The sequence below is a fragment of the Oryctolagus cuniculus genome, chromosome 2 (genome assembly GCF_051225735.1).
Source record: "Oryctolagus cuniculus isolate XC-2025 breed Fujian yellow rabbit chromosome 2, ASM5122573v1, whole genome shotgun sequence".
In the NCBI taxonomy this organism is placed as follows: Eukaryota; Metazoa; Chordata; class Mammalia; order Lagomorpha; family Leporidae; genus Oryctolagus; species Oryctolagus cuniculus.
In genome coordinates this window covers 159894171-160410000 of record NC_142868.1, presented here as the reverse complement: position 1 = coordinate 160410000, position 515830 = coordinate 159894171, and the positions used below count along the sequence as shown (strand labels likewise).

Below are 515830 nucleotides of genomic sequence, written 5' to 3'. Positions count from 1 at the left end.
TCCGTCACCCATGCTACTCTCAGAAAGCCCTCAAAGGCCCATCCAGGCCAGGGCACTACCTGTGGGTGCTGAGCCCCACTGGGGTCTTGGGCAGAGACCAGGCCTGGGCTCAGGGCCTGGTGACTTTAGACCTGGGTCCTCAGCCAGGCTTTCAGTCTGTCTGCTGGAAAACCTCATTCAGGGCTGTAAGATGCACTTCCTCTGCCTGAGTTAACGTGGCTCGCATGAACCTCTCAGTGAAACAGTGGATTATTCCTGGTCACGAAGCTGCGGAGTTGCATTAAAGGACACTTGACACGGTAAATGCTAACTGTGTGACTGCTGAGGGCTGCGGCAGTGACTGAGATGTCCTAACGCCCTTCTAGCACGTCCCATCGTGCCTGCAGTGCCCCGGCTGTCCTGGGTGTGCACAGTCTCCTTGGCCATGCATCCTGCTCGGGGACTCGGCTGTACAGCTCTCGTGCACATACCATCCACCCCATAATAATCCACACTTCCCAAATCCACACCTGGCTGAACTGAGAAGCAAACCCAACTGCTCAGAAACAGGGACAGCCCCATTGTTCACACCTCCCTGTTCCAGAATGTTCCATCTTACCATCAGAGAGCCTGTTAGCTCCTTGTTAGAGGTGAGGACACATCGACTTAGACAGGTTGAGGACTTGCTCTGGGGTCGCAGCACTGGTGATGGACGGACCTAGAACCCAAGCCCCAGTCCTTGAGTCCAAAGCCCCAGCTCTGTCCTGCTGCCTCCCAGGTTAGCCCCCAATTCTGACAGGGGCCTTTTAGGAAACCCTGACCCCTAGGGCTGGCGCTGTGGTGTAGTAGGTTAAGCCTCCGCTTATGGCACCAGCATCCCATGTGGGTACCAGTTCCAGTCCTTGCTGCTCCTCTTCCAATCCAGCTCTCTGCTATGGCCTGGGAGAACAGTAGAAGGTGGCCCAACTCCTTGGACCCCTGCATCCATGTGGGAGACCTGGAAGAACCTCCTGGCTTCGGATTGGCCCAGCTCTGGCCATTGCGGCCATTTGGGGAGTGAACCAGCAGATGGAAGACCTTTGTCTATGTCTCTCCCTCCCTCTCTGTCTGTACTTCTGCCTCTCAAATAAATAAATCTCAAAAAGGAAAAGAAATGGAAAGAAAAGAAAACCCTGAACTCTGAGAATTCCAGGTCGTGTGACGTGCAGTAGATGAAGAGTGTTGGAGAAGCGAGTTCTCCCCGGGCAGTTTTATGCCCACGAATTTCAAAGAGTTGCCATGTTCAGTTCTGGGTCTACTTTAAGCCTCTCTCTATCTTACAGTGGCCTGGGCGTGGCCACGCCTCTGCCATTCTCCTTGGGCAGAGCTGTGCAGATTGGCATCTACCTGTGGAAACGCTCGAAGAGTTTGCCATGAGGTGCTTTGCCCCGTGAATTCTGTCGGTTTTCATTTTCCCCTCTGGACCTCCAACAGTAACACATCCCTTCCTCAACAGAGAGCCAGTATCGCCTTTGCTCTCTTTGGGGGTAGCATCTGAGAAGGAACCAGAATCAGGGTGCTCAGGCATGTGTGTGTGTGTGTGTGTGTGTGTGTGTGTGTGTAGGGGAGAGAGTATGGGGTTACTTCAGTCATGGGGAACCTACTCCAGGAAAAGTGGTACAACTATTAAAATACCTGTAGTTATCAACAGGAAAAGGTGTTTATTATAGACTCACATTGCTGACTGAAAAGAACAGATAACAAAACTATGTGAAATGTAACCCATTTTGTATGTAAAAATGTGGGCATCAAAATTACCAGGAAGGTATAGTCTGAAATTGCTATCATTGTTATCTCTGGATGGTGAGGTTTTAGGTGATTTCACTTTCTTTTATCTACTTTTTTTGTTTTTCCTAAAATTTCCCCTAATTTCAACATGTATGTGCTTAAATTTACACATAAATTTAAATGCAATACATTTACTAATAAGTGTGGAGCTATAACATGTGCCCAGCAGGCAGTGGACTCTGGGTCTGGACTCCAGGGCCAGGAACAGGTCTACCTGTGAGTCAAAAGCTCTGTGAGCAGCAGGGCCACCACCCTGGATGGCGGGCTCAGCCCCTTGCATGCCAGGTTCCAGAATATTCATTAGCAGTGCGTCTCTCTTTCACTTGTCCGGGTGGACGATACGTTATCGAGTCAGCCTATAAAGGGGAGACTAGCTGCCCCTGGTTTCACCAGGCACTCCCCACTCCCGGAGTGGCTGGGCTCTGTTTGCATGGTCAGTTACTAGAGGTCCCTGTCCACTGTCCTTGCTGCCCCCCAGCCCCACCCCCACTGTGCTTTCCTGGGTGTGTTCCAGGTGGACGGTGCCTAAAAACATTGGTCTGCCTTGTGGGTGATGGGGCCCTAGGCCCCAGTGCACCCAGGGCAGAGAAGGTGGGAGGCGTTGCTGGGGGCCAGTAGATTAAGATGGCTCCTTGGCCCAAGCCCCTTCTAGGCCCTACTAGGTTTGGAACTTAGGAAACCTCAGTGAGGTGAGTATATGCGGACCACTTCCTGTTTTCACAGCTGACCTCTGGCTCTGTCCCCGCTGTCCTGGGCGCTGACACCTGGAGTAGGGTTAGAGAACATGTCCATCTCCCAGTGAGACTCAGAGGCAGGGGTTCCCGAATGAGTCCTTCTGGGAGCCTTCCTGCTGATGGGAGCCACCCCCGCCCCAGCTGGCCTTGGACACGCCCCGGCCACTGTCACCTTCTGCTGTCCCCAGCCCTCCTTTCCTGTTTCTGTGCCTGCCTGCCCTCCATTCGCAGTCTGCTGCACTCCACCTGCTCTGCAGAGCCAGTTCAAACACGAGCTGGTGCCCAGGAGGCCGTCCTGGGTTCCCTTCTTCAGTGACTCCCCGTGGGCCCTATGCCTCCCTCAGGGTCTCGTCTAAGCTCTTATCTTCCTTTATCTTTGGAACTCAGCGGGGAAATCCCCGCCTTCTTTGGTCTCTGAAATGCCAGACATGGGACTAGTCACTCCATGGGTGCTCCCCAAGTGTGCGAAGGGCACCCTGCGGGACTGCCTGGGACCACATGGCGGAAGCAGAATCCGTATCCTTGTGTCATTCCTTCACCAGATGATGGTTGCCAGACTCCAGGCTCGTGGGCTTAGAGAAATGGTCGCTTCCCTCACTGTTTAAATGAGGGAGGGATGCCGGTGCCGTGGCTCACTTGGCTAATCCTCTGCCTTGCGGCGCCGGCACACCAGGTTCTAGTCCCGGTCGGGGCACTGGATTCTGTCCCGGTTGCCCCTCTTCCAGGCCAGCTCTCAGCTGTGGCCAGGGAGTGCAGTGGAGGATGGCCCAAGTGCTTGGGCCCTGCACCCCATGGGAGACCAGGGTAAGTACCTGGCTCCTGCCATCGGATCAGCACGGTGCGCCGGCCGCAGCGCGCCGGCCACGCCAGCCATTGGATGGTGAACCAATGGCAAAAGGAAGACCTTTCTCTCTGTCTCTCTCTCTCTCACTGTCCACTCTGCCTGTCAAAAAAAAAAAAAAAAAAAAAAGGGAGGGAATGAGACAGACATGTTACAGAGTTACTGGACAACGCAGTAAGTGCTGTAATGGTAGCAAGACCAAGTGCACACACAGAAGAACTGATTCTGTCTCATGTAGTCAGGGAGGCTTCACCAGGGAATCAGCATTTAACCTGGGTCTCGAGGCATGCATAGGAGTTTGCCAGGCATCAGCAAAAGGCCATTGCTGGTGGAAGGAACAGCAAGGGTCCTGGAGAGACCTGGGTCTGGGGGAGACAAGCCTGCAGGTGGGGGACGCAGGGAAACACCAGGGAGGTGAAGCCAGGGAGGAGGAAGGGGCCCTGCATGGCCGGCAAAGGGCAGGTTTTTTGTTTTTGTTTTTATTTTTTTTTATTTAATAAATGTAAATTTACAAAGTGCAACTTTTGCATTGCTGTGGCTTCCCCCCTAACCTCCCTCCCACCCGCAGCCATCCCATCTCCTACTCCCTCTCCCATCCCACTCTTCATCAAGTTTCATTTTCAATTATCTTTATATACAGAAGATCAACTTAGTATATACTAAGCAAAGATTTCAACAGACTGCGCCCACACAACCGCACAAGATATAGAGTACTATTTGACTAGTAGTTTTACCGTTAATTCTCATAGTAAAACACATTAAGGACAGAGATCCTACGTGGGGAGCAGGTGCACAGTGACTCCGTTGTTGATTTAATAATTGACACTCTTATTTATGACGTCAGTAATCACCCGAGGAAAGAGCAGGTTTTTAAGGAAAGCTGAGCCTTAGTCACTGTAGGGGGAGGGGGTAAAAGGCCACCCTCAACCTTCACCTGCCATGGGGCCACCCTGAGCGCTCAGCCCTGGCTGCTTTGCTTGGCATTGAAGGTCCCCTCAGGAAGGGTGCACCGCACCCCCCTGCACTGCCAGCAGCCACTACAGAGCCCAGCCACCTCCTCCCCTACGGTCCTGGACAAGCACTTCTGGGGACAGAGTCCTCAGCGGGGCTGATCTCTGGCTGCCACCTGCCGGGAGATGCCAGTGGCCCCGGGGGCAGGCAGATGGCAAGGTTTGTCCTCCGAGCCGGGCAGCACGCTGAACTGGCAGTGCCCTTCTGAGAGTGCAGGAGGTGGCAGGAGCCTGCTGGCCGATATCCACCCTCCCAGGTCCCCATACTTGGCAGCCTCCTGCCCTCGGCCAACTGTGCTCTTGCAGATGAAATTGGCAGAGGGAAGGAGCTAGGCTCTCAACCACCTCCCTGAAATTTTTTTAAAAGCATTATCTATCTATCTATCTATCTATCTATCTATCTATCTATCTATCTATCTATCTATCTGAAAGACAGAGACGCAGAGAGATCTTCCATCTGCTGGTTCACTACCCAAATGTCCACAATAGCCAGGGCTAGGCCAGGTCAAAAGCAGGAGCCAGGAACTACATCTGAGTCTCCCACAAGGGTGGCAGGAACCCAAGTACTTCGGACCATCATTTGCTGCCTTCTAGGGTGCACATTAGCAGGAAGCTGGAATCTGAATATGTAGAGGGGACTGCACCATGGCTCACTTGGTTAATCCTCTGCCTGCGGCGCCAGCTTCCCATATGGGCGCCGGGTTCTAGTTCCGGTTGCTCCTCTTCCAGTCCAGCTCTCTGCTGTGGCCCGGGAGGACAGTGGAGGATGGCCCAAGTGCTTGGGCCCTAAACCCGCATGGGAGGCCAGGAGGAAGCACCTGGCTCCTGGCTTTGGATCAGCACAGCGCCGGCTGTGGTGGCCATTTGAGGAGTGAACCAACAGCAGGAAGACCTTTCTCTCTGTCTCTTCCTCTCACTGTCTGTAACTCTACCTGTCAAATAAATTAAAAAAACAAAAACATAGAGCTAGAACTTGAACCCAGGCATTCCAATGTGGAATATGGGTGTCCCAAGTCACGTCTTAACCACTTGGTTAAACATTTACCCCCAAGTCAAGAGAGCTGTGGGGAGCTGTCCCCCAAGAGGAGAGGCTTTGGGGAGGAAGGGCTCATGGGCTCACTGTGGACTGGGCTGGGAGCTGGGGTAGGGAATGGACTGGGGATCTCACAGAGGAAGGAGACACGAGGGGCAGACAGGGAACCTTGGGCTGGGGTATAGGTGTGACTGGGGCTGTGGGGACAGCACAGAGATGTGGGTGGTGGGCAAGCTGGGAGACTCAGGGAGCCTTGAACACCTGTGCAGAGCGTTAGGCCCTTCCGTGTGCAAGAGAGGAGGTGTGGGCACATCCAGCCCAGGCTTTGCCACTGATCGGCTTGAGCCAGGCCATGTTGCTTCTCCCTCCAGGCCAGATGAGGCAGAGGAGCAGAGCAGAGGTGCCCAGCAAGAGAGGTGCTGTTTGTTAGCTTCTTATTTTTTATTATTTGAGGGGCAGAGAAGACAGCTGCCATCTGCAGGATCACACCCTAAATGCTCGCAACAGCCAGCCCAACACCAGGAGCCTGGAACTCAATCCTGGTCTCCCCTATAGGTGGCTGGGACCTAAGTACTTGGGCCATTCCCTGCTGCCTCCCACGGTTCACATTAGCAGGGAACTAGAATCAGAAGCCAGGTCCAGTGCGTGAACCCAGGCACTCTGCAGACATGGAACGCAGACATGTCAAGTGGCATCGGGAACACTGTACCCCAGGGGTGCTCTTCAGAATGTGCACAGCTCCGGGGCTGGCCCTGTGGTGGACAGCCCTGGGGCGTGGCCCACACATGCCACGTGTGTCGCTGCTTTGATTCATGTGTAGGTGCCTGTTGCTGCTTGTGATGGGACCATTCTGCAGAGGCACAAGGACATGGTGCAGTGGTCAATGTGAGAAAGCCCCAGCCAGCCCAGCCCCAGCCTCCGCCCCAGGGCAGCAGGAGAGGATTGAGATCCGGAGGCAGATCGTGCATCCGGATGGCTGGGGCTCTGTGGGTGATTTCCAAGCAAAGCTGGTTGTAGGGGCATGGAGAGGCCCCTTTGGGCCTGACCCATCCAGATCGCCGCAGGTGTGGAGGTGCCCTCCCGCGTGCCCCCATGGCTGTGGAATAAAGAAAGGAGTGAGCAGTCCTGTCTCCAGCTGGCCTGCGAGGGCGGGCGGGAGTGGCTGCCAGTGTCCCTGCAGGGAGGCCGAGACATGAGTCACACTGGATGATGACCCATGGCTCCTAGCCTCTCTGGGAGGAGGTGGGCGTCACCTCCCCCTGCTTCCTGGGCTCAGACCTTCCCCATCCCTCATTGCTAACCTGGCGACCCCACACGTCCCGCAGAGCTCTGTTCACAGCTCAGCCCCCTTGCTATCCTTGCACTCTGGTCTGCAGTCACAGGGGCCTGCTGCATGGGACAGCATGGGGTGGATGTGCGAGGGTGGCAGGGGGCAGTGCCTTTTGTTGCTGCTTCTCAGAAACTCCTTCTCCCCCCTCCCCCAGCCTCCGTGTGCTCTGTTCTCTGCTCACTGTGACCCCTGGGCCATTCACGGGGTCTTTTCTTGTGTTTGGAGAAGACCTGGACACCCCCACCCCATAATGGGATGAGTGTGGCAGCTCTTCAGGGCACCTGGAAAGCCCACTGTGGCCAGATGGCATTGCCAGCCTGCAGGGCCAGGGCCACTCAGGCTGAGAGGAGCCACAGAGTGTCTCCCCCCTGGGACCCACCCAGCTTCAAGGGAGCCCAAGGCCAGCACTGTGCTGTCCTGTCCTCTCCCTCTTCCAGAGCCTCCTGGCACTGAGTGCCCAGCTTGGTGTTTGTGGGTTTGTTCTCAGCTCTGTTTTGTGGCTTCCCAGGTCACAGCCTAGCCCCAGCCAGCGTCTTCTTCCTCACCCTGTCTGCTTGCGGCTGGGTGCCTCAGGTCTTTAGCCTGGCCAGGGGGCAGCCTGGGTGGGGCTGAGGTTGATGGTCTTTTGCCAACCTTGGCAGAGAGGTGCTGGATCTACATATTGACAGCTATTTGCTGTGGGAGGGAGTTTCATTCTTGGGGATTTTTCTTAATCATTTGGGGCAGCCCTGTTTGGCTAGCTGTGGGTTCATTTTTTTTTCTCCATAAGTAGATATTTTATAATAACACTTGCCTTTTAAAAATGCCATCTAAGAGTCAGCATTGTAGCACAATAGGTTAGTGGGTTAACTTACCAGCTGCAACAAGGGACTCCCACTGGAATGCCGGTTCGAGGCCTGGCTGCTCCACTCCCTGCCTAGCTCTGTGCTAACGTGCCTGGGAAAGCATCGGAAGATGACCCAAGTGCTTGGGCCCCAGCATGTGGGAGACTCCGGATGGAGTTCCAGACTCCTGTCTTTGGCCTGGTCCAGTCCTGGCCATTGTGGTCATTTGAGAAGTGAAACAGAAGGTGAAAGATCTCTCTCTCTCTCTCTCCTTCTCCCTCCCTCTCTCTTGGTCTCTCTGTAATTCTGCCTTTCAAATAAAAAAAAATATGAATCTTTAAAAAAAATGACCAAAAATGCAAACATTCCAGCACAACAGGTTAAGCAGCTCCTTGGGGCCCCAGATCTCATATGAGAGTGCTTTTTTGAGTCCCAGCTACTCCACCTTGGATCCAGCTCCCACTAAGGTACTTGGGAAAGCCAGAAATTCTGATTCAAATACTTGGGCCTCTGACACCCGTGTAGGATATCCATACGGAGTCTCTGGCTTAGGCCTGGTCCAGTCCTGGCTATTGCAAGCATTTGGGGGAGTGAACCACCAGCAGATGGGAGATCTCTCTCTGTCTCTGTTACTCTCCTTTTCAAATAAATAAATCATAAAATATTAAAAATAAACATCACCTTGAACAGTTTCCTTTGATTTTACGTCTGACCTTTTTTTTCAATGTTGTCAGTGGGAAATGTGAAGACCAGCACAGAGGGTACCTGTATGGCTTGCCCTTGGCCAAGCAAGGGACCTGATATCCCTTTTCCCTAGTGTGTCCCAGCTTGATCCTCCCCAAAATGCAGAGCAGGGCTTGCTTGTATACAGCCATTGACAGGCCCCTGACCTTGAGCCAGGCAGCCCTGGAGCAGGAACTCAGAGCCGTCATCCTGGAGAAGAGGCTGGGGAGAGTCAGAAGGCCTCGGATCCCCGGCCTTGGCCTCCAGGGGCCCTAGGCCTGCCCTGGAAAGGAGTGGAGGAGCTGTTCCACCCAGGGACTGCCCCTCGGTGAGCTGCCCCCATACCAGTGTGGAGGTGAGCTTGCCAAGCTGTGATTCTCGCTAGGGTGGTTATCCGAGACAGCGTCCACGGCCAGGAGTGGCTATTTAAGCCTACATCTAAGTTAATTAAAACAAAGTGCAGCCCTCTGGACAGTGCAGGCACAGAGCACCTCTGGCAATGCAGGGCCCTGAGCAGGGTTTGTCAAATCCCCTGTCCACTGACCTGTGTACAGAATCAGGCTGTCACCACGCCAAAACCAGCAAATCTGAATCTAGAGTGGGGCCCACCAAATTTTCAAACCACCCTAGTGAGAAGCCCCAGGAAAGCAGCCATCTACCACATTTGCATCCTGGGCTCACTGGGAAAGTACAGACCACGTCACCCCTACGGCTGACAGCAAAGTGCTGGGGGCAGCTGGTGGGGGGTGTGTGCCACGGGTGCTTCCATCCCCTCCTGTTCTGCCCCCCCACAGGTGTGCACACACACATTTGCATGCACACATGCACACACTACTTGCTCAGGTCTATTGACGACTAATGCACTGTAGTTTGATAAGAGCCTGTTCAGTGCCTGGCTTTGGTGGAGTTGGGGGAGTGGGGTGGATGAATTCCTGGCCTTCTTGAAGTAACACCTTGACAGCAGGGACTCCATTCTGGGAAGGCACGCCCCACCGTGAGACTCTGACCTGAAACTATGATCTAAAACTCTTGGACAACAGCAGTCCACTACATCACCCTTGGCAGAGCATAGAACCCCCTAGCATGATCGCTCAAGCTTGGAAGTGGATAGGCTGCACCTGGGTTAATGATAAAAATCTCATTTTTCTATGTCCTACATATGATTTAAGCCATTATCTGGATTAATATCAACATTATAATTGAAATTGTTAAGATTGTAACTGGTATTGTCAAGATTATAATTGATATTAGTTTCGCATGGGTTTTAGGTCAGCTTGACCCCAGTAACTATGTACTCCCGCTTGATCTTAGCAACCCGATTTTGTTTTTAAAAACCTTTTGCCTTTAAAAACCCTGTTGCTTTGGGCTTCAGGGTCGAGAGTTCTTTAGGGCATGAGCGCACTCTCCACCCAGCAATAAAGGACCATCAACCTCTATCAGTGTGTGGCGCTCCTCTGTCAGCACTCGCTCAGGCCCTGCTGCGGGAAGCCCGGAACCAGGCTCTGAGAGACCCTCACGTTTTTCTCTGCATCCATGGTTCACAACCTTTTTTCACCGTTGCCCCGCATTGGTGAACCATGAAGCTCTTCCTCTGGAAGTCCGATGTGCCGTGATTTCCCCTCTGCTCGTCCTCCCAGATATTCTGAGTCTGTTCCTCAAAAATAAACTGTAAGCCCCCATTTCCCAAATATAAAAGCGCATGCCCTTGAAAGAGTATGAAGGCTGAGCCGTATGGGAGAGAAGTCAGCTGGAGCTAAGCCTCCCCAGCCTGGGCAGCCCCACCAGCACCCTCCCGCCCCCACCACGGGGTGGGGGGCTTGGCTCAGATGCAGAGTGCTGGGCTCCACCCCCAGAGTTTCAGATGCACAAATGCTCAAGAATTTGTAACCCCAGAGAGTTCCCAGGTGAGGCTGCTGCTGCTGGGGGCTGGGGGAGGGACACCACGCTTTGTCAATCACTCCTGTAGAATGGTTGTACTTACAGGCCTCCCTGGAGCCACAGGCAAGGCAGGCCTTTAAGCAGACACAGGTGGGGCTGAGTTGTGGGACTGGGCTCCCTTCTCTGGCCTGCATCTACCCTGCGTCTTTGTAATGGAGAATCTACGAGGCTAGACCAACCCTGGTCTCGCCTGGGCTGAGGGGTGTCTCTGAATCTTTGTGCTGGCATTGCTGTGTAGGGAGAGGGGAAAAGGAGGAGGTTAGGAATGAAGACCCTTTCTGGCCGAAGTCATAGTGACATTGTTTTCAAACTCCATGTTCGAGAGATTGAGGGGTGTGTGTGTGTATGGTGATTATTCCTTAGATTTCCGGGCGTGATGTGCAGGAACCATGATAGAAAATTCTTATGGAGACCCTGAACAGCACTGATGGAGCCTGCAGGCCTCCTGTGCCCGCTGGGGTGTGAAGCAACCATCACAGGGCTCTTTTATTTATCTGGGACCTGGTGTCTCAGCAGTGAAAAAGCTTGTGAACTAAATGAGCAAGAGATGGAGAGTGTTGCAGCCCTGTGTTTATAGATTTCGGCTTTTCCAGCCAATCCATCTCGGGGCCTCCGCGGGCAGCCTGCTGACACTTGCGTCTTGTTGGGAGTCGTGCACTATTTGTTTTTGCTCTGCCACCAGGGCTGTCGGGCAGTAACTGAGAGCCCGAGCTGCTCCAGTGGCTGATGGGGCTTTCTCTGAAAACCTCAGCCCGTTCCTACCAGTGGGAAACGCACTGGAAGAATCCTTCAGCAGTAGCCCAGCGGGTCCCATCCTGTCCCCAGCTGTTTTGGTTTTGTCCTTATTTCATGTTGATCACTCCCTCTCTACTCTGGGCTCGGCAGTCACACCTGGTTACCTAGAGAGACCAGGGCTCAGGCTTGGCGGGGAGTGTGGCCCCCAGGCTGAAGGCAGCTGGTAGATGGCAATGCCTTGAACTTGCTCCTGTGCCTTAAGGGGACTCCAAGGGTACGTTCAGGTTCTTTGCCAGGGTTTCCTCTGCTAGCGGTCATCTAATGCCCTTGGAACCTTTTTTCTTCCTCCGCCCCCTAGTCCCCGGGAAGTTCATGGCTTCTTGTGGCTTTAAATGACATCTTGGAGCCGATGACTCCCAATGCCCATCTGTGGCCCAGATCACTTTTTTTTCTGAGACGCAAACTTGTGCCTTCAGCTGCCTGCTCACCTCTCCTGACACCACCAATGCAACACGTATCAAAGTGAACCTGTGATCTGCACCCCAATCCCCCCACACTTCACCCCCTCTCAGTAAATGGCACCAGCCTGCACCCTGTGGCCACACTGGGAATCTGGGGGTCATTTTTGGCACTTCCTTCTGATCATATCTCACATCTAAACTGTTACAGAAACCTGGGGTGGGAAAACTCCCTCCATTCAAACAGGCACCAGAGACAGTGGAGGATGAAGCAGTTTATTAACGCCAGTGGGCTCAGCTGGAATCATTTCCTGAGAACTGAGCATCAAACTCAAGTTTCTTACAATATTTATAAGTTCAGCAGTGTCATACCTTAGCTGTTCCAGCATCGGTGGGTTTAAATTGCAGCCTACGTGACTTAGGACCACACTTCTGATGGTCAGTGAGCCTGGTATGTTTGTAGAAGAGATACCAGGGCAGATGTATTAGGACAGATTTATGACTGGAGTTACAGAAGCAGAGCTTAGGACGTCTTCCCTCCCTGGACAAGATAACAGAGGGCAGCTGCTTCACTAGTTAATTGGAAGCAGCCACTTTTCCAGGTTTGTGTTGGGGGTGGGGTGGGGATGGGGTTGTCCACTTTTCTTTCTTTGTCCCTAGTTGCGGCCATATGTCCTCTACAAAGCCGTCACCCAGTTCTGAGTGTTCTGCCTCCAGGTATGTACTGAGCTCTCCCTTTTGCCACCCTTGTGCAAGCCACTGCCACCTGCCTCGGGGAATGTGACCATGGCCCTCTGCTGCGTCTCCCTCTTCCTTAAGCATCCACCACATTTGAGACCAGCGGCTTAAAATGCCTCCATGGTGTCTAGAACAAAGCCCAGGCTCCTCTGGACCTGGCGCCTGCCTCCCTCTCTCAGCTCCTCTGTAACCACCCTCCTCATCTCTCAACGTGAGCCTCGCTGGCCTTCTCAGCAGCTCTTCAAGTGTACCAAGCACCCTCCTGGCACCTCCTGGCCTGGGGGTTGCCTCCTCCGCACTACCCCACCCTCAACCTTTCACTCCCATCCGACAGGCCACCTGTTCAGAGAAGCCATCCCCCTCTTAGCTATTTATGTCTGCAAAGGGAACCATTCCAAAACCTAGTGGGTTGGCTGGAGGCTTAGCTGGGTGGTTCTTCTGCTGGTCCTGCTTGGAGCTCCCTCTAGTGGCTGCAGAGAGGTGGCTGGGGCTGAAGGAGTCACAGTGAGACACTCAGGTGCCTGGCATGGTGGCAGGACACGCCCTCAGCCAGGGCTCTGGGATGGCTGGGCCCTCCTCGGTGGTCCCAGGGGTTCGCCGCCTCCTTGTGGCCTCCCCAGCAGGATGGACAGCACTGGGAGAATAGAGCTGTGCATGTGTGCAATATTTGTTAGCGTGAATTAACGTTTCCAAGAATGATGGGTTTGTATGGTGGGAAAGAATAGGACCTAAGAGTCTGCCGTTGAACTCCCACCTCTTCCATATGTGATTCTTGCTTGTTAACCAAGACTCCTTCGCTTGGAATGTAAGTCCCCACAAGCGTGGGCACGTGTTCTCCTTGACCTGTCTTCTGCATCTAGAACAATTGCTGATATGTACTAGATGCTCCCTAAATATCTAACGGAAAGGACAAATAAATCAATTGTGGCCTAGCAATGCAATGTTTTATTTTTAAATATTTATTTATTTATTTGGAAGGCAGAGCTACAGAGAGGCAGAGAGAGAGAGAGAGAGAGAGAGAGAAGGAGAGAGAGAGAGAGATCTTCCATCTGCTGGTTCACTCCCCAAATGGCTGCAAAGGCCAGAATTGCGCCAATCCAAAGCCAGGAGCCAGGAGCTTCTTCCGGGTCTTACATGTGGGTGCAGGGGCCCAAGCGCTTGGGCCATCTTCTACTGCTCTTCCAGGCCATAGCAGAGAGCCGGATCAGAAATGGAGCAGCTGAGCCTTGAACCGCCGCCCATATGAGATGCCTGCACTGCAGGTGGCGGCTTTACCCACTACCCACAGCATGGGCCCCTGGTGTTGTTTTATAAAACCTGTTTCTTACTGAATCCAAATGCCATTGATTGTGAAGTCCACTACTGTTTTATGTACCATTAAGAGAGAAAATAACTGGAGCCAACTGAACCATGACAGGATGCTTTCCTTACCACTTTAAAGCTTAATTTCTGGTTCTGGAGGAAAAAATCCTGTTAGACTTAGGTAGAAACACAAATTTATCACATACGACACTTGGACATACATAAGAAAAAGTAATCAGCTAATACCATCCTAAAATGTTTTCGTATTTGCAGTCTGTCTCCTGCTCTGCACTGGATTTTGATTCTGACCATGAGGTCCTTGTTTTCCAAACAACCTTGTCCTCTGTGCCCGGTGAGTGCTGGTTTATGATGCAGCATTTCTTAAAAGACTACTCCACTGTTGTCTCCAGGATTTTCTCCAAGTTGCTAAAAATATGGCTAGAGTTGCTGTGTAAGGACAGGTGATGGCAGGGTGACAGGGATGTAAGACACTCCTCAATGTCAGAGCTGTTAACTTGTAGAAACAACCACAGCTCACAGAAAACAGAATCAATGAGCTATGGTAACACCTAGGAGGGTTAATTCCCCCTACTTACTCTTCCAAAAATTTTCCAGTTATTCTTTTCATTTATGAGTAAAATAAATTGTTTTTAGCCAAATAAATGACAGTTGTAGCACAAGCAGAACCCAGCCTCATCGCCTGGTGAATTAGTTCATGTGTCAGGTGTGGCTGCCTTGTCCCTGAGAGTAGAATCAACAGATGTCTGGTGCTCCCTACCATTCCTCCCTCTTGGCAGGTTTTGTTAACCCCACAGGGTTGTTTTTCACTGAAAAAAAAATGCCAGCCCCCTCAGAGCCTTTTGAACACAGCATTCCAGGTGGCCAATACCAATTTTTTAAAAAAATTTATTTGAAAGGCATAGTCACAGAGAAAGAGATAGAGATCTTCCATTCTGGTTCACTCCTCAAATGGCTTCAACAGCCAGGTCTGGGCCAGCTCAAAGCCAGGGGCTCTATCTGGGTCTCTCACATGGGTAGCAGGGCCCAAGCACTTGGACCATCCTCCACTCTGCTTTTCCAGGTGCATTAACAAGGAGCGGGATGGTAAGTGGAGTAGCCAGGACTTGAACTGGCATTCCAATATGGGATGCTGGTGTATAATGCCAGCCCCAGGCCATTAACAACTGATTAGCATTGCTATATGGGATTAAATCCACCTCTCACTGCCCTGAGACAACAGATACCCAGTGCACCTGGAAGTGAAAGGCATCGAAACGTCCGCCTGTGGTCAGTCCTTCAACAAGGGAGGATCCACACCAGACACACACACACACACCCCATCTTTGGGACTGTTCATTTCCTGTATTTCTTAAAGGACATCTAGAGGAGCCAACACACACACCCCACCACCACAGCCAGACCAGCCAAGTTCAAAGCCTGGGTCAGTCACATAAGACTCTTTGGCAGGGGCCAGTATTGTGGCATTATAGGTTAAGTCTCCGCCTGCAGCACTGGCATCCTATATGGGTGCTGGTTTGAGTCCCGGCTGCTCCTCTTCTGATCCAGCTCCATGCTAATGTGCCTAGGAAAGCAATGGATGAAGATCCAGGTCCTTGAGTCCCTGCCACCCACAGGGGGACCTGGAAGAAGCTCCTGGCTCCTGGCTTCAGCCCCAGCCGTTCAGCCATTTGGGGAGTGATCAGTGGATGAAAGATCTCTATGTCCCTCCTTCTCTCTGTAATTTTCCCTTAAAATAAATAAAGCAAAGCTTCAAATTAAAAAACAAAATGATTCTTCTGGCAAAGAGACGGGTAGCTCTTTGTGTTTCGCAGTGCCATCTTCTCCTGCCCTGAGGTATGCAACTGCCTCCACGTTGCTCCCTGGTTCCCCCTGAAGAGTAAATGACGGCTGGAGGGGCCCGACCCGCCCAGGACCCACACCTTGTTCTAAGCAGAGCCTCTGAGTCACCTGGGCTTCCCATTACAATGCAGGCTCTGACTGGGCGGGCCTGGGTGTGGGCTCCTTGATGCTGGTTCACAGACTAGAGAAGCAAGGTCTCCCTGGGGTGTCTTAGCTGTAGCGGCTGGAACGAAATGCCAGACTGGGCAGCCGACACACCAGGCTGCTATTTCCCACAGGTCTGGAGGCTGGAAGTTCAAGCTCAAGGAGCTGGCAGAGTAGTTTTCATCCTGAGGCCTCTGCTCCTGGCTCGCAGCAGCTGCTGCCTTGCTGCGTGTTCACCTGACCCCTTCCTCATGCCAGGGAGGAGTCTGCGAGCTCGCTGGTCCCATCTTCCAAAGACATTAATCCTATGGGATGGAGGCCCAGTCCTCACTTCTTCATTTAACCCAATTGCTTCCTCGGAGGCCTCTTCCTCCAATATGGCCACTGGGGGAGGGAAGTAGGGCTTCAACATGTATGTCCCACTGGAGAGACCAGACACACACTCACACACACACACACACCCCGTAACGCGAAGGCGCAGAAGAGTGGGGAAACAGCCCACTGTGTGGGATGACTGGGGAAAGCCAGTGTGCCCTGACCTCAACACCCGAAGCCGCCAAGCCAGATATATCAGTGTCTAAGGCCAGCAACACTGCATGGCTGGCAGGGAAAATGCATTGTCTATTTACACCCCTCGGCATGCTTGGGTGGTGGGGAGAAACCTGCTTTCAATTCACTTTAACAGCTTCTCTCTGTGGCAATCCCAGCATAGTGAGCCAAGCCCGCAGGTTGCAGGCAGAGCGGGCTTTGTGCATGGGCTATATTTGGTGCCCAGGTGGCAGGTGGCTACCTGCCATGCTGAGTCCAGCACTCCTGGGCTCCAGGCCACAGCTTGTCAGGATGACTCCCAGGGACTGTGTGGCCACGGGGAGGCTGCCCACACCCCTCGCCATCCCAGACGCCTCCCGCACTGCCCCAGATGGCTTTGGAAAAGCTGCCTCAGATGACACCACGCCTCTTTATGGGCACCGTGCCGGGGGCCCGCTGGCTTTTTAAGGGCCTGAAGAATATATTTGAACCCTAAATTAAAACTGTATTGGCTCCAAGAGGGAAATTTCTAAATTGAAATCGGTGTTAATTAAATGGCTATAAAATGTCAATGGTCACCTACAATTCAACTCCGCTGTTATATAATATCTAATAAATATGTAAGGATATTTATAGAGTTTAACAACAATGCAGAGAATATATTTTTAAAAGGCTAAAAAGTAGGAAAGTCTTTTCAAGTTTTCTAGAGCAAAGAGCTATATTTAACGCGGGCTGTGGGTACTCTCAGCGTTTGATATGATGGTGGGGGGAGTTGCTCCCAAGGTCTGTCCCAGGGCCGGGCCCCGGGTCCCACCCCCCTGCTCCCAGGGTTCCCCAGCCGCTCAGTCTGGCACGGTGTGATCTGAGTGTCTCAGGGCTCACTGCTCCACAGCAGTGTTACCCAGGAACCACCTACGGCATTTGGAGCGCTTGCTAAAAATGCGATTTCCGGAGTCTCAGTACCTACTGAATCAGATTATCTGGGGGAGGGCCCCAAGCAGCTGTCCTTTTAACAAGCTGCTGGTGACTGATACACAAGGTATAAACGCTGCAGCTCTGGCATACTGATGCCTGTTCAGCAAACCGTGGCGCACAGCTAGGGAGCCTCTGACGTGGCAGAGCTGGGGCCCGGGCCCAGGGCACAGCCAGGGCCAGCACACGGGGAGGAAGTCTGGGGTCGGATAGGATGCTAGGGAAGGCCGCAATCAGGGGTTCATGCCCACAAGGCCCAAGCTGGTCCTCAGGGCTTGGTGTTCAGGTCCAGGCAGGAGCTCTGAGTGGTGAATTCAATAACCACAGCAGGAGCAAAGGAGCAGACACAAGGGATGGTGGGGGAGGGGGGATACATACTCATTGACCCAGAGTACATCCATTCATCCAATGTTAATTAAGCGCCTACCCAGGCACTGGGCTGGGCCCCGCCATACACCAGAGGGCACAGACCATCTTCTTGTCTGCCTGGTGGGAGCCCCCAGAGCTCTGGGCAGATGCTAACTGGGCCTGCTCAGAACCAACGGGAGTTGCTGGGAAGTGAGGGTGGGGTCATTGGCCAGAGAAAAGGGTCTATTTCCCTTTAAGAGAGGACAGGGCTGGCCAGGGCAGCTTCAGGAATGTCTGCTCAAGCAGTTGGCTTCACCAGTGCGTCAACCACTAAGCTTTTTTATTTTTATTTGTAAAATGTATTTATTTTGAATGGCAGAGTTAACAGAGAGGGAGAAACAGAGCGAAATCTTTTGTCCGCTAGTTCACTCCCCAAATGGCTGCCAACAGCCAGGACTGGGCCAGACCCAAGCCAGGAGCCAAGACCTTCATCTGGGTCTCCCACATGGGTAGCAGGGATCCAAGCACTTGGGCCATCTTCTGCTGCTTTCCTAGGCACATTAACAGGGAGCTGAATCAGAAGTGGAGCAGCCAGGACTCAAACTGACACTCATGTGGGATGCAGGAATCAAAAGTGGTGGCTTCTATGACAAAAAAGTGTCCTACATGAAGGATCTCTGTGGGTGAGACCCCAGTAGAAGAGGCCATCAAAGAAGGAGGAGAGAATTTCCACTTTGCATATGGCCTTGTCTAAATACTGACAGAGACTGTGAATTCAGAAGGTTCCCACAACCTAGGCAGCTCATGTCAAGAGCCTCAGGTGGTCCCTGACATCACACATAAGAGTGTTAATTCTTAAATTAACAACAGGAGTCACTATGCACTAACTTCCCATGCAAGACCTCTGTCCTCAGTGAGTTATATTATGAGTTAACTGTAAAACTTGTTCTTTGACTGGCGCTGTGGCATAGCTGGTAAAGCCACTGCCTGCAGTGCCAGCATCCTATATGGGGCACCTGTTCGAGTCCTGGCTGCTCCTCTTCTGATCCAGCTCTCTGCTATGGCCTGGGAAAGCAGAAGAAGATGGACCAAGTGCTTGGGCCCCTGCACCCGCGAGACCCAGAAGAAGCTCCTGGCTCCTGGCTTTGAATCAGCTCAGCTCCGGCCGTTGCGGCCAGTTGGGGAGTGGACCAGCAATAGAATCTCTGCCTCTCCTTCTCTCTCTAATTCTGACTTTCAAATAAATAAAAATTAAAAAAAAAAACTTGTTCTCAGAGATTTATTTTGTTTTAGTGTATTAAGTGGAAAATATTAATAGCCCTTGTCTGGGCTGTTGAGGAAGTTAGTGTGTGTGTGTGTGTGTGCACGTGCGTGTACAAATTGTCAAAATCTGCACGTAGTAAAGAGTTGATCTTCTGTGTATAAAGTTAATTGAAAATTAATCTTTAGTGCAGAATGGGACTGGCAATGGGAGAGGAAGGGGGGAGGAGGGGCGGGAGGGTGGGTATGGTGGGAAGAATCACTATATTCCTAAAGTTGTACTTATGAAATGCATGAAGTTTTCTATTCCTTAAATAAGGTTTCTTGATGGGGGAGGGGTGGAAAAAAGGCCCCATCCGCTCAATCGTAACACCTGCCTCTCTCTCACCCTCTTGTCCTTCCAACTCCCATTCATAGTACTTCCAAAGTGTCTCTTGCAACCATGTGCATCTCTTGTTCCCACTGCCAATATTCCAGCCCAAACCACTGTCATCTCTCCCCAGGATGCGGAGGGGGCCACTGACTACTACCATTGTGGCTTTATTCGGGTTTTTTGTTGTTGTTATTGTTGTTAAATATTTCTTTATTTGATCTGAAATGTAGGGACACAGAAAGAGCTCTATCTTCTATCACTTCCCAAATGCCTGCAATAGCCAGAACTAGGCCAGGATGAAGCTAGGATCCCAGAACTCAGTTTGGGTCTCCCATGTGGATGGCAGGGACCCAGGTTTTTAAGCTATCACTTGTTGCTCCCAGGTTGTATATTAGCAAGAAGCTTGATTAGAAGTAGAGCTGTGGGTGGGGGGTGGCCAGCACTGCGGCTCAGTGGGTAAAGCTGCCATCTGCAGCATCCCATATGGGTGCTGGTTCGAGTCCCTGCTGCTCCACTTCTGATCCAGCTCCCTGCTAATGCACCTGGGAAAGCAGCAGAGAATAGCCCAAGTCCTTAGACCCCTGCCACACATGTGGGAGACCTGGATAAACTCCTGGCTCCTGGATTTGGTCTGGCCCAGTCTTGGCTGTTGCAACCATTTGGGGAGTGAACCAGCAGGTAGAAGATTTATCTCTGTTTTTTGCTCTGTCTCTGTAACTCTGCCTTTCAAATGAATAAAATAAATCTTTTTCCACAGAAACCTTTTATTTAAGGAATACAAACTTCATGCATATCATAAATACAACTTTAGGAATATAGTGATTCTTAACACTGTAGCTGCCCTCCCTCCTATGCCCTCCCATCCTTCTTCCTCCTCCCACTCCTATTCCCATTCTTATTTTTTACTTAGATCTATTTTTTTTTTTTTGACAGGCAGAGTGGACAGTGAGAGAGACAGACAGAGAGAAAGGTCTTCCTTTGCCGTTGGTTTACCCTCCAATGGCTGCCGCTGCCACGTGCTGCGGTCGGCACACTGCACTGATCCGATGGCAGGAGCCAGGTACTTATCCTGGTCTCCCATGCGGTGCAGGGTCCAAGCACTTGGGCCATCCTCCACTGCACTCCCTGGCCACAGCAGAGAGCTGGCCTGGAAGAGGGGCAACCGGGACAGAATCCGGCGCCCTGACCAGGACTAGAACCCGGTGTGCCGGAGCCACAAGGCGGAAGATTAGCCTAGTGAGCCGCGGCGCCTGCCAATCTATTTTCAATTAACTTTTTTTTTTATTTGATAGGTAGAGTTATATACAGAGAGAGAGAGAGAGATCTTCCCTCCATTGGTTCACTCCCCAAATGGCTGCTACGACCAGCACTGTGCCAATCCGAAGCCAGGAGCCAGGTGCTTCTCCTGGTCTCCCATGTGGGTGCAGGGGTCCAAGCACCTGGGCCATCCTCCAGTGCCCTCCCAGGCCACAGCAGAGAGCTGGACTGGAAGAGGAGCAACCGGGACTAGAACCCGGTGCCCATATGGGATGCTGGTGCCACAGGCGGAGGATTAACCAGGTGAGCCATGGTGCCAGCCCCTCAATTAACTTTTTTAAATGATTTATTTTATTTATTTTGAAAGAGTTACAGACAGAGGTAGAGACAGAGAGAAGGAAAGAGAAAGAGGTCTTCCATCTGCTGGTTCACTCTCCAAATGACCACAATGGCCAGAGCTGAGCTGATCCGAAGCCAGGATCCAGGAGCTTCTTCCAGGTCTCCCACATGGGTGCAGGGGCCCAAGGACTTGAGCCATCTTCTACTGCTTTCGCAGGCCATAGCAGAGAGCTGGATTTGAAGTGGAGCAGCTGGGATGCAAACCAGCGCCCATATGGGATGTCGGCGCAGCAAGGCCAGGGCTTTAACCTGCTGTGCCATGGTGCCAGCCCTGAATTAGCTTTATACATATCCAATTAACTCTACACTAAGTAAAGAGTTAAACAAATAGTATTTAAAAAAACTGTTCCTCAACAGTGGAGACAAGGGCTGTTCAGAGTCATTGCATCTCAAAGGGTCAATTTCACTTCTGTAGGTTACCTTTAGGTACTCTAGTAGTTATCACAGATCAAGGAAAACATACGGCATTTGTCCTTTTGGGATTGGTTTATTTCACTAAGTATGAGGTTTTTCCAGTTGCATCTATTTTGTTGCGAACAACAGGATTTCATTTTTTTTACTACTGTGTAGTATTCCATGGTATACATATCCTATAATTTCTTTACCCAGTCTTTGGTTGATGGACATTTGGGTTGATTCCATATCTTAGCTATTGTGAATTGAACTGCAGTAAACATGGGGGTATAGATCATCTTCATTTGTTTCCAGAAGTTTTTTTATTTCTCTTTTGATTTCTTCAATGACTCACTGTTCATTCAAGAGCATGTTGTTCAGTCTCCATGTGTTTGTATATGTTCTAGAGATTCTTGAGTAATTGATTTCCAGTTTCATTCCTTTGTGGTCAGAGAAGATGCATGGTATGATTTTTATTTTTTTGAATTTGTGAGACTTGCTTTATGGTCTAGCATGTGGTCAATCCTAGAGAAAGTTCCATGCACTGCTGAGAAGAATGTGGATTCTGCCACTGTAGGATGATAAGTTCTGTAGATATCTGTTAGGCCCATTTGGTCTATAGTGTCTATTGATCTGTTGCTTCCTTGCTGATTTTCTTTCTGGTTGATCTGCCTGTCCATTGCTGAAAGTGGGGTGTTGCAGTCTCTCTTTACTATTGCATTGGAGTCTGTATGTCCCTTAAGCTCCATTAGCATTTCTGTTAAACAGCCAGGTGCCCTGTAATTAGCTGCATATACATTTATAATAGTCACATCTTCCTATTGACTTGATCCCTTAATCATTACATAGTGCCCTTCTTTGACTCCTGTAACAATTTTTATGTTAAAATTTATTTTGCCTGATATTGGGATGACTACACCAGCTCTTCTTTGGTTTCGTTAGAATGGAATATCTTTTTCCATCATTTCACTTTCAATCTGCGTGTATCTTTGTTGATGAGATATGTTTCTTATAGGCAGCAAATAGATTTTTTTTTTCCATTTAGTCAGTCTGTATCTTTTAATTGGAGAGTTGAGACCATTTACATTCAAGAAGACTATTGATAAGTAATGACTTGGCCCTGTCATTTTTTTTTATAAATATTCCTATTGTTTACTTTGAATTTCCTTTATACTTTTACTGGGAGATTTTCCACCTTCACCTTCTTTATAATGATATGTTTCTGTGCGTAGCACACCCTTAAGCATCTTTTGCAAGGCTGGATGAGTGATGACAAATTCTTTGAGTTTCTATTTGTTGTGGAAGATCTTTATTTCACCTTCATTCAAAAATGAGAGCTTTGCAGGGTACAGTATTCTGGGTTGACAGTTTTTTCTCTTAAGACTTGAAATATATTTCACCATTTTCTTCTAGCCTGTAGGGTTTCTGATGAGAAGTCAGCTGTGAATCTAATTGAAGATCCTAAAATAAATCTTCAAAAAAAAAAAAAAAATGAAGTAGAGTTGGAAGTTGAAAGCAGGCCCTCTAATATACTGCTGTGCCAAACACCTACCCCTGCATCTTTATTTTTTTTTTTAAAGATTTATTTTATTGGGCCGGCGCCGCGGCTCACTAGGCTAATCCTCCGCCTTGCGGTGCCGGCACACCGGGTTCTAGTCCTGGTCGGGGCGCCAGATTCTGTCCCAGTTGCCTCTCTTCCAGGCCAGCTCTCTGCTGTGGCCAGGGAGTGCAGTGGAGGATGGCCCAAGTGCTTGGACCCTGCACCCCATGGGAGACCAGGAGAAGCACCTGGCTCCTGCCATTGGATCGGCGCAGTGCGCCGGCCACAGCGCGTTGGCTGCAGCAGCCATTGGAGGGTGAACCAATGGCAAAGGAAGACCTTTCTCTCTGTCTGTCTCTCTCACTGTCCACTCTGCCTGTCAAGAAAAAAACAAACAAACAAAAAAAAGATTTATTTTATTTATTTATTTGAAAGGATTACAGGGAGGGAGAGAATCTTCCATGCACTGGTTTAATCCCCAAATGGCTACAAGGACTGGGCCTGACCAGGCCAAAGCCAGGAGCCTGGAACTCCAGATCTCCCACATGAATGCAGGGGCTAAGAACCCAGGCCATCTTCCACTGCTTTCGTTGGCCATTAGCAGGAAGCTGGATTGGAAGCTGAGCAGCCCTCCAATATGGGATGCCAGCGTTGCAAGTGCCAGCTTGGCTCACTGAGCCACAGCGCTGGCCCTGGTAATTATTCACGTCCTTGTGATTGCTTGTTCGATGACTACATGGTAAGTTTTCCCGTGTGTGAACACAGTGTCCAGCACACAAGTCCTTAGCACTGCTGAGTGAAGGCACAGCAAGGACATCCTTCGCAAGTGTCCACCTCTGGCAGAGGCACAGTCCTGCGTTTCCATAGATTCGAGACATTCACTGAGCAATACTATTGCCTTAGTCATCTGCTCTTGGGTAACAGTTGTCCCCTTGGCCAGCGTGTGTAGGTCAGGAATGTGGGGCGGTCTTGCTGGGGGTGGGAGGTCCTGCTCTGGTTCTATCAGGAGGCTGTGGTCACAGTCACCCGAGAGCTTGGTGGGATCAGGAGGGTCCTAAGGTGGCTCAGCACCCCTGGCCATGTTGATGCTGGTCGCTGCCCAAGAGCCCCCATCCATCCCCACCCGGCCTCCTCCGTGGGGTTACGTGTCCTCCTGACGTGGTGGCTCACCTCCTCCAGAGCAGGCCATCCGAGAGAGCACTAACCAGACTCGCAGGGTCTCCCGGGACCAGGCCATCTCTGCAGCACCCTGTTGGCCACACAGGTCAGCTCTCCTCATCCAGGGAGAGGCTCTCACAGGGACCTAGGGACCGGGTGGTGAGGACCCCTGGGAGCCTCCCAGGGGGCTGGCCATCGAGGGTTCCAGTGTGGTGCCCTGTATGGACATGTGAATTCAGAAGGGGGAACAGTCTCTGGGGTAATTTGGGTCAGCCCCATGAAAGAGGTGGACTCACCCTGTACCTCGAGGGATAACTAGCAACCAGAACTGTTCATGAGTGGAGGGTGGGCAGGTGGGAGCACAGCACGAGTAAAGGCACAAAGGCTGGGAGGAGCAACTTGAGTTTATTAAAGAGGAGAGGGGGACAGAGTGCAAGCAGGGCAGTGGAGATGACATTGAGGCAGAGCGGTTCCATGTATGCCATGGAGTTCCAGAGGCCTTTGGAAGCCGGGCAGTGGCAGTTTTGATGGGGTGCTCACCAGGGATGCTGGGTGCCATGGAGACCATGCAGGTGACATCAGTGCCTCAGGCAGCCTAGTCCAGGGGCAGCAGGCAGGAGAGCTCAGCCTGGGGAGAGATGGAGGCAGAGACATGCGCCTTGGCCTGTGGAAGGAGCCGAGTCTAAGATCCTGGCCCAGGGAGTGGGAATGGAAGCAGAGTTTCAAGTGTTATTACCAGGAAGAACCGACGCTGCCCAGCACCATGGGGGAACCAAGGCTGGGTGAGAAGGAGGACTGGACCTCACCTTCTCCATCCATGTACAGAGCAGAGGAGTGGCACCTGCTCCACCACCCTGGGACCAAGCTGAGCATCACGTGACACAGTGGCTGTCACGGATGGCTGTGGATCCAGCTGCATAGGAGAGAGGTTATACCCATGGAAGGGACTATGGTTGTGGGGACAATTTGCTCGGGCAGAGGAAGGTAAAGCTGGGGTGTCTGTCCAGCTGCCCTCCTCTTCCTCTCCAACCTGTGGGCTCTAACACCAAGCGCCTGCCTTCTGCCCTCCCTCTGTGCCCCACTGTTCTCCCAGCTACCCAGCTTCAGCTGCACACAGGATGCCAAGTGTGTTAGGGACCGGAAATCCTCCCCTTCCTTCCACACCCCTGCGAGTACACAGCAGACTGGAGACCGCCCCCCTGCCACTGCAGTCACCCTGGCCAGCTCTGGCCAGCTGCTGCTCTTGGCTGAGCAGCCTGAGCAGCTGGGATTGTGGTGCCCAACGCTCTACCCAGCATGGGCTGGTCAGAGGAGACGCCAGCCCAGGCAGTGGCCTCTGACCTGCCGTGTCTTACCCCTCACACTGGTCTGGTGTCTCCTGAGCCGTGGAGGTCCTTGTGCCAGGTTCATGTGAAGGGAAAACGAAGCATCTCCTCTTAGCTGCGCTCGCCCTGCTGGGCCCTGAGTGGTGCTGTGGCCCCCCAGTCATGCACTGAAGCTGGACCCCCACCCACCGTGTGATGGCATCGGGATGATGAGTTCCTGATGGGAGGGCGTCACGGAGGAGGCACTGGAGCACTCCCTTGCCTGCTTCTGCCGTGCGAGCCCACAGCGAAAGGACAGCCACCCACAAGCCCTCACCGACACTGAAACTGCCGGTGCCACCCATAAGGCCTCACCAACACTAAAACCGCTGGTGCCTTTGTCTTGGACTTCCCAGTCTCCGGAACTGCAAACAACAAATTCCTGGTACTGGGAAGCCGCCCAGGCTGCGGTCTTTTGTTAGAGCCACTCAGGTCAACTAAGGCACATTAGCACATTGTGCTGTCCTTGTCACACCCAAGTCTTCCCACAAACCTGCCTGCTAAGGCGCACGCAGCCAAGGACAGCACTGTGGTGCAAGCCCCAGCTTCACAGCTCACCAAGCAGTTACTTTGTTCTGTTGCTTTTAAAAGGTGTATTTATTTATTTGAAAGGCAGAGTTACAGAGAGAGAGAGAATCTTCCATCCTCTGGTTCACTCTCCCAAATGGCCAGGGCTAGGCCTGGCTGAAGCCAGCTCCTTATGTCTATTTTTTTTTTTTTAAGATTTATTTATTTATTTGAAAGTCAGTTACATAGAGAGAAGGAGAGGTAGAGAGAGAGAGATGTCTTCCATCCACTGGGTTACTTCCCAATGGCTGCAATGGCCAGAGCTGTGCCGATACGAAGCCAGGAGCCAGGAGCTTCTTCTGGGTCTCCCACGTGGGCGCAGGGCCCAGGGACTTGAGCCACCCTTTACTGCTTTCCCAGGCCACAGCAGAGAACTGGATTGAAACTGGAGCAGCTGGGACTCAAACCGGTGCCCGTATGGGATGCCAGTGCTGCAGGCAGTGGCCTTACCCAATATGCCACAGCGCCAGCCCCTCCTTCTATTTTTTGAAAAAATGTTATATGGGCAGCCAGCTTTGTGGCACAGCGGGTTAAGCTGCAACCAGCAACGCCAGCATCCCATGTGAGCACTGGTTCGAGTCCTGGCTGCTCCACTTCCAATCCAGTTATCTGCTAATGCAGCTGGGAAGGCAGTGGAAGATGATCCAGTGCTTGGGCCCCTGCACCCACGTGGAAGACCTGGATGAAGCTCCTGGCTCCTAGCTTTGGCCTGGTGCAGCCCTCAATGTTGTAGCCATTTGGGGAGTGAACCAGCAGATGGAAGAGTTCTAACCCTCCCCCCAGTCCCCTCTCCCCATCCCTCCTTTCCTCCCCTCTCTCCACTCTACCCCATCCTCTCTGCCTTTCAAATAAATACATCTCAAAAAAATTTGTATGTAAAACTGAAACAATCAACAAAACTTTCAGTGTTTTTTTAATTGGTTATAATTCTCATCATTCTTGATTCAGAAGGAACAAAAAGAATATTCTATAAAGGTTCTCCCAACTTCCCGTGCCTCCCAGCCCCCCAGTTCACTGCCCCAGAAGCCACCACCACTGTTTGATCCTAGGTTTTTGGATACTCCAAGATGTATGTGTAGCCACGCATTTTCTTCTCCCTCTTTGCTGCTTCTAATTTTTTTAAAGGTTTATTTATTTGAAAGAGTTACAGAAAGAGGGAGAGACAGTGAGAGAGATCGTCCATCCTCTGGTTCACTCTCCAAATGGCTACAACAGCCAGAGGTGGGCAGATCTCAAGCCAGGAGCCAGGAGCTTCTTCTGGGTCTCCCACGTGGGTGCAGAGGCCCAAGGACTTGGGCCATCCTCCACTGCTTTTCCAGGTCATTAGCAGAGAGCTGGATTGGAAGTGGAGCACCTGGGATTCGAACCAGCACCCATATGGGAAGCTGGCTGGGCAGGCCAGGGCTTTAACCCGCTGCTCCATAGCACCGGTCCCTTCGTGGCTTCCAGTTTTGTAACTTGCTGTTTTCTCCTCACATATATTTGGAAATCTTTCTGTATTAGTCCTAGAGAACCTGTCCATGTATTTTTTTTAAGCTTCAAAATTCTCCATCAATTCCCTAATTGATAAGTCCTCCTATTGATGGATGCATAGGTTGCTGTCTCCTGTGCTTCCTGTCGCTCCAGGCAAGGCTGTCAAGAACAACTTCACGTGCATCGTGCTGTGTGATGGGCAGATTAACCTGTAGGGTCAATTTCTGGAAGGGGCATTGCTGGACCCCCTCCCAGTACTGCAAACCTTCTGGGCTCTCGGACCCTGGACTAAGAGGCACAGCCCTGAGGGGCCTGGCTCTGCAGGTGGAAACGGGAGCCCTTGAGGACGCGGGAGTTCCTGGAGCAATATGCAACCCCCATTGGGATGCACCACATCACTTAGCTGAGGTCGCTAGGAAGCCTGCCCACACGGTCTGCGAGGGGCCCTGGGGTGGGCCGGGGCAGAGGGTGGCAGGCCTGAGTCCTCGCTGTGGCTCTGCCCCGTGAGACCCTGTGCGTCTGTCACTCTCCTGGGACAGCAGGTCCAGCAATCCCCATCACTTCCTCTCTTCTGGACTTGAGAGTGGGTAGGGAAATATGGTCCAGAGTTTGCTGCAAGCCACGCCCTCTGCAGCCATCATACCCTGCCTGCTCGGGAGTGGACCACCCTCCACCTTCCTGCTGGCGTTTATTCTACGGCCAGAGCTAGGGGAGGGGCCGGGGTGCCTGCCCAGAGGCCTTGGACACTGGCGCTAACATTTCCCTGGTGTTTTTCAAAATGTTTTTTCCTGTGTTGTTCAGTGAATGTGTGCCTCTGCCAGAGTTAGCGATGGCAGATCTAAGCGGAAAAGGAACCTTGTGATTATTGGGTGTGTGTGTTGGGGTGGGGGCAGACAGCTCAGGAATCGGGGGAGCCAGGGAAGGACAAGGCAGCCAGAAGTGCCGATGGGTAAGTAGGCAGGGGCTCCGCAGCTGCAAACACCAGATGCTGCCACTGGTAGCCTGGCCACTGCCTGAGCTGGACACCTGACACCAGATCTGAGAAGGCCTCTTACCGTAGTCATCCCCTCGCTGCCCCCTCCAACCACCTGGCAGCCCCAAAAGGACCGCTGGTGCCTTCATTCCTTTTTTTTTTCTAAGGTTTATTTATTTATTGGAAAAGCAGAGCGCTGCAGCGGCAGAGAGAGAGAGAGAGAGAGAGAGAGAGAGGTCTTCCATCTGCTGGTTCACTCCCTAGATGGCCGCAATAGCTGGAGCTGCACCAATCCAAAGCCAGGAGCCAGGAGCTTCCTCTGGGTCTTGCACATGGATGCAGGGGCCAAAGCACTTGGGTCATCTTCCACTGCTTTCCCAGGCCATAGCAGAGAGCTGGATCAGAAGTGGAGTAGCCGGGACTCGAACCGGCGCCCATGAGATGCAGGTGCTGCAGGCGCTGCAGGCAGAGGCTTTACCCTCTACGCCACAGCACCAGCCCCTGCCTTCATTCTTAAGTCACTACCCTTAGATTTAGTGCCCTCTTTGGCCCTACATCTCCAGTGAGTGAAACTTGGGTTACGGCCTGGACCTGGACCACCAAGGAGGCAGTAGGGAGTAGATGGCCTTTTTTGCTTCTCAGGTGGGAGCCAGCCAGCTCACCCCGTAAAGAGCTACCTAGGGGGAGTCCTTCCAGATGTCCGCAGAGAGGAGGGAGTAGTCACAGCCAGCTGGGTGTGCCGGCCTGCAGCACAATGAACTGGGTTTTCCTGAAACAGAGAAGGGGAGCCAAGACAAGTCCTGATCAAGGCTCGTTTATTGAACAAATCCAGTAGTATTTAAACATGACCAGTTGTTTACAAGAAGGAGCACAAAAGATTTACATATCAAAAAGGCTCTTAAGGTTACAATAAAACACTTAGGTGATAAATGCAGGTTTCAGGTGTGACTGATTATCTAAATTATCTCTTGTGAGAGGTTTAGGTTCTTTCTGCCTCTTCCCGGAATCTCCCTAGCCCAATTGTCTGTGCCAGGAAGTCTCCATTCATATGTTTAAGTGTACACAAAGGGAGCGACTACCTGTGGCTGCCCACAGCTGGGCACTTGGGCTACTGTAAGCACATCCTGGGGTCTGTGTGTGGGGATCCCTGGGCAGATCGGTCCTGACGCTGCAGCTTGTAGCCCTGGGGTGGGGGCTGGGACGTTCGTGGTGCTGAGCCTGGCCCAGCCCTAGCCATTGTGGCCCTCTGGGGAGTGAGCCAGCAGATGGAACATCTCTGTCTCTCTGCCTTTCAAATAAAATGGGAATAAATAAATTAGAGAATTAGGAGAAGGAGCACAGGGAGAACTGGCAGACCAGGAGGCGAAGTTCACCTGCATGGGAAGGGTCAGGGCCCCAGGATAGCTGAGGGACTCACATGCAGCTCAGGGCCTGGCTGCACATAGCAGGTCCCCCGTAAGAGGTGCCGGCAGTGGGGCTGCTGGCAGTGGTGGAGCAAGAAGGACCCCAGGGGTCACAACTTCTGCCTGCGTTGCAGATAAGGAAACCAAGATGCAGAGAGGAGGCAGGGGAGGATTAGACGGGGGCCAGCAGGCTTGACAGGCTGACACAGGTGATGGTAACATGGGCCCTAGAACTCTAGTGGGAATGGGGGCTGCCTGGGGTCCCAGGACAATGCCCTCTGCTCTGGTAGCTCTGGGCCTTTCTAATGAGGACCCAGGCAGGGGGCAGTGCTGGGGCGGGGGCTGCGGCTGCTGCCCAGGCTACCAGTCCTGGGGGCTGCCCTTTGGGGAGGCAGGCTTTGGAGCAGTGGTTTGCATCCCTGGCAGCATGTTGGAATCCCCTGGGGAGCTTTTACAAAACACTGATGCTTGGGAGCAGAGATTCTAATTTACATGGAGGAGCTTAGAGGGTCAGAGTTTTAAAAGTTCCCAAGTGAGTCTCTGCAGCTGAGTTGAGAAGGGCTGCAGGGGAGGCTGGAAAATCAGTGGCCTTCCGTGAGGAGGGGTTTCTGGGGCACCTGCAGGTACTACCTCCCTGCACTCTGCTCCCGGGCCAGCCTCTCAGTGCACAGCTCCAGCCAGGAGTAAGCATCCGGGCCGGTGCTGTGGCATAGTGGGTAAAGCCACTGCCTGCGGTGCTGGCATCCCATATGGGCGCCGGTTCAAGTCCTGGCTGCTCCAGCTCTCTGCTGTGGCCTGGGAAAGCAGTGGGAGATGGCCCTAGTCCTTAGGCCCCTGCACCTGTGTGGGAGACCCAGAGGAAGCTCCTGGCTCCTGGCTTCGGATTGGCGCAGCTCTGGCCTTTGCGGCCATAAGGATAGTGAAACAGCAGATGGAAGACTTCTCTCTCTCTCTCTCTCTGCCTTTCAAATTAAAAAACAGAAAAAGATTGCAAATTATGTCTTTTGAAGGGTTTTCTCCTTGGCTTATAACTCCTGATTGTCAGGTTTTTTCTCCAAAATTGTGTTTAAAAACCCCAGTCCCACCAGCACCTTCAGGTTTTGCCTCTCTGGAAGCCCCCTCCAGGCCACTCTGGCTGGAGGCCTCTGATTCTAATAAATCCTGCTTTTGAATGCCTTGTCCGCTTGGAAATTCTTCTTCCGTGTAAGTTAAAGAACCAGAGTAATATTTTCTCCACTGCCATTTCACCCGTAACCGCCCCTTCATCTCTCAGCAGCTCTGCAGTGCAGAGTCCTCTGTGCCCTGCTCAGGGGCTGACAGAAGCACAGTGCACAGGGACGGAGCACCCGCTCTGCCACTCTCCCTCCGCAGACAGACTCTTCAAGCTCTATTAGGGGAACAATTAAAGGGCGGAGACAAACCCCCATTAGATCAGGTATTGTCCTGTCTTGCCTGCTCAGAATAAAATAAAAAAGCCAGCAGAAGCTGGGACAAGCCTTTCTCTTCTCATGGTAAAATTAGGAACTAGGGTGGGATCAGCACTTTTGTCTTGCTAAAGGAAGCTTCCGTGGAGAAGCCAGGATCATTTTTTCTTTTTGTTTATTTTATTTGAAAGGCAGAGTTACAGAGAGGGGGAGGGGCAGAGAAAGATCTTCTACCTTTCTACCTGCTAGTTCACTCACCAGAATGGCTGCAACTGGTCTGGAGCCAGGAGGCAGGAGGCAGGAGCTGTCCCTGGAGGCCCAGCACAAATACCCTCCTCGGAAAACCTCTGCTAACACCCTGGCCGTCCTGGGTGGACCTGTGTCCGCACCTGTGGCTCCTGCTAGGCCTTGCTCCTGACTCATCTCCCTAGACGGGGGTGGGGGGTGCAGCCCAGCAGCCCACAGCCAGAAAATCTAGCTTGTGAGGTGTGGAGAGCCTGGCCACGAGGGGATGTGTCCCCCCTCCTGCACCGGGAGACCCCAGGTGACTCTCACCCTTGACTTTGCATCTGAGGAGCACCTTTCTCGCCCCTCATCACCTACCCTGGCCGCTGGACTGACGGCCTGGCTCCTGCAGGATAAGGTCAGGTATTTTTCAGACTGTCAGCAATTCTTTTTCTTTCTTTCTTTCTTTTTAGCTCAATTTGAATCAGGTACTTTCTGCGTCTAATTCGTTGCAGCCAAAAGCCAGTATTTATGGCTTCTCTGGGATTGAACCCGAGGCCGACTGCTGCACTCTGTGTTAGGAAACTGGAGCAGTTTTAGCCAGGTGGCCGCATGGCCCAGCTACCTGAGCCGGGCTCCACCCCCATCCTAATGGGATTCTCTGCTCCTGCTTCCCTGCCCGCCCTCAGGCAAAGTTTTAAAAGGGCCTGTTCCTGAACACGTGCTCTCTTGGCTCTTCTCTCCTGCTCTCTTGGTTTTTCTCTCTTGGCTTCTCTCTGCTCTCTTGACTCCTCTCCTCCTCTCGTCTCACTTCTCTATCCTCTCTGTCTCTCTTTCTTATAGGCTCCTTCTCTCTTTTTTCCTTCTTCGCCCCTTCACTCCGGTCTGTTGGGTGTTCCCCAATAAATCCTTTCCCTTACTCCAGTGTTCGGTGTGTTTTGTGACGGCTAACATTAATCTATAGCAGTCTGCCCCACCTCTCCTGCCCCTTCTGCCACCCCCTCTGCCCAGGGGCAGCGCAGGGCTGACTGGCCACACCCAGGGATGGGCAGTGGCTCCAACCCCAGTGGAATTGCCAAGGACTCCTTTGCCTCCCCGCCATTCCTAGGGGCACCTGCTATCAGTGGCTAGGGAATTGGGTCAGAGACCCAGAGGGGTAGGGAGCCCTGAGATAGGCTTTCTGGGCAAGGACAAGGCCTTGGTAGTGCCAGTGCCAGTGCACTGGCTGGGTTACTGGAGATGGCTGGATTGGGGGTCCTTGTCTTGGTGCAAGAAGAGAATTTCCAACATGAGACAGGGAGTAGCAGCAGCTGGGGTGTCTAGTGAAGAGAATGCACCTACAGGTGAAGAACTGAGCACTCGTCTGCATCCAGACCCACCCACCGTTTCCCCTCCCCCCTCTTTCTTCTGGGGTATTGCTGGGCAAAGGGCTTTGGGGTGTGGAATTTGTGAAAGCCCTCCCAGGATTTTATCAGCATAGTGTTATTGGACAGGATCCACAAGGTTATCAGACTTGGCAAGACTTTTGATGAGCCAATGCCAGAAGCTTCTCAGACATTGTTCCCCTTTTTGTTCTGCAACCTCCTACATACAAGCTAAAGGCTGCATGCGCCCTGAGGCTGAGGTGCTTCCTGGAGCACTGGGTGGGGCTGTCCTCTCCCCGGGGTGTGACTTCTGTGACTTTGTGGCTTAGGGCCTGCAAACTCATCGGTGCCTCCTGGCCCTGCACAAGCATTGACCTGGAGGCCACATGTGTACTCTGTGACCTGATGAAGTCAGGGACGCACTTTGCCCCCAGTCATCTAAGTCGAGTCAGGGGCCAGCCTTCTGGTGTAGAGGGTTAATCCCACGTGGACTCCCCTGTGAGTCCCGGCTGCTCCACTTCCCACCAGCTTCCTGCTAATGGCCTGGGACAGCAGCAGAGGATGGCCCAAGTGCTTGGGCCTCTGTCACTCAAAGGGGAGACCCAGAAGAAGCTCCTGGCTCCTGGTTTTGGTCTGGCCCAGACCCAGCTGTTGTAGCTATTTGGGGTAGTGAACAGCTCTTTCTCTCTCTCTCTCTCTGTCTTTCCCCCTTTCTCCTATAAATCTGCCTTTCAAAAAAATAAAGAAAAAAAAGATTGAGTCAAGGCAGAAGGCTCATGTGATTTTTACAGGGCTGTAGATTCGAGATGAGAGGAAGTGCTTGGTGGGAACCCTAAGGGCCCAAGGGTGGGGGCAGAGTCTGGTGATACAGACGGATCCCCTGTCCTGCATTTTATTATTTTTTAAAAGATTTATTTATTTATTTGAAAGTCAGAGTTACACAGAGAAAGGAGAGGCAGAGAGAGAGAGAGAGGTCTTCCATCTGCTGGTTTACTCCCCAGTTGGCTGCAACGGCCGGAGCTGGACTGATCTGAAGCCAGGAGCCAGGAGCTTTTTCCGGGTCTCCCACGTGGATGCAGGGGCCCAAGGAATTGGGCCATCTTCCACTGCTTTCCCAGGCCACAGCAGAGAGCTGGATTGGAAGTGGAGCAGCTGGGTCTCTAACTGGCGCCCATATGGGTTGTCAGCACTTCAGGCCAGGGCGTTAACCCGCTGTGCCACAGCGCTGGTCCCCCATGTCCTGCATTTTAAAAAATTCCCCTAAGGTTGGTGCTGTGAACCACCCAACTGTTCACACTGGCCTGTTATAGGGAAATGGCAATGAAGAAAGGGGATGTCGGTTCTTGTTTCAGGTAGAAGAATTTCCACGCAGGATGGCGAGCAAAGCGAAGATTTATTTAAGTGAGAAACCTCCTGCCACAGAGCTCAGGACGGGGCTCCAAGAGACAGGACCTGAGATTTTGTCAAAGTGTGGTCTTTTTTAAAGATTTTGTTTATTTGAGAGGAAGGGAGAGACAGAGACGTCTTCCATCCACTGGTTCACTCCCCAAGTGGCTACAATGGCTGGAGCTGGCCTGGTCCGAAGCCAGGAGCCAGGAGTTTCTTCTGGGTCTTCCACATGGTACAGGGCCCAAACACCTGCTGCTGCTTTTCAAGGCCATAGCAGAGAGCTAGATCAGAAGAGAAACAACGGGGACTCAAACTGGTGCCCAAATGGGATGATAGCTCCACAGGTAGAGGATTAGCCTACGGTGCTATGGCCCCAAGGTGGTCTTTAAAGCACAGAACAGGGACCAATGCTGTGGTATAGTGGGTAAAGCTGGTGCCTGCAGTGCCGGCATCCCATATGGATGCCAGTTTGAATCCTGGCTGCTCCACTTCTGATCCAGTTCTCTTCTTTGGCCTGGGAAAGCAGTGGAAGATGGCCCAAGTCCTTGGGCCCCTGCACCCACGTGGGAGAACCGGAAGAAGCTCCTGGCTCTTGGCTTCAGATTGGGTCAGTTCCGGCCATTGCGTCCATTTGGACAGTGAACCAGCGGATGGAAGACCTCTCTCTCTCTGCCGATCTGTGTGACTCTGACTTTCAAATAAATAAATAAATCTTTAAAAAAAAAGTGCTGCTAAAAAAAATAAATAAATAAAGCACAGAACAGCTGCTAACAATCAACCAGAGGGCGGGACATAGTCCATTGGAGGGCCGGAATTGTCATCCTTTCTAGCCTGCTCAGGATAAAACCAGAAACTCCCAGGGATGAGATGGTTACTTTGTTTTGCTAAAGGCAGCTTCTGGATAGAAGCAAGCCTGTTGTCTGCTCTTAAAGGGACTTCCCCTTTTCTCATCCCATCAGGGACCCAGCCTAGCCACCTGTTAGTTCCTCTACTTCCTCACAGAATCACTGTGAAAGGAGCCCCTTTGATCTCGAGATCTGATTTGCTGATGCAGTGGCCTGAATAGAGGCCCCCCAAGAATATGTCCACATGGGATCACTGAGTGTGACCAGATTTAGAAGAAAGGTCTTTGCAGGTGTGATCTCATCTGGAGAAGAGAGCATCCTGGATTGTCTGGGTGAGCCCTAAGTCCAATAATAAGGGTTCTTTTAAGAGAGAACCAAATGGGGCTGGCATTGTGGCTTAGTGGGTAAAGCCATTGCCTGTGATGCCAGCATCCCATGTGGATGTCAGTTCTAGTCCTGGCTGTTCCACTTCTGATCCAGCTCCTTGCTAATGCATCTAGGAAAGCAGTGGAAGATGGCCCAGATACTTGGGCCCCCACACCCACGTGGGAGACCCAGAGGAAGCTCCTGGCTCCTAGTTTTGGTCTGGCCCAGCCCCAGTCGTTGAGGCCATTTGCAAAGTGAACCAGTTGATAGAAAATCCGTCTATCTGTAACTATGCCTTTCAAATAAATAAAATTAATCATTTTTTTCTTTTTCTTTTTTTTTTTTAAAGAAAAGAAGAAGGAAATTTGGGACAGAGAGAGAACGGGAAAAAGCCACATGAGTCAGGGTGGTAGATGTTGGAGTTATGCAGCCATCAGCCAAGGATGCCTGGAGCCACTGGAACATGAAGCAGCAAGCAAGTGCTTCCCTGGAGGCTTTAGGGGAGCACAGCCCCGCTGGTACCTCCATCCCAGAATTCTTGCTTTTAGACCCACGAGACAACATTTCTGTTGCTGTAAGCCACCAAATTCGTTGTACTTTGTTGCCACAGCTCTGGGAAACTAATGCAGACGATCTGGTCCACTGGGAAAGGTTTCCTGGCCCACAGCCTCCATGGGCCTCATGGACACACTTCCAGAACCCCTCTCCCCCAGCGATCCAGGGCCTGGACTCTGGAGTCCTGGGGGCTCGGGATCCCCACCTCTCAGCAGATTCTCCTCCCTGAGTCACCTCCTTGAGTCAGGTCTGGAAGGCTGGTGCAGGATCCAGGCCGGCCAGGTCCCTGGCTGGAGCCATGCAGACAGTGCTGCTGACAGGGGTGGGGTGGGGGGGCAGCATCTCGCACTGAGGGCCCTTTGTGACTCTCAGGGCATTGCTGACTTCCCACTGGCTGTGGGGAAGTCAAAGGCTTTGCAAGGCTGTCCACGTAGGAAACAAGAGCATGCTGCCCGCTATGGTTTGGGTGTTTGGCCCCCAGTAGTTCGTATACTGCTGCCAGCTTGGTCCCCAGAGTGGTGGTGCTGAGGTGGTCAGTCCTGTGAGAGACAAGGCAAGGCAGGTATTGTGGCACAGTGGGTTAAGCTGCCACTAAGGGTGTCCGCATCCCATATCAGAGTGCCTGTTCAAGTCCCAGCTACTCCAGTCCACCTTCTGGCTGATGCACCTGGGATGATGACCCGTGTGGAAGACCTGGTTGGAGTTCCTGGCTTTTAGCTTTAGTCTGGCCCAGCCCTGGCTTTTGCAAGTATTTGGGGGAGTGAACCAGCTGGTAGAAGATGGATCTCAGTCTCTCTGTCTCTCCCTCTCTCTCTCTGTCACAGTGCCTTTCAAATAAATCAACCTTTTTATTTTTTATTTCTAAAGGCATATTTCTTATTTATTAAAGATTTTATTTATTTACTTGCGAGGTAGAGATACAGACAGAGAGAAAGTTTTCCCCTTCGCTCATTCACTCCCCAAATGGCTGCAACGTCCAGAGCTGGGTCGATCTGAAGCCAGGAGCCAGAAGATTCTTCCAGGTCTCCCATGCAGGTGCAGGGGCCCAAGGACTTGGGCCATCCTCACTGCTTTCCCAGGCCATAGCAGAGAGCTGGCTCAGAAGAGGAGCAGCTGGGACATGAACCTGCATCCATATGGGATGCTGGCACCGCAGGCAGAGGATTAACCTGAGCCACAGCACCGGTCCCTCAACCTTTTTTTAAAAACCAGTAGTCATCCTGAAGATGATTAGGTCGTTCGAGGGGTCACTGCCCTTCTAAGGGATTAATGTGGTACCTCAGAGTCCCTGGCTGGTTCTCCCAGAGTGCCTTATTATACAGGGAGGCCAACTCTTGGGCTTGGCTCCTTCTGCATGTGGCCAGTTCCCCACTTGTTTCTCTGCCAGGTTGTGATGGAGCCAGGGACCCTCACCAGGATGCCAGCACCATGCTGTTTGGATCTTTCAACCACCAGAATCATGGTCAAATAAGCCTCTTTACTCTATAAATACACAGTCTCAGGTATTTTGTTATAGTATCAGAGATGGGCTAAGATACCAGCCCAAAACATGACTACAGGAGACCAGAATATGCTGCCTCAAGATGTCTCTTTGGCATGAGGGCTGTTTTAAGAAATAGCAGCTACAAGAGAAGCTCTGAAAACGGAGCAGAAAGCTATCCGTTGTAAGGGAAATTGACGTCTATAAAGTAAGTCTCCTTTTGCAAGGGCGTCTCCCCCTGAAAGTTGACTGGAAGTCACTGCACCTGCACAGCAGTGGGGCAGGCACTGGGTTGCATGTGCCCTGGCTTGCCCAGCTCTCCTGGGCCTCTCCCCATGGCCGGTCTTCTCCACACCCTTCATTCTTGGTTCCCATGGACGATGGTATTTAAGTCTGAGAGATTTACCCACATCCACGGCTGTCTCCCCATACAAATGAGTAGATGTGTTATTACATTTCTATTTGTTCTTCTTGCATTCATTTGCCGTTTGTTCCAGTGCCTGTCCCAACAGACCACCGTGAATGGTGGAGAGGAAACTCCTGGTTTGCATTCTGGTGATGGAGGTGGACTCTGGGCCTGCAGCTGGGAACCTGCAGGAACCAGCAGAAGCTGACAAAGGGTAAGATTCTTAGTAAAGCTGCCTCTCCGGAACCTCTGTACTGCCCAGCTGCAAAAGGAATTTTCCAGAACCCCCAAATGGGTCGACTTGCCCAGTATACAGCAAGCCAGCAGGGTGGAGCAAGAAAGTTGGTATTTATCTGCAAAGTGCAGAGCCGGGCAGCTGTGGCTTCATTCCCAGGCTCCTCCAAGCGTAGGGTAAATGTTCCTGTAGACTGAAGGGAGGCTGAGAGGCGCATGCTTGGCTCATGTGCAAGTCCCCGGTTGGCCTGCCGGGCTCTTGGCCTCCTCTAGTTGGTCAGCAATGCCATGGTCTTTGGGAATTTGGTGATGGAAAAGTAGGCTTCAGTCACTCGGCTGGGAGTTGCTTCTCACTCAGGGCCTGGGGTTCCTGGAACCACCCTCAAGATGAGAGCAAGCAGCAAGATGTTGTGTACAGAGGACACAAATGACCTCATGAATCTTGTGATCAAGGCCACGGTAGGGCAGCTGCAGTGAGTTAATTTTAGTAAGAGGTTGATTTGCAGAGAAGCTTTGAGACTGTGGGAGACTCGGCCGCAGAGAATCTAGCGGCTACATCAAAGGCACCGTCTAAAGGCTCAGTTTTAGGAAGACAAAAATTTCTCCGTGTGCCTTTCCAAATTCCAGATTAGCAAAAGAACAACATATAGAAGAATGAAGTTTCTGGAATTGTGATTCTGGTTAAATCTGGTTTGGGGAGATATCCACTGGGATTGATTCTTACCCCCTGTGTGTCCTGGGGACTTGGCTTGGCTTTTGTCAGGTTGTGAGGTTCTGATTTGGGATAGGCAGGCAGCTGGCTAGGTCTGCTGAACTGGAAGTCACAAGCCCCCCTGAGTAATTGTATCCTTCTACTCATCAGTCAAAAATGCCCTCTTTCCCAGGATACATCTGGGCCCTAAGGGAAACGCTATGAAAATATGGATATTGAGCTCCACCTGGAACAATGTGGAGGTGCCAGGTAACTCCCAGATGGCTTCACACCTGCAGGCACCACTCCCGACCTCAAAAAGAGACAAAAAAATGGGAGGGGCTGTCGCTCCCCCATTCTCAGAGGAACGGCACTGGACCCTGCGCTGTTCTTTCTGCCCGGCTCTTCCCGGGTTTGCTGCCAGTCCCTCACTTGCGGAGGAACGACGGGTTAGCTGCCGGCCCCTCCCCCCCGCCACTTTCCCCGCTTCCGCGGAGGAGCGGCACACCGCCGGCCGGCTCTCTTGGGGGCTCTTTTAGGGGCTGCTCAGATGTTCCTCAGATGTTCCTGGTGCATGTTGTCTCTCTCCTCCTTTATAGTCCTCTTCCACCAATCCCAACTCTGCTACTCACATGCCGAGCACGCTGCTCTCCTCCAATCAGGAGCAGGATCAGCTCCTGCAGCTTATCAAACTGATGAGGCAGCTGCGTAGAGGTTGTTTGCTCCCTCAGCGCCATATTGTGGGAGAGCAGATGCATAGAATAAGTCTTAATTCCAGTAACTTAGTCTAGTCTCAGTTGCTCCCCACAAGGGGCTTTCTCTCCCTTTCTTCCCTCAGATCAAGGCTGGAGGGACTGCCAGGTGCTCTCTCTGTGTCTACCCACCCCCTCCTTGCCCCAATCCCTTCTGTTGGGCAAATCTGACCCACTCCCCACTCATGACATGTATTTCTCTGTGTTGGGCAACCCATGCTTGTGTGTGTGTGTGTGTGTGTTCACTTTCTCACTTTTTAAATAAATTTTACCACTTTGGGCTCCTTGTATGTGCCAGCAATTAGCATGTTTGTCCGTGCATGACGAGAGCCTGGAGAAAAAAAATGAATACCTGCATGCTCACATCAGTTCCTGGGCCCCTGTACAGGTGGCCAACCATCAGGCCGGGAGTCCCTGACACTATTGCTGCTCGGAGATGTAGATTGAACCCCGTTTCCAGCTAGCATCCCCACCAAGCACTGCCAGCTCTCAGGGGAGTTGTCTTTCTTTTGGCTGTCATCAGAGGGGACTCTGGATCTTGGAAGGGCTGTATCTTTGTACCCATTGGGGAGCTACCTCTGGTATCTATGGTAGAGCTCCATTTTTGCTACATTTATGTAAATGATCAGGCCAAATGATTCTGGACTGATTTTTCAAACTAGTCTTATTGTGTGTGACCATCTTTCATAGAAATAGGGGTGACTGTAGAAAGGAAAATTGCTTGTTTTCTAAAGATTTATGTATTTCTTTATTTGAAAGGCAGAAAGAGAGAGTGAGAGTAAGAGTGAGAGCGAGAATGAGAGAGAGAGATTGTCCATCAGCTGGTTCATTACACAAATGTCTACCACAGCTGGGGCCGGGCCAAGCCAAAGCCAGGAGCCTGGAACTCCACTCAGGTCTCCCACGTGGGTACAGGGGCCCCAGCACTTGCGCCATCACCTGCACCCTTCCCAGGAGCATTAGCCGGATGCGGGAGCAGATGCGAGGAACCAGAACTCCGATGTGGGATGCAGACATCGCAAGCAGCAGCCTCACCTGCTGTGCCACAACATCCACCCCAAGGTCATGTTTCAAGAGAAAACCACAGTGCATGGTTGTTAGATTCTAGCCCCATTCCTGGTCTTTGAGGTTGTGCTACCTACCTGCAAGCTAGATTGGATCCTTCCCTTTCCTCCATTATCTGGTGAGGACTTCCAGACTAACCGTTCCAATTTTGTCCCACCCTTCTGACTTAGATTCACTAAAAATAAAAACTGCCCTTTCCCCAAAGCCTGCGAGCTAAAGCTGGGCGGTTTGCTCTGAACAGCAGAGAAGCCACTGCCGCAGCTGCTGAGCGGCCGAGCCTTTGCGCCTGTTGCTGTGTGGGCTGCTGAGGGAGCTCCCCGCGACCCTCCCGCAATGCCAGATGAGCCCAGCAGATCCTCAAGCCACACAATGCTTCAAGCCCAACATCTAAGCATCTTCCCGCCTCCAGACTCAGAAAGTGGGTTCATGGTCGCTCCAATTGCCAAATCACCAACCTTGGATTTTCTTTGGCTTCCATAGAAATGCCTCTTTGTGAGGATGGGAGGCCCCCCTGGAGCCGATGGTCTACACACACATAATTCCAGCTTGCATGAGCCAGCAGGTAGAAAGCCAAAGTCAGGCCCTTGGGACACAACAGCAAAGAAATGTCTGTCCCTGGGGCTGGTGCGGTGACGTAGTGGGCTAAAGCCTCTGCCTGCAGTGCCGGTGTCCCATATGGTTGCTGGTTCGAGTCCTGGCTGCTCCACTTCCAATCCAGCTCTCTGCTATGGCCTGGGAAAGCAGTGGAGGATGGCCCAAGTATTTGGGCCACTGTACTTGTGTGGGAGACCTGGAAGAAGCTCCTGGTTCCTAGCTTCAGATCGGCTCAGCTCCAGCTGTTGTGGCCATTTGGGGAGTGAGCCAGCAGATGGAAGACCTTTCTCTCTGTCTCTCCCTCCTGCTGTCTATAGCTCTACCTCTCAAATAAATAATAAAAATCTTTAATAAAAAAAAGTCTGTCTAGGAAGAAAAGGATTGCTAACTAACGCATCCTTCAAGTCCAAATGTTAGCCAGAATCACATTGCAAAAAATGTTTTTTTCCTGCTAATCTGAATTTGGAAAGGAAGAGATGAGAAGTTTTTACCTTCCTCTCTTGACTGGGCACTGTGGACAGAGACCCAGGGGACTGATGTGGTTAGAGTCTTTCCCTTCAGGGCTGGCACTGTGGTGTAGCAGGTAAAGCCAATGCCTGTGACACCAGCATCCCGTACAGATGCTGGTTCGTGTCCCAGCTGTTCCACTTCCAATTCAGCTCCCTGCTACTGTCTGGGAAAAGCAGCAAAGGATGGCCCAAGTGTGTGGGCCCCTGCTACCCATGTGGGAGATCCAGATGAAGATCCTGGCTCCTGGTTTCAGCCTGGCCCAGTATAGGCCATTGTGGCCATCTGGAGAGTAAATCGGTGGATGGAAGATTCTCTCTCTCACTCTCTCTTTCAAATAAATACAAAGAATCCCTCCCTTCTGCAGGCTTTTGCCAGTTTCCCTAGGATCCCATCTGCAGGTTCTGGAGCAATTGCAGGATCTCAAGTGCCTGTTGTTGGGCACCAGAAACTGTAGGAGAGAAAAAAATGTCTTTTCCTCTACTCATCTCGGTTCACGGCTGGGGTCCCTGTCACAAAAGGCGGATTAACAAGAGACGAGCACACCAATTTATGTAAGTGTGTACGACACGAGAGCCTTCTGAAGGAATGACAATGCAAGGAAATGGTGAAACCTGCGAGTGTTCATGCTGGGTCTGATGAAGGGTGGATGATCATGAAGAGGTATGATGAGGCAAAAAGGATTGGATGTAGTGGTGGAGAGCTGGGAGGAGCGCGGCGCCGCCTGTTTGCTCTGGTTCCTCTCTGAGTCCCTGCGTCTCCAGAGGTGAGGACCCAACTCTCCTCCAGGGGCAGGGAGGGCAGCTCCCACACCAGTCTCATGGCCTCCTGCAGGGGAAGGCCAGGAAACCTGTCCCAGGTTTTACAACCTGCGTCAGGGAGAATGGTCAGAGTACCCTCTCTCTGTCATGTTCTCAAGCCCTTCAGATTTTTGGGTGGCATGGCCTGAACGCCACCCAGTATTAGAAAGATTCACAAGGTCACGAAACAGGTGTGAGACCCCAGTCTCTGGCTGTGAAACCAGGCCCAGCCCAGGATGGGCCGGTAGCTTCTGCTCGTGCATTCACGGGCTGGGCAGCCTTGGCAGGTCCCCCTTCCCTCCCGTCTGGCATTGGCCTAGGGCTGAACTGTGGGCAGTGAGTTGAGATTCCAAAGCTTCAGAAGAAACCCCCACCCCCCAAGAGCTGGTATGTGCCAGATTCTGTTTTTCAGACGCAGCAGCAGATTCATGAGATGTAGCAACTTATCCAAGTTCACGCAGAAAAAGAGGTCTCCCTAGGGCGGGGTGGGGGTGGGGGAGTGGTGGGAGAGGGCAAGGCATCCCTACAAGGTCCCTGATCTTGTACATTATCAGTTGTCCTGGACCAGCAGTCGGGTATGACCCTACCAGTTTTCAGGGTTTGCAGAGAAAAATTCCTCTCTCCCAAGGCGATCGTGTCCCTCCCAAGGGGACAGGGCGACCCCAATTCACAGGTGGAATGAACACTGGTGTTTATAGGCTGGGGCTCCTGGAGGGTGGGGTGGGAATAACACTATACCCACCACTTGTAGAAGGCATTGCACTTTATGCTCTCAGGGCTGATCTAATTTAATTGACACACAAACTGTCGCCTGCATTTATCTGTAAGGAGGGTGAGGCTGGCAGCCCTGTCACCAGAAGTCTCAGCTGGGACGTGGCAGCTGTTCCCTCGGCAGGTTAACCATCCCCTCAGAAAACAGCCCACACTCATTTTCTTGCTAGTTGGAGAGTGCACGCCCCTTTGCCTGCGGTCTTGAGCTGGTGGTAGCAGAGCTTTGGGGTCATTTCCTTGGGCATCGGGGCAGGGCTCCTGGAGATTTGGCATCAACCACTGGTCTTGAGTTTGTCCTTCCTGAAAAAGGCTCCGGTCACAGGATAATTGCTGCACATCCATCCCCGAGGCCACTTCCCTATAAACACAGAGCTGGAGGTCACGCTCTCACTGCTCCCACGAACACTGCTCTTTGCAAAGGAAGAAAAATGGCCTTCGATTAGCATCTGCCCCAGCCAGAGACAGGCTGGGCCAATCAACAGCGCTTGAGCTAGGAGTGGAATGGGCGTTGCAGAGCAGCGACGTCCCGGATCCTAACTGACTTTCCCTTTCCAATTCCTCCTTTTTCTCAGTGCCTCCTCCTCTGAAGTGACTGACAGATGTCACTGTGTGCAGGGACTTGCTCAGCAAATTCAACCAAGGCTTAGAGCAAGGGGCATTCACAGTGATGGAGTGGAGGGAATGCTACCCCGAAATAGGGCACCTTGGAAACTGAGAGAACAGCATGTGCAAGAGGCCACCCTCAACTTCTTTCCCTTCTTCCCCAAAGCAGGCCACAAAACCCAGCAAGGCCACTGCGACATTCTTCCAACTAGCTCTCCTAAAGACAGGTGGCAGGTGTCCTGTCCTCGACCAGGAGGCAAGGAGCATCCCACAGGGACGCCAAGAAGGACCTGAGCTACAGGCCTTACGCGCGTGCCCCTCACCGCGCTCATTGGTCTGACCTTCCTTCCCCCGCCTGCTCGCTTCTCCCTCGGACTAAATATGAACAGACCCAGATCTCCTGTGCCTTTGGGGGCTTCGTTGCTGAAGGCTTCTGTGCTACAGGAAACTTTCATTACATGAATTGTGATGCTTTTCTCCTGCTAATCTATCTTGTGTTACAGGGGTCTCGGGCCTGAACCCACCAATGGTGAGCACAAGGCTGTTACTTTTTCTCTCCTACATCAAGACATGCCTGCTGCTCTCTCCCAAAAAACCAGAAGGGAGCACTTCCCAGGTACCCAGGCTTATGTCAGGCAGTGCCTGATGCTGGGGAGGCTACGACATGGAAGGGTGGGATGGGGGCCATGCAACAGACACACAGGAAGAAATGTGAGGAGGGGAGCACACTGGGGCTCAGAGAAGGAACTTAATGAGGATTAGAGTACTGAGGAGGCTTCAAGGACGCAGAGTGAAGCTTCTTTTAAGCCTTAAAGGCCTCCTCATTCATTCTTTAAAAAGATTGATTTATTTATTTGAAAGAGCAATAGAGAGAGAGGGAGAGACAGAAATCTTCCAGCTGCTGGTTTATTTCCCAAGTGGCCACAAAGTCTGGGGCTGGTCCAGAGTGAAGCCAGGAGCCAGGAGCTTCATCCTGGTCTCCCACGTGGGTGGCAGGGGCGTAAGTACTTGAGCCACCACCAATTGTGTTCCAGTTACATTAGTCGGGAGCTGGATTAGAAGTGGAGCAACTGGGACTTGAATCAGTGCTCCAGTATGGGATGCTGGCATTGTATGTGGTAGATCAGCCCGCTGCACCACAATGCCAGCCCCAAGTTTCCTGAATGGGCTCCATGTGTTGGGCATTTTCCCTGAGGAAATGCAATGCCTGGACCAGGTAATGATTCTTGCCAGGCTGGTGGGAGGGGGGCAAGAAGCAAGCTAGGGGGCAGTTTGGAGGCAGTGAGTAAAAGAAGTAAAGCAGGGCGCGGGAAGGTGAGGAGGGGTTGCCGTCTCACAGACACTGCCCACCGGAAGCCTCCCGGAAGAAACGTGCTTGAGTCAAGGTCAGAGGCAGGTGAGGGAGCAAGCCCCGCAGCGGTGTGGGGAAGGTGTTCTGGGAATCCTAGGATCTGAGCCGGGCGGGGTCCTGCAGTTTCTGAGGGCGCAGTTACAGTGTGGACTCCTTCTTGGCCAGGCTAGGAGGAGGCCGGGGTCCTTTCTAAAAGGAGTTACTTGGGGCAGCAGTGCAGGTGAGCGTCTGTGAGCCTCCGCTTTGGTTTTCCTGGGCGGCCAGGAGGATGGGGTGCTGGGGTAGTAGGTGAGAGGTCACGGAAGTCGGGAATGGACAACATACGAGGGTCTTAGCAGCCATTTAGCTCCCCGGGGTGGGAAGAGAGGAGAAATGGATCAGCCCATGTTGAAGGGATCACTTATTTGAAGATGGGGCTACAGAGGGCCAGGGTGAAAGCGAGGAGACACACTGGTACACCAGAGAGCTGGATGTAGCTTGCTTTCACAGAACTGCCAAGCCGTCTCCCAAGTGATGGTATCTTGGCATCCCCAGCACTGCTCCACAGTCCTGCCAGCACACAGTATTCTCAACTTCTAAAATATCAGCCATCCTAGTGGGTGTGTAGTAGTATCTCATCATGATTTTAACTTTTATTTCCTGGATGATTCTTGATGTTGTGCATTGTTTCATGCATTCACAGTAGAAAAGTCGACAGCAGGCCAGGGCAGGGCCAGATTCCCAGTATAGGACATGTAGAAGGGGAGCAGTGAGGTGTGCCCTTGGGGGGTGAGCCAATGGGCTCGGGAGTGGGCATCTCCCCTGATGGCCACCGCCCCACCCCCCATCCAAGGTGACCTGACATGGCCGGGCCAGGCTCTCCAGGACGGAGACTGCACTTCCAAGCCCTGGATGACTGAGTCCTGGCTGCTGGCACCCACTCCTTGCACCTACAGAAGATCCCTTCCCTTGAGCCTGTTGCCTGGAACCTGGCAGCACCACAGGTCGCACCCTACGGATGGCCGATGCCAGACCTAGAAGGGTCCTGGGTCCTGTGCTTCGCAGTGCTCTGCCGACCCCAGACAGCTCACCCCCGTCCTGTGAGAGGGAAGCGAATTCTAGATGGTTTTCACCATCAATATGTGCTTTTGTTGTTGTTAGGGCTGCTGCTCTTTGTGAACCTGTGAGAGGCCAGAGTCACGCCATGACAGGCTTCTCACAAGACAAAAGAACTGACTGGGCCCAGGGTGCTCCTGGTAGAAGATGAAACCTGACACCGGGCAGTCCTTGGTCCAGCAGGGCTGGGGGAGGGGGGAACTAATGGGGAGGTTCAATGTATGGCCATATGAGGGGAAAGGAATGCGGACGTAATACTTGTTTGCCCAGGAACTGTAACAAAGAGAAGGGGGTCTTGGTCTCCCAGCACTGCGTTGCACGGGAGACTAGGGCCCCAGCATGCTGGACCTACAAATAAAGTCCCTTTGTTCTTTGCATTACAGTGAGTCTCACTGGTTCTTTCTATCTGGGCAATCCGGAATACAACAAACCCAGTCTGAACTGATGTGGGGAAGTGGCCATCGGAGGAGCCACCAGGAACTGCTATTAAGAGCTGCCTGGGGCCGGCGCCGCGGCTCACTAGGCTAATCCTCTGCCTAGCGGCGTCGGCACACCGGGTTCTAGTCCCGGTCGGGGCGCCGGATTCTGTCCCGGTTGCCCCTCTTCCAGGCCAGCCCCCTGCTGTGGCCAGGGAGTGCAGTGGAGGATGGCCCAGGTGCTTGGGCCCTGCACCCCATGGGAGACCAGGAAAAGCACCTGGCTCCTGGCTCCTGCCATCGGATCAGCGCGGTGCGGCGGCCATTGGAGGGTGAACCAACGGCAAAGGAAGACCTTTCTCTCTGTCTCTCTCTCTCACTGTCCACTCTGCCTGTCAAAAAAAAAAAAAAAAAAAAAAAAAGAGCTGCCTGGATGGGGCTGGCATTGTGGCATAGCGAGTTAATGCTCTGGCCTGAAGCACCAGCATCCCATATGGGCGCCAGTTCTAGTCCTGGCTGCTCCACTTCCGATCCAGCTCTCTGCTACGGCCTGGGATAGCAGAAGATGGCCCGAGTCCTTGGGGCCCTACCCACATGGGAGACCCAGAAGAAGCTCCTGGCGCAGCTCCAGCCGTTGCGGCCATCTGGGGAGTGAACCAGTGGATGGAAGACCTCTCTCTCTGTCTCTACCTCACTCTGTAACTCTGTCTTTTAAACAAATAAAATAAATCTTAAAAGAGAGAGAGAGAGAGAGCTGCGTGGAGGACTGAGTGTTTAGCTTGGTGAAGAAGACACCTGCTAAGGCGTCGGCATTCCCTGTCAGAGTGCCAGGGTTCAAAACCCAGCCCAGCTCCCGACTCCAGCTTCCCACCAATGCAGACCCCGGGGGGCAGCAATTCAAGTCGTTGGGTTCCTGCCACTCAGGACTGAGTTCCAGCTCCTGCCTTTGACCCCGGCCCAGCTCTGCCTGTTGCTGGCATTTGGGAAGTACGCCAGTGAATGGGAATGTGCGCATGCGCACACTCTCTCGCTCTCAAATAAATACAAACTTTTTTTTTTTTTCAAAGAGCTGCTTCACTTAGCCTCCAGATGGGTAGGATTTAGGGAATCAGAGGCCAAGAGGGTGAACATTCCAGAAGGAAGCAGTGGTAGGGGTAGGGGTAGGCATGGGGAGGGGGAGGCCACAGTGGGCCAAGTGGGCCCAGATCGCGGCGGCTGTGGTCACTCCACTGAGACTTGGGCCATGCTTCTAAGCCAGGTGAGTCTGCACTGTTCCCAGTGGCAATGGCCGCTAGAGAGTCCATCGCTGTTTATCTTAAATGAACAGTGTCACCCTTGAAATCTCAGCCTGGCTTCACCGGTGGAAGCCGAGCCTCTTGGAGTATTCCCCTAGACGTCGTTCCATGGTGCCCTCTGTCGCCCTACAGACGAGCAGGGCCCATTCCTTAAAAACAGTGAAAAGTGAAACCCTCAGTCCTGAGCCGCTGAGCCCAGTTCTCTAAGTGTGTTAGTGTTGTGCCCGAAGTCCAGCTCCCACTGCAGACTGCGGGAGCTGGCACAGGCAGGAAGCCCACTTCCTGTCTTAGCAGTGGGCTGGGGCTTGTTAAACAACTCCATCCTCCCTCCCTCCCTTTCACCCCCCTCCATTTGCACCTGCCGAGCCAGGATGGAGACACAAGGCCCTGGGGCAGAACTGTGTGCCCTAACCCCGCTTCCTGCTTGAAACTTGATGTCAACAATCCAAGAGGCGGGACCACGAACACGGGAACTCCCAGCTCCAGAGTTGAGAGGCTCTCCTGAGCTGCCCAGGCTCCTCCCAGGCAGCCAAGGACTTCCTGCACCTGGAGGTACAAGACAAACCGGTGTTGGTATTTTTCTGTGAACTCTGCCAGCAGGGGCGCATGCCTGGGGAAAGGAAGAACTTCTCACCTTGCTCAGTGTGCCTCGGACACTCGGACACTGGCCAAGGAAGCCTGCTGGCTGCTTCTGTTCAGTTGGGGGAGACCATGGAAGGTGGGCAGGGGTGAAGGAGGGGGCGGGGCCCGGGGTGCTGCCCTGGGCCTGGTGCCCGGCCTTTCTGCCACAGGGACACCTGGGAAGAGCTTCCCCCAAGGCAAACCGGATTTTCCACTAACGTTCAATTTGCTTCCGAGTTGTGTTTGACTCGGAAGCTGCTCCGGTCACCGAGCCACAGTTGCCGCACAGGTGCTGTAACCTCAGCTTCAAGTGCAGAGACTGGGGATCTGGTTAGCAGCATAGCTTCACCTCGAGAATTTTAGGCTTTTACAGAGTTTGAAATTTTGTAAATGACCTGGTAACAGCCCCGCACCCACCCCACCCAGGTGGAGAAACCAGGGTCTTAACTCCAAGACTCTCCTGCTGCAGCCCTTGGCTCTGGTGGTTGGGGGCGGGGATCTCGCTTTCAGGATGTCCCAGGGCACACACCCCACTCACCATCCTGCCCCGCCCATCGGCAGAGCCTCTGGGTGAATCCTGACCTGGGGGGTTTGTTGCATTCCTGGAAATTCCGGCAAGTTCTCCATACGCTGGAGATGTGGGGGGTGCAGAGTGGGCTCCCACTGGAGGGCGGGGACGGGGAGAGGGGCCCAGGTTTCTTGAGGAAGCTAATTTTGTAATTAAATCAGAAAAGGTACGGCAAATCATGGCGCTGAGTTACAAGGCTCCCTTGGGCTACCCAGAATGGTGTTTGCACACGAAGAGGAGCAAAGCAGGGGCCCTGGGAGTTTCTCTGTGAACAAGACTAGGGACGCTTGGGTCTCAACGCCCTGTCCTTCGCCCTGTCCTTCCTCACTCACCGTATGGCACTGACTAGATTGCTGAACCTCTCGGAGCTGTATTTCCTTAGCGGAAACTGTTTTGACAACAAAATGAAGCTCACAGGACATTTAGTGTCTGACTGCTGGGAAGCATGCAAGCCACACTGGCTGCCACTCTGGTTTATCACACCTACTATTCTCCCCCGGATCCCCCAAGAGGTTGGTCTGGCCAGAAGCAATGCTCTCTGTGTTGGAGCAAGGGCCCCCTGGAAAGCAGAGAGGACCCCACCTTGCTCAGCACCACCCACTGGCATTCCTCCACTCCATGCCCTGTGCCAGCCTGGGCTTGATGAGGCTCCGGTGACTGACGGACCTACCACTGCCTTATCCCGCAGCGTCAGAGTTGGGATGTGCGCCTCCAGGAAGCTCCAGTCTGCTGGAAATTTGAAGAAGGCAAATCCAATGGGGAGAGGTTGCTCGGGGAGCGGGCAAAATGTGGAAGTACCTTGTAAAGGCATCCCTGCCTGAGCCTAGAAATTCCCTGCACGGGCACCGAGACGTGCTCCGCGTCTACGGGACTAAGCCCACCAGACTGCTGGAAAGAGCAGCACACGGAGAGCCAAGTGGTTTGCCAGCAGTTGTTTGGTGAGTGTTGGACCCTGAGTGGGTGGAGGGTGTTTGGTGATCCCAAGGGTTGGGACCGGTGGATAGCCCCAGTATCAGGCCCTTGCATTGCATGGCTCCAGGGGGCGCCATTCTCATTGTAGACCATGAGAATGGAGCCCCTCGCACCACCCGGGGGGCTGTGCAATGCACAACCCTTCCCAGACCAGTCATCTGGGCGTGTCTGGGACAAGTGTGGATTTCTGGGCACTCTTCCAGGCCTACAATTTCACCATTTCTAGCAGGGGACCCCAGCGTCTGCAGATTCAAACAGGTGATTCTTATAAGACTCAGGGACGTCTGAGGGCCTCGCTCCAAAGATCACCTGCAGGCAACAGGTTCCCAGTGAGTGCTCCTGTGGTGCTTCCTCCACGCACCACCCTCTGGTCAGAGATTCCTTTAAGTTCATTTGTTTGAAAGACTGAGAGGGAGAGAGAGGGAAAGAGAGGGGGGGGAGAGAAAGGGAGGGAGAGGGAGGGAGGGAGAGAGAGATCTTCCATCTGTTGGTTCAATCTTCTCCAAATACCAACAACACCTGGGGCTGGGCCTGGCCAAAGCCAGGAACCCTGAACTCCATCCAGGTCTCCCACGTGGGTGGCAGTGACCCCGGTATGTGAGCCTTCACCCTCTGCTTCCCTGGGTGCACATAAGTAGGAAGCTGGAATCAGAAGCAGAGCTGGGACTTGACCCTATGCACTCTGATGTGGGTTGCAGGTGTCCCAAGAGGTGACTTAACCCATGGAGCTGGAACACTTTTACAGGTATGTTAATTCTTTCAACTTGGGCCTTTTGTGCAACAGGGGAGCATTTTGATTCTTGTAAAACTATTCCTATGTCTTAGCTCTGATACAGTAAATATTTATTTTATATGATAGCCACAGAGGTCAATTTGACCTGGCTATCTAATGGGGGACACCTTAAATGCTTTTCTCCTCTTAACTAGGAAACCTGCTGTGTTAGAGTTATCTGGTGCTGCTCTCTCTGGGGTAGTGGTGGGAGGGCCTTCTCACTACCTGCAACAGTCGGGCTCCCTTTGCTCATGCTGTAGGAGTCGGAGCCCCCTAGCTTGCTAAATGCAGGTTCAGTTTCTGTACTCTGGCTTGCTTGTGGGCCAGCTATAATGACATGATAGGCCTCATCCGGGTCCTTGAGAACAATGAAAGTAAGCTCCCCTGGAATTTATGACCTTCTGCTCCCCCCCAGCTCCCCCGAAATTTATGGCCCAATGCTTCCCGCCAGTTCCTCCCCGTGCCATCTCCTTTGTGTGGCCTTCCGCCACATAGCATATATAGCCTTTACGTTTAAATGAACCAATGAAGAATTGCTTCTCGGCCTTTTGGCTAAGATCAAGTGTAAATGAACCCGTGAACATGTTAGGTCCCAATACCTTGCCATATAGAGAGTAAGAAGGTAACCTACGTAGAGATGACCTGCACCCTTGCAAGTGTGAGGCTATGATTGGGAAATTCGGACACAACAATGCAATTACAAGGTGAGTACGCGGCCTCCATTCTGGTTCAAGGCTGAGCTGATGTGTTTTGGTGTCTCCTACGTTGTGTTTCGTTCGGCTGGAGTAACCTCTATGCCTGGGCTCTGGACTGCTAGCTAGAATTTTGGGAGAGGGTGTCTGGCTTGGATGGCTGAACTTCCTAGTTTGTGCCTGCTGTGCTGATGCTGTGGTAACAGCACCCCCTCTCAAGCATGTGCCAGTTTGAATAACAAATTTTAAGGCTTCCACTGTTGAGCCTCAGGGGGCAAAGAATCAAGATTCTAACCTGTTTCCGGTTAAGGATCAATAGTTCTGTGGCCTGCGGTGCTCTGGTTGAGAATTGAATATGACACAGGGGAGGCTGGGGTTTCCCTCGGAGGGAATAGGGAGGCTAGGCCCGGGCCCTGGCCCAGTGCCCATGTTGGGAGGAACTGGCTTGGGTCATAAGGTGGCCTTGGGGCTGCAAACATCCAGGGGCCGCCCCAGCCCTTGTGTCTCTGTGTAACTGTGTGCACCTGCAGTGTCTTTCCACTCACCCATTCAGGAATGTACCTGACCTAGGCTGGACTCTGGCCTAGCTGCTGCATATAGTAGTGGAAAAGATCTGACCTACCTCGTGGAAGTTTATTGTCTAGTGGGAAGAGAAAGACAACCAAAACAAAACAAAACATAAAGTAGAATTCTGTGTCATATGGCACTAAGTGTGAGTGAGGAAAATCAGTCTGGATAAAGAGAATGGGCACTTACTTTATATATGGTGGTTGTTAAACCAGAACTTGTGAGCACCAGGGATCTGTAATAAAAGGATTTATTGAGCCATTGCAAATGTCAGCCCCCCAAAACAGACAAGATCCTGCACTGACCGGAGCAGGGTAGGTAGCAGCTGCAGAAATGTCCATGGAACCAGAGCTAAGAGCACTTGTTTATAATGAGACTCTGGGGAAGGCAGGTGGACATTGTTTCCGCTGAACTCCCATTGGCTATAGATCAGAGGGGCGGGGTTTTGCATGCAGGAAAGCTGTGGGATAGGAGGGCCGTGCCTAGGGAGAAGTGAGTGCTGCCTCCCCGTTGTTGGGGTTATGAGCAGGATGCAGGGGCACCTGGGCGCTCTTCATTAGCACTAGGGGTCTAAGGCTTTAACAGCTTCAGGATGTGAAATGGTCTCTCATTCTTCGGCCTGTAGCTTGTTAACAAATTATCTCCCCCTCTTCTCCCATCTGTGCTCCAATCCTTGTAATGAAAGCTGGGACATCTCAGGATTTTTCTCTTATCAGGGTGGTCAGGGGAGGCCTTACTGATGCGGGAGGGCATGAGGCAAACATCACCATTTAATATGTCTCACGTGACATCGGGGGCCTTCAGACACGAAGACTCAGAGGAATGGGGCCTTCTCTTTCAGGGACGGTCGTAGGAAAGTGTGACTAGGGGACAAAGGCGCATGATCTAAAAGCAGCAACCCGGGGACTCAGCAAGTCCCATTTGGTCAGATGCTTCTGTGTCTGTGTTGTCAGAGGTGAGCAGGTCCATGAGATTCTGAGGACCTATTGCAGGGGTCAGGGGGACCCTCCCAAGTCTGTGTGCTTCAGGGAAGGGAGCCCAGGAGGAGCTGATGTCACCCAGTCGGGTAGGCTTGCTGCCCAGTGGGCGTAAAACCCAGTCTGTGCCCCCAGTCCATGGGCAGGGGGAGGCTTTCTCTGTGCGGCAGACCAGAACGGAGACTCAAATCTCTCCCCAGTTGGGGGGGGGGGGTTCTGGGGAGGATGTGGACGCCTTGATGGGGTGATATCTGATTGGCAGGACCCACAGCAGGGACATGCTATGAGGAAGAGTCCAGGGGCTGTCATCTGTCCCACCCCTCACTTCCTAAAGCCGTCTGTCTCTTGTGTTTCTGCTCCATCTCCCAATTTGGTTGGGGCAGGGTGTGGCGTGCAACTTTGGTTCCAGGTGTCACATGTAGGTCACAGTCCTTTTTGCATGGACATGGCTGAGCTGGTCAACCTCAGTCTAGTTGAAACTAATTTAGACCAGCTAAGCAGTGAAGCCTGTAAAAGAACTTGAGAAATAACGATTTATGACTAAAACCTATCGTTAAAGAGTAGGACATTGGCACCGGCCTTGAGGCACAGTGGGTTAAGCTGCCAGCTGGGATGCTGGCATTTCATGTGAAGGCTGGTTCCAAGTCCCAGCTGGTCCACTTTTTTTTTTTTTTTTTTTTTGGACAGGAAGAGTTAGAGAGAGAGAGAGAGAGAGAGAGGTCTTCCTTTTCCTTTGGTTCACCTCCCAAATGGCCACTATGGCCAACGCGCTGCTGCTGCTGAGCTGCTCCGATCCGAAGCCAGGAGCCAGGTGCTTCTCCTGGTCTCCCATGCGGGTGCAGGGCCCAAGGACTTGGGCCATCCTCCACTGCACTCCCGGGCCACAGCAGAGAGCTGGACTGGAAGAGGAGCAACCGGGACAGAATCCGGCGCCCCAACCAGGACTAGAACCCGGTGTGCTGGCGCCACAGGCGGAGGATTAGCCTAGTGAGCCACAGTGCTGGACCCGGCTGGTCTACTTCTAATTCAGCCACCTGCAAATGCACCTAGGAGGGCAGAAAAGGATGGCCCACGTACTTGCATGGCTGCCATCCACATGGGAGACCTGGGTGGAGTTCCACACTCCTGGCTTCAGCATGGACCGGTCCCAGTTGTTGCAGCCATCTGGGTAGTAAACCAGTGGTTGAAAAATCCCTCACCTCCCTCTTTTTCCCCCTTCCTCTCCCCCTCCCTCAATTTGCCTTTCAAATAAGTAAATCTTAACAACAACAACGAAAAAGAATAGACTGATGGTGTATGCATTTGGCCTAGTGGTGAAGATGCCCGCCTCCCACATCAGAGTGCCTGGGTTCAATCACTGGCTCTGGCTTTGGACTCCTGCTTCTGGATAATGCAGACCCTAGGAGGCAGTGGTGATGGCTCCAATAACTAGGCCCCTGCACCCATAGGGAAGCCCTGGATTGAGCGCCTGGCTCCTGGCTGTACTGTTCCTCATGCCTGCTGCTGTCTTTCTGCTTCTCATATAACTAAGCTAATAATAGTAGTACAACAATTAATAAGAGTAGATCAGGCAACACTGGAAAATGCAGCAGGAGGCTTTTGAGTGCAGGGGTGCCACACAGAGAAACCGATCAAGGGGACAACAGCTTGGTTCCAGTGGTAGTGGTCTTCCTCCTTCAGCTATTTGCTCAAATGCCAAGTTGCTGTGTATTTGGGCATGGCACATCCTGACCCTGTCACTCATAGGTGATTTAGGGCAGAGACCTGGGAGCAGTGAAGGCACAGCCGTGTAGATGGAGGCTGGGGGTGGGAGTTCCAGGTGGGGGGAACAGTGAGGTCAGAGGCCTTGAGGGAGGACAGGTTTAATCTTGTCAGGAAGCTGATAGAAAGTGACTTTGTGTACTTGTGGGGAGTTTTGAGCAGAGAAGTAATATAACTTCAGTTTATAAGCAACTAAAAATTTTGTATTAAGATTTCAAACTGGGGGGGCTGGTGCTGTGATGCAGTGGGTTAAGCCACTGCCTGCAAAACCAGCATTCCATATGTGCAGTTGGAGTCCTGGCCCAAGTGTGAGGCTGGCGCTGTGGTGCAGCAGGTTAAAGCCGTAGCCTGCAGCACCGGCATCTTGTATGGACACTGATTTGAGTCCTGGCTGCTGTACTTCTGATCCATCTCCCTGCTAATGCACTTGGGAAAGCAGTGGAGGATGGCCCAGATACTTGGGCCCTTGCACTCACATGGGAGACTGGGAAGAATCTCCTGGTTTTGGATCAACTCAGTTCTGGCTGTTGCAGCCCTTTAGGGTGTGAACCAATGGATGGAAGACCTTCTCTGTCTCTACCTCTCTCTGTAACTCTGCCTTTCACATAAATAAAATAAATCTTAAAAAAAAAAAAAGGCCCAAGTGTATGGGCCCCTGCCACCCATGTGGGAGACCCAGATGAAGCTCCTGGCTTTGGCCCAAATCTGGCTATTAGAGCCATTTGGGGAGTGAACCAACAGATGGAAGCTCCATTTCTTTCAAATATATAAATAAATCTTAAAAAAAAAAAAAAGGTTTAGAACTACTTAGAAGTAGAGAAAATAACACAAGGAACCCTTGTAGACCCAGGTTCATCAGTTAGCAAAACTGTGTCAGATTTGCTTCATCAATTGCTTTCTTTTCTTTGCTACAGTATTTCAAAGGAAATTTCAGACATCTTATGTTCTACGCCTACAGGGATGCTTCAAAACTGTCATGGGAAAATGGAATTAAGTTTATTTTGATGCAAAAAAAAATCTTTTTCACATAATGTATTTTCAGGGCCAGCGCTGTGACATCCGGGTAAAGCAAATTGTTTACTTGTGTGATTGGAACGGAGACAGAGGTAGGCAGACAGAGATCGATCTACCGGCTCACTCCCCGAATGCCTGCAACAGCTGAGCTGGGCCAGGCAAAGGCAGGATCCCAGAACTCAATCCTGGCCTCCTATGTGGGTGGCTGGGATCCAAGCTGCTGAGCCATCACCCACTGCCTCTCAGGGTGCACAGCAGCAAGAAACTGGGATTGGAAGCAGAGCCAAGGCTTGAACCCAGGCACTCTGTGAGGGAGTGCAGGTGTCCCAAGCAGGGTCTTATCTGCACTTCTCATGAACTTGCAGGAAACTCCTCCTATGCCTGGATTTCAATTCCTTTGCACCAAAATGAGCCTGGTTTAAATTCCATTTTCCATGAACTTTTTGAAGTACCCTTTACATACTTAAATGTGCATCTCAAAAATGGAAAGAAGTCAGGATCTTACATGACCTTAGTGCTGTTATCATTGCACCTGTATCAAAAGTTAACACAATTTTTGGGGCAGTCGCTATGGCATAGTGGGTTAAGCTGTGGCCTGTGGCACCAGCATCCCATATGGGCACCACTTCTGATCCAGCTCCCTGCTAATGTGCCTGGGAAAGCAGCAGATGATGTTCTAAGTTCTTGGGCCCCTGCACCCACATAGGAGACCCAGAAGAAGCTCCTGGCTCCTGGCTTTGGCCTGTCCAAGCTTGGTTGTTGTGACCATTGGGGAGTGAACCAACAGATGGAAGACCTCTCCCTCTCCCTCTCTCTCTTTCTGTAGATCTGCTTATTAAATAAATAAATCTTTAAAAAAAGAAAAATGTAACCATAGTTCCTTGAGTTATAACTCAGTACTGTTTACTGGTTCAACATTCAGTATATTTTAATTGGGATCTGAACAAGCTTTTTTTTTTTTTTTAATTTATTCATTTACTTGGAAGGTAGAGGTACAGAGAGGCAGAGAGAGAGGAAAGGTCTTCCATCTGCTGGTTCACTCCCCAAATGGCCGCAATGGCTGGAACTGGGCTGATCTGAAGCAGGAGCCAGGAGCTTCTTTCGGGTCTCCTATGTGGATGTAGGGGTCCAAGCACTTGCACCATCTTTTATGGCTTTCCTAATCTTTTTTTTTTTTTTTTTTTTTTTTTTTTTGACAGACAGAGTGGACAGTGAGAGAGAGAGACAGAGAGAAAGGTCTTCCTTTGCCTTTGGGTTACCCTCCAATGGCCACCGTGGCCGGCGTGCTGCGGCCGGCGCACCGCGCTGATCCGAAGGCAGGAGCCAGGTGCTTCTCCTGGTCTCCCATGGGGTGCAGGGCCCAAGCACTTGGGCCATCCTCCACTGCACTCCCTGGCCCCAGCGGAGAGCTGGCCTGGAAGAGGGGCAACCCGGACAAAATCCGGTGCCCCGACCGGGACTAGAACCCGGTGTGCTGGCGCCGCAAGGCGGAGGATTAGCCTATTGAGCTGCGGCGCCGGCCGGCTTTCCTAATCTTTTTTTTTTTTTTTTTTTTTTTTTTTTTTTGACAGGCAGAGTGGACAGTGAGAGAGAGAGAGACAGAGAGAAAGGTCTTCCTTTGCCGTTGGTTCACCCTCCAATGGCCGGCTTTCCTAATCTTAAGCAGAGAACTGGATCAGGAGTGAAGCAACTGGTACTCAAACTGGCACCCTTCTGGGATGCTGGCACTGCAGGCGGTGACTTTACCCGCTATGGCACAATACCAGCCACTGAACAAACTCCTTAATCATCTCAAACACATGCTTATTTGTTTAACATGTGATGTGCTTTAATGGGGAATCAAAGGAGATTTGCCTAGTGGATTTGGTGGTTCACCAACTTAAGTTTCACACAATGACTTTAGCCAATGTGTTGAGCCTGGACTCAGCAGGGTAGGTGTGCTGAGAGGCCCTCATCTTTACCCGAGAGGAGGTGGTGGCCTTGGGCCAGGGGAGCAGTAGAGAAAGGATTCTGCACATGTTTGTGGGGACAGCATTTGCAGATGGGTTGGATGTGGAGACAGTGATGGATGGTTCAGAGCTGTGACACAAATTCCTGTGTCAGACTAAAGCGGAGCCTCCAGACACCACAGCAGCTTTGAACCCCAGTCTGAGGGAGCTTCCCAGGAGTTCCAGCAAGGAGGCAAACTGCTCGTTCCTATCAACTCAAAAAGCCCTTTTAGGGGCCTGCACTGTGGCATAGCAGGTAGGGCCACTGCCTGCAGTGCTGGCATCCCATATGGGTGCCAGTTCAAGTTTCGGCTGCTCCACTTCCGATCCAGCTCTCTGCTATAGCCTAGGAAGGCAGTGGAAGATGGCCCAGGTCCTTGGGCCTGTGGACCTGTATGGGAGACCCAGAAGTTGTTCCTGGCTCCTGGCTTTGGATCAGTTCTGTCGCTCCCCGTCTTCGTGGGGGAACGACACAGGACCCTGCGCTGTTCTTTCGTCTGCTCGGCCCTCCCTGGGTTTGCTGCTGGTTCTTCCCGGGTTGGCTACTATCTCTTCCACCTCCGTGGAAGGGCAGTTCCCCCTGGCCGCATTCCCCACTTCCGCAGGGGAGCGGCACACCGCCGGCCGGCTCTTCTCGGGGGCATGCACAGGTGTTCCTTCAGCTAGATGTTCCCCATAGGTGTTCCCCATAGGTGTTCCTGGTGCATGCCGTCTCTCTCCTCCTTTATAGTCCTCCTCCACCAATCCCAACTCTGCTACCCACACGCCGAGCACGCTGCTCTCCTCCAACCAGGAGCAGGTCCTACAGTTTATTGGTTGAACTGGAGGCAGCTGTGCAGAAGCTGTTTACTTCTCTCCCAGCGCCATATTGTGGGAGAGCAGATGCATAGAATAAGTCTTAATTCCAGTAACTCAGTCTAGTCCGGATTGCTCCCCACAAGTTCAGCTCCATCCATTGCAGCCATTTGGCTGCCTCTGCCTCTGCCTCTGCCTCTCTGTAACTAACTCTGACTTTCAAATAAACAAATCTTTTAAAAACTTATTTATTTTTGTTTTTTTTTTTTAAGATTTATTTATTTATTTGAAAGAGTTACACATAGAGAGAAGGAGAAGCAGAGAGAGAGAGAGAGAGAGAGAGGTCTTCCATGCGCTGGTTCACTCCCCAGTTGGCCTCAATGGCTGGAGCTGCGCCAGGAGCTTCCTCCAGATCTTCCCATGATAGTGCAGGGGCCCAAGCACTGGGACCATCTTCTGCTACTTTCCCAGGCCATAGCAGAGAGCTGGATCAGAAGTGGAGCAACAAGGACTCAAATCAGTGCCCATATGGGGATGCTAGCATGGCAGGCGGTGGCCTTACCCATTACACCACAGTGCTGGGCCCAATAAATCTTTAAAAAAAAAATCATTTGACCCTGTAGGGGAGAAACACTGTCTTTCCCTTCTGCCCTTCTGAATTCTTTCCTGCGGCCTCTGTGACAAGGGCAGAGTAATGAGCGAAAAACAGAAACCCGTGTAAATTTTAATAATGTAAATGGTCGAACTTGAGTGTGTTTCTGTGAGGTTCTGTCACAAAGGATGCAGACAGACCTCCCAGCACCACTGCTAGACTGGTTCCATGCCCTTGCCTTCATGCGGGAAAGGATTCAAAGAGGAGACATAGGTAAAGGGGCTCAGGAAAGATGTATTTAAAGGCCAAGGAAAAGTACGGCCTTGGCCAGGAGCACAGGCAACCTCAGGAGAATGTGAGTGCCGTGATCTACAAGATTTGAGGTCATCCTTTTATAGGCGAGGCAGGGCCCAGTTGCACATTCGAGGCAAATGGAGTTCAGGCAGCACTGTGGTGCGTGTGTTGATCTCCAGGAGTGCCCTGGTGTCTGGGGCGTGTGTGGCCGCAGAGCACTGTTGGAGTCCAGGAAGTGTCACGGTGTCTGCTGCATGATGGGGGGTAGGTGTGCTGAGCCTGCAGCCATGTTGGATCAACATGGAGGGAGGTGGGGTTTGGGTGATGCAGTCCTCAGCTCCCCCTCACTTTCTCCCTGGCTACATCAGTTTGAAGGAGAGTGGAAAGTTGTGGGAAAATGTGAAAAGACAGAATGATGACAAAGTGTAGTGAACTGGGGGAGATGTGACCTGTTTGTTCGGGTTCTTCTCTCTGTCCCTTCCTCCTTGGAGACAAGGATGCCCCTTCCCTCCAGGTACAGGGGGAGGAGACCTCTCACACGAGGGTCCTAAGATCTGCTTTAGGAGAAGGCTGGGATACCCCTTCTGTACGTGCTGATTCTCAGATTCCTGGAGAATGAAGTCTTTAGTATGCCAAGGTGCCATGTTTTTGGGTGGTGTGTCCTAAACCCTGTCAATAGTTACCTCACTCTGTCACCTTTCCCACCCTTTTGTTAAGTTAGTATATAAACCTTTACATCCAGTATATAAACCTTTACGTCCAAGTATTCAGTGAGTTACGTACTCTTGAATGACTCCTGCATGCAGATGTAAATAAACCCCATCTTTCCTCCTATTTTCAACTATCTCAGTTAATACGCAGGCCTCCAGCCATTCTCAAACCTAAGCTGACAGAGAAGTATTTCTTCCAAACAGGAGAAATATTCCAAGATTTTTGGTCTGAATAACTGGAGGAATGGAATTGTTGTTTCTCAAGACAGGGAAACATGGAAAAACAGCGTTATTGTTTACAGTGTGAAAGGGGATCAGGAGTTGGGTTCTTGGCACTGGTGTGTTTGTGATATTTATCAGATACCTATGTGGAGTTGATATATGGTCAGGAGGTATTCTGGAACTCAAAGAATGTGGCCATTGTCAGCACCTAGGCATTAAAGGCATGAGTATGGATAGCATCACCCAAGGGGCTGAAGGCAGTTAGAACACAGTGCCTGAGCCGTGGGCCAGTGCATGATTTACATTACAGATCAGCAAAGCTTTCCTGTAAAGCACCAGATAGTATTTTCAGCTCTGCAGGCCGTCTTGGTTTCTTTGTAAGACTGGGAAGTCCAGTATCAAGGGGCTGCATCTGACCTTCTTGCTGCACCCTGCTAGGGCAGAAGACATTTCATGGTGCAAGAGAGCAAGAGAGGACCAAACCCACTCTTGTAACAAACACACTTCCACCATAACAGCTCTGACCCATTCATGGGGCCAAGCTGTCATGATCTGGTCTTTTTTTTTTTTTAAGATTTTATTTATTTCAGAGGCAGAGTTACAGACAGTGAGAGGGAGAGAGAGAGAGAGAGGTCTTCTATCCATTGGTTCACCCACCAAATGGCTGCAATGGCAGGAGTTGAGCCAATCCGAAGCCAGGAGCCATGAACTTCCTCTGCATCTTCCCATAACAGTGCAGGGGCTCAAGATCTTGGGCCATCTTCAACTGCTTTCCCAGGCCATAGCAGAGAGCTGGATCAGAAGTGGAGCAGCTGGGACTATACCAGCTGTACTGGAAGTGGAGCAGCCAGGACTAGAACCAGCACCCACATGGGATGCCAGCGCTGCAGGCAGAGGATTAACCTACTGCACCACAGTGTGGCCCCGACCTGGTCATTTCTTCAAGGTCCCACCTCTCAACACTACTACTCTGGGGATTTGGTCTCCAACATGTGAGCTTTGGGGACACAGTCAAACAACAGCACTGGCCATTTGTCTGTTCAGCTCTGTCACCAAAGCTGCCACAGACACTGTGTAAACAAGTGACCGTGTTCTGATAAAATGGATTCACAAGGTCAGAAAGGCCCCGTGGTGGGCTGGATTTGAGCTAGGTTGTCTGTCCCTAATTCAGAAGACCGGAAGTTGAGGGTTGGGGGTTGGGGGTTGGGGTAAGGAAACAGCAAAACACAAAGATGCCGAGGAGGAGTAACTTATCAGTTAGGGAGAAAACCACAATAGAGAGGTAAAGAAAGAAGGCATTTGAGGAAGAGAGAGAATTGAACTACAGGAAATGTTCCTGAATTGCAAGTAAGACAAGGCTTGAGCACTGACTGAAATTGAACGTCCTGGTGGCCAGGGACAAGCTTGGCATTCAGCTCAGTGGAGGGTTCAGAGGAAAATGGAAAGGGGGGAACTGGTGATGGTGAGCACAGACCATGCTTTTGAAGAGTTCATTGAAGAGAGAAATGGGTTAGTAGTATGGGATCAAGAGAGAAGCTATTTTTAGAGGAGAGAGATTATATTTGCATGTTTTGGAAAATGAGTAGAGAGGAAAGCATGCTGGTGTAGAGAGGAGGAAAAATTGCTGTGTTCTTGAGCAGGAAGGAGGTGTTCAGGCTTCATATGCACATGGGAAGGGCGAGTGGCCTTGTGGGAGCAGAGACGGCTCAGTGACAGCATTTGTGGCACTAGTGCAGGTGCTGGGCAGCCAAGGTGGAAGGAATTTGCAGGAGTCTTTGCTTAAGTTTTCTCAGTGAAATGGGAAGGTGTGTACGTGCACGCATGTTCATGAATGTTCATAGGAACAGACATCACGAGTCCAGCCGATGGTCGCATCTGGCTACTTAGATGATCCATGAACTTTTTGAAGACCCCTTGCATGAATCTGAGGGGTACACAATTCAGCCCATAGCATGGAGAATCCAGAATACAATTTGTAGGGACTACTGGGGGCTGATCTGGGTGCCAGGAGCCCAAAAAGTCTTCTTCCTGGTTCTCTCCCATCGATTTGTTTGGTACCAATGGACAACGTCTTAAACATTTTTCTCATTTGTACTGCTCTGCTTGGCTCTGGAAGCCTCCTGCCAACATACTTGGGAGCCTAGAAAGAGTAACCTGAGGGTCAGCGCCCCGGCTCAATAGGCTAATCCTCCACCTTGCGGCGCCGGCACACCGGGTTCTAGTCCCGGTTGGGGCGCCGGATTCTGTCCCGGTTGCCCACCTTCCAGACCAGCTCTCTGCTGTGGCCAGGGAGTGCAGTGGAGGATGGCCCACGTGCTCGAGCCCTGCACCCCATGGGAGACCAGGAGAAGCACCTGGCTCCTGCCATTGGATCAGCGCGGTGCGCTGGCCGCAGCGCACTAGCCGTGGCGGCCATTGGAGGGTGAACCAACAGCAAAAGGAAGACCTTTCTCTCTGTCTCTCTCTCTCACTATCCACTCTGCCTGTCAAAAAAAAAAAAAGTAACCTGAGAACTGAGGAGGCCTCATACTGTGGCAGCTGCATTCTGGAGCCAGAACTCGGGCACTCTAAAGTCTTATCTTTCAACATTGCTCCCTGCCTCCTCCTCTCCAGTGGACATTTGTGTGTTCAGTAGATCCTGAGATCAGTTGGGTCACAGTAGGCCCCAAATGACTGGAAGACACATCTTACCCTTAGGAACTCACAGCCACCCCACTGGCTACCAGCAGTGCTGTCAGAGCAAGAGGGGCAATGTGTGCAGAGGTGACAGAGCCTCTTACGTCTTAGATGAGTAACAGGGTGGCAGGGTCCAAGGAGTCAGAGGGGGACATCAGTTCAACAGCATAACACGATACCTCTAGGGACAGAATTTTCATTCAAAATGGGTCTTGAATCCAGTGTAAAGCATAATACTTGGATTCAGAGCCAGGCAAAGAGTCCTTAGACTTGACACCAAAACCTTGATCCAGAAAGGAAGAATGGACAGCCTGGACCTCATTAAACCGGTTTTCTCTGCTAAGACCCTATTGGGAAGATGGAGAGACAAGTTGCAAACTGGGAGAGCGTGTTTGCATAACACATGTCCAACAAAAGACATCTGGAATACATAAAGAACTCTCAAACCTTGAGGGAGGGACTGCTGATGCCAGAACAAGGCCAGCTCACGAGAAACAAGAGCGGCTACACAGAAATTAGTTTATTCAAGAGGCTAGCATCCTGGGGGGAAGAGCAGATACTTCTGTCTCAAAAAAGTGCTTCTCCCCCTTTGTAGGTTAGCAGGCGCTCTTTCAGATGAGGAAGGGGGAGTTGCTGGAGCGGAAGGAGGATAATGTGCACAGTTCATGGAAAGCAGATCACTCTGAAACTGCTTGTGCTGCGGTCTCCGCTGTGCTGGCCCCTGACGGTTATCGGTGGTTGTAAAGTCCTTGCCAGGTAGTGGCTCCTTTGGCATTGGGTTGCTGGTCACAAATCCCTTCCGAGTCTAAGGACTCCAATTCTAGCCATTTCCCTGCCCTTAGTCCCTGTATTTCTTAAGCTATCATTAGTTGTTGAGTTAAATAGAGGTCTGGCTAGCCACAGAGTCAGCAGTTAGCTTTTGTTAAGCTGAATGAGAAAAGAGAAAATGTATTCACTTTACTTATGCTTTCACTATTCAGTTAGAAAATGGAGAAAAATCATGAAGAGCCATTTCTCCGATGAAGATAGGTAGGCAGATGGCAAAGAAGCACAAAAAGAAGTTCAGTGTCATTGTCATTGGGAAAATGCAGACTAAGATGGGGGCCAGCATTGTGGAGCCCCCATCCTGAGACACCAGCTTCCCATATGAGCACTGGTATGAGTTCTGGCTCATGCTCCCTGCTAACGTGCCTGGGAGGCAGAGGAGGATGGCCCAGGTCTTTGGCCCTTGACACCATGTGGGAGACCAGGGGCTGGCACCGTGGAGTAGTGGGTAAAAGCTGTTGCCTGCAACGCTGGCATCCCATGTGGCTGCCAATTCCAGCCCCGGCTGTTCCATTTGTGATTCAGCTCCCTGCTAGTGTGCCTGGGAAAGCAGCAGAAGATGGTCAAAGTCCTTGAGCCCCTGTATTCACATGACAGACCTGGAAGAAGCTCCTGGCTCCTCATTCCTGGCTTTGGTCTGGCCCCAGCCCTGGCTATTGTGGTCATTTGGATAGTGAATCAGCAGGTGGAAGATTTCTCTTTCTCTGTCTCCCTCCCTCTCTGTAACTGCCTTTCAAATAAATCGTGTGTGTGTGTGTGTGTGTGTGTGTATTTTGGAGCAGCCAGGACTCAAACCAGCATCTATATGGGATGCTGGCATCGCAGGTGGTGGCTTTACCTGCTATGCCACAACGCTGGCCCCAGTCACTATGACTTTCACATAAATAAAAATCTTAAAAAAAAAAAAAGACCACAGTGAGGTATTACTGCTCACCTATCAGGATGGCTAATGACAGTGGCATTGCTGTGGGACAGAGCCTGGCCAAATGTGGTCCAAGTTCTTGTCTTCCTGTGTGAAAGGATTCAAGGAGGAGATGTAGATAGATGTGAGCAGGAAAGCAAGACTTATTTTTTTTTTAATTTATTTGAAAGTCAGAGTTACACAAAAGAGAAGGAGAGGCAGGGAGAGAGAGAGAGAGGTCTTCCATCCGCTGGTTTACTCCCCAGTTGTCTGCAGTGACTAGAGCTGAGCCGATCCGATGCCAGGAGCTTCTTCTGGGTCTCCCATGTGGGTGCATGGGTCCAAGGACTTGGACCATCTTCTACTGCTTTCCCAGGCCATAACAAAGAGCTGGATCAGAAGTGGAGCAGTCAGACTCGAACTGGTGTCCATATGGAATGCCAGCACTGCAGGCAGCAGCTTAACCGCTACGCCACCACGCCAGCCCTAGCAAGACTTATTTGAAGACAAATGGAAAGGACACACTCAGAAGTGTGAGCAGTCCCAGGAGAAAATGAGTGTTGCAGATGAACACACATCGGGGTCAGCGTCTCATAAGAAAAGGGGTGGTGCCTGGCAGGCCCTAGTTGAATAGTCAAATAGGATGGAGTCCCCGCCCCCTTTTGGGAGATCTTGGGAGTCTCATGACATCAGGCACATGAAGGGAGAGTAGGGGTGCCAAGGCTGTGGCCATGTTGGGTGTTTCTGTCCCTTTCAGCCCTGGCAGCTGTGTGGTGTGGAAGGGGTGGGTTTGGGGCAGCGCACGTGGATGCTGAGAGTCCCCAGTTCCCCTCGCCTCACCAGCTACCTGCCTATGTCAGCCTCAGACAGCAGGCGCTGCCCCGTGCCCTGGTCCTCAACTCCACTTCAAGAAGGAATTCAAGAGCCACTCAGAGAACAGTGAGCAGCAAGCAGCAAGCGCTGAGTTGAGAGAGCAAAGTGCACACTCCGCCACAGGGTGGGGTCTGCGAGGGGAGAGGGTCCATCTCTGTGCTGTTTCACATTGTGAACGGGGAGGCACATTTGACAACGATGGAGGAATACTCATTTTTTTTTTTTTTCTGGGAAGTTGGTAGAGATTTCCTGGAATCCAGCTACTGGCTCCAGCTGCACAATGCATGTACAGGAGCCATAGGTCCACCTAGGTCAGCCTTGGCCCCCCAGCTGGGATGAGCCTGGGCCAGGCAGGGAGTCTGTTTATCTTCAGAGCAAGGGGAACTAAACCCATTTCCTGTAGGACTATCACCAGGTGACTTGACTCCTCCCTCCACTGCCTGTCTCATTAAAACCAAACACTGGTGAGGATGAGGAGATACTGGGTCCCTAATACACTGACGGCAGGAATACAAGATGGCATAGCCATTCTGGGAAAATGGCTTGGCAGTTTATTATAAAACTAATATGAAGCTACCATCCAACCTATCATGCACACTCCTGGGCATTTATTCTAGAGAAATGAAAACTTAGTTCACAACTAAACTGTAGGAATTTTCATAGCAGCATTATTTGTAGTAGCCAAAAACTAAGCACTTCGCAAGCTCTTGAAGAGGTGAATGATTAAACATCTGTGTAGGGACAGGTGTTGTGACACAGCAGGTTAAGCCACCTCATTGGACAACCAGAATGCTAGCTCAGGTCTGGCTACCCCTTGCTTCTGATCTAGCCCCCTGCTGATGTACCCTAGGAAGGCAGTGGAGGATGGCGCAGCTGCCTGGGCCCTGGCCACCTACGTGGGAGGCCCAGATGGAGTTCCTGGCTCCTGGCTTCAGTCTGGCCTTCTCTCTCTCTTTCTGTCTCTCTGCCTTTCAAGTAGATGAAAATAAACAAACATAAAAAGGTCAGCAAAACAATGACAATTTAAAAAATAAAACTCTGGTTTATCTACAGTGTAAAATTGTAGAAGAAGAAAAAATAATTTTCCCACATACAGAACAGAGATGAAGAGAAAACCAAGCCTAAGCTTATGAACATGTATACCACATATGTGTAGGGCAGAAAATTCCAGGAAAGCAACTCCAAGCAAAGTGGCTTAGGACTCTGGCATAGGCAGAGTGATTCAATTTTTAGAGACAGGACAAAAGGACCTGGGTCTATAGAGGCAGCAAAGCATGGGATGGCAAATACATGGGCAAATAGGGCGGTAGGGTAAGGCCAGTTAGTGAGCTGTGTTATGTAGATTGCTCTGGTGCCATCTCCAGGCTGATAAGCATCTACAGTTGTTTTTTGTGATCAACTTTGTCCTCATGATAGAAGAGGAGGTGCGCCTCTGTAAATTTATGTCCACCATAAGTCCTCTTTGAGTCTGCCTCTTCAAGAAGTACATGTATTTGTCTCTGGTCTTATGAAGCCATCAGAATTCAATCCTGGGGACTTATCCCTAATGGCACAATCCAATCTGAGACCTTCCCAAAGGTACCACCTCCAAAATCCATGCTTGGATGAAGTTCCCGTGCTTTTGGCAACATTAACATAGGATTCTGGGGACAAAACGTGGCGCTGAAAGTGTATAACACCCAGCTTTCAAACTTTGGGCCTTCCCAATATCAAAGTGATTCTCAAAGTCTAAAAAGGATTAATTGATGCATGCTGAAGATTTTGTTCAATTTTAATGAGGGGCCGGTGCCACGGCTCACTAGGCTAATCCTCCACCTTGTGGCGCCAGCACACCAGGTTCTAGTCCCGGTCAGGGCACCGGATTCTGTCCTGGTTGCCCCTCTTCCAGGCCAGCTCTCTGCTGTGGCCAGGGAGTGCAGTGGAGGATGGCCCAAGTGCTTGGGCCCTGCACCCCATGGGAGACCAGGATAAGTACCTGGCTCCTGCCATCGGATCAACGTGGTGCACAGGCCGCAGCGTGCCAGCCGCGGCGGCCATTGGAGGGTGAACCAAAGGCAAAGGAAGACCTTTCTCTCTGTCTCTCTCTCTCACTGTCCACTCTGCCTGTCAAAAAAAAATTTTTTTTAATGAGGGAAAAAGTGTGAAGTTAAGTCTTTTTTGTTGTTGTTTTTGAGATGATTTATTTATTTGAAAGGCAGAGTGACAGAGAGAGAGGCAGAGATCTTCTACCTGCCGATTCATTCCCCAAATGCCTATAACAGCCAGATCTGAGCCAAGTTGAAGCCAAGAGGGGCCGGCGCCATGGCTCACTTGGTTAATCCTTCGCCTGCATCCCATATGGGCACCGGGTTCTAATCCTGGTTGCTCCTCTTCTAGTCCAGCTCTCTGCTGTGACCCAGGAAGGCAGTGGAGGATGGCCCAAGTGCTTGGGCCCTGCACCCTCATGGGAGACCAGGAGGAAGCACCTGGCTCCTGGCTTCGGATCGGTGTAGCCCCGGCCATAGCGGCCATTTGGGGGACGAACCAATGGAAGGAAGACCTTTCTCTCTGTCTTTCTCTCTCACTGTCTATAACTGTACCTGTCAAAGAAAAAGAAAAACGAAAAAAAAAAGTTGAAGCCAAGAGCCAGTAATTTCATCAGGGTCACCCACGTTGGTGGCAGGGGCCCAGGTGCTTGGGCCATCCTCTGCTGCTTTCCCACGCACATTGGCAGAGAGCTGGGTCAAAAGTGGAACAGCCAGGACATGAATTTGTGCTCCTATACAGGATGCCAGTGTCACAAGCTACAGCTTAACCCACCGCACTGTGGTGCTGGCCCCTGTGTTAAGCTTGATTAAAAGAACCTTTGAGGGGCCAGGGAAGGTGTGATGTCTTGAGAGCTGTTAATGCACATCTTGGCAGACAGCAGACGGTGGCTCAAGTACTTGGGCCCCGTCACTCATGTGGGGGACTCAAATGGAGTTCCGGGCTCCTGGCTTCAGCTTGGCCCAGCTTTGGCTGTTTGGGGAGTAAACCAGCAAATGGAAGATTTTTCTTCTGTCTATTTGTAACTGTGTTCAGCCTTTCTAATAAATAAAGATAACTTTTAAAAATGGAGCTAGACAATCCTCAGAGCAGTAAAGTCAGATTTCACACAGAACCATCGCCATTGGAGAGAGACCTCAGTACAGACCTGGGCTCAGTTCCAAATACAACACGGACAAGAGGGGATTTCTGGTCGCAGAGCAGAGGAGGGGGTCAGCGGATGGAAAATTACTGGAAGGAAGCACCGGTGGTAGAGGGGATTCTGGTTAAACAGACAGAACGGGATTCTTGCTGAAGGCAGCGATCAGACGTCAACATGGGAATGAAAGCATAAGAGGTGTGGCCAGGTGTGCAAGGGGAGGCTCTGGCTAGCCTGTTGTTAACAGGATTCTAACTGGAATCGGCAAAGATGGACAGGGAATCAGGGAGGTCAGGAACTGGTTGAGGAGAGGCCTGGGAGGAGCCTGCCTGCAAGGTGGTCAAGGAGAGAGTCCTTGTCCTGGTGGAGAGGGAAGGAATGGGGTGGGGGGAGGCTGCGAAAGGAGTCCCTGCGCTGATGGAGCTGTCTTGCACCTGGACCTTGTCTGTGCCAGCCCCAGCTGTGATATCGTCCCATGGTCCACAGGATGTTACCCCTGGGGACACTAAGCAGAGGGTATGTGGGATGTCTCATGACTTCTTACAACTGTGTGTGAATCTGTAATCTCAAAATGGGAAGTTTACATAGTGAGCAGCGTTTGGGGGTGGGCATTTGGCAAAGTGGTTGAGGGGCTGTTCAGAGGCCTGCACCCCGCATCAGAGCGCCTGGGTCTGGGTCTCCACTCTGTTCCCAATTCTAGCTTTCTACTAGTACACCCCCTGCAACGCAGCAGGTGACAGAGCAAGTAGCTGGGTCCCTGCCACCCATGTGGGAGCTGCGGATTGCCTTCCAGCCCCTCCCGGCTTCAGCCTGTCCCAGCCCCAGTTGTTGCAGGCATTGGAGGGATGAACTAGCAGATAGAAGATCGCTCTGTTTCCATCTCTCTGCCTTTCAAATAAATAAAGATTAAATAAATACCTTTTAAGAAATTGCATATTTATAGACAATTTAATAACAAAACATTAGAATGAATTTGATCTTTTCTACATATAAACTGATTAAAGGCCAATGGCACAGTGTCAACCTTTGGTGTTATGTTTCATGCCATACATAACTCACTGCACTTTTTTTTTTTCCTTTTTAGTTAAATTTATCAAATGTTATAGACAACTTAAAAAAATACCCACCTTTAGGGTGATTTTCTTTTCTTTTTTATTTTAAGAAAACTGTTATTTAATGAATACAAATTTCACAGGTACAGCTTTAGGAATATAGTGTTTGTTCCCACAATACCCACCCTCCCACCTCCACTCCCATCCCACCTCCTATTCCCTCTCCCAACCCATTCTTCATTAAGATTCATTTTTAATTAAGTTTACATACAGAAACAAACTCTATACTAAGTGAATATTTTAATAACTCACACCCACAGAAACACACAAAGTATAAAGTACTGTTTGAAACCAAGTTTTACAGTTAATTCTCATAGTACAACTCATTAAAGACAGAGGTCCTACATGGGAATAAGTGCACAGTGACTCCTGTTGTTGATTTGACAATTAACACTTTACTTATGAAATTTATATTTATTAAATAAAAGCTTTCTATAAAAAAACAATTAACATTCTTATGTATGAAGTCAGTGATCACCCGAGGCTCTTGACATGAGCTGCCACAAACTCCATAAGTATTACACAGGGCCATAAGCAAAGTAGAAGTTCTCTCCTCCCTTCAGAGAAAGGAACCTCCTTCTTTGATGGCCCCTTCTTTCCACTGGGGTCTCTCTCACAGAGATCCTTCATGCAGAACATTTTTTGCCACTATGTCTTGGCTTTCCATGTCTGAAATACTCTCATGGGCTTTTCAGCCAGATCTAAATGCATTAAGGGCTGATTCTGAGGTCAGAGTGCTGTTTAGGCCATTTGTCATTCTATGAGTCTGCTGTGTGGCCTGCTTCCCATGTTGGAACATTCTCTCCTTTTTAATTCTATCTATTGTTATTACCAGACACTTGGTCTTATTTATGTGATCTCTTTGATACTGAATCCTATCTATATGATCAGTTATACACTTAATATGATCACTTTAACACATAAGATGGCATTAATAACACCCAGCTTAATGGGATTTGGAGTCTCACGGCAAGTTTTTAGCTTTACTCTTAGGGTAAATCTGTGGGAATGTGTGCCAAACTGTACATCTCCTCCATCTCTTATTCCCACTCTTTTTTTTTTAAAGGTTTATTTATTTATTTGAAAGAGTTACATAGAGAGAAGGAGAGGCAGAGAGAGAGAGAGAGAGCAAAAGAGAGAGGTTTTCCATCTGCTGGTTCACTCCCCAAATAGCCGCAATGGCCAGAGCTGCGCCAATCCGAAGCCAGGAGCCAGGAGCCTCTTCCAGGTCTCCCATGCAGGTGCAGGAGCCTAAGGCCTTGGGCCATTGTCCACTGCTTTCCCAGGCCATAGCAGAGAGCTGGATCAGAAGTGGAGCGGCAGGGACTAGAACGGGCACCCATATGGGATGCCGGCACTGCAGGCTGTGGCTTAACCTGCTACACTACAGCACCTGCCCCCGCCCAACTCTTATTTTTTACTGGGTCTGTTTTCAGTTGAATTTATACACCTATGATTAATTCTATGTTAAGAGTTCAACCAATGGTATTAAGTAGAAAAAGATAATAAAAAAAATAACATAATAAACCGTTCCTCAACAGTCAAGACAAGGGCTGTCCAAGTCATTGCTTCTCATAGTGTCAATTTCACTTCTACAGGTTTCCTTTTAGGTGCTATGTCAGTTGTCACAGATCAGGGAAACATATGATATTTGTCCCTTTGGGACTGGCTTATTTCACTCAGTATGATATTTTCCAGATTCATCCATTTTATTGCAAATGACTGGATTTTATTTTTTTGTTTTTTGTTTTTCCTGCTGATGCACTGCACTTTTTTTTTTTTTTTTTTTTTGGACAGGTAGAGTTATAGACAGAGAGACAGAGAGAAAGGTCTTCCTTCCATTGGTTCACTCCCCAAATGGCCACTACGTCCAGCACTGCACCGATCCAAAGCCAGGAGCCAACTGCTTCTTCCTGGTCTCCCTTGCAGATGCAGGGCCCAAGCACTTGGGCCATCTTCCACTGCCCTCCCGGGCCACAGCAGAGAGCTGGACTGGAAGAGGAGGAACCGGGGCTAGAACCTGGCGCCCATATGGGATGCCGGCACTGCAGACAAAGGATTAACCAAGTGAGCCATGGTGCCGGCCCCACACTGCACTTTTGCTGCATACAAATCTGTGGGTTAACGTATTAACTTCATAGAGTCTGAGCACATAACAGTAAACAGCAAAGCCAAATGATAGCCTTTTCTCCTCAAAAATTAAAAGAAATCTTTGTATTTATTTATTTTAAGATTTATTTATTTATTTCAAAGGCAGAGAGATAGATGGAGAGACAGAGATCTTCTATTCAGTGGTTCACCCCCAAATTGGCTACAATGGCTGGAGCTAGGCCATTCGGAAGCCAGGAGCCAGAAACTTCATCCGAGTCTTCCACATGGGTGCAGGGGCCCAAGCACTTGGGCATCTTCCGCTGTTTCCCAGGTGCATTAGCAGGGAGCTGGATCCAAAGTAGAGCAGCTGGGACTTGAACCTGTACCCATATGGAATGCAGGCATCACAGGCAGCAGATTTACCCTCTATGCCACAACACCTGCCTCCAAAAGTACAGGATGCAGCCTCTTTGCCTTATTTACAAGATATATAACTCTTTTTAAAAAAGATTTTATTTGAGAGCCAGAGTTACAGAGAGAGAGAGAGGAGAGAGAGAGGAGAGAGAGAGAGAGAGAGAGAGGAGAGAGAGAGAGAGAGAGAGAGAAAGAAAAAGAAAAAAGAGGAGAGAGGGGAGAAGAGGAGAGGAAAGGAGAGGAGAGGAGAGAAAAGAAGAGAAAAGAAAAGAGAAAAATCTTCTATCCACTGGTTTCCTCCCCAAATGGCCAAAACAGCCAGAGCTGTGCTGATCTGAAGCCAGGAGCCAGGAGCTTTCTCTGGATCTCCCACACAGGTACAGAGGCCCAAGGACTTGGGCCATCTTCTACTGCTTCCCCAGGCCATAGCAGAGAGCTGGACTGGAAGCGGAGCAGCCAGGACTTGAACCAGCACCCATATGGGATGTCAGCACTGCAGGCAATGGCTTCACCCACTGTACCACAGCGCCAGCCCCAACATACATTTTTTAATACCAGGTTCACTTGGATTCCCTGAGGTCTCAGCCTCCCAGGGCTGCCCCACCTGCCCTGCTATTGCCTGGTTATTGCTGTGTTGCCCCAGCCCCCACGAGGCCAACACTCCCTTCCTCTCCATTCACCATAGTCCTTAAATCTCTCCCCTTGATCTTCCCCCTGGGTAATCTGGCCCAGTAGTGGTGTATCTGGCAGTGGGGCTGGGTACCCAAAGTCCTTCCCTCTATACACATACTGCATGCTCAAGAAAAAGAAACGGAAGTAGTTTTCTCTTCACTTAGTCTCTCGAGAGAATAGGGCTCTAGTTTGAACAGGAGTTGTCCCCCAAACTCATTCAGGACTTTTACAGCACAGTCATAAGTTAATGGAAGTAAGAGGAAACAATTCAGTTAGGGTGCTTTAGAGGTGGGGCCTGGCAAGGGGTTCTCGGGCCCCTGGGGGTGTGCCCACAGAAGGTGGCTCTCATGAGAGGGTTGTTAGGAAAGCCAGAGTCTGGGCCCCACTGCTCTCTCTGCTTCCTGGAACTGTACCAGCTCTTTACCCTGCACAGGCTTTGCCATCGTCATCCACTATCCTCATCAGAACCCAGACCTGTGAGGCCACCAGAACTTACACTTGAACCCCCAAAACCATGAGCCAAATAAACCATTTCTCTACATCAACTTTGCTGCTTCATCATACAAAACTGCATACTGAAGGTAACACCAAACCAGCAAGCTGTCATGCATTAGTTATTTCCAAGGGGAATGCAATCCGCCTGGAAATCACTCTCCCCACCGCTCCGTTCCTCATTCCACCCCACCACACACACACACGCGTGCGCACACACACACACATACATACATGTGCACACACGGCTGCCTCAGGAAGGCCTGCGCACGCTCCCTCTGGTCTGCTTGATTCTGGGCGCCCTCCTCGTCCTTCCCAGGCCTTGCCCAAGCACAGTCAGCCCCCCAGAGCATCCCTGTCAGTGCCAGCACCATGACCTCTGGGACAGAGCAACAGAAGCCCGGGCTTGCAATGAAAGAGATTAGGAAAGTTAATGGGTCCAATAACTGCCGCCTCTGTTTGTACTAGAACAAGCTTATTCAGGGGTGAAGAAAACGGTCCCTGTTGTCCACAGCTTTTCTGGACAAGCACAGTTTCTGTCTTGTTTACAAGATTCAAGTGGCCTCTGTTTGAAGAGGGGTGACTCCAGCACAGATTTCCTTCCTACAACACCTCTGATACCCAAAAGGCTCCAGTCACCCCGCACCTGGCCCTCAGACTACGGAACAGGGGACCTGGATGGGAGGCTCAGGGACAGGCAAGGTGAGCCCTGCAGGACAAGTCCTGATCACTACTCTCAAGACCACCAACCCCTCCTGATATCTGGCTAAGGGTTTGCAGTAGGTGCTCAATGAAGAATGGTATTCAGGGTGGGCGTTTGGCCCAGCAGTTAAAGCACCACTTGGGACACCCACATTCCCTACCAGAGTGCTTAGGTTTGAGTCTCAGCTCTGCTTCCAATTCTAGCTTCCTCCAATGCAGACCCTGGGAGGTAGCAGTTGATGACCCAAGGACTTTTGTCCTTGCCACCTACATGAGAGACCCAGATGGAATTTCCGATTCCTGGCTCCAGCCTGGCCCAACTGTGCCTGTTGTAGGCATTTGGAGAGTAAACTGGCTCATGAAAGATCTGTCAGTCTGCCTTTCAAATAAATAAATGAGACTTGATACTCAGATTAATCTGACCTATTTATTCAACTCATTCTTGGATTCTCTTCCTCACTGAGATCTCTCAGCCCCTCCCTCTGTATGGTTTTCCAAAACTGATAAAGCCATTCCCTTTGTGGGGTTCTATGGCTGGTCACTCTCGGAAGATTATTACAGGTAAAACCATGGCACTCAACAAACATACAATTTCAGAGACTTGAATTCATTCATCAAGAAGGGAACCATCACAATGCTACAGATGGTTCAAAGAAGTCAAAGAGCCTGCATCCACACCAGGTAAGCCACATGCGCACTGGAATCAGTTTACAAAAAGCACAGCTGGTTGGCATCCGCTGGACAGGACGCAGCATGGCAAGACCTTTTGTCCTTTCTGAACTCTCCCAATGTTTCCCTCATATCCTCAGTGGGAAACAAAGGGAATTTTCTTTATAGATATACATTTCCCTTACAAAGGGGCATGTCTACTGTGTTTTCAGAGCTTCTTCTGTGTCTGCTGTTTCTCAAAATAATCAGCTTAAAATAATCCTTATGCCAAAGAGGTATATTTTAGGCTGGCACAGTCTGGTCCCCTACACCACCCATTTACATGTTGTCCTTCACCCCTCCCCCCCACTGTAGACTTCCCTTTTTTTCTATTAAATATTTTTACTTTTATGAAGATAGTAGATGGCATAAATTTTCCTTTTCTGCTTTTACTTAACAGAATAAAATTTGCCAACCTTACTGAGAAAGTATAATGTACAGAGTTAAAAATATGAATCTGATGCAAATCTTGAGAAAGAGAACATGTCAAATATTTATTCATTAATGAGGGAACCAGTAAGAAAGACTAGTCCAAAGAGCTTTTTTTTTTAGCCTTCACAGTGGCTAAAAGAACATTTGCTAAAATCTGCTTATTTAGATATCAAGCTACTTAATGGCCTACATTAGCTGTTACCTTTGAGGTGATCTTCCCTAAGGGACAGGTAGAATTGTCTCTATAGGACAAGATTCATTTTCTGCAAGTTAGTCTTCTAGTAAAATAATCAGTAGAGTAATAAGTCAAACAAAGGCCCATGCCCCTGGCAATCAGATAGCCCTTGGGTGGTCCTTCCAGACAAAGCCTGGTACAACCCTGGAAAGAATGGTGGCAGGTCCTTTGCTGTCTTTCCAAGTTTTGAGACTTTCTTTAATTTTTATTTACTTGTTTGCTTATTTTAAAAGATTGACCTACATTTTTGAAAAGTAGATTGGCAGGGAGAAAAAGAAGGGGAGAGAGAGAGAGAGAAACAGATCTCTGTCTTCTGCCTGCTCACTCTAGATGCCTGCAACAGCCAGGGCTGGGCCAGGCTGAAGTCGGGAGCCTGGAACGCCATCTGGGTCTCCCAGGTGGGCGGCAAGGACCCAAGTCCCTGAGCCATCATCTGCTTCCTCTTGGGGTCTACATTAGCAGGAAGCTGGCATAGGAGCAGAGGCAGATATCAAGCCCTAACACTCTGATCTGAAGCATGGGCACCCTAGTTGCTGTACCAAATGCCCATCCCTACACACCTTTTGAAAGCACAGAGCTTTCAAAGCAGTCACCTGGGCTAAGAAGACGTAAACGGAACTCATTGCCTTTAAGGACCCAGCCCTCCCTAGGTTACTGAGGCCGGGACTAACGTCATGGCAGCCCCTCCCCGGCCCCTGCCATCATGGCTCCCAATGACTGTTGTGGTAATGGTGTGGTCTACTGGCTTAATGCTGGTTTTTTTTTCCCGGATGGCAATGTGCCTTCTGGAAATTACACTTTCATCAGTACGAGTGGCTGCTGGTGGGGATTTCAGACACTACGTGAGGCCAGCGGTACTGGTATCACTGGGTTGTACAGTGGGTGTCCTATCATGGTCTATTCCTATTGTAGAAGACCAAAAATAAACCACTCCAAAGAATGGAGGAGACCAGAATGTGCCACCTCAAAATATAGCACTCTGGCATAAGGATTATTTTCAGCTGATTATTTTGAGAAATGGCAGACATAGAAGTTCTGAACCAGAGTAGACGTTACCCTTTTGTAAGGGGAACTCACATCTATAAAGGAACTCTATTTGTAAGGGTATCTCCTCTCTGTAGGAGGAAGAGAAAGATGACTAAGTCACACGGAACTCTTGTAAGTGGAGGAAGGCGCTGAGTTACATCTGCCTAACAAGCCGTGGCCTGTTCACCATGCTTTTCCTGGTTACCCCTCGTCAAGCAAAGATGGAACCTGAGGCTGAATTCTAAGCCACTTTATAGAGATTTACTCATTTCTCTGGGCATCTCCCTTATATATAAAGGTACTTTAATAAACTCTGTTGTTTTTTTTTTCTTCTTGTGAATCTTCTGTTGAAGGGCATCAGTTAAGAACTCAGACAGGAGAGATGGATATTTTTTCCCACATGGAGCTGTCCAGTATGGTAGCCACTCACTACAGGTGGCTGTTGAGCCCTTAAAATGTGGCTAGTCCAGACTGAGATGCTTTCTAAGTATAAAATACAGTAAAATAAAATTCACATTAGATCTCAAAGGTTGTGAAAGAACATGTAAAGTGTCTCCGTGATTTTTTGTATCTACTACATGTGGAAATGACATTTTAGGTATATGGCTATTGAGTAAAATAGATAAGAAATCATCTCCCAGCATCAATTCTCACCTCCGGAACCACTCAGCCCAGCCAGGATCTCAGACCGTGGCCAATACTTGAAGAACCTTTGCCACCATTGTCAAAGAAACACATGGCAACATTTTAGTTTAAAGATCTTAATTGGCTTTATTTTTTATTCTAGAGTCTGGCAACTCTTCACTCCATAAAATGGAATCAGTGTTCTGACAGGCCAAGCAGAAAAAGTTGGTTTTATAGACAGAGAAAAGCTGAAGAAAGTAAAAATAGGGGACTGGCATTGTGGCAGAATTGCACACGCACTCTCTCTCTCCCTGCCTTTCAAATAATAAATACATCTTAAAAATAAAAGAAGTAGGGGCCAGTACCATGGTATAGCAGATTAAGCCGCTGCCTGCAGTGCCAGTATCCCATATGGACACCGGTTTGAGTCTTGGCTGCTCCACTTCTGATGCAGCTCCCTGCTAATGCACCTGGGAAAGCAGCAGAAGATGACGTCAATGCCCCAGGCCTCTGGCTTCCGCCTGGCCCAGCCCTGGCCACTGCGGCTGTTACTGGAGATGAGTAGTGGGTTCCTGTCTTTGTGCAAGAAAGAATTCAGGCATGAGACAGAGAGCAAAGTAGCCAGGTTTTATTTGGGATAGGGCATTCGTCAGAACGGAAGGCACAAGAGAGTGTCCAGTCACTCAGACTGGGGGAAAGCAAGGTCACACGGCTGAATGGAGAGAATACACCGACAAGCCAGGCGGGTGGCTCAGCAAAGAGCTGAGAGCGCGTGCGGTCTTTGTTCATACTGTGGCGTATAAGGGAAGGGCCCACTTTTCTCATTACCCCCTCAGTGTTAGACTGGGGGGCCAGCCAGCACCATGGCTCACTAGGCTAATCCTCCGCCTTGCGGTGCCGGCACACCGGGTTCTAGTCCTGGTCTGGGCACCAGATTCTGTCCTGGTTGCCCCTCTTCCAGGCCAGCTCTCTGCTGTGGCCCGGGAAGGCAGTGGAGGATGGCCCAAGTGCTCGGGCCCTGCACCCACGTGGGAGAGGCACCTGGCTTCGGAGCGGCCATTACGGGGTGAACCAACGGAAAAAAGGAAAAGTCTCTCTCTCACTGTCCACTCTGCCTGTCAAAAAAAAAAAAAAAAAAAAAAAAAGACTGGAGGGCCGTCCTGGCACCTGGCAGAGGAGTCCCCTTAGGTGCCTCTTGGAGGAAGGCTCCATGTCATCAGGCAAGGTAGCCCACCTGGTGCTGAGGAGCGAGGAGTGTCTTGGGGAGCTTTCCTTGGGGGAAGGAATGAGACCACCTGGAAAGTTATCAGGGTCTGGGCAGAACTTGCAAATGTGAAACCCTGGGCGGCTTCCAGGGTGAGCTGCTGCAGGTGCTGTGCTCTGCAGGCCCCTCACACACACACACACACACACACACACAGGCTAATTTCTAACTTCCTACATGACTCTCTCCTTTGGAGAGAGAACCAGGGAATGGAAGATCTCTCTCTCTCTCTCTCTCTTTCTGTAACTCTGCCTTTCAGATAAATAATTTTTTTTAAATTAGAAATGAAAACAAGTAAATTGCATCTCAAAGTTACTTTCCTTGTAATGAAAGGACAGGGAGGCAGAAGAATAGTCAAATTACTGATTAGTTAACAATCAGATCACCTCAGGTTCACATTTTTTATTTGAACAAATTTTTGAAATCTTCATTTTATTAGAAAGGCAGAGAGACAGGGAAAGCGAGATACTTTGAATACTTGAGCCATCACCCACTACCTCCCTTGGTATGCGTCAGCAGGAAGCTGGACCAGCGACTTGAACCAGGCCCCCCAGACATGGGAACCTATCCCCTGAGTCTAATACCTCCCCTCTGTGTGTGTGTTTTGTGTAAGGTCTGAAGCAGAGGGAGCTTGATTGAAACTGGCCTGTGTGAAACAGTGGGCTGTTACCTCTGTGATCCTGGCTTTCAGAAGCTCAGATAAACAGGTTTCAGCTTGGTGACAGGAATCTTGAGCAGGAGTGACTCCTTTTGGTTTTTAGTCTGGTTGTTGGGGCCCAGTACAGAGCTTTAACCCAAACAGTGGCTTCCTGTTACCGGAGAAGCGGAGAAGCGAAGGGTCCTTGTCTTCACACAAGAAAGCATTCAGGCATGAGACAGAGCAGTGGAAAGTGAACTAGCAGGTTTATTAGGGTAGGGACATCCGTGAGAACGGATGGGCACCTCTCCAGACAGGGCCTGAGAGAGAGTGTGCAGTTCACTTTTAGGCTGGGGTTTTAAGGGGACGGGTCTTGCCTTCCCGCCTTTTCCCTCCCCTTCTCCTTCTCCTCCTCCTTGGGTGTAAATATGAAAAATTCTTTTCTGAGTTTTACCCCCTGAAGTTATCAGACAGGGAAAGCCTGGCTGGGGTCGCCCCGCCTTAGAAGAAGGGTGTTTATCAGGCCAGGTAGAAGGGCAGGACCCCCTGGAAGGTCATCGGATCTGGGTGGGACTTTGAAGTGCAGATACTAGGCTGCACCTGGAATGCACCTGGGATGACTTTGAGATGCTGGGCTACTGTAGATATCAATTCCTTAGGCCTTTGTCACACACACACAAGCTCATTTCTGACTTCCTACCAAACATTCCTATATATTTTTTTTAAGATTTACTAGGCTAATCCTCCGCCTTGCGGCGCCAGCACACTGGGTTCTAGTCCCGGTCGGGGCGCCAGATTCTGTCCCGGTTGCCCCTCTTCCAGGCCAGCTCTCTGCTGTGGCCCGGGAGTGCAGTGGAGGATGGCCCAAGTACTTGGGCCCTGCACCCCATGGGAGACCAGGAGAAGCACCTGGCTCCTGCCATCGGATCAGCGCAGCGCGCTGGCCGCGGCGGCCATTGGAGGGTGAACCAATGGCAAAAGGAAGACCTTTCTCTCTGTCTCTCTCTCTCACTGTCCACTCTGCCTGTCAAAAAAAAAAAAAAAGATTATTTTATTTGAAAGGCAGAGTACAAAGAAAAGGAAAGAGGCAGAGAGAGAGAGAGCGAGCGAGCTTCTATCCGCTAGTTCACTCCTCAAATGGCCGCAACAACCAGGGCTGGACCAGGCAGAAGCTAGGATCCAGGAACTCCATTCCGGGCCCAAGCACTTGGTCCATCTTTTGCTGCTTTCTCAGGCACATTAACAGGGAGCTGGATGGGAAGTAGAGCAGCCAGGACTCGAACCGATGTCCATGTGGGAAGCCAGTGTTGCAGATGGCAGTTTAACCCACTGTGCCACAGTGCCGGCCCCACAATTTTTATTGAGCACCACCAAGCCCAGCAGTGATCAGCGCAGATGCGGCCAGGCCATTAAATGCCCTGAGCAGAGGGGCCTCTGCCTTGTGACCATGCAGTTCCTTGAACATCAGAAAAATGCCTGGAGCAGCACTACACTGACCTGGAAGCCAGCCTGTTCCTCCTCAGGTAGAGAAGTACTGACCCCGGGCCAGGTGTGGCCACCAAGGGGCAAGCTCTACCTGGGGAGACCAGTCCAGCAGAACCCAAGGCAGGCGCCATCCTGGGACATTTGCATTCTTATTGGCACCTGTGTGGGAAACCCAGAAGAAGCTCCTGGCTCCTGGCTTTGCTCTGGCCATTGCAGCCAATTGGGGAGTGAACTATCGAATGGAAGACCGATCTCTCTCACTCTCACTCTCTCGCTCTCTGCCTCTTCTTCTCTCTGTGTAACTCTGACTTTCAAATAAATAAATAAACCTTTAAAAAAAATGGAAAGAGTGGGAATAAGAGATGGAGGAGATGTACAGTTTAGCACACATTCCCACAGACTTACCCTAAGAGTAAAGCTAAAAACTTGCCATGAGACTCCAAATCCCATTAAGCTGGGTGGTATTAATGCCATCTTATGTGTTAAAGTGATCATATTAAGTGTATAACTGATCATATAGATAGGATTCAGTGTCAAAGTTGGCGAAAGCATCAAAACATCAATTCAGTGCAAACTAATTTGAAGTCGGTGCATATCTTCTCTCTAACGTGCATGTCCTGTGAGCTTTCTGAAGACCCCTTGTAGGCACTTACAGAGACAGCCACAGCAGGCGTGCCAGGCCCAATGCCTCATCTCTGGCTCAGAACAGCACCTGTGCCCGGCTGCATCTCGTCCCTGTTGCTGCCCCCATCTTACCCACTGCATCAGCATTTGTTCACCGGTTTACACTGAGTGCCTGGTGTCTGCCAGGCACTGTGCCAGGCCCCGGATGCAAAGACACTGGGCGCGCCACGGCTGCATGAGCACCCAGCCCTGTGGGGAGGCAGATCCGTGCCCAGCCAGCCAGCGTGCAAGGTCGGAGCCTCAGGTCCCAGCACCATGCTGGGGCCAGGCGCTGGGAGTGAGGGCAGGCCTCCCCGGGGGAGGGCCGCCTGTGCTGCTCGGTTGGGTAGGTGGGAGTCAGCCAGCTGAAGGGAGGTGGGTGGGGAAGGCGGGGGAACAGCTTGAGCAGAGACACAGACGCAGAAGCAAGGCACAGCTCGGTGTGGGCCGGGATTGCAAGTCCTCAACATTCAATGAGGGCCGAGGAAGCTGGGAGGTGGGCGGGAGGCCAACTCCCGGGCAGCTCTTAGGATAGCCGAGGCCATCCCGGCCCCCTGCCCAGTTCATTTCTTTTCTCCTGGCTCGGGGAAAGTGCTGAATTCTCGTTAGCAGCCTCTTTGGGATTTGTGTTTGTTTTTACTTATTTTGAGAGACAGAATGAGTTGCCTATCCCCTGGTTCACTCCCACAAATGCCCACAATGGACAGGGCTGGGCCACGCTCAAGCCAGGAGCCAGGAACTCCATCCAGCTCTCCTGTGTGGGTGGCAGGGACCCAAGTACTTAGGCCATCATCACTGCTGCCTCCCAGGGTGGTTCTCAGCAGGGAGCGTGAGTCAGAAGCAGAACAGAGACTTGAACTCAGCCCTTGTGACATGGGATGCTGTTCCCAGCCAGCGGCCAGCGTCCTAGCCGCTTGGCCCCAGGCCAGCCTCTGTTCTCTTGCCGAATCCCCTCCCAGCCCCTTCTGGTTCCCAGCCAGGCATCTTCTATGGGCTCCTGCCGCCTGGAAGCCCAGAGTTCTGATTGCCTGGCCGTCCACGGGTCGGGGTTTAGTCCTGACTCTGCCGCTCACCGGCTGAGCGACCATCATCAGTTTACCCAGCCCATCAAAGCTCCAGTTTCCTGTCTATCAGGTGGGGCCACTAAGTGTTTTCTCCTTCCGAGAGCTGGGCTGAGGGCCAAGTGAAACAGGCAGCATAGAGGCAAGCTGGCACGGACTTCGGGGTCACAGTGCCTGGGCTTGACCTGCGGGTCTGTGTGATCTTGAGCAGAGAACTTGACCTCTCTGGGACTCAGTAAAGTGAGCAGTACCTGCAATCCATGGCCTTGTAGGGTTATAAAGTCATCAGGCATATAGGAGAAGTCTCAAACAAGAGCTGGCAGACAGGAAGTTTTATTTTATTTTATTTTTTTATTTTTTTTTATTTTTATTTTTTTGACAGGCAGAGTGGACAGTGAGAGAGAGAGACAGAGAGAGAAAGGTCTTCCTTTTGCCGTTGGTTCACCCTCCAATGGCCGCCGCTGCAGCCGGCGCACCGCGCTGATCCTGGCAGGAGCCAGGAGCCAGGTGCTTTTCCTGGTCTCCCATGGGGTGCAGGGCCCAAGCACCTGGGCCATCCTCCACTGCACTCCCTGGCCATAGCAGAGAGCTGGCCTGGAAGAGGGGCAACCGGGACAGAATCCGGCGCCCCAACCGGGACTAGAACCCGGTGTGCCGGCGCCGCAAGGTGGAGACAGGAAGTTTTATCAAGTTTTATCTATTCCCTGTCATCCTGGGCTGGGGGGTTGTGGTGGGTGGAGGAAGCCGGCGGCCGAGCAGGGAAGTGGAGTGGACACAAGCCCCCCAGTGGCCTCACCTGCCCCCTAGGGTGAGCTTGGGCAGTCCCTTCCTTGTCCCCAGCCTCCTCTGCTCTTCCCTCAGACTTGGGGGCCGGTGAGAGTGACAACAGAAGCAGAGGTGGGGACTAAAATGACAAAGCAGAATTGGAAGGCGACATTTGGGAGCACCCTGAAGGCAGGCCAGCACGCAGGGTACGGCTGGCCCCAGGACAGCCTCCCACGCACACTGCTAGGGTGAGGTTGGTCACTCAGGTGAGGCCCCTCATACCCGCTTGCCACTGGAGGAGGGGAGGTGCCCCATCCCCCATATCTCAACTGCAGAAGGGTAAAATACGCACGCAGAGGAAGGCCTGGGAAGTATCGGCACAATCTCCCAGGGGTTTAGCCATGCCAGGGGCTTGACTTAGGAGGAAATATCCCACCAGTGCCTTCTGGGAAGCTGTGTGGGGAGAAGCAGGACACAGCTCCGGGGTGGGGAAGGCAGTGGTGGGGACACCTGCCCACAGCACTCTGGTTAGGTTCCTTGGGAAGGCAGTCAAGAAGAGGCTGAGGCAGTGTGACCACGTCCCCGTGAGGCCCCAGGGAGCCGGGAGCCAGGCAGGAGGGGAGGTGCATCAGGAGGGGTTCACCTGCTAGCTGGACCAGAGGGAGGTGAAGACTGAGGCTTGGGACGTCCCCGCCGTGCTGGGGGTCCCCACTTGCTGGGGACCCCTGGGGCAGCAATGCTGGGGAATGGAATTCAGTTCATTACTCTTACTTTTTCTCTTTTTTGAATGTTTATTTGTTTGTCTATTTGAGAGACAGAGATAGACAACTCCCATCTGCTGGTTCAGTCCCCAGATGCTCACAGTGGCTGGGACTGGGCCAACCTGGGAGATCAGCTATGTGGGTGTCAAGAACCCTTACTTGAGCCATCACTGCTGCCTCCTAGGGCCTACCCCAGCAGGAAGCTGGAATCCACAGCAGAGCCTGGTTTTGAAGCTACATATTCTGATATGGGACCCAAGCATCTTAACCAGCACCTTAACTCTAGGCCAATCGCCTACCCAGTTTATTACTTCTCTTTCCCCTCCTTCTCCTCTTCCTCCTCTTCTTCCTCCCCCTCTTCCTCTCCCTCTTCCTCCTCCTTCTTCTTTTTCTTCAGTATTTTTTATTTATTTGAAAAAGCTACAGAAAGATAGAAGGAGAGAAAGAGAGAGATCTTCCATTGCTGGTTCACTCTCTAATGGCCACAACAGCCAGGGCTGGGCCAGGCTGAAGCCAAGAACCAGGAGCTTCTTCTAGGTCTCCCATATGGGTGCAGGGGCCCAATAACCTGGGCCATCTTCTGCTGTTTTCCCAGGTGCATTAGCAGGGAGCTGGATCAGAAGTGGAGCATCCAGGACTTGAACCAGTGCCTACATAGGATGCTGACGCTTCAGGCAGAGGTTTAGCCTACTGTGCCACAGTGCCGGCCCAGTTCATTACTTCTATAACATGCCAAGGACAGTGCCAGGTGCTGGAGATACAGCCAAGAATAAAATGTAGCTCCTGTTCTCCCAGATTGAAAAAATAAACAAAATACACTCTGTTGGGGCCAGCGCTATGGCATGACATGGTGGGTAAAGCTGCTGCCTAAGGCACTGGTATCCCACATGGGTCCCAGTTTGAGACCTGGCTGCTCCACTTCTGATCCAGCTCCCTGCTAATGCATCTGGGAAAGCAGTAGAAGATGGTCCAAGTCCTTGGGCCCCTGCATCCCCATGGGAGACCTGGAAGAGGCTCCTGGCTCCTGGCTTGCAGCCATCTGAGGAGTGAGCCAGAAGATGCAAGATCTCTCTCTGTCTCTCCTCCTCTCTGTGTAACTCTGACATTCAAGTAAATAAATCTTAAAAAAATTTTTGATGAGAGAGGATATTTTAAGAATGACCAAAAGGAGTCAGATTAAAATGACAGTGAAGCATTTAGAAATCATATCAAAACCTTCCTGGAGGAGAAGGCCACTGCCGCTCGGCATGGAACAAAGGCCAGTGGCTGGCCTGGCAGCCGTGTGGGTGTGGGCAGAGCAGCGGCCGGCCTGGCTGTCGTGTGGGTGTGGGCAGAGCACAGGGAGAGCCATGGCAGAGCTGCCTGAAGACGCGGCACAGGCAGCAGGCAATAAAGCAGAGGCTGGGTCCGCGGTCCTGGGCACTTGTGCCACTCCACGGACAGCCCGGGGGCTCCTGAGCGACTCTGCAGGGCCGTGGGGGAGAGTGTGGTTTTGGAGTCAGTTAACTTTGACTGGGTTTCCAGTTTAACCGCTCACAGCAAGAAACTGCTCTGTGCCTCCGTTTCCCCACCTATGAGGAAAACGTGATGTTACCTATCTCTAAAGGAATGGAACGTCCTAGTGGTCAAGGTCCTGAGCTTTGACCCTGATCACAATCCAACCCCTCATGCTCCTGCACATACCTGCACCCAAGCTCATGTTGTCCTTGGGGCCTTCAACGATTCTTTTGGTTGATGGGGTAAGTGGCCATTTTCATCACCACATCCCAGACTTCTTCAATCCTCAATTCCTGTCCAATTTGTTTAAAATAATAGGGAAAAAAATACGAAAAGTTTCTTATCTTCAGCTCTGACCCAGCCCCTTCACTTTCAAAGAGAAATTCCTCTATGGCCTCCCACTTCTGAACTGCAAAATGTGCTCTGTGTACATTTCTGTGGTTGCACTTAAACAGTGGTTTTTTTTTTTTTTTTTTGGACAGGCAGAGTGGACAGTGAGAGAGACAGAGAGAAAGGTCTTCCTTTTCTGTTGGTTCACCCCCCAAATGGCCGCTGCGGCCGGCGCACCACGCTGATCCGAAGCCAGTAGCCAGGTGCTTCTCCTGGTCTCCCATGCAGGTACAGGGCCCAAGCACTTGGGCCATCCTCCACTGCACTCCCGGGCCACAGCAGAGAGCTGGACTGGAAGAGGGGCAACCGGGACAGAATCCGGCGCCCCGACCAGGACTAGAACCCGGGGTGCCAGCGCCGCAAAGCAGAGAATTAGCCTATTGAGCCGCAGCTCCTGCCAAACAGTGTTCTTTAATCTCTCAAACTATTTTCAGTTGTTTAAATAAAGATATACTAATAGCCAGGAAACTCATGAAAAGGAATATAATATCATTAGTCTTCACAGAAACGCAAATTAAAACCACAATGCCACGTGCCCTTCCAAATCCTCTAGAATGACTAACGCTTCTAGGTCTGGGACTAGCAGGTGTGAACAAAGACAGGGGACAACTGGAATTCCCATATACTGCTCAGAGGAATGTACAATGGCATAGCCACTAGGGAAAACAGCTTGGCAATTTCTTAGAAGCATACACCTCTCCTAAGATCTAGCAGTCCCAATCCGAGGTCTATAACCATCAAAAATGAAACTATGCACACACAAACATTTGTGCCCGAATGTTTACAGCTATCTTTTTGCTACTAGCCAGAACCTGGAGACAGCTTGCCTGTCCCTCATCCAGTAAAGGGGTAAGCAGGCTTTCCTATCACCACACAGTAGAGCACTAGCAACATGGAACAGGGAGATGTGTTAATACAGGCAACAACGTGGGTAAATCCCAGAAACATTGTGTCAGTTGAAAGAAGACACAAGAGAGAACACGATGTGTGACTCCATTTCTATGAAATTGTAGAAAAGATCAAATTAAACCAGGTGACTGAAATTAGGTCCATGTTTGCCTGGGAGGAGGGGGCGAAGACTGACTTACAAAGGGGCACAGGCTACTTTCTAGGGTACTGAGAAAGTTCTGTTATGGAAAGGGTGGTGGTGGTTACGTGGGAGGATGCATTTGTCAGCACTCATCAGACTTAGTACTTTACCTGTGTGTTTTGTTTGTAGAGTATATGTAGACAGACTTGGTTTTTGTAAAGATTTATTGAGCATCTACTAGGTGCCAGGTTTGTCAAGTGAGAAGAAAGAATAAAGAGGAAGGAGGTGGAGAGATGGAAGAAATGGGTTACAATCCAGGGCCCCAGAGGAATTGAGGAGGAGGAAGACCCAGAGCATGCAGACCGGCCTGCCGTATTGGGTGTAGAGGAAAAGCAGGCAGCAAGTCCGGGGGCGACTGGGAACAGGTGGCAGGGCTGTCGGGTTGGGCCGTGCAGGTGCTGAGCAGGGCTTATGAGTTCCCTCTGGTGGGTTTCTCTCATTTTCTCTGGTTCAGTTGAAGGAGAAGGTAAGCAGTCTGGTGTTTAAGGAATTTAGGAAAAATCTAAGACTTGGTGATACAGGAAGTGGCTAGGAGAGGAAGGAGGTGAAGCCGGGAGGGGTGCGGGGGAGAAGACGGGGCATCTGAGGGGCCAGAGAACGAGAGAGTGCTGGGGCCGAGAGGTTGTGCTGGGGCTGGATCGGGAGCCGAAGCTTTCGGATCTGCTCCCCTTTAGCTCACAAAGCACCCAAGACTCCTGCGGCCCCCTGTGTCTCAGTGACTTCCACGCGTTTGTTGAAGGCCTGGTGTATGGGAAGCCAGCTCGCTTGTCAAGGGGAGTCTGTGTGGGCTGCTTCCACCTGACAGAAGAGGAATCCTCCCGGGGCTGTCTTCAGACGGCTCCCCACCCGCCTACCCCAGCACAGATCCCACACTGCGGGTCTAAATGGAAAGCCTACGTATCTGTCTAGAATTAAACTCTACATACCCTTTAGCCAGCAGTTTCACTTGTAAGAGTCTTTTCTGACAGGTGTGTTTGCATAAGTGTGCAACAGCTTCTGTACAAGATTACTCATTGTAATACTATTTTTAGTAGCAACCCTAGGAGGAGAAGTACAGGAAGAGACTGGCTCAGGAAATAAAGGTACTTGCAGACAATGAAGAACAAATGATTGCATTTGAAACAAGAACAGGAAGAGCGTGGAGGGGCTGATGTGGACTGGTGTTAAATCACGCCGTCTGAAGTCCACCTGAGGATAAAGGGTATGGGGTGTGGTGTTTTATCATTTGTATAAAAATAAAATCAGGGGTGTTTCCACTCTCAGGGGACGCCTGAAGCCACAGATAGTACTGGGCTCTACAGACACTCTTTTTCCTGTATAGCCATAGCTAGGGTAACAACTATAACTTACCATACATTTTAACAACCTCAGCCTTGATTTTTTTTCTTTCCTTATGAAGTGAAGAACGTCCACCTTTTCACTTATAGGAAGCCATTGTGGCTTCTCCAGGAGGGATCTGAATTGCCAGCACCACCACTCTTGCTCCCTGGGGCCACAGAGTCACAAGCACTGTGCGCCCACCACTGTCGATCTGCTAACCCACAGGGCCCTTACGTGACTACAGGGCAGAGAGCCAAGGGGATGATTCACGTCCCTTGCAGGATGACACAGGACAGTGAGAGACTTCCTCACACCTCTCAGAATAATGCACAATTGAAAATGATGACACATTTCTGGAATTTTCCATTGAATATGTTCAGACCACGGTTGACCTCAGGTGACTGAAGCCATGAAAGGTGAACCTGCTGATACGGGAGAGTCCTGGAGACCACTGACACCAGGCAGGGAGAGCGGTCTGCAGCATAGGGAGGGGGAGACTTACTTCATGCCAGGCACCCTTATTTACCTTCTTTTTTCTTTTTTTGAGATTTATTTCTTTATTCGAAAGGCAGAGTTACAGAGAGGCAGAGGCAGAGAGAGAGGTCTTCCATCTGGCGGTTCACTTCCCAGATGGCCACAATGTCTGCCGCTGTGCCGATCCGGAGCCAGGAGCCAGGAGCTTCTTCCAGGTCTCCCACATGGGTGCCGGGGCCCAAGGACTGGGGTCATCTTCTACTTCTTTCCTAGGCCACAGCAGGGAGCTGGATCGGAAGTGGAGCAGCCGGGACTTGATGAGATGCCAGCGCTGCAGGTGGTGGCTTTACCTGTTACACCTGTAACAGGCTTTACCTGTTACAGCGCTGGTCCCTATTTACCTTTTTACCTTTACAGTTTTTGTGAGTTTATGCTTACAATTTTAGTAGAGGGACCAGCAATGTAGTGCAGTAGGCTAACCCACCCCTTGCAACCCTAGCATCTCATACAAGCACTGGTTTGAATCCTGGCTGCTCAGCTTCTGATCCAGTTCCCTGCTAATGTGCCTGGGGAGGTAGCAGAAGATGGCCCAAAAGCCTAGGGCCCTGCCACCCACATGGGAGATCTAGATGGAGTTCTTGGCTCCTGGCTTCAGCCTGGCCCAGACCTGGCTGGCTGGTTCGTGGCCACATAAAGAATGGAATGGACCAGTGGATGGAAGATATTCTCTCTCTCTCTCTCTCTCCCTCCCTCCCTCTCTCCTTTTTCTTCTCTCTCTCTGTTGTTCCACATGTCAAATAAATTTTAAAAAGAAAGAAAAAAATCAATATTCAGTAATTACACAAAACATTTAGTAGACATAGACTTTACTGGTTAAAGTCTGGAAGGACAGGGGCCAGCGCTGCGCTGCAGTGGGTTAATGCCTTTGCCTGAAGCGCTGGCATCCCATTTGGGCACCAGTTCGAGTCCCGGCTGCTCCACTTCTGATCCAGCTCTCTGCTATGGCCTGGGAGAGCAGTATAAGATGGCCCTGGTCTTTGGGCCCCTGCACCTGCATGGGATACCCGGAAGAAGCTTCTGGCTCCTGGCTTCGGATTGGCGCAGCTCCAGCTGTTGCGGCCAGTTGGGGAGTGAACCATCGGCTGGAAGACCTCTCTCTCTCTCTCTGCTTCTCTCTCTGTGTAACTATGACTTTCAAATAAATGAATAAATCTTTTAAAAAAAAAAAAGTCTGAAAGGACAGGGGAGATGACAACCTAAAGAATGAAGTTCTAATGGTGGAATCTGAGGACCTGAACCTCAGAGGATCCCTGAGCGGTCCTCCTGCTGCCAACTTCTCCAGCACCTGCAGTGTCCCTGGACGCAGGAGGCCTGGCCTCTGCGAATGGGAATCCACAACTTATCCTTGTCCGCACCCCTCACCTGTCAATCACTCAGCCACCTGGCAGCCTCACCCACTGAGAACACAGCCAAGAGTCAGAGCCTCTTTAAGGCTTGGAAGTGTTGCCCTAGACAGGTTCCTAAGACTCCTGTGTTTCTTCCATCCTCACTCGGCCCGTTTTCCCCTCTCAGGGATCCACTTGCCCCCAGAGGTGATGTGAAGGTTATTTGAAACTGCAGACATTTGAGATCCAGCAGATGCACAAGACGGACTTCCGGAACTACCTATGTGGCTGGCGGCAGCACCTTCCAGGAGTGAAGTTGCTATACATCCCTCCCGCCGGGCTTCTCTCCAAGAAGAACCCCAGCCACTTCACAGACAGCTGCCCTCAGAAACTGTCCTGTGGTCTGCTTGCTCCCCTCGCCGTCCACTTGTCCGTTCTCAACAAGGCCCGTCTGTTCTTGCTACGGAGCCCTCTCCCTGCCTCCTGTCCCCTGGCGAGGCTGCTCTGCAAACCCAGTCTCAGCTGCATGCAGGAGCCTCTTTGGCTGCAGGCTCCCGCGTGCACAGGGAGAAAGCTGGGTTTCTTTTCTCCTGGCACCGCGGCGACTGTCGGTCCCAATCCCTGGCCCTAAGTTCTCAGTGGAGGAAAAGTTTCTCCCCACACCTTGCTCGCAGAGGATGAACCATGCTTGGTTAACAGGTGTCAGAGCCCACAGAGGGAAAGAGCACATTGTGAGAGCAAAGAGTGTATTTCTGGCAGGTGCCTTCTTTGGGGCATGGTGAGCACTATTTAAAAAGCAGTGACAAGAGCTTGCACGAAGTCCGGGTCGTTTGCCCTGCCTGGCGCCCTCCTGGCTGCCAGGCGGGCCCCCAGCCTCCCCCCAGCCGGCCTCTGGCATCTGCAGCCGGTTTATCACAGGGAGCTAAATAATCCTTGAGGGTCTCTGACGGGGAAGATTGAGAAGAGCCTTGTGCTTTGGGAAAACGTCTCCATAAAGCTTTTTAAACTATGTGAGGCTTAAACAAGTAAACTCCGTTGCTGAGAAATCTTCGCTTTTATAGAATGGCTCATCCCCGGGGATTCACTTAGAGTAAGCAGTGGGGGTGGAGAAGGAGGTGACAAATTCAACCCAGTGCACCAGGGAGGACCTGCAGCACCTTGCTTTTATTGGGAAGAAGCCCAATAGACAGAGTCTCAAAGGCAGGGTACAAATCTCTCTCTACCTCTGTTTTATCTTTTGTACAACGGCAATAATAACCTTCAAGCTCCCAGGGTTCCTGAATCACTGTGATGCTTCCTTCTTTTCTTTCTTTGGTTTTATTTATTTATTTGAAAGGCAGAGTTACAGAGAGGTAGAGGCAGAGAGCAAGAGGTCTTCTATCTGCTGGTTCACTCCCCAGATGGCTGCATTGACTGGAGCTGGTCCAATCTGAAGCCAGGAGCCGGGAACTCCTTCAGATCTCCCACGTGGTTGCAGGGGCCCAAGGACTTGGGCCATCCTCCGCTGCCTTCCTAGGCACATTAGCAGAGAGCTGAATTGGAAGTGGAGCAGCCGGGACTCAAACCAGCACCATATGGGATGCTAATGCTGCAGGTGGTGGCTTAACCCACTATGCCACAGTGCCCACCCCAATGGGTTTATTTCAACTTAACTCATGCTGACAAATGTCTGTGAAGAATCTACTGTATGCCCTGCCAGTGCTGGGTAAGCCTGGAGAGAGCAGAGAACTGAGTAACGGTGTTGTTAACATGAAAAAGCTCAGAATCTGCTAGCACCAGATTAAGCAACAGATACAAAAGTGCCTTACAAAGGAAAATTTCCTTTTTGAAAAAAAAAAAGATTGATTTTGTTTATTTGAAGGGTAGAGTGACAGGGAGAGACAGAGGGAGACATTTCCCATCTGTTGGTTCACTCCCCCAAATGGCTTCCACAGCCAAGGCTGGGCCAGGCCGACCCTGGGAATCAGGAACTCCATCTTGGTCTCCCAGTTGGGTGGCAGGGATCCAAGTACTTGGGCCACCTGCTGCTGCTTTCCCAGGTGCATTAGCAGGGAGCTGGATCAGAAGTGGAGCAGCCAGGGCTCAAACTGTTGCTCCAATATGGGATGCCGACACCAAGAGCCACGGTTTAAGCCTCTGTGCCACAATGCAGGCCCCAAAACTTTCCTTTACAAAGGAAAAGTGGCAATATATGTTCTTGAAGCATAGAATTTATAGCGACATCCTCAACAGAGGAACAGCCTAGTTCAAAACTAAGGCCCACGGACCCAGCCTGGCTCAGCACCCGTTCTCATGAATGAAGTTTCAGTGGAATGCAGTCAGGCCCGAGTGATTGGTTAGGGGAGAATATTTGGCTTTTTCTGATTGGCTGTTTCAGGGACGAACATTAGGAAAGCCTCCAGTTTCTAATCAAATCCTGACTGTGCTGGGTCAGTTGCGTGAGAGGCCGGTTTGCCATCGGGGGCTGCTTGCCTGAGACGGAAGCCTGACTTCCTGTCAGTCTGACTCGCAGGTGGTGAGCTAGCAGCCTGGGCTGCTTTCCCCGGCCGGCCGGTTGCTGCAGGTTATGGGTTGGAGTTCTGTTTTGATATATAATCTGCAGCAAAGAAAGGTGTGCTCTCCCTGGGTTCCAGGTTAAGTATTTACGTGAGTGGATACTGGAGGGCCTTGAAGTCTCTGCTCCTTCATGTAAGTTGGGGGTCACGATAGCTCCTTACTCATAGAGTTTGAGAAAGATTAAGTCTGCATAAAATGCACCCAAGAGGGTGACAGATACAAAGCGGTGTCAGTGACTGGGTCCTAATCCTCACACAAAACTCTGAGCTCCTATAGCTTTTGTCCTTAGGCTTTTCTTTCCTTTTCTTTTTAAAAGTATTTTACGTATTTATTTGAGAGGCAGAGTTACAGACAGAGAGGCAGAGAGACAGAGGTCTTCCGTCCACTGGTTCACGCCCAAGATGGTCACAACAGCTGGAACTGGGGGAGCGATCTGAAGCCAGGAGCCAGGAGCTTCTTCCAGGTCTCCCACATGGCTGCAGGGGCCCAAGGAGCTGGGTCATCTTCTGCTTTTCCAGGCCATAGCAGAGAGCTGGGTCAGAGGAGGAGCAGCCGAGACTTAAACCATTGCCTATATGGGATGCTGGCACTGCAGGTGGTGGCTTTACTTGTTACGCCACAGCTCCACCCCCCCCTCTACCCCCCTCCCACTTTAGGCTTTTCTATCATAGGGTCTGGCACAGAGTAGGTGTTCACTAATATTTGATGAATGAATGAATGAATCGTGGGAAAGCAGGCCTGGGGGCATCTTGGCAGTCCATCTTACACACAGGATCATCTCTTTGATTCTTTACTACAGCAAAACAAAACAGCTGGCCTTGGGCCCTGTCCCATGCTCCCACTTTAAAATCCAGCCACAGCCCTGTGTGGAAGCTCGGGAGGAGCCTGTTCCCTCCCCACCCCAGCCCGAGAGGCCCAGGGAAGGGCAGCATCAGACTCTCAGTGACACTTGGACTCTACTGAATTATTCAGGCGTTTCCTTAATTACTGGAGACTTTAAACTGCCCCTCTGTCCTCTTGGGAGCCTTCCCACTCCTGCAATGGGCACTGTGGAAATTGGTGTCAATATTTACAGTCTGACTCAGCAGTTTTCAGAGCTGCTGGGATCCTTCAAATGAAGAAAAAACAGCAACCAGGCAAGACATCGCTTTGGCTTGCCTCCTGACCTTGACAAAGCCCCATTGCTCAGAGGTGCTAGGGCCCCAGGGCCCTGGAGTTATACCAGGTCTCCCCAACCTCCAGCCCCACTGCACGCGGACTGCACCCTCCCGAGATCCCATCACCCAATAATTTGTCCCGGGGTTTCCTCCCGAGAAGATGCAGCCCCCCCCCCCCCCCCCCCGAATCCAGGGATCACTCAGGCTGCTGATTCTGCACTCTTAACCCTTCTAGAATCAATCCCGTTCCCAGCAGGGCCTCTGCCGTGGCCAAGCTACAGAGCCTCCTGACTTGCCGCTCTAGCTGTAGCCCTCCAGGACTCGGTAACTCCAGTCTTTTTCTGGTCGGGGATATTGTTGCAGGAGCTCTGGTGTGGGTGTTATGGGAGTAGTATCAGGAGGAGTCGCTTGAGTCTGCGACTTGGCCCAAAAGGTGTGGCGGGTTCTTTGCACAGGATGCTGGAGGAACAGCACAGATCCTGGTGCTGCAGCTCTCTCCTCCTGTCGGTCACAGCTTCTCTGCCAGATCTGCCAAGGGCTCTAGTCCGCTGGGTTATGGTTTCTCTTCTCTGTTGGGTTCCTTGTCTCTTTGTGTTTTTTTGAAGATTTTTTAAAAAATTTATTTGAAAGCCAGAGTTACAGAGAGAGAGAGAGAGAGAGAGAGAGAGATCTATCTATCTATCTATCTTCCATCTGCGGGTTCCCTCCCCAAATGGCCACAGTGGCCTGGGCTGGGCTGGGCTGAGCTGGAGCCAGGAGTCAGGAGATTTTTCCAGGTCCCCTACATGGGTACAGGGACTCAAGTACTTGGGCCATCCTCTGCTGCTTTCCCACGCACATTAGCAGAAAGCTGGATCAGAAGTGGAGCAGCTGGGATACAAAGCTATATGGGATACTAGCATCACAGGTGGTTTTTTAACCAGCTACACCACAACCCCAGCCCCTGGTTCTTTATCTCTTGACCACAATAAATTAGGCATGCAGACAAGGAATAAATGGGCAAAGCAAAGGGCATTTATTGAAGAAGGCAAAGAAAGCCTCCTACCAGCCAGGAGGGCTGCCCCAAAGGTACCGCCCAGCTGGCCTGCCTGCTCAAGATTTTTATATTTCCCTTTCATTTTCTCTTCCTTTCTTCCTTCCTTCCTTTCTTCTTTCTTTTTGACAGGCAGAGTTAGCCAGAGAGAGAGAGAGACAGACAGAAAAGTCTTCCTTCCATTGGTTCACCCCCCCAAATGGCCGCTACAGCTGGCGTGCTGCGGCCGGCGCACTGTGACGATCTGAAGCCAGGAGCTTCCTCCTGGTCTCCCATGCGGATGCAGGGTCCAAGCACTTGGGCCATCCTCCACTGCACTCCCGGCCTACAGCAGAGAGCTGGACTGGAAGAGGAGCAACCGGGACAGAATCCAGCATCCCAACCGGGACTAGAACCCAGGGTGCCGGCGCTGCAGGAAGAGGATTAGCCTAGTGAGCGGCAGCGCCGGCCAGGATTTTTATATTTCTAAAGGAGGAAGTCCTCCTTGATTAGTTGAGGTATATTCTAATCAGGTATTCTACGTGAACCAATCAGCGAGCTGACATTTTTTTGCATAGAAATTCTGAGTGCTTGGTCAGGTCTGTTTAGCATCTTCAGCAGCACCTGAAGGCTGCATTGTGTATGTTTTCTCCTAGTTTTCCCTGCCTGCAGCATTGCCTCCGGTATGTTTTTCCCTTGCCTTTCCAGGGGCCTCTGTTGCTTTTCCACTTAACTCTTTGAAGACTCCCCACTGCCTACCAGTCAAGTCCAACACCTTTCCCATGGCGTCCAAGACCCTCTCTATCCTGCCTGTGCTCCCATCTCTCCCTTGCACTTAACTGCCTGTAGCCTATACGTGTGGCTCTTTACATTTAAATTTTAGATAAAATCAAAAATTCAGCTTCTCAATTGTATTATGCACATTGGTCACTTAATAGACTTAATGGACTACATAGAAATAGAATGTTCCCAACAACAGAGAGTGTTTGCTACATAGCACAGGGCTTGAAACACGGGCTTGTGTTTCTCTGCACACGTCCTGCTGTTTTACTCCACTAGAACCTTGCCTGTGCTTCTGCCTGAATGACTCTTCCTCCTTTTTACCTGGGTGATGCTTCAAGACGGCTCAGGGCTCCTCTCCAAGAAGCTTGGTTGGGGGGCCAGCGCTGTGGCCGAGTAGCTTAGACATTTGCCTGCAGTGCTGGCATCCCATATGCGTGCTTGTTCAAGTCCCGGCTGCCCCAATTCCAATCCAGCTCTCTGTTATGGCCTGGGAAAGCAGAAGAAGATGGACCAAGTGCTTGGGCCCCTGAGCCTGTGTGGGAGACCCAGAAGAAGCTCTTGGCTCCTTGGCTTTGGATCTGCTCAGCTCTGGCCATTGCAGCCATTTGGGGAATGAACCAATAGATGGAAGATCTCTCTCTCTCTCTGTCAGTAACTGCTTCTCAAGTAAATAAATAAATCTTTAAAAAAAGAAAAAAGCTTTGTTGGACTTCTTGTTCTAATAGCACCTTGTAGTAACTCCACTGTCTGACTCCTTAGCATCTCCTGACCTCTCACCTCAAGGAAACAGTTCCTCCAGGGCGGGGCATGTCTTCATCAGCTCTGCATCCCCAGTGCCTGGCACAGGCCGGTATCCTCTACAGTTGGTAAAATCCACACGGATGGAGGCCGGCACCGCGGCTCACTAGGCTAATCCTCCGCCTAGCGGCGCCGGCACACCGGGTTCTAGTCCCGGTTGGGGCGCCGGATTCTGTCCCGGTTGCCCCTCTTCCAGGCCAGCCCTCTGCTGTGGCCAGGGAGTGCAGTGGAGGATGGCCCAGGTGCTTGGGCCCTGCACCCCATGGGAGACCAGGAAAAGCACCTGGCTCCTGGCTCCTGCCATCGGATCAGCGCGGTGCGCCGGCCGCATCGCGCTGGCCGCGGCGGCCATTGGAGGGTGAACCAACGGCAAAAGGAAGACCTTTCTCTCTGTCTCTCTCTCTCTCACTGTCCACTCTGCCTGTCAAAAAAAAAAAAAAAAAAAATATCCACACGGATGGAACTCTCAGCAGTGCCTGAGCACAGAGCAGTGTTTGGTTGTTGACGCAGGTGAGGTAAAGGGAGACTTGATGGTCCCGTAGTTGGAATGTCCGGGGTTGGTTCTGACTTCATGCTTGGTCAGCTCTAGGGGCTCAGAGTGTGAGCAGGGCCCTGGCTCCCTGTCCAGCTCTTGGCTCTGTGGGTCACTCTCTCAAGGCAAGATGAGCACCTGTAGGCTTGGTCCTAAATAGCTCCAGTTTGGCATCCGCGGTGCAGAGAAAAATTCTCTCCCCCAGTCTCTATCTAGTGGTTTCCTGTTTGGCCTTGCTGTCACTGCCCTCCTTATATGAATCAGGTGGGCTGTGGACAGGAGGTATCACCCTGGCTCATATGCCTGTTCCTGGGTTGTGGCTGGGGAACAAAAGCTCCATGATTGGCAGCTCCCCAAGCCCCTTGGCAAAGGAAGGAGTCAGAAGAATAGATTGGAGCGGTGCCAGGAGGTAGGGGTTTTATCGCTGCAGGCCTCTGCTGCTTACTGGAGGCAGGACAGGACCGGCTGGCCTGGCTCTCTCCCTGTGCCCTGAACCCCTGCTTACTCTCTGTTACCCTTAGTGCCTTGCCTGCAGAGACTTAGAGCCTTGAGAAACTCCATCCACCCTCAGGCTCGCAGTCCCCAGTGAGCAGGCAGCGAAGGCTCTTGAGTTTTGACGGCCTCTCTGGTCTAGAAATGCAAAGTTAATGGAGATTCTAAGGACACGAGGCATGCTCTAGAAAGATCTCTGGTAGGATTTGCCAACTCTGATCAGTGCCCCACAAGCTGCTCTGAAAATTCAAGGTGCAGTTTATGGGTAGTAGAATTCACTCTTTTCAGTGTAGAATAATAAGAGGACTTTGGTGGCAGTCATCTACCACAGTCAAGACATCGAGCAATTAATTCCATGGATCACAAAAATCCCCCTGTGTCCCCTGTGTAGCCAGCCTCTCCCACAACTCAGAAAACCCATCTCTTTTCTGTCCCTATAGTTTCACTTTTCCCCAAACAGCCTATAAATGGAAACACACAGTTCATAGCCTTGAATTTTCTTTCCCTCAGCGTACGACCACTGAGATTCATCTATGGTGCCTGTTCCGCAGAGGCTGGTTCCTCCTCATTGCTGAATGACATATGTCACTGTATAGATGCACCGCAGATTAGTTATGCTCTGGCTGAGGGACATCTGGGTTGTTTCCAGCTTTTGGCAATTGTGAATAAAGCTGCGATAAACATAGATTTTCATTTCTCTCAAGTAAATACCTAGGACTGAGATTTCTGGGTTGTGTGGTAGATGTTTAACTTTATATGAAACTGCCAAACCGCCTTCCAGAGAGCCTGTATCATTTTGCACTCCTACCAGCAGTGCATAAGCCTTCCAGTTCTTTGTATTCTTGACAGAACTTGGATTTGTTGGGCTTTTATACAAGCTGCTCTGATAGACACTCCTGGCATCTCGTTATGGTCTCAGTTTGCATTTTCCTAATAACTAATCGTGTCCAACATGTTTGCATGTGCTGAGTTCCCATGCACGCATTGTCTTTGGGGAAGTATCTGTTCAATACAGTACCCATTTTTTAAAGCTGGGCTGATATTTTTCATGATTGAATTTTGTGATTTCTTTATATTCTCTGCGTTCAAGTCCTTTATCAGATGTGTATTTGGCAGAAATTCTTCTCCAGTTTGAGGCTGTCTTTTCATACTTTTAACAGTGCCTTGAAAAATGGAAGTTCTTAATTTTGATGAAGGCAAATGCGTTGATTTTTTTCTTGTGTTGGTACACTTTTGGTGTCATAGCTAAAGAATTTTGGCCTAACCCAAGTTCATACATGTTTTGACTAGAAGTTTTATAGTTTTACATTTATGCCTGTGTCTCATTTTGAGTTAATATTTTATAGGCTGTCTACTGAAGTTCATTTTTTATATCTAATTGTTCCAGCATCATTCCTTGAAAAGATTATTCTGCCTCCATTGAATCATCTTTGCACCTTTGCTGAAGATCAACTGATCTTGTATATGTGGGTCCATGTCCAGACACACTCTCTCTGTTCTACTCATCTATATGCCTCTCCTTTCTCTGATACCACACTGTTCTGCCTCCTGCATCTTTATGGAAAACTTAGAAACCAGCTAGTGGGAGTTCTCTAAGGCTGTTCTTCAGAATTGTTTTGGGAGACAGGAATTGTGACACATCAGGTTAAGCCACTGCTTGGGACACTCACATCCCATATAAGTACCTGGGTGAGTCCCGGCTCCTTGGCCCTTCTATCCAGCTTCTGGATAATGCCCCTGGAAGACACCACATGATGGCCCGAGGGCTTGGGTTTCTGCCACCCATGTGGGAGATGCAGATGGAGTTCCAGGCTCCTGGCTTTGGCCTGGCTTAGCACTGGCTGCTGCTGGTATTTGGGGAGTGAACCTGCAGATGGAAGAGATCTCTCTCTCCCTCTCCTCTGTCTCTCTTACTCTCTCTGCCTTTCAAATAGATACATCTTTTTTTTTTATATTCTCATTCTTTGGTCTTCCTGTGCACATTTTAGAACCAGCTTATAGACTGTGCATTTTTTCTGTGGGACTGTATGTAGGCGGGCACCGCCTGGAGGGGTGCATGCCTGTGAGTGACGGGTCAGAGGCAGTTCTAGTGCAGGGTGATGGATACAGGACTCCGGAGCCGGACTGCTCCGACTCACATCCTAGCCCCTGTTATTTGTTTGTTTTTAACCTTTATTTATATACTTATCTATTTTATTTTTTAAAGTTTTTTTATTTATTTATTTGGAAGACAGAGTTACAGAGAGAGGTGGAGCCAGAGAGAGAAAGAGGTCGTCCATCTGCTGGTTCACTCCCCAAATGGTCACAATGGCCAGAGCTGAGCTGATCGGAAGCCAGAAGCCAGGAGCTTCTTTCAGGTCTCCCATGTGGGTGCAGGGACCCAAGGACTTAGGCCATCTTCTACTGTTTTCCCAGGCCATGGCAGAGAGCTGGATCAGAAGTGGAGCAGCCGGGACTGGAACTGGTGTCCATATGGGATGCTGGCACTGCAGGCCAGGGCTTCGACCTGAGAGAGAGAAATGGCTCATTCTCCAAATGCCCAGAATAGTCAGGGCTGGGCTGACCCAAGCCATGAGCCAGGAACTCAGTCCCGGTCTCCCACTGGGTGATGGGGCTCAGTAACCTGAGCCATCACGGCTGCCTCCCAGGTTTGCATTAGCAGGAAGCTGCAGTCAGGAGTGGAGCTGACTATTAAGTGAGTCGTTGCAACGTGGGATGCAGGCATCTGCAGCACTGGGCTGAGCACCCACCCTCTGGCTCCAATCCTTACTGGAGCTTGGGAAGGTCGCCTGACGTCTCTGGGCCTCGACCTCATGTTCTGTAAAACGGAGAAAACACGACTTTCACAGGACTCGGTGAGGACTGTGCTGACACAGGGCAAGCAGGCCCACGGGGCCCGCAGCAAGCCCGCCACAAGCGGCAGCTCTGACCTACACTGCCTTTCCCTTTCTCAGCCTCTCCACTCCTCTACAGAACCCACGACGGCTCACCTGCTGACTTTCTTCCAAGGACACCTCTTGGGCTTTTAGGCCGTGAAATGGCCGGTGTATTACATTGTCGTGGCCCTCGTGGAAGGTCAAGGTACCGAGAAAACTTGGCTGTTTCGCCTTAGTTGTTCCCTCTCAGTGGTTACACTTTACAGCACATCTGCTCTGTGAGCGCCAGGCGGAGTGCTGACGGCTCGTGCCCCACACCGCGAAGGCTAAAGGCCGCGGGCCACTTAAGTAGCATCCGACAAGCAAGGGCAGTGCCTCTCCCATCTACTGGCTCAATTCTTCCTCCACAGGCCTGGCATGTTCCCCAAGGTCTGTTTGTGTTGGGGGCTCCTCACAGCGGAAACTGCTCCCTGCCCCCTCCCCAGGACTAAGAGTTGTCCAAGAGTGAGGTTTCAGTGTCCCCGATCATCAAGGAATCCCAGAAGGGTGCTTACACCCGCCTCTTTGGAATAGGACAGCTGAGGGTGGGGCTATGTCTACGGCCATGCTGAACTCTTCTTTCCTAAATATTTTGTTGATTGTAGTTCTAAAACAGATAGCCTCCTCCCTGCCTCCATCATCATCTTCTTCCTCCTTCCTCCTCATTCGTCCCTCCTCCACTGCTTTCCCAGGTGCATTAGCAGGGCGCTGGATTGGAAATAGAGCAGCTAGGACTTGGACCAGCGCCCATTTAGGATGCCGGCATCGCAGATGGCGGCTTAACCCACTACACCACAGTGCTGGCTGAATTACATAATTACATGGACTGGAGGATGGAGGGGGTGGGGAGAAGTAGGGAAATTAATCAGTGAGCTGCTACAGGCCAAAACAGTGTGACACTGGTCCACCTTCCCACCGGACTCTAAAGGCTTGTCTGACACCCCCACACACAGGCGTCAGCGCCTCCTGCTTAGGTATAAACCTCAGGGACTACTGATCCTACCAGTGCAGAAGCAACACGTCCTTCTCCTTTTTGTTTGTTTGCTTTAAAGATTTATTTATTTGAAATGCAGAGTTACAGAGAGATCTTCTATCCATTGGTTCACTCCTTAAATGGCCACACTGGTCTGAGCTAAGCCAGGCCAAAGCTAGGAGCCTGGAACTCCATCTGAGTCTACCACATGGGTGGCAGGGGCCCACACACTTGGGTCATCTTCCACTGCTTTCCCAGGCACATTAGCAGGGAGCTAGGTCGGAAGTGGAACAGCTGGACTGTGAACTGGTGCTCATAGGGGAGGCCAGTGTCGCAGTTGGCAACTTAACCCACTGCTCCACAACCCCAGCCCCACATACTTCTCCTTATCATCTGTCCTCCTACCCAAATCTTTCCTGCCGTTACCCACTCCTCATCTATGAGTATAGCTGATATAAGCGCAATGTAAACAATTTCTGCCTTCCTTCTCCCCAGTCTCATGATAAAAATGTTCTTGGCTCCCAGATCTGGCAGACATATTTCCAAATTCTGTCTAACAGATCGGGGGGGGGGGGGGGGACCAGACAGGGAGTTAGATAGGGATAAATGAGCTGGAATTTCTGTCAGCCCTGAACCGTAACTTTATCCCTTCACCTGTCAATTTAATATGCCCATTTCCCCGGGATATACCTGTCTCATCATGGCCGGGAAGGAGCAGGTACCACGATGACCCTGTGCAAGATAAACACCACATGGAGGCCTGTGAAAACCCCAGAAAGCCTCATGCACACTGACCTCTACCTAGACCTCACCCACTTGTATATTCAATTGTGCCACCACCCCCTACCTCATAGAAAGGCTGATAACATGGGAGGGGGCCTTTCTGCTCTTGCCCACACCTGGGGGTCACTCTCTGGGTTCCCCCCTACTCCATGGGTGGCTCTCTAGTCCACTCGTGATGAATATCTCTCCATGAGGGCTGGGTGGGCCATACTCACACATGAATGTACATTCACTCTCTTTTGTGCACTGCATGTACGCTTTGCTTTGAATTCTTTTTAGGATTTCAGTTTTAAAAAATTTTTTTATTTATTTATTTTGAAAGTCAGAGTTAGAGAGCGAGCACATGATCTTCTGTCTTCTGGTTCATTCCCCGGATGGCCACAACAGCTTGCACTGGACTAGGCTGAAGCTAAGAGCCAAGAGCTACATCCGAGTCTCCCCCATGGGTGGCAGGGGCCCACGTACTTGGGCCATCCTCTGCTGCTTTTCCCAGGCCATTAACAGGGAGCTGGGTTGGAAGTGGAACAGCTGGGACATGAACTGGTTCCTAGCTGCTTTACCTGCTACACCACAGTGCCAGCCCCTTGCTTTGAATTCTTATCCCTGTTGGAGGAAGAACCTAGAATAAAGGTTAACATATGAGGCCCATGCTACTGGGAGTTGCAAACCTGTCCCTGGTCCTGAATCTTTTCTGGTTAGTATCTATAACAGCTCAATAAACCCTTTTAAAAAACTTGTTTCATACAAAAGTGAGAGAGAGACAGACAGACACATGGACAGACAGATATCCTTCATCCACCAGTTCACTTCCCAAACGCCTGCAACAGGGAACTCAGTCTGGGTCTCCCAAGTGGGTGGCAGGGACCTGACTACTTGAGCGATCATCTGCTTCCCCTCAGGGTGCATATTAGCAGGAAGTTGGAATAGGAAGCCAAGTTGGGCACTCTGTGATGGGATGGGAGCCTTTTAACTACTGTTCCGAGCGCCTATCCTTCAACAAACCCTTTTCTTTCCGAGAACTTGGTTTCATACATTTTAATTTAGGGGCTAGCATTAGGTGCAGTGGGCTAAGCAGCACCTGCAACACCAGCATCCAATATGAGCGCTGGTTCAAGTCCTGGCTCTTCCACTTCTGATGCAGCTCCCCGCTAATGCACCTGGTAAGGCAACGGAAGATGGCTCAGGTGCTTGAACTCCTGCCACCGACGTGGGAGACCAGCTGGGTCTCCTGACCTCAGCCTGGCCCAGACCTAGTCATCGTGGCCATCTGGGGAGTGAACCAGCAGAGGGAAGATCTCTCTCTCTCTCTCTCTCTCTCCCTCTCTTTCTCTGTGGCTCTGCCTTTCAAGGAAAATAAAAGTAAAATAAATCTTTTCTAAAAAGCTTTTGGTTTAACACATGATTCTGCTTAAAATGTGGGTGAAGTCATGCATGAACCTGAGTTACACATTTTGGAACAACACAAAATCCAACAGGGAGCATGAGGTCTACCCGCATCCCCACTCTGATAACCCCACATTCTAGAATATTCTGGAAGAGTGATGTGATCAGTTCTATTGCATTAGGGAGAAGAAAACTAAGCCGTTTGGAAATGGTTAGTAGAATAACGCCTGCCAGTAGAGATTGCTTCAATAATGGAGCCCAAAATAGAACAACTGGAAAACAAAGCTGTTGAGACAGCTACAGGTTGGGCTCCCGCAAGTGTTCCCTGCTACTTAGAAGACACACATAGGAACTTCAGAAAGAACAAACAGTGCTTAATTTCGATGGGAAAAGTATTTCTCATTTCAACCATTTCCTCTCCTTTATGAAACAGGAGGGAGTACCTCACTCTTTTGGAAGATAATAGCTGACAAATGCACCTGAGCCTGTGTACGTGTGAGGCAGCTTGGTCCATTGTTGTTAAAAGTGTGAAACTTGGTTTTGGGGCCAGCATTGTGGCCAGCATCCCATATGGGTCCAGGTTCAAGTCCCAGTTGCTCCACTTCCAATCCAGCTCCTGGATATAATCCATACTCCTAGATATAATTATTAATATACTCTGTTTTACCAGCACAAAATGATAATCTCTTACGTTAACCTGACTCAATCAAAGCCCTCAGATCATGATAGCTGGAAGGGATCTCAATGTTAATTCAATTAGGGATGCTTGATTATAATTGTTGACTATAATTACTTTCTGACTGTCTTAAAATATACCTTGCTGGCATCCCATATGGGCACTGGTTTGAGTCCTGGTTGCTCCACTTCTGATCCAGCTCTCTGCTGTGGCTTGGGAAAGCAATAGAAGATGACCCAAGTCCTTGGGCCCCTGCACCCGCATGGGAGACCTGGAAGAAGCTCCTGGCTTTGGATTGGCCCAGCTCCAGCCATTGAGGCCATTTGGGGAGTGAACCAGCAGATGGAAGATTCTCTCTCTCTCTCTCTCTTTCTCTCTCTCTCTCTCTGTAACTCTGCCTTTCAAATAAATAAATAAATAAATCTTAAAAAAAAAAAAAAAAGACCAGCTGGGAAGGTGATGAGAGTGAAGCCCAAGTCCCAGGAGTGGGATCCTGTGGGCGTGCATTTGGCACAGCAGCTAGGCTGGCGCTTGGTGTTCCTGCTTCCCATATCAGTGCATGGGTTCAGATCCCAGCCCTGCTGTCCTAATGTCCTGCTTCCTGCTAGTGTGCACCCTGGGAGGCATTAGGGATGGCTCAATACTTGGGTCCCTGCCACCCATGTGGGAGGCCTAGATTGGATTTTAGCTCCTGGGATTGGCTTGACCCAGCCCTAGTTGTTAAGACATTTGGGAAGTGAACAGAGATAGGAGATCTTTCTCTGTCTCTGCCTTTCAAATCATTCAATCAATAAGATTTTAAGAACAAAAAAGCAATGGGATCCTATACTTGTTTTTTTTTGTTTTGTTTTTGTTTTTGTTTTTGACAGGCAGAGTGGACAGTGAGAGAGACAGACAGAGAGAAAGATCTTCCTTTACTGTTGGTTCATCCCCCAATGGCTGCTGTGGCTGGCACTCTGCGGCCCGCGCACCGTGCTGATCCGAAGGCAGAAGCCAGGTGATTCTCCTGGTCTCCCATGGGGTGCAGGGCCCAAGCACTTGGACCATCCTCCACTGCCCTCCCTAGCCACAGCAGAGAGCTGGACTGGAAGAGGAGCAACCGGGACAGAATCCAGCGCCCCGACCGGGACTAGAACCCGGAATGCCAGCGCCACAGGTGGAGGATTAGCCTATTGAGCCGCGGCACCTGCCAGGATCCTATACTTGTGACAGGAAAAATAGTTTTTTCTTTAATTTCATGAGTTTTAGTTAAAATGTACCCCTGTGCCAAAAGATAGATAAGTAAGAGAAAAACAAGCTGAAGTGTAGTAACACATGCATCTCACATACACACGGGAGGCACCAGGGAATGTGGGGTTCTCACAGGTCCTTTCTGCCTGCTGTGTGTGTAGCACCTTCAGCATAGGACAGCCAAGTTCTGGAGAAGCCACAAGGCAGAGGGAAAGCACTCCGGATCTCCACAGGTGGCAAAGGCGAGCTCAGAAAGCTGGTTAAGGTGGACCCCTCTGCTGCCGGCTCTGTACCCGTGGGTTGTCTTCGGCGGCTAGCCTTTCTCTTCCCTGGCAGGAGGGGCTGCAGAATTCCTTTTGTCTCTATAAATCTAAGTCATGCTTTTGGGCAAATAGAGGGCGGGCAGAAAGCTTCCCTACTTTTACTTCTTATTTTATTTTTTACATATTTATTTGTTTATTTAAAAGGCAGAATTACAGAGAGAGGGAGAGAGAGAGCGCTCTTCCATCCACTGGTTCACTCCCCAAATGACTGCAATGGCCAGGGCTGGGCCAGGCCAAAGCCAAGAGCCTGAAACTCCAGGTCTCCCACGTAGGTGGCAGGGGTTCGGGTACTTGGGCCATCTTCCCCTGCTTTCCAGGGGCATTAGCAGGCAGCTGGATCAGAAGAAGAGCAGCCAGGACTCGCACTGGTGCTCATGTGGGATGCCAGAGTCGCAGGCAGTGGCTTAACTCACTGTGCCACAATGCCAGCCCCTATTGACTTCTTCTTACTTGCCTTCAGCTCAACCATCCCATGCATAAGAGGCCTCACTGACAGTGGCGTCTTTTGGTCTTCCTCACAGCCCAGGTGAGGCAGAGGCCAGGCCGAGAGTAGGGAGCCAGAAAACTGTGTTCAACCAGTCTCCCAGGTGCCAGGCTCTGGACCAAGAACTGCAATGAAAGGCAGACCGACATGAGCTACCCACTGCTCCCAAGGAGCAAACTCTGAGCTGGTGGACTTGGCCATCTGCTGCAGGAAAGGTGAGATCCCTCTCCTCACCCATCATAAAGGGCTGGTGTTCCCATACAGGAGACAGGTTAAGACGAGAAAGGCACAATGCATTTATTTAATCGAAGTTTTACATCCACAGGAGCTCTCGGATAGGAAAACCCAAAGACCCAGGGAGAACTGTGCTTTTCTGCCTGGGATTGTGAAGAACGGACAACTGTGCAGCTGTGTGACCGCACAGGGGGCTGTGACCTAGTGGGGTGCACTGAGGAGGAATCCAGCCCCTCGCCTGTTTAGTCTCCTTGGCCTTGCTGTGTGGCATTGTTGCCACGGATTTGAACCCCGGGAACTTGTTCTAACACGGGATCAGGCTGGTGAACGAACAGAAGAGAAGGCATTGAGCACAGAATTTTATTGAAAAAAGTGAGGAGGCAGAAATTCCTACACCTGATAGACCAGGCGGGCATCTCAGTAAAGGAGTTTCATGGGCAAATAGGTGCCCCATTCCTTCTCCCCTGGGAAAGTCTAGGTGGGGGATTTTTGGATGTGGGGTTCTCCTAAACAAGTCCCTCTGGACAGTGCACACCATCAGGGTTCTTTTCTAATAGAGAAACGAATGACCCCTCAGTCCATGGTTAGGACCTTGTGGGGCCAGCTGCATCCCTCCCATGATTCAGTGAGTTCCTTTTGAGAAAGGACAGGCAAGGGCACTGTGGGCTAACAGAGAGACCACAGGCTGGCTCCTGCTCTCAGGGCATGGTTCCTGTTCCATTGCTCATGCATTTATTTTCTTTAAAACTTCTCATTTTCTCTGGCCCCTCTTACACACAGGCTTATGTCCACCTAGCTGCCTTAATAGCATCTCTCCCTCCCATGATGGAGCGAGAATCCTCTGGAATGAGAGTCTGCAAGGGGAAGGGAGAGAGCAGCCCTTCTTACCTTCGAGGCTCAGTGTAGGGAGAGGAGGCCTGGGTCCCATGACCTGCCTTGCGGAAGGGCAATTCTGATTTTGTAAGTGCAGAGAGGACTTCTCCCCCACTCCCCTGAGAGTCGGGTCTGTAACCCGGCTGGCATGAACAGACAGATTAGCAGGAGAGAAAGCATTCAAATTTATCAGTGTGTACAGGGTCACAGAAGATAGATAAAATATGGAGCTCTAAGAAGGGATAAGTGGTTAAAGCATAAATATCCTCTTTACAGGGAAGAGAGAGGGGTGTAGAACATCCTAGAAGGGGGAGTCAGTGACTTTCATGGGAGAGGAGTAGCCCACGGGACTGACACTGGCTTTAGAGCGATTCTGGAACCCAAATGGGACCAAGGAATGGACAGTAGCGTGTGATCAGGTTCTTCCTGGTTCTGGTGGAGGTGCTGAGTTTTGGGGATGGGATGCGTGGAACTGCGAACCGAGGTTGTCTCATTATGCAGATGAAGACTCTCAGACACTCCCTGGAGATGCTCTTGGAATGATGTGGGCTCTGAATATAATAATTTGTAAAATCCAGGTTCTTGCCTCCCACAGAGATAGACATAGCATTGTGTGCAAATAGGAACAGGGTATTTGGCATTGAGGGAACAAATGTACATTCATGTACAAGTGTGGGCCATCCCACACAGAGAAATACCAGTGTGAGTGGGCCAAAGGGTTGCCCGTAAATAAGAGAAAAAACACAAATGGAATCTCTAAACAAGGTCAGGAGAGGTCTGACCTAGAGTGGGAAGGTCCTTCCAAGATGATCTGTGGCAGAAAAGGGAGCAGGTGAGAGTGGGTGTCTGAGTGCGTCTCGCAGTGAAAAGACACAAAACAGGAGCTACCTCTAAGCGAGGTCCATGGCAGAAAGAGAACTCTCTCCCCCTCTCCCCCAGCCCAGCCTTTTTTTTTTTTTTTTAATAAGGAAGGGGGTGGCAGCTGGATACACAAATGGTGTGGGGTCTTAGCATGGGCCTCCTGGATGCAGCAGGTGCCTCCTGAGAAGGTGGGCGTATCCAATCAGCAGTTAGAGAGAGAGCATTACATCACAAGGATCAAGAGTTCCAGCTCATCATACCTAACTAGCTTCTTGCTTGTTTATTCCATACTGAGGAGAAGAAAAGATAAAAAGTCTGTCTCTGGGGGGCCAGCGTTGTGGCATAGTGGGCTAAGCCACTGCCTGCAGCACCAGCATCCCATAAGGGTGCTGTTTTGAGTCCCAACTGCTCCGTTTCCAATCCAGCTCCCTGCTACTGTGCTTGGGAAAGCAGCAGAGGATGGCCCAAGTGCTTGGGCCCCTGCACCCATGTGGGAAACCTGGAAGAAGCTCCTGGTTCGTGGCTTCAGCCTGGCCCAGCCTCAGCCAATGCAGCCTTTTGGGGAGTGAACTAGTGCATGGAAGATCTCTCTCTCTCTCTTGTGCGTGTGTGTGTCTGTGAGTCTGTGTGTCTTTCCCTCTCTGTAACTCTGCCTCTCAAATAAATAAAATAAATCTTTAAAAAAAAAATAAAGTCTGTCTGGGCTTGGTGACTTCTGCTCTCTTCTCTCTAGTGATTAAGGTTCCTTGGCTATTGGATGACTTTCCTGGGAGCGTGACTTAAGACAGTTACCTTTCTTTTGGAATAAGTTCCCTCAGTCATTCAAGGGAACGTTGGAGAGAGCCTCTCCCTGTGTTTGGGATGGGGTCGGGAGAAATGAGGGATGGTGAGGGGTAAGTTACACCAGCGCACCACACTTCGGGGCAGTTTCCTGAGCTCCACAGTTTCTGTGACCCACTGTGCAGGAGCACAGGGGTGGGAGGAGAGGACAGGAGGAGGTCAGAGGCTTGCTCTGAGGCCTTCCGGTCTCCACTGGCGGGAAGCACTCACCACGCTGAAATGCCGTTGGGGCATCATCCTCTGAGCCTCAGCAATACCAGCTGGAGGCAGGGGGAGGGAGCTTCATGCTCAGAGGTGTTCACTGCAGGACTGGGAGCAGATGACCGTGCCACCGGCGCTCGGCTCTGGACAGCCAGTTCACCAGACGAGGGTTGGTAGTGACGTGGGAGGATGACGGCCATCTCAGTCCTTTTTTTTCTAAAGATTTATTTATTTATTTGAGAGGCAGAGTTACAGAGAGGCAGAGGCAGAGAGAGGGGTCTTCCAAACACTGGTTCACTTCCCAGATGGCTATAATGGCTAAAACAGGGATGATCCAAAGCTAGGAGCCAGGAGCTTCTTCCAGGTCTCTCACATGGGTGCAGGGGCCCAAGGACTTGGACCATCCTCCGCTGCTTTCCTGGGTCCTAAGCAGAGAGCTGGATTGGAAGAGGAGCAGCCAGGATACAAACCGGAGCCCAAATGGGATGCTGGTGCCACAGGCGGAGGCCTGACCTACTACAGCGCCTGCCCCACAATCTCAGTTCTTGTCTCACATCAAAGAAGTATTTACATGCAGATAAGGAGGGTAAGCAAAGTCAGATTTATTTTTTTTATTATTATTTATTTATTTTTTTTTTTTGACAGGCAGAGTGGACAGTGAGAGAGAGAGACAGGTGAGAAAGGTCTTCCTTTGCCGTTGGTTCACCCTCCAATGGCCGCCGCGGCCAGCGCGCTGCGGCCGGCGCACCGCGCTGATCCGATGGCAGGAGCCAGGAGCCAGGTGCTTTTCCTGGTCTCCCATGGGGTGCAGGGCCCAAGCACCTGGGCCATCCTCCACTGCACTCCCTGGCCACAGCAGAGGGCTGGCCTGGAAGAGGGGCAACCGGGACAGAATCCGGCGCCCCGACCGGGACTAGAACCCGGTGTGCCGGCGCCGCTAGGCGGAGGATTAGCCTAGTGAGCCGCGGCGCCGGCCCGAAAGTCAGATTTATTGACCAGCAGTCAGGAGGGGAGGCTCCAAGGGAGAGCTGCCCTGGGAGACTTGACACTGCTGGGTCTTTCCAATCCAGCTTCCTGTTGCTACCTGGATTTAGCCAATGAGGGGAGAAGCAGAATAACTGCTAACAACCAAGCAGAGGGCTACAATAACAACCAGTCAGGAGGTTGGAATAACAACCAATCAGAGGGCTATGATAACAGCCAATCAGAATCAAGGACAAACCCACCAAGAGGCTGAAATTGTCATCCTCTGTGGCCTGTTCTGATAAAACCAAAAACCCATCAGAGGGGTGGGAGTGGCAAATTTCTTAAAGATTTATTTACTTATTTGAGAGGTAGAGTTATAGAGAGAGAGAGACGGAGAGAGGTCTTCCATCTGCTGGTTTACTCCTCAAATGGCCACAATGGCTGGAGCTGGGCTGATCTGAAGCCTGGAGCCAAGAGCTTCTTCCTGGGCTCCTACATGGATGCAGGGACCCAAGCACTTGGGCCATCTTCCACTGCTTTTCCAGGCTGTAGCAGACAGCTGGATCAGAAGAGGAGTAGCCAGGACATGAACTAGTGCCCATATGGGATGCAGGCACTGCAGGTGGAGGCTTAGCCCACTACGCAAGTGCCGACCCCCAGGATAGGTAATTTTTTTTAAAAAAGATATTTATTTATTTGGGAGTCAGAGTTACAGAGAGAGATATCTTTCCATCAGTTGGTTCACTCCCTAAAGGGCCACAGTGGCCAGGCAGAGCAAGGCTAAAGCCAGGCACCTAGAGCTCCTTCCAGGTCTCCCTGATGGGTGCAGGGGCCAAAGGACCTGGGCCATCTCCCGTGGGTTTCCCAGGCCATTATCAGGGAGTTGTATCAGAAACGGAGTGGTGAGAACAGGAGCCAGTGCCAATATGGGATGCCAGCATCGTCCAAGGCGGTGGCTCAACTCCATGTGCCGCAATGCTGGTCCTGGGATTGGTAATCTTGTCTAGCCTATTCTCCTGATGAAAAAACAAACAAAAAACAAACCCTAAATGTTGTAGAGACAGTCTTTGGGAGGAGGCAAGCCCTTTGTCCATTTTTATTTTTTAAAGATTATTTATTTGAAAGGCAGACTTACAGAGAGGCAGCGGCAGAGAGAGAGAGAGGTCTTCCATCCGCTGGTTCACTCCCCAAATGGCTGCAATGGCCAGAGCTGAGCCAATCCAAAGCCAGGAGCCAGAAGCTTCTTCCAGATCTCCCATGCGGGTGCAGGGCCCCAAGCATTTGGGCCATCTTCTACTGCTTTCTCAGGCCATAGCAGAGAGCTGGATTGGAAGTGGAGCAGCAGGGATTCGAACCAGTGTCCCTAAGATGGCTTTACCCATTATGCCACAGTGCTGGTCCCACTTTGTCCATTTTTAAAGGGACTCTGCCCCTTTTGTCATTCTGACAGGGACCTGACCTAACTGCCTATTAGCTTGTCTAACTCCTCCCAGGAAAGAAGCTACAGTCTTGGGGGAGGAGATCTCTGGATCCAAAATGTGCCCTTCCTGGCTCTGCAAGCCAGCACCAAGGGAAAGGAGTAGCTGCAGGGAGGGTGCGTGCAGTCAGTGGATAATCAGGCACATTTCAGGCTTGGTGGTGGTTGTCAGTCAGGGTACGGGGTTTCCCCGACACGGAGCTTAGCTGAGTATGAGGTCTGCCATCCCAGGCATCCTGTTTCAGTAGGCTCCTGAAATTCTCACGCAAACATTATTATGCACAAGACTAGTCACTGGTGATTCACAATATTAGCGGTTGGTTTTTGATAAAGTATGAAAAAGAGGGGCCCAAGTTGGCACAGCGGGTGAAGCCACCTATATTGTTAGTGTAGCTAGGTGGACACCCCGTGTGCCAGGGGCCTGAAGAGAATGGGGACTTTCTTGTAGAAATTTTTGAGGGGTTGAATAAAGAAAGAAATGTAGAAGCAAACCAGCATTTGCATAACCAAAGTCTTGTCATTGTTCAACAACCTGATTGGGTCCCAGCTCTTCCCCAGGGCAGCTTAGGGGAGTCTTCCCACCCTACCCCAGGGGGGGTTAGTTATGAAGTGCTGGGAGGAATTTCAGGAGTTCCTCACCCAGGAAGCCCTCCACCCAGCGACATCTCACTCAGGGAGGGGGCAGAGAGAACAGAGGCTCCAGACCCAAATCCAGAAAAGCTCCAGTCTGTGTGCAGCTGGGCTCTCCGTTCTCTCCTGAGACGCACACAGGTTTGCTCGGTGTTCACTCCCCCTTCTGCGTCTGTGCCGTTGAGCCGCGTCCTCCTAAGACCACAAACCTGAGCAGCTAGGCATGTTGACCCACTCCTGCTTCAGTGTGGGCAGGGGCTGGTTCAGCCCCCCTGCTCCACTACCCATCGAGTTCCCTGCTAATGCACCTGGGAAAGCAGTGGAAGTTGGCCCAAGCGCTTGGGCCCCTGCACCCACCTGGAGACCTGGATGGAGCTCTCTGTAACTCTGCCTTTCAAATAAATTAATGTCTTTAAAAAATACTCTCCTATAACAAAAAAATTGTTTTTAGGTTTTCAGTATTCTAAACAATGCTCTAACAGTAATAAAGCATCTTCCCTTCCTTTTCATTTATTTTTAAAAAGTATTTATTTAAAAGGAAGAATTAGAGACAGAGATAGAGACAGAAAAATTGACCTTCTGTTTACCAATTCATGCTCTAGTTGGCCACAACTGCAGGCGCTGGGCCGAGCTGGAGCTGGGAGCCTGGAAATCCATCTGGGTCTCCCACATGGGTGAAGGGGCCCAGGCACTTGGGACATCTGCTGCTGCTTTCCCAGATGCATTAGCAGGGAGCTGGATCGGAAGCAGAGCAGCCAGGACTTGAACCAGTGCTCATAAGTGATAACAGCATCATAGGTAGTAGCTTAACCCGCTGTCCCACAATGCTGGCCCCTTTAGGAGAATTTTGGTTTTTTTAAACTTTCTTTATTTGACCGGCAGAGGAGTTACAGACAGAGAGGGAGAGACAGGGAGAGAGGTCTTCCATCTGCTGGTTCACTCCCCAAATGGCTGCAAGAGCCAGAGCAGGGCTGGCCTGGAGCCAGGAGCCAGGAGCTTCTTCCAAGTCTCCAATGTGGATGCAGGGGCCCAAGCACTTGGGCCATCCTCTATGGCTTTCCCAGGCCACAGCAGAGAGCTGGATCAGAAGTGGAGCGGCCAGTACATGAACTGGTATCCACATGGGATGCCATCTCCGCAGGCGGAGGCTTAGCCCACTACGCCACAGCAGCGGCTCCAGAATTCTTTAATAAATGCTGGATTATATCTACTTGATCCATTATTTTAGGGTCAATAAGCCTGGTTTTCCAAGGAGATTGTTAATATCACCAAGAAATGGCCTCCCTGTAAGTGGAAAACTAAGGTGCACACTGGTGCATCAGCCACGATCACCTGTTAAGTGACAGACAAAAAGGCCGGGGAAGCACCAGCACGTTCGTGGGGCCGGAAAGAGGACGTCTCGGTTGATGAGAACAGGATGCTTCCTCTATTTCACTTCTTCCTTTCTTTTCTCTATTTTTCAATCATTTTGCGATGTGAGTGGACAATGCGAGCCACTTGCTGCCTCTGTAATTTCCAGAACGTTCTCGCTCTGTGTGCCCACCTTTGCAGGGCTCCTTAACCGAAGGTGTGCCGAGGGTCTCCCAGCGGGTCAGAGGGAACCCAGGTCTCCTGTTGGCTCTTGTCTGGATCTTTGTGGCCCTGACCTGTATGGGCTGTACACTTGGGCAGGCTTGAGGGGAGAGGGGAGAGTGTGGGGAGGGAGTGGCAGGGCTCATTCTGTCCCTGGAGACCTGGGCTCCCTCTCCATCCTCCCTCCCATGCACTCTCCCATGCGGGACTGGACACTGCATGCGGGACTGGACACTGCATGCAGCACACTTCCGACCCACGGTGCAAGAAAGGTGCCTGCGGCACACTGGTCCCGGAAGTGACCACCAAAACAATGCTCGGGACGAAGCTGTGTTCCTCACACTTGCTGCACACAGGCAGGCTTTATTCAGGGGAGGGCTGTGGAGCTGGGTACGGGAGCCATAGTCAGGGAGTCCTGCCATCAGGGACAGAGACTGGGCTCCACTCAAACGCAGCACCGGCCATGGGAATGGGCAGCCAACGGCAGGGTGGGGGTCAGTGGATGGAAAATTGCTAAAAGGAACCATGAGCAGTCAGGGGAGGAATTCTGGCCAAGCTGATCCAGCAGGATTCTTCCTGAAGGCCAGCCAGGGTGGTCAGACATCACCTGAGGGACCCTGACAGGTGCAGAGTGGGGACTTCTTGCTAGGCTGACTTACAGGATTTGTGTTAAAATTGGACAGTGTTGGGCTGCTGCTGTGACAAAGCAGGCTAAGGCACAACCTGTGATGCCAGCATTCTGTATAAGTCCTGGTTCGAGTCCCGGCTGCTCCACTTCTGACCCAGCTCCCTGCTAATGTGCCTGGGAAAGCAGTGTGAAAGATGACCCAAGTGCTTGGCCCCTGCCACCCATGTGGGAGACCCTGATGAAGTTCCTGGCTCTGGGCTTCTACCTGGCCCAGCAATGGCCATTGTGGCCATTTGGGGACTGATCCAGTAGATTGAAGATCTCTCTCTCTCTCTCTCTCTCCCTGTAAATCTGCCTTTCAAATAAATAATTTAAAAAAACTTGGATGATGTGCAGACAACACCGAGCCCAAAGCTGGATGGGAAGGCCTGAGCAGGGTTGGGCACTGAGAGAATCTTTGTCAGTGGTGAGGCTGGAATCTGCAGGCCCAAGTCTGACTTTACAAGCAGGTGACCAGGGACTGGTGCTGTGGCGCAGCAGGTTAAGCCTCTGCCTGTGATGCTGGCATCCCACATGGGAGTCCCAGCTGCCCTACTTCTGATCCAGCTCCCTGCTAATGCGCCTGGGAAAGCAGTAGAAGATGACCCAAGTCTTTGGGCCCCTCCACCCATGAGAGAGACCCAGAAGAAGCTCCTGGCTTCAGCCTGGCCCAGCCCTGCCAACTGGGGCCATGTGGGGAGTGATCCAGCAGATGGAAGATTTGTCTCTCTCTCTCTCTCTCTCTCTCTCTCTCTGCCTCTGTCTCTCCGCCTTTCTCCGTAACTCTGCATTTCAAATAAATAAAAAGTTTTTTTTTTTTTTTTTTGACAGGCAGAGTTAGACAGTGAGAGAGACAGACAGAAAGGTCTTCCCTCCATTGGTTCACTCCCCAAATGGCCACTATGGCCAGTGTACTGCACCGATCCGAAGCCAGGAGTCAGGTGCTTCCTCCTGGTCTCCCATGCGGGTGCAGGACTCAAGGACCTGGGCCATCCTCTACTGCCTTCCTGGGCAACAGCAGAGAGCTGGACTGGAGGAGGAGCAACCGGGACAGAATCCGGCACCCAAACAGGGACTAGAACCCGAGGTGCCGGCACCACAGGCGGAGGATTACCCTAGTGAGCCATGGCGCCGGCCTAATAAAAACATTTTTTAAAAAGATTTACTTTAAAAAATAAATGAATATGGCCGGCGCCGTGGCTCAAAGGGCTAATCCTCCGCCTTGCGGCGCCGGCACACCAGGTTCTAGTCCAGGTTGGGACGCCGGATTCTGTCCCGGTTGCCTCTCTTCCAGGCCAGCTCTCTGCTGTGGCCCGGGAGTGCAGTGGAGGATGGCCCAAGTGCTTGGGCCCTGCACCCCATGGGAGACCAGGAGAAGCACCTGGCTCCTGGCTTTGGATCAGCGCGGTGCGCCAGCCGCAGCGCGGCAGCCATTGGAGGGTGAACCAACGGCAAAAGGAAGACCTTTCTCTCTGTCTGTCTCTCTCACTGTCCACTCTGCCTGTCAAAAAAAACAAAAACAAAAAACAAAACAAACAAAAAAAAACAATAAAATCAGGTGAGCAGATTTAGCCCAGTCTCTGAGAACTTCAAGAAGTTCCAGGATAAGTTTATTGTGGTGCAACAATATTTTGAAACCCATGCATTCGCGAAGTCTTCAGAAAGTTCATGAAAAATGTGTGTTAGGAAGAAGCTATGCGTAGATTTCAAAAAAAAGATTTGCACCAAAATAAACTTATCTTTTAATTCCATGTTCCATGAACTTGAATTTGTTGTGTGACATCAACTTTGTGTCTGGTAGTTGATCTCACAACCCTACTCCAACACCCTTCTCTGAACTCCTGGGATGCTTCCCTTTGGGACAAAGGACACTGATTGGACCAGGCACGCAGGAGCCAGGAGCCAGGAGCCCTGGGACCAGCGAGAGATGCAGGAGATGGGGCCTGCAAAGCACAGCTGCTGGGTCTCTGGTTTGAGCGCCTGGCGAGCAGTGACCTCTGGTGGCCGCGCGCGGCTCTGCAGCTGCAGCCAGCCCAGCCCAAGCAGTGGAAACCTGACTTCTGGCTTCTGGGTGGGGACACCTGCCCTTGGTTCTGACCTTCACGAAGAGGCCCGTCCAGGAATTGTGGGGAAGGAAGCTGGGGGTGCAGACCAGGGTCAGAACCACAGGACATGTGAGGCTTTTCTTTTGCTTTTTAAAGGTTTTATTTATTTATTTGAGAGGTAGAGTTACAGACAGAGGAGGGAGAAAGAGAATGGTCTTCCATCTAGGCTTCACTCCTCAAATGCTGCAACGGCCGGAGCTGCGCCGATCCAAAGCCAGGAGCTGGAGCTTCTTCCGGGTCTCCCACGCGGGTGCAGGGGCCCAAGGATTTGAACCATCTTCTGCTGTTTCCCAGGCCATAGCAGAGAGCTGGATCAGAAGTGGAGCATCCAAGACTCAAACTGGCACCCATATGGGATGCTGGTACTGCAGGCAGAGGCTTAGACCACTGCGCCACAGTGCTGGCCCCAAGGTGAGGCTTTTCAAAACTCCCGCGAGGCTGCCCGTTCTGATCCACTCTGCACCCGGGGCCAGCCACTCTGTTTCCCCCGGGGGTGGCTGATCCTCAAGGCGCTGACTCCAAGGACCCGAGGAGGGGCTGCTCAACCTGCTCCTGCCCCACTGCCAACATGTGGGGAGTTCATTCAAAGCTTAAGGGCATCGCGGGAGGAGAGCTGATTAGTAAAACCAGCAGGCCTGAGTCCTTTTCTGGTCCTGTGGGTCACCTTCTGTGCAAATCCTCTTTAGAGCAGATGGGAGCCACGTGTGCCCCCCTGGGACTTGTTTCGGCAGCAGAAGTGCCCCAGGCTGCCTGCCTTCTCGAAGGTGAGCACAGGGGAGAGGAAGCACTATTTTTTCCTTACCCATTGCAGGGCTTATGGCTGACACCGCCATAGCAAAAGACGATAGAGAGAAGAGCAGAACAATGTGTGACGTGGGGGCCTTTAGAATGGGGACCCAAATCCCAAGGGGATTGGTTAGGTTGAAGGAGGAGACAGTGGCAGGGCAGGCTGATGGGTCACAGACTGCCGGGACTCAAGCTGGGCCGTTGGTTCAGATTCTGCTCTGTGTCTGTGCCTGGGTCTGGGCAGGGCTCCCCAACATAGGAGGGGCTTTAGGGGTGCAGGAAGGAGGGCAGAGCATGAGCTTGCCAGGTCTCACAGGAGGCTTCAGGGCAGGGTGGGGGGAGCTCAAGGCTCTGTGACTCTCTTTGGAGGATACAAGCATCTGCTGCCCTCCCACTCTGCCTCAGTCCAAAATACAGGTCCATGCCACAGAACGGTGTTCTGGTCGACCGTGGACCGCACAGATGGTGGCCCCATAAGAGGAAGTCACCTTAGGTTAAGCACACCCTGTGACGTCTACAGAATGATGACGTCACCTCATGATGCACTTGTCAGGAGTGACCCCTGTCTGAAGTGATGCAGGGGGAGGAGCCCCGTGTTAGTGTGCTGTGTTCTGAGTCGCTTCCTCGAAAAGGGCCTTCCTGGGGCCATGCAGTTAGTTAACGATGATCAGAAGTGAGGCGCACACACGTTCCTGTCCCTGTAGCAAACAATGTGAGGGCAAAGCAAAAAATCATTTAGCTGCTTACTTGTGGGGAGCAGCCCGGACTGGACTGAGTTACTGGAATTAAGACTTATTCTATGCATCTGCTCTCCCACAATATGGCGCTGGGAGAGAAGTAAACAGCTTCTACACAGCTGCCTCCAGTTCAGCTAATAAACTGTAGGACTTGCTCCTGATTGGAGGAGAGCAGCGTACTCGGCGTGTGGGCAGCCGAGTTAGGATTGGCGGAGGAGGACTATAAAGGAGGAGAGAGACGGCATGCACCAGGAACATCTAAGGGGAACGCCTGTGCAGCCCCCCAGAGAGCCGGCCGGCGGTGTGCCGCTCCCCTGCGGAAGTGGGGAATGTGGCCAGGGGGAACTGCCCTTCCACGGAGGTGGAAGGGATAGTAGCCAACCCGGGAAGAACCAGCAGCAAACCCGGGGAGGGCCGAGCAGACGAAAGAACAGCGCAGGGTCCTGTGTCGTTCCCCCACGAAGACGGGGAGCGACATAATGGTGCCGTGACTCGGATAGGAAACCTAGGACGGATAGGAAACTTAGGATGGACAGAAACCTAGGAGGGAAGAAACGGGAAGAAACGGGAAGAAATGGGAAATTACCGGAGAGAGAGACTAGCAAACAGCCTAGGGAAAAGCCGGACGAAAAGGGTGCCGGAAGAAGCTATTGAAAGCCTAGGCATAGACTCAGATACGGACTACGGGGGGAAGCTGGGAGAAATCTCTAAGGTCGAAAGCGAAAGTGAAAGCTAGAACAAACAGACTCGGATGCGGACTGTGGGGAGAGGCCGGGAGAAATGAGGGAGGAATATTGTTGGAAGAAAGCTTGGGGAAACATACCGGGTAGAGAAAAATGTTAGGGAAATTGAAGCCGCGGGGGGCAGGCCAAGGTGGAAACGAAAGCCACTTTGGGATTCTCAAGTTAGCCCGGGAATAGGGGGCGAAAAGTTGAAACCAGAAGCTGAAACGTAAGCCAGATTGGGATCCGTCTGATTAGCCCGGGGAGCAAAGGACGGGAAGCCAAACCGTGGGGCGGAGACGTAAGCTGGGTTGAATTCGCCAGGCTAGCCCGGGGAACTTAGATTGAATGCTAGTGGCGGACACGTAAGCTACGCTGTGTGACTCGTGGAGGCTGCCGCGCGCAGACAGAGCGTGCGGGGCTCAAGTACATAGGGAACGCGGGGCTGGCGCGAGGCCGTGGTTCAGACGCAAAAGGGTTAAGTGCGAGACCGCGGAGTGTGCGCGCAAAGCCGAGCCGCGCAGATGAGAGAGGCGCGGGCACCCGCCGGCGGGGCGAGGCGCCGGAAAGCCGCAGGGATAAGAGAAACAGAAGTTTAGAAGTAAAAGAGAAATAGGAATGCTGGAAGATAGAAGTAAAATGGGAGAAATAGGAATGCCCGGAGATAGAGAAATAGAGAAATAGAAAGGCCTCCCTCAACACTGCAATGTGAGAGCTTGGATTCGGTCTGCCTGATTAAGTGAGGCGATGAGCACCTGCGGCTGCTAGCAGCTTATGCACCGCAGGTCACCGAAGACAGGCACGAATTAACATCAGTAAGGCCTCCCCACAATACAACAATTAGGAGGCTTGGATTCGGTCTGCCTGATTAAGGCGGTAAGCACCAGTAAGCAGCTCGACCAGAGTATGAGCTGCAGGTCACCGAAGATAGGCACGAACCAACACTAATAAGTCTCCCCCACAATACGGCAATGAGAAAGCTTGGATTCGGTCTGCCTGATTAAGGCGGTAAGCGCCAGCAGGCGGCTCGACCAAAGTATGAGCCGCAGGTCACCGAACACAGGCACGCATCAGCGCCTAAAAACCTCCTCACAACATGGCGAAGAGAGGACCCGGATTCAGTTTGCCTGATTGATAGGACTTGTAAGAACCTGTGGCAACTCTAGCAAGCAGAGCAGAGTGTGTGCCGCGGGACACCGAAGACAGGCGCGTATCAACGCCAAAAATAAAAAGAAAGGGGGATCTGTGGGGAGCAGCCCGGACTGGACTGAGTTACTGGAATTAAGACTTATTCTATGCATCTGCTCTCCCACAATATGGCGCTGGGAGAGAAGTAAACAGCTTCTACACAGCTGCCTCCAGTTCAGCTAATAAACTGTAGGACTTGCTCCTGATTGGAGGAGAGCAGCGTACTCGGCGTGTGGGCAGCCGAGTTAGGATTGGCAGAGGAGGACTATAAAGGAGGAGAGAGACGGCATGCACCAGGAACATCTAAGGGGAACATCTAAGGGGAACGCCTGTGCAGCCCCCCAGAGAGCCGGCCGGCGGTGTGCCGCTCCCCTGCGGAAGTGGGGAATGTGGCCAGGGGGAACTGCCCTTCCACGGAGGTGGAAGGGATAGTAGCCAACCCAGGAAGAACCAGCAGCAAACCCGGGGAGGGCCGAGCAGACGAAAGAACAGCGCAGGGTCCTGTGTCGTTCCCCCACGAAGACGGGGAGCGACACTTACTCTAGGAAACATCTGCCCCTGCAAGTTATCACAGAACTAAGCGGTTCCCTATGAAGAGTGACAGCTCGCTCCTCCCCTGCCAGGGCCACCATCCTCACCACGATGTCGTGAGCCCTGCCCCACCTTTGCAAAAGCTCAACCTTGCAAGACTGCCTTCCAGCATTCCTGACCCGTACACCCGGCTACCTGGTCATCTCGCACCCAGCATATCCAATGTGAAGCTCTATCTCCCTTTCCCCAACTGGTCCATCTCCACCTTCTCCGTCCTGGGGAGAGACATCGCTCTCTTCACCAAGTTGCTAAGCCAGAAACCCAGCACCCAGACCTCCTCTTTGTTCTCCACATCCAACATCTCAGCCTGGGCAGGCACTGCAGCACACCAGGCTAAGCTCCTCTTGGGATGCCCACATCAGCCCCAGGAGAGCTTGATTTGAGCCCTGGCTACACTGATTCAAATCCAACTTCCTGCTAAGGTGCCTGGGAGACAGCAGATGGTGGCTCAAGTATTTGAGTCCCTGCCACTCACTTAGGAGATCCGAATGGAATTCTTGGCTCCTGGCTTCAATCTGGCCCAGCTATAGGTGTTGTGAGCATTTGGGAAGTAAACCAATGTGCTGAAAGAACTCTCTCTCTCGCTCTCGCTCTCTCTTTCTCCCCCCCATCTGTCTCCTCTTCTATGTCAGTCTGCCTTTTAAAATAACATTTTTTAAAAAAATATTTTTTAAAGATTTTATTTATTTATTTGAGAGGTAGAGTTACAGGCAGAGATAGGGAGAGATAGAGAGAAAGGTCTTCCATTCTCTGGCTCACTGCCCAAATGGCTGCTGGACTGATCTGAGGCCAGGAGCCAGGAGTTTCTTCCAGGTCTGCCACATGAGTGCAGGGCCCAAGCACTTGGGCCATCTTCTACTGCTTTCCCAGGCGATAGCAGAGAGCTGGATCAGAAGAGGAGCAGCCGGGACTCGAACCAGCTCCCATGAGGGATGCCAGTGCTGCAAGCAGAGGCTTATTCTACTATACCACAGTGCCAGCCTCCAAAATAGTAAATCTTAAGACAATAACCTCAGCAACTTCTGCTATCTCCCCCTGCAAACACACCACAAAACTGTCCCTCTCTTGTCCCCACTTCCCTTAGCATCTTCCTACTTCGCCTCTCTGCTTTTGCTCTGATCCCTCTAACATCCTTCCCCGTGCTCCATGCAACAGCCAGCGTGACCTTTTAAAAGCACAAACCCGGCTGGCGCCGCGGCTCACTTGGCTAATTCTCCGCCTGCAGCGCCAGCACCCCGGGTTCTAGTCCTGGTTGGGGCACTGGATTCTGTCCCGGTTGCTCCTCTTCCAGTCCAGCTTTCTGCTGTGGTCCAGGAGTGCAGTGGAGGATGGCCCAAGTGCTTGGGCCCTGCACCCGCGTGGGAGACCAGGGGGAATTACCTGGCTCCTGGCTTCGGATTGGCGCAGTGCCCCAGCCACAGTGCGCTGGCCATAGCAGCCACTTGGGGGGTGAACCAACAGAAAAGGAAAACCTTTCTCTCCGTCTCTGTCTGTCACTGTCTAACTCTGCCTGTCAAAAAAAAAAAAAAAAAAAAACAAACCACACACTAACCAGCTAGTGCTCCCCCCCCCCCCCAAGAACTTTCCAGTGGATTCCATCACACTTGGACGTCTACCTGAACCCCTTGCCACTGGCCCTGGCACTTTGCAATCTCATTGTGTGGCCTCACTTCCCCTGTGTGCTGTACTTGGCCCAGGCCCGGAGCCTCCTTCCCATCTCGGAGTCCCTGCACTGGCTGTGCCCCCTGACTGGTGCTCTCCTTACCCTCAGCTCTTCAGCAATCTGAAGTAGGTCTCAGGGCAGGGATTTGGAGCAGTGGTTAAGACACCAGGTGGGAGGCCCACATGCCGTATCAGAGTACCTGGTTCTAGTCAGGGCTTCAATGCCAGCTTCCTGCTAATGCGCACCCTGGGAGGCAGTAGGGGATGGCTCAAGTACTTGAGTCCCTACCACCCACATGGGAGACTCAGATTAAGTTCCTGGCTCCTGGCTTTGGCCTGGCCCTGCCCTGGCTCTTGTGGGCATTTGCAGAATGAACCAGCAAATGGAAGTTTCTCTCTCTCTCTCTCTCTCTCTCTCTCTCTCTCACTTGCTTTTTCATGCTCTCTGCCTTTCATATAAAATGAATATAAAGAAAGAAAGTTAGCTTCCTTGTTATTCTCAACTGTGCACCAATGACACATTTTCCTGAATGGCTCAACTTCCTGATTTTACCTTAAAAAAAAAAATTTATTTATTTGAAAGGTAGAGTTACAGAGAGGCAGAGGCAGAGAGGGTTTCCATCCGCTGGTTCACTCCCTAGATGGCCACAACAGCCGGAGCTGGGCCCCTCCCTCAGACACATCTCCCTTTATCCCTACCCTGCAGAGGCTCCTCCCCCCAGTTCCTCACTGGTTGAGACACTTAGGAGGTACAATCTAAACCGGGGTGCTTAAGGCAGGAGGAGGGAAGGGGAAAGATGGGTGTTGCGGGGCGGATCTAGGACACGGGAGGCGGAGTTACATTGCGGCATCATCAAGGCTCCAGGCACTGAGAGGGGAGATCACAGTGCAAGGAGCATCTGGTGGCTACAGATTATGGAGTGGCTGAAGGTTACAACGATAACAAATGGTGCAGGGTTTGCAGAGCTAGCTCAGCAGCTGACCTACTTTGGGGTTTTGCAACAACCCTCTAACCTACATGCTAACAGATGGCTGCCCTGGATCTCCCACGTGGGTGGCAGAGACCCAAGTACTGGAGGCAACTTCCGCTGGCTTCCCAGGCACATTGGCAGGGAGATGGATTGGGAAGTGGAGCAGCTGGAACTCAAACTAGTGCTCATATGGGATGCCAGCACCACAGGCAGTGGCTTAAGCTGCACCACAACACTGGCCCCAGATTCCCTTGCTTAGCTACTTAGTTTCTCAGTTTTTCTTTATGCATGAGGGATTTTCCCAGAAGGTAAAGGCTGGTGGGGAGGACAACTTCCTCTCCGCTCTCATGCTCAGATACCAGGCGCCTGGGAGTCAAACTGAGAAAAGACCGAGAAAAGACCGATTGGCGAGTTTGTTTCAGCAGGCAGCGCTCATACACACACAGGAGTGCTCCGTGATGGGTAACTGAGTGGGGCGGCCCAAAGTCTGGGCCTTGATCTGCCTAAATTAGCAGGGGAATGGTGGTGGGAGAAAAGCCCCAGTGGGGAAAATGAGCTGGCTTCTCACAGAAAGACAGATGAGTTTTTAGAACAAGGTGGAGAGAGAGAAGCATGTGATGTTTCTGCAGGTGCATGTGGCCCTTCTGTCTTCTTCACGGCCAGGAAATGCCCGCAGGGATAGGGTTCCTGGAGGCTTACTCTCTCCTGGGAGAAGAAGCTGCCCAAACTGGGATTTGGGGGCAGTCCTCCTTTCTTAGAAGTTTGTGCTGTTAGTTACAGGAGGCTCTGAGAAGGCTTCTTTCCCCATCTGTTAAATTTCAAATGTCTTCAACTTAAAATAACCTTTATACCAAACCAGGGATTCCCAGTGGGTCCCCACAGGGCTTGGCCAGTCCCAGTACTCTCTGGCTCACCGTGAAATGACAAATGGCAGACAACCTGAGGCATGTCACAGGACCACACGCATGCCTACTGGTGTTGGGGCCGCACCTCTGAGACCACAGCTCAGGGTTGGCGACTCGATGAGGTGCTCCTGATCTAGGGTCACATGTTCAGAGGAGGGGCGTGGGACCTCAGCTGAGCTGATGTGCTATTGCTATTGGTAAAGGGAGGTGGACAAGAGCATGGCAGGGGGCAAGAACAGTGTGAGGGGAAGAAGAGGATTTCTGCCAATGGGGAATGCAGTAGGTGCCTGCCAGCATTTTCATCTCTCCTCTCATTCCCTCTTCCCGGTAACCGTGCAAGGCAGGTGTTGGGCACTGCCCTCTTACCAGATTAGGAGAGAGAGGCTCCAACACAAAGAATTGACCCAGGGAGACCTGAACAGGCGGTTGCTAGGATTGAAACCCAGTTTGTGTGTCTCAGAGTGGGCCCGATCCCAGAACACTGAAGGCACAGGGCAGAAGCCAATGGCTTGGGAAGCAAGATCGGGGCTGGAAATCAGCAGGTGAGACCATGTTCATTGGGAAGGAGGCTGTGGGAACTTAGACAGGCACCTGACAGTTCCATCCGGGATGGCTCTGGAGAGCCAGAGAAGTGCCTGTGCTAGCCCTCTCCCCTCCCCACCAGCAGTGTCATTTGTGGTCTGGGATAAGAATGGAAGTTAGGGGCTGGCATTGTGGCATAGCAGCTAAAGCTACCGCCTGCAATGCCACGATGCTGGCATCCCAAATGGGCATCAGTTCAAGAGTCGCCTCCTCTACTTCCGATCCAGCTCCCTGCTAATGTGTCCGGGGAGGCAGAGGAAGATGGCCTAAGTTCTTGGGCCCTTGCCACCCAAGTGGGAGATCTGGAAGAAGCTCCTGGCTTCAGTCTGGCCCAGTTCCAGCTGTTGCAGCCATCTGGGGAGTGAACCAGCAGATGAAAGACCTCTCTCTGTCTCTTCCTCTCCCCTACCCTCCGTAATTCTGCCTTTCAAATAAGTAAAATAAATCTTAAACAAACAAACAAACAAACAAAAAAACAAAAAAAACCAGAAGTTGCCAGGAGACCTAGCTACAGGGTGGGAAGTAGGCTGCAGGACTTCCTTCTGCCTAAGTGGTCTCTGCTCCCCCTGCCAGCCTTGCACAGGGGCCACCAGCCCTTAGGTCCTCTGGGGAGCACTCAGGCACCTCGATCTGCTGTCCCTGCTGTCTGAAAGGCAGGCTACAGTGTCCTCCACTTCTGCCTGGCTCCCACAAAGTGCATCCCCTCATCTTTTCTGAGGATGAAAAGTAAAAATGAGCCAGAACGGAGAAATTTGAAAGAAGCCCTGCCATTCATCCAGGGGTGACAACAGATATGGCCAGCCACAAAGTCACGGACACACTGGCGCCACCCAGTGGCTGTGTCCTGGCTCTCAGTCATTGCACAGACCTCGTTCTCCACACCTCAGACTTCAGAGCATGCAGCCCCACGGCTTGTCTGCAGTGCAGGCCTTTCTTGAACAGAGAAGCAGCCTCCATGTGCATGCCGGGTGTGCAGCGTTAGATAAGGGATTTGGGGACACATTAACCCTGCGCTGTCTGAGGAGACGGGGTCTCGGATCCACTTGGTAGCTGACTTTAAACACAGCTTTGCTTTCACCTTGCAAAACTCCGAGCTCCACCCTCCCCCCAAGCATGTAGCAACTGTGTATTTTCTTTGCTGAGGCCACCTGTTCCTCCTCCAACCGTGTGTTTCCTTTGCTTAGCAGAGGGCCACCGTTCCTCCCCCGTCTTCCTCCTGTCCGCAGGTCCCATACCCTGGCTTTGTCAGATTATAGGCTTGCCCCTGGTGACCCTGGGCTGCTTGGGCTGGAACAGGACCTTCACAAAGCATCCTCTCCCTTTTCTCCAGCCTTGACATTATCTCCCAACGCCTTGGACAAAGAATGTTGGGCCAGCCTGTTCCTGTGAGAGACAGAGGGAGGAACACAGGACACTGTGCTCTTCTGTAAAATGCTTGGGGATTTCTTTCTATAACCCTGTATCACTTACGGAGTGTTCATGGCACGCCAGGCACTGGGCAAAGGGCTTTATGCCATGGCCCCCATTTGACAGATGTGGAGACTGAGGCATATGTTAAATAACTTGTGCAACAAAGTCATATGGTTAGGAAGTGTTAGGTGGCTCAACAGATGTTAGCCTGCATGTGCAAGAGGGACCAAAGAATTTAAAGAACATGAATTTCTGTGCGACAGAACAAGGAGCCAAGCCCTAGAAGCAGAGCAGCAAGCACACCAACAGTACTTGCTCTTGTTCCGAAGCCCTGTTAGATGGGTTTCGGGCCTCTTCCTGGGAGCAGGGGCACTGTTAAAAGTCTGATTAGGATTCTGGGAGGATTTTCAGGAACTCCACAGCCAGAAACGCCCCACCCTCAATTTCCCAGAAGAGAGAGCAGGGGAGGAAAAACAGGGACCATGCTCAATGTCCATAAAAACTGCAGTCCAAACAGACCACGTGCTCACTTCTCTCCTGTGACACCTGCCTGATCTATCAGGTGCATTTCTCTTTATCAACCTTTGCTCTCCATCTTACCCAGAATTCTTTCTTGTGGGAAGACAAGCACCTCTGAGCAGCCACCTCTGTTCATAGAAGCAGCTCTGGATGGGTGGCATGTGGGGGCAGGGCTGGTACTGACAGAGCCAGCCAGCAAACTTAGTAAGCACACCATTACACTTACTGTTGCACTGCTTCTCTCCCTGACTCCACCCAGCCTTTATTTTATTTTAAATATTTATTTCTTTGAAAGGCAGAGTTACAGAGAGGGAGGAGGAGGAGGAGAAGGAGGAAGAGAGAGAGAGAGAGAGAGGTCTTCCATCTGCTGGTTCAATCCCCAGTTGGCTGCAATGGCCAGAGCTGTGTGCCGATCTGAAGCCAGGAGCCAGGAGCTTCTTCCAGGTCTCTCACATGGGTGCAGGGGTCCAAGGATTGGTCATCTTCTGCTATTCCAGGCCATAGCAGGGAGCTGATTAGGAAGTAGAGTAGCCAGGACTTGAACTGGTGCCTATATGGGATCCTGGCACCACAGGTGGCAGTTTTACCTGCTACACCACAGTGCTGCCCCCCCCCCCTTCTTTTAAAGATTTAGGTACTGGGCCGGTGCTGTGGCTCAGTGGGTTAACACCCTGGCCTGAAGCGCCAGCATCCCATATGGGCGCCGGTTCGAGACCCAGATGCTTCACTTCCGATCCAGCTCTCTGCTGTGGCCTGGGAAAGCTGTAAAAGATGGCCCAAATGCTTGGACCCCTGCACCTATGTGGGAGACCCTGAGGAAGCTCCTGGCTCCTGGCTTTGGATCGGCACAGCTCCGGCTGCTGCAGCCAACTGGGGAGTGAACCATCGGATGGAAGACCTCTTCTTCTCTCTCTGTCTCTGACTTTCAAATAAAAATAAATAAATATTTTTAAAAATTTAGGTATTTATTTGAAAGGCAGAGTGAGAAAGAGGGAGAGACAGAGATATCTACCATCTGCTATTTCACTCCCCAAGTGGCCACAATCACTGGGGCTGGGACAGACCAAAGTCGGGAGCCCAGAACTGAATCCAGGTCTCCTACATGGATGACAGGGACTGAAGTACTTGGACCATCATTTGCTGCCTTCCCAGCTACATTAGCAGGAAGCTGGGCCAGATGTGGAGGAACCAGGACTCACTCTGGCACTCCCACATGGATGCTGGCATCCCAGATGGGGCTTCGACCTGCTGTACCCAGTGTTGCCCTCCTCCCCCAGTACTACTTTTTTCACCATGTCTCCTAGGCCAAAAGAGTTCTGTTGACCATTATCCAACCTAATGAACATTATGTCTTTAAAATTTTGCCGCTATTTGAAAATATATGTGTATATATAAAATTTTTTTTATTCCATACTTAAAAGGAATGGCATGTGTGTGTCAGTGGGTACTGCCAGTGAAAGGCAGAGTAGTAAGAGTAAGGATAACTTTTTTTTATTCACGTATGCCCACAGTTCACAGGGAGAAATGTGATTCCCAAGGCTGTTAGAATTTGGAGCTTGTCTGCCTTAGTAGGAGAAGGGAAGATTTCTCTGGGAAGAATAAATGAGTTTCAGGGAGTAGAGGAGAGATAAGAAAGTTGGAGCCTCCCCCCCCCCCCCCCATCTGTGCAGGTGCAAGTGGTCTCTATCTTTTTCCTGGCAGTAAAACTCCCCAGAGAGGGGATTTATGGCAGCCAACTCCCAGAAGCTTCTGCCATTACTCAGATAAGGGAAGCTTCGAAAAGGTTTCTCCCTGCATCTGTGTTTCTCCCTGCAAATGTGTTGCATTTAAGTCTTCATACCAACTCTGGGGTTCTGGGTGGTCCTCTCATGACATATACAACTTCCTACTTGTTTAACTCAGTTAAGTTTAGGGGAGGTAAACTTATCTTTACGCAAGAAAGAATTCAGGTGTGAGACTGACAGCGCAGTAATAAGGTTTTGAGGGGACAGGGTATCCGTCGGAATGGAAGGGACAGACAGTGGAAGGAGAGGATACACCTGACAGGCCAGGCGGGCGGCTCAGCAGAGAGCTGAGTGTGCAGTCTGTGTTTGGATTCCCGGTTTTTAAGGGAGTCTCTTTATCCCCCTCCCCCTCTCCTCCAGGACAAAGGATGGAGATTCCTGATGGAAGAGTTTGTTGGGTGAAAATTAGCAAATTCCTCCCCAGGTTTGCTGGCGCTGGGCATAGCAGTGGGGCTTCCCTTAGGGCAACTGTGAAGGTTTTATTGTCCCTTATTATCATGTCAGGTAACCCCTTTGGTCCAGAGGAGAGAGAATTCTGGGAGTTTTCCTTGGGAGAGGGGGGAGGGCTGGGACCACCCGGAAGGTTATCAGGGTCTAGGCAGGACTTTGAAGTGCAAACTGCTGGGCTTCTGGGGCTTCCAAAGCAGACACTGGTTTCCTCAGGCCCTTCTCACACACACACAGGTTAATTTTTAACTTCTTCTCTAACAGCCTCAGCTTCCTCTGTGTAAAGCTAAAACAATCCTATCCTATGTGTTGAGCCAAAAACAATTACATTTTTAAACATCAAAAAAGGTCGAGCTTTGGCCATTTCATACAGTTCCATACAACACCAGGTGGTCCTAAGAATTAGGACAAAATCAAATCCAACTGAAAGCCGCAAAGCACTTCTGCTTGCCTGGAGTATTTAAAGCTCTGTGGTCTCTTGACCCCTCTGTGCCTGTTTCTTCACCCAGGACACACAGCTAGCATGCAGGTCAACAATCTCCTCCCTACCATTCTGTAATTCAAACAGCTCTGACAGGCCAACACTTGGGGAAATCCCTTCGGTATGCAGTTTGGACCTGAGCTGACTGAGGTTTTGTATAGCCTACATTAAGCCCACTCAGTGTAGAGCATGGAGGTGTTTGCTTACTTCAGGTTTCCCCCACACTGTGGGGGACTCACTTATCAGACCATTTCTCGAGAAAGTTGATTTTCTTTCTTTCTTTCTAGATTTATTTGAAAGAGTTACTCAGAGAGAGAAGGAGAGGCAGAGAGAGGGAGAGGTCTTCCATCCGCTGGTTCACTCCCGTTGGCCACAACGGCTGGAGCTGCTCCCATCCGAAGCTAAGAGCCAGGAATCAGGAGCCAGGGGCTTCTTCCAGGTCTCCCGCGCGGGTGCAGGGGCCCAAGCACTTGGGCCATCTCCCACTGCTTTCCCAGGCCATAGCAGAGAACTGCATCAAAAATGGAGCAGCCGAGACTGGAACCAGCACCCAAAAAACTTGATTTTCTTATCTGCCTGGCAGAGGCCAGCCCTGTGGCAGACACAGTTCGCCCAAAGCAATGACTTCATCTTGCATGTTTCCACCAAAGTGCAGCTGAGGTGGATTCCACACTTAACTAATTTACAGTCTAGGATAAGGGGACTCATCAGTCTTCCAGCACATTTCCAGAATTTGAATAGGAACTTCTTATTCACACCCTCTTACCTTTCTAAAAGCTAAATAAAGCCCTTGGGGCCAGTACCTGGGCTTTGAGTTAATCTCCAGCCTTCCAACGAACCTGCGACCCAGCTCCCTGTAAATGCGCCTGGGAAAGCAGTGGCAGAAGGCCCACGTACTTGGGCACTTGCTACCAGCGTGGAAGATCCAGATGGAATTCCAGGCTCCTCACTTTGGCACAGCCTTGGCCGCTGTGGCATTTGGGAAGTGAACCAGCACACGAATGACCTCTCGATCTCTCTCTAACTCGCCTTGCAAAACAAAACAAAACAAACAAACAAAAAAACCCACAACAAAACCTAAGGAATCTGGCATTGGACACACTCCTGGGCCAAAGGACTCAGGGACGTGATCGTGGCCCTTAAGTATCTATCCGAGAGAATGGCTTATTCCGAAATGTAAAAATGCCCTATAAAGGAAAGCTTTGCATAGAGGCAGGTTTTTAAAATAACCATGCAAAGGGCCTCGCCCTAAGCACTCAGTTAACATTCACCACGCGCCTGCAACGAGCAAGCTCGTGAAGAGCCAAGGTGAGCGGCTGGCTGGAGGCCGGCTCCTCTGCGCCGGCCCCGGCGACCGCAGGCCAGCGCCCGTCCCAGGCCATTGGGTCCGTGCCCACGCTGCGCGCGGCCCCCGTACAGAGAACGCTCTGGCGCCCGGCCGCTTCCGTTCCGGAGAGGGAGGGCTTTCCGGGGCGGAGAGCCCAGCCATCGCTAGGACTTCAGGCCGTCCCGGGGCTGGCCGGTCGCCCGAGTGAGGCAGGGCGCTGGGCCCCCGGGCCGCAGGCCGGAGCGGCGCGCGCCCGCGCGCCCGCGCGCCCGGGGGCGGGGCCTGGCGCACGCCTCGCTCGCTGATTGGCCCCAGGGGCCCGGTTCTTCCGGCGGAGCGCACCTCCCCCCGGGTTTCCCGCCAGCAGGAGCCGCGCGCTAGATGCGGTGCCTTCAGGCGCTCCTTGCCAACAGAACGGTTGGGCCTCGCCGACCGTCGCTATGTCGCGACAGAGCACCCTGTTTAGCTTCTTCCCCAAGACTCCGCTGCCGAACAAGTCCCCGGGCAGGGCCTCACGAGACGGCGGCGGTGCCCGCGCTGCCACGGGGGCCTCCGCTTCCCCCAGCGGGGATGAGGCCTGGAGCGAGGCTGGGCCTGGGCCCAGGCCCCTGGCGGACTCTGCGTCGTCACCAAAGGCGAGGAACCTGAACGGAGGGCTTCGCAGGTCAGCGGCGCCCGCCGTCCACGTCAGGTTAGCCGCGGGGGTCGGCGGGGCCGGGGGCGCGGTGGGCCCCGGGCTTGGAGGAGGTGGGTCTGCAGAGTTGTCTTGAAAGAGTGTAGGAGCCGGGGGTTGGGGTGGGGGTAGCTTGTAAACAGGGCAGGAGGAAGTGGGCAGTGCAGGCTCGGAGGCTGGTGCGCAGGAGCCGCGCCGACTTGGGGCGCTTTGGAGGCGGAGCAGCCGCGTCCCGCCAGCTTTGGGAGGGCTAGGGGCCGAGAGGGTCGATGGGCGCGGGCAGCCTGGGGCTGGGGGCTGCAGCCTGGGGGTGGGGCGGGAAGAGACGGCGCCGAGTGCTCAGGCAGGGGGCTGCCCGCCGGGAGGCCGGGGGGCGCGGGCCGCGCGCGAGTTCCTGTCCGGAGCGTGGCTGCTGAACGGGGTCCCCGGGGGGAGATGCCGGGTCGCGCCCGGGTGCGGAGGGGACCGCAGGTCCTGGGCGCGGGCTCGGGGGGCGTCGGGGCGGAGGAGCGAGGGGCTGGAGGCGTGTCGCGCGCGGCCCGCGGGGCCTGATTGGGCGGAGCGAACCTGGCGGGGCGGGGAGCCGAGAGTGCCGGGAGCCGCGTGGGCTGTCCCAAAACAGGACGTCGGGAGCTTTGGTTGGGTGCGCGCGTGAGCTGCTGTCGCTTCTTACTTTATGGCGTGCAGTCGTCGTCGGGGGCGACTCCACGGCGGGGTAGGGCGCCAGCATTTTTTTTTTCCCCCGGAGTTGAGAGTGGACCAATGACGGTGTGAACGCGGCGACTCTTACCTTTCTGGGCAGTTTTGGCCGGCCTTTTGTCGCGGGCTGCGGCGACATGTTGAAAAAGCTGGCCTTTTTGAGAACGGAGTGTTGACGGCAGAGATGGCAGGTTTAGAAAACCTAACTCACGGAGACCAGCGAGTGATTTTGAGTAATGGGCTTCGACGATTCAGATTGGTCCACGTCTGAGGGTAATTACAGGGTCCCCCTCGTGTAAGCGAACCTTTCTGGGCCTTTGTCATTGTGCTCTACTAGAAGTCGCTTGTGGGGAGCAGAGCCAGTGGGACTCAGTCACACCCTTACCTAGTGAGAAATGCAGGATGTACTCACGAATTGATTATTCGTGCACCCAAACTAAATGGACTTATAGTAAGGTTATACTTCACATGCATATTGAATAGCTCTGTTTTTTGAGGTCCAAATCCAAAAGACGTGAAAAACACAACATTGTACGCACAGTATGGAGAGAACTGATGTTCGTGTACCTACTCTGCCAGGCACTACTAGTAGTGGGCATTGTGCCTACTGCAGTGAACAGGACAAGCAGAGAGGTAGTTCTAGACCCAAACAAGGAATGTGTGAGTTTTGTGTTGTGGGGGAAAGCGAAAATGACATCCCGTGGGAGTGGGCCGCTGGTTCTGGAAGGCAGAGGCCCTGCCGGCTGTGGATAGAATGAAGGGAGGTGAAGTAGGGAGGGGCCTCATCAGACCAGGCTGTTGGGCCACAGAGAGCTTTCCACTTCCTTTGAGAGGGTTTAAAAGATGCTGAGCATCTTGTAACATTTATTGTTGAGATTTGTTTTTGTGCTGAAGTGTTAGTCTTGCCTCTGTTTTCCTAGACCCACATGTCTTGTACCCCAAGTTGTCCTTTCACTTAGTTCCTGTCATCCTTTGATGAACAGATGATACTGGTGGGAATGTCTAGTTTGTCCATCTTTAAAATTTGTTTAAAAATGTTTGTTTTCACTTAATGGAGAGGCAAAGTGACACAGAGATATCTTCTATCCACTGGTTCACTCCCCAAATGCCTCCAGGGCCAGGGCTGAGCCAGACCAAAGGCAGGAGCCCCAAACTTAATGATTCTGTGGCTCTGCCCCAGGCACATCAGCAGGGAGCTGCATCAGAAGTGACGTTCAAAGGCAATGCCAGCTTTGCAGCCTGCAGCCTAACACACCATATCACGATGCTGGGCCCAGCATAGTTTGATTTCCAAAGTTAGGTTGAGTGTCTTTCACAACTGTGACCACTCACTGTTTATATACACAGTTTTCTTGCTAAGTTCCATTTATCTTGAGAAAGCAAAAGTGATGTGATTTTTTTTTTTGTTAAAGATTTATTTATTCATTTATTTATTTGAGAAGGTAGAGTTACAGAGGGAGAGACAGAAAGGTCTTCCATCCACTGGTTCACTCCCCAAATGGCTGCAGTGGCTGGAGCTGGGTTGATCAGGAGCCAGGAGCTTCTTCTGGGTCTCCCACAAGGGTGCAGGGGCCCAAGGACTTGAGCCATCTTCTGCTTTTCCAGGCCATAGCAGAGAGCTGGATTGGAAGAGGAGCAGCTGGGACTTGAACCAGCACCCATAAGGGCTGCTGGCGCCGCAGGCAGCGGCTTTACCCACCACAGCAACAGCGCCGGCCCCAATGATGTGATTTTTAGGGTCTATTGGGTGTATCTTTAGTTTGAGTGAATTTTTTAAAGATTTATTTATTTGAAAGAGAGAGTGAGGGTGAGGCAGAGAGAGATCATCCATCTGATGGTTCACTCCTCAAGTGGTCGCAATGGTCGGGGCTGAACCATGCAGAAGCCAGAAGTCCTGGCCAGGCTTGAGTCAGAAGCCCAGACTTTGATCCAGGTCTCCTACATGGATGGCAGGGGTCCAAACACCTGAGCCATCTTCTGCTACTTTCCCAGGCCGTTAGCAGGGAACTGGATTCGAAGTGGAGCAGCTGGGACTAGAACCAGTGCCCATGTGGGATGCACTTGTTGCAGGCAGCGTCTTAATGTACTACCCTACCATGCTGGTCCCATGATTTCTTATTTTTAGTGTGGAAGCTTCTTTTTTTTTTTTTTTTTTTTTAAGATTTTTATTTATTTGAGAGGTAGAGTTACAGAGAGAGGGAGAGACAGAGAGAAAGGTCGTCTTCTTCTTTTTTTAAAGTTTATTTATTTATTTGAAAGTCAGAATTAAACAGAGAGAGGTCTTCCATCCGCTGGTTCACTCCTCAAATGGCAGCCATGGCTGGAGCTGTGCTGTTCCAAAGCCAGGAGCCAGGAGCTTCTTCCAGGTCTCCCACACTGGTGCAGGGGCCCAAGCACTTGGGCCATTTCCCACTGTTTTCCCAGGCCACAGCTGGATCGGAAGAGGAGCAGCTGGGACTAGAACCAGTGCCCATATGGGATGCCAGCATCGCAGGCAGAGAATTAACCTTATGCACCACAGCGCTGTCCTCATGTGGAAGCTTTTATTTATCATTTTGAACTGTCCGTATTTCCTTTTACCTTTTTCCTGGTTTTAACAATCCCAAGAATAGGCCAGTGCCGCAGCTCACTAGGCTAATCCTCCGCCTGCGGCGCCGGCACCCCAGGTTCTAGTCCCAGTTGGGGCGGCGGATTCTGTCCTGGTTGGTTGCCCCTCTTCCAGTCCAGCTCTCTGCTGTGGCCCAGGAAGGCAATGGAGGATGGCCCAAGTGCTTGGGCCCTGCACCCGCGTGGGAGACCAGGAGGAAGCACCTGGCTCCTGGCTTCAGATTGGCGCATCGCTGACCGTAGTGGCCATTTGGGGGGTGAACCAACAGAAAAGGAAGACCTTTCTCTCTGTCTCTCTCTCTCTCTCTCTCTCACTGTCTAACTCTGCCTGTCAAAAAAAAAAAAAAATCCCGAGAATACCAAACATTTAAGATTTTTGTTTTAAGATTTATTTATTTACTTGAAAGGCAGAGTTACAGAAGGTAGAGAGAGAGAGAGAGGTCTTCTATCCACTTTACTTGCTTCACCACAGCACTGGCTCCCATATGTATTGTTTAAAGCTTTAAAAATACTTGTAGAAGCATAACTGAATCTCATTTAAGTATATAAAGTTCCAAATTTTTTGGTATTCCAACTTGATTTATTTGTTTGCAAGGCAGAGTGACAGGGAGAGATGGAGAGAGCTCTTCCATCTGTTAGTTCACTCCTCAAATGGCCACAGCAGTCCCAGTGCATTGGCAGGGAGTGGGATAGGAAATGGGTGCAGCCAGTACTTGAACCAGTGCTCTTACAGAATGCCAGCATTATGCCACAACGCCGGCCCCAGGGCATTCATCTTAAGTGGGAATTTAAGCTGCAGTGCCAGAATTCCAGCTCCATATATTCACTTTTTTTCTTTTTTTAAGATTTTATTGAGAGGTAGAGTTACAGACAGTGAGAGGGAGAGACAGAGAAGGGTCTTCCATCTTGGTTCACTCCCCAAATGGCCCCAACAGCTGGACTTGAGTCAATCCAAAGCCAGGAGTCAGGAGCTTCTTCTGGGTCTCCCACATGGGTGCAGGGGCCCAAGGACTTGGACCGTCTTCCACAGCTGTCCCAGGCCATAGCAGAGAGCTGGATTGGAAGAGGAGCAGCTGGGACTAGAACCAACACCCATATAGGATGCTGGCACCACAGGCGGAGGATAAATCTACTGTACCACAGCACTGGCCTCCACATACTTTTGAAGATAGTATTTAGTGTTGGTAGGAAAATCCAAATATTTGCATGGATTGAAATATGTTCCTTTTATTAGCATTTTTCAAAACTGCACAGTTGCTAGAGATACATCTTAAAAATTGTGTTTGAAAAAATTAAAGTTAATACACACCAACAATCAGTAGATTAAAATTTTTGTTAGCATTGATTGAAGAATTTAATTGAAATAAGTCTTCAGTTTTATTACAAAGAAGATTTCATTACCTGCTGAATTCTCTTTTTGGCTCAGAAAGCACTGTTTCTTGGACCAGGATTTCTTTTTTTAAAGATGTATTTATTTATTTATAACAGAGAGAGGAGAAGCGGGGGGGCGGGGGGGGTCTTCCGTCCAATGGTTCACTCCCCAGATGGCTGCAACGGCCGGAGCTGCGCGGATCCGAAGCCAGGAGCCAAGAACTTTCACATGGGTGCAGGGGCCCAAGGCCTTGGGCCATCTTCTATTGCTTTCCCAGGCGATAGCAGAGAGCTGGATTAGAAGAGGAGCAGCCAGGACTAGAACCGGCACCTATATGGGATGTTGGCGCTTCAGGCCAGGGCATTAACCTGCTGCGCCACAGCGCCAGCCCCGGACCAGGATTTTTAAAGTACACATTTTTTCTTAAGACTTTGTAGCCTTGCAAGAACTATGTATTACTAAATTTTTCAGCCTTAGCATTTTAGATTATATTGCTTGCCTTTCTTCCCTCTCCCTCAACTACCTTCCTTTCCCTTCCTCCTACCTCCCCACCATCCCCTTATTTGAAAGGCTGAGTGACAGACTTCTTCAATTGTTGGTTCACTCCTGAAGTGGCCACAACAGCCAGGGCTGGCACAGACCTAAGCCAGGAGCCAGAAACTCTCCAGGTGTCCCATGTGTGTGGTAGGGACTCAAGTACTTGAATCATCTGCTTTCTGCCTTCTTAGGCATATTACTAGCAGGAAGCTGGATCAGAAGCGGAGCACCCAGGACTGAAACTGACACTCCGATATGGGATACAGGCATTCCAAGCAGTAGCTGAACCCTCCAGGCCACAGGGCCTGCCCCTAAACAGCTATTTTCTAATAGCATTTTATTTCAAAACTGATAATGGTTGGAACTCATTCTTACACTTTTTTTTTTTTTTTTTTTGCCTGCTGAGGATGCGCATTTATCTTTCAAATAAATTTAAAAGAGATGTTTTAAATCAGTTGTTGGAAAGGAAGGACACTTTTCTAATTTTAAATTGTTTTTTAAATTTTTTTTATAGAATTATTTATCTGAAAGGCAGAGTTAGGGGAAGAGGGAGAAAATTTTCCACTTGCTGGTTTATTCCCCAAATAATTGCAGCAGCCAGGGCTGTGCCAGGCTGAACAGGAACCAGGGGCTTCATCTGGGTCTCCTATGTGAGTGCAGGGACCCAAGGACTTGGGCCATCCTCTGCTGCTTTTCCAGGCACATTGGCAGGGAGCTGTATTGGCAGTGGAACAGCTGGGACACAAACTGGTGTCAATATGGTATGCTGGTGCAGGCAACAGCTTTACCCGTTGTGCCACAATACCTGCCCTTGTTTGTTGTTTTTAAAATTTGGATAGAGACAGAGAGATGTCCTGTCCTCTGGTTTATTCCCCAAGTTCCCACAACAGCCAAGGCTGGTCCAGGCTGAAGCCAGCAGCCAGCCAGGAACTCAATCTGAGTATCCCAGATTGGCAGGGAACCCAGGTACTTGAGCCACTACCAGCTTTCTCCTAGGATGTATATCAGCAGGAAGCTGGATTCAGGAGTAGAGCGGGGATTTGAATCAAGGCACTTTTGATGTGAGTTGTGGGCATCTTAAGCCATGTCTTAACCACTGGGCCTAATGCCCACCCCTAAAAGACCATGAAAGTGATTAAAACAATTTCTGGGCCGGTGCCGTGGCTCCATAGGCTAATCCTCCGCCTAGCGGCACTGGCACACCGGGTTCTAGTCCTGGTCGGGGCGCCGGATTCTGTCCTGGTTGCTCCTCTTCCAGGCCAGCTCTCTGCTGTGGCCCGGGAGTGCAGTGGAGGATGGCCCAAGTCCTTGGGCCCTGTACCCGCATGGGAGACCAGGAGAAGCACCTGGCTCCTGGCTTCGGATCAGCGCGGTGCGCTGGCCGCAGCGCGCCAGCCGTGGCGGCCATTGGAGGGTGAACCAATGGCAAAAAGGAAGACCTTTCTCTCTCTCTCACTATCCACTCTGCCTGTTAAAAAAAAAAAAACAAAAAACAAAAACACCAATTTCTGTTAAATGGGGGTCGGCACTGTGGCATAGTAGGTAAAGCCGCCGCATGTAGTGCTGACACCCATATGGGCGCTGGTTTGAGTCTCACTGCTCCATTTCCTATTCAGCTCTCTGCTATGGTCTGGATAGTCCAAGTGCTTGGGCTCCTGTACCCGTGTCAGAGACCTGGAACAAGCTCCTGGCTTTGGATTGGCGCAGCTCCAGCCGTTGTGGCCAGTTGGAGAGTGAACCAGCAGACCTCTCTCTCTAACTCTGACTTTGCAATAAATAAATAAATCTTTAAAAATAATTTGTACAAATGACAGAGTTGTGAGATAAGAGCTCTTTAGAAGCTTCAGAGTTTGGGTTAAAACAAGAATGATTAACCTAATGCATGCCAAAGTTACTGTTTTACTACAATTATATATATATAAACCTAAAATCGAAAAGTTTTTTCCCTCACTTTCACATTTCAGTCAGAAAAGAGTTATTGAGGACAGAAGGCACCTTTAAGAGGCAAGGTTGTCCATCTCACATTTTTGCTCAAGAAATTTGAATCTAGTTATTTAGTTTCTCTGAGAGCTAACAGAAATGTTGAAACCTGAAATCTTTGTTGCCTCATACCAGGCTGTGGTGGAATGGGAAGGCCATGCCATGATGGCCGCTGGCAACAAAGTCTGCCTGGCAACAGGCTGTGATTGGATGGTTTCCGAAACCATAGAATTCTGTTGGGTCTGCACATCCTGATCCCTTGAACTTTAAATGTACCACCAAGATGTGCATTCTTGTCTGTCGCACTAAGATCATTCTTAAGAATTTGTAGTCCTTACGGATGTGTGTAATAAGTGGCTGATCCAGGTGAGCTTTTTCAGTCTTATCCTCCATGACCAATTTCTACAAGCAGGAGAAATACTCTTGACCTAGCCATCCTCAGTGTTACAAAGCAAGAATACTCTGTAAAACCCAGTCTGTTTAGTCAGCCTCAGAGCCCATCTAGGGATATTTAATAATTTCGACACATAAGGGAAGAACAGGTTCCACCTAGCCAGTGATGGGAGGAAGGCTTCACCATGTTCCTACCAAAACTTCATCAGAGTCTGGTCTTGGGGGATTTCGTTGCATGTAAGTAGGGCAGCCAGACATGACTGACGGGAATCCCCTTTCTTCCCTCCTTCAGGAAAGTCTGCCTTGGCCAGTGCGGTTTGAAGCCCGCACAATGCCGCACGGGGCATTTATTTGCGGTCAGTCTTTGTTGGGGTGTCAGGCTGAGAGTTGATATACCATTTCTTTGTTCAAATACAAATTATTTTCCTGCTTTAGCAGCAAAAATAAAGGAGTAGAGCTGATGTAGATTTATTGAATTTCCATTCCTGTCTGCGGTTCCCTTGGCAGGGCCAGACCAAATGATTTCGTGGGCCTTACACGGCCCATGTAGGCCCATGTACCGGCTGTTCTCTCCAACCCACCCACACTCACCACCCCACCCCCATCCCTACCCCCGTTTGGGGGAAGGTTCTGACTTACACAGAAATCTTGTGTTTAACAGTGTGATAGGCTCTGTGCATGGCTGGATGGCTCAAGTGCAGGGAAGAAGCCTGCAGGAGCAAAGCATTCTACACGTGGTAGCTGTCTTTTTCTGTTAAGTGATACTGCAGTAAGGATGAGGCACAACTGCGGTGGGGGTCTGAGTCTTGTTTGAGGGTGACTGAGGTGATGCGCCTCAGGCGGCATGTGTCGTCAGTGCACGGCACCACAGACTTGTGTGAGAGGAGAGAACGTCCGTACCATAAAGGCCTTAAATCATGCTCCTGTTCATGTTTCACTTAATATCCTAAGGGTTTCTATAATCGTAGTGCTAAATTTTTATTTTTCTAACTTATTTAAGAGTGAGAAAAGAGTGAGTGAGCTCCTATCTGCTGATTCACTTCCCAAAGGCTCACAAGGGGGCTGGGTCTGGGGCTGGGTGGAGGCTGAAGCTGGGACCTGGGAACTCAGTCGAGGTCTCTCATGGGTGGCAGGAACCTGATGCTGCTGCCTTCCACACTATGCAGAATCAGGGAGTTGGAGTCAGGAGCCCAAAGCAGTGTGGAATGGGCCATCTGCTATCTTCATTGCTAGGCTAAATGCCCTGCCCAATGCTCATGGAAAATATTCTTTATATATATATATATATTTTTTTTTTTTATTTTTTTGGACAGGCAGAGTTAGACAGTGAGAGAGACAGAGAAAGGTCTTCCTTCCGTTGGTTCACCCCCTAAATGACCGTTACGGCTGGTGCGCTGCCTATCCAAAGCCGGGAGCCAGGTGCTTCTTCCTGGTCTCCCATGCGGGTGCAGGGCCCAAGCACTTGGGCCATCCTCCACTGCCTTCCCAGGCCACAGCAGAGAGCTGGACTGGGAGAGGAGCACCGGGACTAGAACCTGGGGTGCCGGAGCTGCAGGTGGAGGATTAGCCCAGTGAGCTGCTGCGCTGACTCTATTTATATTTAATGACTGAATCAGGTGATTTCTATTAACTAAATATTATTCAAAAGTGTAACAAAATATTGTAATGTGCTTAAAACAGGCCAAGAAAATATTGGTATCTAATATTTGGGCAGGGATTATCAGCTTTTAGTGGCCTCTCTATCACTAGGGGGCGTGTTGTGGTCATTAGCTAGCTTTTGCCCTTCTCTGGAAAAACCCACAGAGCTGAGTGTGAAGGTTGAATCTCTGTTTTGATTCTGTGGGCACATGTGCTCCCTACACTTTCATTTGTTGATTAGAGCTTTCCCATAAAACTAATTTTGGGGCAGGGAGGATAGCAGAGTGCTAGGTAGTTTTTGTGTTTAGAATACATTGTGGCTTAACTGGGAACAGAGTCCAAGCAAAGTCTAATGCATTAGATAATTAGTGAATTATGGAATCGATGTTTTGTATTAATAATATGGGTTAGTCTGTTTCTTATACATGGGTGGGAATCTTCAGAAAATCCATGGAAAATGCATGTTATGGGAAAAAAAACTGCATGGATTTCAAGAGTTTTCACACTAAAATAAACCAGTCTTTAAATTCATGTACAATAGTTTATGCCTTTTTCCTGCCACCAGAATTCTGCTGTAGTTCTTACATGTTGGATGATTCTAAGAAATGGTTTCCCACCTTAATTCCAATAATTTATTTGTATCTTGGTAGTTAAACATACTTACATTAGCTAGCTTAAGTTTATATGTTTGAATATTAGTGCTAGAAGACTTCAGAGGAGTCTTACTGATAATCTTCCTTGGAATTGTGTTTGTAGGTAACTGCTTTTAAAATAACCTTAATCAGATATTAACCAAGTTATGCATTTCCTTTTGGCAACAGTTCTTGTGACTTCTCACCAGGTGATTTGGTTTGGGCCAAGATGGAGGGTTACCCCTGGTGGCCTTGTCTGGTGTACAACCACCCCTTTGATGGAACATTCATCCGCCAGAAAGGGAAATCAGTTCGTGTCCATGTACAGTTTTTTGATGACAGCCCAACAAGAGGCTGGGTTAGCAAAAGGCTGTTAAAGCCGTACACAGGTAAGACGGTAGGGGTTACAGCAGAGAGAGAGGGGATAGAGTCCATTAAGTGTATTTTACTACAATAAATAGGAGTGGAAGGCATGAAGGATTCTGGCATGAGAATAAAATGCAGCTGGTCTTCAAGCAGCTTGTTTTGTGGAATGGAATTTTTCTTTCCTTCTAGTGTTTTAGAGCGATATTATGTCCTTAAAGGAAAAAAAAAAGCCTCATGACTGGCATTATATAACCAAAATACCAAGTTCAGCCACAGCAAGATTAGATTAAACTGTCTCCACGCTGAAGGAGCCAAAAGAGCGTGTGTTCAGGATATACGGCATGCAGATGAATGACACTGTCTATGAAAAGTGGAGATCCTGGCCTCCAAAATCCTCAACCGCAGATACACGTCAGCAGTCCGCTTACGAAGGCTGGGTGCACCACACCAGTCTTCTTGAATTATACAGTGCATGTACAGTATGATTTTAGGGTACAGGTACCACACACTACCATTACTCTGTCTGCTACCTCACTGCCAGTTACTCTTTTAGAATTGGAACAAGGGTCCATTTCCCAGGTGTCTCTGGGAATGCTGCCATTTGGCCATAATGTTCATGGTGCACTAGAGTGGGCTGGGGGAATCGAAGAAAGTGAAGTCTTAGTGGAAATCTGACGTACATGGTAGAAAGACAATCAGGAAATTTCATTTTGTCTTCTCTACTAGTGTGCTGTAATACTCTGAACTAACCAAAGTAATTTATTTTCTGATCCTGTTTACTTTGATGTAAAATGATCCTTTATTGGAACAGATTATAAATGAGGTCCTTTCCAGGACTCATTTTGAGATTTTAAAAATGCTTTGGAAAAGTGACTTAAAAGAGACTGAGAATTTGTTGTTGTCATTATTTTGTCAAATTATCCTAACCGTTGGGTCACCTGGGATAGTCTCTCTTCTCATGACCTCAGACAGTGGCAGCTAACAGGTACAACACACCTCTTCAGTGCAAGAGTTGTAAAAAAGGTTTATGTTGAGACCCTTTCTTAATATTTTAAGGAAAAACACTGTATACAGTCAGTTAAAAGCATCTTTGATATTAAATATAAATGTTTTCTCCCAAAGGCAGCTAGATGAGATACATGTAAATAAACAGGTGAATAGCCAGCCTCCCAGCAGGGACTTTGAATCAAAACCCACTTTTAAAATAAAATTGCTCTGTGTTAAAGTAAAACTCTTTATAATACTCATTTTGTTGTAACAAACAGCGTTTCTACCTACTGAGCAAGAGGTTAGGTCAAATCCGATGGTATGTATGGAATTTAGTTCTTTTCCACGGTCTGACTAGAAATGTCTCTGCTCTGTTCTTCTACCCAGATAGAAATATGTATCCAGACTTGGAAAAGAAACCTGAATTTGTCTAAATTTAACAGATCTAAAACATTTCATCATTTTTGTATACAAAAATAGAATAATCTAAATTCCCGTATGATTAGCAACTTGTATGTGCTGTCTCAAAAAAAAAGTTGAATTTCTCATTTTTCTGTAAAGAGCTATGCAGAAACTACAAATTGCAACAAAGTCAACTGAAGGGTGACTCTGAACGCCTCTCAGAGTCTCTCATGCAGCTGTATTCCCCATACTGTCTATACAGTGGTAAAGTTGTTCCCAAGAACACTTGATCCAACCTTTGCTTTACAAATAAATCTAAGATGAAAATGCAACAGAAGGGCCAGTTTCTTTTCACCCATGCCTCTCTGATAATTTGTGATTAATTTGAAAGGGAGTACAAAGGGGTCTGGGGAGAGAGATGAATCAGTCTTCCATCTGCTGGTTCACTGCACAGATGGCCTCAATGATTGGGGCTGGGTCAGGCAGAAGCCAGGAGCCAGGAACTCCATCTGGTTCTGCTGTGTGGGTGGCAGGGCCCAAGCACTTGTGCCATCTATCACTGCTTTCCCAGGCGCATTAGGAGGGAGCTGGATCGGCAGTGGAGCCAGGACTTGAAATGGCATGCAGCATCGCAAGTGGTAGTTTTGCACACTGAGCCACAGTGCTGGCCTCTCTGTTGTTCTATTAACATCCCTATTAGAAGAGAGACTAAATGATCCTGGGTGACCCAACAGGGCAACCTCAAGGAGTTAAAATTGGTGATTTCAATTTCACTGGTAGTTCTTCCTTGATTGTTGTCATTCTTGCTATAGGATGAACCAGTTATCCAGCCAACAAGTTCTTATTTGCAAATATATTTCTAGGTTCAAAATCGAAGGAAGCCCAGAAGGGAGGTCATTTTTATAGTTCAAAGCCTGAAATACTGAGAGCAATGGAACGCGCAGATGAAGCCTTAAATAAAGACAAAATTAAGAGGCTTGAATTGGCAGTGTGTGATGAGCCCTCAGAGCAAGAGGAGGAGGAAGAAGAGATGGAGGTGGGACACGGCATTCAAGTTATTTCTGCTACAGGGATGATGGAAGAAAAAAGGAAAAGACATTGAAGTGGTGTTCTCTTGTTACATTTCTATTAGTTTCACACAAGTATACATCTGTACTCCAAGGATTGTAATTTATTTAGAATATCAACTGCTAGCAATTTTTTTTTTTTTTTTTTAAACTTAAGTTGTCCAGCCTGCTGGGAGGACAAGGCACCACAAGCAGTAGTACTGTTCTGGAAAGAAGCAGACAGCCAGGGACAGTAAGGATGTGGCCAGAAAATTGGTTCTTGGGCCAGGCAGTAGGCTTCTATGTGAGGGTGTATTCATGTCCTGGATTACCTAGGTTTATGTTTTTAAAAAAGTTTCAATATTTTTTGTTGTATCTTACATTAAATAACCCTGAAACAACCCTGGTTTCAAGTGTTAATCATTGTTAACTGAGTGAATTAAAACCTTTTGAAGAAATCAACAGATAATTAGTTCACTTAAAGCAAATGAGCTATATTCCCTAAAATAGCAAATTAATGGGCTGCATCCCAAAAGAGATTCATGTGTAACTAAGCTTGATTTTGTTTTACTCCTTATAGATTAAACGGAATAAGCAAGTTAATATATAATGGGGATTTTCATCTTTAAGCTTGTGATTAGGAATTTTAGCATTCATCAGAGGTTGAGAAACTTGTTGGTAACTACAGAGACCCTTTTGTTTACTACTGCTTGTGCCATGCCTAAGATACAGCTGGTCTGTGGAGCAGCAAGCATTAGGACCAGTATAGATTGCTTACCTTTTTTTTTTTTTTTTTTTAAGAATTTATTTTATTTACTTGAAAGGCAGAGAGAGAGAGGGGTCTTCCATCTGCTTTTCACTCCCCAGTTGGCCGCAATGGCCAGAGCTGCGCCGATCTGAATCCAGGAGCCAGGAGCTTCCTCCAGGTCTCCCACGCAGGTACAAGGGCCCAAGGACTTGGGCCATCTTCTGCTGCTTTCCCAGAACACAGCAGAGAGCTGGATCGGAAGTGGAGCAGCCGGGAGTCGAACCAGCACCCATATGAGATGCCGACACTGCAGTCGGTGGCCCACTTACATAATTTATAACATGGTGAAATTCTAACTTTTCTGTTTGTTAGGAGAAGTGACTGAGCACATCAGCTGTTGGCACATGTGGTGCGCACCACACTACAGTGTCCTCGCTGTTGTCTAGAACTCCTACAGGAGCAGTCGCTAAAGCTTGCAGTGTGACACTTGTCTAATGTTAGGTGAGACTAAAACCAATATTTAAGAAAGTTTCTTCAGGAGGCCTATGAAGTTGAAGTTGACTGAGAAATACTCCATAGCAGTTTTGTAACTTTCCAAACTTTGCTGTGTTTTTAAATATTCTTTCCTTGCCTGGCAGGTAGCTCCAACTTACACATCAGATAAGAGTGAAGAAGATAATGAGATTGAGAGTGAAGAGGAAGTGCAGCCTAAATTGCAAGGATCTAGGCGAAGTAGCCGCCAAATAAAAAAACGAAGGGTCATTTCAGATTCTGAGAGTGACATTGGTGGCTCTGATGTGGAATTCAAGCCAGATGCTAAGGAGGAAGGAAGCAGTGATGAAGTTAGCAGTGCAGTGGGTGACAGTGAGAGTGAAGGCCTGGACAGCCCTGTCAAAGTTGTTCCCAAGCGAAAGAGAATGGTGACTGGAAATGGGTCTCTTAAAAGGAAAAATTCAAGGAAGGAGATGCCCTCAGCCACCAAGCGAGCACCTGGCATTTTGGCAGAAACCAAGAGTACTTTGAGTACTTTCTCTGCTCCTCAGAATTCTGAGTCCCCTGCCCAGGTTAGTGGAGGAGGAGGTGATGACAGTGGTCGCCCCACTACCTGGTACCATGAAACTTTAGAATGGCTTAAAAAGGAAAAGAGAAGAGATGCACACAGGAGGCGGCCCGATCACCCCGACTTTGATGCATCCACGCTCCATGTGCCTGAAGATTTCCTGAATTCCTGTACTCCCGGCATGAGGAAGTGGTGGCAGATTAAGTCTCAGAACTTTGATCTTGTCATCTTCTATAAGGTGGGGAAGTTTTATGAACTGTATCATATGGATGCTCTTATTGGCGTCAGTGAACTGGGGCTGGTATTCATGAAAGGCAACTGGGCGCATTCTGGTTTTCCTGAAATTGCTTTTGGCCGATACTCGGATTCCTTGGTGCAGAAGGGCTATAAAGTAGCACGCGTTGAACAGACTGAAACCCCAGAAATGATGGAGGCAAGATGCCGAAAGATGGCACACATATCTAAGCATGACAGAGTGGTAAGGAGGGAGATTTGTAGGATCATCACCAAGGGTACACAGACCTACAGTGTGCTGGAAGGTGACCCTTCTGAGAACTACAGTAAGTTTCTTCTTAGCCTGAAGGAGAAAGAGGAAGATTCTTCTGGGCACACTCGTGTGTATGGTGTGTGCTTTGTTGACACGTCACTGGGGAAGTTTTCCATAGGTCAGTTTGCAGATGACCGCCATTGCTCCAGGTTTAGGACCCTAGTGGCACACTATCCTCCAGCGCAAGTCTTGTTTGAGAAAGGAAATCTCTCAGTCGAAACCAAGGCAGTCCTGAAGGGCTCATTATCCTCTTCTCTTCAGGAGGGTCTGATACCAGGCTCCCAGTTTTGGGATGCAGCCAAAACTCTGAGAACTCTCCTCGAAGAAGGGTATTTTACAGAAAAGTCAAATGAGGAGAGTGGGGTGCTGTTACCCCAGGTGCTTAAAGGTATGACCTCAGAGTCCGATTCCATTGGGTTGACACCAGGAGAGAAGAGTGAATTGGCCCTCTCTGCTCTTGGTGGTTGTGTCTTCTACCTCAAAAAATGCCTTATTGATCAGGAGCTTTTATCAATGGCTAATTTTGAAGAATATATTCCTTTGGATTCTGACATGGTCAGTGCTACAAGACCTGGTGCTGTCTTCTCTAAAGCCAGTCAGCGAATGGTGCTAGATGCAGTGACCTTAAACAACTTGGAGGTTTTTCTGAATGGGACAAATGGCTCCACTGAAGGGACCTTGTTAGAGAAGATTGATACTTGCTACACTCCCTTTGGTAAGCGGCTCCTCAAGCACTGGCTTTGTGCCCCACTCTGTAGCCCTTGTGCTATCAATGATCGTCTAGATGCCATAGAAGACCTCATGGCTGTGCCTGATAAAGTCTCTGAAGTTGTAGACCTTCTGAAGAAGCTTCCAGATCTTGAAAGGCTTCTGAGTAAAATTCACAACGTTGGGTCTCCCCTAAAGAGCCAAAACCACCCAGACAGTAGGGCTATAATGTATGAAGAAACTACATACAGCAAAAAAAAGATAATTGATTTTCTTTCTGCTCTTGAAGGATTCAAAACAATGTGTAAGATTGTAGAGGTTGTGGAAGACGTCGTCGATGACTTTAAGTCAAAACTCCTGACGCAGGTCGTAACTTTGCAGACAAAAAACCCTGAAGGCCGTTTTCCTGATTTGACTATGGAACTGCACCGATGGGATACGGCCTTTGACCATGAAAAGGCTCGGAAGACTGGACTCATCACTCCCAAAGCAGGATTTGACAGTGATTATGACCAAGCTCTTGCTGATATAAGAGAAAATGAACAGAGCCTCCTGGACTACTTAGAGAAACAACGCAGTCGAATTGGCTGTAGGACCATAGTCTACTGGGGGATTGGTAGGAACCGCTACCAGTTGGAAATCCCAGAGAATTTCACCACCCGCAATTTGCCAGAAGAGTATGAGTTGAAATCTACCAAGAAAGGCTGCAAAAGATACTGGACCAAAACTATTGAGAAGAAATTGGCCAATCTGATAAACGCAGAAGAACGGAGAGACCTATCACTGAAGGACTGCATGCGACGACTATTCTACAACTTTGATAAAAACTACAAGGACTGGCATTCTGCTGTAGAGTGCATCGCAGTGCTGGGTAAGACTTGAAACAAGCCTGTCGCTCAGGCTTTGGTTAATGCTCTGTGTCCCAGTTGAATACCCCTAAGTTATAAGTTATACTCAGGGACCTTCAAAAAGCTTGTGGATAATGCCTGTTAAGAAAAATTATGCATGAAATTTCAAAATTTTTTATTTCCCTTTTCCACAGACTTTGAAAAGTATCCTTGTAATAGTTAAAATTTACATACATACTTGCCTGCTGCGTACTAAGCAAAATGACTTAATTGACAGTTTTAGTTAGTTGAAGCCTGCTTTAATTATTAGTAGCCCTCTAGCCTTCAGGTTTGAGTAAATTAACAGAAAAGACTGATGAAAGTGTATTACTTAATAAGGCAAACTTTAGATTTCCTTTTTAAATGGAACTTAGTGTTTGAGAAGTATTGCTTCCAAGCTTTTTTAACGTTATGGTTATCTCTTAATTCATTGTTTGTTTTTAAAATTTTTTAAGATTTATTTACTTGAAAGGCAAAGTTATGGGAGAGAAAGGGAGAGAAGAGATTTTCCACCTGCTGGTTCACTCCCCAGATGGCCTCAATAGCCAGGGCTTGGACCAGGCCAAAACCGGGAGCTGGGAGTTCCCTCTGGGTCTCCCATGTGGGTACAAGTGCCCAAGCGAGGACTTGGGCCATCATCCCCCACTGCTGCCTAGGTGCATTAGCAGGAAGCTGGATCAGAAGTGGAGCAGCGGGGACTTGAACTGGTGCCCATATGGGATGCCGGTGTTGGAAGCAGCGGCTTAACTTGATGGCCCCGAAGTTTATTCTTTACTGTTTTTTCCTTTTTCTATTTGTGAATCTTTGTGAGCACCTTTCAAAAGATGAAATCTTCCCTTTTTTCTCTTTACGCAAAATTGTTCCACTTTCCTCCCTCCAGTTGATTTTTTAATTTTTTGACAGGCAGAGTGGACAGTGAGAGAGAGAAAGGTCTTCCTTTTGCCAGTGGTTCATCCTCCAATGGCCGCCGCGCTGCAGCTGGCGAATCACGCTGATCAGGAGCCAGGAGCTTCCTCCTGGTCTCCCATGGGGTGCAGGGCCCAAGGACCTGGGCCATCCTCCACTGCACTGCTGGGCCATAGCAGAAAGCTGGCCTGGAAGAGGGGCAATTGGGACAGAATCCGGCGCCCCGACCGGGACTAGAACCCGCTGTGCCGGCACCGCAGGCAGAGGTTTAGCCTAGTGAGCCGCTGCGCAGGCCCCCTCCAGTTGATTTTTAAAAGCCCTGATTGATGTATTTATCAATCAGTAACCCTTTCAGCTTCAAGTTTTTTATTTAAATGTTGTGGCAACCTATCTGGAGCCTTTGCTGTTTTATACTTGAGGTTTATAGCAAAGGTAGTTTATCCAGACTTGCAACAAAAATTATTTTGATCTGAATGCTATCTTAATGAAATAGAATGGCATCTGTCTGCTGCATTCAGTAATTGGTTAAAATTCTTAAGCATGGCATGTTTTCCAAATGATCAGTTTATCTGCCTCTCAAGATTGTTTTGGTATTCTTGTGCCAATTCTTAGAACATTCTGTTCCCCTAAGGAAGTGTTAACCACAGGGTTTTGGAGACAGAGAGAGGTAAGTATGGTGTCTGGTTGGTATATTTTTGTTGAGTTGGTTCTCATCCACTGGTTCACTATTATTTTTAAATTTTTGTGATGGCGAAGACTGGGCTGAATTGAAGCCAGGAGGCAAGAACTCAATCTAGGTTTTTCACATGGTCACAGCAACCTAATTACTTGGGCCTCCACTGCGGCTCCCAGGGTCTGCATTAGCTCGAGTTGGGACGGGAGCCAGGCTTCGATCCCAGGCACTCATACGTGGGTTTTCTTAACTGCTAGGCCTGCCCTTCATTGGTGTACTTTTAGTTTCCCCTTGGCACTCTTCTGGTCCAGATGTTAGAGGCCAAGTCCTTTGAGGAAAGAGATCTTGGGCTGAAATTGACTTTAACACTGGTAACTTTGTTACAACGCATTTTATGTGCTGGGCAGCTATTAATGTCACTAAGAATGCCAACTATTTTTTGTCTTTTTAAAGAAGCAATAATATGTAGTACTACATCAGTAGTTTACTACCTACCAAGAAACTCCCAGAACGATGAAACCATACTTTTACCTCTCTTTAACAGATGTCTTACTGTGCTTGGCTAACTACAGTCGAGGGGGTGATGGCCCTATGTGCCGTCCAGTAATTCTGTTGCCAGGAGAAAACACGGCTCCCTTCTTAGAGCTTAAAGGATCACGTCACCCCTGCATTACAAAGACATTTTTTGGAGATGATTTTATTCCTAACGACATTCTAATAGGCTGTGAGGAAGATGAGGAAGAAAATGGCAAAGCCTATTGTGTGCTTGTTACTGGACCGAATATGGGGGGCAAGTCTACCCTCATGAGACAGGTAACTGATTTTTAAGCCTTTGTCATCAGAAAGTAATTTTGTAACACTAAGAATGAGTAAATGGCATATTTAGGTCATCACTTAGCAAACAGCAGAGTGTTTCATAAAAGCGATTAATTTACTTTGAACTCTTTGTCCAAAGAGAGTGCTCTCACATCATGAGGTATTTTTGAGTTCAGAAGGTAGATGTATTAAAAACATGTGAAGGCTGGCTCTATGTAGAGACGCTTGTAGGAATCCTTTTAAGCTTATGGCAGACTTATTCTAATGAGAAAGGAAATAAAATTCATGATTTTCTCATGACTGTTAGAAACTGCTTTTAGGGAAGACACGGTAGCCTTTTGATGTATTAGGGGTTACTCAACCCCCCCGAATTAGAAATGTTGTCTGCATTTTTAAAAGGTTGTAAGGAGGGAAAAAAAATTAGCAACTCATTAGCTAGAGATAAAATAGCTGTGCAGTGGTTTTCATTTGCCCTTTGTATAAATCAAAATCTGAAGAACATGACTATGTACAGGGGATGGACCCCTTGAAATATTCATTTGATAGAAAAAATGGCTTGAGGCGAAAGTAGTTCTGAAGCGCACTCCAGGTTCAGTCTACTCTGTGGCTCAGGGTAGGAGTCAGGCTCTTGTTTTAAAGGCCAAGCAGGCCCGAAGCCTCTTGTGTATCTCAGCCTCATCCTCCCCACCCCCTCCCCTTTTCTTCTTTAAGCAAATAGGTATAATTTAGAAACAGAACCAGCCTACGTGGGATTGTGAAGCTTTCAGAATGCCTTACCTTGTTAGGGGTTTTTAAGACAGATGTTTATTATGTAGGTTTTTAAACACCGATCATAAAAAGACCTTTTCCTCCCTCATTCACAGGCTGGCCTATTAGCTGTAATGGCCCAGATGGGTTGTTATGTACCTGCTGAAGTGTGTAGGCTCACGCCAATTGATAGAGTGTTTACTAGACTCGGTGCCTCAGATAGAATAATGTCAGGTGAGTTTGCTTTTTCCACCCAGGGCTTTGACCATTTGCCTCTTGAACAAGTTATTTAAGTCTTCTCCTTTCTCTAGTGTTATATAATAAGAATAAATCTGTTAAGGTTTTAAAAATGATCATCTTTGTGAAAATTTTTTTAAGGTGAAAGTACATTTTTTGTTGAATTGAGTGAGACGGCCAGCATACTTACACATGCAACAGCACATTCCCTGGTTCTTGTAGATGAATTAGGTAAGACATTTAAAACATTAGTTTTACATACACTCATCCCATGTTGTAACAAAAACCTTGATGTTCTATAGATAATCTTCCAGAAAAAATTAGTTCTTAGTACAAAGTTTTTGAACTTCAGCACTTTGTTCACTGTACCCCAAGTGCTGCTATTTATAGAATGCTTTTAGAGTCACTAAATATTACTGTACTAATCTTCTCTGAGCTTGCATCCTTTGTAAGGTATGTCCTTTTTGGTGTAGCAGGCAGATAATATGCAATATTAAAACTTTCACAGGAAGAGGTACTGCAACCTTTGATGGGACAGCAATAGCCAATGCAGTTGTTAAAGAACTTGCTGAGACTATTAAGTGTCGTACTTTGTTTTCTACTCACTACCATTCATTAGTAGAAGATTATTCTCAAAATGATGCTGTGCGTCTAGGACATATGGTATGTGCAAACTGTTTATTCAAACCTTGTTCAGTCTTTCTGAGGAAACAAGTTGGGTACTTCAATTGCTAGTACATGAATATAACAGCTAATCAAGGTTGTGTTCCCTCCCCCCTCCCCTTTAAGGCATGCATGGTAGAAAATGAGTGTGAAGACCCCAGTCAGGAGACTATTACCTTCCTCTATAAATTCATTAAGGGAGCTTGTCCCAAGAGCTATGGCTTCAATGCAGCGAGACTTGCTAATCTTCCAGAAGAGGTCATTCAAAAGGGACACAGAAAAGCGAGAGAATTTGAGAAGATGACTCAATCACTACGATTATTTCGGTAATTATATTTATGCTTGGGTTAAGGCTGTAATTAACCATATAGCTGACCTGGAGGAAGTAAAGGGGGAGGGAGGATAGACTATAAAAAAAAAAGTAAAAAAAAATTTTTTTTTTTTTTTTTTTATAATTTAAGGGAAGTTTGCCTGGCTAGTGAGAGGTCGACTATAGATGCTGAAGCGCTCCATAAGTTGCTGACTCTGATTAAGGAATTATAGACTACACTTGGAAGCTTTGACTTTTGACAAAGGTGGTAAATTCACACAACATTATGATCTAATAAACTTTATTTTTTAAAAATGACCATTTTTCCATTTTCTTTCTAGGAAATTAAACCCTTTTAATTCTTATCTACCTTCTACATAATGGTTATTGAATACTCCACAATATATTAAGTCTAGATGTTATGGTACATGCATACACTTTCAGGCTGTTTATACCCACTGTCACCAATACACATAAATGAGGGAGGGGGTTATGAAACTGTATAGGGCTGTATATATATGCTTGTCTCAGCTTAATGCAGGAAATTGTGTTAATTTCCAGCAGTTTTGTCTAAACTGTTCAAAAAAAAACTATGAACAGAGTTCAAATACAGGACTGTTTTGAAGAGACTTTCTAAAGTGTACTTTAAAACATAGTAGTTTTTTACCTTTCACAAAACTGAGTTACAAGAATACTTTTGTTTTACAGTGCATCCCTTCCTAGGAAGTCTCATTAAAACACTCACTTTTTCTAGGGGTGGGGGGAGGGTGGTTTTGAATGCTGCACAGGGAAGGAAAGGAAATAATAAGTCTTAACTTTTCTTAAAGGATACCAGAAACATTGCTGGATATAATTTAAGATTAGTGTTTTCTCTTTCATAGAAAGAACGTACATACTGGGACATGAGTACAGTTACAGCAAGTCTAGGTGTGCTAACAAAACAGGGCACATTCAAGTACAATAAGATTTTGCTTGAAATTAAAAACAAACTACATGAGATTAAAGCATTAAAATCATATTTCTCAATCTGAATACATGTTAAAAAAAATCAAAAGAAACGCAGAAGTGCTAGCTCACATTTTTACCATATTACAAAAGCAATTGGTACCCATGTCCATAACGGCAGCAACAAAGCTGCTTGTCTATTGAAGATTACTACTGCAAATTGGACTGCATTCAATGCTAGTTGTAAAAACACCAGCTTTTCAGAAGTTGGTATCTGTACAAAATTGCAGCTTATTTTCTTCACTTCTGTCCCTTCAAAAGTCTTTACACCGTAATGCTAAAACACCCAGCTCTGAGATCCTGAGTCAATATATTGCCACTTTCTTTTTGGTAGCTTGAGCTTCATAGTGTCAACTGACCTTGTGTATCCATTTTTTTTAATACAGTCTCTTCCTGTAGCATGGGCAAATATTTTAAATCTTCTTCCAAAAAATGTTTTAAGTTATGATGTTAGAATGGCAGGACTTTTCTTTAGGGAAGGAGTTCAGTTGTGCTGCAATGTATTAGATTCTATAGGTGGAGCAGAGTCATATAGTGTATCTGTATCATGTGTAGGCTCACCAGCTAATGTACAAGGGTTAGACAGTGTTCCAGCACCACAGTCACAGAAAAACCTAAAGCAAAATGAGAACCCAAAAATTAGGAAAGTGACAGGAAAATGATTGGGTAACATAGTAAGCAAGTGTGCTACATACCTATCATGTCTAATAAACTCTACATCATGTCCCTGATGGCACTTCTTAATGCAGTTCACACATATGGCATTTCGATCTGTGGTGTTACAAGTGTGACATCTAAAAAGCAAAACCTTACATTATTTTTCTCAAACATGTCATTAATTCAAAATAATTGCATTCAGGTTATATTCCTGTTGTCTTGTGTCTTGAGGAAAAGGAATGACCTGTAAATTGCAGAAAAGCAGCTCAAACTCTGCGAAAGCTCAACGTGTATCAAGTTTTTCTCTGATTTGCTCAAATCAATTTAGGGGAGTCAAAAACTGTCACTCAGTGACTGGGATATGCCCAACTTTGCTTTGAAAATGCTAACAAAAACACTATGTTGCAAACATTTCCACATTTTGAAGGACATTAGTTACTGCAGTAGTACGTTTTTCCATATTTACGGTCCTAAACTGAATAAACAGGACTCGATGTGGGCAATTTTCAGTTATGCTTGTGTGGGATTCCTTCCCCTTCCCAGGTCTCAAGTAATTTAGAAATATACCTGTAGAAATCATGCATAGGATAGCTGGTATAACTTGATATTTTATATAAACACTGGCCTCTACTAACAGCCTTTTCTATGGCGTCTTGATTGTTCATTATTTTGTTATCTGCAATAAAAGAAAAAAATAAGTAAAAATCTAAAGGACAAAGAACATTTTTTAAAACTTTAAAAATGTAAGGGTTGTCTAATAGTTTCAATTTTTAAGAGCTTCTTAATTGAAGGTGACCAGTAAAATAATTTTAAGAAAGGGGCTAAGAATAAAAAGATACTCCGGCTGTTCAGAAAAATTTTAAATCTATTGATTCTCTTCAATTTGGAGAGTGACAGAAGGAATTCAAACAATGGCTTCTGATCTTTGTGTGGCACACTTCACATGTTTACAGGCACAATGGACATACCTTTCATTGTCACATTAACACCAGATGCTAAAAACAATCCTCCAAACCGGTTGTTAAAAATCTGATTGCCTTCTAGTGTTGCCGTTGCATGATTTGTGATCTCAATACCTGAAGTAAAATTTACAAGTAAGTACATGCATCAATTTATCATTTATTAAAAGAAACCTGAAATTAGCAGATGTAAAAATAGTAGCTATTTACTGACAGAAACATCTGCTTTCACTGTTAACATTCACTATATAACTAATTTTTATTAATGACATTTAAAGAAAAAAAAAATTTTTTTTTGAGAGGCAGAGTGGACAGAGAGACAGACACAGGGAGAAAGGTCTCCCTTTACCATTGGTTCACCCTCCAATGGCACACCGTGCTGATCCGAAGCCAGGAGCTTCTCCTGGTCTCCCATGTGGGTGCAGGACCCAAGCACTTGGGCCATCCTCCACTACACTCCCTGGCCACAGCAGAGAGCTGGCCTGGAAGAGGGGCAACCGGGACAGAGACAGAACCCGGTGTGGACATTTTTAAATTTTTGTGCAAATTAATTTAAGGGGTGAAGACCAGTATATGTTTAGGGTGGTAAGTAGTTAGCTTATATAGTGGAAAAAAAAGGAGCTAAATGGTTATTTGAAATTATTTTCTTCACTGGCAAATTTAACTGCCTACGTATAACCAATGTTTTCTTCACATTGTGTGTGTTGTTCCTAATAGCAATACAGCCTATCCCAATTAATGTTCTGTGAGCACTAAGTGCACTATTTCTTGTGTTTGGCTTAGGGTGGAAGAAGCCAATAGCTAGATGAGGTAGTCTCAGAAGTATCTGAATAGACAGGCATTCAGCTACTTAGCACACTTCAGTTCATAGATTAGAGTATACCACAAATCAAACACTTTGCACAAACTATAAACAAGCCACAGGTAATAAAAGGAAATACAAACCTGCAGCAAATCCATCAAATATTCTGTTTTTCCTTAAGACTGGATGACTATTAGTGCTGATGAGAACACCTGCTTGAGCATTCCTGAAAATATCATTTTCTTCAAGGAGACCTATAATAAAATATTTCCTTAGATTAAGGCTAATGCATGTGACAAACTTTACTAGCCTTTTTGGGGTAATGTTTAATAGGTTTTTCTTTTAGTGTCTTAGCTGTATTGTATTATAGATCTTCACAGGACCCACTTAACAGGGACCACATCTAAGTTCACTTCATTCCCTGCTACAGAGTTGATTCTCAACGAATACTGTGGAATTACAATCCGCTCCTTTGAAATACTTCTGTGGCCTCTCTCACAGTTCACGCAAGCCTTTAATTCTGCCCTTTATGAGGGGAAATCATTCCCTGATTCCTTTATTCCAGTCTAAGTTTCTTGCAACAAAATCAGATTTAAAGTTTTAAGTTTCCATTTAAAGCCTTCCAAGATTGTTTTCACTATTTAACAGTATGCTATGCATTTTTATCCCTCATGCCTTTTTTGTGTTTCTTGGAAAGTCCTACAGTCCTTCCTGCTAATGTCACTTTGATGAGGGGGTTTTCAGTTTCCCTTCATCTTCTGTTAGTGATTCTTTAAGTTTAAACTATTTTTAGACAGTGAGAGGGAGAAACAGAGAAAGGCTTTCCTTCCGTTGGTTCACCCCCGAAACGGCCACCACGGCCAACGTGCTGTGCCAATCTGAAGCCAGGAGCCAGGTGCTTCCTCCTGGTCTCCCATGCAGGTGCAGGGCCCAAGCACTTGGGCCATCCTCCACTGCCTTCCTGGGACACAGCAGAGAGCGGGACTCGAAGAGGAACTAGAACCCGGCGCCCATATGGGATGCCAGCGCTGCAGGTGGAGGATTAACCAAGTGAGCCATGGTGCCGGGACCCAAGGAATCACTATTAATATTTCAGGGTTCTGTCGCTGGTTCTCTCTTCCTTCTATATGTTCTTTTTTGGTGGTCTTACATCTTCCCATGTTTACAATGACCATACATGCTAAGTGCATCTTTCTGGCTTAATAAAACTAATCACATGGTCGTGCCAACTTGCATGTCTACATCTTCCTATATTCCTTTTTGTAGTGAAAAGTGCCACCCAAACCAGAATCTTGAGTACTGAATGTTACTTTTTTCTCAACCCTCCTATATAATGAATGTGCTCCTACCTTTTTCCACCTCCGCTATCAATTCCAAGTCCCTGACTCTAATCTTGCATACTTCCAGTACAACTTCTTCGAGTGTTACTAAGATGGAGATCCAAACTCCTTATTGCATGTAGAAAACCTCTTAAGGGTTTGGGCCATGTCCACTTCCCAGCTTCAACTTTGTACCACTTTTTCAGTTTCTTTTAGAGTTTGCCTACAGTGTGCTACTCTGTAAGAACAGAAGGTTTAGTAGTGCTGTTTTATTCACCCTTTAGCGGATTAATAGTCTTCACTAGCAGAAGAAAGTGCAATCTTGCCCTAGGAATGGTCTGCTCACTCACCATCGCTGTTTACCAGGAACACCTACTTGATTTACAATTCCATGGATAATTTTTATTGCACAAACCTTAGATTTTAAACTCTGGGAAAGTCTTTTAGTGAGCAGAAGTGAATTCTGCTCACTAAATCTCAAAGATATGTACAATATTGGGTTATTGACATTTCAGGAAATGTGACAGACTGACACTATTTTCCCCAAATCTCCATGAACAGCATAGATTAGTAAGGGTGCTGTGGAACTTTTGCATAAATGCAAAGTAAGCTGGCTCGTATGTATATCAAAGCAGGCACTCCTTATCTTCATTAATACCAGTCTCCAATGAACACAGTTGTAAGCAGTTACAAAAGCAATACTCATTTGTATTATGTAGACATTTTCATAAATTCACAAAGCAATTAATTTCTCACACCTAGTTCTATAACTTGACTTTGAAGTTTATTATAATCATGTCACTATTCTGAATAAAAATGTAAACAAATTCTATCATAAAAAAGCATCAACTAGCAAAGTCAAGATGGCTACAAAAGGAAAATTACTGTAAACATTTGTCTCCTTTAACTCTAGGTACTAATCTAAAGCATCTCAACAATACTGAGATTGATTAATTTCTAACATATTAGTTGGTTATGTCACTGATCATTAAAGATATGGAAGAGTAATGGAAAACTGGGTTTTTCACTAATGCAAAATTAACAACAATACCTCGACCCCCATTAAATATACAGATGCCACCATCTCTTCCGTCATGGATTTTGTTTCTTCTTAGTGTAGGATTACTATCTGTCTTAATCCAGACTCCAGCCATTGCATTGTCAAATATTTCATTGTCTTCTATACAGCCTAGACCTATAAATGCAAAAATATAGAGTCATTACTTTTTTATAACTATTGTCTATATGAAAAGCAGAGAGAGGTAGGGAGGTCTCTGCTGGTTTATTCCCTTTAATGTCTGCAGCAGCCAGGCCTGGACCAGGCTGAAGCCAAGAGCCCAGAACACTATCCAGGATTCCCACATGGGCAGCAGGGGCCACTATCTGTTGCTTCCCAGGATGCTTTAGCAGGAAGCTGAATCAGAAGCAGAGTAGCTGGGACTTCAGTCCACAGACTGATATGGGATGTGGGAGTCACTTACTTATAACATCTATTTCTACAGTTTGTTAACAGGACAAAGGACATACCAGAATTATAAACTAGAATTCCACCATTTTGTCCTCCCCAGATTTTGTTGCGTCTAATTTTGGGGTTGCTTCCAGTCCTATGGAAAGACAAAATACCACAATTTAAACAGTTTCTGCTCCCGTATCTCGTAACTACAGAAATCCCCATTAGTCACAGTAAGAACTAGCTACATACAATGGTGTCCCTTCAAGATACTCTGATTCTTCAGTAAAGAGGTTTGATTTTTGCTTAACCATGCACTTCCCACAGAAGTACACATGGCTATAGATGATACTGTTGAAGCTCTTTCAATATAAAATGTAAAATGAAAGGTTAAATTATATGATCATTAGAGCTATAAAGACTATAAATTTTACAAAAATAGCATAAAAATACAAGCTTTCTTTTTACTCCACACTGAGAACATGACAAGTATTTTTGAAAGGCAGAGAAGAGAGAGAGGTCTTCCATCTGCTGGTTCACTCCCCAACTGGCCACAACAGCTGGAGCTGGGCCGATCCAAAGCCAGGAGCCAGGAGCTGCTTCTGGGTCTCCCATGTGGATGCAGTGGCCCAAGGACTTGAGGCCATCTTCTACTATTTTCCCAAGTAACAGCAGAGAGCTGGATTGGAAGTGGAGCAGCCAGGAGTGAAACCAATGCCCATGTGGGATGCTGGCACTGCAGGTGGCGGCTTTACTCACTATGCCACAGCACGGGCTTCTAGACTTACTACACTTCAAAGGAGTGCATCGGAAGCCAATGCTCAATGGGCTGCAAAACAGAACTGAATTCTCATGTATATATATCATTGGCTTCTCTCCTAACCTGGACCAAGAAAAGCTACATCTGACCATTTAAGCCCAGAGTGTGATAAAACAGGGATATTCTACATACCCTACCTACTTAAGGAAAGCCAAATGTGAAAACATTTACCTTATCTGAACTCCAGAATACATATGATTATAGATATCATTGTCCTCTAGCACTCCATGTCCATTGTCATAAAAATAAACACCAACCTAAAAATAAAAAAAAATTTGTTTGCAAGTGACAAGTGTTACAAAACAACATATTTCCCATTCAAGAGTACAAGCTAATCCTACCTGCTTGCCGCTGTGTATCCTGTTTCTTCTCAGTACTGGAGTGCTTCCAGTTGTAACCCAGACTCCAGCTAAAGTATTACTATAAACTTCATTTTCTTCTATTACACCTTGTCCTTTTTCATGCTAAATAGAAATTACAGTGGTTACAGTATATCTGTACCTTGCACAAGTACAAACAATTTATAAATAGTGTTCCCCCTTTTAAAGATAATTCTGAAAAAAAATGTGAATTTTTAAAAAAGATTTATTTATCTGAAAGAATTACAGGGAGAACGAGAGAGAGAGACAGACAGAGACATCTATCTTCCATTCTCCAGCTCACTGTCCAGATGGCTGGGGCTGAGTCAGGCTGAAGCCAGGAACCAGGAGTTACATCTGGGTCTCAACACATGGGCTACAAGGGGCCCAAGTAAGTGGGTCATTTCTGCTGCTTTCACAGGAGTTATTAGCAGGGAGCTGGAGTGGAAGAGGAGCAGATGGGATTTGAACCCACATCCATATGGGACACAGTGTTGCAGGTGGCGGCTTTACCCATTAGGCCACAATGCCAGCCCCTGTACTATTTCCTCACCTCGTTTAAGAAGGTAATGACATTTTAATACTGTTTTATATTTAATACTGTTTTAATATTTTAATAGTTTTAATAATGTCTTAATGCTTTGTACTTTTCAACCTGTCAGAATAGAAGCATTGTTTTCTTTAGTGGAAGAACTTATTTCATTCTAAGATGTGTAATGAACTAAAGATGTCTCATTTAATCTTATTTCAAATTTTTATTGGTAGAATCACTTCAAAATGATTAATGGCTCACATTACCAAACTCTGTACTTTTACTTTTATCAAGCAGTTTAAGACAAATTTAAAGTTATATTTGATATTATACAGCACTTCTTTGTGTGGGGAGCAACTCGGACTAGACTAAGTTACTGGAATTAAGACTTATTCTATGCATCTGCTCTCCCACAATATGGCGCTGGGAGAGGAGAAAACAGCTTCTACGCAGCTGCCTCTTGCCAACTTGAGTGATGACCTCCAGGAGCTGATCCTGCTCCTGATTGGAGGAGAGCAGCGTACTCGGTGTGTGGGCAGCCGAGTTAGGATTGGCGGAGGAGGACTATAAAAGAGGAGAGAGAGGCATGCACCAGGAACATCTAAGGGGAACATCTGAAGGAACACCTGTGCAGCCCCCGAGAGAGCCGGCCGGCAGTGTGCCGCTCCCCCGCGGAAGTGGGGAATGTGGCAGGGGGAACCGCCCTTCCACGGAGGTGGAAGGGTCGGTAGCCAACCCGGGAAGAACCAGCAGCAAACCCGGGGAGGGCCGAGCAGACAAAAGAACAGCGCAGGGTCCTGTGTCGTTCCTCCACGAAGACGGGGAGCGACATAATGGTGCCGTGACTCGGATATGAAGCCTAGGCAGGGTTTAGTGTCATTCCTCCACGAAGAGGGGGAGCGACACTTTGGAATTTCCTACATTTTCTTATTTGAATCAGTTGTAACAGTTTCAGATACCACAATGACAAAAATACATGGGACTAATTCCAGGTTTCAAAATTCTGAAAGAGCAGCCAGTGTTGTGGCCTAATGGGTTAAATTGCCGCCTATGGTGCTGGAGCCCATAAGGGCACCAGTTTGAATCTCAGCTGCTCCACTTCCAATCCAGCTCCAATTTGCCTGGGAGAGCCACAGTGGATGGCTCAGGTCCCTGGGCCCCTGGATTGGAAGTGAAAGAAGATCCTGGCTCCTGGCTTCGGCCTGGCGCAGCCCTGGCTGTTGTGGTTATTTGGGGAGTGAATCAGTGGATGGAGGATTTTGCTCTCTCTCTTTCCCTCTTTGTAAGCCTATCTTTAAAATAAATCTTCAAAAACAATTCAGAAAGTATTTTTTAACAAGAATTCAAATTAAAAATAATTTTTATCAGAAGAAAAAATATTTAAATTTCATATTATTGGTACTTCTAGTGATTTTACAAACACATACACACACATACTATAAAATCAGGAGTCATTCTAATACTGACAGGGAGAACAAGAGTCTTACTTATACATTGTCTAATATTTAAAGTCAACAAAAAATTCACATCCCAAAAGTTGAGTATCTCCTACCCAAAGTAAATGTACTTCCCCAACCTCTTTGTCCCCTGATTTTGATGCATGATTTTACTGAACTGTACTCATTAACTTACCACATAAATCCCACCATGTTGGCCATCATGAATTTTGTTATGCCGAACAATGGGACAACTGTTTGTTCTAATCTGAATTCCTGCTAATGCATTGCCTGTTTAAAAAGAAAGTTATAATGTCAACACTTGGAGCCTAGTGGAATACAGTAAGAGTTTTGCATTAGGTAGTAGTAAATATTCTTACACTGGAATTTTAGTGAACATTATAAAAAAAGTAGCTGGCTCTTAATGAAGTTCTGTGTAAGTATTATCTAGGTAAGTTAGCCGAAGAGAAAGCTTGGGAACCTACCAGCACTCAGAAAACTAAATAATTGTTCACTAAACTTTTGCATTTAAAGATTGAAGATAAATGGTTTCCTTCTCAAGGTAGTACAAGGTAAATCATACTCCAGAAATTATACTTTTTGAGATGAGAGCATCATTTCACCCCTGGTGTCTGGCATAGTGCCTTACAGTACACAGCAGATACTCACTAAATGTTTGAGTAAATAATACAGAATAATCTTTATTCAGAATTTAAGCAAATTATGTCAGTTCCTCCTGCCTCGATGTTTTCAAAACGATTTACTTGGCTAAGATCGTGAAGACAGGCCAATCTAAACACATATACTATAAAATTAGGAGTCATACTAATACTGATAGGGAGAACAAGAGTCTTACTTATACATTGTCTAAATATTAAAGACAGTCAACAAAAAAATTCACATCCCAAAAGCTGAGTATCTCCTACCCGAAGCAAATGTATTTCCCCAAACCCCTTTTCCCCCAAAACAAAACAAAAACCAATCAAATACTTAGAAAACAAAATCAAATACTTACCATAAATGTCATTTCCTTCAATAAGGCCTCGTCCATCACCAAAGATGTAAACTCCTCCTTGATTTCCGTTAAATATAGAATTCCCCCTATAACGATGTGAGATGATAGGAAGTACATAACCATCTATTCAGTGAAGTAACAGTTTCATACAACTGTGAGGTCACCCATGGTTTTGTGACAATCTTGAACCATACTGGTTCAGTTTAATTTGTGAAATGATGCACTCAGACTAGCAGATCTCTAAACTCTCTTTTCTTTCTAAGACCTAAAGCTTTGGTAGAAAACAGTGTCCTTAAAAATTCCTCTCAAAACAAAAAAACCCGACACATATTATCAAGACAAATCTCACAATCATTTCCGTAAAATCAATGAAAGAAATTTGACAAGAAAAAAATAATTCATGGTTCTTAATTAAATTGCAATAGTTCTGTTCTGCAGTCTTAGCCAATAGCCTTTAAGACTGTACTTTTTCGCTTCATTACTATGGCCAAAAGGTACGGTAGGGGCTATTAAAGGGGAAGTAACAGCTCAAGTTTTGACTAATATTGTTAGTTTCTCTGTCCAAGGATCTTTCAGAGTATTCTCTGCTGACTCTTAGTAAAAAGAAAAAGACAACATCATTCAGTTTTTGAGGAAAGGTCACAGCATTTGCACTCATTCATAAAATAATACTGTGCATGGCTTAGCTCAGCAATAAAGAACAAACAAAACACAAAAAAGAAATGAGCAAACAATGATGCTCATTTAGACACATACACCAGAAGCATCTGTTTCACAGCACTTAGATGCCTAGGGAAAAACCTTTATGTCAGTGCTCCGTACCTTGACTTCTTATAAAACAAATCCAAAAGTAAAAAGGTAATCCCCACCAATACTTATATGGAAATACCTTATTGTTGGGTCACTATTTGAGGTAATCCATACACCTGCAAAGTTGTTTGCATAGATTTTATTCTCTATAAATTGTCCTCTTCCTTTTTCATGGACATATATTCCTCCAGTCTGCCCATGGTGAATTTCACATCGAACCACAGTAGGGTTAGCATAGGCTTTTACTTCAAACCCTGCTATCCTGTTTCTGTGTATGTTGCAACTTTCAAAATAACCCTGAAAAATACAGAAATTAAATTTGTAGATAAAGGTTACTTTCCAAAAAGAAATGCCATTTAAAAAAAATTTTAATATGCATCTGAAAATTAAGTATCAGGAATGTCCAAAAGTAAGAATACAAAATAGACAGACACACCACATGACAAACATACAACAAAGAACTATACAAACCTTCTAATTAGTCTCAGTGGATACACTCAAATGCAGGAAGAAAAAGCAGGGGAAAATCTACTCAATGAATATAGATAAATGCCATCACCTGGTAAGTATATATCTTTTAGCACAAAGTTGAAGTCTTTTAAAAAATCTGAACCCTAGTTGCCTTAAAAATGTTCAAATAGGGCGGCACAGTAGTACAGTGGGTTAAGGCGCAGCATCACATGTCAGCAATGGGTCAAATACTGGGTGCTCCACTATTGATCCAGCTCCCCGCTAACATGGCTGGAACATGTTAGCGCCTTCGCTAACAAGGCAGCGAAGATGGCCCAAGTCTTTGGGACCCTGCTGCCACCCATGTGGGAGATCCGGAAGAAGCTCCTGACTCCTGGTTTAAACCTGGCCAGCCTGGCCGTTGTGGCCAACTGGAGAGTGAGCCAGCAGATGGGAGATCTCTCTCTGGCTCTTCTTGTCTAATTCTGCTCTGCCTTTCAAATAAATAAATCTTATAAAAAAAAGTTCCAATTAATACACTTATAAAAATTAACCTAACAGCATATTTAGAGACTGACAGAGCAATTAAAAAGGTTCACCTCAGCCAGATAAAGCAAAATATGGCCAGTTTTATATTAATAAATAATTTAATGGAATGCACCTGTTTGTTGCTGTATCTTTAATGCAAAATTATCAAACAATTCAGAACTCTAGGCAGAATATATACAAAATTCTGCTTTGCTTTTTAAGATGCAAACCATAAAAGTTCCAACATATATAATTTTTTAAAAAAATATTTTATTTATTTATTTGAGAGGTAGTAGAGTTACAGACAGAGAGAGGTCTTCCACCCAATGGTTCATTCCCCAAATGGCTGCAACGGCCAGGGCTGGGCCGATCCAAAGTCAGGAGCCAGGAGCTGCTTCTGGGTCTCCCACGTGGGTGCAGGGGCCCAAGGACTTGGGCCATCTTCTACTGCTTTCCCAGACCACAGCACAGAGCTAGATCAGAAGAGGAGCAGCTGGGACATAAACCAGTGCCCAAATAGGATGCCAGTGCCGCAGGCCACAGCATTGGCCCCCATATATAATTTTAAGTGAAATACTCTTTATTGGATATGAGAAAGCACAGATGTTCAAGAGTTCCATCAGAAATTCTCCAAATAAAACAGAATGAAAAGTAGAGTAGAAGAGAAAACTATGCTGGGACCGCGGTTGTGGTATTTAACAGGTAAATTATTGGCATTCCATATGGGTGACTGTTGGTGTCCTGGCTGCTCCACTTCCAATCCAGCTACTTGCCAATTGCCTGGGAAAAGCAGTGGAAGATGGTCCAAGTGCTTAGGCCTCAGCACTCATGTGGGAGACCCAAAGAAGCTCCTGGCTTTGGCATGGCCCAGCCCTGGGCATTACGGCCATCTGGGGAATGAACCAGTGGATGGAAGAAGTATCTTTGTCTCTCCACTCTCTGTAACTTTTTTTTCTTTTTTTTTAAAGATTTATGTATTTGAAAATCAGAATTACACAGAGAAAAGGAGAGGCAGAGAGAGAGAGAGAGAGAGAGTGTGAGTGTGTCTTCCACCCACTGGATCATTCCCCAACTGGCTACAACGGCCAGAGCTGCGCCACTCCGAAGCCAGGAGTCAGGAGCTTATTCTGGGTTTCCCACGTGGTGCAGGGGCCCAAGGACTTGGGCTATCTTCTACTGCTTTCCCAGGCCATAGCAGAGAGCCGGACTGGAAGTGGAGCAGTTGGGTCTTGAACTGGCACTCACATGAAATGCCAGCACTGCAGGTGGCAGTTTCATCCACTACACCTGACACCTGTAACTCTTAAACAAACAAACAAACAATGTTCACTGAAATAACCTTCCACAATCATCACGAACTAGAATCCAGAAAACACTTGCTGGGGCCAGCGCCAGCAATGCCAGCATCCCACGTGGCACTGGTTTATGACCTGGCTGCTCCACTTCTAATCCAGCTCCCTGCTAATGCTCCTGGGAGAGCAGTGGAGGATGGCCCAAGGTCTTGGGACCCTGCACCCACGTGGAGGACCAGTAGGAAGCTCCTGGCTTCAGATCAGCCTGTAAACTCTTTCAAACAAATAAATAAATAAATCTTAAAAAAGCAAAAAACACCTGCCAAATCCTGTGAAATCTAGGTAAGGAAGAAAAGAATGCTGAGGGAGAACAGATGCTACTTTAAAGCTTCAGCAAACTATCATTTTCTCCAAATAAGCCTAGTCAGCAACGTTCTAATTGAAGTGATGAAATACAGTAGCATGGATGGACTACAGGAGGATATTACCACAGTAATATTTTCATAGAAAAACTTAGGCACAAGAGGTAAATCTAAAGAAAGGAAATTAATGTACAATTTCTCTCGTCTAAAATTTACAATCCAATCTAAGGAAGACTATCCAATGTGAGGTGAAGTGAAAAGAGAAGAGGCAGGTAAGCTGGATCTCGACACAAAGAACATAGAGAATCTGCCAAATCATGAGCTAAGTCAAGAAATATAATATAAACCCTTCAAAAGTTTTACAGTAATTTGGTCCAGTGTGACATTTTAATCTTATTTTACAAAAATAACACTCTGAAATGGGTAGGCATTGTTGTACAGTGGGTTAAGCCAGCATTTGCAATGCTTGCGTTCCTTACTACAATGCTTTCAAGTCCTGGTTACTTTACTAGTTCTTTTTTTTAAAATTTATTTTATTTGAAAAGCAGAGTTACAGAAAGGCAAAGGTAGAGAGAGAGAGAAGAGAGAGAGACACAGAAAGAGAGAGAGGTCTTCCATTTGCTGGTTCACTCCCCAAATAGCCACAATGGCAGGAGCTGCACTGATCTGAAGCTAGGAGCTTTTTCCAGGTCTCCTACACAGGTGCAGGGGCCCAAGGACTTGGGCCACCTTTCTCTGCTTTCCAGGCCACAGCAGAGAGCTGGATCAGAAGGGGAGCAGCCGGGTCTCGAACCGGCACCCATATGGCCAGGGCGTTAACCCGCTGCGCCACAGTGCCGGCCCCAACCCTACTTCACTTCTGATCCAGTTCCTTGCTAATGCCCCTGGGAAGCAGTGGATGATAACTGAAAGTACTTGAGTTCTTGCTACCCACATGGAGACTAGGATGGAATTCCTGATTCCTGGCTAAGGATGGAATTCCTGATTCCTGGCTACAACCTGGTCCAGATCTCAGTCACTTTGCATTTCGAACAGATAAATCTTTTTTAAAAATGCTGATACTAAGCAGTCACTCCTACTCATTTTTTTGGTGTGAGACTGACATTTTGGTTATGTCAGAAAGAAAAAAAAAAGAATCTCATCTTTTAAAGATGCATGCTGAAATATTTTACAGAAAAGACGATGCTTTCTGGTGTTTGCCTCAAAATACTCCATAGTGTAAGGAAGGGGATAAGAAGTAAACAAGGAGGTACAGAAAAACCAAACTGGCCGTTAAGTTGTTGACAGGTATGTGGACATTAATTATTCTAGTTTCTCCACTTTTCTGTATGTTACAAAGATTCCATGAAAACATATTTGAAAAATACAGACAAAACCACAGCAAACAAGAAAATAACAAGACAGTACTATGGTTACACAGTAAGGGACACAGATTTAAAGAACTCATACAACCCATAAAGGCAAAACACAACAATATACATAATGAATAACCAATTTTCTCAAAAAAGGAACACAGGGAACAGAAAAGTAAAACACAACATCAAGAAAACCAACACATGGATACAAGGTTATCAAAACGAAGAAAAAAATGCACACAAAACCTAGGGTGATCTCAAGAGTTCTTAACTCAATGTTAGAAAATGTAGCACAATAATATTTTTAAAAAAGATTTGTTTATTTATTTGAAAGGCAGAGTTACAGAGAGAGAAAGGGAGGAAGGGAGGGAGAGTAGGGGAGAGATCAATAGATCTTCCATCTATGGTTCATTCCCCAAATAGCTGCAAAGGCTGGAGCTGAACCAGACCAAAGCCAGGAGCCAAGAACTTCCTATGGGTCTCCCATGAGGGTACAGGGGCCCAAGCACTTGGGCTCTTCTTTGCTGCTTTCCCAGGCACATTAGCAGGGAGCTGGATTGTGAGTGGAGTAACCAAGACACGAACCAGAGCCCATAAGGGATGCTGGCATCACAGGTGATAGCTTAACCTGCTATGCCATGATGCCACCCCAAAACAATTCTGAGAAAGCATAAATTGTGTTGATGTTGTATTGGAGTGGGTTTAACCACTGCATGTAGTGCCAGCATCCCATATGGGCACCGGTTCAAGTCCTGGATGCTCTGCTTCTGGTCCAGATCCCTGCTAATTCATGTGGGACAGCAGCCAAAGATGGCCCTAGTATTTGGGCCCTTGCACCCATGTGGGAGACCCAGATAAGGCTCCTGACTCCAGCATTCTGGCCATTTAGATCGCTCCCTCCTTCTAATTCTGCTTTCAAACAAATAAAATATAAATCTTAAAAAAAAGTACAAATTGTAACCTTAGCTAAATTAAAAGGCATTAAATAATCTCAAGAATTCAAGCTGGGGCCAGTGCTGTGGTATAAGGGGTAAAGCCACTGCCTGCAGGGCTGGCATCCCATCTGGGCACTGGTTCTAGTCCTGGCTACTTCACTTTTGATCCAGCTCTGCTATGCCCTGGGAAAGCAGCGGAAGATGGCCTAAGTCCTGTGTAACTCCCTGGCTTTCAAATAAATAAAGCAAGCTTTAAAAGAAAGAAAATGCATTTGTGAATACTGACCTCCTCCTATCATGCATATTTACAGAAAAAAAAAAAAAAAACCCTCAAGCTACAATAACCCATAAGCACTTCTTTAGAAAAAAAATCAGAAATGATGATGGGGCCAGTGCTATGATATAGTAGGTTAGGCTTCTGCCCACGGTGCCACATCCCATATGGGCGCCAGTTCGAGTCCCGACTGATCCACTTCTGATCCAGCTGCAGTAGAAGATGGCCCAGGTCTTGGGCCCCTGCTTCTGTGTGGGAGACCTGGATAAGGCTCCTGGCTCCTGCCTTTGAATCTGCCGTTGCGGCCATTTTGGGAAGTAAACCAGTGGATGGAGAGGACTTCTCTCTCTGCCTCTCAAGTAAATAAATCTTAAAAAAATAAAAATAAAAAATAAAATAAAAAGCTAGTTAATCATCCAGACACTACAGAAAAAAAAAAGATGATGAACTCTAGCAACACCAAGAATGAGTCAAAATTTAAGTTTTTTTTTAAAAAAGATTGTTATTTATTTGAAAGGTAGTTACAGAGAGAGACAAAGAGAGACACCTGCTGCTTTACTCCCCAAATGGCTGCAACTGCCAGAGCTGGGCCAGTTCAAAGCCAGGAGCTTCTTTCCGGTCTCCCAAGTGGGTGGCAGGGGTCCAAGTTCTTGGGCAATCCTCTGCTGCTTTCCTAGGTGCATTAGCAGGGAGCTGGATTGGAAGTGGAGCAACTGGGACTGAGATGGCAGCATTGCAGGTAGCAGCTTTATCTGCTACACCACAATGGCAGCACCAAAATTTTAAAATTTATAAATGGACTGTGATTAAAATAATTAACGGTAAGTAAATACAAAACAAAAACTGTAGGGATGTTAGTGTTTTGAACCTTCCCAAAGAAAAATAAGACTATGAAAGGTAAGGTGGGGATAGGTTGAAATACAAAATACATTTCCTCATTTTCCATAGGTGGAATTCACAGTTTATTTTGACGTTTAAACATGAAGTTAACAATGACAAACTCTAGAAAGAATCTTTAAGCCCATATTATTTTCCACAAAAACATTTTTTTAAATGAAAAAGAGTAGAAAATCCTTTATGATTCTTTATAAACTCTTAGTAAGCTACAGATAAGGAAAATGACAATTCCAGAAAATAATAAGAGTATAATAAAGATGAAGGATTGTACAGAAGCTAATTCAAATGTTTATTATGTTATTTGAAAACCAAATTTAAAAAAGTTATCGTCAGGGATAGATATCATCCTACCAAGCACAAGCTATCAACACAAGGAAGGTAAGTCAGAAGAAAACTTGGAATGGAAGAACATTCTACTGAAGTTTTTAAGAGCTGTGTCACAAGACTAAACAGATACAGAAGCTACTGTAGGCCCAAGATATACTTTATTTCCATCCTTCCCTTACAAATCTGTAACAACTCACAAATATTCTCTTTAATCTCTAGGGCAAAGATCAATGTATAGCATTGCCTAGAGCTGATTTTTTTATATACTGTAATACTTATAATACTATATTATAATAATACTTATAAGCCCAAATCTACGAGAAAAAAAAACTGTATAAAGGTCATGTGACAAGGAATAAATAAATAAATCACCATGGTAGACCTTCATAAGGCACTATTATCAACACAGTTCCTTCAAAAATGAAGAATTTACACTCAGATTAATTTTTTTTCCAACATGGGACGCCAGTACTGCAGATGGAAGATTAACCTATTGCACCACAGCACCGGCTGTTTCATGAACTTCTTATTTGTTTGTTTATTTTTTTTGAAAGTCAGAGTTACAGAGAAGGAGAGGCAGAAAGAGGCAGAGAGAGAGGTCTTCCATCCACTGGCTCACTTCCCTGATTGGCCGCAACGGCTGGAGCTGCGCCAATCCAAAGCCAGGAGCCTCCTCCGGGTCTCCCATACGGGTGCGGGGGCCCAAGCACTTGGGCCATCCTCCACTGCTTTCCCAAGCCACAGCAGAGAGTTGGATCGGAAGTGGAGCAACTGGGACTCAAACTGATGCCCCATATGGGATGCCAGCACTGCAGGCGGTGGCCTTACCACTTTGCTTCCTTACTTACAGGCCTTTGTTATAGGCTGAGTTGTGAGTTGATTTTCTTAGGTTAGTTATACCAGGAACTAGTTATGATGATAAACTGGCCTCTTTTCTCAAACTATTTAGGTCTTATTAGCACTGACAAAAGGGTACTCCTTCATGCTCTAATTCAATTTTTAAAAAGAGCCCTGATTTAGGGTTCCAGGCACAAGCAATGAAAATAATTTTCTTTCCCATTGACAGCTTGTATACATGACTTCGATGTTCCTAGGTTGCTTGGTTAACAGAACAGCAACTAAACCTCACCATCCACCTATTTGCCACCATGTTATTACCTCCTTTCCCATCTCTTCCATCCGCACAACAAAAAACTGTTGCTACTGGGGGCCAGTACTGTGGCCTAGTGGGTAAAGCTGCTGCCTACAACACCAGCATCCCATATGGGCACGGGTTTATGTCCCGGCTGCTCACTTCCAATCCAGCTCCATGCTAATGTACCTGGGAAAGTGGCAGAAAATGGTCCAAGTGCTCGGGGACTCAAACAGCAGATGGAAGCTCTCTCTCTCTTTCAAATAAATAAATATATAAATGTTGGAAAAAAAAAAAAAAACTGTTAGTAGTGCTGTGCTTGGACTTCGAAAATGATGCCTAACAAAACTTCTGCAGAACAGTTTTGGAACTGACATTTTATTATCACTGTGTTTCCTATTAAAGTTCTGCCATTTAAAAAAATTTAAGAGGAAATGTGGCGCAGTGGGTTAACACCCTAGCCTTGAAGCACTGGCATCCCATATGGGCACCGGTTTGAGACCCGGCTGCTCCACTTCCAATCCAGCTCTCTGCTACGGCCTGGGAAAGCAGTAGAAGATGGCCCAAGTGTTTGGGCCCATGTACCCGCATGGGAGACCTGGAGGAGGCTCCTGGCTTCAGATCAGCGCAGCTCCAGCTGTTGAGGCCAATTGGGGAGTGAACCATCACGGAAGACCTCTCTCTCTCTCTCTCTCTGCCTCTCCTCTCTCTGTGTAATTCTTTCAAATAAGTAAGTCTTTAAAAAATATTGAAAGTAATGAGAAAAGAAAAATCAAAGATGTCTGAAGTGTAAAGACCAAATCCTGTTTTACTTTAATTTTTATGTATACTTACTTTTATTTATTTGTCTGCATTTCATAAATACAACTTCAGGAACATAGTAACCTGCCTTCCCACCCATCTTCCTCTTCCCTTCCTATTCCAAGTTTTATTTTTTTAATAAGATCTATTTTCAATTAACTTTATACACAAATGACTGACTATTCTAGGTAAAGAGTTCAACACTGGGGTGGCACTACGGCATAGTGGGTAAAGTTGTGGACTGCAGTGCTGGCATCCCATATGGGCACCGGTTCAAGTCTTGGCTGCTTCTCTTCCAATCCAGCTCTCTGCTTATGGCCTGGGAAAGCTTGGGCCCCTGTATCCATGTGGGAGACCTAGAAGAAGCTCCAGGTTCCTGGCTTTGGATTGGCCCAGCTTTGGTAGTTGTGGCCATTTGGAGAGTGACCCAGCAGAAGGAAGATCTCTCTTTCTACCTCACTGTAACTCTGCTTTCCAAATAAATAAATCTTAAAAAAAAAAGAAAAGAAAAGAAAAGAAAAGAAAAGAAAAGAGTTCAACACTTTGTTTGAGAAAGAGAAAGAAAAAGAGAAGGAAAAAAAAAAAAAATCCCTGTTCCTCAATAGTCCAGACAAGAGCAGTTCAAAGTCATTGCATCTCGCAGTTAATTTCGTTTTTTTCCTTCATTTTTTTCTTTCCTTCTCTTCCTTTTCAGAAACTTAATAATCTTTAAAGAAGAACCCAAGAATGACACATCTTTTGTGAGCACTTAAGACATAACTTATGAGGTACGGCGCCACGGCTCACTAGGCTAATCCTCCACCTTGCGGCGCCGGCACACCGGGTTCTAGTCTCGGTCGGGGCGCCGGATTCTGTCCCGGTTGCCCCTCTTCCAGGCCAGCTCTCTGCTGTGGCCCGGGAGTGCAGTGGAGGATGGCCCAAGTACTTGGGCCCTGCACCCCATGGGAGACCAGGAGAAGCACCTGGCTCCTGGCTTCGGATCAGCGCGGCGTGCCGGCCGCAGCAAGCCGGCCGCGGCGGCCATTGGAGGGTGAACCAATGGCAAAAGGAAGACCTTTCTCTCTGTCTTTCTGACTGTCCACTCTGCCTGTCAAAAAAAAAAAAAAGACATAACTTATGCGACTTAAGAATATCCTCCACTTAATACACTAAAATGAAGTAATTTTTAGAGAACAAGTTCTAGTATTATAGTTACACTTACATTTTATAACTAACAGAGATTACATCTTCTTCTCAAATAGCACATCAATTCTCTAAGGATTTCATTGCATCTACATAGATATGTTTGATGCATGAATTCATAAAATGAATACTGCATATCCATTCTAAAATACCTAAATTTCTTTTAAACCTATATTCTTTAATTCAGATACTATGGTGATGAGAAAATAATGATGAAACACAGCTAAACTTGAACTGATACAGAAGTCAACTTTTCTATTAAGAATAAATGTGCTTAATGTTCTTACCATGCCATGATCAAATGTGAACACACCAACATCACGTCCATGATGAATATGATTTCGTCTAATGATTGGGTTTCCATGATTTTTAACCCAAATCCCAGCTAACGCATTATTGGAAATTTCATTATCCTCATATATTCCCTACAACAATAACCAAGAAATAAACATTAGTACAGCTTTAAAAATAGTATTTTAAAAGAGAGAAACAAAATTTTAAAATACCTGTGCATGATCTGTTATATAAAGCCCAACATTTTCACAGTCGCTGATGTTACAGTGCTTGATAGTGGGACATGCTCCTTGACCACTAACACATACTGCAGAACCAACTGTAAGGAAAAAAATCTATTAAAAACCCTATTGGACAACAACACAGTGACTCAATTTTATTATGAAAGATAAAGGAAACACTAACCTGTACATGTACTTCGGATGATACAGTGATCAATAATAGGGCTACAATTTACTGTAATCTCTAAGCAGTGGTGTGCATTGTGGTGCTGAGCAGATTTGTCATCAGGGTTAAACTGAAAAATAGAAATTTTATTTGCAATAACCACTGCCTTGATGATTTCAACATGTATATTTTAAATATTAAAATTTCTTACCCTTATTGTCATATATCCAACATAAGCATCTTCAGAACCTTCCATAAAAACGAAGGTTGAATCTCTAGTGTTTTCAATTATAACTTTGTCTGCTACTTTTCCTGGTGCTGTAGAGAAGATATTTTAAAGCATATTATCTTAACTCCATTTCAACAAATAAATACTTTTATGGAAGGGAAACTTTTTAAAAACTTAAGTACTGAGTTGTAGGGCTAATATTCAGACTATTGGTTATATATGTTTCACCAGCTTTTATTGTAAGCAGCCATATTTAACAATTAATTTAATGTGATTAGCAATAAACTCAAATCCATATTAAAAATACTTCTAATAATTACAATTCTAAGTGGTTTCTTGTGGAAACAAAATCATGACTAACAAACAGTAGCTCCAGAAAAAGCAGCTCAGAAAAAGAGAAAAAAAAAAAAAAAAAAAAAAAAAGACCTCTTAAAATTTATTCCCAACACTGGCTTCAATCAATTTAACTAGTAAAATCACTAGAGTAAAAATTTTCTATACTCCCCCCCGGCCTTTTTTTTACACATGTTTTAAGAGTAACCCTTAGATGATGATGATACAGAAATCAGAATAAATCAATATTTTTAAAGATTTTATTTATTTATTTATTTGAGAGAGAGAGTTAGAGAGAGAGGAAGAGACAGAGAGAAAGGTCTTCCATCTGCTGACCCACTCCCCAAATGGCCACAATGGCCAGAGCTGGGCTGATCTGAAGCTAGGAGCCAGGAATTTCCTCTGGGTCTCCCACATGGGTGCGGGGCCCAAGCACTTGGGCCATCTTCCACTGCTTTCCCAGGCCATAGCATAGAGCTGGATCAGAAGAGAAGCAGCCAGAATGCAAACTGGCACCCATAGGGATGCCGGTGCTGCAGGTGGAGGCTTAGCCCACTATGCCACAGTACCTACCCCAAGAATAAACTAAGTTTTAATCAGATCTGAAAACTTTCAAGCTGAAAAGTTATCAACACCAATTTGTCTTCCCCTTCTTTTATGATGGACATAAGGAAGGGAAGCAGAAGAGACAATAAATACAAATTTCATTAGCAAATATTGGCTATCTTAAAAAAAAATGGTCTATGTACTGTATGATCAAAAACCATAGAGAAAGCACACATCTTCAAATGACTCAGCAGCGTTCAAAAATATTTCATTACATTTATTCTTAGACCATAAAAAAGTTTTGAAAAATTACAAAGTAGCTTTGAAAAACTACAAAAATTTTCAATTCTTTTAAAAAAAGATACTCACTTTTTTAATGAGTATCTTCAAGGCAACTGGAGAAAGGTACTGCCATCAAGAAATACATCCAAGGGGCCAGCGAGTGTAGCATAGTGGGTAAAGCCGCTGCCTGTAGTTCTGGCATCCCATATGGGTGCTGGTTCAAGTCCCAGCTGCTCCACTTCCAATCCAGCTCTCTACCATGGTTTGAGAAGGCAGCAAAGATGGCCCAAGAGCTGAGGCCCCTGTACCTATGTGGGAGACCTGGAAAAAGCTCCTGGCTTTGGATTGGCCCAGCTCTGGCCACTGTGGCCATTTGGGGAGTGAACCAGCAGATCGAAGACCCCCCCACCCCGCCTCTACCTCTCTGTTACTCTTTCAAAGGGCCAATGCCATGGCACAATGGGTTAAGCTGCCACCTGCAATGCAAACATTCCACATGAGTGCCAATTTGAGTCTTGACTGCTCTACTTCCGATCCAGCTCCCTGCTAATTTGCCTGGGAAAGCAGCGGAAGATGGCCCAAGTACTCAGGTCTCTGCCAATTACATGTGAGACCTGTATGGAGTTCTAGGCTCCTGGATCCAGCCCAGCCCAGGCCTGGCCACTGTGGGCATTTGAGTGAACCAGTAGATGGAACATCGCTAACTGCCTTTCAAATAAATTAATAAATATTAAAATAAATACATACATGAATAATTTCTGAATTTTTATGTTTTCATTTCCTTCACACAAAATATGCACAGTATCTTCACTCCTATTTCCTAGCATTAAGGTATTATCAAAGTTCAACTGGATTTTAAGTAACAAGCACTTTAAGAACCTATTATGTAATTCAAATAATATGAATTGTTAAAATTCTAATGACAGTGCATTTCAAAATACCTGCACCAATCATGGTAATTGGAGATTCAATATATATCCATTCATCAGTATATATTCCCGAATGAACAAAGATAAGTCCATCAAAATGAGCTTCTTGTACCCCACCAAGGGCATCTTCAATGGTATCATAATACTAGGGGGAAAAAAAAGTGTTAGTAGAGAACTGAAAGGTTACCGTTTTAAGTCATAAGAATACAAACAGAACATACCAACATATTTTCTCTTCCTTTATATCTTGCAGGGTTACTGTAGAAATGTTCAGCAAATCCTGGCTTTACATGTGCACCTTTATACTAAAATGTCAAAAGCAAAACAAATTGATTACTAATGTAGACATTATAGTCTAAATAAATATACCACTACATTTGTACCTTATTAAGTATCAAAAATAATTCTCAATTACTCCAATTAATTTTCCATCACACAATATGATATAAAATCTACAACAAGTTACGACTCAGTAATATCCAGGAAGAAAGGATAAAGCTTCTAAATCTCAGTACTACTTTTATTTTGGGCCAAATAGTTCTTCGTTGTAGGAGCTGTCCTGTGCAGGGTAGAGGTTTAGTAGAATTCCTGCCTCTACACAACTGCATAGCAGAAGCGCCCTCTTCCCTCTCCCACTATGACAACCAATAACTGTCTCCAGATGTTGCCAAAATCACCCTTAGCTGTGAACTACTCTTAAGATCTACATGAAAATTAAGCTAAACGTGGAACTTTAAAACTACTGAAAATTAGTAATTTAAATATAAGTTCAAAAAGACCCATCAAAACCACAGTTGTTCTCAGGCTACTGATGTTTGTGCCAATTAGTGATGTTTGTGTAAATCAGTGAATGTTAGTAGTAAAAAGACATTGATATTTTGTGGGTTGGTAATATTCACTGGGTTACCTTTAAAACCTATTTTTGAGTTTAAAAGGAGCCTTTATCTACAAATGTATAAAATAAATCAGTATTTTCTATTTATACTTCATACCAACTGCTGGAAACTTTCTTTCCAAGGATTTGGGTGTTCATATTCTTCTGGATTAATCTGGTAGAATTTACCAGGTTCAGGATGCATCATAGGGCGGGTGTATTCAAATACTTCCATGTATAATCGTTTCCTAGAGGAAGAAAGGGATTAAATATTTCTTTGGAAAAATGTCCTTTAGATTAATAAAATTTTGAACAATTACAACAAGCTGAGGGCACAAAAATGATTAACAAAACATGGAATTTTAAATATGAAAACCAGTTTTGGGCTATAACAATGTAACTGCATATGAAAATTAGTCATCCAAAAGAATATGAATCGTCAATTAAGCTACCCCTTCTGTAATTCAGAAAGTTTATGGAAAAATTAAAAGAAAAGTTTATTCTGGCACAAAAATTTGAAACTCAAGCATATTTTATAACATACTTTTCATGAACTTTTTGAAGATTTCTCATAAAGGCGTCATATAATTATTACTTTAAAAGATAACTTATTGGGTTTGACACTGTGGCACAGCAGGTTAAGCCAGCACCTGCAGTGCCAGCAGCGTCCAATGTAGCTCCCTGCTAGTGTGCCTGGGAAAGCAGGGCATGATGGCTCAAGTGCTTGGGCCTCTGCACTCACATGTGGGAGATCTGGGAAAAGCTCCTGGCTCTGGTTTGGCCCTGGTTTGGCCCAGTTCTGGCCGTTGCAGCCATTTGGGGAGTGAACCAGTGGATCAAAGACCTCTCTTCTTTTCTCTCAGTAACACTGCCTTTCAAATAAATAAAATACTTGGTACTTAATTCTTCCTACATCTTCAGTCTACTGGCATCCCAGCAGGAACCATCAAATCCTAGAAACTAGACTAACAGTAACTTTTTAATACAGTGCAAAATGCTTTTTCTTTTTTGTGCCCTTTGTCCTCAAATTATACTTATCCTCTCTTAAATGTAAGGTATACTTTATTTTTTCTTCATAAAAATAATGTGTACAACAATACAGAAAAGCATACAGGGTCCACATTATGGCACAGACGGTTAAGTTGCCATTTTTTGACATTGGCATGGAATCCTGCCTGTTCCACTTCCAATCCAGCTTCCTGCTAATGCACGTGGGTAGGCAGTAGATGATGGCCTGAGGGCTTAGGCCCCACTACCCAATAGAGCTCCTGGCTCCTGACTAGCCTGAACAGTCCTGGGTGTTATGGCTATTTGGGGAGTGACCAGAAGATGAAAGATTTCTCTGTCTCTCCCCCTCTCTCTGTCACTCTTTCAAATGAATAAATAAATAAATCTTAAAACGAATCCAACTCTCCCTGTTGCTTTTTTTTTTTTAAATATTTGTTTTATTTGACAGGCAGAGTTACAGAGAAAGAGAGAGACTGATCTTCCATCTGTTGGTTCACTCCCCAAATGGCTGCAATGGCTGAAGCTGAGCCGATCCTAAGCCAAACCCAGCTTCTTCTGGGTCTCCCACATGGATTCAGGGGTGCAAATACTTAGGTCATCTTCTGCTGCTTTCCCAGGCACATTAGCAGGGAGCTGGACTGGAACTAGAGCAGCCAGGACTCTAATCAGCGGCCATATGGGATGCAGGTCCTCCAGGCGGCAGCTTTACCCACTATACCATAGTGCCGGCCTCTCCCTGTTGCTCTTTCAAATAAATTTTAAAGAGGTAATCTATAATTTAAATATATTCACTTTTATATTTCCTTCTAATATTTTCATCTACAGATGGCTGAATTTATTATAATTATGATTATATAGCATAATAAAAATTTATGTTCTGCCCTTTTCACATTTTATAATACTGTACTTTTCCATATTAAAAATTAAAAAATCACTGTTAGTGGCTAAGGCACAACTCTCCAACTAGATATTAAACAGTTTACGTAGCTCATTCCCTTAATGTTACTCAGATTATTTCTAATGTTTCCTTTTATGTTATTATAAAAAAAGCTGCACATAAGAAAACATTTCAGCAGGACAAGTAAACTAAATGGCATACATATTTTAAAAATTATTTATCTATTTATTTGAAAGTTTTTGAGAGAGAAAGAGAAAGAGACAGACAGACCAACCAAAAGAGATCTTCCATTCACTGGTTAACTACCCCAAATGCCTGCAACGGCTGTGACTAGGCCAGGCCAAAGCCAGGAATCTGGAATTCAATCTGGGTTTCCAACATGGATGGCAGGAACCCAAGAACTTGGGTCACCACCTGCTGCCCCGGTGCACAGAAGGAGAAAGAAAACTGGATCAGAGGCAGGGGCAGGACTTGATCCCAAGCATTCCCATATGGGATGCAGGTGTCACAAGTGGCAGCTGATCCCACTGTACCAAATACCCATCCAAGCATATGTATGTTAAGGTTCATGAATACAAATATTTTCTGAAAGTGATGGACAAAATCTATGATCTCACTTAACTATCAGACTTAAATTCATGAGTTATTTTAAATTACATTTAGTTCTATTTCTAACAAGCAATTACATGAAAACCATTTTCCACTATCACTCAGCTGCTTTTACCTGATAAATACCAGAGAAAGTACTTCATTTACTATTTTATAAACACTGCCTGGACTGACAGCCTGTGTTTGAAACAAACAGGTAAGCTGGAATTTATAAGCATTTTATTTTTTGTTCCAACTATTTAGCTATAACTATCAATTCATACTTCTTCCCTACGGTGTTTGCCATTTTGGGCAGCAAATAATATATCTCAAAATAATAAGCAGTAAGTTGTCACTCACCACAAAATTGGATCATTAGCAAGTTCACTGAAGCGTTTACATACACAAGCTGCTCTACAAAGATCTTGTTCCAGCAAGTAAGAGAAAATTTTTAGAACCACTTCATCTGGTAGTTTCTCCTGAAGATACTGTTCAGCAGGTGCCGCTACAAAGAGATCAATAAACAGAATATAAACAATTTACTCATCCTGCTAGCCATGATTTTCTCATTACTCAAAAAACTCTCCATTTTATCTAGTAAATTGCTTTGATTTTTTATGACAATCATTTCATAAGCATTTGCCTTTCATAGGTGACACAAATTCATCTCCGTTCATCCTGATTTAAGTATTCTTTCTTTTAGCTATGTACCATCTCAAGAACTGGTTAAAATATATACATAAGTATCTTTACAGAGCAATAGAAGTCAAGGAGAGAAAGGTTAGGACTCTAATGTCTATTCTATAATAATCACTTTCTCAATGCAAATGTAATACTCTAATTTTGTTGGTATACAATTTAAAAAAATAAATTATTTAAATTATTTTACTCTATCCCTTAGTTTCTCCGTAAGAAATACCTGATAGATCTTGGGATTTTCCAGATACTCTTGCACGTTTTGCTCGATGACCAAAGTTCTCGGTAGTTGAAGTTGAGGCACCCTTAAGAAACAAAAAGATAATAAAGCAAGTATTTTTATCATATACACTCATTAGTTTAAAAAAAATGACGACATTCCCTTTTCTGTCATTTCTTAAAAATTCTTTCATTACAAACAGAAAAGCAATTACATTTAACTCACCTCCATACTGTTCTTTGTAGGACACGCTGTTCTTTTCGGCAAAAGAGTTTTTCTACGAAGTTGGTATGGACTATTTTGTGCACCAGGACCTGATTCTTCTGCAACCATATCTGCAGGTACATCATCATCTGTTATAAACAAAATAAATAAGAGAAATGACATCCATTTTAAAAAAATGTTTTATGTACATTGTGATTTAATGCTATAACGAGTACTCAAACAGTATTTTTCACTTTGTGTTTCTGTGTAGGTGAAAACTGTTGAAATCTTTACTTAATATATACTAAACTGATCTTCTATATATAAAGAGAATTGAAAGTGAATCTTGATGTGAATGGAAGGCGAGAGGGAGTGGGGGGTGCGGGGGAAGTTAATGGGGGGTCCATTGTAATCCATAAGCTATACTTGGGAAATTATATAAAAATATCTTAAAAAAAATAAAATTTCCAAACAATCAAAAAAATGTTTTATGGATGTAGTCAACTTTTTTAAAAGTTCAAATTAGGGGGAAATAGGCATAACTTTTGTATAAAATTCTAGCCAAATGGATAATCATGTGAAAGAATTCGCAAGACATTTTTTAAAAAATGAGGAGGATTTCCTTTTGATGATAGGAATGAGAAGGGAAATGGTACCACCACATAGTTAAAGCCCAAAAGGAGTGAGGAGGGCAGCTCAAAAAGCAGTGTCTTAGGCCAAAGCAAAGTCAGGGAGTGTCTACAAAGAGGGACTGCTCAGTCTATGGTATGATATGAAGAAGGGTGAAAAGGGTATCCACACAGAGGGTAGTTTAGCACATGATGCTGGAGTTCAAAAGGCATAGGGAGTCTGCAGGAGATGGGGGCAGTGAGGCCAAGAATGGGCGGGCAGTCAGCCAGAGCAAAGAGCATGGCACAGGAGCAGGGATAGCAGATACAAAAGGTTACTTACAACAGAAGATTGATCAAATAAGTACACAGAATAATGGAAACTAGATTTCTGTCAGAGAGGAGTTATAAACAGAAGAGAGAAAGTCAGAATAAACCCTTCAGTGTTAGACTACAATTGGAGATACCAATGTGAACTCATGGTTCCCAAACATATACATAGATGTAAATGTCTGAATACGTGTGGATATGTGCTTGTAATCCTCAGCTCTAGTCACTGACACAGCCTGGGAGTGATGACCTTAGAAAAGCAGTGAGCCTGACTAGCAAATTGGATCTGCGTTTCTGAGTAACATTTTCTGTGAAAGATAAGAAGACCACTTGAGAAATGCAGATTCCAGGGCTAGGGTAATAAAGATGAGCCTGCAGTATCTTGTGAAGGAAAACAAGAAAGTGCTCAAAGGACGACAGCAAGCCAAAAAGGATATAGAAATCAATCTGGAAAGGCTAACACTTGGAAAATTATATAGTTGCATAATAATTAATGGTGGTACTAAAGGGACTATAAACCACAGAACAGCACCCCATAAATCTATACAGAAATAAGAAATATAAAAGAAAAGTCTCACAATGAATGGGATATTTAAATTACCTCCCCACAAAATACTCAAGTAGAACAAGAAAAAGAACAACTCTATACTGGAGATGGCAACCAGATCAAAATGATTATCATTGGGGCTGGCACTGTGGTGTAACGGGTAAAGCCGCCACCTGCAGTGCTGGCATCCCATATGGGCACCAGTTCAAGTCCAGGCTGCTCCACTTCCTATCCAGCTCTCTATCGCCTGGGAAAGCAGTGGAAGATGGTCCAAGTCCTTGGGCCCCTGCACCCATGTGGGAGACGCAGAAGAAGCTACTGACTCCTGGCTTTGGATCAGCACAGCTCTGGCCATTGCGGCCAAATGTGGAGTGAACCAGCAGATGGAAGACCTTTCTCTCTCTCTGCCTCTCCTTCTCTGTGTTAACTCTTTCAAATAAATAACTAAATCTAAAAAAAAAAAAAAAAAAAAAAATCATCAGCAGGACAAACTGAAATTGTGTGCCACCTGAGAGCATAAAATAAGATCACAGTTCTTCCTGAACAAAGAGGCAAAACCTGAACTGAATTATAAAGAAACTCAATGTTACATTGGTTCTACAAAATAAATGGTCTGTAACTGTCAAAATCACAAAAGTCTGAGGACTGTTCCAGACTGAAGGAGACCGAAAGAACTAAATGCAACTATATGCAGCATGTGATTCTAAACTAGATCATTTTACAAAAAGTATGCTAGCAGGACAATTAGTGAAATTTGGGTGGAGTCTAAAGACTAGAATAATGTATCACTGTTACTGATTTTAATAGTATGGTTATATATAGTATTTTTATTTACAGGAAAAAATACCAAATTGTTAGGATCTGACAGGGCAACAGGTTGGCTGCTTAACTCCCACGGTCAAGGAGAAAAAAACCTTTGTATCATACTCCTAACTCTCCTCTAAATTTGGGTTTTTATTTTAGCACTGTGGCACAACAGGGGCTAAGTTACTCCTTGGGATAGGGATGCCTCCATCCCATACTGGAGTGCACGGGATGGAGACACGCCTCTGCTCCTGAGCCAGCTACCTGCTAACATACCTAGAAAGCAGCAAGTACTTGGGATCCTGCCACCCATACAGGAGACCAGTGTGGAGATCCTGATTCCTGGCTTAGCCTGGCCCGGCCCAGCCCAGCTATTAAGGCCATTTAGAGAATGAACCAGTGGAAAGCAGACGGCTCTTTTCTCTCCTACCCTTCCCTCTACTTTTCAAATACCTGTTTTTTTTTGTTTGTTTTTTAGATTATTTATTTAAAAACCAGAGTTACAGAGAGACACAGAGAGCTCGTCCATCCTCTGGTTTACTCCAAAAATGGCTGCAATGGCTGGGTCTGGGCCAGGCAGAAGCCAGGAGCCTCATCAGATTATCTCACATGGATGGCAGGGGCCTAAGAACTTGGGCCATTCTTCGCTTTCCCAGGAGCATTAGCATGGAGTTGGATAGCAGTTGGGACTCGAACTGGGACCCATATGAGATGCCGGCACTGCAGGCAGAAACTTAACTGGCCACAGCCCTGGCCCCATCTTCTGCTGCTTTTCCCAGGCTACTAGCAGGGAGCTGGATTGGAAGTGGAACAGCTGGGACTTCAACCTGTCCTATATGGGATGTCAGCATTGCAAGGCTGGTTTAACCTGCTATACCACAACCCCAGTCCCCAGAGGATTCTTAAAGTGTCAGGTCACTTTTATTTATTTAAGACATTTTATTTATTTGACAGGCAGAGTTAGAGACAGGGAGAGATCTTCCATCAGTTAGTTTACTCCTCAAATGGCTGCAACAGCTGGGACTAGGCCAAACTGAAGCCAGGAGCTTTACCTGTGTATCCCATCAGGGTGCTGTGCCACCAGCACTGTGGGTGGCTGCTTATCCCATTGAGCCACAATGCCAGCCCTAAGAACCCTTTAACTTAAGCCAAAATGGGTTCTGTTGATCTCACATCATCTACTTCAAAAAAGAAATAAAAAGCTAAACAGGAATTGCCTCAATTTCTTCCTATGTCCAAATCCACAAACTTATTTACATGTACATCCATTATTTTTTGTTCCCTCCTGAAACTAAAGAGAATTCCCAAGACAGACTAGGCACAATATGCAGCACATAAAAAATATTTGTTACATAAGATGAAACAATAAAGAAAGCCAATGATCCATGGTAGCTGTCAAACTGGCTCCAATTCAGGAACCATGAAGTCATGAAAGATTAGTTAATAGTTTTGGGCCAGCAGGTGTAAAAACAAGATCTCAAAATAACTTTTGATATAAAATTTAACCTTCTAACTTTTGTATCTAATTACAGAATGTGCCAATATTTTGATGTCAAATTATAATCTAAGATTACTAAAGAAATAATACCAAAAATGCTCAATTTTACTACCTTAAAGAAAATTTCTAGACCAAAGATGTCCAATCAAAACACAATGAAATTCACACAAGTACTTTCAAATTTTCTACACTAAAAAAGTGAAATTAATTTTAATATATTTATCTAATTATTTCTAAAAAGCTATTTCAGGGCAAGCATATGATATGGGTATCAGAGTGTCTGGGTTCGACTCCTGGCTCCACCGCTGATTCTAGCTTCCAGCTAACACTCAGCTGAGAGGCAGAAGGTGATGGTTTAAGTACTTGGGCCCCTGCCAACCCATATGGGAAACCCACACTGATTTCTGATCTCTGCCTGAATTAGCCCTGGCTGTCACAGGCCATTTGGACAACGAACCAGTGGATGGGAAATCTCTGTCTCTTTCAAATAAGTAAAAATAAATAAAACTTAAAAAAACCTACCATTTCAACATATAATCAATATAAAATTACTGCTGAGACAAGTACTTTTTTTCATACTAAATTTTTAAAATAAGCATTTGTTTTTAACACTGCATGCCTCAATATAGAACAGCCATATTTCCAGTGCTCAATAGCCACAACAGCTGGTAGCCTAATTGCAAAGTGAAGACATACACACATTCTCTTTCACTAAACTTTTATCAGTTCTTTTAAAGGATAAAAAGTTAGTATCACAATTTAAAAGGATGCACTATACATATAAAAACATAATATCAATCTTTATCTTACAATTTCTAGATTTTACTATAAATCATATACATCAGAATCTTCACTATTAAGAGGAATCAGGAATAAGAAAAGGTTTCTAGAAAATAAAAATGCTTTGTTTTAAAAATTATCCTTGAATTCTTTGATATTAAACATCACTGAAATTTTCTATTAGGATTCCATTCTTAAATTAACAGAATAACATTATTTTTATATACCTTTATAACTACCTTAAAGATTTACAAAATTAGTAGTACTGATTGACTGGGGTTTAGAGTCCACACACTTTAGATCGTAAACTAAAGTTAGAGAGTAGTTAATGGAATTTAATCTACAGAATTTTTTCCCCACAAATACCATACATATTCTAAACTACTTACCCATAGTCACAGATCAGATTGGAAACTTAGGCAAATCTGTGCTACTAACAACTGTGTGTTTAGAAACAGCTCCCAGTCTCACAGTGTAAAGAACCACACTTGACAACTGTTTCTAACACAGTTGGGAACTACCAAGGCTTTTCTTCAACTACTTAAAAAAAAATCGTAAGTCAGCTGATACCAGGACAAAATTTTAAATATTTTTTAATTTAAATATTTTAAGGAAGGAGCCCAAAAGTAAAGTCATTATTTAAAAACTGCTTTTTAAAAACTTTTATCTGCTAAAATCAGTGTTTTCTGATGGTATTTTGTACATGAAGTATTTCACAAAGTTTGTGGGAAATGGAATTAAAGGTAAGTTTATTTTAGTGCAAACATTTTTGAAATTCATGCAGATTTTTCATAATATGCATTTCTGTAAATTTGTTGAAAATGATGTTAGAGGCGGCTCTCTAGCGTGGTGGGTAAGGCTGCAGTACCAGCATCCCATGTGGGTGCCGGTTCGAGTCTCAGCTGCTCCAGTTCCAATCCAGCTCTCTGTTACGGCCTGGAAAAGCAGCAGAGGATGGCCCAAGTCCTTGGGCCCCGGCACCCACATTGGAAGACCCAGAGGAAGCTCCTGGCTTTGAACCAGCACAGCTCCAGCTGTTGCGGCCAAATGGGGAGTGAACCAGCGGATGGAAGACCTCTCTCTCTCTCTGCCTCTCCTCTCTCGGTGTAACTCTTTCAAATAAATAAATCTTTAAAAAAATTGTTAAAGACCCCTTATAGTTACAAACTTTAAAAATTACTCAGCATACTGTTATTAATACTTTCACTGATATGTTATTAAAAACATATACTTCTGCTGAATTTTTACCACTACATAAAGTATTGGGATTACTTGGGACCACCCAAAGAAAATACATATATTCAATTTGACTATTAATGACAATTTTCAGAAGCCAAACCTCCAATCTTACAATGACTACTAAAAACTCTTCATTTCATAAAATGAAATGAAGTTTCATTTAAAAGGAAGAAATCTTGAACTATTCATTCTCAATTGCCTGGCATAAAGTATACTCAAGTAAAGAATGAGTGAATTAATTAATGTGCCACACTACACTACATATATTGGTGAAACAGGTTATTTGCCATTCAGGAGCATAAGACACACACAGACAACAGGGAAAAATAATGCAGTGTGTCACATGCTAGAACAGGGGCAAGCAGAAAGTACCACAGAAACACACAAGAACAGCAAATTCTAATGCTGAGGTTTTAGTGAAGGTTTCTTGAAGACAAAGTGGAGAACCAGATAACTGGAAGTTAGTGAAGCAGGAGGAGTAGCGTATGTGAAAACCTGAAGGTGCTCACCTCCAGCATAGATCTTATGTAACCACTTGTTGCTCCACTTGCCTATACCATGTAACTGAAGCCAAATTACAAAGACTACTATAAACACTTCAAACAATTTGGACTTTATCTTGAAAACAAGACAGTCAGTCACTAAGGGGCCCATGCTGTGGTGCAGGTTAATCCTCTGCCTGCTGTGTCAGCATCCCATATAGGTGCCAGTTCTAGTCCTGGCTGCCCCTCTTCCAATCCCACTCTCTGCTACGGCCTGAAAAAGCAGAAGATAGCCCTTTGGGCCCCTGCACCCACATGGGAGACTAGGAAGAAGCACCTGGCTCCTGGCTTCAGTTCGGCACAGTTCCAGCCATTGCGGCCATCTGGGGAGTGAACCCTTAAGACCTTTCTCTCTGTCTCTCCCTCTCACTGTCTGTAACTCTACCTCTCAAATAAATAAATAAAATCTTAAAAAAAAATAGTCACTAAATGGTTTTAATAATAATGATGTATCTTAATTGTGTTTTAGGAAGATCAACCAATCAATATAAAGACTAATGGAAATGGACAGGTATCAGTGGTGGGAGACCATTTAGGAAACGGTCAGTGACAAACTGAACAATGAAGACAGCTTGAACTATGGTCATAAAAATGGAAAAAATAGGGGCTGGTGCTGTGGTATAGTGGGCTAAACTTCTACCTGCCATGCCGGAACCCCATATAGGTGCCAGTTTGTGTCTTGGCTGCTTCCTTTTTTTAAAAACAAAAAAACAAAAAAAAAACAAAAAAAAAAAACAAAAAAATAAAAAAACAAACTTTTAGTTAGTAGATAAAATTTCCAAAATACAGTTTATGGATTACAATGGCTTCCCTCCCCCCATAACTTCCCTCCCATCCGCAACCCTCCCATCTCCCTCTCCCTCTCCCATTCCAGTCACATCAAGATTCATTTTCGATTTTTTTTTGACAGGCAGAGTGGACAGTGAGAGAGAGAAAGACAGAGAGGAAGGTCTTCCTTTTGCCGTTGGTTTACCCTCCAATGGCCGCCGCGCTGCAGCCGGCGCACCACACTGATCCGATGGCAGGAGCCAGGTGCTTCTCCTGGTCTCCCATGGGGTGCAGGGCCCCAGGACTTGGGCCATCCTCCACTGCACTCCTGGGCCATAGCAGAGAGCTGGCCTGGAAGAGGGGCAACTGGGACAGAATCCGGCACCCCGACCGGGACTAGAACCCAGTGTGCCGGCGCCGCAAGGTGGAGGATTAGCCTATTGAGCCACGGCGCCAGCCAATTATCTTTATATACAGAAGATCAATTTAGTATATATTAAGTAAATATTTCATCAGTTTGCCCCTACACAGAACACAAAGTGCCAAATACTGTTTCAGCACTAGTCATATCATTAATTCACATTGAATTAGGGACATTAAGGACAAAGATCCTACATGAGGAGTAAGTACACAGTGACTCCTGTTGTTGACTTAACAAATTGACACTCTTGTTTAAGGCGTCAGCAATCTCCCCAGGCTCTAGTCATGAGTTGCCAAGGCCATGGAAGCCCCCTGAGCTCGTCGACTTTGATCTTATTTCGACAACGTCATAGTCAAAGTGGAAGTTCTCTCCTCCCTTCAGAGAAAGGCACCTCCGTTTTTGATGATCTGTTCTTTCCACTGGGATCTCACTCGCAGAAATCTTTCATTCAGGTTTTTTTTTTTTTTTTTTTTCTTTTGCCAGAGTGTCTTGGCTTTCCATGCCTAAAATAGTCTCATGGGCTCTTCAGCCAGATCCAGATGCCTCAAGGGCTGATTCCGAGGCCAGAGTGCTGTTTAGGACAACTGCCATTCAATGAGTCTGCTGTATATCCCGCTTCCCATGTTGGATCGTTCTCTCCCTTTTTTATTCTATCAGTTAGTATTAGCAGACACTAGTTTTGTTTATGTGATCCCTTTGACTCTTAGACCTATCATTATGGTCTCTTGTGACCTGAAATTGATCCTTGGACTATTGAGGTGGCATTGGTACATGCAACCTTGATGGGATTATATTGGAATCCCCTGGCACATTTCTAACTCCGCCACTTGGGGCAAGTCAGCTTGAGCATGTCCCAAATTGTACATCCTCTCCCTCTCTTATTCCCACTCTTATATTTAACAGAGATCACTTTTCTGTTAAAATTTAAACACCTAAGAATAATTGTGTGTTAATTACATAGCTCAACCAATGGTATTAAGTAGAACAAACAAAAATACTAAAAGGGATACAGTATTAAATTATACATCAACAGTGATGATAAGGGCTGATCAAGTTATTATTTCTCATAGTTTCCATTTCACTTCATCAGGTTTGCTTTTTGATGCTTGGTTAGTTGTCACCAATCTGGGAGAGCATATGATATTTGTTCCTCTGGGACTGGCTTATTTCACTCAGCATGATGTTTTCCAGGTTCCTCCATTTTGTTGCAAATGACCGGATTTCACTGTTTTTTTACTGCTGTATAGTATTCTATAGAGTACATGTCCCATAATTTCTTTATCCAGTCTACTGTTGATGGGCTTTTGGGTTGATTCCAGGTCTTAGCTATTGTGAATTGAGCTGCAATAAACATTCAGGTGCAGACAGCTTTTGTGTTTGCCAATTTAATTTCCTTTGGGTAAATTCCAAGGAGTGGGATAGCTGGGTTGCATGGTAGGGTTATATTCAGGTTTCTGAGGAATCTCCAGACTGACTTCCATAGTGGCTTTACCAGTTTGCATTCCCACCAACAGTGGGTTAGTGTCCCTTTTTCCCCACATCCTCGCCAGCATCTATTGTTGGTAGATTTCTGAATGTGAGCCATTCTCACCAGGGTGAGGTGAAACCTCTTTTGTCGTTTTGATTTGCATTTCCCTGATTGCTAGCGATCCTGAACATTTTTTCGTGTGTCTGTTGGCCATTTGGATTTTCTCTTTTGAAAAATGTCTATTGAGGTCCTTGGCCCATCTCTTAAGTGGGTTGTTTGTTTTGATGTTGTGGAGTTTCTTGATCTCTTTGTAGATTCTGGTTATCAACCCTTTATCTGTTGCATAGTTTGCAAATATTTTTTCCCATTCTGTTGGTTGCCTCTTCACTTTCCTGACTGTTTCTTTTGCAGTACAGAAACTTCTCAATTTGATGCAATCCCAAATGTTAACTTTGGCTTTGACTGCCTGTGCTTCCGGGGTCTTTTCCAAGAAGTCTTTGCCTGTGCCTATATCTTGCAGGGTTTCTCCAATGTTCTCTAATAATTTGATGGTGTCGGGTCATAGATTTAGGTCTTTAATCCATGTTGAGTAGATTTTTGTGTAAGGTGAAAGGTAGGGGTCTTGCTTCATGCTTCTGCAATGTGGAAATCCAATTTTCCCAGCACCATTTATTGAATAGACTGTCCTTACTCCAGGGATTGGTTTTGGATCTTTGATCAAATATAAGTTGGCTGTAGATGTTTGGACTGATTTCTGGTGTTTCTATTCTGTTCCATTGGTCCATCCATCTGTTTCTGTACCAGTACCATGCTGTTTTGATTACAACTGCCCTGTAGTATGCCCTGAAATCTGGTATTGTGATGCCTCTGGCTTTGTTTTTGTTGTACAAGATTTCAGCTGCTTCTCTTTTGAGCTAGCTCTCTGCTGGGGCCTGGGAAAGCAATGGAAGATGGCTCAAGTGTTTGGGATGCCAGCAACAAAGCCAACACCACAATGGCAGTCCACCATCTAACTCTTAAGAATGTCATATAATGTAAAGTGGATTATCTTTTTTAAAATTAAAGAGAGGGGGCCAGCGCTATGGTGTAGTGGGAAAAGCTGCTGTCTGTGGCACTGGTGTCCTATAGGGGTGCCAGTTCGAATCCCAGCTGCTCCACTTCTGATCCAGTTCCCTGCTAATGCTCCTGGGAAAGCAGCAAAAGATGGTCCAGTGTTTGGGGCCCTGCAGCCATATGGGAGTCCTGGATGAAGCGCCTGGCAACAGATCGGCCAACGCCAGCTGTTACAGCCATTTGGGGAGAGAACCAGTGGGTGGAAGATCTGTTTTCCCCTGTCCCCCTAACTCTTTCAAATAAATAAAAAAAAATATTTAAAGAGCAAGTGTGAGTGTGTGTGTGTGTGTGTGTGTGTGGTGGGGGTTGGGTGCAGGGAGAAACACTCATCCATGAGTTCACTACTCAAATGCCACCAATGGCTGGAAGTGGGCCAGGCTAAGGTAAGGCCAGTACCAATCCAAGGGTGGCAGGGACCCAACTACTTGAGCCATCAACCACTGCTTCCCAGAGTCTGCATTAGCAGAAAGTAGAGCCAGAAGACAGAGGCGAGTAAAAACCCAAGTACTGTGACACGTTGGTGCACTTTTAAGTTTAATTGTTACTATTTATCTGAAAGGTGAGGGGGAGGGAGGAAGGGAGAGAGGGAGGGAACGGGAAAGGGAGGGAGGGGAGAGAATGAATGAATGAGAGAGAATATGAGATCTTTCATCTACTGGTTCATTCCCCTAATGCTCACAACTGGGGCTGGGCCAGCCCAACTAGAACTCCATCTGCGTCCTCCACATGGCTGGCAAGGACCCATGTACTTGAGCCATAATCTGTTGCTTCCCATGGTGCAACATTACCAGGAAGCTGAAATTGGAAGCAGAGCCAGGACCTGAACCCAGATATTCTGCTATTGGATGCAGGTGTCCCAGGCAGCAACTTAATCCCTTCCACCGCAATGCCTGCCCCAGAAAACAGGTATCTTTTTAAACCTGAATTGTTACCTTTTGATGTCAAAACTATCAGTACTGTACATAAAATGTCTGTGGGTTCCAAAATTAACAAGATTTCTTAATCTCAGCTTGATGAAAAGTAAAAGATGGAGCAGATGTTTAGCCTAGCAGTTAAGATATTTGCATCCCCCATCAAAGTGGGTTTGATTCCAGCCTCTACCTTCTCACTCCCAACTTTCTCTGCTAACACAGATCCTGACAAGCAACAGTTTCTGACACTTTTGTGGTAGACCTGGTCTGTGTCCCCATCCACAGCTTCAGCCCCAGAATGTTGAGGATATATGAGGAGTGAACGGGAGGACGGAGTACTCTCTGCTTGTCAAATAAATGTATAAAAATTAAAGCAAAAGAAAATCTGATTGACATTACTAATTCAAGAATCAATATCATCTGGAAATAGCTTAGCTTTCTTTTCATTTTTTTCTATTACACATCACATTTTATTTTCCCAAGACATTTTCTCCAACTGCTTTCAAGAAAAGGAGTATAGAACTGATAGAGGCAGGGGTCGGCGCTGTGGGGTAGTAGTAGGTTAAGCATTCACCTGTAGTGCTGGCTTCCCAGATGGGCGCCGGTTCTAATCCTGGCTGCTCCATTTCTGATCCAGCTCCCTGTTGATGGCCTGGGAGAGCAGAAGATGGGCTAAGTGCTTTGGGCCCCTGCACCTACATGGGACACCCATAAGAAGCTCCTGGCTCCTGGCCAAGCTCTGGCTGTTGCGCCATTTGAGGAGTGAACTAACAGACAGAAGATCTGTCTCTCCCTCTTTGTAACTCTGCCTCTCAAGTAAATAAATAAATTAAAAAAAAAAGAAAGACTTGTTTATACATCTTTAAAAAATTGAAACAGGCAGTTAGCTAGCAAGCAGAGGGCCGAGGTCACCAGGTCCTCCCTTCAACCCTGCCTACTCCACCCAACCCCTCCACACTTTGGGGCTGTGACTGAGGTAACCTAAAACCATTATCTCTTGCAAAACCACCTCCAAAAACTGGTACTGGCTGAAAATACCCAACATGGCTCCTGACTATGACCCTGTGATGACCTATAACTAATTATAACAACACTATAATAAAATTATCATGAATGATACTCCTACTCTAATCATGCACCTGATGCCAATGACACTGAGACTTCCTAAAAAGGCAAGAATATGGGTGGCACTTAAATCCCACCCCCTACGAATATTCAATTAAACCATGTTCCACACACCACTCCCATATTCAATTCCTGCAGACCATATAAATGGTTAACACTGAACTTTGCTGGGTGCAACACATTCGCAAGCATGACTACACTCTCTCTCAACAGCACACTTTCACTTTCTTGACAATAAATCTTATTCCTCTGCTAACCTTTACCTATGTTCTGTTCTCAAATTCTTTCCTATGTTGGAGCTAAGAACCTAGACCCAGCCATCTAGTGACAGAATAGCCTTCTCCTAAATAAAACATTAAAAAAATCTCTATTCTCATATTTCTTCCTTTAGTTTTGAATTTTCACCATTTCTTAAGGATCAAAATTTACAAAAAAAAATCATTCACTTCCATTTTGCCAAATAAGGAAAAAATTATTTTTATAATAACTTTAATAAAATTTTAAATATTTTCAAGTTCAAGCCAAGTTTAACTGGACAACAATGTAATTCAACAGTAGTGTTACATGCAAGTAGGTGCTAGTATGACCACAGATCAAATGTATCATTAATTTAATGATCACAATGACCATGGCCCCATATTAAAAATTAAGTCAAACTTAATAAGTCATCAACTAAATTTTTTATTTTCCATCTGTTTGCTAGTCACTGAGAATATGAAGATCAGCCACCGAGACAACAAGGGAGTAAGACATGTACACAAATAAAGCAAGACAGTGAGTGCTAAGTACTAGGGGCACATAGTGTTACAAGAATATAAAACAGGACCAACAATATGCACACACAGTGTAAATGAAAGCAATTTAGCCTGCCATGTGAAATTTAGAAATTTCTAGAAATGACTCTAACTAGTTCAGCTTTATGGAGAGTGGCAAAGACCAGGGAAGTATAAAGAGCAAAATGAGAATAAGGCTATTGTACTCTTAGAGTCACTAAATGTTTAACCTTTCCTTTGTGAATACACACATGAAATAACTATTTTATTCCAAGAAGAAAACCAGAGACCCACAATGGCAGGGGCAAAAGGGGCTGCGTATCATCAGTTCTCTTTCTTTCACAGTCTCACGGTTGAGATCATAATTTCGGGGCCTACAACATGGTGTCTAGTAATGTTTTTACAAATTAAGAAGTCACCCAACAGGAAAGATATTATTAGCCTGTTTTATTGATGAGCATCTGAGACCTATTACAGTTAAATGATGTGAAGTTTAGAAAACCATTAAGTGCTAGCAAAATAATTTTTATGTCAATAGACTGTAAGCGCAACTTTTTGGTTTTTATTTTTCACTACAAAGTAATTTAGAAGTCTTTAAAAAGTTTACTGTACAATCAACACAAATGATGCTGATAACAGTAACTAGAACACAGTACTACTGCAATTAATAGTGTAACTAACACTGAACACTCAGTGTGTGCAGCCACTACCATTTAAAGTGTTTTACATATGTATTAATTCAGTGACTCCTACAATCAAATCTGTAAGGAACATACTGTTAGTATTTCCATGTTATAGATGAGGAAACTAGACACCAAGAAATCAACTTGACCAGGGTCACACAGCATTAAGTAGGAGAGGCAGAATTTGAAATGACTCAATCTCTAAGAGCTCTGTACTTTTAATCACTGTGCTATCTAAATACAAATTAGTCATGCTAAATACTACTGAATATATTTATTACAAAGAGTAACTAGTCTGGGGCCGGTGCTATGGCGCAGCAGGTAAAGCCGCCACCTGCAGTGCTGGCATCCCATATGGGCGCTGGTTTGAGTCCTGACTGCTCCACTTCCATTCCAGCTCTCTGCTATGGACTGGAAGAGCAGTCCTTGGGCCCCTGCACCAGAGTTGAAGACCTGGAAGAAGCTCCTGGCTCCTGGCTTCGGATCAGCACAGCTCCGGCCATCACGGCCAACTGGGAAGTGAACCAGTGGATGGAAGACCTCTTTCTCTCTGCCCCTGCCTCTCTAACTCTGCCTTTCAAATAAATACATGAATCTTTAAATACTCCTTGAAAATATTTAATTTTAAAAAGTTAAAAAATTGTAAAAATCAAAGTCATACATTTTTATGAAAAAAAAAAAAAGATTTATTATTTATTCTAAAAGTCAGAGTCACAGAGACAGTGAAAGATAGAGGGAGAGAGGGTCTATCTGCTGGTTCACTCCCCAGATAGCGGCAACAGTCAGTGCTGGGGACCAGGCCAAAGTCAGGAACCAAGAGCTTTATCCGCATCTCCACAAGGATGGCAGGGGTTCAAACATTCAGGCCATCATCTGTTGCTTTTCCAAAGCCATTAGTCAGGAGCTGGACTGGAAGTGAAGCAGTCTGAACATGAACTAGCACCCATAAGGCATGCTGGAGTCACAGGCAGTGGCTTTATGCACTATACTAACACTAACCCCAAAGTCATATTTCTTACATAATATTTTATTCAAAACATTCACAATTTTTTTTTTATTTTTTAAGAGGCAAAGAGACAAAGACAGCGATTGAGCTACCATCTACTAGTTCACTGCCCAAATCCCTGCAATGGCCAGGAACTCAACCCCAGTCTCCTATGTGGGTGGAAGGGACCTAACTATTTGAACCTTCATCTGCTGCCTCAAAGGGTTTGCATTAGTAGCAGGCTGGAATCAGGAGTCACAGCTGACTCCTACTCAGGGATGTGGGTATCTCAACCATTGAAACACCTGCCCCATGAATTAACATTTTATACCAAAACACTACAACATAAAATTGGGTCCTTCATTTTTGCAATAGGTAGATCCTTAGTCTTTTTGTATTATAAATATCAAAATTATGTGGAGATAGTATAGCACAATGACTAAAGATACAGCCTCTACAAAGACTGTTTAGTTCTTGGTTAGACTTCAGGCTTAGTAGCCCTGTAATCATGGGCAAGTTCCTTAACCTTAACCTTAACTTAATCTCCTTCACTGATTTTCAGTTCATCTATAAAATGGAGATACTTTTGGTGCCTACCTAATAAAATTATTGTGAAAATTAGGGGTGCACATTTGGCACAGTGGTTAAGTCACCACTTGGGATGCCCACATCCCATATCACAGTGCCTGGTTCAAGTCCAGGCTCCTCCACTTCCTGCTCATGTGCATCCTGGGAAGCAAATGATGATGGCTTGAGTACCTGAGTATCTATATCAACATGAGAGACCTGGATGGAGTCCTGGGGTGGCTCCTGGCTTAGGCTTGACCAATCCCAACTGTTTTGGGCTTTAGGGAGTAAACAAATGAAATGAAAGATCTCTGTCACTCTTTCAAATAAAATTAAAATAAACAAACATAAATAAGACTGAAAACATTTAACATGGTACCTAGTAGAGACAACATCCCAAAGATAGTACAACGGAGACAGGATACTGAAAGTTAGCAAGGTGGGTTCAAACATTTCAAATCCCAACTAGAGGGGTTTTTAAAAAATGATCCAATCATCTAAAAACTGTATGAGATAGAAATGATTCTTATTAGAAAATACTACTTCTAATAGGTATTTAGAATGGTCTTGGAGCCAGCACTATGGCATAGTAGGTAAAGCCCCCATCTGCAGCACCGCCATCCCACATGAGCATCGGTTTGTGTCCCTGTTGCTCCACTTCCAATCCAGCTCTCTGCTAATGCACTTGGGAATGCAACCAAGGATGGTCCAAGTCCTTGGGCCTCTGTATCCATGTGGGAGATCCAGAGGAAGTTCCTGGTTCTTGGCTTTGAATTGGCACAGCTCTGGCCATTGCAGCCATTTAGAGTGAACCAGCACATGGAAGATGTCATGCTCTTTCTCTGTCTCTCTCTCTGTAACTCTTTCAAATAAATAAATAAATCTTAAAAAAAAAAAAAAAGTGGCCTTGAAAAGCAGAAAATACAATGCTGAATCCACAAATGGCAAGGCCTAATGGCAGATAAAAATGAATTCTGTCTCCTTTAAAGTACTGTTTTTGGATGCTATAAAATTATTCTAAAAATTCTGCCAGATTCAAGCTTTTTCTAATTATAAAAGTATGTTCAAATACACTTAAAGATTAAGCTTTTCAAAGTACCATGAGTTCATCACCATCAATATTTAAGAATATTCTTCCAGTTCTCTTTGCCTATACAAATTATATAATTAAAACACTATGTACTGCTTTGTATCTTGCTTTTTACTTTTCATTATGAACCTGAAATGTTCTTGATACATGTTACAAAATTTCTCCTGAAACATGGTTTTCAATGGTTATTGTCATATAAATGTATCATAATTTATTTAACTAGTCCTTTGTCATTAAACTTTAACCAATTACCTCATATTAAGGTTTTTGACTCTGGCCTTACGTATTAACTCCTTCAATGATGACAAATCTACCCTTTACAAACAGATATGGCAGCAGGTATTAGGGGAGAGTGGGGTAAATCACAGCTTGGAACACCTGCATCCTAAATTGGAGTCCCTGGAATCAAGTCCCACCTCTGCTTCTAGCTATGTACCTGGAGACAGCAGGTGATGGCGTAAGTAATCGAGTCCCTTTCATCAGTGTACAAGATGTGGATGGAATTCCAGGCTCCTGGCTTCATCCTGGCTCAGCCCTGGCTATTGCAGGCATTTGAGGAGTGAAACAATAGATGGAAGAGACTTTTCTCTTTCAGTTCCTCTGCCTTTCAAATAAGTAAAATGTTATTAGCCCATGTCATCTGGAGTCAAATAAGATGACTTACCAAGCTAGGACATATAATAACAACTGAACTTTATTACAGAACTTCTTATCAAGCAAGAATGGTATCAATATGCATTACTTTTACTTGTCAGTACCAACATATACGGCTGATACTACTATTTATATTTTACAACTGTGGATACAGAGATCAACTTTTTACTTATTTATTTGAAATGCAGAGTTTGAAAGAGAGAGAGAATGAATGAATGAATGAATGAATACCTTCCATCCGCTGGTTCAGTTCCCAGATGGCCTGAGCTGAGTCAGGCCGGTCCAAAGCCAGGAGCCAGGAACTTCTTCCCAGTGGGTGCAAGGGCTCAAGAACTCAAACCATCCTGCTGCTTTCCCAGGCACATTAGCAGGGAGCTGGATTGGAAGTGGAGCTGCTGGGAGTTGAAATGGGGCCCATATGAGATGAGAGCTTTGCAGGTTGCAGGTGGTGGCTTTACCTGCCATGCCACAATGCTGGCCCCAATGTAGCTTTTTTTTTTTTTAAAGATTTATTTATTTATTTGAAAGTCAGAGTTACACAAAGAGAAAGAGAGGCAGAGAGAGAGAGCGAGAGAGGTCCTCCATCCTATGGTTCACTCCCCAACTGGCCACAATGGTCAGAGCTGCACCGACCCAAAGCCAGGAGCCAGGAGCCTCCTCCGGGTCTCCCATGCAGGTGCAGGGGCCCAAGGACTTGGGCCATCCTCTATCGGAACTGGAGCAGCCGGGACTCGAACCGGCGCCCATATGGGATGCTGGCACTGCAGGTGGCGGCTTACCCGCCACGTCATAGTGTCGATCCCCCCAAGGTAACTTTTTAGCAGTTAGTAGGTGGCAGCACTAGGATCTGATGTCAGAACCCACAGTAATAACTTCTGTTCTATACAGCCTCCTTAACAACTCAACAAAATTAACTACCCAACCAGTAACGTCAGTCAATAACAATAACAACATACAGATAACATTTTATCAATGTATCAGGCACTGTAATCATTATTTTACATAATCTCTCTGTTCCTATAAAGGAAGATCTAATTATTCTTCTATTCTGCTTCCAAGATATGGTTTACATAAATGTATTTATGTGTCTTTATTCACTGTGGGCTTCCTGCTTATTAGAACATCCATCCTCTCTACTTAAATGTTACCTACCATTCAGTGTTCAATATGTTTTCTATAGTCTTTCACAACTTTTCCATTTCAGACTCCTTTCTAATTACAACCTGTAAAGAGTAAAATCAAATGTGGAGTGAGGGGCTGACACTGTGGCATAGTGGGCTAAGCCTCTGTCTGCATCCTATATGGGTGCCAGTTCCAGTGCTGGCTGCTCCTCTTCCAATCGAGCTCTCTGCTACAGCCTGGGATTAGTGGAAGATGGGCCAACTACTTGGGCCCCTGTACCAACGTGGGAGACCCAGAGGAAGCTGCTGGCTCCTAGCTTTAAATGTGCACAGTTCCAGCCGTTGTGGCCATCTGGGGAGTGAAACAGTGGATGGAAGACCTTTTTCTGTCTCTCCGACCCTCTCTTTGTCTGTAACTCTACCTCCTAAATAAATAAAATCTAAAAAAAAAAGTGAGGGCCAGCGCTGTGGTATAGTGGGTAAAGCTGTTGCCAGTTTGCGTCCCGGCTGCTCCACTTCCAATCCATCTCTCTGCTATGGCCTGAGAAAGCAGTGGAAGATGGCCCAAGTCCTTGGGCCCCTTTACCCATGTGGGAAACCCAGAAGAAGCTCCTGGCTTCTGGCTTCAGGTCAGTGCAGCTCCAGACATAGCAGCCAACTGGGGAGTGAATCAGCGAATCGAAGACACTCTCTCTAATTCTTTCAAATAAATAAAAAAATAAATAAATCTTTAAAAAAAAAATGTAGAGTGGGGCCAGCGCCGTGGCTCACTTGGTTAATCTTCCGCCTGCAGTGCCGGTATCCCATATGGGCACCGGATTCTAGTCCCGGTTGCTCCTCTTCCAGTCCAGCTCTCTGCTGTGGCCCGGGAAGGCAGTGGAGGATGGCCCAAGTGCTTGCACCCGTGTGGGAGACCAGGGGAAGCACCTGGCTCCTGCCTTTGGATCAGCGCAGTGCGCCGGCTGCGGCGGCCATTGGAGGATGAACCAATGGCAAAAGGAAGACCTTTCTCTCTGTCTCTCTCTCTCACTGTCCACTCTGCCTGTCAAAAAGAAAAAAAAAAAAAGAAAAAAAAAGAAGCCTTTGTCATGAGACTACACATAGAAGAAAGTTTTCAGGAACACAAGAACATTGAAGAAATGTACAAAAGTGGCAGAGCCAACAGTACAGAAATACTTTAAAAAAATCTGTGAAAAAACTGATTTAAAAATACAAAAATATTTTGAAATTCATACACAGCTTTCTCCAATAGAAATTTTTCATGAATTCTTTTAGAACCTAGGAATCATAAGCCAGGTAGAGATTTTTCTAAAATATTTTTACTCGTATTTTTAAGATATATTTTAGTTCAAGGATGGAGTGGGGGGGGGGGGGGAGAAGGAGATCTTCCATCTGCTGGTTCACTTCCAAAATAGCTACAACAGCTGGGGCTGAGTTAGAAATCTCCATGGGTCTCTCACATGGGTGGTGGCAGGCACCCAAGAATTTCTAGGATAGTAACTTTTTTTGTAAGCAGAGTTAAGTTTTTAGTAAAACCTAAAATACTTGGGTCATCCAAGCTTTTGCTTTCCCAGGTGCAGCAGCACAGAGCTGGACCAGAAGCAGGACAACTGGGACTCCAACTGGGGCTCTGATATGGGATGTAAATGCACGTGTTACAGGTAGAGGCTGAACCTGTTGTGCCATAACACTGGCACTAAGGCAGATACAGATTTTTTAAAATTACCCTTATTTTCGAATATGGGCAAAATATGGGGGAAAAAAAGTTGAATCCACTATCCACACATTTTATTAAAGAAACTGAAGAACAGCAGATGGCGCCAAAATATCATTTTTGAAAACAGTTACTGTCTTGGGCCACTAGGAATAATTGAAATTCAAGGGAAAACCCTTTACATTAGAAGTAAAAGCTAGAAAAAATATTACAAATTATTCAAGTTTTCATATAATACACCTCCAGATTGATGTCAATAACAATATTTATTTTATTTTATTTTATTTTTTTGACAGGCAGAGTGGACAGTGAGAGAGAGAGACAGACAGAAAGGTCTTCCTTTGCTGTTGGTTCATCCTCCAATGGCCGCCGCACCGCGCTGATCCAAAGCCAGGAGCCAGGTACTTCTCCTGGTCTCCCATGGGGTACAGGGCCCAAGGACCTGGGCCATCCTCCACTGCACTCCCTGGCCACAGCAGAGAGCTGGCCTGGAAGAGGGGAAACTGGGACAGAATCCGGGGCCCCGACCGGGACTAGAACCCGGTGTGCCAGCGCTGCAAGGCGGAGGATTAGCCTGTTGAGCCACGGCACCGGCCAATAACAATATTCTAAAGCAAGAATACTTATTGAAATAACATGGTTAAATAAAATGCAAAAATTGCAACAGACTGGAAGTACTTTATGTTTGACTAAAAACTTACTCTTTTTACACAGAAGTTACTATCCTAGAAAGAGTACTGCCTAATATCTGTAAAACTAAAGTGATTCATATCACTTACTTACCAAGTAATACCAGTGATGGAACTGATTAGCATTTAGGTAATATAAAGCTACTCTTTATAAAAATTATTTTCTTTCTTGATTCAAAAATGTATAAAGGGGAAATATTACAATAAGATACACTCACTAATCTTAAAGTCAACAGTCAACCATAGTTCAAAATATTAAAATGTAAAATATTAAAACAGGGATTTTGGGAACAATGTGTACCAAAGCCAAGATGGTTCAATTTCATGACATCTGGGCTAAGATTAAACTATTCTGCACTGATTAGGGATGAATACAAGGGAAGAAAATTTAGCAAGATTTAAAAGTAATAGATTTGGAGATAGTGCTGTGGCATAATAGGTGAAATCGCCGCCTGCAATGCTGGGATCCCATATGGATACTGGTTTGAGACCCAGCTGTTCCACTTCTGATCCAGCTCTCTGCTATGGCCTGGGAAAGCAGTAGAAGATGGCCCAAGTCCCTGGGCCCCTGCACCTGCTCCTGGCTTTGGATCAGACTAGCTAAGGCCATTGCGGCCACCTGGGGAGTGAACCAGTGGATGGAACTCCCCCCCACCTCTAACTCTGCCTTTCAAATAAATAAATAAATAAATAAATCTTTTAAAAAAATTAGGTTTTGGAATCCATAGGCAGGATGGAGACATGATGGGTTGTCTCCAATGGGGGTGGAGGGTGGGATGATGCTCTTGGCTGAGGCCAAGAATTCTTACAGAACGACACAGTAACCATCCGGACCCGGAAGTTCATGACTAACCGACTACTGCAGAGGAAGCAGATGGTCATTGACGTGCTCCACCCTGGCAAGGGGATGGTGCCGAAGACAGAGATTTGGGAAAAACTGGCCAAAATGTACAAGACGACTCCCGACGTCATCTTTGTGTTTGGATTCAGAATTCATTTTGGTGGTGGCAAAACAACAGGCTTTGGCATGATTTACAATTCCTTGGATTATGCTAAGAAAAATGAACCCAAACACAGACTTGCAAGACATGGCCTGTATGAGAAGAAAAAGACTTCAAGAAAGCAGCGAAAGGAGCGTAAGAACAGGATGAAGAAGGTCCGGGGAACTGCCAAGGCCAACGTTGGTGCTGGCAAAAAGCCGAAGGAGTAAAGATTTTGCAGTGAATTTATCTACAGTGATTGTGCGAATTTTTCATGGGAATTAATAAACTGTAAAAACTTTCAAAAAAAATTAGGTTTTGGATGATTTACACAGAAAAAAGAAAGTACATTTTTTACAAATTCATAAGTGGAGGCCAGCGCCGCGGCTCAATAGGCTGATCCTCCACCTAGCAGCGCAGGCACACCGGGTTCTAGTCCCGGCTGGGGCGCCAGATTCTGTCCCAGTTGCCCCTCTTCCAGGCCAGCTCTCTGCTGTGGCCCGGGAAGGCAGTGGAGGATGGCCCAGGTGCTTGGGCCCTGCACCCCATGGGAGACCAGGAAAAGCACCTGGCTCCTGCCATCGGACCAGCGCGGTGCGCCGGCCACGGTGGCCATTGGAGGGTGAACCAACGGCAAAGGAAGACCTTTCTCTCTGTCTCTCTCTCTCTCACTGTCCACTCTGCCTGTCACAAAAAAAAAAAAAAAAAAAAAAAAAAAAAAAAAAAAAAAAAAAAAAAAAAATCATAAGTGGATGAAATTTCATTCTAATTCCTCAAATGCAAATAAAGAACTAAAGCTCTAAAATGTGATTTATCCGTAGTCCTCAGGTGTTTTCAGGAATGCTGAGTTTATACCTTTCAAGTACTAAACAGAATGTTAGTTTTAATCATTTTGACTTACAATATTTTCAAAGTAATGCCTTTTATATGAACATCCTTAAATGTTAATACTTTCTGTGTTATTCTAAGATCATTCCAATCATGAAATACCCAACTATTTTGTGGTATGATGAAACCTGAGACCCCACATTAGTACAAAGCCATTTTCCAGAAAAAGTGTCCTAAACTTCCGGGTATCTTTAATTTCTCCTGAGTTTATAGAGATTTTGCTTTCATTCTTACTGTCATGTTGTTGTCACTTGTATGGTCAGTTAAGTCTCACAAAGCATCTTCTCTTCCCTGATAAATCTGTAAAATAAGCTTGCAAGATATATCTGTTTTTTTAAAGTAAGGGTAAACAGGTTTAAGAGATTTTTTTTCCAAAAGTACATGGGTTTTAGAACTATCTTATTCTGTTCACTTTTGTTGCTTAGGGTTGTTTCAGATAAATGAGATTTCTGGGAACTTTATTCCAAATAGTTACTTTAAAAAAAAAAAAATCATTGTGCCCTAAGTGGTTAACTCATTTGCCAGAAAGCACACTCCAAAGACTCACCAACAGCAAGGACATTATAAACTGGCTATATTTCAAATGGTTGGCTAATAAATTTAAATGACAATTTTGAATATAAGATTTCAATCCTTATTCTCAATTAAACCTTATTTTACCCTGGAGACTTAACCAAGGTTATTCAAACCATTAGCCTCTTTAGGAGAGATGAAGAGGATAAGTTAAATCACATGGTCACACATGGGGCTGGCATTCTGATGCAGTGGGTTAAGCCACTGCCTGTGATTGCCAGTGTATCCTATGAGCACTGTTCAGCCCTGGCTGCTCCATTTCCTATCCAGCTCCCTGCTAATGAGCCTGGGAAAGCAACAGAAGATGGTCAAAGGGCTTGGGCACCTCCCACTCATGTGAGAAACCCAGATGGAGTTCCTGGCTCTGGCCTGGCCTAGCCCAGACCACTGTGGCCATTTGGGGAATAAACCAGTGCATGGAAGATTTCTCTCTAACTCTGCCTTTCAAATGTCAGTCGTTTTTTTAAGCTGCCACCTGCACAGTTGGCATCCCATACGTTCAAGTCCCAGCTATACTTCCAATCCAGTTCCCTGCTAATCGCCTAGGAAAAGCAGCAGCAGATGACCCAAGTGCTTGTGCCTACCCATGTAGGAGACCCAGAAGAAACTAATGGCTCCTGGCTTTGGCCTGGCCCATTTCAAGATGTTGTGGCCATTCCATCATTGGATGGAAGACCTATCTCTTCCTTTTTCTGTAACTCTTCCTTTCAAATAAATAAATCTTTAAAAAATAATAAAAAGGTCACATAATAACTTCATTCTACTGGAATATGGGGGAAACAAGTTATTTTTAAGTCTTAAATTGGGAAGAACAGCATTTCTCAAACTTAGCTGTATATCAAGGCACCTGTAGATCTTGCAAAAACACACACGTTCTCACTTTAACTCTCATGTATTACATACTGTGACCAGCTTATAATAACCATTCTACCCCATACAATCATTAAGTAATTCCAAATCCCTCAAGGGCAGGAAGATCTAAACTGATCTGGCCCAGTGAGACACAAAAGGTAACTGCTTTTCCGGGATGAGGGAGGCAGCATCTGGGAAACAAGAAGTCCTTTCTTTCCTCTTAGTAGATACAAACAAGGAGAAATAAAGGTTGCCTTATTATAGTAAGCAGCTCATCCTCATTTCTTTTTTTTTTTTTTTTTTTTTTGACAGGCAGAGTGGACAGTGAGAAAGAGAGACAGAGAGAAAGGTCTTCCTTTGCCGTTGGTTCACCCTCCAATGGCTGCCACGGCCGACACGCTGCAGCCGGCACACCGCACTGATCTGATGGCAGGAGCCAGGTGCTTATCCTGGTCTCCCATGGGGTGCAGGGCCCAAGCACCTGGGCCATCCTCCATTGCCTTCCCGGGCCACAGCAGAGAGCTGGCCTGGAAGAGGGGCAACTGGGACAGAATCTGGCGCCCCGACCGGGACTAGAACCCCATCCTCATTTCTTAAGGAGAGCTAATAACACCCAAGCTGACAACTTGAGAAGGGCAAAGCTGCAACCACAGAATATAGGAGACGAAATTCCTTGTCGTGTCAGATTAGTTTTCTTGATGTTTAAAGCCATCTTGAGTCAGATTTAGGTTACTCACGTGCAAAAGCATCTTACAATTTGGAAAAGCTCCACTGCTCAGGATACACAACCAGAGTTGAAAGCCATTGGACTAGAGAAATAATTTAAAATTCAAAAGGAATTAAACAATGTGGAGTGTTGTGAAGAACTGGGAAGGAGAAGGGAAAATAAAAACAAGAACCTAATCCACAGGACAAACTCTTAAGCATAAATTGTATGCAGATAAAATGTATTCACATTTCTAAATATGCAGAATGTATAATCCTTTCACTGGATCCTCCTCCAACAGCAATTATCACAGTATCAGCCATATGAATGCTATTTAATGGTTACAATAAATCTAAAACAATTAGTCCAAAGACTTACAGTAGTTTTTCCATGTTTTCCCCTGCCTTCAAACTGATCTCAATATAAAAATTAAAACCAGCTGGCGCCGCGGCTCACTAGGCTAATCCTCCGCCTTGTGGCGCCGGCACACCGGGTTCTAGTCCCGGTCAGGGCACCAGATTCTATCCCAGTTGCCCCTCTTCCAGGCCAGCTCTCTGCTGTGGCCAGGGAGTGCAGTGGAGGATGGCCCAAGTGCTTGGGCCCTGCACCCCACAAGTACCTGGCTCCTGCCTTCAGATCAGCGCGGTGTGCCGGCCGCAGCAAGCCGGCCGCGACGGCCATTGGAGGGTGAACCAACGGCAAAGGAAGACCTTTCTCTCTGTCTCTCTCACTGTCCACTCTGCCTGTCAAAAAAATAAAAAATAAAAAAATAAAAAAAAATAAAACCAAAACACTGTTGTTGTTAAATTAGTTTAATATGAAGTAGTCTCAAGTTTCAGGAACTGGCATCCTATATGGGTGCTGGTTCAAGTCCTGCTGTTCCACTTCCAGTCCAGCTCTGTTATGGTCTGTGAAAGCAGTAGACGATGGCCCAAGTGTTTGGGCCCCTGCACCCAAGTGGGAGACCAAGCAGCTCCTGGCTCCTGGCTTTGGATCAGCTCAGCTCCAGCCATTGTGGCCATTTGGGGAGGGAACCAGCAGATGAAAAACCTCTCTCTCTCTGCCTCTGCCTCTCTGTAACTCTGCCTTTCAAATAAATAAATACATATTTAAAAAGAGCAAACAGACAAATAATGTTATAAAAATTTTTTCATACCCATTGGTACCACAGGAAAGTTAGTGAGCTAATTATTAAATTAGAAAACTATGTACAAATGTTAGGAATAACATTTCAACAGATCAACAGAAAGCAGAATTAAATGAAAATATAGTTTAATTTCCCCAAGTGTTCTTAAATAGTTCATTAAAATGGCCCTACAACATAGTTACAGAAAATTTAGGTAAAACTGATCATCATTAAGGGCATTAGTTTAATAAAGTATTCTAAACAAAGGGTTTATAAATAGCTCCCATTTTATGAAATATCTGAGTCAAGTTTTATGTTTATTTCAAAGTTTTCCATAGTTTCTATTAGACCTAGTATTTTGAAATTGTGGTACAAAAGTTTTCAAAGGTGTAGGCTAATTTTGAAGAACTATAGCATCCTCCGATAGACCATAGAGATAAATCCAAAGCTAGATTTATGGTTTTGCTTGCAACTTCAAACAAAATGTTAACGTAGACAATGGAATATCTGTGGAAATTTAGTCATCTTTAACTTCACTGATCTCCAGTTTATAAGACATAACTACAGTAAAGAGAATGGTACCTCTTGAGAAAACAAAAATAATGGAAGATACAAGTATCTTTTAATTAACTCATAATTACAAACAGCAAATAGTATAAATAAATAAGCATTCTAGGATTAGTAAGTTATTTATGTTATATACAAATAGCTTCTGTCAAGATAAAGAAAAGTCCACAGATATAAGGTAAATCATTAACTTAATCATTAGGGCAATGGCATGCATATGAATTAGGTATTTTGACTCACCAGTGATGGAAGTTAAAATCAAAAAAACTATTTTGAAGCTTTTAAAAAAGATTTTTTTTTTTTTGAAAGGCAGAGTTACAGCAAGGCAGAGGCAGAGAGAAAGACAGATAAGAGAGATCTTCCATCTGTTGGCTCACCCCCCAAATGGCTACAATGGCTGGAGCTGGGCTGATCCGAAGCCAGGAGCGTCTTCCAGATCTCCCACATGGGTGCAGGGGCCCAAGGATTTAGGTCATCTTTTACTGCTTTCCCAGGCCCTAGCAGAGAGCTGGATTGAAGTGGAGCAGCTGGGACTGAAACCAGTGCCCATATAGGATACTGGAACTGCAAGTGGCAGCTTTTACCTGCTACACCACAGCACTGGCCCCTGAAGATCTTTTATAATCCACATGCATTATTTTATTAATCATATTCCACTTATTATGTTAACACTCTTTCCTTATGTATTATGCCACCATAATTTCAAAGTCAAATAACAATCAAATAGTTAAACAGACTTTGCTTCTGTACATATAAATAAAATACCTGGCTACTCTACCCTAGTTAGAATAAAAATTTCCTTAACTGTAAATGAACAGAGGAATCAGTACAGTTTATCACTGTTATTTATATGCTGAGCAAATATCCAGAATAAAGTCCATATTTCTCAGCCTCTTAATACTGAGGTGGCCATCTGACTAGATTTTGTCTAACGGGATATAAATAGAAGTGTCCCATATGACTTTTTGAATATGTCGTAAAAGAAAGAAAGGGGGCCAGCACTGTGGCATAGTGGGTAAAGCCTCCACCTGCAATGCCAGCATCCCAGTTCGAGTTCTGGCTGCTCCACTTCCGATCCAGCTCCCTTGCTATATAGAAAATGGCCCAAGTCCTTGGGCCCTTGCACCTGTGTGGGAGACACGGAAGAAGCTCCTGGCTTTGGATCGGCTCAGCTTCAGCTGTTGCAACCATATGGGGAGTGAACCAGCTGATGAATCAGCTCTCTTTCTGCCTCTCTGTAACTCTGCCTTTCAAATAATAAATTAAAAAAAAAAAAAAAAAAGAAAAAGAAAGGAAGGCCCTTCTTTACTCTTTCTGCTTCCCGCCAGGTAGAATACAAGAGCATGAGCAAATAGTATAAATAGTATATTTATATATACTATATATACTATATATATACTATATAAGTAGTATATAAATAGTATAAACCATAAAAGTCATGTACTTAAGGATAATGAGCTATAAAATGGGAGCCTAGGTTCCTAATGACATGATAGAACATAAATACCAACCTCAGATTTTTACCTCTAAGACTTTTATCACAACAGAGAGGAATAAACTTCTATACTTTAAACAACAATTGTTTGGGGTTTGTTACTCTGACAAATCTGTTTTTGATAGTCACACAAAGTAAAAATACTCTGTGCATTTGTGTAAAAATCTTTAATACATTTAAGATATCAGTGGAGGGGCCGGTGCTGAGGCGCAGTGGGTAAAGCTACTATCTGCAATGCTGGTATCCCACACTGGCGCCGGTTCCAGTCCTTGCTGCTCCACTTCTGATCTGGTTCCCTGCTAATGTGCCTGGGGAAGCAGTGGAAGATGGCCCCTGCACCCACATGGAAGACCTGGATGAAGCTCCTGGCTCCTGGCTTTGGTCTGGCCCAGCCTTGGCCATTGCTACCATCTGAGGAGTGACCAAGTGGATGGAAGATCTAACTCTTTCAAAAATAAATCTTAAAAAAAAAAAAAAAAAAAAGGCATTAGTGCAAACTACATGGGTTATTAGAGTCAAAAGAATTTGTTCAAATAGCACCTCTGTTACTTAGCTGCATGGTCTTGGGCAGATTACTTAGTCTCATTAAGTCTCAATTCAAGTGTAAAATGGCAGAAAAATACCTACTTCTTAGAATTATTGTATTAAACATAATGAAACGGAGAAAGAAGAAGTAAAAAGGAAAACAAGTATCAATAGTAAGAGATTTAAAAAGATTAGCTAGGAAAGCAAAAATCAAAATGGTATTTTAAAAATTGCAAAATAATATAGAAAAATTAGTTACTTCAAATATGCTCTATCTCAACTTTTATAACATATAACATCTACAAAATGGAATTGTATACATATCTAAAGAGTCTTCCGAATCAAAATTGTATCACAAAAGTATACCAGAAATATCTATAAATCTGAACAAGTTTTCTGAACAACTTTCAGTTCCGTATCTCTTAAAGGAAAAACTATCCCTCTACCCAACATACTTCAATAAAAGCCAGGATTCTCCACAATAAACTTTAATCATCTTTAAACTACTTTTAAGTATACAATACTTTGATAATTCAAAATGTTTTTTGATCTCTGACATCTTTTGTATGTATTCTCAGAGTTGAATTTCTAAGAATAAAGCACTCTGATGAGACTCACAACTTAAAAATAAGAATTACCTTAAAGACTAAAAATTTTCTAATTGTTCTCAGGTTCCAGATTTTAACACAACTTCCTTTAATTAACTGATTTACTCCATTAATTTCATTATTTTTTCTGCACTTTATTGGTACAGTGTGGTAACACTCAGATAGGCTAAGCTGCAGTAATGAATTCTGAAGAATTTTATTATTTATTTGACAGGCAGAGTTACAGATAGTGAGAGGAAGAGACAGAAAGTCTTCCATTCACTGGTTCACTCCCCAAACGGCCACAACAGCTGGAGCTGTGCTGATCCAAAGCCAGGGGCTTCCTCTGGGTCTCCCACGCGGGGGCAGGGTCCCAAGCACCCTGGGCCATCTTCTACTGTCTTCCTGGTCCAGCTGTCTGCTATGGCCTAGGAAGAGGAGCAGCCTAGGGACTAGAATTGGCACTCATATGTGATGCCGGTGCTGCAGGTGGAGGATTAACGTACTGTGCCACAGTGCTGGCCTCACAGTAATGAATTCTTAAAATTCTTTAGCTTAAAACAGTATTTCTTATTCACTTTATGTGTTTATTAAAGTTGGTAAAGGACTTTGCTGTGTAGAATCATCTTCCTCTGAAGTTAGGCTTATGAACAGCCTCTTTCTCTGAAACACTCCTAGTAGAAGCAGCCAAAAGAAGAGTTCTGTAAGTCCTCGTAGCGACAATTAAATGATTCTCCTGAAAACAACAACTCACTGCCACTCACAACTCTTTTGTCAGATACCTGTGTTCCATGTCAATGCTCACCAAAGGATGTTATCAGCAGATTTTAATATAGGATAACCCACTATACACATACAAGTCAGCTCTTTCCCCTTGCCACCCTGTGATTGCCCAATGGGTTCATGAACAAGGCAGCTATAGTGACAAGGATGAAGGTTGTGTAACTTGGACTTCCACTCATTGAGAATGATTCAGCTATGGTTGCTGCTCAGAGTCCAATATGGCGGCAGCAGACTCAGTCCTCAATAGGCCACCATTCCCAGAGTGTTCAGTCAACCACCTGGTAGAAGGCTTGATAACACTGGACCACTTCCAGCAGGATAGGGCAGGATTTGTCTTACTGGAATAGACACCTCACAACACAAGCAGGCAGCAACAGGTTCATGCTCACAGAATTCACCCATTTTACCATATTCCTTGCAATCCTAAAGCAGCTAGTTTCATAGGAAGATTCAGTTACATTGTTAAGCTGGGTAGTAATACCTTGTAGGGGTATGGGAAGGTTCTCCAGAAGACTATACATACTCTGAATCACATCCAACATACAGTGCTCTTTCTTCTATAGCCAGGCTCACAGGTGCAGGAATCAAGGGGTGAATGGAAGTGACACCACTTACTATTTATACCTAGTCACACACAAAGGAATTTTTTGTCCCTGTGAGCTTATGGTCTGCTGTCCTAGAGGTTTAGCTGCAGAGAAAAGCTTCCATTAAGAGACATGAAACTGGATTGCCACTTTGTCATTATGGACTCCTCATGCCTCTGGAGTGACTGACCTGGAATACCAAGAGGCAAGTGGACGGCTACTCTACAGTGAAGGTAAGGAAGAGTATTTCTGGAATACAGGGGACTCTCTAGGGCAGGAGTGAGGAAACGTCCAGACCATGAAATCATTTGGTCTGACCCTGCCAAGGCAACTACAATTCAATAAATCTATAGCAGTTAGGACACAATTCAGAAAATCTATAGCATGCTCATTTTTAAGTTGATAATTTTGTATGGTCCACAAATGACATTATAAATATCCAAATGGCCCTTGGCAGAAAAAAAGGTTCCCCATCCCTGTTCTAAGGTATCACACTATTTAATTTCATTTTTTAAATCTGAAAGGCAGAGAGAGAATGAGTGCACACATACGAAAGCATTCCCATCTGCTGGTTCACTCCCTAAATGTTCACGATGGTTGGAGATGGAGCTGGGCTTGAACCAAAACAAAGGAATTCAATCCAGGTCTCCAGAAAGGGCAGTAGGGACCCAACTACCTGAGCCACTTCTTAGTATTACCATGCCTGTGATAAAAGCAGAAAACTACAAGCCCATATAAGCAGGACTACTAATGGCCTAAACCCTTCAGGAATGAAGGTTTGGGTTACCTCATAAGGTAAAGAAACACAACTAGTTGAGGAATGTGTATGTATATAACATAAATAGCAAATATCTTTTTCTTCCTTCTTGTGTAACATAAGATACATCAACTTTATATGATAGTATTTCAGTATTGTTAACTTTATATCATAGTATTTAAGCTGAAGTTATCAAGGAGTAAACATCATCCAGGGCTTTGCATCCTCTTCTGGGAAAAGGGTTACTGAGCTTTTGGTATGCAAGACAGTTATAGGCTGAAGTATAACTTTGCCTTTATTTGGAGATTGAGTATGGTTAAAGGAGAGACACATGAGGGCCAAACTAACAGAAGGGAGATGTGTGATGGTTAATTTTACCTGTCAGCTTCAGAGTGATTTTGTATGAGATTATATTGATGAACTTTTGAATAAACAGATTATCCTCCGTGATGTAAGTATATTTCATCCAATCAGCTGAGTGCTTGAATACAACAAAAAGATTGGCCTTCCCAAGCAAGAAGGAATTCTCTATTCGACTGACTTTAGAGTTCACGTACACCGCTGACTTTCCTGGGCCTCAAGCTTGCTAGTCTGTACTGTATGTAGACTTTTTGGACTTCACAGTCTCCAAAGCTGCTTAAGCCAATTCCTTATAAATCAAGTTATATATAATTTATGTATCTTTATTATACATAGGGGTAGATACATCTTATTGGTTCTGTTTCTTTGGAGAGCTCTAATATACCATTTTTAATTTATATGTATGCTGTTACTGCCTTTTTTTTTTTTTTTTTAAGATTTATTTATTTAAGAGGCGGAGTTACTTCTCAAATGATCACAGCAGCCAGAGCTGGGCCAATCCGAAGCCAGGAGCTTCATTCAGGTCTCCCACATGGGTACAGGGGCCCAAGCATTTGGGCCATCCTAGACCCAGGAAGCTGGATCAGAAGTGGAACAGCCAGGACTCCAACTGGCGCCCATATGGGATGCCAGCACCACAGACAGAGGCTTACCCTACTTCGTCACAGCACCTGCCCCTTCTTTATTTTTTGGCTATGTACTATGTGTACATCTAAAGAGTTGCTTCTGATTGTTACTTAATAGTCCATGTGAGTATGAGTGGAAGGAACTGTGTCCCTGAAAAAGGGTGACAACCTAACTCCTGGTACCTATGAACACGACCTTATTTGGAAACAGGGTCTTTGTAGATCAAAGTTAAGATGAGGTCATTGGGGATGGGCCCTAATCCAATACAACTGGTATTCTTAGGAGGAAAATGTCATGTGAAGACAGAGACACAAAGGAAGAATGCCATAAGGCAGAGACTAGAGTAATGCAGCTGCAAACCAAGGAAAGACAAAGATAAACAGCCACTCACAATCTACGTTTAGGCAAGGAAGGATTCTATCCAGGATCCTCAGAGGAAAACACCATGCTGCTGCTACCTTGTTTCTTTTGGACAGAAAGACTAGAGAATAAATTTCTCTCATGTACCTCCAGAACTGCAAGAGAATAAATTTCTGTTGTTTTAAGCTCCCAGTGTGGTACTTTTTTATGGAAGCTCTAATAAACTAATAAAATGTGTACTCATAAATTTTACCTGTCTACATTGAGAACGACATATGGGACAACCAAACTACTTTCAACTTCCACCACTACAAATAATATGGTAATGAATATGCAAGCCAAAAAACAAAAATCCCCTTATGTATCTCTTAAAATGCCTTGAAATATTTGTCTAGAAATAAAATCACTCCAGAATGGCTGCAGAGAATATATCTATTAACATTTAGCATTAATCAGTGTAGGGGTTTTAGAAAATTTACATCAAAATTCTATGATTCTCCTTCCTAATTGAGGTAAAGTCATGGTCCTTCCCCTTAAGTACTGGCTGTTCTTGATGAATTGTTCCTAAGGAACAGTTACTGACAGCATGCAATTTAGGAGAGACGTCATAAAAGGCACAATAGTTTCCTGTTTGCTCTTAGATGACTTGCCAGGAGAGAAGCTAGATGTCACAGTGTCAGAAGCCTTAAGGATCCACTCAGGCACCTCTATGGAAAGGCCTACACATCAGGGAACTAAAACCTGCTGCTGCTAACCAGGAAAGAACTGGAGAGGCCTCTTGCCAATTGCCAACAGCTATGTGAATGAGTCATTTTGGAAGCAAACATTCCAGCCCCAGACCAGCCTTCAAATGATTACAGCCCAGACCAACAATTTCACAGTAACTTGATTAAAGATCTCGATATAAATCACCCAACTAAGCCCCTACCAGAAACCTAAGCCCAGCATCAATTGGCTAATAAACATTTCTGAGGTAAACAAATTGATTCCACGTTGCACAACAATGAATTTCTAAGGATTTGAATATAAAGTCCTTCCCCACTCTTATGTTAAGATAATCAGTCAATATTTCCTGCTATTACTTTATACAACTATGAAGGATTTCAAAAAGTCCACAGAAAATTCATATTATGAAAATAGGTCTAAATAGATTTCAAAATTTTGTATAAGCTTATAATTCCATTTGCCACAATTTTTTTGAAATTCTCTCATACAGCACCTGCTTTTAGCCTTCTGAGTTTCTCTCATGTTTTCTTTTTCCTGTGTACCATTATCTACTTCTTCTAGTTTGCTTGTTTCCATCCTTCTGTTTTGGCTTGCATCACTCATGTCATAGACTTTCTTCAACTGTCTAGTAATCTCTAGCTGTCCAATCATATATTAGAGTAAGGAACTAAATGCTGTTTAGAAATTCTGTCAGGGTGTGTCATGATGCACTGGGTAAAGTTGTTGCCTGTGACACCAGCATCCCATATGAGCGTCAGTTTGAGTCCAACTCCTTGCCAATGGTTTGGGAAAAGCAGAAGAAGATGGCCCAAGTGATTGAGCCCCTGGCATCCACTTGGGAGACCTACACGAAGCTACTGGCCCAGCCCTGGCCGTTGTGGTCATCAGGGAAGTGAATCAGAGGATGGAAGGGCTCTCTCCATCTAACTCATTCAAAATAGGCCTATATAGGCCTTTTTTAAAGATGTATTTATTTATTTGAAAGAGTTACACACAGAGATAAGGAGAGGCAGAGAGACAGAGACAGAGACAGAGAGAGAGACAGAGAGGTCTTTCTTCCACTGGTTCACTCCTCAATTGGCTGCAACAGCTGGAGCTGCACCAATCCAAAGCCAGGAGACAAGAGCTTCCTCCGGATCTCCCACATGGGTACAGGGGCCCAAAGACTTGTGCCATCCTCTACTGCTTTCCCAGGCCATAGCAGAGAGCTGGATTGAAGTGGCGCAGCGGGAACTCGAACTGGTGCCCACAAGGGTTGCTGGCACTGCAGGCGGCAACTTTACCCACCATGCCACAGCACTGGCCCCAATAATGACATCTTTAAAAAATATTCTGTGTGGGCCAGGGCTGCAGATCACTAGGCTAATCCTCCGCCTGTGGCGCCGGCATCCCATATGGGCGCCGGGTTCTAGTCCCGGTTGCTCCTCTTCCAGTCCAGCTCTCTGCTGTGGCCTGAGAAGGCAGTGGAGGATGGCCCAAGTGCTTGGGCCCTGTACCAGCATGGGAGACCAGGAGGAGGCACCTGGCTCCTGGCTTCAGATCCGTGTGGCACACCGGCCACAGTGCACTGGCCATAGTGGCCATTTGGGGGGTGAGCCAACAGAAAAGGAAGACCTTTCTCTCTGTCTAACTCTTCCTGTCAAAAAAAAAAAAAAAAAAAAAAAAAAAAAAAATTCTGTGTGAGGTTATGATTGGGAGCTGCTCTCCTGAGAGCTGCTGTTATTAAAGTGTGGTCCTGAGATCCCTGGCAGTCATGAAGGGATGACTTTCAGGGAGTGTTAAGGTCAAACCTATTTTCATTATTAATAGACTTTAAGACATTATATACTTTTTCCATTCTTATCTTCTTACAAGTATACAAAGCAGAATTTTCTGGAGGTTGTATCTATGATGTATAATATAATAGGATATTCAGAAACAAGTATTAAAATTCAGTTTCATTAAGTCAGACATGACTTACAAAAATGTTAAAACAATGCTAGTCTAATTTTTTTGTTCTGGAGTTATTTCTCATAAAATCATGCCATAATAACATATATAATAGGTTTATTATTATTTTTAAAACAATAAATTTTGTTTTTATAATATAGTAAATAGTGATGACTATAACCACACTTACAAAGAAATTATTGATGTTTGTAGGGAACCCCAATATCTTTTTTTTTTTTTTAAGATTTATTTATTTATCTGAAAGAGTTACACAGAGAAGGAGAAGCAGAGAGAGAGAGGTCTTCCATCCACAGGTTCACTCCCCAATTGGCTGCAATGGCCGGAGTTGCACTGATCCGAAGCCAAGAGCCAGGAGCAGGAAGGCTCTACCCGCTTCGCCACAGCGCCCACTCCACCCCGCCGCCCCATCCTCAATATCTTTAAATACTTAAAGAGGTCCTGTGATCATGTTTGAGACCTGCTACTGTGGAAAATTAAGTGGCATATAATAAGTTTCGAATCAGTAATGGTTAAGGCTGTAGCTATAGTTTCTAGACAGGTTAGTTCTTCCCAGGGAGTACTTTTCTAAGCTCTGTCTTGGAAGACAAAAATCTATAAACTAGTGTTCAAGGAGGCCAAGGACTTAGCACTGGGGTTCTCACCTTTTCATATACAGACTTTTTTAAGCATCATTTTAGGTTGAAGCCCCTCCCTCATTTGTCTCTGGTATATTTCAATAAGCCTCAGTTTTCTGCTTTTAATAATGAAGAAGCAAATTTCTGGCTGTTTAGGATGTAAGAAGGGAGCCAGAGTCTAACTAGTTTGCTCAAAATTTTAAAACCAGTACTCATGAGTTTTATTCTTGCGCTATATCCACCCTTCAAAGGTATACTGGTACCTCTAATTCCCTAGTCTTTCTGGGGTTCTTCGACATGATTTCCCTTGTTTCATATAGCTATCATTCCTGCAGGTTTAATTTCAATTTTATTGGGTACTTAAGTTGCTTATTACTTATCAACTATGTTTGCAAAATGTTGATTTCATTTGTTCCTTTCCTGTTTCTGTGGATTTAAGCCTTTTAAAAGTTATTTTGGAGCAGGAATTCTGGTACAGCAGGTTAAGCCACAGATTATGACACTGACATCCTGTACTGGAGTACTGGTTTGTGTCCCAGCTGCTCAGATTCCAAGCAGGCTCCGTATTAATGCACTTGGGAAAGCAGAAGATGACGGCTCAAATATATGGGCTCTTGCCACCCATGTGGGAGACCAGATAGAATTCTGGGCTCCTGGCTTCGGCTTGGACTTGACCTGGCTTTTGTGGCCATTTGGGGAGTGAATAAACAGATGGAAGATCTCTCCTGGCACCACGTTGTGGCATAGTGGCTACAGTGTAGTCTGTAATGCCAGCATCCCATATGAGTGCCAGTTTGAGTCCTGGCTGCTCTACTTCTGATCCAGCTCCCTGCTAATGGGCCTGGGAAAGCCGCGGAAGATGGCCCAAGTGCTCAGCCCCTGTCACGCACATGGGAGGCCCGGATGAAGCTCCTAGCTCTGCCCTTGCCCAGTCGCAGCCGTTGAGGCCATCTAGAGAGTGAGCCAATGGATGGAAGATCTCTCTTCTGTCTCTAGCTCTTTGAACTCTTTCAAATAAATAAATCTTCCTTTTATACTTAATCTGTGCCCTTTTGCTCTGAATATACCTAATTTTCCACAGTAGTTTAACATTCCATAACATTTAAATGTATAGATTAAATCTGTTAATTATGTTTCTACTACTTTGTTTTGTTACATTTACTTTGCTTTATCTTTGCTTCCTACTCCTCCTTTTCCTGTCTTTTCTCATAAACCATTTACTACCTGAGTCTAATAGACTCTTTAAAATTTTTAAATTAATTTTACAAATAATCTATGGAAGAATAAAGGGGTAGTGTAAGACAACTATTTCAGAAATTGTATTAATAGTTTAAATATAGCAAACATCTTTGTACTATGTAAATGCTTACACACAAAAACATCATAAAAGACTAAAGAGCCAGGGTGGGCATTTTGGCATAGTAGGTTAAGCTGCTGCTTGAGTTATTTGCATCCCAAATCAGAGTGGCTGGTTTGAGTTCCAGCTACTCTGCAATTCCCATCCAGCAGATGATGACCTAATTTCTTGGGCTTCTGCTACCCATGTGAAGACTCAGATGGGAGTTCTAGGCTCCTGGCTGGCTTACCCCTGGCTATTGCAGGCATCTGGGAAGTGAACCAGTGCATGGAAGATGTGTCGTCTTCTGACTCTCCTTCTTTGTCATTTTGCTTTAAAATATATCAGTCTTTAAGGAAAAAGAAGCAGAAGAACACCACCATAGGACCTTTCCATATAAAGGGATGGCTGGGTAAGAATATTTATTTACTTATTGTCCTTAGAAATATCTTGCACATATACCAATTCTTATGTTTGAAAAAAATTCATATAGGATATGATCACTTCAGATCACTGTGTGAGATTTCACTTACACAATTTATCATTATTGAAGTCTAGAGCAGCAATATACAATATAACTTTTTACAATGTCCAGAACATTCTTTATCTCCATAGCTCAATATGGTAGCCATAATAAGAGCAACTGACAGCTACATTCTCTCTACATAACCAGTTGCTATATGGTTAGTATGACAGGATGAATGGAATTTTAAATTGGAATAATTAATTAATTTAAGTGTAGTTACATGTTGCAAGCCATATTAGTTAGCTCATGTCTACAGAGCTATTTTTTCCTTTGCATTTATTTTCTGATTTGTATGGTTCCCAAATTCTTTTATACTTTTTACAAAGGAAGATATCTGAACAATGTAATATTTGAACAATGTAATGAGAAAACTGACAAAAACATTATTTCATTATTGGATCCTTCTTCAAAGAGATTTTATCATTCTTATTTTCTTAATCTTTTTTAGCACAGCATAAAAATATAAGTAATTATGAAATTCCTAGAATTAAAGAGCAAAATATTTCAATACAGAAAAAAAATAGGATCACTAAGATTCCACAATGTACTTTGGGTTTGCAAAAAGGGTTTAAGGGTTTCTATATGCTGATTGTAAGATAAAAATTTCTTTTTAAATAAGTAAATATTCTCTTTGTTCATGGAAGAACTCTAATGAAGAATAAAAGACGGTATCAACTCTTACAAGTAGTTGGAACTGCTTAAAAAAGAAAATTAAAATTATTTCAACTGACCCAAATGGAATACCAAGGGTTAAGTTTTCTTCATTTCCTTATTTTGGTTCAGCTGGCCTGGAAAACACAGATTCTATTCTTTTTTTGGTTGCCTTTTTTTAAAAATTTTATTTCAAGTATACAAATTTTATGTATTTCATATATATAAATTTTGGAACATCGTGATACTTTCTACCCTACCAGTCTTCCACCCTTCTTCCTCCTCCCTTATTCCCACTCTTAATTTCTACAAAGATCTATTTTCAGTTTACTTTATACTCGTAAGATTAACCCTACACTAAGTAGAGTTCAAAATAGTCTGAAGAAAAAAAACACTGTTCCTTAACAGTACAGATAAGTGCTATAAACAATCATCAAATCTCAAAATGTCAATTTCATCCAATACATTACATTTTAGGCACTCTATATTAGTTACCAAAGATCATGAAAAACATATAGTATCTTTTTGGGACTCTTGAAATAAAAGCAGCAGCAACAATAGCAAACATGTACTGAATATTTTAAATGTACTAAGAAGGGTTCTAATGGCTTTATATATATTTCACTTAATCTTCCTTACAACACTGTATTATCCATCTCCATTTATAGAAATGGAAATCTGGGCATGAGAAAGTAAAATAATTCCTTAATGTTACATAGCCAGGAAAAGATAAGCTAGGACTTAATTCATGTAGTTTGGCTGCAAAGCCACAAACACAGCTATTTATTTTTTGAAATACACACTGCAATTGAGTCTCTACAATCAATTGTTACAGACAAGGCAAGAACACAGCAGCAATCCTGATGAGACAGACATCCAGATCCAGGAAACAGAGAACACCCAAGAAAGATTGCCTTTGAGGCATATTATAGTCAAATTTGAAATAAGACAAGGAGCGAATTCTAAAAACAGTAAGACAAAGTATCATGTCACTTCTAAGGGAATCTCCATTAGATTAATAGGAAAATTCTCGGCTGAAATCTGATAGGTCAGAAGACAATGTGAAGAAATATTCAAAGTCCCGAAAGAAGAAAAAAATGCCAGCCAAGAATACTATACCCAGCAAAGCTATCCTTCAGAAACGAAGAAAAATGCTTTCCTTGATAAGCAAAACCTGAAATTCACAACCACCAAATGAGCCCTATAAATGCTTGGGGCCAGCGCTGTGGTGTAGTGGGTGAAACTGCCACCTGTGGCACTGGTATCCCATATGGGCACTGGTTCAAGTCCTGGCTGCTCCACTTCTGATCCAGCTCTTCGCTGTGTCCTAGGAAGGCAGCAGAGGATGGCCCAAGTCCTTAGGCCCCTGCAGCCACATGGGAGACCATGGGAGACTTGGGTGGGGCTCCTTGCTCCTGGTTTCCGGTAGAATTGGCCCAACTCCAGCCATTGTGGCCATCTGGGGAGTAGACCAGTGGATGGAATACTTCTCTCTCTGCCTCTCAAATAACTTTGCCTTTCAAATAAATAAAATAAATCTTAAAAAAAAAAAAATGCTTAGGAGGTCCTAATTAGAAATGAAATAACTGCCATCATGGAAGTACAAATTTCAACAGTAGAGCAGCCACAAAACAGAAAGACAAGAAAAATCTAATAATTCATTTTTACTTTCTGTAGGACTTGATTTGCTATATATTCAGTTTTGTAATCTGGACCTATATTAATTAGGACCTTAATTCTGTAACTTTTTTTTCTTGTAATCTTATGTTGAAAAGAAAGCATTTGAATCTTGTCCGTTTTCTGAAAGAACATATTACTGTACTATTTCTTCTTCAGTGTTCTGGTAGATTTCACCAAGGAAACTATTTAACCCTTTATCTCTGAGGGAAGATTTTTACAATGAACTTAATTTCTTAAATACATATGAGTATGTAAAACTTTTTTCTTCCCATGTGAGTTTTTTGAATTTGTGTTTCTGAAGGAAGAACTATGAGCATCTCCCTTTAGCTGTCAAAGCTTTCACATAAACCTGTCAGATATTTTTTAAAATCTATCACTTTTTTTAATGTTTATTTTCACCTACTTGAAAGGCAGAATGAAACAGAGGCAGGCAGGCAAAGACACAGAGATCTCCCATATGCTGATTTAGTCCCAAAATGCCTGCAATAGCAAGGGCTGGGTCAGGTCTCTCACATGGATGGCAGGGGCCCAAGCACTCAATCATCATCTGCTGCCTCTCAAGATCCATTAGCAGGAAGCTGGATCAGAAGTGAAGTAACTGAGACTAGAACCAGAAATCCAATATGGGATGCGGGCATCCCAAGCAGAGGCTTAACCCACTGCACCACAACACTCGCCCTAAAATTGTGTGAGGGAAATGAAAGCAGTCTATTAAAGAGACATCTGCACTCCCATGTTTATTGCAACACCATTTACAATAGCCAAGATAGGAAATCAACCCAAGTGTCCAATAGATGAAAAGATCAAGAAAACTGTGGTATATACACATAATGGACTTCTATTCAGACACAAAAAAAGGCTGAAATCCTGTCATTCTCAACAACATGAACCTAGAAGTGAAAGAAGCCAGGTATAGATACACAGACAAATACTGAGAGCAGCTATTTGGTGTAGCAGTTAAGTTACCCACGGGGACACCTGCATCCATATAAGGAGTGCCTAGTTCAAGTCCCAGTTACTTTGCTTCTGATCTAGCTTCCTGTTAATGTGCACCCTGAGAGACAGCAGGGGATGGACCAAGTACTTGGGACACTCACATGGGAGATGGAGATTGAGTTCAGAGTTCCTGCTTCAGCATAGCCCACTCCCAGCTGTTGTGGACATTTGGGAAGCTAACCAGTGGATGAAAGATGTGTCTCTGGCTCTCTTTCAAGTAAAATGCAAATAAAAAAGAAAGGAAAGTTATTCAACATATGTGGACTTTAAAAATGTTGATCTCATAGAAAATTGGTTACCAGACAGTGTGTGTGTGTGGGAGGAAGGGAAGTGAGGTTAGTCAGTGGGCATACCATTACAGTTAGAAAGGGGGAACATCTCTGGTGTTCTACTGCATGGTAAGATGACTAGAGTTAACAGTAATGTAATTTCCAAAACAACTCAAAAAAGACTTTAATGTTCTCATACCACCTAAATGATAAATATTTAAGGTGATGGACATACTAATTACTCTAATTTGATCATTATACAATGTATACATGAATCAAAACAATATGCACTATTAATATGTATGTATAATTATGTCAATCAAAAATAAAGTGCTTTGCAAAAAAAAAAAAAAAAAAAGGCATCATTCTTCACAGAAGGAAATCCCTCTCTTTTCTAGTTTCCTTGTTATCCTCCAGAATTCTGGTTCTACTTTTGAAGATATACATATTTGTAATTGGTAAACTTGATTCATCAACAATATTTTACCAATTCTTTGCTCATCATTGTATTCTGCCTGCTGCAATACATCCCTTGGCTCTTGCATCAAACTTTTTAAGTGATGAACTCTTAGTTTAGTTTATGTCCTTACTTTGGGCCTCATTCTTACAATTAACAGTTTAAGTGGTTATTGATTAAGGTAAACAGTTATACTCCCTCTACACTGAGAAAATGAATACCACTATTTTTGGGAAGTTATTGTTCTGGTAAATATGCTGTCAACTGAACCGATGCTTTGGTGATGGTACCACATTTTGTTTTCTAAGAACTCTACTGTTATGTTCTACAATTTCACTATTGAGTGGCTAGAGGCAGACTTACCTCTATTATTATTCAGTAATGTGTAATTTCAACATGAAAAAGTTCAGGGTGGGCATCTGGCACAGCTGTGTGCCTGAGATGCCTGCATCCTATTTAGGAATTCCTGGGCTTGGGTCACAGCTTTATCCTAATTCCAGTTTCCTGCTAATGCACATCGTGGGAGGCAAAAGGTGATGGCTCAAGTATTTGGGTCATTGCTACCCATATGGGAGACCTGTACTGAGTTCCCAGCTTCTGGTTTCAACCTGAGCCACCCCCACCATTTGGGGAGTATCCCATTTGGATGGGAGATGTCTCTGTCTCTCTAGGCCTTTCAAATAAACAAAAAGTAAAAAATTAAGGAAGAAAAACAGTTCAATGAGAAAATTTTATTTCTATTATAAAAACTTTTAAATTATTTCATTACTTTATTCTAATCTCTATGAAAATTTGTTTTGGATATGAGATTTACATTTGAATTTCTTAATCTTAATTTCTTTTTCATTTAATCAAAAAATTTTTCTTGCTACATTCTAGGTGAATTCCTTAATATACTTCAAATTACCAGTTCTTTCACTAAATTCAGTGAGCATCTTATGATGTGATCAATAATTTCTAGTATTTTTGTTTTGTTTTGACAGTTAGTGAAGAGAGAGAGAGAGAGAGAGAAAGAGAGAGAGGTCTTCCTTTTCCATTGGTTCACCCCCCAAACGGCCTCTACAGCTGGCACACTATGCCGATCCGAAGCCAGGAGCCAGGTGCTTCCTCCTGGTCTCCCATGCGGGTGCAGGGCCCAAGCACTTGGGCCATCCTCCACTTCCTTCCCGGGCCACAGCAGAGCTGGACTGGAAGAGGAGCAACCAGGACTAGAACCTCAGGTGCTGGCGCCGCAGAAGGAGGATTAGCCAAGTGAGCCTCGGCGCCAGGCTTTAGTATTCTCTTTTTATATCCACAGACATCTACCAGGTTTCCATTCTCTTATGGCTATTATTCCTTCATCTCCTTGAGGATCTTAAGCATACACTTTAAAAGTGTTCTACAGACTAAGGATCAACTTCAAATATTAACTATTCCCCTTCTCTCACCAAAAAGAAACATATATAACAATGCATTGTAATTCCCTTTTCCCCCTACTAAGTAAACCATCTTGGAGATACCTCCTTATCATTTCTTTTTTAATGGTCTTAACTCACAGTTGTATGTTTGGATGCTTGTGTGTGTATCTGTGTGTTTATCTCTCTCCCTAACAATTTTTCATTTGTTATCACTTCTCACCCTAGAAGAGGTGTTAGGATTACTTTAACTGTCTCTTCATAGAGATCCAGCCATTCAGTCATAGGCACACTGGCCCAACTCTTATCCAGGAAGCTTTCACCCCACAATGTGAACATGTGATTCATATATGCCATATCCTTAAAGCAGTGGTCACACATCGTTTTTCAGTTCCTTCCTGAATCAGTTCCGTTTGGGGTAGTAAATACAAATTCTGCACCTTCTTTCCCCAACTGTCCTCCAATATATAGCTAGCTGTTCTGTCTACCCTGCCAGAGATGACTTACCAGAGCTATCTGCCTGCTTCCAAACCAGGTTCTGGCAGAACCATGTATTAAATTAACACTTTGTCTTTTTTTAAGCTGAGAGATGTTTTTGTTTTGTACTTACAGTTTTTTGTAGATAATACTCTGTTCTTTTTAATTAAAAAAATCTCCCAGGCCGGCGCCGCGGCTCACTAGGCTAATCCTCCACCTAGCGGCGCCGGCACACCGGGTTCTAGTCCCGGTTGGGGCGCCGGATTCTGTCCCGGTTGCCCCTCTTCCAGGCCAGCTCTCTGCTGTGGCCAGGGAGTGCAGTGGAGGATGGCCCAAGTGCTTGGGCCCTGCACCCCATGGGAGACCAGGAAAAGCACCTGGCTCCTGGCTCCTGCCATCGGATCAGCGCGGTGTGCCGGCCGCGGCGGCCATTGGAGGGTGAACCAACGGCAAAGGAAGACCTTTCTCTCTGTCTCTCTCTCTCACTGTCCACTCTGCCTGTCAAAAAAAAAGAAAAAAAAAAAAAACTCCCAATATTTCTATTTGCTCAGTTCTTCCTAAATTTTTTGGACAGCTTTTCCAAGTTTATGTGTGTTCAAAAATATATGAATGTAAGCTATTTAGCCTCAGAAATGTTCTAATTTTCTTCCCTTTGTAGCTTCATGGTATTCCATTCATAGGGTTTTCTGTTTTTTTTTTTTTTTTTTTTTTTTTAAGGCAGAGATACAGAGAGAGGAGGAGAGAAAAAGAACTTCCATCTGCTGGTTCACTTCCCAAACGGCTGCAACAGCTGGGGTTTGGCCAGCCTGAAGCCAGGAGCTTCTTTTGGGTCTCTCAGGTGGGTGGAGGGGCAAAAGTACATGGGCCATTCTCTGCTTTCCCAGGCACTTTAGCAGGAAGCTGGATAGGAAGTGGAGCAGCTGGGACTCCAACTGGCATCCATATGGTTTGCCGGCACTGCAAGCAGAGGTTTAACCTGCTACACCACAGCACAGGTCCCTTCCATCATTTTTTAAAACAATTCCCTACCAACAGACATTTGAGTTATTTCTAACATTTGCTATCAAAAACCTTGTTACAAAATAATCTGGTCACACGTACAAGTTTAAGAGATTTCATGAAATATAACCTACTCTAGTAGATATGGTCCATTGCCTTCCAAAGAGGTTATTTCAATTTGTATTCTGAATAGCAATGTATTACTGTGACTTTCCCTCATTGTCCCACAGCCAACAGAGTATGTTGCCCAGCTTTTTTATACTTTCGACTAACAGAGTCTTCCTGATGGTTTCTCCTTACAGTGTAATACATAACAGAGAAAAGGAGAAGTAACCTACAAGCCTAAAAATATTCATATGATAGGGATTAAAGGTATTCAAGATTAAACATATTCAATTATAAATTGGAAATAAATTACATAGCCCTTAAAAACATCTAAGGAATATACATATGCATATTAAGTATATATACAGTAAGAAAACAATGATATATTAGATGATATGGGAGAATATAAAAGTATACGTATCACATGATTCATGTATTATATATCATTTTACAAATATTTCTATATATTACATTTATACCACCAAATGACAGTATAGTTTCCTCTGGATTGTTAGCTTGTTGCTAATTTTCAATTTTTATGCTTTTCTATATTTTCAAAGTTTTCTCTGAACCTATATAATTAATGACTCATTACTCCCTCCCCCCCCTTTTTTTTTTGACAGGCAGAGTGGACAGTGAGAGAGAGAGAGATAAAGATCTTCCTTTACCGTTGGTTCCCCCTCCAATGGCTGCTGCGGCCGGCGCACCACGCTGATCGGAAGCCAGGAGCCGGGTGCAGGGCCGAAGCACTTGGGCCATCCTCCACTGCACTCCCAGGCCACAGCAGAGAGCTGGACTGGAAGAGGAGCAACAGGGACAGAATCTGGCGCCCCGACCGGGACTAGAACCTGGTGTCCCGGCTCCGCAGGCGGAGGATTAGCCTATTGAGCCGCGGTGCCGGACTCATTACTCCCTTTTTTCAAAAGCAGGTAACTGGGGGCCAGCACCATGGTACATTGGGTAAAGCTGCTGCTTGAGGTGTCAGCATACCACACGGGTGCCACTTCAATTCCTGGCTGCCTCACTTTCAACCCAGCTCACTAACGTGCCTAGGAAAGCAGCAGAGGATGGCTTAAGAACTTGGGCCCCTGCAACCAAATGTGAAACTGGGAAGAAGCTCCTGGTTCCTGGCTCTGGATCAACCCAGCTCCAGCTGTTGTGGCCATTTGGGGAGTAAACCAGAGGATGGAAGATCTCTTTCTCTCTGTAACTGCCTTTCAAATAAATAAATCTTTATTTATCTGTTTTTAAATAAAAAATAGGAGTTTTATTGAATTTTTAAAATTACTATTCCATGTTTTTCTTCTTACTGGAAAAGTTTTTAATCATCTATTCACAATCTGATTGAAATTATTTTTTTAAAAAAGGCAGATAATTGCAGTAAAATTAGTGATCATTTTCATGTAACAAAAACATCTACCCTTCCTAGGAATATGGATTTTTAAAAAGATTTATTTATTTATTTGAAGATAGAGTTACATATAGAGAGAGGGAGAGACAGAGAAAAATCTTCCATCCGCTGGTTTATTCCCCAAATTGCCGCAATGGCAAGAGCTGAGCCAATCCGAAGCCAGGAGCTTCTTCTGGGTTTCCCATGCAGGTTCAGGGGGCCAAGTCCATCTTCTACTGCTTTCTCAAGCCATATCAGAGAGCTAGACTATAAGAGGAGCAGCTGGGACATGAACTGGCCCCAATGTGGGATGCCAGCACTGCAGGTGGAGGCTCTGCCTACTACACCACAGCACTGGCCCCCAGGAATTTGGATTTTTAAAAATCATTAAATGGGAGACAATGATTATTGATGCAATACAACAATTAAAATTTCTCTCAGGCCTTAATCAGAAAGACACAGATCTACTTGTATAGCTGCCTTTGACTAACTCTTGTGATTAAGTTACCTAAACTCCTGTTTCCTTATATGTACAGTGATAAAATATTACTTACCTGATGGGGTTCTGAGAATAAAACAAGCATTTACCAAAGTGATCAATAAATGATAGTTATTGTTATTGCTATTAATAAGCTACAATAATAATTGTTGCAAAAATTCCTTGGGGCTAATGCTGTGGCACAGAAGGTTAAGCCTCGGCGTATAGTGCTGGCATCCTATATTTGAGTGCTGGTTCATTCCCAGCTGCTCCACTTCCAATCCAGTTCCCTGGTAATAAGCCTGGGAAAGTAGTGGAGGATGGCCCAAGTACCTGGGCCCCTGCATCCACCAGGGGGAGACCCGGAGGAAGCTCCTGGTCCTGGCTTTGGCCTGACCCACCCCTGAATTTTCTGGGCATTTGGGGAGTGAACCAGTGGATGGAACATCTCAATCTCTGCTTCTGCCTCTCCTTCCCTGTAATTCTGACTTTCAAACAGATAAATAAATCTTAAAATTCCTTGTATTGTTTATGCATATATCAGGATAGCTAATGGTACACACTTAAATGGAAAAATATTTTCTTCTTGCTCTTTGTAATACATAAATTATACAGCATACTACTGTAATACTACAATAAGTCCATATACTGATTTCAGACACCTAACAAGAAAATACATTTTGGTGAGTAGACATTTTACTGCCAAAAATATTACAAGTTGAGTATTCCTTATCTGAAATGCTTGGTATGTGAAGTGTTTGATTTCAGAGTTTCTGGATTTGGATTATTTGTAAAGTCTTTACTGGTTAAACATACCTAATCTGAAATCTCCCAAAATCCAAAACATTATGAGAATTATGTTGAGCATTATGACATTCAATCTAAATAAAGCATTTAAGACAGCAAAAAAGATGTTTACAATGCAAAATATTATCAAATATTTACACTTGATTCTTCACTCACTAAACAGAAATGGGTCTAGAAACTGCAAATGACAGCAAGCACCAAGAAAGCATGAGAACACATAAAAGTGATCAAATACTGAAGTCAGGCAATGAGGCAATGAATTCAAGTGTCCACACACACACACACAAAAGACCTTGTAGTATTAATATGAGTAGATCATTCAAGGACAACATATGTGTACATGAGTCTAAGTCTGCCTAAAGAATCATGTAAAAGAAAGAACAGGTAGTCAAAGTGTAGAAAACTTCAAAATTTCACCTAAAGAATTCAGATTATGGGGCCGGCACTGTGGCGTAGAGGGGAAAGCCACTGACTTAAGTGCCAGCATCCTATATGGGCACCAGTTCAAGTCCTAGCTGCTCCACTTCTAATCCAGCTCTCTGCTATGGCCTGGGAAAGCAGCAGAAGATGGCCCAAGTGCTTGGGCCCCTGCACTCGCTTGGGAGACCCGGAGGACCCAGAAGGCTCCTAGCTTCAGATAGGCGCAGCTCTAGCCATTGAGGTTGACTAGGGAATGAACCAACAGATGGAAGATCTCTCCCTCTCTCTGCCTCTCCTTCTCCCTATAATTTTGACTTTCAAATAAATAAATAAATAAATCTTAAAAAAAAATTCAGATTATTCCCCAGGTGGTACAAAAAAGCCAAGGAGACATGAAAAACTTTTTTTTTTTTTCAGTTAGGCCATGCTAATTTCTTTTTTTCCCCCTAATTCTAATTTTCCTTTTAGCAAAATAAATTCCAATCAATATAAAAGGAACTGAGAGATGAATAGAGGACAACTACAGAGTAAAAAAATTCTGTTCCAGTAATTCTTCCATGACCTTTGTTTAACCCCCACCTCCACCTCCCACCCTACCCCTGGGCCTTTCCCTTCCTTTCCTTTATCTAAGTGCATACTCATTTCAAGATTTAGTTTAAGTATTCACTTTCTCTGGGAAGTCTTTCCAAATCTTTTCAGTTCAAAGTCTAGTTGTCCCTCTAAAGTATTTCATGTATGCTTTCATTAACATTTAATATCATAAATTAATGGTGATTATAAATTACACAACTATTTAATACAAATCTGGCAACAGTTAGCAAACTTTAAAATACAAACATTCCTTCAAATTCACCAAAATGTATATATTAAATACTCTTTCTTGAAATTGACATAAACACGTAAAGACATTTGTACAAGGCTGTTTGCTATAGTTCCATAACGGCAAAAATAGCTTAAATATTAATCAACAGAAAAATATTTAATAAAGTACAGTGCATTCATATGATGGACTATTTGTAACTGCCAAAAAGAATGAGGTAACTTTTTATGTATACTGATGTAGAAAAATGTCCTGTAAAAAAAAACCTTTAAACTTACAGATTAATAAATGCATTATGGTTTCTTTTAATGAAAATCCTTTGTTACATATACATGCATTAAGAAATTCGAAAATAAACACGAAAGAATGGGGGCTGGCGTCGTGGCTGACTTGGTTGGTCCTCTGCCTGCGGCACTGGCATCCCATATGGGTGCTGGGTTCTGGTCCCAGTTGTTCCTCTTCCAGTCTGCTGTGGCCCCGGTGGGCAGTGGGGGATGGCCGGAGTTGCCTCCAGAGAATAGAAGGGACAGAGGAAGATAAAAGACTGATTTCCCCCTCTAAAATTTATACATCTTTGAATTCTTTCATTCACTTAGCAATTACTGAAGAATTTCTAGGGGGCCAGGCTAGAATAGAAGGGACAGAGGAAGATAAAAGACTGATTTTCCCCCTCTAAAATTTATACATCTTTGAATTCTTTCATTCACTTAGCAATTACTGAAGAATTTCTAGGGGGCCAGGCACTCACGATATCTAAGTATCTTTTGAAGGACTATCCCATATTTCATCTCTCTGGAACCATAAATATCATGAAAACAAGTTCTCTTAATTTCCCACAGCAACAACCATTAACAACTGACATAAACTAAATGTTTACAGATACACACATGCCAAGTATTTAAAAATGGCATGTGGTATGAATACGTTTTATCAAATTCATGATAGTGTTTGCTCCTGAGAGGGGAAAAAATGAGGTTTTTTTGAATTTAGCTCCAGAAATATTTTATTTAAATTTTTTAAGCATTTCATATATTTATTACTGAAACAACCTACCAGTGCAGGGTATAGGAACAAAGAAAAAAAAAAATCACATCCCCAATTACACATGTCCAGATGTCTAGACAGTGGTGACACTTTCACTCTGAAACAGGTAAGCTGTTAGTGACTTTGAAAACAGTCCAGGGGTCAAGGCTGTGATGTAATGGGTAAAGCTGCCGCCTGCAGTGGCAGCATCCCATACGGACGCCAGTTTGAGTCCCGGCTGCTTCACTTCTGATCCATCTCCCTGCTATGGCCTGAAAGCAGTAGAAGACAGCCCAAGTCCTTGGGCCCCTGCACTCACGTGGTAGACCCAGAAGAAGCTCCTAACTCATGGTTTCAGATCAGCCCAGCTCCAGCCATTGCGGCCATTTCGGGAGTGAACCAGGAGATGGAAGACCTCTCTCTCTCTTTGCCTTTCTGTAACTCTGCCTTTCAAATAATGAAGGAACCTTGAAAGGAAAAAGGGGGATGGCACTGTGGCAAAGCGGGTAAAGCTGCCACCTACAGTGCTGGCATCCCATAGGGGTACCATTTCGAGTCCAGACCGTTCCACTTCTGATTCAGCTCTCTGCTATGGCCTGGGAAAGCAGTAGAAGATGGCCCAAGTCCTTGAGCCCCTGTACCCACATGGGAGACCTGGAAGAAGCGCCTGGCTCCTTGCTTCAGATCAGCATAGCTCTGGTTGTTGCGGCCGACTGGGAAGTGAACCAGCAGATGGAAGACCTCCCTCCCTCCCTCCCTCCCTCCCTCCCTTCCTCTCTGCCTCTCCTTCTCTCAGTAATTCTAACTTTCAAGTAAATAAATCTTTAAAACAAAATTTCTTTAGAGCTAAACTCAATTTTATGAAAAGAAAATATCACATATACCAATTACCAAACTTGAGACCATACCACCTAGAAAAGAAATAGCCATCAGTTGTGATCAATAACTATTTTTTTTTAACTAACCAGTTCATCTGTACACTGAATTTGTATCCATCATTCAGCCAGGAATCTAAGCAAAACAGTATCATAATCACATTACTTGAAACAAAAAAATGCTATGCTACAGTCACAAACTTACCATGGCTAGCCAGAATTACTGACTTAAAAAATCAAATAACAAATTTTGTTTTTAGGTTCTGACCTGACTTCCTGATCATTAGTTATCCATATTTCCTAAAAATGGCATAGTCGATGGTTATCCTAAAGTTACTGTGAATACAAAAACTAAAAATGTTCATAAATAAGCACTTAACATAGAGCATTGAAAAATGTAAAACTGAAGAAGCTCTGATTAAAATTTAAAATGACTTACTTAGGTCTATGTTATGTCATGAGTTCACATCACAAACAGAATTAAAGTATTACTTTGTTATTAATTTGTATCCTGATAAAACACTTAACATGAGATGTACTACTTAACAAATTTGTTTAAAGATCTATTTATTTTGCTTGAAAGGCAGAGTTGGTAACCAGCAGCTTTCACCTGCTGGTTCACTCTACAAATTACCACAAAATCAAGACTGGGCCAGACTGAAACCAGGAGCCAGGAACTCAGTCCAGGTCTTCGATGTGGGTGGCAGGGGCCCAAATACTTGGGCCATCATCTGCTTTTGCAGGTGCATCAGCAGGGAGTTGGCTTGGAAGTGGAGCAGCCAGAACTCGAACTGACACTCTGATATGGAACATGGGCACCACATAGGGCAGTTTAACTCAATGCATCAGAATGCTGGTCCCGTAACAAATTTTCAAGGGCACAATACAGTACTATTTACAGTAGGTGCAATATTGTGTAGCAGATCTCTAACACTTATTTCATCTCCTTAAGTGAAACTTTACACTTGATGATTAACTCATTTCCCTCTTCCTTCCAGCCCTTTTGTCCTCTGTGACCAGCTTATTAGCCTAACATCTTCAAGGTACAGCAAATATTATTGAATGTTTAGAATTTCCATTTTTAGGCCGGCGCCGTGGCTCACTAGGCTAATCCTCTGCCTGCAGCGCCGGCACTCTGGGTTCTGGTCCCGGTTGCCCCTCTTCCAGTCCAGCTCTCTGCTGTGGCCCGGGAAGGCAGTGGAGGATGCCCCAAGTGCTTGGGCCCTGCACCAGCATGGGAGACCAGGGGGAAGCACCTGGCTCCTGGCTTTGGATCGGCGCAGCGCGCCAGCGCCAGCCATAGCAACCGCTTGGGTGGTCAACCAATGGAAGGAAGACCTTTCTCTGTCTAACTCTTTGCATTTTTAAAGGCTAAATCCTATTCCATTGTATGAATACACTACATTTTGTTTAACCACTCATATACCAATAGATGAGTTATTTCCATTTGGCTGTTGTGAACAGTGCTACAATAAACACGGAAGTATCAATATTTCTTCAAGAACTGATTTCATTTATTTTGGACAAATACTCTAAAATGGAATTGTTGGCTCATAAGTACTTTTAATTTCTTCACGAATCTGCACACTATTTTTTAGAGCAGCTATACCTTTCCTCATTCCCAGGTGTCCAATTTTCTACATCCTAACACTTCTCTGTTGTTTCTGTTGTTGTGGTTGTTAACTGTCATCCTGACACTGATAAGCAAATATCTCATCACAGTTTTGATTTACATTTCCTTGATCACTTGTGACAGTCTTTTTTTATACACCTGCTTGCCATTTATATTTCCCTTAGAGAAATGTCATTCAAGTCCTTAATCCATTTTTTAATAGGGTTACTAGTTTTCTGCTATTGAGTTATAGGAAGAGTTCCTTATGTATTTGAGACAAACTTGCTATCAGAAAGATGACTTGCAAATATTTTCTCCCATCCCACAGGCTGTGTTTTCACTTGGTTGTTTCCTTTGCTATGCAGAGCTTTTGTTGTCTCACTTGTCTATTTTTTTCCTTGTTGTCCATTTTCTGGTGCTGAATCCATGAAATCATTACCAAAACTAATTCTATGAAGCTTCTCTCCCTCCATATTCCATATATAACATTTGAAAGCCAAAGAAATGTAAAAGTACAAAAATCATCTCACATCTACCATCCTAAAACACTAACATTTCTCCAAAAATTTTCAGACATTTCACCAAATCAAAAGAGTATGTTTGTAGTTTCACTGTATGTGTCATTCTTCTAGTCTCCTAAAGCCAGAGTTAACTTTATAGACCCTGGTCATGCTTCCTATATCTACATTTCCCTGCTCAGTTTTTCAGCTCTAGAGATTTCAGCTAAGAGGCTCTCAAATCAAATGATGCAGAAATAATGTACAGGTTCCCTGTGAAATATCACAGTGGAGATACTAAGACAGAATCAGAAAGACCCATAAATGCACCCTGGGAGTTAAAATAACTACTACTTGGTACGTGGGATTACGGATGCTACGAAGAACCTTAAAATGTTTTTTTTTTCGACAGGCAGAGTGGACAGTGAGAGAGAGAGACAGAAAGAAAGGTCTTCCCTTGCCGTTGGTTCACCCTTCAATGGCCTGCCACAGCCAGCGCACTGCGCTGATCCGAAGGCAGGAGCCAGGTGCTTCTCCTGGTCTCCCATGGGGTGCAGGGCCCAAGCACTTGGGCCATCCTCCACTGCCTTCCCGGGCCACAGCAGAGAGCTGGCCTGGAAGAGGGGCAACCAGGACAGAATCCGGCTCCCTGACCGGGACTAGAACCCGGTATGCCAGCGCCGCGAGGCGGAGGATTAGCCTGTTGAACCACGGCGCCGGCCAAAATGTTGTTTTATCTCTGTACTTAGAGATTCTAACAACATGTAATCTAAACCTGTCCTCCTACCTTCAATTTCTAGATAGAAAGGAAAAACAGTAATATAATGAGGAACAATACTACAAAACCAAGATGAATGACCCCAACTCTGTAGGTAATTTCGTTACTTAGGCATATATTTCTTTGGTAACCACACAAAAATACTGTAACTTAGCTTAATCATTTGGCTTCAAGAACTTTTCAAGTGTGGTAAAAAGGTAATTCAAAATGATTAAAGGGCCGAATACATACCAGACAGTGGGTAGGGTGTCATAACAAGCCATCTTCACAGAATTTCACAGAAAGCTCTCTAACAGACTCTGGCCTTGCAAACAGTATAAGGATACAGTTATAAATAAAATTCCAGTCATATACATATGTTACTGGAAACAGAACTATTTATCTCCATTCTTGAAAATATATACATCTGACACAGGCAGAAAAATATGACTGGTTCAGGAGACAAAGCATTAAGTTAATAAAAAAGAAAAGTTGGTTTGTGCTTGTTATAAGAAAAAGGCATAAACAAGAATAACAAAAAAATAATACCAGCGGGCCGGTGCCGCAGCTCAATAGGCTAATCCTCTGCCTGTGGCACTGGCACCCCAGGTTCTAGTTCCGGTTGGGGCACCAGATTCTATCCCGGTTGCTCCTCTTCCAGTCCAGCTCTTTGCTGTGGCCCGGGAGGGCAGTGGAGGATGGCCTGAGTGCTTGGGCCCTGCACCCACATGGGAGACCAGGAGGAGGCACCTGGCTCCTGGCTCAGGATTGGCACAGCGCGCCGGCCGAAGCGGCCATTTGAGGGGTTAACCAGTGGAAAAGGAAGACCTTTCTCTCTGTCTCTCTCTTACTAACTCTGCCTGTCAAAAAACAAAACAAAACAAGAACAAAAACCAATACCAGCATGTTTACTTGCAGTTCATCTTGATCTCAAATTTTATTTAAAGTCAGTTTCTTAACAAGTTCCATAAAAAAACTGGTGCCAGTGTTGTGGGGCAGCAGGTTAAGTTGCTGCTTAGAACATCAGCATCCATACCGCCCCCCCCCCTTGTCTAACTCTGACTTTGAAATAAATAGAACAACATCAGCATCCTGTGTCAACAGCACTAGGTTTCAGTCCTGGTGTTCTGCTTCAGATCCAGCTCCCTGCTAATGTGCCTGGGAAGGCAGGAGGGTGGCCCAGGTACTTGGCCCTCTCCACCCATATAGGAGACCTGATTGGAGTTCCTGGCTCCTGGCTTCACCCTGGACCAACCCTGGCCATTGCAGCCTTTAGTGGAATGAACCAGCACATGGAAGAGCTTTCTGTCTTTATCAGTCTGCCTTTGAATTTTAGACATCTCAAAAGTGGTTTTAAAATACTAATTTAGAAATGAGTTTAAAAAAATCACTTACGGGGGCCAGCACTGTGGCGCAATGGGTTAACAAGACCCAGCTGCTCCATTCCCAATCCAGCTCTCTGCTATGCCCTGGGAAAGCAGCAGAAGTTGGCCCAAGTCCTTGGGCCCCTGCACCCATGTGAGAGACCCGGAAGAAGCTTGGAATTGGCTTCGAATTGGCACAGCTCCGGCCGTTGAAACCAACTGGGGAGTGAACCATCGGATGGAAGACCTCTCTCTCTGCCTCTCCTCTCTCTGTGTAACTCAGACTTTCAAATAAAAATAAATAAATCTTTAAAAAAAAAAAATCACTTATGAAAACCAGTTATTCTGGGCCAGACCAGCTCAGGCTCCTTTTTTCCAAACTTAATGGTAACGTTTATTGCATGTATCTTTGTATTTTATTAAAAAAAAAAAAAAAAAAAGGAAAAGAAGATGACAGTCTCCTCCACGCTGCTTTCTGTGGACAAGAAAGATCAACTATCAGCTCTGGACTGTTAAGTGCTGAAAAAACAGATATAAAATAATGAAATCTTTCTCCTTTGGTATCTAAGGCTACTACACCAATTTCTTGCAAGTTGTTCCTTAAAACACAACCTCACCTGTCATTTTCAGAGGCTATCTGTATTATAGTGAGTACAAATTTACATGCCACTAGCTCTTTAACACTTTTGGTTTTTTTTTTTTTAAAGATTTATTTGTTAATTTGAAATTCAAAGTTACACAGAGAGAGAAGGAGAGGCAGAGAGAGATATACAGAGGTCTTTCATCTGCTGGTTCACTCCCCAGTTGGCCACAACAGCCAGAGCTATGCCGATCTGAAGCCAGGAGCTTCTTCCGGGTCTCCCATGAAGATACAGGGGCCCGAGCACTTGGGCCATCTTGTACTGCTTTTCCAGGCTATAGAAGAGAGCTGGATTGGAAGTGGAGCACCCATGACTTGAATTGGTGCTCATATGGGATGCCAGCGGGCTTTACCCACTATACCACAGCGCCGGCCCCTAACACAAGCTTTTACTTGGAAGAAGAAATTAATAAGGATGCTGGCAGAGGTACTTTTCCACCTTCCCTGTACACATCAGGAATAGAGAGATCTGGTTAGGACTAGAAACCTTTTTTTTTTTTTTTTTTAGAAAATTTTTATTTAATAAATATAAATTTCAAAAGTACAACTTTTGATTATAGCAGTTCTTCCCCCCAAAACCACCCTCCCACCTGCAAACCATCCTATCTCCTACTCCCTCTCCCATTCCATTCTTCATTAAGATTCATTTTTAATTATATACAGATCAACTTAGTATATACTAAGTAAAGATTTCAACAGATTGCACCCACACAGACACACAAAGTATAAAAAGTACTGTTTGAAGATTAGTTTTACCATTAATTCTCATAATACAACACATTAAGGACAGAGATCCTACATGGGTAGTAAGTGCACAGTGACTCCTGTTGTTGATTTAACAATTGACACTCTTATTTATGACGTCAGTAATCATGAGCTGCCAAGGCTATGGAAGCCTCTTCCAGTTCAACTCCGACCTTATTTAGATAAGGCCATAATCAAAGTGGAAGTTCTCTCTTCCCTTCAGATAAAAGTACCTCCTTCTTTGACAGTCTGTTCTTTCCATTGGGATCTCACTCACAGAGATCTTGCATTTAGGTCATTTTTTGCCAAGTGTCTTGGCTTTCCATGCCTGAGAAACTCTCATGGGCTTTTCAGCCAGATCCAAATGCCATAAGGGCTGATGCTGAGGCCAGAGTGCTGGTTAGGGCATTTGCCATCCTATGAGTCTGCTGTGTATCCCGCTTCCCATGTTGGGTAGTTGTCTCCTTTTTTTTAATTTTTTTTTAAGATTTATTTTTTTATTTGAAAGGCAGAGATACACACACACACACACTCAGAGAGAGAGAGACAGAGAGAGAGAGAGAAAGAGACTTCCATCCTTTGGTTCACTCTACAACTGGCTTCAATGGCTGGAGCTGAGCCAATCCGAAGCCAGGAGCTTCTTCCGGGTCTCCCACATTTGAGCAGGGGCCCAAGGACTTGGGCCATCTTCTACTGCTTTCCTAGGCCATAGCAGGGAGATGGACTGGAAGTGGAGCAGCTGGGTCTCGAACCGGCACCCATATGGGATACCAGGACTGCAGGCAGCGCTACGCCACGTCTGTGGCGGTCCCTCTCCTTTTTAATTCTATCAATTATTATTAGCAGACACTGGTCTTATTTATGTGATCCCTTTGACACTTAATCCTATCTTTGATTAATAATGGACTTAAACTGATCACTTTAACTAGTAAGATAGCATTGGTACCTGCCAACTTAATGCAATTTGGAGTGACTAGAAACATTTTTGAAAGCAACATGTGCCCCTATCTCTGTTTTGAAATAAGATGACAGATAATAGAGGGTAATGAATGATATGCAGAAAAGTAAAATGAAATAACTGACCAAACAATAGCAAAATATTTTTACAGAAGTAAAAAGGATAAGCTTGGATGGGTTTTTGGCCTAGTGGCTAAGAGGCCCACATTCCATATCCAAGCTCTTTGAGCTGGATTCGGGGCCCTAATTCCAAGTTCCTGCCAATGAAGACACTGGAAGTCAGCATGTGACAGCTCAAGTACTTGGGCTTGTTGCTGCCATCTGGGGTGGGTAGGGGGAGGGGTGAACCAGCACATGGAAACTGTTTTCTGCTTTCCTCTCAAATATATTGTTAAAATATTTTTTAACTACCAAAAAGATAAGCTTACAAAAAATAAGAAACAGGTTTCAAACTCAAAAGCACGAACAAAAATAATTATGACCACTTCAGGAGCAAAAGGAAACAATGATTTTGGGAAGAAGGCTCCAAATCACATATTAAAGTCCACAGCATTTTAAAAATTCCTGAATATAGAAAAGATGTCCCTCCTCAAAACAACCCAACCTGCAATCTTTGGGGAAAATAAAAAAATATATTAAGTTGATGGGTGAACTTTCTATTAAAAAAAAGTTCTTTGAATTTTCAGATTGTTTACTTGCAAAAAATTTGAATTCTAAAAAAAAAAAAACTCACGAAAATGTTATCACCAGTTTTAAAAACTATGCAGGGGTAGCCATTTGCACAGTGGTTAAGCTTCTTGGGGCACCTGTATCCTCTAACAGTGCCTGGGTTCAAGTTCTGACTTGCCTCCAATTCCAACTTTCTACTAATGCACACCTGAAAGGCAGCAGGTACTTGGGTTCCTGCCACTCGTGGAAAACCTGGACTGAGTTCCCAGCTTCTAATCTAGCCCTAGGTGTTCCAGTCATTTGGAGAATGAACCACCTCTCTGTGTATCTGTGTGTGGGGGTGGGTGTTGTCTGCCTTTCAAATAAATAAAGTAAAAACTAAAAAAAAAAAAAAAAAAGGAATGCTCACAGCAGTACTATTTCTAACAGCCAAACACTAAAACAATTCTATGTCCATGAACCGTATAATGGGTAAGCCGTACATCGATTATCTGTGTACTTAGCCTGTAACTCCATCTGGTTCTCTCACATGGGTAACAGGGGCCCAGGTACTTGGGCCACATTCTACAGCCCTCCCAGCCACATAGGCAGGAAACTGGATTGAAAGCACTGAAGCCATCTTCTGTTGCTTTCTCAGGTGCATTAGCAGGGAGCTGAATCAGAAGCAGTGCTACCAGGAATTGAACCAGTGCTCTGCTAGGGGATGCCAGTGTTGCAGGAGGTAGTTTAATCCACTTGTGCCACAACTCTGGCCTCTTCCATTTATTAAAAGAGCAGAACATGTGACAATCAGATTTTTACAACTGGGAGAGTACACAATTAACTTATAGAACTTATACTTCCTTTAACATGATATATTATTTTGGATCTTTTAAATTTTTGAAATGTAATTGATGTGTTCATTTCAAAGTAAAATATTTTTGATACTTGCCTAAAACCAAAATAAATTATGTAAAGGAAGCTAGTTGGTTTCATTTCTCTATTTTCTGAAGATTAAATTTAAGCACATTTCTTACGTTAACCAAACATATAAAAACCTCAAGATATGCATATAATAAGCATACCAAACTATGGTAAGGAAAATATATCTGATCTACAAACTAGTCAGTTTACTACTGAAGTCTAACAATAATAATAATAATTTAACTCATATTTTTCTCTCCTGAAATAGTCCACCTATAATCATGAGCTATAATGATTTAACATCTTTTATTCATAACTTATGAGTAACTCAGGGGAAATCTACCCTTCTTTGTACAAGTGCTCAGTGATATCATCAACACACTGGAAAAACATGCTGGTCAATCAAGTGCATCCTCAAGACAAATCTATGGCAGAGCTAAAACTGCAATCAGAAGATTGCATGAAAAATGAGAAACAAGATGATTCAACAATCAATGGCATCAAATTGATGTATCCATCTCCAATAAGTTAGATGGGACAGGACAGAAAACAGATCTGCAAGGGTAGGTTATTCCTTCCTTAAAAATGATGGAGACTTTCTGCCAAACATATTTAGGTATCTCCCCTTGCTTATGGAAAGACTGGATAATATAAATCAATTTTGAAATTCTCTTCTACTTACTATGCATCTTCACTGCTGTATAACTGTGAGCCTGTTCCCTCACTTACTAAATAAAAAAAAGGAGGGGGGCATAAAATCTACCTACCTTACACAAATGCTACAAGGATTAAATGAGTCTATTAAGAAAAAGTGTTTGGCAAAGACATTAGCAAGAAGCAGGAACAAAGTCAATGTTTTGATTCCAAATACCTGTTTCTTCTATTTCCTTATTCTTTCTTTAAATACTATTCCAATTAATTATATGAAAATTTTTCACAATTACAAATCAGTCTTTCTGAGGTCACAGCAAATTATCTAGATTGTAGCAAATTATCTAGTTTGTATTTTAGGGTATACCAGAAACTAACAACTCACACATATTTTACCTCTTCTGTTTAACTTTTTATATAGCTGATCCAATCCCCTATTATTTTCTATGCTTAAAAGAACTGGCATTTACTCAGCATATCACATGCAAGGTACTTTACCATCACTTGTCCTTACAACTACTCTGTAAGGCAAGTGTTAACTCCATTTTAAAGATTATGAATTAAGGCTCAGAGAGGTTACACTGCTTGCCCAATGTCAGAAAGTTAATCAGGGGCTGGTGATGTGGCATAGTGGGTAAAGCTGCCACTTGCAACAGTGGTATCCTATATGGTCACTGGTTAGTGTTCCAGCCGCTCCACTTCCAATCAAACTCCCTGGTATTGGCCTGGGAAAACAGCAGAAGATGGTTCAAGTACTATGGGCCCCTGCCACTGGCTCCTGGCCTCCACCTGGCCCAGCCTTGGTCCTTGTGGCCATTTGGGGTATGAATCAACGGGTAGATCATCTCTGTTTCTCTCTCACACTCTGTAACTCTTTCAAATAAATGAATAAATCTTAAAAAAAAAAAAAAAATACATATGGGGCTGGCACTGTGGCGTACTAAGTAAAGCTGCCGCCTACAGTGCCAGCATCCCATATGGGCATCGGCTCAAGTCCCCACTGCTCCATTTCCAATCCAGCTCTCCACTATGGCCTGGGAAAGCAGTAGAAGATGGCCCAAGTCCTTGGGCCCCTGCACCTGTGTGGGCAACCCAGAGGAAGCTCCTAGCTCCTGGCTTTGGATTGGCCTACCTAAGGCCATTGCGGCCATCTGGGGAGTGAACCAGTGGATGGTTCTCTTTCTTTCTCTCTCTCTGCCTCTGTGCCTTTCAAATAAATAAATATTTAAATATATATATATATATACACACACATATATATATATATAGAGAGAGAGAGAGTGTTAATCAATAGTGTAGCCAAGATTGGAACACAGGTCTGTGTAGCTTTAACTATGTGCTCTTTACATCATACTACCCAACTGTCTCATCCCTTGTATTTTGTATTTGCAAACAATCTCATGTACTGACCAGAGATTTTTGGAAGATGAGAATGCAAGTCCAAGGGCTGCTAAGTTAGTAAAACAGAAAGTCTAAAACAGAATAGTAGTTCAAAGGTATGTGTGACACGACAGACATAAAATAAGACTAACTTGTTAGGGATAAATAGGGAAATAAGAGATATTATGTTGAAGTTAATGTAGACTATTTTCAAAGTTAAGCCAAATAGGAGAAAAAAAGAAAATACAGTTGGCCCTCATTTTCTGTGGGTTATGCATCTCTAGATTTAACCAACCATAAGTCAAAAATATTTGGAAAAACACTGCATCTATACTAAACATATACACACTTTTTTCCTTGTCAGTATTCTCCAAACAACAAAGTTTAACTATTTACATGCATTTACATTGCATTAAGTATATGCTTAGGTCACATGAAAATACTACACTATGGTATTTTATGAGTACTGTAATAGATTTACACATTCACAGTTTTTCTTATTTGTGCAACATCCTGGAACCAGTTCTCCAGATATTGAGAGATGAATGCATTTACTAGCCTTGAATTCCACCAAATCTAAATCCTAATAGGACAGGATCAACTGGTGGTTCTTGCCTTACTCAGTAGGTCTCTAAGCTGTTGGCTTTCTGTCAAAACAAAATTTCCAGTAAAGAAACAGAAAAAAACACCACATGGACAGTCCTTATGCCTCATCAGTAGACTTTTTGCATTAACACGAACACTATTCCATTTTTATCCCCCAAATAGTTTGGTTTTATGATTTACTTATTTGAAAGAGAGACAGGGAGGGACAGAAAGAGATCTATCTATCTACCTGCTGGTTCACTGCCCTCAATGGCCACAACAGTCAGGGGTGGGTCAACCCAAAGCCAGAAGCCAAGAACTCCATCTGAGTCTCCCACATGAGTGGGGGAGAGGGGAGTTCAAGCAATTTTGTCATCATTCACTGTTTTCCCAGGTGCATTAACAGGAAGCAGAACTGGAAGCAGAATAGCCAGGACTCAAATTAGCACTTCAATAAGGGATGAGGGTGCCACAAATGCTGCTTTAACACACTGCACCACAAAGCTAACCACCCTCAAATAAATTTTGAGAAAATAGGCTGTCTTCATGAAGAAAAAGAGAAGTTGGTGGCACTTCTCTCAAGGGATGTATCTCGAAGATGGGACACTAGTGTCCACCAGAACTTAAACCATGTTCTTTGTCCAGAATGTCTGTCTATTCAGGTTGCAGAAGTTTCTTATTCTAAATGAAGTAGGAAGAACCTGAAAGTAAACTGAGTTACAACATGAGCTAAAATAATCCCATAAGGCAAAACCAGCATACATGACCAGAACACCAAAGAGTGTCCTGGCTCCTGCACAACATCAACACACAGCTCCATCAGGAAAAGCTCACGTAATATTGTATTACTAAATTATTCCAATATTTTTTTAAAAAGCACTAGAATTCCAAGGTCATAGGAGATTTTTATTGCACAAAAATAGGATTAAAAAGACTATGGTTGCCGGTGCCGTGGCTCACTAGGCTAATCCTCCGCCTGCAGCCCCCAGAACTCCGGGTTCTAGTCCCAGTTGCTCCTCTTCCAGTCCAGCTCTCTGCTGTGGCCCGGGAGGGCAGTGGAAGATGGCCCAAGTGCTTGGGCCCTGCACCCATATGGGAGACCAGGAGGAAACACCTGGCTCCTGGCTTCGGATCGGCACAGTGTGCCGGCTGCAGCAGCCATTTGGGGGGTAAACCAACGGAGGGAAGACCTTTCTCTCTCTCTCTCTAACTCTGCCTGTCAAAAAAAAAAAAAAAAAAAAAAAAAAAGATTATGGTTTTGTTCTATATGCTTATCTGACTATAAATTAATAGCAAAATCTATTAATATATTACTCATTAAATTCCTTAAGCTATAAATGTCATATAAATTTCCAGCACTTTGGGGCCGGCTTTGTGGTACAGCAGGTAAAGCTGCTGCCTATGATGTTGGCTTCTCATATGGGTGCTTGTTTGGGGTTCTGGCAGCTCCACCTCAGATCCAGCTTCTTGCTAATGCACCTGGGAGAGCAGCAGCAGATGAGTCAAGTACTTGGGCCCCTGCATCCATGTGGGAGCTCTTGGTTTTGGACCAGCCCAGCTCCAACAGTTACAGCCATCTGGGAAGTGAACCAGCAGGTAGAAGATCTCTGTGTCTCCCTCTCACTCTCTCTGTAACTTTCAAACAAAAATACATTTAAAAAAAATTCCAGCACTTTAAAATAGTCCTGTGCTTTTCCAATAACTACAAAAAACTTAATATTTTCAAAAACTTTCACGCAAATATTTCCAGACCCCAAATTTCACCTTTCATTAAAACACAACAAATTGATTGATCCCAGGTAGAATTTAGTAGCCAGAGGCAGGTGTGTAGGAAGGGGACTTTGCATTTGTTACCTATTCAACGTAATTAATTTAAAAACTAAAAACAACTGAGCTGAATACTCAGTATCTCTGCAGACTTGAAAGCTTTCCCTACACTTTTAGAAAAAAAAAATAAAACTACAAATGGAATCCTAGAATAAAGATAAATTTCAGCAGTATGGTTACAAAAAATAAATCCTCTTATAATTTATTTATACATATATGTAAGAAACATCAAACCCCACACTACTTTCTATTTTATTGAATCATGGGATATACTATCAAATTATTATATAAATACAAATTATTTTTTTAGTAGTCTAAAGTGGTAAAATAACAAATCCAGAAATTTAAGACTTCTAAAAAAGCTAGTGATCAGTATTCAGTCTTATAATAAACCATTTTAAACAACACAAACGAAGACATTTCATGAACTACTCAGGCCAGCACTTCCCAATTTGGAGTCCAAGAAATTCTCCTCCATGGAGGGTTGAAGAATTCTCTTCAGATTTCATTAAGATTCCATTTCTTCTTCAAATACTGGCTATTACAAATAAAACTATATACACCACCCCCCACATGTATGTATGTATGTACATATATGTGTGTGTGGAGGTGTATATATACGTGTGTTTTTTAAAAAGTAGGAAGCTTTTATTCCAATTGACCTGGTGAAGCAGCAGCTAAAAACCAGTCTAACAGAATTTCTGCTTGCAAAAAATATTACCTTCTAAATATTCTATCACCACTAAAAACCCTAAAGTGCATCTTCATATGAAATAAACGATTTTATATATAAACTAAACTAATTTAAGTTGTTTTAAAACTTGAATCTCACTTTAATGCCCTACCTGGAAAACTGTCCAATATACCATTATGTAACTAACTCTACCTATCTAATGCAACTTACATATCCATCAAAAGTTAGTGAAGAGGGTTTTTTAAAAAGAGAAAGAAAATAATCACACACACGAGCATTTTTTAAGCTTTAGTTCCTTAAAAATCTTATCAAAATTAAACCCAGCATATTCTTAAACAATAACAAAACCTCTCATTTCCAAACTAGAAACAGCATGCTCCATAAAACTCTCAAAATACTCTTCTTAGCTAACTTCTGAGAATTTAAAAAGTGCAATCAAAATGCCAATTTTTCAAAGCATATGTTTTTATATAAGACTAGCATAATCTTTACGTCTAGCAATTCATCTTAATGCTTTCTTCATTTTTAGATCATTTATGTGCCCCCTGAAAGACTATTTTTAAAACTCTGAAGGCTCATCAGCAACAACTTTTCCCTTCCATGCCAAACACAGAAGCTCCAGAACACATTTCTACTAACAGCAGCACAGCAACAATCCTACAGTGCATTTCATTTACCATTTGGTTAGGTACATACTGAAACTTTGATTCTTTGTCCATTTATGAACATCAATGAAAAGAAATTGACACTGGTGTGTGACTGCCAACAACTGAGTCATTTTACCTCAAATTAAGTGGAAATAAACTTTAGTAGTTAATAATTTTGAACAAATGAAGTTAAGTGTCCAAAAAGGAAATTACCTCAACAAAGTTTGAAATTACACACAAACCGTGAAATGGAGATCCAGAATTAATATTTGAAAGTACACAATGGGACTAAATTAAGTCTGGCTGACACTGCCTGATTCAGTGCTGCTATTAACAAATCACTACATCTTGAAGCTTCCTGTAGCAACTGACTCCTTAACATTAAATGCTAGGACTTCAATGGAGTGTCTCCTTTTTCTGAAAAAAATTCTTTGAACCCCATTGTACATAGTGCCAATTCTGGAAGGAGATTTGGATATTATTTGAATGGACCACCAGAACAACTCTGATACGCACATATGAAAGCAAATGGTGGGACTTTTTTTTTAATTTACGAAAAAATTAGCCCATTTTTCAAAGAATCATTAAGCACACCTATACTATGTTGCACAAACCCTCTAACTGGCTTAAAACATTCTTTCAAGCAATACTCAGCAAGCTGCTTTCTCAAAGACTATCTGTAACAGTGACTAGTGAAAAACATTTAAACTATTTTTCACATCAACATTGCCCTTCCTCGTTTATTAAAAATTTTGACCTACTACAACAATGAAAGAGTTTTTAAAGAAAGAATGTATAGTGTTTAAAGGCGTTTAATTGCAACCCCCTAAATCAAAGGAGGTGTGACAATCAACGCATGTAAAATTAACCTTAATCTGCCAACTAAAACACGCAAAATGTCTCCTAACAATTCTCCTCCTTAAAACCACCACCATACACAAAAACACGGTACTGCCGCCACCCCCCCCCCACCACACACTTCGAGCTGCTCCTTAATAAAGAGAATAGAGACCAAGGTGTAACACCCCCACCTCCTAACCTTCCCCAAATAACCACATCATCCAAGTAGGACTGAAGATTATTTTTGCTAAAGCAGGAATCCAACCCCAGGGAGCCTCAGCCCTTAGACAATGGTGGTTGCCAGACAGTGCTGCACAGTTGGGTCCAAATGACACATTTCACTAGGCCTTGGACACAACACACACACGCGCGCGCGCACACACACACACACACACACGATCCCAAGGGGCCGGGTCTCAGCAAGGGACGTTCAGGCCCCACTTGGAGATGGAGGGTCGCACCTCAGCGCGCCGGGGAGGACAGGCGAGGGGTGCCGAGAGCGCGGAAGGGTAACTGCACCGCACACGAGGGAGGGGGCTGGAAATGGCCGATGGGGTCTATATTTATTTATTTAAAGGTCTTGATTTAACGGGTCCTCTGCAACTAAAGGCAAACTGCGCAGCAAACACCGTGGGGCTGGGAGAGGAGTCGCGGCTCCCCCTACCCCGTGACCAGGGAGGGGGGGCCGGGGGAAACAAGTTCCCCGGCCAGCACCACAGACCACTCCGATTCCTCCCGCGCCCCTCCTCCGCGGGAAGGGGGAGGCTAACACGGAGAAAAGGGGGAAAACAAGTTCCCCAGCCAGCCCCACCGCCCCATCCCTCGCAGGCGTTCCCCCCACCTACCATCAGGAAGGGCAGCCCAGAGCGTGGAAGGCGGCAGAAAAGGGGGGAAATCCCCCCTTAGCCGGCCCCCACCCGCCCCAGCCACCAACAGACTCCCGCGGGGTCCGCGATCGGGCGGAGAAGCCGAAGGGATGGGTGGGGGTGGAGAGTGCCGAGCCCCCGAAACCAAACAAAGCGCGGCCTGAGCGAGAGCCCGGGCGAGTGGGGAAGCCGCGGCTTTTCCTGCCGGCTGGGGCCCGGCCCGGGCTGACACTGCGGCACCGGGGGGACCCGCCTCCGCGCAGCCCCCCTCGCCCACCCCCCGGGCGCTCAGGCCCCCGCCCGCCCGCAGTGCCCGGGCCGCGGGCGGCCCGGAGAGCGCGGCCTTACCCCGCTCGCCGGCGTTGTTCCGCTCTTGGGGCAGCGGCGGAGGCGGCGGTGGCGGCGGCGGAGGCTGCTGCTGCGGCGGCGGCGGCGGCTGCTGCTGCTGCGGCGGCGGCTGCTGCTGCTGGGGCGGCTGCGGCGGCGGCTGCTGCGGGGGCTGCTGCTGCTGTTGCTGCACCGGGCGCGGCCGCGACACTCGCCTGGGTCTCCGGTTGGCGGCTCGGACGGAGTTCATTTGCCGGGCTGAGGTGGCGGCGTTGGCGGAGGGACACACACACTAACACGCACACGTACCGCGAGCTCCGGGGCAGGAGAAAGGGGGTGGGGAGAGGGGGGGAGGGAGGAGAGGGGGCAAGGGGAAGGGGCGCCGCGGAGGGCGGAGGGGGCGAGCGGGACCCCGAGTCGAGAGAAAGGCTGGGGAAGACAGGCGGAGAGCGAGCTAGGCCGGCCGGGCCTGAGCGCGGGGAAGGCCGAGGCCGCCGGGCGGGGCGGCCGCGAGGGACGGAGGCAGAAAGACGGGCAGAGCGAGCGAGAGGAAAGAAAGAAAGGGCGTCCGCCCGCTTGGGGATCCCGAGGCGAAGCGCGGCGGCCGCGGCGGCGGAGACGGAGCCCGGTCCCGCCGACTCCCGAGCGGCGTCTCCAGCGGCGGGGGGAGTGGGCGGGCGGGAGAGGAAGGGAGAAGGAGGAGAAGCGAGGGAGAGAAGGGAGGGAGGGAGCAGGGGGCGCCCGGCTCCGCGTTTCCCTCTTCCTTCCCCCTACACCCCCTGAAAGAGATTTCTGAAACGAATTTTTTTCTCTTTCTTCGGCCTCTTCTCTCTCCTCCCCCCCCTTCTCTCCTCCGCGAAGGGGAAATGAGTGTGAAGGGAGGAGATAGGGGGAAAAAGAGGCGTCGTCGTTCCTCCTCCTTAAAGGAGCCTTTCCTCCTCCTCCTCCTCCTCCTAGCCCCGTCGCCGCTGCTTCTGCTGCTGCTCCGTGGCAGGAGGAGCCATTGACACCGCCGGAGACTCCACTCTCGCCCAGTCGGTCCCTCCCCGCCGCGGGGCTGGCCAGGGGCGCGGGGGAGGGCCGCGGGGCGGCGGGGAGGGGGAGGGGTGGATGGGCGGGGAAGGAGAGGGGCGGGGATTCCGGTCGAGCGGCCAATAGGAGCTGCCTGTACAACCTCCGGGCCAATGCGGCCTCCGCTCTTATCGCCAAGTCCCTTCCTTCAACGCCCCGTTTCCTCTCTTGGGTTTCCTCCCTCCCCCGCCGCGGAGGGGGAAGAGGAGAGGGGGAGTGTAGCGGGGCGGGTGATAATGGGGAGGTATCAGGGCATATAATAGAGCGGGGGGTGGGCGAAGGGAGCGCCAGTGCGTGGCGACGGTTCCAGGAGAGGAGGTGCTCGGAGGAAAGGGCGGGGGCTGCTGATGTAATGGGGAGAAGTGATTAATCCTTCCTGGGCTCGTCGTTTCGGGCTTCCCTTCCACGCCAACCTTCACCCGAATTTTTGAGCGGAAAGAAAGTGGAGTGAGGGAGCAGAGCTTTGGTAACTGGGGTTTTCTGGGGGTAGGTAAGTTCAAATCTGAGCTGTAGGGAGCGCTAGAGACCCTGTGCCCTTCAGCCGGGGCTTGAAGGTATTTGCAGACCTGGGCGATCCACTTTACCGAGCTTTGGAGCTCGGTCACCGAAGTTTGGAATCGGTTCCTAATCAGAGTCATCCAAGCCTTCAGAAGCCTTTGACCTTTTGTCCATTTGCTTTGCTTTTTGGAGAAGTGGGCTATGTAAGTGTTCGGGAAAATAACATGTGAGAGAAGGTTGGGTTGTTTATGTGATTTACAATTTTTTTTTTAGATCCCACAGGCTCAAAGGAAAAGAAAAACCCCCAAGAGGAATTATCTTTTGTGTCTGTATCTGCTCCGCTCAGCATAATCTCTCCCCAAGGAAAATGTTTTACTCCCTAGCTGCTGTTGCGATGGCTGAAAAATGTACTCTTTTCAGTTCTTCCCTCTCTTTTGTTTATCTGTTTTGTTTCTTTTTTCTGGATGTGGTAAAACTGACAGCTTACCTGATCCTCTGGTTTTCAGACCCGTGATTTCCCCTCTCATTTGAGTTTGATCGATTGGTGTCTAGGTTTGAGATAGACAATTAAGCGATTACAAAGCGTGAGACTGAGAGGGAAGCCTTGTTGGGGGCGGCTCAGGCCGAGGTGAGCCCAAGTTGCCTTGTCCCAGACGGGGTATGTGAATCCAGACAAAGTACCTGTCTGCGTACCTCGGTTCCGCACTGCCTTTAAATCACAACTTACTTCAAACTACGTGATCTTGTTTATAGTCTTTAAAAAGTCTGTAATTTTGAGATCTTTGGAATGGAAAATAGAATAGATAATAAGTTTACTTCCCAGGAAAATAATTGAGGAGGACAGCTATTTGAAAACAACCAGAACTCCAGGTTTTTATGGTGGTTAGCTTAGTGCAAATGGGTAAAATTTTAGATTTGATTTAGATAAATGGGGGTGGGGCAGTAAAAATATAGGAGGATTGCATGGTGCTTTATTTTTAAATGTGTCATAATTCTGATATTTCTAAATATTTTTTATTCAACAAGTACTTGCTGGTTCCTTCCACATACGATTAATGTGTAAAGGTGCTATAGGAAATACCAGTTAAATGCAAAATCTTGGCCATAAAGAGTTACAGATTTACTTAAATTCCTTTAGTTGTACAAAGCAGCTTATTTTCTGTAACTTTTAACTTCAGGTCCCCACATTATCTAAACTTTTTTCTGTAAAAGCTGTTTTTCAGATTTTATTTCCCTACCTGCCTTTCCTTTATATATATTTAAATATATATTTTATATATAAATTATTGTACAAATTTATATATAAATTATTGTATAAATGTAAATAAATTATTGTGTGAATTTGGAGGGTATTTTTACATATTCTAGAATTCTAGCATATGGTAGTAGATGCCTTGTTCTAATACAATCAGTATTTTATGACCATTTTTTGATGGAAGTAAAGTATTTTGAGAAAGGAAGCACCTTTTTCTAATTCACACAGTGATCCTGAGCTGATAGTGACCCTGAGGGATGAGGAGGTGTCCATGGCATCAGGGAAGGGCATCTAAGCCATAAATGCCAGCCTGTGTTTTGTCCTTCCATATGGAGTAGCTGGTGTGGGCTGACAGCAGAACTTCTAGCCCCAGAGGTAAAACTGGTCATTTCTGCCCTTGGGAGATACCACATAGAGACCCATACCTGAGCCATTTGTTCCAGCTCTCCCCAGTACAGCCTGTTGTACTGACCCCGGTCTCCATTGATCCTCACTGCATCACTGTATCTCCTTCCTGAGACATCTGGGCACTGAAGGATTCCATGAGTACATGTAAGCCTTGATGAACCAGGAGCCTTGCTTTGGGCTGATCCACTGAGCCACCTCCTTCTACCATTGTTGTATTATTCTTCTTATGTCATACTGAATGTGCTGTTCAGCTCAAAGCAGAGCTCTTAGAGATCTGGGCCTTTCCCAGGCATGCCCAGGGAAACAAACCACTATCCAACTATGTTGGATTTCCCCATATCTATGTGAATGCATCAACTACGTACATCTGATTCAAGTTCACAGTGTGGAAGGGAATGGAAAGTAAGGACACTGGGTCTGATTACCTCTTCCTTGGCCTCTTCTCTTCTTTCCATCATTATAAGGGATGGATTTTTATCCTTCTTGTATGTCTGGAATTTTCCTTGTGCACTGGATTCTCTTCACACTTCCCATGTGCTGTGCTCCCTTCCTTGGAGCCATGATGGCTGATGAAATGCCAGGAATAAACTAGTTTAACGATAGTGAAACATCTATTGGGAAATAATAAAAAATGTTATGCTACCCCCATTGTCACCAGTTTCTACATATTTTTAGTTTATTTCAAGGGTTTAAATGTTGGAGACCTTTTTGTATAAAGGTGTTCAAAGCCATCTTAAAACTGTGGAATGTGAGAGTTGTGATGGGTCTTGGAGATCATTTCATTTCCGTGTTTGACAGACTGGGAAACTGAAGTGTAAAGAAGCGAGGTGACAAAACCAAATCCCCAAACTGCTTAGGAGCAAAGCTACTGTCTGCCAATCTATGCTTTTCCCCTTCACAGGTGTTAAAGACCCTTAATCGTGTTGATGAAAGCTCAAAATATTCCAGAGGGTTTTATCCACTATCAGGTCTTACATTAGCAAATAATCTTGTCCATTAATTAGCATAGAAGTTATGTATGATTAAAAAATAAAACAGGAAAATGTAAAGGGGAATTTTATTTGAGGTAGGAGTCTCCCAGAATTATTTCAGTAACACTTAGCATAATTTCAGAGGACTGGATTCCCTCAGGGTTGCTCTCTATTTAAGAACATTTGTGTTTGTTTTTCTCAACTAATTACTGGTGCTTAACAGGTTAGTGTATTTAAAATTATTTATAAAACTGATCACAATAGGAGTGTAGGAAAAATAAGCTCTTTAATCACTTTTAATATATGGCAGGTGATATTTACTGTGATTTTTAAATTATAATTTTTACCATTTCAAAGATTCAGCTTCCCTTTCCTCTGTCATTCCATAATCTAGTCCCAAGCCATCACCACTCAGTCAGTTACATAAGACACCTCAAAGCTGCTCACTCCTTTTATGTCATTTAAGAAATTAGTTTGATCTGAATATGGCTTCCCTGCAGGGATAACCAGCTCTGTTTAAAAGATCCTTGTTAGAGTATGAATGACTTATCTCACTAAGCTGCAAAAATTCATTCTTTAGTACATGCCCAGATAATATTTTATCAGCTAGGTAGTGAAAATTAACTTGGAACTAAGGATTTAAATTTAATGTATATGTAGAAAAACCTGGTAAGCACACAATTCAATGATACTCATAATACAGGTTATCTTTAAAGAATTATAGAATCTAACTTTAATACCCTTCCCTGTGGAATAATACAGACATAGCACTATTAAAAGAAATTAATTATGTTCAAGATTTAGGATGGGCTGTGGTAGATGGTTATAAATCTTTAATTGTGCTTTTTTAAAAAGAGAGCCCAATTTCTAGGTGTTGAGAGAAGACAAGGCCAAAATAATAAAAGTGATATATTAGGGAAGGACTGGTAGGTGACACAAGAGTGGGGAGGTGTGAGGATAGCACATGACATGGGAGCTCTGCCACATACAGGTTCTCTGACCTTGGGCAAATTCCTTAACCTCTCTGGGTTTATTTCTGCATCTGTAAAATGGAGGGGATCATTTTGTGGGACCGTCAGGAGTACTGAGTGAATTAATACCTATACAGTACTAGAGCAGTGCTTGGTGAGTAGTAGAGGCTCGAGAAGCTGTTAGCAATTACTGTTCTTGCTGCTGGAGGTGGTTGCAGTGTTCTTTGAGACCTTGATGAATTTCAGGATTGCAAGGACGTTGTATGAGAGAAGCTGGTACATTGTTATGGGGAAATATGGCTAGAAAATGGGTGGTCTAAGAAAATTTTTAAAAAGAGGAAATACAACACCAAGGAATAGAGGTAGAAAAACAGTAAGTGAAGATTAGACATGGGTTAAAAGTGGTGGGAGGAGACCTTCCCTACAGGAGTTCTCCATTGAAACAATGTTGGAACTGAGAATCCTGTGTTAGATGCAGAATACCTTGACTTTATTTATGTGAAAGAGTTACAGGGAGGGATAGAGACAGAGAGAGAGGTCTTCCACCGGCTGGTTCATTCCCCAGATGGCTGCAACTGCCCGAGCTACACTGATCCGAAGCCAGGAGCTTCCTCCGGGTCTCCCACGTTGGGTCCCAAGGACGTGGGCCATCTTCTGCTATCCCAGGTCATAGCAGAGAGCTGGATCGGAAGAGGAGCAGCTGGACTAGAACCAGCTCCCAAATGGAATGGGATGCAGGCGCTTTAGGCCAGGGTGTTGACCCATGTGCCACAGCACTGGCCCCCAAAATAAATCTTTAAAAATTAAAAAAAAAAAAGGAAAGAGTTGAAGGAGGTGAGGAAATAAATGCATAGGTCTAGAAAGAATTTAAAAAAAAAAGCAGTTGAAGTTTTACTTATGTTAGAGGAAGAATTGGATCCATTTAAGTGGCAGGTTAAAAATATGCATTTGGGCCTCCTTGAAAGTAGTGATTGATAGAAAAATGTAACATAGAGAAATGGCAGAAAGTGATACACAAGGTGGCACAAATTAGTCAAGCTGGGGAAATCTGAAAGCTCTCAGCTGGGACTTTCGGGGAAGAGCACCTGTCCGAGGAAGTGCATATGAGCCTCCGCTTTGATCCTGACATTCTGGCCTTTGGAAACATCAATAGCAGCATCAGGTGGCGGTGCAGGAATACAGCTAAGGTACTTTTCAGTTAGGAAGATCTTGTTTGTGTGTGTGTGTTTTAAAAGTTTTAATAAACAATGTTAATAGAACAAAGGAGTTCTAGAGCAGGAAACAATGGCAACAGCTGTGTCCTAAAGTTTTTAAATTCTTGGGTTCCTGCTGGGGGCAGATGAATACTCAGGGAAAAAAAAAAATCGGCTGCAAGGCCATAAACGTGGACCACAGGGTTGCCTAATTTTTGAAAAAGATTTTAAAAATGTATTTGAAACGCAGTGTTATAAGGAGGCGAGAGAGAGAGAAAGAGAGAGATCTTCTGTTGATTCACTTCCCAGATGGCTGCAACTGCTAGGGCTGGGCCAGACTGAAGCCAGGAGCCCAGAACTCTATCCAGGTCTCCTATGTAGGTGACAGAGGCCCAGGCACTTGGGCCATCCTCCATTGCCTTCCCAGGCATCTTAGCAGGGAGCTGGATCAGAAATGGAGCAGTGGGGACTCGAACTGACACGTGTATGGGATGCCCAAGACGTAGGTAGCATCCTAAACTGCTGTGCCACAACACGAGCCCCAAAGCTGCCTGTTATAAAAGTGGATGTTCTGTATTCACACATGGGGGAAAAAAGCAGTGGCACTCAATAGAAGTCAGTCTCAATTCAACATTGTGCTTCCAGGTCAGAAACACTAGAATCAAAAGGGAAATGGAAGTATTTAAAATGTGGAAAGAATACCAAAGGAAAGAAGGAAGACTTGGGTATTATCTAGACATTCAGATTAGACATTGTAGATGCTACCCCCCCGCCTTGAAAATCAACTCATGTCTCTTTTTAACTAACAAGGCCCTGTGCCCATTCTGGAATTAATCTCAGGCAAGGGTAAGGGATTACTCTTACAGCAATCAGACTTGGTTGGTCTTGTCACTTGAGGTGGGTTGAGTGAGAAGAAGCAAATGAAGGTCCCCAGAAAACACTGGGGTTTCAGAGGGGGTGAGGAGAAGATGTTGTCTAGGAAGTCAATTATGTCCTTACTAGAAGTGTAGTGTTAATCTCTCGATGAGAAATTTATCCTAACTGAATTCTAAATCACAGCTTGTGTATTCTAATAGGCATCCTGGCAAGGAGAAACCAGGAGATGTTCTGCCTTCATCTTTTGCTTCCTCTGTGTTATTCCCTTTTCTCCAGAGAACTCTGTGTCCGCTACTATTTTTCATAAGCCACAGCAACAAAGGTTTACACACTGGGTTCTAGGAACATCATTTTGTTTGCAAAATGCTATTACTGCAGGGATCATGTCTGTTTCTACATTTATGAGATGTGAGAGATTTGGGTTGTTTACTTCAATGCTGAAAGTACAAAAGGTGCTACACCCATTGTAATGAAAGAAGGTGGAGTGACTGCCATAAGACCCCAAGTCCCAAGTTATTTGAGGAAGAACCCCCTGACAGAGACTAGAAAGATCAGGAAATGAAGGAAAAAATAGTTCCTTGGGTTTTCAGGTCCTAGGAGTTTACAATAGGAAGAAGAGTTCATTTTGAACTTGAATTTCTCTGGGAATTTAATAATTTCTGCCATTCTTTGTTGTTTTATTTGGAATTGTGAAAGTAATCTTCCCTGTTGACCAATTTCAAACAATGTCACTCAACAAGACATAATTTCAAATAGAAAATAGATTAGGACATGACTGTGTGGCCTAGGGTGCAGTGTGGCCTTGAAGTTAAATTGAGTAAGGATCTGTCCTGACCCATTCCTGAACATTTGGGAGGAACAGCTTCACTGTGCCTCTGATTGGGCATGAGAATGTGCAGTGAGGAGCACTGCTGGTGAGGGAGCGGCTAACCTCTCTCATGGGATAAGTCCTAGGCCAACAGAGGTTTGAAAGTTAAGCCCACTTATTAAAAAAAAAAAATAGGCTTGAGGGATAGGGGTTGAGTGGATTCCACTTGTCTCTCTGCTTTTCTGTTAGAGCTCATTAAGCTTCCACCCAAGCCTCTGCTCATCCATCTACCCTCTACCACCCAGCAACCAGCCTGCTCAGAGATCCTGGACCTTCCCCAGGGGAAGGGATCCTGACCTTGAGAGGCACTTGCTGGACCTCCTCCAGGCCTCAGTGCCTGTGTTTTCATTTTCTACCCCTAGGATCAGCAGACTGTTAGGCACACTTTTTCCCCACTAGAGTAAGAAATCAATAGGCAAATGAGAAGATTTCATCCTCCTCTCCTCTCCTCTCCTCTCCTCTCCTCTCCTCTCCTCTCCTCTCCTCTCCTCTCCTCTCCTCTCCTCGTGTTCCAAACTCCATGGTTCTGGAAGGTAGTCTCATTCAGGTAGGTGGACTTGTGCTCTGCTATGGATACTTCTCTACTTGAGTCTTGTTCCTATCTGCACTCTTTTTCCAGCACACATGAGAGGAGTTCCCAAGATTTGGAACTGGAAAAGCAAAAGGCCCCATTTGGGCGTCCTGGCCTCGACTCAGCTGTAGCCCAATTCACTTTATTTATTGGTAAAGATTTATTATTTATTTATTTATTGAAAGGCAGAGTTAGAGAGAGGGAAAGAAATTTTCTATCCACTGGCTCTCTCTCCAAATGGCCACAATGGCCAGAGGTGGGCCAGGCAAAAGCCAGAAGCCTGAACTCCACCTGGATTTCCAACATAGGTAGCAGGGAACCAAGTACTGGGGCTGTCTTCTGCTGCCTTCCCAGGTGCATTAGCAGAGAACTGGATCAGAAGTTGAGCAAGTGGGACACTAACTGGCACCCATATGGGATACCAGCATTTCAGGCAGTGGCTTAACCTGCTATGCCACAACACAGGTCCCTATTTAAAAACTTTATTTATGGGCCTGGTGTTATGGTAGAGTTGGTTAAATCACCACCTGTGATACCAGCACCCCATATCTAAGCACGGATTTGCATCCTGGCTGCTCTGCTACTGATCCAGCTCCCTGCTGATGCACCCGGGAAAGCAGCAGAAGATGGCCCGAGTGCTTTGACCCCTGCCACTCACTTGGGAGACCCAGGTGGAATTCTGGCCCCTGGCTTCCACTTGGCCCAGCCCTTGCTGTTGGGGCCATTTGGGGAGTGAAGCAGTGGATGAAAGATCTCTGTCTCTCCCTCTCTGCGTGTGTGTCACTCTGTCTTTCAATTTAAAAAAATCTTTCAAAAATTTTATTTATGTATTTTAATGGAAAGAGATGTAGAGGGGCTAGTGTTGTGGCACAGCGGGTTAAGCTGTCACTTGAGATGCCAGCATCCCGTTTTGGAGTGCGTGTTCAAGTCTTGGCTGTTCTGTACTTCCTTCCTATCCAGCTTTCTACAAATGTTCCTGAGAAGGCAGTGGATGATGGCCCAGGTCTTGGAACTCTGCCACTCTTTTGGGGGACACAGATGGGGTTCTGGTTCCTGGCTTTGCGCTGGCCCAACCCTGACTGTTGTGGGCATTTGGGAATGAACCAGTGGAAGGAAAATTGTTATTTGTCTCTCCCTCTCTATCACTCTGCCTTTCAAATAAATAAATCAATCTGTTGGGGGGGGGGGGAAGCTGAGGGACAGAGTGAGAAATACACACCACTCTCATCTGCTGGTTCATGTCCCAAATGCCCACAGTAGCTAGGACTGGGGCAGGCTGAAGCCTGGAGCCACAAACTCAACCCAGGTCTCCCATGTGGATAGCAGGGACACAGCAATTTGAGTCGTCACTAGCAGGAATGGGGAGCAGAGCCAGGACTCAAACCTAGGCACTGTCATATAGGATGCAGGCATCATAGGTGGCATCTTAACCATTACGCCAAACACACACCCTCAAGCTTCACTTTAAATTTGGGAATTTGCTTACTTGATAATAAAATGGTCCTGGGGTTCTCACTGGAGTATGGTTACAGGTGAGCATCTCCCCTAAGGAAGCCAGTTGGGAAAAGAGGTGGAGTAGGACTTGGGTTGGGAATCTACCCCAAACTTCTAACCCTGTTTTTAAAGACAGATGGCTATTTTCTACATTTAAAGCCATGAGCACAGCCTACAATAAGTTGTATAACTCAGAAATTCCCAAAAGAAAAATGAAGAAAGAACAGGAACTTTGGAAAAGTTAGAACAGTTTTTATAAAATAAAAACTAAGGGGGAAAAAAGAACTTGTAAATGTATTATGAACCAGATTTTGTAATTATAATTTACCTCTGCTTGGTAACTATTGCTACTCAAGTTAGAAGTGATAAGAAAAAATGTGAAATGAAAGACAATTCCAAAAAAGTGGAAATTTTGTTGTATTCAATGCATGTAATAAATTCTTTGTTTTGACCATAAAGAGCTATACGTTTTATATTAATAGAAAATGAATTTCTCTCTGCCCTCAGCTATTTAAAGACTATTGGCTTGAAGGGGCGCCAGATAGCTCCTTTTCCCAGGGCTCCCACATGACTAGAGCCAGTGCTTTCTCAGCCTTCCTTTCGCCTGGCAGCCTATCTACTGCTGCTCAGTTTTTGTTCCTACTGCACAGGGCGACACAGCCATCATCTTCCATGGCTCCTTCTGAAAAGATAGGCTGTCACAAGGTGGAGAGGTTGAGAGGAAGACATGGGTAAAAACTCAAAAAAATAAGAGAAAAATTTATGTTCTGTCTCCTCACCCCCCAAAAAAATCTGTTTAGAAAAAAGACTGTACACATACATGATGGACAGTCACTGCCCAAGTGCTGTTGTGAAGGAGGAAGGATGATAAGCTGCCTATATATGTCAGTCACATCAAATGACATTGACTCTGTGAGACTCCTGCCTTAGTCATGTATTTCTATTTGGTGGGCTCCGTTTGAATCATCAAGGTCAGCACATAGATTTATATATAATAACAATTTTGAGAAAATGTTAAGATTTTTGTTCAGTACACCACTAGGCAAGGGGCCTTGGTGTGAAATTCCAGATTTGGGAGTGTGAAAACATCAGGGAGTCTTCCATTATCCCTTCTTATAACTTTCCCTGCCCCCATTCCAAGACAGCCTCTGACACTGTAGAAATGTACTTACGGAAATTGAAAATTAGGGAACTGACCTTCTTGTATTAGTAAAGCCCTTCAAGCTACTACTTACCTGGGATCACAAATGAAAGGAGTCAGACTTTTGAAAACAAACAGATCAAGAGATTAAACACCTTCTAGCATTCTAATAGCCTTAGTTAAAAACCCTTAGTTAGAAAGTAAACAGTGTAGAGATACTCATCAAAGGTGTATAGCTTTTAGCACAGAAGCTTGTGATTTGGGGGGTGGGGGGGGCACCACTTAGAATCTATCTTGTCCTAACAAGAAGGAAATAAGAGCTTTCCAGTCATTACAGACCTCATTTAAAGGATGTATCTCCCTGTTGATACAGATCAGCTTTATTATATGACTTATTTTAATGAATGCTTAACATTAAAATTGAAGGTATTTTTGTTTTAAAATATAGTTTATTAGTCTCTGGGTCAGGATCCTTTGGGGAAGTAAGTGGGCAGGGCGAAGATTGTTCACCTCCAACTAGAGTTGGGGAACCAGTACAACCAGATATTCTTGCCATCTCCACTGATGAGCCCCCTTTCTAACCCTACTTCGTCAACCGGAATGGTTTCCCTTATTCCCCTGACTCCAAACTCTATTGTCCTTCCTTTGGTGACCTGTGTTCTGGTCACTTTTTGTTCCCTACCTGTTTCCTATTTGCTCAAGCAACTCCTCCCAAGATTCTAATCTCTACATTGTGGACCCCAAGCTTGTAATTTGACCAAGATTTCTTGTTTTTTTTTTTTTGTTTTTTTTTTTTTTTTTGCCTGAAAAATTTAATTTGGCACTATAATGAAGTATGAGAATGTGGGTTTTGCAATCAGGCAGATTTGGGTTTAAATCCAGAGTATACCAGGAATTGGTGGTCTGACTTGGGTACTGAGCTTCTCTGAGGAATAGTTTCCTTCTTAGCAAAATGAGGATAGTGATACCAACCACAAAATATAGTTGTGATTGGAAATAGCAGTGATGGTTCCACAACATTGTACTTAATGCCACAAAAGTGTATACCTAATAATTATTAAAATGGGAAATTTTACGTTGTGTATATTTTACCATGATAAAAAATGAAGAAATTATGGTTATGAGAATTAGTCTTTGTAGACCATTCATTACAATGCCTGGAATGTATAGTATGCCCTAGAAAAAGTAGCTAGATAGCTTGAAGTATTTTATGTCAATAGTAACAAAAAAAGCACAACTCAAACTGTCTTAGACAATAAGAGAATGTATTGGTTCGTGAAACTGAAAAGTCTAGGAATAGGACATACTTGTGCATTCATTTATGTCACTAAGAATTCAGACTCTCTAGGTCATCAGTCATGTCGCTAAGAACTCAGCCATGTCACTAAGGACTCCATTGCTTTCCATCTTTCCACTCTGCCTTCTACTATTGCCAATAACACTCATAATTCACGAGAAGGTTGGTAACAGCTCCAAAAAAGTCTGTGTTCCCTCATCTGCAAAGAATGGCTTGGTTCCAACAGGCCGGTAAGCATCCTGACATTCATTTGCTTAAGCATGTGCCTGCCCTAGAACCAAGAGCTGTGCATAGAAGGAACGTGACGTTGTAACTAGACAGAGAGTGGGTCAGCTCCTCTGGAAGGCCGTGGGCTGCGTGGGGAGTAGTAGATTCCCCAGAGGAAAAGGCGCTGTGGAGGGAACAAGGCAGGACTAATGCACGAAGGAGGCTAACAACAAATGTCCATGATAGAAGCTGTTTTCATTATTATTGGCTTTCTTGGCCCCTAGCCTTTGGCTCTTGGCTATTTCTTTGGAAATCATTTAAAAATAAACAAAAAAGAGAAAAAAAATCTAAGGATCCTTATTTGAGTAGTTTCATTCTTTCAATACGTACCAAAATAAGTTTTATTTGATTGAGTGTTAGGCATTTAGAGCACCAAGCAAGCAGCCAAGTGCACTGACTGAAGGGGTTTAGCAGGAATGAATGACAGGGAAGGAGAACAGGCAGGAGTGAGAGATGGTGACTTGCCAAAGTGCGAAACCCAGAAGAGTGAAGTTAGTTGTTGGGCTGTTCTTTACTGAAGCAGGTTGGAAGCCTTGACACAGGTTAAGACAAAGGAATCAGTAAATAAGGGGAGGGGCCCTTCCCCAGAGCAGATTAAAATCTGATCTTTGTTCACCCTCTTTGCAGCTTCTGCCTGTGTAGCTATGATATTCTTTGTTTTTCGGCCCCAGCTTCTATCTGATGACTTGTCAACTTCTGCCAGTTTGCTTCTGTTCCTTCTGGCAAGGAAGCTCTTCATATTCCTTTGCTGCACTTCATCTGGCTAATTCCTGTCCGTTGGTTAAGACTAAATCTGATCTTTATGTCAAGGAGGGCCTTCCTGTACAACACTGTCACACATCTCCCACTTCTAAAACACAAACCACAGGCTGACTTAAAGTAATCCTGTTTGGTAATCTCCACCTGTAATCAATACCCAGTAGCCTAATGATCTGTTTACTTTTTGGGTCCCAACCCTGGCCCCTTTTCCCCTTACCCACATTATAGCTCCTGAAGATCAAGGACTTTACCTTCTTCAGCTTCAGTCCCATGTTGCCTAGCACAAAGAAGTGCTCAATGAATGATGGAGGCGGCTCATTTGGTGGCTGAGCTCCTCTACCCAAGACTGGCACAACAGAATGGCATGCAAAACCCAGTGTTTGCACCCAGAGGTGCCCTCTCCACCTAGGAAGAAGAAATCAGGGATGGGGATGGAGAATGCTGAGACATGTTGAGCATGTTTTGTAGCAGTTTGTATCCATTTAGATTTTGGAAGTGGTAAAGATTGCATCAGAACTTCCAAAAAGATCCAAGATGCCTTTGTTCCTTCTCTATTCTTCATCTTTAAACACTATCCTATTTCAAACTATTAAAAGATACTTATTTCTCCTATTTCATCATGAAGTGCTCACAAATTTTATGTTGTTAATTCTTCAGAGAGTTAGGATGCAATTATGACATGAAAGTGACCATTCTAATAGTTCAAACTTAAAAACACTAGTTACTGGCATTTACAGAATGAAGCAAACCACCCAAACTAAATACCAGGTGTTCAGTATACTGACTGTAATACCTCACTCCTTGTTACAAAGAGCTCATATGACCTTTATGCAGGGAATTTGTTTTCTGTTTATTTTTCCATTCTGAGAGACCCATCCATTATAGGAAAGAAGTCAATTATTGGGTAAACACAGTAACACCTAATGATTAAACATCTGGTATTAAGTCTCAAAACATTCTGCATCTTTTAGCATATAGAATTTAAAAATGTTAACATTCTACTGAAGATTTTCAGCCTTGTTTCTTAAGCAGACTGAAAGGTCATGTGCTTGGCCTTGTCACTAGGTTTTCACAACAAGCTAAGGGAAGAAGTTTCCTAAGGGAGAGCCCCACCTTGATAAGGTATTGTAGGTTTCTGATTAATTAGGATTATTTGGAGTTAGAGCCAGATACAGCAAATTTCCTGATGTAATATATCTTTATGCCCCATCCCTGCATAGGAGCTCTCTTCACATCTCCTTTCCCCACTCGTGGTTCTACTGCTGGGTCCTGGTGCTTGAATGCTTTGCCTTTATGACCAGAGCTGAAGGCCACCAAGTTGTCCCCCTAAATGATCCTTGTGTATAGTTTTCTCTGACTCCTGTTACTCCCTAAGGACTTCTATAGGAATAATAACGTTTTAAATGCTAAAGCAGACTTAAAGAATATTTTAGGGGCAGGCATTGTGGCATTCTGGATTAAGCTACCACTTGGGATGCCCTCATCCATATTGGAGTGACGGTTCAAGTCTCAGCTATTCCACTTACAATACAAGTCCCTGCTAAAGCACATGAGAAAGGCAAGCGGATGATGGCTAAGTACTTGGGTCCCATGTGGGAGAACTGGATGGAGTTCCTGATTCCTAGCTTTGGCCTGGCCCAGCCCAGCTGTTGAGGTCATTTGGGGAGTGAACTAATGAGTGGAAGATCTTTCTTTCTCTCTCTCTTTGCATTTCAAATAAATAAATAAATCTTCAAAAACATTTTAGTGTCTTCTCAATTCTAAGACATCCAGTATATACTTTTCCACATTTCAGTGTTTCGAAAATTGGAATTAATTTTACAGTCATTTTCTTTTTTTTCCTAAAAAAAGTGATTATGTTTTTGGTGAATCTTACAACCAAAAGTACCTTGGAACTAGAATAATGTGGTAGTAAAGTACTTTCCGGGAGACAAACAGTGTTTTCAAGAGTCAAAAAATGCTGCACACAAAGATTTGAGTTTTAATGCAGCAGATAAAGGACTTCAGAGATAGAAATATATGTATAATGTGGCAAAACAAATTAGCTAATGGTTAGTTGATTATCTGTACTTTTGTCCAGTAATTACCTCTTAACCTTTTGCATTTTCTAGTATGGGAGTCAGCTGCAAAGGAAATACAAAGCTAAATGTCTGCATCATATAAAAGATAGGGATTAGGGTCAGTGTAGTGTGTAAAGCCACCACCAGACACTGGCATCCCATATAGGCCCTGTTTCGAGCTCCCTGCTAATGTGCCTGGGAAAGCAGTCGATGATGGCCCAAGAGCTTTGGTCCCTGTACCGGTGTGGGAGACTGATAAAGCTCCTGACTCCTGGCTTCTGCCTATACCAGCCCCTGACCATTGCGGCCATTTGGGGAGTGAACCACTCGTGGAAGACCTCTCTCTCTTTCTCTCCGTCTCTATTACTCCCAAGGCCTAACATTTGATTGATCAAGAGACTGGGGTTATAGACAGAACTGTACAGAATATCCTTGATGTAAAAAACGAGTCATCTCAAACTATCCATAAGGTCTTCCCTGGAAGGACTGAAACATGATCTCATCTATTCTTTTTTTTAAATTAATTTATTTATTCGAATGGTAGTTACAAGGAAAGAGACAGAGAGACATCTTCCATCCACTGGTTCACTCCCCAAATGACCACACGGCCAAGAGTGGCCCAGACTGATGTCAGGGGGCTTGCATTCACTCTGCATCTCCCACATGAGTAGCAGGGACTCAAGTTCTTGAGCCATCATCTGCTGCCTCCCGGAGTGCCCTTCAGCAGGACGCTGGCACTGAAACCCCAAGACTCCAATTTGAGACGTGGGTATCCCAAACAGCATCTTAACTGCTTTGCCAAACACCTGCCTCGACTGAATTATTTTTAAGTAACTCCTAGAAATTTTATAATTTTATCCATGAATGTTTCAATATGCATCTCCAGAAAAAAGGACTTCTTAAAATTCACCTTATTTTCTTCATATCAAAAATAATTCCTCAATATTTGATTTAAAAAATGCTTTTCATAGCCGGTGCCGCGGCTCACTAGGCTAATCTGTGCCGGCACACCGGGTTCTAGTCCCGGTCGGGGCGCCGGATTCTGTCCCGGTTGCCCCTCTTCCAGGCCAGCTCTCTGCTGTGGCCAGGGAGTGCTGTGGAGGATGGCCCAAGTGCTTGGGCCCTGCACCCCATGGGAGACCAGGAGAAGTACCTGGCTCTTGCCATTGGATCAGCGCGGTGCACCGGCCACGGCGGCCATTGGAAGGTGAACCAACAGCAAAAGGAAGACCTTTCTCTCTGTCTCTCTCTCTCACTGTCCACTCTGCCTGTCAAAAAGAATAAAAATAAATAAATAAAATAAAAAGTACTTTTCATAGAATTGGAGGAATTTTATTCCACTGAGACAGTAGCAATTGGCATTGTCAATGAAATTTCTCTCTCTTTTTTTTAAGATTTACTTATTTATTTGAAAGTCAGAGTTACACAGAGAGAAGAGAGGTGGAGAGATAGAAAGAAGTCTTCTGATGGTTCACTCCCCAATTAGCCACAACGGCCTGAGCTGTGCCAATCTGAAGCCAGGAGCCAGGAGCTTCTTCTGGGTCTCCCACATGGGTGCAGGGTTCCAAGCACTTGGGCTATCCTCTACTGCTTTCCCGGGCCATAGCAGAGAGCTGTATCGGAGCAGCTAGGACTCGAACTGGTGCCCATATGGGATGTCGGCACTGCAGGCCAGGGTGTTAACCCACTGAGCCACAGCGCCAGCCCCTTTATAAGATTTTAATTTATTTATTTGAGAGGCAGAGTTACAGATAGAGAGAGGGAGAGACAGAGAGAAAGGTTTTCCATCTGCTGGTTTGCTCCCCAAATGGCCCCAACAGCTGGAGCTGCACCGATTCAAAGCCAGGAGCCAGGAGCCTCCTCCAGGTGTCCCACATGGGTGCAGGGGCCAACACCTGCACCATCTTCCACTGCCTTCCCAGGCCATAGCAAGAGAGCTGGTTTGGAAGAGGAGCACTGGGACATGAATTGGCACCCATATGGGATGCTGGCACTGTAGGCAGAGGCTTAGCCTACTATGCCACAGCACTGACCCATCAATAAAATTTCTAAGTCAACACTTACATTTGGAAATAAACCATTAATTTTACTTATCATGTTTAGATATCTTAATGAGGTTGTAATAATGATATTATAGAAAATATTATAAATTTTTAATTTTGTCATGTGAGTTCTGTTACTTATATTGTGATTTTTTTTTCTCAGCCCTTAAAATAATAGCCATCCATACGGTGTTAAATATCTCTTTCAATTTTGTTTACAATACTGGGATATCATAAAGAAGACAAAAAAAAAAAAAGAACAATATATGGCTGGTTTGTTCAAATCTCTCTTCAAGGAGACCACACTGCTATCTAGAATGCATTTATGAATATATGTGAGTATGATATATAGATACAGATTTGTATAAGAACTCCTTTATATTCATACAAACATTGTTTTTTTTGTTTCAACTTTATTTGATTTAATTGGAATATCATTTTTTGTTGTATATGCCACATTTACTATTTTCTACATAAAAACTCATTTTCTCTAAAAAAATTTAAAAAGTTTTTAATTACTTAAAAACAACTAGTCAAATGTAGATTGGTCTGCCAATGCCTTTTGTAAGCTTTTGCTAACATCATTAATAGCAAGCAATAATCCATACCAAACAACTGTGGTTAACACAAAATCAACTGTGTTTTCCACAGCAGACCACAATTCCTTATTTATTTGTTTATTGTTTCACTTAACTATCCTAGTGTAGTTCCCTATTTTGTCTAAATTACATCTACTTACATCTACTTACATCTCTATTGTTAACCAACAGTGCCTATAAGGTCAAATTTGATGTGTGTTTAATTAAGATGATCTATTTTGGGGCAGATTCCGAAAATGTTGCATATACTATTTGAATCACTCCAAAGACTGTCTTTGCTATTATCAGCGTTGAGGCCACATCTCTTGGGAACATTTTGATGTTTAATAAATTTGTACGCATGTGTGTTTGTGATATGCAAACACAAGGCTCAACAGAGGCTCCTCTTGCCTGAGTGTCAGAGTAGCATTGCAGACCAATAATAAATGTAAGTATTAATAATACTTTGTAATATTCATGTGCTACATTTTTGAAGTGCTTCCATATTTATAAATTCTTTTGATCTTCATAATAACCTATGGACTAGATAGGGTAATTAGAGATGAGAAACAGAGGTCTAAAGAGGTTAAGTGATTTATCTAAAATTACACATCTAATTAGTGGTAAAGCTAAGAGAAGAACCTAGAATCTCTCCATATACAGGTCTTCCTGGTGTACTATGTTATGCTATGCTGCCTCATTAATGTTTCTGAGACAAAACAACCTGACAGTTTACATCCCAATGTTTTTCATTCTTAAAAACCCTTTGGATTTTACTGTAGAATATAAATATAGGAAAAGAATGAAAGAAAAAAGCCATGTGCTCTTTCATATCTGTTTAGTCCACATGGAACCAATATATACCTATTGACCAGTGGTTCAGAAACTGAAGATTTATCTTTTTAGAGACAAAGGTTTCACTTGAGTGGCACAGAATGGATCTTCCAAGGGGGTGAGGATCACATTCTGTAACCTACTCCTAAGGTTGAAGAAAACTTTGGGAACATAAACAGCCACATTTAAGAGCCAGAGTTTTTGAGAATGATTACCTCTTAGTTCAACAGACTTAGGAGTTCACCTAGAAGTAGAGAACATTGTTATGAAAATGAATATACTTTTTTTTAAAAAGATTTTTACTTATTTATTTGAAAGAGTTGGGGGGGGAGACACACAAACACACACACACACACACACACACACACAGAGAGAGAGAGAGAGAGAGAGAGAGAGAGATCTTCCATCCACCAAATGGCCACAATGACTGTGGCTGGGCCAGGCTGAAGCCAGGAGACAGGAACTTCTTCTGAGTCTCCCACATGGGTGTAGTGGCCCAAACACTTAGGCCATTTTTGCTACTTTCCCAGGCGCATTAGCAGGGCGCTAGATTGGAAGTGGAGCAACCAGGACTCGAATCAGTGAGCGCATGGGATGCCGGTGCTGCAGGCACCAGCTCTACCTGCTACACCACAGCACCGGCCCCTTCAAGTGTTATTAAAATTCTTTTTTTCTGGGCCGGCGCCGCGGCTCACTAGGCTAATCCTCCGCCTAGCGGCGCCGGCACACCGAGTTCTAGTCCCGGTCGGGGCACCGGATTCTGTCCCGGTTGCCCCTCTTCCAGGCCAGCTCTCTGCAGTGGCCAGGGAGTGCAGTGGAGGATGGCCCAAGTGCTTGGGCCCTGCACCCATTGGAGACCAGGAGAAGCACCTGGCTCCTGGCTTCGGATCAGCGCGGTGCGCCGGCCGCAGCGCGCTGGCCGCGGCGGCCATTGGAAGGTGAACCAACGGCAAAGGAAGACCTTTCTCTCTGTCTCTCTCTCTCACTGTCCACTCTGCCCGTCAAAAATAAAAAAAATTCTTTTTTTCTTTACTTTTTTTTTTTTTTTTTGACAGGCAGAGTGGACAGTGAGAGAGAGAGACTGAGAGAAGGTCTTCCTTTTGCCGTTGGTTCACCCTCCAATGGCCACTGCGGCCAGCACACTGAGGCCGGTGCACCGCACTGATCCGAAGCCAGGAGCCAGGTGCTTCTCCTGGTCTCCAACGGGTGCAGGGCCCAAGCACTTGGGCCATCCTCCACTGCACTCCCTGGCCACAGCAGAGAGCTGGCCTGGAAGAGGGGCAACCGGGACAGAATCCGGCGCCCTGACCGGGACTAGAACCCGGTGTGCCGGCGCCGCTAGGCGGAGGATTAGCTTTTTGAGCTGAGGCGCCGGCTTCAAGTGTTATTAAAATTCTTTTTTTTCTTTACTTTTTAGTACTTCTGAATGTAGAATGCATCTTCAGTCGATGGCATATTACATGAAATAGAATACAGGAAATTGTTCACTATGGTTACCTCTGGGGAGTTCTGTATTGGTTGCAGTTTCTACGATAAGAATCTATTACTTTTATAATAAAAACAAATTTAAAAAATTTTAGACACAGTTCTCATGTGGTTTATGCAACATCTCTTAGTCCTGAACAACTAGCGAGAATGTAATAACAGTAATCGACATGTCATAACGTTTTATATTCATAATGGATTTCATCAGCCCCTACATGTTAGCAATTGACTCGATAGTTCTGTGACATTGCTCACAGCAGTTAGCTGTGGATTGTTCATGATGGAAACACTTCTTAGAGCTCCTTGGTACTGGCCACATTGTATCATAATTGCCTGTTTACTTGAGAATTTTAATCCACCAGAATGAGAACTCCTTGAAGGAAGGAACTTTGCTCACTCATGTTTGTGTCTCTAGCACTTGGACAGAGTTGAGCCTATAAAGCTTGTCAAATGCATGAATGAATGAAAGACCTATAAGAACTTGATTGTTTTTAAAGTATTTACTTTTATTTACTTGAAAAGCGGTGAGAGAGAGAGAGAGAGAGAGAGAGAGAGAGAGAGAGAGAGAATCTCCCATTGCTGGTTTACTCCTTGGCTTGCAACAGCCAGGTCTGAGGTCTGGGTTTGGCTGAAGCCAGGAGCCTAGAACTCCACCTGGTTCTCCCACATGGGTGGCAGGGATGCAACTACTTCAGCTATCACCTGCTGCCTTCCAGGGTGCACATTAGCAGAAAGCTGGAAGGGGAGCCAGGACTCAAACTATGGCACTCCAATATGGGATGCAGTCATCCCAAACAGTATCTTAACTTCTGTTCCAAATGCCTACCTCTCAGTTTTTTAAAATGTTATTTCCACTTATGAAAGTTAACTATTTGTTCTCTGCTAGGATATATTTTATTGGCTTTTCCTTTGTGATTTGTGATTGGCAAGGGACAAGCAAGAAATATTATTTTTAAAAACTGTCTCTTTGTTCTCCTCTCAGGTATATATGTGTATGAATTTAGCTTTTGGGGACAAATCCATTAATCTACCTAATTTTATATTGTTGTATAAATAAGTAAAGAAAACCATTTTCAAGCTTGCTGCTATATTAAATATCTTACAGAGACATGTTGTAGTATTTTTTGTATTACTCAAATCTAAAGAAAATAATTTTGCCAATGAAAAATTCTTATCTGATCTCTAAACCATGGTATCATGTGTATAAAGAGGAAGCATGCGTGAGTATTCTCATTTCTTAAAGTTCTAAGGTGAGGAATTGAGCATAATTTTTATAGGACCTGATACATGAATAAAAATAAAAATGCTTGATAATACCTGAAATGCAGGAAAATAATTACCAATTGTAAATATGATAAGGGATTAATACCCAGAATATATAAAGAACACCTACAATGCAACAACAACATAAACAACCCAATTTAAAAATTCTCAAGACTTAATAGACATTTCTCTAAAGAGAGATAAAGTACATGATGCTCAACATTACTAATCAGTAAAGAAATGTGATTCAAAATCACAATTAGATACTAGTTCATAAACATTAAGATGGTTATTAAAGCAAAAATAAAAATGGAAAATAATAAGTGTTGGCAAGAATGTGGAGAAATTAGAAATAATGTGCATTGATAATAGAACTGTAAAATGGTATGGCTTCTAAGAAAATAGTATAGCAGTTCCTCAAAAAATTAAACGTAGAATTATCATATAATCTAGCAATTCCACTTTTGGGTATTTACCCAAAAGCATTGTGAGCAGGGGCTTGAACAGATATTTGTACACCAATGTTCACAGCAATAATATTCACAATAGCCAAGAAGTGAAAACAACCCAAATGTCCATTGACAGGTGAATGGATAAACAAAACATGGTATTTAATGGAATACTTTTCCACTGTGAAAAAAAAAGGAAAATGAACACGTTACGACAAGTAAATTGTGAAGACATTATGCTAACTGAAATAAGCTGGACACAAAAGTACAAATATTTTAGTATTCCATTTCCATGAGATACCTAAAGTAGTCAAATTCATGGAGATAGAATAGAATGGTGGTTGCCAAAGGCTAGAGGGGAATAGCTGATTATTGTTTCATGGGTACAGAATTTCAGTTTGGGGAGATGAATGAAAGGTGAAAGTCACACCATGATGTGTCAGTACTTAATGCCACTGCACTGTACACCTCAAAATGCTTTTACAGGGGAATTGTATGTATTTTACCATGATAAACCTTGTCAGTTATTTAGTACTTTACAGTTTGCAAAACATTGTTCACTTGCATTATCTTATTTTTTCCTCACAATATCTCTGACAGGTATGTTGAGGCAGTTATTATTATCCTCATTTATAGATAAGGAAATGAAAACTTAAGTGAACCATTAAAGGACACAAAGCTAAAAAGGAACTGGATCACAGCTCCCTGCTAATGTACCTGGGAAAGCAGTGAAAGATGACTCAAGTCCTTGGGCTCCTGCCACCCACATGGGAGACGTGGATGAAGCTCCTGGTTCCTGGCTTCAGCCTGGCCTACCCCTGGCCATTGCCACCATTTGGGGAATGAACCAGCAGATGGAACATCTCTCTCTCTCTCTCTCTCTCTCTCTCTCTCTCTCTCTCTCTCTCTTTGTAACTCTGCCTTTCAAATAAATAAAATAAATCTTTTTTAATTTTATTTATTTGAAAGAAAGTTACAGAGAGAGGTAGAGACAGAAAGAGAGGTCTTCCATCCACTGGTTCACTCCCCAGATGACTGCAACGGCCAGAGCTGCACCGATCCAAAGCCAGGAGCCAGGAGCCCCTTCCAGGTTTCCCATGTGGGTACAGGGGCCCAAGGACTTGGGCCATCCTCCACTGCTATCCCAGGTCATAGCAGAGAGCTGGATCGGAAGTGGAGCAGCCGGGACTAAAACCAGCGCCCATATGGTATGCCGGTGCTTCAGGCCAGGGTTTTAACCTGCTGCACCACAAAGCTGGCCCAATAAACAAATCTTAAAAACAAAACAAAAAGAACAGGATCAGAATTGGTACCCAAGACCATAGTTCAGGGCTCTTTCCTCTGGAGCAAATGGCCTTGCACAGAAGGGTTCCTGGGTCCTGATGATTGATACTGACGTTCAACTCCCAAGCAAATGCTCAACTTTCACTTGGAGCGCACATGTAAGGCCTGGTTCCAAAGAATGATCTTGGAAGGGCTTTCTGGAGAATGTAAGCAAAACAACCAGCACAGAAATCATTAACTAGGTGTACCTTTCCCCCATCACAACAGTAATGTTGTGAAGGGAAAAACAGAAATAGGAGAACTGAAATAACAGCCAGGAAATGTTCAGTCGCCATTTGCTAACTCACTGTCATTGCTGTAGTTCCTTTTTAACCTCTTTTTAAGGAACAGTATCTTGAGGCACTGGAATTTTCATTTTGTCAAATATTCCTTAAAGGTCATTTGTAGCATGTTAGAGCATTCTTGAGAATGTTTTTATTGTTATTAAAAAGAGGTTTTACACATATTGTAATTTGATCTGTATCTGATAGTCTCTTGGAAAAATAATTATGATTTAAAAAATTATAGAGACATGAAGAAACACAAAAGAGACTTTTTAAAATACAATTGTGTTTTGCATTGTTAATGCAGAACTGTAAAATCTTTCCAGTATTTAATGACAGCTAAGAATCAGAGGAGACCATAAAGCAAAACTGCAGAGGAGTCACCACCAGATGTTCTTTAAAAATGGAACACTGGCTTTTATTTTGAAGAATTCAACAAACAGTCCTGAAACATATATGGTCTATGAGGTTGGTGAACTGTGAGGTTTTGTTTTGTGTACTAAAAAGGAGGGGGAGTCTGTTTTTTAACACTAATAGAGGCTCATGTTTTCAGGTTATTTTTGTGGCAGGCTGAGAGCTGAAATTTTGTAGTGGTGAAGAGTTTTGAAAATTTAAATGTACTAATAATTACAGGGCAAAAATCAAACACTTCAAAATTTCAATAGTGATTTTATTGATGTCTGGAGTGATTCTTCACTCTGTTTTAGCCAGCTTTGTTACCTTAATTAAGTACCTAAGGGGACCTTCTTAGGAAGGATAAGGGTTTTTTTGTTTATTTTTAAAGATTTATTTGTTTATAAGAAAGACAAAGTCATAGAGAGAGACAGCAAGAGAGATCTTCCCTCTGCTGGTTCACTTCCCAAATGGCCCCAACGACCAGGCTGGGCCAGGCCAAAGCCAGGAGCATGGTATTTTTCCAGGACTTCCACATAGGTAGCAGGGGCACAAGGACTTGGGCCATCCTCCGATACTTTCCCAGGTGTACTAGCAAGGAGATGGATGGCAAGTGGAGAAGCCAGGACACAAAACCGGTGGACATATGGGATGTGGTGCTGCAGGCCATAGCTTTGATCTGCTGTACCACAGTGCTGGCTCCTTTCCATATTTTCTAAATGAGCATGTCTTACATCTACAGTTGAATAAAGTTTATTTTAAGATAATGAAAATTAGAGAAACATGCAGGCCAGGTCATTAGACAGTTTTCTTGTTGTTTTAATGTTAATTAAAATTACCTGAAAGGAACCAAAAGATAAATAATTTATTCTCTAGTTTTTGAGTAAATATGTTAATTTTATAGAATGAAATACAGAAATATATTTATATATTAAATATATAAGTAAATATATAATATATAAATATATTTATTTTATAGAAGAAAATGGAAGGGTCCTATAAGGGCTTGGGGTGCTGTGTGGCACAGTGAGCTAAGCTGTCACCTGCTATGCTAGCACCCCATATCAGAGCACTGATTCGGGGCCCTGCTGCTCTACCTCAGATCCAGCTCCCTGCTGATGTGACTTGGGCCCCTGCCCCCCATGTGGGAAACCCAGATAGAGCTTTGGGCTCATGGCTTTGGCTTGGACAAATGTCAGCCATTGTGCCCATTTGGGAGAGTGACCAGCAGATGGAAGATCTATCTGTCTCTCCCCCTCTCTCTGTGTCACTCTGCCTTTCAACTAAATAAATAAATCTTTAAAAAAAAGTTAAGGGCTTGGGACTAAAATCACCCAACTAGTAAGCAGCAGAGCAACAAGTAATCCCCAGCCCCTGTCCTGCTGGCAGAGAGGTGGCTCAGTGGAGACAGGTAGTTCACTTTTCTACTACACATTCTACATCCCACCCGGTGGTTCGGAGCAGGATGGGAACACTTTAAATTCACACATTGGTACACCATGATTATCAGGTTTGATAAGCTTGTGTCTTATTAAAGAAGCTCTTATATCACAAAAATATGGTTCATTTGCTCTGAAGCTTCTTTCATTTTCATGATTTAAAATCTTAGTTCATGGGTTACAAATGAGTCATGCCTGCAACCACAGTGAGTTTCCATGCCTGTTTTGCAAAATTAAAGTACCATTACATCTCAGCACCCATGTGTGCAGTTATACAGTACCCATCATCACCAAGGCTGCCTTGCTGGTACCTTTGGGACCCTGCAAGGCTCCATTTATCCTCTTCCTTCTCCTGGGTTAGCTATTGCTAAATCCTGTGATTGTAGGTTCCAATTTTGACTATAAATCTTACTGCCTTAAAGTTGTCTTCTAGTTCCCACATATGACACATAAAATCAATAATATCTGCTATGTATTGAGTGCATATCATGTACCACTCACTTTATACCTAGTATTTCTAATCTATGACATAAACTTTGACTACTTCTGTAACTTCATTTCCGACAGCTCCCTAATTCACCTATATTTTAGCTCAGACGTCAGCTAACTATAGCCTGTGGGCCTGCAAACCAAGAATGATTTTTACATTGAAAAAAAAAAAATGGTTGAGGGAGGTGGGTATTCAGCACAGCAGTTAAGCTGCAGCTTGGAATGTCTGCATCCCACATCAGACAGCTGGGTTCCAGCCTCGGCTCCTCTGCTTCCAATCCTGCTGATGCATGCACTCAGAAGCACCATGGTAGCTCAAGTGCCCAGGTCCCTGCTACCCATGTGGAAGACCTAAACAGAGTTCTGGGCTCCTGGCTTTGGCCTGGCCCAGCCCTGGCTGCTGTGGATGGTTGGGGAGTGAGCCAGCAGATGGAAGATTCTGTCTCTTTGCATTTCAAGTAAGATGAAAATAAATTAATATATGAATAAACTAATAACTACTTTCTAAAATGGTTTAAAACAGGATGACTAATACTTTGTTATATGTGAAGGGCCAGTGCTGTGGCATCGTGTGGGCTAAGCCTCCACCTGCAGCGCCGGCATCCCATATGGATGCTGTAGTCCTGGCTGCTCCTCTTCCAATCCAGCTCTCTGCTATGGCCTGGGAAAGTAGTAGAAAATGACCCAAGTGCTTGGGCCCCTGCACCAGCATAGGAGATCTGGAACAAGCCCCTGGCTCCTGGCTTTGGATTGGCCCAGCTCCAGACATTGAGGCCATTTGCGGAGTGAATCAGCAGATGGAAGACCTTTCTCTGTCTTTCCCTCTCTCTGTGTGTAACTTTACCTCTCAAATTAAAAATAACAACAACAAAACCTTTGTTATATGTGAAAATATATTAAATCTAATGCTTAGTGTCCATAAATTATTACTGGGACAGGATCACTCTCATTCATTTAGGTGTTATGATGGCTCATTTTGTGTGCTACTAGACTAGCCAAGTGTGCCCAGATTAGACGTTGTTCCTGGTTGTGTTTGAAAGGGGTCTTCAGAAGAGAACAGCATTTTAAGTGGCAGATCGAGAAAAGAAGATTGCCTTTACCACTGCAAGGCAGGCATCGTCCAATGTGATGAGGAAAACTGAATAGAACAGAAAGGTGGCTGAAGGACAGATGCTGTGTGTGAGCTGGGATGTCCATTGCAAGTCAGCACTTCTGGGTCTCCGGCCTGCAGACTTGGAATGGGACTTACACCATTGGCTCTTCTGCTTCTCAGGCCTTCAGGTTTGACTGAAACTACAAGGGACTTAAGAGTTCTTAGGAAAAGTGGAATTAAAAGATTTGTTTATTGTGGTGCAAGACATCTTTGCAAACACAACAGTTTTTTGAATACATAATATGCATTTCCATGAATTTTTTTGAAGGCTTCTCATATGCCACTGGCTTTCCTGGGGTCTGCAGCTTGCAGACAGCAGATTGTGGGACTTTTAGCCTCCATAATTGTGGAAGTCAGTTCCTCTCAATATATATTTCCTATCGGTTCTGCTTCCCTGGAGAACCTGGATTAAGGCATGTATTGTCTGTGGCTGCTTTCATGCTATGATGATCAAGTTGAGTAGTCGTGACAGAAAAAGTATAATGATCTACAAAGTCTAAAATATTTATTATCTGACCCTTGACAGAAATGTTTGTCAACTTCTGCTTTAGCTAACAAAACCAGTGTATGTACTTACCCTCTCCTCCTTACATATGCCCCCCCCATCTGGAATGCTTTTCTTCCCTTTCTGTATTATCTTTTATATCTTCATTCTCTCAAGGTGATTTTATCCAAATTCACTGTACTAAATTTGATGTATGTGCTGATGACGCACAAATTTACAGAGTAAAACCCAACCTGTTCTCTGGATTCTAGAACAAAATATACAATATCTGTTTGGCATCATTAGTTGGATATCATAAACATCTCAAACCCAAAGGTGTGCTTTAGTTTTAGCCTTGTAAACAAGCTCCTGCACTCCACCCCCTTTCAGCTGATGGCTGCTCCCACTTTTCACTTTGTCAGGTCAAAAATGTTGGTGCTTTTCTTATACTTTTCTTTGCTTTACATTTCACATCCAATCTATCCATCTATCCACAAATCATGTTGGCTGTACCTTAAAAATCTTTATAGAATTTGACCATTTATCGTCATCCCTTTGCTACCACCTTGGTCTAACCCACTATTTTTTGTGTGTATTTTTAAAAAATATTTATTTATTTGAAAGGCACAGTTAGAGAGAGGAAGAAGCAGAGAGAGAGGTCTTCTACCTACTGGTTCACTCCCTAGATGGCCACAACAGCCAGGGCTAGGCCAGGCCAAAGCCAGGAGCCAGGAGCATCCTCTGGGTCTCTCATGTGGGTATAGGGGCCCAAGCACTTGGGCCATCCTCCACCACTTTCCCAGGTGCATTAGCAGGGAGCTGGATGGAAAGTGGAACAGCCGGGACTTGAACTGGTGCCTATATGGGGTGCCGGCACCCAAGGTGATGGCCTAACCTGTCATGCCACAGTGCTGGCCCATTGTGTGTACTGCTGTAATCATCTTCCAGCTGGTCTTGTCTCCCGTTGTCTTCAAACGTATCATGCAGTGTCAATTTTTGAGACCTTCCAATGATTTCCTGTCCAAAGTTTGCCTTCCCCCCCAATCAGCTGCCTCTCCAATCTCATTTGGTCCTCTCTAGGGGCACTGATTTTCTTGCTCTTCCTCAAACACTCCAGGCACTTGTCTACTTCAGGACCTTTGTGCTTGAAGTTCCTGTTGCCATCTTGCACCCTTCTGTCCACAAGGCTTGTTTCCATACCTTCTTCAGGTACTAGAGTTACCTTCTTAATGATACCTTGCTTACCCTTCTTTTCTAGAATACAAATCCTCATTCACTGTTTAATTTTTTTTCTTTGCACTTATCCATAGTTAGATAAACAGGTAATATATTTGCTTATCTTCTTTATTATTTACACAAGAATGTAAATTTCTCTAGAGCAGCAATTTCCATCTGTTTTGCTCATGTCTGTATTCCCGGTACCTAGATCAGACCACATAGAGGATGCAGTTAATAGTTGTGGAGTGAGTGCATGAATGAAAACATGCAGCTTGAGGGCCTCTTGCGTGAGACTTCCTGCAGAACCCAAGCGGAGCTCTTCCCTCCTTCCTCTGTGCTGGGGGGCATCCACTGCACTCACCTCAGTGCAGAGCAATGACTTATTTGATGTACCTATTTCCACTGACAATCTGCCCTGCGTTCATTTTTGCATGCCAATGAACAGCATAGCTCCCGACAGGTGACAAATACTCAATTTAATGTTTCTTGAATAAATGAGTAGTTGTTTAACATTTAAAAAAATATTTTTCAAGGAGATACTTCTCAGAAATCTGTTTAAGTACTGAATGATACTTAGATGGGATTTTGTTGTTAAAAACACAACAACAAAATTATTTAGGGCTGTGCTTGCTTCAGGTTGTGAAAACCACTGGAGGCAGGCTCTGGGTTTTACTGTGGCTCTAGAACATACTGCTTACGTCACATAATGTGACACTGGAGGCCTCCCAGTCAGGAAGTGAGGTGCAGGACCTTCCACAGTGATATCTTAGCCACACAGCTTGCTTTTTTTTATTTATTTGAAAATCAAGAATTACAGAGAGAGAAAGAAGGAGAAACAGAGACAGAAAGAGAGAGACAGATCCACCATCTGCTGATTTACTCCCCAAATGGCCACAACAGCCAGGGCTGGGCCAGGCTGAAGGCAGGAGGCAGGAACTTCATCCACATGTCCTGCATGGGTACAGGGGCCCCAGCACTTGAGCCATCTTCTGCTGCTTTCCCAGGCACATTAGCAGAAAACTGGATCTGAAGTGGAGCAGCCAGGCCTCCAACTGGAGCCCATATGGGATGCTGGTACAGCAAATGGCAGCTTAACTGCTATGCCACAGCGCTGCCCCCCAGCTTGCTTTTGTAATACATTAAGACTATTGATGGATAGAGAAAATAACTGTTTTTATTTGTTTTCAGTCAAGACCTGTAAGATCTGCTAACTGATGAGGAAGAAAGGATTAAATATCTTTAATTACTGTTAGAATGAAAACGCCTTTATTGTTTTCCTGTCTCTAAATAATCTTTTTCCATCTGTGTCCAGGAGAAGTCCGTTGAACAAAATCTTTCAGTTGTTCTTTAAGATCAAATATTTATTGGGAGATCCTTGATTATCGCCCAGCTGCAGCAGCCAGAGAGAGCTGATGTTGTGTTTGGATGGGGGATTTGGAAAGAAGGCTGTAGAAGCAGGGAAGCCAGCAAAGAGAGCCTGATCTCAGACACTTGGTAGTCTATTCAGGGGACACTAGGAAAATTAAACATTATACAAGCGCACCTCATAAAGTTTGTGGAAAACGGGATTAAAAATAAGTTCATGGTGGTGCAAAAACTTTTGCAATCCATGGATAGTTTTTTCTTTTTCTATCTATCTATTCCTCCCTCCACCCCCGTGGTGAGCATGCTAACAAGCTTTAATGAAGAGAAATAATGAAGACGTGCACCTAACAGACCAGGGAGGCATCTCAGTAAAGAACTGAGTGCCCATGAATCGTTTATTCATAATTCTCATTTTTTTCTGGAACTTTTTGAACATTCTCTCATAGACATGGATTTCAATTTTCTTTGCACCAAAATAAAGATCCTTAAATTCCATTTTCCATGAGCTTTTTGAAGTACCTGAGTATTTCATAATTGTGCATTCTCTCCTAAGTGATTTCTCATACATCTTCTTATTTGAGTTTCATGCCATTCAGGTAAGGTGGTACAGAATTTATCTCAAATTTACAAGTGGAGAAACTGAGACAGCAAGAGAGGTTACTGGACCAAAGTCAGTAACTGATTAGGATGAGAATCCAGGCACTTATTCGATGCTCTTTCCATTGGCTCTTTCTCCCAAACTATTTTCTACTTGCTTCAAGGTTTTTTTTTATTTTCTTTGTGGAATTTTTGCTGTTTTGTGTTTTTTTTTTAATATTTATTTATTTATTTGAAAGAGTTACACAGAGAGAGGAGAGGCAGAGAGAGAGAGAGAGAGAGAGAGAGAGAGATCGGTCTTCCATTCGATAGTTCACTCCCCAATTGGCTGCAATGGCCGGAGCAAAGCCAGGAGCCAGGAGTTTCTTCTGGGTCTCCCACACAGGTGCAGGGGCCCAGGGACTTGGGCCATCCTCTACTGCTTTCCCAGGCCATAGCAGAGAGCTGTATCAGAAGTGGAGCAGCCAGGACTTGAACCAGTGTCCATATGGGATGGTGGCACAGCAGGCAATGGCTTTATCCACTATGCCACGTGCCAGCCCCTTGTGGTTTGTTTTAATTGCATTTGTATGGAGAGAGAATCAAAGATGTTTGGCGGCCCTCCCAACAAAGAAAAGCCCAGGACCAGATGGATTCACTGCTGAATTCTACCAGACGTTTAAAGAAGAACTAACTCCAATTCTTCTCAAACTATTCAGAACAATCGAAGAAGAGGGAGTCCTCCCAAATTCTTTCTATGAAGCCAGCATCACCTTAATTCCTAAGCCAGAGAAAGATGCAGCACTGAAAGAGAATTACAGACCAATATCCCTGATGAACATAGATGCAAAAATCCTCAATAAAATTCTGGCCAATAGAATGCAACAACACATCAGAAAGATCATCCACCCAGACCAAGTGGGATTTATCCCTGGTATGCAGGGATGGTTTAATGTGCGCAAGACAATCAATGTGATACACCACATTAACAGACTGCAGAAGAAAAACCATATGATTATCTCAATAGATGCCGAGAAAGCATTTGATAAAATACAACACCCGTTCATGATGAAAACTCTAAGCAAACTGGGTTTGGAAGGAACATTCCTCAATACAATCAAAGCAATCTATGAAAAACCCACAGCCAACATCCTATTGAATGGGGAAAAGTTGGAAGCATTTCCACTGAGATCTGGGACCAGACAGGGATGCCCACTCTCACCACTGCTATTCAATATAGTTCTGGAGGTTCTAGCCAGAGCTATTAGGCAAGAAAAAGAAATTAAAGGGATACAAATTGGGAAGGAAGAACTCAAACTATCCCTCTTTGCAGATGACATGATTCTGTATGTAGGGGACCCAAAGAACTCTACTAAGAGACTATTGGAACTCATAGAAGAGTTTGGCAAAGTAGCAGGGTATAAAATCAATGCACAAAAATCAATAGCCTTTGTATACACAGACAATGCCATGGCTGAGGAAGAACTTCTAAGATCAATCCCATTCACAATAGCTACAAAAACAATCAAATACCTTGGAATAAACTTAACCAAAGACGTTAAAGATCTCTACGATGAAAATTACAAAACCTTAAAGAAAGAAATAGAAGAGGATACCAAGAAATGGAAAAATCTTCCATGCTCATGGATTGGAAGAATCAATATCATCAAAATGTCCATTCTCCCAAAAGCAATTTACAGATTCAATGCAATACCAATCAAGATACCGAAGACCTTCTTCTCAGATCTGGAAAAAATGGTGCTGAAATTTATATGGAGGCACAAGAGACCTCGAATAGCTAAAGCAATCTTGTACAACAAAAACAAAGCCGGAGGCATCACAATACCAGATTTCAGGACATACTACAGGGCAGTTGTAATCAAAACAGCATGGTACTGGTACAGAAACAGATGGATAGACCAATGGAACAGAATTGAAACACCAGAAATCAACCCAAACATCTACAGCCAACTTATATTTGATCAAGGATCTAAAACTAATTCCTGGAGCAAGGACAGTCTATTCAATAAATGGTGCTGGGAAAATTGGATTTCCACGTGCAGAATCATGAAGCAAGACCCCTACCTTACACCTTACACAAAAATCCACTCAACATGGATTAAAGACCTAAATCTACGACCTGACACCATCAAGTTACTAGAGAACATTGGAGAAACCCTTCAAGATATTTGCACAGGCAAAGAATTTCTGGAAAAGACCCAGGAGGCACAGGCAGTCAAAGCCAAAATCAACTATTGGGATTGCCTCAAATTGAGAAGTTTCTGTACTGCAAAAGAAACAGTCAGGAGAGTGAAGAGACAACCGACAGAATGGGAAAAAATATTTGCAAACTATGCAACAGATAAAGGGTTAATAACCAGAATCTACAAAGAGATCAAGAAACTCCACAAAAACAAAACCAACAACCCACTTAAGAGATGGGCCAAGGACCTCAATAGACATTTTTCAAAAGAGGAAATCCAAATGGCCAACAGGCACATGAAAAAATGTTCAAGGTCATTAGCAATCAGGGAAATGCAAATCAAAACCACAATGAGGTTTCACCTCACCCCGGTTAGAATGGCTCACATGCAGAAATCTAACAACAACAGATGCTGGCGAGGATGTGGGGAAAAAGGGACACTAACCCACTGTTGGTGGGAATGCAAACTGGTCAAGCCACTATGGAAGTCAGTCTGGAGATTCCTCAGAATCCTGAAGATAACCCTACCGTTCGACCCAGCCATCCCACTCCTTGGAATTTACCCAAAGGAATTTAAATTGGCAAACAAAAAAGAGGTCTGCACCCTAATGTTTATTGCAGCTCAATTCACAATAGCTAAGACCTGGAACCAACCTAAATGCCCATCAACGGTAGACTGGATAAAGAAATTATGGGATATGTACTCTTTAGAATACTATACCGCAGTAAGAAACAACGAAATCCAGTCATTTGCAACAAAATGGAGGAATCTGGAACACATCATGCTGAGTGAAGTAAGCCAGTCCCAAAGGGACAAATACCATATGTTCTCCCTGATCGGTGACGACTGACTGAACACCAAGAGGGAAACCTGTTGGAGTGAGGTGGACACTATGGGAAACGGTGGCTTAATCAGCATAGCCCTGACTGTTAATGAACAACTTAATACATTATCCCTCTTAGTAGTTTTTTTTATCTGTTCTACTTAATATGACTGGTTTAGTTCTGTAATTGATGCACAGTTATTCTTAAGTGTTGAAAATTAACTGAAATGTGATCCTTGTTGAACATGGGAGTGGGAATGGGAGAGGGAAGAGATGTATAATTTGGGAGATGCTCAGGCTGACTTGCCCCAAGTGGTGGAGTTGGAAGCATACCAGGGGATTCCAATTCAATCCCATCAAGGTGGCATGTACCAATGCCATCTCACTGTTCCAGGTGATCAATTTCAGTTCACAGTTGGTCATGGTGGAGGGACTAGGAGTCAAAGGGAGCACATAGACAAGTCTAGTACCTGCTAACGCTAACCGATGGAGTAAATAAAGGGGAGAATGATCCAACATGGGAAGTGAGATACTCAGCAGACTCATAGAATGGCAGATGTCCTAAATAGCACTCTGGCCTCAGAATCAGCCCTAAAGGCATTCGGAGCTGGCTGAAAAGCTCATGAGAGTATTTCAGGCATGGAAAGCCAAGACACTCTGGCAGAAGATCTCTGCGAGTGAGATCCCAGTGGAAAGAACAGGTCATCAAAGAAGGAGGTGCCTTTCTCTGAAGGGAGGAGAGAACCTCCACTTTGACTATGACCTTGTCTAAACAAGATAAGAGTCGGAGGACTCAGAGGGCTTCCATGGCCTTGGAGACTCATGACTGGAGCATAGGGAGACTACTGATGCCATAGACAGGAGTGTCAATTGGTAAGGTCAACAACAGGAGTCACTGTGCACTTACTCCTCATGTGGGATCTCTATCCTTAATGTGCTGTACATTGAGATTTAATGCTATAACGAGTACTCAAACAATATATTTCACTTTGTGTTTCTATGGGGATGCAAACTGTTGAAATCCTTACTTAATGCATACTAAACTGATCCTCTGTAAAAAAAAAAAAAAAAAAAAAAAAAAGATGTTTGGCCTGGGAAAGCAGTAGAAGATGGCCTAAGTGCTTGGGCTCCTGCATGCAAGTGGGATACCCAGAAGAAGCTCCTGGCTCCTGGCTTTCTATTGGCCCAGCTCTGGCCACTGTGGTCATTTGGGGAGTGAACTAGCAGATGGGAGACCTTTCTCTCTGTCTTTCCCTCTCTCTGACTGTAATTACCTTTCAAATAAATAAATAAATAAATGAGTGCATACATCAAAAGTATAAATTTTTAGTCATTTCATTTTGCTGCAAATGTTTATAAGATCTGTAGTGGATGTAGTGGGGTCACAGACTATTCACAGCTTTACACAGAAGCAAGGGCGTGCTGCTTCCTGAGTTTTCTTACCTGACCTAATCTTCTCCCACCCTCCCAAACATATTTATGCTAGTCTCCTCCATATTAAATAATCTCTGTGGGTTTAACAATCTGTTTGACTTGAAATGGTCTCTATTAGGTAAATATTCAGTCAATTCAAAGTTCAGTTCCCTAGCAAGGCTGTTTCTCCCCTCTGCCTCCTCCTTTCCAAGCCAGTGTCCATGCACGGAGGTGCTCATCTGTCCTCAAGGCATTGGTCAGGGGCTGGTGTCCACTGCCAGAGCTGCTCGGGTCCACGTGCTCTAGCTGCTCCCCTAATTGGTGCTCAGCTAATGTTCAGATTCCCCCTGGAGGAGAGGGCCTTTCTATCTCTCAATGCAGCCAAGACCGGTTTGGGATTGTGTTGGGCTTTATCTGATTACCCTCCCACTGTCCTCCGCTATTGCTCAGCCCCCACCGCATTCCAGCTGAAACCTTCCTGAGCTGCAGTCTCCTCCCAGGTTTCTTTTAGGGGGCAGAGCCCAGGCTCCTTTCCCTTTTGCCAACCCTGTCCATCTGTCCAGCATGCATACCCCTTCAGGAAGTCAGTCCAGAAAGTAGCAGTCAGAGTACATGTGTCTGTCTACTTTCTCTTTCTCCACTTTCTTCTTTTTCCCTCATAATGCCCTGAGCCAAGCCCAGGCTCCACCCCGTCAGTACATGTCCTACATGCTGAGATTTCCTTACTCCTAGTTTTTAGTAAAACTCTATGATTTATTTGTTTGGTTCTGTCTCTTCCTGTGCTAATGAAAAATAACAAGTTATCTTCTCAGTTCTCAAAGTAAAGTAAAAAACAAACAAAACACACACCACAAAAACAAAAAAACCCCAAACAATGGCTCCTTTCTCACTCTTTGCATTTCTGCTGTAAAGAACCCTAATCCTCTGAGGTAAAGGATGCTTCATGCAGAATGAGGGGTGGTGACATACAAGAAAGTACAAAAGAGAAAGTCACATTAATATGGTTCACAAATATTTTTGCTGCTACATATACATAGAAAAATAATCTGGAAAAATATAAATCAGAATGTTAATAGTGGTGATTATTCAAAGTATTTTTTATATCCTCTTGTATTTTTTAATTAAAAAAGTATAGATGTATTGTTTTTATAAACTGAAAGCCAGTAAAATTATATTACATTTCAATTTAAGAAAAAAAAAAAAAAGAAATGATTTGACTCAAAAAGGGTGCATCACAATTAAGGTCAAAATAAAATTTATCATTTAAAAGTGTAGAATTCAGCAATTTTGGTATATTCACAGAGTTGTACAACCATCACCACTATCTAATCCCAAAACTTTTCATCACCTCCAAAAGAAACCCTTAAATCCATTACTAGTCACTCTCCTTACTCTCTTTCCCTAGTTCCTGGCGACAAACAATCTGCTTTCTGTTTCACTGGATTTGCCTATTGTTGAAATTTCACATAAATGAAATAACATACTATATGGTCTTTGTGTCTGGTTTATTTCAGTTAGTATAATGTTTTCAAGGTTCATCTATGTTAAGTTACATTTTTCTTGATCATTTCTGAAAAGCTTTCCTTCAGTATCACAATAACAATCATACTGCCCCTCAACCTTTCCTATACATTCCACACAATGAAAAAAAAAAAGAGTATCCTTTGCTCCAAAGTTGCATTACCTGTCCTATGGATTGGTTCAGTTTTACAAAAAATTAATCACAATTATATTTGGCTTGGGACTATGTTGTAATACGGGGTAAGCTGAAGTGAAAGCAGGGATAGGGTTAGGATCAGTGACTTAGCTTTCTTTGAATCTAAGGCTGATATTTAAAAAAACTTATAGAAAACATAGCACAAATCTATTCTGAGGATTGTAGGTTATAAAAATATTATTGTAAAAAGATTGCATTACACATTTCATTGTGGATATTAAGCTTTCTCAGGTGGACATTAGCTATGTTGGATAAATAAATGTGTATCCTCTTGAATCTTTCTTATTATATCATATTTGTTAATATCTTAGATACTGGCCATGCCTTCACGTAGGAAATAAAGGCCATGACCAGGATCCTCAATCCTGAAGCTTCCTGTAATCCTACAGTGTAAGAATAGAAGGCTCATTCCAAGTCAGTAATCTATAATCTTTTGGGGGTCATACATTTGGTGCTTTGAATCTCTGATGAGAGTAACAGAACCTATTCTGAAACCATTATTTATAATTTCTAAGATTATGAAATTCCCTTGAACCAAAGAATTAACACTGCCTTAGTAATCTTGGATTGTTATAACAGAATACTATAGATGGAGTGACTTAAACTAGCATTTATTTCTCAGAATTCTGAGGGCTGGGAAGTCCCAGATGAAGGTGCCAGCAGACTTGGTGTCTGGTGAGGGCCCTCTTCTTGGTTTACAGACAGCTGCCTTGCTGTTGAATCACCAAATGGTACACACACACACACACACACACAAAGAGAAATCATGTTTCTTCTTATAAGGATGCTAATCTTATCATAATTCTATCCTCATTAACTGATCTAACTCTAAACTTCCTGAAGTTTCCACATCACACTGGGGAATTAAGTCCTCAACACAGGAATTTGGGGGTGGGGAGGGGACCCGAATATTCAGTCTACAGCACAAGAAGTCCCAGATTGAGAACCTCTGCTCTAGGAAACTTCCCCTCTTTACTGCTCACTAGGGTTTCAGCTCCAGGTTCCAGTCTTGTCTCTGTTTTGATGAACTGTGGAACAACACAGCCTCTGAAAACATCTTGGCCCTATAGAGAAGCCTGTATGTCCTCAGCTGAATCCTGTTCTAGGGGAAGGAGGCACCCCTTGGTGCCTCTTTGTAATACAGCATCCAGATGAGGAAAAGAGGATATAGTGATTGAATAACAAGGAGAATGAGAATTTTAACATCACCTCTTCTGTGGTATTTTTTTTAACTTTTATTTAATGAATATAAATTTCCAAAGTACTGCTTATGGATTACAATGGCTTCCCCCCCATAACGTCCCTCCCACCCGCAACCCTCCCCTTTCCCACTCCCTCTCCCCTTCCATTCACATGAGGATTCATTTTCGATTCTCTTTATATACAGAAGATCAGTTTAGCATACATTAAGTAAAGATTTCAACAGTTTTCTCCCACACAAACATAAAGTGAAAAATAATAGATGATTTTTTAAATGATGATGAAATCAGATCAGACCTATTGTCATGTTTAATCCCAGTGAGAGTCAAGTTGGGTATTGAGAATTTCTTCCTTTTTTTTTTTTTTTTTTTACAGAAGATCAGTTTAGTATACATTAAGTAAAGATTTCAACATTTTGCACCCACATAGAAACACAAAGTGAAATATACTGTTTGAGTACTCGTTATAGCATTAAGTCTCAATGTACAGCACATTAAGGACAGAGATCCTACATGAGGAGTAAGTGCACAGTGACTCCTGTTGTTGACCTTACCAATTGACACTCCTGTCTATGGCATCAGTAATCCCCCTATGCTCCAGTCATGAGTCTCCAAGGCCATGGAAGCCCTCTGAGTCCTCCGACTCTTATCTTGTTTAGACAAGGTCATAGTCAAAGTGGAGGTTCTCTCCTCCCTTCAGAGAAAGGTACCTCCTTCTTTGAAGACCTGTTCTTTCCACTGGGATCTCACTCACAGAGATCTTTCATTTAGTTAGTTAGTTTTTTTTTTTTTCCAGAGTGTCTTGGCTTTCCATGCCTGAAATACTCTCATGGGCTTTTCAGCCAGATCGGAATGCCTTTAGGGCTGATTCTGAGGGCAGAGTGCTGTTTAGGACAACTGCCATTCTATGAGTCTGCTGAGTATCTCGCTTCCCATGTTGGATCACTCTCCCCTTTATTTATTCTATTGGTTAGTATTAGCAGGTACTAGACTTATTTATGTGCTCCCTTTGACTCTTAGTCCTTTCATTATGATCAATTGTGAACTGAAATTGATCACTTGGACTAGTGAGATGGCATTGGTACATGCCACCTTGATGGAATTAAATTGGAGTCCCCTGGTATGTTTCTAACTCTACCATTTGGGGCAAGTCATCTTGAGCATGTCCCAAATTGTACATCTCTTCCCTCTCTGTGGTATTTTCTATATGTATCCTTGATTTTATCTTTGTTACTCAACAAGGCTCCTGTCCCTTGGCAGCGGGGGAAAAGCATTAGTCCTTCAGCATGGATTGTAGAAAGACTTTTGGTGAGCAGTGGATGTCTCCAAGAAGACTCATGAATAAACTGAGGGCAGATTCAAGGTCAGCAAGAAAGAAATTACATTGGAGGATAGGAGGAAACATCTGGAAGACACAGACTTGAATTTGAGCTGTAGAACTTTCTCAATGGATAGTTCAAGCCTCTGAATTCCCTTTGTTATAGAATCTGGCAAAGCTCAAATTTGTTAATCTTTAAATCATTATACAAAGTAAGCATTTGTTTGGAATTGTTGCATGAAGAGATGGGTATTTTCTCAAAAATAAAAAGAGCTCTTAGTGTCTGCTTTGATTTGCGCTATTTATAGGTAGTCCAATTCTGCCTTACTTTGCTTGGCTTGGGTAGCTAGAAGTAGCTAGATGAATTTGTCATCTCATCTTCTTGGTAAGCAAGTTGAAAGAGTCTTTCTTACTCTAGCTCATGTAAGAACAAGCAGTTCCATATCATCTGCAGGAAACTCAAGTTAGGACTTAATACTAACTGACCTTGTCTTGAATACTGAGTTACAGGTGTTGCCCGAGAAAGACACAGCGAGACTGAAAACTTCTAGTGGGCTCTGATATAAAAAGGAGCTATTTTTATTTATGAAGCATTATTTTATATATTTTATATGATAGTGCCAGTCAATATAAAATTTCTCTTGAATCCATAAAAATAATGATATACGTTTTGCTAGGCTTGACGATCATTCTATAGTCCTCATCTTTCCTGTCCCCTTAGATGCATTTTGTTATCACTATCTTCTTGAAATATTTTTTCTATCTGACTTCAGGGATATTCCAGTCATGTGGTTTACTCTTATTTCATAGGCAGTTCCTTTTCTATTTACTTTATGGTTTACTCTCATCTTTTGAAGTCTAAACAGTCAGTATATTTGTGAAAAATCCTGGTGCCCAGTTCCTACTCCAAGAAATTCTGATTCCATTGATCCTGACTGGAGCCCAGGCTGGCTGACTTGATTTATCCCTCCCTTCTTTCCCCGCTTTATCCCTCACTCCATTCCTCCTTTTTTTTAAAGATCTATTTTATTTACTTGAAAGCCAGAGTTACACACAGAGAGAAGGAGAGGCAGTGAGAGAGAGAGAGAGAGAGAGAGGTATTCCATCCGATGGTTCACTCCCCAGATGGCCACAACGGCCGCAGCTGCACAGATCAAAAGCCAGGAGCCAGGAGGTTCTTCCAGGTCTCCCATGTGGCTGGAGCCCAAGGACCTGGGCCATCTTCCACTGCTATCCCAGGCCACAGCAGAGAGCTGGATCGGAAGTGGAGCAACCGGGACTAGAACTGGTGCCCATATGGGATGCTGGCGCTTCAGGCCAGGGCATTAACCTGTTGCGCCACAGTGCCGGCCCCCATCCTCCCATTCCTCTTAATCTCCCTTCCTCAATTTCTTTTTTTCTGGCTCCTTTGATTATTCTTATGAACAACTAGGATAGAAACTTCTTGTTAATCTGTTGACAATATTCAAGTTTCTTTCTCTTGCCTGTACCACTTCCACAAACAGCAGAATCTTGACATCCCTACTTGGATATCTAATAGGCTAGTTGAACCAAATTGAATAAAAAAGAAATCCCTGATTCCCCCAGCCCACACCCTCTCCCACAATCCTCCCCATGACCTTAAAGTCATTGTTGACTCTTTTCTTCCTCTCCATTCAAATCTTGCTGGCTGTGTCTTCAAAATATATCTCAAATCTGGCAATCTTTCACCAATTCCGCTGCTACTTACCTGCCCAAAGCCATCATCTTTCACCTGGATTATAGCAGCAGCATCCTGACTGATACCTGCCTCTGACCTTGTCCTTACACAGTCTTTGTAGTACTTAGGTCATATAATTCTTCTGCTTGATAGTCTTCTATTGGCCTGTCTTTCACTTACAGAAAAACTCACAGTGGCCTACAGAAGCTACACAACACTCACCTCTCTCAGCTCTCTCTACACCCAGCCTGCCCTCCATGTGCAGTTACCCTGGCTTCCCTGCCCTGCCCTGACAAGCAAGTTCTCACCCATCTCATAGGGCCTTGCTGCAGCCTCAGAGGTTTCACATAGTTAACTTGTCCAAGGTCATACAACTAGTAAATGGCAGAGCTGGGATTCCAACCCACCTTTGATTCCAAATCTAGGCCTTTTATTATTGTACCACATAGCCTCTTTCCCATAAACAGTCTCCATTCACTCATTTAACTAGTGCTGTTCAATGTGCTGAGGGTATGGCAGCCAACAAGACAAAGCCCATAACTTTGTGGAGCTCACATTCTACTTAGGGGAAACAAGCAATAAGTACATTGAAAACATAGTATATCAGACGGTGGTAAGTGCTATAAGAAAAATAAAGCCAGGCAAGTGAGGTAGGAATGCAGGGCAGGAGTAGCTATTTTACTGATGTATTGGTGATTAGGAAGGCCTCACAGTAGGGTGACATATGAATAGAAACCTGAGCAGAGAATAAAGTGTGAGAATAAGTCACAGGGATAGAGAAGAGAAAAGACCCAGCGTAGGGAGAATCCAAAGGAATTCAAAATTTCCTTCCCATATGGCATCCCTTATGGGCAATGATTCGTGTCCCAGCTGCTCCACTTCCAATCCAGTTCCTTGCTAATGGCCTGGGAAAAGCAGCAGCAGATGGCCCAAATGTCTGGGTCCATGCGCCCATGTGAGAGACTCGGATAAAGCTCCTGGCTCCTAGTTTCGGCTTGGCTCAGCCCTGGCTGTTGGCAGTCATCTGGGCAGTGAACCAATGGATGGAAAATCTCCCTCAGTCTCTCCTTCTCTCTCTGTAACTCTGACTTTCAAATAAATCTTTAAAAAAAAAAAAGAAAGAAAACTTAAAAAGTAAAGTGACACAACGTAGTCCAGCATTCACTCCTGAAAAAACACATTTTTGTTTTGTCTCCTTTCTCCTTTCAACATGATAAGTGAATTCTTCTCAATGGAGTAAAGTTAGGGTAAGGAGAGGAAACCATATTTTTTAAGAGGGAAGGCTGGAGAAATCGGTGACAAGGAAGTATCTCTTGGCTGAGGACACACTCTCAGGGTCCCTCAAGACTGAGAAGTCATCTTGCATTGCCTCTGCAGAGGGAGCCAAAGGTTTCCAGAAATGTGTTAAGACTTCATCCTGCCCAGGCTGCTCAGCTCATCTGGGGCCTTGTTCAGGTCATCTATTGGGGCCCAATCCATCTTCTGATCTAAGTACAGGCACCAGCCATACCAGCTCTCAGTTTCAATGAAACTGATGTTTCTATAAGAAATCATCGATTTTCAGTCTGATATTTCCCGTAACACCAAGATTACAAGGTTTGTACATAGTAGGATAAAAATGTTTAGTTTTTTTATTTTTATTTTATCTTTATTTTTGTAAAGATTGTTTAATTAATTAATTTGAAAGACAGAGTGACAGAGAGAGAGAGAGAGAGAGAGAGAGAGAGAGAGAAATCTTCCACTGGTTCACTCCCCATATAGCCACAACAGCCCAGGTGAGCTGAGCCCAGTGGAAGCCGAGTGACAGGAGCCTATGCACTTTTGCTATCATCCACTGCCTTCCCAAGGACATTAGGAGGAATCTAGATTGGAAGAAGAATAGCAGGATCTTGAACTGGAGCTCTGGATAGAAGATGAGAGTGTTATAAGTAGTGGTTTAAACTGCCACACCACAATGCCAGTCCTGGTCTTCTTTTTAAATGAAATAAATATTCATTAAGAAATATTTCAATGTTTTCTTTCCAAAAGACTGAAGTCACAATTTTTAATTGTGGACATAAAATCAATACAATTTTGCATGTAGGATTGAAATTCTTTAGACCTATATAAAATAGCTAGATGAACACAATGCTTTGTGCACAGTAACTGTATACACACTTGGAGTTAATTAATTAACGCATCGATTGACTCATTCCCTCTTGTTCTGCTGCATGCTTTTGAAGTAAAATGGGCCCATTATCAAGAGCTCCATTACACTCCCGGCTTTCCCAGACACAAATTCCCACAAGAGTCAATCAAAATAAACATGACTAGAAAGAGGGACCTGAACTGCTGGTGTTTTAGAATTTTGACCTGTATTATTTTATGACTATTGCCTGATTTCCTTTGGGTTCAGCCTGATTTCTTCAAGGGCTTTCTTCAAGGTTTTTCAAAAACTGGGGATAAAACAAATTATTTTTTAAATGCTAAAATTCCTAAGTCCATTCTTTTCTTTTTCTTTTTTTTTTTTTTAAGATTTATTATTTTGGGGGCCGGCGCTGTGGCTCAGCTGGTTAATGCCCTGGCCTGAAGCGCCAGCATCCCATATGGGTGCCGGTTCTAGTCCCGGCTACTCCTCTTCAATCCAGTTCTCTGCTATGGCCTGGGAAAACAGTGAAAGATGGCCCAAGTCCTTAGGCCCCTGCACCCACATGGGAGATACTGGAGGAAGCTTCTGGCTCCTGGCTTTGGATTGGCGCAGCTCTGGCCGGTACAGCCAATTGGGGAGTGAAACATCGGATGGAAAACCTCTCTATCTCTCTGCCTCTCCTCTCTGTGTAGCTCTGACTTGCAAATAAATACATAAATCTTAAAAAAAAGATTTATTTTTTTTGGACCAGCTGTGTGATATGGTAGGCTAAGCTTCCCACTGCAGCACCAGCATCCCATGTGGGCGCCAGTTCATGTCCTGGTTGCTCCTCTTCCAGTCCAGCTTTCTGCTTATGGCCTGGGAAAGCAGCAGAATATGGCCCAAGTCCTTGGGCCCCGGCACCCATATGGGAAACTAGGAAGAAACTCCTGGCTCCTGGCTTTAGATAGGCCCAGCTCTGGCTGTTGTGGCCATTTGGGGAGTGAATCAGCAGGTGGAAGACCTTGCTCTGTGTCTCTTCCTCTATGTCTGTAACTCTACCTCTCTAAATAAATAATTTTTTAAAGATTTATTTGCTTATTTTGAAAGTCTGAGTTGTGGGCCAGCATTGTAATATAGTGGGTTGAGCCACTGCCTGCAACATTGGGATCCCATATGGGTAGCAGTTCGAGTCCCAGCGGCTTCACTTCTAATCTCGCTCCCTGCTGATGCTCCTGGGAGGGCAGCAGAAGGTAGCCTAGGTGCTTGGGTCCCTGAACCCACATGGGATACCCAGAAGAGGTTTTGGCTGTTTTGGCCATTTGGGGAGTGAACCAGCTGATAGATCAATCTCTCTCTCTCTCTGACTCTGCCTTTCAAATAAAAATTTTTTTTTTTTTAAAAATAGGAGTTAGAGTGAGAGAGAAGAGAGAGAATCTATCTTTCATCTGCTGGTTCACTTCCCAAATGACCACAATAGGCTGAAGCCAGGAGCCAAGAGCCAGGAGCTTCATCTGAGTCTCCCACATGGGTGGCAGGGGCCCAAACACTTGGACCATCTTCCACCGCTTCTTCACAGGCCATTAGCAAGAAGCTGGAATGTAGGTGGAGCAGCCAGGATAGGAATTGGCACCCCTATGGGATGCCAGCTTTGCAGGCAGCAGCTGTATCCACTATGCCACAATGATGGCTCCACCTTACTTTTTCTTTTTAAAAAATGTCTGCGTATTTATTTTCAGTTTCTTTGGAATCCAGAGAGAGAGAGAGAGAGAGAGAGAGAGAGAGCGATTGATTTCCATCTACTGATTCATTCCCCAAGTAACTAGTCAGGGCTGGGCTAGGCCGAAGCCAAAAGCTAGGAACTCAATTTGTCTCTCACAAATTGCCAGGGAACCAAGTGCTTGAACCATCAGCTGCTGCCTACCAGGGTATGCACTAGCAGGAAGCTTGAATTGGAAACAGAGCCAGGACTCAAATTCAGACACTGTCTGGATTTGGTGCATTTGTCTCAAGCATCCTCTTAACTATTTCACCAAATGCCTGCCCAACTCCCATCCCTCACTCTTTTTTTTTTTTTAAAGATTTATTTATTTGAAAGGGAGAGTGACAGAGAGAGAAGGAAAGACAGACAGAGAGAGAGAGAGAAAGAGAGAGCTTCCATACACTGGTTCACTCCCCAAATGCCCACAACAGCCAGGGCTGGGCCAGACCAAAGCCAAGAGCCAAGAACTCAATCCAGGTTCCCCATGTACATCACAGGGCCTCAAGTACTTGGGCCATCACCCACTGCTTTCCCAGGCGTAATAGCAAGAAGCTGAATCGGAAGTGGAGCAGGCATGACTCAAAAGGCAGCTTCACTTGCTGAGTGACACCACCGGCTCCACTCCCCAGCTCTTGCTAAAGAAGAAAATCAAAACTAAGGACCAAATGATTTTTTGAATGTCCCAGGTGCTGAGAAGAGTAAGTCTGATCTGAGCCTCACTCCAGGTGGCAGAGAAAATGACTTCTCCATTCGTCTTCCCTGGATACTCCTCTACCTCCTGCCCGCAGCCAGCATTGCAAGGCAAAGGCTAACATAGGATGGGAGACTAGAGGGCAAGGGGAAACGGTAATGTATCTGGTTGTGTACATGAGTGTGATGTGTCCCTGGGTAGCTTTTTCTTTCTGGGAATTTAATCTCAGAACTAATCTGGGAGCCCCATCCTTAACACCCTCATCTTGGGATGGGAAGGGGAGATCCCTTCACCTTCCAGTTGATCCTAGCAAATTGTCCTGAAAAGCTTGGTAAAGTAAAACTCTTTTTTTGGCTTCAAAGAATTAGTACAAAATATTGATATCTTGAACATCATAAATGGGCATGGCTGTTGTGCCAATCAAACTTCATCTACAAAGATATAAAGATGAAGGTGGGGGGCTGTTGTTAACTTACTGGCGCAAACTTACTGGTGGAAGTTTGTTGATTGACCCCTGATTTAGATTTTAATAATAATGAAAAGCATAATAAATATGACAATAAACACCTCATTTAATCGTCACAATGGCTCTCATGAGGTAAATTCCATTATCTAAGGTGATATTGAAAATAGTTAACAACTGATGTGGCCAACCAATAGAATAAAGCATGGAAGTATGCTGGTTGAAAATCAAACTCCTGCGATTCCCCCCAGTGTTGCAGATTTGGGAATTGGGGCTTAGAAGAAGGGAGTGAGTTGTCTTAGGTCACATAAACTTATCACCAGGATAAGTACCTGGCTCCTGCCATCGGATCAGCGCGGTATACCGGCCGCAGTGCGCCACTGTGGCGGCCACTGGAGGGTGAACCAACAGCAAAGGTAGACCTTTCTGTCTGTCTCTCTCACTGTCCACTCTGCCTGTCAAAAAAAAAAAAAAAAAAGAATAGTTATGTCAAATCAAATAGAGACTATTTTAAGTCAAACTATCAAAAATATTTTGAATATTTGTTAAATTTAAAAGTTACTGATGTTGTCATTGAATTCATAACTATTCAAAAGCGAAGATTTTAAAGCTGATCTAGAAACAGAAAATAAGATAATGCAAGTTCAAAATTGTGTTTGTTTTGTTCCACACAGGTGGCAGGAACCCAACTATTGGAGCTATCACTGCTGTCACCCAGGGTCTGTACTGCAGGAAGCTGGAGACAGGAGCTAGAGTTGGGAATGGAACTGAGATATACTTTATGGGACACAGAGATCCTAAACAGCATCTGAACTACTAGGCCAAATACCTGCTCAATGCCTCTTTTCCAGTCGTATCAGAAGGTCTATACTTTCTCCCTATTTCTTCCTTCTCTTCTCAGCCCCAGCCAAGCCCAGAACTTCCTCCTGTCAAAACTAGCCCTAGACATCAGTTCAAGTCCTGGTTGCTCCTCTTCCAATCCAGCTCTCTGCTATGGCCTGGGAAAGCAGTAGAAGATGGCCCAAGTCCTTGGGCCCTTGCACCCACATGGGAAACCTGGAAGAAGCTCCTGGCTCCTGGCTTCGGATTGGCCTAGCCTGGGCCATTGTGGCCATCTGGGGAGTGAGCCAGCAGATGGAAGACCTCTCTCTCTCTCTCTCTCTCTCTCTCTCTCTCTCTCTTTCTGCCTCTCCTTCTCTCTCTGTATAACTCTTTCAAATAAAATAAATAAATCTTAAAAAAAAAATAGCTCTAGAGAAAAGGCCTGGTAAAGTCATTCATGCAGAGGTAACAATGCTGACTATCAACCTTTGAGAGCATTTGTTCTTTATTCCAGGAAACCCTCAGTAAAAGGTGAAATGAAAGCATGAACTTTCATATTTTACACAGTAGGTAGGGGAGTCATCCAAGGGCAGTGGGATTCTCACTGTACCACCATAACAACAACCCACAAATGCTGCAGGCTTTTGAAGGTATCTCAAATATGAGATTATATGTTAATATAAGAACATAATTTGAAAAAGGAAAAAAGCTGTCACCATCTAAACTAGCTTATTGTAGCTATTTTGAAAGCTAGAAATTTAGAGTCAAACAGTAGAGCCAGCAGAGATTATCATCTTTTAGCCTTTCAGAAGATTTCAATCCTTTTTGGCTTTCCTCCAAGAATATCTGAACAGGACATTAAGAGGCTGAAAAGCTAGTTTTCAATGTTTCATAACTACAGTCAATCCTATGCATTAATTTTGGGGGAAGAATAAATTATGAAAAGTCATTTTAAGGCAAGTAAGTCTATGGGTTTTCTTTCTCTTTCTTTCTTTCTTTTTTTTTTTGGTGGGGAAATGAGATTTTATTTTAGTTAATATTTTTGTTTTTGTTTTTACAACTATGGATGGAGAAAAAGAAAATGCTTTCCTGGCACACAGCAAACTTTCCCATAAAACTCTCTTTGGCCATGAACTAAGTACAACACACATTATGCCAAGAGGGGTTTTATGTCTTCCCTTTTTTTCTCCTACAGAGAAAAAAATAAGCACAGGATCAAAATAAAGCTAGAATGAGAACCATATTTCCATCTCATCATTTGGGCTTCTATCCTGCCTGTTAACAGTCACTTCAAGGGTTTGGTTTTGTTAGAAAGAAATTAAATAACCAAACTACCACTGGGGACCATGGCATCTTCAGAACAGATAATTAACAGGGAATTCTGTGAACTGCGATGCCACTGCTACATCAGTCAGGAACATTCATGAGCCTCATAATTTGGTCAGTAACTTCTAGGGATCCTCCTGAGAGCCTGTGGTTGAAGACAGGACTACTGCCCTATCCTGGATTAATTGAGCACTGTATACTTCAGAGAAGGCCAACAGGTTGGCTGTCAAACCCAGCTCCAGTCTTTGAAACCCCGGGTCCACTAATTCCATCTACTCCTGACTCAACAATCCATTCTCCTGATTGGGACACTCCCCTGGACCACATACATTAGAGGAAATAGCAAGGACTTCTTTTTTCTACCAAGGGTAAGGAACTCATGAGGGTGAGATGCGGGAACTATGTGAACAGTTCGTCAGATTTCATACTTTCTAATTTTAAGTAAGACTGATTCTCCTCTACACCGTCCACAACCAAATTCCTACTCTAGAATGTAAGGAGGATTTTCTTTTTCTTTTTAAAAATATTTGTTTTATTTATTTGAAAGGCAGAGTCACAGAGAGAGAGGTGGGGGGTGGGGAGAGACAGAAAGAGATATCTTTATCTGCTGGTTCACTCCCCAAATGGCTGCAATGGCCAGGGCTGGGTAAGGCCTTTCCGCTGCTTTCTCAGGCACATTAGCAGGGGGCTGGATTGGAAGTAGAGCATCCAGGATTTGAAATGGCACCTATATGGGATGCTGGCATCATAGGTGTTGGCTTTACCTGCTATACCACCATGCTGGCCCCAGAGGATTTTCAATTATTTTACGGAGAAAGATATTTATGTTCATATAAGTTCATACTTATGTAGTTACACACTGTCCATATTGTGAATGTAAACATTACATTTAAACTTCCTGGGGACTGGAGAAAGAATTCCTGAGCAGGGCCAGCGCTGTGGTGCAGCGGGTTAACACCCTGGCCTGAAATGCCAGCATCCTATGTGGGCATCTGTTGGCATCCCAGCTGCTTCACTTCCAATCCAGCTCTCTGCTATGGCCTGGGAAGCCAATGCAAGATGGCCCAGGGCCTTGGGCCCCTGCACCCACGTGGGAGACCTGGAAGAAGTTCCTGGCTCCTGGCTTCAGATTGGTGCAGCTCCAGCCGTTGTGACCAATTGGGGAGTGAACCATCGGATGGAAGACCTCTCTCTCTCTCTCTCTCTGCTCTCCTCTCTCTGTGTAACTCTAACTTTCAAATAAATAAATAAATAAATCTTTGGGGCCAGCACTGTGGCACAGCAGGTTAATGCCCTGGTCTGAAGCACCAGCATCCCATATGGGCACTGGTTTGAGTCCCAGCTGCTCTACTTCCGATCCAGCTCTCTGCTATAGCCTGGGAAAGCAGTAGAAGATGGTCCAATTCCTTGGGCCCCTGCACCCGCATGGGAGACCCGGATAAAGCTCCTGGCTCCTGGCTTCGGATCAGCATGGCTCTGCCTCTCCTCTCTCTGTGTAACCCTGACTTTCAAATAAATAAATAAATCTTAAAAATTTTTTTTTAAAAAAGTGAGAAAACAAGGCACTCCTGAAGAACAAATAGAAGTACTTACATTATGAGATATGATAGTAATTAAGGTACTATGATGTCAGCTCAAGAACACACAAAGCGGGGATGGGTGTTTGGCATAGTGGTTAGGATGCTGCTTTGGATGATAATATCTCATACTGGAGTGCCTGGTTTGAGTCCCTGCTGCTCCACTTGTGATCTAGCTTCCTGCTAATGCACACCATTGGAGGTAGCAGATGAGGGACCAAGTGCTTAGGTCCTGTTTACCCATGGGGGAGACCTTGAATGAGTTTCAGGCTCCTGGCTATTGCCTGGCCAGGATACTTCTTGTGGATATTTGGAAAAGTAAACTAGCAGATGAAAAATCTTTTTTGGGCTTTCAAATAAATCAAATATATTTTTAAAAACCCAACACAAACCAGTCAATCAATGGAATTGAATTGAGAGTCCAGAAACAGAACTATACACACAACACACACACACACTCATTTGATTTATGAAAAAGGCAATAAATATTATGGACAGAGGGTAAAGTGTGATCTTTCTATTATATGGTTCTGGATGAATTGACTATCTTTATCTAGACTCCTATCTTATACCATACATAAAAGTCAATTCCAAATGGATTACAGATTAGAATATGAAAGAGTAAACAATAAGATGTTCAAAGGGAATACAGAAAAATAACTTCATGGGGCCGGTGTTGTGGCACAGTGTGTTAAGCTGCTGCCTGCAGCACTGGCATCCCATCTGGGCACTGGTTTGAGTCCTGGCTGCTCTACTTCCAATCCAGCTCCCTGCTAATGTGTCTGGGAATGCAGCAGAAGATGGCCCAAGTCCTTGGGCCCCTGCTACCCACAGGGGAAACCTGGAAGATGCTTCTGGCTCTTGACTTTGGACTGACCCAACTCCAGTTGTTGTGGCCATTTGGGGAGTGAACCAGCAGATGGAACATGTCTGTCTCTCTCTCCCTACCTCCCTACCTCTCTCTCTCTGTAACTGCATTTCAAATAAATAAGTCTTAAAAAAATCTTCATAATCTTTAAGTTAGCAAAGATTGTTTGAACAGGCACAAAAGACACAAACCATTAAAGCTAGAAAGTTGATTAATGACCATATTAAAACAAACAAAAAAACTTCTGTCAATCCAGATACCATTGAGAAAGTGAAAAAAGGAAACTTGCAGAATGGAATAAATGATTTGCATACATATGTATCCAACTTGTTCAATAGAAAAATGGACAAAGATTTGAACAAAAGAGTATATCTAATGGCCAAAACCATAGGAAAAGGTGTTCAATATTAGTTAACAGGGAAATTCAACCTAAGACACCTTTTCACATTCACTAGAATGGCTAAAATTTAACAAGATTGATAATACCAAATGTGGACAAGAAAATGAAACAATTGTGGTTCTCATTCCTTGCTGATGGGATGTACATTGGTATAACCACTTTGGAAAACTGACTGACGGTATCTACTAAAGCTAAATATGTGTATACCCAGCAATTCCGCTCAGCAGAAATATGGATTTATATTCTGCAAAAGACATGTCATAGAAACTCTGCTGATAACAGCAACCAATGGGAAATGCCCATCAATGGATAAATAGACTGCACAATAGTCACATAATAGGATTCCACCAGCAGTAAGAGGGAACAATCTACAACTAAAGGCAACAACATGAGTGAATCTCACACATAGTATTACTTGGAAAAGAAGCCAGATATAAAGGAGTATCCACTTTATGATTCCATGTGTATAAAGAACAAAAACAGGTTAAAAAAAAGTAACATTCTTCTATTTTGCCTCAACATCTTTCAGAATGGATGATGTATACTCTTATCAACACAACAATAAAAATGTTAAAAAATTGCATGACCTTTGACTTTCTGAACTTCATGATCAGGAAAGAATCACACATACTAGAATTCCTGTAATAATGAAAAGATGGAGATTGATAAAAATGTGTGATAAAAAAGTAATTAAATGAACTTTGGTATACCTGCATTGCTGCACTATTATGCAGTCACTAAATATCATATTTTCAAAGAATACTTAATAACATTCAATAGTCGTGACTTACTGTTAGGTGAAAATGCAGAACAGAAAATTATTCAGGGGCTGGTGCTGTGGTGTAGCAGGTGAAGTCACCACCTGTAATGCCAGCATCCCATATGGGTACCGGTTTGGGTCTTGGCTGCTCCACTTCCGATACATATCCTGGGAAAGCACTAAGGATGGTCCAGGTCCTTGGGCCCCTGCATCCATGTGGGAGACCCGGAAGAGGCTCCTGGCTCTGCTTTGGATCAGCCCAGCTCAAGCCATTCCGGCCATTTGGGGAGTGAACCAGTGGATGGAACCCCCCACCCCAGCCTGTCTGTAACTCTGCCTTTCAAATAAATAAATAAATCTTTAAAAATAAAAACATTAAAAATGTATGTGCATCAAACAAGGAAGGAAACATACCACCATGTCAAAATTGGTCATTTCTGTGAAGTGGAACTACAAAGCATTTACAATTTGCCAAGTTCCTAGAATTAACTCAAAGTTTCTGTTACAGTCTTTGACCTATCAAACAGGACTCAAGACTTCATAATTCCATTAGCACCAAATGTTACTTTTTACTAAAGATTTACTAGAAAGACAAAAGACCCTTACACTGTACTCTCCATAGCACTTCATATGTTTCCTACTCTTAATTCTTTTTTTTTTTTTTAAAGATTTGTTTATTTATTTGAAAGAGTTACACAGAGAGAGAAGGAAAGGCAGAGAGAAAGAGAAAGAGAGAGAGAGAGAGAGAGAGAGAGAGAGAGGTCTTCCATCCACTGGTTCACTCCCCAATTGGCTACAATGGCTAGAGTTGTACCAATCCAAAACCATGAAAACAAACAAAAATTATTGTCAGAAGCAATTTTCAAGTTTTTTTTTTTTAAATAAGTTCATGTTACTTTCAGAAAGAAAATTCTGAAACATTCACAGCAACTCAGTAGGGGGAAATTTTTCTCTAGGCAGCAGCAGTATTAATGAAAGCATGTAATTTGCAAGACCAAGTCGACTGATTAAAATTAACCTTAGGGCTAGAAATTCTTCAACCTAAAAAAAAATGCACATCAGGTACAAATTTGTCTGATACTTTGAATTATCTGTGAAGCAGCTCTCCTTGGTGAGGGCAGATTGAAGAAGAGTTTTATTAGCCTTACATAGCATTGATCAATAACCAGGTTATACAGTTAATTCTGGACTCTTAGAAAGCAGTGGCAAAAGCAAATGTAAGACAAGTGGTTGGAGATTAAGGCCTGCTTGTTTTTATAATATTTTAATAGCTGCATAGTTATCTTTTAAAAAAATTATCCATTTTTTTAAAGTCAGGGTTACAGAGTGAGAGGGAGAGACAGAGAGATAGAGAAAAATCTTCCATCTGCTGATTTACTCCCCCGATGGCTGCCACGGCCAGGCCTGGGCCAGGCTGAAGCCAGGAGCCAGAGCTACTTCCGGGTCTCCCATTGGGTGGTAGGGGACCAAGCATTTGGGTCATCTTCTGGTGCTTTTCTCAGTCCATTAATTGAAGCTGGATTGGATATGGAGCAGCTGGAACAAAAGCCAGTGCCCATATGGGATGCCAGTGTCACAGGTGGCGGATTTATCCACTATGGCACACACCAGCCTTTGTGTAATTATCCTTTTGGTCATTCTATTCCAATGCAGAGTAAGGTTGTGCCCCATCTATCCTCCCACTCCTCCAGGAAACATGCATCCCCTTCTTGAGTAGCAGATACTATTGCAGGAGCTGGGTGCGATAGTAAAGTAGGTTCACAAGGCCCTTCATTTAAGAGTATGAGAATGGAGAGTATAACAGAGAAAATTCATGCATATTATCTATTCACTGGTATTGTGGATTTCAGAGTTTCAGAAGAACAGATATCAGGAGAACTCACATCACACAACTTCTTCCATCATGCAAATGATATCTCTACCCAAACCTTGCTGCCCTAGAACAGTAAGGAGCCCAATGCTAACATTTGGGGAGCCTCTAGAAGGGTTTGGGGAGGGGCTGAGAGCTTCAGAGAACTGGAGAATAAATCTTTAAGATTTATTTATTCATTTGAAAGGCAGAGTTACAGGGTGGGAGGAGAGGGAGATACACACACACACACACACACACACAGAAAGAGAGAGGGAGAGAGATCTTCCATCTGCTGGTTCACTCCCCAAATGACCACAATGACCAGGACTGGGCCAGGCCAAAGCCAGGAGTCAGGAGTTTCCTCTGGGTCTCCCATGTGGGTGCAGGGCTCCAAGCAATTGTGCCATCTTCTGCTGCTTTGCCAGACACATTAGCAGTGAGTTGAATCAAAAGTGGAGCAGCTAGGACTCGAACCAACACCCATATACAGTGCCAGTGAAGCAGGCGGCAGCTTTACCCGCTATGCCACAGAGCTGGTCCCCAAATAAATAAATCCTTTTTATTTTGTTAATAAAAGTTAAACATAGAATTACCATATGAACTAACACTTCCCCTTCTTCTTCTTCTTCTTCTTCTTCCTCCTCTTCCTCCTCTTCCTCCTCCTCCTCCTCCTCCTTCTTCTTCTTCTTCTTCTTCTTCTTCTTCTTTATTTGACAGATAGAGTTAGACAGTGAGAGAGAGAGACAGAAAGGTCTTCCTTCCGTTGGTTCACTCCCCAAATGGCCGCTACGGCCAGAGCTATGCCGATCTGAAGACAGGAGCCAGGTGCTTCCTCCTGGTCTCCCATGTGGTTGCAGGGGCCCAAGCAACCTGGGCCATCTTCCACTGCCTTCCCCGGACCACAGCAGAGAGCTGGACTGGAAGAGGAGCAACTGGGACTAGAACTCGGCACCCATATGGGATGCTGGCACTGCAGGTGGAGGATTAACCAAGTGAGCCACGGTGCCGGCCCCACACTTCCACTTCTATGTATGTCCCCCAAAGAACTGAAATCAGGTATTTAAGCAAAAGCAGTACATGAATGTTCATAGCAGCACTATTTACAATAGCCCTGTGGTGGAAGTGACCCAAATGTCCATCAATTGATGAGAATGTCCATATCAGGGATATTATCTGACCATGAAAAAGGATGGAGTGTTGACATATGCCATAATATGGATGAATCTCAAAAACATTATGTGCAGTGAAAGATATTATATACAAAATGTCACATATTACATAATTACATTTATATGAACTATCCAGAATAGGCAAATTCAGAGACAGAAAGCACATTAGTGGTTTACAGGGGCTCAGAGAAGGGGAAGATGAGGAGTGACTACTGGTTAGATGCTAGATTTCCTTTTATATGATGAAAACGGTAAATTTCATGTTAAGCAAATTTTACCTCAAAAAAATGTGCAAAGCAAAAATACAAAATGCATTTCCTAGGTTATGCCAGGCACATTTTGGGTGCTCAACAGCCATATGTGGTTAGTACTGCTAATTGTACTTCACATATTAATATAACATTTCCATCACGCACAAAATTCTATTGCAAGTGCTCCTGTAATTGCACACTTAAAATGTATGAATTTGTGGTATGTGAAATATCCTTTGGTAAAGAGCCAGGATAGCTTAAAAAAAGAACATTCCAAGGGCAAATAGTGACCTTGTGAAAGATACCTATCTTGTCAAAGAACAATATGTTTATTTTATTGATTTTCTCTATTGTTTTCCTATCTTTAACTTCACTAATTTCTTCTTTAGTTATGAATATTTTTTCTTTTCCTTGCTTTGGGTTTATATTATTCATTTTTCTCTACTGACCAAAGGTAGAAGCTTAGATTATTGATTCTAGATCTGTTTTCTTTTTTAATATATGAATTCAATAATATAAGTTTCCCTCTTAGCACTGCTTTTGCTGCATTTCATAAATTTTGATGGGTTGTATATTTATCTCAAAAATTTTTTTAAATTTATGGGATTTATTCTTTGCCCCAGTCCCATATGCTATTTAAAAGAGTTTTCTTTTTTTAAAGATTTATTTATTTATTTGAAAGGCAGAGCTAGAGAGAGAAGGGGGGGGGGTCTTCCATCTGCTGGTTCACTCCCCAAATGGCAGCAACAGCCAGGAGCCAGGAGCTTCTTCTGGGTCTCCCACAGGGATGCAAGGGCCCAAGCACTTGGGTCATCCTCTGCTGCTTCCCCAGATACGTTAGCAGGGAGCTGGATCAGAAGTGGAACAGCCGGGACACAAACCATTGCCCATATGGGATGCTGGAGTCATAAGTGGTGGCTTTACACCTGTGATGCTGCAAGGCTGGCCCCAACAAATTTTAATTTTTAGGGCAGCTTAGGTTCACAGCAAAATTGGGTGGAAGGTATAGAGCTTTCCCTTAGAATCCTTGTGCCTTTTTACAGATAGTCTCTCCCATTGTCAACATTCTCTACCACAATGGTGCATGTGTTGCAAATGAAGAATCCACCTGGATACACTGTTATCATCCAAAGTCCATGGTTTAAGTTAGGGTTCATCTTGGTGTCATGCATTCCATCTGCCATTTTAAAAAATGCTTTCTGTTGGAATTTTTCTTTGTTTCTCTTTCTCTTCCCCTCTTTTTCTGTCTTTTCTGTATTTAACTGGGCATTCTCTATGAGTCCTTTTTCTCTTAGCACATCAATTACATTTCTTTGAAAGTTTTTAGAGTGGTTTCTCTAGAGCTTGTAATATACATTTATAGCTAATCTAATCACTGTACTGCTTCACAGTTAGGACAGATACGTTACTGTATTCCTAACTTTGACCTCTTATCCCTTATAACATTGCTATAATGCATTTCACTTATTCATAAGCTATAATCATCTAATATATGGCTGCTATTTTAATTTTATGAATAAGCAGCTATCTGTTATATCAGTTAAGAATATAAAAAACACAGGATTTTACTTTATCTTCATTCATTTCCTTCTCTAACATCCTTTCTTTTCTTTTTTTTTTTTTTTTTTTTTTTTTTGACAGGCAGAGTGGACAGTGAGAGAGACAGACAGGGAGAAAGGTCTTCCTTTGCTGTTGGTTCACCCTCCAATGGCCGCCATGGCCGGCGCACTGCACTGATCCGAAGGCAGGAGCCAGGTGCTTCTCCTGGTCTCCCATGGGGTACAGAGCCCAAGGACTTGGGCCATCCTCCACTGCACTCCCTGGCCACAGCAGAGAGCTGGCCTGGAAGAGGGGCAACCGGGACAGAATCAGGTGCTCCAACCGGGACTAGAACCCGGTGTGCCGGCGCCGCTAGGCGGAGGATTAGCCTAGTGAGCTGCGGCGCCGGCTTCTAACATCCTTTCAAAAAATAGAAGTTCTAACCTGTATGATTTTCCTCCTTTCTGAAGAACTTTAAACATTTCTTGCAAGGAGCATCCAATAACAACAAATACCATTTTTTGTTTTTGTTTTGTTTGCTTATTTATTTGGAGAGGCATAGAGATAGAAAAAGAATTCCCATCCTCTGGCTCACTCCCCAAATACCCATTATGGCAGGGGCAGGCCCAAACCAAAGCTGGGAGCTGGGGACTCCATCCAGGTCTCCTTTGCGGGTGGCAGGAACTCAGGTACCTGGGTCATCACCACTGCCTCACAGGGAGCTGGAGTCAGGAACTGGAGACAGGCATTGAGCCCAAGTACTCTGAAGTGGGATGTAGCTTCTCAACCAGTGACTCAATTGCTAGTACAAACACCTACCCTAATTCCCACAGTTTTTGTCTGAAGTTTGTATTTCTCTTTCACTTTCAAAGGATAATTTCACTGGATACAGAACTCTAGGCTTGTGGATTTTTTCTTTCTTCTAGTACTTTAAATATTGCACTCCATTTTCTTCTTGCTTGCATGGTTTCTGAAGAGAAGTCCTATGTAATCCTTACCCTTGTTCTTCTTTTTTTTTTTTTTTTTTTAATAGTTTTTTTCTTAAGCCTTTTTATTTATTTATTTATTTATTTATTTATTTTTATTTTTTGACAGGCAGAGTGCACAGTGAGAGAGAGAGACAGAGAGAAAGGTCTTCCTTTGCCGTTGGTTCACCCTCCAATGGCCGCCGCTGCAGCCGGCGCACCGCGCTGATCTGATGGCAGGAGCCAGGATCCAGGTGCTTTTCCTGGTCTCCCATGGGGTGCAGGGCCCAAGCACCTGGGCCATCCTCCACTGCACTCCCTGGCCATAGCAGAGAGCTGGCCTGGAAGAGGGGCAACCGGGACAGAATCCGGCGCCCCGACCGGGACTAGAACCCAGTGTGCCGGCGCCGCAAGGTGGAGGATTAGCCTAGTGAGCCACGGCGCCGGCCACCCTTGTTCTTCTACAGTGCTGTTCCCTTCACTGCCCCCAACTTACTTACTTACTTTCTTTCATTTTGTTATTACTTTTAAAGATTTTTTTAATTTATTTGAAAGGCAGGAAGAGAGAGAGAGAGAGAGAGAGAGAGAGAGAGAGAATCTTCCATCCATTGGTTCACTCCCCAAATGTCTGCAACGTCCAGGGCTGGGCCAGGATGAAGCCAGGAGCCAGGAGCTTCTTCTGGGTCTCCCACATGGGTGCAGGGGCCCAAGGACTTGGGCCATCTTTCACTGCTTTCCCAGATGCATTAGCAGGGAGGTAGATTGGAAGCGGAGCAGCTGGGACTTGAACTGGCACCTATATGAGATGCTGGCCCTGCAGGTGGAGGCTAAAACTGCTATACCACAACACCATACCCCCCAACCTCCCTACCCCAGCTTCTTTCAAGATTTTATCTTCCAAAGGCAAATATTAGATGTATTTTTCTAAGCAAAAATAATAAAACTTTGTAGAATAAAAAAAAAGACAAAGCAAAACAAATGCCACAATGATACAAACAAAGGGCAAACTAGAAAAATACCTGTAATTCACATGGTGGGCAAAGGGTCAATGTAATAGTCTGCATAGGTAGAGAGCTCTTACTAATAACAAGGTAAAGTGAAGTGTGGTGAAAGAAAAATAGGGAAGTAACAGGAAAAGGAAACCCACAAAAGAAGAAATTAAAATGTCCAATAAACTTATGTAACAAAAAATCCTTGATAATGGGAAATGAGATTAATTCAAGGAGACATTTTTTAACCTCTTCAGATTAGCAAAGATTTGAAAACGTTTGTTGCAGATTGGGAAAGGGTACTGTCATAATTGTCTGATGGGCATATATATTGCTACAATTCTTAAGAGCCTTTTATCAAATTTATTCAAAACATCAATTAAGTTTGATTCAACAATTCTGCTTTTAGGAATCTATCCTCAGGAAATAATTGGACAAATACACAGAGGTGTATGTGCAAAGATGTTTATCAAAGTAGTGCTTGTAATAGTGAAAAATTGGCAACAACCTGAATGTTTCAAAGTGGTTTTTTTTTAAAGCTGATTTTAAAAAAATAACAAAATGAGATATGAGAGACAAAGAGAAAAAAACGAGTTTGAAATAGGCAAAGAGCGGATGTTTAGAATAAGATTTGTCTTCCTAAGTAAAGCATCCTTCACAAGCAGAGAGTGGAAGGAGCAGGATGCACTGTGGCGACCGTAACACATGGCTCCTGATCTCTGAGGACGGAGAAGGCTGCTCTCCTGACAGAGGATCCTCTTCTCCTGTGATGGTGGGGCCTGGCGTCTTGGTTCTACAAACCTGCTTCATTCTGTCTCCTTCTGCAAATAGCATCACCCACGATTCCCTTTGAAGACTGGGAATGTGGCTCCTGCATCCCAAAACAGCCAGCTGTGACAGTATGTGAAGGTCTCCAGTGCATCATTGTGATCCTGGGAAGACTGAGCAGAATAGGACGTTACTTCTCTGGGTACGTGGGTGGGGATGGGACATCAGGGAATACAGCAGGCATTCATAAACACTCAGACACAGCCAAGACATCTAGGATGACCCCAGCATGTCAGTTCCTGCTGTTTCCCCTTGAGTGGCACTGACTATGTAACAAAAGCAGAGACTAGAAACTCAAGGCAAAGCCTATCTACCTGGAATTTTCCATATCACTTCTCATTTTGTATGATTCTTCCACCCATGGCTTTCAAGTTCCTGAATTTTCTGACTTGCATTTGGCTTCAGATCTTGGCCCCCAGGTATCCCATCAGGTGCCTATGGCTATGAAGACCTTCCTGGGTAAGCCTCTCCTGCCTGGTCATACCATTTCACCTTCCCCAGCATCATAAAATGTGCCACTCCCATGATCACAATCTTGGTGAGCCTGCGCACTCCACCACAACCTCTTCTCCACCTCAGAATAGAGGGACCAGAAATAAAGGAAACCTTTGCTAGATCAAAGAACGCTAAGAGTTGGAAGGGACAATAGACATCATCTGGTGAGATGATTTGTTCATAGCCACACAGCTAATTCCAGCGTAATACAGCACCTGGGTATCCTAGGGTAGGCGTTATGTTTCCTACTGATTCCCAAGATTCCATAGGAAGATGAAATGTGATTTGGACTAAATGCAAATGGACCAGTGCTTTAATCCATGCATTAGTTCCTCCTTTGGGGAAGAGAGAAATGTCATATATATATATGCTGTATCTTGAACTCTGCTTGTTCAATCCTTTTTCTAGAGAAAACGAAACTTATCTTGTGGCGTTCTGGCCTGGGAGTTGATGTCCAGGATAGCCTGGAGCAGAGGGACGAAGAGTGAAAGTACAGCAACGCTTTCTGAAAGAATTCTCTGGTGAGAGAAGAAGCTCCAGCGCTGTGAAACAGGGGCAGGGCCAACAGGTTAAGTAACTATGGGAACAGACTGGTGGTTAGGCAAGGGTTGAGACGAGGAATTGGAAAGATAAAAAAAAAAGGGAGGTTGAGCTCAGGGGAACTAGGGTGTAAGTGATAAACGAGGCTGAAATAAAAAAGGCTGGAGTACATGCACTCCTTCATGGATGCTGACTGAAGGTGTGTGAGGAGTTGACATAATTAAAAGCTACAAAGGGAAAAAAGATGTGGCTTCATTCAAAACATCAGGTTGTCAAGCTCCTACCTCCAGTCAGAGAACTCAGCGAGCCCAATTTTGCAAATGGTTACAGAAAGCCTTTATAGCCTGGATATTTTCTCCAGACTTCCCCTTGCCACCGCTGACATGGCCATAATGCCCCGGAGACAGGCATGCACAAGCTCCCCATAATCTGTGCTGCACACCCCACGCTCTGTCAGTCAGTCAAGCAGAATCTGTCTCATTTTTCCTAAAACCAGATTCCCTAATTGTCTCTACCACCAGTTTTAGTCACCTTACTCAAATCCCTGGAGTCAATTTTTATTTCATTCATTCATTCACTCAGTCATTCATTCATTCAGCAAAAGCCATTATGCCTTGCTACATTACATGTAACAGGAGAGATTCTTAGATCCCCAGGAGTCAACAAGAAAGCCTCGTGGAACTTACAAACATTTACAAAAGCTTAATGTTTCTGCCTTTGTAATGATAGTCATAGTAATGCTTTTCTTCCTACCACCATTCTAGTTCTGTAGTTTAGCACCTTGTACCAGCCTCTTCTCTGACTCCTTGTCTGCAGTCTGCACCCCAATCCACTCTGTGTTCCACTCATTCCCAAATGTGAAAGAACACAAGAAACACATATGATTTACCAATGTAGGTTTCTAGACCCCAGCTCAAACCTACCAAATAAGAGAGATGGCAGGTCCCAGGGTATGTATATATATATATATATATATATATATATATATATATATATATGTGTGTGTGTGTGTTTGTGTATGTTTAAAATAATCCTGTTATGAAAATGTACAGCCAAGTTTGGGAACAACAGCTCTATGTTACTGCCCAATAAATTTTTTAATGAAATTCTCACTATCTTCGGAATAAATTGAAACACTAACCTGGCATTAAATATTCCAACCTACCAATTCTGACTTTCTTTTACAAAAATTTTACTTTTACTTACATACTAGCAAATACAAAATCAAGGATGCAGTCTTTACTAGTTATTCCAGGTTATAAAACTCTTCTGGAAGCAGTCATTAGAAATGTGAAGTGAGAGTACATTTACTGCCATCTCCAAATCCCTTTTTGGTGATGATTTCTGTGCCTACCGTTTGCTTTCTTCTTTTGTCTCTCTTCCTGTCTGCTTCTTATTTCTCTTGATCCTTTTGCAACCTTAAGTAGTCATCCTTACACTTACTAAAGCATATTAATGTATTATTATGGTGTTAATCACAAAGTAAAACATGTTTGTAGTACACAGTTTTAATGACATGGAAGAAAAATAAAATAAAAAGTGTCTCTTCTTGTTCCATGTCCAGCCCATTCCTTAGCGGTAACGATTCCACTAAGCTCTTTGCCATGCCTTGCAGTCCTGCTCCCCGTAGGAATTACGCACTTCTCTCTTGTGCTCCCTTCCAGCCACATACTTCTCCATGTTGGCAGACCAGGTTTCCCCCTGGCTTTAGCACCCAGGTCTTACAACAAACTGAGAACACCCAGAACAATTCATCCTCTCCCAAGACCCCTTTTCCTGGACTCAGAAAGAGACTGACCAGTCATGGACTAGTATGTTTCTCAACTTCCCCTCAAAATGCAGTATGCTCATTGCTGCTAATACTGTTCTTTCTGCTATCACTTACCTTGGGACGCCCTGTGGCGTCCAGCAGGATGCATTTCTACAGCGCACTTTACTACCAGGCAGAAGGTGGCTGACTATGTGAGATGATCACCTGAGACCTACAAAGGTTTCCCATTACTCCTCCTCCCCAATATTTCTTCTGCCAGAGATCAGCATTTGGAATCCCTCCAATATTTTTATTACAATATTTTTTTCATTATATTGAAATAAAATTCACATACCATAACTTTAAAGTTTATGGTTCAATGGATTTTAGTATATTCATAGACTTCCACAATATGACTATAATCAACTTTATTATTTTAAAAATTTATTTTTGTTTGAGAGTCAGAGAGATAAAGTGAGAGAGAGGAACAGATAGAGGCAGAGAGCTCCAATTTTCCAGTTTTCTCCCTAAGTATTTGTAACAGCCAAGGCTGGGCCAGCTGAAGCTGGGAGCTAGGAACTCAATCCAGTTCTCCCATGTGGGTGGCAGAGATCTGACGATTTGAGCCATCACCTGCTGCCTCCGGTGTATTAGCGGGAAGCTGGAATTGGGAACGAAGCTGGGACGTGAACTCAGACAATCTGATACGGTATATGAGCATCTTAACTGCTATATTAACTGCTAGGCCAAATATTGGGCCCCCCACCTTTTTTTAAACAATGCATGAAATTCTTTTTTTCTTCTTGTTTTATATTTGGCACATGGAGAGAGAGAGAGAGAGAGAGAGAGAGAGAGAGAGATTTTATATTTAGGAGACAGAAATAGAAAGAGTTAGCAGGAGCATTCTCATCCACTTGTTCACTACCCACATGCCTGCAACAGCCCAGGCTTCGTTTGAATAAAGCCAGAAGCCAGGAACTAAATCCAGGTCCCCCATGTGTGTGGCCTTTCAGGGTCAGGAAGCTGGAGCTGGGAGTCAAACCCAGGCACTCTGATATGAAACATGGGTATTTTAATTGCTAGGCTAAAGCCACTCCCTGATTTTTATTATTGAGTATTAGGATTTCTTTGTACTTTCTAGATATAAATACCTTATCAGATATATGATTTGCAAAATGTTCTTCATTTCTATAGGTTATCTTTTTACTTTGTTGACAGTATCCTTTGAAGTACAAAAGTTTTTAATGTGTTCAATTTATCTATTTTTTTTATTGCTGTTGCTTGTGCCTTTAGAGTCATAGGCAAGAAACCACTAACAAGTTCAAGGTCAAGAAGATTTACATACACTGTGTCTGCCTTTGTGGCACAGTGGGTTAAGCTGCCACATGCAATGCTGGCATCCAATATTGGAGAACTAGTTTAAGTCCTGGTTTCTCCATTTCTCATTCAGTTTATGATCCTGGGAAAGTAACAGCAGAAGATGGCCCAAATTTGTGGGTCCCTGCCATCCATGTGGGAGACCTAGGTGAAGTTCTCGGCTCCTGGCTCTGGACTGATTCAACCTCAGCTGTTGCAGCCATTAGGGGAGTGAACCAGTGGATGGAAGATAGCTTTCTCTCTCTCTCTCTGCCACTCTGCCTTTCAAGTATATCTTTTTTAAAAAAGAAAATTTACACCTGTATTTTCCTCTAAGCATTTTATAATTTTGCCTCTTAGATTTATATAGTATGAAGTGGGGGTTTCAACTTCATTCTTTTCCATGTGGCTATCCAGTTGTCAAACCATTATTTGTTTAGAAGCGTATTCTTTCCTATTGAATTAACTTGGTACCTCATCCAACAACTTAAAAAGACAGAACACTATGAAGTCCTCTATTTCCAAGAGTTGGAAGGGACCTTAGGAATCTGTTGTGAATATGCTACTTAGTTGCAAGCAGCACAACACATTCTAGCTATTTTAATTGGGAAAGAATTCCTGAAAGCATTGTTGGAAGGCAACAGTCAGAGGCTCAAATCCAGAGGTTCTCAAATTTGGCTACACGTTGGATTCACCAGGAAGCCAATGCCCATGTTACATCCCATAGCATAAGTCAGACTTCTGTGATGGAATTCAGGTTTCTGTGTCTTAAACAATGTTTGCAGATGGTTCCAAAGCAGAGTCAGAGCTGAGAATCAGTGCTCTAGACTGAGCTCTTAGGACTAACATGTAGAAACAGTGCTGAATGGGTTTGCTGAGGGAGCTTCTGTATCACATACCCTGGAATAATGCAGCCCCTGTCATCTATAAGCTGTAGCCATGGCTTCCAACCTCCAAACATGCTGCTTTCTTTCTTTTTAAAAAAGATTTATTTATTTATTTTAAAGGCAGAATTATGGAGAGGCACGCACAGACACACACACAGACACACACACACACAGAGACAGAGAGACAGAGACACACACAGAGCGAGGTCTTCCATCTGCTGGTTCACTCCCCAGATGGCCGCAATGGCCAGAGCTGCACCGATCCAAAGTCAGGAGCCAGGAGCTTCTTCCAGGCCTCCCACATGGGTGCAGGGACCCGAGGACTTGGGCCATCTTCTATTGCTTTCCCAGGCCATAGCAGAAAGTGGGATCAGGAGTGGAGCAGCTGGGACTCCATATGGGATGCTGGCACTGCAGGCAGTGGCTTTACCTGCTACACCACAGCACTGGCCCCAGTAGGTAGCTCTTTCTGAATTAAAGTCTTACATGGGCACATCTAAATGGTAGAAACTGTGGGACAATGCTGTGGCATAGTGGTTATTGCCACTTCCTGCAATACCTCCATCCTATATGGGCAACAATTTGATTCCTGGCTGCTCCACTTCCAATCCAGCTCCCTGATAGTGGCCTGGAAAAGCAGTGGAAGATGGCCCAAGTGTTTGGGCCCCTGTCACTCATATGGGAAACCTGGATAAAGCTCCTGGATGAAGCTCCTGGCTTCAGCTTGGCTCAGCCCTGGCTGTTGTGGCCATCTGGGGAGTGAACCAGCTGAATGGAAGATCCTTTTCATTCTCTGTAACTCTGACATTCAAATAAATAAATGAATCTTACAAAAAAAAAATGTTAGAAGTTATCACATACCCGCATCCTAGCAATGAAGGCAGTTAGAAAAGTTTACTTGGGTTTTTCAGTGGGAAGGTGGAATTCACAATGTGGATGACTGTTAAAAGGTGATGAGAGGGGGTGGGTGCTGTGGTGTAGCAGGTAAAGCTACTGCCTGCAGTGCCAGCATCCCATATGGGCACCGGTTTGAGTCCTGGCTGCTCTACTTCCCTTCCTGCTCTATGATATAGCCTGGGATAGCAGTAGAAGATGGCCCAAGTCCTTGGGCCCCTATACCCATGTGGGAGACCTGGAAGAAGCTCCAGGCTTCTGGCTTTGGATCAGCGCAGTTCCAGCCATTGTGGCCAATTGGGGGGTGAACCAGTGGATGGAAGACCTCTCTCTCTCTCTGTCTCTCCTTCTCTCTCTGTGTAACTCTGAATTTCAAATAAACAAATAAATCTTAAAAAAAATAAAAGGTGACGAGAACGTTAAAAGATTTTGGGGCAGCCAAGAAAGGTAGGGTCAGTTGGTTGGTTATAAATCGATGTGCATCATATTCACCTGAGAGAACTTTGCAATAATAAAGATTCCCAGGGAGCACCACTGGGCAAGCTGGTTCAGTAGGATTTTGTGGGTTGTGGATTCTGCAAATCTGGGGCTTTTGGAGGTCCATTTCCCACTTTGAATGTTTGCTCTTCCAATCAGAGATCCTGGTTCTAATCAGATCAGGCTTATTCTACACATATCTCCAGAGATGCAACCAAGTCACACAGATTCACCCACAGAACCTTTGGCTGGGACAGTAAATACAGGAATGGTGCACAGAAGAAGGGAAGCGCCGGCGCCGCGGCTCAACAGGCTAATCCTCCGCCTAGTGGCGCCGGCACACCGGGTTCTAGTCCCGGTCGGGGCGCCGGATTCTGTCCCGGTTGCCCCTCTTCCAGGCCAGCTCTCTGCTGTGGCCTGGGAGTGCAGTGGAGGATGGCCCAAGTGCTTGGGCCCTGCACCCCATGGGAGACCAGGAGAAGCACCTGGCTCCTGGCATTGGATCAGCGCGGTGCGCCAGCCGCAGCACACTGGCCGCGGCGGCCATTGGAGGGTGAACGAACGGCAAAGGAAGACCTTTCTCTCTGTCTCTCTCTCTCTCACTGTCCACTCTGCCTCTCAAAAAAAAAAAAAAAAAAAAAAAAGGAAGCAAAATGGATCTATACTCGTGAGTGTTGGGAATATATTTCTTGATCTTTTTGGATGGCCATTTTGCATCGTGGGGAGAATTACAGAGTTTGAAAAGTTACTTCCGGTGTTTAAAAGCATGAAATCAAAACAGTATTTTATTTTTTTTGACAGGTAGAGTTATAGACAGTGAGAGAGAGACAGAGAAAGGTCTTCCTTCCGTTGGTTCACCCCCTAAATGGCCACCATGGCTGGCGTTGCACTGATCTGAAGCCAGGAGCCAGGTGCTTCCTCCTGGTCTCCCATGTGGGTGCAGGGCCCAAGCACTTGGGCCGTCTTCCACTGCCCTCCCGGGCCACAGCAGAGAGCTGGACTGGAAGAGGAGCAACCGGGACTAGAACCTGGTGCCCATATGGAATGCTGGCACTGCAGGCAGAGGATTAACCAAGTGAGCCATAGTGCTGGCCCCAACAATATCTTACTGTTTCCATAATGAAAACAACTGCAATTAAAACAAGGTGCAATCTTTCAGACTGGTGGGGGATGCAGAATATAGTGATTTCTGAGTTGAGTGTGTGTGGAGGCCATCAGAATCTCTGTAGGGTATGTAATGAGATATTTATATTTGTCAGAATCAGGCATGTTTTCAGAAAAGTTGGGAAACAATTTCCTAAAGCAACTGATTCTTTGTGGAGAAGAGAGGGTGTGAATTCAAAGCAAAATGGGAGTGGGGGTGGGGAGGCCTTTGAAGGACATACCCCAACAGCTATCCCTGGGGCCCAGCAAATGAAGTGCTCCCTTCAAAAGACTGCGATTTCAAAGTACTCCCTGGGTCTTCAACGCACGACTCTTAAAAATGACCAGAGCTGCTCGGCTGTAGTCCAGGTGGCCATCGCCCCTTTTTAATGTGCTGTGTATTCACCATGTCCTGGGCCAGGGCTACTTCAAATCGCACCTTTCTGGAATGCTCATTGCTTTTTATCAACAGCTTGATTTATAACCAGCAAAAATCCATAGCCCTCTGCAACCTTCCAAAGAGCCTGCCTTTCATACCTTTCATACCATGTCCTCATCAGGGGGAATCAAACAGCTTCATTTCTTAGACCAGTGTGTCGGTCAGGAATGCAACTGGACCAGTGGATTTTTTGAAAGAGACTTGTATTCACAGGGGAGAAGCTGGGAAGCAAGGGAGCGATCTCGCAGCACGGCAAGAGTAATGTGTAACAGTCTGTTCTCTGCAGAGAAAGCAGGAGCAAGAATTTGCACACATTCATGAGGGCAGCAAGGGCTGGCAGGCAGTGTGTTCTGAATCTCACTGGTTCTCATAACCTTCATATGTTTTCATAACCTCGTGACTGTTACCAGGGTGGAAGTGGGGGAGGGAAGATTGGCCAAAGGAATGAAGCAGGTACTTAATTGGGAAAAATAATCCCTAGTAGTAGGATAGGTCCTAGCCAATACCTATTAATCCAATTATATCTTTTGTAAAAAAATGATATATTTTATTTATTTGAAAGACAGAGTTACAGAGAGAGAGGAGAAGGAGAGAGACAGAGGGAGAGAGAGAGAGCCAGAGAGAGAGAGAGCCAGAGAGAGAGAGACAGAGACAGAGAGTTCTTCCATCCACTGGTTCACTCCCCAAATGCTCACAATGGCTAGGACTGGGCCAGACTGAAGCCAAGGAGCCAGGGACTCCATCCTGGTCTCCTATGTGGGTAGCAGGGGCCCAAGTACTAGGGCCATCTTCCACTGGCTTCCCAGGCACTTTAGTGGGGAGCTGGATTGGAAATAAAGCAGCCAGGACTTGAACTAGGGCTCATATGAGATGCTGGCATTGTTGGTTGGTAGCTTAACTCACTGCGCTGCAACACGTGCCCTGAATCTGCTTTTTTTTTTTTTTTAATTTAAGTGTTTATTTATTTGTTTGAAAGCCAGAGCATCAAAAAGAGGTGGAGAGAGGGAGGGAGAGAGAGGGAGAGGTCTTCCATCTGCTGGTTCTCTCTCCAAATGGCCTCAACAGCCAGGTCTGGGCCAGACTGAATTAGAAGCCAGAAACTCCATCCAGGTCTCCCATGTGAATGGCACAGGCCCAAGTACTTGGGCAATCCTCCACCGCCTTCCTGGGTGCATTAGCACAGAATTGGATCAGAAGCAGAGCATCCAGGACAAACTGACACTTTGATATGGGATGCCTGTATCGCAAGCAGTGGCTTAGCCTGCTGTACCATAACACTGACCCCTCCAAATGAATATTTTAAGGGAAAAAAAATAGAGTGCTTATGGTGTGGTGTTTCCTCTGAGTTTGGTTTACGGTGCATCATGCAGCTAGCAGCAAATCATGACAGAAAGGAATCCAAACAAAACAGAATCTCCTATATCACTCATGGCTACTTAGTAAAGCACACATTATGCCAAAAAAGCCAAGTATTAATTGCAGAAGTGGGGTGCAGGAAGGCTTCACATTTATATAGCAAACAGGAGCAGTGATGAATGAACTTTTAGTTGCTTGTGATGAAATAGAGAAATTCAATCAGTATTTCCTAAAGCTTGAAGTACAATGTTGGAATGGAAAGGCAGCATTCTACAGCAGTAGGGCAAAGAAAAGCAGAAGCTACAATGCTTACTCTGAGGTCCAGGAGGCAGAGGCCCCAGTGGAAGATGCCTGTTGCCTTAGAGATGGATACCGCTGGATAAACCTAAAGGGTATTCCAGCACCTCTCAAGTGCAGAAACGCAAGCACTGCATATGAGAGACCCTGTAAAATGTCAGAAAGGATTGACTGTCCAAGACTGAAGTGGATGTTAATGCTCCTGTTGGGGAGGATTCATTGACAGACATCTTCACACACCGCCTGTGGAAGTACATAGGGCACTTAACCAGCTTCATCAGAATTAAAAAAAAATTTTTAAATTTAAGGTAAACAAATGTCATGTATTTTCTGTATATAGATTTAGGAATATGGTGATACTTCCCACCTGACTCTCCCTCCCGCTCACCCATGCTCCCACTCTTCGTCCTACTTCCTCTCTTATTCCCTCTCTTAATTTTTTTTGAAAGATTTATTCACTTATTTGAAAGGTGGAGTTGCAGTGACGCAAATGCAGAGATGGAGATAGAGCTAGAGATAGATAGATAGATAGAGAGAGAGAGAGAGAGATCTTCCGTCCACTGATTCACACCCCAAATGGCTGTAATGGCCAGAGCTGGGCGATCCGAAGCCAGGAGCCAGGAGCTTCTTTCGGGTCTTCCACATGGGTGCAGGGGCCCAAGAATTTAAGCCATCTTCTACTGCTTTCCCAGGCCATAGCAGAGATCTGGATCAGAAGTGGAGCAGCTGGGTCTTGAACTGGCACCCATATGGGATGCAGACGGCGGCTTTACCTGCTATGCTACAGTATCGGCCCCTCCCTCTCTTAATTTTTTTAAAAAATATTTTATTTTATTTATTTGAAAGATGAGTCACAGAGAGAGGTAGAGACAGAGAGACAGAGATGTCTTCGATCTGCTGGTCTACTCTGCAAATGGCTGCAATGGCTGGAGCTGAGCCAATCTGAAGTCAGGAGCTAGGAGCTTCCTTCAGGTCTCCTATGTGGGTACAGGGGTCCAAGGACTTGGGCCATCCTCCGCTGCTTTCCTAGGTGCATTAGCAAAGACCTGGATCAAAAGTGGAGCAACCAGAACTTGAATCAGTGCCCATATGGGATGCCTGAACTACAGGCCATGGCTTTAACCCACTGCGCTGCAGCACCGGCCGTCGCTCTTTTAATTTTTATAATGATCTACTTTCAGTTTACTTTATACTCATAAGATTAATTCCACACTAACTAAAGAGTTCAACAAATAGTAAGAATAATAAAAAAAATTGCTCTTCAATAATAGTTCATGAGAATTTTTAATGTTCGTTTCCTTTGACCAGAAATTCTATTTCTAGCAGTTTTTTTGAATAACTGAACAAATATATATGTACAAAGTTGCTCATTCCAGGGTTTTTAATAGTAGAGAACTACCTATATAGAGCATTGTTAAGTCTTTTGTAGTGCAACCATAGAAAGGCATACTACATAACCAACATAAATGATATCTGGATTTGCAGAAAAATGTTAACAGATTTTCCTCTGGATGGAAAAATTTCAGGACTTTTATTTTTAATAAAGGCAAAAGACACAAATTCAGGAAGAATGCCCCCCTCTGCAGTAAAAGCTATTTCTGTTCTTCAATATTAGGGCAACTTCTTTGAAGCACATGGGATTAAGGATTAAGGAAGTTATCTGGGGCCAGCATCCCATATGAGAGCCATTTAGAGTCCAACTGCTCCACTTCTGACCCAGCTCCCTGCCAATGTGCCTGAGGAGGCAGCTGAAGGTGGCCTGAGTTCTTGGGACCCTGCTACTCATGTGGGACACCCAGATAGAGTTCCAGGTTCCTGGCTTTGGCCTGGCCCAGCCCCAGCTGTTGTGGGCATTCAGGGAGTGAATCAGTGGATGGAAGATCTCTCTCTTTCCCTGTAACTCTGCCTTTCAAAGAAGTAAAATAAATCTTTAAAGAAAAAAAAAAGAAATCCATTTGAGGAGCAGGTGTTTAACTTAGTGGTTAAGATGCTCACATCCCACATCAGAGTGCATGAGTTTGATTCCTGGCTCTGGCTCCTGTTACCAGCTTCCTGAAAATACATGACCCGGGAGGCAGCAGGTAGTGGCCCAGGTGATTAGGTTCCTGACTTCTATGAGGGAGAGACCAGGTTTGAGTTCCCAGTTTGTGGCTCCAGCCCTGGCCTAGCCCCAGTCAATGTAGCCATTTGGGAAGTGAACCAGTAGAAGAGGGAGCTCTTGCTCTTTTTCTCTCTGGCTCTTTAATTAATTGATTTAAAGAAGAAAGACATTTATTGAACTTTTCTCATTTAGAGGAGAAGCCTTGAGTACTCTCAATGTTGGAGTCAAGAGGCCACTAGAAATTTCCACTAAGGAAAATTTTTATAGAGATTATGTGTATAATGAAGTCTTAGAGTGCTCTGCTAACTGTGGATACATTAAAACTACTCACAAAATAAATGTACATTCAATGAATGAATAAATGGAGTCAATGCTATGCTTTGTAGAGATAGAAAAGACAAAACAGACTACCCAACCTCTCATTCCCAAACAGGATAATCAGAACTGGCAACTAGAGACTTGCACAGATGCACACAACTACTAAGTACAGATATGCACAACTACTAAGTGCAGAGCAAAGATTAGAGCCCAGGGCTCCTCGTCAGAGTGCTCTACACTATGAAGGTCTGTTGCAAAGTCATTTTCTTACGAGGGAGTTATAGGGCCAGCATTGTGCACAGCAGATGAAGCAACTGCTCATGATGCTGGCACCCCATATTGGAATGCTGATTCTAGTCCCAGCTGCTCTGCATCTGACCCAGCTCCCCACTGATGCACCTGGAAAAACAGCAGATAATAGCCCAAGTGCTTGGGCCCCAGACACCCATGTGAGAGACCGGGATGGAGTTCCTGCTCTTGCCTTTGGCCTGGCCTAATCCTGGCTGTTGTGGCCACTTGGTGAGTGAATCAGCAGATGGAAGAGCGCTTGCTCTGTCTCTCTCACTCATTCTCTCTTGCTCTCTGTAATGTGTGTCTGCCACTCTGCCTTTCAAACAAACAAATAATTTTTTTTTTTGAGAGGCAGAGTGGACAGTGAGAGAGAGAGAGACAGAGAGAAAGGTCCTCCTTTTGCCGTTGGTTCACCCTCCAATGGCCACCGTGGCCGGCGCACCGTTCTGATCCAATGGCAGGAGCCAGGTACTTATCCTGGTCTCCCATGGGGTGCAGGGCCCAAGCACTTGGGCCATCCTCCACCGCACTCCCTGGCCACAGCAGAGAGCTGGCCTGGAAGAGGGGCAACCGGGACAGAATCCCAGTGCCCCGACCGGGACTAGAACTCAGTGTGCCGGCGCTGCAAGGCGGAGGATTAACCTAGTGAGCCGCGCGGCGCCGGCTTTTTTTTTTTTTTTTTTTTTTTTTTTTTTTTTTAAAAGAGGGAGTTGTGATGTGTCAGGTTGTCAGATCCCTTCTGGCTCCAGATCTCTAGGTCCTGTAAAGGCCACTTGGATGCATTTGCTAGCTGTTGACAGGACACTATTTAAGACTGTGGTTTAACTTAGAGTTGCTGATAACCTCCGTATCTCATACATGGGTGGTGCTCAGTAAATCTTTGGTGGTAATCAAGACAAGGGTGCTTTTTGTTCTGCCCCGGAGTGGCACACTGACTGTCTCCTCCTCCTTGTCCGGTGCCCCTGGAATGGCTGTCTCTGGAAGCATTTGGGGTAGGGCCAAGGTTTGCAGATGAGGAGATGTGGTTCCGTCTTCCTGAGGGATCCACCCCTTGCACAGTTCTGAAGTATGTGACTTTAGTATTCCTTTCCATTTTTCTTCTCCACCTGCTGCTTTTCCTTCCCCGTCTCCTTTTCTTTCCATATCTGCCTATGTCCTCCAGACATCTATCCTGTGTCCTTCTCAAAAGATCATAAAAGGTAGTAATTGAATCCATGATTTCCAAACTGCATTAAAAAGTGTTTAATTATGGGACTATTCAGTGATTGCAAAAATAGCAATAATGCTCATGATCCCGTTACTTACTCTCATCAGTTGTTCAAATTTTGCCAATCTTGTTTCAGCTATTCCCCCTTTGAACATTTTTTCTTGAGTATTTAAAATGCATCCTAGACATCATATTATCTCACTCATAAATACTTTAGAATGAACCCCTGATTGAGAAGAAATTCTTAACACAATCCTTTGAAGCTGGCACTGTGGCATAGTAGGTAAAACTACTGCCTGCTTGCTGGAATCCTATATGGGCATAGGTTTGTATCCTGGCTGCTCCACTTCCAATACAGCTCACTGCTAATGTGCCCGGGAAAGCAGTGGAAGATGGCCCAAGCAACTTGGGCCTTAGCACCTCCATGGGGGACTGGAAGAAGCTCCTAGCTCCTGGCTTTGGATTAGCCCAGCTCCAGCTGTTGCAGCCATTTGGGGAGTGAACCAGTGGATGGAAGATCTCTCTCTCTTTCTCTTTCTGTAACTGTTCCTTTCAAATGAATAAATAACTCTTTAAAAAAGAAAAACCTCACACAGCCCATATAATTAGTTCACAAGCTAATTAATAATTCCTTAAAATAATTAGTACTTAACTCAAATTCACTCAAATATACAAAATAAACAAAATTTTCAAATGTATTTTTATAATTGCTTTGCTTGACTCAGAAATAAAACAAAATAAAATATATTGCATTTGGTTGGTGTGGTTTCCAAGTCTTAAAAAAATTTATCTATCCATCATCCATCTACCTACCCATTTGTTTTTATTGAGATGAAGTTCATATAACATAAGTCACTTTAAAAATTATTTATTTTTCATTTTTTAAAAAGATTTATTTTATTTATTTGAAAGACAGAGTTACAGAGAAAGAGAGAGAGAGGTCTTCCATCTGATGGTTTACTTGCCAAATGGCTGCAACGGTCGGTGCTGATCTGAAGCCAGGAACCAGGAGCTTCTTCCGGGTCTCCCATCTGAATACAGGGGCTCAGGGACTTGGGCCATCTTCTACTGCTTTCCCAGGCCACAGCAGAGAGCTGGATTGGAAGTGGAACAGCCAGGACTAGAACCGGCGCCTAAATGGGATGCCGGCACTTCAGGACAGGGCATTAACCCGCTGTGCCACAGCGCCGGCCCTATTATTTATTTATTTTTTTTTTTAAGAATAGAGAGAGAGAGAGAGAGAGAGAATCTTCCATCTCGTGGCCCACTCCCCAAATGATCACAACAGCCGTGGTTGGACTGGTCTGAAGCCAAGGTTGAGCCAGTCTGAGACCCCCAGGTGGGTATCAGGGACCCAAGGTCTTTTTTTTTTTTTTTTTTTTTACAGGCAGAGTAGATAGTGAGAGAGAGAGACAGAGAGAAAGGTCTTCCTTTTGCCGTTGGTTCACCCTCCAATGGCTGCCGCGGCTGGCGCGCTGCAGCTGGCACACCGCGCTGATCCGATGGCAGGAGCCAGGTGCTTCTCCTGGTCTCCCATGGGGTGCAGGGCCCAAGTACTTGGACCATCCTCCACTGCACTCCCTGGCCACAGCAGAGGGGCAACCGGGAAAGAATCTGGTGCCTCCACCGGGTCTAGAACCCGGTGTGCCGGCGCCGCTAGGTGGAGGATTAGCCTATTGAGCCGCGGCGCCAGCAGACCCAAGTTCTTGAGCCATCACCTCCTGCCTCCCAGGGCATGCATTATCAGGAAGCAGAGATGGAAATGGAGGATCCGGACTCAAACTAGTATCCCATGTGGCAACTTAACCACATGCCAAATGCCCACCCCAAACTTAATCTTTTTTTTTTTTTTTTTTTTTTGACAGGCAGAGTGGACAGTGAGAGAGAGACAGAGAGAAAGGTCTTCCTTTGCCGTTGGTTCACTCTCCAAGGGCTGCTGTGGCCGACGCACTGCGGCTGGCACATCGCACTGATCCGAAGCCAGGAGCCAGGTGCTTCTCCTGGTCTCCCATGAGGGTGCAGGGCCCAAGGACCTGGGCCATCCTCTACTGCACTCCCCTACCACAGCAGAGAGCTGGCCTGGAAGAGGGGCAACCAGGACAGAATCTGGCACCCCGACCGGGACTAGAACCCGATGTAAAGGCGCCTCAAGGTGGAGGATTAGCCTAGTGAGCCGCGGCGCCGGCCCAAACTTAAATCATTTTAAAGTGAACATTTCACAGATTTAGTTCAGTCACACTATTGTGCAACCACCACCGCTATAGTTCCCAAATTTTTTATTCATACAAAAAGGAAATCCAAAACTCCACATTTATTGAGCTCTCCATTCTCTGTCCCACTAACCTCTGCATGCTTCAATTTTTCATGTGTCTCTATGAATTTACCTACTCTGAGTATTTCATAAGATAACATCATACAATAGGTGATTTTTGTATGTGTGTGATTTTTTTTCCTGAGTAATTTTTTATTATTATTATTATTATCTGAAAGGCACAGAGACAGATCTTGCATTTGCTGATTCACTCCTAAAGTGCCAGTAACAACCAGGAGTGGGAAACCAGGAGCACAGAGCTGAATCCAGATCTCCCACTTGGTGGGCAGTGACTCAGTACTGAAGCCATCACCTGCGGCCTCCCAGAGTGTGCATTAGCTGAAGCTGGAATTGAAAGTGAAGCCAGGACCTAGGCACTCTGATATGGGCATCTTAACCACTCCAGCATAATGTTTTGAGATCTATCCATGTTGTAGTGTGTATCAGTACTTCATTTCTTTTTATGGCTGAATAATATTTCATTGTCTGATGGACTGTAATTTCTTTACCCACTCATTCATTGCTGGTGAACACTTGGGTTGTTTCTACCTTTTGGCTACTGTGAACAGTGCTGCTGTAAACATAAATTTACATGTATTGATGAATACTAGTTTTCAATGGTCTCAGGTATATACCCAGAAGTGAAATTGCCAGGTCATATGGTAATTCTATGCTTAACTTTTTGAGGAAACACCAAAATGTTTTCCATAGGGGCTGCACTGTTTTATATTCCTGCCAGTAATGTACAAGGGAACCAGTTCCCACCCATCCTAGCCAGCACTTGTTTTTCTCTATATTTTTGATTACAATCATCATAATGGATGTGAGTTGGTAATTCATTGTGGTTTGATCAGCATTTCCCTAATGACTAATGATGTTGAACATTTTTTTTCATAGGTTGCTTGGTTATTTGTTTATCTTACTTGGAGAAATGTCTATCAAATCCTATTCCATTTTCAGATTAGATTTTTTTTAGTGTTGTCGTTTTAAAACCTAATAGCTTCTCAGTCTCCTCTCCTCCTCTCCTTTTTCATGCTCTTTATTTGCTAACCAAACCAGATCATTTGTCCTATAACATTTCCTTCATTCCGCACTTGGTTGCCAGTTTCCTCATGTTGCACTTTAACTTTTTTTCTATCTTTTTTTTTTTGACAGGCAGAGTGGATAGTGAGAGAGTTCACCCTCCACTGGCCGCTGCGGCGGGCGCACTGCACTGATCCGAAGGCAGGAGCCAGGTGCTTCTCCTGGTCTCCCATGGGGTGCAGGACCCAAGCACTTGGGCCATCCTCCACTGCCTTCCCGGGCCATTGAGAGAGAGCTGACCTGGAAGAGGGGCAACCGGGAAAGAATCCGGCGCCCTGACCAGGACTAGAACCCGGTGTGCAGGCGTCGCTAGGTGAAGGATTAGCCTATTTAGCCGCGGGGCTGGCCAACTTTTTTTCTATCTCTTTGCTTCCTATAAACAGATAGTTAAAACTAGAGATTTAACCAGATTCATTTTGGAGGAATACTTCAAAGGTGGTCCTTTGTCCTTCTTATTCCATTAGAATGATAAAACATAATGTTTAGTTGTTCAGTTTTTAATTATCTACATTGTATGCTGAGGAACCTCAACCCTTTTTAGGGTTGCTAAAGGGGCCCTGCAAATCTTCAATTCAACTTTTTTAAAAAAGGATACACAATTAACTATTATTTTTCTGGATGTCCTCATGTTAAAGAAGAAGTCAAGTAGGTGAGCCCCAATCCGCAACTCCAGCTTCAGTCAGAGTTGCTTTGCCTTTGCTATTTTGGGGTTCTAGATAAGATTTAATTATAAAAATATTGTGCCAATTTTTCAAAATATAAACTAAAATTAATATTTTAATAAAGTTAACCCCTTCTAAAATGTTAGTTGATTGTGCAACTGCATCATAACTTGGGACTCTGGAGGTTAGTGAAGCCTATGACTCTTTTTTTTGAGAGGCTGAGTTATAGATGGAGAGAGGAAGAGACAGAGAGAAAGGTCTTCCATCCACTGGTTCACTCCCCAAATGGTTGCAACAGCCAGAGCTGAGCAAATCCAAAGCCAAGAGCTTCTTTCTGGTCTCCCATGTTGGTGCAGGGGCCCAAGCACTTGGTCCATCTTCTGCTGCTTTCCCAGGCCATTAGCAGGGTGCTGGATTGGAAGTGAAGCAACTGGGACTAGAACCAGCACCCATATAGGATGCCAACGCTGCAGGTGGAAGCTCAGCCCACTATGCCACAGGGCCGGCCCAGAGGCCTCGTGACTCAAAGGGGAAAAAGTTCCTTAATGCAGTCTATGGGCATACCTGATAAGAGATAGAGTGCAGTTTATTTCGCCCTTCAAATCATACAGTGTGGGGAACACTGTAATCTCCCCAATCTATTGGTGCATCCCATTCATATCATATGTCCCTGCCTCATTAAATGAGAGTAGATTTTGAGTAAGAGCAACTTAACACTTTAAATTAGAGCTTGAAGTTTTATGGGAGGATCGTGAAACCAAATGGAAGGTGATTTGGGAATAGCTGAGGACTTGGCAATTGCTTCCGGTATAGTGTAGGTTGCCTTTCAGGAGCCTTTTGCTGGAAAAATCTGTAATTCTCGTCACAAGAAAGCTCCTCCATCTCTTTGACACAGAATGTACACATTTTCTGTGATACTGTAAATCAATACTCGATCATCCACCAGGCTCTCTCCTTGGAATTCCATTAAAATTGAGCTCTTCTCTATAACTGAATGTTGGACACATCAAGGTGATGGATGGTACATCAGCCCTTGTCCCCAGGATTTTGGAGGCAAAATCTTCAGTCTTCTTGTGTTTAAGAGGAGATTTATGAACCTTTGCCTCAATTCCAGTTTAATCCCCAAGTGTCTACTCTTTAATTGTCAACAACAGGTAAAGCCTGTGCTTCATGGAAATAGGAAGAGCAGGATCAACACAAGATCACAGTGCAAGGAGAGGGAGCCAGCACTGAGTCCCTGTTATTTCCTTTAAGAGAAGACTCCAGTTCTGATTATCCCAACCCTCTGCTCTGTAGTGTTGTTTCTGGATTAGAAGATTTTTCCAGAATCCATGCTTACTCAGTAAATATGTGGGTCATCACCACCATCACTACCACTACTATCATCTCATGCCTGTAGTCCATTATAATGTTGGGAAAGACAGACAATAATTGCCTCTCTTAATCTTCTGTAATGGAGAAAAAAGGGCAATAGGAGGAAGTAGCAGCCTATCCAAGTCTCAGATCAGCTGATCAGTTTGTACTATGAAATTACCATAGAAACTCAACTGCCTGTCTGATTTCCCAGACAGAATTCCCATGAATTGACCATTAAGAAAATTTTTGTTAAATTTAGCTAGGTTTTGGGCCGGCGCCGCGGCTCACTAGGCTAATCCTCCGCCTAGCGGCGCCGGCACACCGGGTTCTAGTCCCGGTCGGGGCGCCGGATTCTGTCCCGGTTGCCCCTCTTCCAGGCCAGCCCTCTGCTGTGGCCAGGGAGTGCAGTGGAGGATGGCCCAGGTGCTTGGGCCCTGCACCCCATGGGAGACCAGGAGAAGTACCTGGCTCCTGGCTCCTGCCATCGGATCAGCGCGGTGCGCCGGCCGCAGCGCGCCGGCCGCGGCGGCCATTGGAGGGTGAACCAACGGCAAAAGGAAGACCTTTCTCTCTGTCTCTCTCTCTCACTGTCCACTCTGCCTGTCAAAAAAAAAAAAAAAAAATTTAGCTAGGTTTTAAACTGATACAAAGAGAAATATATAATGAAAGTTAATTTTCAGACACAAATACCAAGCTTTATCAGCTCCCAAACCCTTTCCTCAATTCTGTCCACAGCTAATAGATTTCAGAGTGATGATGCAAGCCAAGGACAACAGATACTGTCAGAAAGGGAGTCACCCAAGGCATGCACAGAAAATAAAGCTGCAAAACAGACCTTTTGGGAGCCTCCTCCCTGTTCATCAGGCTGCATTCCTTATGACACAGAAATCATATCTTGTGTGTACAGATTTACGTATAAGACGTTCACTGTGTTGAACAAATAAATGGAGAGAATCTAAATGCCCAAAAATGGGAAGGCAGGGAAGTGTAACTGAATTTAAAACATTAAAAAGGATGCTACAGGAAATATTTTTAAACTTTTTAAAAAAAAATTTATTTGAAAGGGTCACAGAGAGAGGTAGAGACAGAGACAGGTCTTCCATCTGCTGGTTCAGTCCCCAAGTGGGAGGAGGCTGGAGCTGCACTGATCCGAAGCCAGGAGTCAAGAGCTTCTTCTGGGTCTCTCACATGGGTGCAGAGGCCCAAGGATTTGGGCCATCCTCCACTGCCTTACCAGGCACATTAGCAGGGAGCTGGATCGGAAGTGGAGCAGCTAGGACTTGAGCTGATGCCCATAAGCAATGCTGGTGCTGCAGGCTGGGGCTTTAACCCACTGCACCACAGCAGGAAATTGATTGATATGGCAAGATATTTATGGTAAATTAGCAGAAAAATAAGGTGGGGAAAATTTTACATATTTATAATTTTTCTTCTTAGTTTTGGATATTTTTAATCTTGAAAGAACTATGTGTGCTTTATCTGGGAGGGGAAGAGAGATTCTATTTTAGGGCTTTAAATATGATTTGCATGGATTGTTGTATGAGGCTAACTCACTGTGGAAGGCATAGATATCTTAGACCAATAAGAATGAGGCAAAAGAATGGGAATGGTTCAACTTGGGAAGAGGAAGGGATGGCCTGGAAGACAAGACTAGATAATGTTGGAGTGGTACTGCCTGGTTAATGAGGGAGGCAGTAGACAGAAAAATGAATGGAGTAAATGAAGACTAATTTGATGCACCAAACTCCAAACTTTGAGCTCTTCGAGGGAGAGGTGGGTAATGTTAAGGTCTGGACCCCAGTTGACGTGAGGTGGGAGAACAGTGATACTGTGTGTTTCTGCTTTTGTTGTTTCTATCTCTTTATCTTCTTTCATTACTGACTTGGTTCTGGGTGGGAAGACAAGACTGTCCCCTCCTGAGTATCTCAAAGCCCAAAAATCATGTTACAAACAGCAGATGGAGGGACTGATGCTGTGATGTAGTAGATTAAGCCTCCCCCGCCTGTGGTGCTGGCATCCTATATGGGTGTCAGTTCATGTACCGGCTGCTCCTCTTCTGATCCAACTCTCTGCTTATGGCCTGGGAAAGCAGTAGAAGATGGCCCTGCACCCACGTGGGAGACTCTGACGAACCAGCAGATGGAAGACCCTGGTTCCCGGCTTCAGATTGGCTCAGCTCCAGCTCAGTTCCAGCCCAGCTCAGGCCCTTGCGGCCAGCGGATAGAAGACCTCTCTTTCTATCTATAACTCTGCTCTCAAATAAATAAATAAGTCTTTAAACAAATCAGCTGGAAGACAAGTGGTTCATCCAGAGGAGGCTGATAATGGGAGCACGACACGTGTGGATGCTCCTTGCAAGTGGCAGAGTTCACTGTCCTAAATGTACTGTCCCAGGTAGAAATGCAGATTGGGATTCAGTGCCTAATATCAAAGATGGGGTACTGCATTTCAACAGGTTAAAAAGCAACTCATGGTGTCACTAAAAATATATCTGAAAGGTATTGGCAACTTCTGAGGGATTCATGCAGAGATCTCCCCATTAAATTCCCTGGAAGTTTACTAAACTACATGAAGGAGCTTTGATAAAAGCAGGTCCAGGAGGCACTTTAATCCAGACCTCTGGTTAGACAACTGGACTAGGAGAGTGTTAAGGAGAGCAGTTGGTTGGGATGCATCTCCGAGGACAAAGTTCTTAACCCTTCTCACCTCAGTTTCATCTTCCTTAAAATGACAGTGATAATACTCATCCTTACAAGGATACTGAAAGGATGAGATAATAGTTTATGAACAAAATCTGTTATTAAACTGGCAGCCATTAATGTTAATTCTTTTATAGGTAACAGAAAAAAGCTCAAAATCTATGGTACTGGTTGTAGAAAGATTCTAGGTTTTCCCAAATGGAATCATACGTAAAAGGCAAGCAGTAGAAGGGGAAGGGAAAGGTTGAATTCAACCCACAAAAAGATGGGATGTACAAGGAGGCAGCTGGAAGGTCAGAATTTCAATAAGAATTGAAAGAAATATTCTCTCATTCTCTTCATGTTCAAATGATCTCACTTGGTTTTAAGAAGTGAAACATAAGGCCTGGCAACATTTTGAAGCTTTCTGCAATGTTTTTCAGAAAGGGAAGAACCATTGTCGAAGTGATGTATGTCCTCAGATGCTGTAATACCGAACCTTGCACAAAGAGATCCACCATGATCACAATGCAGAGGCCAGTTCAGCCAAATATTTTGTTCATGCTGTTTAAAATTCAGTGGTGACTACATAAAAATGTCTGTAATCCAGATGAGGTTGTTAAATTCTTTCTTAAGAATAAGACAGAAGAGAGAAGTGATTTACTGGAGTATGTTGCTGGGTTTGTTTTTTATTTTTATTTTTGCTCTTCTAATCCCCAAGCCCACAGCAGCCCGTCTAGTTGAATCTTGATTTGTTTTTGTCTCATATGAATGTGAACATTCATTCTCCCAGCAGAAATGGTAAATAGCTGTACACATCTATGTCACGGAGTGGTCATAAATAACAATCATTTATGGGGCTGGCGGGAGGGCAACTGTGGAGCTTACAGAACTGTCTGCAGCAATACTGTTCTAGGAACTTTTCTGTAACTAAAAAGCTGAAGAAACCATTTCTGGTTATTGTTTAAAGGCATTATTTTAAAGTAATACATACATACAGTAAAAAAAGAAATTGATGTGTTATAGAGTAGTATCAAATGAAAAAGCCCTATGTCCTGCCACCTCTATTTCTCTGTCCCAGTGGTAATCACTTAAAAATTATCAGTTTTAGGTTACATAAATCATGCATGAAGACTCGTAAAAATTTTAAACCACTCAGAGAAGGCTAGAGTCCCTCTTGATTATCACCCCAGCCAGACGCCCCTCCTCAGAGGTAACCAGTGTTGCAGCACTCTGAGATCTCTGAGGTCTTTACAGGGATGACTCCTTTGGCTTTTATTTGACTCAAATGATACATTCTGGCTTTTCTACTTGCTTTTTGACTTAACAACATGATTTAGGTATCTTTCCACGTCAGTGCATGCAGATCCAATTTACTCCTTTAAACTTCTGTGTGCTATGACTGTACCATAATTTATTTATGCACAATGAACATTTAGGTGTTTCCAGTTCTTCACTATTGCAGAACATGGCTGCAATGCACAATGTTGTCCTTGCTTCCTGGCACACACGTGGAAGTTTTTCTCTAGAACAGATAAAAATGGTCCATTTTTAGCTACTGCTATTTTTGGTTTTGTTGGTCACCATGATCATTCAGAATAATAAGCTAATCATTTATTTCTCCATTTACCAAATTTAGATCTTCTATGAAAGATGAGGAATTTAGCTGACTTTGATGACTTTTCACCTCCCCACCCACTCCCAAACTATTAGTTATAGTTTTATTATTGATTTTATATTAATTACCTTACAACTTTAACGTTCTACTGTTGCCTTTAGACAATATTGTTGTATTCTCTATGATTAACAATGAGGTGGTAGCACCTCTACTTCTTCTTGCTCTCCTTTCTTCCCAATATCTGTCAGTTACACTGTTATTTTTCCCTGTCCAGGTTTTCAATTTTCCATTCTATCCTGTAACTACAATTAAGTTCCATAGTTTCTCTGTGGACTGATTCGAAGCACTGGAAAACTTCTGACAATGTTTGAATATCAAAACTTTTTCAATGGTGTTCTCAGAATACCCAAAAACTATTGTTGAATCTTAGTAGAAGCTGCAGTACTGCTCACAGAAACCTGTTCAAGCATCGGCTCAGATGGACTACATTTTCTAACACTCCATCATATTCTGGAAATCATGTTGTATTTAGTTTGATTCATAGGTGGAACTTGACTTCTAATAAAGTCCTCCCATTCCTGACATTTCCACTTTTCCTCCCTTCCTTTCTCTTTTCTTCCTTTTCTTTTGTCTCATTATTTCTTGTCTAACTCTGCTTTCATCTTTTTTGTGGGCCTACATGTCTCTCTGCTCTGTTTCTACCTATAATAAGGTCTTATCCTTTTTTTTCCAGAAAGTCATCACATTTGTTGGTCTATGACTCCTTCCTTCCTTCCTTCCTTCCTTCCTTCCTTCCTTCCTTCCTTCCTTCCTTCCTTCCTTCCTTCTTTCCTTCCCTCCCTCCCCTCTTCCTTCCTTCTTTCCTTCTTTCCTTCCTTCCTCATTTTCTTCCTTCATTCTTTCAAATTTATTTATTTATTTGAAAGCCAGGGTCAGAGAGAGAGAGAGAGAGAGAGAGAGAGAGAGAGATGTTCCATCCACTGGTTCACTCCCCAAAGGCCACAATAGTCAGGTGTGATCAGGCCAAAGCCAAAAGCCAGGAGCCAGGAACTTGGGCCATCTTCCACTGCCTTCTCAGGTGGCTGGGATTTGAACTGGCACAATGCCAGTCCCTGACTCTCTCTCATATGCATGAGGTATTTCAAAAAGTTTGTGGAAAATGGAATTTAAAAATAAATTTATTTTAAACCAAAAAATTGAAATCCACACATAGTTCTTTCATAATATGTACTCCTTATGAAATTTTTGAAGACCTCTTGTACGAATATATCTTTAGTTTTGTTTTAGTAGGAATTTGGGTGAAAGAAATGCACATTTAATCATTCATCTTGAATGACATGAAACAGAAATTTTTAAAAGACCCCTTCAAATTCCATTGTTCCTTTTAAGGCATTTTCAAAATTACATGCTAGATAGTTTCAACAAATGAGGCAATTCTTGATTTTTCAATTAGCCAGAAACAAGTGAAAGTATTTTATAATACAAACCACAAAACCAAACCTAAAATCTGGCAGAAATGGTGTTCACCACTGATTCTGTTACAAGGCTCTTAGTCTGAAAACACGAACTCTATATCTTTATTTGTCAGTCTCGACAAACAAGAGGAGGGGCTGAGGGAAGACACCAGTGTCCACAGTGGGCCACAGAGTTAGGCTTTTTAATGGCCCATCCTTTATGGGAGCTGCCTCAGAGAATTGGCAAGCAATTCAGAACTCGGAATTCAACCATTCTGATCTTTCATAGTGGTGGTTTTTTTTTTTTTTAACCACTTAACTTCTTAACTTTTAGCTTCTTTGTCTATAAAGTAGGGTTAATAATAGTGCCTATTTTTTTATAGTTAGGCACGTGTTTCAATGCCAACACACAGTATGTATGTGTTGTTTTGATAACGAAGCTTGCTTTCTGAATATATACAGCTCTCTATGGGCAATTCTAGTGGAGTGAAGGAACATGGTTGCCACTCCCACAGAGTTCTCAATCTGAGGTGGAGATTCAGCTTCTGTTTTCACTCCATGGTGCTTCACATATATCAGGAGTTTAGTGTGGGTATTGGCTAGATAAATAATCAGTTAACAACTCCATGGTTCTGATGGAAGGCATTGCTCCTCCTCTCAGGGAAAACTCAGTTTAAGAGAAATAAGACACATATTAGATATATGTGTACTGGGAATATTTAATCACCATTCATTCATGTGATAATTTGTTCGACAATAACCATGACTCATTGACAATGTGAAGACATTGTGTCAGGAAATATAACACAACACTGTTCCTGCCTTCACTGGGTTTAAATTCCAATAGATAAGATTCAAACACAACTTCAATATATCAGGGTGAGAGTGTTACTGGTCAACTGGATGGAAGAACACATTTTCTAAGTTATTTCATTCCCATGTCAAACTATTCTCTCCCCATTCTAGCCAATGTTGTTTGTGCCAATGTTTATTTCTGATGTAATAAAAGAAAATCACGTGGACTGTGTCTGGAAAAAAAAAAAAAAAAAAAAAAAGGAGGACCCAGCATTATGGCAAAGTAGGTTAAGCCTCTGTCTGTAATGCTGGCACCCATAAGGGCTCTGGTTTGAGTCCCAGTTGCTCCACTTCCAATCTAACACTCAGCTAATGTGCTTGGGAAAAGCAGTGGAAGATGGTCAAAGTGCTTGGGCTCCTGCACCCATGTTGGAGGTCCAGATGGAGTTCCTGGATCCTGGCATTGGCCTGGCCCAGCCCCAGCAGTCACAGTCATTTGAAATGTGAACCAACAGAGGGAAGATCTCTCTTGATATATCTCTCCCTCTCTGTAACTCTGCCTTTCAAATAAATAGAATAAATCTTTAAACCAAAAACTGAGACAGGTGATAGCCCCCTGTCTCCCTGAATAAGCCCAAGGGCATGGTCTCTCTGTAAAAAACATACAGGGCTCTTTACCATAAGTTTCATAGAGCCAATTGAATCTTACAGAATACTTTGATTTTTGCTGAACTAATATCCTTTTGGAAGCTATTTTTGCAATTCTACCATGATTTGATGGAATTTTATTTCAATTTGTGAACTACTTTCTTAATACATGTGTTGTCATTAAATATGAGATATAATCTACTAACAAACTAATTCTTATCCAAATACAAATATATTTACTAAACTGAAATCTTTTTCTGTTTCAGCACTACACATCAGCACCTCACCCAGTGAGGGGAGTGACTTCTCTGTTGATTGGATAATAGCTGCCAAATATGGAACAAAAATTTCCTTAATGCTTCACATTATTCATAATGTAATAGCTACCAACACATCACATGTTTAAGTTGGCTTGTTTAATTAAATTCAATATCTCCCTTTTCTTAAAAACAGATTTTATTTATTTATTTGAGAGGCAGAGTTACAGACAGAGAGAGGGAAAGACAGAGAGAGAGGTCTTCCATCTGTTGGTTCACTCCCCAAATGACCACAATGGCCAGGAACGAGCCATGCCAAAGCTGGGAGCCAGGAGCTTCTTTTGGGTCTCCCAGGCTGGTGCAGGGGCCCAAGCACTTGGGCCATCTTACATTGCCTTCCCATTCCATAAGCAGAGAGCTGGATCAGAAGGAGAGCAGCTGGGACACAAACCAGCGCTCATATGGGATGCCAATGCCACAGGTGGAGGCTTAGCCACAGCACCCACCCCTCATTTTTAACATTTTTCTCCATCACTTTCCTAAGTTAGATAATTAACAAAATAATAAAGCAAACCCTGATTTGTGCTGATTTCCATGGTGTAGATAGTCTCATCAAAGCTGAGCTCAAGCTATCTGCATGAGGTCCTGAACACAAAGTTGGGAGGAAACATGCAGTGTTTCCACCACAGGGCTGTGATAGTTCTCATTTCACAGCTTCACGGTCATTTAGAATTCTTTTCTGAATTGCCTATTCATATTTATTTAACGTCTTTCTATTGCTGGTTTCTTTTTTTCTCTCATTTGTAAAAGTTCTTGGTGCATTATCAGACATATGTATCACCTATCACTAGAATGTAAGCTGCATGAATGCAAGGATATTGTCTGTTTTATTCAGCATTACATCTGGTGGCATCTATCACATAAAAGTTGTTCAAACAAATATTTGTTAGCTGAATGGATGTATCGCAAATATTTCCCCAGACGATCCTTTGTTTTTTCACTTTATTTATGCTTATGTTTTTTGCTACACAAAAATGTTAAATTGTATGTTGTCAAATAGGTCTGCCTTTTCATTTATTGCGTCTGGGTTTTCTGTCCTATTTAAAAATGTCTCTCTCATCCCATGTTGATTATTCTCCTAAATTTTCTAGAAGTTTTTTGTTGTTGTTGTTACATTTAAATCTGGAATCCATCTGGAATTTATTTTTGTATGTGACATGCATTTCTTCCAGATGGCTAGCCCATTGTGACACTTCTGTAAATACACTATTTTTCTTTGTTAAACTAAAATTTTACCTTTGTAGTACAGTAAGTTATCATGTATGCTGGACTCTACTCTGTTCTTTAATTTGTTCAGTTAAATCTTTGCCTACTTCTAGACTTTTATGACTCTTCTGATGGATTATGTTATGGTAATTGTAGTAACAGCACAACTGTAGGAGAGTCAGACATTGCTTGAGGATGGAGACCCATTCTGAGAAAAGGGTTGTTGAGAGATTTGCATCATGAACCATCATATAGTGTACTTAACACAAAACTAGGTGATATAGTTTAATTACTTGATGTGGCCTCTTAATGCAATCAGGAGCCAGGCTAACTATGAAATGTAAGAAGCTGCTGCTGGCTTACACGGCATACTCCTCTAAAGTAAACTTTTCTTTTTTTAGTAAGTAGGAGTATATTCTAAGGTAGTGATAAACATAGCATAGTCATTTATTATCAAGTATTATGAACTGCACATAATAGTATGTTATAAATTTGCAAGTCCTTTTTAATTTTTTGGGAGACACTTTAGTGTATGCAGCCTGAAACATCACCGTGTGGCATAGGACAGTATTGACTTCATACTGTGCCAAGTGATTTATATTTAATTCTCATTCAGAACCCATGAGATGGGTACTATTAACATTCCCATTTCACTGGGGATGAAATTAAGGGATTGAGAAGTTAGGAAACATGCCTAGCATCATAGAACAGAACCAGAACCCATGTCCTTTTCAAAAAAAATAATTAAACTTTTTTGCTTATTTGAAATTTATATATATATATATATAGAGAGAGAGAGACAGACAGACAGACAGAGATCTTCCACCTGCTGGTTCACTCCCCAAATGGCCACAATGGCCAGGGCTGGGCCAGGCTAGAGCCAGGAATTAGGAGCTTCTCATGGGTCTCCCCTGTGGGTGGTAGGGGCCCAAACACTTGGTACATCTTCTGCTGCTTTCCCAGGCCATTAGCAAGGAGTTGGATTGGAAACAGAGCAACTGGGACTCAAATAGGTGCTCATATGGGATACTGGCGTTGCAGTCAGTGGCTTTACCCACTACGCTACAATATCAGCCCCAGAGGCCATTTTCTTAACCATTATTCCAAAATGCCTCTCCATATACTAAGTGGCTTTTTCCTAACTTTTTCCAAAAATAAATTTCCATGATAGGCTTTGGCACAGTAGTTACGATGCCACACGAGATGCCTGCATTGCATATTGGAGTGCCCAGTTCAAGACTTAACTACTCTGCTTATGATACAGGTTCCTGCTATGCACACCCTAGGGGTCAATAGATGATGGCTCAAGTGCTCCAGTCCCTGCCACTCAAACATGGGAGATCCAGATTGAGTTTGGATCTCCTGGCATTAGCCTGGCCCAGCCCTGGATGTTTTGGGTATTTGGGGAGTAAGCCAGCAGATGAAAGATCTCTCTCTGTCTCTTTGCTTCTCAATAAAGTGAAAAATCAGTCTGCCTTCCAAATAAAATAAAACTAACTAAACAATAATTAAAAAACATTTTCTTAGTTAATCTTGGTTCTTCTCCTTCCATATTCTTTAAAATAATTTTTATTAGTTCCCAAATAATAACAAAACCTCACTGCTATTGGGATTCTAATTAAAATTTCATTAACTTTTTATGTTAATTGTTAAAAGCTTATGTTTTATGAATTAAATTTTCACATTTAGGAATATGGTAACCTTTGTGTATGTATGTCTCATTTTATATTTCTTCGTTTAGATTTTATAGCTTCATTTATATAGGTCCTATACCTAGTAAGTTTTTTTTTAAGATTTATTTATTTATATGAAAGACAGTGACAGAGAGAGAGAGAGAGAGAGAGAGAGAGAGAGAGAGGGAAATACAGAAAGAGAGAGATCTTCCATCTGCTGTTTCACTTCCCAAATGGCTGCAACAGCTAGAGCTGGGTTGGTTTGAAACCAGGAGCAGGAGCTTCTTCTGGGTCTACCATACGGGTGCAGGGGCCCAAGTGCGTGGGCTATATTCCATTGCTTTTTTCAGGTGCATGAACAGGAGCTGAATCGGAAGTGGAACAAGTTCCCAGCGGTCCTTGTCACTCATTTGAAAGCCTTGTGCTTGATCCTGCAGGAACCCGTGTTTGTAAATGATCTCGAACATCAAACATTCCCAACTGTCTCCACTAAGGGACTCCCCACCACACATGCTCTGCTTCTCCAGGGTACATCAAGCCGCAGTGTTAATTGGACAAACTCAGAAAAGAAATTAATCACAGAAATGAAGTGAGGAGGAGACGAAGATCAACTATTTTAGCCCCTTCATTGTAAGAATGGTTTAGAGTAGAATAAAAAATGTTAATATACTCTCTCTGCTTTTAAGTCAGTGACTAAAAAAAGGGAGAAAGTCACAAAGGTGCTTCAGGAGGCTAACGCTGGGTCAGTATGAACTCGAGTTTCCCCAAACACATGGGTTTCCAGCCCATGATTGCTTTGGAAATGAATGCGGCTCTTGAAAAGCTATAAGAGTGGGCAGGACCCTGAGGCAACCAGCCCAGCAGATGTCCTGGGCCACCAAGAACTGCCCAACACATACTCCATGGGTTAGGGCTGCTTGCACCAGCCACAAATCCAAGTAGCACAAAATGATTTTCAGTGAGGGTAGTGCAATCATTGCAGAAAGGGGCTAGCAATGGGGGAGAGGGTTGGAATTTAGCGTTGGCAAACATAAGATAGAGGAAGAGGGACACCTTGCTCCTCCCTCACACGCTGTGGCTATGCCACACTATTTGCCCTTCAGGGAGGCAGCAATCTTGACGTAGGCCAGCCATTCTTGGCCTCTGACTGACACCTTCAATGAGGTTGTGCAGATGCTGAGCCAGCTGGGCAACTCCAGATCAGGAATGGTGAATTCACGCTTGGGCAGTGAATAGGCGCCTTCTTTGAAGGGGAAGTAGCACAGAAGCCCATGCATGTGCAGGGGCTCTGGACAGGAGACTTGCTATAGAACAGGAATTTAGCCTAGTGATTAAAATGTCTACATCCCATATTGGAATGCTTGATTACAGCTTCCTGCCAATGCAGACCCTAAGAGGCAGTGATGATGTCTCAAGTAATTGGATTCCTGCCCTATGTAGGGACCTGGATTATGTTCCTGGCTCCGGCTCTAGCCTTGGCCCAATCCCAGCCATTGGGGGCATTCCGGAATTCTATCTCCATCAGTCTACCCCCATGGTCACTTTGCCTCTCTGTGAATCTTGCAAATGCTGATGTTGATGGTTATTTCTGGGAAAAGTGCTGCTGTAATTGTTAGTTGAAATCACCAACTTTTAAAAAAATGCAGTATCACCTTTGCTTCAAAGAATGACTATCAGATAAACTATGATAATTCAGACTTGAGCATTTGGAAGGCAAATTTTGAAAATTAAATGGGCCTGAAACTTCAAGAAAACTAATAGTATTTATTGTTTGTTATAAAATTTGATCTTTCAAGTAAATATTAAAATTTTGGTAACCTTGCTTTACCACCATGAACTTAACAGTTTTATAACACTTAAGGACTTTTCTGGTGAAATTGGTAGTGATTACTCCAAATGCTGTTTTATTTATTTATTTATTTATTTATTTATTTTTTGACAGGCAGAGTGGACAGTGAGAGAGAGAGACAGAGAGAGAAAGGTCTTCCTTTGCCGTTGGTTCACCCTCCAATGGCCGCCGCTGCAGCCGGCGCACCGTGCTGATCCGATGGCAGGAGCCAGGATCCAGGTGCTTTTCCTGGTCTCCCATGGGGTGCAGGGCCCAAGCACCTGGGCCATCCTCCACTGCACTCCCTGGCCATAGCAGAGAGCTGGCCTGGAAGAGGGGCAACCGGGACAGAATCCGGCGCCCCAACCGGGACTAGAACCCGGTATGCCGGCGCCGCAAGGTGGAGGATTAGCCTATTGAGCCACGGCGCCGGCCGTTATTTATTTATTTTTTACTGGCGCATAATGAAGTGTGTCAACATTTGGAAGATTGCATAATTCAGAAACTGGGGAGAGTGATCCAACATGGGAAGTGAGATACTCAGCAGACTCATAGAATGGCAGATGTCCTAAATAGCACTCTGGCCTCAGAATCAGCCCTAAAGGCATTCGGAGCTGGCTGAAAAGCTCATGAGAGTATTTCAGGCATGGAAAGCCAAGACACTCTGGCAAAAGATCTCTGTGAGTGAGATCCCAGTGGAAAGAACAGGTCATCAAAGAAGGAGGTACCTTTCTCTGAAGGGAGGAGAGAACCTCCACTTTGACTATGACCTTGTCTAAACAAGATAAGAGTCGGAGAACTCAGAGGGCTTCCATAGCCTTGGAAACTCATGACTGGAGCATAGGGAGATTACTGATGCCATAGACAGGAGTGTCAATTTGTAAAGTCAACAACAGGAGTCACTGTGCACTTACTCCTCATGTAGGATCTCTATCCTTAATGTGCTGTACATTGAGATTTAATGCTATAACGAGTACTCAAACAATATATTTCACTTTGTGTTTCTATGTGGGTGCAAACTGTTGAAATCCTTACTTAATCCATACTAAACTGATCCTCTGTAAAAAAAAAAAAGAAATTATCAATTCCCAACTTGACTCTCACTGGGATTAAACATGACAATAGGTCTGCTCTGATTTCATCATCATTTAAAAAAAATCATCTATTATTTTTCACTTTATGTTTCTGTGTGGGAGCAAACTGTTGAAATCCATACTTAATGTATACTAAGCTGATCTTCTGTATATAAAGATAATCGAAAATGAATCTTGATGTGAATGGAAGGGGAGAGGGAGTGGGAAAGGGGAGGGTTGTGGGTGGGAAGGACGGTATGGGGGGGAAGCCATTGTAATCCATAAGTCGTACTTTGGAAATTTATATTCATTAAATAAAAGTTTAAAAAAAAAGAAACTGATATAATCTAAATGATCAAAATATTGCAACAAAGTCATGCATGGGAAAAGATCCACTCAAAGATAAATCAATAGATTTTAATGGGAGAGTTTGAACAGCTCACTGGCAGGGTTTTATATTCCATGTTGCAGCTAACCAATAAGAAACTATCATTTGCTAAAGTTTGGCATATATAATGAAGAAATCTATAATTATCCAAAAAAGCTATTAAGATGCTCCTTCCTGGCCGGCGCGGCAGCTCAACAGGCTAATCCTCCGCCTGCGGCGCCGGCACACCAGGTTCTAGTCCCGGTTGGGGCACCGGATTCTGTCCCGGTTGCTCCTCTTCCTGTCCAGCTCTCTGCTGTGGCCCGGAGTGCAGAGGAGGATGGCCCAAGTGCTTTGGCCCTGCACCCGCATGGGAGACCAGGAGAGGCACCTGGCTCTTAGCTTTGGATCAGCACGGTGCACCAGCCACAGCGCGCTGGCCACAGAGGCCATTGGAGGGTGAACCAACGGCAAAGGAAGACCTTTCTCTCTGTCTCTCTCTCTCACTGTCCACTCTGCCTGTCAAAAAAAAAAAAAAAAAAAAAAAAAAAAAAAAAAAAAGATGCCCCTTCCTGGGGCTGTCACTTTGGCATAGTGGGCTAAACCTCTGCCCTTGGTGCCAGCATCCTATGTGGATGCCAGTTTGTGTTCTGTTTGCCCTTCCTCCCATCCAGCTTGTTGCTAACATGCCTGGGAAAGCAGTAGAAGATGTCGAAGTGCTTGGGTCCCTATATCCATGTGGGAGACCCAAAGAAGTTCCTGGCTCCTGGTTTTGGATAGGCTCAGCTCTGGCCATTGCGGCCATTTGGGGAGTGAACCAGCAGATAGAAGACCTTTCTCTGTCTCTGCCTCTCTCTGTCTATAACACTATCTCTCCAATAAATAAATAAAATCTGAAAAAAAAAAAAGAGATATTGGATCCTTAAAAAAAAATGATCCTTCCTTTTCCAACTTCCAACTACAAATCTATGTAAGGTCAAATTTCCTCATATATTTTAACCAAAATGACACATCATAGGGTGGGCATTTGGTGTGGGACTTTAGGGCAACACATCAGAGCTCACTCCCAATTCTGACTTGCTGCTGATGGCACATATTGGGAGGCAGCAGGTGACAACTCAAGTGCTATCCATGCGGAGAGCTGGATTGAGTTCTGGGCTCCTGGCTTTGACCTGATCCAACCCCAGCTGTTGCAGAAATTTTGGGAAGTTTCAATCAGCAGAAGGAATCTCTCTCTCCGGCTTTGCTTCTCTCTGTCTCCCTCTCTGCCTTTCAAATAAATAAAAATTTTAAAATATTAACACTTCATGGCCGGCACCGCGGCTCACTAAGCTAATCCTCTGCCTGCGGCACTAGCACTCCAGGTTCTAGTCCCCGTTGGGGCGCCAGATTCTGTCCCAGTTGCTCTTCTTCCAGTCCAGCTCTCTGCTGTGGCCAGGGAAGGCAGTGCTTGGGTGCCTGTGCCCTCCTGGGAGACCAGGAAAAAGCACCTGGCTCCTGGCTTCAAATCAGTGCAGTGCGCTGGCCATAGCTCCCATTTAGGGGGTGAACCAACGAAAGGAAAACCTTTCTCTCTGTCTCTCTCTCTCACCACCTAACTCTGCCTGTCCAAAAAAAAAATATATATATATATATATAAAATTAGCACTTCACAACAGATAGAATGCAAAAACAGAAGAATCCAGCCAACTTTTATTAAGCTTGATATTAGGGGAATTTGAATAAATGTAAAATAATGCTATTATTTGCAATGAATTTCTTTTTCATTTTGGAAAATAGATTTTTTTCATAAGATGTTATTAACATATAAAGTGTACATTATCTGTAAGTGAATTAATAAATACGTTAAACATAAATCAGTTTTAATTTTTGAACTAGGTAAATTTCATAGACATAATTCACATACACAAAAGCCGTTGGGGGTCCTTATTATTTTTTAACAGTGTAAAGGTATGCTGAGAACAAACATTTGTGACCCACTAGATTGTGGAGATGCTATTCTATATCTTATTCTCTTTTACTGTATAATAACTTTGTGAAGGATCTGATTTCAAAACTTTTCTGCTGCTCATTTTAAAATCTGAAACTAATTTTCTTGAACTCTTGGAAGGACACATGGTTCAAGGCAACGTCACAGAGCTCTCTCTTCTGTTATTTTCAGGTAGCACTAAAAATATAGTAATTCATTTTCTGAGATTTTAATAGGAAAACATTAATTTCCTCTATCTGTATTCTCAAATATATGGTCATAGAGTTCAGTTAATATTCACTAACAATATTTCCTCATAATATCTCTTTTCTTACTCCCAATCTTGCATTTCTTTTTTTTATAGTTTTTTACTTAATTATGTTTAGACAAATTTATCCAGTTTATTATCAGTCTGTTGTCAAATATCAAACTTGCAATCTTTGTTTATACTTCTATCATTTTTTTTACATCTCAATAATTTTAACATTTGTCTTTATGATTTCCTAGTCCTTCTTTCGATTTCCTCTGTGTTTCTTTTTTTTTTTTTTTTAACTTTTATTTAATGAATATAAATTTCCAAAGTACGGCTTATGGATTACAATGGCTTCCCCCCCCATAACGTCCCTCCCACCCGCAACCCTCCCCTCTCCCACTCCCTCTCCCCTTCCATTCACATCAAGATTCATTTTCGATTCTCTTTATATACAGAAGATCAGTTTAGCATACATTAAGTAAATCCTCTGTGTTTCTTAACCACTTTCTTTAAAATGAAAGTCACATGTTCTGATACTCAGGCTGTAAATTTTCCTTGGACTACTGTTTTAGATGTATCCCATTCATTTTCTTATAAAGTACACTTTTTGTCATGAATTTCTATATAATTTGTGATTTCAGCTTTAATTTCCTCTTTGATCAAGAAAATGTCAAATAAAAATTAGTAGAATATGACATGAAGGCCATCCAGATGAGCAATGACACCAGGAAGTGAATTTAACTCCTCAAAAATGTGAATCACACCAAGAGCAGTAATTCATGAAGAGGAAAAGATGTATTTTGAATAGAAGTAATGCACATACTTTGGGTTGCTTGATAACCCAATTAGTGAAGATCAGAAAGTCATATGAACACACTGAAAAAGAATTCATATTACTTAGTGATTTGACATAAATTACTAGACAAAAAATTTATGCAAAATTCATACGCCTTACAGTGAGGACAATGATAACAAACTGGCAATGAGAATAACCAGCTCAAAGAGAATTTAAGTTTAGTTATTGATTTGAAAATTGAAATGACCTTAAATCTTACAGTTCACATCTGGAAAAACTTGATAGAGATTTTCCCAAGTTCCACAAAATTCTACAAAGTTACATTTTCTAAGCCATCACTAATAAAAAGCAAAGTTTGATCCACCATGCTAGATGAAAAACCGAATGATCTTTCTATTCTCTCTTTGGAAAATAATACAAAATCATTTGATAGGTGAAAAGGCAATCAAAGAATATGCAGTCAAAATATTATAGAGGTATGTCAATATTAATTTCCTGTGTCAGTTAATAAAAATATTATTATTTTTCTGCATTTTCGAGTGTTTGAAAAATGTACTTACTTCAAAATTTTTAATTAAAATTTCCTCTAAATACATATTAATGTATACATCTAAATTTACATTATTTTTTTTAAAAATGTCCCTTCCTCTCTTCCACACATGTGTACATTTTAGGGCTCTCAAAACTTGTCATGCACAGAATTGGACTAACCCCAGTCCTCCTGTTTCTCATTCATATACACACTACGAGTACTAGCTTATAATAGGGGGTGATGATGGTGCTTTTCATGTACCATGTGGGACAGGTTTTCCAAGGGACCTATGGCTGAAGGTAACACCAATTTCCAGATGCTTCCAAGCATTATCTAAAAATAATGAAATACAAAATGGTGTGTGGACCACTTGGCAGGCATTTGGAAAGCTAAAATAAAATTGGACCACTACCTTGCTTTTATACCTAATACATTCCAGATGGAACAAAGATTTAAACATAAAAAATGAAGCCATAAAACGCTAGACAAAAGCATAGGAGAATTTCTATATAATATCGATGTGGGTAAAGGCTTTTTAGGTTTGATACAATTCCCAGAGGCCATAAAAGAAAGAACTGATAAATTTTAATGCATAAAAATGAAAAAATTTTGCCTGCCAAGAAATAATAAAGTTAAAAGACAGGGAACAAATTGAAAAAAATAACTATAACCCATATTCCATAGGATTTATTTCTTTAATATAAAGAGTTCCTACACATTAATAAGAAAAATGACCAACAACCTAATAGAAAAATAAGCAATGGAGATTAACAGATACTTTGTAAAAAATGAAATACAGGTTACTTATAAACATATAAAAGCTGTTCAAAAACCAAAAATAGGGCGGGCATTTGGCACAGTGGTTAAGACACTGAATAGGATGCCAGTGAGCCACATCAGAGTACCTGGGCTCGATTCCTAGCTCTGGCTCCTGACTCCAGCTTTCTGCTAATGCAGACCTTGGGAGGCAGTGGTGACGACTCAGGGTCTGGCAGGGCGATGACTCAGGTCTTCCCACATCAGAGACCTGGACTGAGTTCCTAACTTCTGGTTACAGCCCCAGTGCCATTACAATCATTTGGGAAGCAAATGGGAGCTCTCTTTCCAGCTGTCTCTCTACCTCTCAAATAAATAAAATTTATGCATAAAAATATGTAATGTTTAGCGTGGAACACTGAACTTTTTAAAAAAAGATGTATTTATCTGCAAGTCAGAGTTATAGCATGAGAGAGAGAGACAGAGAGAAAGAGAGAGGAGAGAGATCTTCCATCTGCTGGTTCACTCCCCAAATGACCACAATGGCCAGGCCTGGGCCAGGCCAGAGCCAGGAGCCAAAAGCTTCATCTGGGTCTCCCACATGAATGCAGGGGCCCAAGCACTTGGGCCATCCTCAGATGTTTTCCCATGCACTTTAGCAGGGTGCTGGATTGGAAGTAGAGCATCCAGGACTCCAACTGGCACACATATGGGAGGCTGGTGCTGAGATGGTGGCTTAACCCACTACACCACTATGCAAGCCCCAGTGAAATATTTTAAAGATAAGAGTTGTGCCCAGGCAGACACCAAGGGGATGGGGGGGGGGGGGGCTGGTAGTGTGGGTGGGAAAGCTTACTTTCACTGTTTATCATTTTGTACTTTTTTACTATCTTTTCATGCATTTATATGACTTATATGATACATTTACTTATTAAAAATAGATACTCTGGGCCGGCGCCGCAGCTCACTAGGCTAATCCTCCGCCTTGCAGCGCCAGCACACAGGGTTCTAGTCCCGGTCGGGGCGCCACAATCTGTCCTGGTTGTCCCTCTTCCAGACCAGCTCTCTGCTGTGGCCCGGGAGTGCAGTGGAGGATGGCCCAAGTGCTTTGGCCCTGCACCCACATGGGAGACCAGGAGAAGCACCTGGCTCCTGGCTTTGGATCAGTGTGATGCGCCGGCCGCAGTGCGCCGGCCACAGCAGCCATTGGAGGGTGAACCAACGGGAAAGGAAGACCTTTCTCTCTGTCTCTCTCTCACTGTCCACTCTGTCTGTCCAAAAAAAAAAAAAAAAGCTACTCTGTAATGAAGCTAATTCCTATCCTACACAATGTTGGTATGAATATTTGAGTGTTGTTCTTAGGTGTTTCTTCGGAAGTACAGTATGGTATTTAGTACATGCAGAGAAATAAAGGTGGTCCAAGACTTAAGTGTAAGATTATCCTGTGCAAATAAGATTATCAAGCTAGGGGCTGGCGTTGTGCTGCAGTGGGTTAAGCCACTACCAGAGGATGCTGGTACTCTGTAACACAATCCTGGTTCAAGTCCTGGTTGCTCTGCTTCCAATCCAGCCCCCTGCTAATGCACCTGGGAAGTCAGTGCAGGATGGCCCAAGAACTTGGGACCCTGCCACCCACGTGGGAGACCTGGATAAAGTTCCATGCTTCTGGCTTCATCCTGGCCCAATCATTGCTGTTGCAGCCATTTGGGGAGTGAGCCTGCAGATGAAATATTTCTTTCTCTGTCTCTCCTTCTCTGTCAGTCTGCCTTTCAAGTAAATAAAATAAATCTTAAAAAAAAGATTATTATTCTAACAATAATCCATGAATGTGGCCAAGGAGTTTCTGAACTGTTTAAATCCCAGTCGTGGTCTAACCTTGGGAGAAATAAAAAGGCTCACCCACATCTCTAAATTTGAAGCCTAGGTAGCTGTACTGTGATTATTGTTCTAGGAAGACCAAGCTGATAGATGAAGCTGGTCAGCCTATGGTCTAAAAAATAGCCTGCAGAGTAGAATTTGACAATATTTATTAGTACTGACAGGGAGATGGATGCTCTCTGCAGTGGATAGTAATGTATTTTAATTTTTCTATAGACTTAATAACTGCATTTAAGTGACCTTTGAGAAGTGGCTAAGAACTTGAGAGACAAACAAATCTGGGTTTTAATCTCAGGTCTTCCTTCTATTAGTTGGGTGATATAAGCAAATGCCAATTCTCTGTGCCTCAGTTTATGTGTCAGTAAAACTGAAATAATAATTCTTCATCTCCAATGCTGTTGTGTCTTAAAGAAAATAATATAGAAAAAGTCTAGCACTGTGGCCAGTATGTGGTGGTGCTCACTGAATAGTAAGTATTTTTAATAGCCTATAGAGCAATTAATAATTGAAATGAATTAACTCAAATATGTAACATCTTGTCAGTAGCAAGATAACCATATTCAGACAGAGTCTCTCAGAAACTGAGGGTGGCTCAGATCATGTCTTCTTTTCCTTCCTCCCTCCCTCCCTTCCTTAAATCTTACTATGTAAAAAAAATGAAAAATTTCAAAACTGGGTTTCAAAATTGTAGAATGTTTTAAATGTTGTTTGTATGAGGTGTACTAACATGCATTTGTGTTATTTATATGATAATAACATTCAGAATTTTGATGTATAATACACATAGGCAGGACACAAGATAGATGAACATTTTATGATGAATGTCATCTTCTTTTAGTCATTGTTGGTCTCAGACTGGTGGATGACCTTCTCTGATGATAACAGCAGATGACTAGAGTTGAAGCTCTTCATGAATGTGATCACTAGCCAAATGGCCATTTTGAATCTCCAACCTTTGTTTTATGGGACAAGGCAAAATAGAAAGGCAAACTCCTCTAACGGGTTACAAAACAGCATACACTTTTCTCTGTTCCACTTAGCATTTCTAAGTTGCCAATGACAAAAGCCAGCATTTCTGTCTCATGTCTTCCTCTCAGCTGATGCGACACAGTCTTTAACACTAATCTGAACAGGTTGCCACTTAGGGTCCTCGATAATGCCCTTGTGATGCATGAAAAACTCTGCACTCACATTTTCCTTGTAGCATGAGGAGCTGCTTCAGCCCAGTTAAAAATCAAGAAATGATACAGTTAAGAGACTCTTTAAGAGCTAGGAAATAGCACCTAAGTGGGGTCTTCAGTTGGACACCAAAGAAAAATGGCCCATTTTCTCCCTGGTTGAATGAATTTTTGCTGCTGACCTGTAAATTCTACACTATTTCAAAGTTACTGGCTGGGAAATTAATGGAAACTGAACTGGGAATTTTTTCTTTCTTACTCTTATGTGTGATACCTTATTTAAAATAATTCAGACTCAAAGTGAATTTCTAGCAAATGGTGTTGTGGCTGCTATTAAATTTATTGATGGTGAATGCATCACCTTTGCTTTTTATGTATGATGTTGCTTTTTTTTTTTTTTTTTTAGGTGCTATGGTGAGACTTTCTTAAAATTCACCTCTCCCATCTGCCCCATAGTGCTATAAATGACTTCAGGTTTGGATGCCATTTAGCAAATTAATTTGCCATGCTGATATTTTATGGTAAAGCTTTGCAAAACCATTAAACAAACCACAAATTTTTTTTGTATATTGGGTTGTTTTTGATGTGCAAAGATTTTATATAAATTTGTTATTTATCTTGATGAAAGCCAGATAAATAAATGCTCCTATTGTGCCTAATAACTCAACTCTTTGCTTTCACAAGGCCAGAGCAAGGCTGAAAGGAAATTCATCTCAAAGCTATTAAGAAAAGCCAGATAGAAAGGGAGCATAAAAATGAAATGAACTATGGGGAAAGGGCCAGACCCTCTTCCTGCCTGCTCTACATCATCCCAGCTACCCAGATGGAACAAAGATTTAGAGTTCCAAACAGAAGTCAAGAATAGAAAGAAATGATATGGGGTGGTCTGAGAAAGGGATCAATCTATCCTGTGTTCATAGGAGACACAGAAAGAAAAAGAAATCATTCGGGGAAAAGACTCACCAGACTAAACCAGAAATAGTACAGTCCACTCCTAAACTGCCACCACGGCCCCCTTTTGAGTCCAACTCAGAAGCAGACCTTATCTCCACTGTTCTGTTGCTAGCCCACACATTCAAGGAGGCGAGACAAAGGAAGTTAAGAAACCACCTGGGTGCCACCTCCCTGGTGCTTGGGGGACTCTGGTTCTAACTCTCAAGTTCACTGAAGTACCTGGTAGCCAGAACACAAAGAAAGAGAAGGTGATTTGGACTCTGAGGACTTCCTCTAACAATCTACTTTGGGTGAACTTTTGTTTAAATTCCCTAAAATTGCACCACCCAGAGAGGTGATGTCACTCTGGCTCCTGGGTCATGGGACTGAGTCTGCATATCTTATCTTTCCATCAAGCTGGAGGCCTATTCAAATTCCTTAAGAACCAGGGTTTAATTCCCACCTATCTAATGCCTGGGCTTTAATGTCCTCATTTTGCTTCATCCAAATGCTGTTTATCCTGCAAAGGCTCACTCGCTAAAGCTATTTTCACTTTGACGAAATTTGTAGCACAATTAAACATTCTATTGACCACTTTCTTCCTGTGTTTGGAGAAGTATCCATCTAATGTGCAGTCCACTTTTCCCTACAATTGCTTAAAGTGCTGAATACTCCATTCCCAGGCTCCACTGCAGCTGAGGTGTGACCACATGTCCTAGGACCATCCAGCAAAATGCTCACACTCAAACTAGTGGTAAGAAGCCGGGGCAGTGCAGAACCCATCCTGGTGGCCAGTGAGGGCAGCAGCAGTGGCAGGTCATGTGGCCCCCAGAGGCAGTAATTGCTTTGGCCCATGTAGCTGAATTCTGTTGTCTGGGCTAGCACCACCCGCCTTGCCCCTCGGCAATGGCTGTGATGTTTTGTTGAACAAGATGCCTGCATAATTTAGAGCATTGTTTCTGCCTGCACAATCTCTAAGCAGGTTCTCCAGCCTCCCAGAGATTCTGTAACCTACCAAGGTTTATTGAGATATAATTCATGTGCTATATAACTCACTTATTTAGTTCCTGTTTTTAAGTAAATGCATAGGATTGTGCAGGGGTCACCAGAATCTAATTTTGGAACAATTTTGTCCTCTTAAAAAAACCCTACGTACTCATTAGCAGTCACTCCCCATTCCTTCCTCCACTTGCAGCTCTAGGCAGTTACCAAACTACTTCTTTCTATATGGATTTGCCTATTCTGGGCATTCCATACAGATGGAATCATAGAGCCTGTTTTTTTTGTTTGTTTGTTTGTTTGTTTGTTTGTTTTTTGCATGGCTGACTCCTTTCAGCAAGCATACTGTTTCCAAGGTTGGTCTATGTTGTAGTATCTATCACTCTTGCATGTCTTTATGGCTGAATAATGTTCCATTGTATAGATGCACCATATTTTATTTACACACTCATGAGTGCATGGATGTTTGGGTTGTTTTCATTTGCTGGCTATTATGAATAATGTCTCTATAAACATTTATGTACAAGGTTTTTTTATTTTAATTTTTATTTGAAAGGCTGAGAGAGATAGAGATATCTTCCATCCACTCACTGGTTGACTCCCCAAATGCCTGCAAAAGCCAGAGGGTGGGCCAGACAAAACCAGGAGTTGGGAACTCCATCTGGGTCTCCCATAGGGGTAACAGTGATACAAGTACTTAAGCCCTCATTTGCTACCTCCCAGGGGAGTGCACTGACAGGAAGTTGGACTGTAAGTAAAGTAGCCAGGACTCAAACCAGGCCCTCCAAAACGGGACATGGACATCCCAAGCGGAGACTTAATAAACTGTATGTACAAGTTTTCATGTTTTTATTTCTCTTGGGTGCATACTGAAGAGTGCAATGGCTGGGTCATATGTAACTATGTTTAACCTTTTGAGGAACTGGCAAACTATTCTAAAATGGCTGTACCACTTTGCATTAGCAGCAGCAATATGTGAGGGTTCCACTTTATCCACAGCCTGTCAACACTTATTACTTGTCTATTTATTACCACCATACTTGTGGTTGTGAAATGATACCTACTGTGGTTTTGCCCATTATTTTAAAATTTTATTTATTTATTTTTATTTTATCTGAGAGAGAAAGAATGGAATCTCCAATCTTCTGGTTTACTCTCAAAATGCCTGCAACAGCTAGGGCTGGGCTAGGCCAAAGCTGGGAGCCAGGGACTCCATCTGGGTCTCCTTCATGGGTGACAGGACCCAAGTTTCTTGAGCCATCACCTGCTGCCTCTGAGGGTCTGAATTAGAAGAAAGTTGATGACAGGAATGAAGTAGTGACTTGAACCCAGGTACTCTGATACGCAATACAGGCATCCCAAGCAGCATCATAACTGCTAGGCCAAACATCTTTCCCTGGCCACTAATTTTTAAAAAAATTCTTTCTGCTTCAATTTAGATTCTTGCAACTAGAACATTGACAGATTAATTCCTTATTTAGTCCACACAAATCTGTCCTGTCTCTAAACTATACTACACAATTGAGTACTTATCCAATTGTGGATACACCCCTGGATGTAAGTGGTTTTTCTCCTTTCCTGGATTATAACCTATTGGGAGTCAGAGATCTTATCACCTATTTCTGTAAGTCTCACATAGTACCTCCCATAGTGCCACAGTAGCTTAGCAACTATGAGGCGTCGAGTGTATACTTGTTCATTGGAGGACTGTTGAGTGGTTCATCAAAAACGGTTCCTTGCTTACCTTGTAATTCTGAAAATGTGTCTTTCACATTTTTTTCTTCACTAAGTACACTCAATCTAGAGACATGTAGCAAATGCTGGGGACATGAATTTTGGAGACTGGCCAGATTTGGGATCTAACTTTATTTTTACTGATTACTAGCTATGGAACCCAGAAACAGCAAAAATTAACTTCTCTGAGCTTTGGCTTTCCTATTTATAAAGACAAATAATAACAGATAGTTCAGATAAGTGTTATGAGGCCTAAACTACATCCTGTGTATAAAACAATAGAACAGTGGTGCATGGAAGTTGCTCCATAATATTAGTTTCCTCTGTACTCCTGCACTGTTGCCAATCTTGTCCCTGGTAATCTGGTTTAGAAATGCAACCTAGTTACATTTGCTGCTTTATAGCTTTCTCAGAAAGATGGAACAAGGCTGCTGCTTAGGTGACTTTAAAATCTCACCAATAAGCATGATGTTGTAGGGTTAAAGCAGTGGAAATCAGGGGGAAGAGAGACAGACCTAGCCTAAACCCAGTTTAGACAGTAAAGAGCTGTTGACTTTGGTGAGGTCAAAGCTGAAGTTGCCACTGGGAAGGAAGGAACAGGATGCAAGGGATGCCTGAGCTCTGTTGTTTACATGTCCTGTTTCCCCAAAGGACTCTTTTTTTGGCTTATGACTGCATAGGCATAGAATCTTTTTGAAGCAAAGTTGATGTTTATTTCAGATGACCTATTTCTAGGGGCATTCTGGGATCTGGCTGGAAGAAGCCATGTGTGTACCAAGGCTGAGGGATTAATTGTGGGGGTGGTTGGCAGGAATGTTGGTGTGTCACGAGAAGATGGTTGTCTCTGGCAGCTGTCTTTATCCATAGTACATTCAGAGAAAGCTTCCATCCTGGATGGCTTAAAATAAAGCATCTAATTGAGTGAAACTTTTCCTAACATGGTTGGGAGGGAGTAGAGCTGACATCTTGTGATAAATTAATGGAAGCTGAATCTAGTTTTTGAATGAAGCTTCTCTGGAAGACAATATAACTTGCTATTTATTTAGTGTTAAAATTTTATTTATCTTTTACAGAGTGATTTAAACTCTCTCAGTACAGGTTAAGTTCTACAGATTACTCAGTGAGAGCTCAGATGATAAACCTAGAAGGGTTAACAGACCAATATTTTTCATTAATGTGTGAATTACTGGATATAGGGCCTTTGTGTGCATGGGTCAGTGGTGAGCAGAGGGAAGAGTTCACTAGGGAACAGATTCCTAAGTAGAACTCACTATGTATGAGAAAATAGGGTACAGAATGGGGAAGCTGCAGATACAGAAGTTAATTTCTTGATTTCCCAAGAATCAGGACTTCATTCAGTCATTCAACAAATGTTCACCAAACATCTACTGTAGACCAGTTTCTATGTTGGGAATTTGGATATCAAAGCAAGGTGTTTTTTTTTTTTTTTTTTTTTAAACAAGGATCCTTTATTCTATGTGCAGACCCAAACCTAATCTTCATTCTGGAGTTTCAATTCTTTAAATAAGGAGATTGAATTCTAGCCTACCCTAGTGAGCTGTATCCTAGATTTGTGAATATAAGCGACCATTGTTGTAAACTTCTGATTTTTAAGTTGCTTATTACACAATATTATGTGACAATAGATGACTAATACATTGGTGATAAGTTGTCTTCTAAAAGTATTAAGTTGGAATTGTCTTCTAAAAGTATTAAGGAGCCACTGAAGAACTTTAGTCAATGGAGGAGTTTATAACTTTTGTATTTTAGAAGGATCTCTCAGGCTGCAGTGGACTCCTGTGTAACCACTCCTCCTTCTGCTTGGGTACCCTATAAGACACATGGAGCAGTTCTCAAGCCTCAAGCAGCTGCTGATCCAAAGAAGATGAGAGCCAAGTAGAGAATATGTGAACTAACCTGTTGCTTTGCAGCCTACAGAATGGATTGAAGCAGTTAAGACTAGACACAGGGAGACTACTGCAATCATACAGGCTTAAACTGGGGAAGTGGGAAAAAGAGGATTATTTAAGAAATAGAACTGATTGGCATTGGTGGCTCACTGATTGGATGTGATTGTTGCAGGACAGGAGGGTTCATGCTGATTTAGTGGGTCAACAGGATGAATGATAGTGCCCTTCATTGACATGAACCACTCAGAAGAAGGAAGATTTTTTTTTCTTTCAGGGAGAGATGGAGGGGAAGCAGAGAGGTAGTTTTATTGAAAACATAATGAATTTGCATGCCCACTAGATGTCTGAGCTATGTCCAGGAGACATTAAGATATTCAGATCTAGAGAACAGGAGAGTGATGGGGCTGAAAACATGCAGTCAGTGTCATCAGCAAACAATAGCAAGAGGGCCCCAGCTAATACACAATCTCCCAAGGAGATTATAAAGTGTCAGGAGAAGAGGGCTGAGAACAGAAATCCAGGGAGCACTGACATTGAAAGCATCATTCAGCAAAGAGGAGCTTGGAAAGGAGACAAAGGACAAGCAGAAAGGAGGAGACAGTGGACCTCGGAAACTAACAGAGTAGAGAGTTGCACAAAGAGGGAGTGGTAATGGGTTAAGTTTTGCAGAGAGGGAGCGAGAATGTGTATGATTTAAATTGCTGATACTAACATAAAAATAGTTAGATTTTAGTTCCAGTTCAGCAATTTATAGCTATGTGACACTTACCTTGCCTCTCTGAGGCTTCTTTCTCATACGTAAGGTGGTAACAATCTTAGTGCTTATCTCATATGGCCATTGCAAGGACATCTGCTATTGTGGATATGAGTACTTGACTAGAACAGCCTCTGATGCATGATGAGTCCCCATTACATCATAAATATTATTAGGAAAAAGGAAGTTTAGTGAACAAGGTGAGAGCAGTTTCAATGGTATGATGGGGCCAAACTCAGGTTGTAGTGGGTCAGAAAGTGAGTAGAAGCTGAAGAACTGGAAAAATTTCAGGATAATAACTCAAAAAAATCACAACAAAAGACAATTTTATTTTTTGGCTTCTTTTAAAACAAAATTGACATGTTTATAAGCTGTGGAGAGGATCTAAAGAAAGGAAAGAGAAAGAATTGGCAGAGTATAGTATAAAAAGAGAAATAGAATCCTAAGAATGAGAGAGAGAATAAGTCTTCAACTGATATGAAAGAAAAAAAAAAACTAACAAAACCAGCCTTTCCAATGGACACGAAAGTAAAGTTTCAAAAAGATCAAGTACAGGGAAATGTTGAAAATTTTTATTTTCTAGAATCCCAAAGAGCTAGAGATTGGGCAGACCAGCCCAGCAGGGCTGCACCTTAAGAAAGAGTGGGCTGTTGGGCTGGCATTGTGGAGTAGCAGGTTAAGCCACTGACTGGGATGCCAGCATCCCATATGGGTGCTGGTTTGGGTCACAGGTGCTCCACTATCCAGCTCCCTGCTAATGCACCTGGGAAAACAGTGGAAGATGACCCAAGTACTTGGGTCCCTGCCACCCCATGGGAAACCCAGAAGTAGCTCCTAGCTCCTGGCTTTGGCCCAGCCCAGCTGTAGCCATTTAGTGGGTAAACCAGTAGGTGTAAGATCTCTCTCTCTTTCTCTCTCTCCCTTTCTCTGTAACTCTGCCTTTTAAATAAATCTTAAAATATATTAAAAAGAAAGTAGACTGCAGTCCTCAGAAGATTCATGGAGTTGAAGGTCATGGGGCAAAGGCAGGGGCTTCTCAGATAGGAAGCAGGAAATAGGGTCACTGTGTAAAGGGTAATGTGTGTCTCATGTGATACCAACCCATAACTCCTCAAGCTTTCTGGGAAGTCATGAAATTCACAAAATCATTGTTGTAACAGGATTTCCTGTGGGACATGGTGAGAGGGGCCAAGGTGAGTATCTTGGCTGCCAGGGTATGTGAGACCAAATACAGTTGCAGAGGGACTAGGCACAGTAAAGGCAAGGAAGTGTGGCTTTATCACAGACCTTATGGAGGGACTTGGGATTCATCCAGGTAAAGAAATTGAGGGTTTGGGGGTTATGTGTCACTTAGGTCTCTTATGGGTAGAGGGACATCCAAAGTCACCTCTCAGTCACATAGATTTGTTGAGGGAGAGACTGAACATAACAGCAATTTTGTTGAGGTTATTCCTACCTTATGATGTATATTCATATATCCATATATTCAAGGGAACTTCACAAAGTTCATAGTGGAGTTGACATTGTGGTGTAGTGGGTTAATCTGCTACCTGCAATGCCAGCATCTCATACGGGCACCACCAGATCGTGTTCTAACTGCTCCATTTCCAATCTAGTTCCCTGCTAATGCCCTGAGAAAAGCAGTAGAAGACGGCCCAATTGTTTGAGTCCCTTACACCCATGTGGGAGACCAGGATGAAGCTCCTAGCTCCAAGCTTTGGCCTGGCCCAGCCCTGGACATTGCATCCATCTGAGGAGTAAACTGGTGAATGGAAGATCTCTGTCTCTGCCTCTTTCTCTCTCTCTGTAACTCTGCCTTTCAAATAAATAAATCTTTTAAAAAAGTTCATGGAAATGGAATGAAATGATATTATTGGTGCAAAAAAAATGAAATCCATGTGAAGCTTGTTCATAACATACATTTTCCATGAACTTTTCAAAGATCCCTCATATGCATGGGTTTCAAAAATATTTTTGTACCCTAATAAACTTACTTTTAATTACACAAATTCTTTTGAAGTACTTTTGGGTATCTGTATCTATCTATATTTTTCTAGCAAAGTGGGAAGCAAAGTCATTCACTTTATTTCAAGTCAGTGTGACCATGCTTTATCCCTTATCCCCAATCCCTACTGTGATTTAAGTTCTTTAAAAAAAAATTTTTTTTATATAGACAGAGGAAGATACATAGAAAGAGAAAGAGATCTTCCATCTGCTGGTTTACCTCCCCAATTGGCTGCAACAGCCAGGACTGTACCAGGCCAAAGCCAGGAGCCAGGAACTTCATCTGAGTCTCCCACATGAGTAGCAAGGGCCCAAGTGCTTGGGCCATCTTCTACCGCTTTCCCAGACACATCAGCAGTAAGCTGGATAGGAAGTAGAGCAGCTGGGACTCAAACCGGTGTCCATATGGGATGCCTGCGCTTCAGGCCAGGGCGTTAACCCGCTTCGCCACATCGTCAGCCCCTCCAGCTCCCTAATTTCATAACTAACAAACCTGTATCAGAATAAGAGATGGTTTTAAAATAACTGAATCAGCGAAAACTAATTTTCATTCAGTTTTTCAGAAGCCTGTCTTTTGTGTAAAGTGAGGTACATTTGTGCCAACAATTTACAGTAAGCTTTTATTTAAAGGCATTCATTTTCATAATTTTTAAAATGGCAATATTAACAATAGCCTTTTCATCTCCTAGTGTAATGGAGACCAGCAATTACGACTGTCTCCATGTTGCAGGCTGGAAACTAATGCTTGGTGAGAGGGAATTACTTCCTCAAGGGTCCTTTGTATTCCAGAGCACCCCAGTTTCTGAATATGTGGTAAATCATGTAAACTTCCAAACAAGAACAGTGAACAAATAAGCTATCACCTATTAATATTTATGGAGCCCTTGTGTCATGCTCATCCTATGGTGAATGCTGTAAATTATTAAAATAAAGATATGCAACATACATTCCTGGACTTAAAAATCCTATAATCTGGTTAGAGAGACCAAATCTCAGCACATTAAACGTTTACAAAGAATATTAGAGATAAATAATAATTTGAGACAATGACAGGAAAAATCTGACACATGTGATGTGAGTAGCAGGTAGAATAGACAATACATTGAAGGTCGTAGGAAAGGAGAGGTCAGGAAAAGCTAGAGTTGACATGGAAGACTTCACGTGGGACACGGAATTTAACTGGACCTTGGAGAATGAACAGGGGTTATGGAATCATCATTATCTTGCTAATATGACAGAGCTGTATTAATATGGAGCCTCATTACTCTTTACCTGAGGGGATATTTTCAGACAGAAGTTTGAAAATAATTCCCTCAGTAAATATCAAAAGGAGGAAGAGATGGGAGAAAATACACTAAATGCTAACTATAATAAAAATCTCACCTCCCTTATCAGGAACTAGCTCTACCAGATTATTGAGTTTCTTTAAGATTCTAACAACCCTGTATTTTGGGTAGTCTCCCTGTGCCTAAAATCTCTGCACTGTGGTGTATCTTGCAGCCACTCTAGGTACTTAATTATGGTTTGCTCCTCCATGAAGTAAAAGTAGAACTCTGTCCCAAACTTTGTGAATTTTCCAGAGGCCTACTTTAGAGTTCCCTGAGGCAGTATCCCGGGGTTGGCAAATGTTGTGGCCTAGAATCGTGGCAAGGCAGGGTATTCTCCCACCTCATTTCTCAATTGGAAATCTGGATGGCAGGGCTGTGAGAATGGAGAGTTTGGAGTTCCTACTCATCAGATGGTCAACTTATGGGAATAGAATGGTCACTGGCTAGTGATGGGCACTAGAGTCCTCTGGGCTTACTCACTGGGCACCAGACTCACATGGAAACATCTTTCTAAGACTGGGTCCCTGGCATATGTTACCTCAATCTAACAGGCTCTGAACTTGTCCATTCCCTTATAAACTTCCCCAACACACACTCACACTTTTTTTTTTTTTTAATCTTTCCACTAAAAAGCCTATGCTGAGGTGAGGTGATCTCTAGAGAAGAACTTATTTGCTCCTTGAATGCAAACATTCAGCGATCCAAATCTGTTTAGACAGAAATATAGTTGATTTTTGGTTCAAGAAAAAACGGGAACTCCTTTCACTCCTAACACATAGAATTGCTATGCACTAAAAACATTGTCTTAAGTACCTAGCCAAGCTTGTTAAGACAGACATAGAATTTTCCAGGTGTCAGGAATTAAGAGAGGAGCCTCAGAGGTAAATGGTATTTAAGCCTCATGAACATCTCATTACCTTAGGGTATAGATTTTTGACAACTACCAAGAACAAAGGTCAAGTCTTTAAGTCTCCTGTGCATGGGGGAGAGGCTGTAGTTAGGCTCTTTATAGAGAAGGGGCCAAGCTCCCATTCCTGGGCTATGAGTGTCAAAAGAGTTCAGACAAACCAGAATCCTTACCCTGTACTATTTATGCAGGTGCAAATTTTCCCAATATTCTCATTATGTAGAAGACCACTGCCAAGCATCTAAACTAAATATTTGTATGGAATCAGTGAGTTCCCTTGAACCTTGAACAAAATGCACAATGTAAAAGGAACTTCAAGTGTATTTGAGAATATTCAGAGAGAGGAAGGAATAGAATGTATAAGTTAAGACAAAGCATTTTTTTTAAAGGAAGGATTTGAAAAAGAATCATGCGGTAAGGTAGATCGTATCTTCCAAAGTTGTTGCCCTTAGTTTGCCACAACAGTGCTTCCCATCTCACATATTTTCCTGTGATGTGTCCTTTATACTTCTTGCACTGAGATGTGGGCTCCATGTCCCCTCCCTTGAGGGCCATGATTGGAGAATGTGGTGTAACTGATGCTGTGTGACTTCTGCAGTTAGGTCAGAAATGTGAGGCATTTTTTCTTGCTCACTGAATCACCTGCGCTTGAGTCTGAGCTGCCTTGGAAGGAGTCCTCATGCCTGGAAGTTGTTAGGTGTGCAGAAGTTGAAGGTAGCCCCTGCACAGAGACTACATGTAAAGCCCTGTGACCACATAAGAAAATATATATCTGGCCTTCATTCTCTCCAGTGTTCTGCTGATCAAACTTAAGGCACTGATTGCAGCTGCATTAGAGATCCTAAGCAGAACTTCTGAGATCTTTTTGGATCCCTGATACAATCACGATCATGGGGCCCTTGTAATGTGTACCTGATTGGTCTCTCCTAGTGATAGTTAAAGGCTTGTTACTTGTGTAGGGATAAAGAATTCTTAGTCCATGAAGGGCAAAAGAACAAAGCTTCCTTTTCCCTCTGCTTTCTTACTGCTATCAGAAATCATTCAGCATATACTTGGCAGGTGGGAGGGAACCTTCCACAGGATGGAATAGAGGAAACTTTGTTGCCTCCAGAGAATGATGTTTTGATATTTTGGTGGGAGAGATGTGTTGGTAATATCTGTTTTTAAAGAAGTGCTTCTTGCCTATTGTTCACTCCTTAACTTGTTCTCCTCTGTATTGATGAAGCTATTATTCAAATAGCATGAAAGATATTTTGTATGTAACAGAATGTGTGTGTGAGAGTATTAAGAAATTATGCAAAGAAACTCCCAGGGCCAGCCCTGGACCTAATTAAAAAGCTGGTGAAGTTCAACTTACATATCTGGCTTCATTCTGGTACTTTCAGCCTCCAGTATGTGTCCACCTTCTTTTCACAAGGCACTCAGGGTCATCCTGTTTTCCCTGAAAAATCATGTATCAAAATATTTTTTTACACTAAGGTCCAAAAGGCTAAGAACAGCTAAATGTGATATCATCTAGTGTGTATTTTTTTAACATAAGCTTTTTACTTTGTAATAATTGTAGATTCATAGACAGTTATCAAAAACAAAAGAGGTCCCATTTATCCTCTGTTGTTTCCCCCCATGGTGATATCTTGCAAAACCAGAGTACAATATTATAACCAGGTTATTGAAATCGATGGTCAAGGAACAGAACATTTCAGTCAACACAAGTATCCCTTATCTTGTCCTTTAAAAGCCCATCCACTTCCTTCCTACCCTCATCCCTTCCTTAATTCCTGGCAAGCATGAATCTGCTCTCCATTTCTATCATTTTGTCATTTCAGTATTGTTATATAAGCAAATTATACTTTATGTAGCCTTTATGGGTTGGCTTTTGTCATTGAGTATAAGTAAAATTCTCCAGAGACTCATCCAGTTGTTGTGTGTGTAAGTTGTTCATCCTTTATAAGTTGTATTTATTATTTGAAAAGCAGAGCAATGGAGGAAAGGAGAGGAGGGAAGAGAGGGAAATCTTCCATCCTCTGTTCACTCTCTAGATGCCTACAACAGCCAGGGCTGGACAGGTCAAAGTCAGGAACCAAGAACTCTATCTGGGTCTTCCACATGGATGCCAGTAACCCAAGTTCTTGAACCATCATCTTCTGCCTCTCCTGCACATTAGCAGGGAGCTGGATAAAAAGTGGAGTTGGGACTTGATCCCAGGCACACCAATATGGTATGCTGATGTCCCAAACAGCAGCTTAACCTGCTGTGCCAAAATGCCCACCTACTTCATTTATTTTAATTGCTGAGTAGTCTCCATAGTATGAGTGTACCACATTTTATTTAACCATCTACCCACTGAAGGACACTTGTATTCTTCCAGTTTGGGGTTATTGCAAATATTACTGATGTAAACATTCTGTGTAAGCTTTTTTTGTGAAAACAAATTTTCTCTTCTGGGATAAACAGACAAGAATTCAATTACTTGGTCATATGATAGTTGCATACTCTTTTTTTTTTTTTTTTAAGAAGCCAACAAATTATTTTCCAGAGTGACTATATCCTTTGCATTCTCACCAGTAACATGTGAGTGATCCAATTTCTCAACATCCTTGTCAGGACTTTATGTTCTCACTTTTTGTTTTAGTCATTCTGATAGATGTGTAGTGATACTACACTATTTTTTTTTTAATGATACAGTCATCATGATAATAATAAACATGCATTTTAAGAGTAAGAGATAGATATTTTTCTTTCTTTTTTTTAAGATTTTATTTATTAATTTGAGAGGTAGAATTACAGACAGAGAGGGAGAGAGAGAGAGAAAGGTTTTTTATCTGCTAATTCCTTCCCTAAATGGCTGCAATGGCTGGAGCTGAGCCAACCCGAAGCCAGGAGCTGGGAGCTTCTTCTGGGTCTTCCAGGTGCTCAAGCACTTGGGCCATCTTCCACTGCTTTCTCGGGCCATAAGCAGAGAGCTGGGTCAGAAGAGGAGCAGCCAGGACATGAACTGGTGCCCATATGGGATGCCAGCACTGCAGGCAGAGGCTTAGCTCACTACACCACACTGCTGGCCCCTCGCTATGGTTTTAATTGGCACCGGAGTAGAGCATCTTTTCTTTGTTTACATGCCATTTGGGTACCTCTTTGGTGAAATGTCTGTTAATTAATATCTTTTGCCCATTTTCTAATTGGATTGGTTTTCTATTTCTACTGTTCAGTTTTGAGAGTTCTTTGTATTTTTGAGACACTAGTCCCTTGTCAAATATACAAGTTGGACATAATTTCTCCTAGCTTGTGGTTTGCCTTTTCATTCCCTTAACAAGTTTTTCACAGGGCACAGGTTTTAAAATGTTTATGAAATCCAATTTGTCCACTTTTGCCTTTATATACTATGCTTTTGGGGTGCCTAGAGTGGGGCCATTTTTTTGTGTGTGTGTGAGGTATTTGACTCCAGTAGAGCAGTTATTTTCTAAAAGTTTTCCATCTTCTGGTCTTTAGAGAGAGCAGGCTTTTATAGGGATTTTTTTTAATATAGTGTTTATTGGCATTTCCATATTGCCCTGTTTTTGAGCACACAATCTGAGTATATGAAGCTAAAAGAAAACTCAGGGAACTTATCCCCATGTCATTCCTAGGTCCTAAGGCAGAAGTTTTGTATTTATTAATTTTAAAAAAATATTTACTTATTTATTTGAAAGGCTGAGCAAATGAGAGAGGAGAGGGAGAGGGGGAGGAAAAGAGAGAGAGGAAGAGAGAGAGAGAGAGTTTGTTTATTCATTAGTTGACTCCTCAACTGGCCACACGGCCAAGTCTGGGTGGGGCTGTAGCCAGGAGGCAAGAATTCCACTTGGTCTCCCCATTGACTGGCAGGTCCCAAGTCTTTGGGCCATTCATCTGCTGCCTTCCCAAGTGCATTAGAAGGAAGCTGGATCAGAAGTGGAGTAGCTGGAGCCAGAGTTGTGGCACAGCAGGTTGAGCTGCTACCATATGTGATGCTGACAGCACAAATAATGGCTTATCTGCTGCATCACAACATTGGCCCCAGAAATTCTGCATTTGTTTATTTAATATTAAAAAATTGCTTCAAAAGTGGTAAGGGATACAGAGAGAGATACAGATAAACAGAGAGGGAGTAAGATCCCATCTGCTTGTTCATTCCACAAATGCCCATAATGGCTGGGACTAGACCAGGCCAAAGCCTGGAGCTGGAAACTCAATCCAAGTCTCCCATGTCGGTGGCAAGAATCCAATTACTTGAAACATCACTACTAACTCCCAGGATCTGTATTAGCAGAAAGCTGGAATCAGGAGTCAAAGCTGGGTATCAAACCTTGGTATTCTGATGTAGGATGTGGGCATCCTAACCGGTATCTTAACTGAGAGGCCAAATGCCCACTCTTGAATTTATTTTTTACTAGGGATTTAGGATTAAAGTCTGACATAAGAATATGGGACATCAGATATTTTAATTTTTTATAGAAAGACTCTTAAGGAAGATTCATTTTTAAAAATTTATTTGAAAGGCACAGCAACAGAGACAGAAGGAGAGACAAAACCAGAGAGCTCTTCCATCTGCTGGTTCACTCCTCAAATGGCCACAACAGCCAGATTTTGGCCAGACTGAAGCTAAGAGCCAAGAACTCTATCATGGTTTCCCACATGGGCAGCAGAGGCTCATGGTGTTTTTAAATAGTAGGTCCAGTTCTAATGAACAATAAATCACCGTTCATTGAAAGCTAAAGACAGAATGAAATGGCACGACATAGAAGATTGACCAATCTAATTTATCACATTAGGTCAAGTCACAAGTAGAAAAATGTGTATGTTAACACAGATGAAGAATGATTACCTTTTAGGGGAAGTTGAGCCAATTTAAATATGTAATAGAGGTAGAAACAACAGAAATGTCTTGAGTAGAGCTCTTTCTTTGAAATAATCTGAGAAGGCTGCCTAAAAGAGTTTCAAGAATTGTTCTAAATGGGAAAACGGCAGGGCTGGTGTTGTGGCACAAGGGGTTAAGCCACTACTTTTAACATAGGCATACCATATTGGAGTGTCAGTTTGAGTTCTGGTTGGGTTGCTCTTCTTCGATTCCAGTTTTCTGCTAATGCACCTGGGAAGGCAGTTGATGATGGCCCCAAGTTGGAGATCCTGCCAACCACATGGAAGTTCCTGGTTCCTGGATTCTGCCTGGCTCAACCCTGGATGTTGGAGCCATTTGGGGAGTGAACCAGCGGATGGAAGATCGATCTTTCTCTCTTTCCCTGTCTGTCTGATGCTCTGCCTTTCAAATAAATAAATACATTTAAAAATATGAGAAAAGGTTTCCCAACTGGAGAATAAAAGAAACTGCAAGGTGCAATATTTTCCAGTGCATCTTAAATTTCGGATATTTTGTATTTCATCACTTTAAGTTTCATTTTTAAAACTTTCCCACTTCTCTTCATTTTGTTCATGTTTTTCCTAGCTTCTTATATGAATACAACATGTTTATAACAGCTGTTGTATATGGACAAGGCATAGGGTGGGAAATGAATTGTGGAGTAGCTTTAAGGTGAGTTGAGAAAATTGATTGGGATATAAAAGATGAGTAAAAAATCGTAAAATCTGAGACTTAGAATTTTTTAGATAATAATAATTAATATGTCTACACACATATTTTGCAGAACCATTTGAGAATATATTATAGATAATACTCTTTATTAATAAATATTTCAATACTTTTTTCTAGGAAAAATTATATTCCCTAACATACTAGCTATGTAATCATCAAATTTATTATTGATATAATGCCATTATCCAATAATCAGTATACATTCAAATTTTCCCAGTTTCCCTAATAATGCCCTTTATAGTGATTTGCTTTCCACTCTTATCTATTATCTAACATGGGGTCATGGGTTTCATTTAGTTATCACATTTCTCTACTTTTTTTTTTTTTGACAGGCAGAGTTAGAGAGAGAGAGACAGAGAGAAAGGTTTTCCTTTTCCACTGGTTCACCCCCCAAGTGGCAAATATGGCCAGCACTGTGCAGATCTGAAGCCAGGAGCCAGGTGCTTCCTCCTGCTCTCCCATTGGGTGCAAGGCCCAAGCACTTGGGCCATCCTCCACTGCCTTCTCGGGCCACAGCAGAGAGCTGGACTGGAAGAGGAGCAACCAGGACAGAACCAGGCCCCAACTGGGACTAGAACCCAGAGTGCCGGTGCCGCAGGCTGAGGTTCAGCCAAGTGAGCCACAACGCCGGCCTCTCTACTTTTCTTTAACCTGGAACAATACCTTAGGCTTCTTTTGTCTTTTATGACATTGATATTTTTGAAGTATAGGAGCAAATTGTTTCATACAATGTCCTTTATATGGGATTTATTTATCATGATTACATTCAAATCATAATTTTTAATGTTTATTTTTATTTACTTGAAAGACAGAGAGAGAGATATATATTTTTTATCCACTAATTTACTCCCCCAAAGCCCACAATAGGCAGGGTTGGTCCAGACCAACTAGAAGTCAGGAACTCCATTTGGGTCTTCCATGTGGATGACAGGGAATTATGTACTTCAGCTATCATTTGCTGCTTCCTAGGTTTGCTTTAGTAGGAAGCTGGGTCAGAAGTAGATTGGGAACCTGAACCCAGGCACTCCAATATGGGATGTGGGCATCCCAGATAGCAACTTAACCCATCATGCCACAATACCATTTCAAGTCAAATATTTTTTATGTGAACACTAAATAAGTGATATGTGTCTTTTTCAGAATATCACATCAGAAGGTACAAATGTTAATGTATCTTATTATTGGTGATAATGACTGATTTCTTTGTTAAGGTGATATCCAATAAATTTCTCAACTATAAAATTACCATTTATCCCTTTACAATTAATGAAGAATAATTTCTGGAGCTCTTTGTTCCCTGTGCAAATACAAATTTCTACCTGTTTCTATCTGACTGAAAAGCTTCATTTTTTTTTTGGTAGGAAAAGTCTTTGTAAATGAACCATTCTGGTTTTGTTTGTATGAAAATATCTTATATAGATTAATGGAATAGAATAGAAATCCTAGAAATTAATTTAAACATCTATAACCAACTAATCTTTGACAAGGAGCTAAAATCAATCCCGATAGAAAAGACAGCCTCTTCAACAAATGATAGCAGGAAAATTGGATCTATGCATGCAGAAATCAGAAACAAGACCCCTACTTTATACTTTATTCAAAAATCAACTAAAAATGGATCAAGGAATAAGTCTACGACCTGATACCATCAAATTACTAGAGAACAACATCAGGAAAACTCTACAAGACATTGGCATAGATAAAGAATTTTGAAAAAGAGCCCAAAAGCATGGCCAATTAAAGCAAAAATAGACAAGCTTTGCTTCTGCACAGCAAAGAAAACACTTAATAAAGTGAAGAGGTCACTGACAGAATGGGAGAAAATATTTGCAAACTATGCAACTAGTAAAAGATTAATATAATTAATGTAAAGAGCTCAAGAAACTCAACAACAACAAAACAAATGCAGTTAAGAAATGGGCAAAGGACATGAACAGCCATTTTCAAAGGATGAAATTCAAATGGTCAACAGACACATGAAAAATGCTCAGGATCACTAGCCATCAGGGAAATGCAAATAAAAACCAGAATGAGGTTTCACCTCACCCTAGTTAGAATGGCTATCATCTGGGGGCTGGTGCTGTGGCATAGTGGGTTAAGCCACCATCTGCCATACCAGCTTCCCATATAGGCACTGGTTCGAGTCACAGCTGTTGCACTTCTGATCCAGCTCCCTGCTAATGGGAAAGCACTGGAAGATTACCCAAGTGCTTGGGCCCCTGCACCCACAAGGGGGACACAGAAGAATCTCCGGGCTCCTGGCTTCAGACTGACTCAGCTCCATTGTTGTGGCCATTTGGGGAGTGAATCAGTGGATGGAAAATTCCTCTCTCTCTCTCTCTCTGTAATTCTGCCTTTCAAACAAATAAATAAATCTAAAAACATGATTGAAAATGGCTATCATCCAAAAATCATAAAATAATAAATGCTGGTGAGTATGTGGGAGAAAAGGTACCCTAATACACTGTTGGTGGGAATGCAAACCAGTACAACCATTATGGAAAATGGTGGAGATTTCTCAGAGATCTTAAAATAGATCTATCATATGACCCAGCCATTCCACTCCTGGGAATTTACCCAAAGGAAATGAAATCAGCATATGAAAGACTGATCTGTACCCCCATATTTATTGCAGCTCAATTAACAATAGCTAAGATATGGGATCAACCTGGATGTCTATTACCTAATGACTAGATAAAGAAAATGTGGTATATATATACTATAGAACATTACTCAGTCATAAAAATATGAATGAAATCCTGTCTTTTACAACAAAATGGATGCAAATGGAAATTAATATGCTTAGTGAAATAAGCCAGTCTCAAAAAGACAAAGATCATATGTTTGCTCTTATATATGCCAGTTAATACAGAATACAAAAAAGTATAGAAATTAAATGGACACTTTGTGATATGATTGTTGTTTTTAGCCTTGTTCATACTCCTGTGGAACTTTGGTCTTCCTACTTTTTACTTGTTGAATATTATGGTTAGTGGTGAATTAGACTTGTGATTATATAGTGGGTTAAAATTATGTCTTTTCAAAAATTAAAGAAAAAAGAAAGGAAGGAGGGAAGGAGATTGAGGGAGGGAGAGAGAAAAAGGAAAATATGATTATCTTAGACTTATATCTATGAAATATATGAAATCTGTTCTCTATATTAATAAAAATTTTAAAAAAAGAAAAAGAAAATATCTATTTCACATTCATTTCTGAAATACATTTTTGCTGTACAAAGAATTCTAGTTTTTCAGGTTTCTTCTTTCAGTAAAGAAACCTCTCCATTGTTTTCTGGATTGCATAGTTTCTGGTAAGAAATACGCTGCAATTCTTACAGTGGTTCCTCTTTGTATTATGTTTCTTCTAAATTTTTAAAAAACATTTATTTATTTTTATTTGAAAAGCAGAGTTACAGAGAAAGAAGAAGACATAGAGAGGGAGAGAGAGACAGAGAAATCTTCCATCCACTGGTTTACTCCCCAAATAGCTGCAATGGCCAGGGCTGGGCCAGGCCAAAGCCAGGAGCCAGTAGCTTCATCCAGGTCTCCCACATAGGTGCATGGGCCAAGCACTTGGGCCATCTTCTGTGGCTCTCCAAGTTGCAGCAGCAGGAAGTTGGACCAGAAGTAGAACAGCTGGGACTCAAACCAGCATCCAAATGGGATGCTGATGTCACAGGCAGCAGTTTAATCTGCTACTCCACACTGCCAGCCCCCCTGAATTCTATTTTTTCACAAGTTTTCAAAAATGTGATAATGATTTGCCTTGGTTTGGTTTTCTTTAGGCTTATTCTGCTTTGTGTGGTGATATCTTAGGTTCTTGATTTTAGATACTTCAGCCATCTAATAGAAGTAATTAAAGCCACGAATTTCCTTCTAAGCACTGCCTTATTGATATCCCATCAAATTTGATATGTTGTATTTTCTTTTTTTTTTTCTTTCACCTCCTGGTTCACTCCCCAGATGGACGTCATAGACAGGTCTGGGCCGGGCTGACGCTGGGAGACAACAATGACATCTAGGTCTCCCACATGGGTGCAGGGACCCAAGTACTGGGACCATCTCTGCTGCTTTGCCAGGCACATTAGCAGGGAGACGGATCCCGAGGCACAGCCAAGGACTAGGAACGGGTACTGCAACAAGGGGTTCAACCCTCTGTACCACAAGTGACCACCCCGAGTTCCTCAAACACTCCTAGCAGCCACGGCAGACCTGCAGGACACCACACCATGGCATCAAACTGAGCAGTGCCCCCGTAACGAGCTGAATTAGGTTCTCTGGGCACAGACGAATGGACAACTCAAAAACAGAGTCCAAATCTGTCTTCTCCACCTCCACTCATGTCTATGAGAGAGATCCCTTTCCGTTGAATCCACATAAAATCAACTTGGGGCAGGCATTTGGCAAAGCAGTTTAGACGCTGCATGGGACACCCACAGCCCAAACTGCAATGCCCGGGTGAATGCCCCACCCCAGGAGGAGGTGGGCGATAGCTGAGCTCTGTGGGTCCCTGCGATATGTTGTATTTTCATACAGTTCAAGATATTTTCCAAATTTCCTACTTATTTCTCCATTGATTTATGGCTTATTTAGAAGGTTTTTTTTTTTTTTTTTTTTTTAAGATTTATTTGAAAGGTAGAGTTGCAGAAACAGGAGACAGAAATCTTCCATCTGCTGGTTCACTCCCCAAATGGTCATAATGCCCAGGGCTCGGCCAGGCTAAAGCCAGGAGCCAGAAGCTTCATCCAAGTATGAGTGGTAGGGGCCTAAGTACTTGGGCCACCATCTTCCACTGCGTTCTCAGGCACAATATCAGGGAAGTGGATGGGAAGTTGAGCAGCCAGGATTTGAACAAGTGCCCATATATGATGCTGGAGTCACAGGTTGAGGCTTAACCTGCTATGCCACAACACTGGCTCTAGAAGTATTTTGAACATTGGGGCCATGTTGTGGAACAGCTGGTTAAGCTGCCACTTTGCAATCCTGTCATTTCATATTAGCGTGCTGGTTTGAGTCCTGGCTGCTCTGCTTCCAATCCAGCTCCCTGCTAATGTGTCTGGGAAGGTAGTGTATTGATATGGCTCAAGTATTTGGGCTCCTGCCACTCTTGTGGGAGACCAGGATGACGTTCTTGGCTCCTGGTTTCAGCCTGGCCCAGCTCCAGCTATTCTGGCCATTTGGGGAGTGAACCAGTGGATAGAAGATTGATCTCTCTCTGTCTCTCTCTCTTTTCTCTCTCTCCTTCTTCCTCTCTCTCACTCTTTCCCTACACTATCTCCCTCCCTTTTAACCCCTCATTTTCTCTCTCTTCCTTTAAAATAAATCTTTGAAAAGAAGTGTTACATATATTGCTTATTTGAAATTTTTCTAATTTCTTTCTGTAGTTGACTTCTAATCTAATTCTGTTGTAGTTAGAAAACATACCTAAAATAACTTCAATAATTTTAAATTTATTGGAACTTGCTTTATTATGTAACTAATCATTTATTTTGGAGAATGCTCCAGGGGTACTTGAAAACAATGTGTTTTTTTTGTTGGGTATAGTGTTCCATAAATGTCAATTAAGTTCAGTCACTTGATATTGTTGCTCAAATAATCTATATTATTACTTACTTACTATCTAGCTCTATCACAATTACTGATAAGGGAGTGTTGAAGTTTTTAACTGCAATGGATGAATTGTCTATTTTTTCCTTTCAATTCTGTAAGCTTTTGTTTCACATATCTTAAGACTCTGTTATTGGGTACATATATACTTTTATAATTTTTATATCTTCTTAGTGATGTATTAACTCTGTTATTTTCATGACATTCTCTCTTTTTCTCTAGTAATATTTCTTGTCTGAATTTTTCTTTTGTGTGACATTATTATGGCCACCTTGGTTTTTTATGATTACAGTACGTATGATATATCTTTTGTCATCTTTATAGTCAAGGTTCTCTGTCTCTCTGGAGTTTTTGTACAAATTACAGATACAGCTTCAAAACCTATTTCAGGTAAAGTCTGACTTAATCCCAGGAACATGCAGCAACTAGGCTTCACTATAATGCCATTTCTAGATCCTTTCTTTGTGATACAATAGTCATATACTTTAACCTACATATTCTAGTAACCCATTAATATAGTGTTATAATTATTGCTTCATGTAATCTTATGTTTTTTTAAAAATTAAATGCAGAAAGGGAAATACATGTATTTGTAACTATATCTTATATTATTACATATTTATAAATATGCATTCCTCGTATAGTATAAATATGTACATTTTTTTTATTTATCCATGTATTTGCCCACTGCTATGCTCTTCTCTCTGTGGGTTTGATTTACCATCTGGTGTCATTTCATTTCAGCCTGAGGAACTTCCTTTAGTATTTCTTGTTTGACAGGTCAGCTAGCAACACATTTTCCAAGTTTTTGATCATATGAACATGTTCTTAGTTTTAGTTTTGATGGATTTAGAATTCTTGATTAAAAGGATTTTCTTTCAGCATTTTAAAGATGTCACTCTGTTGCCTTCTGGTCTTCATTATTTCTGATGAAAAGTCAGCTATTAATCAGACCTTTGTTCCCTTCTACATGACGAGTCACTTTTCTCTTACTGATTTCAAGATTTTCTTTTTCATTCCTTTGGCTATCAACTTTTTGAGTATGATGTGTCTAGTAGTGGATCTCTGAGTTTGTTATACTTGGGGTTTGTTGAACTTCTTGGGTTTAAAGATAAATGTTTGTGATCAAATTTGGAGAATTTTTAATTATTTATTTTTGATTACTAGCTTTCTTCTCACCTTTCAGTGTTCCTATTAGAAGTGAATAAATGTTTTTGATGCTTATAGGCCTTTGACGTTCTGTTAATTTTGCATCATTTTTGTCTCTATTCTTCAGATTGAAAAATTTATTAATATACCTCAAGTACAGTGACTTGTTGTCCTGTCAACTCAATTCTGTTGTTGAACCCATTTAGGGTATCTTTCATTTAGATTACCATACTTTAAAAAAAGATTTATTTATTTATTTATTTGATAAGCAGAGAGATGGGGGATGGAGGGACAGAGAAAGAGTAATTTTCACTGGTTTACTTGCCAAATGGCTGCAACAGCCAGGATGGGGTTAGACTGAAGTCAGGAGCCAGGAACTCCATCTGGGTCTCACACATGGGTGGCAGGAGCCCAAGTACTTGGGTCATCATCTGCTGCCTTCCAGGTGCAGCAGCAGGAATATGCATTAGCCAAAGCACGGAGTAACTGAGGCTTAGATGGCACTCTGACATGGGATGCCGAAGTCTCAAGTATCCACTTCACCTGCTGTGTTACAATACCTGCCCTGGTTATTATATTTTTTAAAAGATTCATATATTTGAAAGTTAGAGATACAGAGAGAGAAATCCTCCATTTGCTGGTTCACTCCCTAAACGACTATAACAGCTGGGACTAGGCCAGGCAGAAGCCAAGAGCCAAGAGCCAAGAGCCAAGAGCTTTTTCTGAGTCTTCCACGTGGGTGCAGGACCCAAGGACTTGGATCACCCTCCGCTGCTTTCCCAGGTGCATCAGCCAGGAGCTGGATCAGAAGCAGAGCAGCTGGAACTCAAGCTGGTGCCCATATGGGATGTTGGCACTGCAGATGGCAGCTTAACCTGTTGTGCCACAGTGCTGGCCCCATTATTATATTTTTTAGCTTTAGAATTTATGCTTGATTCTTCTAAAAATTTATTCATTTATTTAATTTTGAAAAGCAGAGAGAGAGTGAGAGATAGAGATTCTCCCATTAGCTGGTTCACTCTCCAAATGTGTGCAACTGTCAGAGCTGAGCTAGGCTGAAGCTAAGAACATGGAACCCAGTTGGTATTTCCCACATGGGCAGGGACCCAGATATTTTTATTTTATTTTATTTTATTTTATTTTATTTTATTTTATTTTATTTTAACTTTTTGACAGGCAGAGTGGACAGTGAGAAAGAGAGAGACAGAGAGAAAGGTCTTCCTTTTTCCGTTGGTTCACCCTCCAATGGCCCCTGGGGCCAGCACGCTGCAGCTGGCACACTGCACTGATCAAAGCCTGGAGCTAGGTGCTTCTCCTGGTCTCCCATGTGGGTGCAGGGCCCAAGGATTTGGGTCATCCTCCCCTGCACTCCCGGGCCAGAGCAGAGAGCTGGACTGGAAGAGGAGCAACCGGGACAGAATACGGCACTCCTACCGGAACTAGAACCCGGTGTGCTGGCACCGCAGGTGGAGGATTAGCCTATTGAGCCGCGGTGCCGGCCCGGACCCAGGTATTTGAGTCATCATCTTCTGCCTCCCAGGGTGCACATTAGCTGGAAGCAGGAATCAGAAGTGGGACTGGGACTCAAACCCAGGCATTTTCTAATGTGGGATGGAAGCATCCCAAGTAGCGTTCTAGCTGCTACGCTAAACTTCCACCTCTATTCTTAACTTTTTAATGGATAACTAGAATTCACCTCTGTATCAGCATAGCTTAGTTGTGAGTCAATGATTTGTACAGAGATTTTGCTTAAATATCTTGAATTCATCAGGCTTTTATCCACCCCTCTGTTGGCCTATCTGAAGGCTGAGGAGGGAGTACAAAGTTCTCTCAACTGTGCCTAGGCTTTTTATTTTCCACTGGGCTCTCTTGGGTTTCCCCTGTGTGTGCATGTCTAATTTCGTAGTTATCCAGGGATGGTTGTAAAGCGAATCCAGCCCTTCTGTGGTTTAGTCATTTCCAGGATCTCCTTGTTAAATTTCTGTCTGGTCCCACTGTCTGCTTCAACTGTGATCACAAACTCAGGCTAACAGAGTTGTAAGTTTTACCTCTTCATTTCCTACAAGATTTGCTTTTTTAAGCGACAGTGCAGCCATGGCATGTAGCTTCCTGTCCCAATTCTAGTCTGCCCGAAAGTAAAGTAAAGCTGTTCGTTTTTTTCAACCACCCTCACCTTTTAAAAACTATCAATATCAACAACCAATCTAGGACTTGGAGGATGGGAGTGGACCTGGGCAAGAATGCCACAAATACCTGCTCTTCTCACTGAGGGTTCCAGCAAATTTCTTTTTCTTCTTCTTCTTTTTTTAATCAATAAATGCTTCTCAATTTGTGATTCGCCTTTGGTCATTATCCAGGGACCTAAAATGTTTTTTTTTTTTTTTTGACAATTTTACCTACTTTATATTTGTATTGTGAACAGAAGATTCATCTATCTCTTAATTCTGCCACAGGCAGAGTCCTGTCTACATGCTTGATGATTTTTTATTTAATGTTAAACTTTTTTGCTCTGGTAGATATAGGAACATGAATCATTTCTGAATATGTTAGTTATTTTGCTTATTCTTTCCCAGGTCTAGAGGACGTTCTCTTACACACACACACAGGTCACTACTCAGCCTGAGACGCGATGGGAAACCGTCAGAGCTAGCTCTCCAGCACTCTGCTCCACAAATTCCAGCCATCTTAACCTCCCCGAGCTAGATCTCTATCTCTGGAATCATGGAGATCTGTTTGGTTTAGCCCTCCTAGTGATGTGGACTGGAAACTGCCTCCAGGCAGTAAGCTCAGGCAATTATAAATGCTTTGTTTCTTTTCTCTCAGGGGCCATGGTTTTGTACTACCTGTCTGAAAATAGTTACATATATGTACACCCATTTTTCTCATTGCTTAGAGAAGGAGGGTAGATCTGAACTGTGTTACCCCAGCTTGACTAAAAGTGAAATGTGAACGGTTTAATCAGGAGACAGAAGTTATTTTATTCATGATTTAAGATTACTGTGATTGTTTTGTAGAGAATGAATTATATGGGTTAAGACTGGAAAAAAGAAGTCAGTCTGGAGGTTTTAAGCAGCAGTCCAGGATAGAAATGATGGTTGTTTGGCCTAAAGAAGTTGTGGTTATTTAAACAAAATTAAAATAAAAAAAGAATAGATTTGAAATACGCATATTTTGGATCTAAAATGGATAAGATTTGTTGATTATTTGGATGTGAGCAAAATAAATAAGCAAGGAAGACTCCTGTCTATCAAGCTCACTCTTCATTTTGTTTAGCCCTTTTTAAACCTGTGATTAGGCTTTTCATTCTGCCTTTATCACTCTGCCTTTAGACTAATTTCCTTCCCTGTTTCTTCATTTCTTCTCTCAAAACAGAAAATGTCAAATGGCCAACCTTGTAACTATGGAAAAGAGAATTTACTGGTTATATGCCTTGTGGGCATTGAAGCCCCGACAGAGAGAACCTATTCAGTGCCCACATCAAAAGGGCTGCAAAAGAAAAGGAACTGGTGGAATCAACTCAGAAAGGCTATGTTGGATCCACTGTTAAAATCCAATCAGCAAGAATTCAAGCAAGCAAAGATTTAAAACAGCTCTTATGGAGTATTTCAAAAGGATGGGGAGCTCCTGTTGGTTACAGCTGTGGGGGAAGCTCAGAGCCTTGTGGTTTGTCCCATTTTGGGGTTGACAGTGACAGCAAGCATAACTTTTCTAGATATGAGGGAATGTCATGTGCATCCCAGTAACCTAGGCTATTTGAATTTAAAACATGGCCACTTCCTCTGGGAAGACTGAGTTTTAGTTAGAAGCTTTGTCGTGATCAGTCCTGGAGCATGAGGCCCAAAAGGCCATGGGCATACAGACTTCTTTGTGTCAGTGCTATGAATGAAGCAACCCAGTCACCCTTGAGGACTGGGCAAGAGTAGAGAGTAGAAATTAGCCTGTTTCAGGGAGCCTCTGGATTCCATTTTTAGTTCTTAATGTCACAGTTCCACAGTGCATTATTCCATAACTGCTTTATTATGTCTAAGATTTTCTGAGTGTTTAATTAGACCATTGTATTAATTTCCTAGAGTTGCTGTTACAAACTACCACAAACTGGGAGACTTAATGGAAATTTATTGTCTCACTCTTCTGGAGACCAGAAGTTTGAAATCAAGGTGTCCTCAGGGACTCACTCTTTCTTCAAAGAGAAAGGCTATCAGAGCCTGGTATATTTACTTTACTGGACCAATTATGAAATGCTGTCAAATGTGAGTTCTTATTCTTCTGTAGGGAAGAATTCTGCCTTGGCTCTTTTAGCTTGTGCTTGCTGGCAATCCTTGGCATTCCTTGGCTTGTAGATGCATCACTCTAAATGCTTCCTGACTCAGCACACAGCCATCTTCTTTCTGTATGTTTCTTTCTCTATGCCTAGTCTCCTTCTTTTATAATGACACCAGTCATACTGGATTAAGGATCACCCTACTCCAGTAAGACTGAATCTTATCTATTTGCATCTTCAGTGACCCTATTTCTAAATAAAGTCACATCGGAGTATTGGGAATTAGGACTTCAATATATCATTTTGAAGGACACAATTCAACCAAAACAACTGTCCTTAAGAAAAGGGACTGCCGGCGCCGCGGCTCACTAGGCTAATCCTCCGCCTAGCGGCGCCGGCACACTGGGTTCTAGTCCCGGTCGGGGCGCCAGATTCTGTCCCGGTTGCCCCTCTTCCAGGCCAGCTCTCTGCTGTGGCCCGGGAGTGCAGTGGAGGATGGCCCAGGTGCTTGGGCCCTGCACCCCATGGGAGACCAGGAAAAGCACCTGGCTCCTGGCTCCTGCCATCGGATCAGCGCGGTGCGCCGGCTGCAGCGCGCCGGCCGCGGCGGCCATTGGAGGGTGAACCAACGGCAAAAGGAAGACCTTTCTCTCTGTCTCTCTCTCTCACTGTCCACTCTGCCTGTCAAAAAATAAAAAATAATAATAATAATATAATAAAAAAAAAAAAGAAAAGGGACTGTGTCTCATACTTCTTTGACTCCAAGGAAACATAACTCAGGGCACTCAAAAAGTGTTCTGCTTTGGGTAGATGTGAAAGAAAAATGAAAGACTCTTATTTTAAAAAACAGATTTTATGTAAGGCTAGGGAATATTTGATTGTAGTGGCATAAACTTTCAATATTAATTGATACGTGTCTCCCTATAATTATTTTTAATTTATCCAATGGCTCTTTCACAGTTTTTGACATATGGATTTTCTTAGAGAATTGTTAGAGGAAAAAACAAAAAAGAGTGTTTTTAGTTTTAAAAGCTTGGGTACAGGAGGGAGGAAAAAAAAGTTTAGAATAACACTTGGTTAATACAAGCTAGCACTTCTTCCCTTCTTCCCAGCTGAGATTGGATAAACTCTCCAGAATTGGAGGAGAAGGAAAATGAGCACTGGAGAGGAAGTGGTACAGTATTTGTTCAGTGGGTAGGGAAAACCAATACTGTGGGTTGCCCCTAGAGCCAATTCCTGGGGAATGTGAAGAAAGAAATGAGACCTCCCCTACATAGGCATATGGATTTAGGGGACAAAAAAGGATGTAGCTTGCTTCCAGGGAAATCATATGACTTACAGAATTTTCCTGTCCAGATGGGATAGTTGAGTGTTTCCTATATCTTTAAGAAGGGCAAAAAAGCATCTGAAGTCAGGCCAGCCTGGAGGGTCCTAGTTTAGTGGTCAGGTGCAAGGGGCTAAGAATGGCTCTAACAGAGGACCACCTATCTGAATAATAGACACCTCAATAGATGAGGTTCCCTTCCTCTGCCTGCCTTCCTATACCTCAAGTTCAAGTCAACCCCAAGGATGGGCCCTGCATTGACTCCCTAGGTTTCTACTTTTGCTTGCTTAACAATAAAATTGGTTCCTTTCAATCTTGATTTTATGATCCAAGATTTATTTCAGCTACATAAAGAAAATGAATACTCTGTCCTTGTGAGTTGCTTCTTATTTGTAGGTGGTCAGTGGAAACTGCAAGGTTCCTTTGGGAAGCCAAGTGTAAGCTTCCCAGACTGCAGACTTGTTGCTGAGATCTCAATGACTGGGCCTCCAGGAGGGAGGGAAAGGAAGGAATAATGGGTAGGTGTGGATGGGGGTATGTGATGAAACCACTTAAGTTATGTATTAAACTTGTGACTTATTGTTCTGTAAGAGACTCTGGTCCTTTTAGAGGGGAAGTCCCGAGAAGCACTGAAACTTGAGGGAACTGCAGAGACAACTCAGCAGCTGTTGCCAAGGAGCAAGTGTTTGAATTGGGGTATCAATGTCACCAGCTCTTGCTCAAATGTCAAAAAGTAAAGGAGAGATGTTAAATTACCAGAGGGGAAGGAATGGTTCAGTGTGATAGGCCATGGGTTATGATTTAAAATAGCCTCCTCTCTGAAAAAAAATAGGACCTTACATTTGAGGGCGTCTCATAATTGGTCCAATAAGATAAACAGGCCATTCCCTGATTAGTCTTTCTCTTTGATGGAAGACAAGTGGAGAGAAAAGTAGGATGGTAGAGAGGGAAGTGAGCAGGGGCCAATTGGCATAAATTGCCTAATTGAAAGACATTTTGGAGTAAGAAGTCAAAGTCAGAATGAGCCTTTGGAATTAAACTGTGGTTTGAGTGTTGATTTTGCCTCTAACTAAATGACCTTGGGCAAATAATTTTTAATTACTCTACACTTTCAGTTTCCAGTCTGTAAATAGTATGTGTAGTGTGAAGACCTCATGAATTTTGCTATTTTGACTCTTAATGTTTATTTCTAAATCATTCAGGATTTAGTCTGTATTTCAATTGCCCAACCTTTTAGGCAGCCTCTAAAGTGGTCCCTAGTGAAGAACAGAGGGAGGAGATGTACAGTTTGGTACATGCTCCCTCAGACTTACTCCTAAATGTAAAGCTAAAAACTGGCCATGGGAATCCAAATCCTATTAAGTTGGCAGGTACCAATGCCATCTTTAAGTTCATAATTGATCATAAAGATAGGATTAAGTGTCAAAGGGATCACATAAAAAAGACCAGTGTCTGCTAATAATAATTGATAGAATTAAAAAGGAGGGGGGCCGGTGCTGTGGCACAGCGGGTTAATGCCCTGACCTAAAGCACCGGCATCCCATATGGACGCCGGTTCTAGTTCCAGCTGCTCCTCTTACAATCCAGCTCTCTGCTATGGCCTAGGATAGCAGTAGAAGATGGCCCAAGTCCTTGGGCCCCTGTGCCCACATGGGAGATCTGGAAGAAGGTCCTGGCTCCTGGCTTCAGATCGGTGCAGCTCCTGCCACTGCAGCCAATTGGGGAGTAAACCAGTGGATGGAAGACCTCTCTCTCTCTCTGCCTCTCCTCTCTCTGTGTAACTCTGACTTTCAAATAAAAATAAATAAATCTTTTAAAAAAAGAATTAAAAAGGAAGAAACGATCCAACATGGGAAGCGGGATACACAGCAGACTCAGAATGACAAATGCCCTAAACAACACTCTGGCCTCAGAATCAGCCCTTAAGGCATTCAGATCTGGCTAAAAAGCCCATGAGAGTATCTCAGGCATGGAAAGCCAAGACACTCTGGCAAAAAATGACCTAAATGAAAGATCTCTGAGTGAGATCTCGGTGGAAAGAAGGGGCCATCAAAGAAGGAGGTACCTTTCTCTGAAGGGAGGAGAGAACTTCCACTTTGATTATGGCCTTGTCTAAATAAGATTGGAGTTTGTGAACTCAAGAGGCTTCCATAGCCTTGGCAGCTCAGGACAAGAGCCTCAGGTGATTACTGACGTTATAAATAAGAGTGTCAATTGTTAAATCAACAACAGGAGTCACTGTACACTTGCTCCCCTCTGTCCTTAATGTGTTGTATTATGAGAATTAACAGTAAAACCAATCTTCAAACAGTACTTTATACTTTGTGTGTCTGTGTGGGTGTAAACTGTTGAAATCTTTACTCAGTATAGAGTTGATCTTCTGTATATAAAGCTAATTAAAAATGAATCTTAATGAAGAATGGGATGGGAGAGGGAGTAGGAGATGGGGTGGTTTGTGGATGAGAGAGTGGTTATGGGGGGAAGAACTTCTATAATCCTAAAGTTGTACTTTTGAAATTTTATTAAATAAAGTTTTCTATTAAAAAAAAAAAACAAATAAAGTAGTCGCTAGTGATTCCCATTCCTGGCATTCTTATCCTTGTGTAATCACTTCTCCTTGAATGTGAATTGATCCTAGTGACATGCTTCTAATGAAAAGAATATGGTAGAAACAATGAGTTCACACCTCCCATATTAGGTTTTAAAAATTATTATGGGATTTTTGGCTTAGCAGTAAAAATATCACAAAGGATGCCTGCATCTGTATTGTTGTGCTGGCTTAACTCCTGACTCCAGCTTCCTGCTGATGCTTACCCAAGGAGGCAGCCAGTGAGGGCTCAAGTACTTGGGTCCCTGCCATCCACGGGGGAGACCCAGATAGAGTTCCTGGCTCTGGGCTATTGCCTGGCCCAATCCCAGCTGTTGCAGGAATTTGGGGAGTGAACAAACTCATGGGAGAGCTCTCTATTTTTTTGCCTTTCAAATAAATAAAAAATAAGTTATAAACATTTAAAAAATGATTGTGGCTTCTCTGTTTTGTTCTCTATTTTTTTTCTCTTTCTTTCCCTCTGGCTTTTGGATCACTTACATTGAAGGAAGCCTGCTGCCATACTGTGAGTGATTCTACCGAGATGCTCATGTGGCATCTTAAGAAATCAAGGCTCACAGGCTAACAACCCAGAGAAACTGAAGCTTGCTAATGACCAACTGAGTGAGCTTAGAAGTGGACCCTTCATTCTCAATCAAATCTTGAGATAACAGCAGCCCCATTTCACAGCTTTGCTGCAATCTTCTGAGAAGCCTTGAGACAGAGGTACCCAGTTAAGGTGTTCCTAGATTCTTGACCCACAGAACCTGTGTGATAATAAATGCTTGTATTTTTAGTTTTTAAGTTTCAGAATAATTTGTTATGTAGCAATAGAGAACTAATCCATGGGTTAGGTCCATTTCATAGTGGGCCCAATGTGTCCCCAAATCCATCAAGTGGCTCTTTTCTTTCTTTTTTTTGTTATTTTTTTTAATTTGTATTTTTTAAACTTTTATTTAATAAATATAAATTTCCAAAGTATAATTTTTGGATTACAGAGGCTTTCCCCTCCTCCATAACTCCCCTCCCACCTGCAACCCTCCCATCTCCTGCTCCCTCTCCCATTCCATTCACATCAAGATTCATTTTCAATTATCTTCATATACAGAAGATCAATTTAGTATATATTAAGTAAAGATTTCAACAGTTTGCACCCACACAGAAACACAAAGTGTAAAGTACTGTTTGAATACTAGTTATAGCATTAATTCACATAGTACAACACATTAAGACAGAGATCCTACATGAGGAGTAAGTTCACAGTGACTCCTGTTGTTGATTTAACAATTGACACTCTTGTTTATGGCATCAGTAATCATGAGTTGCCAAGGCTATGGAAGCATTTTGAGTTCGCCAACTCCGATCTTATTTAGATAAGGTCATAGTCAAAGTGGAAGTTCTCTCCTCCCTTCAGAGAAAGGTATCTCCTTCTTAGAGGGCCTGTTCTTTCCACTGGGATCTCACTCACAGAGACCTTTCATTTAGGTGGTTTGTGTTGTTGTTGTTGTTGTTTTTGCCAGAGTGTCTTGGCTTTCCATGCCTGAAATACTCTCATGGGCTTTTTAGCCGGATCCGAATGCCTTAAGGGCTGATTCTGAGGCCAGAGTGCTGTTTAGGACATCTGCCATTCTATGAGTCTGCTGTGTATCCTGCTTCCCATGTTGGATCGTTTTCTCCCTTTTTTTTAAATTAATTAATTAATTTATTTATTTTTTGACAGGCAGAGTGGACAGTGAGAGAGAGAGAGACAGAGAGAATGGTCTTCCCTTTTTTGCCACTGGTTCACCCTCCAATGGCCGCCGCGGCCAGCGCACTGTGCTAATCCGAAGGCAGGAGCCAGGTGCTTCTCCTGGTCTCCCATGGGGTGCAGGGCCCAAGGACCTGGGCCATCCTCCACTGCACTCCCAGGGCCACAGCAGAGAGCTGGCCTGCAAGAGGGGCAACCGGAACAGAATCCGGCGCCCCGACTGGGACTAGAACCCCGTGTGCCAGCACCGCAAGGTGGAGGATTAGCCCATTGAGCCATGGCACCAGCCCGTTCTCTCCTTTTTAATTCTATCAGTTAGTATTCCCAGACACTAGTCTTGTTTATGTGATTCCTTTGACTCTTAATCCTATCATTATGATCAATTATGAACTCAAGTGGTTATTTTCACAGTTTCAGAATGTATAAATAGAACAGAAACATGCAACAACTGGAATCGCCACAATTGGTCCATGACACATGGAATGAGGGCCACGATGATATGAATGTTCATATACAAGCCATTAGAACTGTCTTTGCTTAAATAAACAGTAAGCTAAAAGCAATATTGCATTCTTAGAGGAATTAGAGGTTAGTGGCCCTTGAAAGGAACTGAAAGATGCAGGGGCTGTGATTCCTCCAGAATGTCAATGGACTATAATAAACAGCATTAGAGGGTGACTCCAATTGTAGTTGCTTTTCCAGATGTAGTTTGGTGCTAGAGAAAAGCAAGACATTTCTGGTATACAGATAACGCCCTGACACCTGTTTGTGTCTTTGTATCTTTCTACTTGTAGTAAAGATCATCAGAAGAAGCTGACATCTGTCTGGCAAGGCAGCAGAGTCTCTTCACTGTCCTACCTCAGGACTAGCCATATCAACTCTCCGGCCGTCTATCACAATCCAGTCTTCATTTTTTGCGTTTCCCTTCCATAGGGCTTTACACTGACTCATTATTCTGATGATATTATGCCTATTGGATGTAGTAGCAGGAAGCTGCAACTGCTCTAAATGAATTGACAAGACGTTCAAATGCCAAAGAATGGGAGATAAATCCCACAGAAATTCAAGGACCTGCTACTTTGGTAAAAGTTCTAGAGGTCCAATTGTCCAAGATACGAAGAGATATCTTTTCCAAAGTGAAGGTCAAATTCATGCACCATGCTTCTCTTGCCATTAAGAAAGAGGTACAATACTTAAAGGATCTTGATGGCTTTTGGAGGCAATATGTTACTAATTTGGGCATATCACTTTCACTCATTTACTGAGTGATCTGAAAAACTGCCTGTTTGAGTAGGTCTCAGGATAAGAGTAGACTTTATAATAGATCAATCCACCATACAGGCTGGTATGCTTATTAGGCCATTTGACTCAGAAGATATGATGGTAACAAGTATTAGTGGTTGATAGGGATGTTATTGGTAGCCCTTGGCAGGCTACCATAGGAAAATCACAGTGAAAATCCTAGAAATTTTTTGCAAAGCCACATGATCCTATGGGGATAATTTTTCTCCTTTTGAGAAACAATTTTGGCCTTGCTATTGGGCCTTAGAGACTGAACACTGTTGACTATGGGCTACCAAATTACCATGTGAACTGAGCTGCCCATTGTGAACTGGGAATTATCTGACTTACCAAGCCATAAGGCTGGGCATGTACATCAGCACTCCATTGTCAAATGGAGGTGGTATCTGCAAGATCAGATTCAAGTAGGTCCTGGAGGCACAAGTTGCATGAGAAGAGGTCCCAGATTCCCATGTCTTCTACTTGTGATACATTTACTTCTTTAAATCACACCTATGGCCTCAAGGGAGATTCCCCATGACCAGTTAACAGAGGAAGAAAACATTTTAGATCATTCATGACATGAGGAACCACCTGAAAGTGGATAGCTGCAATAATATAATCCACTTTAGGGCAGCCCTGAGAGTCAGGGGTGAAGGGAAATAAACTCTTGTGTGGACAAGACTTTGAACAGAACATGTGGGGGTTTTTTGGCCTGGAATTATGGTTGGCCAGATGTATGGGTCTACATCAATTCATGGGCTATGGCTAATAGTTTGGTTGCATGGTTGGGGACTTGAAAGGCAAACAGTTGGAAAACTGGCATGCAAGGAAGAGAGATAGATACATACATACATATATACATACATACATATAGTAGTACATACATAACATATACAGACCTTTCCAAATGGGCACAGAATGTTGTTCTCATTTTCACTCTTAATGATCCAACAGTATAATTTTTGTTTCCCAATCCAAAAACATCAGGCACTGCTTCTTGGAATTCTTAGTTCCAAAGGGAGGAATGCTTCTACCAGGGGTACAATAATGGATGCATTAGTGTCATGAATCAACAGGCAAAGAAGGGCTTACTGGCTGTGGTAACTGATCTTGACTACCAAATGGAAATTAAGTTGCTACTACAAATTGGTTCTATCTACGATGGAGAAAATTCTCTAAGGAAACTCTCGATGTACCCATATTTTGTGATTATTAAGTCAATGAAACACTGTAAGAATCTCCAATTCAGTAGGACTGTTAATAGCCCAGACCCTTCAGGAACACATCTGGAAACGGAAAAGAACCATGACTAGTTAAGGTACTTGGTGAGGGAATATAAATGAATACTAGAAGAAAGTAGTTACAGTATCAGCTATGACCATATGATCAATTGCAAGAAAGAGAACTATGCTAACTATGAATATATTTTCCTTATTTTGACATGCACGGATTGCATTTGTTAACCAATATTTTTGTTTTCTTCCTTCTTTCTCATCTCCTTATCTAATATGGGATTGCTAAGTAAACTTTATATCTCAATAGTTGCAAATATCAAAGGGTCATATGTGAATTGGTTAGGAGAAGAATAAAAATTCTTCAAATTAAAAAGGAGACTTTCCACTCTCTATTGGAGAATGGATCAACACAAGAATCAATAAACTATGACTCAAGGGATTTTGGGGGGAACACAACCAAGTTTATTCGACTATGTGTCATCCATGACTGCTTTCGTGCTACCGTGCTAGCACTGGATATTCCAACAGAAACCTTGTGGCCTGAAAAACTTAAAATATTTGCTATCTGGTTCTTTGGTCTTTTTACTTCTCAGTCAGAATGTTTTTGGTGTATGGCAATGCTTGTGTTACACTGGGCAGAAGTGTAACTGTTATTATTACCTCTTATTTGGGATTAAGTAAGTATTGGTGCCAACTTGACAAGGATAGACTACAGTGGCTTTGTAATGTGTCACCATGGCCACAATAAAATACAGTTTCTTTTCTCTATGTTTCCAGTTAGGCTGGACCACAAGAGAGATTCTTATGAGTAATTTTGGAAAGTGTAAGTGAAACAATAGTCCTGTTGTAGCTCACATGTATTATCTGCTGGCTTTCCTTGATGGTGCGGGGCAGTGGCTAGGACTAGATCTGATACACCTTCCCTTACTCCCAGACCAGGAGAGAAAGAGAAAGAGAAAGAGAAAGAGAAAGAGAAAGAGAAAGAGAAAGAGAAAGAGAAAGAGAGAGAGAACAAGAGTGAGAGAGCAAGAGTGAGAGCGAGAGTTTAGCTCTGTGACAAAAGGCCATGGCTTCTACATGACCAAACTCAGAGTTACACCTGTTCTAGACTATCCTTGTTGGTTCCAGCTTGTTCTTGCTTTTCCCATTCTACATTCTGCCTGCCTACCCTGTAGATTTGAAGCTCAACATCAGGGCCAGCGCCACAGCTCACTAGGCTAATCCTCCGCCTGTGGCGCCGGCACCCCGGGTCCTAGTCCCTGTTGGGGCGCCGGATTCTATCTCGGTTGCTCCTCTTCCAGTCCAGCTCTCTGCTATGGCCCGGGAGTGCAGTGGAGGATGGTTCAGGTCCTTGGGCCCTGTACCCGCATGGGAAACTAGGAGGAAGCACCTAGCTTCTGGCTTTGGATTGGCGCAGCGCGCCGGCCACAACGCATCAGCTGTAGCGGCCACTTAGGGGGTAAACCAACGGAAAAAGGAAGACCTTTCTCTCTGTCTCTCTCTCTCCCTCACTGTCTAACTCCGCCTGTCAAAAAAAATAAATAAATAAATAAATGAAGCTCAACATCAGATAAAATAACAACAGCTCACAGATATGGTTGAATCAGCAACCACAATTGTATAAGGTAAAATATTGAACTGGCACTGTGGCTTAGTGGGTAAAACCACTGCCTGAGATGTTAGCATCCCATATGAGCACTGGTTCAAGTCCCAGTTGCTCCACTTCTGGTCCAGCTCCCTGCTAATGCACCTGAGAAACCAGCAGAAGACGGACCAAGTTCTTGGGCTCCTGAATGCATGTGGGAGATCCAGAAGAAGCTCCTAGCTCCTGGCTTTGGCCTGGCCCACCCCTGGCCATTGCAGCCATTTGGGGAATGAGCCAGCCAATGGAAGATCCCTCTTTCTGTCTCTCCCCCTCTCTCTTTAACTCTGCCTTTCAAATAAATAAATAAACCTCTCTTTTTAAAATGTAAAATATCTATAACAAACATACTGTAAATATTTCCTAAGGGATAAATTTCTTTGATTAAACCTTGACTGAGACATACAATAATCATTTATAAAGGTGTTTAAGTTTTCAAGTAGATAGATGCTTTTTGCTACATCCTTGTTGTTCATTTCTAGATTTTATTGCATTTTGGTCAATAAATGTGCTAGTCTGAATATTGCTTTCTAGTTTATAAACATTTTCTTTATGGCCCAATTCCTGGCCAGTTATAATTTTTTCTGTATATGTTTCAGAACAAGGCATAATTTCTGTTAAGGACAGAGGTTTTTTTTAATTTTATTTGAAAGTCAGAGTTACACAGAGAGAGGAAAGGCAGAGAGAGAGAGAGAGAGAGAGAGAGAGAGGTCTTCCATCCGCTGGTTTACTCCCTAATTGGACGCAACAGCTGGAGCTGTGCGGTTCCGAAGCCAGGAGCCAGGAGCTTCTTCCAGGTCTCCCACGCAGGTGCAGGGGCCCAAGGCCTTGGGCCGTCCTCTACTGCTTTCCATGGGCCATAGCAGAGAGCTGGATCAGAAGCGGAGCAGCTGGGTCTCGAACCAGCATCTATATAGGTTGCTGGCGCTTCAGGCCAGGGCGTTAACCTGCTGCACTACAGCGCTGGCCCCAAGGACAGAGTTCTATATAACTTGCTACTATGTTTTAAAATTCTTTTTTTTAAAGATTTATTTATTTATTTGAAAGTCAGAGTTACACAGGGAGAGGAGAGGCAGGGAGAGAGAGAGGTCTTCCAATTGATGGTTCACTCCCCAAATGGCCGCGGTGGCCAGAACTGCGCCAATCTGAAGCCAGGAGCCAGGAGTTTCTTCCAGGTCTCCCACACGGGACTTGGGCCATCTTCTACTGCTTTCCCAGGCCATAGCAGAGAGCTGGATCAGAAGAGGAGCAGCCGGGACTAGAACCGGTGCCCATATGGGATGCTGGCGCTTCAGGCCAGGGCGTTAACCCACTGCACCACAGCACCGGCCTCTCAAATTCTTGAAATAATTTTTAAATTCAATTTACTTCAGAAAAAAAGTGTGTTAACTTTTTCTAATATGGTAATTCCTCTCTCATTTTCACCTCACATATGCTAGAAACTTAAAAAAAAACTTTAAAAAAAACTACCATTTAAAATTGTGCTTATTTATCTATTATTTTATTTGAAAGGCAGAGGGATAGACAAATAGAGATAAATCTTTCATCTACTTGTTTGTTTCCCAAATGCCTCCAATATTCAGGGCTAGGCCAGTCCAAAGCCAAGAGCCAGGAACTCAATCCAGGTTTCCCACACTGTATTGTAGGGATACAGCATCCTGAGCCATCACCTGTTGCCTCCCAGAGTGCACATTGACAGGAAGCTGGAATTGGAAATGGAGTCAGTACTCGAACTCAGGCACTTTGATTTGAGATGTAGACATTTGGGGAGTGAGTCAGTGGATGGAAAGTCTCTGTAGGTATAATTTCTGTTAAGTATAGTTCTATATAAAACTTAACCACTGAGTCAAACACCCACCCCCAGGAGCATTTTTGGTTACATATATATATATATATATACACACACACACACACATACATATATATATATATATATGTTTTACTTATTTAGTTAGTTAGTTAGAGAGATAGAAAAAGTTAGAGAGATAGAAAGTTAGAGAGCTAGAAAAAGTTAGAGAGAGAAAAAGAGAGAAAGGCCAAGGCTGATATGTGTGAAAGCCAGGAGCCTAGAACCCCATCCAGGTCACCTATGTGGGTGGCAGGGGCCTAAGCACTCAGGCTATCTTCTGTTGCTTTCCCAGACACACTGGAAGGGAGCTGGATAGGAACCGGAGCAGCAGAGACTCAAATTGGCACTCATGTGGGATGCCGGCATCACAGGCAATGGCTTACTACATTGCGCCACAATGCCGGGCCCAGCTTTGTATATTTTGAAACTGTATTGTTAGGTGCATAAAAGTTCTTTGCTAGTATAACTACTTGATGGAGTACATATTTTATCAATGTGAAACATTCACTTTATGCCTTTTAATGTTTCTGTCATATTACTATTTGTCATTCCTGTTAATAATTGAGTTAATGTAGAGTGCTTGGTTTCATGCCCGACAATAGTAAGCAGGTAATGAAGAGTAACTGCTGTTGTCAACATTATCATTGCTGTTATTCTGTATCCCACTGAGTGCAGTTGTCTGGCTCCCTGGGAGACAATGAAGGGAAGAGAGTGCTGAAGGACTCTAAGCTAAAAAAGACAGCAAACGCCTCTCAGGGATTGCATAATGATGCTTAGAGTTTCTTCTCCCCTAACAAGGTGATGGAAACTCCAGGAAGGAGAGGCCCCAGGCTTGGACAAATCACCAGAAAGCCTGCCAAAAGAGGTCTCTTAGGCAGCCAAAAGAACACAACAGAAACAGATTTTCTGGTTGGATCTTGGCCTTTTTGCTATTGAGGCCCGGCTGAAAATAGGAATGGAAAAAGCAAAACAAGGTCAGACCCAGTAGTAGATGCATTCCTGTGGTTGGAAGGTCAGGATTATCTCTTCGGGGATCCCCTTGGATTTTGGCATATATAGGCCTACAAAGGCAATGCCCACAGCAGTGATAATCCTCCACCACTGTGGAATTCTCAACTCTGCCAGACTTGTATGTTCTTAAGGTTCTGATCACTGCCTTATTCCCCCTACTTCCATTCCTCAGGTCTCTCCTGTGATTGAGTCAATTTCTGTTTTACTGGATGTTCTCATTCTAGTTGTGTTCTCATTGATGGCTCACATATAGTCGGTGTGTGTGTGTGTGTGTGTGTGTGTATGTGTGTTTATTCCTGTCTTTGGAATCCAAAATCATGATAGCTTTGCCAATTGATCATTTAATTGTTTAAAATCTCTTGCCCCTCAAACCCCTTCCTTATTTATCTGAAGTTCTTTACTTCTCTTTGCTTTGTTGTCTGAAATTCATAGACTCATAAAAAGTTAAAATTTGAAGGTGCCTTAGAGATTAATTAGTCTAAGCACTGAATTTCACTGAAGAAGGAAGTGGAGCCCAGAGAGGTGAAGTGATTTGCCCCAAATCACACAACCAGTGAGAGGCAAAGTGGGACTGGAGTTCCACTCAGAGCCATAGTGCCAGGAAATGAGATTTCACAGTGGGATGGTAGTAAGGGGAAGCAATTTGGGATTCCAAGGCGCTGACTGTCAGGATGAGCCTGATTCAAATATCAGAAGAGGTTGCTTTGGATGACTAACATGCAGCATGGAGTGCTAGGGATCTGGTGGTGGGGAAAATAAAGTTTCAAGATGTGGGAATAGTGGGTTGCAAAGCACCAAAGACATATGGTTCCTGCTGTTCTGACCCGCCTATTATTCTGAATAACTCAATTAATAATTATTCAACATATTCTGAAGTATAAAGCCCAGCTACAACAGCAGCACAAGCAACAGTAACTACAACTCATATTTGTGAAGGGTTAAAAACATTTTCACATCCATTATCTCATAACCTCAGTCCATGAGAAGTTGCTATTAGAATTAACAGTGAAAGGAAGATAAAATCAGGAATTGGGTGAATACACGGAAAATGCATAATGTGTCCTTTTTTTTTTTTTTTGACAGGCAGAGTGGACAGTGAGAGAGAGAGACAGAGAAAGGTCTTCCTTTGCCATTGGTTCACCCTCCAGTGGCTACTGTGGCTGGCATGCTGCGGCCGGCACACCGCGCTGATCCGAAGCCATGAGCCAGGTACTTATCCTGGTCTCCCATGGGGTGCAGGGCCCAAGTATTTGGACCACCCTCCACTGCACTCCCTGGCCACAGCAGAGAGCTGGCCTGGAAGAGGGGCAACTGGGACAGAATCCGGCACCCCGGCTGGGACTAGAGCCTGGTGTGCCAGCGCCGCAAGGCGGAGGATTAGCCTATTGAGCCGCGGCGCCGGCTAAAATGCATAATGTGTCCTTAGGAGTGTGCTGGATATTGCTGGTTAGCTGTCCATCACCATTCCTCCCATTCTCCCTCAGAAGAAGACCACATTTTACTCAGTTTCTTCCGATCTCCCAGAATCACCCCACATCCACGAGATTGGGAAGATGACAATACTCCCAAGTTCTAGGGATAGGCTTGATTTGTCTAAGGGTAATTCCATCTTGTTGGAAGGGCAATATGATGCTATCTGGGCCACTGACATGGGATGTGATGCTGTTTGGGGTGTAGTGTTCCAAGAAAGCTTTCTTTAGCCAGCTAGAAGAGCGAACAGAACCTCTTTTCCTTTCCCAATATATGGGAATGCAGAGCCATGCAGTTCCAGTTGCTACAAGGTCACGAGGCAGCTGACAGCAGAAACAGAAACTAAGCCTTCCAGGGTTTCCTTGAGTTGCTGCAGCAACCACCCTACATTCTTGCCTTTACCTTACTTTGGGGCTTATGCGTGAGTCAATATGTCTCCTTTAGAGACCAGTTGGAGAGAATTTTCTATTTCCTGGAACTGAAAACATCTTACGAAAGAGACAAAGAGGGCTGAATCTCATGGCTGTGAATAAATTCAGCTTACTTTGGGAGGAGGGATTCTACCGGTGTTTCTGGCATATTTAAACATTTTTCTTCCACATAAATATAAAGTACAATGTGAATAAGCAGGAAAAATATGGTGTTTTGCTTGTAGATCCTTCAAATATAATGCTAGAGTCAACATTCACATATAGCCTTTAAAGGTGCCAGTTTTGGGGCCAGCATTGTGACTCAGTGGGTTAAGCTGCTACTTGTGACTCCAGCATCCCATATGAGCACCACTTTGAGTTTTGGCTGCTCCATTTAATATCCAATTCCCTGCTAATGTGCCTGGAAAAGCATCAGAAAATGGCTAGGTTCTTGGGACCTGTACCCACATGGGATACCCAGATGGGGTTCCAGGGGCTTTGGCCTGGTCCAGCCCCAGCTGCTGCAGTCATTTGGGGAATGAATAAATTAAATAAATCTTAAAAGCCACACAAAGGTGCTAGTTTTGACCCACTCTGACTGTAACTATCTATATTCATCATTTCCCAGACATGAACTTAAACAAGTTAGCCAGCCTCTCTGCGCCTCAGTTTCCTCAGTTGTAACACTGGGAAAGTAACAATACCTACACAATCGTTGAGAGGATTAAATAAGATTAAACATAGAGAGTTTAGTAGTGTGCCTATAAAATAAAAGCTCAAAACATTTTAGTATTTTAATTGTAAAAAGCAGAGAGCCGGCGCCGTGGCTCAATAGGCTAATCCTCCACCTTGCGGCGCCGGCACACCGGGTTCTAGTCCCGGTTGGGGCGCCGGATTCTGTCCCGGTTGCCCCTCTTCCAGGCCAGCTCTCTGCTATGGCCAGGGAGTGCAGTGGAGGATGGCCCAGGTGCTTGGGCCCTGCACCCCATGGGAGACCAGGAAAAGCACCTGGCTCCTGGCTCCTGCCAGGATCAGCGCGGTGCGCCGGCTGCAGCGGCGGCCATTGGAGGGTGAACCAGCGGCAAAGGAAGACCTTTCTCTCTCTGTCTCTCTCTCTCACTGTCCACTCTGCCTGTCAAAAAAAAAAAAAAAAAAAAATTGTAAAAAGCAGAAATAATAATTCAGAGATGCCTGATTATCAATAACATAATTTATTTATTACTATATTACCTGTCATGTGTGAAGCATTTGAGTAGGTACCTTATACATATTTTCTCTGATTCTGAAAATAACCCTTTGAAGTGGGATTGATTCACTTCATTTCCAGGTGAGGAGTGTGGTGGAATGAGAAGGCCATCCCAAGATGGCCGCTGTCAAGTGAGTGTCAGTTACTCAGGAATGGCTTTGAAACTCACCTGGCAACAGAGCCTGCCTGGCAACAGGCTGTGATTGGTTTAAATGTGATAAGGCATAAGCTGCCCCTTGACCAGATTGGCTCACTCGGCTATATAAGCTGCTATATAAACTGAAATAAACAATTCTGTGGGCTGCTCGCCTCTGGCCCACTTTCATCTGACTCCAGGTGTCCATGTGGTGACTCCATGCCTCTTGCCCCCACTGCACTCCTTCTCTTAGAACGAATCCACAGCAACAGAGGAGTTCATAGAAGCAAGTAATGTGGCCAAAGTCACATAGCTGGTAGCTGCAGAAGAAGGACTTGAACCCAGTGTAGCTCTAGAACCCACTCTTTCCATTCTACTCTGTAGATGTCCAGAGTACCTTCAATTCTGGTGTGGGGTGGACGGGGAATTTGGAATCAGGAGCAACCTTGAGCAAGAGCTAAGAAAAAGAAAAGTACACAATAGGGGGCTGGCATTGTGATACAGTGAGTTTAGCTGTCGTTTGCAGTGTCAGCAATCCCATATCATATCTTTAGTTCAAGTCATGGCTACTCCACTTCTGATCCAATTTCCTGCTAATGTGCCTGAGAAATCAGTAGAGGATGCTTCCAGTACCTGGGTCCCTGCCACCCATATGGAGAGCAGGATGGAGTTCCTGACTTCCAGCTTTGGTCTTGCATGGCCCTGGCTCTTTCAGGCATTTGGAGAGTGAACAAGCATATGGAAGATCTCTCTCTTTTTCTTTCTCTCTCTCTGTTGCTCTGCCTTTCAAATAAATAAATAAATAAATATTTTAAAAGAAGCTCCTGACAATAGAAGATAAGACACTTTAGATAAGACACTTTGGAAATGTAGGAGAAAGGCTCACATCCATGTAGTCACTGCTCTGTGAGTCTGTGTTCTTTTCCAAATGGACAGAATTGTGTTAAGAGACTGAACAATGTTTTCTCTGAGCAATGTTTCACAGGTCTGAGAAGATGGAATACACTAGGGCTTCTTTAATCCATTTGAGAATAAAGAAACAAGGAAGAAGGGAAGGGATAGAATTAGAAATTCAAATTCCATCTAATGAAATCTTGACTCCACAGTTATTAACCCCAGGTTGGCTCACCCCTTTAAATCTTAAATACAGCTCAAGTGTACTATACATTAAGTGCCAGAAATTATTGATCTTTTCTTTCATATGGATAGTGTATCTCCCCACCACTACTATGGAAAGTAGCAATAGATGCTGAATAAGATATTTCTTTGGGCAAGACCAACAGCAAACACATTCTAACGATGGGGCAGAAATGAGGAGTATCCTGAAAAATAGAGAGCTGCTCCAGGAAGGAAACAGGTTGCTCTGGAAGATCTGCTAGGAAATCTTTTTTTTTTCACTAGGAAAGTTCACTGCATGCACATTTGCTCAAAAAGTAAAATGAGAGTGGTGTTTTCAAGGATTTAGAAACATCCTTAAACGTCTTTCTAGCCAGAATATATTATTATGAAATGTTGAAGATAGCTTTTTAGAACTTTATTTGCAGATTTTGACATAAGTCCAAACAAATCTCTCCTAAAGGAGTACTTAAAAGTACTGGTAGAGTGATTAAGAGTATGTGATTGTTCTTCTTTTTTTTAGAAAAAGATTTATTTATTTATTTGAAAGGCAGAGTTACAGAGAGGCAGAGAGAGAGAGAGAGAGAGAGAGAGAGAGAGAGTCTTTCATCTGCCAGTTCACTCCCCAAATGGCTGCAATGGCCAGAGCTGGGCTGATCTGAAGCCAGGAGCCTGAAACTTCTTTGGGTCTCCCACATGGATGCAGGGGCCCAAGCACTGGGGCCATCTTCTACTGCTTTCCCAGGCCACAGCAGAGAGCTGGATTGGAAGTGAAACAAACGGGACTAGAACCAGCACCCATATGGGATGCTGGCATGGCAGGCAGCAGCTTTACCTGCTATGCCACAGCACCAGCCCCATGATGTTCTTTGCACAGAGGTATTCATTTGATGAGGAATTGGATAAAAGCTTTTTCCTAACAATATTATTGAAGCTCATTGCAAAGACTTTGGTAAATCCTCATTTCTGTCCTTGGTTGGGTGGACCACTTCTAGTTAAGACAATTACTAATGATTGAAGAGAAATCAACACAGTATGGGCATGGAACGATGAAGGGGTTGGCAGAGACCAAGTTCTGGACTTACTTGCCAGAGGGAAAAGGAATGAAGTTCCTAATTAGGCCATGGGCCAGATGATAATCAGAATGATCTGACCTATAGACATCTTTGATGTTTACTAATTATTCATGGGATTTCTGGGATTGCAAGTGGTAGGTAGCCTGTTAAGCCCTACTTTATTTGGAGTTTTTTAAAAAAGATGTATTTATTGATTTGAAAGGCAGAGGCAGAGAGAGAGAGAGAGAGAGAGAAAGAGAGAGAGAGAGAGAGAAGTCTTCCATCCGCTGGTTCCTCCCCAAATTGCCGCAATGGCTGAAGTTGTGCTGATCCGAAGCCAGGAGTCAGGAGCTTCTTCCAGGTCTCCTACATGCGTGCAGGGGCCCAAGGACTTGGACTATCTTCTACTGCTTTCCCAGATCATAGCAGAGAGCTTGATGTGAAGTGGAATAGCTGGTACTGGAACCAATGCTCATATGGGATGCCAGCATTGTAGGTAGTGGCTGCAGGTGGAGGATTAGCCTATTGAGCCACGGTGTCAGCCCATTCCAAGTTTTAAAAGAAAAAAACTGCCTTCAGCCATACCACCCTGAACATGCCCAATCTCATTTGATCTCAGAAGCTAAGCAGGGTCGGGCCTGGTTAGTACTTGGATGGGAGAAAAAAACTGTCAGCCCAGAATACTGTACCCTGAAAAGCTCTCTTTAATGAATGAAGGTGAAATAAGGATTTTCCATAACAAACAAAAATTAACAGAAGTTGTCACCAGTCATCCACCCTTACAAATAAGGATTTAAGGATGTGCCACATACAGAAATGTGGGTAGCCACAGGCAGTCAATATGGGCACAGACAAAAGGCTAAGGAGGTTCCAGGGAGAGGCAGGAAGAACCGTATCTCACTGTTAAACTTCTCACAAGAGATTATGTAGATAATCAGTCACACCTAAAACCTGCATTTATTACCTAGGTGTTTTATTATACCCTTGTAATCAATGATTGATAACATTTTACGATCTGTTAAGTGGAAGAACCTTTTTGGGAACTCTTTGTAACCCAAAAAGTCTTTTAGATATGTAAATCTTTTATGCACCTTCTTGTATACAACTGGTCATGTTTAAATACTGCTGGACTTGTTGAATAAATGAGCCTTGATCAGGATTTGTCTTGGCTCCATTCTTTGCATCCTTGTCCCTGCATTCCCACTCTCTATTTCAGGAAACCTAGTTCATTGTGCTGTAGGCTGGCACACAGAAACACAGAAAGTCAGTCAGCATTATGAACAAATGTGAAGGCAGAAAATCTAGTGAAAGCACAAAGAAAATTCAAAGCAAACAAGAATATTTATGAGAAAATGGCAGGGACAAGTGGTTATTTATCAATAATAACCTTGAATATAAATGCCCTAAATTCTCCATTCAAAAGATATAGAGTGGTTGAATAGATTTAAAAACAAGAAATATCTATTTGCTGCCTACAAGAAACACATCTCACCAACAAAGATACACACAGAAAGTGAAAGGATAGAAAAAGGTATTCCATGCTAACAAAAAGCAAAAATGAGCAGATGTAGCCATCCTAATATCAGACAAAATAGATTTTAATACAAAAACTGTTAAAATAGGCAAAGAAGGGCATTATGTGATGATTAAGGGAACAATTCAACAGGAAGGTGTGACTATAATAAATGTATATGCACCCAATGCCAGGGTGTCTGGCCACTTAAAACAAATGTTAATGAATCCAAAGGGAGAAATAGACTCCAAATCAACAGTAATGGGAGACTTCAACAGTCCACTTTCATTAATGGGCAGATCAACAAGACAGAAAATCAACAAAGAAGTAACAGGGCTAAATGACAATATGGAGGACCAAATGGACATAACTGGTATTTACAGAACATTTCATCCCACAGTTGAAGAAAACATATTCTTTTAATCAGTGCATGGAACTTTCTCTAGGATAGACCATATGGCAGTCCATAAAGCAAGTCTCCACAAATTAAAAAAAAAAAAAAAACCATAATCATACCATGTAACTTTTCTGACCACAATGGAATGAAGCTGGAAATTAACAACTTAATAATCTCTAGAGGCCTGCACCGTGGCTCAATAGGCTAATCCTCCGCCTTGAGGTGCTGGCACAGTGGGTTCTAGTCCCGGTCGGGGCACCGGATTCTGTTCCGGTTGTCCCTCTTCCAGGCCAGCTCTCTGCTATGGCCCGGGAGTGCAGTGGAGGATGGCCCAAGTCCTTGGGCCCTGCACCCGCATGGGAGACCAGGAAAAGCGCCTGGCTCCTGGCTTCGGATCAGCACGGTGCGCCGGCCACAGTGCACTGGCTGCGGCGGCCATTGGAGGGTGAACCAATGGCAAAAGGAAGACCTTTCTCTCTATCTCTCTCTCTCACTGTCCACTCTGCCTGTCAAAAATTAAAAAAAAAAATCTCTAGAAAATATGCAAACACATGGAGATTGAACAACACACTCCTGAATTAACATGGGTCAGAGAAGAAATCAGAAGGGGAATTAAAAAAATCCTGCAAATGAATGATGATGACAATACAACATATAAAAACTCATGGAATATGGCAAAAGCAGTGTTAAGAGGGCAGTTTATAGCAATTGGTGCCTACATCAAGAAATTGGAAAGGCCAAATAAATGAGTTATCAGTGCATCTCAAAGACCTAGAAAAATAACAAAAAACCAAGCCCAAAAATTATTAGGAGGGAATAAATAAAATTAGAGAAGAAATAAATAAAATTGAAACAAAAAATACAAAAGATCAGTGAAATGAAGAGCTGGTTTTTTTGAAAAAAAATAAACAAAATCAATACACCATTAGCCTAACCATAAAAAGAGGGAGAAGACTCAAATTAATAAAATCAGAGATAAAAAAGAAGAGGTAACAATGGATACCACAGAAATTAAAATAATAATCAGGAATTACTACAAAGAGCTACATTCCAACAAATCGGAAAATCTAGAATAAATGGATAGATTTCTGGACACTCACAATCTACCAAAATCTATCAGAATGAAGACAGCAAAACACTAAGTAGACCAATAACCAAGATGGAGATAGAAACAGTAGTAAAAACCCTCCCAAAAAAGAAGAGCCCAGGACCAAATAACTTCACTGCTGAATTCTACCAAACTTTAAATAACTAATTCCAATTTTTCTCAAGCTATTCAAAACAATTAAAAGGGAGGGAATTCTTCAAAATTCCTCTTATAAGGCCAGCATCACCTTAATTCTAAAACCAGAAAAATATATAACCAAGAAAGAGAACTATAGATCAATGTCATTGATGAACACAGATGCAAATATTCTCAACAAAATACTAGCTAATTAAATCCAACATCAGAAAGCTCATTGACCCAGACCAAGTGGGATTTCTCTCTGGTATGCAAGGATGGTTCAACATTCACAAATTAATAAATGTGATACATCACAATAACATATTAGAGAAGAAAAACTATATAATTATCACAATAGATGCAGAGAAAGAATTTGATAAAATACAATATCCTTTAATGATAAAAACCTTAAGCAAACTGAGTATAGAAGGAAAATTCCTCAACACAATGAAGACAATATACAACAAACCCACAGCTAGCATCATGTTGAACAGTAGAAAGTTGGAAGCATTTCTGCTAAGATCCAAAACCAGACAAGGATGCCCATTTTCACCATTGCTATTCAATACAGCTCTGGAAGTTTTAGCCAGAGCCAATTAAGCAAGAAAAAGAAATCAAAGGGATACAAACTGGAAAGGAGGAAGTCAGATTATATCTCTTTGCAGATGACATGATTATTTATATAGGGAAGCCAAAAGACTCCACTAAGAGACTATTGGAACTTATAAGAGAGTTTAGTAATGTTGTAGGATATAAAATTAACACAAAAAAATCAATAACCTTTGTATACACATACAATGTCATGGCTGAGAAGAACTTGTAAGACCCATCCTATCCACAAAAAATTTAAGTACCTTTGAATAAATTTAACCAAAAAGGTGAAATATTTCTACCATGAAAATTACAAAGCATTAAAGAAAGAAATGGAAGACACAAAACAATGGAACAATCTTCCATGTTCATAGACTGTAAGAATTAATATCAAAATGTCCACACTACCAAAAGCAATTTACAGATTCAATGCTATCCCAATCAAAAGACCAAAAACATTCTTATCAGATCTAGAAAAAACGATGCTAAAATTCATATGGAATACAAGAGACCTCGAATAGCTAAAGCAATCTCTTTTTTAAAAAAGATTTATTTATTTATTTGAAAGGCAGAGAGAGAGAGAGAGAGAGAGAGAGAGAAGGAGAGAAAGAGATCTTCCAACTGTTGGTTCACTCCCCAAATAGCTGCAATGGCCAGGGCTGAGCCAGGCCAAAGCCAAGAACCAGACTTTTCTGGGTCTCTCATGTGGGTGCAGGGGTCCAAGTACTTGGACAATCTTAGATTGACTTCCCAGGCACATTACCAAGGAGCTGGATCAGAAGCAGAGCAACTGGGACTCTAACCAGAGAACATATAGGATGCCAGTACTGCAGGCAGAGGCTTAGCCTTGTATACCACAGTGCTGGTACTACTAAAGCAATCTTAAACAACAAAAATAAAGACAGAGATATCACAATACCACATTCCAAGACATACTACAGGGCAGTTATAATCAGAACAGTCTGACAATGGCACAAAAATAGACATGTAGACCAAAGGAACAAAATAGAAACCCCAGAAATCCATCCATGCATCTACAACCAATTAATCTTTGATAAAGGAGCTAAAATTAATCCCTGGAGAAAGGAAAATCTCTTCAACAAATGGTGTTTGGAAAACTGGATCTCTACATGCAGAAGCATGAAACAAGACCCCTACCTTACACCTTATACCATCAAATTATTAGAGAAAAACAGAGAAACTCTGCAAGACACTGGCAGCAGAGTTCTTGGAAAAGAACCCAGAAGCATGGGCAATTAAAGCAAAAACAGATAAATGGGATTACATCAAGCTAACGAGCTTCTGAATAGCAAAGGAAACAACAAAGAAGCAGTCAACAGAATGGGAGAAATACTGGCAAACTATATAACTGAAAAAAGGATTAATATCCAGGATCTATAAAGAGCTCAAGAAACACCACAACAACAGTCCAGTTAACCAACTGGCAAAGTACATGAACAGGCATTTTTCAAAAGAGGAAATTCAAATGGCCATCAGAAACATTAAAAAATGTTCAGGATCACTAGCCACCAGAGAAATGCAAATCAAAACACAATGAGGGAAGCTGGCACTGTGGTGCAGCAGGTTAATGCCCTGGCCTGAAGCGCCAGCATCCTATATGGATGCCAGTTTGAGACCTAGCTACTCCACTTCCTATCTAGCTCTCTGCTATGGCCTGGGAAAGCAGATGGCCCAAAGCCTTGGGCCCCTGCACCTGCATGGGAGACCTAGAAGAAGCTCCTGGCTCCTGGCTTCAGATTGGCTCAGCTCTGGCCATTGTGGCCAACTGGGGAATGAACTGGGGAATGAACCATTGTATGGAAGACCTCTCTCTCTCTCTCTCTCTCTCTCTCTCTCTCTCTCTCTCTCTTTCTCTCTGCCTCTCCTCTCTCTGTGTAACTCTGACTTTCAAATAAATAAATAAATCTTTAAAAAAAAAAAAAAAACATACAATGAGTGGGCCAGTGCTTTGGTGCAGGTAAGTTCTTTGGCTGTGGTACCAGAATCCCATATGGGTGCCATTTCTAGTCCTGGCTGCTCCTCTTCCAATCTAGCTCTCTGCTATGTCCTTCAAAAGCAGTAGAAGATGGTCTAAGCACTTGGGCCCCTGAACCTACATGGGAGACTCAGAGGAATTTCCTGGCTCCTGGCTTCAGATCAACCCAGCTCCAGTCATTGCAGCCATTTGGGGAGTGAACCAGCAGATAGAAAACCTCTCTTTGTTTCTCTCTGCCTCTCTGTAATTCTGCCTTTTGAATAAATACATAAATCTTTAGAATAAAACATTGTAAGGTTTCACCTCACCCAGTTATGACAGCTATCATCCAAAAATCATAAAACAATAAATTCTGGTGAGTATGTGGGGAAGAAGGTACCCTAATCCACTGTTGGTAGGAATGTAAACTAGTACAGCTATTGTGGAAGCAGTATGGAGATGCCTCAGAGATCTGAAAATAGTTCTACCACATGACCCTGCTACCTGACTCCTGGGAATTTACCCAAAGAAAATGAAATCAGCATATGAAAGAGTTATCTGTACCTCCATGTTTATTGCAGCTCAATTCACAATAGCTAAGATATGGAATCAACCCAGATGCCCATCAACTGATGACTGGATAAAGAAAATGTGGTGAAAATGTGGAGAGAGTTCAATCTCATGGAAGAGTTAGGGAGAAAATGGCAGAAGAAACTTCTTGCAAATTAAAAGGACACTGTGGAGAAGGTATAGACACTATACACTCTCCATATATACCCTCACTATGTAGAGGGTATAGACATGCACAACTCAGTAACCTCGCAGCCAAAAGCCTCAGCACCAGCTTTGGATAGTGAAATAAGAGCAGACTGCAGCAGCCCAAGCCACTGGCGCTAAAGCTGTGGGAAGAGCCTAGTGTGAGTATGGCTTGAAGTCCTGGTGGGGACAGTGTACTTGCCAACCTAGAGGAAAAAAAGGGAGGGCATGTTTCTCTCTCCCCAACCACTCGGCACCAGTATCCTGTAACTAGCTGACAGAGGGTGAGTGCCATTTTGGACTTTCTTAACAGCCGCGCCAGCTTGTGTCTGTGTGCCCAGCAACAATCCGAGCTGAGATGCCTGCGTCTGACTGGGAGAATTGACAAGGGGCTGGGAACCTTGTGAGCTGGGACTATGAAAACACTGTGGCTGCATGTGAGGGTGCAGAGTGTTGCTGGGAAGTCTCTGTGGGTGGCTCCACATGCTCGGGGCTCCCTGATTCTCTGATGAGGGTTACTGCTGGGCGATCCATGCTCAAACTGAGGACTGCACAGATCCTTTGTGTGGTTCTTGTGGCAGTGCAAATGAATTCTATAGCCACTGGGGCTAGCGACCAGGCATTGGTCGTCTTGGAGGAGAGGAAGTGAGTGTTAGAGCAGATTAATTCTTCCAGCTGATAAAAAAAAATGAAGAAGAAGAAGAGTTTACCATGCCCAATTTGGGTGTCATCTTGGACACTCCCCTCACCCTGGAGCACTGAACAGAGCTCCATGTCTGTACCGAGCACACACCTCAGGGTATTCATTGAAAGAGCAGACACTCCACTAATCCAAAGAGGCATAGTCCAAAGATAAAAGCCATCATATGGGGGAAAAAAAAGCAAGTATCTCCACAAATGCCCAAAAATAAACGCAGCAACTCAAGAAACAAGAATAAGGAAGATGACATGACACCTCTAAAGGAATACACAACACTTCAATACTAGAATGTGAGGACAGATTGTAGAAATTCTGGAAATGGAATTCAAAAAATGAATCGTAGGATTACTTGGAAGTAATCAGAAGCAAATCCTTGAAATAAAGAAATCCATACATGCTGTGGATGAATATTGTTTTAAAGATTTATTTATTTATTTGAAAGTCATAGTTACACAGAGAGAGGAGTGGAAGAGAGAGGGGTGGGGTTCTTCTATCCAATGGTTCTCTCCCTAATTGGCCGCAACGGCCAGAGCTGAGCTGATTCGAAGCCAGGAGCCAGGAGCTTCTTCCGGGTCTCCCGTGCTGGTGCAGGGGCCCAAGGACCTGGGCCATCTTTCACTGCTCTCCCAGGCCATAGCAGAGAGCTGGATCAGAGTAGAGTAGCTGGGACTTGAACTGGTGCCCATATGGGATGCCAGCACTTCAGGCCAAGGTGTTAACCTGCTGCACCACAGCACTGGCCCCGAATGAACATTTTTTCCCCATGAAATTGAGATTTTAAAGAGAAGTCAAAATAAAATATTGAAAATGAAGAATTCAATAGATCAAATAAAAATTGCAGTGGAAAGCCTTAACAACAAACTCGGTGAGGCAGAAGAAAGAATATCTGAATTATAAGACAAATCTCTGGAAATTTTAGTAAGACCCCCAAAAAATTAGAAGAATAAATTAGAAGGCTGAAAACCAGTGTCAGAGATTATGGGATACTATCAAACAACCCAACATATGGATCTTAGGAGTTCCTGAAGATGTGGAAAGTGAGAATGGATTAGAAGGCCTTTATAGTGAAATAATTACAGAAAACTTCCCTAATATGGAGAAAGAAAGGGACATCCGAGTACAGGAAGCACATGACTCCTAACAGACATGACCAGAAAATAGCTTCACCACGACACATTGTAGTCAAACTCTTCACAGTAAAACATCAAGAAAAGATTCTAAAATGTGCATGAGAGAAAAGTCAGATCACTTTTAGAGGATCTCCAATTAGACTCACAGTGGACTTCTCATCAGAAATCCTATAGACTAGGAGAGAATGGAAAGATATATTCCAAGTCTTAAGAGAAAATAACTGTCAACCCTGAAAATTGTACCCTGCAAAGCTCTCAGTTATGAATGAAGGTGAAATAAAGACCTTCCATAACAAACAGAAATTTAAAGAATTTGTCACCACTTGTCCAGCCTTACAAAAGATGCTTAAGAATGTGCTGCACACAGAAACACAGAAACATGGTCATCACTATGAAAGAAGGTAAAGGCAGAGAATCTCCCAGGAAAAGTACAAAGGAAATCCAAAGTAAACAATAGGAACATTTATGGAGAAATGGCAAGGAGATTGAACTTACTCTGTTTTTTCTTCTATAGTTCCTTCGATTTCAGAATATCCTGTTACTGGGAATCTAGCCACATATTAAGGCAATCCGGTTTTGAATCTTTGTTTTTTTTTTTTATTTTTTTTATTTATTTTTTTTTTTGGACAGGCAGAGTGGACAGTGAGAGAGGGAGAGACAGAGAGAAAGGTCTTCCTTTTGCCATTGGTTCACCCTCCAATGGCCGCCACGGCCGGCACACTGCGGCCGCTGCACCGCACTGATCCGATGGCAGGAGCTAGGTACTTCTCCTGGTCTCCCATGGGGTGCAGGGCCCAAGGACTTGGGCCATCCTCCACTGCACTCCCTGGCCACAGCAGAGAGCTGGCCTGGAAGAGGGACAACCGGGACAGAATCCGTCGCCCCGACCGGGACTAGAACCCGGTGTGCCGGTGCCGCAAGGCGGAGGATTAGCCTAGTGAGCCGCGGCGCCGGCCCGGTTTTGAATCTTTGTAAAAAGAAGGCATTGACTATATTGGTCCATCTTTTTTTTTCCTTTTCTTATTACATACCATTTGTGTGATTACAATGTTAAGTCTTATTTCTTATGTTTGGACATAAGAGTGTATCAGTTATTTTAAATGAATTTTTCCTGTCTTTGAAGTACAGTCCATAAGTGTGTTGTTGCCACAAAAGAAACTACTTGAGTTTGCATTACTTGAATAGTTGAAAACTGAAATTGATAAGATATATTATATAATGGATTAGGTTTTTATTTCTACATACAATTAGAAATGAAATAAAGATCTGAACTACTTAAAGGGTGAAAATAATGATAGTGCTTATAAGCACTGTGAATCCTTTTGTGTTTGAGGCATGCAAAATTCAAGTGTTTAGATTTTTCTCCTGAAAGCCTGCTCTTCATTTTTGTGCTTCATGAATTTATTCTTATTATTGATGTTATAAAATAGCAGCGGTAAAGTGTCACTATATCTGTGTTATGAATCCCATAGCTTTTCTAGTTAGGAAAAAAATGGTTTCAAAAAGATGGTATATATACACTATGGAATACTATTCAGCCATAAAAAAGAATGCAATCCTGTCTTTCACAACAAAATGGATGAAACTGGAAACCATTATACTTAGAGAAATAAGCCAGTCCACAAAAGACAAATACCATATGTTTTTGCTGATCTGTGATAACTAATAGAATATAAAAATGTTATGTATATGAGCAAAATTGATATTTTGACAATTGATTATTGTCTATAGCCCTTGTCTCTACTATTGAGGAAGAGTATTTTTTTTTCTTCTCACTATTTACTTAGTGGAGGGATAATCTTATGGTTATAAAATAAACTGAAGGTATGACATTGTAAAAATTAAAAGAAGGAATAAGAAAGGAAGGAGGGGGAGTGGGAGCATTGGTGAGAGGGACAGAATGGTGGAAAGTATCACTATACTCCTAAATCTATCTATATTTGTTCACCTTATATAAATTTTTAAAAAATCATAAAAAATGTAGGTCTGATGACTAAGAACTTGATTTATACTACCCCTAAAGTGAATCTCAGCTCTTTACCCAATTTCTATAACTTGGTGAATCCACCATGCAGAGCTCTTTGACTAAGAAATGGGTAATTATGCCCAAGGAATAGTTCACATCACCATAACAAGAACATACTATAAATCATTCTCTTTGATGTCCTCAAGAGATCTAAAGCCACATCCTGGGTAAATGTCATTAAGAGAAAACACTCAAAGTCTCTTCAATACTGACCTGGGACTTACATTAACTTCCTGGGGCTCAGAACCACATTAGTATTGAAACTTATGAGAAGTGGGTATTAAGTGAAATTTAAACTCAGTGTATTGCATGGAATTTTGACCCAAGCACCGAATTGTCTTTCATAGTTATTTCCTCATTACTTAAGTGTATAGATAGATTTCAACAATATCAGCAACTGGAAGAAACTTCCTATTGACTCCTTGATTCATAAATCTAGCTATTATAATAAGGAAGATCAAATATAAGTTCTTGGAGCTTCTCTTCATTAGTGAAATATTATAGAAAAGCAATATTACCCATGGCGCCCATTGCTATCTGACAATACATGCACAATAATTTATTTGTATATGGTCTTTTTCCCATCCTACAATATAACTGGCACATAATAAATGCTCAATAAATAATTACTGAATAGATTAAAAACATTCCTAATTTCAGAAATAATTACCATCAAAATCTGAAAGATGCCAGTGTAGTAATTCCTATAACATTCTTGTTTCATTTTCCATTTTAGTGAAGAATATGGCTGAGTCTTGGAGTCTGAGAGTGGACTGTCATAAACTCAGTCAACTTGCATTTCCAACTACAATTTTTGTTCCAAATGCAGTGTTCTCATAGGAGCAAATCAATACCACTGACATCTGAAACACAACTAATAATCTGATAAACGCTTTTATATTTTTTGGCCCAGCAAATACAAACAACTAAGATTCTTTTCACTTGGCAAGGATGACAGTACAACTTTACAGAACCCCCAATCTTCCTTGGCATCTGATGGCAAACCTGGGGCCACAGTAGGAAAGGCGAGTAGACACAGAGCCAGGCTAAGCTAGAACACATCAGTACCTCTGCATCTGTCTCCCCCTGCCTCTAACCTCCAGAGAGTGATAGTACTGTTTCAGTTCTGTCTTCTGAATCTTACAAAAATTTTCACTTTGAACAATTCTAACGTGGAAACATACAGGGAAGGAGATTCTGGGGAAAGTCTTTGTATCTTAGCCAGATTGACATAGTACAAACTCATCATAATCAACCAATATTTAGATAAATTACTTATGTATATTTCTTTTCAACCATTTAACCAAGTTGCTTGGTTTTGCTGCTTCATTCTGTTGGTTCATGGATTCTTTAAGCAAGATTATTATTTTTTATTTTTTTTCCAATTTCAAATATTTCCTATTCTCACTCATCATCACAATCACACAAACTCAAATACGCACAACACAATTTAAGAAGATACTAGATGCTCTTGAGATGAATTATAAATTGGGTTCCCTAGAAGCAGACCCCAGGATGGGAATTCTTGTTCAAGTGATTTATTGTAGCAATACTCTTTGGAAAGAGAAGAAAGGAAGCAGCATTGTGCAGGGGAAAAACATGGATTCAGCTGGATACTAGCTTAAGTCAGATGCCACAGAAGAGCTTTGGGGCATGAATTGAGCAACAGTTAGTCCCACTCCAAAGCAAGGACACTGGCTCTTGGTATCTCCATGCCCAGTTGGTTACAGACTAAGGTCTGCTGCAGGGGAGAAGAGTGGTTGCAAATTTTTTTTAACTCAGGGTACTTCTCCAGAGAGGTAGGCAGCTGTGTTATCAGCCAGAACTTTGTTGGTAGAAGGGATGGGCTGGGCCCCAATAGTGTCTATCTCCAAGGAGATTTAAGAGTACCTACAGTGGGAATTCAACCCGCAGAAGCAAAAGGCTTACAATGGAATCCTGTTTCCAGTCTTTTGTTTCTGCTATGATCTCTAACATACCTCTAATTCTGTAGTTGTAGTTGTTTGTTCTCCTGGCTCCCACTTCTAGATACTCTCCTGGGGATAACTGCTTGGTGATGGACACTATATCTGCATACCACTGTCCACCTTACAGTTCCTGCCTCCACTCTTCTGTTATGACTTTTAGTGTCTGGGTATCATATTTGGATGTATACTTCTATTTCATTGCCCAACAGTGTTCTTGGACTCCTTCCTACCCTGGTATCCCATTTCCCACGTCAGCATTGTTATGTGGAACATAATCTCATCAATAGAAAGGAAAACACTTTCTATACATTAGCTGCTCTTTCCCCCTTCCCAAAAATTGCCTCTGTGGTCTGTTAATTTGCCCAGATCCCATCATTTCTCTCTCTTTTTAGTCTGTATTAGTTATTTATTGCTATGTAACAAATTACCTCCAACATATAGCAGCTTCTGGGGCTCAAGATACATGACTCCAAAATATGACTGTAAAAGACCAGAATATGCCACCACAAAACATATTCCTTTGGTGTATTTCAAGCCAGTTATTCTGAGAAACTGTAGACACATGAGTATCTCTGAAAAGCTGTTATTTTGTAAAATAAGGGACTGGCACTGTGGCATAGTGGGTAAAGCTGCCACCTACAGTCCTGGCATCCCATATGGGTACCAGTTCGAGTCTGGGCTGCTCCACTTCTGATCCAACTCTCTGATATGGCCTGGGAAAGCAGTGGAAGATGGCCCAAGTCCTTGGGCCCCTGCACCCATATGGGAGACCCAGAAGAAGCTCCTGACTCCTGGCTTTGGATTGGCGCAGCCCTGACCATTGCAGCCATCTGGGGAGTGAACCAGCAGATGAAAGACCTCTCTCTCTCTGCCTCTGCCTCTGCCTCTCTGTAACTCTGCTTTTCAAATAAAGAAAGAAATCTTTTAAAAAATAAATTTACATGTATAAAGTAAGTCTACATCAGTAAAAGTATCTGTATCAGGAAGAGGGCTGCCCAAAGACAACGTTTATGACCTGTCTTTATGGTAACAAGACCAATTTTTCCTCTCTGTCTCATAACTTACCCCCACCTGCCTCTGGAAGCCCCAATCTCCTATTCTTTTCTGTAGCTGTGGATACCACATAAGCTTCAATCAATTGGTCCTTCTTTAAATCTCACTGGTTTGTGAGTCTCCCATGCATATACATGTAATTAACATGATTTTCCTCCTCAATCTTTTTTATGGAAATTTAATTTACAGCCTAAAAAAAGAACCTATAAGAGTAGAGAGGAACCATTTCCCCCTTCCTTACACAGCTTAAAACAACAAACATTATCTCACAGTCTTTGGGTGAGGAATTTGGGAACAGCACAGCTGGGTGGTTGCAGCTCAGTCTTGCATGAGGTTGCTGTCCAGATGTTGCCTGTGGCTGTAGTCATCTGAATGCTTGATGGGCTAAAAGATCTAATTCAAGATGGGCCACTCATGTGCTAAAACTCATGTGACTCAGTTGTCAGAAGGCCCTGGTCTGTACTGACTGATAGTAGGGGGCCTTGGTTTCCTCAAAATGTGGACCTCCACATAGGACAATATTAGTGTCCTCATAACCAGCAACTGATTTCCCCCAAAGGAAGGTGATCCAACAGAGGGCAAAGTGGTGCCTGCCATGTCTTTTATGACACAAGCTCAGAAGTTACAGCTCATCTTTTTTGCCAAAACTATTCATTCAAAGTAAATCACTAAGTCTGTCTACATTCAGAGGAAATAAAATTAACTCCTTTTCTTACAGAGAGGAGTATCAAAGACTGTGTGAATATGTGTTAAAACCAACACACACCCATCTTACTAGTGGCTTCCTGGGCAGCTATTCCCTCACAACCACCTGGAATATTTGCTGGATTGAGGTGGCAGATTCTGAACCAAGAGGTGGTAATGTTCCTCTGCTAAGGGATGATCACTTGCCCACCATTCCAGGGCTTCTAAGGATTGGAGGGAGGAGACAGATACATAGTAAAGGTACAGAGGAAATTAGCTCTGGAATTAGATTGTAGTTAGATAGACTGGGGTTCAAGTCTTGACATTTCTAACTTGGCTTGGGCAAACCACTTAATTCAATGCAGAGTGCATGTGTTAAGGATTGTTCTGGATACCAGGCACAGAGTGCTGAAAAAAATTCACTCCTGTGGTGCTTACAGATATTAAATAAGTCATTTCCATCATGATGAAGATTATATGCCATCAGAGCACAACCCAAAGCAAGTTAACCCTCTTTTAGGTATTAGGGAAGATATCTTTGAGGAAGTGACAAGTCAGTTGAGATTTGGTGGGATTATTGAGAATTAGTCAGGTGAGAATAACAGCTGGTATAAAGGCCCTGAGCTACGAAGACCCTTAAAATTCTAAGGAGATGAAAAGAAGCCAGAGGGGCAGGAATGTTGATGGTGAAGGGGAGAGTGAGGTAAGATGAGGCTGTAAAGCTGGGCAGAGACTCATAATTCCCTGGGGCCTCAGAGACCATATGAAGGATAGGGACCCATATCTATAGGGCCATGGCCAACTATTCATTGTTTTAAGCAGAGGTCTGGCTTTATGACACCTGTATTCTGCAAAATACAAATATTTTACAAAAACTGCTGAGAATTACAAAAGTTGTAGAGAATGGGTTAGAGAGGGTCAAAGTGGAAGTGGGATATCCATTAAGCGAGCGCTAGAAAAGTCCAAGTGGGAAGGTGATGGTGACAGAGGAGGTGAGAGAACAGACAGGATCTGCCCATTGACCATGGGCTGAAGACAGAAGACATGAACACTGTCCATGAGCCAGATTCTTCAGTGATAATAGTGGGTAGCAGGTGCAAGGAGGTATATTATGCATTCTACTTTAGACATATGCAGTTTCAGGGACCTGTAAGATATCCAAACACATAAGCTACCCAAGCAGGCTGGGATCTGAAGGTTTAGTCTTAATATTGCAATTAAAGTTCGTGGATGAACGAGATGGCCTTGGATTAGAGTGTAGACAAAGTACAGGGCATATTCTGAGGAATCCTAGTATTTAAGGGGCAAGGAGAAATGCGTGAGGGGAAGAGGAGAAAACCTAGAGGGGACAGTGCCACTAAGCCAAGGAAATGGTGTTTGTGGAGGAAGTGATGAATAGAATTATTGTCTTAATTAGGATAATTATAATCCTTCTCTTACAGGATTCTGGGGAGGATTAAATGAGATAACACACATAAAGTTTTTCTTAGTAACTCATACATGCTTATCAGTGTTGGGTATTTTCTTTAGCAGGGAGGTTGGACTGTCTGGGATAAAGGCTGGGGAAGGGGAGATGGCCAGGATTCCCCTTCTGAAGTATCTTCCAACACCTAATACATTTAAGTCTTTTCTAAGGTCACTTCCCAAAACCAAACACACATAAAACAAACTTGCAGTCATTTACTGGCATTCAGGGCCAGTTAGCCTTTGATACAATTCAGTATAATTTTGGGAAACCAGGAAAAACTTACCTATCCTTAAACAACATTTTTCAAAGTTGAACAAACAAACTCTACAGCTTAATGTTGCCTAAATATTCCTTCCAGGGAAGATCTAGAAAACCATTTCATTCCTTAATACAAGGTTTTAAATGCAAATACCTGGGGCAGTCACCACAGTAATGTAAAGGAGATAGTTAAGTATAATTATGTTATCAGATCCTGTGTTGTTGTTCTTTTTCTAAGACTTCAGGAAGACACCCAGTACCAGGAAGGAGTAGGGAGGGGATGGGAATGTTTGGCCACGGAAGGGGGATAAGGGAAAGGTTGGTGATACCCAAGGCAAATTTCACTGACTTCTTAGTTTCACAATTTTGCTTTAGGCAGGATGCATTTATCTCCACATCTGTCTAGAAAAAATATGCATGTAAATGTTCATTACATCTATCTGGAGTGTCTGGTGCCAGCTCCTACCTTAGCAGAAGCTATGCCTCTCTCCCATGTGTTCCACAGAAATGGATTCTCCTCTGGTATGTGTAGGAGACCTAATGTCCAGAATCTAAATACTGCAGATTCCCAGCCCCAGCCCCTTTGTGGTGTGCTGGTGGTATGGGATGAACCTGTAGGTTTCTGTGTCCACCAACACAGGCATCACTAAAATTGGACCTTGAGGATGGTACACGTGGGAAACTGATGTCCCATTCACCTTCCCAATAAGCAAGCAGGAATGTGCCAGGGTTGTTACCAGTTACTTGTACCTGCTGCTCCAGCTAGAGCCTCCAGCACAGAACAGAGGGTTAAGAGGGATGATCCTTTTTCCATCCCATGAAGACTAGAAAGGGGGCATCTGAAGACTAGCAGGCTCCTCTGCAGGATCTGGTGACTCAAGACACAGGTAGCAGGGCTGTTCTTGGGCATGGGGTGGACCAGCGACACTCCTCTGATGGTTGGAAGGTTGCTGGGTTTCCAGCTGTGTGTCCTTTGTCAGGGCCTCTAAGGCTATTTCTGTCAGTCACTGTTCTCTGCATGGTAAGGCTTTTATTATACAGAACTGTTTCTTTTCTGGGACCATCTACACCCTGGCAGTACATTAAATGCATGAAGCCTTCTGTTGTAATGGGGCTCTGAAGATGAGCCTTTAATTCAACTCAACTGATTTTTCACTTGCTAAGAACTCACTGCGGGTATTCCCCTTGGCAGAGAAGCAGAACAGTCCTTGCCCCCAAGGAGCTGTAACAGTCCAGTTGGGAATGTCAGGCATTGGACTGGCAGCTCCTCTTCCAGGACCACAGCTCTCTCCTTGCTTGTCTCTCTTCCTACTGTCAGCCCAGGGGCAGAACTGCTGAAGAAACTCTAGGTGGTCTCAGGCTCACCCTGAGACTTCTTCCTGCTTGAGCCCTGAGCTGGTAACAATATGCTGTGGCTGCATTCTCTGTCAGTACTGCCTGCCTTAAATGTTGCTTAGTATCTGCAAGAGAAGCCTCTGATTTTTCCTTGTCAGGAGCAGTGCCATCACCTCCCCATACCACTCTGGTAAGAACTCACCCCATTCCAGGCCCTACATCCTACACACGTCATACCCCCTTCTCTGCCTGCAGACTGAACTTCCAACATGGGCTAAAATACCTTTTTCCCTGTCTCCAATTCTAGTGAACAGACCTAATTCTAGAATCTTCCACCTTAATAATCAGCCCTATCCCATTGCAGTCAATCAGAGATGCACAGCTGTTTCTTGAACCATGCAACAAGAAAGGGAGTAAGACAAGAAAAAATAAATGCAAGACAACATGCATACCAGGGTGAAATGGTGTAAGACAGGGGACACATGCAACTGAATGAATTCACAACGAGAAAATAGTGGGTATTCTTCTGGGCCAGCCTGTGTATTACAGTAGAAGAATTAATCATCCAACCACAAGGACATATTGTTTTTCCTTGTTCAGCAGTAAGGTAAGAAAAATGTAGAACAGCAAAAAGCTGAAGTCCTCAAGAGCTAAAGAATACAAACCAAGTGGCTGGAAAGCTGTGTGTTACATTCCAAACAAGTAACAGAAATTATTTTATCCTTAGTTGAGGGAATTTTGGCTCCAGTAGCCTTTTTCTGAGTTTCTTTATTTGGTTGACTCTACTGTCCAGCCATCCAGATCAGAAATCTGGTATTAAAGCAAAGAGTGAAGTTAAAAATGAAGCAAAGATTGAACATGGGAAAGCAGGCAGAATAGCTACACAGGGTGGCTGGGAAGCAGAGGCTCTGAGTTCTGGGGAATAAAGTTCCAAGGGGGCAGAGGCCAATCCTGTACCATGAATGCAGAGTCTGAGGGATGCTGATGGTGAGCAGGAGCTGAGCTTGTCAGGTAGGGCTGACCAGAAGTGAATTCCACCATGTGCATGAAGTATGCCTGTGGTGGAATGAGAAGGCCATGTCAAGATGGCCACTGGCAAGCGAGCGTCAGCTACTCAGGAATGGCTTTGAAACCCACCTGGCAACAGAGCCTGCCTGGCAACAGGCTGTGATAGGATGGCTTGGGATACTGCCTGGCAACAGGCTGTGATTGGTTAGGGCATAGACCGCCCCTTGACCGGATTGGCTGTCTTGGCTATATAAACTGCTGTACTAACTGAAATAATTGAGTCTGCGGGCTGCTTGCCTCAGGCCAGCTTTCATCCGACTCCCGGGGTCTGTGTGGTGACTCTGCGCCTCTTGCCCCCACCACGCTCCTCCTCTCAGAATGAATCCACTTCAATATATGCCCAATGGGATAATGGCACTGGCTGCTTCTGTTGTGTGTATAAGATAATAAGGGAGGGTCGTGGTCTCCTGGCAGGCCTGCACTGCTGTCAGCAATTTAGGCACACAATCAGGGTGTATCACTGTGAGTCATCCTATCATTTCTCTTCCACAGACCTTATGTCCAAGAGATCACCAGATCATCTTTTTTTTTTTTTGTGATAGGCAGAGTGGACAGTGAGAGAGAGAGAGACAGAGAGAAAGGTCTTCCTTTGCTGTTGGTTCACCCTCCAATGGCTGCCGTGGCCAGCACACCGCGCTGATCCAATGGCAGGAGCCAGGTACTTATCCTGGTCTCCCATGGGGTGCAGGGCCCAAGCACTTGGGCCATCTTCCACTGCACTCCCTGGCCATAGCAGAGAGCTGGCCTGGAAGAGGGGCAACCGGGACAGAATCCAGCGCCCCGACTGGGACTAGAACCCGGAGTGCCTGCGCCGCAAGGCGGAGGATTAGCCTATTGAGCCACCGCGCTGGCCCACCAGATCATCTTATCACCCATGTCTTTTCACTTGCCCCTTCTCCATCCACATTTACTTACGTTAGTCCTAATCTTTTAACATTTCAGCACATCCACTTCTTATTTTAAGTCCTAACCCCCTTGCTACCTTCACCCTGGTACCTCTGGAACCCCACTATCTATTCATTTTTCCCTGATAATGCTTGGCTTGTGATTCTCATTGTGTTTATTCATCTATCTTCCATTCTTGGAGTGTGAGAGCATGGAGGGTAGTTCCCATGTCTTACCTTTCCTTACATGTCTAGAAACTATTGTAAAACTGACATGCAGTAGGCAGTTAGAAAAATGAAAGAATGAATGAAGATCTATTGGAATTTCTTCATAGACTACATCATCTCGGGCCAGGTGTTGTGGCATAGCAGGTTAAGCCACCGCTTGAGATGCCTGCAGCCTACATCAGAGTGCTGGTTCAAGTACCAGCTACTCCACTTCCAATCTAGCTTCTTGTTAATGAGCTTAGGAAGTGTGGGGCGGTATTGGCCTGATTATTTAAATTCCTGCCACCCACGAGGGAGATCTGGATCGAGTTCCTGAATCCTGGCTTCAGCCTGGCCCATTTGGGGAAAGAACCAACAGATGATGCATGTCACTCAGCATTTCAAATTAATTTTTTTCAAATTAAATATTTATTTAAAAATTACATAATCTTTAAATCATTCATATATGTTAATAGCATGTTCATTTTAAACTAGATGTCCCCAAAATCAATGATCTCAAATTTATGACTTCAGCACACCAGTGGTCCCGGACGGTAATGGTGGGAAGATTTTGCTTTAGGATGAATAAAGGTTTTCTTATTTTTTTCCTCTTTAGCCCCATTCCAGCCTGCTTACTTTATTAAGTAATTGAAAATTCAATTATTAAGTTCCTGTTTATTCATTTTCTGGGAAAATTCACAGAATATATTTGCAAATGGAAAATAATTGCTTCTTTTTTCCCCTTCTTTAGGCATATCCATAAACTAACTGTTCTGACAAACTCAGTATCTCATGCTTTTAGAGTGCCTTGCCCAATATTTGTCTTCAACAAGTAATTTTTTTCATTATCTGAAAGGCAGAGATACAGAGATAGAGAGGGAGAGATCCTCCATTTGCTGGTTTACTCCACAAATGGCCTCAACAGCTGGGGCTAGGCCAGATCAAAGTCAGAGGCCAGGAGCTTCCTCCAGGTCTCCCACATGGATGCAGAGGCCCAAGGACTTGGGTCATCTTCCACTGCTTTCCAAGGCACATTAGCAGGGAGCTGGATCGGAAGTGGAGCAGCTGAGACTCCAACTGGTGCCTGTGTGGGATGCTGGTGTCACAGGCAGCGGCTTAACTCACTAAGTCACAACCCCAGCCCCAAACAATTTCACTACAGTTATTTAGTAATTTTTTTTTCTGAACAAAGAAATACATTTCTTCACATTTAAGAGGCACAAATTCTTGCTCCCACTTTCAAGAGAGATGTGGTGTTTCCAGATTTAGAAAGACATTTCCAGCTGCCAAGCTCTGCCAGACCCAGCCTTGGCTTAATGAGGAAATGTCTCTGTTTTTCTTAGACAAAGGGGAAAAAAAGCTAAGCACCCAAATTATTTAAGCATCTTTTGGTTTGGTTCTGAAGCTAAAAGAGATAATTATGTGAGAATTTACAAGAAGAAGTTTGGGTTGAAGACTTGGACTCAACTAGCCCAGGTCTTTGCATGGAGTGGGTGAGCCTCTGGACCTGTTTCCTCATTGGTATAACAGGGAGGTTGAACCATATGCTCCCTGCAGTCTGTTCTGTTTCTAAAGTTCTATGATTCCAATGTATTATTCTCTCCCATTACCTATTTTTAATATAGTCACGTGTCACTTAACAATTGATGTGTTTTGAAATGCACAATTAGGGGCCGGAACTGTGGCATAGAAGGTAAAGCCACTGCCCGCAGTGCAGGCATCCCATATGGGAGCCGGTTCAAGATCCAGCTACCCCACTTCAGATCCAGCTCTCTGCTATGGCCTGGGAAAACAGTGGAAGATGGCCCAAGAGTTGAGTCTCTACATCCACGTGGGAGACCCAGAAGAAGCTCCTGGCTCCTGGCTTTAGATCAGCCCAGCTCTGGCCATTGCAGCCATCTGGGGAGTGAACCAGTGGATGGAAGACCTCTCTCTCTGCCTCTGCCTCTCTGTAACTCTGCCTTTCAAATAAATAAATAAATCTTTAAAAAAATGCACCATTAGATGATTTTGGTTATTGCACATAGAATATACTTACACAAACTAAGACAGCTACAGTGTCGCTAGGCAATATATAATTTTTATTATTATAAAATAATATATAATATTATATATATGTATATAATATAGGCAATATAATTTTTCTGTAATAAAGTGGTCATGGACAATGGAAATTTATTGTTAGATAATTGTGGGTTCTCTGTTGAGGCCATAAAGGGTGATAACGGGTTAATACTGGGGAACAAAACAAAGCAAGCTTGAGCCTAGAAGAGAAGAGTCTCTCTGGGAAGAGCTGAATTCTTGGAAGAGCTGTGGTTTTGGGTATATTCTGTAGCTACTAAAAAACCTCTACTGTCTCATCACCCAGGTTCCATGGCATTTCTAAGGCAGGGGAGGATTGTTGAGTACACAGGTGTTTCCTTGTAGATCTATTAACACTGATGTCAGAAGCACCAGTAGTAGAAGGGTCATTAGAAGCAGAGTTCTCATCATCCCTACGTTCTCAGAAACTATTGTCAATTTGGTTCCCTCAGTACTCAAACCCAGAACTGCACCGCTGGCTTTGGTGGTAATGTAGGCACAGTAACTCCAACTCTTTCTGTCACAGTCTTTGGCCATGACAGCATTTCATTTGGTTAGGGTCTGATGGATTCTTTGTTTTCAATAGTTCTATAGTGAAGCCACACTACAACAAAGCTGGTGGCAGATGGCTTCTTCCAGCAGCCAGAATGGATTTTCTTTGAAGCAATTTGGGTCATTACCTGTAGCTTTCTTAAGTGTATCACAGGCAGGGAACATCAGGATAGGAGAAATTATTTTCTCCCCTTGGGATGGAGGTACAGAGTTTTACTCCCTTGATTATGAAGAGATATTTTGGGGCTGATGTTGTGGCATAGGATTAAGTCAGCACCTGTGATGCCAACATCCCATCTGGATGCTGGTTCTAATCCCAGCTGCTCCAGTTCTGATCCAGGTCCCTGCTAGTGGCCTGGGAAAAGCAGTGGAGTATGGCCCAAGTGCCTGGGTCTTTGCCACTCATGGGAGGCCTAGATGAAGCTCCTGACTTCAGTCTTGCTCAGCTCTGGCCATTGTAGTCACTTGCGGAGTGAATCAGCAGATGGAAGACTTCTTTGTCTACCCCTCTCTCTGTGGCTCTTTCAGGTAAATGTATATCTATCTATATACATATATATATATGTGTGTGTGTGTGTATACCTGTAATCCCTCATGTTACTTAGGCTATTGAGTGATTTTCATTTTGATCCCTGAATTGTGCTTCCTCTTGTGGGTAGTGACAGAGAGAATATTAGGTTCATAGACTGAAGCAATCTTCTTTGTGACCTTGACTCATTTCAATTTATACTGCTACACTCAATCCAACTTTTTTGATAACACTGACAAAGGAATTCCAATTATAGAGTGGCTGGCACTCTATACATTATCTTTAATCTTCCCAATAACTGCAAGATCCATATTCTGGCCCCTTTTGCAGATGAGGGAACAGCAGCTCAGCAAAGTTAAGAAACCAATTTGAGGTTACACAGAGAGTGGCACATTTGTGATTAACAAAGTTTCACTTGGCTCCAGAACCCTTTTCAGCTATCCCATGTGATCTTTGTAAAATCAGAAAACATCCTTACTTCACTAAGAAAGCACAGAGTCAGTGAGATCAGAATGAGTAACCAGGGGGCCGGTGCTGTGGTGCAGCGGGTTAACGCCCTGGCCTGTGGTGCCAGCTTCCCATATGGGCACCGGTTCAAGACCCAGCTGCTCCACTTCTCATCCAGTTCTCTGCTATGGCCTGGGGTAGCAGTGGAAGATGGTCCAAGTCCTTGGGCCCCTGCATCCTCGTGGGAGACCCAGAGGAGGCTCTTGGCTCCTGGCTTCAGATTGGCACAGTTCCAGCTGTTGCGGCCAACTGGAGAGTGGACCATTGGATGGAAGATCTCTCTCTCTCTCTCTCTCTCTCTCTCTCTGCCTCTCCTCTCTCTTTGTAACTCTGACTTTCAAGTAAAATAAATAAATCTTAAAAAAAAAAAAAAAGGAATGAGTAACCAGTAAGAAGATTCACAGCTCTATATTATACCCCCACCGAGGCTATGGTTGCCCCATAGATTTTTTGTTTTTAAAGATTTATTTATTTTATTTTAAAGTCAGAGTTACACAGAGAGAGAAGGAGAGGCAGAGAGGAAGAGAGAGAGGTCTTCCGTCCGCTGGTTCACTCCCCAATTGGCCACAATGGCTGGAGCTGTGCTGATCTGAAGCCAGGAGTCAAGAGCTTCCTCTGGGTCTCCCACATGGGTGCAGGGGCCCAAGGAGTTGGATCATCTCCCACTGATTTCCCAGGCCATATCAGAGAGCTGGATTGCAAGTGGAGCAGCTGAGACTCAAACTGGCACCCGAATGGGATGCCAGCACTGCAGGCAGTGGCTTTACCCGCTATGTGTTGGCCCCATGCTCCATAGATTTATTTTGACCCCTGTTGCACCCCTCTTTGAGAAATCTTGATATGCATAAAACACACAAGTGCAAGAGTAGGGACAAGTGTTTGGCCTACTGGTTAAAATGCCCATGTCTCATATTATAGCACCTGAGTGTGATGCCTGGCTCTGCTCCTGATTCCAGCTTCCTTGTAACGCAGACCCTGGGAGGCTCAAGTGGTTGTATTCCTGCCACCCCCATGGGAGACCATGGGAGACCATGGGAGACCTAGATTGAGTTTCTGGCTCCCAGTTTTGTCCTGACCTAGTCCTGGCCCTTGCAGGCATCTGGGGAGTGAACCAGCAGATGGGAGTCTCTCTCTCATTCTCTCTCTCTCTCCCTTTTTCCCTCCCCCTCACTCAAAGAAATAAAATTTTTTAAAACTTTTTTTTTTTGACAGGCAGAGTTAGACAGTGAGAGATAGAGACAGAGAGTACAGTGAGAGAGAGAGAGACAGAGAGAAAGGTCTTCCTTCTGTTGGTTCACTCCCCTAATGGCCGATATGGCTGGCCAATCCAAAGCCAGGAACTGGGTGCTTCCTCCCTGTCTCCCATGCGGGTGCAGGGACTCAAGCACTTGGGCCATCCTGCACTGCCCTCCCGGGCCACAGCAGAGAGCTGGCCTGGAAGAGGAGCAACCAGGACTAGTACCTGGGGTGCCGGCGCTGCAGGCGGAGGATTAGCCAAGTGAGCCACGGTGCTGGACAAGAAATAAAAAAAAATATTGACAGGCAGAGTTACACAGTGAGAGAGAGAGAGAGACAGAGACAGAGAGAAAGGTCTTCCTTCCGTTGGTTCACCCCCCCAAATGGCCGCTACGGCTGGTGTGCTGTGGCTGGCGCGCCACCGATCCGAAGCCAGGAGCCAGGTGCTTCCTCCTGGTCTCCCATGGGGTGCAGGGCCCAAGCACTTGGGCCATCCTCCACTACACTCCCGGGCCATAGCAGAGAGCTGGACTGGAAGAGGAGCAACCGGGACAGAATCCGGCACCCTAACTGGGACTAGAACCCGGAGTGCTGGCGCCGCAGGCAGAGGATTAGCCTAGTGAGCCACGGCACCGGCCAGAGAAATAAAATTTTAAAAAAATTTATGCGCAGACTGATTTGTCCATCTTCAAAAATGTGTTACTTTTTATAAAGTATCTGTTAAATTCCTTAGAACAGAGTTTGTAGGATATTTAAAGGATGCTTAAATATGCAAAGAACTGTGAGAAGGAATTGCTGTTATGTTATTTTCCTTCACAATACTTGCCTGGGTTAGTCTGAGTCCTCAGAAAAGCTCATGTGAAAGAATCTGAGTAGAAGTCATCAGATTCTAACACTATGGGGCCAATGGAAGGAGACAGTGAGGAAGTGTCCTAGTTGCTGAACATCTAGAGAAGGTTCAGGCAGGCTGTTTGGATGTTTTGGAGCCAAAACTGGCCATTAGATGAGACTGTGCCATCTAGGACTGGGCCTGCCCCTGAATCCCTGTTCTGGCTAGGTGTTGTCAATTGGAAGTGTCAGGGCAGCAATGGATTTCAGAGTTTGGAGTTGACCCTGCAGAGGCCTCTGTAGGGTAGTCTCATAGTTGCCACACTAACATTCTCCAGGGTGAACATAAGGTGCTCAGTATGTTTGTGGGTACATTATCTTCAAAACTGTCTTGTAATATACCACACATTTCCAACTTCTGTGATTTTGTGCAAATTTTCTTCCACTTTGCTTTTTTTCTCTTTTGTATCTGCATTCAGGAACCAGCTGAAATCTCACCCCAAGCAGCCTTCACCAATCCGCACAGTTGGAATTAATCTTATGAGTCTATTTTCTACCACAGCACTGTCTCTATACTCTTATTGAATTTAATATAGACTAATGCACACTGAAATTACTCATTTGCATATATGGCACCCTGGTGACCCAGCTTAGTGTCCTATTCACTCAACATTCTAGCACAGGACTTTGCATATAGTAGGTCTTGATATTGGCTATTAAATTGGTTGAAATTCTTGCAACAGGATATATTTGAACATGTCTTTAGGAAAAAGGGTATTACAGTTCTGCCCAGAATCTCCTACAAAAATTTCATACTCAGCATGTCCCAAACCAAACCTCGTATCTTCACCCTAAACCTCCTTCATATCTGCTATGCCAGTGTTCAACACTCACGCTTCTAAGCCAGAGAACCTCAGTGTCTTGGTCTGCCAAGGCCACTGGGAACTTTGTTGGGGCTAATGTGGAAGGGCCTCCCTACTCTTGGCTCCATTCCTGAAGCCTTCATCCTCTTCCCCTGGACTGGTATACTGGCCTCCCTATGGCTTTCTCTGATACATGTTCTCCTTCCTGCTCCAGGCCTCTGGTCCCAGAGTCACAGATGGGTTAGAATACAGCAATAGAGGTGCCAGTGGCACAAAATTTTAAAAGGTACTACTCTCAGGACATTGCAAGTGCTGCAAGTGAAGTATCATTAAATTTTGCTTCTTGGTGCCTCAGCTGGACAGTCCCAGGACTGCTCAAAGTCCAATGTCATTGGATATCCTTCTAGCAATCTTAATTTCAGTAGGTCCTAATCATGGCTGTGCATTGGCACTGCCTACAGAACTTGGTGAAAATAGACTCTTAGGTCTTACCTATTGGAGATGTCTAGGGCTCAAGGATCTGCAATGCCAGGATAATGAACCACTGGCTCATAAGACCACGTCCAGACTCCAAAATGATATTCAAAGTTCTTTCAAGGGAGTAGGCATAGTGGTGCAGCTGGTTAAGCCTCTGCTCAGGGCATTCCCATCCCATATAAGAGTGCCTGTGATGCAGCCCCACCTCTGCTTCCCATCCAACTTCCTGACACTATGCACTCTGGGAAGCAGTATATGATGACTCAAGTATTTGGGTTCTTGCCACCCACCTGGGAGACCTGGATGGAGTTCCTGGCTCCTGGTTTTGGCCTGGCCCTGTTCTAGCTGTTGCAGGCATTTGAGGAGTGAACCAGTAGGTAGAAGATCTGTTTCTCTCTCTTTCTCTCTCTCTCTCTCTCTTTCACCTTGCAAATAAATAAAGCTAAATTAATTTTTTTAAAAAAAGTCCTCCCATTCTGGTACCTGTTTCTGGGTTCATTTTCAGTCAGGTTCCTCTTGACACCCGCAAACCAAACCAATCACACCAGGCTACTCATTGGACCTCCAATATGTCCTTCATCTTTCTGTCTCTGTGCCTCTTCTTACTTGCTCTGCCCAGAATGCTCTTCCTGCTTTGACCATTCCCACAGGCAAAATCCTACTCAGTCTGAAAGATTCACTCCAAATGTCACCTCATTTCTGAAACCTTTCTGAATCTTCATTTCACCCTTCAATAGAATGATTTCCCCACCTATGATCTAGTGTATTTCATGTACACCATCAGCAGCACCTCTCATGCTGTGTCATATTGGTAGTATGAGGGTCTGAGTTCTCCCTGTCTAGCTCCTAGGGGGCTGGGAACTGCTTATTCAGGTTGGATCTGCAGCATCTTGCACATTACCTAAGGAATAGTATCTCTTAGTTGCTTGTTGAATAGAATGAAAAGAAATACATTTTTTAAAGATTCATATTTATTTATTTGAAAGGCAGAGTTACAGAGAGACACAGGGAGAGACAGAGAATCATCTTTCTACTTATTTACTCCCCAACAGAGTACTCCCCAACAGGCTGTTACTGTTACTCTGCAACAGCCTGGGCTGTGCCAGGCCAAAGCAAGAAGCTTGGAGCTTCTTCGAGATCTCCCAGGTGGGTGGCAACGACTCAGGCTCTTGGACTTGTTTCCGCTTCTTTTCCAGGCACCATTTATAGAGAGCTGGGTTGGAAGTGGGGTGGCCAGGACTTGAACTGGCCCATGTGGGATGCCAGCATTGCTGGCAGTGGCTTAACCTGCTATGCCACAACACTGACCCTGAAATACTAACTTTTTATATTAAAGTTTTCACAGCACCTAACAAAATGCCTTCGGCATAAAGTCTTTTTTTAATTTATTTTTATTTTTATTATTTGACAGGTAGAGTTATAGACAGTGAGAGAAAGAGACAGAGAGAAAGGTCCTCCCTCCATTGGTTCACTCCCCAAATGGCCGCCATGGCCGGCGCTGCGCCAATCTGAAGCCAGGAGCCAGGTGTTTCCTCCTGGTCTCCCATGCAGGTGCAGGGGCTCAAGCACTTGGGCCATCCTCCACTGCCCTCCCGGGGCACAGCAGAGAGCTGGACTGGAAGAGGAGCAACCAGGACTAGAACTGGCACCCATAAGGGATGCTGGCACCGCAGGCGGAGAATTAACCAAGTGAGCCACGGTGCCGGCCCCGGGCATAAAGTCTTTAAAAAGATTTGTTGAATGAATAAATGAACAAATGAGTGAATGTGGGCTAGAGTTTACCATCATCATTTAGTCAATTCCAGGGGAATCGTGTATGTTTTGATGCTACTTGATAGAGCTCAAATGTCAGTGTGCATAAATAAGAGTCATGGGGGATATTATTAAATATCCTGGCCACAGTCCCAGAGATGCTGATTCAGTAGATTCGGGTAGAGCTTAGGAATTTGTATTTTTAACAAGCATCCTATATAATCCTGAGACAGGTAGTCCACAGAACACATTCTAAGAAGCACTGCAGGAGTCATTTGGTGCTCAGCAGGTGGTGTCCACTCTATGGCTGGATTCTTAGACCAGCTGCCCTGAAGTTGAAGTTACTGCGAAGTTCTGTCATAAGGATATGGTAAAAGCAGCAAGTCTGATGTGGCATCTGAAGGCCCATTAGACTCTGGGAAGGCCATTCGTGGAAGAGACACCAGATGCTCCAGTAGCAGAGAGAACGACAAACCACACACACTGCATTTACGCTGCAGAGTCCCTTCTTTCTGGGTCGTAACTGCTGCAGGGCTCCCCTGTTTTGACTCAGTTCTGTATGGAAGCCCTGAGTCTTGCTGGACCTGGGCGACTCTCTGGCTTGCTTCCATTCTCTAGGCCCCGCTTCTGTGGTGGTTCCCACAGTGCCACTGACTTCACCACATCATTGTTTGTCCAGCCTCACCTCCACCGGACCTTATCAGGGTGAGTCTTATAGAAAGCATCTAGGTGGATGACTCTATAGACCTATGTCCTGGACTGAATTTAAGATTACTGCTTGGGGCTGGTGTTGTGGCGTAGCAAGTAAAGCCGCCATCTATGATGCTGGCATCTCACATGGGCACCAGTTCAACTCCTGGCTACACTGCTTCTGATCCAGCTCCCTGCTAATAGCCTGGGAAAAGCAGTTGAAGATGGCCAAGTGTTTGGGTCCCTACACCCATATGGGAGACCTAGATGAAGCTCCTGGCTCCTGGCTTCAGCCTGGTCTAGTGCTGGCCATTGTAGTCATAGGAGATTTCTCTTTCTCTGTTTCTCTCTCTTTGTAGCTCTGATTTTCAAAAAAATAATCTTAAAAAAAAAAAAAAATCAGGGGCCGGCACCGTGGCACAGTACATTAATCCTCCACCTGCAGTGTCGGCATCCCATATGGGCGCCAGTTCTAGTCCTGGCTGCCCCACTTCCAATCCAGCTCTCTGCTATGGCCTGGGAAAGCAGTAGAAGATAGCCTGAGTGCTTAGACCTCTGCACCTGCATGAAAGATCTGGAAGAAGCTCCTGGCTCCTAGTTTCTGATAGGCTCAGCTCCGGCCATTGCAGCCATTTGGGGAGTGAACCAACGGAAGGAAGACCTTTCTCTCTGTCTCTTCCCTCTATCCATCTGTAACTTCACCTCTTAAATAAATAAAATCTTCGTAAAAAATCATTGTTTAATGAAGGAAGCTGGTACTTCAGAGTACCTGTGTACCAGTCTGGGTTCTCCAGAGAAACAGAACTAGTTAAATGGAGATTACTATAAGGAAGTGGCTCACGAGATCAGGAGGCTGAGATCTAGTCAGCAAGCTGGAGACCCAAGATAGTTATCAGCTCCAGTCTGATTCTGAAGATCTGAGAACTGGGCAAGCCATTGGCCTAAACTCAAGCCTAATTCTGAGTCCAAAGACAGGAGAAGATCCATTTCCCAGGCTGAAGAAGTCAGGAAGAAAAGAGAGAATTCTTTTTCACTCAGCAAGCCACTCCCCTTTTCTTCCTACTCAGAACTTCAGTGGGTTGGGTGAGGTCCACCCATAATGGGAAGGGCAATGTGCTTTCCTCAATCTACCAATCGAATGTTAATGCCATTCAGAAACACCCTTAATAATATTTAACCAAATAGCTGGGCACCCATAGCCCAGCAAAGTGGACACATGAAACCAACCTGCTATATACAAAGCATCCTCTGAAGAACCCCTAGGGTCCCAGATTCTTTAGGTATTACGTCTCTTGCAGTTCTAACTGCTCCAACTGGATGCAAAGCCAACCAATTAAAACCTGTTTAATTTTTTTAAAAAAATGGGATAGGATACTGTCTATAATATTTTGTCAGCATCTTTTAAAATATTTATTTATTTATTCGAGAGGTAGAGTTAGAGACAGAGAGAGGAAGGGACAGAGAGTCTTCCACCCTCTGGTTCATTTCCCAAATGGCCTCAACTGCTGGAGCTGGGCTGATCCAAAGCCAGGAGCCAGGAGCTTCTTCTGGGTCTCCCAAGAGGATGCAGAGAGGCCTAAGCACTTGGGCCATCTTCCACTGCTTACCCAGGCCATAGCAGAGAGCTGGATTGGAAGAGGAGCAGCTGGAACACAAACCAGTTTAGCCTACTATGCCACAGTGCCAGCCCTCCAAAACCTGTTTCATCTTAACTTTCCTTTGAGAATCAGAGACAGAAATATTCTTTCTCAAAAAAGGTACCTAGAATGTTGATACTGAGAATGGGAAGTCCATCTCCCCCCTGAAAGGTCCCTTGAGGGAGTTAACAGTTGTTCCTCCCTTCTATCCATAGTATTCTTGTAGGTTCTGTATGTACTGGGGAGAGACACTAAATTGGGCCTGAGAGGCACTTCTGGGAGCCCAGGAGCACAGCTTTCTGTGTTTGGGAAAACCTCAGCCAAAGAAGCACTGGAAACTGAGAAGAGGCCAGCACTTATGGGGACTGGGAGGTGGAGGAGAGGAGACCTATGTATCACCTGCCACAGTTCACTAGCACCAGGGGAGTGTTAGGCTATCCAGCTGAGCACACATACTATATATCCTCATCCCAAGTCCAAGGGCGAAGAAAGGAAGTCAGTACAAACATGGATAAACCTTCCAGCTCTTCTAGAAGACATGTGGGTCACTCCAGCTTGGCCCTCTGCACCCAAGTCTCACTAGTCCCAGAACCTGTCCTTTCTTTTCCACACCAGCAGGCACGTTGGCATTTTGATCTGAGATATCCTTGGCCTTTCCTCACCTTTTCTCAACCCAGTTTCAGCCTCTTTCCCTCAGGAAGTCCTTCCAGTTCCTCTGCTGTCAGCAGGCGCACACAGTCTGCCAGCTCCCTTGTGACAGACATGTATCCTAGCATGGTCACTCCTAAAGAACACCTTGGAAATATTCCTCCAGGGCCGCCATGTTTTGAATGATTTAGTCTACTGGCCATGGTTATTTTGTGAATATTCACTTATTACTTACCAAGTCATGGTAAATAAATCAAGCACATATTTCTCCATTTTTATTACTTAAAGATGATCCAGTCTCACAGGGAATCCATCCTCCCTGACTGACTATCCTTATTGTGCTATGGTGCCAAAACTGTTTCTCAGCTCTTCTAACCCTTTTACTTCACACTAAATGTAAAAAAATCTTTGTGATTATACACCACTATTATCTGATACTGTATACAAAAAACTATTTCTATATTCTCTAATAAATTAGTAAATGATTTTTAAAAGAAATTTATAACAAAATTAACCCAGAGATTTAAAACACCCCAAACCATGAAAGAAATTTGACAAATTCTGCCACAGACTACCCAGGCCTAGGTCATTCAACAAGTTACTCATTTTCAACCTTTATGGGAGAGATGATTTTGTTGCTATATAACCCATCCAGGGTATAAGGGCTTATTTTATGAAGCCAACATATTATTAGCACCAAAACCTCAAAGAGATCAAATGTATGCACCACACATTGCTCATAAGTGTTGTCCCCCCAGCCACACACACACACACACGCATGCACATACCAAGGTATTCCTGCTCTCAAACATAATGTAAAAAATCCTAAGTGATATATTAGCAAATAGAATCAAATAGCCCATTTAAAAAGACACTAAATAAAACTTAGAGAAAATATACTATGGCAAAGTAGACATCATTTCAGGGTGATTTAATTTTAGAAATCTGTAATTCACTCTCTTCATAGTCAAAGGAGAAATTATTACCTTCAAATATAGAAGAGAATATAATACATTTAAACATTCATTCACAATGAAACAATAACAATAAGAGCTATCTTTATTTTGCCCTTAGTATGTACTGAGCACTGTCTGACATGCGTTGTGTGCCTTTTCTCATCAATGAGGGAGTTACTATCTATCACACTCACTTCATAGATGAGGTTAAGAATCTTCGCCAGGTTAAGAATCCTGCCATAGGTCCTACAAATGGAATGCATATAGCTAATAAGTGACTTGCTCTTAATGACTGTGTAAAAATAGGATTATAAGAATACTTCTAGGGGCCAGCGCTGTGGCGCAGTGGATTAACGCCCTGGCCTGCAGTGCTGGCATCCCATATGGACACCAGTTCTAGTCCCGGCTGCTCCTCTCCCAATCCAGCTCTCTGCTATGGCCTGGGATAGCAATAGAGGATGGCCCAAGTCCTTGGGCCCCTGCACCCACGTGGGAGACCTAGAGAAGGCTCCTGGCTCCTGGCTTCAGATCAGCGCAGCTCCGGCAGTTGCAGCCAACTAGGGAGTGAATCATTGGATGGAAGACCTCTCTCTCTGCCTCTCCTCTCTCTGTGTAATTCTGACTTTCAAATAAATAAATAAATCTTAAAAAAAAAAAGAAATTTAGTGACTCAAAGGAATGCCTTTAAAAAAAAGAATACATCACGATTGACAGGAAAATAAAGGAAATATTCCCACTAAAGTCAGGAATAAAACAAACATCCCCACTATTACTGCTGTTATCCAAAAGTTTTCTGGAAAAGTTAGCAAAAACAATTAGATAAGAGAATCAATAAAACATAAATATTGTAAAAGAGGAAGCAAGTTTATAGTTCCTTCATGTGATAAGGAAAAAAATCAGAAATTACAGGAGAAACCACTGCAAAGCCATTAAAGGATTTATGGAGGTAGCCAGTCATGTAGTTAATATTAAAAAAAAAAAAAGAAGAAATCAAAAACTTTCCTGCATACAAATAGAAACCAGGTAGAAAATTTCCTAAATGAAAAGATCTTATTCACAGTGGTAATAAAAAAAATAAAAGTTAAGAATATGCTAACAAAACTGTACTGTACAAAGAAAAAGGTACATTATTGAGAGAAGATTTGAACTTCAAAAGAAGGCCTGAGGAGCCTTGGCTGTGGTGTGGTGGGTGGGGCCACCACCTATGGTGCCGGCATCCCATGTGGGTGCCAGTTCTGGCCCAGTTTCTCCACTTCCCATCCAGCTTTCTTTTATGGCCTGGGAAAGCAGTAGGGGATGGCCCAAATCCTTGGGCTCCTGCAGCCCTGTGGGGTCCAAGAATAAGCTCCTGGCTCCTGGCTTCGGATAGGCACAGCTCTGGCCACTGTGGCCATCTGGGGAGTGGGCCAGCGGATGGGGGACCCCCCGCTTCTCTGTAACTCTGTCTTTCGAATGAAAAAAAAATCAATCTTTAAAAAAAAAGAGTTGTAGACAGGCAATTCCACTTTAAGTAGGAAAAAATATATAAAGTATCAATTATAAATTCAGTGTCATTCCTTGAAAATACAAGCATTATTTTTAAGAACTTGACAAAATTTACATTTACTCTAGAGCATAAACTTTTAAAATAATCAGAAAGACTATGAAAAATAAAGGAGGAAAGCAAGCCCTATGAGATATTAGGATATATTATAAAGTCATGGTAACTGAACACTGTGGTTCTAGCTCAACAAGATATTAGCAGGGTAATGGAACAGAACATGGTGTCCCAGAATCGGACCTGCAAACAGGTGACAATACACACATAATGCAGTGTAGTTATCATAGGTGCCATGATAATGACACAGATATTGCCAATCTATGGGGAAAATAAATCAACAAAAGGCCTCAGCACAACAGATAGCCATCTGGAGAAATAAGACCCCGGGGTTGTCATCTTACTCCTCACACTGAATTGCATGTCAAAGGGACAAAAAATTTCAAGGTACAAATGAGGCCACAATTGTAATAGAAGAAAATGTAGGTATGCAGTTTCATGATCTCAGGATAGATAAGGTCTTTTTAAGCACAAAAAATTCAAAACTCTAAAAAGAGAAAAGGAACTACATAAAATAATATACTTCTGTGTAGCAAAAGCCAAAGTAGAGGATAAGTTGAGGGGAAATTACTGCTTATTTATTAAGCAAAGAGAATATTGATTCTTCTAGGAAACAAAAACATATATAAATCAATTAGAAAATGATGAACAATGCTATAGAAAAAAAGGCATGATGTTAGAAGTGTATGTATCACAGAAGAAATCACTAAAGCAATTGAAAATTTTATTTTACTAATAATTAAAGTATTGCAAAATAAAACAACAATGAGATAAATTTCTCTCTATCATATTAGAAAATAATAAAAACTAACATCTAGTCTAAGTGGGAAGATGAGAAACTCATTTATAAGAATGTAAATTGGGGGCCATCGCCGCAGCTCAATAGGCTAATCCTCCGCCTTGCGGCGCAGGCACACCGGGTTCTAGTCCCGGTAGGGGCGCCGGATTCTGTCCCGGTTGCCCCTCTTCCAGGCCAGCTCTCCGCTGTGGCCCAGCAGTGGAGGATGGCCCAAGTCCTTGGGCCCTGCACCCCATGGGAGACCAGGATAAGTAGCTGGCTCCTGCCTTCGGATCAGCGCGGTGCGCCGGCCGTGGCAGCCATTGGAGGATGAACCAACGGCAAAAGGAAGACCTTTCTCTCTGTCTCTCTCTCTCACTGTCCACTCTGCCTGTAAAAAAAAAAAAAAAAAAAAAAAAGAATGTAAATTGGGGCACTGGCACTGTGGCTCAGAGGGTTAAGCTGCCTGCAACGCCCACCAACATCCCACATGTGTGCTGGTTGGAGTTCTGTCTGTTCTGCTTCCAACCCAGCTCCCTGCTGATGTGCCTGAAAAGTAGCAGAAAGCAAAAGCAGAAAGCTTGGCTGTTGGCAGCAATTTGGAGAATGAAACAGTAGACGGAAGATCTCTGTCTCTCTCTTTCTCTCTCTCTCACTACAACTCTGCCTTTCAAATAAATAAATAAATCTTTAAAAAGTAAAAAGTAGATTGGCATAATTTTGGAAGAAAACTTGACAGCATCTATTACAGTTTTGGAAGCCCTTACTCTTTGAAGGTTGCTATGGGTTGGATTTTGCCCCTCCCTCGTGCTTCCCTACCTGCCCTCACCACATGGAAAAAGATACGGTTGACGTCTTAACTCCCAGTGTCTCAGAATGTGACCTTATTTGGAAGTATGGTTATTGCAGACATAACTGATTAAGACGAGGTCATACTGGAGTAGGGTTGGCCCCTAATCCAGCAGACTGGTGCCCTTATTTTTTTTTTTTTTTAATTTATTTATTTGAAAGGCAGAGTTACAGAGAGGCAAAAGCAGAGAGAGAGAGAGAGAGAGAGAGAGAGGTCTTCCATCTGCTGTTTCACTCCCCAGATGGCCACAATGACTGGAGCTGAGCTGATCTGAAGCCCAAGAACTTGGGCAATCTCCCATTGCTTTCCCAAGCCATAGCAGAAAGCTGGATCAGAACTGGAGCAGCCAGGACTCGAACCAGTGTCCATATGGGATGTCTGTACTGCCGGCTGTGGCTTTACCGGCTATGCCACAGTGCCAGCCCCTGACCAGTGTCCTTATAAGAAGATGGTCAGGGCCAGCATTGTGGTGTAGTAGGTAAAGCCACCACCTATGGAACTAGCATCCCAAATGAGCACCAGTTAGAGTTCCAGCTGTACCACTTCTGATCCAGCTCCCTGATAATGCACTTCAGAAAACAGTGGAAGATAACCCAAGTCCTTGGGTCCCTGCACCCATATGGGAGATCTGGAAGAAGCTCCTGGTTCCTGGGGGAGTGAATCAGTGGACAGACAATCTCTCTCTCTCTCTCTCTCTCTGTCTGTCTGTCTCACCCTCTCTCTCTGTAACTCTTTCAATAAACAAATCTTAAGAAAAAAAAAGTGGTCACGTGAAGACAGAGGCATACAAGGAGAGTGCCAGGTGCTATCAAAGACAGAGACTGCAGTTATTATGCATCTGCAAGGCAGAGGATGCCAAAGATTGCCAGCAAACCACAAACCACCAGATGGTAGGAAGAGGCGACACAGGTTTCAGAAGGAGCACAGCCCTACCAACCTCTTATTGGAATTCTGGACTTCAAAACTGTGACAATAAATTCCCATTGTTTTAAACGATGCAGTTTGTGCGTCTTTGCAATTGCAGCTCTTGGAAATGAATACAAAGATCAAATTCCACATCTAATAATTGATTCTAAGGCTGCAGTTGTGGCCCACCAGGTTAGGTTGCTACCTGTGGCAATGGAATCCCATTTGAGCACTGGTCTGAGTCCTGGTTGCTGCACTTCTGACCCAACTTCCTGCTAATGTGCCTGGGAAAGCAGGGTAAGATGACCCAAGTGCTCTGGGCCCCTACAAACCACGTGGGAGATCCGGATGAAGTTCCTGGCTCTTGGCTTATGCTTCACTCAGCCCCAGCCATTGTGGCCATTTGGGGAATAAAACAATGTATGGAAGATCTTTCTGCATGTGTATTTCAAATAGTAAATAAATCTTTATAAAAAAAGTTGACTCTACATAAATATTCACTCAGTTACACATCTTCAGAGACGTTCATTTCAGTTGATTTTTTTTTTTTTTTTTTTTTTTTACAGGCAGAGTGGACAGTGAGAGAGAGAGACAGAGAGAAAGGTCTTCCTTTGCTGTTGGTTCACCCTGTAATGGTTGCTGTGGCTGGCGCACCGCGCTGATCCGATGGCAGGAGCCAGGTGCTTCTCCTGGTCTCCAACGGGTGCAGGGCCCAAGCACTTGGGCCATCCTCCACTGCACTCCCGGGCCACAGCAGAGAGCTGGCCTGGAAGAGGGGCAACCGGGACAGAATCCAGCACCCTGACCAGGACTAGAACCCGGTGTGCCGGCGCCGCAAAGCAGAGGATTAGCCTAGCGAGCCGCGGCGCTGGCCTTCAGTTGATTTTAATGTTGAAAAACTGGATACTACCCAAAAATCCATCATTAGAGAACTTTTAAAATAAATTATATTACTTTAAAAGAATATTAAGGTATGGTTAAAAAGCAATGAAATAACCAAAAAATGGACGAATTTGTGATCTATTGAAGATAAATTACTAAGTTGAAAGATCAGATTGTATGACACAGGTAGATTCAAAATTTATGTTTTTAAAAAATCATAATAAATTCAGTATGTGGATAGAAAGAACTGAGGTATTCTTCACATAGTTATTTGGAAGAGGGGAGAATATGAAGCACTTTCCTCTTAGTCATTGTATTTAAGATTTGAATATTTTAGAAACTGTCAATTTTTACTTTTGTCACCAGAAAAATTAAATAATATTATAAACTTCATAAATGGAGATTGATATATCATCTTATCCTCCTGAGTTTTTTGAATTAGCTTTCCCTAGAACCAATTCAATAATTTCTCACCTTTCTCAAAGTTTGCCTTCTTTTAAAAAAAAGATCTATTTATTTATTTGAAAGGCAGAGCTACAGAGAGGGAGAGACATACACACACTGAGAGAAAGAGACAGAGAGAGAGATAAAGAGAAAGAGAGAGAGAGAGAGAGATCTTTATCTGCTGATTCACTTTCCAAATGTCCACACGGCACAGGCTGGGCCATGGTAAAGCCAGGACAGAGGCCCAAGTACTTCGGTCATCTTCAGCTGCTTTCCAAGGCACATTAGCACGACTCTGGCCACCATTTTTTTTAAGACTTATTTTATATTTATTTGAAAGGCAGAGTGAAAGAGAGGAGAGACAGAGATATTCCATCTGCTTAGCTCATTCCCCAAATGCCTGCTCATTCCCCAAATGCCAGGTCTGGGCCAGGGCGAAGCCAGGAGCCTGGAATCCTATCTAGGTTTCCCATGTGGGTAGCAGGGGCCCAAGCAATTGGGTCACTTCCACTGCTTTCCCAGAAACATTAGCAGGGAGCTGGATTGGAAGTGAGGAAGCTAGCACTTGAAGCAGAGCTCAAATATGGGATGCCAGCTACAGAAGGCAGCTTAACTTGCTGTGCCACAATGCCAGCCCCTAAAGTTCTATTTATTTATTTATTTATTTATTTTTTACTTATTTGACAGGTAGAGTTACGGACAGTGAGAGAGAGAGAGAGAGGGAGACAGAGAGAAAGGTCCTCCCTCCGTTGGCCCATTCCCCAAATGGCCGCCATGGCTGGCTCTGGGCCAGGAGCCAGGTACCCCCTCCTGGTCTCTCATGCAGGCGCAGGGGCCCAAGCACCCGGGCCATCCTCCACTGCTTTCCCAGACCACAGCAGAAAGCTGGACTGGAAGAGGAGCAACCGGGACTAGAACCCGACGCCCACATGGGATGCCCGCATTGCAGGCAGAGGACCAACCAAGTGAGCCACGGTGCTGGCCCCAAGTTCTACTTTCTAACAATCTTCCCATACAGAAGGTGAGCGAGAACGAGGAATTTAGTTGGACATACAAAATTCCTGTTGGTTGCCCCTTGGGTCCTCCCTCAGAGCTCATCCAGTTTTATTTATAACCAGTATCAATACCCTGGCTGTTCTCATTTCCATGAGCGCGACAGTTTAAAAGAGGGAAATGGAAGTGTTAGCAGGAGGTACACTGCTCACAGGAAGGGACATTTTCAGAAAAACTAAAACTCCATTGCAAGGACTTCCTTGTATGTAAATCTGGTTCACCTGACAAAGCAACAAACCATCTTACACATCTCAGCAACCTCTGAGGTCATCTTGCTACTACAAGTCCATGTAATAAACTATCATTTTTATGACTCAGTGAAGAAAATCTAAAATAATGATCATTATTTAAAACCCAAGAAAGAATAGGATACATCTGATTCAGATTTCCGTTTGAAATGGTTAAAATGAAAAGTTTGGGGCTTAAAGTAAAAAAAAAAAAAAAAAAGAAAAAAAAGAAAAAAAAAAAGCCCAGTTATCTGGGAAATTTCCACTTCCCAGAAAGACTCATCATCCACGTGTTCTGGACAATCAAGATTTTTCTCTCCCTTATTTTCTTCCTAGAGCATTAATCAAGGCCACCCACAGTCTAGAGGCTTTAGAAGTCCTCAGCTGAGTCACTTACGCACAAGCAGAGTAAACAGGGAGGAGACAAGCCCGGGAGCACCAGGGTGCGAGGTGCGGCTTCCCTGGAAGCCCCTCCCTGAGACTGGGTGAGCAGTGAAGGCGGGCAGCAGGAGAGGAAGGCTCCCACTGGGAATCTGCTTCTCTCTCAGACTCCCCTCCCCTAGCTAAGCCTGGAAATGGTTGGTTAGGCTGTAAAATAAATAATGCTTATTAAGCCTAATTACCATGTAGCACAAAAACAATTATGCAAATCATTAAAAGAGTAAGATCAACTTTGCTCTAAGTGTTTCTTAACTTCAGGAATGGCTCTGCAGTTCAAGTATGCTCAGCTTTCAAAATTCATTGTTTTCTAGCAAGCTAGGCTGCTTCAAACACAGCCCATGAGGGAGGAGAGGGAGTTAGGGGAGGAGGAGGGAGTGAGGGAGGGATGGACAGAGGGAGACAGACTGTCCAGAAGAACATTTCTTTATCACACTACATCTGCACACAGTAGGGCCAGGAAGCTATGGTTGCAGTATCTGTGATTAGGCCAAAATGTATGTGCTCCATTCCAAGTTCTCTCTTTATTCTAGAGCAAGAATGAAGATTTAACTCTGGCTGAAATTTAGTGCACAACTCACTTTTTGCTTTTCTCTCTGTCTCTCCCCCATCCCTTAAAAAAAAAAAAAAAAAAAAAAAAAAGCTGGTAACCAGCATTAAAGACATTGTGGTTGGTATCCTTATAACTAAAATATAGCTTCATTTCTGCTCATGAAAATATGTAGTCAATTAGCCATAATGTGGTCCAGACTCCCTTTGATATTCTAAAATAAAAACATTCCAAGTTATTTACTTGAGAAGAGTTGTTTCTAAGCTCGCCCAGTAGCTGCTGTTTTTAATAATGCTGCTTTCAATGGGTGTGGGGCACTAGGATGGGGGAAGGGATGTGTGGCTCAAAGTGCTGAAGTATTAGCCTTGTGTTTTTGGACTAATAGAGACAAGAGCTTACATTTAGGTATAACTATCACTACAGCTCATGCACAGATATTTAGCAACTTTTGTACTCTTCTCTTTTAAGGCAAGATGAAGGGGGAGAAAGGGGTTACCAGGAAAAAGCAGCAGATGGGGAAACCCCTTGTAAGAACGCCTTGACCTGGGAAATCTTCCCAGAGGAGCAAAGAGGGAGCTGCCTCTTACACAGCATTGTTTGAGGAGTACTTCCCCAAATACTCATTCTTATTCATGAATGCCCAGGAGTCTCCGGAGGAATATTAAATATCAGACAAGGCAAAACAGAATGCTTGGCTCCAGCCTGATTTGGAGAAGCTAAGCTACAGTGCAGTAGGGGTATGTGTGTGCTGCTACAACATAATACCTGGGACTCAGTGAAGTATAAGACAGATGTTATTTCTTACTGTTCTGGAAACTGGGAAGTCCAAGCTCAAGGGGCCTGCACAGGTGAGGGCCTTTTTGTTCTGTCATCCAAGTCAAAAGGCAGAATTCATGAGGGGAAGGGGAGGTGGGGGAGGAGGGAAGAAGGAGAGGGAAGACAGGGGAAGTTGAAGGGGAGACAGGGAAAGGAAGGGATAGGGAGGAGAGAGAAAGGGGCTAAATTTATCCATTTATCAAGAACCCACTCCTGCAATAACTAAATGACTCTTGCAATGATTGTATTAACCCATTCATGAGGACAGAACCCTTAAAGGATTCATCTCTCAACACTACCACATTGGGGATTACATTTCAAACACAAGAATTTTGGGTAATACATTCAAACCATAGGGGGTGATTTGGAAAGCAAGGCTTCTCATCTGTCATTAGATCATTTGAGCTCTCTGGCGGTTCTTTATTGTGTGACTTCAAGAAAACCAATCATCTCTGAGCCTCATGTTAATGTGTTATAAAGTGATCATGATAACAAGTACCACCTTACAGGGTTGTCTTGGGAATCAAATGAGATTAAATATGCAAAAGCACTTAATCTGTTACAGTGCTCCACAATTTTGGCTAAGCTTATATATTTAAATTCTAGTAATATCTATGCTAAGTGTATGGGAGATTAAAAAAATAAATAGAATCTAGTTTGGAAGGAGTTTTCAACCTAACTGGACAGACAAAACAGAAATTAAATGACATGAAAACATTTGTAACAAATATTAAGCCACTACAAAGCATTTTTAGTGTGTACATGGGTGCTGCACTAGGATAGAACATGCGAGCGATTGAAAGGTATAATACACAATATAGATATTCTAAAAGGATTCCTAATTGTGGTGCAAAGAAGGAATTCCCCTATAAAAGCAAATAACAAGGGGTCAATTCTATGGCACAGAGGGTTAAACTGCCTCCTGCATTGCCAGCATCTCATATCAGAATGCCGGTTCCAATCTGGCTGCTCTGCTCCCCATCCAGCTTCCTGCTAATGCATCTGGGAAGGCAGTGGAAGATCTCCCAAGTTCTTGGGCCCCTGCCACTCACATGTGAGACCCAGCTGGCATTCCTGGCTCCTGGCCCAACATTAGGCATTACAGCTATTTGGGGAGAAGATCAGCAGATGGAAGAGCTCTCTCTCTCTCTGTCTCCCTTTCTCTCTCTATAACTCTGCCTTTCACATAAATAAAATCTTTAAAAAAAGAGCAAACAATACAAGAACAATATAATCAAAGCAACTTGATAAATTTTATGGGACAACATCTAAAATATTACTGAAGAACATCTAAAGAATGAGCAATAGGAACTCCTGTAGTCTAGCATAAGTGGAAATATTAGCTGAACCTAAGAGTTAAAATACCAATGGGAAGTGAGAGAGGTCCATTGATGAGGGGAACAGCAAAATTCAAAATGGATGCAGGAACAAAAATGGTATACAAAGTACCAATAAGGAGACCAGACTGGCTATGTGATGGAATATATTATAGAAGGCCTTAAAAGCTCAACTAATAATTTTGTACTTGATACATTAATTCCATTTACATTTTGTATGCATGTGGCGAGTTCCAGTGAGGGGACAGTTTATTCATCTACCATTGAAACTCCAGAACCATACTATTCAATATGACAGCAACTAGCCATTGTGGCTATGGAGCACTTGAAATATGGCTAGTCTGAGTCGAGGTGTGCTATAAATATAAAATGCATACCAGATTTCAAAGATTTTGTGCAATAAAGCTCTCACTCACCTTTTTATTTAAAAAATGATTTATTTATTTATTTAAAAGTCAGAGTTACACAGAAAGAGGAGAGGCAGAGAGAAAGAAAGAGAGAGAGGTTCGATGATTCACTCTCCAATTGGCCACAACCGCCGGAGCTGTGCCGATCCGAAGCCAGGAGCCAGGAGCTTCTTCCTCTCTCACATGGGTGCAAGGGCCCAAGGACTTGGGCCATCTTCTACTGCTTTCCCAGGTCACAGCAGAGAGCTGGATCGGAAGAGGAGCAGCTGGGACTAGAACCGGCGCCCATATGGGATGCCGGCTCTTCAGGCCAGGGCGTTAACCCGCTGAACCACAGTGCCAGCCCCAACATTCAACTTTTTTATATTGACCATTTCTTGGAATGATAGTACAGTCATACATTACATAAGAATGCTTCAATCAATTATGCATAAACAACTATGGTCCTTTATATTGACTTGTGGCATAGTAACTGTTGTAGCTTGTTTAAGTACACTCTATGATGTTTGTATATGATGCATTTCTCAGAATGTATTCCTGTTATTAAGTGACACAAGACTGTGTATTTAAATATACTAGGTTAAATTTAAAATGTTCTTATAATTAATTTAATCTGTTTTTTTTTTTCATGTAGTCACTAAAAAAATTTAAAACTGCATATGGGGCTTACATATTTTGGGGACAGAATTGTTCTAAAGCATCAGGATGAGCTTCAAAGATTCTTAATTAAAAACAAGGAGCCAGCAGACACAGGCACCCTGGGAGAAACAGGGAAGCACCTAGGTAGCTGATTAGAAAGATGCCTAGGAGGATAGACTTACCAGTATTTCATACACACACACACACACACACACACACATACAGAGAGAGAGAGAGAGAGAGAGAGAGAGAAACCTAGGCTATACACTGAAGTCAAGACAGTAGAATTTGGGGCCGGCGCGGTGGCACAGTAGGCTAATCCTCTGCCTGTAGTGCCAGCATCCCATATGTACACCGGTTTGAGTTCCTGGCTGCTGCTCTTCTGATCCAGCTTTCTGCTATGGCCTGAGAAAGCAGTAGAAATCCCTGGGCTCCTGAACCAGCATGGGAGACCCAGAAGGAGCTCTTGGCTCCTGGCTTTCTATTGGCCCATCTTTGGCTGTTGTGGTCATTTGGGAAATGAACCAGTGGATGGAAGACTTTTCTCTCCGTCTCTCCCTCTCACCGTCTGTTACTCTATCTCTCAAATAAACAAATAAAATTAAAAAAAAAAAAAAAAAAGACAGTAGAATTTGGCCCTGAGACAATGAATAAATATTGATGTTAAGGAATATTTTAGTGTGCCATACTGGAGAGTATCCTTCAAAGAGAAGAATTATTTATTAAGAAATTGTCGGCCGGCGCCGTGGCTCAATAGGCTAATCCTCTGGCTGCGGCGCCATCACACCGGGTTCTAGTCCCGGTCGGGGCACCGGATTCTGTCCCAGTTGCTGCTCTTCCAGTCCAGCTCTCTGCTGTGGCCAGGGAGTGCAGTGGAGGATGGCCCAAGTCCTGCATGGAGAAACCAGGAAAAGCACCTGGCTCCTTGCTTCGGATCGGCACGGTGCGCTGGCCGCAGTGGCCATTGGGAGGTGAACCAACGGCAAAGGAAGACCTTTCTCTCTCTCTCTCACTATCTACTCTGCCTGTCAAAAAAGAAAAACAAAACAAAACAAAACAAAAACATAAAAAAAAGAAATTGTAAGAGCAAGTAATGTGTAAGAAATGTAACCGGACTATGTATAAGGACCAGAGCTGCAAAAATCATGAGCTCAGGGGCCAGTGCTGTGGCGCAGTGGGTTAAGCTGCTGCCTCCAGTACTGGCATCCCATGTGGGTGCTGGTTCAACTTCCAGCTGCTCCACTTCCAGTCCAGCTCCCTGCTGATATGCCTGGAAAGCAGAAGAGGATGACCCAAGCACTTGGGCCCCTACACCCACATGGGAGTTCTAGAAGAAGCTCCTGGATCCTGGCTTCAGCCTGACCCAGTCCCGGCTGTTGCAGCCATTTGGTGAGTAAACCAGAGGATGGAAGTCTCTCTCTCCTTCTTTGTGTAACTCTGACTTTCAAATAATTTTTAAAAATCTAAATAAATAATTGTGAGCTTCAACAAGAAACAGGAAAATATCACTGGTGACTACAAGGGCCATATGCTCTGCTAGTGAGCAGGGCCAGGCAGATCAGTCCTGGTCAGAAGAAAGAGGAGGTAGAAGTGACTCCAGGTACCAAGCAGCTCAGTGAAGATCAGCAGCTCTGACAAAAGAAGAGGAATATTCTCCAAGAAGAACAATGAGCCCACAAGAGACTCAGCCAGGAAATTTCCAACAGTTCCTTTCTTTGAACTTGGAATCAAAAGTGATTTTTATTGTTATTCACACATTTAAAGATATATATATATATATATATAGTGATATCATTGGGAGAATTTTGCTATCTGTACTAAGACTGTACTCTAAACAAAGCAAACTATCTTAATGAGAGGTTTTTGTTTTTCTGAATATATTGATTGATATGTTTATGCAAATTTAATGTAAAATCTTCATCCTATATCCTTCCCACTTTCCCACCAATAACCCCCAACCCTAATAAAGGCTCTGGATGTCAGTTAGCACTAAAGTTTCAGTGAAAGAGTGAAATGATTACATTTAATTAAGTGAGAAAAATTTGGAGGGAGTGATGGGTAGTGAGAAGAAAGACCCAGAAGGTGAAGAAGGCTCTTCACTCTATGATGTGATCCTCTTCCTGTAACTCCATGAAAGCTGAAGTCAGTTCTACTAAATTCATCAAAATTTGGCATCAGTGGATTTCTTGGAAAAAACAGCAAAAGGCTGAATGTTGGCCTCCCAAGTAATCTGGGGAAAAACCTATACAGCATATTTAAAGACCCAGCCAGACCTCAAAGTTTAAGTGCCTCTGTTTCATCCCATATTAAGGGAGTGAGACTGAACAAATATTTTTTTTAAAAAAAGAGAACATATGAAAAAATATAGAATTGGCATTTAGAGATACACAAAGTGTGCCCAGGGATAGCATGGGAGGGAAATGGCCCTATTGGCCCTGTTCTCTTGTTCTGGCCTTGGGGGCTCCAAAGGAGGCCCTGGCTCTGCAGGCTGTGCTGTTTTAAGGAACTGCCTGTCTTCCTTGGAGGGAGTGCTGAACTTTTCCAAAGCTCTTTGACTCATCCTTTTAAAAAAATAATTTTTCCTTTCAGTTTTTGTAGAGCTTTAGTTGGCTTCAAGACCATAACATTGAAAGACCAAAAAAGTGAAAGAAGCCCGTTCTCCATGCTGAAATATTAGGGCTGCTTTAGATCTAGGATTCAAGGGAAGGGGATGGGGTGGCTGGGAAGATCAGAGGAGGGAGCCAGGGAAGACGGGAGGGGTGAGATCATGACATTTGTTTTCCTGTTCTCCTACTCGTCTGTTAGTATTGGAATGAATAGGCTTCTGGAATTCAGCTGAGCATTGAGTTTTTTCCTGTTTCTTTTTGGACTCCATGTGTTAACTGAGGATTCCTACATAGAGTCCTCAGACGGTGAGCCAGCTTTGCAGCTGGCAGTGTACATTGCTGCCTGCTTCTGGGGAGGGAGGAGGAGGGGACCTCAGGAAACAGGAGGGCTCCTCACTAGAAGATCTGAGGTATTTTGAATGAGGTTGTCTCTGAGTTGACCAGCAAAACTGTTTATTCTAGCAAGAATCACCTTGGCAACCAGGTAATCAACAGTCTTAGTTTTTAGGAATGTGTTGGGTCACACTTTAAGAGATATATAGAGATAAGAATTCAGTATTGCACTATATATATGTGTGCAGATAATGCTGTGTGTGCTTTTTCTTTTCATCTGCTTGACCCTATTAATTTTCATACTAAAGAAGAAACTATCAGTCCAACATAATGAAGTTTTCTCAGGTTCTTTTTTTTTTAAGATTTTATTTATTTATTTGAGAGGTAGAGTTACAGACGGTGAGAGGGAGAGACAGAGAGAAAGGTCTTCCTTCCGTTGGTTCACTCCCCAGATGGTTGCAACAGCTGGAGCTGTGCCAATCCAAGGCCAGGAGTCAGGTGATTCTTCCAGGTCTCCCACACGGGTGCAGGGGCCCAAGGACTTGGGCCATCTTCTACTGCTTTCCCAGGCCATAGCAGAGAGCTGGATTGGAAGAGGGGCAGCCGGGACTAGAACCAGTGTCCATGTGGGATGCCGGTGCTGCAGGCAGAGGATTAACCTACTGTGCCATGGCGCTGGCCATCAGGTTATTTTTTGATGGCTGGTATTGCAACCATGTTGCTGGTCATTGGATGACACATTGGGTAACACTAAAAATATGATGATGGGCTAGCATTGCCACATAGAGTGTTTAAGCCACAGCTTGTGACACCAACATCCAATATCAAAGTACCAGTTTGAGTCTCAGCTGCTCTGCTTCCAATCCAGCTTCCTGCTAATGCACCTGGGAGAGCAGCAGAAGATAGCCCAAGTGCTTGGGCTCCTCCCACCCATGAAGGAGACCTGGATGGAGTTCCAGGCTCCTGGCTTTAGCCTGGCTCAGCCCCAGCTGTTGCAGCCATTTGGAGAGTGGATTAGCAGATGGAAGATCAATCTCTCTCTTTCTCTTTCCTTCCCTCCCTCCCTCTCTGTCATTCTGCCTATCAAATAAAATAAGTAAACCTTAAAAAACAAAAGGAAATATGATACTGTAGTCAGTGTAGCAGAGGGGGAGGCCTGCTGCATTTTCACAGAGCATCAGCAACTTCCTGGAGTCATCATGCACCTGGGGCCTGTTTCCTCATGAGGTCAAACACAGCTTTCAAGAGTGATCAAATTCAAGCGACTCCAATCACCAGAATTCTTGGTTACTTTTTTCAATAACAACTGCCAATAGTACAACAAAGGCTCTTTCCAGAAAAAAAGGAAAGGAGAAATAACATTTATTCCAGGAAATTCTTTGGTAAATATAGAAGATAAAGGCAAAGGGAGTTGAATTATCTCAAGAAATATGAATGCTTTGCTACAACCATCTCCTTGTTGCAGGATATCAGTCAATGACTAGGAAAATTCACATTGGGGTCATTATGGAGACACAAAGGTAAATGCTCAGCCTTCCTAGGGCTTGTGTTGTGGTGCAATGGGTTAAGCTGCCACCTGTAAAGCCAGCAACCCATATAAATGACAGTTCCAGTCCTGGTTGCTCCACTTTTTAATCCAGCTTCCTGCTAATGCACCTGGGAATGCAACAGAAGATGGCCCAACTACTTTGATCCCTGCCACCCACATGGGAGACTTGGATGGAGTTCTGGGCTTCTGACTTCAGCATAGCCTAGCCCAGGAGGAGTGAACCAGTAGATGGAAGATCTCTTTCTCTCTCTCTCTCTCTCTCTCTCTCTCGCTCTGTAACTCTTCCTTTCAAATAAATAAATATACCTTTGGCCAGCACCGCGGCTCACTAGGTTAATCCTCTGCCTTGCGGCGCCAGCACCCGGGTTCTAATCCTGGTTGGGGCGCCAGTTCTGTCCCGGTTGTTCCTCTTCCAGTCCAGCTCTCTGCTGTGGCCCGGGAAGGCAGTGGAGGATGGCCCAAGTGCTTGGGCCCTGCACCCGCATGGGAGACCAGGAGGAAGTACCTGGCTCCTGGCTTCTGATCAGCACAGCGTGCCTGCCGTAGCGGCCATTTGGGGGATGAACCAACGGAAGGAAGACCTTTCTCTCTGTCTCTCACTGTCTAACTCTGCCTGTCAAAAAATAATAAATAAATACACTTTTAAAAAAATGAATTTCTCCCTACATTACAAGTCTATCCCACCCCAGTGCTAGGCAAAATTAGTCTACCCCTGGGGGAAGAGAACAAACAAACAACTGCCCCTGGAAAAGAACAGGAAACCTAGTCAGGCCCAGTGTCTTGCACCCATGAAAACTGTATCTGCTCTCCTTAGTGGTGAGGTACAACACTTTCTTGCATAAGAATCCACACAGTCACAAGGCAGAAATTTGTTTCCATGGGGGTGGGTGGGGCAGGAATTTCAAAAAGTCCTACCCTCAAGATTCAGGCACACGGAACCTGCCCAAGACTCAGGCTGGACTAGGATAACAAAAAGACTCCCTTGCTCTATCAAGAGCCTTGCACTGAGTAACAAGCCATGGCAGCCTACCTCAGGGGTAAAGGCAAGAGCATGGAGGAGGCTCCCAGCTGAGGCACAAGAATATGAAGTCTAAAGAGAGATGAGAGTGGAGCAATTGGAGAAAAATCCTCCAATGCTCCAGGCCCTACACTAAGGACAAGATAACATCAGCTGACCACTGGAATGATTTAAATTCTCTGGAGCACTAAAAGTAACTATAGCAACAACAAAACCCAAACCCAACTTAACTACCGAATAGATTATGTAAACCCTGACTACTAGCTATAAAATGTGTGTTCATTTCTAGGTGTAAATACTAATCTCCACTATTATTTTACCACAGTGTCTCTAGCATTCAGTTAAAAATTATAACATACTTACCACCTCCTCACACACACACACAAGAAAAAAGGCATTTCATTGTCAAAAGACAAAGCAATCAACAAAACCAGATCCACAGGTGACCCAAATGTTGCAAGTATGAGGCAGTTAACCTTGAAATAAGTATGAGTGCTTTACCAAGGAATTTAGTAGAACATATAGACAAGCAGCATGAAAAACAAATGAAGGTTGTCAGCAGAAAGATGAAGACTACAAAAGGAGTCAACTGGAAATGCTAGAATTGAAATATAAACACAATCATAAACGAACAACTCCAATCATCACAAAGACCGGAAAAAACAGAGGAAGGAGTCAATAAATTTATAGAGATGTCAATGAAATGATCTAAACTGGGGTTGACACTGTGGCATAGCAGGTAAAACCCTCTGTGGCTCCAGCATCCCATATGAGTGTTGGTTCTAGTCCCAGCTGCTCCTCTTCCAATCCAGCTCTCTGCTGTGACCTGGGAAAGCAATGGAAGATGGCCCAAGTCCTTGGGCTCCTGAACCCACGTGGGAGACCTGGAAGAAATTCCTGGCTCCTGGCTTCAGATCGGCCCAGCTCTGGCTGTTGTGGCCATTTAGGGAATGAACCAGTGGAGGGAAGATCTCCCTCCCACTCACCTCTCTCTGCCTCTGTAATTCCACCTTTCAAATAAATAAGTACAACTTTAAAAAAAAAAAGTCAACCTATAATTTCATACCTACTGAAATATCTTTCAAAAATTAAGATAAAATACAAAACTAAAATATAATCCTGTGTCAGACTGCTAGTTCAATTCTTGGCTACTCAACTTCTGATCCAGCTCCCTGCTGATGAGCCTGAGAGGCAGTGGATAATGGCTCAAGTACTAAAGTTCCTGCCACCCACAGAGGAGACCTACATGGAGTTCCTGGCTCATGCCTTCAGCCTGTCCCAGGTCCAGTTGTTACAGTCACTGGGGGGTGAACCTGTGAGTAGAAGATATCTTTCTCCTACTCTTTCTCTCTCTCTCTTTCAAATAAATAAATAAACTTTTAAAAAAAATTATATAGTTGAGGGGCTAGCATTGTGGCATAGTGGGTAAAGCCGCAGCCTGCAGTGCTGGCATCACTTATGGGCGCCAGTTTGGGTCCCGACTGCTCCACTTCTGATCCAGCTCTCTGCTATGGCCTGGGAAAGCAGTATAAGATGGCCCAAGGCCTTGGGCCCCTGCACCCATGTGGGAGACCCGGAAGAAGCTCCTGGCTCCTGGGTTTGGATTGGCGCAGCTCTGGCTGTTGTGGCCAATTAGGGAGTGAACCAGCAGATGGAAGACCTCTCTCTGCCTCTCTTCTCTCTCTGTGTAACTCTGACTTTCAAATAAATAAATAAATCTTTTTAAAAAAATTATATACCTGAGAGGCAGGGTTACAGAGAGAGGGAGACACAGAGAGAGAGGTCTTCCATCCTCTGGTTCACTCCCCCAAGTGGCTACAATGGCCGGAGCTGTGCCGATCTGAAGCCAGGAGCCATGAGCTTCTTTTAGGTCTCCCACTTGGGTGCAGGGGCCCAAGGACTTGGGTCATCTTTCACTGCTTTCCCAGGGCATTAGCAGGGAGCTGGAAAGCAAGTGGAACAGCCAGGACTGGAACTGGCGCTCATATGGGATGTCGGCACCACAGGTGGTGGCTTGACCTACTATACTACAGTGCAGGCCCCTAATAAATAAACCTTTAAAAACAAATTAGGGGCCGGCGCTGTGGCATAGTAGGTAAAGCCGCCGCCTTCAGTGCCAGCATCCCATATGGGTGCAGGTTTGAGCCCCGGCTGCTCCACTTCCATTCCAGCACTCAGCTATGGCCTAGGAAAGCAGTGGAAGATGGCCCAAGTCCTTGGGCCCCTGAACCCGTGTGGGAGACCCAGAAGAAGCTCCTGGCTCCTGGCTCCAGATCTGCACAACTCTGGCCACTGCTGCCATCTGGGGAGTGAACCAGCAGATGGAAGACTTCTCTCTCTCTCTGCCTCTCTGTAACTCTGCTTTTCAAATAAATTCATAAATCTTAAAAAAAAAACAACAACACACAAACAGGCTGGTGCCGCGGCTCAATAGGCTAATCCTCCACCTAGGGTGCCAGCACACCGGGTTCTAGTCCCGGTCGGGGCGCTGGATTCTGTCCCGGTTGCCCCTCTTCCAGGCCAGCTCTCTGCTGTGGCCAAAGTGCTTGGGCCCTACACCCCATGGGAGACCAGGATAAGTACCTGGCTCCTGCCATCGGATCAGCGCGGTATGCCGGCCGCAGCGCGCCAGCCGTGGCGGCCATTGGAGGGTGAACCAACGGCAAAAGGAAGACCTTTCTCTCTGTCTCTGTCTCTCTCACTATCCACTCTGCCTGTCAAAAAAAAAAAAAAAAAAAAAAACCACACACACACACACAAACAAATATATTTTGGGATATTCAGCCACTGAGATACTATACAACAATGAAAATGAACAAACTATAGGTATACAAAACAGCATGACTCAATCATAAAATAATGTTGAGTGGAAGAGCATAGACACAAAGGGATTCACATGGTCTTTTTACAAAGTTCAAAACAGGTAAACCTATATTTTTCATGGATGTCAGTCCACAGAACTATTTAGAAAAGGAAATGATTACTATGAAAGTTAGGATAATTAAGGAGAGAGGGAGTTGTGATTGGGAAGAGACAGATGGACTCCTGGGGGGGCCACTGATGTTTTCTTGCTTGATCTTCACTGTGATTACATAATTGTTCATTAATTATTCACCATGTTGCATCTACAGATTTTATGTGCTTTCCTTTATTTTGTGATTTTTAAAGGTTAACTAAAAGTACAGGGCCAGTGTTGTGGCTCAGCCGGTTAAGCTACCACCTGCAACACTGGCATCCCACATAAGCACTGGTTCCAGTCCCAGCTGTTCTGCTTCCAACACAGGTCCCTGCTAATATGCCAGGAAAAGCATCAGAAGATTGTCCTAGGCTCCTGGCTTTGGCTTTGTCTGGCCTCAGCCTTTGCGGTCATGTGGGGAGTGAAACAGCAGACAGAAGATCTATTTTTCTCTCTCTCCTTTCTCAGTAACTTTGCCTTTCAAATAAATAAAAAAATATATGTTTCAGGGGCCGGCGCCGTGGCTCACTTGGTTAATCCTCTGCCTGCGGCGCCGGCATCCCATATGGGCTCTGGGTTCTGGTCCTGATTGCTCCTCTTCCAGTCCAGCTTTCTGCTGTGGCTCAGGAGGTCGGTGGAGGATGGCCCAAGTGCTTAAGCCCCTGCGCTTCGGGAAGAAGCACCTGGCTCCTGGCTTTGGATCGGCGCAGTGCCAGCCATAGCAGCCATTTGGGGGTGAACCAACAGAAGGAGGACCTTTCTCTCTGTCTCTCTCTCTCACTATCTAACTCTATCTGTCAAAAAAAAATTTAAAAACCATATATGACCACAGTTTTAAAAATCAGACAAATGTGCTTTGTATGACTGGCTGGGTCGGTGGTTTTCCAGGGTCAGGCATGCGACCAAACCAGAGCTGATGAAACACCAGTCTTTTGACAAGACTTCAGAAAGGAGACTTTCTGCCCTTTTCCACTATTCTTTTTAATTCTAGAATGGTCTGAAGCTCCCAGGGTAGCCATTCTTCTCCCACTAGCTTGTCTGGTTCAGGTTTTTGAGGTCCAATCCAATAGATTTAATGTCAAATAATCAGCTGAACACCCAACCACCTTGTTTCCAACCTTCAGTCAGTTCTGAGGGTGACCTAAGACAAGGGAAAGATATGGTCCTTTTTGTTTAATTATCTGACAACCTGATTTTGGAGATAGGACCAAAACCTATGAAATAGGACTGTGGTGGCTGCTCAGGACTGAAACACAGCTACACACTTGTTAAAGAACGCACAGCCAGCCTGAATTTCACAGCCTGTCTGTCAGGAAGGAGTATGCTCATCATACCAAAAACATGCTTGAACATGTGAAAATTCAAATTCACTTGAAAGGGGCATGCAAAGGAAATACTAGAATGAGTATAAATGTTTACCAAAAGATATGTACTGGGGTCCGGTGCTATGGCATGGCAGGTAAGGCCGCAACCTGCAGTGCTGGCATTCCATATGGGTGCCAGTTTGAGTCCTGGCTGCTCCAGTTCCAACCCAGCTCTCTGCCGTGGCCTGGGAAATCAGTGGAAGATGGTCCAGGTCCTTAAGCCTCCGCACTTGTGTGGGAGACCTGGAAGAAGCTCCTGGCTTCTGGCTTGGGATCTGCCCAGCTCTGGCTGGTGCAGCCAACTGGGGAGTGAACCACTGGATGGAAGACCTCTCTCTCTCTCTCTCTGCCTCTCTTCTCTCTCTGTAACTCTAACTTTCACATAAATAAATAAATCATTAAAAAAAAATATATGTACTGCAGTGATCAGGGAGGCACTGTTTGTAATAGCTATTCCACTTCTAACTGGCAATTTTTCAAATCTTTATCATTCATAGAAAAGGTTCTTTTTAAAGTTGACTTTTTAAAAAATTTATCCGGGGCCAGTACTGTGGTGCAGGTTAATCTTCCGCCTGCAGTGCTGGCATCCCCTATGGGCACCTGGTCTAGTCCTGACTGCTCCTCTTCTGATCCAGCTCTCTGTTATGGTGTGGGAAAGCACTTATACCTGCGTGGGAGACCTGGAAGAAGCTCCTGGCTCCTGGCTTCAGATCAGCTTAGCTCTGGCCGTCGTGGCCATTTGGGGAGTGAACCAGCAGATGGAAGACTCTCTCTCTGTTCTTCTGTCTATAACTCTACCTCTCAAATAAAATAAAAAAAAAAATTGAAAGAAGAGTGAATGAGTGAGAGAGAGAGAGAGAGAGAGAGAGAGAAAGAGAGAGAATCTTCCATCCCTTGGGTCACTCCCCAAATGCCCACAACAGCTAGGGCTAAGCCAGCCTGAAGCCAGGAGCCAGAAACTCCATGTGAGTCTCCCATGTGAGTGGCAAGGGCCCAAGTGCTTGTACTATCATCTGCTGCCTCTTAGGGTGTGCACTAGCAGGAAGCTGGATTGGAAGCAGAGGCAGAACTTGATTCCAGGCACTCTGACATGGGATGTGGGTGTCCCAAGTGTGACTTAACCTGCTGTGACACAATGTCAGCTCCCTGGATAAATTGTTATATATACATTCAACGAAATGCTATTTAGTAAGCAAAATTAACTATTACTATCCATAAATACATGGGTGTGTAGTAATAAGTGCCAATGAAAAAGGAATACATATCGCATGATTTCTACTTACATTAAGTACAAACATTAAAAATGTATTGGTATCTAATCAATCAGGTGTGAACCCTGAAGGCAGAGGGAGGTGAGTGACTAGAAGCAGGTGTGAAGGGCTTGATTTGGGTCCAAAATCCTGGTAGTGTTCTGTTTTTGGCCTGGGCACTGGTATGTTAGTCTTAAAATTCAAAGAACTAAAAAAAATAAATAAATAAATTCAAGACCTATCCACTAAGAATATGTGTATTTGTCAGAGTATAAGTTACACAATACAACACAAAGTTAGAACTATAAGCAACTTAAAAATAAAAACTTGAGCAGGTGTTGTGGCACGGCAAGTTAAGCCACTGTGTAGGATGCCAGCATACCATAACAAAGTACCTAGTTCAAGTCCCGGCTATACCATGCTTCTGATCCTGCTTACTGGTAATGCATCTGGAAAGCAGTGGATGATAACCCAAGTACCTGGGTCCCTGCCACCCACATGGAAGACCTGGGTGGAGTTCTTGGCTCTTGGCTTCCACCTACCCTAGCCCCTGACTATTGTGGACAATGGAGTGAACCATTGAATGGAAGAACTCTGTCTCTCCCTCTTTTTCTGTCACTCTGTCCTTCAAATAAACAAACCTTTTTATTTAAAAAAAATCACTTTTTAAAAAGCTGGTTTTCTACACATCTTTTTTTTTAAATGTATCTGTTTATTTGGAAGGTAGAGTGACAGAGAAAAGACACAGATTTTCCATTCACTGATTCACTCCTCAAATGGCCACAATGGCCAGGATTGGAACTCCATCGGGGTCTCCCATGTGTGGCAGGGGACCAGATACTTAGACTATCTTCCACTGCCTTCCCAGGTGCATTAGCAGGAAGCTGGATGGACAGCAGAGCACCTGGCGCTCAGATAAAGGAGGCCAGCACACCTGCTGCAGCACACCAGTCCCGACAACATCTACTTGAGCTGCATCTTACAAATTTAAGTTACAATATGTGCTCCCATGACCTTGTAACATGGAAACTTAAACCTTGTATTTCACAGATGTGGAGATTGAGGCTCAGAAAGATTAAATGGCATGCACATTTTCACATGGTTGTCAAAACTGAGAATCACCAAGGCGTGGGGGCTCCAAGTTTTGTGCCATTAACTGTTGGTTGCTTTCCTAGGAGATTCACAGGCATACAGTTCACCAGTGTTGTTTTCAGGAGCAAAGCGGAGTGGGCATTTGGAACCAGGACAGAGGAGGTGAGCTCCTGACCAGTTCGTGAGGGGTATGGCCCAGAGCAGCATATACTAGAACAAGAACAGATGCTGCTGGCTCCTCACACTCTCCCCTTTCCAAGGAAATAGCAGGGGTGAGTCTGGGACAAACACTGCCCACCCCTGTACAGAGTGACCTGGGAAGAGCCACAGGCCCATGCTAAAGCCTCTGCCTTGGGATCCTGCGCATGTAGACAGGGCTTCCGATTGGGGCCCAAATTCGTTCTTGTTTGTAGGGCAAGTGAGGAGCAGAGGAACAAAGCTAGAACATGGAGCAGAGACCCAGTGTGAGAGGGAGGGTCTGACACCCTCTGTGCAAAGTGTGTGTGTGGGTGGGCACTTTCCTGTCCTCCCTGCTGATGTTCTTGCTGGTTCTTCTCTCCTCATCTGAGCCAGGCTGGACAGGGTGGAGTATGCTCCCTAATTCCTGCTTAGCCCCAGGACTTCCCTGGGCTCTGAGCTCCTAGGCCTCTTGGAAACCTGAGCTTTTAGGTCTGGAAACCTGCTGTTGTCCCTTTTACCCAGAGGGGCTCCCAGGGTTTTCCCCACAAGCATCCCTGCCAGCCTCAGATTGTACATCATGACAGCGACACCTAGTGGCTACATGTAGAAGTCCACCTTCCTCCCTCCACAGGGGCTCTGGAAGCCAGAGTTTACACAGGTTCCCAACCCTCACAGCCCTTTTACACTCAGCTTCCAAGAGTCGATGCTTTCCGTGCTGGCAGTTCCACACAGCTTAATATTAAAATATCCTGTCCTGGGGCACTCTGCTTCAAGTGTAGTCATTTAAATACTGTTATCTACCCTATTAGACTGTGGTTTCAAGGCTAGGGCTATTAGAATCATCTCTTTAAAGTTGGGTGGGAATTTAGGATCTTTAATCTGACTTCCTGGCTTTTCAGATGGGGAAACACAGATGCCCAGTGGTGGGAGGACTTGTCAACTACTGAAAGTGAATTTGTACAAGAGCCCACCACTCCTGAACACTCCTGACCCACAGCTTTCCACAGAGACCATGCCACTGCTTTGTGTAATCACCATGCTCACACACAGTAGGTACCAGGCACACAACAGGGCCTCCACAGAGAATGCCTGGCTGCCCAACCGTTGTGCTTGCTACAGAATTTGCCACTGAACTGTTTTCTATCCACATCTAAGTCATCTCTCTCTTTTCTGTGCCTTTTGGAATTTCTGATCAAATGGGCACTCTGACCAGCACAGACCATTGTCTTTTGCATGCATAAACCTTACAGTGTGGACTCAAAGGAAGAGGAAATGAAGAGGAGACACACAATATAAGAAAACATAATCCCAGCATCCATGTAGATTCACTGAAGCTCAGCGCTTCTCAGACTTTGACGTGCACGTGTATCACCTGAGGAGCTTGGGAAAACACCCCCTCTGATGCAGTCAGTCTACATTGGGACCTGAGATTCTGCATATCCAACAAGCTCCTGGATGCTACTGATGCTACTCTTGCTGCAGACCATACTTTTTTTTTTTTTTTTTTTTTTTGACAGGCAGAGTAGACAGTGAGAGAGAGAGAGACAGAGAGAAAGGTCTTCCTTTGCCGTTGGTTCACCCTCCAATGGCCGCCACGGCTGGCGCGCTGCTGCCGGCGCACCGTGCTGATCCGAAGGCAGGAGCGAGGTACTTATCCTGGTCTCCCATGGGGTGCAGGGCCCAACCAAGTACTTGGGCCATCCTCCACTACACTCCCTGGCCACAGCAGAGAGCTGGCCTGGAAGAGGGGCAACCGGGACTAGAACCCGGTGTGCCGGCGCCGCAAGGCGGAGGATTAGCCTAGTGAGCCGCGGCACCCGCCTGCAGACCATTCTTTAAGAGGCAAAGGTGCAGGTAGTTACTCCTACCAGTGCCTGACTTGAGCCTCCTTCTCCATCTCAGTCCCTGCTCTGGCCCCTCATAGCTGGCTTCAGGGGAAAGGAAAGGGCGCTTCAGCAACTAGGAGCACCATGGCCATCTGTGAGTCATTCCTGGTCCCTTTCTTCACCACCACTGCCCATCCCCCTGCATCGCTCTCCAAGATCCTGCCCTCAAGCAGTCTGAGAAGGAAGGCAAGGTTGGACTTGACCAAAACAGTGCACAGAAAAGCGCAGACAGACGTGCAGTTGACCTGCTTTCCTGTTTTCCTGAGGAGCAGCCTTGCTTGGGGCACTTTTGTGGGTACTCATGACATCCCCAAAAGCCATGAGGGTCTCTTTTTAATGATGAAATATATTTTAATTTGTAGAGTTTAACTATGATATAGATTATGCATGCTTTCATTTGTACTTTTTAAATTTTTATTTATTTGAAAGGCAGAGTTACAGAGAGGGAGAGGGAGAGACAGAAATATCTTCCATCCACTGGTTCACTCCCCAAGTGAAGCCAAGAGCCAGGAAGTTCTTCCAGGTCTCCCAAAGTGGGGTAGGGGCCCAAGGATTTGGCTATCTTCCACTGCTTTCACAGGAACATTAGCAGAGAGAAGATCAGAAGTGGAGCAGCTGGGACCCGAATCAATTCCCATATGGGATGCTGGCACCACAGGCAGCAGTTTTACCTTGAATGCCAGTGCTGGCCCCTGTACTATTCTTTTTCTACCAATATACATAAGAAAATTGTTCACTAATGCTAAGTTAAGCAAATAAATAAATGCAAAGTTATCGAGCCTCTGCTAAGCAACCAATATTGTGATGCATGTAAATTATCTAATATTTGCATGTAAGTTATCTTATTTAATTTTCACAGCGCCCCTGCCAGGTGGAATTACTATCCTGTTCTACCGCTGAGGAAACCTGATGCTCTAGGAAGAAGCCTATCCAGGCCCACCGAGCAGGGATAGGAGCTCAGATATGTGTAATCAAAAAGTTACTTTCCATTATAATGATAATAAATACTGACATTTGCATTGTGTTTGCCAACAATCAGATATCACTCTAAGCAGGTGCATTAACTCACAGCATCTTCATATCGATCTGATGAGGTTGGCACCACAATCACCCATATTATACAGAGGAATGAGGTCAGCACCACCACCCACATTATACAGAGGAAGACACTGAGGCACAGAAAGGGCAAATGACTGTGAAGTAGTGGAGCTGGGACTTCAGTCCAGGCAGCCTGGCCCTAGAGAAGCCTCCCAAGCACCACCTACCTTTCCTATCAATTTCCTAGCAATTTCTGAAATCTCACAGTGCTTGTTATGTCCCTGCTTCCTCACTCAGCTCATGCTGTGCTGGAAACTTCCTGTTTACCCATGCTAGTAAATGTCCACATTTATGTTTTCCAACTTGGACTGCCTAGAGCCGTGGGGCTCTCTCTGTAATCTGGCAAAGGCTGGGATCTCCCTGGAGAATTCCATTCCTTCCAGCTGGAAATTGAAGGAGCCTGAAAGAGTTTTGGGGGAGTCATGAGCTTCCTCATCTTGTCTGGCTGGCCTAAGTCTGGACAAAAAAATGAAGTTTAGGGGCTGGCTGGCAAACTGAGCAAGGCTGGCCCTGCAGGAGGCCATCCTACAGGCACAGTCAACACTGGGTGAGCACACAGGGCCTTTCCCCTGCTGACTGGGAATGCTTCCTCACTGTCTTACTTTTCAACACCTTACTTCCTATATATCTTTCTTATTCTTGAGGCTTATGCTCCTACCTGAAGGGTTCCAGAGGGTGAAGGTGGCTTCACATTTCTGTGCACACAGGAGGTGGAGCTTTATGTACCTATCCTAGTTCTCCCTTTTGCTGTATGACTGTGGGCAAGTTGATTGAACTCCACCTGAACTTTAGTTCCCTTACCTGTAAAGTGGGAATAATGAGAATCTATTTCAAAGTATTGCTGCATAAGAATAATGAATTTAAGGTGACTTGCTTACCATATGCCTATTAAAAGTAGCTAATAATACATTTTATAAATACATTCCTTCTGAGTGAATGACTAAATTAAAACAAATTTAAGGAAAGTTGAGACAGCTAATTTTGACTCTCCCAAACCAACGAAGAACTTCCTCAAAAATGTACATTTAGAAACTTATTTTGGGTGAGAACTAACTATGTTAAAAAAAAAAAAAGCTCACTAAAGGTTGTATGGTAAGAGTCTAAGGACAAACTTCCTCAGCTTTGCTGGGGATGACACCATTTGTGGCAGCTTGAAGGTAGGACACATCTCAAACTTCCTTTGTCTGGGACCTGACCCGGCTCCGTGTTCAAACCTGAAGCTTCCATCGGAGGCTCCGGAGGCACTGGATGCTTTTCTTTCCTGGGAACATAATGTGACTGCTTTCTACAAACAGAGCAGAATGACTTATTTTGTTGTTGGCTTTGGGAGAGAAAACAAGTTACTGCAGGGAGTTTAAGGTCGGTGGTAATATGAGTAAACTGAAGACTGAAAACTTTTTTCAAAAGAAGAAACAAGTCTGAAAGTAGAAAACAGTTTTTCTTGTCTCTGAGGGAATAACAGACTTTTTTTTTTTTTTTTTTTAACAGGCAGAGTGGACAGTGAGAGAGTGAGAGAGACAGAGAGAAAGGTCTTCCTTTTGCCGTTGGTTCACCCTCCAATGGCCGCCGCAGCTGGCGCACCGCGCTGATCCGATGGCAGGAGCCAGGTGCTGATCCTGGTCTCCCATGGGGTGCAGGGCCCAAGGACTTGGGCCATCCTCCACTGCACTCCCAGGCCACAGCAGAGAGCTGGCCTGGAAGAGGGACAACCGGGACAGATTCCGGCGCCCCGACCAGGCCTAGAACCTGGTGTGCCGGCGCCGCTAGGCGGAGGATTAGCCTAGTGAGCCGCAGCACCGGCCAACAGACTTTAAAAGCATTTGATTTTTATCAGTCCTTTAAAACAATGCTTATTGTGTCTTATAAGTAGGATTTTGATCTTGAAAACCAGTTTATTGTCCAAATCAAGACACATCTGGTGTATGGATTGTAGTAGCCCTGCTTTCTTTTTTCTTTGGTAGTGGATTGTGTTTGACTTGTAAAAATAAAATAAAATACAATTAATGTCATACTCATGCTTAACGTAATGAGCACATGACTCATACGTTCAAACATCAGTGCCTAGGTTTGTAATATGATTACAATGGGTTGTAAAAGGGGGTGAGAGAAACTAGTTTTGTAAGTGAGGGTGTCTACTTACAGTGTATTGGACTCTGAAACTTCAGAGCAAGGCAACCAATCAGCCAGAAATGACTACTGTTGACTCATCAATCCACATACTCTGCACTAATTACAGTGCCTCGGTTTCCCTATTTTATAAAATGAAGTTGTCACTTGCCTGGTCTCTGTAGTGTTTGGAAAGTCCAGGAGATAATAGTCTTTGAGTGCTTTGAAAACACAGAATGCATTATAAACGCTAAATAATAATAATAACAATAATAATAGGGAGTCTTTAATAACAGGGATCCTTTAATAATACTCATCAAGTATAATAACATTACTAACCAGTAGGAACAAGACCTAGTGCGTCTAGCTTCCTAATCATTACTTTGTCTCACGGGAAGGTGGTCGGGGGCTGGCGCCTCATCCACGTAGGTCCGCTTGCCTCAGGAGGCAGCGTGCCTCCGCCAGGCGCCGGTCATTCCTGCCCTGGTTGCCTGGAGAGGGCCGTGCCCAGGCAGTTGGAGAGGCAGGGACAGAAGCATCTCAGCGCAACTCCTCTGCCCAGGGAACGTGATTTTTCCCTAGCTGGTTGGGGAGGGAAAAAGAGAGGTACTTTCGTGACTCAAGAAGTTGTGTGCACGCCGGCGTGGCGACGCGCCAGAGAGGCCACCCAATCCTGCCACCAGATGGCGACAATCCAGCTGGAAACGCCTGCTGGGGCGGCCCTGACGGCTTCCAGCCCGCGAAGGACTTCCTCTCCGAGACACAAAGAAGGATCCGCCGAGCGGGCCTAGGGCGGCGCCGTGACAAAGGCTGGGCGGAGAAGCGGCCGCCTCCCTCGCACGCCCGCAGGTTCCAGCTTCACCGAGATAAAATGCGAGGGTGGGGGGGGTGCCAAGTACCGGAGAAGTTCAGGGCCCGACCCGTCCCCCCGCCAGACGCTTCCCGGCGGGCGACATTCCCAGGATTCCGCAGGGGAGCGGGTGCTTCCTGGGGCGGGGCGCAACCCGGGCTCGGCCGGACGCCGCCCCCGGCCGAGATCCGCTGGACACGTGGGTCCGATCCTCGCCTGGCGGGGCTCCCCGCCAGCCCGAGCCCTGGGGCTCCCGGGCCTTTGGGGTTCGGGATGGCTGCACTGACGCTCTGAATCCGGACTGCAGCCTCAAAGGCGCTCCCTCGGATCTCCTGCTGCACAATTGCCTGGGAAAAGCTCTGGGCAGGGATTCCTTTGTTTTCTTTGTTTTTGAATGTAAGGAGCTACCACACCCGCGTTTGTTTCCGGCTGGAGTAAACTTGCTTTGAACAAAGAAGTGTTGGAAAAACACATTCCCATCTGTGTGTTCCAAGTGCAGTTTATGGGACCCTCTGAGCTGCGGAACCTGGGCTCTAGCCAGCGCTTCCATTGTCCAACCCTTGGGCTGACTGGAAGCCCTGGGCATCTAGGTCCCAGCTCCTGCAGCTGAACCATTAGAGCTGACAAAGAACCCTCGGGGTCACAGATGGCCACTTACTACCCACCCTTCTGGCGTGGAGGGGAGGAGTTAACAATGCAGCGTGCATGGATCTTACATGTGCCAGATATGATCACTTTATTTAAACACACACCATCATTATTCAATTTTCAGATGTGGAAACTAAGGCTTTGAGTCCCAGTTGTTCTGATTCTGATCCAGCTTTCTGCCAAAGTGTCTGGAAAAGCAATAGATGGCCCAAATGTCCAGGCCCCTGGCTTCCACATGGGAGACCTGGATGTGGTTCTGGGCTCCTGGCTTCTGGCCCAGCTCCAGCTGTTGTGGCCATTTAGGGAGTGAATCAGTGGATGGAAGATCTCTTTGTCTCTCCCTCTGTCTATGTGACTCTACCTTTCCAATCAATCAAATAATTTTTTTTTTTAATTTGGAACTATAACACTGTTAATGGAAATATATGGACTCTGTTAAAAAAAAAGTTAATGTAAGGTTTATTCAGGACAGAATCTGAATGACTTAGGCCTGGGAGACACAAGCACGATGACTTTGAGTCTTGGGAAGTACTCCAAAGTGCTCAAATTCTAGTCAGGATTTATGTATTCCATGGCAGTAAATTTTCCTTTATCATTCACAGTGAACATACATTGCCTTGGTCTGAAAAGGCAGACTTTAGGCAAGAGGGGTGAATTTCTCACAGGTTGGAGATTACTTTCTTTAGAATGTGATTAGTTATAAACATCATCTCTGAAAAGAGACTACTGAAAAGAAGGCCACCAGTTAACTTTTTTTTTTTTTTTTTTTTTTTGACAGGCAGAGTGGACAGTGAGAGAGAGAGAGAGAAAGCTCTTCCTTTTGCCGTTGGTTCACCCTCCAATGGCTGCCGCGGCCGGTGTATCATGCTGATCCAAAGCCAGGAGCCAGGCACTTCTCCTGGTCTCCCATGGGGTGCAGGGCCCAAGCACTCGGGCCATCCTCCACTGCACTCCCTGGCCACAGCAGAGAGCTGGCCTGGAAGAGGGGCAACCGGGACAGAATCCGGCGCCCTGACCGGGACTAGAACCCGGTATGCCGGCACCGCTAGGCGGAGGATTAGCCTATTGAGCCGTGGCGCCGGCTGCTACCAGTTAACTTTAAAAAGGACATTTCTGGGACTGGATAAAGAATGTATAGATAAAGAACAAAGGATTGTGCCAGGTTGCTCCAGATGGCCAAGACAAAACAGACCCTATGTGCATGTCATCCAAGTCAAATAGACCCGGTGGATAAGATTAATATCTCTGCCCGGACACTCCTCAGACAAACCTCGCTAGGTGTTTCTCTTGAATGCTTTGCGGGCCTTTGAGGGTCAGTTTGTTCTCAACATAGTTCCTGGAAATTTTTGCTGGAAGGATAGAAGGCAAGGATGATGAAAGCAGACAAAGGATAATGATAGCTCAAGGTACTTTAAGAACCCAGAGTGGATTCAGCGCAGGGGTGGAACCAGGTGACTCAGAATCAGAGAAGCAGTCATGTCAGTGACTTGGCTACGATGTCACAATGTCCCTGTATGAACACTTTATTCTTCGTGGGTTCTAGGACGGAATATTGTGCAAATCAAGAAAGCACATAAACCCAAGGGCCACATGATCTATAGTACTTAACTAATACTACATGTCTGGGGCAGGGTTGAATTTTTACACATTTCATTCACGTGGAATGTCACACATGTCCATGTTTGATTTAATTATCTTCTGAAGCTCTAACCTACTGAGTAGTGAGAAAAGGAAACAATCTTTAAACCTGAAAATCACCGGTATACCCATTTTGGCTAAATAACCTCTTTTGAGTGATTTAAATGTTGCTAAAATGCTCAGTTCTCTTATTTCTTCTCCCTGCTCCTTTGGGAGATAACCTCTGTGGTATGGGAGTATATGTACCTCATGGCACGGAGGAGAAGAGGCCTCAGGTCCACGTGTTCTGTGTTTTCGTGCTCATCTTTAGGCGGCTCCCTAGACTGTGGCCTCACCTAGTCTTTTGTCTTCCTGGCACCTATTCTTGTACTTGCAGTCTAAGGTGTCAGACATGTTCCTCTAATTAAAAAGCAAAAACCATCAAACAGAGACAATACTACATACTTAAGTTTCTTTGTGCTGGCCCCAGATTTGCCTGTTGTTCATGTCTCAGCCCATTTAAGTAATCTTAACGGGGCATTTGGGGACTTTCAGATATTCTGCATTCCACTCTCGGGCTGTAGGGAACCAGACACCTCTGCTTCTTCCTTCTCAGAGGGCACAGTGTCACTGTCCCTCACTGTTGAATGTAGTGTAGGTAAAGGCTGAGACTTCCTAGAGTCTCTGTGCACCCCAGAACACATCCAGGAATGGAATAACAAAATCCAGATCAGCTCCCTAGTGCCGACCTGGATGTCTCTATAGCTTCCTCACCTGGAGGTTCAGCCAGGAAAGTGAGGGCTGGAATGCCGGCATTGGCATCTGACCAACTCTACCTGTTTCTAAATCTACCTTTCTCTCCCCTTTCTCATGCTTCTACCTCTTCAAAATGAACAGTTCTCACTGTTCTCAGAAGGAGGAGACTGCCTCCTTCTTTCTGGGGGGCAGGACTATCTTCTTACTCTGTGGAAGAAATATCTGGTCTGTGAGCCTCAATAAAACTAGGAAATATGGTTCATAAAAGATGAAAATATGTTGGTTTAATGTTCTCAAAATGTTGTCCCATTACATATAAATAGTTCATGAAGACAATGAAGACAGAATACAGCAACAATTCTGACCAATATGAAAATATATGTTTATAGCTATAAAAAGATCCCTGGTTCCTCTGCTTACTAAAGTTAAGCATACTTACTGTAAAACAAATGAACAAAATATATTTCTAAATGCTCAAGAGAGGAAGGAGATGTCCTTAGTACTCTTGGTCTAGCCTAGAGCCACTGCTCATAAAATATCCCACCTTAGAATGTGCCAAGCTCTGTTCTGGGGCCACTAATCATTGTTTAAGCCACCAGGAGTCTTCATCTTGTGAGTCAGTGCCTAACAAGGACATTTTCCCTCAAGTTTGGAAACGATGTGCTAGAGAAAAGGACTGAGGCCTGGGGACCAGGCTGGAAGGTGGGATGTGTAAAGGGGGCAGGAAATCACGAATGCAAAATGCAATAGAAAATGTCTGGTTCTGGAGCCACTCCGAATTGGATTTCCAACTTGGGCTTCTGCCATACCTTTCACACATGCAGTCTGGTTGGTTTGGATATGCTCTCCAGTATCTGATGACATTATAGAAGCGGTGGAGATACAAACACTGTAGTGTTTCTTCTCGGTTACAATACACTAGAAGTGAGATGGGCTGCTGCTGGGCCCCGATATAATCCAAATACTTTGGTGAACACCATGCACTTTCTCTTCCAGTCTCCCATTTGAGCCTACAAATAGCCCCTTGTGGCAGAAAACCCCATTTAACAAATGAGGGGGGGCAGTGTTGTGGTATAGTAGGTAAAGCTGCTGCCTACAACACTGGCATCCCATATGAGCACAGTTTCATGTCCCAGATACTCCACTTTGAATCCAGCTCTTTGTTAATGTGCCTGGGAAAAGCAGTGAAAGGTGGCCCTAGTGTTTGGATCCCTGCCACCACGTGGAAGACCCTGATGAAGCTCTAGCTCCTGTCTTTGGCCTGGCCCAGCACTGGCCATTGTGGCCATCTAGGGAATGAGCTAGCAGATAGAAGATATCTCTCTGTCTCTCCCTCTCTTTAACTCTGACTTTCAAAATAAATAACCATGGCACACTAGGTTAATCCTCCGCCTGCAGCGCTGGCATCCCATATGGGCACTGGTTCTAGTCCAGTTGCGCCTTTTGCAGTCCAGCTCTCTGCTGTGACAGTGGAGGATGGCCCAAGTGCTTGGGTCCCTGCACCCGCATGGGAGACCGGGGGAAGCACCTGGCTCCTGGCTTCGGATCAGCACAGCTCTGGCCTTTGAGACCACGTGGGGAGTGAACCAACAGAAGGAAGACCTTTCTCTCTGTGTCTCCCTCTCACTGTCTGTAACTCTGCCTGTCAAATAAATAAATAAATAAATCTTTAAAAAAATAAATATTTAAAAAATTAAAAAATGAAAAATAGATGAGGAAAAGGTCCACAGCAGTTTAAATGACTGCCCCAGTTCACACAGAGAATAAAAAGTGGAGCTGGGACAAGACCAAGGTCTTCTAATTCTCAGTCCAGGGGTCTTTTGTTTCTTTCCTTTAAAATTCATTGAAAATTTTTATTTTAGAAATATTTATATTTATTTTAATTTATTTGAAAGGCAGAGAGATATAGAGAGAATGCCCATTAATAACTAGGGATGAGCCAGGCTGAAGCAACAAGGCTGAAATTAAATATAGGTCTCCTACTAGGTTACAGGAACCCAAGTACTTGAGCCATCACCCGCTGCCTCCCAGGGTATGCATTAGCAAGAAGCTGAATTCTGATGCAGAGACAGGACTCAAATCAGGTGTTCCAATACAGAATGCAGGCATCCTAAGCAATTATCTAACTGCTGTGCCAGAGGCCTGCTCCAGGATTCTTTTCGGGTTGCCCCTGTAATGCAAGTGAGGAAGACCTAACTGACTTTCCTTCAGTCTCTTTCCAAGGCTGTGTATTCCTGATGAGAGTTGAAGTGTGCTAGCCTGTTTGATTCTCTGTCCAACACCATAGAATTTGTGCAGAAATTAGTGACCCAATATCTAAGTTTTTTTTTCCCTCTTAAAATCAAGAAATCTGAACAAGAGATCCAAAGACGTTGGAGTACCTGTTCCATTTGGTGGGCTAGGGGGATGATTACACAGCACTGAGAGAGGAGACAAGGCAAGAAACAGAACAGCCAGCGACTGGGCTATTTATGTTCAAGGGATAATTTGAGTGTTACACCCAGGCAACTCCCATTGAAGATGCAGGTACAGCATGGTCCTGTCACTGCAATCTGCATTTCCAGCTGTCCTCTACCCTCATACTCTTAATATTTGGGGACCTGGGAATTAAACTGACAAAAGACAGAGTAGCCAGAGAAGACAGATTCTAATTACATACATATGTAAAGGAGTTCACAAACTTCAAGGGGCACTTAGAATTTGGGGTTTATATATCATGGTCACAGGTAAACAGCAGGAGAAAGGGTGTTTATGGGAAAATAGATGATCTTTAGGGAAGGTAAGTGGATCCCTCAGAGAATAAAGGAGATATCACAGTGACTTCTCACAGTCCAAAACTCCTCATTTTCTTAGTTGATAAGACTCAATCTCCCTGCCAGCATCCCATAAGAATTCTCGTTAGTCTTGGCTCTTCCGCTTCAGATCTAGCTCCCGGCTAATGTGCCTGGGAAAGTAGTGGAAAATGGCCCAGGTACTTGGGCCCTGTCATCCATGTTGGAAACCCAAATGGAGTTTCAGGTCCCTGACTTCAGCCTTGCTAAGCCCTGGTTTGGCAACATTTAGGGAGTGAATCAGCTGATGGAAGATCTTTCTCTCTGTCTCTACCTCTGTAATTCTACTTTTCAAATAAATAAAATAAATCTTTAAAAGAGAAAAGAGTCACTCTCTCTTGGTTGATTTAGGACAACTGAGGTGTTTTCAAAGGCTTTGCTTTTAGGCAGATAGGAGATTTCAGAACTCAAATACCTTCAGCTCAAAATATTTTTAAAACCTGAATGGCTTGCTCTGCAGTTCTTTATTACCTTCTATCCCTCACTGAGCTCAGCAGTTTATTTTCTGAAAGGTGATCATTTGCAGTTTTGCTAATATTTGTATTATTTGTAGTCAACACCTTGATAAACTTCATAACCAAATGAGTGAATCAGTAATAGCTTTTATTTAAAAAGATTTATTCATTATTTAATGAAAGGAAGAAGGATTGAGAGAGAGAGGGAGAGATACAAAGAGAGATTGTCCATCTGCTGGTTTACTCCCCAGATGCCCAGAACAGGACTAGGCAGGCTGAAGCCAGGAGCCAGGAATTCTATCTGGGTCTCTGAAATGGGTGTTAAAGATTTAGAAGAAAAAGTCTAGAAAGTGGTGGTATCACTTGGTGGCTATTTTATTTGTTTACTTATTCACAAATAGTAAGCAGCTACCCTGTGTCAGACTCTGTACTTCCTACTTTATGAAAATAAATATGAAGTAGCACATGTCTTCAAGAGAGACCTTAAGACAAATATTTCAGTATAGCAATGGGAGCTCCAGAGGGTGGCCTACTTCTGCTTCATTCTTTCTTAATCTTTTGTCAAAAGATAAACAAGTGCAGCTTCACAAAAGAAGTACCATTTCAAACTAACCAGATTGCCACTCCTAATCTCCAAATTAAAAATTCTGAAGCCACCACCTTAACGCAGTATTTTCAAGTTCTATGATGTGAGCATACAGAAAGTGCCATGAGCACAACAGAGAGCACATAACCCTATCTTAGGGCTATGGGAGTCAGAAGGAGACAGGGAAGGATTTGGAGGAATTTTAAGATAAGCACATAGTCCTGGGGATGAAAGGAAGGTTTCTACTGGGAGAAGGATCCAGCAGCACATAAAATGCACTCAGCACATATATGTAAAATGAATGAATAAGTGGATGAGAGGATGGATAGTGCTACAGTTAGAACATGGTTTGTTCTCCCTGCTCATGCAGACATTCAAACTCCAGAGTCTCATGTTAATGGTGCTGAGAGGGTAGAAACTTCATCCAGTTATGATTTCTAAAGGCAGGACCTTCAGCATGTGATTACATTTGGGTTAGCTTGCTGGGGTGGAGCCCCATGGTGAAATCATGGTGGTTTTATAAGGAGAGACCATATAGAGGAATGTGCTCCCTCACTCTGCTTCCTGGCTCACTATGTGATCATTCCCCTGCCATTGCCAGTCTCTACCCCCATCAGATGCCAGACTAATGGGGCTGCCCAATCCTGGACTGTGAAGACTCCAAAACTGTGAGCCGAAATGAAACTTTTTCTCTGTAAGTAGCTACTCCCAGGTATTTTAGTGGTAGTCATGAAAAGCAGACTAACAAATGGATAGGATCGATGGGTGAATGACAGGGTCCTCCAGGCAAATGAAATAGTACACCTAAACACCCAAGTGTAAAAAACACGGTGTATTTGAGGAGTTGTAATCAGTCCACCATGACCAGAGTTCTGTATAAGATGAGGCAGGACTCAGATCACAAAGAGCCTTCTTTTTTGACAGGCAGAGTTAGACAGTGAGAGAGAGAGAGAGAGACAGAGAGAAAGGTCGTCCATCAGTTGGTTCACCCCTCAAATGGCTGCTACAGCCAGAGCGCTGCTTCAATTCAAAGCCAGGAGCCAGGTGCTTCCTCCTGGTCTCCCATGCGGGTGCAGGGCCCAAGCACTTGGGCCATCCTCCACTGTACTCCCGGGCCACAGCAGAGAGCTGGACCGGAAGAGGAGCAACCGGGACAGAATCCGGCACCCCAACTGGGACTAGAACCCGGTGTGCCGGCGCCGCAGGCGGAGGATTAGCCTAGTGAACCGCGGCGCCGGCCACAAAGAGCCTTCTAAGCTATAGTGGCAGATTTTTATTATTGTTCCTGCATTTTCAGTGACCCTCTCTGTGGCAGCATATATATCCTTTCTTTTTTAAAGATTTATTTATTATTTGAAAGTCAGAGTTACACAGAGAGAGGAGAGGCAGAGAGAGAGAGAGAGAGAGAGATCAATCTTCCATCTGCTGGTTCACTCCCCAGTTAGTCGCAATGGCTGAAACTGCACCAATCTGAAGCCAGGAGCTAGGAGCTTCTTCTGGCTCTCCCAAAGCAAAGGCAGGGGCCAAGGACTTGGGCTATTTTCTACTGCCTTCCCAGGCCATTGCAGACAGCTGGATCGGAAGTGGAGCAGCCGGGACTCGAACCAGTGGCCATATGGGATGCTGGCACTCCAGGCGGCCACTTTACCCACTACGCCACAGCGCCAGTCCCCATCCTGACTTTTGAACATGGATATGGCCACGTGACTTGTCTTAACCCATGACCTGACATGGATGTTGGTGGAAGAAAATCATGAGGGGAGTAGATTAAGAATTAGAAGATGATAGACTGATGCTGTACCTGTGTCACTGGCATTCCATATGAGAGCCAATTTGAGCCCAGCTGCTCCACTTCTAATACAGCTCTCTGCTAATGTACCTGAGAGAACAGCAAACCATGGCCCCAGGAACTTGGACCCCTGATTCTCATATGTAAGACCTGGATGGAGTCCTTGGCTTTGACCTGTGCTGGTACTGGCCATCTGGGGAGTGAACCAGCAGATAGAAGATTTCTGTTTCTTTCTCTCTCTCTCCCTCTCTCTCTCTCTGTAACTCTGCCTTTCAAATAAATAAAATAGATATTTTTTTAAAAAGAGAAAAAGGAAAGATTTAGATTTTATTTCACCATTCATTTATTCAGTCATTCATCCAACAAATGTGTATTGAATTTCTACTTGTGTTCAATATTGTACTAAGAGGTTTGAGGAAACACAGGTGCAGAAGAAGACAGAATTTCTCCTCAGGGGAAGTTATATCTAGGTAGGAGAACAAGGTGAACATAAAGAATAACACAAAATAGCCTGTAACCAAATCCTAAGCTCACTGACAGGTGACACAATGGAGATAATACTGATGTAGAGGTCAGAAGACTCAGTATTATTGGAAGGAATGTAAAATGGTGCATCTGCTATGGAAAACAGTAAGTGCATTCTCAAAAAAGTAAAAATAGAATTACCATATGATTCAGCAGCTTCACTTCTAAATATATACTCAGAAGAATTTAAATTAAGAGAAGGGTGTCAAGGAGATAGTTGTACACCCGTGTTCAGAGGAGCATTACTCACAACAGCTAAAATCTGGAAGCAAACCAAGTGTCCATTGGTAGATGAATGGCTAAACAAAATGTGACATATACTACAGGGACTATTAATCAGTTTTTAAAGGGAAAGAAATTCTGACACATGCTGCAGCATGGATGAACTTTAAGGATATCATTCATGCTAAGTGAAACAAGCCAGCCACAACATGACAAATACAGTAGGATTACACTTATATGAGATACACAAAGTAGTCAAATCCTCATAGACATGGAAAGTAGAATGGATGTTGCCAGAGACCGTGAGGAGGAAGCTAAGGGAGCTGTTATTTAAAGAGTAGAGAATTTCAGTTTTGCAAGATGAAAAGAGTTCTGGAGACTGGCTGTACAGCAACATAGAAGTACTTAACACTAGTGAGCTAGACACATAATGATAGCTAGGATAATAAGTTTTGTGTTATATGTATTTTTTTTTTTTAATTTGACAGGTAGAGTTACAGACAGTGAGAGAGAGAGAGACAGAGAAAAAGGTCTTCCCTCCGCTGGTTCACTCCCCAAATGGCTGCCACGGCTGGCGCTGGGCTGATCCAAAGCCAGGAGCCAGGTGTTTCTTCCTGGTCTCCCATGCGGGTGCAGGGCCCAACCACTTGGGCCATCCTCCACTGCCCTCCTGGGCCACAGCAGAGAGCTGGACTGGAAGAGGAGCAACCGGGACTAGAACCCGGCACCCATATGGGATGCCGGCACTGCAGGCAGAGGATTAACCAAGTGAGCCACGGCACCGGCCCCTGTGTTGTATGTATTTTAACAAAATTAAATAAATTACACAGCAATGGTCAAGGTGGCAGATATTTTAGAAATCATATCAGGGACCAAAAGCCTCTGGATTTTCTTTCTTTTTTATTTTATTTTAAAGATTTATTTTTTTATTTATTTGAAAGGCAGAGTTACAGAAGAGATGAGGAGAGACAGAGAGAGAAAGAGAGAGAAAGAGAGAGAAAGAGAGATCGTCCATCCCCTGGTTCACTTTCTCAAATGGCTGCAATAGCAGGGATGGAGCAGGCTGAAGCCAGGAACCAGAGGCTTCTTCTGGGTTCTCCCATGTGGGTAAATGGCCCAAGCTTGTGGGCCATCATTTTTTGCTTTCCCAGGTGCACCATCAGGAGCTGGATGGGAAGCGAGCAGTCAGGACTCCAACCAGTGTTCATATGGGATGCAGCATCACAATCTGAACCACAATGCTACCCCTTGATTGCTTTCAATGCAAGCAAGCCTTCATCCCTTCGAGGCCAGCTTGAGTTCTGGTAACTGTGTTGGTGTTGTGCTGCACCAACTTACCAAGCCACCTAGAATACCCTTTCCCATATAGCTAGGTTATGGTTTTTCATAAGAGAAATTTGCAGGCAAGATTTGTAAGATGGAATTAAGTCAACAGCATGATGCTCTGAAGATTGGTGCAGGGTGTCAGCTGTCACTGCAGCTTGTAGCATTGTCTTTAGGCTGATGGCTCCATTTATGATTTTGGGGCACCAAGCTGGGCAAGAATGAACCTGTACTGCTGGATCCAGCTTCTCTGATTCCAGGGCCACATTCCAGACACAAGCACAGCCCTGTAGCAAAGCTGCTTCTGAGTGTCATGCACATAGTTGAAGATGGAGGTTGTGAGAGAGCCCTACAGGGTCCAGTTTGTCTTTGTTCTTCCTCACTTTACAGCATATTTTCTTCTGACTGCTGACCCTGCAGGTCTAAAGAGACCTCAAACCCCTACAAGATGCAGAGGCAACATGCATTTTCACTATCTTCTTAATTTTGTAAGGTCTAAGCCATAAAATAAACCTCTTGTTCTATGTCACTGTTAACTCCTCGGCCTTCCTGGCTAAACATTATTATTATAATTACATACATAAATCATATGAAATCAAATTTGAAAAATAAGGTAGACAAACAAGCTGAGTAAACATGGGTCGTAATAAAGAACAAATTTACTTCTTACATTTCATAAATGAGATCCTCATCTGCTCCAAAAAGGAATTCCAGAATTATTTCGAATGAGGACCATTTTAAAGGACCATATTCATTTGGACATGTTTTGCAATGTTTGTTTACAAAGTCCTCTATTTTATTTGTTTGAAGTCACTCTCCCATAAGGGTGTTGTGACCCACAGTAAGTGATAGCACCCAATAAAACAGAATTAAGAAAAAAAACTGTAGCATCAGCTCAGAATACTGCAGAAGCCTAGAGTGAAAGTGAATATATGGATGAGTCAGGGAAAGCTTCAGGAAGCAGTGTGAAATACAATTGGAGCAAGGAACAGAATTTTAGACAGGGGTCAGCATAAATTGAAGCACAAAGATGATGTGGAGCTGGATGATAAAGCAACTGTCCATCTTAAGTGAGGATGCTTTTGTAGAGTAAAATTCAGCAAAGGCTCCCCCTCACCCACAGAATCAAAATGAAATTTTGCCTGAAATATAATCTGTGTCCTGCTTATTCTTCATTCTTATTTCTTCTTCCCCATCCCCAATCCTGCCTGCCACTCGTATGAAAGAATTTGAAGTGCCCAGTCATGCATTTATTCATCCAACAAACACTAATCTCACTATGTGCCAGGTTTTGTGCTGCTGGAAGGGAAGAGTATGCCTTCATTGACCATCTTATGATTTAATGAGGGAGAGAGATAAGTAAACAGGCAATTATAATGCAGCAGCATCAGTGTGATAGGGCTACTTAAGGCAGTGAAAGTCAAGGAAGAATTCCATGGATATAGACTTTTCAGCTGTGACTTAAATAATAAGTAAGAGTTTATCAAGAAGGGAGTATGGAGGTGGAAAGAAGGGGAGTGAGAGGGAATAGGAATGACATATACAGAGGTTTGGAATACAAGAGAGCACATCCCTTGGAGGAACTCAATGTAATTTCTCATGACTGGGGACTGAGAATGGACAGAGCCAAGGCTGGGGAGCAAGCAGGGGCAGCTCCTGCAGAGCTGAGCAATCTAGGCTTTAATGCACTGGGAAGATGGGATAGTGGATCCAACTTCTGGTTCCACTATCATCAGACAAAGACAAACTAGACGCTGTAGGGCTCTCTCACAACCTCCAGAGATCACTCTGGCTGTAAAGTTGAAAAAGAGGGCAACACAGGAAGCAAATGACCAATTAAGAGGTCAGCTGAGGAATAATAATGTGGCCTAAGGTAGCCTAGAGGAGTAGAAATGAAGAGAAGTATATGATTTCAAGAACAATTTAGGAAATTGAATGGACAGTACTTGGAGACTTGTTGACTAAGGACTGGTGGATGTCAATTAGGAGGGAGAAGGAGAGGTTAGGGACAGTGGCAAGGTTTTTTGGTGAAGATCTGAGTGGCAGCATTCCCTGATATCAAGAAGACAGGAGTGGGAAGAAGAGGCTGTAAGAGATGATAATGACAACTCTGGAGTGGAACTTGGTGAGTCTGAGCAGCTGCGGGATGTACAAGGAACAGGCAAGAAGATCTGGAACTCAGGAAACTGATGATATTTGAGTTCATCAACAGAGAAGCAGTAAATTCAATGACTGAGAGTGTGGATGATAAAATAAGAAAGTAAAGGAAGCAGGGAAAAAATTTGAGAAACACTTAAGGCACAAGCAGGGTATGAGGATCCAGCACAGGAGACTATCAAGTGCGACTGCAATGTAGGAAATTCAGGAGTGTGGAGTCATCCAACTAAAGAAGGTAGTTAAGAAGGAAGGGATACTCAGCAGGAGGCAACTCTTTCAAGAAGCTGAGAAAAGTAAAGTTGCTATTATTCAGGACTAACTTGAGTTAGCTTAAGAAAAAGGAGGGTATAGGTTATTAGGCAACAGGAGTATCACAGACCCAGGAGCAAGGGCTGCAAGAACTCATGGCTCACTAGGTTAATCCTCTGCATGTAGTGCCAGCATCCCATTTGGGCGCCGGGTTCTAGTCCAGTTGCTCCTCTTCCAGTCCAGCTCTCTGCTGTGGCCTGGGAGGGCAGTGGAGGATGGCCCAAGTGGTTGGGCCCTGCACCTGCATGGGAGACCAGGAGGAAGTGCCTGGCTCCTGGCTTCAGATCAGCGTAGCTCCAGCCTTAGCCGCCATTTGGGGGGTGAACCAACAGCAAGAAGACCTTTCTCTCTGTTTCTCTCTCTCACTTTTTAACTCTATCTGTCAAATAAATAAATAAAAAGATCTTAGTACCACTGAAGCTTTTCTCTGCACTTATGCCGCATTCCCCTCCATGTGCAGTCATCCAAATGGACAACGACCACCTGTGGTTCTGAAGATCTGGTTTGTCTTATTAAAATATTTGCTAGACCTAAACTAGAATCATAGTTCTCAAGAAAGAGTAGGAAAAAGGGGGAGAGAGGAAGAGAGGGAATGAAAGATGGAGGAAAAGAAAAGAAAGGAGGAAATAAGGGAAAAGGAATATAAATAAAGAGGGAGAAAAAGAAACAGAAAAACTGATAATTCCAGAATAGGCTCAGGTGACCATCTCTGGTCAACTACCAGAGGAAAGGATCTGAAAGTATAATCTGGGATAGTAGGTGTTTCTCCTGACTGGGAATAGGGCAGATAAAGGAGATACAATGACATGGCCAAATACCTAAATATAAGGTGTGGTTTTTTTTTTTTTTTTAATTTATTTGAGAGGTAGAGTTACAGAAAGAGGGAGAGACAGAGAGAAATGTCTTCCACTTGCTGGTTCACTCTCCAAATGGCTGCAACAGCCAGAGCTGAGCCAATCCGAAGCCAGGAGCCAGGAGCTTCTTCTAGGTCTCCCACATGGGTGCAGGGGCCCAAGGACTTGGGCCATCTTCCACTGTTTCCCCAGGTGCGCTAGCAGGGAGCTGAACTGGAAGTGGAGCAGCAGGGACTTGAACCAGCACCCACATGGAATGTTGGCACTGCAGGTCGGTGCTTTAACCTACTATGGCACAGTGCCAGCCCCTAAAATTAAGGTCTCTATTACAAGCCCTGGGGTTTTGAGGCTATAATGTACTTGTTGACCTTGGCAGCAGTTTTTATGGAATGGTATCAACTAAAGTCTGTTTGTAGTAGGCTGAAAATAGGACAGAAGAGAAGTAAAGACAATATATAGAGAGCTCTCAAGTCTGCAGTGAAGGGCATCAGAGAGAGCTGGTGTTAAGGGTTTTGTGGATTTGTGTTTTGAACTCTATAAGAATTGAACATATTTATACACTGATTGAAACAAGCATGAAGAACCAGATGGGACCTGTGTTGTGGCATAGCGGGTCAAGCCACCTCCTGCAATGCTAGAATCCCATATCAGTGGCAGTTTGAGGCCCAGCTGCTCTGCTTCCGCTCTAGCTCCCTGGGAAGGCAGCAGAAGGTAGCTCAAGTCCTAGGGCCCCTGCACCCACATGGAGACCTGGATGAAACTCGTGGCTCCTGGCTTCAGCCTGCTTCAGCCTTGTCTATTGTGGTGCTTGGGGAATGAACCAGCGGATGGAGAGTTCTCTCTCTCTCTCTAACTCTCTCTGTAATTCTGCCTTTCAAATAAAATAAATTTTTCAAAAGAAGAAAAAACAGGCATAGTAATCATTTTGATATCCTAATAAACATATAGAATCCCACATCCTACCTAGTAGATTCAGATTCAGTAGGTAGAACGTGAAGTCCAGGTATAGTGGGGCCCAATGCAAAATGTAAAGGCAGGCCTCCTTATTCAAAAAAGCAGAAAAAAATGCTTTTTCCTTTATTCTGTGATCTCTCTAAGTCTGTCATTACAGTTTTTATGTTAGTTCATGTTTTAGTCCTTTGGGAATGGGGATACTTGTTGTGCAAGTGTAGAACTCATTGGTACCCAGAGCCCTGTGCTTGGAAAAAGTGTTCAACATGATGAGTCATCAGAAAAATGCAAATGAAAGCCCCAGTGAGATATGACTACTCCCTCACCAGAGTGGCTAAAATTAAAAAGACTATCCATATCAAACCTATCTTAGGATTCAGCGATTCAATACTATATAACTGCACATGTTTAGTAAAATGATGTGTAAGAATATTCATAATATTCATAATGCTTTATTCACAATAGCCCCAAACTGGAAGTCCTCAAATGTTCAACAATAGGAGAATGGATAAATATAACACGGAATATTCAGAGTATTATGCAGCTAAAAATAAATGAACCACTCATAACATCATTCATGGATGTTACTCACAGATTACTATTTCAAGCAAAAGCAGCTTGGATACAAAAAAGTTTTTACTGCATGATTTCACTTTTATGAAGTTCAAGAATAAGAAAATTTATGATAGAGATCAGAATACTATGTACCTCTGAACGGATGTAGAATGAAAAGGAGTATGACAGAATCTTGAAATGTAGAAAATATTCTATATCTTGGTCTGGCAAGTGGTTATGGGTATATAAACAAGTAATTCTTCAAGCTAAACACCTAAAATATGTGTAATTTACTAAAAAAAGTTTATGTTTTAGAAGAAAGAAAGAGAGAGAAAGAAAGAAGAGAGGAGAGGATAGAAGAGGAAGGAAGGGGAGAGGAAAGGAAGGGTGGGCAGGAGAGAGGGAAGAAAGTACTTTACTGCAGCTAGAAGTGCTGTGGCCCTTGAAGGAAAGTGATGCACCTACCACAAAAGCGTGACCCAGCCTTGACCCCAGAGACTTTTTGGTTGTCTACAGAAAAAAATTCTCAAGATTCAGCCTCTCATTTTGTCTGCACAGAAATGTTAACAAAGGGCCTTAGTAAGTTGACCCTCAACCCTACTGCCCCATTCCCTTCCCCTGTACCAGAAGATCCACCTCAACTGTCTGACAGAGGTGTGAAGTTGGTATTCCAGAGGCCCAAAAGGAAGAGAGAGGTAAGGACATTTTTATCTGAGTGGAGAGAAAGACTGGCAAAGCTCGGATAACTCTTAACATACAGATATTCTTAGCTTAAAAGACAACAAAGAGACAGTGACCTTAAAGGAGTACAGAGTGAACCTAGAAGTGAGCCATTCAAGTTTTACTGCAGTTCCTGCCTATATCAGGGATGGGATTCTTCAGAGAAAGCTAGGATAGGAATGGACTATGACAGAGTCAGTTTAGGCATAAGCCATATTCATGCAATAGACAAAAAACAATTCTAATGCTAAGATAGAGTTGGTTAGTGCTAATTTTGATAACCCATAATATTTGCTATGGTATCTTTCTTTTCCTATCTTGATATGAACAATGTATAAGGAATCTGTACTTTGAATGTATTTGGATGACTTCCAATATATTTTAGTTCTTTTTGTCCTTTTTATTTGACTCAGAGAAGAAGCACAAGTAATTTTCAAGTATTTCCATGTATTTTAGAAGACTGAAGTCAATGAGTTGAAACCTAGCATCAAGAACTGATGTGCAAAGTAACTTGCAGGAAAGGAATATAAAGAACATTTAAAAAATTGGATATTTTTCCTAGATCATAATAGTTAGGGCAGGTAATTAGATATTCTGGTTTTCAGATATTGGATTGCAATAACAGAAAATTTTGATGTGCTATTTCAATTTTCAGTAGCAGATAAATGTGTATACAAAGGAAAATATTAAAATCAATCTATTTTGGATTTTTTTTAAGTGCCTGGGCTTGAGTTTCGGCTCTTCTCCTAATTCCAGCTTCCTGCTAATATGCATTCTGGAAGGCAACAGATGATGCCGCAAGTGGTTGGGTCCCTACAACACATCTGGGAGGCCTGGATTAAGTTCATGGCTCCTGACTTTGGCCTGGCCCATCCCCGGCTATTGTGGGCATTTAGGGGGTGAACTAGCAGATGAGAAATCTCTTTATCTGTTGTTTCTTTGCCCTTCAAATAAATTAAATAAAAAAATTAAGATGCAATAAAATAGGCATAAGAACAATGATTCAGATTTACACAGAGCAAAAGGTACTGAGAGTTAATTTCCTCTTTTTTAAAATCCCCATCTGCTTTTGAAATGCATAAGAACAATTAAGATAGGACCTAGAAGTTGGAATTAGGAAAGGGTGACAAAGGGACTCTGCTACGGTTACTTTTTCTGTACAACTGTAAACTTAATATTTTCTGTGGCCCAGAGATGACCAAGTGCATCTTTGATCTAAAAGCTCTTAAATTCTACACACTGAGGGGAAAGTGGAGAACTGGGAAAATTATGGGAATCCTTCATGGATTGTGTTATTCCCTTCAGGGTAATCCAGGCAAGATAGGGCTGCTATGTGGCACATAAGATTCTTTAAGTATTAGTAGAGCCTGCCACCAGCAGAGTGTCTCAATTCAGTCTCGGTTTCCTGCCTGGACTGGATTTTTCTTCTAAATATTTAAGATTGAGTGAAATAAAAAATTGTCACCAAGCTTACTCTGCTCACTCCTTTTTAGTGGGGAGTTGGTTCCAGCCAGTCATAGAGTCTGGGTAGAGAACATGAATGTTTCCTTTGAGAAGCACTATTAGCCTTTGGTTTACTTCCAGCGTGTGTTTTGGGTCTTTTCCCAGAGGTTTCAGCAGGAATTGTGTGTCTCAGAGGTGAAAAGAAATTTTTTTGAGTTATGCACAATTACAGTAGATTGGAAACTATGTAGTTAGCCTTTTTGTTATAAACATAATTTTTGAAGATTCAAAGGCTTTTGTTTTTTCTCTCATGAAAAAACATGGTTTGATATATACACACACACACAGGAGGGGTGGGGTGGGGATATTCAGAACAAGATGTTTCTCATTCCATTTGTTTCAAGCAATAACTCAGTGGCTCTGGAGAAAATAAACCATACATAAATAGTAGAAAACAGACTGCATCTTGTTGCTATAGCAACGCCCTACTTATATCACATTAAGCTGATTCATGTCTTTTCTCACCTCACTGTTAATAAATTATAGTAGCTGATGAGAATTTAGCTGGCTGGAAGAGTTGGCATGGACAAGGGTGCATATTAATTTGTCATCCAATTCTGGGTGTCCCATAATTTTTAAGGGGGAAGCTACCTTTTATTAAGCAACATATTTTTCAAAATTATTTTATTATCTTTTTTTTCACCAAAACTATGTCAACAGGAATGTTAGGGTTAGATATTGATTGCTTTCTTCTCTAGCAGGCTTATGATTCTTGTGGAAGGACAAAGTATACATGAGCAATATAACTGGGAAAGTTTCCTTATTTCTATTCCTGTCACCATATGCTCTTTTATTCCAAAGTGTTAAACAATTGGCTTTAAACAATCCCTCTACTCTTTTCAGTGGCTTTAATTCATAAACAACACCCTGCTACACACAGACAGACAGACAGACACACACACACATACACACACACACAAACACCACAGTAACAAAACTACAAGACAAGAAACTGGATTAAAGCTAGACAACAAACCAAGGAAAACATTGGTAAAACCAACAGTGGTCTTGTTAATTGCATTAATGTACAAAAACTAAGAACGAAACCAAAGAAATGTCTTTTTTTTTTTTTTTGACAGGCAGAGTGGACAGTGAGAGAGAGAGACAGAAAGAAAGGTCTTCCTTTGCCGTTGGTTCACCTTCCAATGGCTGCTGTGGCCGGCGCGCTGTGGCCAGCACACCACGCTGTTCCGATGGCAGGAGCCAGGTACTTATCCTGGTCTCCCATGGGGTGCAGGACCCAAGCACTAGGGCCATTCTCCACTGCACTCCCTGGCCACAGCAGAGAGCTGGCCTGGAAGAGGGGCAACCAGGACAGAATCCGGCGCCCAAACCGGGACTAGAACCCGGTGTGCCGGCACCGCAAGGCGGAGGATTAGCCTAGTGAGCCGTGGCGCCGGCCAGAAATGTCTTATAAATCAAATAACAATGGGAGAAATCCATTAGAAATGGAGTGGCCATTTAGTCTTAAGAGTTACAGATGCCCATGCTGGGGCTGGCTCTGTGGTGCAGTAGGTTAATCCTCCGCCTGTGATGCTGGCAGCCCATATGGGCACCGGTTCTAGTCCCGGCTGCTCCTCTTCTGATCCAACTCTCTGCTATGGCCTGGAAAAGCAGTAGAAGATGGCCCAAGACCCTGGGCCCCTTCACCCGCATGGGTGACCCAGCTCCTGCCATTGCGGCCATTTGGGGAGTGAACCAGTGGATAGTAGACCTTTTTCTCTGTTTTTCTCTCTCATTGTCTGTAACTTTACCTCTCAAATAAATAAATAAAAACTTAAAAAAAAAAAAAAGATGCTCACATCCTATGTCAGAGTACCTGGATTCAATTCCCAGCTCTGGTTCTTGATTCTAAATTTCTGCTAATGCAGACCCTGGGAGGCATTGATGATGACTCCAATAATTGAGTTCATCCCACCCACACTGGTGATCTGAACTGTGTTCCCAGTTTCTAGTTTCAGTCCCAACCCAGCTGCAGTTGTTGAAAACATTTGGAGAACGAACCAGTGGATGAGAGCTCTATCTGTCTCTCAAATAAATGAATAAAATTTTAAGAAAGAAAAAGTAAATGATCAGAGGATCTGTAAAATCAGTTCATTGCAAAAGCCAAGACCAATGATCAGGAACTATCTGGAATTTGCTCAATTTCAATCTTTACTGGGGATATTAAAATAGCTAAGAGACATACATTTTACTCCATACTTGATAAGCATTAAATCTTGCTATTATTTGGAGTTGGATATGATAAGAAAAAAACAGGCCCTTTCATATCTGTTTATAGGGGCCAGCACTGTGGTGCAGTGGGTTAAGCCACTGTCTGTGACACTGCTGTCCCATATGAGCACTGGGCTCAAGTCTAGGCTGCTTTACTTCCTATTCAGCTTCCCGCTAAAGTGGCAGGAAAGCAGCAGAAGATGGCCCAAGTCCTTGGGCCCCTGCACCCACGTGGGAGACCTGGATGAAGGTCCTGGCTCTTGGCTTGGGCTTGGCCCTGGTCCAGTCCCAGGCTGTTGCAGCCATTTGCAGAGTGAACCGGCGGATGGCAATTTCTGTCTCTCCCTCTCTGTCATTCTGCCTTTCAAATAAATAAGTAAATCTTTAAAAAAAAGATACTGTTTATAGTAGCATAATTTGGCATTATCCTGGAAATAATTATAGCTGTACTCATCAAAATTTTACATGCATATACTCATTAATCCAGCAGTTCCATTTCAGTGAATTTATTTATGAATATATTTACATAAGTGATACAACTATTTTTACAAGGACATTCATTGAAACATTGATTATAACAGTAAAAAATATCCAGAAAGAATATAAATGCTCATTAGTAGATGACTAGTTAATAAAATAGATTAATTCATACAATGAAATAGTACATAGCAATTTAAAAAGGAATTTGCATCTATGGAAAGATGTTAATAATTAATACCTAAGATTGTCAAGCTTCTTGAAAATGACATTTAGTCTAGCAGTTCTGGGGCCAGCATTGTAGCATAGTGGGTAAAGCCCATGCTTGTGACACTGGCATTCTCTATGGGCACCAGTTCAATTCCTGGCTGCTTCACTTCAAATACATCTCCCTGCTAATGTACCTGGGGAAAGTGGTAAAGATGGCCCAAGTACTTGGGCCCCTTCTGCCTACATGGGAGACCCAGAAGAACCTCCTGGCTCCTGGCTTTGACCTGACCCAGCTCTGACCATTGTGGCCATCTAGGGAGTGATCCAGCAGATGGAAGAACTCTTTGTCTCGTTCTCTTTGTAACTCTAACTTTTTGTTGTGTTCCATATGAGAGTATCTGGATTTGATGCCTATCTCCAGCTATTGGCTCTAGCTTCCTGCTAATGCAGACCCTAGGAGACAGAAATGGTAGTTCAAATAATTGGATTCCTGCCACCTATGTGGGAGACCTAGGTTGAGTTCCTGGCTCTAGGCTTTGGCCTGAACCGGGCTGTTGCAGGCATTTGGGAAGTAAATCAGCAGATGGGAACTCTTGCACTCTGTTTCTCTTTCCCTCTCTGCCTTTCAAATTAAAAAAAAAAATTACAAAGTTTTAGAACTGTATACATAGCATGATCCCATTTGTGTGAAAATATGATCTATAACACATACTGTATAATACATATAATTGTAACATATACACAAACGCACAAACGCATATATATGTATACACACACATTATCTTTTTGACATCAAGAAAGGTTAGAAGATGTATAAAACAGTTCTGTTCATAGCATAGCTGGTAAGCTATAAATGTATGAAAAATTAACAAAAATCACAAGGAATGTCATCCAGCACATATTGATCATGTGGCTAAAGACTGGCATGTACAGAGTATTCTAGGAAGTAAGAAAAAGAAGTCACTGGGGCCGGCACCATGGTGTAGTAGGTAAAGCCACTGCCTGCATCGCTGGCATCCCACATGGTTGTTGATTCAAGTCCCAGTTTCTCCACTTCTGATCCTGCTCTCTACTATGGCTTGGGAAAGCAGTGGAAGATGGCCCAAGTGCTTGGGCCCCTGCACGCCTCTCTGTAACTCTGCTTTTCAAATAAATAAATAAATCTTAAAAAGAAAGGAAGGAAGGAAGGAAGGAAGGAAGGAAGGAAGGAAGGAAGGAAGGAAGGAAGGAAGAAAGAAAGAAAGAAAGAAAGAAAGAAAGAAAGAAAGAAAGAAAGAAAGAAAGTCACTACCAATGTAGTAAGTAAAGACAAGTGTAAGATTATCTACTAGCATCTGGGTATAAGATATCTCAAGGCTTCACAATAAGGAGTGCCTACTGCTGATAAGAGTGCAGTTAGGTCAGCATCAGAAATAAATCACCCATTTCGTCCCCTATTTGGCGACAAGTGGCTCCAGACCACGCCAAAAGTTAAACCTGTTTTGCTTTTGGAAGCTCCTGCTTGCTGCCATTGAATGGCACTAATGAGGAGCCAGTGCTGTGGCATAGCAGGTAAAGCTGCTGCCTGCAGTGCCGGTAGCCCATTTGGAAGCCAGTTTGAGTTCTGGCTGCTCCACTTCCGATCCAGCCTCCTGCTATGGCCTGGGAGGGCAGTAGAGGATGGCCCAAGTCCTTGGACCCCTACACACACATGGGAAACCTGGAAGAAGCTACAAGCTCCTGGCTTCAGACCTGTGGTGATTTAGAGGAGTGAAATAGTAGATGGAAGACCTCTCTCTCTCTCTCTCTCTCTTTCTCTCTCTCCACCTCGCTGTAACTCTGCCTTTTAAATAAATAAATAAATAAATCTTAAAAAGAAAAAAAGCACTAATGACAGGTTTCTGTTAGGAACTCTCTAAGATTCTATAGCACAGAAGGAAACTGTTTGAAAATTAGTATTGACTTTTGCATCAGTCAAGATCCTAAATGCTTTATGTGTTGTCAACCCTACCACCTGGGCCTAACATCCGAACCTCTGCATTATTGAGAATCCCTTTGCTTACTTCTTCCCTCTTGGAGAAGCTGAGTTGTGATTAAGTCTGACTGTAGAATCAGATTGACTAGATATAAATGTTGGGGACACCACCACTAGCTGTGTCCTTAGTAAAATAACCTAACTTTTCTGTGCCATGGTTTCTACTTCTGTAAAGTAGGAATAATTATTTTTTTTTAAAGATTTATTTATTTGGGCTAGCGCCGTGGCTCAATAGCCTAATCCTCCACCTTGCGGCGCTGGCACACCGGGTTCTAGTCCCGGTCGGGGCACTGGATTCTGTCTCTGTTGCCCCTCTTCCAGGCCAGCTCTCTGCTGTGGTACGGGAGTGCAGTGGAGGATGGCCCAAGTGCTTGGGCCCTGCACCCGCATGGGAGACCAGGAGAAGCACCTGGTTTCTGCCTTCGGATCAGCGTGATGCACCGGCTGCAGTGGGCTGGCCGTGGCGGCCATTGGAGGGTGAACCAACGGCAAAGGAAGACCTTTCTCTCTGTCTCTCTCTCTCACTGTCCACTCTGCCTGTCAAAAAAAATTTATTTATTTGAAAGTCAAGTTACACAGAGAGAGAGGGGAGAGAGAGAGAGAGAGAAAGGTCTTCCATCCGCTGATTCACTCCCCAATTGGCCACAATGGCCAGAGCTGCACAGATCTGAAGCCAGGAGCCAGGAGCTTATTCCGGGTCTCCCATGTGGGTGCAGGGGCCCAAGGACTTGAGCCATCTTCTACTGCTTTCCCAGGCCATAGTAGAGAGCTGGATTGGAAGTGGAGCAGCCGGGTCTCAAACCAGTGCCCATATGCAATGCCAATGCTTCAGGCAGGGCATTAACACGCTGTGCCACAGAGCCGGCCCCAAGTGGAAATAATTATAATATCAACAACCACATCAACTGTTTGAAGATCAAATGGCTGAATAGACTACAACATGAAAAGAACAGTTACAGGGTTCACAGTTGTTACAATAGTAGTTGCTCTTAGCAGAGACAGGAAGATCCTGAAAGTTTCCAGAGAGAAATGTAACATAATCACACAATGCGCTGGCTATGTATCAACAGTAACACTGGAAGCCAAAAGAAAAAGGAACACTGAGCATAAAACCAACTTCTACTTAGAATGACATATAGTAGAAAACTGAGCATGAGAACACAACAAAAACATTTCCAGGTGTGTAGTCTTAGAACTACTACAACAGGGGGTGGGTGTTGTGGAGCAGTGAATTAAGCCGCTGCCTGGGATGCCAGCATCCCATACTGGTGTGCCGATTTGTCTCCTGGCTACTCTACTTTCAATCCAGCTTCCTGATAGTGTGCCTGGGAAGACAGTGGATGATGGCATCCACTGCCACCCATGTGGGAGGCCTGGACAGACAGAGTTCTGGGCTCCTGGTTTTGGCCTGGCCTAGCCCTGGCTATTGTAAAGAATGAAACACCAAATGGAAGATCTCTCTTGGTGAGTCTGTGTGTGTCTGTGTGAGTATGTCTTTCAAATAAATAAATAAATAAATTTTTTAAAAAAGGGAGAGAAACAGAAACTAAACTAAGAAAGAAGACATGAAACTGTGAAATAGGGCATCTAGCACAGAAAAGCAGTAATGGTATTTTTGGGACAAGAGTACTGCAGGCCAGGAAAGCACCAGAATGAATCTGCAGGGAGAACATAGAAAGGAAAAGTTAACCAACAGGTTCTACTGTGTGGGAAATTGTGCTGAGAGGCACTGTACAGAACTCTTGGAGGATACCGGAAAATATAGCAATAGGTTCAAGAAAAAACAACTTAGAATAAAATGAGGCAATGAATAACCATAAAGAAATCAAAGTAACCTGCAAGAAAGAAAATGTGATTAGAGTACAACGCTCAGTTCAGTTATGTACAGATTTTTTGAATGTGAAAATCACTATGGCCTTAACAAAAAGCAGTATGAGGGGCCAACACTATGGCATAGCGGGTAAGGCCTCCTATACGGGTGCCGGTTTGAGTCCCAGCTGCTCCATTTCTGATCCAGCTCTCTGCTATAGCCTAGGAAAGCAGTAGAAGATGGCCGAAGTCCTTTGGGCCCTGCACTCATGTGGGAGACCCGGAAGAAGCTCCTGGCTCCTGGCTCCTGGCTTTGGACTGGCGCAGCTCCAGCCGTTGCAACCATCTGAGGAGTGAACCAGCAGATAGATCTCTCTTGGTCTCTTTCTCTGCCTCTCTGTAACTATGTCTGTCAAATAAATAAATAAATCTTTTTAAAAAAAGCAATATGGAATAACTATTTTGAGAGAATAGGGAAAAGAGCAGAAAGTGTTGGAAAGTCAAAATCTTCCACTTCTATAAAGGGAAAAAAGATAATAGAGAAATTGATAACTTAAGGTACAGCAATATGCATTTTAAAAAATATGGTGATAAGGGGCTGGTGCCATGGCTCACTTGGTTAATCCTCTGCTTGCGGCGCCGGCATCCCATATGGGCTCCGGGTTCTAGTCCCGGTTGCCCCTCTTCCAGTCCAGCTCTCTGCTGTGGCCTGGGAGGGCAGTGGAGGATGGCCCAAGTGTTTGGGTCTCTGCACCCACATGGGAGACTGGGAGGAAGCACCTGGCTCCTGATTTCGGATTGGCGCAGCGCTAGCCGTTGCGGCCATTTGGGGAGTGAACCAATGGAAGGAAGACTTTTCTCTCTGTCTCTCTCTCTGTCTATAACTCTACCTGTCAAATAAAAAAAATTATGGTGATAAATAACAGAAATATCAAGTGGATGAATTTAGGGGGTAGGGAGGAAGGGACAGCAAGGGTGGCAAAGCAATGGTATTATACTACTTTTAGTACTACACATTTGAGTTTACATACTACGTTATTTTTAAGTTCTGGGCAATAGGTTTTGTCACATCTGAAATAACACTTCATCTTCAATTCAGTATCTATGAAGCCCTGAGTAACTAACTGATGTCATAAAATAGCCTGGTATGTTCAAATGTTCTGAGAAAAGTGAAGGAAATATACACCTTTTTTTCCTGTGAAGATTATTTTCAAAATTTTTTTGTTTATTTTCACTTTACTTGAAAGGCAGAGAAAGACTGATCTTTTATCTGCTAGTCTGCCCCTCAAACACCCACAATAGCCAGGGCTGGGCCAGGCTGAAGCCAGGAAACTGGAACCCAATCTGAGGGTCCCATATGGGTGGAAGGAACCAAAGTATTTGAGTCATCACCTGTGTACTCCCAGTATTTGTTTATATTTTAACTCTTATTTATTTATTTGAAAGGCAGAATTAGAAAGGGAGATAGAAAGAGGAAGGGAAGGAGGGAGGGGGAGAGAGAAAGAGACAGAGAGAGAGACAGAGAGAGAGACAGAGAGACAGAGTGCCTCCATCTGCTGGTTTATTCCCCAAATGGCCACACAGCTGGGCTTGACCAGGCTGAAGCTTGGAGCCTGGAGCCTGGAGCCTGGACCTCCATTCAGGTCTCCAACATAGGTGGCAGGAGCCCAAGTACTTGGGTCATCTTCTGATGCCTTCACAGGCACATAAGCAGGAAGCTGGATTAGAAGTGGAGCAGCAGGGATGGAAACCAACACTCACATGGGATGCTGGATAGCATTGCAGGTAGCAGTTTCACCCACTGCACCACAATGCCAGCTCTGGCTTCCCAGTATTAACATTAGCAAGAAGCTAGATGGGAAACAGAGCTGGGACTCGATCCAAGCATTTGGATATGGGATAAAGGTAGCATTCTAACAGCAGAGCCCAACACTTACCCTCTGGAAATGTATACCTTTTATCATTGCTTATCATATTTACTATTATTTCTAGATTTAGCCTTCAAGAGTTTCATCAGGGGAGAGAGCTGTGGCATAGTGGGTTAAGCCACTGCCTATGAGACCCATATGTGTATGGGTTAGGTTCCTGGCAGCTCCACTTCTGATCCAGCTCCCTGCTAATGTGCCTGGAAAAGCATAAGAAAATGGCCCAAGTACTTGGGCTCCTGGATCCATGTGGGAGACCTGGAAGGATCTCCTGGCTCTGGTCTCTCCCAGCTCCAGCCATTCCAGCCATTTGGGGAGTCAACCAGTGGATGAAAGATCTCTCTCCCTCTCTTTCTCTAACTCAACCTTTCAAATAAAATAAATCCCCCTTTTAAAAAAAAGAGTTTCATCAACTCTTCAACTTTAGCCTGTTATAATGATTTTATTTAAAACATGTCTAAAGACACAGTAAAAGAGGCTTACATAACCAGAAAGAAAAACAGAAGACGTGTAGGGAGGTCATGGCTCAAAATCATATAAGATAAAGATATAAAAATACTAATTAATTATAGCACATTAAATCTAATAGTGTATTAAAAGATGAGTTTGCTTTGAGAAATAAACATTATTCCAGGATGGCTAAAAATAAGGAAATTTAGTAATGTAAGTCATTATATTTATAGATTATATAAGGTAAAGTATGCGCTCATTCTGAATCAAAAATAAAGGAGATCTGATAAAATCTAACATCTATTATTGAGCAAAACCTATAAGGTGGAAATATAGGAACTTCCATGAGGTGAGTGTCACTTTAGGATGCCCACATCCCATACCAGAGAGCCAGTTTGAGTCTGAACTGGCTACTCCACTTCTGACACAGCTTCCTGATGATGTACCTTGGGAGGCAGCAGATAACGGTCTGAGTGCTTTGGCCCCTGTTACCCGCAAGGAGACCCAGGTGGAGTTCCTGGCTCCTGGCTTTAGCCTGGCCCATTCCTGACTGTTGAAGGATCTTAAGGGTAAATTAGCAGATGGAAGATCTCTCTCATATCTCTTTCTCTCACTATACCCTACAAGTAGATGAAAATAATAAACAATAAAAAAAGAACTTCCTTGATTAGACAAGGAACATTTTTCACAAACTAATAGCAAATATTACACTCTATGGTGAAATACAAGAGGCATTTCTGACTTTCTTGGAAAATTCCATAAAGATAAGGAACAAGACTAGGAAAATCACCATGTTATTCAACATTATTCTAAAGGTTCTTGTCAAACTAAAAATATAAGAATCAGAAGAAGTCCCAATTAAAGGGAAGACAGATATATAAAATTATTATTTGAAGATTATATAATTTATTGAGAAAATATAAAGAATCAATTGAAAAACCCAAGATTAATAAGAAAGTTTAGTAAGAATCAGATTACTAGATAACTATCCCCTCCAACATTCACATATGCCAAACACAACAAATTAGAAAATGTCTAGCCACTATTTCCCTTTCATGATAGCAACAAATGCTATAAACTATGAAAAACAAGAAATGAGAAACATGACCTCTGCTTAGAAATTTCACATGACATGTGGTAAAATGTAGACAACTGACAACCTGGGTAAAGGAATATCTTACAGAATTCTTGCAACTTTTCTGTACTTTAAAAATTACCAAAAATTTAAAGAGAAGTGAAAAAGAACATGGGCAGTGCTGAGAGGAAAACTAATGATCTGAATATACAAAGGAGACAGTAACTCACATCCCTAAGAAAAACTACCAGTGAAGAATGGAAATTAAGGAGTAAAAAAGGTGAGCAATAGAAGGCATATCCACAAGTACTAAAATGGAAACCATAAAAGTTCCAGATGGAAAAAACTGAAAGATACAGAAGATGCAATTATGAAAGGAGAAACAGAGAAAAAACTTTCCTGAACCAAAAAAGTTTCCTGATTGAAAAGGCTCATGAGGTGTCTGAGAGAATTCAGGAAAAAGAAACAAACCTGACCACATTCTAGTGAGGTTTCTAAACCCCAAGGATAAAGAGGAAATCTTACAAGCTTTCAAGACTGAGGTGTGGTTGCCTAAAAGTGAGATAATCAGTGCAGATTTCTCATCTGCATGCTAGACACTAGATATAGTGAAACAACATTTACAAACATCTGAGAAAAAAGACCCCAAATCCAGATTCCTATTCTGAGTCAGGTTATCATTATATATGAAAGCAAAAGAAATAAGCTTTCCTAGACATACAAAAAAATGTACAAAAAAAAAAGGTAAAAAAATGTAGAGACATGCTGCATTCTTTCTAAAGAAACTGCTCAGGAAGAAAACCAAGAAAATAAAAATTAAAATCAGAACAAAAGGGGCTGGCGCTGTGGCGCAGTAGGTTAATCTTCCGCCTGCTGTACCAGCATCCCATATGGGCGCTGGTTCTAGTCCCGGATGCTCCACTTCTGATCCAGCTCTCTGCTACGGCCTGGGAAAGCAGTGGAGGATGGCCCAAGTGCTTGGGCCCCTGCACCCACATGGAAGACCGGAAGAAGCACCTGGCTCCTGGCTTCCGATTGGCACAGCTCCAGCTATTTCATCTATTTGGAGAGTGAACCAACAGAAGGAAGACCTTTTTCTCTGTCTCTCTCTCTCACACTGTTTGTAACTCTACCTCTCAAATAAATAAATTAAATCTTTTTAAAAAATCAGAACAAAAATCTCAAATATTAAAAGACATATATATATATATAAGAAATAGTGTCTAACCATAAAAAAAAGCACCTTTCATAATTAAATCCAAATGGATAATGCTGATGTGATTGCAAACTAACATGTAAGGATTAAGAAATTGTTCTTGAAACAGAAGAGCCATTCTGAAGGAAAGATGTAAAAATAATTTGAAGCTAAAATTCTATTACTATAAGAAAAAAACAAATTGGAAATATGACAGGGATTGGGATGGGTATGAGATGAAATAAGAAAAGTGAAAAATTAGGCTGGTGCCGTGGCTCACTGGGCTAATCCTCCACCTGTGGCACCAGCACCCCAGGTTCTAGTCCTGGTTGGGGCACCGGATTCTGTCCTGGTTGCTCCTCTTCCAGTCCAGCTCTCTGCTGTGGCCAGGGAGTGCAGTGGAGGATGGCCCAAGTGCTTGGGCCCTGCACCTGTGTGGGAGACCAGGAGGAAGCATCTGGCTCCTGGCTTCGGATCAGTGCAGCGCGCCGGCCGTGGCGGCCATTTGGGGGTTGAACCAATGGAAAAAGGAAGACCTTTCTCTCTGTCTCTCTCTCTCTCTCACTGTCTAATTCTCTGCTTGTTAAAAAAAAAAGTGAAAAATTAGGTATTTAAATGGTTTCATCTTAGTAGTGGCCAAGTTAGAAAACAGTTGATCAATCTAGCAAAATTAAAGACAAAGAAAGGAGGAACAATAATAAAGACAGAAGGAACTTCAAAATATTCATAGGAAAACAGATTTAAAAGGTAAACATAGAGGCCGGCACTGTGGTGCAGTGGATTAAGCTGCCACCTGCAATACCAGCATTCCATATGAATGTCCATTCGAGTCTTGGCCATTCCATTTCCTATCCAGATCCCTGCTAATGTGTGTGGGAGAGCATCAGAGGATGGCCCAAGTGCTTGGGTCCCTGCACCTATGTAGGAGACCCAGATGAAGCCCCTGGCTTCAACCTGTCCCAGCCCTAATAGTTGCAGCCATTTGGGGAGTGAACCAGGGGATGGAAGATCTCTGTCTGTCTCTCTCTATGCCTCTCCCTCTCTCTGTAAATCTCCCTTTCAAATAAAAAATAAATAAATAAATCTTTTTTAGAAAGATAAAAATAAAAAACATAAACATTATTTCTCAGCCTAAGCACCATCAAGTTCAAGACCCTACAGAACTGAGGGTACTAGAAATTTAATTACATCAACACATTTTTAAAAAAAATTATTATTCACTGAAGAAAAATGAATGTTTTTAAAATTTTTTAAAAGATTTATTTATTTTATTTGAAGGGCAGAATTACAGAGAGGCAGAGAGAGAGAGAGAGAGAGAGAGGTCTTCCATCCCCTGGTTCACTCCCTAGATGGCCACAACAGCCAGAGTTGCACCTATCTGAAGCCAGGACCCAGCTCTTGGGCCATCTTCTACTGCTTTCCCAGGCCATAGTAGAGAGCTGGATGGGAAGTGGAGCAGCCAGGTCTGGTGCCCATATGGGATGCTGGCACTGCAGGCAGCAGTTTTACCTGCTATGCCATAGTGCCAATTGGGGAGTAAATCAGTGAATGGAAGACCTTTCTCTCCCTCTCCCTCTGTCTGTAACTCTGTCTCTCAAACAAATAAATAAAATCTTAAAGAAAAAAACTAGGAAACAGAAAGAAGTTAGAGGGAACCAAATCAGGACTGTAAGGTGGATGCCTAATGACTTCCCATTGAAAGTCTTAAAAATTTCCCTTGTTTGATGAGAGGAATGAGCAGGAACATTGTCACAGTAGAGAAGGACTCTCTGGTGATGTTTTCCTGGTGGTTTTTCTGCTAAAGCTTTAGCTAATTTTCTCAAAATACTCTCCTAATAAGCAGATATTACTGTTCTTTGCCCCTCCAGAAAGTCAACGGGACAAATGCCTTGAACATCCCTAAACACTGATGTTGTTTTACAGATTTATTTACTTATTTGAAAGTCTGAGTTACAGAGAGAGAGAGAGAGAGAGAGAGAGAGAGAGAGACAGAGGAGGGGAGGGGAGGGGAGGGGAGGGGAGGGGAGAGGAGAGGAGAGGAGAGGAGAGGAGAGGAGAGGAGAGGAAAGAGAGATTTTCTATCCCCTAGTTCACTCCCCAAATGGCCACAACAGCCAGGGCTGGGCCAGGCTGAGCCAGGAGCCAAGAGCTTCTTCCAGGTGTCCCATGTGGGTGCAGAGGCCCAAGCACTTGGGCCATCTTCCACTGTGTTCCCAGGCACATTAGCAGGGAGCTGGATCAGAAGTAGAGCAGTTGGGACTTGAAAGGATGATCATATGGGGTGCTAGCACTGCAGAAGGCGGCTTAACTCACTGGGCCACAGCCCCGGCCCCTCCTTTTCCCTTCTTAAAATGAGTTCCATTTGTAAACTGTATGTCCCCATAAACTTTTTTTTAAAAGATTTATTTATCTATTTGAAAGGCAGAGTTACAAAGAGAGAGAAGGAGAGGCAGAGAGAGAGAGAGGTCTTCCATCTGCTGTTTCACTCCCCAATTGGCTGGAATGCCAAAGCTATGCCAATACGAAGCCAGGAGCCAGGCACTTCCTCTGGGTCTCTCACACCGGTGCAGGGGCCCAAGCACCTGGGCCATCTTCTACTGCTTTCCCAGGCCATAGCAGAGAGCTGGATCAGAAGGAGAGTAGCTGGGACTAGAACCGGCGCCCATATGGGATGCCGGCACTGTAGATGGTGGCTTTACCTGCTATGCCACAGCACCAGCCACCTCATAAACTTTTCATAAAGCATCAATGATTTTACCATTCTTCCACCCAAGTTTCATCATCAATTTTAGATTTGTTCTTGCTTCAGTTTTTGTGTAAAATTCATGTTTTGCTGACAGGGGCTTTTTTCCAACAGATGTCTTGTCCTTCTTACTGCCTCAAACTAGTTTCTGTTCGTGTTCAGACAAGTTGGTACAAGTTTGTTTATTTTTAGTCTGAGTTTATTCTGATGCAAAAAAAAAAAAAAAACCCTATTGAAATACATGCATAGTTTTTTTCCTAATATATATTTTCCACAAGCTTTTTGAAGCCTCTTCTACATATCTGAGTGGTTGTTGGTATAAATGCATTCTGTGTGTCTGTCTGTCTCACCTCAAATTTGTTATTCATCTTATTCAAGTCTCCTTTCTCCCTAATCTACTGTTTGTTAATTTAAGCTTCCAAAATCTGAAAAAGAAATGCTTCATTAAAAAACCCTTTAACTTCTTTGTCACCTTTTTAAGCAGGTCTTTTTCTCATTCTATTGTGTTTTTTTTCCCATTTTAATAGAGAAAGAGACAGAAATTTTCCATTTGTTGGTTTGTTCCCCAAATGCTTGCAATTGTTCAGGCTTGGGCAGGCAAAGTCAGGAGCCCAAAACTCAATCTGGGTCTCCCATGCAGGTAGCAGGGACCCACGTATTCGAGTCATCATTTGCTGCCTTTCAGTGTGCCCATTAGCAGGAAGCTGGGTTGGAATCAGGAGCTGGAAATTGAACAAGACATACTCCCATATGGAACACAGGTGTCCATAGTTGTGACCTGACTGCTGCACTAAACACTCCCCAAACTGTAACTTCTTAATTTCCTGTTATGATTTAATCTTCCTTACAAGGTCTTCTAAACTGAGTGCTAAAAGACTAGTACTTAAGTTTGCAAACTAAAGGTCTGGTCTCTCTCAAATATATATATATATATAATGTTTTGAGTACATACTCAGAGTTCCAGATTTCTTCTTCCACTCCTACTACTCTTAAGAGAGTGTCTATTTTTTTTTTTTTAAGATTTATTTATTTATTTGAAAGTCAGAGTCAGAAAGAGTGAGAGAGGGGAGAGACAGAGAGAAAGAGCTCCTCCATCTGCTGGTTCACTGCCCAAGAGGTCACAAAGGCCAAGGCTGATCCAGAATGAAGCCAGGAGCTTAATTTGGGTCTCCCACATGGGTGGGCCAAAGTACTTGGGCCATCCTCTGCTGTGTTCCCCAAGCCATTAGCAGGGAGCTGGATCTGAAGTCGGGACTTGAACTAGTGCCCATACAGGATACCAGCGGCAACTTTATCCACTTTGCCACAACACCAGCCCTGAGGGCTTTGTTTGTTTGTTTGTTCTTTAAAGATTTATTTATTTGAAAGTCAGAGTTACAGAGAAAAAGAGGGAGAGACAGAGACAGAGAGAGGTGTTCCATCCACTGGTTCGCTTCACAAATGACCACAATGGCCAGGGCTGAGCCAGGAGCTTCTTCCGGGTACTTGGGCACATTAGTAGGGAGCTGGATCAGAAGTAGAGCAGCTTGGCACCCATATGGGATGCCTGCGTTGCAGCAGCGGCTTTACCTGCTGCATCACAACATGGGACCCCCAAGGGTATCTTTATGTAGGCTTGAATCTGTGTGGACAGGAGCTGGTGTTCTCTCTAAAGTCATCTGGTTTCTGCAGTTTTGTCACTGTTCCATCTGGTTAGGTGGCATCTGTTGCTTCTCATAGATTAGGCAGGCCCTAATGGACCTGCCTGGGATTTGGCAGTGTCTTAGTCCATTTAGGCTGCTATAAAAAATATTGTAGACTGGGTGGTCTAAAAATAATAGAAATTTATTTTTCAAAGTTCTAGAGGTTGGAAATTGAACATATTCCGTGTCTAGTGAGGCATTGCTTTCTGGTTCATACGTGGCATTTCTTGCTGAGTCCTCACTGGTGGAAAGGATGAAAATGCTCCTTTGGGCCTGTTTCATAAGGGCACTGATCCCATTCATGAGGGCTCTACCTTCATGCCCTCCCAAAAGGCTTCACCTCCTAACAGCATCACCTGGAGGTCAGGACTGCAACACTTCCATTTAAGGAGAGCATAGCAAGCAGTCACTGAGTGTACCTGACCCAAGTCAAACCAACATCAGTCCCCTAGCTTCAGCTGTCCACCTGCAGCCTCTCTGGTGGGGTCAGGGAAGCCAGCCACTCTGAGAACACATGCGAACTTCTGATTTTCCTTCTATACCATACAACTGAGGGAGGCACAGGGTCCAACTCATGTCCTTTCTCTGCCTAACTTCACTATAGAATCATGCTTATACTGCTGGAGTCTAGATCTTCCCTGCACAATGTTGAGGAGCTCAGACTTTGTGGCAGACACACCTAAGAGTTCTAAATGGAGACAGGTACAAGCTCACTGATTCCAGTTGTCCTGACATCCTACAATTTGTAGCCACCCTGCCCTACCATCAGAACCAGGATCCCCCTCAAAACCACTCCATGGTAGATTTCAGCCTGAAGAAAGCTTGTCAGAATTACACATCTTTACCTCTTTCCAACAAATAAAAATACTTAAAAAGTTCATGGAAAATGGAATTCAAAATTAGTTTGGTTTGGTGCAAAAATTTGTTTTGAAATCATACATATAACAGGTCTTCAAAAAGTTCATGAAAGAAGCAGTGTATGGCCTAGCAGGCTAAACCACTGATTGAGATCTGCCATCCCATATCAGAGTACCTGTTCAAGTTCTAGTTGCTCTACTTCTGATCCAGTTCTTGCTAATGTGGCCTAGGAAAGCAGTGGAAGACCGCTCAAGTACTTGGGCCTGTGCCACCTATGCGGAGGACCAAGATGGAGTTCCTGGCTCCTAGCTTTGGTCTGGTCCAGCCCTGATTGTTGCAGCATTTTGGGGAATGAACCAGTGGGTAGAAGATCTCTCTCTCTCTTTCTTTCCCTGTTGTTCTGCCTTTCAAATAAGTAAATATTAAAAAAAAAGTTTGGAAAAAAGAAAAATAACATTTAACTGAATATAATTAGACCCAAATAGTATAACAGGTTGATGTTGTTGAGCATATACTTCAATATTATTTCCTTGTCTATTTATGTTTTTTTTATAAAATAAAGTTTTTAAAGATAAAAAAAAAAAAACAAGTTCAAGGCTGGCTGGTGCTATGGTGTAGTGGGCTAAGCCTCCACCTGTGTCGCCAGCATCCCATATGGGTGCTGGTTCTAGTCCTGGCTGCTGCTCTTCCTATCCAGCTCTCTTCTATGGCCTAGGAAAGCAGCAGAGGTTGGCCCAAGTGCCTGCACACCCATGGGAGACCTGGAAGAAACTCCTGGCTCCTGGCTTTGGATAGGCTCAGTTCCAGCCATTGTGGCCATTTGGGGAGTGAACCTAAATGTGGATGGAAGACCTCTATGTCTCTCCCTCTGTCTATCTATAACTGTATCTCTCAAATAAATAAATAAAATCTTTAAACAAAAACCAGTTTATAAAAATGTGCATTAGGAAAAAACTATGCATGGGTTTCAAAAATATTTTTGTACCAAAATAAATTTATCTTTTTTGCACCAAAATAAAACAGCTGCAGTGCTGGCATCCCATATGGGTGCTGGTTTGTGTCCTGGCTGCTCGTCTTCTGATCCAGCTTTCTGCTTGTGGCCTGGGAAAGTAGTGGAGGATGGCCCAAGTATTTGGGCCCCTGAAACCACATGGGAGACCCAGAAGAAACCCCTGGCTCCTGATCGGCTTAGCTCTGGCTGTTACAGCCATTTGGGGTCTCTCCCATTTCGGTCTCTCCCTATCTCTGTCTGTAACACTGCCTCTCAAATAAAGTAAAAACAAACAACAACAACAACAACAAAAAAACAAACAAAAAGGTTGAAGATTTTTCTTTCTGCTGAATTTTTACAAATGTTACAGCTCTTTTGTTTTACAACTGTTTCTTTCCAAGGGGTTTTTTGGTGTCCACAATATTTAGGCATAGGGACAAGGAAGTGTGAATAACACTAAGGAAGTGAAAGTGAAAGTGAAGGAGAAAGCTCCTGGCAGAGAGATGGGTCCCAGAAAGGGTGGTAGCAGAAAAGACCGTGTCCAGGGTTTTATGTTTTTAAATGGGGAGTTTTACCTTACTGGTTACTATATATGCTAATAAAGTGAAAAACCTCTAAACTTGATATGGGTCACTCAGAGAGCAGTTACTAGAACCATCTTTTTTGCATAAATATGCTAGGTGCTAGTTGCAAGCCACTCGGAGGTCAAGGGTACTCAGTTCAGAGCTAGAGTAACTCGTTTTGCATAGGGACACTGATGCAGTGCTCAAAGAAGCCCTAGTGGTCAGGGCCTTTGGCTGATTGGGATCTTATCTAGTGATTCTGGCCACTGCAGTAATTTTTATTTATTTATTTTCATTTTATTTGAAAAGCACAGAGACAGATGGAGAGAGATTTTCCATGCACTGTTTCACTCCCCCTAAATAACCCACAATAGCCAGGGCTAGGACAGGCCAAAGCCAGGAACCTGGAATTCAATCCAGGTCTCTCACATGGGTGGCTATAACCCAAATGCACTTGAGCTATCATTTGCTACCTCCCAGGAAGCAGGAAGCTGGATAGGAAGTGGAGGAGCTGGAATTCAAGTCAGGCACTCTGATATGGGATGTGGCCATCACAAGCAGCAATTTAACTGTTGTATCAAACACCCACCCCAAATTTACCATTTAATTCCACTTTTCATCAAACTTTTGAAGTGCCCTTGCACAATATAAGAATAAAATAGGAAAAAAAATGATCTTAAAGCAAGGGCTTTACAATTGAATTCTGTCTACCCATGGTTTAAACTCATCAGGAAAATCCCTCAGGCTTGGCTTTGGATATGCTAATGAAGCATAAGAAATTTAGAAAATCCTTTTCTCTCTGGTCAAAGTCTGATTTCTAAAGAATATTGTTTTCCCTTAGATCAAAAAAAAAATCTCATTTTGGTGATGAAAAGCTGAACATAAGCTATCTTTTTCTCTTTTAATCCCGGATTTAACTGCCCACATTTCCACCTAAGGCAATGGATTATTCTGGAGTGGAAGACACACATATGGAATTGGAAAAGGAAAAAGAACACTTATTTAAAGCATAAATGTTATCCCTGTTTACATTGTTTTCTATAAATAAAGAATACATTATTTTAAATTGCTTGTGGAATAGCAATAAAAAAAGATCATGTGCATGGCATAACGAAAATCTTAATGAATTCCAGAACATACAGACTTGACAGGCCACACTCTCAGCACACAATTCAATGAAACTAGAAATCAACACAAGAATATGAAAATAGCAAAAGCAGAGACACAGCCATTCAAAAATTAAAAGACTTTTTCAAACTGTCTCCTGAATCAAAGAGGAAATGAAACCTGACATAATAATTTATTTAGACATTAATTAAAAAGAAGGTGAAGGTGATTCATAACAAACTTTACAGGAGATGGCTACAGTTGTAATCAAAGCAAAATAATAACCTTATACTTTTGTTATTTTATAAAAGAAAGAAAACAAGTGACCTGGTCTTCTAGTTCCAGTTCTAATCTTCAGCTTCTAGTTGTCAAATATTTCATAGCCTCCCCCATCTGCCTGAGTTACCAAAAAACTTCAATACGGAATAACAAATATTTTCTTTTTTTGACAAGGCAGAGAAAGTACTATAAAACCTCAAGGAATGGCAAGGCCAGATATCTAGGTGAAAGAAGGAACTCAAAGATGACCAAAGTCACATTTGTCCAAAGAATATCTGCCTAACTTTGTAAACTTAGGTTCTACAGCTTACTCAAGTTAGGAACAAAGACAAAGCTTAAAGGTCTCTGAAACAGAAAAATGAGGGAAGGTATTGTGGTCCAGCTGTTAAGTCACCATTTAGGATCCCTGCATCCCTTTTGGAGTGGTGATTCTAATTCTAGCTACTCTGCTTCCCATCCAGCTTCCTATTAATACATTTGGAAAGGCAGTAGATGATGGTCCAAGTACTCAAACTTCTGCGGCCCACATGGGAAGACCCCGACGTAGTTCCTTGTTCCTGGTTCAGGCCTGGTCCAGCCCTGGCTATTGCAGATATTTGAGGAGTGAACCAGTGGATGGAAGATCTCTCTCTCTCTCTCTGTCTCTCTCTCTCTCTTCCCCTCTCTGTCACCCTGCCTTTCAGATAACTTACTAATTAAATAAATAAATAATTAAAATGGATACATCTAATAGAAGAATCAGTCCATTACATCTAGGATCCCTCACTATAGGGCTATGTCCTTCCTCACTGTAGGGTGAAAACAATAAACACACTACCCCAACATGCATACACAGGAAGGGAAATGCCATTTCTGATAATTCATCAACAAAAAGCAGGCTCTTTTGGTGATCACAAAAGATTCAAAGTATGAATTCTAGACTAGAAGTGACTAAGAAATTTTGCCAAAATAAATTTTCTCTAAATTGTGCTGGACAGGGATAACTCAATGGCCTTTCGATGTTCAAACTGATCACATTCCAAATAAAGTACTCACCCTTGACCAGCTGTATCCCGCCTCATAAGTGTCTATATACCAAGGGCTAGGGGCCATACCTGGTAGTCTTTGTTAACAACCATATGAATTTGACCTCTGTAGAGACTGGATGCTGAGAAACTAAGGTCAATAACACAGGTGCTCTAGGCCTGCCTTACATAACTGAACTCCAATAAGCTCAGGTGAGTTTCCCTGGTAGGTAATACTTTATGCATGCTATCACACATTGTCATTAGGAGAATTAAGTATTGCTTAAAGAACTTCTCCAACAGGGTTTCTTCTGGACTCTGCTCTATGTCCCTTTTTCCTTCTAACTTTAATCTACATCCGTTTTTTTGTAATAAACTGCAACCCTGTAACCTCCCTCCCATGTTCTGTCATAGGGAAGCCACTCTACCTGTCACTTCTCTTCTTGGAAAGGCCCATCTTTCCTGGAATTCAGAATGTGACTTCAATTTTCTACTAAGCTAAAAAAAATTATGATTTTGTAGTGTACTTGGGTTTTTTCCTATTATTAAAGCAGAAGTGAAAGGAATTGAGGTTACAAAATATTTTGATGTAACCAATAATGAAAATATTCCATATTAAAATCTGTGGAGGGAGTCTAAGATAATGATTAGAGGGATATATATAACCTTAGAATGCATACATTAATGTAGAAGAAAGGTCAAAAATTAATGACTGAAGCTTTCTACTTAAGAAGTCTCCCTGGGCTGGCACTGCAGCGTAACAGGTAAAGCCACTGCCTGCAGCACCAGCATTCCATATGAGCACTGGTTCAAGTCCTGGCTGCTCCACATTTGCTCCAGCTCCCTGCTAATGTACCTGGAAAGCAGTGGAGGATGTCCCAAGTGCTTGGGCTCCTGTACCCACGTGGGAGAACCATATGAAACTTCTGGCTTCTGGCTTTGGCCTGGCCCAGCCCCAGCCCCAGCTGTTTAGCCACTTGGGAAGTGAACCAGTAGATGGAAATCTCTCTCTCTCTCTGTGCCTCGTCTCTCTAACTCTGACTTTCAAACAAATAAATAAAAAAGTCCCCCAAACAGTACCAAAATAAACCCAGATGACATATATAAAATGAAGGAAATAATAAAAATAGAACAGAAATTAAAGAAATAGTAAACAAACAGTTAATAGAATTGATAAAGCTATAAATTGGTTCTCAGGAAAAAAATAATCAAATTGACAATGCTTTCAAAAGTCTGGCCAAGAAGAATAAAGGGTAACATAAATGAAGGAAAAGATGTAGTCCCAGATATAGTATATTTAAAATTATATTAGGAAGGGCAGGCATTTGGCATAACAGTTAGGTCACTAGTTAGAATATCTGCATACCATATTGGAGTGCCTGGGTTTGAGTCCCAGTTCCACTCCCAATTCCAGGTTCCTGCTAATGCAAAACCTAGGAGACAGCAAGCGATGGCTCAACCAGTTTGGTCCCTGCCACTCATGTGAGAGATGGGGACTGATTTCCTGGCTCCCAGCTTCAGCCTTCCGGGCTGTTGCAGACATTTGGGAAGTAGACCAGTAAATGGGAGCTATCTGTCTGCTTTTCAAATAAACAACATAAGTAAATAAATAATTTAAATATATATGAAGTTTTATGATTAAAATTTTAATTTAAAAATTTGAAAATTTAGATGAAATAAACATATTTCTAAAACAGAAGCAAACATAATTTATTAAAATTGTTTGGAGTAGAATTAGAATATACAAATAGTCACAGAATTTAAAAAAAAAAACACTCTAGCAACAGTTAAAAATGGTCTTTTTAGGTAGGAAGGTAGCCATTAGCCTATGTGTGTGAGAGAGATTGAAAATAAAAACAAGAAGTTCTTGCAGTTGAATGAGGAAAGAAACACAGAAGCATGCCTTGGAAGTAGCCCAGCATTTACATGTTAAAAGTCTTGCCCATGTCCAGTAGCCTTGGAGTACCAGTCCTCCTCCGGTGACACCACCAGGAAATTTTCCCTGCCCTGCACCAGGGAATAACCTGCACTCAGTCGAATAACTCAGTCTGATAAAGCACCAGGAGGAATTTCTCTCATGTATTCTGTGAGGAGTCATGGGTTAAGAGGCAGTCTGGAAATTGAGGGTGGAAAATGTTCTCCCCAAAGTTATTAGCAAGGTCAGAAGTACCTGTCTCCCACTCCTTGGGAGCTAATCTTATCATGAGAAGAGCAAGGGAGTAGTGACTCAACCTTTCTGAGCTTCCAGTTTATTGTGAAAGCAAATCTAGGTATCCGACCCTTGTAATGGCTCTTTTGTTTTATCATGAGCAAGCCAGACAGGATAAAGGATTGTAAATCAGGTCTTTGTTGGGTTTGTCCCCACCTTATGGACTGACAGTTTCTTTCCCAAAATTGTACTTAAAAACCATGCTACCACCAACCCCTTAAGGTTTTTTCCTCTCTTGGAAGCCCCCCTCCATGCCATTCTGGCTATAGATCTTTGACTCTAAAAAATCTTTATTTGAAATCTCTCTGCTTGTCCACTTGGAAATTATTATTTCATGTGAGACAAAGAACAGAGGTAATAATAATTTTGTGGCCACTGTTTCCCTGTAACAATTCCTGCCAGGAAAGCCCTCTGCCAACAATATGAGAGAAGAAGACAGAAGGGGCAAGAGAAACAGTGGGCCAATATATATAAATGCTGATTGGGCTCTCAGTTTTTTGCCGAGATGCACATCTAGCCTGTCAGATGTATTCTCTTCATTAAACTTTGCATGCTTGTTTACTGCTGATCTCTGTGTCACATCTTAATTCTTTTCTTCTAGGAAGACAAGAACCTCCATTCCAGCCACCACTAACAGTCTCATAAAGAAAACTCCAAGAGAGATTAAAAATGATGGAATAGGGAGGGAGCTTACTGCTCTAGTCTAGCAGAAGATAGTTGAAAAAAACCGCAGAGAGTACAGACTCAGGGAAGACTCAGTGAGAAAATGGCAGAGGAAACTCCACACAAATTAGAGGGACACTGTGAACCTACATGGAGGGAGTGGATGTGCAGGACCCCAGCAGCCAACAGTCACAGCACCAGCTTTGGAGAGTGAGGTGAGACCATACTGCAGTAGCCCAAGCCAGTGGTGATAAAGCTACGGGAAGAGCCTTGCGTGAGTCCAGCTTGGAGTCCTGTGGGGGACAGTATATCTGCCAACAAAGAGGAGAAAAAAAGGGGGCATGTTCTCTCTCCTTGACCAACCTTCACTGGCATCCTGTAACAAGCCTAGAGGGGGCGGGTGGCGTTTTGGACATACGTAACAGCTGTACCAGCTTGTGTCCATGCACCCAGCAACCAGCCAAGTAGAGACACCTGAGTCTGGCTGGGAGCATTCACAGGTGGCTGAGTGCTAGTGACTGTTGGGAGGCTTGTGTGTTGGGACTGTGAAAACGTTGTGGCAGCATAGGAAGGGTGCAGAGTTCAGCAAGGACTTTGGGCAGTCACTGTGGGCAGCTCCACACACTTGGGGGTCCCTGATTCCCTGATAAGGGTCAATGCTGTGGGGTTCGTGTTCATATCAAGGACTGTACAGATCCTTTGTGTGGTTCTTGTGGCAGCATGTATGAATATTGACCCATTGAGGCTGCTGTCCAGGCACTGGTCTAATTTGAGGAAAGGAGGTTAGCATGAGTTTATGCCAACAGAGTGGAACAAACCTTACCTCTGATTAAAAAAAAAGAGAGAGAAAGACTTACCACACCCAACTTGGGTGTCACCTGGGATACTCCCCTCACCCTGGAGCACTGAATATAGATAGCTCCATGACCACACCCAGCACATGCTTCTGTGTATTCACTGAAAGAGCAGACACTCCACTAAGCCACAGAGGCATGGTCGAAAGATAAAAGCCATCACAGAATAAAAAAATAAACCAACAAGTATCACCATAAATGCCTAATAATAAATGCAGAAATTCAAGAAACAAGAATAAAGAAGACAACGTGACACCCCCAAGAGAACACAACACTTCAGTACTAGAATGTGAAGATGAATAGATTGAAGAAATGCCAAAAATGGAATTTAAAAAACTGATTGTAGGATTAGTGGTAAGCAGAAGCAAGTCCATGAACTAATAAAACCCATTCATGACATGAAAGAGAATTTCTCCCATGAAATTGAGATCTTAAACAGAAATCAACATGAAATATTGGAAATGAAGAATTCAATAGAAAAAATAAAAAATGCAGTGGAAAATCTTAACAACAGACTTGGTGAAGCAGAAGAAAGAATATCTGAGTTAGACAAATCCCTGGAAATTTACAGCCAAATCAAATAAAAGAAGAAATTAGAAAACTAAAAAACAGTGCTGGAGATTTATGGGATGCTAACAAACCACCCAAAATACAGGTCTTAGGAGTTCCTGAAGGTGTGGAAAGAGAGAATGGGCTACATGGTCTTTTTAGTGAAACAATAACAGAAAATGTTCCTAATTTGGAGAAAGAAAGGGACATCCAAGCACAGGAAGCACACAGAATTCCTAATAGACATGACCAGAAAAGATCTTCACCATGACAATTGTAGTCAAATTCTACACAGTAAAACATCAAGAAAAAATTCTAAAATGTGCACCTTGAATGTAAATGGCCTCAACTGCCAGTTAAAAGACACAGACTGGATGAAAGGATTAAAAAACAAAACCCATCAGTTTTTGCTGCCTATAAGAAACACATCTCATCAACAAAGATGCACACAGACTGAAGGTGGAAGGATAGGAAAAGATATTCTATGCTAACAGAAATTTAAAAAGAGCTTGTATAGCCATCCTAATATAGACTGTAACACAAAAACTGTTAAAAGCAACAAAAAGGGCACCATGTAATTCACAGGAAGATGTGACTATTGGTAAGTAATGACTTGGCCCTGATGCTTTACCATAAATATTCTTATGTTTACTTTGGATTTTCTTTGCCTTTTTACTGGGAGATTTTCTGCCTTCACCTTCTTTTGTAGTGATGACCATGTTTTTGTGTTTCTGTGTGTTTCACATCCTTAAGCATCTTTTGTAAGGCTGGACAGGTGGTGATACAGTCTTTCAATTTCTATTCATTATGGAGGATCTATTATAAACACATATGCACCTAATTACAGCACACTTGGCTAGTAGAAGAAAAAAATAATTAAAATTAGAGAAGAAATAAAAAAATTGAAACAAAAAAATACAAAGGATCACCAGAACAAAGAGCTGTTTTTTTTTTTTTTTTTGAAAAAATAAACAAAATTGATGCACTATTGGCCAAACTAACCAAAAAAAAAAAAAAAGGGTCAGGAAATGTAGAAGAAATGGATAGATTTCTGAACACATGCAATCTACCTAAATTGAGCCATGAGACATAGAAAACCTAAACAGACCAATAAGCAAGACAGAAATTGAATCAATAATAAAGACCCTTCCCAAAACCAAAAGGCCAGGACTGGATGGTTTCTCTGCTGAATTCTGCCAGGCATTCAGAGAGGAAATATTCAAATTCTTCTCAAGCTATTCAAAAACAATTGAAAAGGAGGGAATCCTTCCAAACTCTTTCTATGAAGCCAGCCTCACCTTAATTCCTTTTTTTTTTTTTTTGACAGGCAGAGTGGACAGTGAGAGAGAGAGACAGAGAGAAAGGTCCTCCTTTGCCGTTGGTTCACCCTCCAATGGCCGCCGCGGCTGGCGCGCTGCGGCCGGCGCACCGCGCTGATCCGATGGCAGGAGCCAGGAGCCAGGTGCTTATCCTGGTCTCCCATGGGGTGCAGGGCCCAAGCACCTGGGCCATCCTCCACTGCACTCCCTGGCCACAGCAGAGGGCTGGCCTGGAAGAGGGGCAACCGGGACAGAATCCGGCGCCCCGACCGGGACTAGAACCCGGTGTGCCGGCGCCGCTACGCGGAGGATTAGCCTAGTGAGCCGCAGCACTGGCCCCTCACCTTAATTCCTAAACCTGAAAAAGATATAATACAGAAAGAGAACTACAGACCAATTTTTCTGATGAACATAGACTCAAAAATCCTCAACAAAATACTAGCCAATCAAATAAAAAACACATCAGAAAGATCATCCACCAGAACCACGTGGGATTTATCCCTGGTTATGCAAGGATGCTTCAACGTTCACAAATCAATCAATGTGATATATCACATTAACAAATTGAAGAACAAAAACCATATGATTATCTCAATAGATGCAGAGGAAGTATTTGATAACATGCAGCACACTTTCATGATAAAAACTCTAAGCAAATTGAGTATAGAAGGAACATTCCTCAATACAATCAAGAAAATTTATGACAAACTCACAGCCAATATCCTATTGAATGGCGAAAAGTTGGAAGCATTCCTATGGAGATCCTGAACCAGACAAGGATGCCTACTCTCACCATTGTTGTTCAATATAGTACTGGAAGCTTTAGCCAGAGCCATTAGGCAAGAAAAAGAAATCAAATGGGTACACATTGGGAAGGAGGAAGTCAAACAATCACTATTTGCAGATAATATGATTCTGTATATAGCGAATCCAGAAGACTCCACTAAGACACTATCGGAATTCAGAAGAGTTTGGTAAAGTGGTAGGATATAAAATCAACACACAAAAAATAAATAGCCTTTGTATATGCAGACAATGCCATGGCTGAGAAAGAACTTCTAAGATCAATACCATTTATAATAGCTACAAAGAAAAATCAAATACCATGGAATAAATTTAATCAGTGATGTCAAAGATCTCTACAATGAGAATTACAAAACTTTAAAGAAAGAAATAGAAGAAGCTACATAAAAATGGAAAAAATCTTCCATGTTCATGGATTGGAAGAAACAATATCATTAAAATGTCAACACTGGGACTGGCACTCTGGCATAGAGCATAGTGCTGCCACCTGTAGTGCCAGCATCCCATATAGGCACTGGTTCAAGTCCTGGCTGCTCTACTTCTGATCCAGCTCTCTCCTATGGCCTGGGTGAGTAGTGGAAGATGGTCCAAGTCCTGGGGCCCCTGCACCCACACTGGGGACCCAGAAGAGTCTCCTGGCTCCTGGCTTCAGATTGGCACAGCTCTGTCCATTGCAGCTATATGGGGGGTGAACCAGCAGATGGAAGATCTCTTTCTCTCACCATGCCTCTGCCTCTTTGTAACTCTGACTTTCAAATAAAAGATAAATCATTTTTTTAAAAAAACAAAATATCCATACTTCCAAAAACAATTTACATATTCAATGCAATACCAATCAAAATACCAAGGACTTTCTTCTCAGATATAGAAAAAATGATGCTGAAATTCACATGGATACACAGAACACCATGAATAGCTAAAACAATTTTATACAACAAAAACAAAGCTGGAGGCATCACAATACCAGATTAAAACACATACTACAGGGTAGGAATAATCAAAATAGCCTGGTACTGGTACAAAAACAGATGGATAGAGCAATGGAACAGAATAGAAATCCCAGAAGTTAATGCACATACCTACAACCAACTTATCTTTGACAAAGGAGCTAAACCCAATCCCTGGAGCAAGGACAGTCTCTTCTACAAATGGTGCTTAGAAAACTGGATCTCCACATGTGGAAGTATGAAGCAAGATCCCTACCATATACTTTCTACAAAAATTCACTCAGAATGAGTTAAAGACCTAAATCTATGACCTAATGCCATCAAATTATTAGAGAACACTGGGGAAACCATACAAGACATTGGCACAGGCAAAGAGTTCTTAGAAAAGACCCCAGAGGCACAGTCAATTAAAACAAAAATTGACAAATGGGATTACATGAAATTGAGAAGCTTCTGCAATGCAAAAGAAACACTCAGCACAGTGAAAAGACAACTATTGGAACAGGAGAAATTATTTGTAAACAATGCAACTGATAAAGGATTAATAACCAGAATATGTAAAGAGATTAAGAAACTCAATAACAACAAAACAAACAACTCAGTTAACAAATGGGCAAAGGACTTGAATAGGCATTTTTCAAGAGACAAATTTCATACCAGTGCTGTGGCTTATCCAGTAAAGCCACCACCTGCTGTGCTAGCATCCCATATGAATGTCAGTCGAGTCCCAGCTGTTCCACTTCCAAACCAGCTCTCTGTTATGGCTTGAGAAAGCAGTAGAAGATGGCCCAAGTTCTTGGGCTACTGCACCCACATGGGAAAACCTGGAGGAAGCTCCTGGCTCCTGGTTCAGATTGGTGCAACTCCAGATTTTGTGGCCATTTGGGCAGTGAACCAATAGATGAAGACATCTCTCTCTCTCTCTCTGCTTCCCCTCTCTCTGTATAACTCTGACTTTCAAATAAATAAATAAATCTTTAAGAAAGAGAGAGAGAGAGAGAGAAAGAGAGAGAGGAATTTCAAATGGCCAACAGACACTTGAGAAAATGCTCAGGATCATCAGCCATCAGGGAAATGCAAATCAAAACCACAATGAGGTTTTACCTCACCCCCATTAGAATGGCTTTCATACAGAAATCATCAAACAACAAATGCTGGTGAGGAGGTGGGAGGAAATGGTACCTTAATCTATTGTTGGTGGGAATGTAAACTGGTAAAGCCACTATGGAGGTACCTCAAAAATTTGAATATATATCTACCATATGACCCAGCCATCCCACTCCTGGGAATTTACTGAAGGGAAACAAAATCAGCATATGAAAGTGTTATCTGAACCCCCAGGTTTATTGCAGTTCAATTCACAATAGTTAAGATATGGAATCAACCTAAATGCCCTTCAATTGAAGACTGGATAAAGAGTTTATGGGATATGTACACTGTGGAATACTGCACAGCAATAAAAAAAGAAAAAAACAAAATCCTGTCATTTGCAACAAAATGGATGAAACTAGAAAACATCATACTTAGTGAAATAAGCCAGTCACAAAAGGCCAAATACTATATGTTCTTCCTGGCCTGTGATAATTAATAGAGCACCCAAAAGGCAGTCTTTAGAAGTGAAATTGACACTTTTAGAAGCAATGACTTTGAACAGCCTTTATCTTGACTGTTGAGGAACAGTTTTTTTATACTATTGTTCTACTCTTTACTTAACATAGAGTTAACCATATAAGTATAAAGTCAATTGAAAATAGATCTTAGTAAAAAATAAGAATGGGAATAGGAGAGTTAGGAGGAAGAGGGGTGGGAGTGTGGGTGGGAGGGCAGGTACGGTGGGAAAAATCACGATGTTCCTAAAGTTGTAATTATGAAGTGCATGAACTTTGTATTCCTTAAATAAAAGGTTTCTGGGAGGGTGGGGAAGAAACCTCCAGGCCTAAGGAATTCTATTGGTAAATTCCATGAAATATTTAAGGAACATATTCTTTCAGTTGAACAAAAATTATTCCAGGGTATACTAAAAGAAGGAACACTCTATAACTGATTTTATGACTCTTATAAAAATTATTTCAAAATTGACAAGGTGAAATGTGACAATAGAAATTATAGGGCAGGAGGCCAGTGTTGTGGTGTAGAAGGCAAAGGCCACTGCCTGTGGCACTGGCATGTCATATGAGCACCTGTTCAAGTCCCAGCTGTTCCACTTCGGATCTAGCTCCCTGCTAATGTACCTAGGAAAGCAGTGGAAGATGGCCCAAGTGCTTGAACCCATCCTGTACCCACATGGGACACCTGGAAGAAGCCCCTGGCTCCTGGCTGGCCCAACCCCGGCTGTTGTGGCAATCTGGGGATTGAACCAGCAGATGGAAGACCTCTGTTCCCTCCACCCCCATAAGTATATCTTTTGAATAAATAAAATAAATCTTAAAAAAATTACAGGTCAATCTTATTAATAAACTTAGTATTCTGAATCCTCAACAAAATTTTAAGAATCGATGAAGCAATGTATAAAATAGAGCAAAGAAAAGAAAATTGCAGGAAAAAAACCTGGTAATTATTCTCAGTAAGATAAAAAATGTCCATGTCTAATGAAAAAAAAAATCATTACAAAGTGAAGATCTTAAAAATTTCTGAAAGAATTTCATTTAACACTAGTGTATATGGAATTATATCAATTAACATGCTCTTCACTCTTATTTGCCCAAATTAGATATATTTTTAAACAAAATTAACTATGGAATTTGAAGAAAAGTAAAAATCAGACCATATTCATTTAAAATTTTTCTTGGCACTTTAAAAGTTTTGGGGCATGGTTTATGATCCTAAAAAGAAGGAAATATTTTATTTTTGCAAAATCAAGATAAAGTAAAAGTTTTTCTTTTTTCAAAAGAAAGCTGTGAATGAAGGTATATTTTTTCTGGAATCTGGATTTTCTTAAGACTTCTTCAATGAATAAATACCATTCTTTTAATTTGTTTTTATGATTCTTGGTAAGTATGTTGTTTTCTTGTAACTGCATCACATAGTTTTATCATAAATAAATATCTGTGAAATTATTTCTTCTTGGGGTCGGCGCTGCGGCGTAGCAGGTAAAGCTGCTGCCTGCAGTGCTGGCATCCCATATGGGCTTTGGTTTGAGTCCTGGCTGCACCACTTCCGATCCAGCTCTCTGCGATGGCCTGGAAAACCAGTAGAAGAAGGCCCAACTCCTTGGGCCCCTGAACCAGGATGGGAGACTCAAAAGAAGCTTCTGGCTTCCAGATTCAGATCAGTGCAACTCCGGCCATTTCGGCCAATTGGGGAGTGAACAAGCGGATGGAAGACCTCTCTCTCTCTCTGCCTCTCCTTCTCTTTCTGTGTAACTTTTGACTTTTAAATAAATAAATCTTTAAAAAAATAAAGGAAAAAAAGAAATTATTTCTTCTTCTTAAAAGGTAAGGCATCATGAGTAAGCAAGGTTCATCCCAGCAAAGGAAGACTGGGAAATCAATTTGTTTAATTCATTATGATGACACATTAAAGAAAAAAATTTACATGACCATCTCAAAAGATGCAGAAAAGTAACTTGATAAATTAAGCATCCATTTATGGTGTTTAAAAAATTTCTCAGTGTGCAGGCATTTGGAATAGCCTTTAAGACATCAGTTAATTCACCCACATTCCATATCTGACTGCCTGAGTTCCAGACCAACTCCAGCTCTGAGTCCAGCTTTCTCCCAGTGTTTACCCTGGGAGGCAATGGTGGTGACTCAAGTAGTTGGGTTCCTGCCATTCATGTGGGAGACGTGGATTAAGTTCCTGGCTCCACACTTTAGTCTAGGCTCAATGCCAACCGCTCAGGCATTTGGAGAGTGAACCAGAAGATGGGAGCTCTCTCTCTCTTTCTGTCTCTCAAATAAATAAATAAATAATTTTTGAACCATATTTCAATTTATTAGTATTGTCAATTTATGGACAAGATGGAATTTTTTCCTCATAAAGTAAGATCAGTCTCAACATGCTATTACATGTGTCCACATACCTTCACCTTGGAAATGTGGTAACTCAAGCTTAGTCAGGGTAGATTATTCCCTTTTTAGTTTCACAATTTTGACACTGCTGCCCAAAGCCATCTCAGCATTTGCTATGAATTTTTTCTTCAGTGCATCTCTCACTGCTTTTGTACATTTGGAAGTAACAGATTTAGCTGAGCCAGTGTGATGCCATTATGCTACCGTGATGTCACAAGAGCATGGTGTGTCGGGCAGGATCTGTCATGGACCTGCCATGTGCCCAGCACAGGAAGATCAGGTCTCAATTAATAATTTAAAAATAAGAAAGCCTGTAACAAAACAGGACTAGAAACTAATCATCTCAGTCTGACTCTTCTATTTATCTACTGCTGCAAAAACAAATCAACCCAAACTTAGATGGCCTACCACAGTATCAGTCATTTATTATCTTGTACATCCTTCTGTGGTTCAGGAATTTAGATGTGTTTGCCTGGATGTTTCTGGCTCAGGGTCTTGTGATGTTGTAGGCAGTCAGTGGCCAAGGCGGTAGGCTGCGTAGACATCTGTGGATTGGAACTGCTGGGGTACTTTATGTATCTCCATCCATAATGGTCTCTCCACAAGTTCTGTTAATTTTAATTATGCAACAAATCACTCCAAAACTTACTGACTTTAACAACAGCAAGTAATTATTGTTTCTCATTAATTATATAGGTCTTGGAACTCGGGTACCTCTCAGCTGGGTGGTTTTGGCTTGGAGTCTCATAAGGTTGACATCACGGTAGCTGGTGCTATAGTCAAGTCAAGGTTCTGGGCTGAGAGGGCCTACAAATCTGGAGCCTGGAGCAGCTGGGCTTCCTTTGGCAGATCTAGCTGTAGTTGGTTTCTCTAAACACTCTCTCCAGCATGATGTTTTCAAGTTACCTGGCCTTCTTACTCAGTAGCTTAGGGTTCTAATGGTACAGGTCTCAAGAAAGATCACTTGGCAGAAGTTCTTTTGTGATGTAGGCTCAGAAATAACAGAGCTTCACATCCACTGTGGTCTATTAGCAAATTCAGGTCCCAAGGCCCACCTGGGTTCAAGGGGAGGGTATATGGATTCCACCTCTTCATGGAGGAGTGGCATTAGAAGGGGAATAGGGAAAGAAACCCTAAAGTGCATATATCAGGGAGAAGAAATGTGATTCAGATGGTAGGTCTGAGATGCAAGAAGAAGGAAAGCAATGGAAGTATGAAATGTAAGCAAGCACCAACTACATAAAGCAGTAACAATGACATATTACAGTCTTGAAAACAAGAAGACTGGGGCTGGTGCTGTGGCTTAGTAGGTTAAACCTCCGCCTATGGCACCGGCATCCCATATGGGTGCCGGGTTGTGTCCCGCCTGCTCCTCTTCTGATCCAGCTCTTGGCTTATGGACTGGGAAAACAGTAGAGAATGACCTGGGTACTTGGGCACTTGTACCCCCATGGGAGACACATAGGAAGCTTCTGACTCCTGGCTTCCGTTCAGCCCAGCTCCTGCAGTTGCAGCCATTTGAGGAGTGAACCAGCAGATGGAAGACCTTTCTCTCTTTTTTTCTAAATTATTTATTTAATTATTTATTTGACAGATAGAGTTAGACAGTGATAGAGAGACAGAGAGAAAGGTCTTCTTTCCATTGGTTCACCTCCCAAATGGCCACTACGGCCAGAGCTACGCCTATCCGAAGCCAGGAGCCAGGTGCTTTCTCCTGGTCTCCCATGTGGGTACAGGGGCCCAACCACTTGGGCCATCCTTCACTGCCTTCCCGGGCCACAGCAGGGAGCTGGACTGGAAGAGGAGCAACTGGGCTAGAACCAGCACCCATATGGGATGCCGGCGCTGTAGGCAGAGGATTAACCAAGTGAGCCATGGCGCCAGCCCCATGACTTTTCTCTTTGTCTATCCCTCTCTCTCTGTTACTCTCTCTCAAATAAATACATTTTTTAAAAAAAAGAAAACAAAAAGACTACAAATAAAAAAAAATAAGATGTCTTTATTTTTACTTTCCCCCAGACTCCTGAAGGTCTATTCCCTGTATCCTATAACATCTTTATTTTTGCTTTCATATTTGCATGTTTAATATCCTTGGAGTTAATTTTTGTTTTCTTATTTGTTTTTGTTTTTTTTTCTACTGTTATAAGAGGAAATTTTATTGTTAATCATTTACCTTAATAGTTTCAGAAAGAGGAACAGGTTTAGCTCAGTCCAGCAAGATTGGCAATTGGCAAAATCGAGTGAAGCAGGCCAGCGCTGCGGCTCAATAGGCTAATCCTCCGCCTGCGGCGACAGCACACCGGGTTCTAGTCCCGGTCAGGGCGCCGGATTCTGTCCCGGTTGCTCCTCTTCCAGTCCAGCTCTCTGTTGTGGCCTGGGAGTGCACTGGAGGATGGCCCAAGTGCTTGGGCCCTGCGCCAGCATGGGAGACCAGGAGGAAGCGCTTAGCTCCTGGCTTCGGATCAGCGCGGTGCGCCGGCCTCAGCATGCCAGCCGCAGTGGCCATTGAGGGGTGAACTAACGGAAAAGGAAGACCTTTCTCTCTGTCTCTCTCTCTCTCACTGTCCACTCTGTCAAAAAAAATAAAAATAAAAAATAAAAAATAAATCGAGTGGAGCAAGTTTTCTGATTGATAAGGATTTTTTTTAAAGATTTATTTATTTATTTGAGAGAGTTACACAGAAAAAAAGAGAGGCAGAGGGAGAGAGAGAGAGAGAGAGGTCTTCCATCTTATGGTTCACTCCCCACTTGGCCGCAACAGCTAGAGCTGTGCTGATCCGAGGCCAGGAGCTTCTTCTGAGTCTCCCATGCCAGTGCAGGGGCCCAAGGACTTGGGCCATCTTCTACTGCTTTCTCAGGCCATAGCAGAGAGCTGGATCGGAAGTGCAGCAGCCAGGTCTCGAACTGGCGCCCATATGGGATGTTGGCACGTCAGGCCGGAGCGTTAACCTGTTGCGCCACAGTGCTGGCTCCAATTCCTAAGGATTTAATTTGGATGCTTCGAACATAATCCAGAGTAAATGCATCATCTCCCTCCCTTTCACTTTAATATAGCATCTACCTCATTTCAATATGGAAATATCCTCATTAAATATGATTCCCAGAGGAACAAGTTCCTTGGACAGGATAGCCATGAAGACAGTGCACAAAAAGAAAAAATAAAACTCTGTATGATAATTTACTAATCTAAGGAAACAAAACCTTCCAATATATTAAAAAATAAATCCAGTTACAAATGCACTAACAGGTCTGTGTGAAAAGGTTCTGGTTTAACTGAAAATGGCCAGCTATTTACAAGATAACAAGCAGGAATGGTGCACCTAGCCCAGCACTGGCCCTCAGAAGCCAAAAGTGTTCTCTCCACTACAGGCCACATACAAAAATCCATCTTCATCTTTTTCCTTCTCGTAACACTGTCCTATGGCTAGGCTGGACTGTGGGACTGTCCTATCCACAAACAGGAAGATTACCTTTTCAGAAGGAAGCTGGACCCTTTTCCTGATGTGTCAGATGGAACCAAGTACTTCCGTTATCAGTGTCAACAATCTGAGAGCCTGAGACTTTTTCCACAATCACCGGATCTCAGTCAAGATAGTTAGCTCAGATCTTCGCAGATTCCACGCATCTGTGTTCCAGTGAGTGGTTCTCCTTGAACATCCACTTCATGGCGGCAGCAGGGAGGGGACAGAGCCGGCGGAGTTCAGCGACTGGAGTTAATTTTTGTGTAGATATCTTTATTAGGCAGCTTTGCTGCAGTAAGAAGTAACTTTCCCCACAAAATTGTTGGTGATTTGCACCAACACACATTATTTCAGGTTTATACCAGTGTCCACAACTGAAGTTTTGCTGTTTCAAATCTATACTAGGTATGTTCTTATTCCAGGATCCACATGAGACTGGAAAAACAGCCCACTTAGAGAACATGTCATTCTTGTGGCAGAGGAGAGAACAAAATCCTGCTACGCAATGACTTCTATAATCTTTATTATTATTATTATTTTTTTTTTTTGACAGGCAGAGTGGACAGGGAGAGAGAGAGACAGAGAGAAAGGTCTTCCTTTGCCGTTGGTTCACCCTCCAGTGGCCGCCGCGGCCGGCGCGCTGCGGCCGGCGCACCGCGCTGATCAGAAGCCAGGAGCTAGGTGCTTCCTCCTGATCTCCCATGGGGTGCAGGGCCCAAGCACCTGGGCCATCCTCCACTGCACTCCCGGGCCACAGCAGAGAGCTGGCCTGGAAGAGGGGCAACCGGGACAGAATCCGGCGCCCCGACCGGGACTAGAACCTGGTGTGCCGTTGCCACAAGGCGGAGGATTAGCCTAGTGAGCCGCGGTGCCGGCAACTTCTGTAATCTTTCCAGGTGTGGCAAATGCCAGTGTTTAAGCCACAGTCAATGGTATGGAAGCATAATTCCTCCTACAGGGAGTGTCTTAGTCCATTTTGTGTTGCTATAACAAAATACTTGAAGTTGAGTACTTTATAAAGAAAAGAACTATTTTAAGCTCACAGTTCTGGAGGCTCAAAAGCATGGGTCTAGTGTCTATCTGTTTGGATGTGCTGAGGGCCTCATCAATTCTGCTTTTGATTCCAGCTTTCTGCTAATGTGCACCCTGGGAGGCAGTGGTTGACAGTTCGAGTACTTGAGTCCCTGTCACTAACATGGGAAACCTGGATGGACTTTCAGGCTCCCTACTTTGGCCTGGCTCAGTCGTGGCTATTGCAGGCATTTGGGGAGCAAACCAACAGAAGATCTCTGTCTCTGTCTCTGTCTGTCTGACTTTCAAATAAGATGAAAACAAACAATTAAGAATTTTTTTTCATGGCCTGAGTATTTATTATTTTCTTGCTAGATTACTAATGCATTTAAAGAGAAGGATTTAAATTTTATCATGTTTTACTTATTTGTTTTTGCTTGGGGGTTGGTCAGGTTACCCAGTTTGCTGGAAAGGGACATCTTTACTGTAGAAGTATTAACATCAGTGAGTGAGCTACAGCTCTTTTGACTTTTGGGCAAATCTTCATTATATTTTTAGGTATTTTCTAGTTTTGACTGTCTTTTTTTAAAGCCAATTTCAATCCTGTATGTGATTTCTTTATGAAAGCTCTCAAGAACTGATTTACTGCAAGACCTCTCCTATTCTGACTTAAGATGTAGGGCACACTGCAGCAGAGTTCAGGTTATAGGTGATTCATATTGACTCTGTTCTCACCTTACCTCTGGATAAATCTTTTTGTTTCACACATTACACATTACTTAAAGTGGGGCCGGCGCCGTGGCTCAATAGGCTAATCCTCCACCTTGCGGCGCCGGCACACCGGGTTCTAGTCCCGGTTGGGGCGCCGGATTCTGTCCCGGTTGCCCCTCTTCCAGGCCAGCTCTCTGCTATGGCCAGGGAGTGCAGTGGAGGATGGCCCAGGTGCTTGGGCCCTGCACCCCATGGGAGACCAGGAAAAGCACCTGGATCCTGGCTCCTGCCATCGGATCAGCGCGGTGCGCCGGCTGCAGCGGCGGCCATTGGAGGGTGAACCAACAGCAAGGGAAGACCTTTCTCTCTCTGTCTCTCTCTCTCACTGTCCACTCTGCCTGTCAAAAAATAAAAAAAAAAAAAACAAAAAAAAAAAAAACAAAACCACATTACTTAAAGTGAAAAATAATGTTTTTTAAAATATGCAAATGTAGCAAAGCAACAATGTGTAGGTGATTAACCACATAAACAGAAAACATAGATACTTGATGTCCATTAGGATGCCTAAACTCAAGAATTTGATGTAAAAAAAAAAAAAAAAAGACCTAACTGAAAGATCTCTGCAAGTGAGATCCCTGTGGAAAGAACAGGCCATTGAAGAAGGAGGTACCTTTCTCTGAAGGGAGGAGAGAACTTCCACTTTGACTATGACCTTGTCTAAATAAGATTGGAGTCGGCAAATTCAAAAGGCTTCCATAGCCTTGGCAACTCATGAAAAGTGCCTAGGGAGTTACTGACACCATAAACAAGAGTGTCAATTTGTTAAGTCAACAAATTGTTAAGTCACTGTGCACTTACTCCTCATGTAGGATCTCTGTCCTTAATGTGTTGTTCAATGTGAATTAATGCTATAACTAGTACTCAAACAGTACTTTACACTTTATGTTTCTGTGTGGGTGCAAACTGTTGAAATCTTCACTTAATATATACTAAATTGATCTTCTGTGTATAAAGATAATTGAAAATGAATCTTGATGTGAATGGAATGGGAGAGGGAGCGGGAGATGGGAGGGTTGTGGGTGGAAGGGAAGTTATGGGGGGGAAAAGCCATTGTAATCCAAAAGCTGTACTTTGGAAATTTATATTTATTAAATAAAAGTTAAAAAAAAGAATTTGATGTAAATATTCAAATTTCTAAATACTAACTCAAGATAACAACCTAACCTACCTTACATAATCACTGAAGTAACACGAACTATAAGCATGGTCTTCAACTGCAAAACCCACTCTATGCTGACACACTAGTTATTGCTGTTGACAGTACCCTAAATAGGGGTGGGTGTTTTGGTGCAGCAGGTTAAGCCTGCATCCCATAGCAGAGTACTGGTTTATATCCAGGCACTTCAGCTTCTGATCCAGCAGTCCTACTACAGCCTGTCGGGAGGTAGCAGACAATGACTCAAGGGCTTGAGCCCCTGTCAGAAATGTGGGAGACTTGAATTGAGTTCTGGGCTCCTGGCTTCAGTCTGGCCCAACAGTTGCCATTATGGACATTAAGAGAGTAAACCAACAGATGAAAGATCTATCTCTGTATCTGTCTCAGTCTCTCTACCTTTAGAATCTTTTTAAAAGGCCACTTTATTCTTTAAAAAAAGAAAAAAAAAATGCTCTGAATAGACAATGACAAGTCATAGGTCAGCAGGAACCTCCAGATCTAGGTGATTACCCAGCATGAGAGTTGGAAGATGTGTATGAACTGGGATAAAATATGAAAGGAGAAAGCCAAGAACCCATCTCAGAAGGCATTCTTTTATATATATAATTATATATAAATATATATATTTATATTATATATGTATTTATTTATTTGAAAGGCAGAGTTACAGATAGGCAGAGGCAGAAAGAGAGAGAGAGAGAGAGAGAGGTCTTCCATCCACTGGTTTACTCCCCAAATGACTGCAATAGTAGGAGCTGGGTTGATCTAAAGCCAGCAGCCTGGAGCTTCTTCTGAGTCTCCCATGCCAGTGCAGGGGCCCAAGGACTTGGGCCATCTTCTACTGCTTTCCCAGGCCATAGCAGAGAGCTGGATCAAAGATGGAGCAGCCAGGACTCAAACCAGTGCCCACACAGGATGCTGGCACTGTAGGCGGTGGCTTTACCCACTAAGGTATTATTAAAGTTTTAAGTGCTTCCTTAAAGGATAATATGGGGGCTGGGAGTTGGTGCAATTGTTAAGACACTGCTTGGGAACCCCACATCACATATCAGAATGCCTGGGTTCGAGTCTCATCTCCAATTCCAGTTTCCTGCTAATGAATACTCTGGGAGGCAGCAGGTGATGGGGTCCTGCCATCTATGTGAGAGATCCAGATTGAGTTTCTGGCTCCTGCCTTTAGTCTGGCTCAGCTCTGGCTGTTGTCCACATCTGGGGAATAAACCAGTGGATGGGAGATCTATGTCAAATTCTTCCTGTGTCTTTCAAATAAATAAATAAAATTTTAGAACAGAACAACATGACTGACACTATCCTTTGTCTCTGTGCAACTGTATTTCCTGGCATAAAGGCAACACTAAATGTATTTCTCAAACAAAGTGACTGTCTGAATATAAACAGATTACCTGTGTGTTTAACACCGTTTTTTTTTTTTTTTTTGTATGAGTGTTGTATGAATTTCTTCACCTTGAGATAAAGTCAACCAGAGCCATCTCCCTAACAGAATCATGTTATGCAGATTGTTGAGTCACCTTTTACTTCTGATGCTTTGGTAGTGGCAACAGAGATTACCTTATCTTTTGCTTCATGGATGTGTCTTTACAAACTTCCTAAATTCCACTTCTAGGTAAGGAAATTATTTCCAGTGTATTTCCTCAACTACTAAAGGCTTTTTATAAGTCACTTAAGTTTTATTTCTCACTTGAAGAGTAGTTGTGCCCTGGGGCATGAATTTGCTAAAACAATTTCATCTCTGTCTCTCTCTCTCTTGCTCTCCTCTTAAAAAATTCTTTTTTTTAAGTGGTACAGTGGGTTACATTGCCATCTGTGACATTGGCATCCCATATGAATTCAGGTTTGAGCCTTGCTGGTCCACTTCTGATCCAGCTCCCTGGGAAATGTACCCGGAAAGCAGTGGAAGATGACCCAAGTGCGTTGGTCCCTGCCATTAACATGAGATCCCAGGATGGATCCCTGGCTTCAGCCTGGACCAGCCCTGGCTGTTGCAGCCATCTGGAGAGTGAACCAGTGGATGGAAGATCTATCCCTCACTCTTTCTGTGTGTGTTTGTGTAACTCTGTCTTTCAAATAAATGAACCTTTAAAAAATTTCTTTAGTAAATATATCAGAGACTTGTCACATCATCAAATTCAAGCAAAGGAGAATTTGACAATGAACTCTATTCCAAAATTATTTTCTGGCTAAGAACAATTACTTTCTCAGATTTTTTACTTTTTCCTCAACAACATTAAGAATAAATTTTATCTTTCTTTACAGGTTTTTTTTTTTTTTTCAAGATGAAGGAATGTTTATATCTCTGGGATGCACTCCATATGTAGCTGATGGAGAATAGCAAGACAACTTTGAGGTATGGCTGCAGGAGAGTAGGCTGCACTCACCTCCTCAGATACTGTGGTGACCCAGATATCCCAAACTTGTGGCAATTTATTCAAACTTGCAGTCTCACAAAATGACAAGGTTCTGCCTACAGTGGAATTCCATCCAAAGTTGGCTGAGCCAGAAAAGATTCTGTCTGGAAATGCCAATACCCAATTACTGCAAAAAAATTCTGGAGTTTACTTGAAATTCTATGAGCCCTTGAATAGCTAGATCTCAGAGTTAGTACTTTACATAATTCAGCATATTTCTTTTCCATCTGTTAAAGTCTATAGAGAGCAGATTTTATATTTGCTCTAAGAAAGAAACTGGAGACTTGGTTTGCTGAAAGTTATCTGACATCAAATATCAAGACCAAACATGAGAATTGCTAATTTGCTGGTCAGACCTTTGCATTTATTGGCTTTTCCTCTTCTCGGAACACAAATTCTGAATACAAAAGAATCTATCACATATCTCTGAAGCCAGATTTTATGGTTGCTTTGAAAACAAGTTTTCCACTTTCTTTTCTTCTTAGAGAGCCACCAGGAGTTTGATATGGACTGGACATCTGTGGTAGGATTATTCAGAGCCCCATTGTTCAGGTCTGTGTGTGTGTGTGTGTGTGTGTGTGTGTATGTCTTTGTAATACCAAACTGCTCCTGATCACTTCACTACTGGAGGTGAGGCAAAGTAAAAGATTCAGTGGAATCATTCTCTTTACTCATCAAGTTTGCTAAAAGACAAAGGCCTTCTTGCCCAGTAGCATAATGCTGAAGTCTGGGATTATTACAGCAACCCCAGACTATCAGCGGAAATCCCTGAGTGCAATGGGATATTATGTTTAAGCTATAGAATTTGTGTTTTACCCTTCAAATAACATATATATGAAAATTAATGATGATTCAACACTCAATAAACACCCACAAATTTATCAAAGGTGCATATACTATTTTAAGAAAAACTGAGTCATCTTTAAAAAAATGCTGTGAGGGGTGGAAGCTGTGGTGTAGTATGTTAAACTGCCGCTTGGGACATCCTCATCTCAAACTGGAATGCCAGTCAGTCCACTTCTAATCCAGCTCCCTGCTAATGCCCCTGGGAAACAGCAGGTGATGGCTCAAGTACTTGAGTCCCTGCCACTTACCTGGCTGCTATCTTCAGCCTGCCTCAGCCCTGGTTGTTGCAGCCATTTTGGGACTGCGAACCAGTAGATGGAAGAGCTCTCTCTGTCTCTTTCCTTTTCTGTCACTCTGCCCCTTCAATTAAATAAATCTTTTCTTAAAAATGAAATAACCCTTTGTTGTAAAGATCTGAGGGATATATGCAATTGCCTACATTAATACAGTATCATTACTCTTTTTAAAAAGATTTATTTATTTGAAAGGCAGAATGTTAGAGATGCTTCCTAGATGCATAGCAGTGAGGTGGATTGGAAATGGAGACACACTCAAACATGCACTCCATCTTTATTTGATAAAGATGTCCCAAGCTGTAGCTTAATTTCATATGACACAACACATACATCAAAAAAGATTATTTATTGCTCTTACTGCATTTTCAGTGTTTCATGTTGGTCTCATTCAAGGACCCAGTCTGACAGAAACCACACCATTGGGATATTGTTGGTTATTGTGGTGAGGGAAAGGGAGATAAATAATTATGCAACAGCTCTAAAATGCATCTTCCTAAAACAAACATATGTCACTTTACTCACATTTTATTGTGTCCAAAGTTAAACAGACATTCTTCAAGATGGGCTAAGCCTGGAAGTTAGAAGATAACTGAATATTAGTGAACAGTAGTAATGTCTATTATAATTTCAATTTTTATAAGTCTTTCTACTTTTTTTAAGATCTATTTGAAAGGCCAAGTTACAGAGAGAGAGAGAGAGAGAGAATCAGAGTCAGGGAGAGAAGGATCTTCTATCTGCTGGTTCACTCTCCAAATGGCTGCAACCACCAGGGCTGGGCCTGGCTGAATCCAGGAGCCCAGAACTCCATTTAGGTTTCCTACATGAGTGGCAGAGGCTTAGTACCTAGGCCATCTTCTGCTGCTTAATGGCAGCAATGGTCAGGGCTGGGCCAGGCGGAATCCATCTGGGTTTTCCACACGGATGGCAGGGGCCCAAGTACCTGGGCCATCTTCTGCTGTTTTCCTAGGCATATCAGCAGGGAGCTGGATCAGAAGTGGAGCAGCTGAGATTTGAAGCGGCACTCATATGGGATGCCAGCGTTGTAAGGGGTAGCTTAACCCACCGTTCCAGGATGAAACACTGATACATTCAAAGAGGAAAGCAGGGATCCTAGGTATTTGGTAGAATGGTTAAGACACCATTTGAGATACCTGTATCCCATGCCCAAGTCTCTGGAGTTGATTTCTGCCTCTGCTCCTGATTCCAGCTCGGGTCTTTGGGTCCTTGCTACCTATGTGGGAAACCTGTACTGAGTTCCTGGCTCCTGGCATTCACCTGGTCCAGCTCCAGGTGTTGCAGGCATTTGGGGAATGAACTAGCAGATGGGAGCTCTCTCTCTCTCTCTCTCTCTCTCTGCTTTTCAAATAAAATAGGAAACCAATTTTTTAGAGAAAGTAACTGATTGCCTGTGTTCATACCAAGAGGACCAACCTTAGGTTGTTCTCAGAAGGTCCCCACAATTGGAGAACCAAGAAAGAAGGAAGGTAGTCTAAGAAGCACCAATAACCTAGGAATCCTATCAGATCCTTTATAACTTGCATTGTTACTTCACTATATTAGCTAACAATGTATACTGAAAATGGTGACACAGAAAGAAAGGAAATGATAAAGCAATCTATAGTTCTTCTTCCTTCCAGTCCTTTCTTATTTATATCATCAGTAAGCTGAAGGTAGAGGTTATTGGTAGAATGTCAAGATGTGATAAAAACACATGTTAGTTTTGTGCAGTTTCTACTGTTCTGGTAAGAACAAAAGACATGTGCATGTATAAACTATGAAATACAAATTGTATAATTTTAGTGATATGAGTTAAATGTCCTTATATTTGCATTTGAAACTAGTATTACACAATATAAAGATTAATGGTAGATTTTTTGTTTGTTTTTAAAAGATTTATTTATTTATTTGAAAGTCAGAGTTCTACAGAGAGAGAAGGAGAGACAGACAGAAAGAGAGAGAGAGAGAGAGATCTTCCATTTGTTGGTTCACTCCCCAGATGACTGCAATGGCTGGAGCTGTGCTGAACCAAAGCCAGGAGCTAGGAGATTCCTCCAGGTCTCCCACATGGGTGCAGGGACCCAAGGACTTGGGCCATCTTCTACTGCTCTCCCAGGCCATCACAGAGAGCTGGACCTGAAATGGAGTAGCCAGGTCTCGAACTGGCGCCCATATGGGATGCTGGCACTGCAGGGGGCAGCTTAACCCCCTATGCCACAACGCTGGCCCCAAGGGTAGATTTTAAGTCGATAATTTAAAATATTAGAGGCAGGTGTTGTGGTATAGCAAGTTAAGCCACTGCTCAGAATTACCACATGCTATACTGGAGGATCTTTCCAAGTCCCAGCTCTTCTGCTTCTGACCCAGCTTCTTACTAATTTGCAGCAGATAAGGGCCCAAATACTTGCGTCCCAGCTACCTTGTGAGAAACTTGGGGGGATTTCCTGGAAGCTTGCTTTGGCCTGGCCCAGCCCTGGTTACTGCAGGGATTTGGAGAGTGAATTAGTGGATAGAAGATTCTCTATCTCTCTCCTCCTCTCTCTGTCACTCTGTCTTTCAAATAAATAGTCTTTAAAAATGTTTTTTTCTCTATATATAGAATGACATGAAGCAGTAAATATGAAAGGAAGAAAGAAAAAGGGAAGAAGTTTCATATTTTATTTTCTTTAATGGTACATTTTTATTGTCTTACATAAGAACAAGGGGTTCTTCATTTTCATTTTGCACTGGGTCCTATAAATTATGTGACTGATCTTCCCCACCCACAAAGTTGTAGAATACAATGCAAAAGACTGGTTTGAAATTTAAAGTTTGAATTCAGAGGACCCTTAGAGATCATCTAATCCATGGATTTTTCAAATCTACTTTTTAGCAGAATTCATTCTACAGGGTGACAGTCCAAAATGTAAAACAGGCAAATGCAAATTGCTTTTGTTTGGAGACAAAGGATAGAGTCTTTGAGCCCTGTTCACCTCACCTTTCCAGTCCTACACTTTGCAGTGCTTTTAGGGGGTGGGAATGGGTGTTTCACAGCACAGTGAAAATACTCCCAGTCCAGAGGGGCTCACTGAATTTAGAGGACATGCCCAAGGTCACAGTCTCCTAATTGCTAATCTTGTCCTCTCTCCTCTGCTCCCCTCTGGCACAGAAACAAGCAAGTCTGAATGTTAGAGGATGAAGAAAGTGATCTCAGCTCGAGTCTCATG

At 44.3% G+C, this 515830-nt stretch overlaps 2 protein-coding genes, 4 long non-coding RNA genes and 2 pseudogenes across 21 annotated transcripts in view; 5 read left to right on the top strand and 3 right to left on the bottom strand.

The window, feature by feature from the left end:
• LOC149128107 (uncharacterized) overlaps nt 1-18548 on the top strand; it is a 46746-nt gene extending 28198 nt beyond the window's left edge. Inside the window, exons 1-4 of one of the 3 annotated variants that reach the window (XR_016230367.1) lie at nt 9645-9969; nt 12093-12149; nt 13746-13824; nt 18296-18548. This is a non-coding gene — a long non-coding RNA (uncharacterized LOC149128107). Of the gene's footprint in view, nt 1-9644; nt 9970-12092; nt 12150-13745; nt 14027-18295 lie in introns of those variants that run through there. The other 2 variants (XR_016230366.1, XR_016230368.1) reach the window with 2 other exon arrangements.
• A 12820-nt stretch (nt 18549-31368) lies between these two features.
• Nucleotides 31369-38978, top strand: LOC149128106 (uncharacterized). The gene is made up of 3 exons (XR_016230385.1): nt 31369-31551; nt 35447-35671; nt 37630-38978. It is a non-coding gene; the product is annotated as an uncharacterized LOC149128106 (long non-coding RNA).
• Nucleotides 38979-50505: 11527 nt separating this feature from the next.
• On the top strand, nt 50506-152579 carry MSH6 (mutS homolog 6). Of its 5 annotated transcripts, none has more exons than XM_089327686.1 (10): nt 50506-50618; nt 141351-141550; nt 143780-143952; nt 145349-147896; nt 150036-150304; nt 151171-151288; nt 151433-151522; nt 151800-151954; nt 152081-152280; nt 152416-152579. In XM_089327686.1, the coding sequence occupies exons 1-10, from the start codon at nt 50596-50598 to the stop codon at nt 152495-152497; spliced, it is 3858 nt and encodes a 1285-aa protein (XP_089183812.1). In that variant the 5' UTR covers nt 50506-50595; the 3' UTR covers nt 152498-152579. The 5 variants fall into 5 exon arrangements, with proteins under 5 accessions (XP_089183812.1, XP_002709926.1, XP_008252658.1 ...); XM_002709880.6 differs by lacking the exon at nt 50506-50618 and adding an exon at nt 130929-131321; XM_008254436.5 differs by lacking the exon at nt 50506-50618 and adding an exon at nt 130938-131294.
• FBXO11 (F-box protein 11) lies at nt 152549-247673 on the bottom strand. 3 transcript variants are annotated; one of them, XM_008254435.5, is made up of 24 exons: nt 246626-247673; nt 192055-192132; nt 180473-180600; nt 180251-180332; nt 179692-179836; nt 176956-177085; nt 176185-176268; nt 175976-176108; nt 173856-173962; nt 173663-173774; nt 173470-173576; nt 173251-173388; nt 163508-163725; nt 162619-162704; nt 161800-161894; nt 159618-159740; nt 159448-159533; nt 158534-158610; nt 158058-158201; nt 155831-155941; nt 154895-155002; nt 154494-154602; nt 153965-154063; nt 152549-153883 (listed from the first exon to the last, which is right to left on the bottom strand). In XM_008254435.5, exons 1-24 carry the CDS (start codon nt 246852-246854, stop codon nt 153754-153756), a joined length of 2859 nt encoding a protein of 952 aa, XP_008252657.3. In that variant the 5' UTR covers nt 246855-247673; the 3' UTR covers nt 152549-153753. The 3 variants fall into 3 exon arrangements, with proteins under 3 accessions (XP_008252657.3, XP_069925256.1, XP_069925257.1); XM_070069155.2 differs by lacking the exon at nt 192055-192132; XM_070069156.2 differs by lacking the exons at nt 192055-192132; nt 246626-247673 and adding an exon at nt 246257-246475.
• LOC100345060 (small ribosomal subunit protein eS24 pseudogene) lies at nt 201693-202172 on the top strand (annotated as a pseudogene). The gene has a single exon (XR_016230376.1). The product of XR_016230376.1 is annotated as a small ribosomal subunit protein eS24 pseudogene (transcript).
• LOC138848624 (uncharacterized) lies at nt 245797-294321 on the top strand. 6 transcript variants are annotated; one of them, XR_016230380.1, is made up of 4 exons: nt 247937-248165; nt 264510-264681; nt 292608-292767; nt 293750-294321. It is a non-coding gene; the product is annotated as an uncharacterized LOC138848624 (long non-coding RNA). The 6 variants fall into 6 exon arrangements; XR_016230378.1 differs by having other exon boundaries at nt 248008-248376; XR_016230381.1 differs by lacking the exons at nt 247937-248165; nt 264510-264681 and adding an exon at nt 245797-245920.
• LOC138848626 (uncharacterized) lies at nt 248706-260649 on the bottom strand. 2 transcript variants are annotated; one of them, XR_011386654.2, is made up of 3 exons: nt 260496-260649; nt 250262-250447; nt 248706-249958 (listed from the first exon to the last, which is right to left on the bottom strand). It is a non-coding gene; the product is annotated as an uncharacterized LOC138848626 (long non-coding RNA). The 2 variants fall into 2 exon arrangements; XR_016230383.1 differs by having other exon boundaries at nt 250262-250402.
• A 211583-nt stretch (nt 294322-505904) lies between the features above and the next one.
• Nucleotides 505905-506326, bottom strand: LOC127490325 (gamma-aminobutyric acid receptor-associated protein-like 2 pseudogene; annotated as a pseudogene).
• Nucleotides 506327-515830: the final 9504 nt, after the last annotated feature.

Coding starts and splice junctions, on each gene's coding strand:
- MSH6 (XM_002709880.6), top strand. CDS start 131,071: ATGTCGCGACAGAGCACCCTGTTTAGCTTCTTCCCCAAGACTCCGCTG. Junction 143,953..145,348: donor AGGAGGAAGAAGAGATGGAG/GTGGGACACGGC, acceptor CTTGCCTGGCAG/GTAGCTCCAACTTACACATC. Junction 151,289..151,432: donor CTCAGATAGAATAATGTCAG/GTGAGTTTGCTT, acceptor AATTTTTTTAAG/GTGAAAGTACATTTTTTGTT.
- FBXO11 (XM_008254435.5), bottom strand. CDS start 246,854: ATGAACTCCGTCCGAGCCGCCAACCGGAGACCCAGGCGAGTGTCGCGG. Junction 173,963..175,975: donor AATTACCATGATTGGTGCAG/GTATTTTGAAAT, acceptor TCTTCTCTACAG/CACCAGGAAAAGTAGCAGAC. Junction 173,577..173,662: donor CATCCGAAGTACATGTACAG/GTTAGTGTTTCC, acceptor TTTTCCTTACAG/TTGGTTCTGCAGTATGTGTT.